The sequence below is a fragment of the Geotrypetes seraphini genome, chromosome 2 (assembly GCF_902459505.1).
Source record: "Geotrypetes seraphini chromosome 2, aGeoSer1.1, whole genome shotgun sequence".
NCBI lineage: Eukaryota > Metazoa > Chordata > Amphibia > Gymnophiona > Dermophiidae > Geotrypetes > Geotrypetes seraphini.
In genome coordinates, this window is record NC_047085.1 from 69,453,354 (window position 1) to 70,030,069 (window position 576,716).

Below are 576,716 nucleotides of genomic sequence, written 5' to 3' on the forward strand. Positions count from 1 at the left end.
CCACAATGCCCAGCTCATATCACTGTGAGGCGCGAGGCTGAAATAGGGGAAGGCAGTTGTCTGCTTGCATTTGCCTTCCTCCGGAACACTGCTTGGCCATGCCCAGAATGATATCACTGTGTGGTGTGAGGCTCAAACAGGGGAAGACAGCGCCAGAGGGAATTGTTTGTTCTGCTGCTTTTGTGTCTCCTGATTCTTGAGAACTGTTGCTGGGTTTTGTGTCTCCTGATTGCTGTGAACTGTTGCTGGTTGTTTTGCTCTGCCTGCCTGCTTGTATTTGCCTTCCTCCAGAACAGTGATTGGCCATGCCCACAGTGACGTCACTGTGTGGTGTGAGGCTCAAATAGGGGAAGGCAGCGCCAGAGGGAATTGTTTGTTCTGCTGTTTTTGTGCCTCCTGATTGCTGAGAATTGTTCCTGGGTTTTGTTTCTCCTGATTGCTGTGAACTGTTGCTGGTTGTTTTGCTCTGCCTGCCTGCTTGTGTTTGCCTTCCTCCAGAACAGTGTTTGGCCATGCCCACAGTGATGTCACTGTGTGGCACGAGGCTCAAATAGGGGAAGGCAGCACCGCACATCGGAGGTTGCAAGCCTACGAAGGAGCATGGCAAAGGATCTCCTTTGTGTGCTTTTTCATGTGGACTTCGGTGGACAGACTAAGGGGAAGGGATTCCTCTTGGGAGACAAAGTTAGAGGATTGGGCCATATTTGGTTGTGAACTGACCATGGGTTTTATTCCAGTTTGCTTGTGTCAAGGAAGATATGAGCCAATAAGCATTAAGAAACATCAACGCAGGTCATATGTGGATTTGAAAACCATCCAGACTGTTGATGTCACTTCACCAGTTGCTTCCCCAGAAATAACGAATGTGATCTTACTCAATGCTCATTCTGTCAGAAATAAGAGAAATTATTGATGACTTACTACTGATCATCCTGATGTTTTATGTATCACTGACTCTTGGTTACTAGAGGCAGATGAGGTTTTAGTAAATCAATGGTGTACCAGTGGATATACTTGTTTTTCGAAACCACATTTAAAGGAAGAGGGGAGGTGGTTTACTTATGTTGGCTAGAACCAGTGGTATGTATATTGAAAAAAAATTTCTAAATACTGGATGATATCTTCTGCAGAGCTTAATATCTTACTATGTTACTACCCACCAGGAACAATATTTTCAGAGATGTCTGCTTTTCTGTCAGTACTGATTGAAAATAAGATTGATCCTGTCTCTACTATATTGATTTGGTATTTTAATATCCACGCTGATGAGGCTGATACCGATCAGCATGTATCTTCTTTTTTGAATCTATTATCAGGGTTAGGTTGGTCCCAAATTATCTCTTCACCTACTCACAAGGTAGACCATATTTTAGATCTCTGTTTTGTTAATGCACAGTTAACAATATCTTCTTTTCTCATGGTAAATTTACATTCACTTCCATGGACTGATCATCATCTAATTGTAATTACAATCCCAGTGCTTGGAGCACCATTTTAATCAAATAATAAAGCTTCTTTTCTAGTTCAAGAAGAAATGGATTTGAAAGAGTTAAAACAATTGTAGCTCCAGAAACTAGATAAATTAGAACAGTTACCAGTAGATGGGGCTGTAGATCACTGGAATAATACACTTACAGAATGTTTAGATATAGTAGAGCTTTTAAAAAAGATCTGCCCTTGACACTCTCATGTTGCCCCATGGTTTTCTGATGAGTTAAAAAAATTAAAGCAAATTCTTAGACAGAAAGAACGCAGATGGAGGAAGGAACCTAATTCTAATTCTTTGTTGGTATATCGGGGATGTCTAGAGACCTACAAAAAAGCAACCCTAGATGCTAAGAAGCTTTACTTTGAAAAAAAGATTGGGGACGTAAAAAAATTTTCTAGAGACCTATTTAAGACTGTGAAGAAATTAACGAACTCTGCTTCACAAACTAACATTGGAGACTTTTCTAGTAATGATTTCTAGCATTTGTTTGTTAGTAAAGTCCATAATATATCTTCTGAATTAGGATCAAGTGTTGATATAGAGTTGTCTGTTCCCCATGAATGCTTATGAACAGAGTTTGAGACAGTTTCTGAACAACAAGTTTTCACAGTTTTACAGAATTTGAATAAATCTACCTGTTCATTAGATCCATGCCCATCAGGAGTATTCTCTAGAATGAAAGAGGCTATTGTACCCTCTATCTTGACTTTAGTATCACATTCTTTATAGGAAAGTAATGTCCCTGATACTTTGAAGAAAGCAATAGTGTGGCCATTGCTGAAAGATCATTTGGATGGTAGTAAGTTAGAACATTTCTGTCCTATCTCTTCTTTGAGTTATCTGGCTAAAATTTTGGAAAAGATTGTGCTCTCCCAATTACAAGACTTTCTAGAGAGAAATTCCATCTTAGATGATTGTCAATTTGAGTTTAGATCTATATATTCCACTGAGTTATTGCTAGTATCTATTCTTGATTTCATACGCAAAAGTCTAGACTGTGGCAAATGTTTTTTCGTGATTTTTGTGAACATATCTTCAGCTTTTGATACTGTCAAACATTGAATTTTAATGGCCCGTCTATGTTCTTTGGGTATTGACGGTAAAGTGTTAAATTGGTGCACCTGAAGCACTATGGGTTACTACTAGCATATGCAGATATGGTACTAGACACATATCAGCATTTTGGTTTTGGGTGTGGCTCAACTATGATGAGACGTTTAGAGATAAAATGGAGGTAATCTTCCATATGTCATGAGGGACACAGGATATCAATCTCTGGCTCACACACATGGCTTCCACAACAAGAGGGGTCACAATGGTGATGAGTATTAGGCAAGGGTTTGTGGGATCTGATGCAACTCACTCCTTTTGTCCCTCAGTGGGTGCGGGAGCCTTGAGATTGGGAGTGGGCCACAATGTATGTTGGAGGTTCAACAAATCCTCTTGTCCTTTCACTGACTAAGTTTTGACATGTCTGTTCTCAGTGCAGACAGAATTACTGGGCCCTCAAATGTCCCCAAAAAGGTCCCAGAGGGATCTCAACGCTAGCTAACCTCAAGAATGACTTTGTCCAATTAATTATGTTCCTAGACACCGGTGAAGATTTTACACGAGCACCCTCATTCTTAGCCTTGTTCTTACTTCTCTTGCTACCCCGACCCTCCATCAATATGTCTATGCAGTTCCTCTTCTTGATCTTCCATCTCTATGCTCTAGGCACCTTCTCCCAGCGCTCCATTAATACCACTAAGGCTGGAGCCCCTCTAGACTACTCTCTGGCTCCAGCGAGCTGTCCTTAGAGACAGAGGGCCCCTTCACTGAAGACACCGAGGAAGAAGAAGAAGTAGTAGAGGCAGAGGACTTAGAGGAGGAAGAAGAAGATGAAGCATGAACCCGCTTCCTGTGCTTCCCTTTTCCCCTCTTCCTGGACCCCTTAGCCCCAGAAGAAGCACTTTTGGACATGCTATCCAAGGCCACAAAACCACTTGGTCCTGCCATTCCACTGTCTGCCAAACACAGTGCCATCGCTAGCCTCTGCTCATTGCTCTTCACTGCTCCACATGCATCCGCCACTGCTGAAACATCCAAGGACTGCTGAGAAGTTCCTGCTGTGATCTATCTTCCACGTTCATGTCTCTCTGCTCCTGTGAAGGAGCAACAGAAAAAGGAGCAGCAACTACGATGGCATTCTTCAGCAATGACCCATGTGGCAGGCATAAATCATAAATACCAGTCCCACCTGGCACCTGTCCCATACATACTCCTCTCTACTCCACCAGTTCCCCATGGAGGTTGCAACCCTGCATAGAGGAGAGGGTCATAAAAAGGGGGCCAAAAAGTCAGTTCCCAACTGGGTCCCCACTACCCTGGCTGCTGATAAAGGCATAGACATGGCTGTGCTGGAGCTGCAGAGGTCTGGAAACCCCATGCCACAGCCAGAAAACTCACAGGATTCCCCTGATGGCCTCCACTGAATTGAGGCCTTCCCGCCCACCTCTGCTATAGGGTCAACTCTATAGGAGCTCCCTCCTAACCTCAGGCTGGAGACTGCATGTACCCATTCCTACTGCAGGATGTTCAGCTGCTCCCCTTTGAGCCCCTACTTCGGCTCTCCCGAGCTCATTGTTATCTATCCTACTTGTGGCCCAGTCTCTCACCCCAGCAGAATGTGAGATCAGGGCCTTACCCTTCCCTTCCCACAGAGGCTCCTTTATGACTCCTCCTTTCCTCAAAGTTGGCCCCCTCAATCACCAGGGCCAACAGAGCAGCTGCCTTTGTTCTCAACGGCAATTACATCATAGGCCCTTGATCAGACAACCCCAAACCCACATGATCCAGTCCGGCCAGCAGAGACATCTCCTCTAGGGCCTCATCTACTGAAGCTCCAATGGGGGGACTCTCCTAATGCCATGCCCAGCTGCTGGTAAGTCACTGGAACTCCTGATCAGAAACAGCCTATGGAAAAACTGCCTCCGAGGAACAGGCAAGAATCCTGTGTCTTGGATGCAACAACTTTTATACCTCCTCCCATAACCCTTTACTCCCCAATCAAACTGAAGTTTCCCAGGTGGGAAGCCACATTTCCTATAACTTCCCCTCACCTCCCCCATACTACCTGCCCCTTTGAGCCCTCATGCTAAACTCCCTGCTGCTAAGCTACTGACACCTCCAAGACCTTTCTAGAAAGGTCCTGATGCGAAACCAAATTAGGTCTTCCAGACCATTGTTAAAGTCGTCCATCTAGACCAGCCCTTGGCTCAGTATTGTGCTTGGCACCTCCTATCATTTTGAAATGTTGGTACCTATGTTCTAGATCAGGCTTGTCCAACTTCGGTCCTCAAGGGCCACAATCCAGTCAGATTTTCAGGATTTCCCCAAAGAATTTGCATGAGATATATTTGCATGCACTGCTTTCATTGTATGCGTGCAGATTTCATACATATTAATTTGGGAAATCCTGAAAACCTGACCTGGCGAGAGCCGAGGTTGGACACCCCTGTTCTAGCCTAAGAACCTAGATATAATTACCGTATTCCCCTGTTGCTTCATATCTGTAATGAAAGTTCTGATTCAAAGCCCCTTTTATAAAGCCACGGTAGTGAGTCCCAGTGTGGTAAGTGTGATGCATCCCATAGGAACTGAATGGGCTGCAGCACATTTGCTACATGGGAATTGCTACCATGTATTATTCTCATTCTAAGTCAGTTGTTCAAAAACCATTTCTTGGAACACATCTAGCCAGTCAGATTATCAGGATACCCCTAATGAATATGCCTGAGATGAAGTTGCTTGCAAATTTGTGAGTATCATGAAAACCTGAGTGGCTATGTGTGTCGCAAGAACTGGATTGACAACCTCTGTTCTAAGTGAAACATAGAAACATGATAGCAGATAAAGGCCAAATGGCCCATCTAGTCTGCCCATCCATAGTAACCATTATCTCTTTCTCTCTCTCAGAGATCCCACATGTCTATCCCAGGCCCTTTTAAATTCAGACACAGTCTCTTTCTCCACCACCTCTTCCAGGAGACTGTTCCATACATCTACTACCCTTTCTGTAAAAAAGTATTTCCTTAGATTACTACGGAGCCTATCACCTCTTAACTATGCCCTCTCATTGCAAAGTTTCCTTTCAAATGAAAGGGCCATGACTCATGTGTATTTACATTACATAGGTGACTGTTTGAACAGTTCATAGCCATACAAAATGTTTTTCTAATTTTGCCCTATGAACAAAATGTACTATCGATATATACTGTATCTCTACCCTCCTTGCCTGCATATATCTTCTATAACATCCCCAAACCTGGCTAGTCTGAGGAACAGACGATCTACCACTGAGCCACTAGGCTAGTCATCTTTTTCAAATTTTAAAGTCTTAATATTGACTTCTTGGGTCTCATTTACAAAAGGGGGCACAGTTCATGCAGAATGCACTGTTAAATAGCACTGACATAGGCTAAAGTCCAAAAGTTAGTGCCTACTGAATTTATAACCCAGACAGAAATAAATGGCATGCAAAGCTATTGGTGTGCTGAGGCATCAGGTCTGTGTCACTGTGCAGCTGTTATTTATAGGGTCAATTTAGGGCTGCCTGGAGTGCTTATTGGCAATGTGTTGTGGACCAGGCACAGAGAAAGCTGACAGAAGTCTAAGCAGTGGGTGAAAGCCACGCCTCTGAGGGAGAGAAGCCTCTCTGGAGTGAAAGACAAGAGTAGTGCTTCACATACTGAACTAAAGGGCAATAGGACATTTAGTGAGGTGGAAATCCCTATCCTCGTGGAGCTATGTCAAAATATAAACATAGGCTGTGAGGTCTGGCATCCCTAAAGAAGAAAATCTCACAAAAAGCAAGAATCTGGCTAAAAATCCTGGAGAAGAGAAATGATGCAGGGAAGTGCCAAAGTAGTATACACTGGACTAGATTCAGTAAATGGCATCCACATTTGGGTGCCACAAAAAATGCATATTGAGTGCTATTCTATAAATGGTGCTCCAAGTTTGATGCCGTTTATAGAATAATGAATAGTGCTGGGTTCTGCACCCAACTATGGTTGCGAGGATTTATACCTACTGAATCCTGGCGTAAATCCTTGCATGGATCCCCCAAATTCTCTAATACCACATGCATCTTTATCGAATGCTTCTGAGTCCTGACCTGCCCAGGTCTTTTCCGTGGCTATGCCCCTTTTTAGTTATATGCTAAAAGATTTGTGTATGCATCTTCATAGAAAAGTGCTTAGCAAGATGCAGAAGCAAATCCAAATTGTTGCCACTTAACTCCAGTAATTGATTACTAGCATCCAATTATTGAACTAATTGGCTAGTTACTAAATTAAATTGCACACTCAAATTTGCATATGCAACTTTGGGCGCCATTTATAGAATCCCAGGGTATATGCAGAACAATCAGTTGGCAGAGAAAGAGAAGTTAGTTCCTAGGTGGAGAACTGCCCTGGCCATTGGAGGAGGTACAGCTATGTGGAAGAATTGACCCCTTGAAATGCTAGTGTAACCCACAACAGTCTTCTGCTGTTAATTGCTGTGTCCCCATGATTTCTAAAATATAGGACCCTTTTTACAAAGCCGTGGTAGCAAGTCCCAGAAGGGCAAATATGATGAAGCCCATAGGACTTGAACTGGCTTTGTTTCATTTGCCGCACCAGTACTTGCTACCACGGCTTTGTAAAAGGGGCCCATAATGAGTTACAAAGTTTTACATTACTCAGTGAGTAGAACCTATATTCTGCCACTCATGCAATCATGCTTCATCAGCAATGGCTCTATTATTCAATAGTAATAATTGGAGCTCAAAAGAGTAAATTCAAATATCAAAAAAGCATGTCCAATATAATGCTCTTCTAAACTAAACTACACAGACCTCAGTAGTGCAGCCAGGAAACCAATTTATCACTGGGTATGTATCATTGGTTTCTAATACTTTATTATTTTATTATCAAAATGCCCAAATTTTAAAATTTTACCAAAATCTTTTATAATATTGTCATTGTTTAAACACTGAGCTTAAATGTACTTAGCTTTATGTCGGCAAAGGCACCTTCTGACATGTTTCACCGTCAGGCTTTCTCAAGGAAACTTCTCCCTATTTAACTCACTTGTCTTTTTGACTTAAAGAAGATACATGGTCAAAAAGACAAACATATACATACCCAGTGATAAATTGGTTCCTGGGTTGCACTGCTGAGGTCTGTGTAGTTTAGTGTAGAAGAGCATTATATTGGACAAGCTTTATTGAGTTTTGAATTTACATTACATTACATTAGTGATTTCTATTCTGCCTTTACCTTACGGTTCAAGGCGGATTACAATGCAATCAAGACATTTTAAAGCACTGAGAACCATGGATATATGAAGTGTTTGGAAACAATCAAACCTTCCTTGATAGTAATTATATATAAAGTTAGAGTCACATAAGACTTGTCACTATGGGGTCCTTTTATGAAGGTGCGCTAATTGATTTACCGTGCGCTAAATGCTAAGGGGCCCATAGAATATAATGGATGCCTTAGCATTTAGCGCAAACTAAATTGGTTAGCGCACCTTAATAAAAGGACCCCTGTATTTCAGACAGCATGGGGACACAGCAGTTAAGAGCAGCAGACATATCCAGTCAAGAGTAAATAGGTCACTCTACATCTACCATCATAGCTAAGGATATGGAATCTGTGGAGGCATAGACGCCGGAAAGGTGGGGGGGGGGCACAGGGGCCATGGCCTCCCCCAAAATTTGATCCCTGGTGGTCCAGGGGAGCAGCGGGCAGGAGCGAGCTTTCCGCACTCCTGCCCGCTGCCAACCCAGTCAGTGGCAGCTGATTTCTTCTGCCACTGAGCAGCAACCAGCAGGAGCGTGCTTTGGCGCTGCCTGCTGGGCGCTCAGCGGCTTCTTTGGCTGGCTCCCATAAATTCTCACGATTCGCGGGAGCCAGTCAAAGAAGCTGCTGAGCGCTGAGCAGGCAGTGTCAAAGCGTGCTCCTGCTGGTTGCAGCTCAGCGGCAGAAGAAATCAGCTGCCACCAACTGGGAGGAGGTAAGAGGATGGGGGCAGGATGCACTGGGAGGGAGAGGGCTGGGTGCAGAGTCTGACAGAGGTTGGGAGGGAAGTGAGCTGGGTGGAGAGTCTGACAGGGGAGGGAGGGAAGGAAGGAAGGGGAGGGAGGGAAGGAAGGAAGGGGGCTGAGTGAAGAGACTGACAGTGGTTGGGAGGGAAGGAAGAGGGCTGGGTAAACAGCCTGACAGGGGAGGGAGGGAGGGAGGGAAGGAAGGGGGCTGGGTGAAGAGCCTGACAGGGGTTGGGAGGGAAGGGAGCTGGGTACAGAGTCTGACAGGGGAGGGAGGAAAGGAAGGAAGGGGCTGGATAAAGAGCCTGACAGGGGTTGGAAGGGAGCTGGGTGCAGAGTCTGACAGTGGAAGGAAGGAGGTAAGGAAGGGGGCTGGGTGAAGAGCCTGACAGGGGAGGGAGGGAAGAGGGCTGGGTGCAGTGCCTGACAGGGGAGGGAGGGGGGCTGAGTGCAGAGCCTGACAGGGAGAGGCTGGGTGCAGGGAGTAAGGAGTTGGGAAGGCAGGGAGGACAAATGCACAGGGGATTGGGAAAGACAGGTACTGGGAGAGGGTTGGGAAGGACGGGCTGGAGGGGGGGTTAGGAAAGGAGGAAAAGAGAGATGCTGCACAGGTAGAGTAGTGTGAAAGGAGAGAAATAAATGCTGCCGGTGTGGGATGGAAATGGAATGGAGAATTGTTGGACATAGGTGTGTGTCATGAGAGGGAAAGTGAGATGATATATACAGGAAAAGGAAGAAAGAGGGAGAATTGTTGGACATGATAGTGGTGGAGAGGAGGGAGGAAGAAATGTTACACTGGGAGGGAGGAGAGATGACCCAAAGAAGGGAATGATGTCAGACCACTGGAATGGAAAGGAGAGAAAGAAAGAGATGCCAGACCGCAGAAAGGATAGGGAGAAATATTAGACCTCAGGAAGAGGGAGGGAAGGAGACAGAGATGCCAGACCATATGAGGGGGAAGGGGGGAAGACAGAGATATCTGACCATGGGAGAGTGATGAGATGGTGCATAGGGATGGAGGGGAAGGGGAGACAGAGGGAGGAGATGGTGCACAGCGATGGGTGCGACCGGAAAGAGGTAAGAAGAAATGCTTCTTATGGATAGATAGTAGTAGGGGAGAAGAAAGAGGGAGGAGATGGTACACATGGATAGATGGGAAAGGAAGGCATGGAAAAGTAAATTTTGAGAAGAAAGCAAAAAAAATATGGAAGAAAGTTGAATGTTAAAAGTTAATGCTAAAGACAGATGTATGGCAAAAAGTGAAGGAGAGAAAAACAGCAAATGGATAAGGTGGCCCTGAATACACAGTTAAGAGCACAGACAGAAGGACATGCAGCGAGAGAGAAAGATGGTTTGAAAACCAAAATCACCAGGCAACAAAGGTAGGGGAAATGATTTTATTTTCAATTTAGTGATTGACTTGTGTCAGTTTTGAGAAATTACATCTGCTGTCTATATTTTACAATATTCAGGAAGAAATGCATTTATTTCTATTTCTCTGGGGGTTGTACTGCATGCAGAATCTTACATCTTAGGGTTTTGTTTGTATATACAGTCAAACCTTGGTTTACGAGTAACGGAGTTTCAATTTCTGCAGAGCCTGGAAGCATACATTCAGCATTTGAAGATAGATATCCTACAAACCCAGATACATAATAATGATTTGCATGAGCAACACATTACGTTATTAGTTTGCGAGTGTTTTGCAAGATAAGCAAAACACTCTTGCAAATCGTGCCTCACAAATCAAGCATTGACTCGATTTGTGAGTCCCCACCCCTGACAACCGGCATTGCCCACCCGCCCAAACCCTTACTGCAGTCTGGCACCGGCACGCAGCACCAACCCACAGGACATGCCGGAAGAGCCTGCCTTTTGCCACTGATCTCTGCTGGGCTAGGCCTTGAGAATCTGTGCATGCTCAAGTCCTTCTGACTCTCGCTGTCTCCGAGATTCTAATGAGATTCTCGGAGAGAGCAGGAGCCAGAAGGCCTTGAGCATGTGCAGATGCTCAAGGCCCAGACCAGCAGAGATCAGTGGTATAAGGCAGGCTCATCTGGCACCAGCACGTCCTGTGGGTTGGTGCTGCTTGCCGGTGCCAGTTCGCAGTAAGGGTTTGGGTTTGGGTGGGCAGGCGATGCCGGTTCTCGGGGGGTGGGGGTTCGGGGACAGGGGGCGCGATTCCGGTTCTTGGGGGTGGGGGCTTGCAGATGGGGGATGATTCCAGTTCTCAGAGGTGGGGGGGGGAAATGCGCCAGTGGTCTCGGGGGGTGGGGTGTTTTGGGGATGTGGTGGGGTGGGGTGGAAGTGAGCAGCGCCGGTGGCCTCATGGGGGGGGATGTGGAACCAATCAAGCGAGTTTCCCTTACTTCCTATGGGGAAACTTGCTTTGATATACAAGCACTTTGGTTTACGAGCATGCTTCTGGAATGAATTACGCTTGCAAACCAAGATTCCATTGTATTAGTACTTTTACTTTGTGGTCCTGTATTTGCACAGGGGTTATCTGTGTTCTGCATGTGTGACCAAGGCCAGGTGTTCTGGTAGGAATGAATGTTGATAAACATACAGTGTGCTTATATTGTGTGTATACATGAAAAATGAATGGAAAAAAATGGTATTACAATTAGTACTATTATGGGGCAGGGTCTAGGGTGGAGCTTGCAGGCCCCACCAAACAAAAAAGCATTCCGCTGCCTATGTGTGGAGGAGATATGTCTTCTGGTTCAGAAAAATTTAATTTCTGCAGAGCCTGGAAGCATACATTCAGCATTTGAATATAGATAGCCTACAAATCCAGACGCTTAATAATGATTTGCTTGAGCAACACATTACGTTATTAGGGCTAGTTCTCTATAAAATGAGTGGAGTGGAAAGGGTAGATGTGAATTGTTTGTTCACTCTTTCCAAAAATACTAGGGCTATGCAATGAAGCTACTAAGTAGCAGATTTAAAACAAACCAGAGAAAATATTTCTTCACACAACGTGTAATTAAACTCTGGAATTTGTTGCCAGAGAATGTAGTGAAATCAATTAGCTAAGCGGGATTTAAAAAAGGTTTGGATAATTTCCTAAAAGAGAAGTCTATAGTCCAATATTGAGATGGCTTGAGGAAATCCACTGCTTATTCCTAGGATAAACAGCATAAAATCTGTTTTACTACTTGGAATCTAGCTAGGTACTTGGGACCTGAGTTGGGTCTGTTCCAGTATGGCAGCTTTTATGTTCTTACAGATTGCCTACGATTAGGCACAAGTTCTACTGTATAACGGCAATTGTGCATGCAACTTTCATTATGGAATACTAGCATAAGTCAATATTTACATGTCAGACTTTAAGTGTGAGAACTTACTCTAGCTCTATGACTGGCAGGTAGGCGCATAAATGCTAATATTCTATAATCCACATACATAACTGCCTTTATAAGCCCCTGATCCACCCATACTCCTCCCAGGCCCACACCCTCATTGAAGTTGTGTGCTCTGGAATTTGAGCACAAAACTTATAGAATACTGGGCAATCAGTGGCGTACCAAAGGGGGGGTGGGGAGGACGGTCTGCCCCGGGTGCAGCCTTAGGGGGGGTGCACAGCTGGATAGGTCCGGAAAATTCCTGGGCTGCGATGGCACTCAGCGGCATCGGCGCCCCCCCAACGTGACGGCACTCGCGGCATCGGCGCCCCTCCTGCCCTGCGACAGCACTCTAGTTTGGCCTCCTTCTCCCGGCATCAGTAGAACTTCAGATCGGCAACAGGTGCTCAGTCAAAAGCTTCCTCTGACTGAACTGCCTGGGCGGAAACAGGAAGCTGAGTCAGGGGAAGCTTTTGACTGAGCACCTGTTGCCGATCTGAAGTTCTGCTGATGCCGGGAGAAGGAGGCCTAACTTGAGTGCTGTCACGGGGCAGGAGGGGTGCTGATGCCGCTGAGTGCTGTCGCAGAGGGGGGGGCGCCGATGCCGCTGAGTGCAATCGCGGAGGGGGGGTGCTGATGCCGCTCAGTGCCGTCGCGGGGGAGGGGCCTTGCCAATCTTGTTGATAAAATCGGAAAGGTGAGGAAGAAAGATGGGCCTGTGGAGGATAGAGAGATTGAGAGAAGGGGACAGATGATGGAAGTGGGGGAAAGAGAGAGAAGGGGCAGATGATGGAAGTGGAGAGAAGGGGGAGAGAGAAGAGGGCAGATGATGGAAGTGGGGGGAAAGAGAGAGAAGGGGCAGATGATAGAAGTGGAGGGAGAGAAGAGGGCAGATGATGAAAGGAGGGGGGAAATAGAGAGAAGGGGCAGATGATGGAAGTGGAGAGAAGGGGGAGAGAGAAGAGAGCAGATGATGGAAGTGGGGGGGAAGAGAGAGAAGGGGGCAGATGATGGAAGCGGAGAGAAGGGGGAGAGAGAAGAGGGCAGATGATGGAAGTGGGGAGAAGGAGCAGATGGTGGAAGTGGGGAGAGAGAAGAGAGCAGATGATGGAAGTGGGGGAAAGAGAGAAGGGGCAGATCATGGAAGTGGAGAGAAGGGAGAGAGAGAAGAGGGCAGAGGATGGAAGGAGGGGATAAATAAAAGGAGGGCACATGATGAGGGAAAAGGATTGAGTTAGGGAAATACTGGAGGGGGTGAGGGAAAGAGGTGGCGAGTTGTAGGTAGACAGTAAAAAAGGAAATTGATGAGAGGGCAGTAAGAACGTAATATAGATGGATGCAGAAAATAAATTGAAAGGAAAATGAGGGAAGAAAGGGATGCAGAAGAGAGGTGTGGGAGAGGGAAGGAGAGGACAGTGATGCCAGACCAATGGGGGTGAAAGGAGAGATGGAAGGGAGAGGCATACAGTTTCTGGAAAGGGCATAGGAGAGAAGATGCCATATAGGGGCAGAGAGATGGCAGACAGTGGATGGAAAGAAGTGAGTAACAAGAAGATGAGGAAAGCAGAAACCAGAGAAGACAAAGGTAGAACAAAAATTTTCTATTTATTTGTTGCTTTAGGAGACATGTGTCACTGTTTCTGTGGTGTTGCATTGTTTGCAGAGTCCAGCTTCTTGCTGGTTCAATTTAATCTTTGTCTATGTATTTCTATTTTATCCCCCCTTTACAAAACTGTGGAGCATTTTTTAGCGCCAGCCGTGGTGGTAGCAGCTCTGATGCTCAGAATTCTATGAGTGTCAGAGCTGTTACCACCGTGGCTAAAATCCACACTACAGTTTTGTAAAAGGGGGAGGGGTTAATTTGTGATGACATATTCCATACTAGGCAAAGGTGTTTTCTGTGTTCTGTGTGTTCGAAAGACATGGTTTTCTGTTAGGATTGACGGTGTAGGATTGATCTGTACTAGTCTGGCTTGTTTAGGTTTACAATGGGTGTATTGATGTTGTACTGCTCACTGCAGTATGTAAGATGCTGCCTTTTCCTAGGTACTCATGTGTGACATGTGGCTTGTTACTAAAAATCATGTTTTTCGTACAGATGGGGGAGGGGGTGCAAAAAAATGATGGGCCTTGGATGTCAGATATGCTAGGTACGCCACTGTGGGCAATTATGCATGTAACTCCTAGTTGGTGCCAATCAGCACCAATTAAGGCTAATTATAGTCTGTTATTGGTTGTTAAAACCAATTATTGACTTATGTTATGAATTACAATGCCTCGAATGATACAAGGCTACCCGGATCAACATTCAAAAGCTAAGTTTGGAGTTTATTTTCTCCTGAGGTACGGCTGGGGGGTTCTCATAGCAGGTTCACTGCATGTTCATTGCACTAGTATTTTTTTAAACTATTTAAATTTACTTAATAACACATTTGTGTTTTACACTTATTATTTTGCACACGCGGTGCACCCTGTGATGGTGTGCAGGTGTGGTGAATTTATTACACACACGTGCCAGTCCAATTAAGCACTGGAGATTTTTCTCCATATCGCTAACTCCTCACACTGAGGGCACACCTCTCACATTATAAATTTATTTTTATGCTAAGTGGTGTTAATTGGGCTTTGAGTGCTATGAGAACCTATTGACTACTCCTACCTCTTTTTTGTGTTTTGCAAACTTTCTGAAGCCACAACCACACACTAAATGCAGGCCATGACTGGAGGGCATCCGGAAGTGTGCAGATGTCAATGCGATGACATCACATGGGGTACTCCAGGACCGACTTGGGAAACCCTGGCATAGATGAGAACCTGAAAATATAGAGCAGGGGTTCTCAACCCAGTCTTTGGGACACATGTAGCCAGGCAGGTTTTCAGGATACCTATAATGAATATGTATGAGGTAAATTTGCATGCATCAATTCTGTTAATCTCATGCATAATCATGGATATCCTGATAACCTTACTGGCTTGGTGTGTCCCAAAGACTATGTTGAGAACCACTGATCTAGAGGGAAAATGTCACTTTTAGATAGATCAGACAAAAAGAAACCAACAGTAACTGCAGTGAAAATAGCAAACTGCAGGAAATGTACAAGGTTCAGGAGTTTTATTCAAATAAAAATATAAAAAACAATAATAAAAATCCAAACATACCAGGACATACCAGACACATAGGACACGGTCCATGTTTCGAAAAACACCTTTTTCCTCAGGGGTTCAGGTAGTTCAGAATGTTAATATTCAAGAACCGTGGATAAAAAATTATTGCGATCAGTGGTTTTCTGAGCAGTATTACTACAGCATTACTACGATTCTTTGTCATTTTTATCCTTTGAATATTAACATTCTGAACTAATTGGACCCCTGACGAAGAAGTGTTTTTCAAAACACTTACCGTGTCGGGTCTGGTATGTCCCATATCAAGAACCTATGTCTGGATTTTTATTATTGTTTTTTATATTTTCATATGAATAAAACTCCCGCAGCTTGTACATTTCCTGCAGTTTTGTTTTTGTTTTTACTTTTAGATAGATAACACCACTAAAAGGAGCTTTTCAACACTGATACTACCGTGTCTGAATGTGAGGCTTGAATAAAATATATCCTTGCCCATTTTCAATAAAAGATCGTAAGAGGTCAAAATGAGGGGGATGCCCACTGAGCGATCAGTCAGCATCTACAGCTAAATAGAAGAGCCCCTAGCAACCTACCTCAATATTTCAGATGTCTCAGCCCATAATGTAAAAACTATCCTGAAGGTTTCAGTTGGGTTTAGAAGGAAAAAGTGTACAAAATCATCATATTTAGACATCATAAAATGCTGCTATAGTAGGTTTGCAGTGTATGTCTACATTACATCTAAGAACACATGCATTTTCAATGTCTCAGACTCTAGTGCTAAAGACACACTGCTATCATTCACTGGCTAACTGGGATGTTGGATTTGTATGGATACAAGCGCATCTCAGTTTGTTTAATGTGCAAATGGAGATTGGGTTGAATAAACACTGTAAGGAAGTTTGGCATTTCCTTCTAATGAGGGTAGGAGGTGTTAACTGCCAGGGAAAGTTGCCACAAGTGACTATTACAAATGTCTTTCATGGCTAATAATCAGATTAAGAAGGACACAGTTGACATTGTTGCTGTATCTTTTCCTTATTTCATTTTCAGTGCCAGCCACAATGATGAGACCCTAAATTATTTACTCTAGGTCTGTTATCACAGCCATTCTGGTAGCAAATTAAAAAAAAACAAGTCATTTTCCAAAAAACGCTCATGTAAATGAGGTTAGTGGAGAGTAGTGAAGACTCACAAAATTTGCATATGCCCAGTGCTGGTGATAGCGATGGCAACATGTGCAGAAAAAAAAACGCAAAAACAAAAATATAACAACAGCGGGAGAGATGTTCAGTCTCTCCCATTGCCAACCAACACCCCGTTCAGGAGAGATACCCATTCTCTCCTGCGGCCTTACAACACCTCCCCCCCCCGAAGCGGGAGAGATACCCACTCTCTCCCACTGCCCAGCGAACCCTACTCTTAGCAGCAGGAAAGATACCCACCCACTCTCTCCCGCTGCCAAGCAAACCCCCTCCTGAAGCAGGAGAGATGCCCACTCTTTCCCGCTGCCAACTGAACCCTCCCCCAGCAGCGGCCGCTGCATAACAACATCCCTCCCCCCCCCCCCCGAACTCTCTCCCCCATAACTTTAATCAGATGACTGACCGGAGGGATGTCTATTCCCTCCGGCCAGCTGGCTCGCTTCTTTCAAAATGGGCTTTCCCCTTCCCAGTGCATCCTGGGATGCACCAGGGAGGGGATTGGGGCTCTGATTGACCCAGATTGTATAAGGCCCCTCCTCTGGGAGAGGCCTTAAACAACATGGGCCAATCAGAGCCCCCGGCCCCTCCCCGGTGTATCCTGAAGGCACATTTTGGAAAAGATGGGCCAGCTGGATGGTGGGAGTAGGAATTCCTCCAGTCAGACATCTAATTAAAGGTAAGGAGGAGAAGGTTTGGAGGCAGGGAGGATGTTGTGATACAGAGGGAGAGAATGGGCATCTCTCCCGCTACTGGAGGGGTCCACTTGGTAGTCGGAGAGAGCGGGCAACTCTCTGGCTACCACACTACACCACCCCCCTGCTGCAGGAGAGATACCCATCGCTCCTGTTGGGGGAGGGGAGAGGATCACTTCTCAAAATGGCCTTCCTAGAAGGCTCTAACACTGTGATGCCAGGGTTTTAAACCGTGTTTTCACTGTACTGGCACCCCTGGACCAGTCACTGATTTTTGTTGCGAATAGCCAACACCACTCTTGGAGAATGGCTCAGTGATTTTAAAGAATCCATCTGAAGCTCATTTTAATGTTGAAGAACCCATTTGCATGTCAGTGTCAGAGACTGTTAGAAACCACACTAAAAACAGAGATAAGCCATTTTGATAATCCACTACTAAAATGCATGTAGGCTAAACCATCAGAAAACAGTTTAGCAATGGCATTAAACTTTTGAGAATCTGGGCCTAATCCCCCTCTATTTCTGCCCAGAACCTCCCTTATCTCAGCCATCTGTCTACAGAGTACACTGTCATGATTTGTTCCTTTTTTTTTTTTTTTTTTTTTACCTTTGTCATATTCTTCTGTTTTCCAAAACATTCAGCCCCCCCCCCCCAACCCAATCATTCAATGTTTGTCCCAGGCTTTGGCTGCCATTATATTAGAATCTCAAAGAACCTTTATTTCTACTGCTGCATTTTCTGTGAAGACCATTATACGGCCAGCCTGCTCTTGGCCTACCTTCCATAGATTATTCCTAGGACACAGGATCCTGGTCAAGATGGACTGATGCTATGGGCTAGATGCCCAGGGCCATTTTAATCATTAGACAGACTAGGGGTCAGATTATCTAAGCTCTGACACCAAGGTAAAAAAAAAAAAATACTGTGGTAGGAGCAATTTTTGTTTTACTGGCTATTCTCAGCACAATAGCACGCAAATTATATGAATGCTAAGTGTATGGAAAATTGCCGGTCAAGTGGGGAGGAACTGTGCCTGCCTGTCAAAAAAAAAAAACAACAAAAACAGTCCCTGCTCTCCCTGCCTGAACCAGCAGCAGGGAGAGCAGGGGGCTACTTTTATGTTAATAGGCGCAGCTGTTGTATGTGCACAACACACCCACCCAAGAATTGCAGCTATTAAAAAAAAAAAGCCTTCCCCTTCCTGACAGCTCCCCACCACACCAAGCCTGGTGGTATAGTGGGCTGTCCCCCCCACCCCCCACCCCCGACCCTCTGCACCTTTTTTAGAAGAACGGCAGGAGGGATGCACACTGACTCCTGCTGGCAGGCCTTTCTCTTCAAAATGACAAGCCTTCCCCTTCCTAGGGCATCCAAAACTAAAGGCCCAGATCGGCCCAGACACCTAAGACCCCTCATATGGGAGGTATCTTAGTCACCTGAACCAGAGTCTTAGTGCACCGGGAAGGGGTCTAGGTTGATTGTGATTATTGTTTTTAATTACCAAAATCAAAAACAGGCCTAGGAGCCTGAAAGTTAAATGAGAGAGAGGAAGGGGGCACAAGGCCAAAAATTGGCCTAGGGCAGCTGAAACTCTTGCGTCGTTCCCCTCCTCCTCCCTCCATTTGATTCTGTAAACCAGTGTCTCGCAAACTTTCCGGCTGGCGGCACACTAAACCCAGTGCCCTGGCTGGAAGGCACTCGGAAGTGCGCGGAGGCCCATCTGGCTGCGATCCGCTTTGGTGGAGGGATCCGGGAGGAGGGGAGGTGCGGCGGAGAGACGCTGGCGAGGAGGAGAGTCATCCACAGCAATTGCCTGCCTACAGGACGTGGCTCTCGCCGCACGAAGCACATCCTGTAGGTAGTCAGCTGCTGCGGATGACTCTCCTCCTCGCCCGTGTCGCAGCACAGCTGAAATCTCATGAGGCACACAGTTTGCGATACACTGCTGTAAACCAATGTACTAGCAGAAGCAGTTACTGGATGCAAGTTGTGACTTTTTACTCTGAGCTATTAACTGAGTTTTATGTATAGCAACATTGTAAATGTGCATCCTTGTGTGTATATTAGCAGGGCAGGATTAATTTGTTGAGGGCCCTTAGGCACACAAGTACACTGGGCCCCCTGCCCCACCCTACCATCCGCCCAGGCGGAAACAGGAAGCTGCGTCAGAGGGAAGCTTTGGGCAAGCAGCACCGCTTGCACAATTACAGTTCCCGTTGCCTTTCTTACCCATGTTGCTTGCTTGTCTTACTTTACGTCGATGGGGGGGGGGGCGGGGTGCGTGTTACTGATTGATGCTGGAGGGGCCCATCGCCGTTTAGAAAAAACAATGTTGATGCTCTCCTTCATCGGGCCCCCCTGACCATTTCGGGCCCTAGGCACGTGCCTACTGCCTACTTGGCCTATTGGTTACTCCTGCCTTGTATATTAGAGCCATAATTGCTGAAATTGCTGAAGGGTGATGTCTAAGTGAGCCAAGGTACCTTATTTAATAATGATTTTTCATATAAGCACAGAACAGGAGAACATTTCTTACAATTGTCAAATACCTATTCTAATTACCGTATTTTCTCGCATATAACACGCGCGTTATACGTGGTTTTTACGTACCGCGCACACCCTTGCGCGTTATACGCGTGAGCGCGTTGTACAAAATTTTTTTTACATAGTTCCCCCCCACGTCTGATTCACACCCCCTTCCCCCGCAGGACCGCTCGCACCCCAACCCCGAAGGACCGCTCGCACGCACCCGCACCACCACCCCGAAGGACCGCTCGCACGCACTCCCACCCGCACCCTCACCCCCACCCTGAAGGACCGCTCGCACCCCCACAGCCTCCCGACCCCCCCCCATCATGTAGAAGCTCCTACCGGTGTCCTGCTGCTTCCTCTTGGCGGTCCCTACACGATCGGGGCAAGAGGGAGCCCAAGCCCTCTTTCCCCGCCGACTCCCCAACTCCCCGACAATATCGGGCCAGGAGGGAGCCCAAGTCCTCCTGGCTCTGGCGATCCCCCCCCGCTAGTTGTTCGGGCCAGGAGGGAGCCCAAACCCACCTGTCCGGCAGGCAGCCAACGACGGAATGAGGGCGGATTGGCCCATCCGTCCCAAAGCTCCACCTACTGGTGGGGCCTAAGGCGCCTGGGCCAATCAGAATAGGCCCGGGAGCCTTAGGTCCCACCTGGGGGCGGGGCCTGAGGCACATGGGCTCAACCCGACCATGTGCCCAAGGCCCCGCCCCCAGGAGGGACCTAAGGCTCCCGGGCCTATTCTGATTGGCCCAGGTGCCTTAGGCCCCACCAGTAGGCGGAGCTTTGGGACGGATGGGCCAATCCGGCCTCATTCCGTCGTTGGCTGCCTGCCGGACAGGCGGGTTTGGCTCCCGTCTGTCCGGCCAACTATACAAAGGTACGGGGAAGGGGGGTGGGGGTGTCGTGGGGGTCGGCCAGGGGGGTCGCGGGTCGGCTGGGGGGGCGGTTGGAGGTTCTTGGGGGGGGGCGGTCGTTGGGGGGAGGGGGGTTTACGTCGAGGGCAGGAGGGCCTGGGATCCCTCCTGCCCGTAATGTAGTGCGGGGTGGGGGTAGGGGGTCGCCGTGGCCAGGAGGGTTTGGGCTCCCTCCTGGCCCGAACAACTAGAGGGGGGGGGGGTCGCAAGAGCCAGGAGGACTTGGGCTCCCTCCTGGTCCGATATTGTCGGGGAGTTGGGGAGTCGGCGGGGCAAGAGGGCTTGGGCTCCCTTTTGCCCCGATCGTGTCGGGGAGTCGGAGGGGCAAGAGGGCTTGAGCTCCCTCTTGCCCCGATCATGTCGGGGGTGCCGCGGTTGGCTGGGGCAAGAGGGCTTGAGCTCCCTCTTGCCCCGATCGTGTCAGGGGTGCCGCGGTTAGCTGGGGCAAGAGGGCTTGAGCTCCCTCTTGCCCCGATCGTGTCGGGGAGTCGGGACCGCTAAGAGGAAGCAGCAGGACACCGGTAGGAGCTTCTACATGATGGGAGGGTCGGGAGGCTCTGGGGGTGCGAGCGGTCCTTCAGGGTGGGGGTGCGGGTGGGAGTGCGTGCGAGCGGTCCTTCGGGGTGGGGGTGCGGGTGCGTGCGAGCGGTCCTTCGGGGTGGGGGTGCGAGCGGTCCTGGGGGGGGTGAATCGGACGTTGGGGGGGGGCATCAGGCTTTCAGGGTGGGGACAGGACTTCAAGGGGGAGAGGAGAGTCGGGGTGGCCAGAGGAGAGTCGGGGCGGGCGAAAGGAGAGTCAGGCGGCGACGGGAGAGTCAGGCAGCATGCGCGGTATACAGGTGTGCGCGGTATATAAAAATTTCTGTACATAAATTTGTGTTTTTTGCGCGCTATACCCGTGTGCGCGTTTTACACGGGTGCGCGTTATCTATGTGAAAATACGGTAATCACATTCTCCTACTCACAATTACAGTATATAGTCTGATAGAAAATGTTACTATTACATTCTCTAAGCTTCAAGCTGATTAACACCATAATATATATCACAAGTATGTTGCACTCATAGGATAGTTTTTCTTAAAATACAGTATAATCTAGATATAATATATAGGAACATTTGAAGTAAAAAAAAAAAAATACTATAAGAACTGAAGCTGTGAAAGTCATTAGTACAATAGACCACTTCAAATTTTATTTTACAGGATATAAGGTCAAATGAAATGCATTTAAACCTCCCTTCTTTCATCTCCTTCAAAGAACCTTACAAGCAGGGTGACCAACACGATACATTCAATCGCTTTTGTATTTTTTTTATGGCAGCTAAAATGTGATGGAACAGGAGTCGTCGTCATGGATGAACCAAAATAAAACATCATTCCTGGTACTTGAAAAAGGAAATTTTATTTTGAAATACAGTTTCAAAGATATTTTGACTTCCAATTTCTGTATCACTGTGCACTGAAACAGGACAATAGAAAACCTATTTACAGAGCTCTAAAATGAGCTGCCATATGTACAGACATCTAGCCCAGGCTCTTTGGGTAGAAAATCAAGTCCTTGAGCAGAAGTAGTAAGAGCCTTAGCCCTGTCTGAAGACCAGTAAGGGAAAGCAATGACAACCAGACCGGCAGGTAAAACCTAACTGAACAGGTGACATTCTCACAAGGGACAGATAGTAAAAACCTAAATAGGATGGGCCAGGGTTCTCAGCCCAGTTCTTTGGACATACCCCAGTCAGACAGATTATCAGGATACTCGCTATGAATATACATGGAATAGATTTGCACACAAAGGAGGTAGAGCATGCATGTCCTTTGGGATATCTTAATAATCACACTAGCTTGATGTGTCCTAAGGACCGAGTTGAAAATCCTTGGGGTGGAGGCAATCCAGGAAGGGGCAAGTGTGAAATCCTGGTTGAGGTAGGAGAGTGAGATTCTGATTGGGCCTGGATAAAATGTCTTAGCCGAGTCGGATGAGGGAAGTCCGCATGGTACAAGAACAGATGACAGCTGAGGAAGGAGACGTCAGAACTGCCTATGGCGAGAGGCTAGTCCCAACTAAGGAGTTACAGTGAGGTCCTGGCTGGGCAGCTCTAGAAGTCTTGCTGGGGGCTGTGAGTCAGACTGTGCCGCCGCAGGTCGCAGTTCCGCCTGAAAACTTTGCCGCATTGCTCACAGTTGTAGGGCTTGATGTCTGTATGGGTAAGAAGGTGAGTTTTCAGATTACTTCTTTGATTAAAGGTTCTTCCACATGTGGGGCATTTGTGTGGAGATTCCTGTTCAGATTTGAAGCAAGCAACGGATTAATCCTTTACAGACTACTGTAGTTTTTCGCTTACATCAAATAACATGAAAAGGGTGGGGAAAAGGACAAAATTTGTTACTGATCCCCGGGTCAAACATTTGCTTCACATTCTGCTGCCTGTGTGTAATTTATAACTTTAGACCACCTGGATTTCTTCTCCGAGGACAGGGGTAGGCAATTCCGGTCCTCGAGAGCCGGAGCCAGGTCAGGTTTTCAGGATATCCACAATAAATATGCATGAGATAGATATGCATCTCAAGGAGGCAGTGCATGCAAATCCATCTCATACATATTCATTGTGGATATCTTGAAAACCTGACCTGGCACCGGCTCTCGAGGACTGGAATTGCCTACCCCTGGCCTAGGACTCTAATTTTACCAAAATGTTTGTCCTCAGACACAAATTAGGAGAAAATCTTTGGAAAATGCAGCCCTTAGTATCATAATGAATTGTTTTAGATATTTAACATGGAAAAAAAATAGATTAGCTGCTTAGAGATGCAAATAGTACATACAGAAAACCAGCAGTGGCAAGATCCACTCAGTATTTTCCCCAAAGATAAAATATGTGAAAAAGTCTTTACCTACATTAGGACCCAAGTTACACTAATGTTTCACAGCAGTTTTCATGATAGTTGCATGGCTTTTATCCCTTTCTAATAAACCCACACTAGCAATCCACTCACTAGCTCTCAAGAAAACAGTGTTAGAAAATAAACCCAAAAACCTGGTGTAAAAAAAAAGTTTGAAGGTTATATAGCTTTATTTAAGGCAATCCATGGATTAGCCAATCTTTATGTATGCCTAGAATAAAGTACTGTAGTTTGGTTCCCCCATTAGTTTACGAGGGGGGTGCTAAAAAGTTATCAGCCCAACCAACCAACCAACTTCCTAAATTCTGAGCGTTATTTTGCCACTGTAGAGGAAGAGAATTGTCTTATTTCGTTAAATGCCAACTTGCAGAAACAGAATGCTATGTTTTGACATTGTTTCAGATCATTGATTGAAACATATCCAAGTCATTCTCTTCTTGGTTGGGCTGAGGATTTTTCAGCACCCCCTCGTAATTGTAGATGTATACAAAAAAAAAAAAGAAAAAGAGGTGAACAAACAAGTGGTAGGTTACCCCCCCCTCTTAGGAACTCAATGAGCGTCGGGAGCAGCGCAGACCATTCAGTGTGACTCCCTGCGCTAGAAACTGCTATCGCAGTTTTGTTAAAGGAGGCATACATGTTTTGTGGTTTGCTTTTCAGAAATAAGAAAAGGGGCACGTATCTTGGAAATCTTCTCAAAGAAGATTTAAAGATGGAAGCACTTTCAGTTCTCAGGGAAAATATATGTAAATGGCTTAGGGCAGTGGTTCCTAAGCCCTGTCCTGGGGACCTTCAGCCAGTCAGGTTTTTAGAATATTCACAACAAATATCCATGAAATAGATTTGCACGCACTATTCCCAAGGGACATGCAAAATTTCTCTCTGGCACATTCAGTGTGGAAATCCTGAAAATGTGGCTGGTCAGGGGGACCCCCCATGACAGGTGTGGGAAAACCACTGGCTTAGAATAGTAACAGTAAGCAATGGCTGTTGAAAAATAAACATACCTGCATATGTAACGTTTTATGAACCGCAAGAGTGCGGGACTGACAAAATCCTTTCCCACATTCCTGACATTTGAATGGCTTTTCTTTAGAATGTATGTATCTGAAAATCAATGCAAGGGTTGGAATTCAATAGCTGCTCACACATAGAATCACACACACTTCTACCTCTGTTCTTTAATCCTTACAGCTATTTTAAATAGTAAAACAATTCCTTCTTCGCATTCTGTTTTATTTCCTAGGTAATTCTATTTACAGTTAGACTCTTGTAGAAAGCATATAATATAAAATTACATAATTTCCTACCAGGGCCTAATTGCTCTGGCTGGCAACAGCTCAGACGTATAGGCTTTCAAAAAGTGCTTCCTTCTTGCCTAGTCAATTTCCACAGCCTACAAGTTTATATTTGTGAAATTGACTACATGAAAATACCGAGCACTATGTAAATGTCTGACTTACTGATGCCAACAGAATCCTGCAGGTGGCCTATAAAAGCCTTTAACAGCTTTGGGTGATAGGGGCTGTTGACTATTACAGAGGGCAGAAACCATTTCTTCTCCTACACAATCAGCTTTAACCTTGAACATCCTGTGCTATAAAAATTATATATTGACTAAGTACTATTAGGTTAGTATATTTATTATACTCAACACTATCTCACTGACACTGGATAGCACAGCTGCAAAGATTTTAAACCTTAAAATACTTTCGTAGCAAACCACCAAACACTCTAGCTATTTCAGGGGGGGGGAGACCCTTGTAAAACTACCAGAAAAGTGACCACATTTTCTTACCAACCTCCCCCCCCCCCCCAAGCATTAGAAATCGGTATCTCCTATAATCATGATGGTATAGAAAACAGTTTTGATTTATAGGACCCTGGTGCTATATTTATCTTACAGAATCAATGAAATAAATGGTTATATTCTTTTCCATCAGTCCAGTGGAATCCTCTGCAGATGTAAATGTTCTTCCAAGACTAACAAGTCTAGATCCACTGTAGGCTTTAAATTCCCCCTTTCAGTACTTAAGTCATGCCCTCTTCCCCATACAGTACATTGGATTTTCAAAGAATGTTTGCCAATTAAACAGCCTTGGTCATTTGGGGGCATAAGCCAACTGAAAGGATCTCTATAGCAGTGCTAAGGCTTCCGATTTTAAATTTTTAACTGATTAAACACCCCTAATGGGCATAAACAAATAAAAAAAAGTATAGCATAAATACAGTAAAGCACCCACTTCCCTAGTACTCTCTCACCCTTCTGATTAACCGTTCCCCTTAACTGTATCCGTGACATCCTGTTTGTCTGTCTTGGCTGTTTAGATTGTAAGCTCTTTTGAGCAGGGACTGTTTTCTTCTTCTTTGTGACTCTGTGCAGCGCTGTGTATATCTGGCAGCGTTATAGAAATAATAGTAATAATAGTAGTCTTGAATTCTCCAATCAGTTATTGTGCATTTTCTATGCTGACAAATGTACAAACGTTAGAATCCCAATTAACCGGTATTCAAGCACCTGGCACTCTCACCCAATTGGCAAAAAAAAATTTTTCCCCAATGCAGCAGTGGTCCTGAGCCGTGATCCCCGCTCCCTCCAGCCCTGAAGCAGCAGCAATGGTCATGAGCCATGAGCCCCCCTTCTCCCTCCCTTGAGCCAGCCCCGAAGCAGCAACAGTCCTGAGCTGCGAACCCTTCCTCCCTCCAGCCCTGCAGCAGCAGCAGCGACCCTGAGCTAAGAATGCCTCCTCCGTCCCTCCCTCAATTACTGAAGCAACACTGGCAGCCAGTCAGCAGAGGCAGCATTGAAAACAGGCTGCTCATGGTCAGCCCCGGAAGGCGTTTCTCTCTGCTGCATCGGAAAGGCCCTGCTGGGGCTGGCCGCAAACTGCCTGTTTTCAGCACTGCCTCTGCTGACCATCTGCTACTGCTGCTTTGGTTAGTAAGGGGAGGTCCAGGAGGCCAGACCCACGCACAGGGAGGGAGGGCAGATGGGGGGGATGTGGACCAGAAGTGTGGGTGGGTGGAGGGTCCAGCAGGGTGCAGGGGAGGGGAAGATGATGGATGCTGGACCCATAAGTGGGGGGGGGGGGAGAAGGAGGAGAGAGAAAGGGGAAAGAGGGTGGGGGTTGAGGGGGGGGGGAAGATAGAGTGAAATGGGAAGGGAGACAAAACTATTTTTACAGTAACTCTGAAGCAACCAGAAACTACAGTTTAGTTATCCAGCATCCACCAACCCCATGGGTGACAGTTAACAGAGTTTACTATATTTAAACCCATAGACAAAATACTCAGCAATAGCACCTGTGACATAAAAGCACCAATAAGTATAGATTTTTGTGCCCTCAGGAAAAAAAAACTAACAAACAAACCCAAATCCACTGGAAAACAAACATTTAACTTTTATAGAAACATAGAAAAAATGAAGGCAGGCAAGGACCATATGGCATATCCTCTCTGCCCATTCATTCTATCTATTATCCCTTCCTCTCCCTTAGCCTATGTACTTGTCCTAAGCTTGCTTAAATTCATAGTGGTCAAACAAGCGGGAATAAATTAGATGCAAGCTTTTGGAAAGCAGAGAGTGTGGTGTGCTCCAGCGTTCAAGGTTTTCTTTTTTTATTCAAGCAAATGTGTTTTGTTTTGTTTTTTAAATGAGACTGTGATTATATTGATAGTCCGACCTGTACATGTGAAAACTCCTGAAGAAGGTATCTTTGGGGTACCAAAACGCTTGCAGTGCTGAGCCTTTTATTGAATGATTCCCTAGAAATAAAGATCCCACTTGGAAGCATCTCATTTATTCCCACTTGTTTAAAACGATTCCTGCCTTCGTGGGGACTTTGTGATGCTGGTGGATTAGATTCATAGCGTTCATCTCCACCACCTCCACTGGGAGTCCATGCCGCACATTCACTACTCTTTTCCGTGAGAAAGTGCTTCCTCAGATTACTTCCGAATCTGTCCCCTTTCACCTCCTTTCTATGCACCCTCATTCCAGAGCTTCTTTTTACTTGAGACTTACCTCCTGTGCATTTATGCCACCGAGGTATTTAAATGCCTCTATCATATTCCCTCTCTAGCCTTCGATATTGAGATCTTTAAGTCTGTCCTATATGCTTTATGATGAAAATCACAAATCATTTTAGTAGCCAGCCATTTTTGAAGGTGCAGTCTCCAGAATTATACACAATATTCTAAATAAGGTCTCACCAGAGACTTATTTAGAGGCATTATCACCTCCTTTTTCCTGCTGGCCATTCTTCTCCCTATGTATCCATGCATCCCTCTGGAGTCGTAGGAGCCAGTTCTATGGGTGCTCGAGCACCCCTAATATTAAACAAACTCTGACTGCATCCAGGGATGGTAATTTCAATTGGATTTAGTACCCCAGTTGGCTTCTATGCTTGCGGTTGCCTTTTCTACTTGTTTGGCCACCTTAAGATGATCACAAATGAAAACACCAAAGCCTAGAAGCCCTAATTATAGCTGATCACAAAGATATAGTTATGCAGGAGTGCCACTCACCTGTGGTCTCTCAGATGATCCTGTCTCCTGAAGGCCTTATGACAGATATCGCAAGTGTACGGTCTTTCATCCGTGTGGGTTCTCTCATGGATAAGCAAGTTGTAGGATTTAGTGAAATGCCTACCGCAAAACTTGCAGATAAATTCTTTTTTTGTCTTGGAAGGTAATCTCCCTCTGGAGGGCTTTCTATCTGGAGACAACTTGCTAATCTCCGAGATAGGACTTCCTAGTCCTGGGCCCAGCTTGGCTAGATCACCAAGTTTTGGTGGGTCCTCCTGTGTGGCAGCTATGGCCAGATTCGCAAAATCGAACCTGGGCCGGTCTTTGTGCAGGGCAGGGATGACGTGAGCAATGGCTCCTTGCTTTGGGTGAAAGAGATGTGTGGCAAAAGGTAAAGCTGGAAAAGAGAACCTGGCATCCATCAAGCCCTGTGCCGCAGCCATCTCCGTGATGGTGGACCTAGTGATACCATGCAGATTCGGATAACCTAATGTCCAGTGGTTCATGTGCATAGTCTGTATGGCACTCAGTCCATAGAGCCCCTGCAGGTGATCTACAGCTGCTGGGAAAGTGTTCACAGCCTGCAGGAAGGAATAGTTAGTTAGCTGCAGTGAAGGATGAAGGGGGATCGGAGCTGGAAGGGCTTTACTTCCCATCTTTGAAGATTCTATGATCGCCAGAGCTTCTGCACCTTTCTCTTGGAGCTGGCGTACTCCCAAACGTCTTAAAACACACCTAGGAAAAGAAAAAAAAAAAGAGAATGCATTTACTCTCTTCCCTTAGACTTTTAATATCAATGTAGCATAAGAATTATCCATCTCTTTATTTTGCATGTACTGTATATCACAAAGCAGAACTTGCAACAGGCTCTGTACAGCCGACACTGTGAATTTCCATGTTATGGTGCACAGGTAGTATTTAAGATTATAACTGTGGGCAAGATGACCTAAGGGCCCTGGTTTCAGACTAATGTCCCGTCACCTTTTCATCTCTCCCTAGCTGAGGGACAATATGGAAGAAAGTCTTTGAAAAAATGGCATATTGAAATTCATGAGCAGCTTTCCTTTTCACATACTGTCCTAAAATGGAAATAAAATATCAAACAAGAAATCTCAAAGACACCTTTCATTACTTTGAATTCTACCTCTTTCTCGTTTAATTCAAAATGTTACAATTTTTTTGACAGCAATCCCTCCTGATCAGACTGAAAACAAACCATGAATGAGGGTTAATTTTAATAATAGTAAAGTAATGATAAACAAAAGTTCAGAAAATATAAGAATAGCTCATCTGTTTTAAGTATCTTCACATTTGAAGGCCCAGCTTAGAACCAGGGGCTCCAGGTCTTTAGCCTCTCACATGGAGACTCCAGACAAATTGCTCGGAGGGTTGTACCATCTCCTGGGGGAGACCACGGTGGGAGTGGAGGAGGAAGAGGTGTCAAAGCAGCCCAGCTTGTTGGAAGTCTACTGCTTATTTTTCTGCTTTCAACAACAACTCATCCATCAAGATAATTGCAGGAGAGAAAAGCAACACCTACAAGTTCTAGATAAATCCACTTTACACCCAGATCCCTTCCAGATGGTTGATGTGGGGGGGCAGGAAACCACATACCAAAGGATTTTTCCAAGAATATGTATATTTGCCCAGTAGTGGCCAGCTCTGGGGACCTCTCCCATCTAACTTAAACTCCCTCTTCCTACATTCAGATTTTCACTCTTATAGAACTCTTTTGCCTAAACTTTCATGTTCCTAATAAAGAAAAATTAAATCTGAACATAAAAAAACTCTCTCCTTTGGTTGCCATTCATGGTAATATGTAGTAAAGCTAAGGAAGTAGCTTGTATATTAATCTAACCATTTTATTGTGGTAAGAATATTAATTTTTTTCTTTTTTTTTTTCCCAATCTTTATTTATTTTTACAAGTGTATCAATAAACTGACAATTGAAATTAAGTACATCACTTGAATTTCTTTCATATTTAACAGTAATACATAAAATTTAACCCCTTCCCTCTCACCCTTACCATAACATATGTAATATTTTTTCATACTTATTAATACCCTCCCCTCACCCACCAAAGCTTTTCCAACCATTTCCAACCTTATTTACCTCCCACCCCCCCCCCACTGGATGTGCATATTATCTTATGACATACCATAACTATAGAGATTCTACAAAGGACGTCAATGGGCCCCAAATTAATTTTAAATTTTCATTATTCCCTAATATGGCAGCATTCATTTTCTCATATTTATATATTAGACATGAACTTGCCCACCAAAATGTAAAGTTGAGGCGATCCCAAGTTTTCCAGTTTCATGTAATCAGTTGTATAGCTGTACTTGTCATAATTAAAGAGAGACGTCTTTTATGTTTATCTAGGGGATCTTAAATATGCAAAATAGTACCGCAAATTATTATTTCAAGAAACTGAATTATTCAGCCCTTACCCTTCAGTTTTGCAAAGGAAAGCAGAAGCAAGGTGCAGGATGGAAGGAGTAACAGAGTAAATATAGCATTGATAAAATTATGGGCTCATAATTGCATAAAATAATTGATACCAATCCAATTCCAACTTAGTTAATTCTTTAATTTTAACAACTAACTGTAGCTGAACATCTGCTGAAATGTCCTAGTTTATTGTTAATATTCAGATATTTTAAATAGCATCATACATAGGCCACCTCATAAAATACACAACACCCATTTATGCGCTCTAAGATATTGTAAATAAACCGTAGAAGCGTAACATAAGACAGGGTCTAATATTTTTAAGCAGCCTTTTTAAATGTCTTGTCATCGGCCCAGGATGGGATTACAGACATGCCTCTCTCTATGGTACTATACATCAAAAACAAAGAATATAGAATTTATTATCACGCTATTCCACAGCCATGCTCTTCCTTGAATAGTGTATTTGCTGAATATCCATCTAGCGGTTTGTTTAGCATCTGGTTGGGAGCAGGTTATCCAAAATCAGCAAAATTTCTTCTAAAAATTATTGAATGATCTGAACTGGAAAACCTGTCTGAGCAATTGGAAACTGGACCATAATTGAGGAGGGAGGCAAGGTTGGTCCTCCTGCTTCTCCTCCCCACTGCCACACTGTACCGATTAAGATTAAATGCCCCATTTCCCCAGGTCCCTGCAGTATGTATACTGGGAGTGCACCAGTATAAAGAAACGTGGGAGGGAGGTTATAATCAGAGGTGGTGGTGGTGGGGGAGGGGGGGTCAGACAGAGGATTTCATTCAGACCATTCAACCGAACAATTCCTCCCGATTCTAATAATCTTTCCCACCACTAATCACTTTCCATTTTTAGCAGGAATTCCACTTCCCGATTGTATTAGGAGGTAGTTGAATATTCTGTGTTAACACAATTTTTACCACAGTTAGAATGTTTGCTTCCTTTAAACTGCACCCCCCCCCCCCAAGAAAGAACAGGTGCATTAGATTATCCTCTTTGCTGAGTTTTATTTTAAATATATGTTAAATTAATATATATTTAAAATAAATTCATATATATACACACACATATCCAGGAAGTGAGATTTTTTGCTAACAAAAAAGTTGCATAACTACTTAGAAGATGATTTTTTTTAAACATGCAATTATTCCGTACCATTTATCTACAGATATTGCTTTGGGAAATTAGGTGAAAGATTCACACTGCCCCAGATTTGCATGCCAGCAAAAAGCTTTGTACAAGCAAAGCCTCTCCATACAGAATTTTACTAAAACAACCTGTTAGCACAATTTAGTGATATACTTGGTGCTGTTCACTTGAAGACATGAAAAGCCATGTCCGGACTCTTCAAGTATTGTTTTCCCTAAAGAAGATTCTCTGGAAAATTCAGTCACAGTCTTGACACCAATCAAAACGGGAGATAAACCAAAATTGTGTCTGGCATAGGCTGTGGTAAGATGCTGAACAGATAAAATACAAGATGCATTTTATATAGTTTGCCTATGCTATGTCTCGTACAGAATGAGAAACTCTTGCAATAGAAATCATGAAACAATAATAAGTCTAAAGCTTGGAAATATTAAGTGAAATGTGCCTGTTCTCTCGCCAGTTTTTACACAGCTCTTTGTTACCCCCACATGAACGCAAAAGAACTGAAGTTTTAATAAGGCTTTTAAAAATAATCATTAAGCAATCGACATCCCCTAAAGATTATTCAGCCAGTACACATATCGCACATGGCCCAGTAGGTTCTAAAATAAAATCGGGAGAGCGGTGTGGTCTTTAGTCTGCTTTAAAGGTGAAAAACGGATGTCAATTTTCAAACAGGCCCTTTTGTCTCCTTTTGTCAGTCTTACGGAAGAGCTAATTCAATTAAAAAGTTATTTCATTTTCACACAGCGTCCGCTCTGTTGATTCCCCCCCCCCCCCTTTCCTTCCTCTTGCATATGAACAGCGCGCGTTGGGGGCAACTGCGAATAATAGTCGACGCGTCCATTTGTTCGCGAGTAACAGTCAAGATCGACACCGACTGCAATTGGCTGCTGAAGGACAGCTAAGAGAGGCTGCTACAATCCCTTGGATGTAAGCGAAATTAAGAGACCGCAGGAAAAAAAAAGTCGAAATAATACACAGTAGCCATCACTCGGGGAAAATGTTGCATACGTTTAGTGGTCTTGGAACTGTAATTTGTGACTTTAACACCAGGGCCTCTAATAGAAAGGGTCTACATATAATAATAATAATAATAATTTATTTCTTATATACCGCTATACCGTGAAGTTCGAAGCGGTTTACAATAAAGATACATTTGATAGTACATGGGATAGAAACGGTTTACAATATGGTATTTATTATAGAATTAACCTACTAAGTAAGGTGTTTTTGTTGGCCAGGATCTTCAATATTGAATAAAATATCTGTGTGTCCTCACTTCAAACATTAGCATTCGCCAATGAATCTATGGAGGCTTTCCTAAATATGAAACCATTTTTCGTTTTTGAACGAGCGCTCAACGCTGGAGACGCATTTCGCGTCGACGGCCGCATGGGTAAAGCGGTGGCATATGCACGAAACGCGCGCAAGCCTTTAACCCCATCCTCTGTCCCCACCCCCCCTTCTCGTAAAGTCCGTTCACCTAACCTAACTGCTTCGTATGCAAAAGACACACTGACTTACCCACCGCAGGAAGCTTCTCCCAAGAGCCTCCTAAACGATCTTAGTCCCTTTGCGCCGTCATTAGGTCCGAACGACTGGCGCGTTAAGCCACCAGCACTTTTAGCAATCGAGTTCTCGCAGCCACCAGCATTGTTAAAGGGCTCATGTGCGTTTATGCCTCCGAGTCTGGCCGCGAAAGTAGCAGCGCAACAAACAGTCCAGGCTTGGGGTTAGTTTTGTTTTCAGGGTTTTGAATTTATTATTTTTTTTTTTTGGGGGGGTGGGGGCTGAGATGCAGGCTTTTGCTCTCGCTCCTTTCCCTCTACGAAAGTTTGCTACAAGTCTGCGTTCTGCCTCCCAGGTCCATCACATTTGTGCCGAAGGCAGCCGAACTCTTCCCTAACTCCCACGATGTGGCCCCGCCCACACGAGAACGGCCGACGTGCCAAAGGTCTGAGCGGGCTTGGGCGCCGCCCATGCTCCGCCCCCCTACTTCTATATTCTCGCTAATAGCCGCGCTCTGTTTACTCGTGTTTGGATAGCAACTGGATCTTAAAGGGACGACTCTCTTTTTCTTATTTTGCTGCACCACTAGGTGCCTTAGGTTGATCCTTCTGGAAGCGCGCCATTCCTAGAGATTAAAGAGTCTTCTCGTCTATAGCGTTGTTCAAGCCTTGACCATCTGGGGGAATAATTTGTCACCGTTTTCGTACCGAGTCAATCATAGTAATCCCAACACAGAGATGGAGCGTGTTCTTAAACGTTTCAAGGAGTGATGTACTCATCTTTAATTTAGATTCTTTAGATTCATAACATAATCCCAGAAGGCTGTAAGTTTTAACTCCTTTGATTGAAGTGAGCTAATTGATATACTATACTGATAATTGAATTTCGCCTAGAATAAATTACACTTGGTATTAACATACTTTTGTTCACGTGTTAGAATCATATACAAGAAATATTTTCCGAAGGACATGAATTCAAAAGATGCTGATTATATGGTAAATGTGATCAGTTATCCGAAACATTCGAATCTATCCAGAGGTGTGTATCAAATCCATGTATAAATATCCTCATTGAAACGGAAACTGAAGCTTTAAGGAAAGTACAATTAATATTAGCGATTTTTTATTGTGGAATTTTCTAATAACAGAGTTGCTTTAATTTACAGTAAGGTCGCAGGTACAGTTAAACAAGATGTGTATTTAATTATACTCAAGGTGAAAGGATTTTGGTGTTTTTTAATGTAATTTATTTGATAAGTGTCAGAATATTATAAATTATGGTTCAGAGTTGAAGCATTATTTCCCAATCTATCAAGGTTTCTTTATTTCAGATTAATTTGTCCATATTGCCTGTAAAGCTGGGTTCTTGAGCAAGAATCATGTCTTTAAAAGAGGAGGGAAAGTAAAAAAAATAAAAATAAAATTCTAAATAGATTTTAAATAACAGGAGTAATTAAGAAAGTAAGGAACTACATCAGAACTAGAAAATTAGGAAAAACCTTTGTGTCTTATGTCTAGAAATTACTAGGAAAGTATGCTATATTTTCCTTTCCGGGCGTGAAATGTGGTCGCTCCCAAACCGTTTTTCATTTCTTCCTGAGGTGGAGTTTACGAAATGCGAACCCCCACATTTTAATCGCATTTCATGACATGAAACGACAGCTAAAACTTGAAATGACAGGAAATAATTGCCAGCGATGACAGTTTGAGATGGAGTTTCACTCTTTCACTATATTTATTTATGTAAACATTTTCTATTCTGCACCATCTACAATTGTGGACGCCTTGTTGGACAATCCTAAGAAAGGACGCGCTTTGGAATCTGTCGACAAAGATCCATCTTTGAAGCAGGTCCTATATATTCTCCATTCCGTGCTTGAAACTATGGGTTCTTGCCAGGATCAGCTCTCTCTGCCACAGTCCTTGTTTCTGGTAGGGCATCTCTTGTTACTAGCACTAAAAATACCCCAAACTATTAAAATGAACCTCTTGCAGATAAAATTCAGAAGTGATTGTCTTAAATGTATCTTTCTATTATTAAAACGTAGACTTTTCCCCTCCCCCCACTTACAAATAAGCGATCTGAATCCAATTCAACCAAGGATAAGCTCAAAGATTAATTTATCCAACTGCCTCACTATATTCTTCTAGGACCCAAGACAAAAATAATTTCCCCCCCTCCCCCCACAGATAATTTAGCAGGACTTGCTTGCATTTATGTGTGGGGGGGGGGGGGGTTTTGGTAATCAACGCACAATTATTTGAAACATGACAGCAAGGAAACCCGGAGTATTATACCTTGTTTTGTACCACATATGAGAAGTGTTATCAATAGTATCTAACTTTTGTGGTGTTTGAAAAGAGTTGTGAATTCTAGCATTAGAATTATGTAAACCACTGTGCATATGTATAATGTTCACCACCAAATTCTCTACTGTGTTAGTCTTCTAACTGTTGCCCTGAAAGTATTTGAACAGAAGAATCTGACATTTATTTTGTTATAGAAACTTTATTTATTCAATTTTCTTTACAGTTTCCCCAGGGGAGCTCAGAACGGTTTACATTAATTTATTCAGATACTTGAGCATTTTGTCCCTGTCTGTCCTGGCACCCTCACAATCTATCCAATGTACCTGGGGCAATGGGGGGGGGGAGGGGGGGATTAAGGGCTCCTTTTACAAAGGTGCGTTAGGGCCTTAACGCGCAGAACAGCGTGCGCTAAATGCCCCGCGCGATAGCCGCTACCCGCCTCCTCTTGAGCTAATCCGGTGCGTGCGCTAAAAACGCTAGCGTACCTTTGTAAAAGGAGCCCTAAGTGCCTGTTGGGGAGCAGCATGGGATTTGAACCCATAACCTCAGGGTGCTGAGGCTGTAGCTTTAACCGCTGCACCACACTCTCCCACAGTAGCCTGCAAGTGGCCACAAAAAAAGTTCTCAGCCCAACTAACAAAGTTAGAGCAGTCTCCACGGAGGGCTATACGTGTCCGGCGATTTTCCGCTTTTATCGTTCCGTATTTTTCCTACGAAATGAAAAAAAGTGGAAAATCACTGGTCAGTGTGCGGCCCTCAGTGCAGACTGCCTCAGCTTTGTTGCTTGGCCTGAGAACTTTTTAGCGGCCCCTCGTATATATGAAACCGTGGTCACTAAAGTACTTCTCTTCTTGTCCCTAAAACTGTCAGGTTGAGACTGACAGAAACCTTCTTTCTTGTGACTTTCCTACATATACACACACTAGTAGCATCAAAACAGCGCTGCCCGACTCCCCCATTTTTCCACGGGCTGCAAGTGTCCAGGGCCGGTGCAAGACTATTGGGCAAACCTTCATCCTTACGACTCACTCCCCCAATTCAGGTCCCTAGCCTCTGGGTTACCCCTCCAAGAATTTGATAAACTGTACAATCAGTATCACTCTTATGTCTCCGAGTCTTACGCCATAAGACTCTACACAGCCATAGCATAATTAGACGTCGTGGCTTTAAGTATTTACACTTCTTTTTGGATTTGTGTGGCTCTGAGAACTTACTGTTTTGCTTTGAGGACAGCTGCCCTTTTGTAAACCCCTTCTTTCAGTCGCCACCTCCCTAGGCCACCTCCTAGCCTTGCTTAAGGGTAGACCACCCCTGCAAGTGTTCCAAGTGACCTACTCAAAGTTCTTAGGAACAATCTGGGATCCATAACACTAGAGCAAAGCACCAGTTATAGAGTATTGGACTAAATGGAATCACCAAAACAATTGATTTCATGCTGTTTTGGCCCTATCGACGGAAAACTGAGTTCAGCTTTTAACAGCAATACGGTATTGATACCTAGAGTGATACAAATGTATGTGCAATTTCCCCCCCCCCCCCCCCAAATGCGTCCACATAGACACAGGAACAGAAGGCACAATTATAACCCGGGATAAAGTGCAAAACCTGGGGCCTGGGCCTATGCGGTCACCGAATCTGTAGTCACCACTAGCACTGATTTTGTAATGCAATTCAATCCAGATGCTAGTTCATTTTGTACTGATCTGAAGAAGTGAGTTTAACTGATATCCTTAAACATTTAATTGACCATATGAAAAGGTACGTTTTGTAAGTTGTTGGCTTTTCTGTCTAGTTATCTGCGGAGAGAATCAACAGTACTGGCTAGCAGTACTGGAAGAGTGATGGGGAAAATGTCCCCAAGGCTGCATGAAGACAGGATTTATTTAAAAAAAATAAAAAAATAACAGTATTGGAGACAATATTAAAAAAAACTTTCTTCCGGATAGGACACTGTTGCTGGTGCACTGGAAAAGGGGACATCGTTCCCGCAGGTTCTGGTCGTGCCGCAGTTTGGAACAGAGAAGCGACTGGGGAAGAGCCGCAGCGCCCCCTGGCGGTTCTGGTTTTGCTACAGCGGCGAAGCGGTAGGAATGGAGGCGCTTGTACCGCAGACGAGCGAGCGGGGGGAGAGCAGCGCTCTGTACAGCCTTCACTCCGGACTATTACTGTGTGTTGCAGGTCTGGCAAAAGCTCTGAAACACAGACACGCACGAAGACCAATTAATTTATAATAAAATGGCAGTGCACCTCTCAAACTATAAATGAAGTAGATTTGAATTGCCTCTCGAAGATCCCTAGACAAGCAGGAGCTGTTTACATTTTAAATGCTCTGCGACACGGCTTTTACCAATCTGGACTTCACATGTTTAAATTAGCATGTTTTCTAAAATTGGTGTTTCCAAGATAGAATGACAGCTCGGGAAATGGTGATGATCACATTACAGATTACATCATACTGTGTAAAAGATAATATTAAAAATTGTGAGCTGATGAGTAGAGAATCTTCAAATGTTTAGAAATGATTTTTTGGGGGGGGAGGGGGAGGGAGGAAAGCAGGACACCTGCCTTCATCACAAGTGCTCTTTCCATAACCCAGGGCCAAAATGTGAGCCTGGAACCAAGCGAATTGGTTAAAATGCAAAAATTCAAGCAGGGGAGGTGCTGGAACATTGCCAGTCATACGAATTCACTGGCTCAGCAAGAACCTAAAACCTGTGCCTTCGTTCCTTTAGAAATCAAGAATTTGCCTCTGTCCCTGCCCTTCTCTCCCCCCTCCCAGTTGATTAGAAAAATTATCTGAGAGAAAAATCTACATAAAAAAAATAAAACATGCTTGTATTCTGCTTCCTGCAATGACGCCTAGCGGGAGAGGTAAATAACCGGACAAATCCCGTTTCTTGAATTAGCCAAAACCTAGAATGGCAAATGGTGTGGCTGCAGGAAGTTGAATTAACAGGTTAACCCTTGGTGACTGTAGCCAGGCTTCCTTATAATAAATACAGCTTTAAGAATGGCCAATTTCTTTTTAAAATTACGTTTTGCTGACATTTTAATTATTTTTATATAAAGTCGAAATCACCCAAAACATGTGGAGGGTTACAGAGAAAAGAGATCGGGGGATATTTGCAAATATATACCGTCACTTTAATATTAGACTTTGTTATGAGAATTGTTTATTTTGCTGAAATTTAATAAAAAGATGTAAGCATACAAAAATAAGAAACAGCAACTGAAAGGTGAAAGCCGTAGGGAGAGGCCTGAGATGGGTTTGTGCAAGTGTTAAAAACCACAAAACAGGAAAACGTATTCCCCCTTTAGCCGCATTACAGAGTGTCTTCTTCACTCGGAATAGTTTATGTCCTTATTACATGGTTTTGTTTATTAACTGATGCTCCCTTTGCGCTGCAGAGTTATAAGAGAGAGACAGGACCTTTGATTTTCGTCAGACATCTATTAATGAATGTATGATGCAATGAGATCTGCGATCATTAACCCCCCCCCCCCCCAAGAGTAACACATCACGCTATAAATTCATATGATAAAAACCATGATTTATTTATTTTTTTACTGAAACAGGAAAACAAAATTTAAAAATAAGCTACCAGACCACCTTCAGTTAAAATCTTTTTTTTAAAAAATAATTCTTTATTGATTTTCAAACGTTAATAGTGCAATACAAATAATTTAAATATAAACACTAGAGAAAACGCACTTTAAATACAGAAACAATTCAGAATACAATAATTTCCTCCCTCCTCCCCCCATATCTAATACAAGAAGAAGTACATATTGATTTAAAAAATATAGATCACACAAGAGAATTGCAGTCACAAGAAAACCACCCTATCCCTCCCCACCCCGCTCCCTCCACCTTGAATGTTCATATTTAAGGGGAAAACATGATTTTCAATCTTTATAGTATCTTGTTAATGGCTCCCAAACATCCCTAAATTCTTTATTACGGTTTTCCAAAATCTGGGGCAGACCAGATGTGGACCATGAAGTGGAGCCGTGAAACTTACAAGTTATATTCCACACTTTTCTTGACACTTTTTTCGTTTCAGTGACATGAAACGAAAAGTGTGGAATAACTTGTAAGTTTCACGGCTCGTCTCGGTTGGGCTGAGAACTTTTCAGCGGCCCCTCTGCTAGTCACAGCTGCCAGAACATAAGCTTCGAAGGCACGACGACACGTTACGGAGCTCATACGAAACAGGGTCAGCAGTAAGTCGTTACATAGCATTAAAAAAAAAAACTATCACCCTCATTGGCTCGAAGCAGCGCCCTCAGCCTTTAATGCTGTGAGTGTCGATTGTTGTTGTTTTCTTGTGGGTGTGAGTTGTTGCAACATTTTTTTTTTCTTGTATATTGCGTGATCCATCAGACAATGATATATAAAACTTGAACTGTTGTACATTTGATTACTTCATCAAAGCTGATTAAAAATGATCACACTGTGTTAGCGCTGGCTTTGAAGCTCATGTGCACAAAAGGAGGTCCGAATCTGCCATTTAGGATATTAAAGCAGGCCGACTGTGGAGAGCAGCTAACTCAAATTAATTGGATCTGTTTAGCCTTTTGGGGGGGGGGGGGGGCTCCACATTTACTACCGTACCCCTAGTGCCCGTGTCTCTCCTCTTTCCCAGACATTCCAATCCCACAATTAACATGGTTCAATATAACAATAATACAACACTACCTGGAATTCCGCAGGCCCCATCTTCATGTATTGGCAACATAATCATTTTATGGCAAACAGAATAAGTTCTGCTCCAGAACGATTGTACAAAACGATTACTTAGGCCCAGCTGCCGAGCTAGTTAAGCAGCAGAGCCCGCCAAATTAACTCCAGCACTGATGCTCTCCCTTCCCCCACCCTGCCATGGGCTTCAGGAGCAGACATGGACCTCGACGGTTTCCATAGGCCCCGTTTAAAACCTGATCAAGCACTAATTATTTTCAGGACTAATCTCCCATGAGCCAAAAACTCCAGTAGCTCAGGAGTCTGCCAACTAGGCCAGTGGTTCCCAACCCTGTCCTGGAGGAACACCAGGCCAATTGGGTTTTCAGGCTAGCCCTAATGAATATGCATGAAGCAAATTTGCATGCCTATCACTTCCATCATATGCAAATCTCTCTCATGCATATTCATTAGGGCTAGCCTGAAAACCCGATTGGCCTGGTGTTCCTCCAGGACAGGGTTGGGAATCACTGAACTAGGCAACCATAATGCCCCAGTTATCACCCAGTTACTTAAACAATGCCCCAACAGTAGGCAAAAGTTGGTGGGTGGGTAAGTCATTTCAGAGGAGCAGCAAAAGCACATTGCACCTCTATAACCCTCCTTTCAAATCTACCTGTCCAGTCCCCAATCGGGTTGCCAAGCCAGTGGTGCAGGGGTGTCAAAGTCCCTCCTCCAGGGCCCTAATCCAGTCGGGTTTTCAGGATTTCCCCAAATGAATATGCATGAGATCTATTAGCATACAATAAAAGCAGTGCATGCAAACAGATCTCATGCATATTCATTGAGGAAATCCTGAAAACCCGACTGGATTAGGGCCCTCGAGGAGAGACTTTGACACCCCTGCACTGGTGTTTCACCGCAACATCCCCCCTTTTTCCAGATTATATCTCCTCCTAGAACAGGGGTGGGTAACTCTGCTCCTTGAGGGCCGAAATCCAGTCGGGTTTTCAGGATTTCCCCAATGCATAGGCATGAGATCTATTTGCATGCACTGCTTTCAATGCATATGCATTGGGGAAATCCTGAAAACCCGACTGGATTCCGGCCCTCGAGGACCAGAGTTGCCCACTCCTGTCCTAGAACCTTCCTTGAATTGATCCGAACTGGAGACATTGAAGTTTCAGTAAGCCATTCCAGGCCATGGTTAAACTTATCCTTCCAGACAAGCTCTTGGGCTTGTCTGAATTTGTCGAACTTTGCTGTGGCCCTTCAAAAGTAACTATTTGGTCCTCTTTCTCTACAAATCTCTAATATACCCGTTTAAAATCAGTCTCTTCTTAATAGGGTGAGTTACCACTCCCTCTCCCACAACCTAGAAATTTGACAGCCCTCAACGCTCATCAGCTCCAAAGCCACAAAAAAAAAATACGAATTACTACATTATTTGGAATTGTAGGCTTAGAATTTGAACTTTTTTTTTTTTTGCTTTAATATGATGCAGTTGTAGAAGGATAAGGCTTTCTATAAAAGGAATGCGCATTATTAATTAAAACAGTGGTTGCAAACAACAGCAATTTGTAGAAAGCTATTCACGAGCTCAGTGGAATGTGATTATATGTATAGTCAAACTTGAGCAAGATCTGTCCTTTGAAATTATGGAATTTTGTCCAGAACACACATTTCTTTCGGGTGATTTATGATGTCTTAACTTCTCCCTTCCTACAGAATGCCTAAGTACTGATGTAAGAATTGTACCGTTTATAGCATACACTTTTGTGTTAGATGCAGATATAAAAATACAGTATCTGCCGATGCGCTATATACATTTATTATACTCATGGGTGGACGTAATTATTTTCTCGAAAATCTTGAGCCTCCATTCTTTCCCCACTGCTTCGGCTTAACTATGAAAATTTGACATGAAATGGAGTTTTCTCTTGGCTGGAGCAAACAGAGGCTCTTACTCTACTTCCACCATAGACAAAATGAACTCGAATAGAACGATTTGCAAGCGTTCCAGCGTACGTGTAAATGGCCAGCTTTCCTTCAGAATGTATTTTTTAAATGTCAGGGTGAACCCCCCCCCCCCCCTAAGTTGTAGTACGGAAAGGTCTTATTAGGTCATTACTAACAGGTGGAACAATTAATACATTTTCAACTCGGATTTTGCGTGGAATCAGTGCAGAGCACAGGAAAAGCCAGCGTGCAGAGATCGTACACACGTGGGAATTGCTGAAATCTTATCTTGTAACTGCTGGAGTCTAACATACAGGTACATATAGATTTTGCTGAATGGTCTTTCGCTTATTTTTATTTCGAAATATCCAATGCATACCCGCTAGAGTCAAACGATTCTTCTCTCGCTGGCCCCGGCTTGCATTTTCCCAGCGGTAATGCGCGCAGCTGTTCTGGATCACTAGCACTTACAAAACTGAAGCCGAAAATGGTATTTTTATACTTAATGCATAGCATCTAGTTCTTTGCTTCTAGCATAAAGAAAAGTGGAACATTGAACAGGTACAGGCTGGGTTTTTTTGGAGTTTTTTTTCCTGATTTTATACCGCAGATTTTTCAGGCACACTTTTTGAGGGTAGAAAAGAGTGAAGTGTATTGCTAGTAATTCAAAATTATTATTATTTTTTTTTCCCCTGGTAGAGCGATTCCTTATTCGGTTTTTTTCGGGGTTGAATTCTTACTGTGTTTCACTGAATCTTTTCTGTGTTAAAAAATAATTTTACTTTGTTATTCTACAGGGAAACGGGGCTGGGGGTGCTAATTTGTACCAGTATTGTAAATATCAGACTTGCCAAAAATTAGTAAACCACCGAACAGTTTGGCCAAAAAAAAGGAGGCATTTCGTTGGTCCTGTACACTGTGGAAAACTGTGTCTGGGTGTGTAAACGTAATGTACACTTCTAAGGCACTCGTTCAGGTCACACCTATCAAACCTGCAAGTGGTTTTGTCAATATCAAGTCTAATTATTACTGGAAAGGAAAAATATTATTTACCTGATTTTCCTTTTAGGTTGTATTGACACTTAAGAAATCACCAGGTAGGTGTGGGCCTGATATGTCTATAATAAAGTAAAAGTGATTAGTGATAATTTGTGCTAGGCCATGTTATATTCTGTCCAAAACTGATAGTATTTACTTTTCGTCCGTCTTTTGGAAACAAAACTGATAGGTAAATTCCCCAGGAAGTTACATAAATAATAAAACAATTTTATTGATCGATCCCTGTAACACTATTTTATTTCGACTTGAGCCTTGAATGATAAATTTTATACTAGTATCTGTTCACAGACTGTCGATTAATCTAAAACCATTTATTACTGTAGAATAGACTTTCTGTGGTTATTTCATCTTGCCCGACACACTCTCTCTCTCTCTATTGGTCTTAATCACCAACTTCTCACCTGTTATGGAATGGCTTTAAGAGATATTTACGCAGGGTATTAGTTTTGGGTTCTTTTAAAAATTAAAAAAAAATTCTAAAAAAAATTCTGTGGTTTTAGAAATGACCAACACCACATACTTACAGCTTTTTTTTGCTGATGATTCACCCTTTCCCCCCCCCCTCCAATCGTCACATAATAAAGACCACTGGAAACCCTGTCCAGTTTCTAGTAACTTTATGAAAAACCTTTGATCTGTCTCGATTCCGTTTATCCTGTATCAAAGGTCTGTTTAATTTAGAAAATGAACGGTTTATACCATTGGACAGTCTAAAATTCTTTCATGCAAATAAATCATTAACAAGGATGGACTTGAAGTACTTTGCAATGTACTGGGTAGACATTTAGAATTTGTAGGGAATCATTTGCAACACCTCTGTCAGTTAGCCCTGAAGTGCAAAATGTTAATATAGCCTTGAGCTGAAGAATTTTGGGCTGAGCTTAAAGAGCAAATGGGAGAAGTCAGTTACTGATCTGCTTTACCTGTATGCTTTTTATTTTAATATTTAGACCATGCAGGTAAGCTCTGTGAAACAATTTACGCAAATATTTTATATACGAGCTCGCTTGTTTACTTATTAGGTATTGCTACTGAAAAACGGGCAAACTGGGTTGCAAAAGTCTGACTCACGGATCACCGCACTGACTTCTAGGTACTATGGGCTAGGTCAGGGGTAGGCAATTCTGGTCCTCGAGAGCCGGAGCCAGGCCAGTTTTTCAGGATCTCCACAATGAATATGTATGAGATGGATTTGCACGCACCGCCTCCTTGAGATGCAAATCTATCTCATGTATATTTATTGTGGAGATCCTGAAAACCTGACCTGGCTCCGGCTCTCGAGGACCAGAATTGCCTACCCCTGGGCTAGGTGTTACTGGAGGTGAAGAAGGGGGTCCTTATGCAGTAGTGCTTTATTTAAAAAATCCACTCAGATGTACATATTCTTTTAGGCAAATACACACATGATTATACTTGCATTAGAGCAGGTGCACGTGTGTGCTTACTTTCCCCGGGAGTAATTTTGTGAAGCAACACTGGCGCACATTTTGCCTCTACCTTATAAACAGGCACATATGTAATGTAATGTAATGTAATTTATTTCTTATATACCGTTACATCCGTTAGGTTCTAAGCGGTTTGAAGAAAATATACATTAAGATTATAAATGAGAAGTAAGAAGGTACTTAAAAAATTCCCTTACTGTCCCGAAGGCTCACAATCTAACTAAAGTACCTGGAAATTAATAAAGAAGAGAAAATAAAGATGGTTGAAAAAAGAAAAATTCTATGTGAACTTATAGGATGGAAATTAAACTGACAGTGAAGAACTGTATGAAAAATACATATGGAATGCAGTTAGAGAGGGTAGGTTACAATCTATTTATGGTATTTGTTTAATTGGAAGGTGGGTAATTTGGGGGAAGGTTATCTGAAGGTAGGTGAATCTTCTGGAGGTAAAAGAGGAGGGGTTAAGATATTTGGATGAATTTTTTGAAAAGCAGGGTTTTGATTTCTTTTCTGAATGTTTTGAAGTTGTCTGATATTGTCATAAGATTGGAGATGCAGTAGCTCTGTATGTTTCGTTAGTCTAGGCGCCTTGTTATGAGAAAATTACCTTTCCAATTGTAAAAAAGATGTCATGGCACGTTCATTTTTCAAAACTCAAGCAAATGTCCCATGAAAGAGATGAAAGCAATTACAGATTTGCACCATTTATAGCAATGTCAACAATTTTTAATAGTAAGAAGACATTTTGTCTCATTGTAATCTATTTTATATATACATTTCCCCCTCCAATTTTAAAGAAAATATTTTAAAACACCTTTAAGGGCACAAGTGACGTGTCTTGAATACGAGGTGCTCTGTGTATGTACGAACGAGAGCGTTCCACCTTCCTAATGTAATCGTCTACCTCTCATATCTGTGATTCCTATCCTGCAAAACAATTCTCTTGTGCATTTGACCCCCCCTCCCTTTCAATAAGATATAGAAAACAAATCACAATCAGTGTATGTTTTTGAGTCCTTTTTCATTTGAGGTTTTGTATAGGAAATCACAGCGGCAGGACGGTATATGATTGCTTTGCACAATATGGACCGACATGTAATGAAGCTGATAATTGCATTCAGGAAGATGGAAGGTGTTTGTTCATATGTACATAGAACACCTTGTTATGATACCTCACTTATGTTTTCAAAATTCAAAATAATTTTTTGGGAAAGTTGAGACCTGCCCCCCCCCCCGCCTGATTATTTGAATTGAAATAGTTTACAGATAACATTGATAATAGGGGCTTTAAGGGCTAAGGGCATTAAGCACTTACTCCTTCCCAATACTATTTATGAGGCAGAATCAAGATACCCACATCATTTAGTTAATGAGCTGCTATCAAGTAATTGAAAAATTCAGTTTATTGAAGTTAATTGGTGCTAACTTGGATTTAGGCATGCATCAGCCTGCACACTGTTCTATCAGGCTGGTCACCTGAATTTCATAACATGCAAATTAAAAAGGGGCATTTCAAAAATTTGCATGTATTTATTTAATTTGTTTTCTATTCTATTTTCCCCACAGAGCTCAGAACGGGTTACAGGTTAAACATACATACTATACAGTAGAGAATGACACGGTGACAAAATTCATCACCGTTCCCGTCCCCGCGGATAACTGCGGGAAATAATCCCATGTCATTTTCTAGAATCTATTTCAACCTCGGTCCTTCTACACCAGCATTCTTCAAAGCAAAGCTTGCGGGTCAGTGGTTGTGGCCATTCATACTCTCATTCTTATGTGAGCCAAGAATAATGAAGCCATTGTGACATCACTGATGTGATTGGCTCTTAGGCACTGGTGGAATGAGGCATTATGACATCACAATATCTGCTCTGGATACCAGAGACAGTCATTCTGTAGTGTCTGTCTCGACCTCAGTCCTTCTACACCAGCATTCTTCAAAGCAAAGCTTGCGGGTCAGTGATTGTGCCCAATTATACTCTGATTCTTCCCTCTCTCCTTAAAGAATGACATGAAGATGGTTTCCCGCGGTTATCTGCGGGGACGGGAACGGTGATGAATTTTGTCACCGTGTCATTCTCTACTATACAGTTAACAGGTTACGATTTGTACTGGATTTATCCTAATGTGACACGTAATAGAGATCTAATACTAATATACATAGTATACACTTTACAGTTTACAATTTGCCATAGTTCCACCTCAAGATCTATCAATATAAGTTTTTATCCTAATGTGGCACATAATCAATATACATTAATATTTCTTTGTAATCTATCGGCTTTAAGCAGAGGAGTTAGGTGAAGACGTATGTTTTTATAAGTCAGTCCGAGAGCTCGTCTCGACGGGCACAGATAACACAGGGCTGGAAGGCCTGCGTGTTGGCCCATCAGGATTGGCTCCCAGAGGGTTTAGGGGTGGGAGTTTCGGGGAGGTGCAGCATGATTGGCCAGTTTGTCTCCTGCCACATGAGACAGTGGGGGATAGGTCGCAGCAGGAGAGGTAAGGGCAGGACTTTAGGCTGCAACGGCTGCTTCGGGACCAAGGTTTTTCGGGTCCTCGGCGACTGTTTCCTTTTTGGTTTTCTCCTGCTCGTTGGTGGTTTTTAGTGGCTGGGGTTTCATTGGACTTTCGGTGCAGCAGGACTCCCGGTGTTGTGATGGCTGATGGTGGTGGTGAGCGGCAGGAGGCAATGGACCTTGGTGAGGTGTCCATGTGCGTCGGAGACTCCTTTGATGAGGACCCAGCATTGGACCCGGTGAGTACAGTGGAGCCTGATGCTGGGTCTTTGCAGCGGAGTGTTAGAGCAGCCAAGGTAGCTGCTCTTTCTCACTTAGCCATCACATTGGAACTGGAGCGCAGGGGCAGGAAGGGCAGGCAGGCGTGGTATAGCATGCGACTCAATCTGGGGTGGGAGCTGCGTCGGTCACTTTGGCTGTGGAGGGCCCTGTGGTTGCAGGTTCTGTGGGAGGCAGCATTAGAAGGGAGCTGTTGCTGCTGGTTAGTCTGGGAAAGTTTGGGGTGGTGCAGGCCCTCTCTAATCCTGGGCTGGGTGGTGTGGTGCCTGAGAGTGGGCTTGAAGCTGTGTGCACGACCCTTGCAGCTGGTGATGAAGGGGTCCCTTCTGGGAGTGGGAACTGACCGGATCCTGTGTTATCTTACAGTTTTGGGGCGGGTGGCCCATTGGGTGGATGGGGGACTGTGGCTGCTGAGGGACAAAGCTTTATGCTGCTGGTGCCTCCTTTGGGGGTTTCTCCTTTTGGTGCTGGGGGGGGTTCCCCTTCATTTCCAGGTATGGGGCAGCCTGTTCATCCTCCGCAGGTCGATTGGCCGGGCTGGCCTCAGGGCCAGAGGGTTTCCGGCTGGGGGCCGGCTTTCTGGTCTCCTTTTCCTTCTCAGTCTACAGTCATGGGTTCTGCTGGGGTAGGGGGCCCATTTGCTGCTATGGGGTGGGGCCAGGGTCCCCAGGTGTTGAGTTTGGGGCCTCATGGTCTTTCCCCTGCTATTGGGTTTGCTGCTCCTCACTTGGGTTGGTTTCTGCTCTCGTGTCTTTTCTTTCTTCGCAGGATTCCAGTGCAGCAGTGGCGTCTACCAGCAGAGGACCACGAGTTGACCTATCAGGGGCAGAACAGTCGGCATCAACGGCATCACAGCGGGGTCCTGGTCTGGGACTGATAGATGTGGTGACTGCTGGTGGTGGTGTCACTGATGCGGCGGTTGAAGGACCTTCTGGTGCTGCTGGACATGGTAACGGGAATCAGATGGGAGGGGGTAAGGCTTTGGGGTCTAAGCGGAGGTGTAAGGGTAAGCGGAGGGATAAGGGACATGCTTCATCCTCATCTTCATCGGATTCTTCCTTGTCATCGTCTTTGTCGTCGTTGGGGTCTAGTTTGGAAAGTCCTGTTGGTTCCACACCTGCTGTGGTTGGGAAAGACAGAGGAGCCCCGGCGTTGGTGGCTTTGTCGGAACTTTGGGAAAAAATTCCACGGACTCTATGGCGGAAGATCAGGAAGCGTACCTGCATTGATGTTTTTTGATTGATGGAAGGTTGCACCACGAAGAAAGGGACGAAGAAGGCTAAGAAGGTTGGGGCTACAGCGCGTTCGTCACCCGTCTCCCGGAATATCATAAACTAGATTCGGGCTTTTTTACTTTTGGGTAGCATATGGGGGAGGGTGCATAAAGGGGACATGGGTCTTCTGCTGGCTTATGCTGATTCGGTTTTGGATGCGTATCAGCGCTTCAGTGGTTGGGCTTGGCTCAATTATGATGAAGCTTTCCGATACAAGATGGAGGAGAATCAGCACATGTCTTGGGGCACGCAAGACATTAATCTTTGGTTGACTCATATGGCGTCCAAATCGGGTGGACTTCAAGGGGGGGGGTCGAATGTGCGGTCTACGGTACTGGGTTCTGGTGTGGGACGTTCCTTTCGGTCCTCCAGGGGCACTGGATCTGCACTGGGAGGGTCCGGATCGGATACCTGCTGGAAATTTAATAAATCTTCCTGTCCTTTTCCAGACTGTAGGTTCAAACACATTTGTATGCTTTATGGAGAGGGACATTCCACCCTTAAGTGCCCAAAAGAGGGACCAGCCGGTGGACCCGCCCTGGCAATAGTCTTAGGGATTCCATGCCTACCCCAGTTTGGGTAGACACCATGCGACCTTGGCTTTAGTTATATCCTTCAGCTAAGGACGCGGATCTGCTTTTTAAGGGTTTTGATGAGGGGTTTGTGATTCCTTATCAGGGTATGTTGAGATCCGGAGTTGCATGCAACTCCTCTTCGGTCACGCATCTTTGGTTCTTTATGCATGCCAAATTGGCTTAAGGAATCTCCCTGAGTCGGATAGCTGGTCCATTTCCTGACAGGCCTTTTCCCTTGATGTGTTTCTTGTCCCTGGCTGTCGTTCCTAAGAAGGTGTCTGGTCAGTTTCGTTTAATTCACAATCTATTTGCTCCTGTGGGTAAATTGATTAATGTTGGTATTCCACGCGACTTATGTACGGTTTGTTATGCCTCTTTTGATAGTGTGTTGCAATTTATTTGTCGTGCGGATCCTTGTGCACTTTTGGCGAAAATTGACAGTGAATTGGCCTTTCGTCTATTGCCTGTTCACCCTGATTTTTATCCATTATTGGATTTTCATTTCAAGGGTCAATTTTACTATGACCGATGTTTACCTATGGGCTGTTCCATTTCTTGCGCTTATTTTGAGACTTTCAGTACGTTTTTGCATTGGGTGGTTGAGCGCAGGTCTGGTCTGGTTTCATTGGTGCATTATTTCGATGATTTCCTATTCGTCGGCTCTCCTACTTCGGAGGATTGCAGTGTACTGAAGAATATTTTTGAATGGATGTCAGTGGAGTTTGGGGTGCCCATAGCAACAGATAAGTCTGAGGGACCTATTACTTTGCTTTCCTTCCTGGGCATTGAGATTGACACTGTGACCATGGTGACAAGGCTTCCAGACTTGAAGGATCGGAAATTGCCGGATCTTATCAGTTCTGTACTGGGGGCAAAGAAGGTGACTTTGTGTGAACTGCAGTCTTTGTTAGGCTCCCTGAACTTCGCATGTAGAGTTCTTCCTATGGATAGGGATTTTTTTGCGGTGGCATTCTCACGCAATTGCGGGTGTTCATCATTGTAAACATTTTATTCGAGTCACAGCAGGGATATGGGCAGATTTGCAGGTCTGGTCTCATTTTCTCCTCTCATTTAATGGTTCTTTGCCTATTCAGGCATTGGAGGAGTCCAACTATGACCTTGAACTGTTTTCTGATGTGGCTGGTGGTACAGGTTTTGGGCTGTATTTCCGAGGGGACTGATGTGCTGCCTGCTGGCCCCAGGAGTGGGTTGATTGGGGCATTACAAGGAATATTATGCTGTTAGAGATGTTTCCTTTAGTGGTGGCTTGTGAGCTTTGGTCTGAGCAGTTGAGAGATCGCAGGATTGTGTTTTGGTGTGACAACTCGGAGTTGAAGTAGTCAACAGACAAACTGCTCGTTGTTTGCAAATAAATTCACTGTTGTGCGGTTTGGTCCTCTGATGTCTTTCGTTGAATTTGTTCATTCGGGCATGGCATGTTCCGTGAGTACAGAATGGTATTGCTGACTCATTGTCTCGCTTTTGTTTTTTGCAGTTTCGGCTACTCACACTAGAGGCTCGAGATGTGGGTCGGCAGATGCTGGAGCACCTGTGGCGACTGGTGTCGCATCCATGTAGGACATACTGAGGAGATCTGTGGCCCCTTCCACGTGGTCACATTATCGGGCAGGATGGTTGGCGATGTCTGGGCGATTTCTTCTTTTCTTCGGACTTGGGGTTGGGAGTCTGGAGTAGTTTCTGACGAGCTTTTGACAGAATTTGTAATGGACTGTTTTCATAAGGGAGCTTCTAGATGTTCAGTGCAGGGGCAAGGTGGCCAGGTTCTCATTTTTTTGTAAGGCCTTGGGTTGGGGTAACCCTTCAGCTGGATTCTTGGTCAGGCGGATATTGGCGGCTATGGGGTGGCTGTGTCCAGACCGGTGATTGCCTATTACACACGACTTGCTGTTGAGTCTGTTGTGGGTCATGGGGGTCTATTGCTTATTCCCCTTATGAGGAATATCTCTTAAAGATATCCTTCTCTTTGGCCTTTTTCGGGGCTTTGCAGGTGGGGGAACCAGTTCATCTGGAGTCTCAGGGGCAGGCGGGATTGTGCTGGATCATGTGCGTATTGATGGGGAAGCCCTGACTGTTCTAGTACGGTCCAAAACAGACTAGATGGGGTGCGGTCAGTGTATTTGGTTGTGGCGAGTTCCGGGTAGTATTTCATGTCCAGTAGACTTGCGGTTTGGCCTCTAGGAGGCTCGATTTTGCTAGTTCATGTGGATGGGTCCCTATCAATTTTTGGTGGTGCTTCAGAAGACTGGGTAGATGTGGGCAAGATCCAGCTCAGTTCGGCACTCATTCTTTTCGGATTGGGGCTGCGATGAGTGCTCAGCAGTCGGGCATGACAGATATCACTATTCAGCGGCTGGGTAGATGGTCTTCTGGGGCTTTTCATAGTTATATTAGACTGGGGTTGCACGGATCTGGGAGTTTGTAATAAGGCTTGGGCTTATGGTGTTTGTTGTTGGGTTAAGGGAGCACTGACTGTTTGCATCCGAGCTTGTTGGCATGCGTTACTAACCAACTGTATGGGGGCTTGCTGTCTTAGTTCTGTGTTGTGTCATATAGGTACACACCCATGATCCTTTTCAATCTGGATTGTGGGACATTCCTTCATTCGACAGAGCACGGATTCGCCCGGGCAGAGTCCATCTTGGCTTGGCGCAGCAAGGTGATTGAGTTTTCTGGTGGGGTCAACGGGGATTGAGATGGTTCCAGCTTCTGCCTTTGATGCACAAACTCAGAACTTGTTTGCATTACCCAGATGCATTGGTTATGCAACTGGGAGGCAACGAGGTCGACTCGTGGATTGGCAAACAACTTGTCAACGCAGCTCATGATGATTTTCGCATGTTGATGTCCTGGTTCTCGAACAATTTATTAGTTTGGTCTGATGTCATTCCGTGCCCCCGTTGTCTGGGATCAAAAAAGTGGACACGGGGATTGGCAAAGGTCAATAAGCAGATAAGATCGTGAATGGTGGCGAGAGGTGGCTGGCATGTTCAGCACGATTGGGTTGATGTCTCTTGTCGGGGGCTGTTTGCCCAGGATGGGGTGCATTTGTCAGACATTGGATTGGATTTGTTCCTTGATGACTTTGCCACCTGTTGTGAGTCTTTGTTGATGGAATTCCGGTGATCGTAGCTCTGTTCATTGTGGGGGAGCCTATAAGTGATTATAGGCTTATGGCGGGTATCGAGTTACCAATTGGGGCTCATTGTGAGATGAGTGGATTTTTAATTTAATTTAATTCTTATATACCGCTAATAACTGTGAGGTTTCTAAGCGGTTTACAAAAATGATGCATTAAAAAGATACAATAGATAAAAATAAATAAGATAGGTACTTGGAAATTTCCCGAACTGTCCCAAAGGCTCACAATCTAACTAAAGTACCTGAAGAAACAATTAATGAAAAGTAAAGATAAAAATATAAAGAGAGAGGTAGAGATGGAGATAAATATGAATATTCCAACAAGTAATATATAAATAACTATTTTACATCTTACAATTGAAATTATTCTAACATCAGCGAAATATCATGATACAATTATGAAGAAGGAATTTTTAGCAGACAGGGAATGTGGATACTTAGTGTGAGGAAGAAATTCAGGATAAGGTGTTGAAGTTATGTTCGCGGGAGAGTGTCTGGCTAGGACAAGGATGGTAGGCAGCTGTTCGAATGGGGGTCCCCAGGCGGGCTGGGGACCCATTCGAAGGGGGCAGCGAGGTCCCTGCCACCCCCAGACCCTTGCTGGGGCTGAGGCGGGGTCACGGGCAAAAAGCTGCTTGTGTATCTTGGTAGCCCAATTGTTGTTTTAATTAACTTTAATTTGTTCAATATTAACTGTTTAATTTGTTCAATAAACAGAACTGCTATTTGGTTTTACCAAAAATAGAGTCTTGTGGTTATTGTGTGTTGTTAATTGTTATATGTAGGTTTAAGGTGGGGGAGGGGGTTAGGAATTAAGGGACAACTGGGCCTTTCCAGGTCCAGATGTTAAAGTCAGCCTGAGAGCTCGTCTCGACGGGCACAGCTAACACGGGGCTGGAAGGCCTGCATGTTGGCCCATCGGTTTTTCAGGTCCTCGGCAGCTGCTTCCCCACCCTCTCTCTCTCATAGTTATGGAGTTGGTTCCTGGCAGTGGGAGCCCTGAGCTACCAATTGGGACTCATCGTGAGATGAGTAGATGGTAGGCAGCTCTTCGAATGGGGGTCCCCAGGCGGGCTGGGGACCCATTCGAAGGGGACAGGGAGGTCCCTGCCACCCCCAGACCCTTGCTGGGGCTGAGGCGGGGGCACAGGCAAAAAGCTGCTTGGGTATCCTGGTAGCTTGATTGTTGTTTTAATTAACTGTTTAATTTGTTCAATAAACAGAGCTGCGACTTGGTTTTACTAAAAATGGAGTCTTGTGGTTATTGTGTGTTGTTAATTGTTATAGGTAGTTATAGGCGAAAATGTTAATTAGCATTTATAGTCAGGGTTTTTTTTCAAAGAGGTCAAAGCAGATGACTTTAAAATATGCAATGTCACCTCGGTAACAACTATTGAAAAATAGACAAATATAGTGCAAAATATAGACAGGAGATATAAATTCTCAAAACTGATACATTTCGATCACTAAATTGAAAATAAAATAATTTTTCCTACCTTTGTTGTCTGTTGATTTCATGAGTCTCTGGTTGCACTTCCTTCTGACTGTTCATCCAATATTTCTTTTTTTTCTGCCTCTGCACACTTCCTCTCCTCTAGACTTCATTCCCTTCCCTAACCAATATCTCTCTCTGTCCCTCGAGAGAACATTTCTTCCTCTCTCCTCCACCGCTATTAGCAACATGTCTCCCTCTCTGTCCACCTGTCTTTCTCTCATTCCCTCCCTTGCTGCAAAAGGAATGGGGAAAGAGAGAGAGAGATCCAGGGTGCATCTCTCCTACCCCCTCTATTGCCACATCCAACATTTCTCCCTCTCTCATCCCCTTGATCATGTGCAGCATTTTTCACAACTGCCCACCAGCTCAATGCCCACTTCTCCTTCTATCACCCCTCTCCAGCACCATGTCACATCTCTCCCTCCATCACTATATCCCAACATTCCTCCCCCTTGCATCCCCTTCAATCTGTCCCTCTGTTCTCTCTCCACCACCATATCCAACATTTCTCCCTCTCTTCCCCATTCATCTCTACCTCACTCCTCTCTCTGCCCAATTTTCCTCTTTCTTCCTTTCCCCATGTGCACCATCTCTTTCCCTCTCCCTCACACACTCATGCCCAACAATTCTCCCTTTCTAGTCCCTCCTTCTCTCATATGTCCCAAGTTAATGTCCCCTTCTTCCCTTCTGTGCCTCCCTCCCTGTTCCCCAGCCTTTGTCCCAAAATCGTCCCCTCCAATGTTCCAATGCTCTCCTTCCCTCACCCTCCTTTCTCCCTTTGTCCCAGATCATGTCCCCTCTCTCCCTTACTTGATCACTCCAGGGCCGCACTCCTTCTGGGCTGCTCCTTCTGCCTTCAGTGACATATGTTGCAGGGACACATGGGCAGCAGCTCTTACACGCTGCACCTTGCTGACCCACAAGCCTTCCCTCTGTCATCAGTTCTGACATCAGAAAGAAGGCTTCTGGGTCAGCCATTTGCAGTGTGAAAGAACCACTAACAAGTGCCGCTGAAGACAGGAAGAACAGCCTAACTGGAAGGAGGTAACTGGGATCCCCTGCTGACCTGGAAAGCTCTGACATCAGAGGGAAGCCTTTTGGGTTGGCTTTGGTGGAGGGGGGGTGGTGGCAAGAAGGAGGACATGGGATTCCCAGCAGTGGCCATTAAGGACTAAGGGGGCGCATACCCCCAAGTGGCTCGCATGCCCCTAAGGGTATGCGTACTGCATGTTGAGAAACACTGGTCTACAAGATAGTTGGGTACTTGACCTGATAACAAGTTAAAACAGATGCATCTAAACTTGAATTTCACTTGAGCCTCAACAGGCACCCAATGTACAGGTAGTTCACGAAAAAAGGGGTAACATTATCATACCTTAAGCAAATCTGTATACTGTGCTTATTGCGGGAGAGTAGGCTGACACACAAAGAAAACAGATAAGGCGACCTGTGGTGATAATATTTTTTATTGTGATCTGAGCCATTTCTGATGGCTCTGGTAAAGATGGGAGACAGCCCTCTAGAGGGGAAAGGGATTAGGACTTGTATACCACCTTTTTGTACAAAGTGGTTTAAATACAGATACTGCAAGCATTTTCCCTATCTGTCCGGTGGGCTCACAATCTTATCTAATGTACCCTGGGTAGTGGAGGATTAGGTGACTTGCCCAGGGTTACAAGGAGCAGCGCGGGATTGAACTCCCAACGCCAGGGTGCTGAAGCTCTAACCACTATACCACACTCTCCTGCTAGGTGGTCAGGTGCCACCATTTTACAAGATGGAAATGGTGAAAGAAGAACTCTTCCATATACTTTCCTGAACCAGGTAAGCATTACTGTTCCAGGGAGGGTCCAACTATCTAGTCCAGGGCCTCAGACTCAATTCCTGGTCAAGGGATGCCCTGTGAGTCACAAGTTCCCTGATGTAAAGAACTGCATTTAATTGCAGATGATGATGATGCTCCGCCCACAAAGAATCTTTATTTCAGCCCAGAAAAGGTCCTGCATTCAGAATTCAGTGTGGTCTTTTACAGTCAGGAGTAATTCCCAGTTCAAAGGGTTTGCATATGATTTGCATACTGATCATGCTACCCTTTAGCACAATAGTTTTACTGTAGAGTTTTATTTCTTTCTGGCATTGAGAGTCGGCTTAGCACAGGTTAAAAGTAAACCATTACAGTAATGATGCAGTTTATTATTTTATTGGACAAGTGAACCCCCGACTTACAGTCAGTGGAGATCACTGATGATCATACATGTTTCACTGGAGAGGCGGCATTTTTCAGACTTGGACTCTGGCCTGGGCTGCAGGTTCTGTTTGATATGGGAACGTTTTTGGTTGAGTCTTACTCCTCTAGCCAGAAGTCGACTATTGAACTTATAATTTGACTGTGTTTTTATTTCCCGTCCTCGGGAATCTCCTTTTGGGTTTTTTTTTTTGTTGTTGTTGTTTGTGTTGGGGGGGATGGGGAGAATGGGGAGGGGTGAGGTTCTTAATTATGCACAATTGTAAGTGTTCTGATTGGTTTTGCCGTTACTGTTTGCTGGCACACTGAAAATTAATAAATCCATTTCAACATATTATTTTATTGGGATTTATTTACACTTTTTTCATGAAGAGCTTCATCCAAAGCAGTTTACAACACACGGAATAGTGATCGGGAACTCTTAAGTATTTTCCCTATTGGTCCTGGCAGGCTCACAATCTGGGATACCTGGGGCAACAAAGGGTTAAGCGATTTGCCCAGAGTCACAAGATTTAAGCTGGGATTGAACTCACAACCTCAGGGTGGTGAGGCAGCGGCTTTAACCACTAGACCACTCCTCCACTCTTCAGGCCCTGAGTCTTTAACTCTGTCTCTAAGCTAACCTTAAGGACTTGTTTAATAATGTGTAGTAAACAATTACGCCATAAGTCTATATATTGTGTTCAAAATTGTGCGTGCCAATTTGCACATGCAATTTAATTGATAAATGAGCCAATTAGTGCCAATCTTTTTATTTTTATTTTCTTACCTATTCGTTTTTTTTTTATTATTACTCTTTTAACCCCCCATTGTACTTACCTTTCTTGTTTACTTTACTATGCTTATTGTAGTTCTCCCCACTTCCCCTATGTATAAGTCTGTAATGTTTGTGTGTTGTTGTAGTTAATAACTGAGACCCTGTTTTTAATTGTAAATTGCTTTGAATTTATGATGTTGCGATACATCAGAAATTTTAATAAACTTGAGACTTGATAATCAGGTAGAGAATTTTGAGGAAAGAAACAAAATAATACTTAATCTGCTACTTATTCTTGATTAATGTCTGTACTTGCTGTTGACAAAGGTGACACAGACTAAAAAGCAGAACAAGTCAAAGAGTTCTGAGAGTGGTAACCTGATGATAGAAGGACCTGTGTGAACCAACACAAACTTGAAATTCATCAAATAATATAACTAAATTATTAGTGACACGGGGTGTCCTCAGCGTGAGAGGTCAGTGAAGGGAGAAATTCTTCAGGGCTTTACACAACAAGGCAAAGGTAAGCACACCTCTGCCTGCACACCATCATCGGATACCTCAAGTGTGCATTAACCAAAATGTGTGAAAATACTACAGTGAAATAAACTAATAATTACACAAGTGAAATCAATCATTAGAATCACTATAAGAACCCCCCAGCCAACTCCCCAAGTAGACCCGGACTTAGCTTAAAACACATTTTTTTTTGTTCAAGCATTTGGATGAAATGAAATAAGAAAATTAAAAAAATCAGATGATGTTCACATGATAACTCCATTGGTCTTGTTTATGTTTAGTACTGGAGTACTGCGTCCAATATTGGTCGCTGTACCTAAAGAAGGATATGGCGATACGCGAGAGGGTTCAGAAGAGAGCGACGCGTTTGATAAAAGGTATGGAAAACCTTTCATACGCTGAAAGATTAGAGAGACTGGGGCTTTTTTTGCTGGAGAAGTGGAGACTTAGAGGGGACATGATAGAGACTTACAAGATCATGAAGGACATAGAGAAAGTGGAGAGGGACAGATTCATCAAACTTTCGACAACTACAAGAACGAGAGGGCATTTGGAAAAATTAAAAGGGGACAGATTCAAAATGAATGCTAGGAAGTTCTTCTTCACCCAATGGGTGGTGGACACCTGGAATGCGCTTCCAGAGGGTGTGATAGGACAGAGTACGGTTCAAGAAGGGATTAGACAATTTCCTGAAGGAGGGGATTGAAGGGTATAGATAGAGGGTTACTATACAGGTCCTGGACCTGATTGGCCGCCGCATGAGCGGACTGCTGGGCATGATGGACCTCTGGTCTGACCCAGCAGAGGCACGGTTTATGCTCTTATGATTGTTGTCTGTTTTATGATTATGTCTGTTTTTATTGTAACTCTAGGTAAAGACCTGCTCTCTTATTCTTCAAACAGCACAAGGGTTACAGAACTGCCAGGCTCATTATAATGAGTAAACATAGAAACATAGAAGATGACGGCAGAAAAGGGCTACAGCCCATCAAGTCTGCCCACTCTGCTTACCCACCCCCTGTCTATGCCCTAATGACCCAATTTCCTTATCTTGACCCTCGTAGGGATCCCACATGGGTATCCCATTTATTCTTAAAGTCTGGCACGCTGTCTGCCTCGATCACCTGCACTGGAAACTTGTTCCAGTGATCAACCACTCTCTCTGTGAAGAAATACTTTCTGGTGTTGCCATAAAATTTTCCGCCCCTGAGTTTGAGCGGGTGCCCTCTTGTGGCCGAGGGTCCCTTGAGAAAGAAAATATCATCTTCCACTTCGACACATCCCATGAGGTACTTAAATGTTTCGATCATGTCTCCCCTCTCCCTACGTTCCTCGAGAGTGTAGAGCTGCAATTTGTTCAGTCTCTCTTCGTATGAGAGACCCTTGAGCCCCGAGATCATCCTGGTGGCCGTCCGCTGAACCGATTCAATTCTGCGCACATCTTTACTGTAATGTGGCTTCCAGAATTGCACACAGTACTCCAGATGAGGTCTCACCATGGCCCTGTACAACGGCATTATGACTTTAGGCTTTCGGCTGACGAAACTTCTATTGATACAACCCAATATCTGCCTTGCCTTAGATGAAGCCTTCTCCACTTGATTGGCAGTTTTCATGTCTGCACTGATGATTACTCCTAAATCTCATTCTGCTGAAGTCCTAGTTAAAGTTTCTCCATTCAAGAAGTACATTCTGCATGGATTTCCGCTTCCGAGGTGCATGACCTTACATTTCTTAGCATTGAAGCCTAGCTGCCAGATTGAGGACCAACTATAGCCCAACTATTACAGGGTGTCAATCAGTAGGTAGGAACTCGCAGAAGAAAACTTGTTTAAGGGAGTTCACCTGGGTTCTATACCACCAGTAGCACAGAAGTTCCCGGTAGACGTTACCCACTTACATCACTTTACACACCCTGTGGGCCAACCTCCTATAAAAGCTATAATTTAATATGCTAAAGTTTTTTTTTCTTTTTAACTATGTTATTACAAAAAAGCTAGCTAGCAGCCCAAATACCCTGGTGTCTTGCATAATAAATCTGAAGAATTTAAGATCAAGGATTTGAAATCGCATCTAATTTGACATCATTTGAGAAGTCCCTGTTAGAGGTCTGCATGGGAACGTGGATCGCGGGAATCCCGCGGGTTCCACGGGAATTCTGCCGGTCCCGTGGGGGTCCCCCCATAACCCACGGGACTCCCATGGGGACCCCCTTCTGGCCCACAGGACTCCCACAGGGACCCCTCTCTAGCCAACGGGACTCCCACGGGAATGGAAGGCTTTGGAAGCAGGGTTTGTCCATATAATATAATGGACACGTCAGCCTTAGTAAAAGAGAGGGTTCATAAGTTAATTACCTGAACAGAAAACAAAAAAAGGGTTTCACCAAAGAGAATCCACAAGGAAAACAGCAAAAGAAACTGTGGAATTGATGATCCTGTCAGAAGTAATTGCTGCTTTTTATGGGGACGGGCGGGGATGGAGGTAATTCCTTGTGGGGATGGGTGGGGACGGAAAGGATCCTGGCGGGGATGGGTGGGGACAGAGAGGATCCTGATGGGGACAGGCGGGGATGGGTGGGATTTCTGTCCCCGCGCAACTCTCTAGTTTCTGTAATACTCAATCTTGTCAGTTTTACCATCATTCATAAGATTCCTCAAAGTTCAGGAACTTAGCTCTATCTGCTGACCGCTGTGGTTTCTACGGGGTGCCACCACTCGTTGCGTGAAGCAGAACTTCATGATATTTGTCCTGGACTTGTCCCCCCTTAACTATTAAGAAAGTTGGTTTTAAACTGAGCACTTCTTGCCCGTGTTCCTCACTCTCAGGGTAATCATTACCTTAACTATAGTCACGGTTAACCAAGTGCAGAGAGTGAAGAAAACACATACACAGCTGTGTTACATAAAGCCTGAAGTTCCCAGGTCACAGCTTAAAGGACCAGTTGGAGTTTAACCTCCTCCATGAGTACCACCACCCTCTGATCCTCCTCGATCATACCCCAGCTTTCCATTCATCCCCCACACCCCTCCCCATGAAAGCCCCAACCGCTTATCTTCACCTACACCCCTGATGTAAACTCCCTGAACAGAATCCTCAGTGTCCAAACTTCCTCCCCTCCAGTCCTACCTTATTTCTGCCCTCGTGTCAATCCTCAGATGTTCCTGCTCTTTTTGGCACAGTCCTCCAAAATGGCACCAGGGTCTCCTAATACAGAAATATGATGCCCACCAGTAGTACTGCTAAGGGTCACTGGTGCCGTGTTGGGAGTATGATGCCAGTGAGGGCAGGAGCGACCACATTTCTGCCCTTCCCTATACACCAGGATAGAAATAAGATATGGCTGGGGGAAACCTTTGGGGGGGAGGGACAGGGAATTCTTATCAAGTGTGGGGTCTTCATCGGGGGGAGGGGGAGGGCTAGGGGGTGTCTGACGATTTAAGCTGCAGCTTAGGAGCATCAGGCCAGAACTATGAGGCCTGATGCTGCCAGGTGGTAAAAGAAAACCATCTTTTAACTGGGGTTATTTTATCATCTATACTGTGGACACCACATGCACACTGCTAGCCACAGCATAGCATTTATACAGCAATGAGCTTATTTACATGCATTTGCATGTTTTGCATCTCATTACTATTTACCCTGAAGGCTTAACTAACATTACATTAGGGTAAAACAACCTGCACCAGTGCCCTTAAATCACATTACAGGGAAAAATAATGCAGGTTATTGCCCTAAAACTTTCCCCCCTCAGCTACTTATTGTGGCAGTAGCTTGAAACCAGGTTCCAGAAAGGTTATGGACTGGTTGCTGTTAAAAGAGAGACCACTGAGAGTCTGGAGCTGTAGGGAAGAGTAATAGATGTGGCCTTGCAGAATTATGAGGGCACTGTCACTGGGAAGGTGGATCTAAAAAAAATAAAAAGCAAAAAATAAGTATATAAGCACATACACATTCTTGGACAGACCAAAGATCCATCAAGCCTAGTATTCTATTTCTAACAGGGGGGTCAATCCAGGTCACAAGTATCTGGCAATATTCCAAAAGAATAAAACAGATTTTATACTGCTTATTTCAGAAGCAGTTGATTTTCCCAAGTCCATCTTAATAATGGTTTACGAACTTTTATTTTAGAACTTATGATGGATCTCAAATAGCTATTGATCTGTCTTCTAAAGTTCTTGGAGCTATCTTGGACTCTGTTTTAGGAATGCGTCGACATATTTCATATGTTTGTCAGAAAATCTTTTTTTTTTTTTTTTAAATGAAACAACTGCACTTGGTGCAATCTTATTTTTTGCGTATCATTTCAAAGTGCTTGCACAATTTTAAATTTATATTATTGCAATTCATTATACGATTATTGCAATTCATTATACCGGAATCTTAGGTTGGCCCATGTGCCAAAGACCCCCATCCTGCTGCGTTCGTTCGGAGGGGTGGGGTGTTCTGGGTGGGAGGAATTGGACATCCCTCCTGCTGTGTTCATTCGGGGGTGGGGGGTACTGGTGGCCACAACTGCGGCCGCTAAACTTATCGCAGCAGGAAGATCCCTTTGCTGTGATAAGCTTAGCGGCCGCGTCTACTTACAATGTAGGCATCTCCAGCTGGCCTAGGGAGATGTGTATGGCCCCCTAGGTTCACCTAAGGCTACTTTCAGGGCAAACCACGCCCACGCCTAGCTTTAAGCGAGCTTAGGCAGTCATGTGGGCCTCCCTAGGCTCCTGGAGGTGCCGCCAATGTAGGTGGCCTGCCTCGGGAGTGTTTAAAAATAAAAAGGTTTATCCTGATTGGCTGGTTAGACAGCGGTAGGATGCCTACTGCTGCCTACAATTGGGATGCCGTTTATAGAATTGGGGCCCACAGGTCCATGTCGCCCAGTATCTTGTTTCCAATAGTGGCCAACCCAGGTCACCAGCACCTAGCAAGATCCCAAGGAGTATAACAGATTTGATGCTGCTTATTTTAGGAATATACCATGGATTTTCCCAAACCATCTCAATAATGGCTTATGGACTGTTTTAGGAAATTATCCAAACCTTTTTAATCCCTGCTAATCTAATTCCTTTCACCACATTCTTTGGCAATGAATTCCAGAATTTAATTGCACGTTGAGTGAAGAAATATTTTCCGTGGTTTGTTTTAAATCTAATACATAGTAGTTTTATTGCATGCCCCCTAGTCCTAATACTTTTGGAAAAAGTAAACAAGCAATTCACTCACCCTTTCCGTGCCTTTATAGATTTCTATATCTCCCCTGAGCAGTCTCTTCTTCAGGCTGAAGCACCCTAGTTGCTTTAGCCTTTCCTTGTAGGGAAGTTGTTCCATCCCTTTTATCCGCTCCGCCCCTCTCCCGTGACCAGCGAGGGACAGATCGTTTGAAATTTGGACTGCCCACGGCGCGCAGCCATTTGCAGGGCCGTCTCAGCCACCAGCAGAGCCGCCGGAGATTCGAGGAGAGGAGAGCATGCGAGCTCCGCTCCGCCCCTCTCCCGTGACCAGCGAGGGACAGATCGTTTGAAATTTGGACTGCCCACGGCGCGCAGCCGTTCGGTGCGCCGACGAAGGCGCACGACAAAGGCGCATGCGCCTTAGTGAGCGCCTTCGTGAAGCGGCAGTAGTGAAGCAAACTAGAAACAAGCAGCTCACCAGCTCCCCAAAATAGGATAAAGCAACAGCTAAGAGATAATCCTATCAGTCAGATCACTCACATCGTATATTTAGCAACTAACGCCCTAGCAACCTTACTCACTAACAATGGCAACCCGCCTTCCTAAAACCCTGCTTGTCCTTCTGTTGCTCGCCCTCCTCATATCCAACTGGAAAACAGCAGGCTACCATACTTACTCCATCCCAATCATTACAACAGACCTCAGGCAAACTCCACCAGCCAGGAAACTCCACTCCTTCAGAACTCTGACACCATGTCCTAACTCCAGCCTAGAAAGCATCCCAACATTCTGGGGTAAACGACCCCCGCCAAAACCCAAGACAAACAGCCATAAACACTTGACACCCCCAAGAATCTTCCTCAACTCAATCAGCTCACAATTCTCCTTCACAAATTTCACACCAATAAAATGTGCTTACATGAACATAAGATCAATCAATCCAAAGGTGGAATTAATCAAAGATTGGCTAATCAAAGATCATCTAGGATGCCTATTCCTAGCTGAAACCTGGATCACTTCAGACTCCGACCCAAGCATAATAGATCTCTGCCCAAAAGGATATAAATTAGAGCTTGTCTGTCGAGAAAACAAACGAGGGGGAGGGTTAGCCATCATAGTAAAAAACAACTTTAACTTAAAAGTCCTAGCCAAGAACTCATCCCCTCACCTGGACCTTCTAGCCTGTCAACTCTCCGATAACACTCTCTCCGGAAACCTGACCTGCATTCTATGCTATGTCACACCAGGGAAATGGTCCACATCAAAACAAGAACTCGAAGAATTCATTCTCCAGAATTCACTAACCTCCACCCACAACTTACTCCTCGGAGACTTAAATCTCCATCTAGAAGACCACTCCTCCAAACAAGTAGAGGGAATACTCTCATATCTCGATACCCTATCCTATCAGATACTTAACCCCGAACCCACACACGAAAAAGGCCACCAACTGGACATTGCAGCATTCACGTCCCATAACCTTGACACTCAAAACATACACACATCCAACGGTATATGGCACCCCTCCCTCTGGTCAGACCACTACAAATACACTTTCACTATAAATTGGGCTCAAAACAACCACAAACCCGCACCCCAAAAAATCCACATCAACACACGACAGAAAATCAATCCTACTACATTTTGGGAGAAGGTAGATCCAGCATTCGACCACATCAACCCCAAAGAATTTGTAACTCACTGGCGTACCCTTAGCGAAGCTACTTTGAACGAGCTAGCACCAATAAAAACAAAAAACAAAATCTGTAGACCTTCAGACAAATGGTTCGACGCTGAACTTCTCCATTTAAAAAGACAATGCAGACACCTCGAAAGAATATGGAAAAAACAGAAACAAGACCAAACAAAAGTAGCATGGAGAATCCAAATCAAACAATATAACATCAAACTAAAGGAAAAAAGGAAAGCATACTACTCCAAACTAATAGGCACTGAAAACCCAGACTCAAAAATACTCTTCAATATTGTAAGAAAACTCATGGACACCAAACCTTTCCTAGCTACTCAAGGAAACCAATCTCCTTCAGCCCACCAATTAGCAGACTACTTCAAGCGCAAAATCACCAATATCAGATCCACATTCAACAATTCATTAACCCGCCTCGATGAGATTATAACAACACCAACAATAGATGAAGCCTTAGTAGCTGACAGAACGTGGACTAACTTCCCCAAAGTACAATGGAACGACATGACTCGACTATACAACAAATATAGTAAAACTTCTTGTGACCTAAACAGCTGCCCATCGTACCTGCTAACAACCGCATCCATCAAGTTCAAAGCTAACCTCATGAACTGGCTACAATCCACGCTCACAGATGGTCACTTCCCACCAGAACTAGGCGAGATTATTATCACCCCCATACCGAAAGATCCCAAAGCTCCAAACAATAATCCAGCCAACCACAGACCCATCGCTTCAATCCCATTATATATCAAACTACAAGAAGGTCTTGTAGCACAATACCTCACCAACTACTTAGAAGACCACAACATACTACACCCATCACAATCAGGATTCAGAAAAAACCACAGCACAGAGACACTACTTGTATCTCTAATGGATATAGCCCACCAACACCTCAGCAAAGGGAACAGGATACTACTTATCCAACTAGATCTTTCAGCAGCTTTCGACCTAGTGGATCACAACATACTACTCCAGATACTAGACGCCATAGGGATCACAGGTTTGGTACTCAACTGGTTCCAAGGCTTCCTTAAAACTAGAACTTATAAAGTAAAGACAAAAGACCACATATCTGACCCTTGGTCAAACCCCTGTGGAGTACCACAAGGATCTCCATTATCACCCATACTTTTCAACCTCTACGTATCCTCACTGGGCACCACTCTAGACTCCCTAAATATAGTCTCATTCAGCTACGCAGACGACATAACAATCCTTCTCCCCTTCAATACCCAAGACCCCAACTCATCAGGACGACTGAATAAAACTCTGGAAACGGTAGAAACATGGATGACCAACCACAAACTGAAACTGAACACGGATAAAACCAAATTCCTGCTGCTAGAAAAAGACAAAGAACCTACCTTAACTGATCTGATGACAAATGCAATCACATACCCAATACAGCCAGCACTCAAAATCCTGGGAGTAACAATAGACAGGAGATGCACAATGCAGACTCATACTAACAAAACCATCCAAAAAGCCTTCTACACCATGCGCAACCTGCGAAAAATAAGAAAATTCTTTGACAAAATACAATACAGGATCTTAGTCCAATCACTTGTACTAGGACTTGTAGACTACTGCAACAGCCTTTATCTACCCTGCCCCGCTTACATGACCAAACAATTACAGACAGTACAGAACACAGCACTCAGACTTATCTACTCGCTAGGAAAATACGATCACATCACTAATGCCTATCTCGACTCACACTGGCTACCGATACAAGCAAGAACTCAATTCAAACTATACTGTCTATTATTCAAAGCACTAAACGGAACAGCACCTCTCTACCTAAACAGCCGCCTAACCCGAAACCTCTCAACTAGAGTAAGGAGAACCCAGACCCCATTCACCTACCCCTCACTCAAAGGCACAAAACGCAAAAAGCTATATGACAACCTACTTGCTACACAGGCTGCGAAAATTGACCCCATCATATCCAAGCTGCTGACCACAACTACGGACTACAAAGCGTTTCGAAAAGATATAAAAACCATACTATTCAAAAAACACATCCCAATATTATAATCTACCATCATCTTCTCTCCCTTCATAACCTCCTGCAACTCACAACCAACTGCAATTTCGTCCCCATAGGCAACATCTAATCTAGTTGCATCGGGCGAAAAGCCAATTCATATCTAGAAACACAGTTTCCCCAAATACCGAAAAATCAGATATAACAACCTAGGAACAGACGATTTTTTGGTAACATAAGATTATGCTTTGTAATATTATGTAATGTAACATAAGGTTATGCGTTGTAATATAACATAAGGTTATGCTTTGTAATATCATGTAATGTAAGTTATGCAATGTACTGGAATAATAAGGTAAAATAACATAAAATAACTCTACGTAAAGTCTTGTAAAGTTATGTAAGATAAATTATGTAAGATAAATTATGTAAACTTAATGCAAGTTATGCAAGCACGGTAAGGATAATGTAAAGTAACACAAAGTAACTCCACGTAAAGTTATGTAAAGTTATGTACGAAAAGTTATGTAAAGTTAGGTATGCAAAGTTTGTAAAGTTATACAAATAATTGTATTGTCATCGCCTGGAAATGACCAGCCATCTTCTAATGTAATCTGCTTAGAACCGCAAGGCACAAGCGGAATAGAAATCACTAATGTAATGTAATGTAATGTAATGTAATCATTTTCATTACCCTTCTCTGTACCTTTTCTAATTCCGCAATATTTTTTTTTTTTTTAGATACAGCAACCAGAATTGCATACAGTACCTCTATCAAAGTGGATGAATTCCAGATAGGCATTTATTACTATGAATTGGAGGCAGCTGTGGCATCAATACTTCTGCTATGGCTGTAGGAACCTGACTAAGACCACCATATATTTCACATAGACAATCTTTTTTTTCCACCTGGCTGGATCTGAATCAGTGACCTTGAGGTAAAAGGCTTTGAAACATTCTGACACTGTTTTTCGGACAATATGTAGTGAAAGAGGTGCCAACTGCCAAACCTTCGTATTTTCTTTTTTTTTTTTTTTTTTTAGTTCAAAAAGTTTTATTGATTTTATAAAAGATGAAATACAAAGCCAACAATATGCGTGCTCCAACAAGGAGCACATTATAACAATGTCATTAACAAATGTGAAGTGCATCCACAGTGGAATAATAGTCATAAATGATTGAATGCATCAGAAATAAAATAGAAGTTGAGAAGACATTAGTTCAGGAAAAGGAAATAAGACATAATAGGTGCTAAGTTCTAACAATGTACCAGAATAATCAGTTTAAATGATCCAAGCATAATCATCTGATGGCTCCTTACTTCATATGCTCTACTCCTGTACATATGTCTCATCTTTCTGGTCGAATGTATGGTCTACAATTGCCCGTATTTTCTTATTTTAATTATAAAACGACACTTTGAAAGAGGGGTTTCATGATTCGTGAGACTGATGGAGGATGTATAAGTACCTTGTTCATATTACAAGAGAAAATATTAAAATTTTAGAGTTTTTAGCAAGTATAAAAAGAGACAAATACTGTACTTGTGCTGCTCTAAATGGTACTAAGACTGCAAACTGAAACTCTACAAAGCCACCACATGGACTCTTTACAATGATCAATTTCAGGACTGGATTAATGCAAGATTCTCTCTCTCTTTTTTTTGTGGCTAATTTTTTCAAGAAAAGAAGCTAAAATGGTAACTGTAGCCGATATTTAATGCATAACTAATGGTTTCCTAAAGCTGCAAGTACTTCCAAAAAGGATCTGAGGCCAGCTGCAAATGTAATCTAGTCTTAGATAGAAAGAAGAGCAAACGCCAACAACAAAAGTCCCAGCTGCGCTTGACTTAACTCTGATCAACATTCTTTAGTTATCAAGCACACATCGAGCTTATAGCATATGCATGTTCATTTATATTACTTTTTTTTTTTTAAGTACAGAAGTACTGTTTCCCATCAAAACAGGGTGCACCATCACCAAATATTAATTTTTCATCCTTCCAACTCCCTTTTGGGCCTCTCTATTTCATCTGGAATTCAAGATGACAAATACAGATAACTGCACATATACAATGCTGGAGTTTTTCTACACTGCAGTCCAGCCAAGGTTAGCAACTGAATACTGTGATGTGCTCTGCTTAGCAGTGCAACATCTGTCTAATGCTGCTCCTTTAACCCAACTCTCAGGAATCTAAGGCTATAACTTTTTTATTGGCTCAACATAAGATTAAATATAACATGAGCTCTTGATATCACAGAGGCCCTCTCTTTAAGATAACAATTTAATCATGATTATAAGACCGTTCAGTTATTTTATTTTAATTATTTCATTTAGGTTTGGTATAAAATACAGTGGATACAATGTTGGAGGATATTATCAAACTATTTATTTAACAGCGTTATTAAAGCCTTATTAATGACTTGGATCAGTTTAAGAAATTATTGAAGAACCATTTATTTTTCTTGGCCTACCCATTGGCATAAAGTTTGTATTACCTAAAACACAGACTCCACTGCTTGTTTATGAGTTTGTTTGTTATATCTTTGATTTTGATATGTGAATGTTGATTATGAATGTTTGTTTATTGTAATCCTCTTAGTATTTAAGTGAAAAAAAATTTTTTTTTAAAATAAATAAACCTACAGTCCTGAAGTTTTAGGTCTTCTGCCTTATACCGACTCCAAGCCTCTGTGTCCTGATGTCAGATGTGAATTATAAATAATTATGTTGAAAAAGTTGTGGAAGAAGCATAAAGGGTATTAAGTTGGAGTATGCTAAAGTTTCCCTAAGGTAATTGTGTCCTCTTTGGCTCTCATTCTGGTCGCTGTGTTAAAAATGTATTAACAAACTCTTCTCTGTTTACTCAGGACTTGAGGTCACCCAAGTGTGGTTTCCAAGTTTCCAAGTTTATTATATAATTTGATTAATCGCCTATCACAATTTCTAGGCGATGTACAGTTTACATAAATAATCAAATATAGGGAACAGAACAGACAGACAATATTCAGATCAAATTAAAATGGTTCAGTAATTAAAGCTACAGCCTCAGCACCCTGAGGTTGTGGGTTCAAATCCAGGCTGCTCTTTGTGACCCTGGGCAAGTCACTTAATTCCCCCATTGCCCCAGGTACATTAGATAGATTGTGAACCCACCGGGACAGAAAGGGAAAAATGCTTGAGTACCTGAAAAAAAATTCATGCAAACCATTCTGAGCTCCCCTGAGAGAACGGTATAGAAAATGGAATACATAAATAAATAAACAAATGTATTCACTCACTCATTTGTACTACCTGAATAGCACCTATGAGGGGGATTCCAAATATGGGGGATAAGAGTGAGAGGATCATAGATAGAATATAATCTTTGATAGCTTGGTAGGTACAAATATGCAGACTGGGATGGCATACCTGGTTTGGTAGCCACCCAGGGCAGAACATCCTTCTGCCAGGCAGTGATGGGGGGGGGGGGGGGTGCATGGAGTGGCTGTGGTCTACATGCATGCAGTTGTCAAATTTGTTGGTCTTCTGCCCCAGAACAGGAAATTTATGTCAGAGGAGGCAACACAGCCATGCACATGTGGACTGGAGCCCTCTGATTGCTCTATGCACTCCTTCCCTACTGTCTGTACCCATGGCGAACCGCCCCCACCACCCCGCCCTTGGTACGATGGGTGACTCAAGTGGTCTGCATCTGAGATCTTTTGTGTTTGTATCTTAAAGCTCTGTGCGCATATGTTTATCTGATCTAAGTAGGGGCATTCCTGGGGGTGGGTTAGAGAGGAGTTAGCACTTGTGTACGTGTGCATAAATTAAGCTGAGACATGAATGGAAAGTATATGTATTACTATTCCCTTATATACTGTACATGCCTCAAAATGGGGAAAAACCCTTTAGCATATCTAGCCCTCAAAACTCAAATGACCTGGCATTTTTTATGCAGGCGTGGTGTTCTTGATTATAACAACTCTGCCATCCTGATACATGAGCCATTTGAAAATGTTTTCTTGTTCTCTGAAAAATTGCAGAAATCAAGATTACAGCAACTAGAATGTTCATCGGTCACAACACCAAAAAAAAAAAAAAAGTTCTCTCTTTAAACTTTTCTGGGTGGCCTCCCTTGATTCAGGGACTCCCAGCAGCTGCTGATTTTGTTGGTATCTCCAGCTGCTGCTGAACAGAAGTGATCTTGAATGATTTGTAAATTAAAATGTAGTTTTGCTCTCAGGTTTCTGACTGTGGTTTTAGTTTCTTGAGGGAAAAAAGAGGTCAGAAGTTAAGCGTGGGGTGTGCAGAGGCTGTACCAGGGAAGAAATTTAGGCTGAGTGTTGAGGCAGATAATATAAGCAAGGGGTTTCTACAGAGGAATCTGTGTACTGTGGGTCACTGTTTCTCAACCTTTCTGATGCCAGTGACCAGCTGCCTGCTTTCCTACATTGATGGGGACTGATATCTGAACTGTCATCTTGCTCTCTTTTTTTCATATCTTCCTAGTCCAGTGTCTTTCTCCCTCTTAGAAATAGAAAAATGAAGGCAGATAAATACCATATGGCCTTTCTAATCTGCCTAGTCATGCCAGTTACTATCCCTTCCTCTCCCTTAGAGATCAAATGTACTTATCCCAGGCTTTCTTGAAATTCATAATAGCCTTACTGGATCAGACCAATGGTCCATCAAGCCTAGTAGCCTGTTATCACGATGGCCAATCCAGGTCACTAATACCTGGCCAAAACTCAAGGAGCAGCAATATTCCATGCTACCGATCCAGGGCAAGCAGTGGCTTCCCCCATGTCTTTCTCAATAACAGATTATGGACTTTTCCTCCAGGAAATTGTCCAAACTATCCGCTCTTACCACAACCTCTGGCAATGCATTCCAGAGCTTAACTATTCTCTGAGTGAAAAAAATTTCCTCCTATTGGTTTTAAAAGTTTTTCCCTGTAACTTCGAGTGTCCCCTAGTTTTTGTAATTTTTGACAGAGTGAAAAATTGCCCCTTTTACTCCACCCAGGATTTTGTAGATGCATGGAACAGTCTCCCAAAGAGGTGGTGAAGACGGAGACTGTGCCTGAATTCAAGATGGCCTGGGATAGGCACATGGGATTTCTCAGAGAGAGAAAGAGATAATGGTTACTGTGGATGGGCAGACTAGATGGGCCATTTGGCCTTTATCTGCTGTCACGAAAGAAGTTATCCTGCTGTTGTATCGGGCGATGGTGCATCTGGAGTACTGCGTCCAATATTGGTCGCCGTACTTTAAGAAAGATATGGCGTTATTCGAGAGGGTTCAGAGGAGTCTGATAAAAGGTATGGAAAACCTTTCATACGCTGAGAGATTGGAAAAACTGGGAATCTTTTTCCTGGAGAAGAGGAGACTTAGAGGGGATATGATAGAGACTTACAAGATCATGAAGGGCATAGAGAGAGTAGAGAGGGACAGATTCTTCAAACTTTCAAAAAAATAAAAGAACAAGAGGGCATTCGGAAAAGTTGAAAGGGGACAGATTCAAAACAAATGCTAGGAAGTTCTTCTTTACCCAACGTGTGGTGGAGACCTGGAATGCGCTTCCAGAGAGCGTAATAGGGCAGAGTACGGTGCTGGGGTTCAAGAAAGGATTGGACAATTTCCTGCTGGAAAAGGGTATAGAAGGGTATAGATAGGGGATTACTGCACAGGTCCTGGACCTGTTGGGCCGCCGCATGTGCGGACTGCTGGGCACGATGGACCTCAGGTCTGACCCAGCAGAGGCACTGTTTATGTTCTTATGTAATCATATCTCCCCTCAGCCATCTCTTTTCCAAGCTGAAGAGCCCTAATCGTTTTAGTCTTTCCTCATACGAGAGGAATTCCATCCTCTTTATCATTTTGGTTGCTCTTCTTTGAACCTTTTCTACGCCATTATATCTTTCTTGAGATAAGGAGACCAGAATTGAATGCAATACACTCCTCCCTCCATATTCGCAGGGGTTAGGGGCAGAGCCGGCCTGCGAATATGGAAAATTAGCAAATAACTTTTGGGCCGATTCTGACCCACCCCCGCCTCCCTCCTGCGTCCTGGACATTACCTTCCTACACTCCTGCCCCATGTAGAGTCGTCATCAAAAATGTCTGGCATGAGTTCCCGTTGCAGTCTCGTGAGACCATGGGAACTCACAGCATCCATTTTTGATGACGGCTCTACGCAGGGCAGGAGTGTAGGAAGATCGCCCCTGCCCCACATCACCACTAGAACACCAGGTAATGTCCAGGACGTAGGAGGGAGGCGGGGGTGGGTCAGAATCAGCCCAAAAGTTATTTGCAGCCTCTTTTTACTGCTTCCTTGAGACACTTTACTTTTTGCAGCAATCCTCGGCGAACACAATATACAGGCACTTTATTACTTATCTTCATTTTTTATGGTATGTCCCAACCTTTTTGTCCGAAACACGGACCATGTCGGGTCCCTTGATTGGTAAAAGGGTTTTATTTTACTTATTTGCATTTTAATTTTGGTACAATAAATTTTTGCCTGCATCTTGTACACAGTCTGCAGTTTTGTTTGTTTATCCAGTAACTGTGATTCAGTTTATTCTTCCCAATGTGCATCACTTTGCATTTGTCCACATTAAATTTCATCTGCCATTTGGACACCCAGTCTTCCAATTTCCTAAGGCACGCCTGCAATTTTTCATAATCTGCATATGTTTTAACAACTTTGAACAGTTTAGTGTCATCTGCAAATTTAATCTCCTCACTCGTCGTTCCAATTTCCAGATCATTTATAAATAAGTTAAATAGCACCGGTCCAGTACAGACCCCTGTGGCACTCCACTATTTACTCTCCTCCATTCAGAGAGTGTTCATCTCCACCACCTCCACCAAAAGGCCATTCCACGCATTCACCACCCTTTCCATGAAAAAGTATTTTCTGAGGTTATGTTTGAATCAATTCCCTTTAACCTTCATCCTATGCTCTCTCATTTCAGATCTTCATTTCATGCACATTTATGCCATATGGGTATTTAAACATTTCTATCATATCTCCCCATTCCCACTTTTCCTCCACAGTATACATATTGAGATCTTTAAATCTCTCCCCATACGCTTTATGGCAAAGACTATCGACCATTATAGTAGCCATCTCCTGGACCATCCTGTTTATAGCCCTTTATACCTTTATTATACTTATTTATATAATTAGCCTTTATAAATATACATACTAAAACTTTTAGTTGCTATTTAAATGTATCATAATTTAAACTTCCTTTGTATATCTTACTTTATCCTATTATGTATGAACTGTGAAGTAGGGAGCTAATACCACCATATTAATTACCCCTCTGGATGATTCTTATTAGTCTGAGAAAAGGAAGATCTTCATTCCTTTCAGAACTTTTTGGATCCACCACTGAAAACATTCTTTTCCTGACACTTTTGTATTTGATATCTTTGATCAATGGTATTTCCAATAAGTATTCTTGACTTGAGCGAAGTGTGTGTGTGTTGTAGTCTGGTTGCTGTTCTGAAAGATGAATGATTTTGTGTGTCAACAACATGATTCTGAATTTCACTCTACTTTCAATAGGGAGCCAGTGTAATTCTTTCAGAATTGGAGTGGCACTTGCATGTTTTGATTTTCTGAGCAGAAATCTTGCTGCATAGCACAGAGCATTCAGTGCGCCGGCCTGTGCGGTTTTGTAAAAGGGGGAGGGGGTAATAAAGTGCTGATGTCCAAACAGCGTAAGTTAGAAGCTTACCACTATGCAAGTGGTACAGCTGGAGACGACATTGAGAAAACGTTGAGCCCAGCAAAAACACCTAAGAGGGCAGCGCTCCCAAAAAAAGGCAGCATGGCAGGCATCGCGACAACGAGTGGTGAGGACGAAGGTGCTGCAGAACTGACTTTACTGCCTGGTGCACTGCTGGAGATGATGCAGGAATTGAAAACAGAACTCCACTCGATGAGATCAGATCTTAAGCAGGCTGTAAATGAGATTAAAGTAGAGATGGCAGATCTGAAACATAAGAACAAAACAATTATAACATATACAGTACTTCCTGATATTTGCAGGGATTCCGTTCCAGGAACCCCCGCGAATCTTGAAAAACTGTGAATACGGTTTTTAATGGGGGAGACTGGAGAGGGCAGTGGGAGAGGCAGAGAGAGCAGCCGGAGCACCAGCGAGTGAAGGAAATCACTCGCTGTATGCTCCGACTGCCTCTTCCTGCACTAAAGTCGGGCCTTACCAATCAGGAGCATCCGGGCCTTAGGCCCCTTCACAATGCATCCCAAGATGCACTGGGGAGGGAAATGCCCTTACATGATGCAGGAAGCCGGTAGGAGCAGGTCCGTGTCCCTCCTGTTTTTCATCTTTGAGGTAAGTGGGGGAGGGAGTGCAGGGGGCGGTGGAGGAGGGGGGTTTACTTGCCAGCAGGAGAGAGTGGGCATCTCTCCCGCTGTGGGGGGGGGGGGGGTCGGGTGACTCGGGTTAGGTTTTAGTGCAGCGGGAGAGTGTAGGCATCTCTCCTGCTGCAGGGGGGTTGGGTCAGTCATGGTGTGTTTTGGTTTTTTTTACGGCGGCAGCATTGACAGCAGCATTTTTTTCTGCGCATGTGCCCATTGCTGATGGAAATTAGGAAATCTTCACTGCTGTCCATCGAACTTATTTACATGCATGATTTTTAAAGAATGTCTTGGTTTTTAGATTCGGTATTGGAACGGCTGCATTAGTGGATCGTCATTTTTAACACAGGATTTTGAGAATCTGGGCCTAAGTAAGCTCATTGTAGCAAACCTCATTGTCTTGAGATTTCTTTTGTTGATTTGCTTTATCTCATTTGTTTGAGGTGCTTAAGTACACACAGCACCCACAGAGTTGGTTCTTATGCTTTCAACAACACTATAGAAACAGTAGAATACTAGCTTAGTGTGTATTTTATGCCTAACTTTGGGTGTGAACATTTATGCCCTGTGGTATAGTAAGGTGGGGGCGGACCTCCCGGGCACCGTCTTGGTGGGGGCACTGGCAGCTCTCTGCCTCCCACACCATGCTCACACCCTCCCCCTTTCCGCTGTACCTCTTTAAATCTTTGCCAGTGTGAGCAACTGCTTGGGTCTGCTGCTCGCATTGGCGTTGGCTTTCCCTTTTATGTCACTTTCTGGATCCACAACCAGGAAGTGATTTCAGAGGGGAGCCAGGCTGGAGAAGCTGCTTGCGCTGACAAAGTTTCAAAGAGGTATGGGGGGGGGGGGGGAAGGGAGGGTGCAAGTGTGACATGGGGGCACAGAGGAGGGTGCGGAGGGGGCACCATCATTGTTTATACCTGCCAAAGGCTGGTGTAAATGCGGGTGCCCAAATAATGGCAGTTAGATGCACAAATGCAAGTACTCCATAATACCATACCTAATTTTGGGGCATGCCCCTGACCTACCCATGCCCCTTCTATGGCCACACCTCTTTTGGATTTGTGTGCTATGAAATTTAGGTGTGTATGTTATAGAACAGGGCATAGGGCAAATCACATATAACTCCTAATTACTGCCAATTAAGGCCCTGATTCACTAAAGTCAGCGATCGTCGCTGCTAACTGACCCGATTCACAAAACGGCCCACCGAATGTTTTCCCCCTCGATCGCCCATTTCCCAATCCGGCCATGCAAATTTGTAAAATCCCGTGCAAAATAGCCAAGCAATTGATTCACTAACATCTGCTCGGCTGTTTTGCATCGGTAACTGTGTTAGTGGACAAAATTGTACATGTAGAATACTGGCAGTGATGCATTTCACTTAATGCGAATTAGTGCCCAATTTACCAACGAACAACCAATAATTTGTGCTAAATGGAGTGAGCTGGTATAATTGCGCTTAGTTGCTATTCTATAAACCTAGTGTTCATAATCTATAACAGTGGTTCCCAACCCTGTCCTGGAGGACCACCAGGCCAGTCGGGTTTTTGGGATAGCCCTGATGAACATATGCGTATGTGAGTTTTAGGGTAGGAGCACTATCAGGTCCTGGACCTGAGGGGCCGCCGCATGAGCGGACTGCCGGGCACGATGGACCTCCGGTCTGACCCGACAGAGGCAATTCTTATGTTCTTATGAGAGAGATTTGCATATAATGGAGGTGACAGGCATGCAAATCTGCACCATGCATATTCATTAGAGCTATCCCAAAAACCCGATTGACCTAGTGGTCCTCCAGGACAGGGTTGGGAACCACCGATCTATAACACCATGTGGGACTGGCAGGATGGATCAGGGGCATGCCAAATATTTATGCACCAAACATCTAGAATCATGTCAGTTACATGCACAACCGTAACACTAAAATGGTGTAAATAGTTACACCTAAATGTTGGTGTGTAAATGCCGACTTACATTGGTATTTTATAATGCTAATTATACATATAATTGCCAATATACTGTAGAATTTGCACTTAGCATTCTAGCGCCTAGCCTTACTAGACCTGTACAGAATTTACCTCTGCATATTTTAAATGCCATCCACTTGGAACATTCCAGTAAAAGTGAAATGTAAATGTGGTTCCCAATAGGCAGATTCTTCAGCCGATTGGGAACCACAAGAACAAGGGGACACTCAGAGAAATTGAAAGGGGGAAGGTTTAGAACCAATGCTAGGAAATTCTTTTTCACTCAGAGGGTGGTGGGCACCTGGAATGCGCTTCCGGAGGTTGTGATAGGACAAAGTACATTACGGGGTTTCAAAGAAGGATTGGATAAATTCCTGAAGGATGCGGGGATTGAGGGATATAGGTAGAGGTAGAGATAGGATTATGGAACAGTATAGATAGAAGGATAAAGGGGATTGAAAGGTTTTAGACAAAGGATCACCTTACAGATCATGGACCTGATGAGCCGCCGCGGAAGCGGACTGCTGGGCGCGATGGACCTCTGGTCTGACTCAGCGGAGGCAACTTCTTATGTTCTTATTATGAAATATGTAAATAAATGGGTTGGCGTCCTTGAGGACAAGCTTGGGAACCATTGCTCTAGAGAAAATATCAAAACTGATGGATTATGGTTGGATGTTTATATGCAGTGTAGGATGATATGAATTTGGGCTACTTCCTTGCTACCCTTCCCAGGTGGTGATCTTCACCCATTCCTAAAAACTGCAAGCTGGAAGAACAAGGGACCAATATGTTCCCCAGTGAGTTACAATCATGGCACAACTCAAAATGTAGCTAAAAGTTGCTCTGTATGATGACCCAAATGCCCCAAACCTTACACTGTTTAGAACTGTTGTATTTATTTGATATGGATGTAGCCACCTTGAAGTAAAAACATAAATTTCATGCAGCTGTAACATATTGTCAGATAGCATTACAAGGCTACTTGTTTTTAAATATGATAACTCAGACCTTTTGTTCCCTCTTGGTTAGCAGGAAAGTACATGGAGTCAGAAGTCAAAGCTCTTCATCTTCTGAAAAAAAAACAACCCAACCCTGTTGTGCATTTCCTTCAAGGCCTGAGTTACTTCATTTTTTAAAATGGCATTTTAAAACAAGATAATAAAATACAAGATACTAACAACTCAGAAAAACCTGGATCAGCTACAAAGGTCAGTCCTTGAAACTTGAATTTGCATAGTTTTGCTGGAAAAGCCCAGCTGCAAATAGATATCAATACATTTTCACATTCCCATATTAATACTAATATTACTATTATTTAATATTTCTATAGTGCTGATAGGCATACACTGCACTGTACAGCAACATTTTTAAGAGACTGTTCCTGCTCAGTAGAGCTTACAATCTAAATGAACAGACAACAGGACAAGTGGCTCTATGGGAAGCAGTTATTAAGCTGTGTAATTTGTCCCTTAATGTGTGTTAAAGGGCTTTAATGCAAGTTGTGGAACTCTAATGCAGTTATTTAGGTTACTCCACAGTACATAGTAATGAGATGCATGCAAAACACCTCATTACTATGTAAGTTCTATAATATAGTTTGCAGGCCATCTTATAGCTGGAAAAATAACCCTAGCAAAATAACCCTAGCACCCTAAGGGCTGCTAATGACTTCTATGAGGTGTCCTTCCACCACCTCCAACCATCCCTTCCTGAAGCTTCATCCCAAATATGCTCCTGCAGCCTGAACCACCCCATCATGAATCACTCATGTGAAGTCCCCTCTGGAAGTCCCCCTCAAATATAGAACACTCTTGCTAGGTGCCCTCCCCTTCCCAATCTCCCAAAGGCCCACTGGGATGGTGCGCAGTCTAGTATTTCCATTGTAGAACTACCTTACTGATTAAATAAAATATTACTTAATCAAAGCCCCCTGAACAGTATTTCCCCTCTCTTCCCTTCCCCTCCATCCGTGTTTAACATTTCTCCTCTCTCTTCATTCATGTGCATTTTCCCTACTCTCTTCCCTTCCCTCTCTGAACCACCCCCCTCCTTGCTGGTCCAGCATCACACCGCCCCTCTCTATCTACCCATCTCCCTCCCACCCCAAAGTTCAGCACTTCCCCTCAAGCCTCCCTCCTTCTTGCTGCTGCTGTCTACCACTGCTGTGCCTTTGAGACCAGGCCTCTGACAGCAACAGGAAAAGACTGGGCCCCCAGCACTAGTGGTAATTTTCAGCACTGAGGAGCCTTCCAGCTTCCATGCTTTTAAAAGCCCTCCTAGGCCTGCCCTCTCCAACACATTTTGTATGCATCAGAGAGGGCAACCTAAAAAGCCCTCATGAGTCCCTACTAATATTGCAATGAAATCAAACATTATATTACAACTTGACTTCTCTTCAGTAGCGTACCAAGGGGGGGGGCGGGGGCGGTCCACCACGGGTGCAAGCTCCCGGCCTTGGTGTTCAGTTCCCCCCCCGACGACCGGATTTCCCCCCCGCACCATTTGCGGTGGAGAAGCAGCCTGCAACGGGGTCGCAATGCCAGTGATCCCTGCATTGCTTCGACGCTGCTTCCTCCGCTGCGCCCCCCCTGACCTCCCCGCACCACCTACGAAGCAGCCCGCAGCAGGATCGCAATGCCAGCGATCCCTGCGCTGCTTCGACACTGCTTCCTCCGCTGCGGTCATATTATATAGTACACATTGGCTTTTACTGAGCACTATTATTTATAAGATTTATGATATAGATTTTTATAATTTAAATTAGCAAATTCTCTTTTTTGTAGTTGAAATAAAAACTGCCAAATACGTATAAGCCTGGAACTTCAGCTTTTGCCGTTGTTCTGTTAACTTTCATGGTCACACTGAGGATGCACTTTTCACATTATAGTTACACTAATAGGTTAAAAATATGGGTATAATTTATAATAAACAGTATTTCCAACTTGTCCTGACTATTCTAACGGGGCAAAAATATACATTTCGAAAGTAACTGAGTATCCGGCAGGCGGGTAAGTAGCTGAGTATGGATGGGGGCAAGCATGCTGGAGGGGAGGGAGGGGCATCTCGGCCTTCCACCCAGGCTGAAGTTATTTTACTGCCTAGGAAAATCTTAAAGGGGCCAGTGATCTCTAAACATGCAGGTCCAAGAGTAACCTCCCTCTCATGCGGCCACCTTTCCGAATCATGTCCCTCCCCCATAGTGTCCCCCAAGTGCTGAAACCACCACCAAGAAGTTACCTGCCTCATAAGCCCCTTAATGTTGAATCCTGCCAAGCTCCCCCCCTCCGATGGTGTTATGTATCCTAGGCTGGTTTTAATCAAGATATGATATAGATTCAACTTCCAGTTTACTGAACTTGCCAACTCTGAAAATAGGGTTTAAAACAATGTTCCCTCTAAGGAGTGCCCAGGTGTGTGCAATTTTCATTTGTGTGTGAGCAAGTTCTAAAATCCAACAATTTTTGATCCTAGTATTAGCAATGCATTTCTGTACATAGCACCAAAAAAAGTATGACACATATAGTAATTTATTAAGTTTAATTTATATCAGGCCGGGACAGTATTTTTGTGAGTGACCATGTAACAACCACATAAAATGTATGAACGATTGCTCAAGAGCTCTGCTTACAGGGAATATAGGTTTAATGCAGTGGTGATTTAGGCCTTTTACACAGCCACGGTGGAGATTTCTACCATGGCCCAGAGCACTAAGGGCTCCTTTTACAACGGTGCGCTAGCATTTTCAGCGCATGCACCGGATTAGCGTGCACTAGCCAAAAAACTACCGCCTGTTCAAGAGGAGGCGGTAGCGGCTAGCGTGCGCTATTCAGCGCATTAAGGCCCTAACGCACCTTTGTAAAAGGAGCCCTAAATGCTCTGATGCTGCTTTGATGCTCATAGTGTCAGAGTATTTAGTGCTCCAAGCCGTAGTAGAAACCTCTACTGTGGCTTAGTAAAAGAGGGCCTTAGTTAATTAGTAATACTAAATAGAAGAAGTTAAGTTATTTGGGTAAAGCAGGTAGCTTAGCAGGATTTAAAAAAGGTTTTGATAATTTCCTAAAAAAAAGTCTATAAGCTATTATCAAAATGGACTTGGGAAAATCAACTGATTATTTCTAGGATAAGCAACATAAAATCTGTTTTATTCTTTTGGGATTTTGCCAGGTATTTGTTACCTGAATTGGTCACTGTTGGAAACAGGACAATGGGCTTGATGAACCTTTGATCTGGCCCAGTATGGCAATTCGTATATTCTTATGTGGGAGCAATTGTGAACCCCCTAATGGTGGAATGGTGCAATTACCTTTAAATATAAATTGATGGAAATATCACAGTATCTAGTAGGGTCCCCAAATAACTCTTCACAACCAAGGGTTTCAACAAGAAAAAGAATAGTATAATTTATTAAATAGAGATAGAAGAGCAGTGTTAGGTAAGCTCTTCAAATAGGTACCAATTTGTATGGCTAGATAGTATTTAGCAGGTGGTAAATTTACAAAGGTAACAGGATGCTAAAGTTACCACTTAAAGTTGGTAGAAGGTCAAGTTAAATGCCATAAAGTGAAAACCATTTAACACGTTTACATACAAACTTAATTATTGCTTCATTCCCCTCAGTAATTCACCTACTGGAGCTCAATTCTGCGACTAACAACCTTTAAAGAACATGACATCAGATAAGTACAAAACTATTCCTCCCCACTTAAATAATTTAATTTCATGCCACTAAGAGTTTAGTTCTTTGTTCTCAAATTCTTTGCTGTTTTTCCTTCCAGGTTTCAACAGATTCATATTTAACCAGCATTCCTTCAGGTAAGTATACTACAAAATACATTTACCAATAACTCAGATGCTTAGATCTGAGGTGTGTTTTGTTGGAATAAATATGGCCTATTTCAACACATTTAGTACACAGTGTTACCAGTCTAAGAAAGTCTCTGGAAATGTTGCAGCCATGATTCTTTGGGGCCACGTCTCTGCAGGCAGTTGGGATCAGCTCGCCGACTCAAGACCTCCAGGGTACCTACTGACGTAACTTAAACAAATCAATAGAGCAAAACCCTAACTACCAGGCCTCAGTCAGTGAAAATTTTTCTAGCAAAGGGATCATGTATACTAACTAAATACTAAAGATAAGAAAATATGCAAGGGTGTCTGTGTGTTCTATTTATACCTCACCAAGAGCAGCGACTTCTGAGCTCTTTTCATTCCAGATTTTCCCACCTGTCTTGTGCTAACAACAATTACTGACTGACTGACACTAAACCCCAGAGGCAGGTTTTCAATTAAAGTTCTGGGAAGCAGACTTTTGAAATAAAGTTCTTAGAGGCAGACTTTAAGCAAAACTTCTCAAAGGCAGGCTTTCGCATAAAAGTTCTTTGAAGGCAGGCTATTAAATAAAAGATCTTAGGAGAATGGGGTGCAGCTGCTTGGGAACTTACCTGCGCTTTCTCTTTCTATCAGAGGGGCGTTAAACAACCTGGGCCAATCAGAACCCCAGGATGCACCAAGGAGGGAAAGGCCCATTTTGGAAGAGGTGGGCCAGTTGGCTGTAGGGAGGAGACATCCCTCTGGTCAGCCATCTCATTAAAGGTACAGGGGTCGGAGGCGTGAGGGGGGGTTTGTGATGCAGCAGGAGAGAATGGGCATCTCTCCTGCTGCTGGGGGCTCGCTCCTGCTGCTGGGGGGGGGGGGGGGGGTTGAAGGAAAAATACTACTCTGAGGAAAAATACTACTCTAGTAGGAAGAAAAGAGACAAAGATGCTTGGTAGGGAATTGGGCACAGTGGAGACAAGAGAGGAATACTGCTGCAGGGTGAAAAAAGGGACAGGGATTATATGCTGAAAACAGAAACAAAAAGGACAGATCCCAAACTCATAGGGAAATTCTATAAACGGTGCCTAGGCTAGGCACCCTAATCTGGGGCGCCTAACAGAATTCTGTGCAAAACTTAATTGTTTTTAAATTGGTGTGGTAATTAGGGGCAAAGAATAGGCATGGTTGACTCAGGAGTTGCTAGGCGCTGGTAAACCTGGCTTAACGTAACGATCCCTACCACTAGGATGCCTAAGCCTGCTTATGTGCTGCTAGGTGTAATTCTATAAATGGTGTCATGTGGTTGATTGACAACCACACCAACCAGTGCCTACAGGTTGGGCACTGCTTATAGAATCAGGCCAAAAATGTTCTGAAAAGAACAAAATAGTGAGAGAATACTGTAGGCAAGAAGCACTAGAAGAGCCAAAGTAGTAAAAGTTTACTGAATCTAACAGGAGAAAAATAAGCCAGTCATCCAACTATGGCTCTATTGCACAATCACACTCTGATTAGACTAAGTTTTGGTGATAATGCCTGTGTCAGGCCTCTGTGTGTTGTATAATTCAATTAATGGTGTCACTCAGATAATCTAGAGGGGTGTTTGCAAAAGGATGTCTTAAGTCTGAGTTTGGAAGTTTTGGGAAAGATGTCCAGAAATCCAGTAGAGTAAATGTTCATTTTCAAAACATTTTTTAAATGACCTATCTAGATGTTTTCGCCCTTAGTACGTCTGTCTTTTTTGGCCGTTTTCAAATACAAATCGTCCAAATGAAAAATGCGCAAAAACAAGCTATTGGGATCTCCAAGCAGCCAGCATTTTTGGCAAACTGGCTACAAAGAGCTGAGCACAACAGAGGGGCACTCTAGGGAATATTGCAATTAACGTCGCATTAAAAAGTCCCAGGTACCAACTTTCTTCAAACGCACTTTCTTATAAACTTTTAGAAAGTCAATCAAAACTTATCTCTTTGATAAGTTTCTCTGACCTCACTTCTGCCTTGAAGTATTTCTAAAACACTTCCAGACAAATTTGATTAACCTTAACATGCTAATGTAATTTCAAAAGTTTTTTTCTGTAATATCGCTGTCTATATACAGTCTCTTCCTCTGTAAACCGCTCTGAACTGTTTGTGGTATTGCAGTATATAAAAATAAAGTTATTATTATTATTATAACCTACTTATATTATATGGTGAGCGCTCTAAAATCTACCTCAAACTTAACGTAAGAACATAAGAATAGACTTATTGGGTCAGACCAATGGTCCATCAAGCCCAGTAACACATTCTCAAGATGGCCAATCCAGGTCACTAGTACCTGGCCAAAACCCAATGTAGTAGCAATATTCCATGCTACCGATCCAGAGCAAGCAGTGTCTTTCTCAATAACAGACTATGGACTTTTCCTCCAGGAAATTGTCCAAAACTTTTCTTAAAACCAGCTATGTTATCCGCTCTTGCCACAACCTCTGGCAATGCGTTCCAGAGCTTAACTATTCTCTGAGTAAAAATAAATTTCCTCCTATTGGTTTTAAAAGTAACTTTGAATGTCCCTAGTCTTTATAAATTTTGATGGAGTGAAAAATCAATCCACTTGTACCACGGATTTTGAAGACTTCAATCATATCTCCCTTCAGCCATCTGTTTTCCAAGCTGAAGAGCCCTAACCGTTTTAGTCTTTCCTCATACAAGAGGAGTTCTATCCCCTTTATTATCTTAGTTGCTCTTCTTTGAACCTTTTCTAGCGTCACTATATCTTTCTTGAGATAAGACCAGAATTGAACGCAATATTCCAGATGAGGTCGCACCATGGAGTGATACAGGGGTATTATAACATTCTTAGTCTTGTTAATCATCTTTATGTAGGTACAGTAGATTTTGGAAGGCTCACCATATAATATAATGCGGTTATACTGACCTGTACCTGAGACTTTTTATGACATTGTGCTATGCTGTGCTCAGATGCCCATATGGATACTTGAAGCTGTAATACAGACTGGAATGTACTGTTTATTTTCACATTTTTGGGTGATGGGATCAGTGATCACTGGGGAAGTAAAGGGGGGGGGGGGGGTCATGCCTTAATCTCCCTAGTTGTCATCTGGTCAATTTGGGTATCTTTTTGACCCTTATTCATTTTTAAAACAGGTCTAGCCCCAAACATCTAAATGGTGCCCTGGATATTTTGTTAAAAGTTTGATTATCCCTGTGGAATGTCCAAACAGCCATGTACTCAAAGACTTCATTATTTCTTTTTCGCTGTATGTCCAGCTCTTCTTTATTGTAAACCGCCTTGAACTACCTTGGCTTTGGCGGTATATAAACAATAAATTATTAAGCTCTCCCAAAACACACTTCTAACGAGCCCCCTTAAGATTTATATGCACTGGAGACAGAACATCCAGAAAGATGTCTAGAAAGTCAATTTTGAAAATGGTCATGTTGACGTTTTGACTAGTAAGATGTCCAAGTGCCAGTTTATGCTGTCTTATGGACGGACAGGTGATGAAGCAACTAAGTAGTAGATTTAAAACAAGCCAGAGAAAATATATCTTCACATAACATGTAATTAAACTATTGAATTCGTTGCCGGAGAATGTGGTGAAATCGGTTAGCTTAGCAGGGTTTAAAAAAGTTGGGGCAGTCACCATCCAGGGCTACACGCTAATACAGAACGAAAAAAGTGGAAAAATCGCTGGACTAAGTGTATAGCCCTCGATGGAGACTGCCCCAACTTTGTTGGCTGGGCTGAGAACTTTTCAGCGGCCCCCTCGTACTTTGGCTCTCCTGATGCCCAATGCCACCGAAGCCGAATCATCTGAAGGAAAAGTACATCTTTTTTTTTTTTTTTTTTTGGTTGGTTTGTTTTGCCCAGGGGAGCGTGTTAGCTTTGCTCCGGCACTTCAGCACAGCAGAAACAGCTCACCGGAATTTGAGAGTATCCTGTTCTTCCTGCTATCGAGGAAAAGTCCCTACGCCATTGGTCTATTATGCCTTACTTCCTACCAACGAACCGCGCACTCTCTCAGCTATTCGCCACAGCTCCCACGCTTCCTGGCCTAACCCCGCCCCCATTCCCTTCCCGGCATTCATTTGCCGTGTCAGTGTTGTCTCTGAAGTCTGCTTCCTCGCAATTGACTCGTCTAGTAACCAATCCGTCGTCGGCTCCCGTGCCGCGCCCGCCAATGAGTCGGGGCCTGCGGGGCGGGCTCCTCCCGGTAGTGTTTGTGGAGCGGCGGATGCAGTGTGAGCGGGGCTGGGCTCTTTCGTGGCCGTAGCATGGGAACAGTGTGGAAGTTTGGCAGACTTTAAGACCCCCCCTCCCCCCAAACTAAACATGGACCAGCCGGCGCCTAAGAGGTAACGGCGCGGCGGCTGCGGCTTGGGTTCCCGGCACAGGGAGCCGCGTTTTCCGCTTTGCTTTTCGGGGTAGAGGTGGTGAATGTTTTGGCTGTTCCTCTGTTGTCACCTCCCTCTGTGCTGACAGTTTCCAGGCAAGGTTGTTGCTTCTTGTGCGGAAATCTGTCAGCCTCCTTCCCTTCCACCAGGCATTGCAATAATAATACTTAATAAAAATTTATAGCAGGTATTAAATGCTATTACTAAGTACCTGGGGCAAGAAGAGAGTAAGTGACTTGCTCAGAGTCACAAGGAGTGTCACTTGCAGAAAGAGGGCTTGAACCTTATCTTCACTGCTTCTCAGCTGACAGTTCTAACCACCAGGCTACCACTTCATTGATTGCTGCTCAAAGCTTGTCTCCCCCTCACTCCCCAATAAAAGAGCGGCCATCATTGAATACCCAGGGCCCAGATTAATCTGAACAGGGATATCAGTGATAACAATAAAGGATTACATTTATTTATGAAAAGGGTATTTCACATAAACATTTAGGGGATGATTCTATAAAGGGTGCTTAAAGTTAGGCACCTAACTTACCCCCCACCCCCGCCTTCTTTTACTAAGCCACGGTAGAGGTTTTTACCTTGGCCTGGGGCAGTAAATGCTCCAATGCTGCTTTGATACTCATAGAATTCCTATGAGTGTCAGAGCACTTAGCGCTCTGGGCTGTGGTAGAAACCACTACAGCGGCTTAGTAAAAAAGAGGGGGGGAGGGTTGTTATTGGTAAAATACCCTTAGTAGCCTCAGTAATTTGGAAAAATTTAATTGGGCAATAGGTGCTTATTGCATGGTGCTTAGCAGCATCTAACGTCTAAGTGGGTGTTTCTATGGGCGGAGTGTGACAGGCGCCACTAAGCACGATTCTCTAAAACTTTAGGTGCCTGAAATGTAGGCGAGGGTTTTAAAGGCCTACATTTCAGACACCTAAGTTTTTGCCTAGACACTGCTAGCTGCGCTTCTGTAACGGCGCCTATGATTGACATGGCCTGCGCCATTTTTCTCGATGTCAGACGATTTAGGTGTCTTTTATAGAATCAGCTCAGCCCCTTACTGTATATATTTCATTTATATATAAAAAATTTTAAATCATTTTGATCTTATGCAATTGCAATCAAATATATAAAAATAATAAATTTAAGAAACTTCTAGGTAAGAAATAGATGGTTTGCTCAAGTTCTACTTAAAAGCTTTTGCAACCAAACACCATTTATATGATTTGTATAATTTTTTTTTAAAAAATAGGAGCAAATATCAAACACATTGAATCAAGCACAACATAATATTTATTTCTGTGCCAAAATAAATTGAAATATTGTATAATTTTACAGAATAGTTGATTTTTTATTTTGTGGTATGTTATGATCAAAACTTACTAATAATTCTTTTAAGGGAAACTCTTTTAAGGAAGTTTTTCATGCGATTCATTTCAAAGTCTGGATGTCTGAGAATGATTTTCAGTTTCATTCATCCCAATAAATGCACACAGTTCCATCTTAACACAAATATACATATAATGATAGAGACTGAGACATGTTGTGACAGGTGTACATATGGAAGGGGGGTGGGGGGGTGGTAGTTTGCAAGTGTAAGTAATCCTGGAATACATGGAACAAACACTTATCTTGTAAACATTTCAGTGTGTCACTCTGACATAGGCAATGTTTCATTTAATGCATCCAGGGAGGTTAGGATCCTGAAAAATATGAGCCAGGAAAATAAAAATCTCCTCTTGGCGAGAGACCACCGTATACCCTGTTGATTCCATTCCTGGGCTTTTCCACGAACCTCGTACATGTTCTTAGTCTTTTTAACGACCAGTAGACATACCCCTGAGGTAGGCCTCCACCTGGGGTCCAAAACACGGACCGTGTCGGGTCATTAGCTGGATCCTTCCACTATAAGGACATTACGTTCATAGAACTTTTATATATGTGTTTTTATTCATGTGCTTCTGTATTTATTTTGAATTTAAAGAAATAAAAGATTGTTTGTGCCAAGGTTGACATGTTCTATCCCACTCCTCACATATATCACAACTGTACATCCTCCAATTTCTTTCTTTCTTGCACCATTTGAAAGAACAGTTCTTTATCTACAAAACTCACCCAGCCACACTTTTGACCTGCTTGACCTAATAGCTTAAAATAGGCCTGAAAGTACACCAAGGTTTCAACCTGTGTTTAATGTTAAAATATGTTGGAGATGTACTTGAATAATGAGAGAAACTTTGAATTGGAAATTTGTGGCTTTCTAATAACTGTATTTTTTAAGATGAAAAATTAAATGATCAAAGAACAGTAGGTGAGGAAAGAGTAATAGTTTCAAAGACAAATCGTGCTTCACAATCACTTCAAAAGCTGCTCATCATGCAGCTAGCCTAAGTACAATGCCTTGAATTTGTCGTGAATAGCTGTATTGCCTTCTTGTTGAGGTTGTCATTAGAGCTTCATGAACCATATGTTCCTCTGAAACCCACACAGTATCTTTTTTAGTGGGCCAATGAAAGGTTCGAGCAGGGCCTTGTGGATGTAAATTTTGAATCATAACTTGTAAACCAAACTACATTGATATCTAATAAGTTGTCCAGTTAGGTTTTGGGTCATGGGCTACTAGGTCACTAAATTTGATTAAAATTGGAGATGTGCAGGTAAAAGCCTTTATTGAACTTGCAATGAATCGCCAACAAAAATGTCCATTTTGATGGACCATTTACAAGAGTATGTGAAATCAGATGATGTTATAACCTGAGTTAGCAATAGCATGGAAAGCCCAACAAGCTTAACTGCACTATATAATTTTGTACCTGTAGCTCATTTGCGTATTACACAATAGGATGCCAAAGATGCCCTTTTTTACCACTGCATGTATATGCATGTGATTAATGCATTCATTTGAGACCTAACTTCTGGCCAAAGCAAGGCTGGGTCAAATATAAAACAGAATGGCTTTTGTAGCAAAAAAGACGCTCTTTCAAGTGATATAAAAAATAAAAAAAAAACGGATGCTATACAGTTGAGATATTTGCAACCAAAACCAGCCAAAAATTGTATAAAGCACTAATATAATTTCTTTGTGTAATTATATCTTTGCTTCCATTTGGCTGCAAAGCCTCTTAATGCAAATTCTATGTGCATGTCATGTGCAGCAGAGTAAGTGACTGCTAGTGACAAATTTAATGTAAGTTACTGTATAAAAATGAGGCAAAATAAATAGTGTAAACAAATGACTACTGGAGCCATATATAGAGTTGATCTTATAACATCTTATAGAACCCAAGCTTGACTGCTAAAATATGTGCAATTGTGGATTCGTAACTCAAATCATATAGATACTTAAAAACTTAAGAATCCAAAATTGATTAATAACACAGAGAAGCTCCAAAGTGAAAGCATTTAAATTGTACACCTTCTGTTTTCAAAACCTAACAAGGATACTAGCCGATGCTATTTAGTCTTCACAAGTATCACTATTTTCAAACGAGTAAGGAAACCAGCCAATGCTAATAGGACTTAAAAAATATTGAGGCACTATATTTAAATAATCAACTTACTGCAAAAGTGAAAATATGGTCTGGATACTGTATGAAAGCATCTGGTTGGGATAAATAGGTGACTTACTTTTAGTTGGTGCCTGTGTTTGCTGCTAAGAGAGGGCGCTGAGCTAATGGCACAGATTTTAAACAGAATGTAAGCTAAGTGAGATGCCGTGAAATTCGACTGTGAGAACTTTATTCCTGTGAATAGGCATCATGCAGTGTATCAACAAGGGAGGTCAACCCACCTGTTTAATGCAGAATATGCCAAGGTGATCTGTGATAAAAATAATAAAATTAAAGATGAAAAAATGTTATGTGTTATGTTTGGTGAAAGTGTGATGTGTTATGTTTATTGACATAAACCCTGAATTCGACTATTCGATGGGACACAAAGATATATGGGACCGTGTGATGTATAAAATGCCTGTTTCTACATGTATTTTATTTTTCATTAAACTAAACTAAACTAAACCTTAGGTTTGTATACCGCATCTTCTCCGCAATCGTAGAGCTCGGCACGGTTTACAGGGCTAAGATAGAAAGGAACGCCAAAGGAGAGTTATAGGATTAAGTATAAAGAAGATATAGAAGGTTTTAGGGTGCCAGAGAGGGGGGAAGTGATACATTTTTGAGAAAAGCCAAGTTTTCAGATGTTTACGGAAGAGTTGGAGGGAGTTCGAATTTCAGAGTGGTTGTTCCAGAGCTTAGTGATTCTAAAGAGGAGGGATGTCCCTAGTTTTCCAGCATGGGATATACCTTTTATAGAAGGGAAGGATAGCTTTAATTTTTGGGAGGATCTGGTGGAATTGGATTAGAGGAATTCCAAGATAGTGGAATAATGGGAGGAAGAATGCCGTGTAGAATCTTGAAAGGCAAGATGCCAAGACTTTATTTTGAACAATAAACAGTTTGTATCCAAAGAAAATGCTTCACTTTGTGTTTGAGACCTGGACCCAACAAGATCCGTGTTTCAAAAAACACTCCTTCCTCAGGGGTCCTATTGGAAAATATGGTAAGATGAACTAAACATATGTATGTTTTGAGTACTATCAAGAGTGAATAATAATTAATGTGGAAAGAAAGTTCCAATATGTGATGTTGAGTGATGTGTTATCACAAGGTGATAATTTGTGTATAAAATGCTAGACCAACTTGGTGAAAGCATAGTGTTATCACGAGGTGATGATATGTTCAGTGAAACGGTTTCATATCTCAAGTGGTGCATTATCATGAGGTAGCCTGTGATTTAAAATGTGAATCGTGGAATATAAGAGAAATCCATGAATGTGAGATTGTGCAGGAAACGTCTCCTTTAGTGATGTAAAGAGAGTATAGAAAGGATGAAAAGAAAAATGAATGGTGTTTGTGAGGAGACACTACCTACATTGTGTCACAAACTCAATTTTGGAGAACCATATGAAATACAACTGGATTGACGTGGCTTCTAAAAAACCTCTATCAAAAAATAATAATAAAAATTAAAAAAACAAATAAAACACAAAGCTAAAGGTTCTGTATGGCATAAATCAGAATTCAAACCAACTGTGTCTTTGAGGTGTCAGTAAACATAGAAACATAGAATATAACGGCAGAAAAGGGCTATAGCCCATCAAGTCTGCCCACTCCGATGACCCACCCCCCTGACTTTACTCCCTTAGAGATCCCACGTGAATGTCCCATTTTCTCTTAAAATCTGACACGCTGCTGGCCTCAATCACCTGCAGAGGTAGACTGTTCCAATGATCGACCACCCTTTCTGTGAAGAAGTATTTCCTGGAATCACCTCGAAATTTCCCTCCCCTGATTTTCAGCGGATGCCCTCTGGTGGTCGAAGGACCTATAGGACAGAAGATATCATCTTCCACCTCGATACGGCCCGTGACATATTTGAACGTCTCAATCATGTCCCCCCTCTCTCTTCGTTCCTCTAGTGAGTACAGCTGCAATTTATTTAGCCTTTCTTCATACGTGAGATCCCTGAGCCCCGAGACCATCCTGGTGGCCATTCGCTGAACCGACTCAACTCGCCGCACATCTTTCCGGTAGTGTGGCCTCCAGAATTGAACACAATACTCCAAATGAGGTCTCACCATGGATCTGTACAGTGGCATTATCACTTCAGGTCTCCTGCTGACAAAACCCCTACGGATACAACCCATCATTTGCCTTGCCTTGGAGGAAGCCTTTTCCACTTGATTGGCAGCCTTCATGTCATCACTAATGATCACCCCTAAATCACGTTCCGCCGTGGTCCTAGCCAAGGTCTCACCATTTAGTGTGTAAGTTCTGCATGGATTTCCCTTACCCAGGTGCATTACTTTACACTTTTTAGCATTAAAGCATAGCTGCCAAGTCGATGACCACTGTTCCAGTAGTAGTAGGTCCTGCATCATACTGTCAGGCAAAATGCTTTTGCCTACTATGTTGCATAGTTTGGTGTCGTCGGCAAACAAAGATACTTTTCCTCTAAGCCCTTGGGTCGTATCACCTATGAATAAGTTGAATAGAATCGGGCCCAAGACCGAGCCCTGTGGTACTCCACTGGTCACGCCTGACGTTTTGGAGGGGGTACCGTTAACCACTACCTTTTGAAGTCTACCGTGTAGCCAGTCCCTAACCCATGCAGTTAGTGTGTCCCCTAATCCCAGCGATTTCAGCTTGTTCAATAACCTGCGGTGTGGGACGCTATCAAAAGCTTTGCTGAAGTCCAAATATATCACGTCCAGAGACTCTCCAGCATCCAGTTGTCTAGTTACCCAGTCAAAGAAGCCAATCAGATTAGATTGGCAGGACCTGCCCTTGGTAAATCCGTGTTGGTGGGGATCACGTAGGTTTTCTTCGTCCAGGATTGTGTCATTGTATGATTAAAGTAAAAGATTAAAGTAAAAGATCAAAATGAGAACCAACTATACCTTTAAGGTATCTATGTGCAGTATTATTCTAAATCAAAAGTTAAAAATAGGTTAAAAGGGCAATTGAATGAGTTCAACTGGGTAGGAGACGAGCATGGGTTGAGGTCATGGGTCCTATAAAAAATGTATACATAAAGTACTATGAATAGGCAACGAATAAATACTAAAACAATTTTGCTGAAAGGAGGAGGAGATATCAATCATACATTACTTCAAGCAGAACAGAGGATTATTTTTCAAATCAACCCAGTCAACCCAGCAGGTCTTAATTCAGAGATAGGTTTTCATCCTTTCTTGTAATATCTTGTGATATTCTGTGGACGCATGCTCGCTATGCATTTGCAAATCTTCTGTCGCCTATGCGTGTCATGCACTACAGTTTGTAAAATATGGGGTCTTTTTACTAAGGTGCGCTAGTCATTTTAGTGCACGCTAAATGCTAACACATCCATAGACTATAATGGACGTGTTAGCGTTTAGTGCATGCTAAAACAGCTTGCGGGCCTTAGTAAAATAACCCCTATGTTAGCTAGTGTAAGACATTTGTGAAATTTGCAAGTTTGTCTGTCAAAAGTACTATGTGACAAGCAAACAAACGTGGATTTTGTGAAAAACTCAATGGTATCTAGAATACACTTTCACAAAAACAATATGCAATGTCAGGTGGAGAATAAACAGCACAGCTTAGGCTTAATTGTAGTGTGCAGTTAAAAAATGGAGGAAAAAGCCTCAGACTGGGACCCTCCCACTGTCACAAAAGTGGTTGACAGGTGGTTAGGCATTAACCTCATTGGCAAAAAACCTCCATTGCACTCCAGAATATATAAAGACCTTAAGCAGAGCTGTTAGTACTGAACGATAGAAGAAATAACTTTCAACTTATCTTCTGTTGATCGGTACATCAACGGTGGCTAGTGTTTCACAAGTCTGCTGCCTCAGGATGTAACTTCAATTGGGATGCCAGAACGCATCTCCTGTATCAAAAGTACTATACAAGCCATATAACTCATAATTTTTAATAACTGCATATCCTAAAATATGACCTTACCCTTGTGTGTATGCACACATATGTCAAAATGCTGTTTAGAGCTTATATTCTGTCTTTGTTTCATATCTTTTATGTCCTTTATATTGCCTGAAACATTGATAACATATACCATTATGTATTCAGGTCTTCATAACGCTTATAATCAAATTTTAAAAATTCTTTTCACAAAAATTGTATAATGTTTGATATTCCAAATGTTTAACATACACACATATAGGTGTCCTATACCATAGGCCCTTTTTCAATATGTCGCATAAGGACCATTTTGTTTAGTTTTACTTTATTTTCATAGAAAACAAGTTTAACGCACAGCACATCTTACAGTACCCTTTTGCGTTTAAACATAAGCCAAGTACATCATTGCACATATACACTTATTTGACTACATTACATTTACATAGTTTTCAATCACTAACAGCACGCTCAGGCACACGCATGACGTCACTACTTCTCTTTCTATTTTACTTGAGTTTTTCCCGCGGCGTTCATTTCACTTTCGTTTCAGTATCACACTGCGATGGATCACTACAAGCCTTAGGGGTCCTTAGTAAAAGGACCCCTTAGAGTTGGTAAGCATTCTGTTTTTTTCTATTTTTATCTTTTTCATTAAACAGGTCTTTTACTAAGGCACGCTAGCCGATTTAGCGTGCTAAATATTAGTGAGCACTAAATGCTAATGCGTCCATAGAATATAATGGGCATGTTAGCATTTAGTGCGCGCTAAATCGGCTGGCGCACTTTAGTAAAAGACCCCCTAAGTTTTCATGAGTCGTCTGTACCCCTTCTAGGATCGAGTTCATGTCGGTTTTTAAGGTTTCTTTTTATGTTTCCAGGAGTTGTTCACACCATCTTTAGAACCAATGATGTACTTGGAGATCTCTTGGATTACTCTGCTTACACCTCAGCGTGTTCATGCTCACTACCAGTTTATAAGTTATTTCTCCTTAGTTATTATCATTATTTTTATTTTTACTCTGTCGTTTACAAAATAAACATTTAGGGCTCCTTTTACTAAGGTGCGCTAGCGTTTTTAGCACATGCACATGATTAGTTTCAAGTTTTCAAGTTTATTAGGTGACTTGATTAATCGCTTAATCAGGATTTCTAAGCGATGTACACTTTAAAATTCACATTTGTTTAGGGGACAATACAATACGTACAAATACTTAAATAGGGCTAATTTACATTAAATTAACATTACTAAACAATGGGTAAGGAGGGAAGAAATACAATTCTTAAAGTAAAGAGAAGACATTAAGGGAAAATACAAAGGGGTAATAATTAACAAAAGTATAGCAAAGTTAAATAAGACAATAAAGTAGTAAAATTAAGTTGCGAAGGCATCTTTGAAAAGGAAGGTTTTTAACTCATTTTTAAATTTCCCAAACTCCTTCTCCTCCCGTAAAAAAATAGGGAGGGCGTTCCAAGTCTGCGGTGCAGTACAAGAAAAGATAAATTGTCGTCTCGTATTAATAATTTTTAGTGAGGGAATAGATAATAAATTTTGTTCACTAGATCGTAAAATTCTCTTTGCAGTATATGGAATTAGAAACCTAAATAAAAATGCAGGGGTCTTATTATATAGGGTTTTAATAGTAATTATACATAATTTATAAGTAATTCTGTGAATGACTGGTAGCCAATGAGCATTTTTGAGAAGTGGTGTTACATGATCAAATTTTTTAGACTTGGTTATTAATTTAATTGATGCATTTTGTATAATTTGTAATCGTTTTATTTCGTGTAACGCAATTCCTTTAAATAAAGAATTGCAGTAGTCGATTTTAGACATCACCAAAGAGTGAATCAGTATATTAAGTGCTTTGGGACAAAGAAACTTAGAGATGGAGCGAATTTTGCGTAACCTATAAAAGGTAGTTTTCACAATGTTACTGATGTGATCATGATAATTAAGTTTATTATCGAAGATTACCCCTAAAATTTTTGTATTTTTGACTGATTGTAGGGGAACGTTTTGAATTGAAATAGGAGTAACAAGAGGAAAACTATCCTTCCATGGAAAGAGCATAACGTTAGTTTTTTTGATATTAAGAGCCAGTCTGTTTTTATCCAGCCAATGATGAACTTGATCAAGTTTTCCATTAATAGCCGAAATTTCGTTTATATTATTATTATTTAATGGATGCAATAGCTGTATATCATCGGCGTAGGCAAAAACATTAAAACCTACGGATTGGCATAATGTCATTAGTGGTGCCAGAAAGATATTAAAAAGCAAAGGTGAAAGAATAGATCCTTGTGGAACCCCATGTGAAATCTGTGAAGGTAGGGATGAAGATTCATTGAAAATAACTGTGGATGTACGATCACTGAAGTAAGATGTAAACCAAGCTAGAACTTCATCTGTAACCCCAATAGATTGGAGTCTAGCAAGGAGTAATTGATGATCAATCGTATCAAACGCTGCTGAAAGATCAAGGGAAATTAACAGCAAAATACTACCGCCTGCTTAAAAGGAGGCGGTAGCGACTAGCACGCGCAATATTGTAAAAGGAGCCCTTAACAGATCACTTAGAATTTTGCATCTGGTCTCCCTCTTGTAATCACAACGGGCCATTCCCAAACCTCTGTCCCGAATTCCTTTGGATGGCCATGATTTTAAACATTTCTGATTTTGGTTTGTACTTTAGTATTTCCTTTTGTCTTTTAATTATCTTAGTACTTTTTAATTAACCAACACCCTCCACCCCATTGATTTTTAAAGCTTCAGCGATTTGTTTTAACCTTTATTATATGATCATATTTGTTAGAATTTAGCATGAATCTAAACTTGCCCCCTCTTCTACAAAGCCACGCAGTAACAGCCCCGAAGTCCATAGAGATTTAAAGGGCTTCAGGGCTGTTGCTGCACAGCAGCCGCTAGCGTGGCTTTGTAGAACAGGGGGTTGGTGTCTATTTTACTTTTAGCTTTCATCTTTTGCCTTTTAATTTGCTTTTACATTGTATCTTATTTCATCGTTCTTTGTCACCTCTCCAGACCGGTACAGGCTTCACTGATGGGTAATAGCTCACCATAGAATTCCTATGAGCATCGGAGCAATTATTGCCGCTTATGGCGCTAAAACACGTGCTACGTGTTAGTAAAGGAGGGGGGGGGGGTCTGTTAGGTCCTAGCTCACATTCGCTGTCTAACTCCAGCTCTAGCAGGATACACATTTCAAATCTGACATATTGTAATCATAAAACAGAAAATAAAATTATTTTTTCTTCCTTTTGTTGTCTGGTCATTATTCAAATCATGTTGGTCCCAGGCTCTGGTTTCTGTTTGTCTTCTGTTAACTTTCTTGCCAGGGTCTCCTGCCCATTTGACATTTTCTTTTTTCTCCATGCTCACCATCCATCTTCCATCTCTGTCCTCCCCTTCCATTTCCTTCCCCTCCCCCAGAGGTTTGGCACTTCTCCTTTTTTTGTCTCCATCTCCGCAGTCCAACATTTCTCTAATGACCACTCACCCCATCCAGTATTTCTCTCCCTTCACACCATCCCTTGGGTTCAACTTCTCTCCCTTTCTTTTCCCTCCTTTCCTACATTCCATTGACCACCATCTCTCTCCCTCTCCTGTTTTAAGACCCATTATTTCTTCCCCTTCCCCGTCCTCAGTCTGGCATATGCCCCTCTCTTTGGACCCCCCCTCCCTCCGTGTACTTCTAATGGCTACACCAGGGTGCCCTCTTCTCTCCACCGACTGGCTTCCCCCTGGCCTCCTGGTCTCACTTTTAAAATTATTTACTGTCTGCAGAGGATCGTCAGTGATGTAGCGATTCTAGCAGGCTGCAGTTGGCCTCCGCTGCACGTTTTCTCTGCTGCGGTCATGCCCCTCCTGTGACGTCACATCCTGTTTTGGGATGGACCATGGCAGAGGGAATGTGCAGTGGAGGCTGACGGCAGCCTGCTAGAATTGCTACAACACTGGGGATCCTCTGCCAGCCGTAATTAGTTTTGAAAGCAAGACCAGGCCAGGGGTTAGCCGAATGATGGTGGGGAGAAAACATGCCGGCCTTCAGGGAACCCCCCTAAAGCCTCAGAGCTGAGGTTACCCAAAGCACTTGCATCTATTAAGCACTTCCCGACCGACACCCACCCCCGACCGTTGGCTCTGACATTGGGACCAGTTGACAGGAAGAGGCAGTTCTTAGGACAGGCTTTTCGCTGCCAGAGCACTGCTGCTCCTGCTTTAGGAGGCCTGAAGGTATGCAGGGAGGATGGTTGGTCAGTGAATCAGAAAGCCTGATTGTAAAGAAAACGAATCAATGTAAATCGGTGAATCAGGCAGCACTATTGCTCAGCACAGAAAGACCTATCCAAAGCCACACTGATGAATACTGATTGAATGTAGGACTACCATTCAGCATTCAAACATTTTGTATTTACCGGGGAATAATGACATTAGTTACCAATCATCACTGAATATTGAACAATAAATCAGTAGGCCAACAAGCCTATTTTCAGCTGTAAGTAACACACTATGTATTATAACTTCTTTTCATGTATTTGCATGTGGTCACAATTTAGGTTTAGATGGAAAATTAACATCTCAGAAATTGATGAAATTTTTTCATGAGAGGATAACCAGAGTTTTGGGACATGATCTCAGCTAAGTCCAGAGTTAGGCCCTTTATTTGGGCCATTTTTATGTATCTGCAGAAGATGCCGAATGGGGACCTTCCTTGAAATTGGACCAATTGACATGGAATTACCCTAATATAAATTCTGTACTTGCATTTTGGGTCCTTTTATTAAGGTGCGCTAACCGATTTAGCACATGCTAAATGCTAAGGCGCCCTTAGACTATAATGGATGTCTTAGCATTTAGCGCGCGCTAATCTTTAGTGCGTGCTAAATCGGTTAGCGTGCCTTAAAATAAAAAAATGTTGAGCAACTTCTAAATGTTCATCAAAAGGTTTATAATTTGGTACAATTAACAGTGGTCAGACATAGAACAAAAATAGACTTCTAGAGGTCATGTCCCATGAGCTTGATTTTTTTTATCACCCTAATATATACATTTTTCTGTGTAATAAAAGAATGTGCAAAAAGATAATTTCTGAACAGCTCTGAGAATCTTTGAGCTGTAATAGTTCAGCCTCATGAAAGTCTGATTTTAACAACTGTGTTTTTTTTTCTATTTAATGTTACCAGTGGCTCCTTTAAATGAGAGTTACAGCATTCCATCTGCTTGGAAAGATTAGCCTTTTTGAAAAGCATAGTAACAAACCAGTTTTCTGCCTTGTCATAAACTATACAGGCAAAAAAAATCATAGCTGAACCGACTGCTTGTCACTAAGAAAAGAATAGCAGCTGCAAGTATTTGGAAGCTGGTTGAACAGCCACTGCAGGGGGAAGAGTAAATGTACTGTATTACATTGATTGAGAACATGTGTTGTCAAAATTGATCATAATGTTACTGTACTTTTTGTCAGACTGTTTGCTTTGTAAGGACTGTGCTATCACTTTGCAAAAAGATATCCATTTCATTCTGTCTCTGTAGGTTTGACCGCCTCCGTCCCTCTTGACAGCACAAGTTATTATATATGGTTTTCTGTTCCCTTTCATTAGTGTATTCAGTTTATTTCATCATGTGCTTGTATTTTGCTAAGGCATAAGGTAAGACCGGAAGGATATCAGCAAGGTGTAGTCCTGTGGGAACTGATCCTGGCTAATGAGAAAATTAGATTTAATCAAGACCGGGCAGCTCCTGCAGTGTGACTTGAGTCCAGCTCAAGTGGATGTAGGGATTATATTTCCTGTAGACAGTAGTTTGTATGGCATTAATGTAAAACTTTGCATCCAGAAACAAATTGTTACCTCCAGTAGCAGATTGGTGGTCTGGCATTTTAAATCTGGTTCTTTTTATTTTTTGTTTGTTGTGCCTTTTTATTTTTTTGCTCATTAAGCTCTGACTACCGTAATCCCAGATGTTCTAATTAAAGATCATATGAGCAGGATATCCAAGAGTGATCTTTTAAGTCTATCATTTAAAAAGATCCTAGTTTAACCTGTAGGGCGGATACCACTGTATTTTTTTCATACAATAACATAATGGTTGATCATTTTATGGAAGGCTTTGCGATGAAAAGGTATATACAGCGATTTGATGAGATTGTGTTGTGCGGGAACTCTGTCATAATGACATTTATTACAAACATATCTTTGGTTAAGTCAAGAAAAATACAATAATTTCCAGTTTGTACGTGTCTGCTGTTTTGTCGTTTATAATGATGTTTATACTATTCTATGTATTAAAATCTTCCTTGAGTTCATAATTGGGTAAAGTGGCCTATAAATGCTTGAAGTTAAATTAAATTGAATAATTGCTTTACTTGGACATCTCCAAATGATTAAGGCTAGTGCTTTTTTATGCCTTTTTTCAAGTAGTGTAGTAGTTGTGTTCCCTTCATTACATTTAAGTAAAGACCAACAAATAAGTTGTAGGTGATAACCCTTTTCGGGAGTCTAAATACATTTATGAGTAGCCTATGAGAGCTGTGCTTTCTTAGTACAGAATTAGCTATAAATACACTTGTCAAACCCCCCCCAAAAAAAGAAAAACAACAACAACAAAAAACCTAATCATTAGTTTTTGTTTTTTTTTTGTTGGTTTTTTTTGGGGGGGTTAGTTCTAGCCGTGTAGCATGGCAATTCTGCACGCACTAAAAACGCTATTGCAGCTTAGTAAAAGAAGCCCTTAATTTTCCCCACCACCAAATTTCCCCGCCCCGCTCCACCTGGCTACTTTTTCATGCCACCCGGCTGGAAAAAATTTCTGGGGAGAACACTGGGGGTGGGATAGGTCTTCAAGGGGGGGGGAGACAAGCCTTCAAGGGGGGAGGCAGGCCTTCAAAGGGGGAAAGACCTTCAAGGGGGGACAGACCTTCAGGGGAGGGGGGCTCTGGTATAGAAGTACACGGAGGGAGGGAAGGGGGGGTTCAAAGAGATGTGCATATGCTGGAATTTGGGGAGGAAGAAATGGGTCTGAAAATAGAGGAGAGGGAGCGAGGGAGAGAGATGATGGACAATGGGATTTAGGGAGGGAAGGAACAGAAAGGGAGAGAAGTTGGACGCAAGGGATGGTGTGGAGGGGGGGATAGAGATACTGGATAGGAGGGTAGTTGGGAAAAGAAAGGGAGAGATGGTGGACCCTGGGGTGGTGGAGAAGGAAGGAGAGATGCTGGATGAAAGGGTAGTTAAGAAAAGGTGGATCTGTGGAGGAAGACGAGAAAAAGGAAAGATGCCAAACCTCCTGGGGAGGGAAGAGAAATGGAAGGGGAGGACAGAGAACATAAGAACTGCCATCTCCGGATCAGACCCATGGTCCATCGAGTCTGGCGATCCGCACACGCGGAGGCCCAGTCAGGTATACACCTGATGTAGTTTTAGTCACCCATATCCCTCTATGCCTCTCATAAGGAGATGTGCATCTAATTTGCCTTTGAATCCTAGCACAGTGGATTCCTTAATAACCTCCTTTGGGAGAGCATTCCAGGCGTCCACCACTCGCTGCGTAAAGCAGAACTTTCTGACATTTGTCCTGGATTGTCCCCCCTTAGCTTCAAACCATGTCCTCTTGTCCGTGTCGCGTTGGACAATGTAAATAATTTATTTTCCTGCTCTATTTTATCGATGCCTTTCAGCATTTTGAACGTCTCGATCATGTCCCCTCGCATCCTCCTCTTCTCAAGGGAGAACAGTCCCAGTTTCTTGAGTCGTTCCTCATATTCCAAGTTCTCCATACCTCTTATTAGCTTCGTTGCTCGTCTCTGCACCCTCTCCAGCAGTTTTATATCCTTCTTTAGGTTGGGAGACCAATGTTGGACACAGTATTCCAAGTGTGGTCTGACCATTGCTCTATAAAGCGGCATTATGACTTTCTCCGATCTACTCGTGATTCCTTTCTTTATCATGCCCAACATTCTGTTTGCTTTCTTTGCTGCTGCCGCGCATTGTGCCGACGGCTTCAGGGTCCTATCTATCAGTACACCCAGGTCCTTTTCTTGTTCGCTCTTACCCAGAGTTGCGCCTGACATTCTATACTCGTGTTCCTTATTCTTACTACCTAAATGCATTACTTTGCATTTCTCCACGTTGAACTTCATCTGCCATTGCTCTGCCCATTTCTCTAACTGATACAAGTCGCTCTGGAGTTCCTCGCTATCCTCCTGCAATCTGATTGCCCGGCATAGCTTTGTGTCGTCTGCAAACTTAATGATCTCACTGGATATTCCGTCTTCCAGGTCATTGATATAAATATTAAATAGGATCGGCCCAAGTACCGAGCCCTGGGGCACACCACTAGTCACTTTCTCCCAGTCTGAGAACTTCCCATTTATGCCCACTCTCTGCTTTCTGTTTTCCAGCCATTTGCCTATCCACCTTTGTATATCTCCCTCTATTCCATGGCTTTGTAGTTTCCTGAGAAGTCTTTCATGTGGAACTTTGTCGAATGCTTTCTGGAAGTCCAAATATATTATGTCCACCGGCATTCCACTATCAATTTGCTTGTTCACGGTCTCAAAAAATTGGAGATGGAAGATGGATGGTTAGCAGGGAGAAAGAAGGAGACCCTGGCAAACAAGTTTATCAGAAGACAACCAGAGCCTGAGACCAACAAAATTTGAATAATGACCAGACAACAAAAGGTAGAAAAACTAATTTTATTTTCTGTTTTGTGATTACAATATGTCACATTTGACATAGCTGGTGTTAGACCGCAAATGTGAACTAGGATTTAACAGAGAGATGAAAAGTCTTTTTTGTTTGTTTATTTTGTTTACACCACAGCGCCAGTGTGGTTAGGAGAAGGGAAAGGGGGTGAAGAGGCTGTAAAATAAACCCATCAGGATGTTTGAAAAAAAAAGACCACCCAATTGGGCAGGAAAATCGAATCGAAAAACCAATTCAATAGGCTGAATTGAATCGAATCAAATTTTTTTTTCCCTTGAATCGGGCAGCACTAGTTTAGGGTATGGGCTTAGGGAAGAGGGTTAATTTCCACTATAGCTCCTAACCCATTATTGCCCCACGTACAAAATAAGTACCTGTATATAATATGTAAACTGCTTTAATTGTACAGGCGGTATATCAAATCCATCCCCTTTTCCTTCCCTTTCCCTACCTGAAAAAATGTGCAGTGAAGTAGAATTGAAAATGCACAAGTAGTTTTTGAGAGTTGTGATCTGCAAAAGTTAGAAGAATGGTTGAATGTTTGGCAACAAATATTCATTGTGAAGAAGTACAGAGTGATGCACCTGGGGAGTAGAAATCTGAGGGAACCGTATGTGCTAAGAGGGGAGAGGCTGATATGCACAAATGGGGAGAGGGACCTTGGAGTGATGGTGTCTGAGGATCTGAAGGCGACGAAGCTGTGTTACAAGGTGGTGGCTGTAGTAAGAAGGATGCTGGGCTGTTTAGAGAGAGGCTTAACCAGCAGAAGAAAGGAGGCGTTGATGCCCCTGTACAAGTCATTAGTGAGGCCTGGGAGTACTGTGTTCAGTTTTGGAGGCCATATCTGGCTAAGGATGTAAAAAGACTTCAAGCAGTCTAGAAAAAAGCAACAAAAATGGTATGGGGCTTGTGCCAAAGACATACAAGAAGAGACTGGAAAACCTGAATATGTATACTCTAGAGGAGAGGAGGGACAGGGGAGATATAATACAGACAATGAAATACTTGAAAGGTATTAATTTAGAAACAAATCTTTTCCAGAGGGCATGAATTAAAGTTGAGAGGTGGCAAACTTAGGAATAATGTTAGGAAATTCTTTTTCACAGAGAGGGTGGTGGATGCCTGGAATGCCCTCCCGAGGGAGATGGTGGAGATGAAAACAGTGACAGAATTTAAAAAAAGTGTGGGATGAACACGGAGGATCTCTAATGAGAAAATGAATGGAATAAAACAAACTGGGCAATCCTGCATGATCTGTGTCCCATATAAGGTGATTTGGTTTAGGATGAGCTGAGGAGGAAACCTGCAATCCTAGGCCTGTATTTAAAACTTAGGGCTTGTTTTACAAAGCCGCCCCGAAGCCCATATAGATTTAAAGGGCTTCAGGGCTGCTTTGTAAAACAGATCCTAAAAGACTTTGCTTCTATAACTGAGCCTGTGAAGTAACAGACTCGGGGGGGCTTGTTACCATTAAACCAGTGGTCTCAAACTCAAACCCGTGCAAAGTCACATTTTGGAGGGCCTTAGAAAATAAAATAGTTAATGTCTTATTAAAGAAATTACAGTTTTGCATGAGGTAAAACTCTATAGTTTATAAATCTTTCCTTTTGGCTAAGTCTTAATAATAATATTGTAATTTATAGCTAAAGAGACCTATGATCAAGAAAGTGTTTTATTTTACTTGCTTTTAGACCTGGGGAAAAATTGAAAACCAAAATTAATGTATTTAGACCCTGGGAAAAATAGAAAAACAAAATTAATGTGATTATGATAAAAATACCGAAGGCCTCAAAATAGTACCTGGTGGACCGCATATGGTTCCAGGGCTGCGAGTTTGAGACCACTGCATTAAACCTTTTGTGCACCTTAGAGTGTGTCCAGGCTAAACTAAACTAAACCTTAGGTTTATATACCGCATCATCTCCACAATCGTAGAGCTCGGCACGGTTTACAAGGTTTGAGAGAGAAAGGAACTCCAATGAAGGTTAAAGGGTATAGTGAGAAGGATATTTGGGGGGCTTAGGATGCTAAAGATGGGGTAAGTATTACATTTTTGAAAACAGCCAGGTTTTCAGATGTTTATGCACGAGTTGGAGAGAGCTCAGGATCCGAAGGGGGAAGGTAAGGTTGTTCCAGAGCGTAGTGAATCTGAAGGGGAGGGAGGTCCCTAGTTTTCCTGCATGGGAAAAGCCTTTTAATGAAGGAAAGGATAATTTTAGTTTGCGAGTGGGTCTGGTGGTATTAAGATTTAAGGAGTTCCAGGAGAGTGGGATGAAGGGAGGGAGGATGCCGTGAAGGATTTTAAAAGTTAAGACAGGCGCATTTAAAGTGGACCCTGGCGATAATCGGAAGCCAGTGAAGCTTGGACAGGAGCAGTGAGACATGGTCAAATTTATTTTTGCGAAGATGAGCTTGGCCGCAGCATTCTGGATCCGCTGAAGTCTATGAAGGTTTTTCTTGGTAAGGCTTAGATAGATTGAGTTGCAATAGTCCAATCTGGACAGGATGGTAGATTGGACGAGAACGGTAAAGTGATTTTGATGGAAATAGGATCTTACTTTCCTCAGCATGTGAAAACTGAAAAAGCATTTTTTTGCCAAGGAATTGAGGTGGTCGTTGAAAGACAAAGTGGAGTCGATGATGATGCCCAGAACATTGCTTGTGGACTCCAGCTGCAGAGTGGAGCCAGAGGACAGGGGGATGGAGGTGGGAAGTTGGTCTAGTTTAGGGCCGAGCCAAAGTAGTTTAGTTTTGGACTTGTTCAGTTTCATTTTGACAGTATGGGCCCAGGACTGGAGGTTCGTTATACAGGAGGATATGTTCTCCGAGAGGTTGGTAAGGTTTGGGTCGGTCTCGAGGAGGACTAGGATATCGTCAGCATAAGTGTAAATTGTTTCTAGGGGGGATAGATGGAGGAGTTTAAGGGAGAACATATAGGTGTATAGATGTTAAACAGAATAGGAGAAAGAGGAGAGCCTTGCGGGACTCCACACATTGGTTGCCAGGGGGCGGATGAGGTGCCATTCATGTTGACGGTGTAAGAACGAGAGCGTAAGAATTTTGAGAACTAGTCTAAGACTATGGAGTTGATGCCTATCTCGGAGAGTTGGTAGACTAGGATGTCATGGTGAACAACGTCAAAAGCAGCGGAAAGGTCGAATTGAAGGAGGACGGCAAACTTATTTCGAGAGTGGAGTAGTTGGACCTTTGAGATTGAGGAGGTCAGAAGTGATTCGGTGCTGAAATTGGGACGAAATCCATATTGGTAAGGTAGGAGGATAGAGATTCTTTCTAAATATGATGCGAGTTGGGTGGCTATGATGGACTCGAGCAACTTGGTTAATAGAGGGATATTTGCTATTGGGCGATAGCTGGATGGTGTGAAGGGGTCTAGGTCAGATTTTTTCAGTAGAGGGGTCAGGGCAATATGGCCCATTTCTGGGGAGAAAAGGCCTGAGTGTAAGGCGGAATTGATGAGTTCGGTAATAGAAGAGATGGCCTGCGCAGGAATTTTCTCAAATAGGTAGGAGGGGAATGGGTCTAAGGAGCAGTTGCAGGATTTCAGTTTGAGGCAAAGTTTGAGGACCGTGGATTCGGATACGAGCTCGAAGGTGGACCAGGATCTGTCGACTGGGATGAGGTAGGAGGTCGTTGGGGTAGAATTGGAGTCGGTGGGCACCAGGGAGTTGTAGGGGACTGTGGGTGGGAAGGGGGATCTCAAGGTGGTGTTCTTATCGTTGAAGAATTTCGCCAGAACACTAGCTGAGGGGGAGGAGGGGACCGAGGTGGAGCCTTTTTTGGAAGTTAAGGAACGCCAGATATTGAATAGAGTATTGCTTTGGTTGTTGGATCTGGTGATTTTGTCTCCGTAGAAGTTCTGTCTTGCTTTTTTCAGAACTGTATTGTAGAACTTGATGTTTCTGGTGCGTATCAGGCTAGGTTTTGAGTGTGTGTGTGTGTGTGTGTGTGTGTGTGTGCGCGCACAGGTTTTTACCTTAGAGAACCATTCAGCCTTCTAAATTACTGTTTGCCTTAGACTTAAAAGTACTACATATCACTAAGACTTGGGCAAGATGTGAATCATGTTGCTGGAGAGGAGTAATTGGGGGATTGATCCTACTCCCTACAGATTTGATCACTTGAGGCATGAATTGAAGACCAGAGCAGTCTGAGGAGCTGCTCAGAGATTTCTGTTCATTATTCCTTTATCCCTGGAGAGGAGAGGGGGATACCCTGGGTGACTAGCCCTTCAGAAACATCATGGCCTGAGGTACAGAATGTGGTGTAGTGGTTAAAGCTACAGCCTCAGCACCCTGAGGTTGTGGGTTCAAACCCACGCTGCTCTTTGTGACCCTGGGCAAGTCGCTTAATCCCCTCATTGCCCCAAGTATATTTAGATAGATTGTGAGCCCGCCAGGACAGACAGAGAAAAATGGTTGAGTACCTGAATAAATTCATGTAAACTGTTCTGTTCATCCAGTGGAGCTCAGTATAGAAACTTGAATGAATAAATAACTAAGGTAGGGAGCACTTTGACATGTGATGGGAGGAAGGGCCAGTAACCTATCAGAGATTTTAATACCCATTTCATAAAGGGGTACAGTGGGGAGTGGAGAATCTTCCTGGAAGCATTTGTTAACTACATCTTTTGAAATGTAGTTAACATTCTTGATAGATTTCTTTTCCTAACAATCAAATTGTGTGATAAATACATCTCAGTGACAGATGTTCAAAATCTAATGCTGGTGCTAGATGCGATTAGTGCTGTACTAGCTCCGAAAGCGCTGGTACTGTTGCGGATACACAGGAGTCTGTACTGTAGTTATTGATTCACATTTCCCACAAACTGCAAAAGGGTATCACTTAAAGAACTTGAAACTCCTCCCCTTCTGCAGTGAAGCACAGAACCCTCCTCAGTTTTCCTTTTGCAAGCGAACTCAGAAGGCGTCTTTTACTCTGCTTTGCTTCTCTTTATTATTTTGGGGTATTTTTTGTCAGATTTTTGAAATTCGTCATGGTTTTGGTATTGAGGAGGGTGCTGTGTGTGGAGTATGAAGGGGAGGCGTTTCAAGTTCTTAAAGTGATACCCTTCTGTAGTTTGCGGGAAATGGGAATCAACAGCTGACTAGATCTTAGTAGCGCATTTGATTTAGTCAATCACGAAATTTTATTAAAATGCTTGAATTCTGTTGGTATTAGGGCAAGTTCTTAAATGGTTAAGTGGTTTTTTGAATTCTCAAACCTATCAGGTTCGTTTTAATGATTGTTACTCTCATAAGTGGAAAAATTAACGTGACGTCCCCCAGGGTTCTCCATTCTCTCCAGCTCTTTTTAATCTTTATTTAGCTTCTCTTGGAAGCAGACTTGCTTCCTTCAGAATTAAATTCTACAACTACACAGACGATATAACAATAGTTGTTTCTAGTACCTCATTATCATTAGATACTATGCAAATTCTAACAGCTATAATGAAGATTGTAGAATTATGGATGAGAGATTTGAAATTGAAACTTAAAACAGACAAACCAAAATTCTTTCTAGCCTCTCATAACAAAATCAAAGAGGATAAATTAACATTAAATGGGATTAGTAATCTCATCATTACGGTAATTAAAATCTTGGGCATCCTTTTGGATCGTAATTTGACACTGGACACACAAATTAATATTTTAGTCAAGAAAAGTTATTTCATGCTTTTGAAACTTCAGGCAATTAAATCTTAGGGCTCCTTTTACAAAAGTGTGCTAGCATTTTTAGCGCACGCACCGGATTAGCGTGCGCTAGCCAAAAAACTACTGCCTGCTCAAGAGGAGGCGGTAGTGGCTAGTGCACACGGCATTTTAGCGCTCACTATTCCGTGCATTAAGGCCCTAATGCACCTTTGTAAAAGGAGCCCTTAGTTTAATTTTTCAGCATGCAGACTAGAGAGTGACATGGGGAGAAAATTTGTCCCTGTCTCCGCCCCGTCCCCGTGGACTCGGTTCCTGCCCCTACCCCATCCCCACAAGCTCAGTCCCCGTCTTCTTCCTGTCCCTGCGAGCTCGGTCTCCGTTTCATCCCCACGAGCTCAGCATCTCTCTCTCTGCAGGTGGGGGTTTCGTCACTGTTCTGGGAGGGGGGGAGGGGTGTTCGCCAGCAGCATGGGTTTTTTTGCAGTGGGAGAGAATCAACATCTCTCACGCTGCAGGTGGGGGAGTTTGTTTTTTCTTTACATGTTTTTTTCTGGGGAATGTGCCCATCGCTATCACCAGTGATGGGCATATGCAAATTTAGCGAATCTTGATTGCTGTTAGATTTTGCAAATTATCTAATGATAATGAGATAATAGAAACAACTATTGTTCTCGTATATCATCTGTGTAGTTGTAGAATTTAATTCTGAAGGAAGCAAGTTGAAAATGGGCCTTCCCTCCTCGGTGCAACTTGAAATGCACCAGGGAGGGGCCTGAAGCTCTGATAGTCTCAAGTTGTTTAAGGCCTCTCCCATGGACCAATCAGAGCCTCAGGCCACTCCCTGGATGCACCGTGAAGGGGCCTAAGGCTCTGATTGCTTCGGAACCCATTGGAGGGGCCTTAGACGTCTGGACCAATCAGAGCCTTAGGCCCCTTCACGGTGCATCTGGCCAGCCGGGAGGAGGGAGTCTGCGTCCCTCTGTACATCTATTTGGAAGTAAAGGTGAGAGGGAAGGGGCCTCAGAGGCGGAGGGAGGTGTTTTATGGCAGGTGGGGGGTTGCCGCCGTTCTGTGTGTGTGTGTTTGCTGGCGGCATGGGATTTTTCCACAGCGGGAGAGAATTGGCATCTCTCCTGCTGCAGGTGGGGGTGTCGCCGCCATTACGGGTGGGGGGAGGGTGGCTGGCATCCCAGCACAGACTTTATAACAGTCTCTGACACTCGTGGACCAGTCGCTTTTTTTGTCGCCAAATGCCGACACTGCTTTTAGAAAATGGCTTGGCATTTTTTAAGAATCCACTGGATGGCTCATTTCAATGTTGAAGAGCCCATTTGTATATCATTGTTGGAGACTGCTAGAAAGCTTGCTATTGACAGAGATAATCCATTTTGATAATCTGCCGCTAAAATTCATACAGGCTAAACAGTTTATCAATGGTATTAAAGTTTTGAAAATCTGGGCCTAGATAAGTAAGGTGATTTTCTTTATGTTGCTATAGAAATAATGAATAGTAGTAGTAGTAATATATCTTGCTAGGATGAGTTTCCATGGACACTCAAACTGAGAATTGTAGACCTTTGTTCAGATCTTGAGTAGAGCACAAAATAACATCTGATTTTAGAAATTAATATAACATTTTTTGTGTTTCTGTTCTTTTATTAGCAAACTTAAGAAACTGAGTGAAGACAGTTTGACTAAGCAGCCTGAGGAAGTCTTTGATGTTTTAGAAAAACTTGGAGAGGGGTAAGTACTAAGCTGGAAAAATGATTAAAGGTACTATTGTGTAAAATATAAAGATAAGCATGACTAAAAAACATAGCAGTTTATTAAAGTGTGTTACATTGCTGTTCAGCACTGTGATCTGGACAGCTCCTGTGATGGACAGACACATTGACATTAATAGTGCTTCCTGTGCAAAAGGAACATGAGTCTTGACCAGTGGTTATTCCCCTTTACCCTCAAGTTTTGCAAAAGGAATCATCCACAGCTTTTCAGCTTTGCATCCATGACTCAGAGGGCAGTGCCCTATCTCCCCAGTTTTTCCTTTTGCATGCGAGTTGACAAGGCAATTTTTCTTTTGCTCTGCAATTGGTTTATTCATTTTGGGTTTTAATCCAAAGTTTGAGGCTTCATGGTACTGCAGAGGTTCCCAGGATTTCTGGGAAAGCTCTATCTTGGAGAAGATACAGTCATTCTGTGGTTCAGAGAGCTGTAGCTGGGGGGTGATGGGGGAAACCCTTTCACAGGGAATTTACCTAACCAGCCTACACTAACTCTTAGGGTAGTTTGGGGTGCGGTCCCCTGGGAGCTCAGCTTGCCCCTGATTTATCAGTTGCTTTAGTACAGGCTGAGTGGCCCTGTGTTGATCCAGAGGACTGCAGTGGGTGCTGGCTACATCCCCACTTGAAGACACATAAGGAGATAGTGGGGTTGAGGGTTTCAGGCTTTCAGAGCCTGTCTAAAAAGCAGACCGAAGAGACAAGAGGATGGAAAATCATATATTCTTGTCTGAGGTAGAAATCCATTGTCCAGCTGCAGTGTGAGGTAATTCAGGCACATCACCAGACAGTGCTGTGAATATAGTCTATTGTTGTCTATGGGAGACTTCGGGGTGGTTTAAGAACTGGACTTTTGAGGGTTTCTGGGGCTTTCTTTAGGGTTCCTCACCTCCAAAAACCCCTTCCCTGAATTTCTTGAACTTTTATTCAGCTCTCCCAGGCTGTTTTTTGGTGCCAAAATGCTGCTGTAGTGGCTATCTTGGATTTCCTGATTTTATTTTGTGGTATTTAGGGAATGCCTGCTAGGAGTGTCTCTAAGGTAGCAGAGCCGGTTGAGGCTGTTAGAGACATTCCAGCTGGGAGAAAACCAGAAAATCCTGAAACTGGTGTTGTTTTCTCCAGAAGCACCAGAGGGAGCAAGAGAGCAGATGGGTCTGAAGTGCAATTCACATTGAACTGAAAGTACTGTAAATAGTTTTAATCAGGAAGCAAGCAGCTGCAGAGTACCTAGAACTCCTTCACATGGTGGTTGGGAGTGGGGCACTTGCCTATTAAATGCTAGCTGCACTGCTAAGAGAGGAGGAGGTGTCCTAGGACAGGAAAAGAGAGTGGTCCAGACTGAGGAGGTATCCAAGCCACATGGCCAGGGAGAAGCTAAGGCTGAGGGTCAGACTGCAGGAGATTTGCCATAAGCCATGGACCTAAGAGAAGCAAATGCAGACCAACAAGCCATAGAGGGTTGTTTGAACTAAGGTAAGTGAGATTATGATGAATTGCTGACTGTTTTTAAAAGTGGAGTGGTTTTTGCCTCTTGCTGATGACCAGTGCTAGAGACTTTGAGTTTTTTTCTTTTTGCAATAAGGAACTTTTTGCTACACAGTATTGTGTGATACCCAGGTTCTAGAAGGAACCACTGAAAGTTTTATTTTTCTTGTGTTTTTTTTTTTTCTCTGGGATTGTGTAAGAGACTGGCTAGTGCAGAAGCACAGGAGCTGTGCTGATTAGCCCAGCACAGCTCTGAGAAGTTTTTTTTTGTTTTCTTTCCTGCCCTAACTCACTGAGATTTATATGTTTGGACTCAGGGAGAGAACAGAAATCTTTTGCTGTGTACACTTCCTGCCTGCCCTACATGTGGCTTAAAGAACACCTGAATAAAGACACACCTGAAGTGAAGACTCTAAGGCACAGAGAAACCCAGGAACTGTTTTCAAACGTTTTTTCTTTTATTTGTTGCAAGTATGAACTGATGCTGAAATTTCCTTTGATTGGGAACATTCTGACGCTGTGAATTGTATTTTGAATTGTTCTGTTTGGATTTTCTTTTGAAGCTGGGAAAAGCCAGATACCTTTTTGAACTGAGTTATAATAAAGCATAGTTCATATTTCAGTTATAGATGGTGTGTGGTGTCTTAATGGTTAAACACCAGTACTCAGTCTCCTAAAACCTGTGCGACCCCTAGAAGCGCATGCTAACCCCTGTCACGTGCCACTCAGACCAGCTGTGGCCAGAGGGTGGTTGTGACAAATTTAAAAGTCTCCATCTTCCTTAAAACACCTCAATTTTGCTAGTAATTGATTTTTATGGAGTCCCTGTGCCTTTCTACCCCTGTATCATGCCAGCTTTGTGCTGGGTGGCCAAATGAGGAGCATCCATGTGTCCTGTGCTGTGGGGCACATGGGGGAGGGAGGGAGCACTGGGCTTAGCCCCCTCTGGTCCCTTCAGGTTATTGGAATCACAGGAAGCTCAAATGTTGGGTCAAAAATCCCTCCTAGAGCTCTCAAATAGAGACTCGGTATCATCAGCGAATGCAGATGCCCAGACACCTCAGAACCCATGAGAAGACTAGAAGTGTCCTAGCAGAGGTCCTTAGGAGATCCAGGTCAGGGATGTGACTCTGATTTTGTGAGTTTGATATTCAAAGCATATATGAACTATAAAGGGTTGTCTGCATAGTCTGGTAGTACTCTGGTCATTTTTCAGGGGATTTTTTTTCTTTACAGAGTGCTGTCCATTGAAGAAGGGTACTCTGCAGGAACCAGAGGTTCAGTCAGATAAGGACTAGGATGACTGGGGATCAGGATGGTTTCTTTTGCTCCTGCAAAATGAGTCACAAGTGGGCACTATCAGCCAATAGTTTGTGATAGCCCTAGACTAGGGAGAGAACCTGACAGCGTGCAGACTGTTTAAACCAGTAGATTTAATGGAAGTCATTACAGTATCTCTGAGAGAGTTAAATTTGGAAATGCTGCAAACTTCTACGGCTCAAATTTCTCTTACGAGCCGTTCTAAGATCAAGTTTGCATTTTTTTTGCATCCAGAGATCACCATGATACAAAGCATTCGGAGACGCCAGAAGGCTCTTTGAGAGTTGCCAAAGCCATGACAAAAATGGCTCCTGAGTTCCAGCAGTTATTTGTACTACCTATGTTGGATTTTGTGGTAGAAACATAGAAACATAGAAAATGACGGCAGAAAAGGGCCACGGCCCATCTAGTCTGTCCACTCTAATGACCCACCCCCTAACTACCTCCATGAAGAGATCCCACAAGCCAATCCCATCTTTTCTTAAAATCTGGCACGCTGCTGTCCTCAATTACCTGTTGTGGAAGATTATTCCAGCGATCAACCACCCTTTCGGTGAAGAAATATTTTCTGATGTCGCCATGAAATTTACCACCCCTAATTTTCAACGGATGCCCTCTTGTTGACATGGGTCCTTTAAGACAAAAGAGATCTTCCACCTCGATACGGCCCATGACATATTTGAACGTCTCGATCATGTCACCCCTCACTGCGTTCCTCGAGTGAGTATAGCTGCAACTTATCCAACTGTTCCTCATATGGGAGATCCTTGAGTCCTGAGACCATCCTGGTGGCCATTCACTGAACCGACTCAACTCTCCGCACATCTTTTTGATAATGCGGCCTCCAGAATTCTACACAGTATTCCAGATGGGGTCTCACCATGGATCTGTACAATGGCATTATGACCTCGGGCTTACGGCTGACGAAACTTCTACGGATACAGCCCATGATTTGTCTAGCCCTGGATGAAGCTTTTTCCACTTGATTGGCAGACTTCATGTCTTCGCTAATGATCACTCCAAGTCACGTTCTGCTACAGTCCTTGCTAGGATCTCACCATTTAGGGTGTAAGTCCTGCATGGATTTTTGCCGCCAAGGTGCATGACCTTGCATTTTTTGGCATTGAAACTTAGTTGCCAAGTTTTTGACCAATGCTCCAGCAGGAGTAGGTCCTGCATCATGCTGTCAGGCATTGAGCTTTTGTCGGGTACTGTGCTTTCATCTGGTGTGGTTTTGCCTACTATGTTGCAAAGTTTGGTGTCATCGGCGAATAATGTAATTTTACCTCGAAGCCCCTCAGCCAAGTCTCTTACGAAGATGTTAAATAGGATCAGGCCCAAGACTGAGCCCTGTGGCACTCCGCTGATCACCTCCGTCATATCGGAGAGGGTACCGTTTACTACTATCCTCTGAAGTCTACCTCTGAGTCAGTCCCTAACCCATGCGGTTAATGTTTCACCCAGTTCCATTGAACCCATCTTGCTCAATAACCTGCGGTGTGGATGCTATCAAACACTTTGCTGAAGTCCAAGTACACGGCATCATGGGACTCCCCTGTATCCAGCTTTCTTGTTACCCAGTCAAAGAAGCTGATCAGATTTGATTGGCAGGACCTTCCCTTCGTAAAACCATGTTGATGGGGATCTTGTAGATTCTCCTCATTCAGGATCGTATCCAATTGGCGTTTGATTAGTGTTTCCATAAGTTTACACACTATTGATGTGAGACTCACTGGTCTATAATTCGCAGCCTCCATCCTGCATCCCTTTTTGTGGAGTGGAATGACGTTAGCCGTCTTCTGATCTAACGGGACTCTTCCTGTACTTAGGGAAAGATTGAAGAGCGCGGATAACGGTTCCGCTAGGACGTCACTCAACTCCCTGAGCACCCTGGGGTGTAGTTTGTCCGGTCCCATAGCTTTGTTACCTTAAGTCTTGATAGCTCGTCGTAGACACTGCTGGGCGTAAACTTGAAATTTCAAAACGGATCTACCGAGTTTTCCTTTATCGGCAGCTGAGGCCGGATCCCGGCGCCTTGCAAGTGAAGACCGAGCAGAAGTATTCGTTCAAAAGTTTGGCTTTATCGGAGTCCGATTCTACATAGTTCCTGTCGGGTTTCCTAAGGCGTACTATTCCATCAGTGTTTCTTTTTCTGCCACTAATGTACCTGAAGAAGGATTTATCGCCCTTCTTGATGTTTTTCGCAAGGTTCTCCTCCATTCGGAGTTTGGCCTCCCTGACTGCCCTTTTGACCGCTTTTGACTTGGCCTGATAGTCTTCCTTGGATTCATGCTTCCCTGATTGTTTGTAGAAGATGAACACTCTTTTTTTCTTTTTTATGAGGTCTGAGTGCAAGTTACAAAGTGCACATCCTTTGCTAGTGAAGGTGGAGTAATTCTAAAGGATGCACAGGATCGCAAAGTGGACTTAGTCCTCAAATGGCAGCTTGAAGCTCTAGCATTGTGTCTGAAAGCACTGGCAGCAGCTTCCTTTATGGTGTATGCCTACATAAGATGCTTCGTCAGACTCCAGCTTCAGGGGAGAATGCATGTCCCCAGGTGGTACTTTCAGGGATTGATTATGGAATAGATGCTCGATATGATGTATTCAGGATCATGAGCAAAGTGTTTGCTTATTCTTTCTCTGCCCACAGAATGCTCTGGTTCAAACAATGGGTGGTAAATTTGGCCTCCTTTCAAAGGGCAAATGCTCTTTGGCAAAGGATTGGATGATCTTATGGCCAGTGTGACAGATTATCATCCTAAGTGATTACCAGACAGTAGACCACGTGCCCTAGGGGGGTCAAGTTGTGGTTCCTTTTGTAGTTATAGGTGGTCTCGTCAGACATTTGCAGTCTCCTCTGCCCAGTGGTCATTTCACAGATCTAGGCAGAGGTTTGGGGGTGCCAGAAGAGCTCAAATTTAAGGTGTCCACTCGGCAACTGCCCATAAGAAATCCCAGTGTTGCCAAAGCCCGAGCTACCTCAAATAGGAGGGTGACTCTCAGAGTTCAGGAAGACCTGGGTGAAGATTTTTTCACACCAATGGGTGCTTGATATTATTCGAGTGGGCTACAAACTCAAATGCTTTTGTTCTCTTTGGGATTTCTTTGTGGATTCTGTAGCCGGAAGACCAGAGAAAGCAGACAAAGCCCGATTGACAGTATAATGGTTTCTGGGTATTTAAGCCTTAGAGTCTGGGCCAGATGCAGATTCAGGCTCAGGCATATATTCTGCATACTTTGTCATGTCCAAGAAAGATTTGGATGACTGGAGTCCAGTCCTGGATTTGAAGTCTGTCTATACAGCACTAAATGTGCCCAAATTCCAGAGAGAGACCGAGTGCTTGGTCATTGCCTTGCTGGCACTGGCGGAATTCCTAACCTCGCTGAACTTGATGGAGGCTTACTTACATATCCTCTTATTCCTGGAACGCAGAAAGGTTCTCAGGTTCCATGTGCTGGAAAAGCAATTTCAATTCTTGGCACACCTGTTTGCTTTGTTTACAGCACCTCGCACCTTTACCAAAGTGCTGGTGGTGGCAGTGCCATATCTGCACCAGGCATGACTTCAAGTACACGCCTACTTGAACGAATGATTAATCAGGGCTCTGCCCAAGACTGAAGGTCACAAAGCAGTGACAAGGTTGTCTGGCTCTTGCAAAACCTGGGATGGATTCAATTTCCAAAAGAGTCTCCTGGAAATGACTCAATCCCTGGAGTACTTGGGGATTCTCTGTAATATGGCAGCAGGCTGTGTTTTTCTTCTGGAGTCTCACAAGATGAAACTAAGGACCACGATTGTAGAGTTCCTGGCAATGCCAATGCCAGTTCCTACAGCTTGGCAGTACCAGCAGGTACTGGGGTAAGTGGTAGTGACAATAAAGTGGTACTTGGACAACAGTTTATTTACGCCCTTTTCACAATGCGCTGTTTTTCTGCTAGCCTCCGCAAGCAAATTTGCTCCAGATGCTTTGGACAGAGATTCCGTCCAAGGACTTGCTTCTCCACATTTCTTCTTAGAACATAAGAATAGCCTTACTGGGTCAGACCAATAGTCCATCAAGCCCAGTAGCCCATCCTCATGGTGGCCAATCCAGGTCACTAGTACCTGGCCAAAACCCAAAAAGTAGCAACATTCCATGCTATTGATCCAGGGCAAGCAGTGGCTTGCCCCATGTCTTTCCGGTCCCAGTACAGATCCCTGCGGCAGTCCACTGTTTACTCTGCTCCATTAAAAAAATGACCATTTAACCCTACCCTCTGTTATCTATCCGATAACCAATTCCTAATCCACAACTGAACTTTGCCACCTATTCCTTGACTCTTTAATTTTCTGAGGAGCCGCTCATGAGGAACTTTGTCAAAAGCTTTCTGAAAATTTAGATACACTACATCAACTGGCTCACCTTTAGCCACATGTTTGTTCACACCTTCAAAGACGTCAAGCCAATTGATGAAGCAAGATCTCCCTCAGCTGAATCCATGCTGACTCTGTCCCATTAAACCATGTTTGTGTACATATTTCACAATTTTATTTTTTATAATTGTTTCCAACAAATAATAAACACAATAGTTAAAGTAATGGATATCAAATGGAGGGAAAAGACCTTAAATGTCCCTGTGCCCAAAGCTCATGGCTTGGTTCAAGGGCAACTTGGGGAGCAAAGGTATTATCATGGGTCAGAAAATCCCACCGTTTTTTTTATTTTTTATGATTTAAAAATACGACGGGGTTTATTGACCCATGATAATATCCTTGCTCCCCAAGTTGCCCTTGAACCAAGCCATGAGCTTTGGGTACGGGGACATTTGAGGTCTTTCCCCTCCATTTGATATTCATTACTTTAACTGTTGTGTTTATTTGTTTGAAATTTCTTTTGTTGAGCACAATTAGCATTTATCACATTTTTGTGATTGTTTCCACCATTTTGCTCTGCACTGAAGTCAGGCTTACCTTTCTATAATTTCCCGGATCTCCCCTGGATCCCTTTTTAAAAATTGGCATGACATTGGCCACCCTCCAATCTTCAGGAAGTACAGGTGATTTTAGTGACAGATTACAGATCACTAACATCAGGTCAGCAGTTTCATATTTTAATTATTTTAGTACCCTGGGAGGTATACCATCTGGTCCAGGTGATTTATCACTTTTTAACTTGTTGATTTGGGTTAGTACATCTTCTGGATTCACCGAGATTTCTTTCAGTTTCTCCGCCTCATCACCCTTGAAAACCATTTCCAGTTCAGTTAGATCTCTTACATTTTCTTTTGTAAAGACCGAAGCAAAGAATTCATTCAGTCTCTCTGCTATGGCTTTTATCCTCCCTGAGTGTTCCTTTTGCTCTTTGATCATCCAGCGGTCTCATGGACTCTCTCACAGGTTTTCTGCTTCTTATGTATCTAAAAAAATTATGAGTTTTTGCCTTTTTGACAAGTTTCTCTTCATATTCTTTCTTGGCTTTCTTTATCAACAACACTTTGCATCTAACTTGCCAGGGCTTGTGTCTTTTTTTATTTTCTTCATTCGGATCCTTTTTCCATTCTTTAAAGGATTTTTTTTTTTTGGCTTTAATAGCCTCTTTCACTTAACCTTTTAACCACTCTGGCTCTCGTTTCATCTTCTTTCCACCTTTGTTAATATATGGAATACATCTAGTCTGGGCTTCCACGAAGGTATTTTTAAATAACATCCATGCCTGGTTTACAGTCCTAACCTTTGCAACTAATTCTCTTAGCTTCTTTTTACCATTTTCCTCATTTTATCATAGTCGCCCTTTCGAAAATTAAATGCCTCTACAGTAGATTTCTTTTGTGATGTCACTCCAGGTATCAGCTTATATTTGATCATGTTATTATCACTGTTTCCCAGCGGACCCAACACAGTTAACTCCTGTGCTATGCTTTGCATTCCACTAAGGACCTAATCTAAAATATCTCCTCCTCTTGTCAGTTCCTGGACCAGTTGTTCCAAGAAGCAGTCATTTATGACATCTAGGAATTCTACCTCCCTATACCTTTTTCTATATGCCAGTCTCTATGGCTGGGATATCATTGCAAGGGTCAACCAGTTCAGGGATGATGCTAACCCTCTCAGAAAAAATAGTTTATTAATAGATTGGAAGTGATAACCAGTAACCTAGCATGGCAGTCATTTGAAAAGACCCCAGAAGACAAAGTGATCAGGGTCTTCTCAGTCAATATCACACTGGTGGCATATGTCAACAGACAGGGAGGCACCGAGAGTGCTCCATTGAAGCTAGAGGCCCAGTTGCTGCTTCGCTGAGCAGAATCCCATCTATAAGCCATTTTGGCGACACATGTAATGGGAATGGACAAGATATAAGCAATCTATCTCAGTAGCTAGACTCTGGATCCAGGGGAGTGACCTTTGTTTCCGAGTGCTTTCGACAAAATTGTAAACCACTGGTGGAGACTGACATTTGATCTTTTAAAAATTTATTTATTTATTTATTTATTTATTATTATTTTCAAAATGTATTCTCTATACAGGGTATAAGAATGGAATGTACAAAAAAACCAGAAAGAAAAATTACATCCTATATAATAAAACGCTAGCCGCGCATGCGCATTCCTACTTGCGTGCTTCCGTTTTCCCTGATCTGTGAGATGTAGGTCTGTGGCCGCAGGAATAGTGCACATGCGCGCCTAGAATTCTTTTCAGTTCATCTTCGTCGTCGTCTTCGCCCCCCCCCCCACACCCGAATCCCCGTTGAGCCTCCCACCACGGTCTGACCCTCCCATCCGACTTTCCCTTCTCGCGGTCTGGCTGACTCCCTTAGTCCCTTGCCGCCGCCGCCACCCCCTTCCTTTCCCACGGTCGAGAAACCTCCTGGCTCCAGCAGCGACCGCAGCACTGTAAACACGATGCTTCGCGGCCTCTACTGCCCTGATTTGCTCTGCCGCGTTTCTGATGATGTCATCAGGGACACGGAAGAGCAAATCAGGGCAGTAGAGGCCGCGAAGCAGCGTGTTTACAGTGCTGCAGCCGCTACTGGAGCCAGGAGGTTTGTCGACCGCGGGAAGGGAAGGGGGGTGGCGGCGGCGGCAAGGGACTAGGAGAGCTGGCCAGACCACGGGGATGGCGTGCATCTTCAACAGTGTGTAGGCGGGAGGTGCGTGAAGGAGTTTCAGCTCAGAGGAACGGCTGGAGGGTGCTGCAGATGGCCCATGCAGGTAAAAATTCTCACAGGAGGGGAAAGGGGGCTGTTTCGTGGGGAGGGGTGTGCTGGGAGGCAGATTGTTTTGCTTAGGAGAGGAAGACAGAAGGGGAGCCACGGAGAGACAGGGAGGAACTGGAGGGGGAGAGGGAAAGGGGCCTGCTTTGGGGGAGGGGTATGCTGGGAGACAGACAGCTTTGCTTGGGGGGGGAGACAGAAAGGGGCCCACGGAGAGACAGTCAGGGAGGAACTGGAAGGGCAGAGGGAAAGGGGTCTGCTTTGGGGGAGGGGTGTACTTGGAGACAGACAGCTTTGCTTGGGGGGGGAGACAGAAGGGGACCCACGGAGAGACAGTCAGGGAGGAACTGGAGGGGCAGAGGGAAAGGGGTCTGCTTTGGGGGAGGGGTGTGCTGGGAGGTAGATAGTTTTGCTTGGGGGGAAACAGAATGGGGGGCCACGGAGAGACAGTCAGGGAGGAATTGGAGGGGTAGAGGGAAAGGGGGCTGCTTCGGGGGGAGGGGTGTGCTGGGAGGCAGATCATTTTGCTTAGGGGGGGAATACAGAAGGGGGGCCACGGAGAGACAGTCAGGGAGGAACTGGAGGGGGAGAGGGAAAGGGGGCTGCTTTCTAGAACCCGTTAATGTAACGGGCTTAAACACTAGTCTGTAATAATCCTACAATAACATTATTTTCCATCAAGCCCAAATTTAGGGAGATTACAATTATAATCAAAGGAAAATTATAGTCACAATTAAGAAATTCCAAGTAATAAGAATTAATTAAATGAACGCAAGAGTCTGTCAATGTTATTAGCATCATTCCTTGAAAACTAACAGCAAGTAATTTAATTTTTATTTTTTTATGCAGTCGTTCTCCTAATGAGCAACAAAGCAATCAAGTCTTTTTTACCATTTGGATCTTTTTATCTTTGCAAACTTGGATTTTTCAACTCTGAGAAAAATTAAATTGAAAAAAAGAGAATGACTGTAGATGGTGGATGATGAAATGCGTGTTTGCAAGTCGACTGTTGAGCCACATTTAGAGCTAGTTTGTACTCAAAAACAAGTTCATCCATCACATTGATTAGCAATTCTATCTACTTTAGTTTCACTGTTGTTACAATTACCCATACATAACTCAAGGAACTGTAAATAAATAAACTCTCAAATTTTAGTTTTTTGTTGGTTTTACAATTTTATAATTTCAATTCTTTTTTTTTTTTTAGTTTAAACAATTTTTATTGATGACACCAGTAATCACACAACATTACAACAAAATTCAACAATATATCCAAAAAACATTCATAATACACTGTATTCACCATAAATCTTATCAACATTTTGAAGAATAACCTCACTACCACACCTCCCCTGCCCCATCCCTCCCTTCCCCCAAACCCCCTACCTCCCGTCCCCACCAGCAAATCTATCACTGAACAGGACTCTGAAATCCACAATACCTCATTAGAGGTCGCTCAGCAAAATACTACATCCCCGGGGATGCAACTGTCCCAAATAAGTCCTCCAAGTTTTCAAATAGCGCTGTCGCCCCTTCCACTTCCTTTTAACATCCCTCACTTCCCAACTGGCCAACTGAGGAAGCAAATTACGCCAGCGCCAAAAAGAGGGAATGTCAGCTGTCAACCAACTTTGCAGAATGCACTTAAGGGCCACCAAACTCATTTTGTGGCATAGCAAAGTGGAGGCTGTACCCAGAGTCCCAAATGCCCTTAGGACATCCAATACCAGCTGAGAGACATTACCCTCAATAGGTCTCGTTACCCATCACATAAAGCCCACCACTCGCCGCCAGCATTGTCGAATCAAGGGACATTTGCTCTAAGGTGTTACTGGCTGTCCTGCACTTCAAACAGAGGTCAGAATGTATACCCCCACTGCGAATAATTTCAATTATAATGTGTCACGAAAAATATTTGCTCCATTTAGTGTGCCGCGAAATACATTTGCTCTGTTTAGTGTGTCGGAGCTAAAAAATGTTTGAGAGACACTGGTTATCATCTGCAAAGAGGCAGATCTTACCTCACAGCCCTTCAGGAATATCGCTTACAAAAAGGCATATCAGTGGTAGCATCCGTTTCTTCAGAGAGCTCTCCATTGACCACTACCCTCTGTTGCCTTCCACTCAACCAGTTCCTAATCCAGTCCGTCACTTTGGAGACCATTCTGAGTTTATTTATTAGACGCCTATGTGGAACATTGTTAAAGGCTTTGCAAAAATATAGCTTCCTCCATCTGTTCAATTCTCTGGTCACCTAGTCAAAGAAATTGATCAGATTTGTCTGAAAGAACCTGCCTCTAGTGAATCCATGTTGCCTCATGTCCTGTAATCCACAGGATTACAGAAATGTTACTATTCTCTGTTTTAAAAGTGTTTCCATTAATTTACTTACCACGAAATTCAGATTTACTGGCCTGTAGTTCCCTACTTCTTCCTTACTTCCACATTTGTGGAGAGGGACCACATCCACCCTTCTCCATTCCTCTGGTACCATTAACTTATGTCTGGAGGCCCTGATTTTATTCCATTGGGCAGAAGCCCACCTACTTTGTGCTTTCAGCAGCTCATGTAGCTGGAATGGAGAATGTACAAACTGTCTCAGCTGGCAGACCTTGGACTTGTCTGAGAAGGTGTTCGATTTCATTGTTTGGCATTGGGGATGACCTATAATGGATATCAAGGCCTTGGCCACAAACAAGGAGGTAGATCGCTTCTACAGCCAGTGCTTCGAGCCTGAAGCGCCGGATTGGATGCTATGTTTCAACCATGGCTGGAGGATGGGATGCTATCTGTGTTTCTTCTGTGGCCCATGATAGGCCAAGTCATCTGCAGAGTAGCAAACCACTCAGGGCTGGTGGTCCTAGTTGCTCTGGATTGACCACATCAGCTATGGTAGGCGGATCTTGTTCATCTCCAGAGGGACAAGAGCTTCAAGTTACCAGTTCATTTGGATCTACTTGGGGTCCAGTTCCCATGGAGGAACCAGAACGCTTTAGAGTTACAGCATGGTTCTTGAGCTCAAAATCTTACCATAGAAAGGATACTCAGAAGTAGGTATTACTACTCTCTTTAGAGCTAAGAAGCCTTGGCATAGGCTACGGTTGTGGCCTATGCCAAGGCTTGGAAGATGTTCCTTTGCCTTTTGCACTACAAGGGAAAATTAGATTATTATCTTGATAATTTTCTTTGTAATAGAAGGGCAAAGGATTACAGATGCCCTGCCCTGACAATTATTTCACCTGCTTTCTTTATTGGACAGATATGTATATCCAGAACTGGTGAATTTTCTCTGCCAGCCAGAAAAGAAAATAATATATCAGTGGTAAAACAAAACAAAAAAAAAACAGTGCAGATTTCGGACAAATTAGAATGGGATGACTTCATTTCAGACTTCCATTTGTGTTAATACTGGTTGCATGCAGGCAGGTGGATTGTTCATTTCACCTAAGGTTTTTAGGTTGATTTTGTTAATATTAATTATATTTGTTACAGAGCAGAACAGAACTGATTTATCGGGGATATTCCCCCTTGCCCCTCCTTCGTATTTTATTAGTTACAGTGATGATTGACTGCTTTGGTACAAACTGAAGATGCCAGTACAGTTCGCTGGTAAGGAGGCAGAGCTGAAAGATGAGATTGACATCCTTTTGCAAAAAGTTGCAGGAGGAGGGAGATCATCTATCATCTGGAATCCTTTGCCCTTCTACTACAGAGAAAATTGTCAAGGTAAGAGCCTAATTTTTCCTTTTCCCACTGTCTAATAGGGACCTTTGCTTTTGTCAGTTAGGCCCCGATTCTATAAACAGCACTAGAAGTTGGTGCACATAGCTGGTGCGCATAGCTGATCTAGGCGTCTAATTTAATTTTTTAAATTGGCTTAATCAGCGCTGATAATTGAAAGTGTCATTAAAAACCAAATAAAAAACCATTAAAAAAACCCTAATTAGCTAGTCGGCAACTAACTCAGTAGGCGTCTATACAAAGGCGCCTACTATAAACTAGGTATGGTTAGGGGTGGATTTAGGGCAGATTTTGGGTGTGGTTTCTCTCAGGTGCAGTCATTTAGGCCAAGAAAACCCTGGTCTAAATGGCAGTGTGCTTAAAGTTTTAACGCCTAACAGCACCTAAGAATGCTTAGGCACCGCTAGGTGTGATGCTATAAATGGTGCCTAATGGATGATTGATAACTGTGTTCAACGTCATCTAGGAGCTAGGCACTGTTTATAGCAGGGGTGTCAAACTTCAATCACATAAGGGGCCGAAATCTAAAACACAGGCTAAGTCGCGGGCCAAATTTTTTATTAAGATACATAGGCCTCCTTTTATTAAACTGCGCTAGCAGGGAGTCGCGGCTAATGCCTCACGCTGCTCCCGACACTCATAGGAAGTCTATGAGTGTCGGGAGCAGCACGGGGCATTCAGTGCGGCTCTTCGTGCTAAAATCTGCTATTGCAGTTTAATAAAAGGGGGTATTAGTCTTAGTAGAACTAAAGGGATACAACCTCTCCAACCCCATGCCAGCTTTGTGGTATAAACAAATAAAAAAGACTTTTCCTCTCTCTTTTAGGTCCTAATTCACACTTGCTGTCTAACACCAGCTCTGACAAAATATACATTTCAAATCTGACATATTGTAATCACAAAATAGAAAATAAAATTATTTTTTCTACCTTTTGTTGTCTAGTCATTTTGCTTTTCCATCATCTTGGTCCCAGTTTTTCTTTCTGCTTTTTGTCTACTAGTAGTTTTCTTTCTAGTGTCTCCTCTTCTCTCTTGTTCCATTCCCTCCTTATGCCTGTCTCCAACATATTGATTTTTACCATTCAGCTTTCTTAACTTTTTCTTTTCTTTTTTGCCTCTGTCCACTCAAATCTTGCCCTCTTTCTCACCCTTCTTTTAAATTTTCAGCTACCTCTCAATTCTCTATCTCCTCTTAGTCCCTAGCTCTCCCATTTCCCATCTCACTCCTTTTCCAGCCTCCTATTTCTTTCTATCTACTCCCCATTACCACATCTCTCCTCCTCTCTCCCCTTGGTCCAACATTTTGCTCCTTCTCTTTTCTGTTGTTGTTCTTCCTCCCCCCTTGATGCTGAACAATGAGATGGAAGGAAAAAAAAGAGATGCTGCCCAGCATGTGTTCTCTCCCACACCGGTCCGATGTTGCCGTCAAGCTGAAAAATCTGCCGGCCGTGGCAGTGATTCAGCAATGTTGTCCACAATTCCCCTTACCACTTTCCATCTGCCATGGTCTGTCTCCAATGACTTGCAACTTCCTGTTTCCGCCTGGGTGGACCACGACAGACAGAAAGCAGGAAGGGGAACCATGGACCACATTGCTGAATCGCTGCTGAGGCTGGCAGATTTTTCGGCATGACAGCGACATCAGACCGGCGCGGGAGGGAAGCCATGCTGGGCTGTGGAAGGGGAAGTTTGGGAGTACTGCTGCAGGCCACATAAAATGGCCAGATGGGCCAGATTCAGCCCGCGGACCTTGTGTTTGACACGTGGTTTATAGAATCAGTGCCTTTGAGCAAAACTAAATGTACAGTGTTATCCCTAAATTGCAGGTTACTATTGTTTTATTTGCTTTTAATGAGATATATGTTTATTATCCCAGGACAAGCAGGCAGGTATTCTCACTAGTGGGTGATGTCATCCGACAGAGCCCCGATACGGACATCTTGAAAGCATGTCTTGCTTGAAGAAACTTAGAAGTTTCGAGATGCCCGCACCGCGCATGCGCCAGTGCCTTCCCGCCCGATGTACCGGGCGTGTCTCCTCAGTTCTTTTCTTTCCGCGGAGCTGAGAAGTTATCTTCAATCTGCGCTGACTGAATTTCAGTTTTTCTTTGCCTTCTTACCCGCGTTTTGGTTTATTTCTTTGAATTCACTTTACTTTACTTTATTTGAAAAAAAAAAAAAAAAAAAAGTTCAAAATTATTTCTTCCGGCGGTTCGGCCGGCCCGGCCTCGTGGCTGCGGCCTACCTCTTTCGACATTGCAGCGTCGATTTTCCGGCCTATGTCACGGCCAATCACCGGTTTTAAAAAGTGCAGCAAGTGCCAGCGTGCGATTTCGTTGATGGACCCGCATCGACGCTGCCTCCAGTGTCTTGGTCCGGACCACATTCCGAAATCGTGCAGGCCTTGTTCCACGCTCACTGCGCGCTCGTTCAAGCGGCGTTGCTTACTTTGGGAGTCGATGTTCAAGATGGAGACTGCCAAGGATCTGTCTGCTTCTACATCTGCTGAGGTTTCGCCGGTCCGCTCGAAACCTGCATCGACGACTTCCGCATCCAGCATCGTGAAGCCAGCATCGTTTACACCGGCTGCGGCTTCCAGTTCCGCTGCGGCGCCTGCCTCTGTCTCTTCGGTTCAGGTACCGCCTTCCACTGTCCCTCCCGTGGTCATCAAGGTGCCCAAAGCTACTAAGCAGAAGCACTTGGCCGCGAAGGAGCGCGAAGACCGTGCAGGAGGACCCCCTTTCGGTGCGGATCCCTCCATATCGGCTTCGCTTCGATCCCTGCTGGAAGCTCAGTTTGTCGAGCTTATGCAAACAATGGGACCCCGGCTTATCGCCAACATTCAGGGTGAAGTCCGAGCACCGGTCCCTGAGGGCGGTCCGCCCCCTCCCCCTCCCCCTCGCCGTTCGATCTCGCTGCTCGACGAGGGGGATCGGCGGAGGGCGGCGGATGCCTCCAGGAGGGCTTCCCTTCCTGATATGCCACCTTTAGAGCCCACTACTCCTCCACGGCAACAGGGCGCTGGGACGGTCCCTGATATTCGGAGTCCTGGGCATACTGCATCGCAGGAAGAGTTCTTCCGCACTCCATACCAGACTTGGGTGGCGCTGCGTGAGTCCGCGTCCTTGCCACCTCTGCGATCCACCGCTTCGAGCCCCATCCATTCCTTAGAGGCTTCGGGGGATCGTGCGATGCACAGAAGTTCTCGCTCCCCATCCCGGCACCGGGAGGGGCATCGTTCTCGTCACTCATCTCGACACTCCTCACGTCATTCGGAAGTGTCTCCACAGAAAAAGATGCAACGTTTGGGATACTCATCGTCCGATGTTTCCCAACCGGAGGGACCAGAGTATGAGGAACCATCTACCTCTTATTCTCCATGCCGGTCTCAGCTCTCCCTAGACCCGGAGGCTTCCACTTCGTCTAGTCCGTCTCGGCGGCCGGCCTTGGCGGACCAATTGTCTTTCTCATCTTTTCTCCGACAGATGGCGGATGACTTAGATGTGACTTTGGATACTGGATCTAAATATTCTAAAGAGTATTTGGATACGATGCATTTGCCTCACCCTCCGGCGGAGACTCTTCGGCTTCCGTTGCATAAATTGCTGGACCAGACTTTCATGCGCTGTTTTGAGACACCGTATTCTATCCCTGCGGTTCCCATTATTTAAACTTGTTTCTTTTTTAAATAAGCTGTTAACAATTTTGTTCTACGCTTTTTAACTTCTTAATAATTAGACAGTTAGTCTTCCCTTAATTCGTTTTAACTGTACATCGCTTAGAATTTCTTATATAGGCGATTAATCAAATAAACTTGAACTTGAACCTGAATAAGTGGAACTTGAAATTCAAAGGATAATATATTTAGTGAAGCTATATATTATTTTTTCACAGAGGTTTTATTATGTATTGATAGTTGTTTCTAATTGCTTATCTACTGGTGGAGTATAAACCAGGAATTCACCAAAGGAAGTGATTCACAGTCAGAAGTGTCTGCCTGGATTAGATTGTTAGACAGACAATTAAGTGTCTCTATCTTTGGCTTAATGTGTTTTATTATCTTTTTTTTTTTTTTTTAGATCTTATGGAAGTGTGTTTAAAGCAATACACAAGGAGTCGGGTCAAGTGGTTGCTATTAAACAAGTCCCTGTTGAGTCAGATCTTCAAGAAATTATTAAAGAAATCTCCATAATGCAGCAATGTGACAGGTAGGAACTGAAAATATATTTTTTCATTTGTTCTGTATATAAAACCATTTTGCCCTTGCAGTTTCTTCCTGATCCTTTGGGCTTCTAGCTCAGTCAGAATCTACTAGCTGAGGTGATACAAGCTTTTGTTTGTGGTAATCTGCTCTCTCCCCAGCCCCATATTTTCTTTTAACAATTTTATAACATTTCCATTTACACATAGAAGCAAGTTAGGCAAGTTAGGTACTGAGAGGTATCCTTACTGGCTCCCACAAATTCTCACAAGAATTCGCGGGAGCCAGTAAGGATGCCTCTCAGTACCAAGCAGCAGCACCAAATCGCGCTCCTGCTCATGTCGCTCAGCAGCCAAAGGAACTCGCGGCAGCCGGTTAGCAGCAGGGCAGGAATTTGGAAAGTTCGCTCCTGCTCGCTCCACCTCCACCATGGATCGCCAAGATGAGGTATTATATGAGGCTAGGGCAGGAGGGAGGGAGGCGGGGGCAGAGCCTGGGAGGGAAGGAGGGTGCAGAGTCTGACAGGGAAAGGAAGGAAGGGTGCAATGCCAGACAGGGGAGAGAGGGAAGGGTGCTGGGTGCAGAGCCTGACAGGGGAGGGGAGGATGGAAGGGTGTTGGGCGCAGAGCCTGACAGGGGAGGGGAGAATGGAAGGGTACTGGGCGCAGAGCCTGACAGGGGAGGGGAGGATGGAAAGGTGCTGGGCGCAGAGCCTGACAGGGGAGGGGAAGATGGAAGGGAGCTGGGTGCAGAGCTTGATGGGGCAGGACACTTGAATATTAAGCCGCTCAACATATATTCGAGTCAACCAATTTTCCTCCTTTTAGGGGGAAAAAGGGGGGCCTCGACTTATATTCGGATTGACTTATATTCGAGTATATATGGTACTTGTGACTTGGATTGACCACTGTGAAGATGGGATACTGGGCTAGATGGGCCATTGATCTGACCTAGTATGGCTATCCTTATGATGTTCAGAGAATCAACTGTAAGTTAGCATAACATATATGATATTCTATAATAGACCTCAATGGTAACTTAAACAGATTGAAAAGAAAGTGGCAAATAATTGAGCCATGTGGACACTAGGCCTCCTGTACATAACTTACTTCTCTCGCTTGATCTCTCGCTAGTCTTTCTTTCCCTATAATCCCACCCCTTACTTTTGTGTCTTCTCACCTTTGATGGTTTCTCCTGCACTTTCTCTACCCTGTCTGAATCCTTTACTTTTTTATTCTGCCTGCTTGCATTTTTCAGCCCTCTTCACATGTTCTTCCTTGTGTTTCTATCTTTTCCCAGTTTTTATGCGTATTGTTACCCCTTTCCTCTTCTCCTTCATTCAACTCTGTCTTTTTTCCTGTGCTCTGGTCTTTAATTCTGTCCATTCCTCTTGCAGATGTTTTCTCTCCCTTTTCCCCCTTCCTTATGCAGGTACTTTTTCTATACCCTCTCCTCTGATAGTTTGATTCTCTCAGATCCTCGCAGTTCATCTTTTATCCTCTTCCACCAGTCAGATTAATCCCTTGTGCTGTCTTTCTCCCTGTGTAGCTGAATCCATGTGCTGCTGCTGTCCTTCTGTTATGGCCCTAGAGCAGAGGTTCTCAACCTTGGACATATGAAGCCATTGTGGTTTTCAAGATTATCCACAATGAATATGCATGAGATAAATTTACATACATTACCTTCACTGAATGCAGATCTCATCCATATTCATTGTAGATGTTCTGAAAATCAGACTGGCTTGGTGTGTCTTGAGGACAGGATTGAGAACCCCTGCCTTCAAGGAAGAGCTGGATTATGGAATAGAGTAGCACCTTTATTGTGATCCCCTGTCTACTCTAGTCTCGACCCCCCTTCCTTGTGTTCTGTACAAGTTGCCTAGGAAGAAAGTTGCTGAGAGTGATTCCTCTGCTTAGCCTCATTTCTCCCTCCTTCAGAACAGAAATGTAGGGGTTGGATTTAGAGGGGGGATGAGGCTGAGCAGAGGGGAGTGTCCCTTCTGCATTGTACCAGTGCCAATACCAATCCATTTCTTATAAACCACACATACCTTTGTTAAAGTTCATTGTGGGATACAAAAGAAGCTAGGTATTTCTAGGATATATGTTACCGTCTCAAAACAGATATTGTTGGACCCTTACTGCGGAACAAGTTGCCAAGCTGTTTAAGTCTCTTATGAGATTTGACTGTATTTAAGAAACAGTTAAACACGTATTTATTTGAGCAGTCATATCTATTGTGTGCTTAGGCAAAGCAGGTTGGTGAGTTACAGTACAGAGTCTGTCGTCTTTTATGCTTGTTTTTTGTTTATATTGCGAATGTTTTTATTGGAACCTGCCTAGTTAATAAGTAGGCTGTAACGTGTGTCCAAACCTGATCCATGTATGGTTCCTGGAGTAGCACTTTTAAACTTCCTACTGATTTGTACATAATTCTTTGTTTAGAATCTTGTGAACTGCTTTGATGTATCATGAAAGGCAGTACAGCAAATGAGAATAAACATAAAAATAAATTTAACTAAGAACATATTTTTGAAAAAGGAAAGCTTTCAGATGTTTCCTAAATAACCTATAACTAGTCATCATCTCAGCTCAAGAAGCAGACTATTCCATGATTTTGCAGCCTGATAGGTAAATGTTAACCAGTGGTGTAGGAAGGATTTTTTTTCAAGGAGGGGCAAAGTAATTTTTTGCATTACACAAACAGAATGCCCGAGTGAAGGGGAATTGGAGCAGTAGCAGGCAGAAGTATGTAGCTAAGAAATCTGGGAGGAAATGCCCCCTTCCTACATCCATGATTTTAACATTAAAAAAACATCTATACTGTACCTCCTTTCCAACAGGGAAATTAAGTTTCATTTGATTTCTCAAATATGAATTACTATTTGCTGAGGGTGAAGCTAGCAAATCACTCAAGTAAAGCTTAGTATCACTATATAATGTTTTAAAAACAATCGTACATATGCTAAAAAATGCAAAAGCTTTTACTGGTAACTAATGCAATTTCATAAATAACAGTGTTACGCTACTTTGTTCTGCTGAAATAAATGATAACCAAAGTCCTCAAATTCAAGGACACAAATTTCAAAGAAATGGGAGACTTCGTTCACCAGGCGCTACAAAGCCAAGAAGAAACCGATAACGTGGAAGACATGTGGTCGACTTTGAAAGCAACCATACAAGAAGCAACAAACCGCTATGTAAAATCAGTAAGTAAACGGCGAAGGAACAATAAGCCACAGTGGTTTACTGCGGAGATCTCAGACCTGATCAAGGAGAAGAAAAAAGCATTCATCTCTTACAAACAATCAGGGAAGCAGGACTCTAGAGCAGACTACCTGGCCAAATCAAAAGCCGTCAAAACAGCAGTCAGGGAGGCTAAATTCCTCATGGAGGAGTCTCTAGCAAAGAACATCCAGAAGGGAGATAAATCCTTCTTCAGGTATATCAGTGATAGAAGAAAAAACTCAGGTGGGATTGTACATCTTAGGAAACCAGACGGAGACTATGTGGAAAAGGATTCGGAAAAAGCCCAACTATTAAATGAATACTTCTGCTCAGTCTTCACCCGAGAAGCGCCAGGGCTCGGCCCTCAGCTACAGACAAGGGTTGGCTCAGTTGACCCGTTTAGTAACTTTGAGTTTACGCCCAGCAGTGTCTACGGTGAGCTGTCAAAGCTCAAGGTTAACAAAGCAATGGGGCCAGACAACCTGCACCCCAGGGTGCTTAGGGAGCTGAGTGATGTCTTGGCGGAGCCACTGTCCGCGCTCTTCAACCTCTCCCTTAGTACAGGCAGCGTCCCATTGGACTGGAGGACGGCTAACATCATTCCACTCCACAAGAAAGGCTCAAAGATGGAGACAGCAAACTACAGACCAGTGAGTCTAACATCGATAGTGAGCAAACTAATGGAAACTCTAATCAAACACCAATTAGATAAGATTCTGGATGAAGAGAATCTACGGGATCCCCGACAACATGGATTTACTAAGGGGAGATCCTGCCAATCCAATCTGATCAGCTTCTTTGACTGGGTAACGGGGAAGCTGGATATTGGGGAGTCCCTGGACATCGTGTACCTGGACTTTAGCAAAGCATTCGATAGCGTACCACACCGCAGGTTACTGAGCAAGATGAGTTCTATAGGATTAGGTAACACATTGACGAAATGGGTTGTGAGCTGGCTTGGAGGTAGGCTCCAAAGGGTGGTGGTGAACGGCACCCCCTCCGAAATGACGGAGGTGATTAGTGGAGTACCACAGGGCTCAGTCTTGGGCCCAATCCTATTCAACATCTTTATAAGAGACTTGGCAGAAGGGCTTCGAGGTAAAATAACATTATTCGCCGATGACGCCAAACTGAGTAATGTAGTGGGCAAATGCACAACAGACGAAGATTCAGTGCCCGACATCATGATGCACGACCTACTCCTACTGGAGCGATGGTCTAGGACATGGCAACTCAACTTCAATGCCAAAAAAATGCAAAGTTATGCACCTGGGCAGCCAGAATCCATGCAAGTCTTATACCCTTAATGGCGAGATCCTAGCAAAAACGGTAGCAGAACGAGACTTGGGGGTAATCGTCAGTGAGGACATGAAGTCTGCCAATCAAGTGGAGCAGGCTTCGTCCAAGGCAAGACAAATCATGGGCTGCATACGAAGGGGTTTCGTCAGTCGTAAGGCGGAAGTCATTATGCCATTGTATAGATCCATGGTGAGGCCCCACCTGGAATACTGTGTGCAATTCTGGAGGCCGCATTATCGCAAGGATGTGCTGAGACTGGAGTCGGTGCAAAGAATGGCCACCCGGATGGTCTCGGGACTCAAGGATCTACCATACGAAAAACGGCTTGACAAATTACAGCTATACTCGCTCGAGGAGCGCAGAGAGAGGGGGGACATGATCGAGACGTTCAAGTATCTTACGGGCCGCATCGAGGCGGAGGAAGATATCTTCTTTTTCAAGGGTCCCACGACAACAAGAGGGCATCCGTTGAAAATCAGGGGCGGGAAACTACGAGGTGACACCAGGAAATTCTTTTTCACTGAAAGAGTGGTTGATCGCTGGAATAGTCTTCCACTACAGGTGATTGAGGCCAGCAGCATGCCTGATTTTAAGGCCAAATGGGATCGGCACATGGGATCTCTTCACAGGGCAAAGGTAGGGGAGGGACATTAAGGTGGGCAGACTAGATGGACCGTGGGCCCTTATCTGCCGTCTATTTCTATGTTTCTATGTGTTACATTGCCGCTATATTCTGAAATAGTTGCAATTTCTTAAGAAACCTATGAGCAACCTACATATAGTATATTACAATAAACTAGCTATGTCTGAACCATGGCCTGAACTCTGGGAAAGAGAAGAGACAGGAGGGCGTTCCGGAAGAAAGGATGAATCGATAAGGGTAGAACATACCAGGGAAAAGAGACAGCCCTCAATCTCTGGGTCCTCGAAAGTCAGCTTTACCCAGAACCTGCCATCCCAGAACCACTGATCTCAGTTCTTTAGGTTGTAAATAATTTCTAATCTGTCCGAGAGGTCTTAGTCATAAAAGAACTTTTACAATCAGGTTGGTTTGAATTTCAAAATATAAAGTACAATTCAAAGTAACTTCCAAAATTATGTCCACTAGAGCCTTTTCCCTTCCTATTCCCAGCAGGATGTCTGGGTGGGGGTGGGGAAGGGACTGGAGCAGGAAGTAGAGAGCTGTTCTCTACTGGTTTAAATGTAGAACATTAAGCGTTAGATTGGGGCATTGGCCCCATGTTCTCATCTAGGAATGATTTTCTGTTTGGAAACTTGAGAATTTTATTAGGTGCGCACATATAAACCATGCCTTTTTGTTTTAACTGATATGTATACTTTGTGAAATAGAACAACCGATCACAGTAGTGTGCAAGTTATTTCTGATCTGATAAAGATTTGGTGGCTAAATCTGGCATTATTTTCAGAGTGTATTGTGGGATAGGGGCATCACCTTGGGCTGTGGTAAAGAATGCCAAATTCTCCCACTACAGTTTCCTTAATTTGAAAGGAGAAACATCTGTAAGATTTGTGAGAAACGCTGGGAAGGGTATTTCTGTGGTACAGCTGCAAAGATTCATAAAGTATTCCTGAGAGATATTACATGCGAGACATTGACAAAGCATTAAGTAAAGGTCATCTTACAAAAACAACGAGGCAGCAGATTTCTGGTCATCAGCGATTTATGTCTAGTCTGGTTTTCAGAGAAAAGAAAAATGTAGGGAGACTATCTGTAAAAAAGTAACGTGTAGGAATGTGGAGATCAAAATCCTTAAACCTAATCAACAAAAGATCTCCAGTTAAGTGTCTGTTAACGTAAGTATTAATTTAACCTTAAATTCTCATACATTCAAAATTGTGTAATTCAGCCAAGGACCGAACCCCCTATAGCCAAATCCACCACCTAATCACTGTGTATGGAATATTTTATAATAATTTATATCACAGGTGTCAAAGTCGGTCCTCGAGGGCCGTAATCCAGTCGGGTTTTCAGGATTTCCCCAATGAATATGCATGAGATCTATGTGCATGCACTGCTTTCAATGCATATTCATTGGGGAAATCCTGAAAACCTGACTGGATTACGGCCCTCGAGGAGGGACTTTGACACCCCTGATTTATATCAAACTGTGAATTTTTCAATTTATAAATGCCATAACTTATTGTAAAAACTTCAAAAAAATCACTAAGACTTAGCTTATAGAGTCTCACGGGTCCCGGCGTGGACCATGTTTCGTGAAACTTTTTCAAGGAACCCACAAGGGAGTTAAAGGGTTGTGCTTAATTTACACCATGCCGTTCTGCCAAAAAATAAATAGTTCTTAGAGAATATCAGAATAGCAGAAACATTCAAGACACACTTAGGTTTTCAAAATTAATGCAAGGCAACATAGGGAAGGTATCTGTCATATCAGCAAAATTCAGTGTAAAGATTCTCAAAACTGTTTACTGCTTTTCCTCGCTCAATGGTCAGAAAAAGCCTACGTGCTTTTAAAGTAGTAGCTAACGTCACCAGATGAACTGTCAATGAAAAGAGAGGAGACAGTTTATCAGGCCCAGCTGTTTTTTTGCATCACCAAAAGTCATGTGTGTCTTGAATGTTTCTCTAAGAACTATTTATTTTTTGGCAGAACGGCATGGTGTAAATTAAGCACAACCCTTTAACTCCCTTGAAAAAGTTCCACGAAATGTGGTCAACGTCGGGACCCATGAGACTCTATAAGCTAAGTCTTAACGTGATTTTTTTGAAGTTTTTACAATACGTTATGGCACTTATAAATTGAAAAATTCACAGTTTGATATAAATTATTATAAAATATTCCATACACAGTGGTGGGTTTGGCTATAGGGGCTTCGATATTTGGCTGAATTATACATTTTTGAGTATATGAGAAGTTAAGGTTAAATTAATACTTACGTTAACAGACACTTAACTGGAGATCTTTTGTTGGTTAGGTTTAAGGATTTTGATCTCCATATCCTACATGTTTGCTTCTTGAACCAAGAGACTGTTACTTATATACCTGTCCCTGTGAAGTAACAGGGTGCAAGATTTTCTTTCTTTTGACTGATAAAGAGTTTTTCTTTACTGCTTGTGTCTGGGTCTGTCTATGTGGGCATAGGCCCGAACCTAACCCCTGCTCGTGCTGTTACATTTGGTGTCCGGAGTGAAATCCTGCTCAGACCCCACAAACTCCAGGATCTGGGCCCGAGTTTGAGACCCCTTTATATTGTGAGGCTAAGGAAATTAACTCTACCTTGAGAGACAGACAGGCAGGATTTATTTTTGGTACCCAGAGTGCTCTAGTACTAGTAAAACATGGAGAAACTAATCCAACTACTAGTAAAACATGGATAAACTGATCCAGCTCATGATGGAGTGACAACATCAGCAGCAATTTATGCAGACCCAAGGACTTGGGCCTATCGCAACAGTGCCCATATTAGTAATGTGATTCGAGAGGATGATCCGGACTATTTGTTGGTGAATTTTGAGAGGATGGCCTGCTTAGCTGGTTGGACAGAGGCAATGCGGACTACATATATGGGAAACCTGTTAACTGGTGGCAGCCAAATTGCCTTCCAAAGTGCCAACTCCGAAGGCTGAGCTACCTATAAAGATGTTAAGGCAGCAATCTTGGAATGGACTGGGTATACCCCAGAATATTATAGGCACCTGGCATAAGAAAGCCTAGTAGAGCTGCACAGAAGTGGCTTAAGTAGTCTGAGGGGTGGGCTAGTGAACCATAGAGAAAAGGACCCAGGCCCATAAGCCACTCTAACCACTGCATTCATGGTTGAAAATATGAGCCCACCACCCCCCCCCAAACCCTACTGTACTGCCATAGAAATATTTTAAATAAATAAAATATAGGTGCAACCTGCAGCCTTAAGGGCTATTGGGATTGTAGACAGGTGGGTATAGTAGGTTTTGGGGGGCTCACCATGACCTGCAAGGGAGCTGTGCTGAGATGTTTATGTGGCACCTTTTTTGTGAAGTTCACAGCAGTGCCCTGTAAGGTGCCCCACTACTCTGTTGCCATGTCTGGGTGGTAGTCCATCACTTTACTGACCCCTCCCATGTCCAAAAGGTCTTTTTCTAGGCGTTTGGGACTTGGACAATTGTTTGGACGAGAATGCGATATAAAGATAGACGACTTGGTGGTCTTGACGATCAAACGGTTGGACATATGATTAGATGATTCTTGAGAAAAAATATATTTTGAACATATTGTTTGAGAATGAACTTTAGATGCTGGACGAATAGCGGCCAAGGCCGAAAACGGACTTAGACTTTTTTTTTAAAATGATGCCGCTCCGTGTATGCTGTGTATCTATCCATAAAGAGTCTGATTTTGTAAACAATCTGTAAGTTGTCAGCCCAGCCTTACATTGCTAGCTGTCAGCAAAGACCTATGGGAGATTATATCAAACAGATCTGATCTGGAGGGATGCCAGTTCAGATAAGACCATTCAGCCTTAGAATGCCCTAAATAACTTCTAAATTATCAGTGCTTAAGAGTAACAAAAGCCCTTTGGCACAGCCCTGAGGTTCAACAGATGTGCTAAGGTACTTAAGGTAGAGAATGGCCCCAGCTACATGTTCTGGCACAGATAGTTAGTGTCCATCAAGAGCCATTGTTACAGAAAGATACTGGAAATTAACAGAATCTCCAGTCTATGAGGGACAGTTTCTCTCTCTTTCTTTTTTTCTCTTTCATTCTCTCACATCACACACCTTCCTTATCATTGTACTAAAGTAAAGATGTATTTAACCACAATAGACTCTATTTTTAGAACAAGATTCCAACCTATAAAAGCCTCCTCTCTTGATCACCTCCCATCTCTCTCTCTCTCTCTCCGGACTCTTGCTTATCTTCATCTCTGTCTCTTCACCCTCATAGCACCTATTCAGGAACCTGTCTTTTCTCTCTCATTCACAAGAGCACAGAACCAGCTACATAATTGAATATTTCTCTGTACATTAGTAACTAAGCATATTTTTAATGTATCTTTTAACTAAGTATTGCATATCTGTAATATTAAGCCTATTTCTACACAATATATTCATTTTTTTTGGTAAAAATTTTATTATTTTATAAACTATATTAGTGTATTACATTTGTTACAGAACAATTAATACAGAACTATTTTCATAGAAATACACCACTTCATACAATTAATATAAAAAGCATTGTTTTACCCACCCACCCTTCTTATCAGATAATGATAATACCAATTAACTTATTTCAAATAAAACAAAAATTTAATATATATATATATATATATATATATATATATATATTTCAATTACCTCCCACCCTCCCGGATGTGTAATGATAAAATCTTAGAACAACAAAAACTCTTAATGTGAATCAGCAAATAAAGCCAATGGACCCCATATTTTGTTAAAAAAACCCATTGTATCCCAAACATTCAGCATTCATTTTCTCATATTTGTACGTATTACATATATTTGTCCACCAAAACGTATAGTTTAATCTATCATAATTTTTCTAATTTTTTGTGATCATTTGAACAGCTATTCCAGTAAAGATCAAGAAGAGACGACTTTTATATTTATCAAGGGGAGGTTTAACATGTAACATAGTACCACATATAATGGCTTCATATGTTAGTGAAATATCAGATTCTAATATAATATTTATTTGTCCCCAAATCGACTTCCAGAATTTAAATATCAGTGGACAAAAAAATAACAAATGGTCTAAGGTCCCTATGTCAGTATTACAGTGCCTGAACTCAGGCCTCAGAAACGGAGCCTACGCTCAGCCGTATATCACAGACTGGAAGGATCCGCGTAGTCAAACAGCTCCTGCTCCAATCATTGGCCAATATGTACGGCTTATTAGAAAAATTTTTTTATATCATTTTTTTAAGCAATTTAAAACTCTAGATTCAACTAAAACACTAAAGAAGTATCTTGCATATGTAGTAGCCAGGATTTGAAAAAAAGGGACTTATCTCAAAGTTCAGCTTGTTTTATATGCCATTCGTGTCTTATTTTGCCGACGCGGCCACGTTTCGCGGGAATTTTAACATCCGCTGCGTCAGGGCCATCAAGACACTCAAAATCACAGGCTCAAAACATTCCACCAGTCACAAATTTCAAAATTTTGAAAATTTGTGACTGGTGGAATGTTTTGAGCCTGTGATTTTGAGTGTCTTGATGGCCCTGACACAGCGGATGTTAAAATTCCCGCGAAACGTGGCCGCGTCGGCAAAATAAGACACGAATGGCATATAAAACAAGCTGAACTTTGAGATAAGTCCCTTTTTTTCAAATCCTGGCTACTACATATGCAAGATACTTCTTTAGTGTTTTAGTTGAATCTAGAGTTTTAAATTGCTTAAAAAAATGATATAAAAAATTTTTCTAATAAGCCGTACATATTGGCCAATGATTGGAGCAGGAGCTGTTTGACTACGCGGATCCTTCCAGTCTGTGATATACGGCTGAGCGTAGGCTCCGTTTCTGAGGCCTGAGTTCTTGAATTATGCTGGGCTCTGTGTTTTGATATGTATGTTCCAGTATAAAGCAGTATTATTATATATATATTCTTCTGATTATTCTATATGCTGCTGGGATAACTAGTTTTAGGTAGTATTACAGTGCCCCAATATAACAACTGGGTGAAATTCAAACAGAAAAAGTTCCCAAAAGACTATGAACTAACAAAAACAAAAAAGGGAACAAAAAACAAAATGAAAATGCCTTTAACCACGAAGGTGCTCAGAACCATTGCATGGTAAGAAAATGACCAAACCAGGGCAGCAACCCCACCCTCCACAATCGGCTTTTGTAAAGTTACCATAGCAATTCTAACCTGTTACCATTCAATTTTTTATAAAAAGATCCCTGAAAGTAAACCGGTATCATACCCATTTGGTAACAGACTATAGGCAGAATCATCATTTTTACAGTCTGAACTCTCCCCCCCCAAGACAAATGCAGTGGGTTCCATTGCTCACACATCTCTGAGACCTTTAGCAAAATGGATTTTTCATTTACCTGCATCGTTTCTTCCAATGTTTTCTGGTTCCAAATACCTAAATATTTAATACCTCTTTCTTTCCACAAGAAAGAGAATTTATCAAACAATCCCTTGGAACAATGAATGTTTAATGGAAGACCTCTGATTTACTCCAATTTATCTTATATCCTGAAAATTTTCCAAATTTTTCAATCAACTCTAGTAAATGTGGAATGGTTGTTTCCAGATTCCTCAAATGAAGCAAAATATCATTTGCGTAAGCAGAGACTTTATATTCCTTACCTGCATAAGGAATACCCTGAATCTCCTCAGCCTGTTGAATAGCTAATAAAAAAGGTTCCAAAACAATATCAAACAGCAGAGGAGATAACGGACATCCTTTTTATGCAACCACACTTGGCTGTTATTGTCATTAATTTCACTTCCTGCTGAACCTCCTCTGAGGATATTGAACCCAAGACTTAAGGCATATGTAGTGTCACAACCTTACATTTTGGGGGCTTGTCTGCTGCACCACCTGCATAACCTTACATATGTTAGGTGGCGATAGGCACCCTACTGCCGCCCAACTTAATTATTTTAATTGGCGCCATCAAAAAACAAGTAAAAATTCATTAAAAAAGGAGGCATCATTATCGCATCTATACGAAACTGTCTAATGGTACCTAAGGTCAAAGTAGGTGTGGTTAGGGATAGATGACCTCAGGTGCCCTTAGACACGATTGTCAAAGGAACTTAGGCATCTTCATTGTAGGCTAGTAAAACCCTGGCCTACATTGCAGATGCCTAAGCTTTGTGGTAGGCTCTGTTAGCTGTGATTCTTTAAATGGCACCTAAGCATGATTGCTATGTGGCTGGCGCCGTTTTTGTAGGCGACTGCCGATTTAGGTGCTGTTTACAGTATTTGAACCATACTGTACATAGCAACTTTTAAAAACAGCTGTTTAGATGTGTTAGCATGAGCAGGGCTTAGAGTATGGAGCCTTCACAAAATATAGGCAAACCACAACGTAAGGATAAATTGGATGTCTTATAGACAAGTGGGCTAACCCTCAATTGTGCCGAATTGCAACTTTTTGGATCTAGTTTATCAAGACATTGATATTTACCTATGGACAAGTAGATTAAGCTAAACGCCAATGGATCCTGTACATTTTTGCATGTAATTGAACGGGTTGTCCCGATTGGCCACTTGGAAAACTGAGCCAACCATTCTGGTGTGAAAAATGAGTTAGCCACTTGTCTGTAAAACCATCCAATTAAACGATTTAATTGTATTTAAAGCAAGCATGTACACAAGCCTTTTCTTCCTCTTCAGGCATAGAACTTTGTAGTTGAAGAGATCAGCTTCCAGTCCCATTTTAACTAAACAAATGAAGATCTAATCCTGTCAGGCTTCAACAAGCCACTAAGGAGTGTCAGCTTGAAGTTAATATAAATCTAACAGAAACTTGGTTTCTACCAAGCTCAGAATTAAACTTCAATCAGTGTACAAGGAAAACTCTTGTACCTCAGTTAGCTTTCTGGTTTGCAATTCCTTGACCATGGAAACTCCTTCTCTTCCTGCCCTGGGACTCTCCATCTTGTTCATGCTCAGGGTTTTCCATTCTTTCTACTGGACCCTGCCTTCCTGACTCAGTAGTCTAACTAGCTTTCTCTTACAGTGACCCTGAGAAGGAGTGTAATTACGAGAGACTGCATTTACTCTACTTAATCCAACACAGTCATTTATACATGTAATAACCAAGACAACTTTTTTAATTGGCCTTCTTTATCACAATTAGGAAAATGGTTTAGACCTGGGTCTTTTTATATAGTTGTAATTAGATGTGTTCTTATTGTGTAATTATATAGTTCTTATTATATGTGATTTTTTTTTTTTTTTTTTTGCCATTGTATTGATTATTGAATATACTTTGATGTTTCAAACTATGTACACCAATCTGAGCATACCAATAGACATATCACCATAACTTGGCTGTCTTAGTCTGCAAATACTGATTTGTGTATTTGATGTATTTTTATTCAGCCATTATGTAGTGAAGTATTACGGAAGCTACTTTAAGAACACTGATCTATGGATTGTGATGGAGTACTGTGGAGCAGGCTCTGTTTCAGATATCATTAGATTGCGGAATAAAACAGTAAGTTTTTTCTTTATAATATTAAAACCGTATGTTTTCAAGCAATACAAGTAGCTCAAAACAATTTTCTGCCGTAGCCAATAATGATGAATATCCTAAAAATGCATTGTAAATAGTTTCATATATAAACATTTTCATGGCCTGGTCTGTGATGTTTCATGTAGTAAAATTAGAATTTGTACTAAGAACACTGGAGATGGTTCATTTGTATTCTGTTAGAAAGTAAAGAGCATTCTGATCTTTGGATGCTCAGATCTACAAGTTTTAAAGCAGTGTTCTTCAACCTTTTGACACCTATGGACCAGCGGAAATAAAATAATGTGGACTGGCACCAGTCTGCGGACCTGCAGTTGAAGAACAGTGGGCTAAGTCGTGGGCCAGACCCTGCCCAACTCCACCCAATCTCTGCCCCAGATCCTGCCCCCATAATAGTGCTAATTGTAACACAATTTTTTATTTTCATTTTTTATATATACACACACATACATACAATATAATCATATTAACAACACATAATGGTTAATCACAAAATTAAACTACACAAAGCACACTGTATGCTTCTCAATATTCATTCATACCAGAACACAGATAACCCCAAGCAAATACGGGACCAAAAACTTAAAGTACTAATATATACAAACAAACCCTAAGATGCAAGACTCCGCATGCAGTACAACCCCAGAGGAAAAGAAACAAATGCATTTCTTCCTGAACAGACAGCAGATGTAAATCAATCACTAAAATCATTCCCCCTCCCTTTGTTGTTTCCCTCCCTCTATACTGTGCCTTAACTTCTGGCCTACTCCCGCCTGGCCATTTTATGCCGCCCCCGGTGTTGTCTTTGGGCCAGCTCCCTCTTCCTCAGTGCTGCAGTGCACAAAGACACGGGCAGCGGCTCCTCGTGCGTCCCGCACCTCATTCAGAAGCCTTCTCTCTGACTTTGTGACGTCAGAGAGAAGGTTCCCGGTTCAGGCGCAGGAAGCGCATAGGAGCCGCTACCCATGTCTTTGTGCACTGCTGCACTGAGGAAGAGGGAGCTGGCCTGAAGACAACGCTGCATCGATTGCACCGAGAACTGGTGGCTGAAGAACACTGTCTTGGACCTGATGCACATGCCGGCCCTGCAGACAGGCAGGAAATTTCTGTGGACCGGCACCGATCCACGGACCGGCGTTTGAAGAACAATGTTTTAAAGTGTTGCTTTAAAACATGAAAAGAGAAGTTAATATTTTGTAAGCCATTTCAGTCTGTTTAAAGAGCATGTATAATTCTATATGCAACTAGAAGCTGCTTAAAAATACTGGATTTGCAACATGTTGGGAATATAAAAGCTAGCATGTGTCTTGTGCAAGCTTTGAGTCCAGTTAATGTTGACCACATTGTCTAAGAACAAAAGTGTCCTATTCATTTCTGTAATGATGGAGAGCAGCAATTAAAACCGTCGTCAGTTTATACTTTTCTAGAGCAATAACTTGATTACTGCAAAGCTTTATTATATGTTGTCTGTAATGTTCCAGTAAAATGCATTCAGAAAAGAGACAGCTTAAATACTTCAAAATTATTTTGGTTAACCACAAATGGACTTGAGTTTGATTGTGGAAGCATAACATTATCCCAGTAGGAACATATTTTTTAGAAGCTGTAAATGCATTCTGTTGAATTTTTTTCTTTTAAGACATAGAGTGTAAATGTGATTTTTGTTAAAGGCATGTTAACTAGGACTCTTAATAGTCCCCTTTCTGACACAGTGGGGATTATGTGATCAGTGCCATTTATAATTATGCATCTTAGAATAGCCAGAGGGCATCTCTATATTTTAGACCAATAAGATGATTTGTGTGTGAAAGAAACATGTTTAGTTGAAAATTGCAGTTAGTAAAAAAATGAAAAAAATATTTTGGCATTCTACAACACTTTAGCCAAGAAAGACACATGTAGATGAGATAACAGAGGAAGGCATTGTGGTCAGACTGAAAAACCAATGCTTGAAAAATTAACTCTGCATTTGGGTGGCCCTGTAAATACAAGGAAGATGCATTGTTTCCATTATGTGTATATAACTGGGAAACTTTATTTAAACCAATCATGTTCTATACTTTTATTTTTTTAAATCAGTTTTTTTGGTATATTAGCTGCAAGCATAAATTTTATTTTTTTCACAATTATATAATCTAGTTTCTTGTTTCATGCAGTATCTGATGTACCTTTATAGTTTTGCAAACTTTCTTTACAATTCTTCATTAGTAGAGTTGTTCCGCTGGTAATTTTTTTCAATTTAATATCCCAAAAGAGTAAAGCAGATTTTATGCTGCTTATCCTAGAAATAGACAGTGGATTTTTCAAAGTCCATCTTAATAATGGCATATGGACTTTTAGGAAATTAGGCAAACCTTTTTTTAAACCCTGCTAAGATAACTGCTTTTATCACATTCTTTGGCAACAAATTCCAGAGGTTAATTATACGTTAAGTGAAGAAATATTTTCTCCAGTTTCTCCAGTTAGTTGCTTCATTACTTCCCCCCATAGTTCTAGTATTTTTGGAAAGAGTAAACAAGTGATTCATTTTATAGATGTTTATCATATCTCACCTGAGCCATCTCTTCTCTAGGCTGAAGACCCTAGTCGCTTTAGCCTTTCCTCATAGGGAAGTCACCCAATCCCCTTTACCAGAATTGCACACAGTAATCGAGGTGTGGTCACACCTTAGAGCAGGGGTGCCCAACACGTCGATCGTGATCGACCGGTAGCTCAGGAAGGCAATGTGAGTCGATCGCAGAGCCCATCCCGGGCTCCGTGATAGACTCGTGTTGCCGTCCCGATCTACCGGGCCTATCAGCCTTCCTCTCCCTGATGTCAAAGACACCGACGCCGGGCATTAGGCTGTTTTTGTCATTTCGGAGCGGGGGGGAGCGTGGCAGCGACAGCAGGAGCCTGAAAAAGAAATCATCCTGGCCGGGGTCTACCTCTTCCAGCAGCCTTCCTATCTCCCTCTCCCTTCTACCTGCTTCCGGCCACACCCCCTGCTCCGCGGCTCTCTTCGGCAACTCAACAGCAGCGATCGACACAAGCTTCCGACGTCAGGGCCTACCCTCTGCGAGTCCCGCTTGTTTCAACTTCCTTTTTCCACAAAGGCGGGACTCATAGAGGGAAGGCCTCGATGTTGGCAGCTTGTCTTGATCACCGCTGCTGACGAGTTGCTGAAGAGAGCTGCGGAGCAGGGGGGGTGTTGCCAGGTGCAGGTAGAAGGGAAAGGGCCAGATGCAGGACTCGTGGGTGAGGGAGGAGAAGAGAGAGAGAAAGAGAGAGGGGAGGGAAACAAAAAGAAATATTTCATACTGGACTGGGCCGGAGTGGAGGGAGGGTGGAAAGATTCTGGCTACAGGGTGCAGTAACAAAGGAAAAGGGGGGAAAGCTAAAAATGGAGATAGTGACACAAAGAAGAGAAAGGGTAAGCAGGACCTACTGAATAAGGATAGAGATACAGAGGGGACATGAAGAGGAGGTGAAATAGAGACATAGAAGTAATGCTGAAAAAGTGTGTGTGTGTGTGTGGGGGGAGATAAAGACATTGAAAGGGCAAATGGTGAACATGGGGTAAAGACAAAGACAGAGCAGAGACAAATGAAGATTCTGAAAAAGTGGTGAGATAGGGATATAGGTGAGATGGACACAAAGAAGGGTGATGCTGGAAAATAGGTGGAATGGTAATTTTGACAGACACAGAAGGGAAATGCTGGACAAAGGAGAGATGGGGCTCAGGCTGGATGGAATGGGGAGAAATGCCTTGTTGGCCCGGAACTTCCTCTCCTATGTCAGAATTGACGTCAGGGAGCGGAATACTGGTCAGCGCGATGCTTCTGCAGGGAAAGCTTGGGACGGCAGTGGCTTGGGGGCTGTTCCTCGAGGGCGAGTGGCTTGGGGGAGGGCACGGAGAAAGAAAGAAAGGGGAACAGGGAGACAGAAAAAAAAAGTTGGGGGAGAGAATGAGGTCTGGAGGAGAGGAAACATACAGGAGGCTGAAAGAAAGGAAGAAAGATTGGATGCACAGTCAGAAGAAGAAAGTGCAACCAGAGACTCATGAAATCACCAAACAGCAAAGGTAGGAAAAATGATTTTATTTTAAATTTAGTGATCAAAATGTGCCTGTTTTGAGAATTTATATCTGCTGTCTATATTTTGCACTATGGCTCCCTTTTACTAAACCGCAATAGCGTTTTTTAGCGCAGGGAGCCTATGAGCATTGAGAGCAGCGCGAGGCATTCAGCGTAACTCCCTGTGCTAAAACCTACTATTGTGGTTTAGTAAAAAGGGAGGGGGTGTATTTGTCTATTTTTGTATTTTGTTACTGAGGTGACATTGCATAGAGCAGGGGTGTCCAATGTCGGTCCTCGAGGGCCGCAATCCAGTCGGGTTTTCAGGATTTCCCCAATGAATATGCATGAGATCTATTAGCATACAATGAAAGCAGTGCATGCAAATAGACCTCATGTATATTCATTGAGGAAATCCTGAAAATCCGACTGGACTGCGGCCCTCGAGGACCGACATTACACACCCCTGGCATAGAGTCATCTGCCGTGACCTCTTTGAAAAAACCCGGAATATGAATAATTAACATTTTCTCTGCCTTTCAGTGTGCTTTGTGGTTTTTTTTTAATTTTATTGTTGGTATATCATTTTGACTTAGTCATTATAAAAGTAGCTCGCAAGCCCATAAAGTGTGGGCACCCCTGCCTTAGAGCATTATGAAAGCATTACAGCATTCTCATTTTTGGTTTTAATTCATTTCTTTATAATTTCTAACATTCTATTTGCTTTCCTAACTGCTGCACACTGAGCTGAAGGTTTCAACATATCATCAATGATGACACCTAAATATTTTTCCTGGACAGTGAATCCTAATGTGGACCCTTTTATCATATAAATGTAGCTCGGGTTTCTCTTTCCCAAATGCATCACTTTTCACTTGCTCACATTAAATGTCTTCTGCCATTTGGTTGCTTATTCTCCCAGCAACTTTGAGTAACTTTGTATCATCAGCAAATTTAATACCTCAGTAATACTATGTATACTCAAATATAAGATGCCAAAAAATGGGGGTCATGTCTTATATTCAGGTCAGTGCCAACCCGCCCCCTCTCTTGTTCCATTACACTATTCTAAAGTTTAAAACAGCAACCCATATATTTTCTATAACATAATTCTATTTGAATATTATCCATACATACATATTATCCTAGGACAAGCAGGCAACATATTCTCACATGTGGATGATGCCATCCACAGAACCCTGTATAGACAGTGAAAAGTGCACTGGCACCGTAAGAGCTTAAAAGCTTTCAGTCTACCTGCACCACACATGCGTGAGTGCCTTCCTGGCTGACAAGGGCTCGTGGTACCTCAGTTCTTCGTTTTCCGCGGGGCAAAGAAGTTGTTTTCTTGTGCTGCATTGCCTTCCCTCAGAGCGTGATATTGTGACCTTTGTTTCACAAATACATTTTTTTTTTCTTCTCGTAAACCTTTTCGCTAAAAAAAAATGCCTACCTCATATCTCGTTTAAAGCCTTGGTCTCATTTTTTTGTCCTTTCGGCGTTTTTTCCTCAGTAAAAATTGAGTTTGACTTTGCCGCTCAAATCTTCCCATCCATGTCATAGATACTGAGCAGGTTTAAAAAGTGCTGTTGGTGTCAGCACCACATCTCCATCACCGACCCGCATAGCTGGTGTATCCAGTGTCTAGGGCTGGAACATCAAATAGATTCCTGCATCCGTTCTACTCTCTGTGGATGACGCACCCACATGTGAGAATATCTGCCTGCTGTCTCTGGATAACACCTGTTAAGGTAAGTAACTGTGTTTTTTTCATACAAATATTCACTTCATACACTCAGTCCATATAATTATTATTAGAAGGCTTTAAAAAATAAAATAAATTTATATTCCGCATATCTTACAATGCTTTGCAGATTACAAATTATTCAGGTACTCAAGCATTAATCCCTAACTGTCCCAGTGGGCTCCCACTCTAATGTACCTGGGGCAATGGGAATTAAGTGACTTGCCCAGGGTCACAAGGAGCAGTGCGGGATAAGAATCCACAATCTCAGTGTGCCAAAGTTGTAGCTCTAACCACTACACCACACACTCCCATAACTCTAACATCTATTTCAGTGTTTTATAAGAGCACGAGAAACAAAGAGAAAGCTAAAGGAGGGAAACTGAACTCAATTCAGGGCTAAAACAAGAAAAAAAGGGGAGGGGGAAAATAATCTTTTGGTTGTAATACCAAAATAGATTCTTAATATATTTTAATTCTTTTCCCTATGTTCCCTTTATGATTCAGCAAGAAACATATTTTACAATTTTCTCACTATTCATTCTCTGTTTTGTTTTTCTGGCTTTTTACTTATATGTATTTTTATATATATATATATATATATATATTCATTTTTCTTTGCCAATTTCCCAGGTAAACACCATGCTATCCATATGCTCCATATATGTGCTTCCCTACCTGTCAGGCTCATGTTCTCACTAGTATACCCAGAGCAGTAAGAAAGCAGGTAGAAAAATCTACATTCAACTGGGTTTCTTTTTATGTTTGCATATATCAGTTACGTCTTATACTGTCCAGCTTAGGAAGGTTTGCCACATCCTCAGAGTTCATAGGAGCTGTGCTCCACACGAGTCTGTTATGGGCTTTCTTACAACAGCAAAGACAAAATGCCTTGATCCAACTTTGCAGTTCATGTCGACTTTACCTCAGATCAGCTCAATGGAACCTGACATCTCAGTGGTCTCAAGCATGGATCCCTTATCCCAACGGATTAAAGTCACCTCGCCTCTTTGTCAATCTCTGCAATGGTGGTTGAAACCGACAAATATCTCCAGAGGTTCACTGTTTCACATCCCTCCACATCAGAAAACACTTGCAACAGACGCCTCCATGTATGCATGGGTGGCATTGAAGGACACAGTCAGCAAGGGCCATATAGGCCTTTCCCCTGCTGTGTGTCACAGTTTTCCTACTTCAAGTTAGTTGTAGGGCTGTACTGAGTCTGTTTTGGAGATGCAGGGAGAATGGGAGTTACTATTTCTGCTGCTATCTCTTCAGTCACTTCAGATTTTCCTTTCTGCTTCTTTCCATAAGCCATTATTAAAATGGTTTGGGGGAAGTCCATTGCTTGTTTCTTGGATAGGCAGCATAAGGTCTGTTTTTCTTTTTCTGCTTGGATCTTGTCAGGTATTTGTGACCTGGATTGTCCTCTGTTGGAAACAGTTATCTAAGCATGAGAAACCTTTAAAATGTCTCAGTATGGCAATTCTTATGACTGCCAGTAGCCTGGCCTGTGGATTTTCTGTGGAATTCTGATATCTGGTGTCTTCATGCCGTTCTTAGTCTTTTTGACTGGTTGTAATCATGGGTATGCAGCCAGCAGATAGGCTCAACATGCTTGGCTGCATTCCAAAAGTCACATCTCTAGCTTAGTTACATTTTGCACATTAGGGCACCAAGCTGGCTCTGTATCACATAGGGTTTCACATTTGGCAGAGGATGCAGGTCTTTTGGACCTTACTTCTGACCAAGTAAGGCTGGGCCCAAGATGAACTAGGGGGGTCTTTTGTAAAAAAAAAAAAAATTAAAATTAAAAAAGGTGATTTCTATCGGCCATTATATCTGTGCTTCCAGTTGACTGCAAGCCTCCTTGTGTGACCCTGGATGTGTGTCATGAGTCCAATTATGAGTCCAATTATTACCTTCAGGTCCAATTATGGCCTGCATATGATCAGGAGCAATGAGGGGCTAGTAGACTTCATTTTTCTTATTGTAATGTTTTTCACATAGTTTGGTCCTTCCCCCCTCCCCCAAGGTTGCAGGAGCTTAGTTCCAATGGTTATTCTAATCGAAAAAGAAAAAAAAATGTAGTTATTGGGAAGAGGTCAAGCCTGGACCTCTGGTCTACTTGATATTGAAGGCTGGTTTATGTTGATGCTTGCCTGAGTCTATGTTCACAGGAGCCAACTCTGGGGGTGTTGTAGACGATTTACGCTTCAAATATTGAGCAAACTTCTTCAAGTGGTCTTCAGATGGTTAAAAGTAATGGTCCCATCCTCTCAATTGGGGTGGACTGTTGGCTCTTACAAGGGTTAACTCTACTTGGTGCTGGTTCAGCATTATATGTGCATAGGTTCCACCTTATTGCATTCGGAGCAGCATCGCCTATTTCTCTGAATGGCGAATACAGTATTTCTTAGCTGAAACCTGGACATCTCAGGATTTGTCTCTCTGCTTCTTCTAGCAGTTCAGCTTGGCTCCATCACTGGAAGCAGAGCAAGCTTCATCTAGCAGTTTGGCTTGGTTCTAAGCTATGGCTTAGAGTGCCTCTGTGTAGCTCTGGAGTAGCGTTATATGTTAAAGATCATATTAAAGCCACATAATTGCAGGATCTGCAGGGCAAGGAAGAGGCACTGTCGATCAATTTGGAAAGAGGCAATGGTAACTATATTTACATTGGTGTGATATACAGGCCTCATTCATAGATAGGACAGATTTAATAGTAGACATTCAGAATATATCTAAAAAAGGGGAAGTTTTACTAATAGGTGATTTTAACATGACGGATGTTGAATGAGGAACCCCTATTGCAAGATTCTTCTAGAAGTAGGGAGATCCTGGATTCTCTACAAGGAGAACTGTTCCAGCAGTTGGTAATGAAACCCACGCGGGAAGGGGGTCATACTGGACTTAGTGCTTACAAACGGGGAAAGTGTTTCTGATGTTACAATGGGAGATCATCTGGCATCCAGTGATCACTGCATGTTATGGTTTAATATTAAGATGGGTATAGAGAGGGGGATTACATTAAGGAATTGTTGGCTTGATGGGAACGTCTGGAAGGAGTGGAAATGCAGTGGACAAAACTGAAAGGAGTAATTGTAAGGGTGACAAACCTTTATGTGGGGCAAGTAAATAAAAGTAAGAGGAAAAGAAGCCACTTTGGTTCTCAAAAGTAGTAGCTGAGAAGGTAAGGAATAAGAGGTTAGCTTACCTGATAATTTTCGTTCCTTTAGTCTCAGCAGATGAATCCAGGGTCCTGCCTTTTGTTTGTTTATGTTAATCTTTGTTTTGACTTTGTTCCATAGGGAGTGGCCCTGTGGATGGCCTGGATGTGGATTCAGCAACTGTGAGGAGGGAGTTATTTGCCGACTAACTTTTTGCATTGATCCTGCTGCTTTGTTATGAGAAACACTGGCTAACCAGTGAGTTTACCATCCTATATATGACACTTTTGGTTTATCTGTTTCTGCCTGCTGATGGATGGTCATAACCCACTTGTCCCTGGTTTCATCTGCTGTGACTAAAGGAAAGAAAACTATCAGATAAGAACAGAATTTTACCTTTCACATACAGCTCCTCACTATCTTACCTGTTCTAAAATGAATTGGGGAAGTAGAAAACCCTGAAAATCTTTTTAAGAAAAATTTATTGATATAGAAGTCTGCAACTTTAATATAACTAGACCAACATGAGTGGAAATTAAATTCTTGTGATATAATCTTTATTGGCAGTTATTCTATTCAGTAGCCACATTAGTTTTTTGACACAACTCAAACATGAACAAAAGCAGAACTCAATAACAGTTGATGTTTTCTAGTATAGCATCAGTGTTCTCCCCTCCCCCTTCCCCAAGAACCAGCCAATCTCGAACCACCCCTAAACAGTGCATCCCCAAAGGGTGAGAGAAGCAGTCAATTTCTCAAATTATCAGCGTACCTGCATAAATTATAATACTATGTTATGTTAATCAGGTTTACTATTCCACCTTTACCTATTCAGTTCAAGGTCGAATTGGTTGTAGTGTAATTGTTTTTGCTGAAAGTTGTTCTTCTTGTCTCATAACTCGTGAGTCTTCTATTACATATATATATTCAAGATTTTATGTAGCCACTCCAGTTTAGTTGGGGGTGATCTATCTTTCCATTTTTTGGCCAATTACTCATTGTACAGCTACTAGGAGAAACTGAATGTCATATTATAAAATTAGGAATTTACATTTACATTGGGCACTCCCACCTCAAGACAAAAATAGCATATTGCAGTGGGAAGTGGTGTTCCTTCCAAGTTGTGTGTTTGTGCACATGGGTCAGAAAGGGAGCATACACGCCTAGCAACTGTACACACAAACTTTTTGTAGGTTTTCTTTATTATAAACATGATCTATACCATACACATGTCAAGGCTGTGCACAGAATGTTTTTCATGCATACATAGGCCAGCAAATGTTAGAGAGAACATTGGTGGGAGGATATACTTCATTGATGGATTCAATGAACCTCTGTACCATAGCCTAGTATAGTTGAGTAGTTGGTCAACCCTACCACATAAGATCAAAATCTCCTATTGTTGGACCCCTGCAAGCAAAGTGGGGAGAAGCCAGCATCTGTCCCACTTATGTATCAAAGCAGGTGATATACAATCACAACAAGATTTTCAACTTCACCATTAGCAAATTGGAGAAATAGATACTTTAAAATAACCGGCCCAAATTTGCATCTAAATGTCCTGTTCTTGTTCCCCCAAAACTATCACCCACTGTATTTGATAGTTATATGGTTTGGGATGATAAAGTTTCATGAAGGTTATATGTAACAGTGAGATAAGTTTCCTTGTTCCTATGTCCTTGAAAACAACTTTATCCACCCCTAAAGGTCTCCTCAGGAAGTTATCTTTATGTTATCCTAGGACAAGCAGGCAGCATATTCTCACATGTGGGTGATGTCATCCAAGGAGCCCCAGTGCGGACAGCATTAAAAAGTGTACTGTCATTTTAAGTTTTAAGAAATTTCGCGACTGCCTGCACCGTGCATGCCTTCCTACCTGACATAGGCTCGTGGTACCTCAGTTCTTTGTTTTCCATGGAATGAAGAAGTACTTTTTTGACTGGACTCCTTTCAGTCTGCGTTGCCTTCCCCTTTTTTTCTTTTCTTTTTCTTAGTTTTTATTTCAATACTGTTATTTTCTCTACTATTTAAAAAAAAAAAAAAAAAATAATAATAATAATAATAATAAAAAATATATATATATATAAATATAAAATTTCCTTTCATTTTTAGTGGGGTTTTCCCTCGGCGGGTCTCTCAAAATTAAATTCAATCTTGCTGACAAAATTTTCCCATCCATTTCGAAACCATTAATGGGTTTTAAGAAGTGCTGTAGGTGACAGAGGCCTATTTCCATCACCGACCCTCACAGTTGGTGTTTACAGTGTTTAGGCCCTAAACACCGAGTTGAAACGTGTACTCGGTGCTCTTCCTTACAAAAGCGCTCCATTAAAGTCTGATGCATTCAACAGGAGAAGCTGTTTGGCTCAGCCATAGACACTGACAAACCTTTGGAGCCATCAACATCGGGAGATTTTACAGCATCGGGGAAGCCAGCTAAGAAGCCATTTGCTTCCCAGCAAGCGTCGCAGGTCTCAGAAGCATTGAGTCCCTTGATGCAGACCAAACAGTGACCCTATTGTTCTCCATTATTGCAACTTACATAAGAACATAAAAATAGCCTTACTGGGTCAGATTAATGGTCCATCAAGCCCAGTAGCCCATTCTCAGAGCCAAAACCCAAGGTGTAGCAATATTCCATGCTACCAATCCAGGGCAAGCAGTGGCTTCCTCCATGTCTCTCCTTCATGGTGTGCATCCTCATCGAGGTCACCCACTCCGAGACAAGCTGCTGCTCCAATGGTACCAGCCAATGAGCCATCAGAACCGGTGCATTGCATCCTCATCGAGGTTACCCACTTCGAGACAAGCTGCTGCTCCAATGGTACTAGCCGATGAGCCATCAGAACCGGTGCATGCTTTCAAGGAGAATCTCGATGAGTTCTTCCAGAGGGAGATTGGTGATATGTTCATATTGCACTGCATGCTGGTGCTTACATCAATTCCCTCGGTATCGACCTAGCCTGAGCATAGCACTAAGAGGACTCAAGGCACTAAAAGGCTGTCAGCTATCCATCGGAACATAGAGCTACGTTTCATGGATCTTCCACAAGGCATTGTCACTTCCTATCTTGACGACATTTTGCCTCCAGAAATTGATCCTCGCATCGATCTAACTCCTCTCATCAACGTTCTTCATCGAGGCATCAATCCACTACTTTGAAGCATTGACACAGCATTTGACGCAAAGAATCATCGATCTTCATCGCGTCGGTCTCATGCTTCGAAGTGTAAAAGGGATACTCATTGATCCTTGTCATCTTCTTCATAGGATCAGTACCGAAGATGTTGCAGAACTTCCCTTGCACATCGTTCTCCTCAACGTACAGCTTCTCCAAACTTCTCTATGATTCAGATTTGCATTCTGACTTAGAGTGTGAATTTGCTTTATCTGCGACTGTCTTACGACACCCCTTCAGAGCAGTCAACACAGAAAATACCTCCTAAAGCAAAATCTCCTACAGAAAGACTTTCCTTTATTAAATATATTAGGCAGCTTAGCAAAGCCTTACTTGTCAAATTGGAAGCTGACCAAGTGCTGAATACTTGGAAGATTTAGACTATGATGAGCCTCCCAAGGAGCTCCTCAGGTTACCGTTACATGGCATTCTCAAGGAGATGCTTCTCAAAAATTGGGAAACACATTTAACTATCACAGTAGTTCCAAGAAAACTTAATTCCATTTACAGAATAATTTCTTGTCCAGGGTTTGATAAACCACAACTTCAACACCAATCATCGTTTGTGGAATTAACCCTTAAAAAATAATTTAATTCAAAAGTTTATGCCTCAGCAACACCAGGGCTATGGACAAGTTTGGACGTTGCCTTTACCAAAATTCTATGCTGGCGAGCAGAGTCCTTAATTACAATTTCTACATGTCCTGTTATCTAAAACAACTGGTAAAGAAATTGCCTATCTTTGAAAAATATATTCCTTCACAACATCTTTAGGAATATCAGGACACTATTTGCACTCTTTCACAGACTAGAAAATATTTAGTGAGGTCAGCCTATGATGCTTTTGAGATGTCATCTAGAGCATCTGCTATGTCAGTGGCTATGAGACGCCTGGCGTGGTTGAGTCTCAGATATGGACATCAATCTCCAAGATAGATTAGCCTATATTCCATGTTTAGGAGAAGAACATTTTGGCGATTCCATTGAGGCAGCCATGCAAAAATTGAGGAACATGAAAAGAATTGGAATTCTTAGGTTGATGGTCTCGACTTCTCGTTCCGTTCTCACAAGAGATTACAGTCACATCATCGCTTCATTAGTCTCTTCAGTGGTAGATGAAGTCTTCAAATCTTTCAAATCCCTCCACATCAGAAAGTTCTGACCATCCAAGTATGCTTGGGGAGCTCACCTGGACGATCTTCGTACACAGGGTTACTGATTTGCTCAAGAGCAACAGTTCCACATAAACCTCTTGGAACTCAGAGCGATTCACAATGCTCTGAAGACTTTTCAAAACAGTGTATTCAGTCAAGTCTTCCTAGTACACACAGACAATCAAGTTGCGATGTATTTCGTATTTCATATTTCTTTATTTATACTCCGCCTTTCCCAAGGCGGGTCACAGTAAAGTACCTACACAAATAGAATCACATACAATACAAGAAATCAAACATCAATATAAAATAATAATAATAATGTAAAGCCTCCTAAATTACAACGAGGCTACCAGTGCCTCGCATCAAAAACCTATAAATCAAGTTTATGTATTACATAAACAAACAAGGGGGAACAGGTTCTTTGATTCTTTGTCAAGAAGCTGAGAAAATTTGGAACTGGGCTATTGCTTGAAACATATTTTTAAAAGCTGTCTATGTCTAAGGAGCGCAAAATACTCTTGCCGACAAGCTCAGCAGAATTCTTTGAGCACATGAGTGGATGCTCAACTCCACAATCTTGCTTCAAAATATTCTCTCTTTGAGGGATTCATCAGATAGACCTGTTTGCGTTCCCTCTCAATCACAAGCTGCCTCAATTCTGTTCCAGGCAATATTCTCCTCATCATCTGGAGGCAGATGCCTTTCTCCTGGATTGGACAAAGAAATTCCTTTATGTGTTTCCATCAATTCCTCTTATTCTCAAAATGTTAGTCAAGCTCAAGCAACAGTCGGCCACCGTGATCCTCATAGATCCTCGTTGGCTCAGGCAACCGTGGTTCTCCTTTCTACTTCAGTTCAATGTCAAAGATCCAGTACCCCTGCAGATCTTCCCATCTCTTCTCACGCAGAATCAAGGGTCTCGTTTACATCCCAATCTATAGTTGTTGCACCTAGCAGCCTGGTACCTCTTGGGATAACCTCAGCAGATGCTGATCTTTCTGATCCTTTCAGACTCATTTTAGATGCATCCAGAAAACTGTCTACACAGCAGTGCTACCAAGAGAAGTGGACACAGTTTTCAATGTGGTGTACTGTTTATCGTCAAGATGCCTGTAATCAAGAGAACTATTTCCACATGGTTTCCTTATGTTATGCTCAGGCTGGGCTGCAGCTTGAGGTCATGTAACAGCACATAAGGTCTGAGCTATGGCAGCTTCAGTTGCTTTCTTACGTTCCCCTCCCATTGATGAGATCTGTAAAGCTGCTAATTGGTCCTCATTTCACATGTTCATGTCTCACTATTTTCTGGAATCTTATTCCAGATGGGATAGTCACTTTGGCCAAGCAGTATTACCAAATTTATTCTCTTAATGGCCAACTCTCACTCCATCCCATTGCAGTAAGCTGGGGAGTCCCACATGTGAGAACATGCTGCCTGTTTGTCCTAGGATAAAGCACAGTTACTTACCATAACAGGTGTTATTCGGGACAGGAGGCAGATATTCTCACAACCCACCCACCTCCCCTGGTTGGCTTCTTAGCTTATGGAACTGAGGTACTGCGATCCTACATCGGGTGGGAAGGCACTTGCGAATTTTCTTAAAACTTAAAGTGATAGTACACTTTTTAATGCTGTCTGTATTTGGGCTCCATGGATGACGTCACCCACATGTGAGAATATTTGCCTGCTGTCCGGGATAACACCTGTTACCATAAGTAACTGTGCTTTCAAGGTTTGAGGCAAAGATTGAAAGATCGGTAGCTGCCTGATGCAGCTCTCTTCAAATTTCGATTAAGAGATGAAAGTACCATTTTCAAACAGATACAAAAAAACTGAGGGTATGTAATCTCTTCTCCATTCTTCCCCAGTGAGCCCTGTCTCTTGTTCTTATAAAAGATTGGGATGAATTAGGTATAAAGGGTGAAACAGAGTGTAAGGTTAAATGGTCATTTTTCTCAGCGGAGGAGGTGAATAGTGGAGTACTAGGACTAGTGCTATTTAACATATTTATAAACCATCTGGAAATCATAATGACAAGTGAGATGATTAAATTTGCAGATGACACAAAAACTATTCAAAGTTGTTAAAACACATGCGGATTGTAAACATTTTAGGAAGGCCTTAGAGTCAGACCAGTGGTCCATCAAGCCCAGTATCCTGTTTCCATCAGTGGCCAATCCAGGTCACAAATACCTGGCTGAAATGCAAATAGTAGCAACATTCCATGCCATCGATCCCAGTGCAAGCAGTTTTGTTTGAAAAATGCAATAGCGTCAATCTGCTCACCTATGTGTATCTCATGAGATGTGTATCCATGTTTAAGGCTTTCTGCTCCAATTTGATTTTCGTTACTGCCTTAAGATCTCCTTGGAGAAGTTTTAACTCTTGGAGCATCTCCAGAAATCAGTCTTAGTCAAGTCTACAGTGGGATGGTCTGCTCTTCAGGTCGTTCTCTAGTTGATCTACTGAACTTAGCCAGTTCTTCATTTTAAGTGCTCCTCTCTTCTGTGGAGGAAAGTATGAACAAATTTTGATCCCTTTACTTAGTTGAATCCCAGGCTTTGCTGCAATGAAGCAGGTCTTTACATTGAACAGGAAGGTATTTTTCATTTCAAGGGATAGTCAAATGGGGGGTTCCCCTTTTCTTTTCTCCACTTCTGCACAAATTGTCCTTGGGGACTACTCACTGTCAGAGTGGCGTTTACTGGATCCTGAAGCAGGTGTGTGTCACTCAGTAACTTAGTAAAATAAACCTGTCAGGCATTTCATTGCCCTGTTAGCTGTCCTTGCTAATGGTAGTTGCAGTTCATTCTGAAGCCTAATGAGCTGTTACATGCTACTAAGCAGGCCTTGGACTGAAAATCATAGCTGCTAATTTGTTCCTCTTTGCCTGGGCCATGAGAAAGACATGAGAAAGATATAAAGAGTTTCCCCCCTTTATATCGTGACTCTGTTTTGCCTTTTAGCTGGGTTTTGAGCAGCGCCATATGTGTTGATTCAGTTCTTCTTTTTTCATTTTCACCACTGCCTCTTTCATCCCTATTGGGTGTAGTGCATTTGCTACTGTCATTGCTGTATTCTTTTGGCTCCCGTGCCTGCTCACATTAGCTGTCACAAGGAGATAAAAGGGAAGATAATTCAATAAATAAATAAAATAATTGAGCAATCAACTCTGAAAATATTCATGACTACTTCAATGCCATAATAGCATCTAGCAAGATGGATTTGAGTCAATAATTTCTAAAAAAAAAATATATGTATGTGTGTTCATGAAAAATGTTGATTTCAACATTTTTCATGAACACATACATATATATTTTTAGAAATTATTGACTCAAATCCGTCTTGCTAGATGCTAATATGGCCTTGAAGTAGTCATGAATATCGTCAGAGTTGATTGCTCAATTATTTATTGAATTATCTTCCCTTTTATCTCCTTTTGTCAACTATTACTTGATTTTCAGGGATGATACGCACTTAAGGCCTTACTACACATCACATTAGCTGTCACAGCATGGTTTTGCTTTGTTTGAATGCCATTAGACTAGTGTTAATTGTTTTGTCTACTACTAAATAACCACAGAATCCCCAGTTTTGTGCTAGTTGTACAATTCTTGGGTCAGGGGACCATCTTTCAGGGTTCACCAGCGCCCTCTGATGGAAGTTAAAATCTTCCTTACAACTCATAAAGATGAAGTTAAAAATGATAGTAGAAAAGTGGCGTAGTGGTTACAACAGAGAGTTAAGGGAAGTCAGGGTTCTCACTCACACCCTTTGTGACTGTAGCAAGTCACTTCCCAGTTGCTTCAGGTACAAACTTAGGACCTCATTTCTTTTTGTGTGTTAATTGCACATTAAGGTACTTTAATCAAACCATACTTAGTAAGCAGGTACTATTGAGAATAGTCACTTTTGATAATTACTATGTGTTAAATCACATTAACATGCATTAATGCGTACTAACATGCCCTAATGCTCATTAGTAAACAAGGCCCTTATATTGTAAGCCTCTTAGATATGTAGCTGAAATATAACTTGTCTTGAGTATGAAGAGGGGCATAATGAAAATCAAAGTGCAAACAGAACACACAGATCTTTTCTCTGGTATGTGGTAGAATCAGATTATTTCTTAACCAACTTAAAATTTTCTGTACAGTCTAGGGCAGTGGTTCTCAACCCTGTACTGGGGAACCCCCAGCCAGTCGGGTTTTCAAGATATTCCTAATGAATATGCATGAGACATATTTGCTTGCCTGTCTTCTCCATTATATGCAAACCTCTCTCATGCATATTCATTAGGGGTATCCTGAAAACCTGACAGGCTGGGGATCCCCCAGTACAGGATTAAGAACCACTGAGTGAGGAAAATCTTGACAGTACCATACTCCACATTATGACAGCTTAACAACAGCTAGTGTTTGAACTGAAGTTTTAACATTAAAAAAGATAATTATCAGTATCTGAAAAAAGACAGATGTGTTTTTCAGCTTAGTGTTAGCTTTTAGAATGTTTGCAGTTTCAGAGGGAGGCAGACGTTTACCTTTTAGTTTGTATTTCTGGATGCGCAACTTTATGTTGTGTAGTTTAACATACACACAGTATCATAATTTGTTAGATGTCAGGTTTCCAAATTGTTTAATTCCACATATAGTCTACATCTCCACTTTTTATCATTGCTTGTGAGATTTCTACATATGATGGAATCTTTTGCTTAATTTCCTTAACCAGATTGGGGGTGTGTTGTTTGCAAGTCTGTACCATGAACATAAGAATAGCCTTACTGGGTCAGACCAATGGTCCATCAAGCCCAGTAGCCCGTTCTCACGGTGGCCAATCTAGGTCACTAGTACCTGGCCAAAACCCAAGGAATAGCAACATTCCATGCTACTGATACAGGGCAAGCAGTGTCTTTCCCCCATGTCTTTCTCAATAACAGACTATGTACCTTTCCTCCAGGAACTTGCCAAAACCTTTCTGCTCTTGTCAAAACGCTATCTGCTCTTACCACATTCTCTGGCAACATGTTCCAGAGTTTAACTAGTCTCTGAGTGAAAAAAAAATTCCTCCTATTGGTTTTAAAAGTATTTCCCTGTAACTTCATCAAGTGTCCCCTAGTCTTTGTCATTTTTGACGGAGTGAAAAATCGATCCACTTATACCCGTTCTGGATTTTGTAGACTTCAATCATATCTCCCCTCAGCTGTCTCTTTTCCAAGCTTGAAGAGCCCTAACCATTTTAGCCTTTCCTCATACTAGAGGAGTTCCATCTCCTTTACCATCTTGGTCGCTCTTCTTTGAACCTTTTCTAGTGCCATTATATCTTTCTTGAGATAAGGAGATCAGAATTGATCGCACCATGGAGCAATACAGGGGCATTATAACATTCTTAGTCTTGTTAACCATCCCTTTTTTAATAATTGCTAGCATCCTGTTTGCTTTTTTGGCTGCCGCTATACATTGGGTGGAAGGTTCATCATATTTTCTACGATGACACCCAGATCTTTTTCTTGGGCGCTAATCCCCAAGGTGGACCCTATCATCCGGTAACTGTGATTCAGGTTATTCTTCCCAATGTGCAGCACTTTGCATTTGTCCACATTAAATTTCATCTGCCATTTGGACGCCCAGTCTTCCAGTTTCTAAAGTTCCGCCTGCAATTCTTCACAATCTGCATGCGTTTTCACAACTTTGGACAGTTTAGTGTCATCTGCAAACTCACTCGTCTTTCCAGTTTCCAGATCATTTATAAATAAGTTAAATAGCACTAGTCCCAGTACAGACCCCTGCAGCACTCCACTGTTTACTCTCCTCCATTGAGAAAGATGACCATTTAACCCTACCCTCTGTCTTCTATCCGAAAACCAGTTCCTAATCCACAACTGAACTTTGCCATCTATCCCATGACAATTTAATTTTCTTAGGAGTCTCTCGTGAGGAATTTTATCAAAAGCTTTCTGAAAATCTAGATACACTATATCAGGGGTCTCCAAAGTCCCTCCTTGAGGGCCGAATCCAGTCGGGTTTTCAGGATTTCCCCAATGAATATGCATAAGATCTGTGTGCATGCACTGCTTTCAATGCATATTCATTGGGAAATCCTGAAAATCCGACTGGATTCGGCCCTCAAGGAGGGACTTTGGAGACCCCTGCACTATATCAACCGACTCCCCTTTATCCACATGTTTATTCACACCTTCAAAGAAGTTAAGCAAATTGGTGAGGCAAGATCTCCCTCGGCTGAAACCATGCTGACTCAGTCTCATTAAATTATGTTTGTCTAAGTGTTCCACAATTTTATTTTTTATAATCGTTTCTACCATTTTGCCCAGCACTGAAGTGAAACGATTATAAAAAATAAAATTGTTGAACATGTACAGCACCACCCACTGGCTCAGTAGATGAAAGCCAGAGTTCTCCTGATGCAATTTTCCTCCCACAATCCTTTCTGTTGCCCCTTTGTTTTGGTCTTCTAGCATGTTAAAGTAGAATTCCGATGCTTTGTGCCTCTGTTCAGCATGTGGCTGGTGGGGATTCATGTTGTACAGCTGAAGTTTGACAAATTTCAATGAATGCATCTGACAGAGGAAAGTGTATTAGGGCTTGAAAGGAGACACTGGCTACGGTCCTGAGGGATTTAGATGATTTGTTGAATCTTAATCACAGAAACAATTTGTGGATTGAGAAGATAATAGAAGGTTGCAAAGACCAGAACTACCCAAATATTTAGGGCAGGCCTCAACAAGTTTTCTTAGGATCTAGGATCCAGACTTGAAACAATTGGCATTGTATTTTTGTATGTACATTTTAAAAACTGTAATCTTTATTATGTTTTAGGAATAACAATCGAAGAAACAGTTTCTAAACATATATCAATAAACCCAAGTATAAACATGAGTTAATATGAGTACAGAATGATGTCCCCATCCCTTCCCCCCACCCCAGGCTCCAACCGCATTCTTCTGTTCCTGCACTATATCTGCCCCTGTTCTTTGACAGCAAAGAAATACAAATAGATTATGCAGACTGAGTGGAATGCAACTATCCCATTTGACATTTGCCATATTTCCTCAAAATGGGTACTTTTGCCTTTTAAACAGCAAACAATTTTCTCATACTCATATTTTATTTAATCACATATAGGTTTCTAAGCATTCCAAGTGAGGCCCTGCACTTCTTTCCAGTGCCTGGCAAAACCCATTTTAGATGCCAGCAACAACTTTACAAGTTCACTTTTCTTATGGTATAAAACTTCCAGTAGGTATCCCCAGTAAGCAACTTAGTCCATCTCGTGATATCTGTCCATAACTGTCTCCCAGAAGGATTTTGCTTTTGGGTATTCCCACCATATGTGTTCATAGTTCTTCCAGCAGTCGCCAGCTCATTGCCCTTCTGCTGATGTGTGCGTTTGCCTATCTGATGTCCAATATAATCAAGTTAGCAACATGTATTGCATCTGTTTATAGTTAGTGCAGAGCATTGTGGGTTGCTATATGCCTGCTCCCAAAATTTCCCCCTTAAGGATTTACCTAACTATCTTACCCAAGCCAGAATATGATCTGTAAAGACATAGTATTTGCTTCCTAGTCCCATTTCTTTCCCTCAGAACTCTTAAGTAGAAATGACCATTCTACAAGGTCAAGTGCCTTTTTTGGCATCTAGATCTAAACATGTAGCTTTTACATTAAACCAGTTAATATAGTCAATAAGATCTATAGCATTTCTGGCATTATTATTGAGCAGCCTACACTTCACAAATCCTGTTTGGTCTCCATAAATTAGATGGAGAAGCAACATCTTCAGGTGGGAGGCCAGGACTTTTGCAAAGACTTTTATATCTGTGTTCAGGAAAGCTGTTGATCTGTGGCACATAATATTGAGTTATTACCTGTTTATCTCAGGACAAGCAGGCAACATATTACATTACATTACATTACATTAGTGATTTCTATTCTGCCAATACCTTACGGTTCAAGGCGGATTACATAAAAGTTTTCAGAGATTACATAAAAAGTTTACATAAAAATTTACAGGAATAGCATAAGAGATGTCATAAGAGTTACATAAGAATTACCAAAGAGTTGTCAAGATCTTAAGAACATAAGAACATAAGAAGTTGCCTCCACTGGGTCAGACCGGAGGTCCATCATGCCCAGCGGGCACCAAAGAGTTGTCAAGATCTTAAGGTGGTAAGTGATGGGTAAATAGAGGCATTTTAGCATTAGTTGGGTATTTAGAAGTGGGGTTGAGGTAGGAACTGGTCGTGTTTAGGTAGGAACTGGTCGTGTTAGATAAGTTTTATGTATTTTTTGAAGAGTAGGGTTTTAGTATCTTTCTTGAAGGTTTTGTAGTCTGTGGTCGATGACAACAGAATGGTGATTTGTCTGTCCAGTTTAGCTGCTCTGGTGGCTATTAGGTTGTCATATAGTTTTTTTCGTTTGACATTTTTGGATGGTGTGTGTGTGAAAAGTGAGTGGGTTCTCCTATGCCTGGATGAGGAGGATTGAGTTAGTCGGTTATTCCAGTAGGTTGTGCTTTCTCCGTTAATGGCTTTAAATAGTAGGCAGTAGAATTTGAAGTGTACTCTTGCCTGTATTGGGAGCCAGTGAGAGTCATGGTATGCTTCTGTGATGTGGTCATATTTTTTCAACGAGTAGATGAGTCTTAGGGCTTTTTTTTTTGTATAGTTTGTAATTGTTTTATTGTGGTCGCTGTACATGGGAGGTAAAGTATGTTGCAGTAGTCTATTAGTCCAAGGATAAGGGACTGTACCAACAGTAGGAATTGTTTCCTGTTGAAGAATTTTCGGATTTGTCTTAGATTTCCCATGGTCACGAATGATGCTTTTATTACCTTGTTTTAGTGTGGGTTGAATAGGGTATGAGATTGAGTTTATTACTTGGTAGGTGACGTCATCCACAAAGCCCCAGTATGGACACTTTAAAAATTCATCGCCACTTTAAGAAATTTAGAAAGTTTGTGATAGCCCACACCGCGCATGTACAAGTGCCGTCCTGTGCAAGTGCCGCAAGTGCACGTGGCTCCTCAGTTCTTAGTTTTCCATGGAGCTAAGAAGTCGCGTTTCTTAACGTTCTTCATTTTTTGCCTTGCCTTCCCGCTCACAAGTTTCCTTTTTCTTCTTTTTTATTTTCCTTATTTTTCCCTTGGTTTTTAAAGACATTATAAACCTCTTCGGGAGTTTAATTTTTTCCCTTCGTCAGCCATCTGGCAGGTTGATTGGCAGGGCCTTTTTTGCGCTTCAGCCGTCGAGTTCAGTTTGGCTGATGTGGTGTTCCCGTCGATGTCCTGCCCAGTAATGGGTTTTAAAAAGTGCGGCCGGTGTGCTTGGACTATTTCCATCAGAGACCCTCACACCTGGTGTTTACAGTGTCTGGGTCCAGACCACCGGGCTGTTCAACTCTTCAGAAGCGCATCATTAGAAGCTGCATTTTACAACAAGAAAAGTTGTTCAGTGTTGACATGGAGGTAGATTTGTCTTTGACACCATCTACATCGAAGGCCACAATGATGAAGACACTGACACACCGCCCAATGCAATGTCACAGATCATCACTTCATCTGGTAAGCCAGCTAAAAAGCCAACAGCTTCCCAGACAGGGTTGCAGGTCATCAAGGCATCGAGCCCATTCATGCAGACCAAGTGAAAACCCCTTATGCGACTTGTTCTAACATCGAGGGGTGCATTGTCATCTGAGTCATCCTCTCCAGAACGAGTTGTGGCACCATTGGTACCGGCGACAAAGCCATAGGTACCGGTGCTTACTTTACAACAGAAGCTTGAAGCTCTGTTTCATGAGGAGTTTGAGGATAAGTTTCGGTCTTTTACCCCGACACTGACTCCTCCGGTAGTGGCCCAGCTTGAGCCTAACACTTCACAGCCTTCTGGTACTGTCAATGCTCCACCGATGCAACACCATGTATCTTGACACTGCTCATCTCATCCATCCAGTCCTGCATCAAAGCATTGTTTCTCAAGACACCATTCCACTTTGAAGCATTATTTCTTCTTCTTTGAGCCAGTCTAGTAGGAGTTCCTCCAAGTCCAAGCATGCTTCACGCAAGCGTAAACATTCTAAGGAACCTTTGACACTGGTTCGGCACCGATTGAAGTATCATTCTCATAGTAACATAGTAACATAGTAGATGACGGCAGATAAAGACCCGAATGGTCCATCCAGTCTGCCCAACCTGATTCAGTTTAAATTTTTTTTTTTTTTTTTAAATTTTTTCTTCTTGCTATTTCTGGGCAAGAATCCAAAGCTTTACCCGGTACTGTGCTTGGGTTCCAACTGCCGAAATCTCTGTTAAGACTTACTCCAGCCCATCTACACCCTCCCAGCCATTGAAGCCCTCCCCTGCCCATCCTCCACCAAACGGCCATACACAGACACAGACCGTGCAAGTCTGCCCAGTAACTGGCCTAGTTCAATATTTAATATTATTTTCTGATTCTAAATCTTCTGTGTTCATCCCACGCTTCTTTGAACTCAGTCACAGTTTTACTCTCCACCACCTCTCTCGGGAGCGCATTCCAGGCATCCACTACCCTCTCCGTAAAGTAGAATTTCCTAACATTGCCCCTGAATCTACCACCCCTCAACCTCAAATTATGTCCTCTGGTTTTACCATTTTCCTTTCTCTGGAAAAGATTTTGTTCTACGTTAATACCCTTCAAGTATTTGAACGTCTGAATCATATCTCCCCTGTCTCTTTTTTCCTCTAGGATATACATATTCAGGGCTTCCAGTCTCTCCTCATACGTCTTCTGGTGCAAGCCTCCTATTATTTTCGTCGCCCTCTTCTGGACCGCCTCAAGTCTTCTTACGTCTTTCGCCAGATGCGGTCTCCAAAACTGAACACAATACTCCCAAGTGGGGCCTCACCAATGACCTGTACAGGGGCGTCAACACCTTCTTCCTTCTACTGTCTACGCCTCTCTTTATACAGCCCAGCATCCTTTTGGCAGCAGCCACTGCCTTGTCACACTGTTTTTTTGCCTTTAGATCTTCGGACACTATAACCCCAAGGTCCCTCTCCCCGTCTGTGCATATCAGCTTCTCTCCTCCCAGCATATACGGTTCCTTCCTATTATTAATCCCCAAATGCATTACTCTGCATTTCTTTGCATTGAATTTTAGTTGCCAGGCATTAGACCATTCCTCTAACTTTTGCTGATCCTTTTTCATATTTTCCACTCCCTCTTCGGTGTCTACTCTGTTACAAATCTTGGTATCATCTGCAAAAAGGCACACTTTTCCTTCTAACCCTTCAGCAATGTCACTCACAAACATATTGAACAGGATTGGCCCCAGCACCGAACCCTGAGGGACTCCACTAGTCACCTTTCCTTCCTTCGAGCGACTTCCATTAACCACCACCCTCTGGCGTCTGTCCGACAGCCAGTTTCTGACCCAGTTCACCACTTTGGGTCCTAACTTCAGCCCTTCAAGTTTGTTCAACAGCCTCCTATGAGGAACTGTATCAAAGGCTTTGCTGAAATCCAAGTAAATTACATCTAGCATATGTCCTCGATCCAGCTCTCTGGTTACCCAATCAAAAAATTCAATCAGGTTCGTTTGGCACGATTTACCTTTTGTAAAGCCATGTTGCCTTGGATCCTGTAATCCATTAGATTCAAGGAAGTACACTATCCTTTCTTTCAGCAACACTTCCACTATTTTTCCAACAACTGAAGTGAGGCTCACCGGCCTGTAGTTTCCTGCTTCATCCCTGTGACCACTTTTATGAATAGGGACCATATCCGCTCTCCTCCAATCCCCAGGAATCACTCTCGTCTCCAGAGATTTGTTGAACAAGTCTTTAATAGGACTCGCCAGAACCTCTCTGAGCTCCCTTAGTATCCTGGGATGGATCCCGTCTGGTCCCATCGCTTTGTCCACCTTCAGATTTTCAAGTTGCTCATAAACACCCTCCTCCGTGAACGGCGCAGAATCTACTCCATTTTCTCGTGTAACTTTGCCAGACTATCTCGGTCCTTCTCCAGGATTTTCTTCTGTGAACACAGAACAGAAGTATTTGTTTAGCACATTTGCTTTCTCCTCATCACTCTCCACATATTTGTTCCCAGCATCTTTTCGCCTAGCAATTCCATTTTTTATCTTCCTCCTTTCACTAATATATCTGAAAAAATTTTTATCTCCCTTTTTTACATTTTTAGCCATTTGTTCTTCCGCCTGTGCCTTCGCCAAACGTATCTCTCTCTTGGCTTCTTTCAGTTTCACCCTGTAGTCCTTTCTGCTCTTCTCTTCTTGGGTTTTTTTATATTTCATGAACGCATGAAATATTGTTGACTCTGACCTACAGGATGACTCAAATCTGGACCCTTCTCCTTCAACTACCGAAGCAGATGGTTCTCCTGCATCGAAATCTCCTAGGCACTCTCCAACTAGAGCGTCTTCTCTTACTGAGAAACTTTCCTTTACACGCTTTATTAGACAGTTGGAAAGTATCTCTCTGTGAAGCTGGAGGCAGATTCCAAATACAGTGCTGAATTTTTGGAAACTTTGGACTATGATCAGCCTCCTAGGATGCTGCTTAAACTTCCTTTGCATGGAATTTTGAGAGAAACCCTCTTAATAAACTGGGAGTCTCCTCTCGCTCTTCCTCCCAAGAAATTGGACTCTCTCTATTGAATTATTTCCACCCCAGGTTTTGACAAACCTCAACTGCATTATCAGTCTTTGATGGTGGAGTCTACTTTAAAGAAGTCCACTCCATCCACAGTCTATGCTGCAGTTTCACCAGGTAGAGAGGGTCGGAACCACGGGGTGCAAGGGGAGGTCCACCGATGGATCAAAAACTGGCTGGCGGACAGGAAACAGAGGGTTGGAGTAAAGGGCCATTACTCAGATTGGCAAAGGGTCACGAGCGGAGTTCCACAGGGGTCGGTGCTGGGACCGCTCCTGTTCAATATATTTATTAACGACCTGGAGGCGGGAACAAAATGTGAGGTTATTAAATTTGCAGATGACACTAAATTATACAGCAGGGTCATAACCATGGAGGACTGCGAAGACCTCCAAAAAGATCTGACAACACTGGAAGAATGGGCCAAAAAGTGGCAAATGAGCTTCAACATAGGGAAATGCAAGGTCATGCATATTGGGAAAAAGAACCCGATGTTCACTTACAAGATGGGGGGATCACCGCTAGGGGTGAGCAACCTTGAGAGAGACCTGGGAGTGATGGTGGACGCAACATTGAAGGCGTCGGCGCAGTGCGCTGCAGCCTCAAGGAAAGCGAACAAAATGTTGGGTATCATTAAGAAAGGTATCACAACCAGGACGAAGGAAGTCATCCTGCCACTGTATCATGCAATGGTGCGCCCGCACCTGGAGTACTGTGTCCAGTACTGGTCGCCGTACCTCAAGAAAGACATGGCGGTACTTGAGAGAGTCCAGAGAAGAGCAACTAAGCTAATAAACGGTATGGGGGACCTCTCATATACTGACAGACTGAAAAAGCTGGGGCTTTTCTCCCTGGAAAAGTGACGACTCAGGGGAGACATGATAGAAACCTTCAAGATCATGAAGAGCATAGAAAAAGTGGATAGGGACAGATTTTTCAAACTAAGGGGAACCACAGGTACAAGGGGGCACTCGGAGAAATTGAAAGGGGAAAGGTTTAGAACAAACGCCAGGAAGTTCTTTTTCACCCAGAGGGTGGTGGATACATGGAATGCGCTGCCGGAGGATGTGATAGGCAGAAGTACGCTACAGGGCTTCAAAGAAGGTCTGGACAGGTACCTGGAGGACAAAGGGATTGAGGGGTACAGATAGGAGTAGAGGTAAGGTTATAGGGACAGGATTAGAGGTAAATTACAAAATTAGTCAGAGACCACTGTTCAGGCAGTGGCCTGGTGGGCCGCTGCGGGAGCGGACCGCTGGGCAGGATGGACCTCTGGACTGCCCCAGCGGAGGCAACTTCTTATGTTCTTATGACTATGGACAGGTTTGGCCGACGTCTCTATCAAAACTCTATGTTAGCAAATCGAGCCATCAATTACAACTTCCATTTTTCCTGCTATTTGAAACATCTTGCTAAGCAATTTCCTGGGTTTCAAAGGTATCTTCCTTCTAATAAACGTAAAGATTTTCAACATCTTGTCAGCACTCTTACTCAACTGAGGAAATACTTGGTTTGCTCAGCTTATGATGTCTTTGAGCTGACTTCTAGAGCCTCTTCTACGTCTGTGGCCATGAGAAGATTGACATGGCTCAGAGTTTCAGATATGGATGTTAACCTTCAGGACAGATTAGCAAATGTCCCTTATTTGAGGGATGAGCTTTTTGGGGATTCCACAGATAGTGCGACTCAAAAGTTCACTGCTCATTAAACCCGGTGGGATACCTTGGTTAAACCTAAACCCAAGCCTTCCACATCAAAACCATTCAGGCCATCCTCTTCGCATCAGAGATGTTTTTCAACAGCAGCGTCCTCAAAAATCTCAGGCGTCTGCTCCTGCTAAATCTTCTCAGTCTTTTTGACCAACTACTTGAGAGCATAGTTGCAATCCTAGTACAACAGTCCTCCTACAGCCAATCAGAGGTGCCATAAGGTAGTAAGAGGGACCAAAAGAGACTACGAGGAAAAAATAGCCAAGGAGGCAAAAAACTTCAAGCCGTTCTTTCGATATATTAAGGGGAAACGACCCGCGAAGGAAGCGGTGTGGCTGTTGGATGACCATGGAATAAAGGGAGTGCTAAAGGAGGACAAAGCCATCGCTGACAAACTGAACACATTTTTTGCATCTGTGTTTACCTAAGAGGATATACACAACATACCGGAAGCCGACAGGCTATATGTGGGAAACGAAGACAGGAAACTGACATTACTCTACTGCGCATAGCTCTCGAGCAGGATTGTTCTCAGCCTTTGATCCACGTTCTTTGACTTAGAACTCTTAGGGACCCCTGAGGAAGACAGGTTTGTCGAAACACGGACCGTGTTGGGTCCATATTTCCCATCTTATGGGTCCTAGACATTTTATTTTTTTATGTAATTTTTATTGAGAAAGCAGTCAAATACAAGGTCCAAGCAGAGGTCCCCCCCAAAAAAACAACTGGTACAGGAAAAGAGTAAAACATTGGTAGAAACTAATGCCGTTAAACAGGAAAGGTGCAAACATGACGGCCAATAGAGATAAATACAGGAGCGGCCTAAATAGAAATGTGGATTTTTTGACTGTATCTTCAATAAAGCCTGCATCTTGGACATCTTCTCCACAGCGTTTTTGTTTTTGGTTCATCAAAGACGGCAGCCATTCAGAGAGTGGTGCGGGACCAGCCAGGGGCACGAAAAGCTTCTGCCGATACAGCGCTGGACCAACAGAAGTTAAAAAAGGTACTGGGTGGGGGGAGGGGGGTATATTTGCTCCATAAGTTGCACCTACATTTCCACTTACTTGAGGGGAAAAAAGTACATCTTATGGAGCGAAAAATACGGTAAATCATGTTTTCATGACATAGTGCTACAGGAAAAGTGTTTCAATCTTCATACAGTCCATCTCAGCTTCTCCAGAGGCTGTACTACAGGCATAATATATGAATGTAGCTGAGAACTCTGGAGGCTGGAGATGACTGAATAAATTAGAAAGCTCAGGCAATAGCACTTCAATTCAGGAAGTATATTTATGTATATTAAAAACTTTATATACTGCATAACAGCCTAAAAAGAATCCAAATGGTTTACAATGTATAGTTCACATACATTAAGAAAAGAACTCCATTTAAAAATAGGAAAGGAAAGAATAAGAGGAAAAGTTAGTTTGGGTTTTTTTTTCATAAAATACTATAACAATCAACATCTCAATAATAACAATTCTAATAATAAAACAATAAAACAATCAAATCTCAATAAATCATAACTAATACATACAACTAAAAATTTCCATAACAGAAATTAATCATTACATAAATACAGATTACAGTCCTAAACTCAATTCTTCAATCTGAGAAAGCTAATTGAAAAAAATATACTTTTAAATGTCTTCTAAAATTTATATATGATTCTTCTTTTCTCAAGTCTATGGGCAAGTTATTCCATAATTGCGGAACTAAATAAAAGAACGCACAATCTCTAGTTGACGCAAGATGTGCCTTCGAGGTATGAGGAACGACTACCCTATTGTCATTCAAAAATCGTAATAAACACCTCATGTCAGAGACTGAGTCATGTTAAGAGTAAATCTGTTAATGGAATCCTTGAAATCCTCTCTGTTGTCTGTCTTTACCTAATTTAAATCACCAGCCATTTGAAAACTGAACAACTTTATTTTTGTTTTGATATTGACTAGGTAATTCCGTTTTTATATCATAGAACTGTTCCTTGTTTCATCATGACTGGATATTATAATTTCCAATTATTTTACCCTTAGACATTTTTGGCAGATAAGATAGTAATTCTTTGATCAGAACTAGATGAAGAATTCTGTACGCTGTCCAGGAGCTTAGTAAGAACATCTGTAGTTTCTGCAAACATGTGCTTATATGCTTACAAGTTTATTGAACCAGAGACAGTGCTGGAAAGTGGAAATACGACTCTGGCATGGATCTCTGATCAGTCTGCCAATTTGGGATCAAATTCTTAGTCATCTTTCTTTTGTTATTGCAAGAAGTGGAAAAAAATAATGCAGAACAAGTAAAACAAAGCATTCAAGAGAAGTCGAGAAAAATTGCAGCTACTAGATGTATAATTATGATTTTAAAAAGTGGCAAGGTAAGGGCATTTGATTTTGCTGTCAGGTATAGTATTTCCTGTATTACTTTATCATAGAACTTTTTTATGATCTTGATAATGCATCAGGATATAATTTACTGTAAGTGCTGTGGTTTGATTTAGAGTAGTAAAGTATCAGTTCCGATATATCATTTTTATTTACATAACAACATATGTTCTTATAAGAATAGCCTTACTGGGTCAGACCAAAGGTCCATCAAGCCCAGTAGCCTGCTCTCACGGTGGCCAATCCAGGTTACTAGTATCTGGCCAGAACCCAAAGAGTATTAACACTCGATGCTACCGATCTAGGACAAGCAGTGTCTTCCCCCATGTCTTTCTCAATAACAGACTATGGTCTTTTCCTCCAGGAAATTGTCTAAATCCTTCTTAAAACCAGCTACACTATCCGCTCTTACCACAATCTCTGAGTGAAAAAATATTCCTTCCTATTGGTTTTAAAAGTATTTCCTTGTAACTTCATCGAGTGTCCTGTAGTCTTTGTAATTTTTGACAGAGTGAAAAATCAATCCACTTGTACCCATTCTACTCCACTCAGGATTTTGTAGACTTCAATCATATCTCCCTTCAGCTATCTCTTTTCCAATCTTAAGAGCCCTATCCTTTTTAGTCTTTCCTTATACGAGAGGAGTTCATAGTAACATAGTAGATGACGGAAGATAAAAACCTGAATGGTCCATCCAGTCTGCCCAACCTGATTCAATTTAAATTTTTTTAATTTTTTCTTCTTAGCTATTTCTGGGCAAGAATCCAAAGCTCTACCCGGTATTGTGCTTGGGTTCCAACTCTACCAGGTACTATGCTTGGGTTCCATCCCCTTTATCATCTTGGTTGCTCTTCTTTTCTAACATAGTAACATAGTAGATGACGGCAGATAAAAACCCGAATGGTCCATCTAGTCTGCCCAACCTGATTCAATCTTAAAAAAACCCAAAAACTTTTCTTCTTAGCTATGTCTGGGCAAGAATCCAAACCTCTGCCCGGTACTGTGCTTAGGTTCCAACTACTGAAATGCCCCTCAAAGCTCGCTCTAGCCCATCTACACCATCCCAGCCATTGTCACCCTGCCCAGGCCATCCTCAATCAAATGGCCATATACAGACACAGTCCATACAAGTTTGCCCAGTACTGGCCTTAATTCTTCACTATTTACTAGTGCCGCTATTACTAGTGCCACTATTACTATTTACTATTTTCTAGTGCTGCTGTATCTTTCTTGAGATAAGGAGACCAGAATTGAACGCAATACTCCAGATGAGGTCTCACCATGAAGCGATACAGAGGCATTGTAAAATTCTTAGTCTTGTTAACCATTCCTTTTTTAATAATTGCTAGCATCTTGTTTGCTTTTATGGCCACTGCTGCACATTGGGTGGAAGATTTCATTGTATTGTCTACAATGACACCCAGATCCTTTTCTTGGTCACTAACCCCCCAAGGTGTACCCTAGCATCTGGTAACTGTAATTCGGGTTATTGTTCCCAATTTGCATCACTTTGCATTTGTCCACATTAAATTTCAAATGTCACTTGGACGCCCAGTCTTCCAATTTCCTAAGGTCTGCCTGCAATTTTTCATACTCCACATGCGTTTTAGCGACTTTGAACAGTTTAGTGTCATCTGCATATTTAATCACCTCACTCGTCATTTCAATTTCCAGATCATTTATAAATAAGTTAAATAGCACCGGTCCCAGTACAGATCCCTGCGGCACTCCACTGTTTACTCTCTTCCATTGAGAAAAATAACTATTTAACCCTATAGTCTGTTTTCTATCCAATAACCAATTCCTAATCTACAACTGAACTTTGCCACCTATCCCATGACTCTTTAATTTTTTCAGGAGCCTCTCATGAGGAACTTTGTCAATAGCTTTCTGAAAATCTAGATACACTACATCACCTTTATCCACCTGTTTATTCACACCTCCAGCTTTCCTAATTTCTGAAAACATTTCTTTATCTGTCTGCTCATTTTGTCCCGGGGGATGGTAGTATAACCCTACTTTTATATTCCTTTCCTTCACACATGGAATTTCTATTCATATGGATTCCACACTGCTATCTATGTCATGCAGAATGTTTATTTTATTTGATTCAATTCCCTCTTTAACATATAGTGCAAGCCCATTGTCCAATTTGATCTATTCTAACCTTACGATATAATTTATATACAGGTAATACAATGTCCTATTGATTATCCTCCTTCCATCTGGTCTCTGAGATGCCTATTATATCTACCTCATCATTCAGTGCTATATACTTTTAACTCTCCTATTTTAATTTTTAGGCTTCTAGCATTTGTATTCAGACACTTCAAATTGTGGTTTTATCCCAGGACAAGCAGGCAGCATATTCTCACTGATGGGTGATGGCACCGACAGAGCCCCGGTATGGACAATTCAAGAACTTGAAAAAGCTCTTGACGCCCGCACCGCGCATGCGCAAGTGCCTTTCTGCCCGACGTAGGCGTGCAGTCCCTCAGTTTCTTAGTTTTCACGGAGCTAAGAAGTTGCGTTTCAACAGCTGTTGAAAATTTTTATTTCACTGCCTTCCCGCTCTTGCGGTTTACTGCCTTTTTGTCAGTTTCTTCTTTTCTTTCATTGATAGGTCAACCGTTCCCCTTACCAGTTTTGGTTTTTCCTCCCAGTTTATTCAAGGGGTGTCTGATTGTGCTGGCCACATCTATTCGATTACAGGGGCTTCTTGTTTTTACATTTTTTGAATATCCGTTTTTTTCCCCAGTTGTTTTTTCCCTGAGAGATGGTTCAGACATTTTTCTCACTCATTTCATTTTCCGTACCCGTATTCATGTCTGTGTTTCTTTGGGGTACTTTTTTCAGATTGTTTGTGTTTCTTTTTTCAGATTGTTTTCAATCTTACACATGTTGTTTCTTTTGAACAACAGGTATTCTCCTGTTTCTGTTATGCCTCTGGTCGGACTACATTCTTGTACTCCTCAGTGGTCTTTTGTTTTCCAGTGATATTAGGCGAGGGCTTGTCTCAAAGCTTGTATATCTTTGATCTCCTTTAGTCTCTATGGAGGTTCCCTTTTCTATGTGTTACCTCCTTGCATGGTCTTCATGCTTGCTGCATCTCATTACTGCCTGTGGGGTTCATATGGGCATTCTACAGCCTCAGGGTCTTTCGACTGACAGGCATCGATTTTTTTCCCATTTTTTATCCAAATTTTTTCAAATTATATTTTTAGGACCTCATGATTTTCATCATCTACTCTTGCACAGTCAATTCAGGGGTTTTATACTACACTTGGAATGCGCTACCGGAGGAAGTGATCAGGCAGAATACGGTACAAGGATTCAAACAGGGATTGGATGGATTCCTGAGGGATAAAGGGATCGTGGGATACTGAGGGAGGAGCTGGGAGGTAACACAAGTATAGGAAGTAAATCAGGCAATGTGTATAAACTAACCTGGTCGTGCATGTGCAAGACCGGAGGGCTAGGACTTCGATAGGAAGGCAGGACTTAAATGGGAAACCAAGGTGGCAAGGGAGCCCCTTCTGATGATTCAGACAGGTCTTGACCTGTTTTGGGCCGCCGCGGGAGCGGACTGCTGGGCGGGATGGACCTGTGGTCTGACCCAGCGGAGGCACTGCTTATGTTCTTATGTAATTGAGCAAGGAGTCTAGGACTCTCTCCTGTTATGTCAGGAGGCCCTGTTTTTGTGACATTGGAGACAATTGGCCATCTGTCCTTGCTGCTATTCATGGGGAGCTGAATTTTCTAGCAGCCACTTTCAGCAGGATTCTTTAATCCTTTTACTCCAGGATTTTTCTTGATCTGGATACGGTTATTTTTTTCCTGGATTGGGCGAGCATATTTTTATATGCATTCCCTTCGCTTCTTCTCCTGTTGAGCTTTTTCATCAAGCTCACGAGAGCTGTTACCACCATGATGCATGGTGACACAGTCAACATGGGTTCTCCCTTCTTCGTCCACTTAAATTTTGGGAGCCCTTTCTTCTTCTAATTTTCCTGCTCAGTTCACTCCGACTCAGGAATCTTTGATTTCTTCCAATCTTCATTGGTTTTTTCTTTGGGCTGCGTCTGTTTTATTTACATCTTTCTCAGCCCATTTGTTGATTTCGGCCAGGACACCAGCCACTCACCCTTGTTGATATCAAAAGTGGTTTCGTTTTCTTTCCTGGTGTCTTTTTCTCTGCCTGTTTCCACCTTACTAACTGGTGGTATTTTTTCTTTGTTTGATTCTAGTCTCGAGTCTATAGCTCTCGGACTTCTTTGTACTGCTATTGCATTTTTTCTCTTGATTTGTCGAAGAGCAACCTCTTTCTGATTTCTTCTCTGGTTCTCAGGCTCATGACAGGGTTTTTTTCATGTATGTAACCATACCTCATTCCTTTTTCTGTTGTCTGGACTATTCCTGTGGTTCTTTCCTGGTTGTTGATGCTACCATTTGTAACAATGGCGTCAGCTCCGCTTTAGTTTATTACCTGGAAAATGGATTTTTCCAGGGGGATTGGTGAGTTTCATGCCCTGCTAGCAGCTTCATCCTTATCACTCTTTTATCAAGCCAAGGTGATTCTGTGTTCATGTCCACAGTATCTTCTACTATTTTCATTTCGCTCAGTCTGTTCTTCTATCTTTGTTGTTTCCTGCACCTCGTTTTTCCTACGAGGATCTTGGCTTTTCTTTTGATTCAACTCAGTTTGGATATCCTATATTCATGGGTACGATTTTCACTTAGCTGATTGCCTCTCTCTCGTTCTTCTTTACCCAGACTGGCCTGACACGTGGATATCGTGTCCCAGTCCCTAAGTTCGAGTTCTGGCAGCTTTTGTTGTTTTCCTTATAGTTACATTACTGAGGAATTCTGTACAGCTGCCACCGGTCCTCAGTTCATTCCTTCACTTCTCACTATTGTCTTGTTTTTTTCTTCAGACGGGATGGGCACTTCGGCCATTATGTTTTCCAATTGTATTTGTTTGGCCAACTCTCCCATCATCCCATCTCTGTTAGCTTGGAGGTCACCCATCAGTGAGAATATGCTGCCTGCTTGTTCTGGGATAAAGCACAGTTACTTACCGTAACAGGTGTCATCCAGGGACAGCAGGCAGATATTCTCACAACCCATCCACCTCCCTGGGTTGGCTTCTTAGCTGGCTTATCTTAACTGAGGGACCACGTGCCTACGTCGAGCAGGAAGGCACTCACGCATGCACGATGCGGGAGTTAAGAGCTTTTTCAAGTTCTTGAAGTGTCTGTAATGGGGCTCCGTCGGTGCCGTCACCCATCAGTGATAACATCTGCCTGCTGTCCCTGGGTAACACCTGTTACAGTAAGTAACTGTGCTTTTTTTTCTTGTAACTACAGGCTGCCGAGAAGATGGGGAAAATCTGAGCCTTTTACTCTGCCTTCCTTTTAAACTCTCCTGGCTTTCTTTCACCATTATTGACTCCCTAAATATCCTGTTTCGATAGTATCCTTCAAGATACCTCACACCGAACCATCCGCTCCTGGGCAACTGTCAACTTTCCCCTGCATCTCAGTTTAAAAGCTGCTCTATCTCCTTTTTAAATGTTAAAGCCAACTGCCTGGTTCCATCCCGGTTAAGGTGGAGTCCATCCCTTTCAAAACAAACTCCCCCTTTCCTAGAAGGTTGCCCAGTTTCTAACAAATCTAAATCCCTCATCTCTGCACCATTGTCTCAATCACACATTGAGACTTCAGAGCTCTGCCTGCCTCTTGGGTCTTGCGCATGGAACTGGAAGAATTTCTGAAAATGCTACCCTGGAGGATCTGGATTTCAGCTTTCTACCTAGTGATCATACACATATAACTTCTCACCAATCTGGATAAAATCATACATGTGACACTCATTGCAAAAGACTGGATAGCACCCCTCTTGCTGCTGGACTATTGTCTGCATCTTATTATTGAGCTGATTAATTAATTAAACTTTATTAAGATACTAGGAATATATTAGACTAGTATAGAGAGCCTTAGGATTATATTATATGCTTTATTTAGTGTTTGCTTCTTAGATAGTCTTAGGGTTATATTATATGCTTATTTAGTGTTTGATTCTTTGCAGGTAATGAAATATAAAGAGTTTTCCTGTTGTCCTAATTAGAATAATTGACAATAAATTAAGTCTATAAGTAAAGAAATGAGCTAGGGGTGGGTGGTAGTGGTGGACGGAATGGAGACTAAGCCAGACCTTGCTCTGCCTACCAGAAACTTTCTCTAACAGAAAGTTCAAGCTTCCAAACCTTAGAACTATAAAAGGCTATTATCCTATGGAGACTAGCTAAGTAAAGTTTGCTTGTTTAAGATCTAAACCAGTGGTTCTCAACCCTGTCCTGGAGGACCACTAGGCCAATCGGTTTTTCAGGCTAGCCCTAATGAATATGCATGAGAGAGATTTGCATAAAATAGAATTGACAGGCTTGCAAACCTGCTCCATGCATATTCATTAGGGCTATCCTGAAAACCCGATTGACCTGGTGGTCCTCCAGGACAGGGTTGGGAACCACTGATCTAAACTGTCTATAGAAGGGAACCTACAATTGAGCTTCTCTCCCCAAACCTATCAAAGTTTAGAGCAAAATAATGTATACTTACCTAAAGATATGTCTTCTACTCTTCTCCTCTCAGAAAGAGAATGTCCTCTTCCCTCTTTCTCTCGTCTCAGAAAGAATGCTACCTTGGACTTTTCCTCTCTTTATATAGATGATTTGGAGTGGACTTCTACAACAGACCCTTTGAAGCTCACAGAAACAAATTAACACCTAATTCAGGTCAGCAACACTGGTTTCTGTTCCTTATGGCAAAACAGAAAGTTTGAGCACTGCTCCTAACTTTAAACCTTCTAACTGTTCTAATTTAGGTTCTACCTCTGGTAAAACACTTCACTTTTAAAACTATTAGAAAGGGGTGTATACTCTATTATTAAATAGTTCTAAAATTTGCTTTTATTTTAATTTTTTTAAATGGAGAATAGAGACTAAGCCATACCCTGCTCTGTCTGCCTGAAACAATCTCTAGCAGAAGGTTCAAGCTTAAAAAACTGTAGAATTATAAAAGGCTATTATCCTATGGAGACTAGCTAAGTAAAGTTTGTTCTTTTAAGATCTAAACTGTCTATAGAAGGGAACCTACAATTGAGCTTTTCTGCTCAAACCTATCAAAGCTCAGAGCAAAATAATGTATACTTACCCAAAGATATGACTTCTACTCTTCTCCTCTCAGAAAGAGAATGTCCTCTTCCCTCGGCACTACCTTTGTTTTGCAAGATTACATTTTATTAGACCCCCCCCTACGACCATGTTATCATGTTCACAGTTGGCTCATTTTTATATTTTTAGTAGTACATTTGAATGTATTGTAAATATACTAATAAATGCTCTAAGCACTCAAACTCTCTTGAATGTTTAATGTACAGCACTGCATACATCTAGTAGCGCTATAGAAATAAGTAGTAGTAATAGAAAGCCACCATTGTATATTCAGCAGTATAATACGTAAAACATGGCTACCTTTTTATAACACCTTTTTATTATATCATTTTTAGCTGTTCTTTGAAAAGCAGAATGAATGTATGTGCTTATGTAGAAACTGTATCTGTAAACTTCTCTATGAAGCAAAACAGTGTGATAGATTTGGCTCATACTTGGTGGGTGGGGTGGGATGACCAGTATGATGACACATACTAAATTGTGACTCTGGCTGGCAGGCTGGCTAGTCCTAGCGGTGACTTGCTACCTCTGTTATATGCAAAGGGAAAAGATAGTATGTGCTTAATCACTGCACAAATTGTGCTATGTTACTCTCATAGCATATGAGGCCACTATGTATGAGGAAAGGAAAAGGGTTGCATCCCAACTATGGCCTTTTCACTCTCTGATAGTGATTGCAGTATGAGACTGGTGAAGAGTAATGGGTACCATGTATACTCAAATATAAGTCTATCCGAATATAAGTTGAGAGCCCCCCCTTCCCCCCCTAAAAGGAGGAAAAATGGTTGACTCGAATATAAGTCGGGTGGCTTAATATTCAAGTGTCCTACCCTATCAGGCTCTGCACCCAGCCTCGTTCCGTCCTCCCCTCCCTGTCAGGCTCTGCGCCCAGCACCCTTCCATCCTCCCCTGTCAGGCTCTGCGCCCAGCACCCTTCCATCCTCCCCTGTCAGGCTCTGCGCCTAGCACCCTTCCATCTTCCCCTGTCAGGCTCTGCGCCCAGCACCCTTCCATCCTCCCCTGTCAGGCTCTGCGCCCAGCACCCTTCCATCCTCCCCTGTCAGGCTCTGCGCCTAGCACCCTTCCATCTTCCCCTGTCAGACTCTGCACCCAGCACCCTTCCATCCTCTCCTCCCCTGTCAGGCTCTGCACCCAACATCCTTCCATCCTCCCCTCCCCTGTCAGGCTCTGCACCCAGCACCCTTCCCTCTCTGCTCTGTCAGGCATTGCACCAGCCTCCTTCCTTCCCCCCCTCCCCTGTCAGACTCTGCACTCAGCACCCTTGTAATATAGTCTATTTAGGATTACCAAAAAAGATTTTATTAAGACTCCGACTGGTTCAGAATGCTGCAGTTTGTTTAATCTTTGATCTTAAAAAATATGATCACATAAGCCCTTTTTATGCTAGATTGCATTTGGCTGCCTTTTGGGGCCAGAGTGTTTTTAAGTTCGGGTGTATTTGTTATAAGGCTCTTTTTTGGATTACTATCTTTTTATCTGGTATCTTACTTGAAATTGTTTAATTCAAAAAAACATACCAGAAACTCAGGTATGTTTATCTTCCCTACCCCAAGGGCCTGTCGTTATAGGACTTTTTTAGACAGGACCTTGGGATATCAGGCGGGCAAGATGAATTCCTGGATAAGCTCATTGATTGCCCAAGCTTATTCTTACCCTATATATAGGAAATTATTAAAAACTAATTTCCCTAGCAACAGCAGCAGATGAATCCAGAGACCAATGGGATAGCCCACATCTACCAGCAGGCGGAGATAGAGAAACTGATTAACAGGTGGTCCTATTGGCTGGCACTCCTCCTGTCTCATCAGTAATCTCTATCTCCCAGCAGGAAAAGGTCGCTATTCTACTAGCTCCTGAATTCTGGCTGTGGCTGGAACTTTATTTTCTCCTGTTGAGGTTTCTCTTCAGTGAGACTGCCATTCTGTTTCTCCTGTTGAGGTTTCTCTTCAGTGAGACTGCCATTCTGTTTCTCCTGTTGAGGTTTCTCTTCAGTGAGCTGGCAATGCTATTTCTCCTGTTGAGATTTTCTCTTCAGTGAGACAGGGGTGTCCGGCTGAACGGTGCCAGCTTTAGGGGTTACACCTGGGCCCCCCCCAGGTCCCTGCCTCACCCTCCCTCCAGTGATAGAGGGTCTGACTGGGTCTCAATATTTTTCTTCTTTCCCTTCTCTGTAAAAAAAAAAAAAAAAAAAAGAGACCACAGTTCCTCAGTTCTGCCTGGTTACTGCTGATCAACCAGATTTAACTGGCTTCAACCTGCCCTAACAACAAGTTTGTGAGTATGTCTGTTGAACTTCAGGTTCTGTTTGGGAGTCTTAGTACTGTGGGTTCGGTCATCGTACATTTAAGGCATGGATATTTTATTGAGGCTAAGTTTTATGACTAGAAATCCGTGGAGAGAGCCGGGACTTCCCGCCCTTTGCATGCACGCGCTTGGTTTCCTTGTTGGTTACAGCGCGGCAGTAGCAGTGCGATTTCTTGCTCACACTTGTTCTCATTTTGGGTTTCAGTGCAGCAGTAGTCCTGTTTATTCTGAGGCTCTCTTTCATCGGTGTTTGTCACGGCCATGTGCAGCTGATTGTGCAGGTGCCGGTTTATAGCAGCATGAGATGGGACATGTTTTTTCCGGCGCTGTGGGCCGTCGTTTTTTACATGCTATGCCTATTGCTGGTTATGTGTGCTTGGGCAAGGAGCTATACTGATGAGACAGGAGGAGTGCCAGCCAATAGGACCACCTGTTAATCAGTTTCTCTATCTCCGCCTGCTTTTAGATGTGGGCTATCCCATTGGTCTCTGGATTCATCTGCTGCGTCTAAGGGAAAGAAAATTAACAGGTAAGAACATAATTTTTCCTTATTTGGTAAACAAGAATGTTAATTTTTACTAAGTTTTTTGTTTATAATGGTGATTTTTGGTTTTTTTCATCAGGTTAGTTTTTAACTTTCTTTTTAATCTGTGTTGTATTTAACTAAGGTATTAATAGCTGTGTGTTTGAAACTGTATTTTAACTATGATGTATTAATTGTTGCATTAGACGCAGTGTGCATGAGATTGTATTTTTAATTGAAATGTTTAAATTTTTTCACTGTTGTGAACCGCCTAGGGCGGTAGGGCGGTATACAAGAAAATAAATTATTATTATTATTATTCCTTCCTTTCCCCCATCAGTCTCTGCAATTATGTATGTTTATATTTTATGGAAACCACTTTGTTTAAAGGCGGTATATACATTAAAAAAAAATCTATATATATAAAATAGGATGTATCTGTGTGTGTGTGTATGTATGTTCCAGCATAACTCTGAAAAGCATGGAGAGATTTCAACCAAACTTGGTATACATATCACTTACTATCTGGGGAAAAATACTGTGGGGGTGGGAAGGGGGTGACATATAACAGTGCTGTAACAATGCCTCCAAGGCAATTGGCCAAGTACAATCAAAGGCTAAAAAAATGAAACAGCATAGACAAGAAATTCTCACAAGACTCGCAACGCTGTGTGAGAGAGCTGCTACATCTAGAGCTTCAGAGACTGGGATAAATAACCGGGATAAATACATACCTAGGATAAATAAATATCTGAGCAACGCCGGGCAATCTGCTTGTAAATAAATAAATGTATGTTACCCATAACCCTCTTCCTAGAGACATGATCCTGGCAGCTTGGGAGTCCCACACGTGAGAATATTATATCTGCTTGTCCTTGGAGAAAGTAAAGTTACTCAAGTGTAGCAGATGTTCTCTTAGGACAGCATGTATATTTTCTCACAACTTATCCACCTCCCCTAGTTGGGTTCTTAGCTTTCTTTTTACTGAACTGCAGGTCCTGCGAGCCGATGTTGGGTGGGAAGGCTCCAGCATACACATGGTGGTCCTAGAAAATTTGAAGTTACACTTTTTGACTCTCAATAGCTGGTTCTGTGGATGAGTGCAGTGAGTACCTTAGCTATTTTTACCTCTGTTAGTCTTCCATCAGTTGGTTACTTGTCTAGCTGCCCTCTCCTTACCAACTTGAGAAAGTGCCTGATGCTCTTGACATTTAAGTCAGTGGACAGTTGGCAGTCTGTATAGGGAAAATATCCTGTAGCTTGCAGCATTCTGATTTCCTTTGGCAGTTGAGCCTTTTTATAATATTGGTTGTGCTAAGTAGAGCTCCCCCACTCTTAAGACCACATTACGGTATAAGCACAAAGATCCAGTCTGTAACTAAAAGTGAAAAGGTGTAGCTGAATTAATGCACAGTATCAATCTTAACACATATTGTTGTTGCATAACGCACACTGTATTTTCTTCCAACTCACATTTGCATGCAACATAAGAACATAAGAATAGCCTTACTGGGTTAGACCAATGGTTCATCAAACCCAGTAGCCCATTCTCATGGTGGCCTATCCGGGTCCCAAGTACCTGGCCAAAACCCAAGGAACAGCAACATTCCATGCTACCGATCCAGGGCAAGCAGTGGCTTCCCCCATGTCTTTATCAATAACACCCTTTTCATGATTTCCATTCCATTTGTTGCATTAGGATAACTTGCTGTAAAGTGATTTTGCGTTAAGGTAACATGCATTACAGAGATATCACACATTTTAATACAATTTGCTTACTACAGTCTAGTAATACTTATTAGACTGTAAATTCTCTGGGGACAGGAAAATACTGTGCTTGAATGTAACTTGCCTTGAACTAATACTAAAAAGAGTTAAAAAGGAGTTAAAAGGAGTTAAAAAGAGAAAAGTCAATGTGCCAAAATGTAGATCCTCAAAAGAACGTTGGCATTAAAGATAGTATATGTAACCAATGAAGCCTTACCCCCTCTTCTACTAAACCGCGCTAGCGGTTTTAGTGCGGAGAGCTGCGCTGAATGGCCCGTGCTGCTCCCGACGCTCATAGAGTTCTTATGAGCATCGGGAGCAGCGCGGGTCATTCAGTGCGGCTCCCAGCGCTAAAACCACTAGCGCAGTTTAGTAGAGTAGGGGGTTAGTTTTTACTTTTTGAATGCAAGTTCAGTGATTCTAGTGCATAGTAACAGGAATGACTTCCCCACATATATTTTCATCCAAGGGCACCAAATCATTTACACAGTACCACTGGTTTGCCAAGAAGTTGTAGTCAATATTTTAATGTTCTTATGATTAGGAAATGGATATGTGGGGCTACCGAAAGACCATGGACATACAGAACAATGTCCATTGGGATAATACCTAATAGATTCTTCAACTTTATCATTGTTTCCTGAGAGAGAAAATTGAAAGCAAGATCTTACTAGATAAATGCACTTTCATACCTGTTTTAAACATAAAAAGAGGTGGGTATATAATGCTTTTGACAGATTTAACAAAATCATTAAGATCCTATTTTGTATTCTGATCTGTATTTAATACCTGAAGAAATATTAGTTTTTACAATCATTGAAAGCCTGTCCACACTCAACCTCTCTCATCTTTAGGAACCTAAAGTGGAGTGAGTCACGGTTTTACTGAATTATACTATTAAATGTTAAACATGAGTATGGAATGAGCAACTAGTATTTACTTTGAGTCCTCTAGGGCCACAAATGTTCCAGAATTTCAGGATATTTCTAAAGATATGCATGAGAAAATCTGCAGGCATACTACTTCCATTATTTGACTGTCAGCAAATATCATTGAGCTAGACTCAGAGCTCAAAGATTTGTTTTCAAAAGATAGTTCATAACTCTGACAAAATTTGTATACCTGTTAGAAAAGACTGTAAGAAATAAAATATATTTGAACAACAAAGAACAGTAAGAAAATTGATAGTCACGAAACTGCCAAGTTGATGTTTTGAAGAATTTGCCAAATTAAATACAGACTTAAGAATGTTTCTGTAGATGAGTATTTGATATAGAAATAGAGAACTTAAATACATTTACCCTATTTTTAGTTAACAGAGGATGAGATTGCCACCATTCTTAAATCTACATTGAAGGGACTTGAATATTTGCACTTTATGAGAAAAATACACAGAGATATTAAGGCTGGAAACATCCTTCTTAACACAGAAGGCCATGCAAAACTTGCAGATTTTGGTGTGGCTGGTCAGTTGACGGTAAGTAAGAGTCTTATGTTATGTAAGATGCCAGATTTTTTTTTTCTAGTAAAGAAAAACCTTGGGAATTTTCTAGTCTTAATACTGTATAATGCTTGAAGTACTTTCTGTTATAAGAACAAAGAATTATGTGTGCCAGCAATCTTTTTTTTAAAGACATGATATTTTTATTGATGTTTTGTAATAAAATAATAAGAACAATACAGCAAGAACAATAAACAGTGTATGGTATCCCTTGTATAAACAAATAGTACACGTATGATAATAGGACAGAATAAATAAAATGATTAAACACAATGGAGGAAAATTGTGGAGTAACAGCTCACAAAGCAATAGAGCAAGGGGAGATATATCTTACAGTATCACGCATCACCAGTAGTGGGAAGTTCAGCTATGAATAAGTGTTAAAATCATTATTAAGCATAGTCCATTTTTCAGAATAGGTGTACAAATCAAATGTGTACATGAAGCACATGAAATTTCACCATTTGGTGTAGTCTACCAGTTTCAGATTTTTTAGTGAGGCCAATACAATGTTAAGCCCAAGAATCAAGTGGTTGAGTAGTCAGGAAAGCAAAGATACAAATGGAAGAAAAAATAGCAGACACGATGAAATGGGGAGACAAGACATTTTTTAGATTGATAGGAAGAAATGCAAAAGTAGCATTATGCGACTCAAAGGTGAAGGGGAAGAATTTGTAGAAGCTGATAAAGAAAAGGCTGAATTGCTTAACAAATATTTCTATTCTGCGTTCATGGGAGCGTGACTGCAGAAGACAAATGCGAATACGGATGGAGGAGTGGTAGACCCTGATCAATTTTCAGAGGGTTGTGTTACTGAGGAGCTAGCTAAATTAAAGGTAGACAAAGCTATGGGGCTGGATGGTGTACATCCGAGGGTGCTGAACGAACTTAGGGAAGTTCTGGCGGCTCCGGAAGATATGATGGAGTCTTTTAAATACCTATGTGGTGTAAATGCACATGAGTCGAGTCTCTTTAATTTGAAAGGAAGTTCTGGAATGAGAGGGCATAGGATGAAGTTAAGAGGTGATAGGCTCAGGAGTAATCTAAGGAAATACTTTTTCATGGAAAGAGTGGTAGATGCGTGGAACAGTCTCCTGGAGGAAGTAGTAGAGACAGAGACTATGTCTGAATTCAAGAAGGCGTGGGATAGGCACACAGGATCTATTAGAGAGAGGAAGAGATAATGGTCACTGTGGTTGGGCAGACTAGATGGCCATTAAAGAAGGGTTACCTTTGAAAACTAATTTACCAATGCTCTAGTTAGTCCAATAAAAAGGTATCACCTTAATTCTTTTGGTAGCCTTTCTGGGTCAGACCAGTAGCCCGTTCTCACGGTGGCCAATCTAGGTCACTAGTACCTGGCCAAAACCCAAGGAGTAGCAATAATCCATGCTACCGATACAGGACAGGTAGTGGCTTCCCCCATGTCTTTCTCAATAACAGACTATGAACTTTTCCTCCAGGGACTTGTCCAAACTTTTCTTAAAACCAGTTACACTATCTGCTCTTACCACATCCTCTGGCAACACGTTTCATAGCTTAACTAGTCTCTGAGTGAAAAAAAATTCCTCCTATTGGTTTTAAAAGTATTTCCCTGTATCTTCATCGAGTGTCCATTATTGATTACCGTATTTTCACGCATATAACGCGTGCGTTATACGCGTTTTTACCTACCGCGCATACCCCTCGCGCGTTATATGCGTGAGCGCGGTATACAAAAGTTTTTAAACATAGTTCCCACCCCGCCCGACGCCCGATTCACCCCCCCAGCAGGACCGCTCGCACCCCCACCCCGAACGACCGCTCGCACGCGCTCCCACCCGCACCCGCATCCACGATCGGAGCAAGAGGGAGCCCAAGCCCTCTTGCCCGGCCGACTCCCCGACGTCCGATACATCCCCCCCCGGCAGGACCACTCGCACCCCCACCCCGAACGACCGCTCGCACGCGCTCCCACCCGCACCCGCATCCACGATCGGAGCAAGAGGGAGCCCAAGCCCTCTTGCCCGGCCGACTCCCCGACGTCCGATACATCCCCCCCGGCAGGACCACTCGCACCCCCACCCCGAAGGACCGCCGACTTCCCGACAATATCGGGCCAGAAGGGAGCCCAAACCCTCCTGGCCCCCTAACCCCACCCCGCACTACATTACGGGCAGGAGGGATCCCAGGCCCTCCTGCCCTCGACGCAAACCCCCCTCCCCCCCAACGACCGCCCCCCCCAAGAACCTCCGACCGCCCCCCCAGCCGACCCGCGACCCCCCTGGCTGACCCCCACGACCCCCCCACCCCCCTTCCCCGTACCTTTGGTAGTTGGCCGGACAGACGGGAGCCAAACCCGCCTGTCCGGCAGGCAGCCAACGAAGGAATGAGGCCGGATTGGCCCATCTGTCCTAAAGCTCCGCCTACTGGTGGGGCCTAAGGCGCGTGGGCCAATCAGAATAGGCCCTGGAGCCTTAGGTCCCACCTGGGGGCGCGGCCTGAGGCACATGGGCCCAACCCGACCATGTGCCTCAGGCCGCGCCCCCAGGTGGGACCTAAGGCTCCAGGGCCTATTCTGATTGGCCCACGCGCCTTAGGCCCCACAAGTAGGCGGAGCTTTAGGACGGATGGGCCAATCCGGCCTCATTCCTTCGTTGGCTGCCTGCCGGACAGGCGGGTTTGGCTCCCGTCTGTCCGGCCAACTACCAAAGGTACGGGGAAGGGGGGTGGGGAGGTCGTGGGGGTCGGCCAGGGGGGTCGCGGGTCGGCTGGGGGGGCGGTCGGAGGTTCTTGGGGGGGTCGGTCGTTGGGGGGGAGGGGGGTTTGCGTCGAGGGCAGGAGGGCCTGGGATCCCTCCTGCCCGTAATGTAGTGCGGGGTGGGGTTAGGGGGTCGCCGTGGCCAGGAGGGTTTGGGCTCCCTTCTGGCCCAACTACACAAAGGTACGGGGAAGGCGGGTGGGGGTGTCGTGGGGGTCGGCCAGGGGGGTCGCGGGTCGGCTGGGGGACGGGCGGAGGTTCTTGGGGGGGGGGGCGGTCGTTGGGGGGAGGGGGTTTGCGTCGAGGGCAGGAGGGCCTGGGATCCCTCCTGCCCGTAATGTAGTGCGGGGTGGGGTTAGGGGGTCGCCGTGGCCAGGAGGGTTTGGGCTCCCTCCTGGCCCGATATTGTTGGGGAGTCGGCGGTCCGTCGGGGTGGGGGTGCGAGTGGTCCTGCCGGGGGGGGGATGTATCGGACGTCGGGGGGGGGGGGCATCAGGCTTTCAGGATGGGGACAGACCTTCAAGGGGGGACAGTGCACGGAAAGTCAGGGGGGGTGAACGGAGAGTCGGGACAGCGCACGGAAAGTCAGGGCAGTGCACGGAAGTCAGGGGGGTGAACGGAGAATCGGGACAGCGCACGGAAAGTCAGGGCAGTGCACGGAAGTCAGGGGGGGTGAACGGAGAGTCAGGGCGGGCGAAAGGAGCGTCGGGCATCATGCGCGGTATACCCGTGAGCGCGGTATACAAAAGTTTTTGTACATATCATCGTGATTTCTGCGCGCTATACCCGTGTGCGCGTTTTACACGGGTGCGCGTTATTTGCGTGAAAATACGGTACTTTAGAAACTCATGCCCCTTTAAAGTTAATAAAGTTTTTTTTATTAAATGCTTATGACTTAGTTCTAGGTAGCTGTCACATGCAGATTCTGTATTAACAGGATACAATGGCAAAGCGCAATACTGTGATTGGCACTCCTTTTTGGATGGCTCCAGAAGTAATCCAAGAAATTGGTTATAACTGTGTAGCCGACATCTGGTCCCTTGGGATCACATCAATAGAAATGGCTGAAGGAAAGCCTCCATATGCAGATATTCATCCAATGAGGGTAAGAATTTTGCATTTCTGTAAGACTTTAATGTTTGTACATTAGTAATAAATTAATGACATCAGATTAAGTACTGTATTACAAAATGAGTTCTTTCATCAGTAGATTGTGATGGTTAGAGATGCAAAAGTCAATAGAGGTGCTGACATTCATTCAGATTGCTATCTTGTGGTTTCAAAAACAATGTTGGCAAGATGAAAGAAAACAGAAAGCTTAATACAAAATGAAAGTGAAGAGGTTTGTAGAGTATATTTTTGTAAAAAGAGAATAAGAAATAAAAATTAGAACAGCTATGCAAAGTATAAAAATATGAAATTTGTGCAATTCACAAAAATGTTGACATTGAGCTAACATGAAATAGTCTTAATAATGATGATATAAAAGACACACCTAGAAGTACGTGCCACTTGTGCTTGTTATAGAATAATGCCTAGTGCATGTAAAGCAGTGGTCTCAAACCTTTTGCAGGAGTACAGTTTGGATTTGTAGGTACTTGGAAGGCCACACAAGGAAGGAAAAATGGAGGCAGCAGAAGGCCAGCGAAGCTTTCCAGTATACTGCATTGATTGTCACATGTATGACTACCTCCCTTCCGGGAGGCAGGCCTACATATGCAGTCGATGTCAGGAACTGGCTAGCCTAAAGAAGGAGGTCGGGAGACTGCAGATCAAAGTACAGGAGCTAGAGGGACTCCGCTCCATAGAGGAACCAAGGGATTTTGAACCAACTGAGGACACCACCAGAGAAAACCACATCAACGAACAGGTCAGAGAGCTCGAAAGATTCATCGAGGAGGCCTGCAAGATGGTAGAAACACAGGTTCACCCGCTCTTCAGAAGGGAACAAACGGATGGAGGACAGAACCCACCAGGAGCCACCAGGACCCACCAGGAGCTGAGGGAGAGGAACCTTGCGGAGGAACCATTCAGGAGGAGGAAGGATTGGAGGACCCAATCATCGACACAGACCTGAGACCCAGGAGGAAGCTGAGGAGAGGAAAATCTGCTATCGTTGTGGGAGACTCAATCCTGAGAGAGGTGGACAGTCACATAGCAGGGAGCAGAGCGGATCGCCTAGTGACATGTCTCCCAGGGGTGAGGACAAAGTACATCTCCAACAGAATCGAGAGAATCATGGAGGGAGCTGAGACGGAGGAAACAGCAGTGATAGTCCACGTCGGAACAAACGACGTCAGCAGAAGGAATTTCAACATGACTACACTGACCGAGCAGTTTAAGATCCTGGGGAGGAAGCTGAAGCTGAGGACAGGGAAGATAGCCTTTTCAGAGATCCTGCCAGTACCAAGGGCAGATGTGAGGAGGCAGACCGAGCTGCAAGCAACAAATGGATGGCTGAGGCGATGGTGTGAGGAGGAGGGTTTCCTCTTTGTACGGAACTGGTCAACTTTCATGGGGAAAAACAAGCTCTACAGGAGAGACGGACTGTATTTGAGCACGGCTGGGATGAGGATGCTGGCACGTAACATCCAGACCTGCATAGACATGACTTTAAACTGATAACAAGGGGAAAGCCGATAGTCGATCTGACCTCGACACATCGGGCCACAGTATCGAGCAAGGATACTGAAACAGGAAATGGCGATTGTGGACTAGAGACAAAATGGACACTTTTTGGACATAAACCCAAAGATGCAGTACAGGGACCCGAGAGGCAATTAGAGCTAAAGAGCACGACAAGGAGGAAACAGCCGGAACCAGAGGGCTATCAAAGAACAAAGAAGCGGGCAGAGAGCGGGATAGATACACCACAGGAGGCAGCCCATGAGGAGACCAGCAGGAGCAACAAATCAAGAGTAAATCCAAAAGAAAAGGTAACAAACTGGGACTTAAATTGCCTATACACAAATGCTAGGAGCCTAAGGACTAAAATGGGGGAGCTAGAAGTTATAGCCAGAAATAAGGACCTAGACATAATAGGAATCACAGAGACATGGTGGTCAGAGGACAACAAATGGGATGTGGCCCTGCCAGGGTTCAAACTCTACAGGAGGGACAGGGCACACAAGAAGGGGGGAGGAATAGCACTGTATATAAAGGACTCCATTCCTTCATCCAGAACAGAAACAACAATAAGGGCAGACAGTTTGGAGTCACTGTGGGTTAAGCTGACAGGAGGGGAAGGAGCTGACATCAAATTGGGACTGTACTATCGCCCACCAGGACAGCCAGAAGCAAACGACCTGGACCTGGAGGCCGAACTGAGGCAGGTGTGCAAAAGTGGAAGGGTGGTGGTTATGGGGGACTTCAACTATCCGGGAATAGACTGGGACATTGGACACTCAAATTGCACGAGAGAAACTAGATTCCTAGAGGCGACAAGGGACTGTTTCATGGAGCAGCTGGTCACGGAACCAACGCGAGGGGAGGCCACTCTAGACCTAATCCTCAACGGGCTAGAGGGACCCGTAAAGGAAGTGGAGGTACTAGCACCATTAGGGAACAGCGATCACAACATGATCAAGTACAAATTAAACATGGGAACACCAAAGGTGAAAAGAACCACAACGACAGCACTTAACTTCAGAAAAGGAAACTACAAGGACATGAGGAAAATGGTACGAAAAAAGCTCAGAAACAGCTCAGGGAAGGTGAAGACCGTATAGGAAGCCTGGACACTACTCAAAGGCACAGTGCTCGAGGCACAAGACCTGTACGTCCCAAGGTTTAGGAAAGGGTGCAAAAAAAATTGAACTAGAAACCCAGCATGGATAACAACTGCAGTTAAAAAGGCGATAAGCGACAAGAAATCATCCTTCAAGAAATGGAAAAAGAAACCAACAAAGGAAAACCAGGAAGAGCACAAAGGACACCAGAAAAAATGCCATCAAGAGGTCAAGAAAGCAAAGAGAGAATATGAGGAAAGACTGGCAGGAGAAGCAAGAAACTTCAAACCCTTCTTCAGGTATGTGAAAGGGAAACAACCAGCCAGAGAGGAAGTGGGACCACTGGACGACGGAGACAGGAAAGGAGCGATAAAGGAGGAAAAAGAGATAGCTGACAGGTTAAACAATTTCTTCTCATCAGTCTTCACCAGAGAGGACACATCCAATATCCCAGAACCCGAGGTGATTATAAACGGAGAACACGACGAAAGACTGATAGAAATAGAGGTAAGTAAAGAGGATGTCCTCAGACAGATAGACAGACTAAAGAGCGACAAATCACCGGGCCCGGACGGCATCCACCCAAGGGTACTAAAAGAACTGAGAAACGAAATAGCAGAGACACTTCGCCAAATATGTAACCTCTCCCTAAAAACTGGGGAGATCCCATAGGACTGGAAAATAGCAAATGTCACGCCCATCTTCAAGAAGGGATCAAGGGGTGACCCGGGAAACTGCAGGCCTGTGAGCTTGACCTCGGTTCCGGGAAAGATGATGGAAGCAATGGTAAAGGACGCAATCTGCGAACACATAGAAAACAATGGTCAACTGAAGGCGAGCCAGCATGGCTTCTGCAAGGGAAGGTCGTGCCTCACGAACTTGCTGTACTTCTTTGAGGGAATAAACAGCCAGATGGATAAGGGGGAATCCATAGACATTATTTACCTTGACTTCCAAAAAGCCTTCGACAAGGTACCTCACGAACGGCTACTTAAAAAGCTGTGGAACCACGGGGTGCAGGGGGATATCTACCGATGGATCAAACACTGGTTGGCAGGCAGGAAACAGAGGGTTGGAGTAAAAGGCCAATACTCAGACTGGCAATGGGTCACGAGCGGAGTTCCACAGGGGTCGGTACTGGGACCTCTACTGTTCAATATATTTATTAACGATCTGGAATCAGGGACAAAATGTGAGGTTATCAAATTTGCTGATGACACCAAACTCTGCAGCAGGGTTAGAAACACGGAAGACTGTGAAGACCTGCAAAGGGACCTAACGAGACTGGAAGACTGGGCAAAAAAGTGGTAAATGAGTTTTAACGTACAGAAATGCAAAGTCATGCATGTAGGGAAAAAGAACCCGATGTTCAGCTACAAAATGGGGGGAACACTGCTAGGGGTGAGTAACCTTGAAAGGGACCTGGGGGTGATGGTCGACACATCACTGAAACCATCGGCGCAGTATGCGACAGCCTCAAAGAAAGCAAACAGAATGCTGGGCATCATCAAAAAGGGTATCACAACCAGGACGAAGGAAGTCATCATGCCGCTATATCGCGCAATGGTGCGCCCGCACCTGGAGTACTGTGTTCAGTACTGGGCGCCATACCACAAGAAGGACATGGCGGTACTCGAGGGAGTGCAGAGGAGGGCGACTAAACTGATAAAGGGTATGGAAAATTTTTCATACGCTGACAGGTTAAAAATGCTGGGGCTGTTCTCCCTGGAGAAGAGGAGACTTAGAAGGGACATGATAGAAACCTTCAAAATCCTGAAGGGCATAGAGAAAGTAAATAAGGACAGATTCTTCAAACTGTGGGGAGCCACAAGCACTAGGGGTCACTCGAAGAAATTGAAAGGGGACAGGTTTAGAACAAATGCTAGGAAGTTCTTTTTTACCCAGAGGGTGGTGGATACATGGAACGTGCTTCCAGAGGATGTGATAGGCCAGAACTCTGTACAAGGGTTCAAGGAGGGTTTGGATAGGTTCCTGGAGGATAAGGGGATAGAGGGGTACAGATAGAACTTGAGGTAGGTTGTAGAGGTGGTCAGAAACCACTTCACAGGTCACGGACCTGATGGGCTGCCGCGGGAGCGGACCGCTGGGCGAGATGGACCTCTGGTCTGACCCAGTGGAGGCAACTTCTTATGTTCTTATGTTTGCACGAGGTAAAACTCGTTATAGTTTTTCACTTTCTGCATGTTGCACTGCTTTCAGTTGTGTATAGCTGAAATTATCAGAAGCAATTAAGGAAAGATTTATAAACTATAAAGAGTTTTACCTCATGCAAAATTGTGATTTAGATTCTAAAATATCAATTGTAGTCCTCTAGACTTTTTTGTAGAGGGGAGAATCAATATCCGACGTGTGCCTGAAAAACTTGTGCCTTAAGTGTCCGTGGTTGCATCTGCAATCGCCTTCAGCTCTCACCTCCTCCATCACTGGACACAACCACCATCTTACATTAAGCAGTCACCGCGAGAGTTCACGAGATTCTGTACACACGCACAAGCTTCACTGTCTCCAATGGTTACCTTACATTTTGGAACGTTGCCCGCCTCACTGCTGTAACCTCAGGCAAGCGCTATCCTACATCTGTGCGCAATTGTCCTCTCCACTCCACCTCACAATTGCCTACAGATGAGGGAAGCCTACCTGCACATTACCATATTTCTGGTTACACAGGAGATTCTTGAGATTTCATATGCTGGAGAGACATTATCAGTTCTTGGGGCTTCCCTTTGAATTGGCAGCAGCCCACACATGTTTACTAAGGTGATGGTGGTGGTAGCAGTGCATCTCCACATGGCAGGATTGCAAATACATCCATATCTGGATGACAGGCTTATCAGAGCTCCGTCATTATCAGAAGGGAACAAGCAGTAGCTCAAGTGGTCCTGGTCTTGCAGAGCCTGGGCTGGATAGTGAATTTTTGCAATTGCCAACTAGTTCCATCCCAATCCCTGGAATACCTGGGAGTACTACTATTCAACACCGCAGAAGGCTGGGTCTATCTTCCAGAGGCATGCTGACAAAAGCTTTACACTCATAATGGACAAGGTAGCCTAGCCAGCTCCATCTGCGTGGTACTATTTCCAAGTACTATGCTCCATGGTATCTACTATAGATGTCCCTTGGGCGAAGGCTCACATATGTCCTCTTCAGAACGCACTACTATCTTGGTAGTCCCCACAAACAGACTCCCTTCAAATGATTCTCCCGTAGATTCCGGAATCCTCCTGCAGTATGAGTTGGTGGTCTGAGTCTTCTCGGACCATGCTACAGCAGTTATTTATATCAGTTGCCAAGGAGGCACCAAGAGTGCACAGCTGAGCCTGTGGAAGCCCACATATTGTTCAGGTGGGCAGAGTTACACCTACAGGCGATTTCCGCAGTGCATGTAGCAGGAGTGAACGATGTCCAGGCTGCTTATCTTAGCAGGCAGATCTTAGACCTGGGAGAATGGATGTTATCTGCAGCAGCATTTCAGTCCATCATTCTTTGATGGGGAAACATGATGGCAGATAAAGAATCTCCTAGAGTGGCGATGCGATTGGCAAAGCTCTGCAGCATTTCAGGATGTCCTTCTCAATCAGGTGGTTCTTATATGTACAGACAATCAAGTCACCATGTATCAACAAACAAGGGGGGGCACAAGTTCTTGCAATCTTTTCCAAAATGCAACTCAAATCTGGAATTTGGCCATTCCATGAAACATTTTTCTCAAAGCTGTGTACCTAGCAGGAAGTCCTCTTACATTCCAAATGCTAGCGGACAAGCTGGGCAGATTCCTTTAACGTCATGAATGGTCCCTGAACTCCAAACCGTACATCACATCATCTCAACATGGGGGACCCTTCAGATAGATCCCTACAATTTTGTTCCAGGCTACACTTGCCACATTGTTTGGAATCTGACGTATTCCTACTAGACTAGACAATCACATTTCTCTGTGCATTTCTTTCAATACCTTTAATAGGAAAACTTCTATTCAAATTCAAACAGGAGCCAGCTGCTTTGATTCTCATAACTTCAAGATGGCCAAGACAACTCTGATTCCCTCTTCTGTGGAGGACAGTGTGGCATAGTGGTTAAATCTATAGTCTGAGGTTGTGGGTTCAAATCTGCGCTGCTCCTTGTGACCCTAGGCAAGTCACTTAATCCTCCACTGTCCCAGGTTTGTTAGATAGATTGTGAGCATGTTAGGACAGATAGGAAAATTCTTGAGTACCTGATTTGTAACCCGTTCTGAGCTCCTTTGGGAGGATGCTGTTAGCTCTACCATTTGGTCTTAATTATTATTAGCAAGTTCTTAAAGTGATGAATAATAAATATATAAATTTTTATAATTGTTTTAGAAAGTTAAAGTATCCAGCTACTTAGACCAATGATTTTCTAATTTTTTAACGTTATGACTTTAGAATTGATCTGGACAGGCATGACAGATTGAGTAAATTTTTGTTGCTTTTACTGGGTCTTACTCGATGTTTGTGGTATTTATGTTAAGTACATTTTTCCCTTGGGAAAATGCATGTTAAAATGATCCAGTACAATTTTTTGCTGTAGGCTGGTTGGCACTGCCACAAAGGTATTTTACTGCCAGTAGGCGATTTCTTTGTTGGCTGCATTTACTATTTAATAGATATAGTACATGATTTTTTAAAACAAGTATTGTGGCAGGAAGGAAATGGTAGGTTCTATAAAAATAAGCATTGTTTCCGTTTTTATAATTATGTTTATAGCACTTGGAAGAAAGCAGAAAATGAGAGTTCTATTATGGATACACAGAAGTCCATACTTGAGCTGTTGATTCCCATTTCCTGCTAACTGCAGAAGGATATCCCTTTAAGAACTTGAAAACTCTTTCCCTTCTTCATTGGAGCACAGCACACTCTTCAGTTATTCCTTCTCCAAGCAAACTCAGAAAGTGTGTTTTGCTCTGCTCTGGTTTTTCTTGTTTTCAGTGTTTTATCTGCCAGACTTTTGAAGTTCTTCATAGTTTTGGTGCTCGGAGGTCCCTTCTCCAAACCCTCTGAACAGGTGAATACATGGGATAGGCACCTAACAAAGAATGCAAATACCGGGCTGGTGCATGCAACAACGTACTAAAATGATAGGGATGTAGTAGATTAATTTCTGCTGGAGTGAAGGAAAATTTTGATATGTTCCTGAACAAGTTGTTTAAGAGCAGGGGAAGCTGACATGCCATTGCAAATAATCTGATGTTTAAAAGGTCTAAGCCTTTTTTGTTTTGAGGCAACACTACAATCCGATAATGCTAATCTAGGTTTCTTACCATTCCAGAGGTATTTATTTAAGGCATGCACAATATTTATTTATTTTTATTATTTTAAAAATTTCTTCTCCGCTTAATAACTAAACACATAATGAAAACATACATAGTTTCAATACATACAAACATAACAAAACAGTATCATCAAATCTTTTCCATAAAAGAATATGCTAACAAAGCTCTAAAATAGCCTTCCTAATAATAAGCTAATAAAATGCCTTAACAAATAACAAGATTTTTCATTATGTTTTTTTAAAAGACATCTTGTCCCTACATAATCTCATTTCACAGACGTGGACCTGCTACTGAAATTGTCGACCTCTGCTTATTTCTATAGTGTGTCTCTCAAAGTGCTTCAATTGATAGTTGCTTTGCAGATTGAGACCTCAAAGATCTAGGAGGAATATAATGTTTCAACACTTGAGTTAAGTTACCAGGGAACTACCCCATAGATCACCTGGTGCACAATCATCAAAACCTTATACTCAATCCTCATTTAAATAGGCAACCAGTATAATTGTTTCAACACTGGACTAATATGCTCATTCCAAGCCGTTCCTGTAATCATTCTTGCTGCAGGGTTCTGACTTGCAGCGCTTTGATTTTAACTTTTGCAATGCCCAATAACAGAGAATTACAGAAGTCCAATTTTGTCACAACCATACTTTGTATTATCCCAGGACAAGCAGGCAGCATACTCTCAACATGTGGGTGAAGTCACCGACGGAGCCCCCTAGCGGACGTTTTCGCAAGCAGACTTGCTTGAAGACCTTCAAGCTTGCGATTGGCCCGTGCATGCGTGCATGCCCGACCTAGGGCATGCGTCTCCTCAGCGTGGCCTCAGTTCTATGTTTTTCGCGGAGCCAGAAGCACTGCTCCCTTGCTTCGCGGGTTCTTGTTGTCCCTCTTGCACCGTGGCTTATTTGGTTAATTTTGATTAAGTCACTGTGCCCGCATCTTTATTTTTCTTTTTTTCTGTTCGTATATTTTTGACCGGATTCAACGGTCTTGTTCTGGCTGCCTGGCCTCGCGGGGCTGCGGCTGTCTTTTTTCTTATATCCTGGCCTCGTTCCGGGTTTAAAAACTGTACTAAGTGCAATCGGGTTATCTCCATCACTGACCCTCATCATTGGTGTGTGGAGTGCCTGGGTGCGGAGCTGAGTTGTGTCCACGTTGTGCGACTTTGCAACCGCAGGCTCTTCTTTGGAGGGTGGCCAAGATTCTCCAACTCTTAGGCTGCATGGATCCTGCGGGACAGGCCTTGAGCTTGGCCTCGGCACCCTCGTTGGGTGCCTCGGCCTTGGCTTCTCCTGCTACTCCGGTCTCAGGTAAGTCTCCTCTTTCCTCCTCAGGTGTGCCGGCAAAGGAGCCTGCCTCAGAGTCTCATGTCAGTGCCGCCTCGTCGGTGTCTTCGAGACATCATTCTAAGCATGCCTCCTAATGTAGGGAATACTCTTCCTCGAGGTCTCCCCCAAAGGAGCACACGGCTGCACCTAAGATCCAACAGCCTTTGGTCTCGGTGCCTTTGTTCGAGGACATGCTTAAGGCTATACTTACCACGCAGCTTTCCTCGGTGGTGAGCCAACTGGTCCCGACCTCGACGCCTCTGACCTTGGTCTCGACCCAGCCTCGGTATGACCAGCTTGAGCGTCCTTCTCTCGTGTCTCGGAGCCGTGCCCGCAAGACTCGTTGGGTTTCCTCGAGCGATTCTTCATCCCCCGAGTCACCAGTGACTTTTCGAGGGTCCAGGACAGGGGCCCGCTTTTCGCCCGCTACTATGTCGAGGCTTGCCCCTCCTAAAAAGCTCCGGTCTTCTCCGCCCCTTCGGGGCAGGTCTCCGACGGCAAAGCTTTCCAGGCACACCCTTGTCCTCGAGTTGGACTCTAATTTGTGTTCCCCATCGAGGCAGATGCCAGCCTCTAGAGGGTCTTCTTCAAAACTGATGGAAGAATTTTCCTTTGCCCCGTCTTCTCCGAAGCTCCGCCAGCTGATTCCTCGGACTCCGGGGTCCTCCCCGGTCCACCTTGCACGAGGTCGTTCCTCGACGCACCCAGACACTTTAGTCGAGCCTCTTCGATCTCCCATTTGCGGGACTCCGAGGCCCCTGCTTACTATTCGAGGGAATTTTCTCCCTCTTTCTTGGCTGCCCCCGATCTCGCTCGGGGTCTCCTCCGGAGGATGAGTCTTCTTCTCGAAACTCCTCCTTTACTCATTTTATCTCTTGACATGGGTAGGGCCTTGAACCTGGACCTCCAGTCTGTGTCCCGTTATACCCAGGAATTCCTGGTGGAAATGGGTGTTGATCATCCACCCCGTGAGGCGTTGCGCTTGCCATTGCACCAGGTTCTCCGGCAAACATTTCTCCGGAACCTGGAGACCCCCTCTGCGGTCACGGCCACTCCCTCCAAGTTGGAGTCCCGTTACCGGACGATCCCGGTTAAGGGGTTTGAAAGTTCTCAGCTTTCGCACCAATCCTTGGTGGTTGAATCTTCCTTGAAGTAATCCAACCCCTCGAAGGTGTATGCAGCCTCCGGGTCGGAAGGGCCATACGATGGACAAATTTGGTCACCATCTTTATCAAAACTCAATGATGGCGAACCGTGTCCTCAACTATAACTTTATCTTCACGTCCTATCTCCGGTTCTGGGTGGAAGCCCTCCACTCGTTTCAGGTGGACGTGCCGTATTCTCGTCAGGAGTTTCGTCTCCTAGAGGAGACTCTCTCCCAGCTTCGCCTCTATATGTTTCAGGCGGCCTATGATGCCTTCGAGTTGTCCTCGAGGGTCACGGCGTTTGAAATCGCCATGCGTCGCCTCGCTTGGCTCAGGATTGTAGACATGGATCTGAATCTCCAGGATCGTCTTGCCAATCTCCCTTGCGTGGGTAATGTTTCATGCCACCCCTCCGCAGAAGGTCCTCATGACGGACTCATCGACCTATGCTTGGGGGGCTCATCTGGACGGTCTTCACACCCAGGGTCTTTGGTCCAGTGCCGACCGCCTTTGTCACATCAATCTGCTGGAGCTTCGAGCGATTTTCCTCGCCCTGAAGGCTTTCTGTCAACTGCTTCACGACCGAGTGGTGCTGATCCGCACGGATAACCAGGTCGCCATGTATTATATCAACAAACAAGGGGGCGCGGGGTCCCTGTGCCAAGAGGTGATGCGGTTCTGGGATTGAGCCATTCGCCGCAACATATTCCTTCGAGCGGTCTACATTCAGGGCCAGCACAATTGTCTGGCGGACAGGTTGAGTCGTCTTCTGCAGCCTCATGAGTGGTCCATCCATTCCTTGACTCTGCGTCAAGTGTTTGCTCGTTGGGGGGGACTCCAGATGTCGATCTGTTCACATCCCCCCCTCAATCACAAGTTGCCCCACTTCTGCTCCAGGATTTACACCCCTCTCAGACTCGAGGCAGATGCTTTCCTGCTGGACTGGACGAACCTGTTTCTCTATGCGTTCCCTCTATTCCCTCTGATTCTGAAAACTCTCAGGCTCAAGTCCACGAGTGCCACCATGATTCTGATAGCTCCTCGGTGGCCCCAACAGCCGTGGTTCTCCCTTCTGTTGCAACTCAGTTCCAGGGAGCCTCTTCTTCTGCCTGTTTTTCCTTCTCTGCTTACGCAGAGTCGATGTTCTCTTCTTCATCCCAACCTTCAGTCTCTGCACTTAACGGCTTGGTTCCTTGAGACTTAATGCCCTCGTTCCAGTTCTCACAGCCTGTGCTGGACGTCCTGGAGGTGTCTCGGAAGGAGTCCACTCGCCAATGTTACCATCAGAAGTGGACCCTATTTTCTTCCTGGTGTACTACTCGACTGCAGGATCTGTTGTCTGCTTCATTATCTGCTGTTCTGGATTTTCTGTTACACTTGTCTGGTGCTGGACTCAAGTCCTCTTCGGTTCAAGTCCACCTTAGTGCCATTGCTGCTTTTCATCAGCTGATTGACAGGAAGCCTATCTCTGTTCATCCTGTGGTTTCCCGCTTCATGAAAGGCCTTATCCACGTTCATCCGCCCTTTAAACCTCCTCTGGTGGTTTGGGATCTTAATGTGGTCCTTGCTCGCTTGATGAAACCCCCGTTTGAGCCGCTAGCGCGGGCTCACTTGAAGTATCTTACCTGGAAGGTTGTGTTTCTGATTGCTCTCACTTCAAGCCTTGGTAGCGGATCAGCCTTTCACTGTCTTCCATCATGATAAGGTGGTTCTCCGTACCCATCCTAAGTTCTTGCCTAAGGTTATTTCTGCGTTTCACATCAACCAATCCATTGTTCTTCCTGTGTTTTTTCCGAAGCCCCATTCTCACCCTGGAGAGGTGGCTCTGCATTCTCTTAATTGTAAGCGTGCGCTGGCCTTCTATTTGAATTGCACCGTTCCTCATCATTCTGCTCCCCAGCTGTTCCTCTCTTTCAATCCAAATCGCTTGGGTCACTCTGTTTCTAAGCGGACCATTTCTAACTGGTTGTCCGCTTGTATCTTTCTGTTACGCTCAGGCTGGTCTCTCCCTGCCGGGTTGTGTCACAGGCCACAAGGTCAGAGCGATGGCGGCGCCTGTTGCTTTCCTCCGCTCTACTCCGCTTGAGGAAATCTGTAAGGCTGCCACTTGGTCCTCGGTTCATACGTTTACCTAGCACTACTTTCTGGATACTTTCTCCAGGCATGATGACCATTTTGGCCAGTCCGTTTTGCAAAATCTGTTCTCCTAAATTGCCAACTCTCCCTCCATCCCATTCTGGTTAGATTGGAGGTCTCCCACATGTTGAGAATATGCTGCCTGCTTGTCCTGGGATAAAGCACAGTTTACTTACCGTAACAGGTGTTATCCAGGGACAGCAGGCAGATATTCTCGCAACCCACCCACCTCCCCATGGTTGTCTTCTTTGCTAGCTATCTGAACTGAGGCCATGCTGAGGAGACGCATGCCCTATGTTGGGCGGGAGGGGCATGCGCGCATGCGTGGGCCAATCGCATGCTTGAAGGTCTTCAAGCAAGTCTGCTTGTGAAAACGTCCACTAGGGGCTCCGTCGGTGACGTCACCCACATGTTGAGAATATCTGCCTGCTGTCCCTGGATAACACCTATCCTTCCCTTCCACAAAAGGTATTTCTCATGCAGGCAAACTTGGGTCATCCCTCCCCTTTAGAATCACTGAGATCTGGAATAACCTTACCTCCCCGCTCCGAACCTCAAGCTCCCTCCAACTTTTCCATAAACACCTAAAAACCTGGCTATTCTCAAAACTGTAACACTTCCCCCCCCCCTTAGGCCCCTCCCACCATCCTCACCCTTTTACACCTAATCCTTAAACCCTCCACTGGAGTTCCTCTCTCATCCTATTTCCTGTAAACCGTGCCGAGTTCTGCGTCTACGGAGATGGTGCGGTATATAAACCCAAGGTTTAGTTTAGTTTAGTTTAGTAACTGTGCTTTACAGTCCAAAAATCAGAAACTGGACATCATAGTTCTTACTCTAAATCAGTGTATCTCAAACTGTGTGCTTCCTGAGATGCCAAATGTGCCATGGCACACTGAGGAGGAAGAGAGGCGCCTGCCAGCTGACTTCTCTATGCGGTACAACACCAGCCTTGCCTGATTCGCCGAAGGCCTGTATGTTTCCCCTTTCTCTCTAGCATCCTCCGGCTTCCCCCCTGGCCTCCTGGTCTCACCTTTAAATTAATTACAGCAGCCTGCAGAAGATCGCCGGTAGGTAAAATGATTTTATTTTCAATGTAGTGATTGAAATGTGTCAGTTTTGAGAATTTATATCTGCTGTGTATTTTGTGTGTATATGAAAAATGAATGGAAAAAATGGCATTACAATTAATAAAGGGGATGGGATCTGGGGCAGAGCTTGGGTGGGCCTAGGGAGGTCTATGGTTGGGGTACTCAGCTGATATTTGTTAGATTTAGGGGGTATTTAGCTTGAAGTAGTTGAGAAACACTGCTGTAAGCAATCAGCTGGTGCCAGTGCCTCTCTTTCTCTCCAGCCTTCTTCCTTGCTGGCACTCCCTACTGGTATCTCTGGGCTCATCTGGAGGGCATTTGCACATGCGCAGACATCAATGGGATGATGTCACGCATATGCGTGAAGTCATAACGGTGACGTCCGCGAATTCTGGGTGCCTCAAGCCGTGGCCACTACCTTTAGTGTGCCTCGGCTCGAGAAAGTTTGAGAAACACTACTCTAGATAATAATCTTAATTGAAAAAAAAAGCTCCTTTAATAACATGCATAATGTGCTTCTTCATCGTAAGTTGTGCATCTAATTGTACCCCTAACATTCTGACATGAAAGGCAATAGGGAGCATCACATCACTCATCCGTTATGATCATCACTTCAGTTTTTTTCAGATTCAGTACCAGCTTATTCCTATGCATCCAACATGATATCTTAACCCATACAGTCTCCTAACTTTTTCTGTACATATTCTACTTCATCAGTCACAGGGAAAAAGAAGTGGATATCATCTGCATAAATACGATAATACACGCCGAGTTTCTCAAGAACCTGCCCTATAGACCCAACAGTAGATCTGTATATGAGCAAAATAGTAAGAGGCAACATTTGAAAAAGATATAGCCAATATAGTAACAATAACATATTATGGACACAGGATAAGCCTATCATAGCAATAATTTCTGTTCCATAACACAAAGCCTTGCTCTCATATTAAAGGGAGTATACCGTATTTTTCGCGCCATAAGACGCACCTGACCATAAGACGCACCCTAGATTTAGAGGAGGAAAACAAGAAAAAAACCTCATTCTGAACCAAATTCTCCCTGCCAGGCTCTGCACCCAACTCCACACTCCCTGCTAGGCTCTGTGCCCTGTCCCCGTCCTCTGGTGGTCTAGTGGTAGGCCAGGACAGGGCAGGCAGGGACAGGGCTAGGCAGGCAGGCCTAGTGGTCTGGTGACAAGCATGCAGGCCTAGTAACAGGCAGGCATGCTTAGTGACAGGCAGGCAGGCAGACCGCATACCCCCATGTACCCCCGAGTACCTTAAATCATCCCCATCCCCCTACCTGCCCCCCAAGTACCTTAAATCATCCCCCCAGTACCTTTTTTAATCATCCCCCCTGTACCTTTAATCATATCCCTTTGTACCTTTTTAATCATATCCCCTTGTACCTTTAATCATCCCCCTTGTACCAATACCCCTTTGTACCTTTTAAATCATACCCCCCCTTATACCTTTAATCATAACCCCCCTGTACTTTTTGTTTTTTAAAACCCCATACCTTTTTTAATTCTTCCCTCCCTCCCTCGATGGCTCCTTACTATTTCCAGGCAGCAGGCGCAAGAGTCAGGAGCACTGATGTCAGGCCCAAGCTTTACACGCTCCTGCTTGGGCCCGCGCTGCTTTCTGAATGGCTGCCGGCATTTCTAGCGAGTCAGGCGAGAACTGCAGCCAGCCATTTTAAAAGCGGCGCAGGCCCAAGCGGGAGCATGCAAAGCATGGCCCTGACCACGGTGCTCCTGACTCATGCGCCTGCTGCCGGGAAATAATACAGAGCTTGGCAAAAGGTATGGCGATGACGAAAGCAGTGGGGGAGGGGGTTGTTTTAAAAAAAGATAGTGCGGCTGTGGCACGGGGGTGTTTTGTAATTGTACAGGGGTGGGCGGCAAGCAGTGCTGAAAGGTAGTGCGGCTGCAGCACAGGGGTGTTTTATAATTGTACGGGTGGGGGGTGGCGAGCGGTGCTGAAAGGTGGTGCGGGGGGGCGGCAGGCGGTGTTTAACAAGGTGGTATCAACAATGAATATTCATGAGAGACATCTGCATTCAAATCTCTCCCATGAATACAAATCTCTCCCATGAATATTTATTGTAGATATCCTGATATGACGCTATTTATATATTTTAATTAGCTCCATTCTCAGGTGATTAGTATATTTATAAGTTTGAGACCTGTTCTAAAAATAGAATCTATCAATGTTAAGTACCCCTATCTTTTGTAAACTATTTGAAACAATGGTGACTAAGGTGTGTGGTGCAGAGACTGGAGTTGCTGTTAATTTCCAGTATCACTCTAGACAATGGTTTCTGATTAACCCTAACTATCTGTGCCAGACCATGCAGCTGGTGCTAGTGTGTATCTTAAGCACAGACATTACCACATCTTAGCTGTACCAAAGTCTTTTGTTATTTTTAAGCACTGATGTAATTTATTCATTTTGATGCTGCTGGCCCATGTGCACTGAGATCCCCCAAGATCAGCCATGAATGATATAATCTCCCATAGGCCTTTGCTGACATTGGTAAGGCCAACAGAAAATGCTGACAGCTAGCAATGTATGGCTGGGCTGACAGTCCCCATCAGAAAGCAAATGGTCCATAAATTGTCTGGAGCTGAGAGCCATTCGGTTGGTCTTGCTAGAGTTGCAATCCTTCCTGTCAGGGAAGGCAGTCAAGGTTGGCAGGTAGGAAACAGAGGGTTGGAATAAAGGGCCAATATTCAGACTGGCAATGGGTCACGAGCGGAGTTCCACAGGGGTCGGTGCTGGGACCTCTATTGTTTAATATATTTATTGACGATCTGGAGACCGGGACAAAATGTGAGGTTATCAAATTTGCTGATGACACCAAACTCTGCAGCAGGGTTAGGAACACAGAAGACTGTGAAAACCTGCAAAGGGACCTAACGAGACTGGTAGACTGGGCAAATAAGTGGCAAATGAGTTTTAACGTAGAGAAATGCAAAGTCATGCATGTAGGGAAAAAGAACCCGATGTTCAGCTACAAAATGGGGGGAACACGGCTAGGGGTGAGTAACCTTGAAAGGGATCTGGGAGTTATGGTTGACACATCACTGAAACCATCGGCACAGTGTGCGACAGCCTCAAAGAAAGCAAATAGAATGCTGGGCATCATCAAAAAAGGTATCACAACCAGGACAAAGGAAGTCATCATGCCGCTGTATCGCGCAATGGTGCGCCCGCACCTGGAGTACTGTGTTCAATACTGGTCGCCGTACCTCAAAAAGGATATGGCGGTACTCGAGGGAGTGCAGAGGAGGGCGACTAAACTGATAAAAGGTATGGAAAATTTCTCATACGCTGACAGGTTAAAAAAGCTGGGGCTGTTCTCCCTGGAGAAGAGGAGACTTAGAGGGGACATGATAGAAACTTTCAAAATCCTAAAGGGCATAGAGAAAGTGAATAAGAACAGATTCTTCAAACTGTGGGGAGCCACAAGCACTAGGGGTCACTCGGAGAAATTGAAAGGGGACAGGTTTAGAACAAATGCTAGGAAGTTCTTTTTTACCCAGAGGGTGGTGGACACATGGAACAAGCTTCCAGAGGAGGTGATAAGCCAGAACTCTGTACAGGGGTTCAAGAAAGGTTTGGATAGGTTCCTGGAGGATAAGGGGATAGAGGGGTACAGATAGAACTTGAGGTAGGTTATTGAATTGGTCAGTAACCACTTCACAGGTCGCGGACCTGATGGGCCGCCGCGGGAGCGGACCGCTGGGCAGGATGGACCTCGGTCTGACCCAGTGGAGGCAACTTCTTATGTTCTTATGTTAAGGTGTTTTCAGATAATGCCACCGTAGTGGCACAGATGTTATTCCAGTGGGTGGAACTTCACTTGCAGGCTCACACCTCTTTCAAAAATCAGTCTAAGTAACAAACTAATAAAATAAGTAAACTACCAATTCTTTCTTTTTCTCCATTTCTCTAATATTTAAAAATTGTTGTAGTTGAATAGGATCCCAAAATATGAATTCCTTCTTTTGTAACTTAATTATACATTTTCATGGAAATTTTAAGAAAAATGTAGCTTCAAGGGCCAATAACTTAGGTTTTAATAAAAGAAATTCCTTCCTTCTCAATTGAGTAAGTCTGGCCACATCGGGAAATATTAATACTAAGGGCTCCTTTTATCAAGCCACGCTAGCGGGTTTAACGCGCATGACTTTTCATCACGCGTTAACCCCTGCGCTGGCCAAAAACTACCGCCTGCTCAAGAGGAGGCGTTAAACTGCTAGTGCGGCTTGATAAAAGGAGCCCTAAATCTCCACAGAATTTGGCGGTCTTATTTTTAAAGTACAATTTCATAATCAAATTTTTGTCCAAGTTGCTCAAACAGGTCAACAAAAGAATAGACCTAGTTTAAATAACATCCTGGGTATTTTCTAGAAAAGCTATAAGGTCAGATTTCATTGGGGTCCGAATATCTGCCACTTGTTCAACTCCCACCTTTTTTCCCCGTGGGATATATTAACAATTTAATATAGGAAAAGTCTCAAAATTGGAAAGCCTTAATATCTCTTTAAAGTATTTCCTAAGAAGAATATCAAGTGAAATAGAGGGAAATTAACAAATCTGAGATTTTTAGAGTGATAAGTATTCTCCATAACTTCTAATTTAGAATGAATGACACACGAATCCTTTACAGCAGAAGTTGAAACCTGCTGTAAAGTTGAAATTTGGGTTTCTATTACAATTTATTTTCTATCCAGGATTCCTAAGTTGGAACCAACATTTTAAAACTTTTGGACAACCTCTTGTGAGAAAGATATTGATTGCTTAACAATTGATTTTAACAAACCTTCCATCCTCATATTTATTAACCACAAATCTTTTAAGGTAATATCCTGTGGATTTTCAATTGTTTCCTTCTCTTCACTAGGCCCCTCTAATTCTGGTAACACTTTAGGTAATGAAGAGAAAGTTAATTTAGAGGAAGAAGGTGAAGCTAAAGGAGACTGAGATATCAGTGGGGTCTAATGTAAGTCCCACTTCACAGAATAATGGTGGAAGTGGAGTAGTCCTTTCGTGGGGCCTTAAAGAAGCTGAAGATGGCAGGGGTAGATAACGTCAAGTCCAGTTTTCTCAGCAGGCAGACTCTGGACCCAGGGGAATAGTCTCTGTCCCAGAGGGCATTTTCCCTCATTGTTCAGAATTAGGGCAAACCAAACATGGATCTAATAGCCACAGCCAAGAATGCGAAGGCAGTTCACTTCTACAGTCAAAGAACTGAGTGGGAAAGTGCTGGGTTAGATGCCCTAGTTAGCCCTGGCCCACAGAGCAGCTTCTTTATGAGTTTCTGCCATGGGCCGTGGTGGGTCAGATCATCTGCAGGATAGCGAACCATCTGGGGCTGGTAATTCTGGTGGCTCTGGACTGGCCCTTTGTGCTTTGGTATGCGGATCTGGTGCATCTGCAGAGAAGCAAATGACTAAAACTACTGAATCCTCGGTCAAAGCCTGGTTCCCATGGAGAATCTGGAACACTTTGGTCTTATGCCATGGCTCTTGAGTGCACAGTCCTAATTCGGAAGGGTTACTCAGAGGTTGTGGTTATGATTCTCCTTAGAGCAAAGATGCGTGAAACAGTTGCGGCTTACTCTAAAACCTGGAGGACCTTCCAGTTATGGTGCGCCAAAGAGCCTCAGAGGGCTCCCATGTCAGTGATCCTTGCATTCCTGCAAGCTGGTCTTGAAAAGGGCTTGGCAGTTAGATCTCTCAAAGTGCAGGTAGCCAGTATCTTGTGCTTTCAGGCTTGGAGAAGCTTGCAGTCTCTGTCGTCTCTCCCAGATGTCACTCGGTTTTTGAAGGGGGGCTCTCAGATTATGAACCCCATTGCGTATCATAAATATTCGAATATAAACTGAGATTTTGGGGCAAACAAATGGCCCAAAAATGGGGGTCTCAATTTATATTTGGGTCAGCAGTGACACGCCCCCTCCTGAACATGTTGCAGGACTCTGCCGGGCCTGCCATGAGACCTGGTGGTCCAGTGGGAAGGCTGGAACAGGAGGGATCCCTTTTGTCGTGGACTTTTGATTTGCCTGATTTCTTCCTCAGACATTGCCAGTGTCCATTTTGGGACCTCTTCTACTGTATCTAAGATTCAACTGAGACATCACTGAAGGAACAGGGGGCTCCCTTTTCCCTTGGGGGGGGGGTGTTTCTAGCCCCTACTAGTTGCACTTAGCAGGTTGGTTGCTAGCTACTTATGTGCATGATTTGTTGTTCAGTGTTAAATAGTTAACTGTTTATTGATCATTGTTCTATTGTGCAAGTTTCAGAGCAGAATATAACATGTTGCTGGGGAAGCTCCTTGTTCCCCTCCTTCTCTTTTCTTCTCTTTCAGTGGAGTTTGATTGCTTTGGTACCAACTAAAGATGGAGCTGTTTTCCACTGCAGAAGGGGAGGAGTTCAAGATCATAAAGTGACACCCTCCTGCAGATTTGCAGTTTGTGGGGATCAACAGCTAAAGTATGGACTCCTGTGTATATTAACAGAAACAAGATTGAGGTAAGAACCATATCTTTCAATATGAATCACAATTAACATATTTATATTAAAGTTATACAAAGATGACCACAGAAGATTTAGAAGTGAGTAGTTTTTCGAGGTTTGTGACGATATTGTAAGTCACTTTCACGAATCAGCCCCCAGATGTAGTTTCCCATCATGTTCTCATTATATTGTCCTCGGTAGCAGCATTTGAAGTCCAGTATATCCTGGTGGAAGTGCTCACCTTGCTCCTCTTAAATATGTTCCCATATTTTCCTTGAATGTCTCAAGATGATCATCAAGGGCATGGACTTTGAGAGACATCCTATAGCCCATTTTACTGTAATTTTTCACCAGATTCTCAGCCAACTTGACATAGTTTTTGGCCTTGTGATTGCCTAGGAAGCTCCAAACTACTGCACTGAAGCTGTTCCAAACCACTTTCTCCTTCCTAGTTAGCTTCTTGGGAAATTCCTTGCACTCTAGGATCATCTTTATTTGTGGTCTGATGAAGACATCTACTATGTTACTATGTAATCTTTGTTGCAGTCTTTATATATCAATGTGATTAAATCTTTATCTAGTTCTTTTGTGGTGCTAGAGGTCTCTATATCATACCACACCATTGTTAGCCCCTTTCCAGAATAACCCACATTGCCTTCTATTTTCCTCTGTATCCCTTCCATTTCAGTTGCTCAAATTCAGCGGTCTCAAACTGCAGGGCCACATTTTGGATTTGTAGGTACTTGGAGGGCCTCAGAAAAAAATAGTTAATGTCTTATTAAAGAAATGACAATTTTGCATGAGGTAAAACTCTTCATAGTTTATAAATCTTTCCTTTTGGTTAAGTCTTAATAATAATATTGTCATTTCTAGCTAAAGAGACATATGATCAAAAAACTGTTTTATTTTACTTTTGTGATTATGATAAACATACTTAGGGCCTCAAAATAGTACCTGGCGGGCCACATGTGGCCTCTGGGCCCCGAGTTTGAGACCACTGCTCTAATGTGTTGTATAACTTTGGAGCTCCATTATCGGTATAAGATCAGAATCACCCTGAGGAGCAACTCCAGAGACTTTACAAGATAACTCATGTTCCATTTCTTCCTTCCAGCTTCCTCAGAGGAGGGTGGACTGAGGCAAATGAGAGAAATCATTTCCCCTACTATAATACAAATAGATACAGTTTTTCATGAAGAAGTTTGAGATACCATATGTCATGTAGATCTTGCTGATTCCTAGCCCTATGTGCATACTCCACCATGCAAAAGAATGTTTTGAAATCTATAACCAACTTATTGGAAGCCACCTGCACTGTGGTGTGGTAGAACATTGTATTCAGACTGACAAACCAGTATGAAAGCATTACATGAATTTTCATACAGGGTAATGAGCCCACAGAGATGTGAGACCACTGCATGTACAGGCACTGCCCAAAGAATGGCAAACCAGAAGAGACAAGGAATGTGGATGCCAGTGACCCAGGATACCCTGGATAACTTCAGATGTTTTTTTGCTGTTCAGCATTATCCAGATACTGGCCTCAAATAAGCCCCAGACAAGCTTGCTTCTGGACCATGGTGACACTGTCCAGATACCACCTGAGAGATCTGCTGAGATTTTCAGCACTATTATCCAGATAATGCTGCTGAAATTCTGGGTGTGGCCCCAGTGAATGCCACTTATCCATGTAGCAGCAATTGCCCTCCTGTAAGTAGCTTTGAATATCAGGCCATTAGAAATCTCTCAATTTATAGTTTTCTTTGGTACACTTCTCCCTCCGTATTCGCGGTTTCAGCATTCGTGATTTCGATTATTCACGGTTTTTAGCTTGCTGGCTTCTCCCCCCAAATTATATCAGCTTGCATAAAGAAATTGCTGATTCTAAGAGTTTACAGAGAAAATCGCTGATTCCCAGCACTTTGTTCACTGTGTTTTGCCTCTCCTTCAGAAACAGGCCAGGTCTCCCACCATATTATTCACGGTTTCACCATATTCACAATAGTTTTTATTAGAAAACAGCAAATAACATATAAAAAAGTTATTTGCGGTTTTTCAGTATTTGCGGTTCTGTTAATCCCCTATCACAGCGAATACGGAGGGAGAAGTGTATTTGTTTGTACACCTTGCTTCTAATACTGTCTTCTGTGATCCTATTTTGTGATCATGGCACCACTAAAGATAGTTAAAATAATGGAGGACACTTAAATATTTTGTGCTGAAGCTGAAATATCTAGAAACAGCGAAGAATACATATAGAGGAAATAAGGATTTATATGTCAGTTATTCTAGAGGATTCTAATTGTTAGCTAACATTTTTTTGGTGTGGAAAGCAGAAGCTGGTGTTCTGTGGGTTTTGTGCAACTTTGTATGGTCCTTTGTTCTGCTTGATAAAGCTTGTTGTAAAGGACATATGGGCATCATATGTTCCCAAAGAGCAAAGCCAATTTGAATTGTTTCCATTTGTCTCCAATCCAGTCATGATATTTATTTTTCCATGGCACTTACCCAGATTAACCATACATCCTGCTTATACTGTGACACTGCCACTATCATCCAATCTTCCTCTGATGCTGGCCTTTTCTATATCTTCTCATATTTCTAGTATTTTCCGGCACACTTTATATACATATTTTTATAACACTTTACGTTTATGCTAGACCCCACTATTATGTTTGAGAAATCTGGATTGCTTTTTCCCATATGTATAACTTTGCATATGTCTTTGCTGAAACTCATTTGCCACTTCATTTCTTATTCACTTAGCTCTATGAGTCTCCTTAGAAACTCTTCATCATCAGATTTGGAATTGGTTATCTTAAATAATATTATATTATTTTTAGACTTTCCCACCCCTGTGTTTACTCCCTTTTCAAGATCGGTTATGAATATATTAGGCAAAACGACTCCTAGCACAGATCTAAGCAAGTTAGTCCCGTGCGTCCCTATATAGGGCATATAAGGTCAGACTTGTTCACTTGATAGATGCCAAAAATGGATCAATAAATTGAGTACCATGGAACACTATTGCTGAACTTCTGTTAAATAAAGTAAAGATGTAATAGAACAGTTTTTGGAAAGGGTAATTGGATGAAGGTTTTTCTATAAAAGCAAAAGGTCCCTGTGGATTATTCTACTTTCATTGAAGAGAAGGCAGGTACCACATGAAACAGTGAGTAGACTATTGAAGCCTAGGGGGAAAATTGGAAGGGTCTCTAAAAGTTGATTTTGATGGTTTCTAACCCCAGAACCCAGGTTCCCCCTCCTCCAAAACACCTTTTTCTGTGATACTACTCCTTCAGGGAGGTCTCCATTGGTTGTTTTTGGTGCAATTTTTCTGGTGGTGGTGATCTTGGATTTTAAATAATCTTTTTTTTTTTTGCCTGGAACTGCCTCAAAAACCCTCGATTTTGCTCAGAATCAACTGGGATGGATTCCTCAGGTCTTTTTACCCCTATATCATTCCAGATGTGCTCTGCATGGCTGGCTGAGGAGCGGCAATGTCCCGTGTACAACTGAGTGTGTGTGGGAAGGGTAAGAGCTTCAGGCTTAGTTTCCTCCAAGTCCTCCAGGGCATAGGAAGCGCATCTCTAGGGGAAGAGACCCTTTCCAGGACCATACGAATCTGTACTGGCCAAGCACAGTTGCAGAGGGGCCACACAGCCCAGGATGCCCAGCAGGGAGTTACTGCCAGAGTCGGAGACATCCCCAGTAAGACTTCACACCAGATTTTGTGAGCCTTATGTGGAATGCTCATTTGAATTGCCAAGGGTCCTCAGTGGCTGTTAGTAGTTCACCAGTGCTGGCAGCACATGGATTCTCCCCTCAACAGGTGCCCTGACCAGATGAGGATGCAGACTGATTCCATGCCACTTTTATCCCAGGATGAAGTCTCCCTGGCAGAGTCTGCTTCTGTGCAGGAGAACAGTGGTTAAGAGGTGGTGCGCCAGTTGTTCAGGGCCTCTACATTTTTGAGCATTATTTCTACCTTGCTGCAGGAGTTAAAGCTGGAAGTCCCACCAGCTTCTTCTCAATGTTCATTTATGAGCAGTTCTGTGGCACTGACTGCATTTTTTCCCCCTCACATCCAGTCATCACTAAACTGGTCACAGACCATTAGGAGTCGCCAGAGGAATTCCTTCGAGTAGCTAAGACTATAGCCAAGCTATATCTGATGGCGCCAGATTTCCAGGAGCTGTTCGTTCAGCCAAAAGTGGATTCGCTAGTGGCACAGGTCATTAAACAAACCTCCCTTTCTAGTGAAGGGAGGGGTGATGTTAAAGGATACTCAGGACCGCAAAATGGACTTGCTCCTCAATTAGAAGTTGTGGCCCTAGAGGTTAAGGCGGCAGCTGTGTCTTCTTTGTAGTTCATGCTTGTCACACTCGCTTGTCTTGGGCCTCAGACCTGATGGTAAAGATCCCCAAATCCTCCTTTCTGGGGTGAATTATATTGCGGATGCTCTGTGTGATCTCATCAGACATGAGCAAGGTCTCAACCTATTCTATCTCTGCCCAAAGGATGCTCTGTATCAGACAATGTAGATATTACAGAATAAAGCCTTAAAACATCAACCCCACATTGATATCATAAGAGGTTACGAAGACTGATGTCTGTACAGTTATGATATGTCCATCACAAGTTTAATCACTCAGAGAGGGAATAAAAAGAATATCAACAGAGACATATAATTAAAAAAGTGAATGTTAGGAATCAATAACAAATAGTTTATTTGTCATCATAACGCTTAAACTAGTTTTAAAGATTTATCATCAAATTTTTCCATTTTTGATCATCTGGGTATTCTCCCTTTTTGTATCAGACAATGGGCAGGAGATGCTATCTCTAAAACTATGCTAAGCAGACCTCCCTTTCAGGGACAGATGCTCTTTGGCAAGGGCCTAGATGACCTGATGGCCAGTGTGACGGATCATTGTCCCAAGTCCTTAATGGACAGGAGACCCCCAAATGGCCCGGAGCTTGGGTCAGGGCAATTTTCAAGGCTCCTGAAGATTTCATTCGTATTCGGTATGCTAGTTGATGCAAAGACCCTTTAAGGATTGCATCAGAGATTTAGCGGAGCCAGGAGACAGCAAGCCTTGGGTTCTCACCCCTAGCCAGCCACTAAGAAAGCACAATGACGCCAGGCCAGAGGCCAAGCGTCCCCAGATAAGTTGTCGGCATTTTGGTTGGTCTGGTCTCAGATTGGCGAAGACTGCTGAGTTCTAGACGTAATCAGGAGGGATACAAAATCGAGTTCTGTGCTCCTCTTCCAGACTACTTTCTAATGTCGCCAGCCAGCCAGAGAGAGCCATTAAAGTTTAGGCTATGGTGAAAAAAACTACTGACTCTTTGGGCCATAAAGCTGTTCCCAGATGTAGACTTGGGCTCGGGCAGATATTCCATATATTACTTTAGGCCAAAGAAAGGCTCAGACAATTGTAGATCGATTCTAGACCTCAAGTCGGTCAGTGTAGATCTGAAGATACTGCACTTCTGCATGGAGACCATTCAGTCGGTCATAATGGCAGTTGCGCTGGTGGAATATCTCACCTCCCTCAATATGACAGAGGCCTATCTCCACATTCCCATTTTTCCAGCCAACAGGAAGTATTTGTGATTTTATATGCTGGAGCAGCATTTTCAGCTCTCTGTGCTCCCCTTCAGCCTGGCCACAACACCTTGCACCTTTACCAAGGTGATGGTGGTGGAAGCAGTGCACTTCTGCAAAGCTGGGATTCAAGCGCACCCGTATTTGGATGACTGACTTATCAGAGCTCCGTCCAAGGATGAGTCTTGGACAAAGGCAAGCTGGTGTTTTGAGAGCTTGGGCTGGATAGTCAACTTCAAGAAGAGTCAGTGGAACTGACTCAGCATCTGGAGTACTTGTTAGACACAGTCCTGAGTGAAGTGTTTTTTCCAGTGTCACGCAGATTGAAGCTCCAGAAGCAAATTTCAGAGCTGCTCCTGAGGCCTGCTCCATGGCTTGGCATTCATTATCTGTAAGTCCTGGGGTCAGTGGTGGCAACCATAGAGGTGGTTCCTTGGGCCAGAGCGTACACGAGATCCCTCCAAGACTCTCTCCTCTCTCGCTGGTCCCCTCAGTCGGACTCACTACTACAGTTGCTCCCCTAGCTATCTAAGGGAAGGTCAGCTGCCCTTTCCAGGGGCTTGCCTCTTTGCATCTCCTCCTGGGAGATACTAATGACCAATGCCAGCCTTTCCTATGTTTGTTATAGAGCAGAACAAAATTGTAGTGTCAGGGATTTCCCCCATTTTCATCCTTCCTGTTATGTCTTATTACAGTTCTACTTGATTCCTTCTGTACAAACTGAGGGGCCAAGAGCAACTCCCTAGGAAGGAGGTGAAGTTGGCAAACATGATTGACAGCTTTCTGCAAGCAACTTGCTGGTTCAGATACAAAACCTAGAATTCAGGATCACTAGAAAGAAGATTACTGAAGTAAGAACCTAATCTTTTTTTATAGTTTAATCCACTAGAATCCACCGTATCGTAGGATCTCTCCCCAGAATTTCTGACTATTGGGACATACCCATAACCTGTGCTCCAAGATTCCAGGTATGTTATATACTTCACCCCCCCCAATTCAATAAAGATGCGTGCCCAAGTTTCTGACTAGCATGCAAATTTGGGCATGCAAGTTATAGAATAGTGCTATTGCGTACCTAACTTAATTGTTAAATTAGGCACCAATTGGTCTTAGATATCAATAGTAGCCCTTAAGTGACATTAATTGTAGCTAATTGATACTAATTTGTATATTTACATTTATTAAATTGCCATACTTCTTGGCATTTACCAAGAATACAGCAGTTAATAAAAATTAAAACATCAGAAAGGATCCTGAGTGTAGATAGAATAGAGAATGACATGGGGAAAAAATTTATCACCATTCCTGCCCTGTCCCCATGAATTCAGGCCCCGTCCCCGCCCCACAAACTCAGTCCTCAAGTGTGAAATGGCCATAACAAGTGACCCCTCCTGAGGAAGAGTGCAAAACTCGAGTCTGGGGGCCATTTCCTTGATGGCTTTTGCTGCATTTATTCACAAGCACTAGCACTTTTATTCAGTCCATGGCAGCCGGCAGTGATTTCAACAAGCCTTCCCAGCAGGAGTGAAGATAAGTTTGTTTATTCTTATCTTTTTATTTTGAGTTATAACATTGAATGTGGCAGAGTAAGATTCATATGGGAAGGCAATGGGACAGTAAAGGCGATAATGGTCCCAACGGCATCCATGGTTTAGTGTCATCACTATTCTATATTGGTTGAAGGATCTGAGTACTTTACATTATATAATCAATTGTTTAATTATTTATTTATTTATTCATTCATTATTCTATAGCTGTGCTAATAGTGGGATATCATTATTTTATCACAGAATTAGTCTATATCTCCCTAATTGAGCTTCATATTTACAAAACAACACGTTCCAGACAAGTTTTCCTGAGTTTGTATTGTATATCCTTTTGCTCCCACCTCAGGTAGTTGTGACCTATTTCCCTCATTAAACAGGCTACACAGTCTTCCTCCATCAGCCCATGCAGGCATTTCTTTATAATGCAGTTTCTGTTATGTCTCTTCTGGAATCAAACAGATAGATAGATTAAAAACAGACAAATCACCGGGACCGGATGGAATCCACCCGAGAATACTGAAGGAGCTCAGAGATGAAATAGCAGAGTTACTACGAAAGATCTGCAACCTATCTTTGAAAACAGGGGTAATCCCGGAGGACTGGAGGATAGCGAATGTTACACCTATCTTCAAAAAGGGATCCAGAGGCGACCTGGGGAACTACAGACCAGTGAGCTTAACCTCAGTTCCAGGGAAGATGGCTGAATCTTTAATCAAAGACAGCATCGATGAGCATGTTTAGAGAAATAATCTGATGAGAACCAGCCAGCATGGTTTCTGTAAAGGAAGATCTTGCCAAACGAACCTACTGTGCTTCTTCGAGAGGATAAACAAACAATTGGACCATGGTGACCCCATAGACATCATATATCTGGACTTCCAAAAAGCCTTCGACAAGGTACCCCATGAGCGCCTGCTAAGAAAACTGTGGAACCACGGAGTGGAAGGAGACGTGCACAGATGGATCTGTAATTGGCTGAAGGACAGGAGGCAGAGGGTGGGAGTAAAGGGACACTACTCGGAATGGGAAGCAGTTACAAGCGGTGTCCCGCAGGGGTCAGTGCTAGGACCACTGCTATTCAATATATTTATTAATGACCTAGAAGCAGGGACGAAGTGCGAGGTTATAAAATTTGCGGATGACACAAAACTCTCCAGCAGGGTTAGAACTGTTGAGGAATGTAAAGAGCTACAAAGGAACCTGAACAAACTGAGTGAATGGGCGAATAAATGGCAAATGTGCTTCAATGTAGAGAAATGCAAAGTCTTGCACATAGGGAAAGGAAACCCGATGTACAACTATAGCATGAGGGGGATGGTATTGTGCAAAAGCAACCTAGAAAAGGACTTGGGGGTTCTGGTGGACCAAACAATGAAGCCGGGGGCACAATGAGCAGCGGCCTCAAAGAAGGCGAACAGAATGCTGGGCATTATCAAAAAAGGAATCACTACCAGAACCAAAGAAGTTATCTTGCCGTTATATCGGGCGATGGTGCGCCCTCATCTGGAGTACTGCGTTCAATACTGGTCGCCATACCTTAAGAAAGATATGGCGACACTTGAGAGAGTCCAAAGAAGAGCAACGAAAATGATAAAAGGCATGGAAAACCTTCCATATACCGAGAGGCTGGAGAAACTGGGGCTCTTTTCCCTGGAAAAACGGAGACTTAGAGGGGACATGATAGAAACCTACAAGATCATAAAAGGTATAGAGAGGGTAGAGAGGGACAGATTCTTCAGACTGGCAGGGGAAACAAGGACAAGAGGGCATTCAAGAAAATTGAAGGGAGACAGATTCAGAACAAACGCTAGGAAGTTCTTCTTCACTCAGAGGGTGGTGGATGCCTGGAATGCACTTCCAGAGGAGGTGGTGGAGCAGAGTACGATTTTGGGTTTCAAGAAGGGGTTAGACAGGTTCCTGAAGGAAAAGGGGATTGAGGGATATAGATAGAGGGGGTACTATACAGGTTAAAATGTCTTCAAAAGAGGATCATTTGCAGGTCACTGACCTGGGGGGCCGCCGCGGGAGCGGACTGTTGGGCACGATGGACCTGTGGTCTGACTCGGCAGAGGCGATGCTTATGTTCTTATGTTCTTAATACTAAAGGTATGTCATCCCAACCCGCAAACCGAGTCTTGCAGAAATCAACACATTTTTCTCTCCATTGCTCCTTCCACTTGACTGAGGAACATAGAACCCCTTGTAATTTTCATTTGTGCAAGCGAATCGTGCAGAAGTCTTTCGTATGTGCTCTGCTACTTTTTAATTTTATCGTTAAAGTTCTTCAGTTTCTTCGGTGGCTCTGGTGCCTTGAGACCCCTTTGGAGGGGTTCTCTGCCTGGGAAAGGACACAAATCTGGACTGCTGCTCAACAGAGCAAGCTTCGGGTGGACTTGTGGAGCCAGCCTGCTGTGTACCACCTTTGGAACTCAGGGTCCGTGTCCCTGGGAGTATCTTACCTCTTGACCTTGTCAGGGGTTTAAGCGCAGGCTGTTTGCACTCAGTGTAACAGCCCTCGGAGTATCAGGGTGCAGGCTGCGTTTTCCTACCCCCTGGCCACGTGAGGAAGTTCCGTGGTGGTGGAGGTCTTGGTCAGGGTCCCTCTGACTTGCAGCCCAAAGATCCTGAAGATTGGACTTTTAGAAGAAAAGTTTGAGGCAGAAGTTATTTTCCTTATGCTTCAGCTCACAGACAGAGCTGACAGGCAGGCACTTTGGAGATTAAGTACAATCTCATTGCTTCCTATGGGAGAATCAGAGGTGGGGGGATTCTTAAAAAGTGGTTTTCAGCATTTTCTGGAGGTAGGAGTCAGGTCTCCCACCCCCAAAAACCCTAAATCATTATTTTTGAACTTTAGTTCAGTCTCCACGTGGCATTTTAGGTGTGAATTTCCTTGCGGTAGCCATCTTAGATTTTAGCAATCTAATTTTAAACTTCATTTTTCTGCCTCACAACTCCTCGATTTCAATTAAAATCACCAGAGATGGACTCCTCCAACTTCATAGACTTGAATTCATGTGTGGATTGTGCCGCTTTGCCAGTGGCCATCTTGGATTTTAGCAATCTAATTTTAAACTTCATTTTTCTGCCTCACAACCCCTTGATTGTGCCGCTTTGCCAGTGGAGCAGCGCTGTGTACCACTTGCCATGGCAGGCGAGGAGAGGGGGTGGGTGCTTTGGTCCTTGCCTTCTCCGGGTCCTCCAGGATTGAGGAATCTGTTTGGATCCAGGAAATGGGCAGAAAATCTCACCCAGTGCCCATTTTTAGTGGTGGCAGGAAGTTCAGGTGTACAGAGTCTGAGGACCTCTCACAGCCCTTGTCTTAGTCTAACAGAGAGCCGATGCCACCCCAGAGATGTGCCTTTTCCCTGAAATTTGTTCAGCTCATGTAGAGAGCATTTCTTATGCCCATGCGGCAACTAATGGGCATATCGCACACTTCTACGCCAGGGCCTTCATTTATGGTGGTCCCTGTTCAGGTCCCCAGTGCCCATTTCCTCCCAGACAAGGACTACCTTAACTGGCGTGATACTATGGATACTGTGTCCACCCTAGATGACATCGATACCCTTTGTGGCACCGTTAGCCATGACCCTTCTGTCCTCTGGCTGTTTGTCAGCATCTGTTCACTGTTTTATAATGGATACCATAAAAGAACTGAACTTTGAGGCTCATCCTCCACATGTCAATGCACTGTTATGAGTCATTCTAATACTCTGATGTCCTTTTTCCCCTCGCATCCAGATATCTTTTTTTTTTTATTCTTTATTTATTTGATTATTCGTTACAATGCCTTAATAACAAATATTCATGAATGACCACAAAAATACAAATTCCATATAAAGAACAACAAAACATATAAGGCAATTAATCAACCGTGTCCTAGTCCACATTATCACTGGTCGCCAGTATTTTAAAAAATAAAACATCAAATCTATCTGTCTACTATCTAGGGACAGGCTAATGGCATTTGTATATATTATACATCATCCTCCAAAAATAAAATCAGTATTAGAAATTAAACTTTCAACAAAGGTTTCTCTTTAATAAAATCTTCCAACTGGACTGGATCATCAAACACATATTTATCACTTCCATACGAAATAAGGCATTTGCATGGGAATTTCAAAAAGAAAGTAGCTCCAGCTACCTAAACCTTAGGCTTTAGCTGAAGGAACTGTTTCCTTTTAAACTGAGTTTGTCTGGAGACATCCGGGAAAATTATCACCCATTGACTGCAAAACATCTCTTGTTTTTTCAAAAAATATAATTTTAAGATATCTTGTTTTTCAAGCTCTGTCTTGAAGGTCACGAGAAGAGTTGCTCGCTTATCTATTATGTCTTTAGATGACTCCAAAAACTGTGATACATTCAAACTATCAGGTGACACTATTTTATCCATTTCACCTTCATCTGCCCCTTCCTTGGAGTCTCTTGAGATGTAATAGAGGTTATCAACCTCAAAGGTCTCCACTTTAGTATAATGTAATATCTCCTTCAAATACATTCTCAGGAGCTCCATCGGGGACAGATAATGTGTGATTGGGAAATTTAACAAGCGAAGATTTTTAGCCCTGATAAGAGTTTTCCATTTTTTCTAATTTAGCATGTATCATCATACTCTCCTTTATATTGGAAACAGCACTAGCTTGTAAAGTACCTACTGCCTAATCTAGCTTTTCAAACTTCACAGCTGTTTCTCCAATATTTTTTGGGGAGGTATCTAAAGTTGCACTGCTCTGGCAGAATGGTAAATTTTTTCAGGTCCTGAGTGAATTTTTTTACAGTTTTATAGATGATGAATTTTTGAAACATAAGAACTCAGCAACTCTAGGTGTACCATTTACATAGTTGGCTGGGATCTTCAAGCCCCACCAGCTGAGGACATCTGCAGCTGCCGAACCCACATCAGAAAACTGTGGCATTTAGTGGTGCTGTTCAAAACTACTGACACCAGCACCAGAACTGTTCAGCTCATGCCTAAGAACTGAGCATGTTTGGGGTGCTGATGTCAGTGGCTCAAAGCACTGCCTTTGACTGTCGCGCATTTTAAACATGGGTTGATTGATTGTGGATGTCTTCAGCTAGTGGGGCTGGGGATTTTTGTTAACTAAGGTATTTAATTTTTTTAAGTTTAGAGGGGAGAAGGGAGGGAAGAGGAAATGTATGCAATTCAACCTACTTACTGGCCCACCCCCAAATTGTCTTCTGGCTACTCTTCTGCATTCAACAAATAGTTAAGCTATAGAACTAATTACCATAGGCTACAGCAATTAGCATAGTCTGAATAACACACAGTTCGTATATCTAATGGGCCAGATTGAAATGAATGTATTTACATAATTTGAAGAGCATGAGGGCTGCAGTTGAGGAATTTTGGAGTCGTGATTTGGAGACCATTGTTCTACAGATTCACTTGGATATGGTTCAAATGCAGCTTAAGGCCACTGAGATTTCTCTATCTACTCTTTGCTGACCACTGGCCCTTCAGCCACATGGTCTGTCCTCATTTTTTAGTTCACCAGCTTGCTCCACTTTGCCTCCTTTCCCTCTGCCTTCACAACTATGAAGAAAGTCTTATACATACCATAAAGTAACTTCTGCTCTCCAGTAGGGAATTCCTGGGATGATTCAAGTTCAAAGAGTCCATTAAATCAGGATGGATAGGCTGAAGAACCCCAGGAGCAGGAAAAACATTTCCTTTGCACTGCTTCATGTAACCTCCTATGGAAGATTTTATTTAAACAGCAACAGTTACCATTACACTAGAAAGTGAAATGGAGCTGGCAGGGCAGCTGATATTTTCCAGCTGTAAAAAATTCCAGTCCAGAAGAGAATGCCCCTTAGCTGCCGTCATCACAAATCAGATTTTCAGTAATAGAAACATAGAAAATGATGACAGATAAAGACCATATGGCTTATCCAGAGTGCCTATCTATAACATCCACTGTCTCTTCCTCTCCCTGTGTGTTTGTCCCGTTCAGATAGTCTTGATTGTTATCACCTTCACCAGGAGGCTCTTTCATGCATCCACCAATCTTTCTGTACAAAAGTATTCTGAGTCTATCTTTATCCCATGCCCCTTCATTCCTGAGATACTTTTCAGTTGAAAGAGACTTCATCATATGCAGTGGAGGAGTACCCTAATGTTGGAGCAGTGGCCTGAGAACCCGGAAAACTGGATTTAATTCCCACTGTAGCTCCCTGTGACTCTGGGTAAGTCATTTAACCCCCCAGGTACATAATAGGTACATGTATGTAATATGTAAAATGCTGTGATTGTAACCAAGAAAGGTAGTATATCAAATTCCATCCTCTTTCCCTTTGAAGGCATGAAGGCATTTAAATGTCTTGGCCATATCTTCTCTCTGCTACCTTTCTTCCAAAGAATGCAAATTGAGATCTTTAAGTCTATCCACATATGCTTTATGACAAAGACCAATCCATCTTGTTCATATCATTTTGAAGGTATGATCTTCTAGAACTGTACACAATACTATACATAGGGTCTCACCAGAAATTTCTACAGAGGCACTATCCATTTAATTTTTCCTGCTGGCCTTTTTTCCCTGTGCACCTAAGCATCTCTCTGTCTTACGCTGTCACTTTTCCTACCTGTTCGGCCATCTTAAGATCATCAGGTATAGTTACCTCCAAGTTCTGCTCCTCTTTCTTGTAGAGAAGTATTTTACCCTCTATACTGTACCACTTTCTTGGGTATTTGCAGTCCAGATGCATGACCTGCATTTTTTTTTTTTTTTAGTATTAAATCTTAGTTGCCAAATTCTAAACCACTCTTCAAGTTTTTTTTAGATCCCTCTTCATGCTATCTACACCCTCAGTATTATCTGCAAAGAGGCAAAATTTTTCAGACAGCTCTTCCTCAATCTCTCTTATAAAAATGTTAAAAGAGCCAGTCAAGGATAAATTCCTGTGGCACACTATTGGTAACACCACTTCTCTTTGTCACCTTCCAATTAATCAGTTTCTTGCCCAGTCAGCCACTTTAAGGTCTATATAAAGGCACAAGTTTATTTATAAGTTGCTTATGTGGAGCTGTACCAAAGGCTTGGGTAAAATCTAAGTACATGACATCCAGCACTCTCCCTTGATCCAGCTATCTAGTCACCCAGTCAAAGAAATAATCAGATTCATGAAACTATGCTGCCTTGGGTCCTGCAATCCCTTAGATTTGAGAAGCCTCATTATCCTTTGTTCTATAGTGCTGGCCAAACTATTATGAATTTTGGCAATACTGAGAGCTTGCTGTACAGTAAAATCAGTATAAACTAAACTGCTGTGTTTGGCTGATGTATACAGCATGGAATGTCTGTGCTGGGAACAGGTGTGCTGCCTCAGAATGACTGTTGAGATGGAAGACTACTGTATCTTTTCATTGGCTATCCAGACCAGCTCAATTACATTTTAGTCCAGATGGACAACTGTAACAAATTATATACTATATGATGATTAATACCGCAGACTGTGGTCCACTGAGGCTCCAAACAGTGCTCAATAGCACCCTCAGTGGCTAGCCACAAAATAGCACCCTGACGTGTGGCCCGGCCTGGAGCCACCCTGCAGGACTGGATTCCAAGATGGAATCAAAAACAAAACAAAGTCATTATCATTTATTTCTTCAAAACAATAATCTTATTTATTCTTCCTGAATTCAGGTAAGTAGTTTTCTTCATACAGCTGCTAAATTGGTCAGAATGTTTAAACAGCAGCACAAACAAAAATAAACAACTCAAACAGGACAAAGCCAGTATACAAAACCAGTCCTTGCCTTGCCTTCAGAACTGAGGACACTTCAGCTGTGTCCTGGGTTTGTAGTCCACCTCAGTCCAAACCCGGGCTGCTAATAAAGCAGGCAATTTTCAAAATCAACCAACAACAAAAAAACAACAATACAGTCTTAGGCATTTATCTTCACCTCCCAAAAATGCCAAAGTTTTTACAAGCCTCTGGCTAGTTCCACACACTGCCAGGAAAAACCAGGGAGTGATAGGTTTTGCAAACAGACAGTCATTAGTTTGACTTTCACAATTCCTACCCAGGATAACAGCAAAACCTCTCCCCAATAATCACTCCCCAAGCTTGAAAAATAGCAAGAAAAAAAAAAGAAAATATTCTCTAAACAGTCCAGCATCCAAAATCACACTCACTGTTTGGAAATGGAGGCAAAGTCCACCTGCATTGCTTCAGTGACTTGAGGAGCAAATTCTGAACAGCCTTCCTCCAATTCCATAGGCAGCTCTTCAGGGAACACAGGATCCTCAACCTGACCTTCCTCTAGCACCTCCATTGGAACGGGGCCATCGCTCCTGCTTGGCTGAGAAGACTTTTTAGGGAGGAAAGGGTTAAACCTCCTCCCCAGCTGGCTTCCCTCTCTGTTCTTACACACAGGTTTAAGTACCTTGGGGAAACGCCCTGCTTTGTCAGCCCTGGCAGTGTTCCAAGGGCCTCCTGGGCTCCCCCGGTGGACAGTGCTATTATTACGTTCAGTAACTACTTGTCCCTTCCCAATTCCTCTCCAGGATTTCTTTTCTTCCACTTTTTTCTCTGTCCTAACTGGGACCTGAGCAGGTAGAATATCTGGCTGGTCACATACCCCCACCCTTAGACGATGCTTATCCCAATAAGCACCAGAATTACCGGTGTTTTCGGGTGCGATCTTTCTTCCCTTCAGGGCGAGAATTAGGGCACAGATTATCAAAATCCTCGGGCCAACGCAAAACTGTCGGGTTCAACGTTTCAGTTTCTATTCTTCCTGTACGAACCTCAGTCTCCTCTAGGTCATCAATTCTGCTAGTTATAGCTGTCATAACCTGCGCTAATTCCTCAAAACGTTCCTGGACTTGATCTTGAAAGTGGGTAACACTACCCCCCACATGTTTCACTGAGTCCTTAATATTGCCTAGTTGAACAGCTTGATGCTCTATCTGGGCTTTATTATTCAGGTTTTGTTTACTCAGAGTAGTGGGTTCAATCCCTTGGCTAGCCCAAAGTTCTTGTTCGGCCTGCAATTTTTTTAGTTGCTGTAAAAGTTCTTTTTGACAGACCTGATCATCAGTTACCTGGGTCTGAATCTCTTGCATCTGAGTTTTTACTTGGTCAACTAACTTCTTTACACTGTCCATTTGTTGTTGTCCCTGGGTTATCATCTCCTGTTTTAAACTTTCTTTTAATTCTACCATGCCCATATTGGCGGGTGACTTATCTACAGGGACGGATCTGGGCACCACATCCAAGCATTCCTCTCTCAGTGCTCTCATTTCGTCTTTCCACTGAGATTCCTGCCGGACCGTGAACTCCTGGATATTATTACGTAAAGACATTATCTCCTGCTGGAGGTGTATCACACTTTCCTTAAAGTCACCTCCTTTGCTGTCCGGGCACGAGTTTATTCCTGGCTTTGTCTCCTCCCTAAGGGAGTTCTCCCCTGAGGAACCAAAACCTTTATTACCCCTACTGGTTTCCCTAAGATGTACCCAACGCTCCAACTTTGGGTGCCAAATTCTTTCGCATATCATTTGGGCTATCTTATCTCCACACGTTACCTTATACTCACTATCCCCTTGGTTTACCAGAAGGACAGAAACATTGCCTCTATAGTCAGGATCAATAATTCCTGCTGCCACATCGAGGCAATGTTCCCTGGCCAACCCTGACCGGGGTCCGATTCGAATATAAGATCCTGGGGGAGGTGAGACTTGTAAGTCTGTTTTAACTAACACCCTACCTTTCGCGGGAATGACCTGGTCATGAGCCGCATAAATATCATAGCCCGCCGCTTTAGCATATGCTTGAGTGGGTGTTTTAGCCTTATCGGAAAGTGGGACCCACCTAAGTGTGGGCCGCCATCCTGTGCTGCCGTTAGACGAAGAAAATCGTTTTGTTTTTCTTTTCTCCCTCCTATGCCCATCCCTAACCTGTGCCCCCAACACCAGTTTAGGATGAGCACTGGACGTTACTTTGGCTTTACCGCTTTCCAGATTAATTCTTCTTACTGCTTCCTCCCATCCTGCCCAATCCCTTCCTAAAATCAAAGGAAAAGGACAAGCTTCTATGATAGCCACCGATAGGTCATACATTTTCCTATCATGACCAAATGCTATCTTACCCAAAGGATACCTTCTTAAATCCCCATGCACACATCTTACATCTATTCTACTTCCTTTTCCCCTCCTAGGGTTGGAAGTTTCACACTGCCTCCAGAGTAATCTGGAAACTACCGATTGCTCCGCTCCGGTATCGATCAAGGCCTGCATCCTTTTACCCGCCAACCAAACCGGGACCTGACATTTTAGCTCATATGATCCCTTAGACTCCTGTAGTGCCACAAAATCCCTTCTCTCCTGGCAGTACTTTTGTAAATGTCCTGATCTACCACACCTATAACATTTTCTTCCATTTCCCTGTATGTTAGCTCTAGATGAGGGGGATGGAGAATCTTTATATGGGACTTTCTTATTCCAATTCTTATCTGCTTCTACAGGATTCTGCCTAAATGAGTTGGCTTGTTTTATACCTGAGCCTTCTCCTATGAGTTCTTGAGAGTCCAGATAGGCCTCCGCTACTTCCAGCACCTGTCCCAGGGTTTTACAGTTTTGTTTTTTTATCCATGATTTAATATTTTTCGGGACCGCTTCCAACAATTGTTCCTTCACTATTTCCCCAAATAGTGCCCTTGCATCATTCAGAAAAGGCTGCAACCATTTTTCTGCCAACTTGGTAATGCGTTGGAGTAGTGCTTTAGGCCTTTCTGAATGTAGCATTTGAGTGGCTCTAAACTTCTGCCTATAATGTTCTCCAGTAAATCCCAAGTAATCTAGGATATGGTTTTTTACAGCCAGGTAATTGTTGGCCTGCTCCGGCCCTATGGTTTGAAAGGCGGCTAGGGATTCCCCAGCCAAGCAGGGCAACAGTCTAAAGACCCACTGTTCCTGAGGCCATCCTGCAGCTATCGCTATGCGCTCAAATGAGTACAGAAAATCATCTGGGGCATCTCCGGGCGCAATCTTGCATAGGTTTACATTAGACAAAGTAGTCAATCCTACCGGAGTCTGAGGTAGCACACCCTGCATTCCCGTATGAAGCGGTTGTGCCGTGGTCTGCTGTAAGATCTGAGCAAAAATCTTTGACTGTTCTTGCATGCTCGCCAGCAGTTCTCCGTGTTGGCGTAGCATCGTGTCCTGGCTGGCTTGCCAACGCTCCTCGCTGGTCCTTAGGATGCTTTTTAGCTCCTCAGCCTGTCTCTGACGTTCGCCAGCTAATGCCGCCAATATCTGGGTCTGCTCCATAGTGAAACCTAGAAAATAAAACAACAAGAGAAGGAACCCAAGTGTGGCCGCTTGGAAATAGTGTCCTCCCCTGGCTAGCCTCCCCAGCTTCCAGTCCTCCCCAACCAACACCACTTTATCCTCACCAGCTACCCCTAGGTACTCTTACCGGAGGTACTGGTGAGTCTTCGCATTCGTGCTGATTGGGTGCACCGCCCGTGCTGTATCCGGTCTGGAACTGGTCTCCGGCTCGGTCCACTGGTTCCTCTGGGAGCTCCTGGAACTCGGCTCTGGAAGACTGGAACTCCGGTCTGTCTCCTTCCTCCTCCGACCACGAACTGAGGTCCACGCTGTCCTCTACAGGAAATGCGTTTGTTTTGGATACTTGGTTTCCGGTTTCCAGCGAGAAACTCCTCCTTAAATTTGGACACCGGAACTCCAGCCAAGGTCTTTCAAAAACAAAAGTTTCTCCAAACAAAACAATATGGTCAATAGTTCAACAATCTTCAAAGAACATCCACGACACGCCAGTCCAAAATATGGCGCAGCAAAAGAAAAACTTTTTTTTTTTTTTTTTTTTTAAAGTTGCAGTTCCTCGGATGTCCTGCAGGAGGTGCAATATCCCACTTCTGACACCAAACTATGTGGTCCACTGAGGCTCCAAACAGTGCTCAATAGCACCCTCAGTGGCTAGCCACAAAATAGCACCCTGACGTGTGGCCCGGCCTGGAGCCACCCTGCAGGACTGGATTCCAAGATGGAATCAAAAACAAAACAAAGTCATTATCATTTATTTCTTCAAAACAATAATCTTATTTATTCTTCCTGAATTCAGGTAAGTAGTTTTCTTCATACAGCTGCTAAATTGGTCAGAATGTTTAAACAGCAGCACAAACAAAAATAAACAACTCAAACAGGACAAAGCCAGTATACAAAACCAGTCCTTGCCTTGCCTTCAGAACTGAGGACACTTCAGCTGTGTCCTGGGTTTGTAGTCCACCTCAGTCCAAACCCGGGCTGCTAATAAAGCAGGCAATTTTCAAAATCAACCAACAACAAAAAAACAACAATACAGTCTTAGGCATTTATCTTCACCTCCCAAAAATGCCAAAGTTTTTACAAGCCTCTGGCTAGTTCCACACACTGCCAGGAAAAACCAGGGAGTGATAGGTTTTGCAAACAGACAGTCATTAGTTTGACTTTCACAATTCCCACCCAGGATAACAGCAAAACCTCTCCCCAATAATCACTCCCCAAGCTTGAAAAATAGCAAGAAAAAAAAAAAGAAAATATTCTCTAAACAGTCCAGCATCCAAAATCACACTCACTGTTTGGAAATGGAGGCAAAGTCCACCTGCATTGCTTCAGTGACTTGAGGAGCAAATTCTGAACAGCCTTCCTCCAATTCCATAGGCAGCTCTTCAGGGAACACAGGATCCTCAACCTGACCTTCCTCTAGCACCTCCATTGGAACGGGGCCATCGCTCCTGCTTGGCTGAGAAGACTTTTTAGGGAGGAAAGGGTTAAACCTCCTCCCCAGCTGGCTTCCCTCTCTGTTCTTACACACAGGTTTAAGTACCTTGGGGAAACGCCCTGCTTTGTCAGCCCTGGCAGTGTTCCAAGGGCCTCCTGGGCTCCCCCGGTGGACAGTGCTATTATTACGTTCAGTAACTACTTGTCCCTTCCCAATTCCTCTCCAGGATTTCTTTTCTTCCACTTTTTTCTCTGTCCTAACTGGGACCTGAGCAGGTAGAATATCTGGCTGGTCACAAGACTGAAACACCTCATTTTTGGGTTTTCCTGGTATTTATTAAGTACAAGGTATTTAACAAACCTTATCTAGTCAGTAACATGTGTATGTGTTGTATAGTAATAATTCTTGAATATGGGAATCTAATAATGAGTAAAGAACTGTGATATTAGTCCAAAGAAGAAGGGTCAGATTTGTGTTCTTTTGGAGGAAACAATCTTAATGCAGAAGTAAATTGCTTGGAAACTGAATGTTTCACTGCAATTTGTGAGTGTCTGTCAAAAAAAGTTGGCAGGAGGTGAGACTTTGTTACCAAGAAGGTCACAAGCCCTTGTCCAGTGCCAAGGATAACCAAATAATGGTCAGCATGTGTCTACAGAACAAGAAAGCAAGCTTGCAGCAGGAGTGGAGAGAACATAGAGTGGCAGCAAGTATGAGAACTGTTCATCATCGACTTTTTAGAGCAGATTTGAAGGCATTTCATTCATCTAGAAAACCATTGCTCACAGAAGCCATGAAGAAGAAAAGATTATCCTGGGCCAATAAATATTCATCCTGGACTGCAGAAGACTGGGCCAAACCAAGGTGGTTTTATGAAATTAACATTTAAAATCTTTTCACAGCTTCAGAATCACTTCCTTTTGAATAAACACTTAATTTTAAAACTTTTATTATGCATTTCAGCTGTTCAAGTCATGGTGAAATCATTTTGTATCATTATTGTATTTTTTAAGATTGTTTTTTTGGATGAAAGTACAGTGCAAATCCTTGATGATTGTGCTCAACTGGTGTGTAGACACCCTGGAGTTGAGTTTTAAAGACTATGTAGTTCAGACAGTCAAATATTCATTTAATGTGATGATGTGGGGAGTAATTAGCGTGCATGGCCTAAGCCAGTTGTACATTGTTGAGGGGATCATGCGGTAGGTTCTCGAAACACGGCTACTTCCTCAAATAGAAGCTTAATATGGTAAAACCTTGAAGAAAGAGGTCATCTTTCAACAAGACAATGTCCTCTACCATTCCTCTAAGAAAATTAAGAACTTCTGGGCCCCAAAACAGGTGAAACTTCTGGATTGGCTAGGAAACAGTGCAGAGATGAATCCTACTGAGAATGTCTGGAAGATCTTGAAGGACAAGTTGCATAACTACACTGTCACAAACAAGCAGCAACTAATAGACAGACTAATACAACAGTGGTTCCACAATGAGGACATCAGAAAGTGTATATGAAATATGATTGAAGGCATTCCAGATCACATAAAGGCAGTGATAAAGGCATACGGTGGATGAACGAAGTATTAACATTATGCTAACTGATATCTAAATTTTACATAAAATTTGAGAAATGTTCAAAAAAATTGTTATGAGTTTCATTTTAATTCATTAAACATGTTTTGTTTAATTTTATACTTTTCTGTATTTTGCAATGAAAGAGATCAAGAGCTATAAATTAACTTACGATGAGCAGGAGTGATGCTTAAATGTCAGCCCCAGCAGTGAAGCCAATGCTGGATGGACTTCTATGGTCTGGGATCGTGATAGGCTGGAGTTAGCTTGGATGGTGACTCCAGAGGTGGGGCAGTGTGGCCAATGCCAGGCAGACTTCTACGGCCTATGTCCAGAGCAAGAATGCACATTTTTATCACATTTATATAGTCGGAGTTCAGGTCTTGCCTATCTCAGGGGAGAGAGGGAAAACATCTTATAGTGGAATTTAGCAAGTAAAATGGAACTTAACAAATAAAATGAATAATTACTGGATTGCTAGTTTAACATTGCCTCAAAAATGAATGTGACTGTTGGGCAGAGTGGATGGACATGTCTTTATCTGATGTCATATACTATGTTACTATGTAAATATCTGAGTCATTTTCAATAAAAACAACTTATGTTATAAAATCTATAATGATTTGGCCAGCAATGTAGCTTCCATTAATGTATTCATCAAAATAGTCAGATTAATCGGCCTGTATATAAGAACATAAGAATTGTCACTGCTGGGTTAGACCAGTGGGCCAACGTGCCCATCAGTCTGGTCATATGCCGGCCCTTAGGTCAAAGACCAGTGCCCTAACTGAGACTAGCCTTACCTGCGTACGTTCTGGTTCAGCAGGAACTTATCTAACTTTGTCTTGAATCCCTGGAGGGTGTTTTCCCCTATAACAGCCTCCGGAAGAGCGTTCCAGTTTTCTACCACTCTCTGGGTGAAGAAGAACTTCTTTACGTTTGTACGGAATCTATCCCCTTTTAACTTTAGAGAGTGCCCCCTCGTTCTCTCCACCTTGGAGAGGGTGAACAACCTGTCTTTATCTACTAAGTCTATTCCCTTCATTATCTTGAATGTTTCGATCATGTCCCCTCTCATGTCCCTTTTCAAGGGAGAAGAGGCCCAGTTTCTCTAACCTCTCACTGTACGGCAACTCCTCTAGCCCTTTAACCATTTTGGTCGTTCTTCTCTGGACCCTTTCGAGTAGTACCGTGTCCTTCTTCATGTACGGCGACCAATGCTGGATGCAGTATTCCAGGTGAGGGTGTACCATGGCCCGGTACAGCGGCATGATAAGCTTCTCCGATCTATTCGTGATCCCCTTCTTAATCATTCCTAGCATCCTATTCGCCCTTTTTGCCGCCGCCGCACATTGCGCGGATGGCTTCATCGACCTGTCGACCAGTACTCCCAAGTCTCTTTCCTGGGGGGGGGGGGGGGGTCTCTCCAAGTAACACCCCGGACATCCTGTATTTGTGAATAAGATTTTTGTTACCGACAGGCATCATCTTACACTTATCCATGTTGAACCTCATTTGTTATGTCGCGGCCCATTTTTCAAGCGTGTTTATGTCATGTTGCAGATCTTCGCAATCCTCCTGCGCCTTCACTACTCTGAATAACTTAGTATCATCTGCAAATTTAATCACCTCACTCGTCGTACCAATTTCCAAATCGTTTATAAATATGTTGAATAGCACGGGTCCAAGCACCGAACCCTGAGGCACTCCACTGGTGATGCTTTTCCAGTCCGAGTATTGTCCATTTACCCCCACTCTCTGTTTCTTATCCGCCAGCCAGTTTTTAATCCACGTGGCTCCCAATTTTTCAAAGTAGTCGTTAATGTGGACCCTTGTTGAACGCCTTCTGAAAATCCAGATATACAATGTCGACTGGGTCACCCTTGTCTATCTGCATGTTTACTCCCTCGAAGAAGTGCAGCAAGTTCGTCAAGCAAGATCTTCCTTTGCTGAAGCCGTGCTAGCTGGTCCTCATCAGATCGTGTCCGTCAAGGTGATCAATGATGCGGACTTTTATCAGCGCCTCTACCATCTTTCTCGGTTCCAAGGTCAGACTCACCGGTCTGTAGTTTCTCGGATCTCCCCTCAAACCTTTCTTGAAGATCGGCATAACATTCGCCACCTTCCAGTCTTCCAGAATCCTTCCCGATTTGATCGACAAATTGGCTGTTAGTTGAAGCAGTTAAGCTTTAGCCCCTTTCAGTTTCTTGATTACCCACGAATGGATGCCATCTGGTCCCGGTGATTTATCGTTTTTAAGCCTATCAATCTGCCTGCATATCTCTTGTAGACTGACCGTCAACCCCGTCAGTTTCCTGTCTTCGTTTCCCACGTATTGCCTGTCGGCTCCTGGTATGTTGTGTATATCCTCTTCGGTAAATACAGATGCAAAAAAATGTGTTCAGTTTGTCAGCGATGGCTTTGTCCTCCTTTAGCACTCCCTATATTCCATGGTCATCCAACGGCCCCACCGCTTCCTTCGCGGGTCGTTTCCCCTTAATATATTGAAAGAACAATTTGAAGTTTTTTGCCTCCTTGGCTATTATCTCCTCGTAGTCTCTTTTAGCCCCTCTTACCGCCTTATGGCATCAGCTTTGATGTTGTTTGTGCTTATTCCAGTTTTCATCCGTTTTTGACCTTTTCCATTCCTTAAACGAAGTCTTCTTTTCTTTGATCACTTCCTTCACCGCTACAATGAGCCACGCTGGTTCCTTGTTCTTTTTCCTCTTTTTGCACGTCGGTGACCATGTCCTTAAAAAGGGACCATGATTGCTGTAGAGTTTTTACAGTGCTTATCCTTTTCTTAATCTTCTTCTCCACCATGAGTCTCATCCCTTCGTAATTCCCTGTTCAGTGCTGTGGCCGTCGTTCTGGATTAATGTTTCGCCCCCGTGTCCAGGTTGAAACGGATCATATTGTGATTACTGCTTCCCAGCATCCCTTCTACTTCTACACTTTGCGTCGGTCCTCGTTGTCCATTTAGAATTAAGTCCAGAATCACATTTCCTCTTGTATTTTCCTTGACAAGTTGTTCCCAACCTCCTCTTTACTTCCACTTTTGCGGAGACAGACCACTTCTGACTGTAAAGAGGCATTGAAAAGGTCATAAGAAGAAAAGAATAGCCAAACTGGATCAGTATCCTGCTTCCAGCAGTGGCCAATCCATGTCATAAGTACCTGGAAGAATCCCAAATAGTAACAAGATTCCATGCTATTGATTCCAGGGTGTAAATAGTGGCTTCTTCCATCTCTCCCCTTATTGCTCCTCCTTCTCCACTCCTTCACTGTCTCCTCTTCCTCCTCCTCTTCCCCTGTAACTCACTTCTCTTCCCACTACCCCTCCTTCCTCAGCCCCTGCAATTTTCTCCGCCCCTCTGTGACTCTCACCTCCCCCCCAGCACTCTTAATATCAATTGGTGCTTACTACAGATCCATCCTATGTAGAGTGAGGTACTCAGATTCACTCCTTATATACTCAGGGATCATGGATTAATGCAGGGAAGGAGTATGAAGTCAACTTGTTGGAATTAAAAGCAGCCTACAATACTTGCTAACATTTAAAGTAATGTTGACTGATCAAATTGTTCATATACAGATGGATTCGCAAGTTGATATGTCCTGTATGAATAAACATGGAGGAACAGGCTGCTTTGTACTATGCAAGAAAACCCAGAAGATCTGGAACTAGGTGATAAAATGAAGGATGTCCTTGTTGGCAGTATACTTTCCAGGGAAGCAAAACACAATGGTGGATAATCTCAACCATTTGCTGGAACTTCATGAATGGCCATGGAATTGGGAAATATTAATGGACATAGATCTCGTTTGAATTTGCGGAGAATGTGAAACTCCCATAGGTCTGTTGTAGATCAAACCAGTATCATCTTGAGAGTAACTATTGATAACTCCCTAATCTTTACTATTCAAATTTCTTCAGTTGCAAAATATTCATTTTTCAAGCTTCACATGATACATTCTCTACGATCCTTGCTTCACCCCTCTGCACTTAATATCCTTATATATTCACTAGTCATCAGCCAGCTTGATTATTGTAATGTTCTATATCAGGAAATCAAGGCTAAGGATTAGAGAATGACATGGGGAGCGATCCCCGCAGGGAGCTGCGGCGTGGCTGCGGTTTGGCTGTGGGTTATGGAGACTCCAAAGCCAAATCGCTGCAGACACGGGGACAAAAGTTTTCACCGCCCGCAAAAACGGTGAAAAGATTTGTCCCCGCAGGCCAATGTACCCCCTTCTAGGAACCGCTATTTACCTGTGTTTCACCGTGCTCCTCATTTGTCAGATCAACCCTTCCTGCCAATAGAACCCGCCCCCCCCGACGATCGCCGGCAGGAAGGTGCTCAGCCCTTCATGCCGACAGAACCAGCCCTCCCCAACGATCGCGGCAGGAGGGTACCCATCCCCTCCTGCCTACCCCAACAGCCCCCCCGACGATCGCAGCAGGAGGATATCCAACCCCTCCTGCCAGCTCCCCAACAGCCCCCCTATGATCACTGGTAGGAGGGTGCCCAACCCCTCCTGCCGGCCCCCCCAACGGCCCCCTATATCGCCAATAGGAGGGTGCCCAACCCCTCCTGCCGGACCCTCCCCCAACAAACCCCGCCATCCCGAAACACCACCCTTAGTCTTACTTTCCAAGTTGGACCGGACAGCTCCTCGCTCGTCTGGCCAGCAGGCCTGCCTCCGTCCAAATGAGGCGGGCCCGCCCCTCCCCTCCCCTGCCTAACCCACAGGATCCTAGGGCCTGATTGTCCCAAGCACCTAAGGCCCCTCCTATAGCTGGAGTGGCTTTAGGTGCCTAGACCAATCAGGCCCTAGGATCCTGTGGGTTGGGCAGGGTAGGGGCGGGCCCGCCTCATTTGGACGGAGGCAAGCCTGCTGGCCATACGTGTGAGGAGCCGTCCGGTCCAACTTGGAAAGTAAGACTAAGGGGGTTCCGGGGTGGGAGGGTTCGTTGGGGGGGGGTCCAGCAGGAGGGGTTGGGTACCCTCCTGCCGGCGATCTTAGGGGAGGCCATTGGGAGGACCGGCAGGAGGGGTTGGGTACCCTTCTGCTGCGATTGTCGGGAGGGCCGTTGGGGGGGGGTCTACAGGAGGGGTTGGGTGCCCTCCTGCCGTGATCGCTGGGGGGAGGGGAGACTTGCAGCCGTAGCCGCGGTCACTATGCTAATCACGGCAGGGAGATCTTTGCCGCGATTAGGTACAGCGGCCGCGTCTACTTACCATGTAGGCTAACATTGTAAGCATTAAAAGTACATGTCGTGTTTGTTTTTGTATAGTTATTAACTAATATTTAACTAAGTTTTAAAGTTTTAAAGAATGTTTCCTTTATACGTAAATAAAGAAAAGTATATAAAATCGTACCCGTTTGAGGCTTTTATGTATGCAGCGGTGACGGTGACGGGGCGGTGAATGGGGTTGCAGTGGCGGTGACGGGGCGGTGAATGGGGTGGCAGTGGCGGTGACGGGGCGGTGAAGGGAATGGCGGTGACGGGGCGGTGCAGAGGATGGTGGGACGGGGCGGTGACGGGGACCAATTTTTTCACCGTGTCATTCTCTACTAAGGATCTCAAACATCTGCAATTAATACAAAACACTGTCATCAAACTTATTACTAGACATAGGAAATGTGATCATGTTACACACTTCCTCAAAGCATCCCACTGGCTGCTGCTTTTATTGTTTTTGCTACCAGTTGGTGGATTGAATAAACTTGTGTGATACTCCACAAGTTTATCAACTCAAAGCCTTGCTTTGAGTTTCTTCTGCTGCTCTCCCACAACATAGCGTAGAAAATCTTACTACTTGTGTACAAAATCTGTAGTTCTGGTGAACCTCTATTCCTATCATGACTCTTGACCCCCTATTACCCATCCATATCACTTCGATCATCCCAAAAAACTATCTAATTGTCTATACAATGGTTCGTAAACCTGTCCTGGGGATCCCCCATCTAGCCAGGTTTTCAAAATATCATAATGAATATGCATGAGGTAGGTTTGCATACTTGCCACCTCTATTATATATAAATCTGCCTCATGCATATTCATTAGGGATATCTTGAAAACCTGACTGGCTGGAAGTCCCCCAGGACAGGTTTAAGAACAGTTGGTCTATGATGCCACCTGCTGTTCAATCTTATAGGAAAAGAGGATAGGACTTGATATACTGCATTTCTATGGGTACAATCAAAGTGGTTTACATATTACAGTATGTACAGGTACTTATTTTGTACTTGGAGAAATGGAGGGTTAAGTGATTTGTCCAGAGTTACTAGGAGCTGCAGTGAGAATCAAACCTCAGACAACTGCACTAACTACTAGGCTACTCCTCCTCTCCATTCAAGATCATGAGCTATGGAATAAGCTTCTAAAATGCTTTATATCTACATCATCCCTGCAACATTTTAAAATAGGTTTGTAAACTTTTCTTTTTGTGTTGTGTTTTAATCCAGTTTCCTTTTTCTTAACCGATGAGGGTCAATTGAAAAGCTTCCGGCCTGACCAAGAAAAAGCAAGGTTAGCTTCACAATTCTATACTGTCCTGCAAATGGTGTTTCCAAACATCTACAGCTTGATTTTCAAGGCAGTCTGATGTCTAGTTTTGCCATGTTAGCCTATTAAAGTGAACAACTGTTTCACTGTATAAAAAATGGACAAAATTGAGTATCTCGTTATGACTTTCATTTGAAGAGAAAATCACCTACCCAAATTAAATCTGAGTTAGATACAGTATATCGTAGTGTGTCTCCTTCATTTTCAATGGTGAAAGCATATGCTACAGAGTTTAAACGTGGCCAGACAAGAATTGTTGATGACGGATGCTGTGGACGTCCAAAAACAACAACAATCAACCAAATCGTTGAAGTTCATCAGATCATTGATTGACCCTAAATGAGATAGCAGAGATTGTTGGCATTTCATTAGAATGTGTACACACCATCTTACATGAATATTTAAGTATGAGGAAGATGAGTGTGCAATGGGTGCTGCATTTGCTAGCTGTTGACCAAGAATGAGTTCAATTGGAAATTTTGAAAATGTGTCTTTGAGCATTTTAGTGCAGTGAGAACAGCCTTTTGCAACATTTTGTGACTGTGGATGAGATGGGGGTTCATCACTATACTTCTGAGACAAAGCAACAATCCAAACAATGGACTACAAGAGATGAACTGACTCCAAAGAAAATGAAAATGGCTCTGTCGACTGGGAAGGTGATGGTGACCATATTTTGGGATTTCCACAGGACAATTTTTATTGACTATTTGGAAAATGGAAAACCCATTAATGGTGAATACTATTCTAACTTGTTAGAATGTCTAAGTGCTGAAATCAAGAGAAAATGTGAAAGCTCTTTTTCACCAGGACAATGCATTGGTTCATACATCAACAATCACAATGGCAAAATTGCATGAATTGCTGTTCAAATTAATTTGCCATTCCCCATACACTGTACTCTTCAGATTTAGCCCCATGCATCTTCTTTCTATTTCTGAACCTGAAAAAATGGCTGTCTGAGAAGAAATTTTCTTTGGTTTCTGCGGTCATAGATGCTGTAAATAGTTATTTTTCCACTTTAGACATTTCATATTTTACTGAAGACATGAAGGCCCAGATTCTGTATAGGATGCCCGTCCTGGGCATCCTATACAGAATTGGAACAAAACCCGCACAAAGTAAACCCAATTCTGTAACCGATGTCTATGTTGCAGACACCGGTTACAGAATTGGGTTTGTTTAAACGCGGCCGCTATACTTAATTGCTTCAAAGGATCTCCCTGCCGCGATTAGTATAGCGGCCGCGGCTACAGCCGCCAGTCTCCCCTCCCCACCCCACCCCCACGATGATCGCGACAGGAGGGTGCCCAACCCCTCCTGCTGACAGAACCCGCCCCCCTAAAGATCACCGGCAGGAGGGTACCCAACCCCTCCTGCCGGACTCCCCCAAACAAAATGCCCCAATCACCCTCTCCGGACACCCCCAACGGCCCCCCCCCCCGAAGATCGCTTTCCTCTACCAGTTGCTGCTGTTCTGGAGACAGGTATGCACTTTTGTATTCTGATCTTTGTGGGGGTGTGAGGGGGTCAGTGAGCTCTGGGGAAGTGTATGGGGTCTTTACTTTATCTCTGCAGTGGTCACTTTGGGTATCTTTTTAACATTTATACTCTTTTAAAACAAGTCTAACTCAACATATATAAGTTCTAGTCTGCCAAAACATTCAATTATCCCTGCAGAAGCCTGCCCAGAACCCATCCAAATGTCGCCTATAACATTCCTTCCAACACGCCCCTTTGAGCTCTGGACGCACTTCAGCTTAGAAGTCCTACTGGATGTCCAGAATGTTGGTTTCAAAACATGGCACTTGTAAGTCCTGTCGATTAGGATGTCCAAGTGGCAACTTGAGGCAGGTTTTTGGAAGTCTGGCTGTTTTGATTATGAGCCCCATAATCACTGATTTTCATTTTCTTTTTTTTTTTAAATATCTTTATTCATTTTAAAGCCAAAAATAAGTGCAACATATTCTACAAACATTTTACACTTTAAGATCACTTAAATTCTATCAAATAACATTTATGACAAATACATATTTCATCCCTCCTTTATACATATCCAACAGTTGCACTCTGATTAAAAGTATCTCCCCATTTGATTTTCAAATCTGACTTCCAGATTGATTATCCAGTTAGTTACTTAACTGCTTAATTATGTTTCAAAGTTAAAGCAAATGCAAAAATTGCCCTGAAAAAGAAGATACTACAGAATCAAATCTTTCATTCCACAAGTATAAAAACAAGAGTTAAGAGATTTGATAATTTAGTAGAAATTATGCTAGGGAGCACTGAAAAAGGAAGATGCATTGATTTAAGATAGACTGTCAACAGATCACAGCACAAATTTCCTAGTAAACATTGTTTCTGATATTTTTAATTTTTAGCACCAAACACGTTTCATTTATAACATTTTCTTGGGATGTTTAGTAATGTGGAGTGCTGGGTTTGTTGAAACTTTTGTTCAACCACAACAGCTCTGTCAACTGTTCTTCAGAGCTTTAAGTATTAATGCAAAGTCTTTGAAAATAATATCCCAAACTCAAAACATTTTCTATGGAACTCTCTTGTAGATAACTGAATAGAATTACAATATAGCTTGCTTTTTTTTTTTTTTTTCTAAAGATTAGCACTTACAAATATCTTAAGTTATGTAAGAAAAATATACAGTATTACATGAAACTAACCAATATCAAACTCTTTTTATTGTTATTTTAGCTAAAGTTTCAAATTAACTCACTTGTGTGTAATTTGGAAATAACAGTACTGATCCTCTGCTTACTCTGACAGTGATTAATCAAAGTAAAAGAAAGCCAACCATCAACTGAAGTGTGTTTCAAATTTCCTTTTCATGGATAAGTCAAAAAAGAGCATATTCTGTTTTAATTAAAACCTTATTTAGAAGCACAAAGTAAATGTTTTTCATTGAATACCAATTAGTCTTTAAGTGTTGTCTGACTTTCAAATTTCAAGTACATTCTATTTCTACTACTTGATTACACATACCAAATTAATCTTTACTTATAGCACACACAAATCCTGATGAAACAGTATTGTCATTAAATTAAAAAAAGTTGTTTTCATCATTTACCTCTACCTCTATTTCTTAACAGATCCCTAAATTCCCTCCTCTCCTCATTTTTATTCCTACTCCTCTTAGTACTTAGCAGTTGTTATTCAAGTCCAGTGTCTCTGAAATCTAGCAGATAGGCAGTTTTAAGCTTTTATTTATGAAAACATTTCATTTACTAACTAAACTAAACCTTAAGTTTATATACCGCATCCTCTCCATAAAGATAGAGCTTGGCACGGTTTACAGGTACTTTAATAATGAGGGAAGAACATAATAAGAATTAGTGGTTATAAAGAGGGTGGTGAGCTCTACATTTTTGAGAAAAGCCAGGTTTTCAGATGCTTTCAGAATAATTGGAAGGAGCCCAGATTCCACAGCAGGGCAGGAAGGTTATTCCAAAGCTCAGTGATTTTGAAGACAAGAGATTTCCCTAATTTTCCTGCATAGATGACGCCTTTTTACGAGGGGGAAGATTAAGTTTTTGGGTGGATCTGGTAATGTCAGTTCTCGAAGAATTCCAAGATAGTGGAATTAGGGGAGGAAGAATGCCATGTAGGATCTTGAATGTTAGGCAAGTACTTTTAAAGTGAACCCTAGAAATCACTGGAAGCCAGTGAAGTTTTGACGGAAGTGGGGAAACATGGTCGAATTTACTTTTTGTGAAGATCAACTTAGCTGCAGTGTTCTGGATCCGCTGAAGTGTTTGAAGACTTTTCTTGGCTAGACTTAATAGATGGAGTTATAATAGTCTAGTCTAGAAAGAATGATTGATTGTACAAGGACAGCAAAATGTTGTTGGCGGAAGCATGATCTTACTTTTCTCAACATGTGAAGACTAAAAAAAACATTTTTTTTACCAGAAAGTTGAGATGGTCATGAATAAATAATAACCATAAAATATATTACCTTGACATCACAAAAGTTAAAAAAACAACAACAAAAAACCAACAACTTTGTAGTGACACATAACAAAATCAAAGAAAATTCATCTTATCCCTCAACATCGTATACAAAGGAAAACAGGTTTTAAGATTTCCACAAAAAAAAATTAGCATATCCTGTTCCTTGTATATGTTATCAGGGGGTGAATAATTTAACATAGACCTATTAACTGAAACCACTTCCTCCCCCAACTCTTGTAGAGTTTTTTGAGTAAAGCTAACAAACTACGTGTTATTGTAATAATGAAGAGAAACCTGTGGACAATAGGCATTTAAATTGAATTTGATAGCTCACTGGTAACCAGCGAAAATCCCTCAAGACTAGAGAAATATGATCATATGTGATTTGTCTACTGATAATAAAGGTAGCAGCATTCTGAGACAGTTGCAGGAGTTTACAATCATTCCTTGAAGTCCCATTATAGCATGTTAAATTAATCTAAATATGGCACTACAAGAACCTGTATTATTATCTGAACATCACCATAATGATTTAGGGCTCCTTTTACGAAGGTGCGCTAGCGTTTTTAGCGCACGTACAAGATTAGTGTGCGCTAGCCGAAAAACTACCACCTGCTTAAAAGGAGGTGGTATCGGCTAGCACACGGGGCATTTTAGAGCGCGCTAAGCCACTAGCGCACCTTTGTAAAAGGAGCCCTTAGTCTGCTTTTTCAGAGTACTGCATTTTTTTCTTTAGTATCTTTTATACATTTTTTCTATTATTAGAGTTGATTAGTGGATCTGAAGTTATATACAGTTATAATGTATAAACAGGGTGGAGTAGGTCCAGAGGATAGCTACTAAAATGGTAGTCTTCGTCATAAAGTGTATGAGGATATACTTAACAATCTCAATATTTATACCTTCTTTTTTAAAGATGCATATGACAAGTAGATGCTAGATCGCATATAGAAGGAAGAGCATATCCCCTTCCTAGAGTGTTGACCTTTTATGTTCCTTCTTTCCTATTATAAATTGTACTTCCCCCCCTAATCCAATTTGTTTCTTGTAAGTCAGTTAAGTCTCGTTATTTGATGTCTTCCCCAGGATTTTAATAGTCTTAACATTGTACACAGCTTTGACAATTTATTTAAAGCGGTATATAAAATTTTAAATAAAACATAAAACATAAAGCTGGAGAGGTGGGATACGATAGAGACATTTAAATACTTATGTGGCATAGATTTGCATGAGGCAAGTCAATTGAAAGGAAACTCTGGAATGAGGGGGCATATGGTAAATGGGGGATGGACTCAGAAGTAACCTCAGAAAATACTTTTTCACAGAAAGAGTGGTGAATTCATGGAACAGCCTCCTGGTAGAGGTGTTGGAGACAAAAAAATGTATCTGAATTTAAAAAAGCTTGGGACAAGTACATTGGCTATCTAAGGGAGAAGAAGAGATAGTAGACGGCATGGATATGCAAACTTGATCAGCCGTATGGTCTTTATCCTCAGACAAGCAGGCAGCATATTCTTACATGTGGGTGACATCATCCATTGAGCCTGGTATGGACAGTAGGAAAAGCAAACTGTCCCTTTAAGTTTTAAGAAACTTCGTGGGTGCCTTCCCACCCGATGTGAGCTTGTGGTACCTCAGTTCTCTGTGGAGCAAAGAATTGTGTTTCTGGACTTCGTACGGTTAGCGTGCGTTTGACTCACTATTGGTTTTTCTTCTTGGCCTTTTGCCATTGTTTTTTCTGTTTTTCTTTATATTATTAGAAAAACAAACACTCCTCCTCCCCCAAAAATTAATTTCCTTTTCTCTAACTTGGGCTCCTGCCCTCATGAGGGCTTTCATTGCCTTTGTGTGAGGCTTTTTCAGTATGGCTTTTCAGCCAACAGTTTCTTTCCTGTTTCTTTAACAGCTTTAATCATTGAGTTTAACCTTGCCGATGCCATATTTCCGTCCATGTCAAAACTGTTTATGGGGTTTAAAAAGTGCTGTCAATGCCAGCGACCTATAACTGACCTGCATACCTGGTGTTTACAGTGTTTAGGCCCTGAACATCATGTAGACTCATGCCTGTGCTGTTCTACCCTGCAGAAGCGTTCACTGAAAGCCCGTTGCTTCCAGCAGGAGAAGCTCTTCGTTTCTGGAGGCCGCACCTTCAAAAAGATATAAAAAACATGGAGTCAGTCCAGAGGAAGGCTACTAAAATGGTATGTGGTCTTCATCATAAGGCGTATGGGGACAGACTTAAAGATCTCAATCTGTATACTTTGGAGAAAAGGTGGGAAAAGGGAGATATGATAGAAACGTTTAAATACCTATGTAATGTAAATGCGCATGAGTCGAGTCTCTTTAATTTGAAAGGAAACTCTGCAATGAGAGGGCATAGGATGAAGTTAAGAGGTGATAGGCTCCGGAGTAATCTAAGGAAATACTTTTTTACAGAAAGGGTGGTAGATGCATGGAACAGTGTTAGAAGAGGTAGATGCACAGAAGAGGTAGATGCAGTGGTGGAAGAGGTAGATGCACGGAAGAGGTGATGGAAACAGAGACTGTCTGAATTCAAGAGGGCCTGGGATAGGCACGTGGGATCTTTCAGAGAAAGAAAGAGATAATGGTTACTGTGGTTGGGCACACTAGATGGGCCATTTAGCTTTTATCTGCTGTCATGTTTCTATTACTCCCTCGGTACCGGCCCAGCCTAAGCATAGCACCTCGAGGCCACAGGGTACCGAAACTAGATCTCCATCGAGATGTCAGTCTACCTCGCACTAATCTTCCATTAGACAATGGTGCTCACCATCAAAGCATTGATCTTCAACTTTGCAAAGACACTGTACATCGAGCTATTGATGTTCTTCTTCGGTACATTGATGCTCTTCATTGACTAGATGCTCTGGATCTAGACACCATCTATCAACATCCATTGTTCCCATGTTTCTATGGATAAGAGGGCTTCCCATTGATCATTTTCTTCATCTTCATCGGATCGGTACCGGGAACATTGAGGAGCATCATCTTGTCGGTCTCACCATTCTCTTTAACACTCTCCTTCCTATAGTAGAGAGTCACCTAGGGTGCCTCTGGCTGACTCTGACCTTTCTCAACACCATAATGATTCCGAGTGTGAGCCTACTCTATCTGCACCGAAATCGTATGATATACCATTGGATCCATCACCTCCTCCCCCAAGAGGGAGTTCTCCTCCTGAAGGGACTGTATTTCATGAAATACATTAGACAATTGGGAAAGGCCCTACTTGTCAAGCTAGAGGCTGACACTGAGCCCAGGGCAGAGCTTTTAGATGCTTTAGATTATGATGAACCACTTAAGAAGCTTCTAAATCTACCCTTGCATAATCTGCTTAAGGAGGCCCTCTTTTGAAACTGGGAAAATCCTCTTTTGGTCACTGCAGCCCTAAGGAAAATTGATTCTCTCTATAGAATAATTTCCTGTCCGGGATTTGATAAGCTGCAACTTCAACACCAGTCGCTGCTGGTAGAGTCGAACCTCAAGAAATCATCCAGTACCAGAGTTTATGCCTCTGCACCACTGGGGCATGAGGGTCACACAATGGACAAATTTGGGTGCCGCCTCTACCAAAACTCAATGTTGGCCAATAGTGTTGAATTGCAACTTCTATATGTCCTTTTACTTTAAACATAATGTCTAAAAGTTAGCCGAGTATGAGCAATATATTCCCCTGGAACATCTGGAGGAATTTCAGCAGATGACTCACAGCCTTTGGAAAGTATATGGCTTGGAGGGCGTTTGATATGTCATCTAGAGCATCTACTGAGTCCGTGGCTATGAGGCGTCTGGCTTGGCTATAAGTTTCAGACATGGGCGTTAATCTACAGGAAGAACTTTTTGGGGATAGAGTAGAAGCTCACTCAGCATGAGCAAAACTGGAGCTATTTGTACAGGTCAAAGAATAAATCTTTACCATCTAAGTCAGTGGTTCCCAAACCTGTCCTGGGTGACCCCCAGCCAGTCAGGTTTTCAAGATATCCCTAATGAATATGCATGAGAGAGATTTGCATATAATAGAAGTGAAAACCTGACTGGCTGGGGATCCCCCAGGACAGGTTTGGGAACCACTGATCTAAGTCAACTCCAAGACCAGCAGCCTACTCTTATGAAATACCCTGCAACATCCAAACCATCACCACAGAAGAGACAAAAGCAGCAACGACCTCAAAAATCTCACTCGTCTGCTCCTCAGAAACTAGCACAATTGCAACAACATTTTCATATTTCTTATCTGTATGTGTTCTACTCCTTGTGAAACCAAGGCTTTAAAGCTGGCACGCGGAATGCTCTGTGCTGCTCCCGAAACTCATTGAGTTCCTGTGAGCGTTGGGAGCAGCGCAGAGCATTCAGCACGCTGGCCTGCACTAAAAACAGCTTTTGTGGTTTTGTAAAAGGAGGGATGGTTATTTTTTAAGTGTTTGGATTGCTTGCTTACTCAATCTCACTAGGACGCTGGTGAGATAGAGTAAGCAAGCAATCCAAACTGTTTAGGAAAGTGAAAGTCGATAAGCCCTGAAGAAACAGTCCTTTACCGTGAAACTTTGGCTATTGTTTAAGATACTACTCGTAACTTCACAACACAGCAGGCAGCTTTATATCTCAGTCCTGCACTAAAACTGAATATTGGTAATAGCACATTCTCCTCTGAAGTTTTTGCCAATGATGGAGTAGTGGAGGGGGTCTGAGCATTTATGCTCTACCAAAATAATACCTGAGGCTTTTCTTCCGTTGAGATACTGCTCTCAATCAAGAAAGTGGAGCATTTATATTTATTATTATGGACTTTTAGGAAATTATCCAAACAGTTTTTAAACTCTGCTAAGCTAACTTTTTTCACCATATACCAAATTCATATACTTAATCTGTCTTGGGACTATGCTCTTTTGAACCATATTGACTAAATGAACTGTGTGCTTCTGGATTCCATATTTTACGATATATTTGGATGAACTGATTTAATATATATTTCGCTGTGTTTCTTTGGCCTGTTGATGAAGGAGGAACATTTCCAGTTTTGATTATTCTGAAATGGAGTTTTTTTTCCTATGACTTATGATGAAAAGTGAGCTTACTGGCTTTCAGCGTTAGCTGTTTTGTCGAGCTTGTTAATAGTTGTGAGGTCTTTTTTCTCCACTTTTGGATATTGATATTATGCTACCTCTTCCCAATAGAAGAGAATAGATTGACATTTAAAGTATTTAGTGGTAATTCAAATCACCCATTATTATTGTGTTACCCAGTTTGTTTATCCTCCCTAATTTTCATCAGTCATACCTATTATATCTATCTTTTCATTTTGTGCAATATATTCTAACTCTCCAATCTTGTTTCTTAGGCTTCTGGCATTTACAGAGAGACATTTCAAACAATATACTTCAAGCTGAGTCAGTCCAGCGAATGGCCACTAGGATGGTCTCCGGACTCAAGGGTCTCTCATACGAGGAAAGACTGGGCAAGTTGCAGCTCTACTCTCTGGAGGAGCGCAGGGAGAGGGGTGACATGATTGAGACATTTAAGTACGTCACAGGTCGTGTCGAGGTGGAAAACGACATATTCTTTCCTAAGGGACCTTCAGTCACAAGAGGGCACCCGCTCAAACTCAGAGGAGGGAGATTTGGTGGTGACACCAGGAAGTACTTCTTTACAGAAAGGGTAGTGGATCACTGGAACAAACTACCGGTGCAGGTGATCAAGGCTACTAGTGTGCTCGACTTTAAGAATAAATGGGACATCCACGTGGGATCTCTACGTAGGTCGAGTAGCACTCTGACTTAATGGGGTGGGACAGTAGAGTGGGCAGACTTGATGGGCTATAGCCCTTTTCTGCCATCATCTTTCTATGTTTCTATGTTCTATTCCTGTTACAACCTGCTCTGCAGTCTGCTTTTTATTTAAGGACACACTGATCTACTATGGTCTATTGCAACCTCATTATCAGGATGCCCTGTATTCCTAATTTTGGTAAATTCTTTTAAAGATACCTTGTTCAGAACCATGCTTTTTTGAGCGACTGTCAGACTTCTCCCATGTTAAGTGCCAGGTTGCCTGAAAGGTAAGGGATCAATCTTTTAGGCACCAGCCCCTTTAAGAAGGGTTCCTTGAGCATAAGAGCACACATTAGTGGCCCACTGCTCCTAATAAGAAAAACAATGTTAGCCCGAAGCTCGTGCTATATTTACAGGGATAGTGCAACTTGCGAAGATACATGCAGGCTATGTTATTCTATTTGCAAAATAGGTGCTTTCCATACATGTATATGGATTGCATTTAATTATTATATTTGTTACATTGTGGTAAAATAACACAGTTTTGCCATTTATATATTTTATTTGGCAAAAATAAGGTGCATGCTAGTAACTATCCCCTAGTTATTTTAAGGAGTAATGTTAATTTTCTTTTGCTTGTAAACCATTGTAAATCAATGTTGATTTACAACGGTATACAAGCAATGTAAAGCAACGTAAATTGTAAATGCAACGTATAAACAATGTAAAAAGCAACGTAAAAGCAATGTTTACAAGCAACATTACAAGCAACATAAATCATCATTGTAAATCAACGATTTGCATGCAGAAATTGCACTTATAAAATTGCTTATAAAAACATAGAAACATGATGGCAGATAAAGGCCAAATGGCCCATCCAGTCTGGCCATCCGCAGTAAACGGTTCATAGTCAGATTGTGTTGTTAACATTTTGTGGCGCGCTCCGCACACTTGCGCTCAATTGTCTTGTGTTTAATTGTCATTGCGCTCAGTTGTCTGTTGTGCTCAAATGACTTGCACGGAATTGTCATAGCGCTGAATTGTCTTGTGCTCAATTGTCGTTGCACTCACTTGTCTTCACGCAATTGTCCGCACGCTTTTGTTCTTGCGTGCATTTGACTTGCCACCACAGTAAACATTATCTCTTCCACTCTCTAAGAGATCCCACATACCTATCCCAGGCTTTCTTGAAGTCAGACACAGCCTCTCTCTCCACCACCTCTACCAGGAGACTGTTCTATGCATCTACCACCCTTTCTGTAAAAAAGTATTTCCTTAGATTACGTCTGAGCCTATCGCCTCTTAACTTCATCCTATGTCCTCTCATTTCAGAGCTTCCTTTCAAATGAAAGAGACTCGACTCATACTCATTTACATCACTTAGGTATTTAAATTTCTCTCTAGAAACAATACTAACAATAACAATCTAAATAGATAAATAACTTGCAGCAAAAAATGTTGCAAAAATGTTATAAGCCAAGTGGTGGAAATATCCTTTGAAAAACCATTTAAGTAAAGTGGAGAAAAAAGCCTTAACTAGTTTTATATGCAGACGGCAACCCAATGAGTTTTTTTAGCCATTCTTAATCTGTATCATATGCAAAAAAACATTACTTCTCTAAATGTAATCTTTCAAAATAGGAAAATATTTCACCACTGTGCACAGGGAACAGGAAAAAGAACCTTCAGGAAGGTTACACTTATCTTCACAGCTGTTGATGTAAGCCAGGACCGCGATCCAGAAATGCAACGATCTTCCTACAGTCACATTTCTGGCATTGAAGTGAAGACAAGGAACCAATGTCCAAATCCATTGGTTCCTTGTCTTCTGACGTTATGTCCTGTTTTGGTCTGGGATGGACCACGGCAGAGGGAACATGCAGCGGAGGCCGACGGCAGCCTGTAGAATTGCTACATCACTGGGGATCCTCTGCAGGCCATAATTAGTTTTGAAAGTAAGACCAGGAGGCCAGGGGGAAGCCAGACGAAGGTGGGGAGAAGGGGAAAACATGCTGGCCTTCGGGGAACCCCTTAAAGCCATGGAGCCAAGGATACCCACAGTGCTGGCGCCTATGCAGTACTTCATGATCGACACCCCCACCCCACCATGAGCTCTGACATCAGGCCTCCTAAAGCAGGAGCAGCAGCGGCGGCGGCAGTGGACGGCCAGCAAGAGGCAGCGCTTAAGACAGACTTTTCACTGCCAGAGCGCTGCTGCTCCTGCTTTAGGAGGCCCAAAGGTATGCGGGGAAGAGGATTGGCCAGTGAATCTGAAAGTCCGATATTTTTTTTTAAGGAAACGAATCAATTCACCAACGTGAATCAGTGATTCAATTCAAATTGGCAAATTGGGCAGCACTACTAATGGCATCATATACCCAACAGTCTCTGTATCTCTCAACACCCCCCTCTTTTCGATTATACTGCCAATCGTTGTCTCTTTAAAGCCCTTCCTATCCTTATGTATCTGCAAAAGTTCTCCATGTGCCATCACTCTATCTTCTACTCCCCCTCCCCCAATCACCAAAATACCACTTTTTTGTTCCTATCCTCTTCCTCCAACACTTAAAAAGTGGAACTATGTTATAATAAATAGTGATGTGCTCTGGACTGAAGACAAACTAGCGCATATCTTGGGAAATAGATTGTTTAAAATGAACATATAAAATACTTTCTTATTTAATACATCAGAAACAATTACTTCCTTAACTGAAAATGCCCAGTATCTGGGCATAAAAAAATTTGAGAAATAATAAAACTACCAGTACCATCTATTTAAAAATGCACAAGGAAATAATATAATTTTTGCAAACTCTTCTCTCACATTTTATAGCAGCAGTGGCAGTTGCAGGTCTTCGAAAGAGCTGTAGGAACAATTTAAAGGAAATGCCTACACTACACATAGGGCTCCTTTTACAAAGCCGCGCTAGAACCTTAACGCGCGCTAGCCACTACCGCCTCTTTTTGAGCAGGCGGTAGATTTTCAGCTAGCGCGCGCTATAGCGTACCCTAATCTGGTGCGTGTGTTAAAAACGCTAGCGCACCTTTGTAAAAGGAGCCCATAGATTCTGAATGCACTGTGCCTGTGATGCTGGATATCACAGTGATGTCCTGAACCAACCTAGTAAGGGAGGGAGGGACAGGATTTTGGAAAGGAAAATAAATTCAGTTCCAGTGCAAAAAGCACATGAGTCCTGAACCTGTGGGTAGTGCATTTTTATCCGCAAAGAATGCAAAAGGTATCGTCATTTTCAGCTCTGCCTCCTTGCATCACCAGGCACTGCCCTCTCTCCTCCTATATTCAAGGAGAAAGGTGTCTTTTTATCTGCTCTGCTTTATATTTATTATTTTCGAGTATCATTCAAAGGTTTTTTTTCAAGGCTTTTTTTCAAGGCTCCAGAACTCCCCAGTAGTCCTGAGACAGCTCTTCCTGGGAGAAACTATAGACTCAGATTTCTGAGGTCTCTAGTAGAGGTCTGCATGGGAACGGGGATTGCGGGAATCCTGCCGGTCCCGTGAAGACCCTGCAGGAATCCCCCCGAGGTCAAGGGGACTCCCTTGGGGATCCCTCCAAGGCCGACGGGATTCCCACGGGGATGGATCTAGAGTTCCCATTCCTAGGCCTACCTAATGTCAATTTAGTTGAAATTTTCAAGTTGAGACTGGTCCGGGTTTGGTGACGTGGTAGGAACAGCCATACTGAGTAGTTAGCTCAGCACGTAGGCGCTCAGTGTGTCTATGTGCTGAGCTCACTGTGTTGCTGCTGATTGATCAGGTGGTGTCACTTGCAAAGCTAGAGCAGGAAGTCAGCCTGTATTCGGTGAGCCGCCCGAGTCCCCCAAAGGCCCCGATACCGGTGACTGAGAGGAGGAGGAGGAGACCAGATTCAGAAGTGATGGCGCGACCGAGAAAAATGCTTCACGTTGAATGGAGTATTGTTTAATCAGGTAAATCCCTTTTATTTTGCCCTGATGTCTTGTTTTACTCTCTGCTCTGGTTCACACTTCTCTTTCCATTTGTTACCGGCACTTCTCTATTATGGTATTTGTTGCTTCAGTTATTTTGGTGTCTAGTTGATCCATATATTATGCTTTTTTGTCTCTATGCTAAAATTGCTAGATTCTCTCATTTATCATGTGGCCAGATTTTAGAAATGCTTTTGGCTTTTCTATGTTTAATTGAGTTTGGTCCTCATTTTGGTTTTGTTACACTATTTATGTGTACATTTGGTATTTTATTTATTGTGATTTTCTGCTTAGTTATACTATGTTATGTGTTTTATTTATATATTACCTCATGCAGTTGGATTTCCATCTGTCCATACTATGTAATGTGCTTCATTTATATATTGCTTCATGCAGTTCTATCTGTGCATGTTATTTATATTGTACATTTTTGATCCTTTTATTTGTTTTACATATGATATTTGGTCTATGGCTATGATTTTATCCTCTTTGGATTATATCTTTTATTGTCATTTTTAATATGTTATGTTTTTCTCTCCTTCTTCACTTTCTGCCCTACATCTATCTTTGACATTAACTTTAAGGAGGGTGGTGCAGGTTTTTGTACCAAGTGCAGCCTAGTATGGTGTGTGTGTGGAGGGGGAGGAGTAACTGTGCATACAGGCAGTCCCTGAGTTAGTTTCTGATGCTTTTTATGGAGACATGTAACTTTTATGGGGGATGGGCGGGGGCGGAGTGGATTCCTCGCGGGGATGGGCAAGGATAGAGGGGATTCCTCGTGGGTACGGAGGGGATTTTGACGGGGACGGGTAAGATTTTGGTGGGGACGGGTGGGATTTCTGTCCCCGTGCAACTCTCTAGTCTCTAGCTGAGTGGGCTAGCCTGCCTTAGCCAGTCTGCCTAACCTGCCCTAACACTTGGATCGGCTTTTCTTTGCGTTTCTATTTAATATGGCATTCTTTTCGTTTCTTGTTTTTATATATTTTTTGTACACCGTGCTGTTGATTTATCAATGTGTGGTTAAAACTTAATAAAAGAGAATTTCTAATCTTTTAAAATCAATAAATACTATTAATCTATAATAATAAAACCCTAGAGCGCGCAAGCGCTGTTGAAATATCGTGAGTCCTGGTGGCGTGAGGTGTTCATTCTCTGTCACTCCTCACGGTCCCTGCGCCAGCGACTCATCAAAATTCAGCCAGTCTTGCAAAACTGGCTCTGGATTGGAAAGCAAAGAAGAAAAAAGTCGATTGTTCTTGCGGTCAGATGCTGCACTTCCTCCCTCCAAATTGGTGGGGGAGGGGGCGGAGAGGTCTCTAGATGCAATGCAAGAGAGGATCGTGGTAAGCTCGCGGGGGTGGGGAATCCGAATTGCACACGTGCTCCAGCTCCGGATCAGATCCCGCTGCTGCTCTCTCCCCCCCCCCCTTTCCCGGCTCCGGAGGCGAATTGGTCTCAGCCCTGGGTGGGGGCGCACGCTGGTCCTCAGTCCGATCCTGCCTCCGGTTCAGGTTTTAGCCGCTCCCCGGTTACCCCGGTTCCACTTCGGGATTGGAACCGGCTCCGGCCGCAATGGGGCGCCGACTCGGCTTCTCCCTTTCTTTTTCTTGCCCTGGGAGGAGGATCGGGGAGGGAAAGACGTCAGCCTGGAAACAGCTGGGCAAAGCCCAGCCCCGTGGGGAGAGAGGCAAAACGTAGATCCAGCAAGACAGGACGGCCCGGAGCGGATCCTGCGCCAGGGAGGGGAATAAGCTGGAAGGCCTTAAAACTCCAGGCAGTCGGGCTTTCCAGGATATTCCTAATGAATATGTATGAGACTGATTTGCATGCCTGTCTCCTGGCTTCGGAGGGGGGGTGGGGGGGTTCAGTGGAAGGCAGGTAGGCAGGATGGCATGCTCAGGGGGATGGGAGGCAGTTAGGCTGGCATGGGGGGGGTTTCAATGGAAGGGGGATGGGATGTAGGTAGGGAGGCTGGCATCAGAGGGGGGTGGGGGTGTTCATGGAAACATGCTGTGGGCAGGCAGGCAGACTGGCATCGGGGGGTTCAATGGAAGGGGAATGGGAGGCAGGCAGGCAGGCTGGCATCGGAGGGGGGTGGTGGTGGGGGTTTCAATGGCAGGCAGGCAGGCTGGCATGGGGGGGATGGTTTCCATGGAAACATGCTGCTCAGGGGGATGGGGGGCAGGCTGGCATCGGGGGGTGTTCAATGGAAGGGGGATGGGAGGCAGGCTTGCATCGGAGGGGGGTGAGGTGAGAAAGGAGGCACTGGGGGCACTAAAGACATAGAAAGGGGCACTGGGGGCACTATGGACATAGGAAGGGGCACTAAGGACATAGGAAGGAGGCACCGAGGGCACTAAGGCCACAGGGAGATTCACAGACAGAAAAAATGACAGACAGGCAGCGTGCAAGGAGAGAGAGAGACAAAGAAAAAAAATACCCAGACAAACATCTACTCTAGACCCGTTAATGTAACGGGCTTAAAGACTAGTTAATTAATAATAGTGCTCAGTGAAAGCCAGTATGAACTTTAAGGCATATGAGCACAGGACTCTTCCAGTTCAGGCTTAATTACATCATAACACTCCTCCTTCCCTACCAATAAATATAATGACTAGAAAACAATGTAGAAATAAGAGAAGAGAAGTACTTATCTCAGCTGGAATAATTGTTAAGTCCTGGGCTCTGCTACAAGTCCAAAAAGTGCTTTGTGCTCCCCATTTACTCCAAAAAAATATCAAAAGTTCAAAAATACAAAAATGAGAAAAATTAATCCCCAACCACAATCTATCTTACATCAATTTAAGCAGTTCATCTTGTTTATACTTCAAAAACTTCCTAATTAAGCCTGAACTGTGCTCATATGCCTTAAAGTTCATACTGGCTTTCACTGAGCACTATTATTAATTAATTAATTAATAGAATTTATTGATTTTAAAAGATTAGAAATTCTCTTTTTTGAAGAAGATTTAATTTTAGGCTAGAGAATTTAAATTTATATATTTGATATTCCCATTTATATTGATTGGGTAAAACTTTAAATAAACATAAACATTTGACAGAGGCTTACTTGCATATCCCCATTTTTTCAGCCCACAGAATGTTTCTCAGATTCCATGTGCTGGAGAAACATTTTCGTTTCCCTGTGCTCCCATTTGGACTTTCGACAGCGCCACACACATTTATCAAGGTAAAGGTGGTGGTGAGGGCAGTACATTTATGCAGAGGCGGGATTCAGATTCATCCATACTTGGACAAATGGCTTATCAGTGCTGCATTCCAGGCAGAGGGCCACAAAGGAGTGATACAAGTAGGTCTAACCTGGGTTAGATCCTTTTTCAGCCTCTCTTCAGCCTTTTAAAGGGTTCAGAGGGCCACTGTATGCTAGACCAGCAAGGTGAGGGGGAAGAGAGGCTGAGTCATCCCCCCTCACTGCACCGGAGCTTTGTTCTTCTTTGCACTGGGAAACCCCAAACACTCCAACAATGATTCATTTTCAGCCCTTTAAAGGACTGCCAAGCAGGTGGCCTCTCCCTCCAGTCGGCCCCGCCAAAGCGGACCAAGTAGGACCAGGCTCAAAACCATGCCCAAACCTCTCCACAGCACGTCTATACAAACAAATACACTGAGCCCTCTCTTAGTCATTGCATTTATACTTCCCTTGATAGCACTCCACATTCCTGTTATCAAGGCCAGGGCTGATATGGAGACCTAAGAAACCACTTACACACTAAGCCAACAGCAGTCAGAACCCCCAACCTCATAAAAATTATAACAATATGCCCAAAACCAACACCGTTGTGGCAGCTCTAGTAAATGCAAGATTTGTAAATGGCAAAAACCTCATCCTAATAGACACCATCAAGGACAACAGATGGGATCTCCTATTAGTGATGGAAACATGGCTAAAAGATAATGATGGGACCACCTTGGGTGCGCTGTGCCCTCAGGGCTACCACGCACTGGTAGGTTCCCACCCTGAAAAAGAAGGGTGGGGTGGGGTGGCAGCAATCACGAAATTCAAGTTAAATCCATACCAAATAAACTCCACTTCACTAAAAACCCTGGAATGCCTCATTTTCTCAATAGCTCATGACAAAAATAATATTCATCCTAATCTACAGAACCCCCTCCTCTCCTATGTCTGTTCTTGACAAACTTGCAGCTGTTATTAGCAACCTGTCAGTAAACCACAATCAAATTATCATCCTAGGAAACTTCAACTTTGCGGACTACCCAGAAATCACCAGCGCTCCACGAGACTTCACCAAGTCATTGTCTGATCTTGGATTCATCCAACAAGTCCACTCCCCCATACACTCCTCTGGGAACACACTGGATCATTATCTCAAAAGGCTGCTAATCGACCGCAAATCTACCTCACCGACCAACATTCTGGTCCCCTGGACTGACCATTGTCACGTTCAACCTACACATTAAAGGTAAAGAGACCAATGGAAAATCCTGGATGAGGGAAAGGACGCATTACTTTAACTATTATACCTAAGTGCCACCTTTGATACTATCAACCACTCTCTTCTCCTGTCCAGACTGCATACAATCGTAATCCACGATGTCGCACTGGGATGGTTCTTCATGACGTTGCACTAGGATGGTTTCCTAAATGAAAGATCACAGAGAGTACTACTAGGACCGTCCTTATCTGAACAAAAGCCACTCTGCTATGGAGTGCCCCAGGGTGTCTTACTATCCCCACTCCTCTGCAACCTCTATGTCAGACCAGTACTTGAAATTGCTGAAAAATACCAAATCAGAATCCATTCATTCGCTGACGACATACAACTTTACCTCCCCCTAGGTCAACACCGAGACACACAAATAAAAATTTCACTGCTGCTTAACTGAAATAAAGAACTGGATGACTGTAAATAAACTACAGCTAAACGCGTCAAAAACTGAACTTTTCTGGATACACAAAAATATTTGCACATACCCCCACCCATCCTTCTCCTGGGGAAATGACACCCTTACAACAAAAAACAATGACCGCAGCCTGAGAGTGCTTCTTGACTCAAATTTATCACACTCAGGTCCGGTATCCAAATTAGTGTCATCGTCCTTTTACTATCTCTGCCAGCTAAAGTGCATCCGTGCATACTTCTCAGAAAATGATTTCACCCAAATACTGTATGCTTTTGTATTATCCCGCTTAGATTACTGCAGTGCGCTACTAGTGGGCTTACCTGCTAAAACTCTCTCCTGTCTCCAAGGTGTGCAAAATGCTTCATTCCCCCTCTTGAAAAACGTGGGCATTTTTGACCACATCACCTCCTGCACTAGTATTCATTCACTGGCTGCCTATCCAAAAATGCTGTGCCTTTAAAGCCCTGGTTCTTGCCTTGGAACCCTTCCACAAGATGTTACCAAACTATATGACAACAAAACTAGAAATCTGCATCCCCAGCCGACCACTGAGATACCATGAAGAGAGGCGACTGACTCTACCAACTGGTCGATCTCTCATGACTAAAACAGCCTGCAAATGCTCCTAGATTATGGCATATCATCCCCCATCTGTTAGATCACTAGACAGACTATGGAACTTCAGGAAAGCCAGGAAAACCTTCCTCTTTACTAACCCAGTGCCTTAATGACTGACACCTCAGTGACTCAGTACCTCCACTACCTGATTGATGAAACGTGTGCAAATGTAACTCCTGGTATAAACTTATTATGCTATCTACCATTATTCAAATGCCATTCCTAATAAAACTTAAATAAGCTTCCTAACTTAAAGGCCATTCCTAGTGTAACTTAAATGTGCTACCTGCTAAAATACATATGCTGTACTATCAACCATGTTTATGCCTGTAACCCAGAAGCTGTACTATCATCTATGTTATGTCTATAACAGAGATGCTGCATTATCAACTGTGCTGTCTGTCACGACTGTATTATCATTAATATCATGTCTGTCATGTCCTGCCCTGCCTTGTAACCCGTTCTGGGCTCCTTGGGGAGGATGTTCTAAATAAATGAATAAATAAATTTCCAAAAGAGTCATCTGGTTCCCTCGCAATCCCTTGAATACTTGGGGATTGTATTCAACACAGCAGAGGACAATAACTTCCTTCTGAAGGTACACGAACAAAAGTTGAGATGGTAGATATTAGAGATTCTGACAATGCTAGCCCCCTAGGCGTAGCATTATCTGCAATTATTAGGGTCTATGTTATTGACAATAAAAGTAGTACCATAGGTGTAAGCTCATTACCAACTTCTCCAGATTGCACTATTGTCCTGATGGTCACTGCAGACAGACTCCCTTCAGATGCCTTTGGAGCGGACAGTGGAAGCCTGTTAAAGTTTGCTATGGTGGCTAAGGCCAGAGACACTTTCCAAAGGATTGCCTCGCTGCATAGCAATGTGGATGATTCTGACCACAGATGCCAGCCTTTATGGGCTGGAGATGTCATTGTGAAGGCTATCTGGCTCAAGGCTGCTTGGACCCTTTGCAGAGATCACGGTCCATCAACAGATTGAAGCTGAGAGTCATTTGAATAGTGTTGAGGGCCTTTTGGGAGACTCTGAAAGGGAAAGCAGTTGGAGTCTTCTAGGTCAATGCCACAGCAGTGGCTTATATCAACTGACAAGGAGGCACTAAGAATATGCCATTAAAACTGGAAAGCCCAGCTGTTATTTTGCTGGGCAGATAACCATCTATTAGCCATCTTGGCAGCGCATGTAGCAGGCGTGAAGAATGTTCAGGCAGATTCTCTCAGTCAGCAAATACTGGATCTGGGTGTCTTTATATCCAATGCTGCTCTCACAGGGTTCCAATCCCCCTAAAGAATCTGAAATGCTTTTGGACTCTTGAGTGCACAACCTTAGTACAAAAAGAGTACTTGGAGGTGGTCATAGCCACACTCCTTTGCTCCAAAAAAACAGCGACAGTGGTAGCTTATGCGAAAGCCAGAAAAGTATTTTAACACTGGTGTTTGGAGTAACAGATAAAGACAGGGAGGGCCCCAATAGCAGCAATCCTTTCATTCCTTCAGGAAGGTCTGTAGAAGGGCTTGGAGGTTAGTTCCTTAAAGGTCCAGATGGCCAGTCTCTCATATTTTTGAGCTCATTTGGAAAGAGACCCCTTGGCCTCTCACCTGGTTATTTCAAGTTTTTTGAAGGGATCAGTGTGGTTGTGTCTACCTGTGCGTCAAACTTGTCCTTCCTGAAATCTTAACCTTGTGTTGAGGGCCCTAACTAAGATCCTGTACGAGCCCTTACAGGAGGTTACACTGTTGGATCTCACTGTAAAGATGGTTTTTCTGGTGACCATAGTTTCAGTGTGAAGGATCTTGGAACTCCAGGCCTTGCCTTGCAGGGACCTATTGCTCATAATCACAGATGCGGGTGTGTTCGTACATACGGTTCCCTCCTTCCAAAGGTGGTGTCGGTGTCCATATGAATCAGGCAATCAGGCATTTCAGGCAGGAGAAAATACTAGTGTAGCTAGATGCCAGAAGGTACTCTGTTACCTGGAAATGACAAATGATTACAACTTCAGATCATCTCTTTGTTCTAACGAGTCTGAATTGAAGAGGAAAACTGGCCTCGATTTCCAGATGGATCTGGGTGGCAATTTCTTCTGCTTACATCGGATATGATAAACGTCCTCCCATTTCTTTAAAAGCACATTCCATCAGAAGTGTGGTGTGGTATCTTAATGGGTGGCGTGCAAGACGGTACTGCCTGAGATTTGTAGGGCAGCTACATGGTCTACACTACTCTAAGTTTTACAGAATGGATGTGGCAGCACAAAAGGACTTTACTTTTGGGTCCATGGTGCTAGCAGCAGGCTCTTCTATCCCATCCTATGCTCAAGGAACTGCATTGATACATCTCACAGATTCAGGACTCATGCGCTTTTTGCATTGGAATGGAAGATTTGGTTCTTACCTCTATAATCTTCTTTTCAGTAGAAAAGCACTCGAGTCCTGAAGCTCCACCCTATAAGTTTTAAATGTAACCTGCTTTTAGCCTTAGAGAGATAGATTGCTGCAGAGGCTTGTCTAATGACACTCAGGTGAGAGAAAGCAATGCGAAACTATAGCTTCAGAGAGATAGAAGACATAGACATAGAAGATGACGGCAGAAAAGGGCTACAGCCCATCAAGTCTGCCCACTCTGCTTACCCACCCCCTGTCTATGCCCTAATGACCCAATTTCCTTATCTTGACCCTCGTAGGGATCCCACATGGGTATCCCATTTATTCTTAAAGTCTGGCATGCTGTCTGCCTCGATCACCTGCACTGGAAGCTTGTTCCAATGATCAACCACTTTCTCTGTGAAGAAATACTTTCTGGTGTCGCCATGATAGTGTCTATACAGGTTTGTTCTGGATAAGATTTTATTTATTTAATTCGATTTCTATCCCGTCCTCCTGGGAGCTCAGAATGGGTTACAAGCCAAAATTCACAGTATGTTACATTGGACAGTATGTTTGGCAATACAATATACTACAATACAATACCATACAATACAGTAGCATAATGACAAGGCTGGACAGTACAGTAACATAAGGACAGCTTGGGTGGGGACATTCATAGGAAATTCCTGGGGAGGCAATATAGTAGATTGGACCAGAGGGTCACCAATTAGTGGTTTTTGGTGGAAAGAGTTGAGGGGATTGTTTGCGGCTGGACCTTTAGTTGAAGAGAAAGGTCTTCACAGCTCTTCGGAAGGTCATTAATTAGTTCTGTGATCTAATTTGTGGGGGGAGTTGGTTCCAGAGCTGTGAGATGAAGTGGCTGAATGAGCATTTGCGGGCGGTTTCCATCAGGAGAGACCTTCCTGGGGGGGATGCAGAGTCGTCTCTCTGCTCTAGAGTGGAGTGGGCAGGTAAGAGCGTACAGGTGTAGCTTGGAACTTATGTAAGTTGGGGTGGTGGCGTGATTGCACTTACGTGGGTGGTTACACTTATGTGGGTGGTTGTTTTCATTCCATCTTGTTAATGCTATATTGCATTTCTTAATGAGTTGTTTTCTTGCAGAGCAGGTCAAAAGTATACTATCAGGAAGTTTCCCCATGCCCTTCTTTGTTATTTCTCCTCTTTCAGGGGTTATCCCTGCTTTGGTACAAACTGAGGAGAGAGGGCAGTGCCCGATGATGCAGGGAGGTGGAGTTGAAAATGTAAGATGATGACTTCTGCATCCTTCTCAGGTGAAGATGCACTACCCACAGGTTCTGTTCTTTGTCCTACTGCTATGGGTTGACTTAAGGTGATTCTTCTACAACTGGGGGAAAAAGGGTTGAAAATGGGGGCCACACCAAGGATCCTCAGGGCACCAGTGACCCCTGGGCCTTGCACTGCAGATCAACACATTAAATTATGAACTACAATACAATTTACTAGAATAAATAGAGAATTGTGATTCCTGTGTTAGTTTAGTTGGATATGTAGAAATAAGAGTCAACAACCATGTTAAAAGTTATCACTTACAGCTTGGATAAGTAGTAAATTCTTATGCTGTTAAGAAAAGGTTAATGTGCCAGTGTTACAAACCAGGCGGCTCTAGATGCTGATTAGGGTATACCCCCACACTGCTCTATAGGGATCTGGCTTCCTGTTTTAAACAAATTAAAAAGTTAAATTATCTTCAAATTTTGTGACATGTGAAATTTAGGCCAGGATTCTCAAAAAACCGTGTTAAAAAGCGACGGTCAGCTTACACATCCGCTTTGATAGCAAATAAAAAAAAAATGAGAGAATGAGCATCTCTCCCACTGCATCACAACAAGGCTTTTTAGCTGTCTCTGACACTGCCATGCCGGGGTTTAAAACAATGCAGTCACTGTACCGGCACCCCTGGACCAGTTGCTTATTTTTGTAGCTAAAAGCTGACGCTGCTTTTAGAGAATGGCTTGACAATTTTTAAGAATCCACCTGAGGGCTTATTTCAATCTTGGAGAGCCCATTTGCATGTCATTATCGGAATCTGCTAAAAGCCTCTCTAAAGACAGAGATAATCCGTTTTGATAATCCGCCACTAAAATGCGTGCAGGCTAAACCGTCGGAAAACAGTTTAGCGACGGCGTTAAAGTTTTTAGAATCTGGGCCTTAGTGGGTGAAGGCTAAGCAGTCAATTTTAGCTCTTACAAGCACAACTTCATATTCCTTTAGTGAGCATGCAATTTTTTTAACGTGAGAAGCCAGGGTTAGTTCCAGATGTGAGCTGAGGTTTCCACTATTGATTTCCCATGGGAAAAGAGAAAAACACATTTCTTCTCCAGATTTATGAGTCAGTGGGCACTAGTCAACTTGTGGTTATAGTTGGATTAAAGGATGTTGTATCTGTGTTTCTGTAGACTTAGCTCTCTGTGCACATGGAACTTAGTAAAGATTTTGTTTATTGATGGATATTTATGGATATTTAAAAACACAAGAATACTTCTTTACTTCTTTATTACTGAAGGACAAGAAAGAAAGTAACAGAAAAAAGTTTAAATTCAAGTTTCTTACACAGAAACAAATTTGTTTCAGAGATTTTCATGCATGTTTGTAGGTATACAAATATGTTCATGCGTGTTTAACACGTTCATATTAACAAAGGGCCAGTCTCAACACAGTGCTTTAAATTAGGTGGTGGTACTGATACTACCGCTGTCTAACCTAATTGGTTTAATTGGGTTTAAGTGATGTGATAATTTGTCACACCATTAAAACCCAATTAAAAACTCCTTAAAAAAAGTCCCAGCTCTGCAGCCTACCTGACTGGTTCCTTGGTCTGTGGTGCCTACCAGCACCTAATGATGCCAAAGGCTGGCAATAGGCGTGGTTGAGGGTGGTACCAGTACGCTGGCCACAATTCACAAAGGATCCTAGGCACTGGAAATGTAGGACTGTGAAACCCTGTCCTATATTCCCAGCACCTAGGGTCCTTGCTAGACACTGGTATGCCTAATTCTATAAGCGGCACCTGTCGATGATTTACACGTGGCAGATACTATTTGCTAGACGCTTCATATAGAATCAGCCTCAAAATGTGTAAAACCATTTTTTAAAAATAAAGTAAATGCCTTCTATGAGGATAAGCAGGTATTATATTTTCACATATGGGTGACTTCATCCATGCAACTCGCTATAAACACTGCCAAGTGCACTGTCACTTTAAATCTTTAGGCAGTGCCAATTGCGTGCACGCTTCTGTCTTCCCACCCGACGTTGATTCTTGGGACCATCAGTTCATTTTCTGCGGAGCAGAGATGCTATGTCTTCAGTGTTCTCCTCAGCACAACAAACATTTTCATTTTTTGGGTGTCTTCCTGTCATTTTTTTCCTTCTTTTTTGTCATAATTCTTTAGTTTCTTTGTGTTCCTTTAGTTCTACTGAGTTATATTCATTTTTATTAACTTTTCTGTTTTTGGCCTTCAGGCCACTTCAAGCCCTTTTTTCTCTCTAGGATCATTTTTTGTTTCATTTTTACTTGAGCTCCTCAGGCCATTGAACCTTTTGACTTTGCGTCAGCTGTTGTCTCTCAATGCAACAGGACTATTTCAGGCTCTAATCCACATAACAGGTGCATCCAAAGCCTTGGTCCTGAACATTGGGACATTTCCTGTGTCCTCTGTTGATGTATGCAAAAGAGGTCACCGTAAACATAAATTCGAACAAAGTTTTGGAACCGCATTAGCGTCAATGTCAAACATGGCTAGAGACTCTGATCACGATGCTCAAACACCTGTTACCTGACATCAACATTGGTGCCAGCTGCATCAACACCACTTCAGGAGCGTTGAGATTCTCCTTACTCTTTATCGATACCTTGAGCATCAGGGGACAGCACATAAGAAAGAAAGCTAAGAACAAAATTATGGAGCATATACATAAGCATGGACTGTGAGAAAACCAAGATGGACTTAGTCAAGGGAAATCTTGCCTCATCAATCTACTGCATTTCTTCGAAGGGGTAAATAAACATGTGGATTAAGGTGAGCCGGTTGATATTGCATATCTGGATTTTCAAAAGGCATTTGACAAAGTACCTCATGGAAGACTTCTGAGGAAATTAGAAAGTCATGGGATAGGAGGTAATATCCTATTAAGGATTAAGAACGGGTTAAAAGATAGAAAACAGGGAGTAGGTTTAAATGGTCAATATTCTCAATAGAGAAGGGTAACTAGTAGGGTTTACCAAATATACCGGTATATGCACCAATTCGTATCCACCATACAAAATATTTATAATCTTTAGATCAATTCACAATATGAAGAACCGTGATCTTCACGGTCAAAAAGAATGTCTAAACACTGTTAAATACTGTTAAAGGAGGAAAAAAGCCTCAGATCCCCCGTATGCTGCAAGTACAAGACTGAAAAAGCATACTAGAGAGGGAAACCACTTCATTGGCTAAAAAAAACCTCCAAATTTAAGCAAATGCTGGCAAATGAATGTTTCTAACATTTTACCAGCATAAGGATGCCAAGACAACTGTGTTTCTAAAGCTGTCTGCAACAATTGTTTCAATGATTCAGTGTGTTCAATGTCTCATGTTTGTAACTATTTCAGCTGATTCTCTCTGAGTTCTCTGCTGCAACTGTTTGTCATAACTTGGCATTGTAACAAGCAAACAAAATCTATCTTGCTCAAGTGAAGTAAAGTTGTTCACTTCTCAGTTGAACATTCTATGCACTGTGTGCTGCCTCTGCTGTGCCCTGGTCCACTGCTGCGTTTCGCCGAAGGGCTGCTTCAGGGCAAAGGACTCACTCCTTCAAAAAAGGAAGAATACAGACACTCAGCATAAGGTTAGCAGCAGAGCTTAAAACAAACGAGGAAAACATTTCTCATACTGAAAACAAAACTTATTGTCGGCGCATCTACTTCACGCTCACTGTGCGGCAAAGATGGCCGCTGTTCTGGCCAGCCGGTATTTAAAGCTTTAGACGTCATTGATGACGTTTTCAGTTGTTTAAATTGACAGAATCAAGCGCGGCAATGAATGTCTTTATTTGAATATTGCTCCATAAGTAATTCAATAGTTTGTCCATGTTAGTTCAATGTTCTTTTACAATATTATTCATATGATATTTCCTTTAATGTATTTTCATAGTGTTTATTTTTCTTCTTTTCATTAGTATTTTTTGTTATCAATACATCGATCCACTAAAGAGGTGGTTCATAGACAAAAGCGCGCACTGCCGCGCCGCTCTAAATTACAGTTTTTAGGGGCTCCGACGGGGGGTTTTGTTGGGGAACCCCCCCAGTTTACTTACTAGACATCGCGCCGGCGTTATGGGGGGTTTGGGGGGTTGTAACCCTCCACATTTTACTGTAAACTGAACTTTTTCCCTAAAAACAGGGAAAAAGTGAAGTTTTCAGTAAAATGTGGGGGGTTACAACCCCCCACACCGCGGCGCGGCGGCGCGCCCTGCGCTCAATTGTCTGGGCGCGCCTTTGTCCCGGCGCGCTTTTGACCTGACACCAAAGAGGTTCCAACTTTGCAGTTCATATTTTCATTCACTGTTTTGAAGCCTCATACAAGACCCCTGGTTACCAACTAAAAAAGGGGGTACTAACAAAAATCACTCCCAAAGGATTATTTGGGATAAACTCTTAACAGGAAATATCTTATTGCTGAAAAAAGCATTACTAGAAAAATCTGCACATACTGGACTACATGCCACTCCTGAGATTAAAAAAAACAAGTGCCACTCGATCTTCAAATTCAGACCGTTTGGCTCCTCCGATTTAAAACAAAAAATCCATTCTTCTTCTTTTTTCATCAAAGCGAGCTTCCTGTCACCCCCTCTGTTCGATGGTGGCACATGGTTAATAATGAAAGATTTAATTTCACTTGGAGCATGGTTTAGAGCAGGGATCTCAAAGTCCCTCCTTGAGGGCCGCAATCCAGTTGGGTTTTCAGGATTTCCCCAAAGAATATGCATTGAAAGCAGTGCATGCACATAGATCTCATGCATATTCATTGGGGAAATCCTGAAAACCCGACTGGATTGCGGCCCTCAAAGAGGGACTTTGAAACCCCTGGTGTAGAGTGTTGTAGTGTTGCATTAATGGCTCATCCACTCTATTGCAAGTCAAACTGCTTCTATGTTCACCCGTCCAGATCAAAAAGGTCTGGAAGTTTGTCCGATATACAACTACATAGACCATGAATGATGTGTCACAGGATGTCTGATGTCTAAGGACATACCTCTCCCCCATGAGGGGATGAACAAAATTCCCTCTTAATTCCACCGTGGACTCACAGGTTTTGCACCTGCCACACTTGACGTGGCTCCCTTCCCTTATGCCCCTGTCCAACCCAGCAACAGTGTCATTTGGACATAATATCTCTCTCATATTCTGATGGTGACTATATGCAATCCTCAATTCCTTGTCTTTAAAGGTTGGGTGTAGTTGAACTATTGACCAATGTCTCTGTAAGATTTGAGCAAAAAGATGTTCATGATTAGCTGTTAAATTTACCTCTAAATAGTGTTTGTGCTGAGATGCCCATTTAAAGGGGTGCTGTTGTTTAAGTAGATTCATTAAATGGCTTCCCACATTAATATTCAGAATTTTTGATTTAAATATGTTAGCTTTGAAGCACAAACATTTCCCAAAATCCAGCTAAGATTGAATAATAACTGGCAAAGTCTTTTCCAGATCTGTAAAAAGTAGGATTTTGTGTTCATCTCCCTCTGTTGTAATACCCTGAATTGCAGGATGACTTTGGATAAATTGAGCCAAGGGCCTCATGATAAGTACAAATAACAAAGGTGAAAGAGCACACCCTTGTTGGATTCCTGTTGTAAACTGAAAAGAGTAGTGTAAACTCCATTAATGTGAAGGCAAGACTATGGATTCTTATAGAGCAAATGTATCTAAGATGGAAAAGTCCTCTTAATACTCGCCCTGATTAAGTTGCCCAACATAAATGACCAAGCAACCCTATCAAAGGCCTTTTCTGCATCAGTAGAGAGAACCAACAAGGGTACTTCATCTTGCATGCCAAATCAGATGAAGGATCCTGCAGACATTTGTTTGTTCTTTTCCATGGCCTGTGCAAGGGCCAAGTGGCATTAAAGACTTTCATTACAGACTGGATAAAGATGGCCATTGAGGCTGCCTATATTTGCATGGATAAATAGGTCTCTTCTGGTTTGTAAGTATATTCAACTTCTGTTCATTCAGTGTTTTCTGTAGCGGCTGAAAGGTCTCACTGGAGGATATCTGCAGAGCGATGATGAGCACTACAGACTGTGCCCATCAGACTTTAGCAGCCCAGTCAGACTTTAGCAGAGCAGTCATTCAGGGGGCCTTGTCTTCCCCCATCAAGTGAATTTCTGCTTGGGTACATTCCAGTCATACAGACTGGTACAGGTGGGTGCTAAAGAAGGTAAAATTTAGTCATAACTGTTAATTTCCTTTCTTTTAGTCCTGCTGCACCAGTCTGTGACCCTCCACAAAAGACTTTGGTTTAGAAACATGATGGCAGATAAAGGTCAAATGGCCCATCCGCAGTAACTCATTGAGTTCTCTGTTTCTCTGTAATAAAGTTTCTTTATTTAAGATTTAAAAAAAAGATAGCAATTCACTTGCTTTAATCATTGCTGCAGTGGTTTGATGAGGCATGGGTGTAGTATATGGGACCTTATGGTGTTTTGGCAGAGCTATATTGAAGTTTTCCACAGAGCACCAGCCCTTTTATAGGCGATGTCACTGGGAAGTGTCAGTTTCTCTAACTCCATCTGCTGATAGGAAAGGAGATACAACCTAACCATAGAGACTGGTGCAGCAGGACTAAAGGAAAAGGGATTAACAGGTATGACTAAATTTCACCATTAAGTATCTGTGCTGGGGATAGTGCATGAATTTGAATTTGTTTTGTACATTTAAAGACCCATGAAATTTCCTTATATGCATCATACTGTACATGATAACTTACATAATTATAATCATTAACTACTGTATTAAACAATCATCCTACCTTAAAGGACTTTTCCTTTTCATTAATAAGAACATAAGAATTGCCCCTGATGGATCAGACCAGTGGTCCATCGTACCCAGCAGTCCGCTCCCGCGGCGGCCCCTAGGCCAAAGATCACTGCCCTAACTAAGACCAGCCCTACCTGCTTACATTCGGTTCAGCAGGAACTTGTCTAACTTTGTATAGAATCCCTGGAGGGTGTTTTCCCCTATAACAGCCTCCGGAAGAGTGTTCCAGTTTTCTACCACTCTCTAGGTGAAGAAGAACTTCCTTATGTGTATGTTTGTATGGAATCTATTCCCTTTTAACTTTAGAGAGTGCTCTCTCGTTCTCTCTACCTTGGAAAGGGTGAACAACCTGCCTTTATCTACTAAGTCTATTCCCTTCAGTATTTTGAATGTTTTGATCATGTCTCCTCTCAGTCTCCTCTTTTCAAGGGAGAAGAGGCCCAGTTTCTCTAATCTCTTGCTGTATGGCAATTCCTCCAACCCCTTAACCATTTTAGTTGCTCTTATCTGGACCCTTTCGAGTAGTACCGTTTCCTTCTTCATGTACGGCGACCAGTGCTGGACGCAGTATTCCAGATGAGGGTGTACCATGGTCTGGTACAGCGGCATGATAACCTTCTCCGATCTGTTCGTGATCCCCTTCTTAATCATATCTAGCATCCTATTCGCCGCCGCCACACATTGCGCGAATGGCTTCATCGACCTGTCAACCAGCACTCCCAAGTCTCTTTCCTGGGGGGTCTCTCCAGGTAATACCCCAGACATCCTGTATTCGTGTATAAGATTTTTGTTACCGACATGCATCACCTTTACACTTATCCATGTTGAACCTCATTTGCCATGTCGCGGCCCATTTCTCAAGCTTGTTTATATCATGTTGCAGATTTTTGCAATCCTCCTGTGTCTTCACTACTCTGAATAATTTAGTATCATCTGCAAATTTAATCACCTCACTCGTCGTACCAATTTCCAGATCATTTATAAGTATGTTGAAGAGCACGGGTCCAAGCACTGAACCCTGCGGCACTCCACTGGTGATGCTTTCCAGTCCAAGTATTGTCCATTTACCCCCACTCTCTGTTTCCTATCCACCAGCCAGTTTTTAATCCACGTGAGTATTTGACCCTCGATTCCATGGCTCACAAGTTTTCAAAGTAGTTGTTCATGTGGAACCCTGTCAAACGCCTTCTGAAAATCCAGATATGCAATGTCGACCGGGTCACCCTTGTCTATCTGCCTTTTTACTCCCTCGAAGAAATGCAGCAAGTTCATCAAGCAAAATCTTCCTTTGCTGAAGCCGTGCTGGCTGGTCCTCATCAGACCGTGTCCGTCAAGGTGATCAATGATGCAGTCCTTTATCAGAGCCTCTACCATCTTTCTCGGTACCGAGGTCAGACTCACTGGTCTGTAGTTTCCTGGATCACCCCTCGAACCTTTCTTGAAGATCGGCGTAACATTGGCTACCTTCCAGTCTTCCGGAATCCTTCCCGATTTGATCGACAGATTGGCTATTAATTGAAGCAGTTTAGCTATAGCCCCTTTCAGTTCCGTGATTACTCTCAGATGGATGCCATCCGGTCCCTGGGATTTATCATTTGTAAGCCTGCATACCTCTTCTAGACTGACCATCAACCCTGTCAGTTTCCCGTCTTCGTTTCCCGCGTATAGGCTGTCGGCTTCCAGTATGAGGTATATATCCTCTTTGGAAATGCCTGCCTGACTCTCTTCAGTAGTTTTGCAAGAACATTAATACTATCTCGCAAAAGATTTTAGTTTGTATCATATTGAACTTATATAACCTTGGCAAAATATATGATGAATTTACAGGTGACTGTAAAGTAACAGAGTTGGGAGGTTATCATTACTGGCTTACCTTTGTTCTTAATTATATGACAATGTTTTCATTCCATTTATTTTCTTAGTTTTGTGGCGTGATTACTTTACTGCTTGACATACTTCATACTTTACAAATTGAGTTCAAAGGTTCATTGTTTCAAAGGCATGCTTATAATAGAGAGCTTACAGTTATTTGTTTATTCAACTACTGGTAACTGTTGTAAAATCATGCTACCAGTATTAAAGGTACTCTTATTACTAATACAGTCAAACTTGGTTTGTGAGCATAATTCGTTCCAGAAGCATGCTTGTAATCCAAAGCACTCCTATATCAAAGCGCATTTCCCCATAGGAAATAATGGAAACTCAGACAATTTGTTCCACAACCCAAAAACTTTAATACAAAATTATATACATACTTGTATTGCAAGACCTCGTCATTTAGAACAGTCACTACATTCCTGCAGCGTCAGAGAGACAAGAACCATCTGCTCAGGTGTGATAATTTGATGCATGTATACTGTATGTACTCGTATTGCAAGACTTTGCTCATTTAGAACAGTCGCTACACTTGCAGCATCAGAGAGAAGAACCATCGGTTCAATTGTGATGTGTGTATACTGTATGTATTTATATTGCAAGACATTGCATGCATATCAAGTTAAAATTTAATGAAATGTTTTGCTTGTCTTGCAAAACACTCGCAAATCAAGTTACTTGCAATCCAAGGTTTTACTGTATTTATTTCTTATGCCACATATTCTGTAGATCCTATTTTTTCTATAAAAAAGTAAGATGAATTAGTCACACAAGTGTATAATATACAATGATACCAACATGGAGTATTTCTTTGAAAGCTGTAGTAATGTAATGTAATGTAATTTATTTCTTATATACCGCTACATCCGTTAGGTTCTAAGCGGTTTACAGAAAATATACATTAAGATTAGAAATAAGAAAGGTACTTGAAAAATTCCCTTACTGTCCCGAAGGCTCACAATCTAACTAAAGTACCTGGAGGGTAATAGAGAAGTGAAAAGTAGAGTTAGAGGAAAAATAAAAATAAAATAAACATTTTAACAAGACAGCATTGATCTAAATACTTTGGAAGGTAGAAGAGAGGAGAGAAAGGAATAGAAGCAAAAGGGGGAGCCGTTGAACAGTAGAATTCTGGAGAAATTTAAATGATAGAAATAGAACAAAACAAAGACAAAAGGCAAAACAATAGATAAGATTAAAGATAAATCATAAGCTGGAAAGAAAAATAAAATAAAACTGGGAAAGTTTTTCTTGACATGTCTGGAATTTTCTTTTTTTTAATGTTTTGCATTTAAGGTACAGTATACAAAAACTTACTATACTATGGTAAAATGGGCCTTAGGATCATTCAAGGAATGCTCATTTTGTGATGATCGTGATAATTACATTTATTCATCAAAATCTTGGAGTGTTGCTGGCAGACAGGCAGTCAGTTGGGCTAGGACTCTGAAAGTTCACTAAGGGAGGCACAAGGCTGAAAGTTAATCTGGGGCACTTAATAATTTTATGTTAGAGGATAAAATATACCATGGACTGTATTAGAATCCATGTTAATTTTTGGGAGGTTTTCATGCTCATAGTTGCAAAATAACATTACACTGAATTATGTTTTTGGAAATGTAATTTCTTCAAAACCACAATAAAATTATGATTTGAAAACATTACATAGTAGCATGATTAATGACAGCAGCGGTTTATCCAGTCTGCCCAACAAGGTGGCCAAAGGTATATCTGGCATTCTGCAGACCTTAGGAAATTGGAAGACTGGGCGTCCAAGTGGCAGAAAAAATTTAATGTGGAGAAATGCAAAGTGATGCACATTGGGAAGAGTAACCTAAATCACAGTTACGGATGCTAGGGTCTACCTTGGGGGTTAGCGCCCAAGAAAAGGATCTGGGTGTCATCGTAGACAATAACGATGAAATCTTCTGCCCAATGTGTGGCGGCAGCCCAAAAAACAAACAGAAAGCTAGGAATTATTTTAAAAAGGGATGGTTAGCAAAACTAAGAATGTTATAATTCCCCTGTATCACTCCATGGTGCGACCTCACCTGGAGTGTTGCATTCAATTCTGGTCTCCTTATCTCAAGAAAGATATAGTGGCAAGCTCTGGAATGCATTGCCAGAGGTTGTGATAAGAGCAGATAGTTTAGCTGGTTTTAAGAAAGGTTTGGACATTTCCTGGAGGAAAAGTCCATAGTCTATTATTGAGAAAGACTTTGGGGGGAAGCCACTGCTTGCTCTAGATTGGTAGCATGGAATATTGTTATTCCTTGCGTTTTGTTGGCCGATTATCTGGTCAATTCTCCACCAACGATTGATGCGCTATCAAGTTTGCATGCAAATGATTAGCACGCAAATGTGGCTGATCAATCGCTCAGTCACTGTCACTGCTGTTGGGGCTTTTTTTTTTTTTTAATGGCACAGATGTTTTGTGTGTGTTACACACACACATACAATCTGTCCCATTAAAAAAAGAAAAAATCCCTCCTGTGCCAGGCACCCCCAAGCCACTGCCCTCCCCCCCCGAACTTCCCCCAAATGGCAGGAGAGATGCCCACTCCCTTCTGCCATCCTGACTGACTCCACCCCTGCAGCAAAATGGCAGTTGGGATGCCTACTCCCTACTACCACAATGAACATCCCGTGCCATTTGCCCCCTAATTACTCCCTCCTGCAATTCCGATGATACCCCCACATCAAAACTGCAGGAGGGATGTCCACTCTCTTCTGCCATAAAGGCCCCTGGCACCAATCGCCCCCCGCCAATTATCTCCTACCCCCGTGAAAAAAAAGCAGGAGGGATGCCCACTCCCTCCTGCCACGAAGGTCCCCTCATGAATCGCCCCCCCCTGTCAATTTTCCCTACCTTCCTCCCCTGAAAAAAAGGGAGGAGGGATGCCTTTTAAGTTGGGAGCAGGAGGAATGCTCAGTCCCTCTTCCGAGGCTGCCAAATCTACAGTGCTGGGCCTTCCACTTCCGGTGCATCATGTGATGTATGGGGAGGGCCCTAAGGCCCTGATTGACTTAGATGCCTCAGGCTTCTGCCCTTGGGAGGGGTTTTAGGCGCCTCAGCCAATCATGGTCTTCCTTAGGCTCCTTCCTCTGTATGCCGGATACAAGAAGGAGGAGCCTAGGGCCCTGATTGGCTTGACTGACACAGTTACTGACAGGTCTAGCCCAGTTGGTTTTTATGATCGTAAACCCCATTTGCAATAGCCAAGCAATGTTAGTGCATCAATTACTTGGCTATTTTGCATGGGGTTTTTGCAAATTTGCATGGCCAGATAGGAAAATGGATGATCGAGGGGATAAACATGTGATGGGTCATTTTGTGCATTGGGTCAGTAACAGCGATCATTGCTAAAGCTGTGAAAACAGGTTTAGGGACAATCATTGAATTTAATGCATCTAGCTCCTGGATTGACCACCTTGAGAACGGGCTACTGGGCTTGATGGATCATTGGTCTGACCCAGTAAGGCTATTTTTATGTTCTTATGATTAAACACTGGCATCATAAACAGGGCAGTCATCAACTTAATGCTAACCTCATGTAAGCGGTTATAGGATGCAGTCTTGGAAGGTACCACCATTGCTTTCAATTTTAAGAATGTTTTCCCCACCCTCACCATTAACTAGTATCATATGCTCTTTAATATTAACTTTATGATTCTATTACTTCCTTCCAGAGAGATATGCAACACCTGCAATCGTAGCATAGAATGTGATATGATTAAGTATCCATTTATTGCTCATTTCAAAAACATGTAACTAAAAAGCTGCAATCTTGTGCATCAACTAATTCCAGAGCTGCATTGATGGTTTCTCTTCACATACTTTGAATTTGAAGATTACTTTTATGACCGACAGGATTGTTGCACAGAGTTAATTGTTTTGTTGTTGTTTTTTCCAGATGGGCTATGGCAATAGTAAGGGCCTTTCCCTGGTTAGCTCTTTAGCTATGCAATAAGGTCCCAAAAGTAACTCAAATTTATCTTTGTAGAAAAGTCTGAAAATGTGGCTTTTTATAGAGGCATTAAAAAGTTATACACCCCAACTGGTTAGTTTTCTCGGGCCTGTTGGAGATAGGTCATGTTATTTTTATGCTTCATGGAGTCTTAAATAAAATACATAGAACACAACAAAATAAATCATAAACATCAAAATATAAGCCAATTTATGAAGCCCTGCCATTTGAGAGGTACAAGCGATTGGAGGAGGTGGGGGGGTTCAGGCCTCCGGCAGCAGGAGGGAGTAGGCATCCCTCCTGCCGATCCTTTGAGGTACAGGAGGTACTGGAGTTATTTGGGGGGGGGGGGGGTGTCCCAGAGTTGTGTGGTGAGGGGCTAACAAATTTATATGACATGAAAATATTCAATAATATAGCACCCAGTAAAAGAATAGTTACAATCCAAAATAACATGTTTGTTTTATGTGTTTTATTTAAGAATATTCTGTGATATATCACACAGAATATTCTTAAATAAAATACATAAAACACACAGTTATTTAGGATGGTAACTATTCTGGATGGTAGACCTGTATGGATGATAACTACAGTACTCCCCTGCGAACTTGCGGTTCCTAATTCGCAGCCCCAGTCATTTGCGGGGTTTTTTCATCTGCCTATTGGGAACTTATTTGATAGGCTGCAGTGGAATTATTCTGTGTGGTGTTGTCGTTTCCTCTGATGAGAATCCTGTAGATAAGCTAAACTAATTCAAACCCTGTTATTCGTAAATCCCAGTCAATGAATCTACCGGACCTTGTGATACATGATTTCTCTGCAAGCAGCAAGTGGCCTCTCCCACATTCGATCCCCGCATCCAATATTTGTGGTTTTCCCAAAATTCGCAGGTGCTCCTGGAATGTAACCCCCATGAATTTCGGGAGAGTACTGTATTCTTAAAAATGGAAGGCATTCACCTTCCAGGTGCATCCTGGGATGCACTGGGAAGGACCGAAGACCCTGATTAGCTGAGTCTTATTTGCAAGGAAACCTTTTGTGCATTGGGACCTATATGTTAATGCTGTGTCTATAGCTGTTAAACTTCTATTCTAGCAGAAGATTCTGCAGAAAACTTTGGAAACTAGTGAAAAAATGGTTTGCTTTATAAATTCAAAATGTCTTTATCTATAAACCTACACTTTCTCTTGTATCCCAACTAAAGCACAGAGCAGAATTGTCACTTATCCAGAGAAATGTCCTCTTCTCTCAGGAACTGGTTATTGGGCAGAAAACAGAGGATAGGGTTAAATGGCCATTTTTCACAATAGAGGAGGGTAAATAGTGGAGTGCCGCAGGGAACCTGTGCCATTTAACATATTTATAAATGATTTGGAAATCAGAGCAAGTGAGGCAAGTACATTTGCAGATGATACAAAATGTTTCCAAGTTGTTAAAACCTAAGTGAACTGTGAAAAATTGCAGGAAGAGCTTAAGAAATTGGAAGACTGAGCATCCGAATGGCAGATGAAATTTAATGGAGACTAATGCAAAGTGAAGCAAATTGGGAAAAATAATCCAAATCATAGTTCCCTGATGCTAGGGTCCACATCGGGGGTCAGCACTTAAAAAAAAGATCTAGGTGTCGTTGTACAAGTAGACAATACACTGGAAGCATCTGCCTACTGTGTGGCGGCAGCCAGAAAAGCAAACAGGATGCTAGGAACTATTAGGAAGGGGATGGTAAATAAGACCAAGATTACTATAATGCGTCTGTATCACTCCATGGTGCAACTTCACCTTGAGTACTGCATTCAGTTCTGGTTGCCGCATCTTCAGAAAGATATTGTGGTATCTCTTAGGGAGAGGAGGAGATAGTGGATGGGCAGACTAGATGGGCCATTTGGCCTTTTTCTGCCATCATGTTTCTATGTTTCTTGGAATTAGAAAAGGTTCAAAGAAGAGTGACTAAAGTGATAAAAGGAATGAAACTCCTGTCATATGAGGAAAGGCTAAAGAAGTTAGTCTTTTCAGCTTAGAAAAGAGATGGCTGAGGGGGACAGGATTGAGATCTACAAAATCCTGAATGGTGCATAATGGGTAAAAGTGAATCGATTTTTTAAAATTTCAAAAAGTACAAAGCCTAGGGGCTCCTTTTACTAAGGCGTGCTAGCGTTTTTAGTGCACGCTAGCCGAAAAATTACCGCCTGCTTAAAAGGAGGCGGTAGCGGCTAGCGCATGCACGCGCTAAAACCGCTAGCACGCCTTTGTAAAAGGAGCCCTAGGGGACACAATATTAAAAAATTGATTCACTTTTACCCGCTATGTACCATTCAGGATTTTGTAGATCTCAATTCTGTCCCCTTCAGCCATCTCTTTTCCAAGCTGAGAAAACTAACTTCTTTAGCCTTTCCTCATTTGAAAGGAGTTTCATTCCTTTTATCACTTTAGTCACTCTTCTTTGAACCACAGTTACATGAAAATACCTTTAAAACAAATAGGAAAAAATATTTTTTCACTCAAAGAATAGTTAAGTTTTAGAACTCATTGCCAGAAGATGTGGTAACAGCAGTTAGTGTATTTGGGTTCAAAAATGTTTTTCACAAGTTCACGGAGGAAAAGTCCATCATCTGCTATTGAGACAGACATGAGGGAAGCTACTGCTTGCTCGGGGAGGGGGGGGTGTTCCCAAGGAGAAACCATGCCTCCATAAGAATATGACTCCATGGAAGTAAGTGCATAAGGAGGCCCAAGAATAGGCCTGTACGGAAAAAAAAGACAAAACAGCAGCACAACAGCGGCATCCCAGCAGGGGTAAATAATCAACATCATGGGAGAGCACCAGAGTCTGGACTACTTCCCAGAGTAACCTGGAATGGACATGAACACCCAGCTCTGCCTGTAGACCTGCATGTGCTGCCCATCTTTAAAGCTGGCAAACAATGTGCCAGCCTGGTTGTTGTGTTCTCTGCCTGACTTCTCCATTGAAAGTGTCCCATGTGGGGCCACAGTCCAGAACCCATTTAAGGACCAGAATCATGTCCCCCAAGGCATACCAAACTAAGGAAATCCTCTCCTGCATGCAAAGGAGACTAAGTTGCTATCCAAAAGCTTGGTGGGAAGCAGCTGCACTGCCAAGATGTGATGCTGGCGGTGATCTGGAACAGGACCAAACCCTCTTCAACTGGGCAGGAACAGAAAAGTCATAGGGACATAGCAGAAAGCAAATAGCTGTTTGGCACAGTGACCCACACGTGCTTCAGTCGAAAGGAAGGCCCAGACACTGAAAAGCAAACACAGAGAATCCCTTCCTGCCAAAACTCAAACAGCCGCTCTAACTGTTCACATCTCTAATCACTCCATCTGCTTGCACTAACTGAGATCTGGATATGCCCTGATGACTCTGCTTCAGCTGCTGCCCTATGTCATGGTGGCTACCTTTTCTCCCATACGCCTTGCCCAGTTGGTCATGGAGGTGGTGTAGGGCTGCTACTTTCATCCTCTTGTAGATTTCAACTCCTTCTTCCACCTCAGTTTTACCGCTTTACTTCCTTCGAAGTCCACTCCATCTGTTTATTTGCTCCTCTGCCCCTCCATGTAGCTGTCATTTACTAATCCCCTGATAAGTCCCTCTCTTTTGGCCTCGCTGACTTCGACTCTCGGCTTTCCTTGAACATTCATCTCGCTCCTCTCTTATGCTTCTGGGCTTCTAGCCCTAACATCTTCATTTGATCTTCAGCTGTGCTCCACCACCCCTACCCACCAGAATGACCACTGCTTTGATTTTGTCTTCTTCTCTAACTGTTCTAACACATATTTCTCCACCAGAGTCCTATCCCTCTCTGACCATCATCTGATAAGTTTCAGAATCCCTGCTCTCTCTCCACCGCTGTTTTGGCCCTCCTCTCTGCCACTATGCTACACAAGTCTGTGAACGAGATTGTCTCTTCCTATAATACCACTCTCTCCTCTGCTCTATATTCCTTTTCTCCTCCTACCCCCGTGCGCTTTAAGGTGCACCAAACCCCAGCGCTGGCTAAACTACTTATGTTCTTGTGTCAGATCCACTGATCCTGAACCTGGACCTGGGAGTCACTCTGTAGAATGTTGCGAGGAATATTCAGATGGGCTGCAAAACCTCCTCAGCAAACACGCATGTCTGGGAGGACTATGTATGAAAACACATGGTAAAGTGTATCTCATTAGAATAACATAGACCGTGGAGCTCTTCTGTGAGTGATTCTGTATATATATATTTGTGCCTCTCTTTTCAATAAATTTGGGGTAGAAAGATGGAGAGGGGAGGAAGAGGTGGGTGCCACTGTACTTAAGTGTAGGTGGGTAGGGTGAACAGATTTGTGTATTGAGGAATGTAGTGTGAGTGCAATGGGACTTACATTGTGGACACCTTCCACCATGCACTGAAATTCTCAACATCCCACCCCACTTTATCCTCCAACACCCTAGCAGATTTCTTTAATTCCAAAGTACAAAATCTAAGATCTTCGATAACATCCTCAACCAATCCCCATGGAAACTTTCCTATACTAGTAGACTCCGACACATCTAATCCTGACTCTGGATCCAGAACGAACCTAAGCTGGAACCACTTTACTACCATCGACTGGCAAACCTTCAATAAATATTACAATAAATATACCAAAGCCTTTGCAGACTGGACACCTGCCCCCCAAACATCATGAAAACCGCACCAACTCATTTCAAAGCCAATATGTTGGCATGGATAAACAGTTCACTATCCACAGGAAATTTCCCGGCAGAACAAGGCCATATAATAATAACCCCTATTATAAAAAACACAAAAGAGCCACTCAACACCCCGTCTAACTACAGACCGATCGCGAGCATCCCGCAGTTCACCAAAATAGCTGAAGGGCTAGTTAATGCCGAAATCACCACATACCTAGAAAAATTCAGTATCTTAAACGACAACCAATCAGGCTTCCGCCAGGACCACAGCACCGAGACCATCATTGCCGCTCTACTCGACCACCTTCATTCACTTTTCAGCCAGGGCACTAGCGCCTTGATAGTACAACTTGATCTTAGCAGTGCATTCGACCTCGTAGACCACTCCATCCTCCTAGACTGCCTTGCCTACATTGGCATCTCTGGCCACGTCCTCAATTGGTTCTGCGGATTTCTAAAAAATAGATCATAGAGGGTATTCAAGAATGACTCCCTCTCATACAGCTGGGATAATGCCTGTAGGGTCCCACAGGGCTCCCCCCTCTCCCCCACCCTGTTTAACATCTACCTCGCCTCCCGGGGAAACCTCCTGCAAAACCTCAAGCTCAAATTCTTCATCTACGCAGATGACATTACAATAGTCATCCCACTAACCAGCTTCACTCCAGAGTTGCTCACCTCTCTTTCAAGCTCACTTACTCAGATAAAACTCTGGATGCTATCCCACAGACTAAAATTAAATCCTGACAAAACCAAATTCTTCCTAGCTACCCCCAACGACAAAATCAAAGACACCACAATCCAAGTGAAAGGTATGGCCTTCCCCATCGAACAAACCTTAAAAGTATTGGGAGTCACCCTAGACAAACATCTATCCCTGGAAAAACATACTGATATTACGGTCAGGAAATGCATTTCAGTTCTTTGGAAACTACGCACCATAAAAAAATACTTCGACGACACCTCATTCCGCCTGTTGACTCAATCCTCCATTCTCAGCATCCTAGACTACTGCAACATCATTTATCTGGCCTCCACGAAGAAAACCATCAGGAGACTGAAACTTATCCAGAACACCGCCGTTCGCTTTATATTTGGCTTAAACAAATGGGACCACATCACCCCTTTTTACCACAAACTACATTGGCTTCCCCTTGAATCTAGAATCCTATTCAAGTTTGCGTGCTTCTGTTACAAAACTGTCTTTGGGCTATCTCCGAGCTACCTCACCCCTCAATTCATCCTGAACTGCAACAAAAAGAACTCCCGCAGAATCAATCTTTTCGCCTTCCCCTCCCTAAAACTTTGTCACCTCAAAAGGTTCTTCGACAAAACCTTCGCCTTCCAGGCAGCCAAACAGAACACTTGGCTAGCCCAAATTCTGCTCAAGGCCCACTCCTACCTTGATTTCCGAAAAACACTCAAAACGCATTTATTCCATGCTCAATATCCCTAATCCCATCTCTTCCATTTCTCTCTCCCCTCCCTCAAATGACCCAACTCTCCCGGTCCCCTCCCCCCTCTTTTTGATCTCCCCCATCTCACTAACTCCAATGACCTACTCATTCCCCCCCTCGCATGCCCATCTTTATCACCTCATTGCCTGTAATTATGATCAACTGTAACCATGATCAATTGTAATTTCTTGTTAATTTTGTTCCAATACCTTCTTTACTTGTAAAGATAGTTTATTGTAATTTCTTATCAAGTTTTGTTTAATTGATGTGAACCGCCTAGAACTCCCTGGGTATGGCGGTATACAAAAATAAAGTTATTATTATTATCCCAGGACAAGCAGGCAGCTATTCTTGACTGATGGGTGACGGCACCGACGGAGCCCCGGTACGGACAATTTTAGAGTGATTGCACTCTAAGAACTTGGAAAGTTCTGGCATGCCGCACCGCGCACACGCGAGTGCCTTCCCGCCCGACAGAGGCGCGCGGTCCCCAGTTTCTTAGTTTCCGCGGAGCTAAGAAGACGCGTTTTTTCAACGGCTGTTGAAAATTTTTTGAACTTGCCTTCCCGCTCGCGTAAACCTTTTTGGCTTTTGCCTCTTTCTTTTTCTTTCATTATTTTCAAAAAAAAAAAACAAAAAACTTTTGTTTTTTCATTCAATTTGGCTTTTCCCCTGCGGGGCCCTCTGCCACCATCGAAGCCTCGGCCTTCGATTTGGCTGAAGCGGTGTTCACGTTCATGCCCCCTCAGCCAGGTTTTAAAAAGTGCCAGCGGTGTGCTCGGCCCATATCTCTCACGGACCCACACAACTGGTGCTTACAGTGTTTGGGTCCTGAGCATCAGGCCTCCACCTGCACCCGCTGTGCCACACTGAAAAAGAGAACATTAAAAAATCGCCAAATACAACAGCGATTACTTTTCGGTGCCGAGATGTCCGATCCCGTTCCATCGACTCCGACTTCGGCACCGGTTCAGTCGGCACCCTCTTCTTCGACGCCGCGAGATTCCGCACCGGCGTCCCAACATGCAGGTAAGCCGGCTAAGAAGCCTTCCCCGCTGGAACGTCCTCCGGTCTCGAGTGCAGTGAGTCCAATCCTGCCGACTGTGAGGCGCCAGCGGAAGCGCTCCGCCCCTATTGAGGTGAGTCCCTCGACATCGGGCTCCTCATCTCCGGGGCGTCGAGCGGCACCGCAGGTACCGCAGAAGAAAAAAGCGGTACCGGTGCCATCCCTTGATGACCGTATTACGGCCATTCTCCAGGAACAGCTCAAGCAGCAATTGCAACAGCTCCTTCCATCGATCCTGGCACCGAACCTTCCGGTGCCGGTCCGCACTGAGCCGGTACCGATAGTGGAGCAACCTATATTGTCGGTATCCACTCCCTCGGTACCGATTCACTCCACCTCATCGACATCGATGCCAGTCCTTGCGCCGGAGCCGAGAGCTCAGCATCAATCGGTGCAGACTTCGGCTCCGGTACAACCGATTACATCGCCTGGGTCGATGTCGATGAGATTGGGTAAGTCGGTGCGCAAGACCCGGCATGCAGACCCAACTACCCCTGAGTCTCGAGATCGTTCTCCCCATGTCAGGGATCCTGATCTGTGGGGAGATTCAGAAGAGCCTTTTCTCTCTGAAGGAGAATGTTCCTCAGATGAGGAGGAGTCTGCTGTACATGACCCGTCCTCTAAGCATGACACTTCATCTTTCTCCAGTTTCCTGAAAGATATGTGTGATTCTCTGTCTATTCCTTTGGAGGCTGAATCCAAAAAGTCTAAAGCTTTTCTGGACGCCCTGGACTTTGACCAACCTCCAAAGGAATATTTGAAGCTCCCTCTTCACGACATCTTGAGGGAGACTTTTTACAAGAATTTAGAGACTCCCTTAACGGTTCCAGGGGCCCCACGTAAGTTAGACTCTCTGTACAAAGTAATTCCCATTCCTGGGTTCGACAAACCACAACTTCCTCATGAATCTTTACTTGTCGAATCCACCCTTAAAAAATCTGCAGGAGCCAGTGTATATGCTTCTGTTCCTCCTGGCAGAGAGGGCAAAGCCATGGATAAATTTGGTAAGAGGCTCTACCAAAATGCAATGTTGGCAAATAGAGCTGGAAATTATGGCTTTCATTTTTCTTTCTATTTGAAACATCTCCTTACCACCATGGCTTCCTTTGAAAAATACCTTCCTCAACGGAAACAACAATCTTTCCACCATTGCTTGTCTTCTCTGTTTCAGTTGCGTAAGTTCATGGTTAGATCCATTTATGACACCTTCGAACTTACATCCAGAGCGACAGCAATGTCTGTGGCAATGCGTCGCCTGGCCTGGCTTCGGGTATCTGAACTTGATGTTAATCATCAAGATCGGTTAGCCAACACCCCATGCCTAGGGGATGAGCTTTTCGGAGAATCCATGGATTCGACTACTCAAAAGCTGTCGGCTCATGAAACACGTTGGGATACCCTTCTTAAAAATAAGAAAAAGCCTCCCCCAACAAGGCCTTTTAGACAACAGTCAGCCTATCAACGCCGTTTCACAGCTCGGCCATTGCCAACAACTGCTCAGCAACCCAGGCGTCAACGGCAGCAACAGCGTCAGCCTCCCAGGCAACAACAGCAACAGCAGCCTGTTAAGCCAACTCCACAGCAGAAGACACAACCCTTTTGACTTACTTCTCCAAAGTATAGCCAGTACTCCTATATCTGCTCTCCTGCCTCAACCTATAGGAGGTCGTCTCTCTCTATTCCTCAGCCGGTGGGAAGTTATCACTTCGGACCAATGGGTCCTCAACATCATCCGCCACGGCTACTCTCTCAACTTTCAAACTCTTCCATCCCAAAACCTGCCAAAAGAGTCTGCTTTGAACAGTCCTCAATCTGCCTTCCTCATTCAGGAAGTTCAATCCCTCCTTCTTCTAAACGCTATAGAAGAAGTGCCTCTAGATCAAAAGGGTCAGGGATTCTACTCCCGTTATTTTCTAGTCCCCAAAAAAACAGGAGATCTCAGACCAATTCTAGATCTTCGCGATCTCAACAAACATCTGGTAAAGGAAAAATTCAAGATGCTTTCCTTAGCCATTCTTTATCCTCTTCTCAACCAAGACGACTGGCTATGCTCTCTCGATCTCAAGGAAGCATACACTCACATTCCAATCAATGTAACCTCAAGACAGTATCTCCGTTTCATGATCAATCAGTGTCATTACCAGTACAAGGTGCTGCCCTTCGGTCTTGCTTCCTCTCCAAGAGTGTTCACCAAATGTCTCATCGTGGTAGCTGCTTTTCTGCGCTCTCACCACCTTCAGGTATTTCCTTACCTGGACGACTGGTTAATCAAGGCCACATCCGCTCCAGCAGTTCTCCTGGCCACCAACCAAACCATCCAGTTTCTTCAAATATTAGGATTCGAGATCAATCTACCCAAGTCTCATCTCATTCCCACTCAAAGACTCCAATTCATTGGAGCAATATTGGACACACTCCTCATGAGAGCATTTCTACCATCCAACCGTCTTCAGACTCTTCAGTCTCTATGTCAGCAGGTACTTCCACAACATTCCATCTCTGCCAAACAAATGATGATACTCTTGGGTCACATGGCATCCACAGTTCATGTCGCACCCCTCGTACGTCTTCACCTGCGAACTCCTCAATGGACCCTTGCTACTCAGTGGTCCCAAGCGACGGATCCTTGCTCACGACACATCTCTGTGACATCATCTCTTCGTCAATCTCTACAATGGTGGTTAGTATCCTCAAATCTATCCAGAGGTCTTCTGTTCCATCAGCCTCCTCATCAACTAGTCATCACCACCGACGCCTCTCCTTATGCATGGGGAGCTCATTTGAACGAGTTCCAGACTCAAGGTCTTTGGACAGCCCAGGAAAAGAAACATCACATCAATTTCCTGGAACTCAGAGCGATGTTTTATGCCCTCAAGGCCTTCCAACATCTTCTCTTTCCTCAGGTCCTTCTGCTGTGCACGGACAATCAAGTGGCCATGTACTACATCAACAAGCAAGGGGGGACAGGCTCTCGCCTCTTGTGCCAGGAAGCACAGAAGATCTGGACTTGGGCCATAGATCACCATCTCTTCCTGAAAGCTATCTACATTCAGGGAGAACAGAATTCCTTAGCGGACAAACTCAGCAGAATTCTCCAACCTCACGAGTGGACACTCGATCCTGTAACTCTACAGTCTATCTTCGCTCAATGGGGCACTCCTCAGATAGACCTCTTTGCAGCTCCTCACAATCACCAGCTGCCCCTATTCTGCTCCAGACTCTACTCTCCTCACCGTCTGGCAGCGGATGCATTTCTCCTCGATTGGTCAAATCTGTTCCTGTACGCTTTCCCTCCTCTGCCTCTCATGTTGAGAACCTTATTCAAGCTCAAGAGGGAACGAGCCACCATGATTCTGATTGCTCCGAGGTGGCCCAGACAACATTGGTTCTCCCTTCTACTTCAACTCAGTTCCAGGGAACCTTTTCTTCTTCCACTGTATCCTTCTCTGCTTACACAGCATCAGGAGACCCTTCTACATCCCAACCTCCAGTCTCTGCACCTGACAGCTTGGTATCTCTCGGGCTGACCTCTCATGATACGCTTTTGTCTCAGCCCGTTCGTTCCATTCTAGATGCCTCCAGGAAGCCAGCCACTCTGCAATGTTACCATCAGAAGTGGATGAGATTTTCTTCCTGGTGTCTTCTTCATCATCTTGATCCAACTTCCCTGGCAGTGGAGACGTTGTTGGATTATTTGCTTTCTTTGTCTGACTCTGGCCTTAAGTCTTCTTCCATCAGAGTCCACCTCAGTGCCATTGCTGCTTTTCATGAGCCGATCCATGGAAAACTTCTATCAGCTCATCCCCTGGTGTCCAGGTTCATGCGGGGTCTTTTTAATGTGAAACCACCTCTTAAAGCTCCTCCTGTTATCTGGGATCTCAATGTGGTTCTTTCCGCCTTGATGAAGCCTCCATTTGAACCTTTGGCTACCGCTTCTTTCAAGTTTCTCACTTGGAAGGTACTTTTTCTTATTGCTTTTACTTCTGCCAGGAGGGTTAGTGAGCTTCATGCACTGGTTGCAGATCCACCTTTTACGGTCTTTCACCATGACAAGGTGGTTCTGCGTACGCATCCAAAGTTTCTCCCTAAGGTTGTCTCTGAATTCCATCTCAACCAATCCATTGTTTTGCCTGTTTTCTTTCCAAAACCTCATTCTCATTCTGGGGAACAAGCTCTGCATACTTTGGATTGTAAGAGGGCTCTAGCTTACTATCTAGAGCGTACGAAACCCCACAGATCAGTTCCCCAACTCTTTCTGTCCTTTGATCCGAATAAATTGGGACGTCCTGTTTCTAAACGTACGTTGTCTAATTGGCTGGCAGCGTGCATTTCATTTTGTTATGCTCAGACTGGACTGACACTGGAAGGTTCTGTCACGGCCCATAAAGTCCGAGCTATGGCAGCATCTGTAGCTTTCCTCCGTTCCACTCCTATTGAGGAAATCTGCAAGGCTGCTACTTGGTCCTCAGTTCATACTTTTACATCTCATTATTGTCTGGATGCTTTCTCCAGACGGGATGGACACTTCGGCCAATCTGTTTTGCAAAATTTGTTTTCATAATGGCCAACCTTCCCTCCATCCCTCTTTTTGTTAGCTTGGAGGTCACCCATCAGTCAAGAATAGCTGCCTGCTTGTCCTGGGATAAAGCACAGTTACTTACCGTAACAGGTGTTATCCAGGGACAGCAGGCAGATATTCTTGCGTCCCTCCCACCTCCCCGGGTTGGCTTCTTAGCTGGCTTATCTTAACTGGGGACCGCGCGCCTCTGTCGGGCGGGAAGGCACTCGCGCGTGCGCGGTGCGGCATGCCAGAACTTTCCAAGTTCTTAGAGTGCAATCACTCTAAAATTGTCCATACCGGGGCTCCGTCGGTGCCGTCACCCATCAGTCAAGAATATCTGCCTGCTGTCCCTGGATAACACCTGTTACGGTAAGTAACTGTGCTTTATTATTGCAACCCACCCTATATTCTCTGTAAATTCCAGACCCCTTCTCCTCTCTCTTTCTCTCGATTTCAGTCATCTTTCCATCTCTGCTCACCACCTGCTCTCCAATTTCCACTATCCATCTCTCTTGCCCGCCTCATCTTCCCATTTTCCTTTCAGTTTTACTCTAATCTTACCTCTATTCTCCTGTTTTCATCTGGACAATCTTTCCTTCTCCTTTTCCAGCTTCTGTCTTTTATTTGCACTTCCTGCAGGGTCCCCAACTGACAGAATACTTGAGCAAGATCATGCTGAAAATTGGCTTTGCTCAGTTCTTCTGCTTGCTAGGGCGTTATTGGATTCTTCTGCCAGTAGGGGGTTGAATCCTCACTGGCAGGCTCTTTGAATCTTTACGGCGGCTGTGACCTTGGTGCAGTTATTTGCCAGTGGAGGGATAGGATGTCTGCCAGCAAGGCTCCAGCAATCTTCACTACTGTGTGGCCTTGTTCCATTCTTTTGCAGCAGCTTTTCTTCTTTACTTCCTGGAGTTCCCTTCATTTGAATGCAAGTCCAAATCCAAGCATACAGATGTATGGGCCCTTTCCAATAGGTACTATCGCTTGTGCCTAAACAGAATGCCTCCTGGAGAGGTCGTGTCAATTTCTCTGTCTGTGGCCCTTTATCAGAAGAAAAGACCAGCAATAAGATGAAGTGAAATTTTAGATACATTTGCATATGTTGGAAAATCACTTCATGCAATTTATTCCATTCATATTCATGTTGCATATCAGGAAAACCCAACTGGCTGTATGTTCTCCAGAACAGGTTTGGGAAGCCCTGCATTAATGCCTCCATGTAAGCAAAGCTTAGACTTCATCCTCGTGCCAGATTTTATGCACCTAGAGGCCTAGTTACTTTTGAGCAGCTGACTTAAATATGGTTCACCTGTTTTCAAGGGGTTAGTTCGTTTTTAGAAGTTTAACAATTTTTCAAGTATTCAAATGTAAAAGCAACTGTTTTGACAAAACAAAATAAAATTCCAAGGGAAAGTAATTTCTTTTAGCAAGTCATATGGCTTTTATCAATTTTCAAAGTACAATACCTTTTAAGTTTTTGAAGTTTGGTGATTATTATAAATCGTATGTATTATTTGTTCTATTGCTTTGCTTTTATTCAGTTATTGTACTGCTAATATGGATACATAATAGTTCATTTGCCAAAGGAAGACAAATGTATCTGGATTTTGCTGAACATATGGTAATGCAGAATAAAATTTATTTATTTATTTTGATTTTCTAGCCCATCCTCCCCAAAGAACTCAGAATGGGTTGTTAAACCCTCTACTCAACATTTTTGCTTGCATTTGAGCTTAGAATAGTTGTTTTTAGATGCAGAAGAGCAACTTACAGTAATACATACAGAATGCATCTTTGATTACAATATTCTTCCAATGTAATTGTTTTTAAGATTAGATAAAATTGATAGTTGGAACCTGTTTGCACGCTTAAGCTTCTGGTTCTTCTCTTTATCTGGGCAAATTGCTGACTAGCAACGGTTATAGTTACTGATTATGAAGACATAGTACTAGATGAGAAGAATTTGTTCCTCTCCTTTCAGGTTCATCTTCTAGAAGCTTTGGTCTTGCGCAATTTTATTTTTATTGAATGTTTACTGCTTGATCAAACTTTTGTGGGCAGAGTTTTATTTATTTAATTAGGTTAATTCAAAAAAGGACAAATGTCTTCTCACTCTTCAGGAGTGACTTGTGAAATGATGTAGTTTGTAACATAGATTATTTAAAGCTCTTAATCTGATAAATTATTAAATCCAATTCTGACTTCAGGGCTGTCATTTATCTAGGCCTTAAATACTAGCATTCCTTTAGACAGAAAATGAACCCATAAATCCATAGGCAATGGAACACTTGTTTTTGCTGGGGGGTGGCAAAAGCTCTACCCTAGACCACAACCCAAGCCCCACCCCAAACTCCGCTCCATAATAATAGTACTAATTGTAATGCCATTTCTTCTATTCATTCTTCATATGCACACAATATAATCTTATTAACTATACATAATGGTAACCACATAATTAAACTACACAAAGCACAATGTATGCAGGGAAAAATTTACCCCCCCCCCTTTTACAAAACCGCAAAAGAGTTCCTATGAGCGTCGGGAGCAGCGCAGTGCATTTAGTGCACTGCCCTGCGCTAAAAACTGCTTTTGCGGTTTTGTTTGGGGTGGGGGGTTAATTAACTGTCATTTATATTCTGCTTTTTTCATAGAGGTCAAGGAAGATGCAATGTTTCCTTAGTAACTATGGAGTGCAGAACAAGAGAATCAACTCCATGAGTCAAACGCAACCAACCAAACAGTAACAGTCTCAGTAATAGAGAATGACTTGGGGCTGGTATCTGTGATTAACCGTGGAATGGGGCATGTTCAGATCTCATGGGGCAGGGAAGAGGTGGGGTTGGGGTGGAGACAAGGACAGAACCCACTTGGACAAGGTGTAAAAACTAAACACATCTTAAACAATTAGCAACTAAATTCAATAATTAAAAGAAACTGCAGAAGCTGCTTTTATATGACTTAACTTGTGACTTGTCTACCTTTGATGTGGCAACAAATGTCTTGTCTGCTGATCAGATTCCTTCCATCTTCAACATCCTTCCATTATGTGCCTAGCTGTTTAAGCATCTTACTATTACTGAAATAGATTCATCCATCGTTGTTGGCATCAATGAGCATTTTCAACATTTAATAGACACTTATTTTCCTGTTCATCTACTACACAGTTTAGGTTCTCTTTTACACCCATAGCAGAAAGTCAATCCAATTGCCTTTTCAGATGATGTAAAATCATAGGCAACTGGATCTTTGTGAAGGTTGTACCAAATGGAATGCTCTGTTTGTGATTTAAAAACAGTTGTGTAGAATATTGTCCCTTTCTATATTTTAATAAAGATTTAAATATAAAATCATAAGTGTTCAAGGCTTGTGCAAATGAGGACAGAGTCTGTGGGGACGGAGCTGGAGTCTATGGGGATGGGGTGGAGATGGGGACAGAACCTACGGGGACAAACTTTGTCCCTGTATCATTCTCTACCCAGTAAATCAGTTTCTAAAAGAGCTACTGCTGATTCCCTCCCAAAACGTTGCAGAAACCAATGCTGGAAGGATGAAGAAGTAGAAACAAGAGAGATCTCAGATATTTGCTCCTAAATTTTTGTGCTGGCCCCTAGATTTGATGAAGATTTATTGAGGGTTGAAGTAGATAATAAACAGAGTTTCTGATGAAACATGGTGACAGTAAATAGAATAGATATTTTTGTGTCCTGGAATTTATTTTCAGATTTTATGTTTGTGGCTCATTGATTAACCTTGTATACTTCTTCTAAATGTATATTATTGTATGCAATGCATAATGTTTTTTTGTGCTTACTACAGGATGGCACTATCTTTAAACAAATGCCTCTTGTATAGCAGTTTTATCCTTTGGCTTCCAACAGCTACTGCACAACTGTTAAATTTAGATTAAGATTATCTGACGATAATGCTACAACTCAGCAGCTCAAAGTTCAAAGGAGATCATTAACTTCAAGGACAGCAACAGCTGAGATTATTGTCTGTGCATTTTAGGGCAGGGGTGCAGATCAAGTACTTTGCACTAAAGTTAAAACTAACTTAATTTTTTTTAGGACTGATAACTTGTTTTATCCTAATTTTGTAAATCTGAAGCAGTAGTACATAACCAGTGATAATGGTGAACTATTTCAGTTTCAATCTCTCATTACCATCTACAAATGTTTTGAACATGTTATGGGACATTAAGAGCCACATTAAAGGCTTGGAGTATGCACATTTTTCTTCTGTGATTTGATACCAGGTTGATGATATTTGGCAATCTCTGTATGAGAATGTTTATTGGTATCACATTTAATGTGTGAATGCAGAATTTGTTTATTGGTATCACATTTAATGTGTGAATGCAGAATTTAAATTGCATCTAAGTCTACTTTATCAAATGTGTCTTTATCTGTATTTTATTTCTTCCTGTTGCAAGTGCCAGTGTGGAACAGGCACTGGATAATTGTCCACTGAGTTGATCTGTTTTAATTTGCCTAGTTGACTGAGTATGATTTTGAGGTGTACTTTGCCTCTCTGATTATGCCATATCTTTGCAGACCGCAGCCTAGAAACTGATATGTTTAATGATTGTTGCAGATGTTCGCATCTGGGTAGGTAGAAGCAGACATGACAAGACCCGAACAAGTGCAACAATCATGATGCTAGCCACATAAGCCTAAGAGAAAATGATATGTATAATCTTGAACACATTTTCCTGTGTCTCTCCCCAACCTCCTTCATATAACTCGATCTTATTACTTTTCTCATACAGTCCTTATATTTCATATTTTACATTCTAAACTTGCAGGGACGGGTGGGGATGGAGGGATTCCTCGCGGGGACGGGTGGGATTTCTGGCCCCGCGCAACTTTCTAGTGTGGACCTAGCCACATCTGGAAACATCTAGATGGGTTGACCACAAAACTGTGAATTTTTATTCCAGAGATATTTTTTAAAAACCCATTTATTTTCTCCTGTTCTGTTGAAAAAGTTGCAAGGAGGGTGCTCTAGTAACAATTCAAGAAAATCTCTTAGATTCAATGACTCTTTAGCTCCTTCCTTTGCATTTTCCTCAACTGTTTCAGCTTTTGGCACAGACCCATATCTACAATCAGAAAGAATTAATTCTTCAACTTTATCTCAAAGCAATACCTCCTTCAAATATCTGCTTAACAAAATCTCAGAAGACAGTAGATAATAAATAGGAAAATTCAATAAACGTAATGTTCTAGATCTCATTAGAGTTTCAAGAAATTCTAATTGCCTGTGTATAATCAGACTGTCTTTAACGAAAGCAAAGAAAACCAATTGATAATTAGATAAATTTAAAGAAATCTGAGACAGTTGGTATCCAACTTGTCAATTTTCAGATCAAACTCATGAAATTTCTACATAGGTTGTTGAGAAAAACTACATAGTTGTGGTCTTTATGCATTCTTTGGTCCTTACAACCACTTGCCAAATATCTTTCCAGGTAATATCTTGAGGTTGGTCCAAATTTTTATCCATATTTGGACAAATTACAACTACTGGAAAAGTACTGGCAACACTGGGTTGTACCTGAAGAAATGCTTTCAAATCAGTAGATATTTTGTCCACCTGAGTTGTACCCTTTAAGGAACCATTCTCAGGTGGACAAACAGGAGTAGATGAGGGGGAAGGAGTAGAATGACTGCCCTCGCTTAGTGAGGCACCCGAAAAGGACAAATCACCTCTAGGCACTATTGATGACTTAGATTGAATATGTTTGTCCATTTGGCCAACAGTTTTTGGTGTACTGGTTCTTTTAGTTATCCCCTTCTGCTTCACCATTATCATATAGAAATATACCTCAGATTCCAGTCACCAGATGTCTTCCAGAAAATCTTTTCAGACCCTTTTTGGCTCCTAAGAGGCTCCCAAGGGGCCAGTTGTGCCCCTTGTGACATGCCCCTTAGGGCACACAACTGGCTACATGCCACTAGCATGGTGAGACTTTGTAGTTATCGGTCGCAGTGGCATGTGATGTCAGATACCACCACCCTCTGCCTCACATCAATGCTGCCCAAGGTCCTTCAGTAAGATGCCTCGTCCGTTGGGCCACTAGCATAGTGAGACTTTGTAGTTGCTGGTCCCGGCTGTAGTGTGTGATGTCAGATGCTCTAGAAATGGGAATAACTAGTGAGGTAATTAAATTTGCTGACACAAAATTGTTCAATCTCAAGAGGATTGTGGAAAATTGCAAAAGGACTATGTAAGACTGTGCATCAAAATGACAGATGATGTTTAATGTGAGCAAGTTCAAAGTGATGCATGTGGGAAAGAGTAACCCGAACTTTAGCTTTGTGATGCAGGGCTCCACATTAGGAGTCGCCACCCAGGAAAAGGGTCTAGGTGTCATTCAGACATAGTCTCTGTCTCTATAGAATCGTAGAAACATGATGGCAGATAAAGGCCAAATGGCCCATCCAGTCTGCCCATCCCCAGTAACCATTAGCTCTTTCTCCGAGAGATCACATGTGCCTATCCCAGGCCCTTTTGAATTCAGACACAGTCTCTGTCTCTATAGAAACATGATGGCATACATTGAAACCCTCAGCTCACTGTGAGGCAGCAGCTAAGAAAGCAAATAGAATGTTATAAATTATCATGAGAGGAATGGAAAACAAAGATGAAAATATAATAATGCCTTTGAATTGCTCTATACTGAGTGGAGTGGAAAGGATAGATGTGAATTGCTTGTTTACTCTCTACAAAAATACTAGGACTAGGGGGCATACAATGAAAGGAGGGAAGGCACAAGGGGAGGGGGAGTGAGAGGGGAGGAAAGATGCTGCACATGTGGGGGGAGGGGGAGAAAGAAAAGAGGAAGAATTGGGGTGGAAGAGACGAAGGGAGAGATGATCATTGTACATGAAAAAAATAAGACATCCCCAAAAAATAAGCACTAGTGCTTTTTTTGGACCGAAAATTAATATAAGACACTGTTTTATTTTGGGGGGGGGGGGGGGAAACACGGTACTATCATGGAAAGCTAGAAGGGTTTTGGTGCTATGATTGCTTCTGAAACTGGCTTGGAAAGGGTAGAGAACCAGAGACTTGTTGAGAAAGGAGGACAACTAGAGAAACAATTTTTCCAAGGCTTTTGAATGGGAGGGGAGATTGGAAATAGCACAATAATTTGCTGGATCAGAGTTTCTTTATCCAGATATACAGCCCGTAGAACAAAAGTCCTGGAGCACCAGCTCATACATTTGTGAACCAGTGCTACTGGTGGAAATGAAGAGTTAATGTAACACAATAAATAGAAACTGAAATAAGATGAAATTTAAGTATAGCATTAAAATAGTAAAAATGTGCCTTAATATATTATTTCCCCCTTGTGTGTGTATGTGTGTGTGTGTATGTAAATGAATAGAGATATATGTTGTTTGTATCTTGTAAACACAGACGTCAAGAACCAGTATTATTTCCCTTTATATAAAATTATTTTCGTGTAGTTTCTTATAAGAGCTAGGAAATAATTTTGTTTTCAGAGTTTCTGTTAAAGATTCTGAAACCCATGAAAAAATTAGTTATTTATAATTTTATTTATCTAATCTAATCTAATCCTTAGATTTGTATACTGCATCATCTCCACGTTCGTAGAGCTCGATGCGGTTTACAGTAGGAGAAATAGGAAGGAACTACAACAGAGGGTTAGAGGTAGAAGTGTGAAGAAAATTTAGAGGACTTGGGATGCCAAGATATAAGAGTTTCTTTGATTCCTAAGTTGGAGGGAGACTTACATTTTTTGAGAAAAGCCAGGTTTTCAGATGTTTGCGGAAAACTTGGAGAGACTTTTCAAAATTTTAGTTAACTGTTACAGTAATTCTTTGCTTAGTAAAACTTTTTTACATTTTGTACATATGACCAATACTCATATTCTCAGTAGATAGGTGTTTTTAAGATTTTTTTTGCCTAAAATGTGCTTTGTCATGTTAACAAAATCATAATTTTTTATTTTGTTTTTATATTTATGTTTGAAGGAAACTAAACTGCTACTGACCACCCACAGCGACCATGCTTGTTTAAAATTGAATTTAGGGAAGGTGGGAAGTCGGTTTGGCTTTCAGCAATGTTTGGGTTTATCTGTTTAACCAGGAAATGTGCAGTTCTGCTACGAAGGTCAGCAATATAAAAATTTATTTAAAGACTGATACACAGTGATAAATAAAATACGACATGCTCATCAGTTTATGTAAAGCAAATTTAAAGGAAGTAGCTACATTGGTAGTAGCAGGACCAGCTTTCTGACTGTCATGTGTGCTTTAAATTTTAGACATAATTAAAATACGTTGTTCAGATATAAAAACAGATAGAAAGGGAAAGGAAAATTGTTTGGCTATCCTTTGTAAATAATATAATTGTAATATTTATTGATCTTTCTCTTTTATTTTCTTTTGTTAGGCTATTTTCATGATTCCTACAAATCCACCACCAACGTTCCGGAAGCCAGAACTCTGGTCTGATGAGTTCACTGATTTTGTCAAGAAATGCTTAGTGAAAAATCCTGAGCAAAGAGCAACTGCAACACAGCTTTTACAGGTTCATATTCATATATACCACAAACTATTTGTTTTTATTTCTTTTTTCTTTTTATATATTCTTTATTCATTTTTAAAACTTCAATTGTGCACAAAAGATGATGCATTTACATAAATTAATATCATTACAGCACAATATAATTAATAGAATAAAGACAAAACTTATTTTTTCCCACCCATTTTCAATTTACAAACATCTCATAAAATACTTGTAATCAACCCTTCTATATTTCTTAACAAATGCCAAAACATATCCCCCTCCCTGGATGTGCATGTTTTCTCCAAATTATACAAATAAATCAATCTTTACAATATTTAGTTAATGGTTCCCAAATTTCCATAAATTTTTTATAATAACACTTCTGAATGGCCATAAACTTTTCCATTTTAAAGATATAACATAGGGATTCCCACCAGAATGAATAATTTAATCTATCCCAATTTTCCAATTCTTTAAAATAAGCTGCATGGCAACTCCCGTCATTATAAACAAAAGTTTGTTATTTTTTGCCGAAATTTGACTTTTTGCCCTCATAGATGTTCCAAATAAAATGGTTTCATACGATAGTGCCACTGGATTTTCTAATAAATTATTAACCTGATCCCAAATTTTAGTATCAAAGGACAATAGTATAGTAAATGATCTAATGTCCCAACTTCCAGATGACAATGCCAACATAAAGGACAATAGTATAGTAAATGATCTAACGTCCCAACTTCCAGATGACAATGCCAACATCTATTAGATTTAGAACTATCTACTCTATGCAAACAAACTGGGGTCCAAAATATTCTATGTAATAAGAAAGTGAGAGTGTGGCATAGTGGTTAAAGCTACAGCCTCGGCACCCTGAGGTTGTGGGTTCAAACCCACGCTGCTCCTTGTGACCCTGGGCAAGTCACTTAATCCCCCCGTTGCCTCAGGTACATTAGAAAGATTGTGAGCCCACCGGGACAGAGAGGGAAAAATACTTGAGTACCTGAATAAATTCATGTAAAACCGTTCTGAGCTCCTCTGGGAGAACGGTATAGAAAACTGAATAAATAAATAAATAAATAAGAAAAACCATGTTTGTCTCAAAGATGCAGACATTGGACATCTCATCCTCCAAGACCAAATTCGTGGCCATTGAGACGCAGTAATTTGATGCTTTATCTCAATGCCCAAATGTCACGCAGACCAATTTTTGGTTTCTTATTCAAAAATCCAGATATTTATACCACTGAGCGGCCTGGTGACCCAGGAAGTCTACCTGAAAACATAAGACCAGCAAGCTATTTTGAACCTCCAAATTTTTCCATTCAGGGAACCCTTCCTGAATGGCCTGCTTCAACTGCAACCATCTATAATTTTGTGTTTTATTAAGACCAAATTTGCGTTGCAATTGTGAAAAATCAAGCAGCTTACCATCAGAAATAACATCATCTAAAATGCGTAAGCCTCCATTCATCCAATATTTTCAGATGACCTTATATCCGCCAATTTTAATCTTTATTATATTTATATTTATTTGTTTTTATTTCTAAAATCTATGCTCTTGTTGACTTTAGCAAAGCTAGTATGTCACAGGATTGTGATAACAAACGTTTTCACCACCATGGTACCATGGTCAAGTTTCAAGTTTATTAAGGTTTGTTGTACACGCAATGTCAAATACTTCAATGTGTATAACATTTTAAAAATAGGGGACAAAACAAAATAGTTTTATACAATTAAATACATAGCATATACAATGGTTTCCCGAGATTCACGGGGGGTCCGTTCCAGGACCCCCCGCAAATCTCGAAAAACCGCGAATATGGTTTTTCATTGGGGAGCCTGAAGAGGGCAGCGGGAGAGGGCAGCAGGAAAGCAGCCGGAGCGCCGCGAGTGCAGGAAATCACTTACGGTATGCTCCGACTGCCTTTTCCTGCACGAAGTCGGGCCTTATCCAATGTCAAAGCCTTATCCATGTCATAGCAGCTCCTGATTGGATAAGGCCCAACTTAGTGCAGGAAGAGGCGATTGAAGCGTAACGCAAGTGATTTCCTGCACTCGTGGCGCTTCGGCTGCTCTCTCCTACTGCCCTCTCCTTGTCGGTGGTTCGCGGTCCGAAAATACCGCAAATGACCGGGACCGCAAACCGCTGACTGCGAACAACTGGGGGAACACTGTACGTACAAATAAATAACTGGTACAGAAGGCAAAGGGGATGAACTACAATCTTTAAAGAAAGTGAAGAAACATTTAGGGAAAACACATCTGGTGGGTAACAAGAAAAGATATAAGAGCAAAGATAAGCATGGAAAAGAAAGAAGAGAAGTTTGCGACCTATGTGTAGGTTTAATTAAAATTTAAGTTTTAGATCTAGTATGATAAACCTTTGCTTAAATTATTGTTGTGTACTTGGGGTGGAGGGGAGGGGTGGTCTCTTCCATTTTGGAATAAAAGAGAGTTCCCTTAATTTTTTACACCAATGTGCAACATAAAGTTTTGGTATGTAGGCAACACTCTGGTAGTGAGTAAAGCTGGCCTCATTTGAAATTACAGGAAAAATGTATTTTGAATGCATAAGAATAAGCTTATAGCTGTTTGTTTATATCAGCAGTACAATTAACATTTTCTACTTTTGTTTAACAGACATTTTTCTTTCTGCTTTTAAAAATATTCCTTTCTTTGCATGTGGCCCGGAGAGGTTGGGGCAAAGTTTGGAATATACAGTATGTTGGCTAGAGTGGTTTATGAAGTAGAGAGTTGCGCAGGGACAGAAATCCCACCCGTCCCCACCAAAATCCCACCCGTCCCTGCGAGGAATCCCTCTGTCCCCACCTGTCCCAGCGAGGAATCCCCTCCATCCCCACATGTCCCCGCGAGGAATCCCCTTCATTCCCATCCGTCCCTAAAAACTTCAGAACTAGTTATTTCATTTAATTATGCTACTGAATTAAAGGCTCTGGTAGAAACCCATTTACAAATAAGCAAAGAGACTTTATTAATTTGGAAATATTAATTGGGAAGAATACATACTTTGTAAACGGGTTTCTACCAGATCCTCTAATGTAAATATAAAATATAAATACTCAGTTGATGAAAACCCCCAAGCTTTCAGCTGAGGACTTCCTTTGCAGTTGGCCGGGGGTCCCTTTTGCTAAGCTTGGCTGGCACCTCAGTGGCTCATGGATGTTGCCAGCGACTGCTGTGCTTGGTGGAGGGGAATTCTGGCCATCTCTAGAGGAGGTCCTCTGCTGGCGGTGCTTGGGGATCCCCATCAGTCACAGAAAGGGTCAGCAAGTACTTCAACACTGTAGAAATAAAACCAGAAATGCATTTCCTTTTCTTTTGAACACAATACAAAGACATCTGCTATATACATTTCCCAAAGCTAACATATTTTAGTCAATAAATTCTGTTTTTTACCTTTGTTGTCTGGAGACTTATTTTTCCATAAAGTTGGTCCCAGTTTCTTTTTTCCGCTTTCCCATCTTCTATAAATTCTTCTGTTGCTGTCCATTGGTTCCTCCTACCATGGTCCAGCATTTATCCCTTTCTCATCTTTCGTGCCTGCCCATCAGCCCCATGCCCAACATTTCTCCTTCCATCACCCCTCTCCAGCACCATGCCACATCTCTCCCTCCATTCCCTTCACCACTATGCCCAACATTTCTCCCTCTTGCATCCATTTCAATCTGTCCCACTGTTCCCTTTCCACCACAATATTTCTCCCTCTCATCTGTACCTCACTCCCTCCCTATGACCAAAAATTTTCCTTTCTTCCATTCCTGTGTACACAACCATCTCTTTCCCTCCCTTCCTCTTTCCCAAGTCCATGCCTTTTGTGTCCAAAAACGCATTCCCTCCCCACCTCAGCATCTCTTTCCCAAGTTCATGCCTTGTTTCCAAAAATGCACTCCCTCCCCCACCTCAGCATCTCTTTCCCAAGTTCATGCCTTGTTTCCAAAAACGCACTCCCTCCCCCATCTTAGCATCTCTTTCCCAAGTTCATGCCTTGTTTCCAAAAATGCACTCCCTCCCCCACCTCAGCATCTCTTTCCCAAGTTCATGCCTTGTTTCCAAAAATGCACTCCCTCCCCCACCTCAGCATCTCTTTCCCAAGTTCATGCCTTGTTTCCAAAAACGCACTCCCTCCCCCATCTTAGCATCTCTTTCCCAAGTTCATGCCTTGTTTCCAAAAACGCTCTCCCTCCCCCACCTCAGCATCTCTTTCCCAAGTTCATGCCTTGTGTCTAAAACGCACTCCCTCCCCCACCTCTTTTTCTCCCTTCCTCCATCCTCTCTCCCAAGTTTATGCCTTGTGCCAAAAATGCACTCCCTCCCCCCTTTTGTGTTCTGCCTCCCAGCCCTCATCTGCAAGCAAAATGGAGCTCGAGCTGCGAGACTCGTCTTCTTTTCCCTACCTGCCCTGCTGCAGCACACAGCCGACCGGAAGTCTTCCCGATGTCAGCGCTGACATCGGAGTGAGGGAGGGAGGGCTCGTTCCCGCGCAGCTCTCTACTGTGAAGTGCACGTCTGCAAACTGGAACCACTCTGACCAGGGCAGGATTAATTCTTCGTGGGCCGCTAGGCACACAATTACACTGGGCCCCCCTAGCCCTGCCCTACCGATGCCCCACCCCCATTTATCTGTTTTCTTATTTACTTCTTTATTTCCACTTGTATTTCTTTTTTTAATATATATAATTCAAAACAAACAAAGATTAGCATACCAGTGCACAATTTTTCTTCTATGTAACCTGCAAACATCTCTGAACAAATCTCCCTTCCTTCCCTTCCCACCTACTTACCCAGGACTTTAACTCTGAACCCTTTCCATACGTATATAAAAGTGTTCAAATATATTGTAAAGCAGTAATACTATCTGAAATATAAGTTTATATTAATAACCAAGTTTACAACACCTCTCAACTGCCTCACTCTATGTCAACCAAATCTGTAACTCCTCTACGGAATATAGCACCAACATATAATTCTGAAATGTTTCTTGGATACAAGTCTGTAAGAATTCACTGACTATACTATACTCACTTTTATAATCACTCTATAAAAACAGTGTTAATCTAGGTCACTTAGAAAAATTACCAGTATCTAACAGATTCATTTACCGGTGTTCACATCCTGGTCCTTCAGTAAGAGAGAATGTTTCCCTGAAGGAATAACACAAACTTATTGTATTTAAGAAAGGCAAGTGTCTGCAGCCCAAAACAAAAATGGTCTCCTTCATTTTTAGACTGCATCATTTTACTATTCCTATGGAAAATTGTATGAGTACTGTTAGGAACATAAACCAAATACACAAAAATTCAGAGTAATTCCCCACCGTTTTACCATAACTATCAGCATACCAGTGCATCCCTGCAAACATGACATGTAGTTGGAATCATGCACTTTTAGGAAATTGAACGTTCCTTGGAAACAACGTGCCCATTACTAAGAACAGAAAACAGCCATTGCAGAAGCAGACAAGCACCAACCTTACATTCTTAGATTACAGCTACCAACCTGTTTGTGATCCCCACCCTGGAGACATTCTCCCTGATCTTCCATGCAACCACCTCTCCCTGTTTTGTCACCCTTCTTACTTTACCATTCTTTTCTCTGTGATTCCCCCCAAATCACTTTTTCCTTTGCTTAGCTGCTTCTTCTCACCTCCTCCTGCCCTCCTCTGTGCGCCAGAGCATGCTGTTAATCTTGCCATCATTGGTTCACTCACCAGTTGCTGAATTTCATTAGGTCAGCTGGGGCACAATAGACCAATCACAAACGACCTCAGAATCCCTGAGGTCACTTGTGATTGGCCCATTGTGCTGCAGCACAACCAATGAAAGAAAATCAGGACGTTTGCCAGCACTGCAATGTGGAGAGGAGAAAGCTGTGCTCCTGCTTCTCTCTAACCAATAGTAATTCCCTGTGCTAGCCTCTCCTTCCATGTCCTGCTTTGGGGTCTCTGGTGTAGAAGTTCATGCAAATTTTAAACATTAACGGTGGCGAGTTGGGAAGCAAGGCAGTCTGAACTAAGGGATCGGTATGCTCCTGCTGGCGATCAGAGGAGGGTGGGAGGTCTTCTTCCAGCAGGAGGGGTTGGGCACCCTCCTGCTGGGGGTGGGGTCTTCTTCCAGAGGAGAGGTTGGGCACCCTCCTACCGGCGATTGTTGGGGAGGGGGGGGGGAACAGGCAGCCAAGGCCACTATACCTATCATGGCAGGGAGATCCCTTGCCGTCATAAGTGTAGTGGCCGTGTCTATACTAACCCGGTTCTGTAACTGGCATCTGTAACATGGACGTCGGTTACAGAATCGGGTTTGTTTTAGTCGGGCGTAGGCCTGATTCTGTATAGGACACTCCTTCCGGGCGTCCTATACAGAATCCGGGCCTCAGCGTTTAAGGGAAATGTTTAAGTTTGGAGCGCAGGGGCCCAGGGCAGCTGTCCTGTTTGCTCCCCCCTAACACTGGACCTGGGACCCACCTCACAATTTCGGGCCATAGGCACATGTCTCCTGGGCCTCCCCTTTAATCCAGCCCTCACTCTGACTGGGAGCTCGGGAGGGCTCATTGTCTGAGAAGATTATTTTGGTGGCCTCTTCCCTGCTTTAGGGCAATGGGAGGAGTGCCTGAGTGAAATAAACAGTGTCATTGACTTGAGGTCAGCTTATTCCTTCTGCTGGTTAGCTTAGTCTAGAATCGATGCAGGAAGATCTGAGGTGATATCTTTATGGTTATATATATTTTAAATATGATATTACTGCTATTCTTTCTTTAGGTGAGCTGCCAGTGTTTGTATGCATGGATGATGGTCAGCATAAAATGACTCTTTGGATTTGACTGTTCTGGAAAATTATAGAATTAGTTACATTAAAAACTTTACTGCCAAACCTTTAGTTTGAGCAGTGCTTTTTCCTGCTTTTTATTTTTATTTTTTTTAGATGGACCCAGTTAAGAAGGATGGGCTTAAAACCTTGAGTCCTGATGTTTTAAAAAGATATCCTTGTTTCTGCTATGTACTTTATGATGGATAATGTTTTCTTTTCCTTGCCCTTAAAAAGCTTCAGGATTTATTTATTTTTCTGGAGACTGTTTTGGCAGTTCCCATAGTTAATCCTTAAATGGCTTGCTATGTTCTCACATTGTTGCATCGATGATATTAATTTTTTTTCCTATATTGATTTACCTTACTCTTTATTGTGGACTAATATTTGATTGTTATTTCCTCTTATATAATTTTCCTCTTTGTTTTAAGTCTATTTCTGCCATTCAGTTTGGGACACTGAGACCCTGATTCTTCAAAGCACGCCTAAAGTTAGGCGCAGTTTGGACGTTCTTGATAGGCGTCCTTTTTAGAATCACGTTCAGCGATGCTCAGCACTGTTTAGACGTCCAATTTTTGAGACGTCCTTTAGAGCAGTGTTTTTCAACCTTTTTATACCCATGGACCGGCAGAAATAAAATAATTCTTTTGTGGACCGGCAAACTACTACGACTGAAATTAAAAAAACACATTTCCGTCCCGTCTCCGTGAGCTCGGTCCCCGCAATCCATCTGACCCCATCCGCACAAGCCTCAGTTATGATTTTATATTGAATGTATTTTATTAAAGTATAAAAAGAAACAATATTCTGTACAATTGACATTTTATAAATACAAATATATAGAGCAAGGACCAACAAAACCCCTATCTCCCCTCCCCTTCACATATATCCCCTCTACTATCAAGAAAACTGAACAAGCCAAATTATTACAGAATGCTACACAGAAATATCATGCTAACAGAATACTGCAGTCACACATGACAGGAATAGTGTTAGGGGAGTGCCCCCTGGTCAGAGAGAGTCATAAGTCAGCTGGAAGCTAAAGAAGCACTGCCTGGGTTTGCAGTCCCCAGTTATGTCTCTATCAGGATATATTTCAAATCTGTTATATTCTAATGACAAAATAGAAATAAAATGATTTTTTCTACTTTTTGTTGTCTCTGGTTTCTGCTTTTATCTTCTTTTCACTCTTTTCCTTCCAGCATCTGCCCTGTCTCTTCAATCCAGCATCAGCCTGTTCCATCCACTGTCTGCCCCTTCCAGAAACTGTCTGTCTCCTGACATCTCTCCTGTGGACACCCCCCCCTTTGGTCTGGCATCCATCATCTTCCCTCTGTTCCCTCATGGTCTGGCATCTTTCCCTCCCCCCTGTGGTTTTTAGCATCTCTCTCTTCTCATTTCCTCCGCTCAGATCTGATATCTCTGTCTCCTTCCCCATTCTCTGGCATCTCTCTCTCCTTTCTCTCTTCCCTTCTCTGGTCTTCCTTCTTTATTTTCTGCCTCCATCTAAATTTAATTCTTTCTTACTATGCAGTCCTCAGTTTCCCTCTTTTCACTGTGTCTACCCACAGCATGCCACCCCTTTCCTTCACCCTTCCACTATCTCACTAACTCTATCTTCTTCCCCCATCCAGCATATGTCCTTTTTCTTTATCCCTCCTTCCATCCAGTATGTGTTCTCTTTCTCCACTTCCATTCAGCATTTGCTCTCCCTTCTCCCCACTTCCATCATCTGCCCTCTTCTCTCTCCCCTTCTCCCCACTTCCTTCATCTGCCCCATCTCTCCCTTTCCCCCCACTTCCATTATCTGCCCTTTGTCTCTCTTTCCCCCACTTCCATCATCTGCCCCTTCTCTCTCTTTCCCCCTACTTCCATCATCTGTCCCCTCATGCCGCTCATCGCCATTGCAGCCCAGACGCTGCCGATGGCCCCAATCAGATCTTGCCAGCCCTGCGCAGACCGGCAGGAATTTTTTGTGGACTGACTCCGGTCTGCAGACCGGCGGTTGAAGAACACTGCTTTAGAGAATCGGGTTTTAGGCGAGAGATAGATGTCCAAACAATGTCTTTAATGTTATAATATTTTTTATTATGACATTATTAGAATGACGATTTTATGATGTTTTTCATTATAATTGTGATACTGGGTGTTGGATCTGTTTAATGCTTTTATTTATTTCTCTTCCATCAGAGAGAGTGGCTGAGATTCGAACCAGCAACATTAGGGTAGAAGGTTTAACCAGTGTGCTACACATTGATCTAGAAGTTGCATAGCAATTGTAAAACTAGGTCCTATAGGCATTGTAAAGGAAGTCTACTTTTCAGCATAGTTTGGGCTTTAGATAGACTTGAGTTCTATAGACGGAACTTGGGCACAGTTTCGATATCCTTAATGCAATCTGCTAAATAGCTCTCTGGATTTTTATTTTTGCTTTATTAAGCTCAAAATACATTTAATAAGACACTACATAAACAGGACACATCAAAACAGATATATTGCAAGCAAAACCTTCTATTTTTGTGGACAAACAGCAATGCTATTTGCTAATTAGAGGAAAAGATCCATTAACTGAAGCACAGCACATGAAAAATACAGCTTTGGGTTTCTTGCTAAAAAGCTACCCTTTTTTCTGACTAAACAGTGCTCCAATCAGCTCATTACTGAAACCAAGGAAAGCACATGAAAAAGATCCATCTCATTTTAGAAATTGAATATGGAGCCTTTATTGGTGAAAACCACACAAAAACTGAACATGTGGTGTTCTTATCCATTGTGATTGTTAGGCAGAATTGCTTTATATAATATGATGGTAATTCCCCAGTGGTTATATTTGCTTCAAATGCTCCCACTAATGCTTCAGTGAAAGCAAGAAGGTCAACATTGAAAATCTTTCTTAGCGTATTTGAGGGGGAGGAACAGGGAGACTTAGGATTGTTGAGTATTAGGCGGTTCAATTTGGCATGTCAAATGCAACATATAACCTGACTGATTCTGTATCACTACTCACTTTTCAGTGATGGTTGCTGAGTGTTCCTCCTATTTCCCATATCATTTTAGTTACTTATTCCATGTTACAAACATAACAGAGTTCAGGCCAATGCGTGGTGATGTTTCTATGTCAACTATGAGACTAACTTGGAAATGTTTGTGTAAAATGTTAGATATCCAATTTATTGTCACATCCTGTTTACTAATAGTGGGAAACAGGGTCTTTCACCCAAGTATGTGTCAAGCAATCTTTCAGGACTGGGCCCAGAAGGGTTTAACATACGTTTCTCAGGCAGTGTCTGAAGAAGGGACTTTGAAAATGGTGATTTTGAGACAATCAGAGCCTTTAGCCCCTCCCAATGCATCTTTGGATGCAGTGGGAAGGGCTGAAGGCTCTGATTGGCTAAAAATGGTGATTTTGAGCCAATCAGGGCCTTTGGCCTCTCTCAATGCATCCCAAGATGCATTGGGAAGAGGTCTTCATTGCAGCACATGGCCATGTAGGCAGTAGGGAGTGAGCTTCCCTCCTGCCATTTGCTCTTCCAAAGGTACAGGGGGGCTTCCTGGGATGTGGGAGGGGGGCCCAGGAATGTTGGGAGGACGTGTGTGTATGTGTGTGGGGGGGGGGAGGCAGAGATGTCGGGGGAGGTATAGGATATCAGGGGGATGTGGGGAATGTCAGGGGGAGGGGTATAGGGCTCCATGGCTCAGCTGATTCTAGTAGGGGGAATCCCCATCAGCTGAGTTGCCAGGACTCCCTCGAAACCAGCTCAGCTGTTGGGGATTTCTTCTGCCACGATCAGTTGATGGGAAGCCTAGGGGGGTGGGGGGTTTCTCTCTCTTTGGTTGGTGGGAGGGGGATCGTGACCACTGGGGAAGTAAGGAGGGGTCATGCCTTAAATACTCCAGTTGTCCTTTTGTCAATTTGGGCACCTTTGTGGAACTTAGACACAACTCAAACAGGTCTATCTGCAGGCATCTATGTTCCCTCTAGGAAAGTTTTGGTTTTGGCTGGGGTGCATCCAGATTGAAGCCCGCCTGATTCCCGCCCATAACACATCTCGCAACACTTCCCTTTGCTCTCTGGATGCACAGCAGTTTAGAAGTGCTGTTGCACTTCCAGAAAGCTGGTTTTGATTATCGGCACTTGGATGTCCCTGCTATTAGGACATCCAAGTGCTGACTTAGGCTGTTTTTTGGACGTTTTAAACTTGATTATGAGCCCCAAAGTCACTTGGAGTGATTCTTGACCCAGCACTTAATTTTGATTTTTTTTTTTTTAATATTAAAGGGCCTCATTGGTGAAACATGCTTCCAGAGCAAATTTGAATGATAACTGACCTCAAAATATTCAAAGTCTCACTAAAAACACTTGTTTAAAGATGCATACTCATCATGATATTCTGAAGTACCATACTACTGAGGAGAAGTTGTATAATAATGTGTCAATAGAACCAGCATGCTGTGATATTAGAAATATATAGACTATATTGTGTTGTACATCTGCAATCTGCCTGGAAACTGACTGATAGTGTAGAACTGAAATGTTATCAATAAATAAATAGCACATTGGGTGGTCTATGGGAGGTCCTCAAAGTTATTCCTTTCCAGATAAAGTAAGGACAGAATAATGGTTATCCTGAAATTATAAAAACAAAAAGAAGACCCAATATTCCACAGTGAGAACAATCCAAAGATAAAAGCAACAGACTTTGGATGTTCTGAAAGATGATTTATTATTCGCTCTTCACAATAAAATCATAAAAATACAAATATGAATCTAAGTATGTAGTACATGTGTGATTGTCCAATTAGCTATCTGTGTAGCAGGCTAAATATTGCCACTATCAGGATAACATCAGCATTGACCAACCTATCAGAATATTCAGCACTGGCCATTATCCACATACCAGTTTTGAATATCCAGATTTAATTCAGCTACAGGAGTTGACATTTAAATAAAATGACTAACCAAATCAGTTAACTAATGCCATCACTCATTAACCAAATATTGTAATATCACAGGGATTCCAAGCTTGCACTTGGGCAAGAGAACTCAAATACCAACTAATGAACATAAGAACAATGAGTTGATTAAAAGAAAGTAAAATGAGTGTCTGCTAAAGGTAGAAGTTGTCAATTTAAAATTTAATCTTTGTAATGTGTGCTAATGCATTACACAAATCTTTATGACACTATGGGTTGCAAAATATCATGATATTGTATCTTTCTAGAGATAAGTTGTATTCTTTGTTGTAAAACTTTTATGACTCGTATGATAGATAACCAGGTTGAGATGGAAATCTTTCAATTGAAGGAAATATCAGCTCTGAAATGTTGGCATGTATGGATTGCCCAAATCATTAACTGATAGGGTGCTCAGCCAATCTTAGGTGTTACTTCAGGGTACTGATATGAAGTGCTTGGAATATATTAAGCTTCTTAGTGGTTGCTACTTTAATGCAAATGGGTCACATTAGAGAGAAAGTTTGTTCTATTACAGGGTTGCATGAGAGGAGCCAGCTTAGATTGTATCATTAAATCTTACTTTCTGGATTCTAATCAAAGAGTAAAGATAAAAGGTAGAGTGTCATGGATTTGATATTCTGCTTTTCTGTGGTACAACCAAAGTGGGTTTACATTTTTATTACAGTATATACTTGAATATAAGTCGATCCAAATATGTCGAGACCCCTGTTTTTTCCTAAAAAAGGAGGAAAAATTGTTGACTCGAATACAAGTTGGGCGGCTTAATATTCAAGTGCCCTGCCAGGATCTGTATCCAGCGCCCCCTCCCTCTCCTGTCAGGCTCTTCACCCAGCCCCCTCCCTGCTAGACACTGCACCAAGCCCCCTTCCCTCCCTCCTCTTTCAAGCTCTGCACTCAGCCCCCTTCCATCCCTCCTCTGTCAGGCTCTGCACCCAGCCCCCTTTCTGCTAGCCCTCTCCCTGCAAGGCACTGCACACAGCCCCCTTCCCTCCCTCCCAAGCTCTCCACCCTGTCCCTCCTCCCTGCCCCTTCTATCATCCCTCCTCTGCTGCTGGAATCCCAGGTGGTCCAGAGGTGTAGCGGCAGGAATGAGCTTTCTGTGCTGACCTGCTGCTAACCTGATCAGTCACTGTTGCGAGTTCTGGCTTCAGCCACTGAGCGGTACCGACCCGGAGCGCTCTTTGGTGCTGCTGGTCAGCACTGAGCGACTTCTTGAATGACTCCCGCAAATTCATGTGGCTGAAGCTAGAACTCGTGGCGGCGACCAACCAGGTTATTTTTAAGTTTCAAGTTTTATTAAAATTTTGATCCAGTTACAATATCATAATTTCAAAGCGATTTACAAATAAAAGAAGTCCATATTATTTAAAATACATTAGAGACAAAGATATTACAAACTTACATGTAAGGGGAGAGGGAGGAACTACAATAAGTATAGAAAAGAAAACATGAAGGGGGTAAAGTCTTTGTTTTTAGAAAGAAGCACTAGAATGTCTCATATAAATCAAAATGATAAAACGTTTCTTTGTTTTCCTTTTAAAAAGAAGCATCAAATTGTTATGCTTAAATCAGGTCTTTGAAGCATCCTTATATAACCAGCATTTTAACATTCCTTTGAACTTAATGAGTTAGCTGGTTAGCTGGCTCGCTTCTGCCCGCTACACCTCTGGTCCACCAGAGATTCCAGTGGCAGAGGAGGTAAGATGGACAGGGCAGGGAGGGGAGACAGAGTGCAGAACCTGGCGGCCTGATGTAGGCCTGCAATAAGTCTGGGAGGGGGCGTGTGTGCACCCAAAAATCCCGGTTTATATTCAAGTATATACAGTACATGCAGGTACTTTCTCTATTTCTAGTAGCCTCACAATCAAAGTTTTTGTACCGGCAGCAATGGAGGGTTACTTGACATTGCAAGGATCACAAGAGGCTACAGTGGGAATCGAGCCCAGGTAGTAACATAGTAAATTATGGCAGATAAAGACATGAATGGTCCATCAAGTCTGCCCATTACAAATACATGATTAAATTAACTTGTCTCTGATATTTCAAGATCATATACTATAAAGTCCACCTGGTATTGTCTTAGGTTCCAAATGCTGAAGTTGCCATCGAAGCTCATTTCAGCCTATCCAGCCATCCTGTTTGCAGGATATCTACCATAAAGTTTGGCCAATAACATCCTCATGCTCTAAGTTATTGGAGTTCCCATTGATGCCCTCTCTACCCCATCCTTCACCAAATCGCCAGTTATGGAACACAGACTATGCAAGTCTGTCCTGTACCGGCCTTAGTTCTTTAATTTATATCCTTCATTTTCTAATTATGCTTTATCCCATGCTTTTTTGAATTCCATCACCACTTGCCTTTCCACCACTTCCCTCAGGAGGGCATTCCAGGCATCTCTGTGAAAAAGAATTTCCTAACATTGCTCCTGAGTTTTCCTCCCTGCAACCTCAAATTTTGCCATCTAGTTTTACCTTTTCTCTTCTCTGGAATAGATTTGGTTCTATATTAATACCTTTTAAGTATTTAAACGTCTGCATCATATCTCCTCTGTCTCGTCTCCTCCAGTGTATACTTATTTAAGTCTTCCAGTCTCTTCTCATACTTCTTTTTGTTCAAACCCATTATCATTTTTGTTGCCTTCCTCTGGACCACTTCAAGTTTTTTTTATACCTTTCACCATATATGGCCTCCAAAACGGAACACAATTTCCAAGTGTCTCCTCGGCTATCATTTGGTGTTTACAAAATAGTAAAGTTGTTATTCCCTAGAAAATTAAGGCTGAATTGCTTAACAAATATTTCTGTTCTGTGTTCATAGCTGAAGCACTGGAAGAGGGACCGCAGAAGACAAATATAAGTAGGGATGGAGATGAGGTAGAGTCAGCGATTTTCAGAGAATTGTGTTTGTGAAGAGCTAGCTAAACTAAAGGTGGACAAAGTGATGGAGCCGGATGGTGTACATCCGAGGGTACTGAAAGAACTTAGGGAAGTTCTGGCGGCTTCGCTGACTGACCTTTTCAATGCTGCTCTAGACTTGGGATTGGTACTGGAGGACTGAGGAAAGGTGGATGCGGTCCCTCTCCACAAAATTGGAAGGAAGAAGTAGGGAACTACAGGCCAATAAGTAAATTAATGGAAAAGCTTTTAAAACTAAACTAAACTAAACCTTGGGTTTGTATACCGCGTCATCACTACATTCGCAAAGCTCAACACGGTTAACAAGGGTTAGGGTAGAAAGGAACTCCAGTGAAAGGAAAAGACAAAATGAAGAGAAAATTTAGGACAGAGGAACCAGAGAGAGGAAGAGTTACATTTTTGAAAATAACCAGGTTTTCAGATGTTTACGGAAGATTTGGAGGGAGCTCAGATTCCTAAGAGGGGAGGCAAGATTGTTCCAGAGCTCAGTGATTCTGAAAGGGAGGGAGGAACCTAGTTTTCCTACAAGGGAAACGCCTTTTCGAGAGGGAAAGGAAAGTTTCAGTTTTTGGGTAGATCTGGTGGAATTGGGGTTAGAGGAATTCCAAGAAAGAGGAATAAAAGGGGGGAGAATGCCGTGTAGGATCTTGAAAATAAGGCAGGCACATTTGAAGTGGATTCTGGAGATTATCGGGAGCCAGTGAAGCTTGGACAAAAGTGGTGAGACGTGGTCGAATTTGCTTTTTGCGAAGATAAGCTTAGCAGCGGCATTTTGAATCCGCTGGAGTCTTTGAATGTTTTTCTTTGTTAGGCTTAGGTAGATAGAGTTGCAATAGTCCAGTCTGGAAAGGATGGTGGATTGGACAAGGACGGCAAAGTGTTTTTGATGGAAACAGGTTCTCACTTTCCTTAGCATATGAAGGCTGAAGAAACATTTTTTTATTAGGGAGTTGAGGTGATCGTTGAAGGAAAGTGTAGAGTCAATGATGACTCCCAGAATTTTACTTGAGTATTCAAGATGCAGGGTGGGGCCAGAGGACAGTGGGATGGAGGTAGGCAGTTGGTCCAGTTTTGGGCCGAGCCAGAGAAGTTTTGTTTTGGATTCGTTCAGTTTCATCTGCAAAGTGTGGGCCCAGGATTGAAGGTTCAATATACATGAGGATATGTTCGCAGAGAGGTTGGTGAGGTTCCAGTTGGTCTCGAGGAGAACAAAGATGTCATCTGCGTAAGTGTAAAGTGTTTCAAGTGGGGAGAAATGGAGGAGTTTAAGGGAGGACATGTAAATGTTGAAGAGGATAGGAGAGAGAGGTGAGCCTTGTGGGACTCCACATATCGGGTTCCAGGGGGAGGAAGAAGTGCCATTCATGTTGACTGTGTAGGAGCGGGAGCGTAAGAACTTCAAGAACCAGTCAAGGACTGTGGAGTTAATGCCTATCTCGGTGAGTTAGTAAATTAGGATATCATGATGGACGACATCAAAAGCTGCAGAGAGGTCGAATTGAATAAGGATGGCAAACTTGTTGCGAGAATGGAGATGTTGAACTTTTGAGATTAAGGAGGTCAGAAGGGATTTGGTGCTGAAGTTTGGACGGAAGCCGTATTGGTAGGATAGAAGAATGGTGAATTTTTCAAGGTAGGAAGATAGTTGAGTGGATATGATGGATTCTAGCATCTTGGTAAGAAGAGGAATGTTTGCTATTGGACTGTAGCTGGATGGTGTGGAGGGGGTCTAGATCAGGTTTTTTCAGTAGTGGGGTTAAGGAGATTTGGCCCATTTCTGGGGAGAATAGACCCGAATGGAGGGCGGAATTTATGAGAATGGTAAGAGATGAGATGGCCTGAGAGGGAGTGTTCTCATAAAGGTAGGCGGGGATTGGATCCAAGGTGCAGTTGCAGGATTTCAATTTGAGGCAGAGATTATGGACCAGGGATTCAGAAACTAGTTCGAAGGAAGACCAGGATCTGTCGGCTGGGATGGGGTAGGAGTCTATTGGGATAGGGTTGGGGTCGATTGGAATCAAAGATTTGTAGGAGATTGCAGGTGGGAAGGAGCGCCTCAAGGTGGAGACCTTATAGCTGAAGAACTTTGCTAGAGAATCGGCTGAGGGGGAGGAGGGGAGGATGGAGTCATTTTTGGAGGTTAAGGAAAGCCAGATGTTAAATAATGTGCTACTCTGGTTGTTGGATTTGGAGATTTTGTCACCGTAGAAGTTTTTCTTTGCTTTTTTTAGAACAGTATTGTAGAATTTAATATTGACCCTCCAGGAGTGTCTGTCTGTAGGGGATTTAGATTTTTTCCATTTTCGTTCCAGAGCTCGGCATTTCTGTTTCAGTTCTCTGTGGTATGGGAGGTACCAAGGGGCCTTACGGGAATGGGAGATGGTTTTAGTGGAGAGAGGGGCGAGGGAATGGAAGGTGGACTCGGAGAGGGCGACCCAGTTTTGCCAGTTAGTTTCTGGTTCTGCTGGTTTAGGGATGGGGGAAAATTTGTCAAGAAAATTGGTCCAGAACAGATTGCTCGAGATTTTTTTTCGGAAGGTAATAGAATTTGAGGTGCGAGATGGGGGCCCAAAATGTGACATGAAGATTGGGAGACAGAAAGCCCCTTGGAAGTGGTCGGACCAGGGGACGATTTCCCAGCGAATGTCGTCAGTTGAGGTTTTGTGGGTAGTGAGGTCTAGAAAATTGATGAGGTCTAGTGTGTGGCCTTTTTCGTGGGTTGGGGAGAGTGTGGTGGGGGGAAAGCCTAAAGAGGAGAGGAAGCTATTAAATTCAATTGCATCCTTGCTGGTGACATCGTCAAGGTGGAGATTGATGTCTCCGATGATCAATAATCTTTGAAATTTGAGGAAGGCGTTTGTTATGGTTTCAAAGACGAGTTCGGAGGAATTGTTCCAAGGGGTAGGTGGGCGGTATAGAAGCAAGATACCCAGTGGATGAGGGTGGAGTTCATCGTTAACTGAGGCTAATATGTATTCTAATGAGGAGAGGCTGCCCTTTTCAAGGAGCTGGACATCGAAGAATGATTTGAAAAGGAGAGCCAGGCCACCTCCTTTTCGGTTAGGTCTGGGAGAGAAGAGGCCTTGGTAGCCGTGGGAGCAAAATTCGTTTTGAGTAAATTGGTCATTTTTTGTGATCCAAGATTCTGTGATGAATAGGAATCCGGGGTCTTAGTCCTTGAGTAGGTCCTTTAAGATTTGAATCTTATTACAAGCGGATCTGGCATTGCAATAAAGTGTCGGAACTGGGGTGAGAGAATTAGAGGTAAGGTCTGGGAGAGTGGAGGCGGGGACAGGTTTTAGAGAAGCGTGGTTGACTTTACGGGGGTTTTTATAGGATGGGTGGTGTTTGTGGCGTATCAGCGTGGGAATTCTGAGGCCAGGGCAGGTACTGCGGACATTTGCGGGGTTGAGGAGGTTGGGGGAAGGGGGTGTCAGGCAGGGGATGAGTTTGAGGGAAGAGCAGAGTAGGAGAAGAAGGAGCCATGAAGGTGGCTTCATGATGAGAGTTGGGGGATCTAAGGGCTAGACGGGCCTGTTTGAGGCGTGTGAGAGTAGGTAAGGATAGAGGAGAGGATTGATAATAAACGTACTAGGTATCAGCACAAACGATATTGGAACAAATCTAGTAGAGCGTTTCTAAATTGGAGTTATTCTGAAGTAGATCTAGTGAAAGGAGAATGAAGAAATCCAGCTATCAATTCGGTACTCAAATTAGCATAGACTGTTAGATACAATAGGCAATTAACAAAACATTTAAGAATCGGCAACAGTTATCAAATATTAAAAAATAGCAAGCATTTAACAAATTATAAGATTCAACAAGTATTTAACACAATTTTTTGACTGCTTTTGCCTTTTATGTATATATATATTTTTTGAGAGCTAGCAATTAAACTATACAGTTGAATGGATTCACGATTATACTTAGCAATTGGAAAAGTTTCCCCTGCTGGCTCGGGGGATGGGCAGAGCATAGTAATATTTCTGGAATCCTGTTGATTACAGGACCTAAAAAAAACATGGATTCACTAGAGGCAGGTCTGATCAGACAAATCTGATCAATTTCTTTGACTGGGTGACCAGAAAATTGGATAGATGGAGTGCGCTATTTAAATTTTAGCAAAGCCTTTGACAGTATTCCACATAGGCATCTAATAAATAAACTAAGTGCCCTCGGTATGGGCCTCATTGACAGACTAGGTCAGGAACTGGTTGAGTGGAAGGCAACAGAGGGTAGTGGTCAATGGAGAGCTTTGAAGAAAGGGATGTTCTAAAAAATACGATCATGTCACCTCTCTTCTGCAAGAAGCACACTGGCTACCGATTTCACACAGAATAACATATAAAATAGCATTGTTGACATTCAAAATTCAGAAAACCAATACTCATATATTCTTATATCGATATTTAATACCATATTCCCCAGCTAGATCTCTTAGATCAGCAGATCAGTATTTGCTGACCATTCCATCATTGAAAGTAATTGGCACTAGAAGAACCACAACTTTTTCTGTCTTGGGACCTTAGCTTTGGAACAAACTTCCTACTTTCCTACGCGCTGAAAATTCCTTAGAAAAATTTAAAAGCAATCTAAAAAGCCATCTATATAAAGATGCATATGAAGTTTAGATCAGACAATCTTTCTTGATTTTTTCTATTCTCCTTTAAATTAAGTCTTTTTATAACCCCCCCCAATTACTTTTAGACCAAGTTTCACCAAAAATCTTTTAATACCCCTCCTGATGTTGTTCTTCCCTAAATGTTTTTCTTTTTTGGTTTTTTTTAAATTTTAATGAAATGTAGTTTATCCTTGTATTTCTTTTGTATCTTTAAATAATTGTGGATAAGATTGTACGTTTATTGTTTTAAATGGTTTTTATTTGTCCCCCCCAAATTATTATTGTTATACGCATTGAAATTACTTGATATTGCGTTCAAATCAAAACTTTAATAAACTTGAAACTTGATGTTACCAGTGGTGTGCCTCAAGGTTCAGTTCTTTGGCCTGTTTTTAAAAATATTTTTTGTAAGCGATATTCCTGTCGGGTAAGATTTGCCTATTTATGTATAATACCAAATTCTGCAATAGAGTAGACACCCCTGGATGGTGTGAATAACATGGGGAAGGACCTAGCAAAGCTTGGTCTGAAATTTGGCAGCTAAGATTTAATGCTACAAAATGCAAGGTCATGCCCAAGGGAATGGTACAGTTTAAGAGGTGAAGAACTTTTGTGCATGAAAGAGGAGCAGGACTTGGGTGTGATAGTATGTGATGATCTAAAGGTTGAAAAGTTGACGGCGAAAACTAGAAGGATGCTAGGGTGGAAAGGGAGAAGAATGGCTAGTAGGAAAAAGGAGGTAGTGATGCCCCTATATAAGACTCTGGTGAGACCTTGTTTAGAGTATTGTGTAGAATTCTGGAGAATGCACCGTCAAAAAGATATAAACAGGATGGAGTCAGTCCAGAGGAAGGCTATTAAAATGGTTAGTGGTCTTCATCATAAAATATGGGGACAGACTTAAAGATCTCAATATGTATACTTTGGAGGAAAGGTGGGAGAGGGGAGTTATGATAGAGACATTTAAATACCTATGTGGTATAAATATGCTTGAGACTAATCTCATTTGAAAGGAAGCTCCAGAATGAGAGGGCATAGAATGAAGTTAAGAGATGATAGGCTCAAGAGTAATCTAAGGAAATACTTTTTTATAGAAAGGGTGGTAGATGCATGATAAAGTCTCCCAGTAGAGGTGGTGGAGACAGACTGTGTCTGAGTTCAAGAAAGCATACAAAATCCTGAGTGGAGTAGAAAGGGTACAAGTGGTTCGATTTTTCACTCCGTCAAAAATTACAAGGCTAGGGGACATTCAATGAAGTTACAGGGAAATACTTTTAAAACCAATAGGAGGGATAGGGGGCGTGGCTTGCCTGCAGACAAGATGGCTGGGTGATTCTACAGCTCCTTCTTCAATTGCACCATTCTGCTAATTTGTCTGGACAGAAGCTCCTTTTTTTACTCTAAAAGTGAATAATTTCTTTGACAATATCACTTATAGCAAATATGGCAACTGGAAGGCAGACCAGTTTTGAAGCTGCATTTGTGGCTGGGAGTACAGCAAAAGGCAAAAGCCAGATCCACCAACTCCGTCTAAAGTGCCCCTCCGAAAGGACACTTCAGAGTTGAACAGCTGATGGAGGAATTAAAATCAATCAGAGGTGTGCTGCAAAATAATACTGTCAAGTTGGATACGAAGCAGGAAGAATTACATACTCTTGTCAAAAAAGATGAAAGTGTGTGTTTAAAACAGACCTTTTTGTTATATAGAATTTTTTGGACCCCTGTTCGTTTGCAAAAGTTGGATAGTTCAAAGTCTAATAGATGCTGGCATTGTCATCTTGAAATAGGGACACTAGATCACTTGTTGTTTTATTGCCCTTTGATACTCAACTTTTGGAAATCTATTTGGAGTAAAATTAATAGGATCTTGGAGGCTTCTATTCCACTGTCGTATGACATTGTTTTATTTGGGACTTTATTGCGACCTAAGAGTCCAGTTGATTCAAGCAAAAACAGACTCCTTCTTATTATGACAGGGGTACCTATGCAGTTAATAACAAGGAATTGGAAGAACTGGGACAGACTGAATTTTAACTTTTGGTGGGAAACTTTATGTCAATATTATAGGTATGAAAAAATGAATTCTGAACAATTGGGACTTAATAAAAAAATTTAAAGCAACATGGGGTTCATTAGCGGAATTTGTTAAAACAGATTAATAGAATAAAGTTTTAAATTCCTAATTATTTTTAACACACACACATCCAGGGAGGGGGGGGATATACTCTGTATTTTAATTGTTTGGATATAAGTGCTGTTTACTGTGCTACTTGATTGTATATTCTTTGCACTTTATGTTGGACTGGAAAATTAATAAAGAACTACAAAAAAACAAAAAAACCAATAAGAGGAAATATTTTTTTCACTCGGAGAACAGTTAAGCTCTGGAATGCGTTGCCAAAATTGTGGTAAGATTGGATAGTGTAGCTGGTTTTAAGAAAGGTTTGGACAATTTCCTGGAGGAAATGTCCATAATCTATTATTGAGAAAGACATGAGGGAAGTCACTGCTTGCCCTGGATCGGTAGCATGGAATGTTGCTAGTTCTTGGGTTTTGGCCAGGTGCTAGTTACTTGGATTGGCCACCGTAAGAACAGGCTACTGGGCTTGATAAACCATTGGTCTGACCCACTAAGGCTATTCTTATGGCACATGGGATCTCTTAGGGAGTGGAGGAGATAGTGGATGCTGTGGGTGGGCAGACTGGATGGGCTATTTGGTTTTTGTCTGCGCTCACGTTTCTCTGTTTCTATTTTTCATAGCACATTTGCATGGTGTATCAGCATTATATTTGTAGTAAAAATTTTTAATGTGCTAAAGAGGTACTATTTAATAGTGCACTCTTAGTACGCAGGCAAACACTTCTCTGACCAAAGTACAAAAATCTTAAATGAGGTGAAATGTCTTTTTTATGTCAAAAAAAAGTTTCAAGTATTACCTATAAAAGCATGAATATCTTTAGAAGATATGAAAATTGTTCATCTTTTATGGGGCTGTTTTAAAACATCTACCAACTTCTAAGATTATAAGGGCCATAGTTAACTATTGTGTGCTACCTTTAACATGTACTTTTTTACTACTAACCTGAATTATTAGTAACTAGGTCCCAATGCATAAAACAGGGCCTTTAGAAAATCAGCATAAATTAGTAGTAAATTGTGTGCAGGGAGACACATTTTATGAGTCCCATTTGAAAGTCGACAATCGGATTGGCTACACCCTGAGGCAGCAGAAATGTGAAATTCTGGCCATTGTTGGTGTATGGATCGTTATTTGAGATAAGTCTGAGTTTATTTCACTTTGATCACACTGAATTTTCATTGCACCGCACAGAGCTTTTTATTTTCCCAGAGGTTTTTTGACCTATGAGGTTTTTTGCCTGAACACCTTAAGTCACTTTTGTGGCAATGGGAGTGCTTTCTTCTGTCTTTTCCCTCCCATTTGGGTTTATTCTTGGCTTGTGCTATAGCTTTGTTCCTTTATATTGCATTGTTTATGTGAAAGTGTTATTCAATCTGATATTTGATTTTCACTAAATCTGTGTTATTTACATTGAAATAATTCATGTTAATAGTAGCATGCATTAATAACTATGGCCCTAAGTCTTAATATCATTGATGTACAGAAAAATACCCATAGAACTCCTCTGAATGTTCTCAAAATGCACTCAACTAAAGAAGCCTCTATTCTGAGGACAAGTTTCAAAGAGACTTTCATATGTACATAAGAATAGCCATACTGGGTCAGAGCAGTGGTTCATCTAGCTCAGTATCCTACATCAATCCAGGTCATAAGTACCATGCAGAAACCCAAATAGTAGCAACATTCCATACTACCAATCCTAGGACAGCAGTGACTTCCCCCATGCCTGTCTATGTTCATAGATTAGTCAAGACAAAAAAATAGTACAAACTGATATATAAAGAAAACCACAAAAGAGCAAATTCCAGGAAGCAAAACAGCAAATAGCATAGGACAAGTCCAAAGGCATGGTAAAGGGCCAAACACAGGGACATAAAAGAGGAATAGACTCACAATGGTAGAAACCTATCATGACTGTGGAAACAGTGAGAGGTCACAGCAGCCATTTTGAGGATGCAGCCATTAGGGCAGGAATGAGTGGGGTTCACTCAGGGGGTTGTGGGACATTCTTGGTGGTATGAGAGTTTTTTGATTCGCAGACTGGGGGAAGGGGGAATAGAAGAATTAAGCTATTTCATTGGGACAGAGGAGAGCTTAGAGGCCTACAAAAGCATTTCAAAAGCTTTGGAACTGTCTTAAATTTACCTGGTTCACTATGCAGGTACTAGCACTGAATACACAAAGCAACAAATTTTTTTTTTTTTTTTTGAATCATCTGACAACACACCATATTTTTCTAAATCAGTTTTTCACGCTGATTTCAGATCTATTATTAGTTTTTTTTCAGTCATGTAAACTTTTAAAGGGACCATAGCTGAACTGCTTCAACTAATAGCCAATCTGTCGATCAAATCGGGAAAGATTTCGGAAGACTGGAAGGTGGCGAAAAAAAAGTTCGAGGGGGAGATCTGGGAAACTACAGACCGGTGAGTCTGACCTCGATACGGAGAAAGATGGTAGAGTCGCTGATAAAAGACTGCATCATTGATCACCTTGACGGATACGGTTTTAGCAGAGGCAGATCGTGTTTGACGAACTTGCTGCACTTCTTTGAGGGAATAAACAGACAGATAGACAAGGGCGACCCGGTCGACATTGTATATCTGGATTTTCAGAAGGTGTTTGACAAGGTTCCACATGAATGACAACTTTGGAAAATTGCGAGCCATGGAATTGAGGGTGAAATACTCATGTGGATTAAAAACTGACTGGAGCATAGGAAACAGAGAGTGGGGGTAAATGGACAATACTCGGACTGGAAGAGCATCACCAGTGAGGTGCCGCAGGGCTCGGTGCTTGGACCCGTGCTCTTCAATATATTTATAATCAACCTGGAAATTGGTATGACGAGTGAGGTAATTAAATTTGCGGACGATACAAAGTTGTTCAGAGTAGTGAGGACACAGAAGTATTGTGAAGACCTACAACGAGACATATACGCACTCGATGAATGGGCCGCGAAATGGCAAATGAGGTTCAACATGGATAAGTGCAAGGGTGATGCATGTCAGTAACAAAAATCATATGGACGAATACAGGATGTCTGGTGCTGTACTCAGAGAGAGCCCCCAGGAAAGAGACTTGGGAGTACTTGTAGACATGTCAATGAAGCCGGAAAGGGTGAGCAGAATGCTAGGAATGATTAAGAAGGGGATCACAAACAGATCAGAGAAGGTTATCATGCTGCTTATAAAATAAAATTTGCGGACGACACAAAACTCTCCAGTAGAGTTAGAACTGTTGAAGAATGTGAAGAACTACAAAGGGACTTGAACAAACTGAGTGAATGGGCAAATAAATGGCAAATGTGTTTCAATGTAGAGAAATGCAAAGTCTTGCACATAGGGAAAGGAAACCCGATGTTCAGCTACAAGATGGGGGGATGGTGTTGGGGAAGAGCAACCTAGAAAGGGACTTGGGGGTCTTAGTGGACCAATCAATGAAGTCGGGAGCACAATGTGCAGCGGCCTCCAAGAAGGCGAACAGAATGTTGGGAATTATTAAAAAAGGAATCACTACCAGAACCAAAGAAGTTATCCTGCCGCTATATCGGGCGATGGTACGCCCGCATCTGGAATACTGCGTTCAATACTGGTCGCCGTACCTTAAGAAGGATATGGTGACACTCGAGAGGGTCCAGAGAAGAGCAACAAAAATGATAAGGGGCATGGAAGGCCTCTCATATGCTGAGAGGCTGGAGAAACTGGGGCTCTTTTCTCTGGAAAAACGGAGACTTAGCGGGGACATGATAGAAACTTACAAGATCATAAAGGGTATAGAGAAGATGGAGAGGGGCAGATTCTTCAGACTAGCGGGGGAAACAAAAACAAGAGGGCACGCAAGAAAACTGAAGGGAGACAGATTCAGAACAAATGCTAGGAAGTTCTTCTTCAGCCAGCGGGTGGTGGATACCTGGAATGCGCTTCCGGGGGAGGTGGTAGAGCAGAGTACAATTTTGTGTTTCAAAAAGGGGTTGGACATGTTCTTAAAGGAAAAGGGGATTGAGGGGTATAGCTAGAGGGGTACTATAAAGGATAAAATGTCTTAAGTGAAAGAACACTACAGGTCATGGACCTGGGGGGCCGCCGCGAGTGCGGACTGCTGAGCACGATGGACCTATGGTCTGACTCGGCAGAGGCGATGCTTATGTTCTTATGTTCTTATGCTTTACCGGGCAATGGTGTGCCCTTGAAATACTGCATCCAACACTGGTCGCAGTACATGAAAAAGGGCATAGTACTACTCAAAAGGGTCCAGAGAAGAGTGACAAAAATGGTTAAGGGACTGGAAGAGTTGCCATACAATGAGAGGCTAGAGAAACTGGGCCTCTTCTTCCTTGAAAAGAGGAGACAGAGGGGACATGATCAAAACATTCAAGATATTGAAGGGAATAGACAGTAAAGAAAGAGAGATTGTTCACCCTCTTTGAGGTGGAGAGAACAAGAGGGCACTCTCTAAAGTTAAAAGGGTATAGATTTCGTTCAAATGTAAGGAAGTTCTTCTTCACCCAGACAGTGTTAGAAATCTGGAACGCTCCTCCAGAGGCTGTTATAGGGCAAAGCATACTCCAGGGATTCAAGAAAAGGTTAGATAAGTTCCTGCTGAAACATAACGTAAGCAGGTTAGGCTAGACTCAAATAGGGCACTGGTCTTTGACCTAAGGGCCGCCATGTGAGCGGACTGCTGGGCACGATGGATCACTGGTCTGACCCAGCAGCGGCAGTTCTTATGTTCTTAAATAGGAGTGGTTTCGAATCTTTTTTATTTAAAGGACTGCAGTATGAATACGAGAAAACTTTGCAGGTCACCAAAAGATTTCAAGCAGGTCAAGTCAAACTGTCTTGACCTGCTTGTTCAGATTGGGTATAAAACACTAAAACTAATACTAATATTGATTTTATAACACTTCAAGGATATATTTTAGAAACTTGTTTTATTTTGAATTGTCACCAGTAGCAAATTCCATAAATGAGACACCTGAGTAACACACTTTAAGAAATTGTTTGCAGTTACTAACATCAAGTGAGCAAGACTGAAATTAATACATTTACATGAACGAAGAGCATTTTAGTCAACTGTTTTGAGGACTTTTGGGGCCACGCATTGGAGACCATTGTTTTATAGAATAGGCTTCTTCTACACCCTTTTATAAAATTGCCTTCTGCATATTTGCCAACTATGCACAGCAGGATAGTGCAGTTTTTGCCCATTCTTCTTGACAAAAAGTGAAAGCTCTTTTGATCTGTGAACTGCATTGTTCAGAACTTTGTACAGGTTTTCTAATGGGGTCAGGTGTGGCCTTTGGGCCACTTGAAAGCATTCACTTTGAGCCACTCCATTGTTACTTTTGCTTTGCTCTTAGAATTATTGTCCTTTTGAAGGTAAATCTTCACCACAGTCCTAGGTCTGTGACACACTAGAATACATTTTTTCTAGACTCTGACTGTGTTTTACATATTTTATTACAAGCCTCCCTTTTCTCTCTGCTTTAAACATCCCTATAACATAATGTTGCCACTTCCATGCTTTACTACTGAGATGGTAGTAGCTGTTGATGTGCTGTGTTTATTTTATGCTATGACCTGATAGAGGCAGTGTGTTTTTGGTGACACACAGTTTCCTCTATACAATTATGGACCTAAAAGTTCTAAAGGATATTCAAACATATGGAAATGTTCTTATAGCTTTTGGCCTTTCCCTAATCTCTACTCTTGAATAACTATATTTTAGAGTTATGTGTTAAGCATGTTGAGTTTGTTTCAATTTACTTCATACAAGAGAAACAGCTTGATTCTTTATCCAGGAGTATTCAGATCAGACTAGCTATTTTGATTGGACATTGATGAGTACTATGTAACTTATGAGCCTTATTAAGGCATTTTTAGAGGTAACCAATTTGGGTTTGCTATGACAAAGGCTGTGAAGGCTTCCAGGGGTGGGGAACGAGGGCCATAATCCAGTTTGGTTTTCAGGATTTCCCTAATGAATGTGCATAAGATCTGTTTGTATGCACTGTCTCCATTATATGCAAATAGATTTCATGCATATTAATTGGGGAATTCCTGAAAACTCGACTGGATTGTGGCCCTCATATCTTTTTTCTTAAAGGACCCACGGCCACAAGAGGGCATCCGTTGAAAATCAGGGGGGGAAATTTCATGGCGATACTAGGAAGTATTTCTTCACTGAAAGGGTGGTTGATCATTGGAATGATCTTCCACTGCAGGTAATCGAGGCCAGCAGCGTGCCAGATTTTAAGAAAAAAGGGGATAGGCATGTAGGATCTCTTAGTGGAAGAAGTTAGGGGGGTGGGTCATTAGAGTGGGCAGACTTCATGGGCCGAGGCCCTTTTCTGCCGTCATTTTCTATGTTTCTATTCCCTACCCCTTTTATGTAGTCCAGACTCTTGGTTTCTATTCTTCATGTCTTTTTTTTAATGTTTCTATAATTATTTTTTTCAAGTTTAATGTAGATCAGGGATCTCAAAGTCCCGGCCCTCAAGGAGGGACTTTGAGACCTCTGGTGTAGATCAACAACGACTTTAATACATTTTGAAATTTAGTTTTAGGCGGCAGAATATGAAATATGTACAAAGGTGTGAAGACCTTTGCAAAATACAATCAAATGGACACCCACACAAATCAGTACACAAAGAAAGAGGTGATCATTAGTGTGTGCAATAATATTACAAACAATTGCAAGAAGTAGTATATAGTGGTATCATTGTAATAATACTAGAAACTTTCTATTTTTACTCTTATCTCAAAAACATAAACTTGTGTTAGTGCTCAAATGTATCTCCTTAAAGAATATCTACATCCCAAACTTTTAAAGATAATTTTTTTTGGACTTTGAAGTTTATGCTTATCTGTAAGCATGTGACTAATGATCACCTCTGTATTAAATAGTGAAGTTGCCATGTTAATCTACTTTAGAGGTAATAAAAAGAAATAAAACATAAAATGAGATAAGGCGATAACATCTTTTATTGGAGTAACATAATATATTTTTGACTCTTTTTCAAAGCAATGCCATCTGCAGGTCAGAAATGAACAAAAGATGACAGAGAATATATAAAGAGAATATATAAGCAAATATTAAAATATTCCAATGACATTCTTACAACTGCACTGTGGTAGGGGGCTAGTGCTGTTCTTTAGATAATGGAGTTACATGATCAAACGTTTGGCACTATAAGAAGCTTCACAGCTGGTGGGCGTGATGATCACCTGGTCACTTGCTTGCTTGGTGCGAAGGTGGCAGACCTCACGCGTCACATAGATAGAATTTTAGATAGAGCTGGAGAGGATCTGGCTGTCTTGGTACACGTAGGTACCAATGACATAGGAAAATGTGGGAGGGAGGTTCTGGAAGCCAAATTTAGGCTCTTAGGTAGAAAGCTGAAAGCCAGATCCTCTGGGGTAGCATTTTCAGAAATGCTCCCAGTTCCACACTTAGGACCCAAGAGGCAGGCAAACTCCGAAGTCTCAATGTGTGGTTGAGACAATGGTGCAGGGATGAGGGATTTAGATTTGTTAGGAACTGGGCAGTCTTCTGGGAAATGGGGAGCTTGTTCCGAAAGGATGGACTCCACCTTAACCGGGATGGAATCAGGCTGCTGGTGCTAACATTTAAAAAGGAGATAGAGCAGCTTTTACACTGAGATGCGGGGGAAAGCTAACAGTCGCCCGGGAGCGGATGGTTCGGTGTGAGGTATCTTTGGAACAGAATATTTAGGGAGTCCCAGTAGAGAAGTTCCAATAATAGTGAAAGAATAATGAAACTGTTATGAGTTTTTGCATCTTTTGCATTTGTGTGCTGCTAGAATGAATTTTAAGAAAATGTTAAAAACTCAAATGTTTGAAGTCTTTTTGAGTTGAAATTTTATATTCAAACTGGATTTGAAGATTTCTGATGTTTATCGACCATTTTTAAGAGTTATTGTTTAACAACTGAACTATGTATGTTTGTTTAACATTTTATGCTTGTTACTATGGAAACCGTATAGGTAATATACGGTATATAAATTTTTAAATAAATAAATCCAGGAAAGTTTAAGAGGAAGGCAGAGTAAAAGATTCAAATTTTCCCTGTCTTCTCAGCAGCCTGTAGTTACAAGGGAAAAACACAATTTGAAGTGTCTGTATACAAATGCTAGAAACCTAAAAAATAAAATAGGAGAGTTAGGCATCTCAGAGTCCTGGTGGAAGAAGGACAATCAATGAGACACTGTATTACCTGGGTACAAATTATATCGCAAGGATAGAGTAGATCAAATTGGAGGGGGGGGGGGGTTGCGCTCTATGTTAAAGAGGGAATTGAATCAAATAAAATAAACATTCTGCATGGCATAGATAGCAGTGTGGAATCCATATGGATAGAAATTTCATGTGTGAAGGGAAGGAATATAAAGGTAGGGTTATACTACCATCCTCTTGGATAAAATGAGCAGACAGATGAAGAAATTTTTTCAGAGATTAGGAAAGCTGGAGAATTGGGCAACAGTATAATAATGAGTGATTTAAAGTACCCTGTAGTATAATAGAGGATGAATAAGTTTCAAACATCAAAATACTCCACTAACTTATCCACATACAACTTGGGAGACTAATCAAACATTGTGATACTGCTTCAAACCTTCCCAAAACCCATACACAGCTTTCTTTGAAATTCAAAAAGTTGGGAGAAAAAGGCCTCAGATAGGCTTCATGAGCCAAAAAAACTCCCAATATGAAAATAATTCAAAATATCATTTGTTAAAGTCTCCAAGACTGCAGGGGCACAAAGGAACACAATGTGTAGAATGATCATCATTAAAGCCAAGCACAAAAGGTATGAAACAAAGCACTTAGCTTGCTCTGGCTCCAAACCGTTCTCCATTGATCATTCATAGGCTGTTTTTCGTGGCATCTCAAACCGCTACTATATTTGTCATGCAGAAATAAAGCAGAGATTCATCCCTGTTTCACCAACCGGCTTCCTCAGGAATCTCTTGCTCCAATATTCATCCGTGACAGAGCAGCCAAAAACAAGAAAAGAAAAGTTTCCGAATGACTCCGATGTAGTGACCATGCCGGGCGGAAATATTCCCACTAGCTCTTAGCTCCTCCCCTTCCAGTTCTCATCAACCAATAGGGGCACAATCTCACACTCTCAATGGGGATCCTTTTAACCCCCCCCCCCCAATTCTTTGTGTGCATTTAAACCTTATGGTTGAACTGATTGCATTTCGTATATCCAGCGCTGTAAGAGTTGACATCACCAATCACCATGACGGGGGGATTTCCGCACCTGCTTCAACACCACACACCTCAGGGAGTTAAAAGTATGGTGGAACTGCAGTCAACGCATGAACAGTAGCTTTTCTATCCTCCGTGTGTTCAAACAGGAGCAATGCTCAAAAATCCATTTTTTTTAGCATCTGAGAAGTTTGCCCCACATACATCAACCAGCAGGGGCACCAAATCAGATACACAACCCCCACTGTTAAACATGAGGTTTTTCAGATAATTTATATCTCCTGCCTGTCTGAGGATGACAATAAACACTGGTTTCTTTCACAATCCCACACACCAAGCATTGATCACATGGCCTCACAGATCACCCTCCATAACAATATCTATAGGGGTTACCATGTTAAGACTTAGCAAATCCCCCAGAATCTGATTACACGCAAATGAAAAAAATGATGTTAACATCCTTCAGGCATGGATGTATCTTCAACGGTGCAAGGTGAAGATGAATAGCTCATTGCACCTGGGATGACAATCTGGAAAAACGCAACACAAACGGTATAGTCTTCTTAGATTCCTCCACTGGCTTAACTGAAATAAATTTTATCTGGGATTGTATAAGGCCCTTCTATAGGTTCGTTTCATTACACCCTCAGGATACCCTTGCTGCACAAACTTAGCATGTAACTCCTTAGATCTTTCCTAAAATTCTCTTGTATGGCAAATTTGCCGAAATCTTAGAAATTGAGCAAAGGGAATGTTAGTTTTTAAGCAATATGGACGAATTTCTGTCCGTTGGCTTTGAAAAAACTATAGTACTAAAACCCTCCTGATCCATTCTAATTTGAATGTCCAAAAACGAGATTTGATATTGGTCCCATTGTGCTGGATGCTGTATTTTGGGATGACAAGCATTGACATATAACAGGAATTACCCCTACATTGACTGGTTAAATGTTACATCAGGGAGTGCTAGAGAGGCAAAATTCCTAGACATCAAAAATGACTGCTTGGAGCAACTGCTGCAAGAACCAACAAGAGGGGGAGCTATTGTACATTTGGTCCTTAGTTGAATGCAAGGCATATAGTACAAGAGTTAACTATGTTGGGTTTGCTGGGAAACAGTAATCATAACGTGATCAAATTTGAGCTGATACTAGGAGTGACATCGCAAAAGAAATCTACTTTAGAGACATTTAATTTTTGAAAGAGTGACTATGATAAAATGAAGAAAATGGTTAAAAAGAACCTGAAAGGATCAGTTGCAAGATGTGGATGTTCTTTAAAAATACCATTGTGGAAACCCAGACCAGATAAATTCCACGTATCAGCAAAGGTGGAAAGAAGAGGAAACGAGAGCTGGCATGGTTAAAAGGTGATGTGGAAGAGGTTATTAGAGCCAAAAAACATCCCTTAAAGAATGGAGAAAGGATCCTAATGAAGAAAATAAGAAGAGACACAAGCACTAGCAAGTTAGATGCAAAGCATCGATAAAGAAAGCTAAGAAAGAATAGTAAAAGAAACTTGCAAAAGAGGCAAAAACTTTTAACATTTTTTTAATGTACATCAGAACCAGAAAACCTGTGAGGGAATCCGTGGGACCGTTGGATGATCAAAGAGCAAAAGGGCCACTCAAGGAGGATAAGGCCATAGCGGAGAAACTGAATGAATTTTTTGTTTTGGTCTATTCGGAAGATGATGTAAGAGATCTACTTGAACTGGAAATGGTTTTCAAGGGTGATGATGCGGAGGAACTGAAAGAAATCTCAGTGAATCTGGAAGATGTACTAAGCCAAATCGACAAGTTAACGAGTGATAAATCACCTGGACCAGATGGTATATATGAAATTGCTGACCTGCTGTTAGTTATCTGTAACCTGTTGCTAAAATCATCTGTAGTGCCTGAAGATTGGAGGGTAGCCAATTTTATGCCAATTTTTAAAAAGAGATCCAGGGGAGATCTGGGAAATTACAGATCGGTAAGCTTAACTTCAGTGGCGGGCAAAATGGTGGGTTCAACCAAGGGAGATCTTACCTCACCAATTTGCTTGACTTCTTCGAAGTGGATAAAGGTGAGCCAATTGATGCAGTATATCTAGATTTTCAGAAAGCTTTTGACAAAGTTCCTTATGAAAGGCTCCTGAGAAAATTAATGAGTCAAGAGATAGGTGGCAAAGTTCAGTTGTGGACTAGGTATTGGTTATCAGATAGAAAACAGAGGGTAGGGTTAAATGGTCATTTTTCTCAATGGAGGAGAGTAAACAGTGGCCTGCCACAGGGATATGTATTGGGACCGGAAAGACATGGGGTAAGCCACTGCTTATCCTGAATCGGTAGCATGGAATGTTGCTACTCTTTGAGCTTTGGCCAGGTACTAGTGACCTGAATTGGCCACCATGAGAATGGGCTACTGGGCTTGATGGACGTTTGATCTGACCCAGTAAGGCTATATGATCACATTACAAAACAATCATTAATAAAATATATAAACAGAGCAGAGTAATTTTAAAGTTTGCAAAGCAAATTATCCATGTTAATTGCTGAGCAATTTGTAAATAGAAAGGTTCTTAGGTAATTTTGCTGTAGTTTGACTTGGAATTGCTGATGTGCTGAAGTGGTTTGTACAATTTTTGCAATGACACACCTCTGTTAATATCCATTATACAGGGGATTGTACCTAATCAGAAGAAGCCCCTGAAACCCCTGAGCTTGCCTATCCCTCATTATTGAAAATGTGATAGTGAAACAGCACCCCTTACTGGCAGAATTGGATGTAGAGGACTCTCACTCAGCTTAGAGGGAACAGTGCCTGGCACACAATGCCACTGATGCTGCCAGACTTAGTAGCAGGCTGAAATCTGAAAGAGACAAGGTGATCTCATGCTCTATTGAGGCAGTTGCTCCCTTTTCTGGCTTTGATTGTTAGTGTCCTCTGTTACACAAGGGACAGTGTTCAGGCCAGTGAGGGAACAACTTTTACTACCCCTTCCTCTTTGTGTGGAACATCAAGGTAAGAAGTGTTCACAACAAAGAAAAATGGAGTAACAAGAGAGATCCAGTCATGCCACCATCTTGGTCACTCTCATCTTTTCATTTTGTAAAGCTTTTATATTTCATGACAGTTTTGTTTTTGTCTTATCTAACTGTGGTCATGTACAATTATTTTGAGGGAAAACATGCAGCTCCTACGACTATGTGCTGGTGCTCAAGAACCATGCTGTAGGATTGATGAGCATAGCTTTATAGCAGCGCTTCCCAAACTGTGGGTTGTGACCTCAAATGGGGTCAGAAAACCTGCCTTTGGTGGGCTTTCCAAAGGGGCTCTCCTCTAGGGGGCTTCTCAATTTTATTTCTGTATAATCATGGGGTCAAAGCCACGACAAGATTGGGAAGCACTGAACAGATCAGGAGTTAGGGTACTTCTACAAGGCCAGAACATGAAAGGTTTAAGATGTTAAAAACTTTAACAATGTTAATATCTTTAAAAGCCTGAAGGTCAGGTCATGAGAAACTTAATGGGTTTCTTTTACAGCATTCCTTTATCAAGAATGCCAAACCAGTATCAATTTTGAGAGACTTAATCACAGAAGCGATGGACATCAAGGCAAAAAGACATGAAGAACAGCAGAGAGAGCTAGAGGAGGAAGATGAAAATTCGGTATGTTTTCTGACCTTTTGTGAGCTATTTTCAGTAAATTATTCCCATATTATGTAATTGAGGTAAACAAAATATTGAGTTATATGTTGCAGAGTAATTTGTGCTTTTACAAAGGTGCGAGAAAAAGTGGATTTAACATTGCCTTTACATAGGTCTTTCCTATACAGTAAAGTCATTTTTTCCTGCAGTTGGAAAATGGACGATTTCCTATTTCCAGTATTAATTTTTCCATTAGTGTGTGGCCATTAAAAGATTAGCGAGTGAGCCTTTACCCTTACTTATTTTGTAGGGTGATAAGGGTTCACACATTAATCAGTTCTCACAACTCGTTAACTGATTAGTATAGAAATTCCCACTCTACCCTCACACATACCCCCTCCACGAAAAAATAAATAATTTTTTTTTAACATGTGGTATGCATGTGCAGAGTACAGAATTAATGCAGGACACCTCAGTATGTCTTGTGGTAAGCTCTTTGAAGTTGCGGCAAGTACGTGATAACAATTAGTGCAACTTAGTAAAAGGACCTCTAAATGTTTTTTTGCGATAATGAGAAATGGCAAAATAAATGACATAATAGCAACCATGTGTCAGCAGCAACTCAGTTATTTGAACACAAAAGCTGAATTTTTCTAAACTCATTCATGCACTGTACTATCCAGGCCCTTTTAAAATATATTTCTAAATGTTTATTTAATTTTTATTTTGTAAAATGCTCACCTAGGTTAATAGTTTAATAAATTTAATGTATTATTTTGATGTAGGATATTGTTCTCTGAGGTTGAGATCATGATCAAACTGAATTAATCTGTATATGTATACATAGTAACATAGTAACATAGTAACATAGTAGATGACGGCAGATAAAGACCCGAATGGTCCATCCAGTCTGCCCAACCTGATTCAATTTAAAATTTTTTTTTTTTTTTCTTCTTAGCTATTTCTGGGCGAGAATCCAAAGCTTTACCCGGTACTGTGCTTGGGTTCCAACTGCCGAAATCTCTGTTAAGACTTACTCCAGCCCATCTACACCCTCCCAGCCATTGAAGCCCTCCCCTGCCCATCCTCCTCCAAACGGCCATACACAGACACAGACCGTACAAGTCTGCCCAGTAACTGGCCTAGTTCAATCTTTAATATTATTTTCTGATTCTAAATCTTCTGTGTTCATCCCACGCTTCTTTGAACTCAGTCACAGTTTTACTCTCCACCACCTCTCTCGGGAGCGCATTCCAGGCATCCACCACCCTCTCCGTAAAGTAGAATTTCCTAACATTGCCCCTGAATCTACCACCCCTCAACCTCAAATTATGTCCTCTGGTTTTACCATTTTCCTTTCTCTGGAAAAGATTTTGTTCTACGTTAATACCCTTTAAGTATTTGAACGTCTGAATCATATCTCCCCTGTCTCTCCTTTCCTCTAGGGTATACATATTCAGGGCTTCCAGTCTCTCCTCATATGTCTTCTGGTGCAAGCCTCCTATCATTTTCGTCGCCCTCCTCTGGACCGCCTCAAGTCTTCTTACGTCTTTCGCCAGATACGGTCTCCAAAACTGAACACAATACTCCAAGTGGGGCCTCACCAATGACCTGTACAGGGGCATCAACACCTTCTTTCTTCTACTGACTACGCCTCTCTTTATACAGCCCAGAATCCTTCTGGCAGCAGCCACTGCCTTGTCACACTGTTTTTTCGCCTTTAGATCTTCGGACACTATCACCCCAAGGTCCCTCTCCCCGTCCGTGCATATCAGCTTCTCTCCTCCCAGCATATACGGTTCCTTCCTATTATTAATCCCCAAATGCATTACTCTGCATTTCTTTGCATTGAATTTTAGTTGCCAGGCATTAGACCATTCCTCTAACTTTTGCAGATCCTTTTTCATATTTTCCACTCCCTCTTCGGTGTCTACTCTGTTACAAATCTTGGTATCATCTGCAAAAAGGCACACTTTTCCTTCTAACCCTTCAGCAATGTCACTTACATACATATTGAACAGGATTGGCCCCAGCACCGAACCCTGAGGGACTCCACTAGTCACCTTTCCTTCCTTCGAGCGACTTCCATTAACCACCACCCTCTGGCGTCTGTCCGACAGCCAGTTTCTGACCCAGTTCACCACTTTGGGTCCTAACTTCAGCCCTTCAAGTTTGTTCAACAGCCTCCTATGAGGAACTGTATCAAAGGCTTTGCTGAAATCCAAATAAATTACATCTAGCATATGTCCTCGATCCAGCTCTCTGGTCACCCAATCAAAAAATTCGATCAGGTTCGTTTGGCACGATTTACCTTTTGTAAAGCCATGTTGCCTCGGATCCTGTAACCCATTAGATTCAAGGAAATACACTATCCTTTCTTTCAGCAACACTTCCATTATTTTTCCAACAACTGAAGTGAGGCTCACCGGCCTGTAGTTTCCTGCTTCTCCCCCGGAATTCGTGAGGGTTAGGGGCAGAGCCGGCCCGCGAATATGGAAAATCATGAATAACTTTTAGGGCCAACTTTGACCCACCCCCGCCTCTTTCCTGCGTCCCGGACCTCCCCAGACCTTACCTGGTAGTCTAGCGGTGACGCGGGGGCAGGAACAATCTTCCTACGCTCCTGCCCTAGGCAGAGCCGTCAACAAAAATGGCTTCCGTGAGTTCCCGTTGTAGTCAGTTCCTGAACCAGCTTCTCCATAAAGTAGTTCTTGATTTCATCAAGGAATTTTACATCCCTAGCATGCCCTAATGTTACATTTACCTAGTCAATTTTGGGGTAATTGAAATCACCCATTATTATTGTGTTACCCAGTTCATTAACCTTCCTAATTTCTGATAATATTTCAGCATCTGTCTGTTCATCCTGGTAAAGTGGACAGTAGAACTCGCCTATCACTATCCTTTTTCCCTTTACAAATGGGATTTCTAGTGTAACAGGCTATCCTTCTTGAACCCGTGGGTTGTGTATTTCTGATCACGAGATCTGGTGTAGAGAGCCTTATTTACATTTTTCTGCTCCACGTCTCCTCATTCTTGGCTGTCCTGTAATTCCTCAGTTTTATTCTCTACACGTGAGATGGTAGGAGCCTGTCTGTCCTGCTTCTGTTTATTTTTCCTTTATTTTCAGGGTTTTATCCAATCGTGAGGCTTTTTGGTGCTGCAGAGGATCCCAGTTCTGCGACATCTTTAGCTGCAAGAGAACACAGATTCTGAAGGCAGTAGTCTGTAGCCAAGAGGCAGCCTGCTTTGTAGGGTACCTGCTTTGCCAGCCTGCACTACCAGTTCAGGAGATAGGGACCATTCCCTTGTGAGCAAGGTTTGCTCCAGATTTTGTCCATAGAGAACTTGCACACAGGCTGAGTGGCCTTGTGGTGGTTTTTTACCAGGATCGAGTGTTGACTGCAGTTCCTCCCCCCAACTTCATGCATGAGGTCTGGTGAGGTCTGGTGAGTTCTCAGTCCAGCCAGTAGGACTGAGCAGCAGTTTGAAGAAGCAAGCTATCTGGATTTCCAGGCTTGTCTGAGGCAGAAGTTAATTGGCTTCAGTTTCAGACTTAGTAGTTCCCAGCACCTGCATGGCACAGCGAGTACAGGCTGTGACAGTCTATGAGAGAAATGGGGGGTTCTCTAAAATTATTTTTAAAGGTTTCTAGGACTAGGGACAGGGTCCCCCACTTCTAAATTCCTGCTCCCCAATTTTTTTGACTCTTTGATTAGCTCCTATGGGCTGTTTTTGGCACTAAAATCACTGCCATGGTATCCATCTTGTTTTTCCTGATATTAGAATAAAAGCTTCTATCTGCCTCAAAACATCTTAATTTGACTTAAAATCACCCTAGATGGACTTCTCAGGACAGGCTATGTAGGATTCATGCAATATTCACGCTGGATGGCTGGCTGAGGACCATTCGTGTACCATGTACCACACAGCCACTGGTTTAGCCTCCCGTAGTCCCTTTGGTGGTATAGGGGCCCAGATGACTCAAGTTCCAGGTCAAAAATCCTGGCTTGAATAGGGAAATGGTGAAAGTGCATCTCCGGTATAGTGCAGCTGTACTTCTGCCGATAAACACCAGAGTGGAATAAAGGAATGCCTGCAAGGGCCCTCTGGACGTCCTGGCCCAGCTTTTGCTCCATAATTTATAAGAATGATGTACAAAGCGTATTTAAATTACAGTGGTCGCATTGACTCCTTGGGGATTGTGGTGGTTGTATCGCCAGGGGTTCCATCCTCTAATAGCACAGTCAGAAGAAGACTGGAATGAAGTGGATTCTGTAGCTATGCCTTTACTTTCCCATTCTGGATCCTCAGTACTAGGAGATTCTGCCAGGGGCCAGGTCCCGACCAGGTGTCAGCCCTGGATCTTGGAGATGACCCAACTGTGCACAGGCTGTTTAAGCCCACAGTCTTTCCAAGAGCCTCCACAGACTTCTACTGCCCAGCACTAAGGCTCAGACCACATGCTTTCCTTCCCAACAGCTCAGAACAGGTTACAAAAGGATATTCACTGTGTAGGAAGAGGACATAAAGCTAAAGACAGGGACTACAGAAGACAAAAGAACTATAAAAGGAAACATAGAAACATAGAATATGACGGCAGAAAAGGGCTGCAGCCCATCAAGTCTGCCCACGCTAATGACCCACCCCCAGACTTCACCCGGCTAGAGATCCCACATACATATCCCATTTCTTTTTAAAATCGAGCACGCTGCTGGCGTTAATCACCTGCAATGGAAGTTCATTCCAATGATCGACTACCCTTTCGGTGAAGAAATACTTCCTGGCGTCGCCATGAAATTGCCCGCCTTTGATTTTCAGCGGATGACCTCTTGTGGTTGAAGGTCCTTTAAGAAAGAAGATATCGTCTTCCACCTCGATGCGGCCCGTGATATATTTAAAAGTCTCAATCATGTCTCCCCTCTCTCTACGTTCCTCGAGCGAGTATAGCTGCAGTTTATTTAGTCTTTCCTCATATGGGAGGTTCTTGAGTCCCGAGACCATCCTGGTGGTCATTCGCTGAACCGACTCGATTCTCCGCACATCTTTTTGATAATGTGGTCTCAGAATTGAACACAATATTCAAGATGAGGTCTCACCATGGATCTGTACAGGGGCATTATGACTTCGGGCCTCCGGCTGACGAAACCTCTACGGATGCATCCCACCATTTGTCTAGCCTTGGATGCAGCTTTCTCCACCTGCTTGGCAGTTTTCATGTCTTCACTAATGATTACTCCCAAATCACGCTCTGCCCTAGTCCTAGCTAAGGTCTCACCATTTAGAGTGTAAGAGAAGAGAAGAAGCTTCTGCCTGCAGACACACGCAATTTCAGGCAGGCTCCTGTGGCTTGCACAAATTACACTGTAACGCGCCACGAAGGTAAAGAGGAGGGAGGGAGATAGATACAGCCAGTAGGAAGGAGGGAGGGGGCTGCGTGCGGTCGGTGACCATGCGCATACCCTTCCTTAACTGCGGAGACAAGGCCATTCACCACTCCACGGGGCGGTGGATGGCCTTGTCCCTGTACCCGCAGTGAGCACTTTCTTTCCCTCCACCGTTTCGGCGGATTACCCACAGCTAGCTGCGGGTCACAGCCACCGTGTCATTCTCTAATCTAGCGCATGTCCTTGATTCAATTCTCTGGTCACATTTCGTTTGGCACAATTTACCTTTAGTAAATCCATGTTCCTCGGATCTTGTAATCCATTAGATTCTAGGAATTTCACTATCCTTTCCTTCAGCAATGTTTCCATTATTTTTCCATTAACCGAAGTGAGGCTTAATGGCCTGTAATTCCCGCTTCATCTTTGCAACCACTTTTGTGAAGAGGAACCTCATCCACTCTTCTCCAGAATAGGTTCTTACCTTGCTAATAGCTTTTCTAGTAGAAAGGTGTGTCATTCTGGAGTCCCACCCTGTCAGTTATCTCCTGTGCCTGCCTACTGGCTCAGTCAGAAAATTCAAGTCCAAAACTGAAATTTTGGATGCCAGTCAAACCCTAGGGGTATGAGGAACTATCTGTTGCTAAAACTCATTGGGGTATTATTTGAGCTCCATAAAGGTTTCTAGTTGGCATATTTGTTTTGCTGTTTTGATTGATCAATGACAATGTTTAATATATGTTTATTGTATTTTTTCAGAGCAGATAGAATTGTAGTATGGGGAGTATCCCCATACCCCTCCTTCACATGTGTTTCTATATGGGGTTATATGCTTTGGTACAAACTGATGAGGGGCAGCACAGCCCTCTACTGAAGAAGGAGGGATTCCAAAGATGGAGTGGCTCGTGAGCACTGGGATATTACCCATCCATCCAGACTGACACACCTATCTAATAGAAAATATATTAGCAAGGTATGAACCTAATCTCTTTTTATAGAATAGTGCATAATGTGGGGGTTTTGAGCACCATTTATAGCAGTGGTTCTCAACCCTGTCCTAGGGGATCCCCAGCCAGTCGGGTTTTCAAGAAAACCCTAATGAATATACATAAGACATAATTGCATGCCTGTCTCCTCCATTATATGCAAATCTCTCTCATGCATATTCATTAGGGATATCTTGAAAACCCGACTGGCTGGAGGTTCCCTAGGATAGGGTTGAGAACCACTGATTTATAGAATTAGGTCTATAATGACATGTCTCCTCTCTTTCTGTTTGAATAGTAGGATCCACACTCATTGTTTAGGGATGCATTGTGTGCTGTCTACTCTAGACCAGTGTTTTTTCTAAGCCCTTCCTGATAGATTACCAGTCAGTGTTTTTTCAAGATAGTCACAGTTCATATGTCTAAGATAAATTTGCAAGCAAAAGAGGCAATGCACGCAGCTTTCATTGTCAATATCCTGAAAACCTGACTGGCTGGGAATGTTCCAGGATGGGGTTGGAAACTGCTGATCTTTGCTTTGCATTTGGACTGAATCCAGAAATACAGAGGTTCTCAAACCTTCTTGTAGACATATCTAGACAATCAGGTTTGTATACTATGGGTCTCTACTATAATAAAAACTTGTGCATGTTATTGTAGTAATCTGATTAACCAGCTGGTTAGATGTGCTTCTAGTAGAAGGTTGTGAAGCACTGCACTAATGAGTGCTACTTACTCTCATGTTTTTTTCAAACCAACTCAATCCCTGTCAGAGGGCTGCTTCTGGTCTGGATTCTGGATATCAGGAGGCAGAAGAGACAGGAATGTTCTGCTAGGTTGATTTGGATTGTACATTTAATTGCTCACCTTTCCAAATTAGAGCTCAATGCAAGTTAAACAATGTAGGAAAATGCTGTATCATTTTGGTTCAGTTGCCGTTTGTGCTTCCTTAGGTAATTCCTCCTTGTAGGATCTCAGCAAAACTACCCAGCACCAGGGCTTTGATTTCCTCAAGGCTTAGATTTAATAATGATTAATAAAAACCTCCAGCCAGCTCCTAGTAACGGTGTCTATCCCTTGCAGGTTTAAATGGTCTCCTGTGACTTGTATGTTTTCAGCTAAACAAATCCAACATTATCCTATATTCTCGCAAGGCTGCCTTTTACCTTATAACGATCACTTCTCAGGAACATTGCTTGTCCCTTGCAGGCTTATGCAATCCTAACTAGTGATAACTAGAATTTACAAAGACTGATTAGCTTGCAGATTCTCCACCAAGCAAGGCAGAACTCATCTGAAGTCACCTCAATAGGATTTTAGATAGTGCTGGGGAGCAGCCTGTACAATGATACAGGAAAATATGGGAGGGAGGTTCTGTAAAATTTAGGCCCTTAGGTAGAAAGCTGAAATCCAGATTCTTCAGTGAAACGTTTTTAGGAATGCTTCCCATTCCACCTGCAGGACCCAAGAGGCAGACAGAGCTCTGAAGTCTCAATGCTTGGTTGAGACAATAGTGCAGGAATGAGAGATTTAGATTTGTTAGGAACTGGGCAACTTAGGCACTACCTTATAGATTCACACCTAGCTCATATAGGTGCCTGTCAATTAATAGTGCCTTTGGTATACATAAGTGGCATATATATATATCTCTAGGTGTCAGTTTATAGAATTGCTCCTTATGCAAGTATTGATGGGATCTAAACCCTGGCTTCCCTGGTTCTCAAGCTGCTGCTTCTCCATTCCAAAAGCTTTTTCAAATCTAAGTATCCTGATCTAGGTGTCTGGCTATCCAATCAAAGAAAAGGATCAGATTTATCAAATGTACCCCTTTGTTAAATTATGATTCCTTGTACCTTGAACTCAGTAGGATACATCACTAGTTTTTCCTTTAATAGAATGTAGTTTAATTTATCTAGCGCTGAAGTGATAACATAACAATCAATTTTTAGACGGCATAACCCCCAAAAGTTCTATGCCTTTTATTTTGACTGAGTCTAGCGATAACTAGAATTTACAAAGAGTGATTAGTTATGTGATAGAAAGTTAAGGGTCCTTTTTCGAAATGTGCTAATGGACATTATTGTGTGGTAAGTGCCACATGGTTCTTAGGTGTAAAATAAGATGTGCAGCATCTAGTGCATTCTGTTTGATAAAAGGACCCCTAAAAGAGGTAGAATTTCAGTATTGATCACTAGTATGGAGCGCATTTTCTAATGGAATTACAATAAGTGAATAGGCATTTTTAATCACCATATAAACTCTCAAAGAGCACACACTTGGTCAATTTTTTTTGTCAGTCTTGAGTTATGCAATTAATTTTATTCTGGCGTAAGCTTCAATGGCAACTCCAGTAGTTGGAACCTAAGGACAGTACCTGGTGGACTTCTAAGGTTTGTGGCCCAGAAGAAATGTTCTAGTTTTGATCTGCATGTTGTGGGGAGGTCGAATATTAGCTCCCATATAATTATTTTTTTTTATGGTGTGTTGAACTGAGCTTTTCTTTTGCTTTCTTTCTCATTTTGCTCCTTGCTGTTTGAGCATTATATATCTCCTTTGTGTTTTTACTGAAAAGCAGGGGTCGAGGTAATTTTCAAAGCTCCAGGCGTTTTCACCAGTGCTTAGGAGGACCATCAGTCTGGAGATCATTTCATGCCCAATTCGGGGAAAACATTTTTGATTCGATTCACCTTGTTGAATCAATTTTCCGATTCGCTTCCAATGACACAACTTTTTAAGTTTAAACATTTTATTTAATCAAGACAATATCATGTCACCGATAGTCCTGGGCATCATCATAGATTCTTCTCTTTCCTTCAATGACCACCTCAACTCCTTGGTAAAAAAATGCTTTTTAGTCTTCATATGCTGAGGAAAGTAAGATCCTGCTTTCATCAAAATCCTGCTTTCATCAAGATCCTGCTTTCATCAAAATCACTTCGCCGTCCTTGTACAATCCATCATCCTCTCCAGATTGGATTATTGCAACTCCATCTACTTAGCCTAACTAAGAAAAACCTCCACAGACTTCAGCAGATTCTGAATGCCGCGGCTAAGCTTATTTTCTCGAAAAGCAAATTCGACCATGTCTCACCACTCCTGTCCAAGCTCCACTGGCTTCCTGTACCCTCCAGGATCCTCTTTAAATGTGCCTGCTTAGCCTTCAAGATCCTATACGGCATCCTTCCTCCCGTTATCCCACTCTCTTGGAATTCCTCAAACCCTAATTCCACCAGATCCGCCCAAAATTAAAACTATAATTCCCTTCTACAAAAGGTATATCCCGCGCAGGAAAACTAGGAACATCCCTCCCCTTTAGAACCATAGAACTCTGGAACAACCTTACATCCCCACTTAGAAATTCAAGCTCCCTCCAACTTTTCTGCAAACACCTGAAAACATGGCTCTTTTCCAAAACGTAACACCTCCCCCCTCTCTGTTACCCTGGCCCCTCCATACCCTCTTAGTTCCTATCCTATAACCCTCATTGGAGTTCCTTTCCATCCTAATCTCTGTAAACCGTGCCGAGCTCCAAGCTTGCAGAGATGGCGCGGTATACAAACCTAAGGTTTAGTTTAGTTTAGGAACAGACACTTTCATTGGGACTTCTTTCTTTTGGTGGTGGTGGTGGTGGTGGTGGTTTAAATCACTAAACCAATACAGTTTATTATAGAATTTACTATCCCACTTATTGAATAGAGAATGTCTACCCGCCTTACATATTGGTCTGATCCAGTATGACGGTTCTTATGTTTGTATCTTTCTCTTAAAGTGCTCTCTTCCATTTTTTCTCTTTTCTGCCTGTTATCGACTCAAATCAACTCAAACGCTTGCTTTATTCCTTTTCATTTTTAATCTAATCAGCTTTCTATCCCCTTCTCTTATCCCCAAATTTTCACATTTCTCTTCTTCCTATTCCCTTTTATCTGCTACCCATTATCACATTTCTATCCTCTGTACTCATTATTCTCCTCTCACTCATCTCCTTCAAAACTCTCCCACATGGATCCACCATGTTAGCATCACCCTCCTTGTCCTTTACTCCATGCATGTAATCCAGCATTTCTTTCCTCTCTTTCTTCTTTCTCTCCCTCCCACAAGTCCATAATCTCTCCTTTCTACCCTTCTACACCCTCCTCCCAAGTCTGACATCTCTCCCTCCCTCTTCTGTCCCCAAGTCCATATCCCATCAGCCTTTCCCTATCTGTCTACCTCTCCTTCCCCCTCTGCTATCTCTGAGTTTTTCTTTTCTCCCTATCTCCATTTTGCCCTCCACGAAGTCCATCTCTCTTTCCCCCCATTTTCCCCCTCCACCAAGTCCATCTCTCCTTCTCCCCTTTCATACCTTCTACCTGACACCCTTTCACCCCTTTTGCCATCTCTTCCTGCCCCCTCCATTCTCCCCAAGTCCATCTCTCCCAATCCCCCTTCTACCCCCTCTGCCATTTCTCCCTGTCCAACTTCTAGCCCCTTTGTCCTCCCCATCCATCTCCATCTCCATATTGAGATCTCCCTGCTCTCTCTGCAGCACCCTTTCCCAGCATCTTATCTTTTCACCCTTCTCCCCCCATGGCATTTTTCCAATAACCCCCCCCCCCCCCCCCCCGCATCTACCTTTAATATGTTGTAAAAGTTGCTGGGTAATGGTAGTGATTCACAGAGATACCTTGGCACTGGCCCTGGCACCTTATCTCCACTATGGCCTGCCCTTTCAGACAACTTCCTATTTCTGCCAGCGTGGGCCGCAGTGGAGAAAAAATTCTGAGCCCGGTGACGAGGTAGCTTGGATGCCTTGTTGCATTTGTGGCCAATGGCAAAGCTATTAAATGTGTTCCCTCCTTGGCCCATGATAGACAGGGTCCTAAGGAGAAGAATATTGCACCCAGGGCTGATAGTTCTTGTCATGCTAGACTAGCTGAGACGACCTTGGTATGCAGATCTCGTCCATCTACAGAAGGACTGAGACCTCAGACTTCCGAGTCTCCAGAGCTTACTCATGCAGGGCCCGATCGCTCTGGAGGATCCAGAATACTTTGGTCTAAGGCTACTCAGACATGGTGATTACCACCCTCTTAAGATCCAAGTAACAGTCAATATTAGCCACCTATGCCAAGGCCTAGAAATGCTTCCAGGTCTGGTATGCATGCAGGAGTTCAGACCCAGTCACGACCTTGATCTCTATAGTTATAGCATTCCTACAAGAAGGGCTAGAAAAAGTCCTGGTGGTCGGCTCCCTGAAGGTTCATTTAGCAGGTATTTTGTGTTTCCGACCCAAAGTTAACAAAATCATGCTGACCGTACATCCAAATGTGGCTAGATTCTTGAAAGTAGCATTACACTAGTGTTGCCCTATTCTAATCGATTCACTGATTCACTTCGATGAATCGATTTGAATTGATTCGTTGTCCAAGAAAATTGGACTCGCATACCTACGAGGCCTCCTAAAGCAGCAGAGGTGGTGATGCTCTGAGCAGGCTGCTTTGTGGCCTGCCCTGCCAGGGCCTTTCTTCTGCCATGTGCGGCAGAGGGAAGCCATAGCGGAGCGGGACAGGCCATGAAGCAGCCCGTTCAGAGTGCCATCACTGCTGCTGATGCTTTAAGAGGCCTCAGAAGTATGTCAGGTCTCATGGAGGAAGGTCAGTGGGGTGCTGCTGCACAGGAGGTTGGGAGGGAGGATTAGAAAACTGCACAAGGGTATGGGACGGTAAGAGGGATGGAAAGCTGCTACACAGGGGAAAGGGTAGGAGGGGAGGAAAGCTGCTGCTCAGGGGGATGAGAGGGAAGGAAAGATTCTGCACATGGAGGAGAAAGGAGAGAGGAAATATTGTTGGGGTGGAGGAGAGGAAGAGAGAGATGAAACAAAGAGGTAGAAAGGGGTGAGAGAGAGAAATCCTGCATATGGTGGAGGGGAGGAAAACATGCAGGGAGAAATGTTAGACATAGGGTGGAGGGCAGGGAGAGTTGGTGCATGGGGAGAGAGAAAGAAATGTTGCACATGATAATAGAGGAGAGGAAAGGAGTGATGCTGCATGGAGGGGAATAGAGAGGTTTGACCCAGGGCACAAGGCAGGGAGAGACAGTTGGAAAGAAATGTTGGATATGGCAGTGGAAGGAAAGGTACAGAGATGGAAGATGGATGGTGAACACAGAAAAAGAAGAAAATGTCAAATGGGACCCTGATGAACGAGTTAAGCATAAATTAGATACAATCCTAGACGAGAAGAATCTACGGGATCCCCGCCAACATGGATTTACCAGAGGCAGGTCCTGCCAATCCAATCTGATTAGTTTCTTTGACTGGATAACAAGGAAACTGGATGTGGGTGAGTCCCTGGACGTCGTTTACTTGGACTTTAGTAAAGCTTTTGATAGCGTTCCGCACCGCAGACTATTGAACAAGATGAAATCAATGGGATTGGGAGAGACGTTAACTACATGGGTCGGTGATTGGCTAAACAGTAGACTTCAGAGAGTGGTGATAAATGGTGCCCCTTCAAAAACGTCGGAGGTGATCAGTGGAGTGCCTCAGGGCTCGGTCTTGGGCCCGATCCTCTTCAACATATTTGTGGGAGATCTGACTCAGGGGCTTCAGGGTAAAATCACATTATTCGCCGATGATGCCAAACTATGCAACATAGTAAGTGAGAACACTTTACCAGACAGTATGACGCAGGACCTACTTCTATTGGAACATTGGTCCTCGACTTGGCAGCTAAACTTCAATGCTAGAAAATGTAAGGTCATGCACCTCGGCAGCAGGAATCCATGCAAAACTTACACACTAAATGGTGAAACCTTAGTTAGGACCAAGGCGGAACGTGATTTGGGGGTGATCATTAGCGAAGACATGAAAACTGCCAATCAAGTGGAGAAGGCTTCATCAAAGGCAAGACAAATGATGGGATGCATCCGAAGAAGTTTTATTAGCCGGAAGCCCGAAGTTATAATGCCATTGTACAGATCCATGGTGAGGCCTCATCTGGAGTATTGTGTACAATTCTGGAGGCCACATTACCAAAAGGATGTGCTGAGAGTTGAGTCGGTTCAAAGAATGGCCACCAAAATGGTCTCGGGACTCAAAGACCTCCCGTATGAAGAAAGGCTGAATAAATTGCAGCTATATTCACTTGAAGAACGTAGAGAGAGAGGAGACATGATAGAGACGTTTAAATATATCACCGGCCGTATTGAGGTGGAGGATGATATCTTCTTTTTTAAAGGCCCCTCTGCCACAAGAGGCCATCCGCTGAAAATCAGGGGTGGGAAATTTCATGGCGACACCAGGAAGTTCTTCTTCACCGAAAGGGTGGTCGATCGTTGGAATGAACTTCCACCTCAGGTGATTCAGGCCAGCAGCGTGAAGGATTTTAAAAGGAAATGGGATACACATGTGGGATCTCTAGGGGGGTAAATTCAAGGGGGTAGGGTTGTTGGAGTGGGCAGACTTGATGGGCTGTGGCCCTTTTCTGCCGTCATCTTCTATGTTCTATGTTCTATGTTAATAGAAGACAAGCAAACCAGAGCCTGGGACCAACATGATTTGAACAATAAAATGACCAGACAACAAAAGGTAGGTATCCTTCCCCCTTATGTTTTCCCCCTTTCCCTGCACACCAATTCCATCAGCATATGCCCCCTTTCTTTCCCTCCAACCCAATTCCATCCAGTATTCTTCCCCCTTTCCCTGCACACCAATTCCATCAGCATCTGCCCCCTTTCTCTCCCTCCACCACCCTTTCCACATGCCAATGGAAACGCCCCCCCAGCAAAGGCAACGTCCCCCCAACCGACAACGATGACAACACCGGCCAGCCCCCCCGGCATCGACGGACGGCAATGCGGCCGGCTCAACTCCATGATGATCCTGTGATGACTGCGTCTGTCGGAAGAAGTAAGTGCCATAGGAGGGGAATGGACTGGCAGAAGCATTCATCGTGGGATCTTCTTGGAGCTCCGTTGGCCGCTTTGCCTTTGATGCCAGCGGAAGGCCATGTTGCTGTCCGTCGATGCCGGGGGGGGGGGGGGCAATGTTGTCATCGTTGTCGGCTGGGGGCCTGTTGCTGTCTGAAAAAAAATTGACATATTGGTAAGTCGTCCTTCAGCGGGCCTCCCTGACTATTTCATGCCCTAGGCACGTGCCTACTGGGCCTATTCATTAATCCGGCCCTGATCTGGAGTCATGCAGTTGGGGTAAAGACTCTGGAACAAAATCATGGAGGTTTACTGTTCGGGGGAAAGTGACCAGATCTTTTCTGGTGTTCTCCACTGAAAGAAGATCATATATAAGACAAACGTGGTGAGAGATTAATTGTGAGGCTGAAGAAGTCTGCTCAAATTGTCTGCAAGAACATTTTCTTTTCACATTAGATATTCCCAAGACTTGTTGCAGGGGGACCCGTTAGATATTCCCAAGACCAAAGGTTGCCCAAGGCCAAATTTGGATTGCTTCTTTGCAAAGGGAGTAAGACCCTGTTTCCCCCCTGTTTGTTCAGATAGTATATGTCAACTTGGTTGTCCATATAAATGAGTACTACCTAATGAACATTGTGAGAATGTTCCTTTTTGCACATATCTTGAGGAGATTGATATGCAGGTTCTTTTATTGTGAAGTCCATATGCCTTGTATATGGATACCATCAGGATGCCCTCTCCAGGCCAGCATAGAGGCATCTGTGTTTAGAAGCTTCTGGTGCTGAAGGGGCTGAAATGGAAGACCTTGAGTGAAACTGAATGAAATCATCCACCGTTGCAGAGATTGACAATCCAGGGTCACTTGAATGTGAGCAGATAGGTATTCCGTGGCTTGAGATCACTGAGAGGATAGAGACCACTGAGGTATTCTGAAATGAAGTCATGCAAAAGGAGTCACATGAACTGTAGATGCAGTGTGACCAAGAAGAAGTAATTAATATATGAAGTGCAGAAATGAGCTTCATTGTGGATATTGTTTGACAAAAGCAAATGAGATTGTTCACTCTCTGCGGTGGTAGAAAAGCTTAAAACCTTAGAGGGGCATAATCGAAAGGGACGTCTAAGTCCGTTTACGTCCATCTTGCAAGTCGTCCAAAGTTAACAAGAGCCTAAGACACATTTTCGAAAGAGACGTCCAACTTTTTTTTACTTTCGAAAATTGTCTAATTATATGTCCTGCCAATCTGATCGTCCAAGCCACTAAATCGTCTATCTTTATACCACATTTCCATCCAACTTTCTGTCCAAGTCCAAAATGCCTAGAACAAGCCCTGTTGGACGTGGGAGGGGTCTGCAAAGTGATGGACTGCACACCCAGACATGCCACCTAAATAGTGGGGTACCTTACAGGGCACTGCTGTGAACTTCACAAAAAGGGTGCCATGGCATTTCCTCATTACAGCTCCCTTAGAGGTCACAGTGAGCCCCCCAAACCATCTCCAGAATCCCCTAGACCCACTTATCTACCACCCCAATAGCCCTTATGGCTGAGGAGCCACTTATATGCCAGTACAAAAGGGTTTTGGGGGTGTATAGGGCAGTGCACATGTTTCAGTATCAATGCAGTGATAACAAGGGCTTATGGGCATGGGTCCTCCTCTCAATGGGTCTCTAACCCACCCCCAAGACGGCTTAAGCTGCCTCTGTGCTGGACAACTAGGCTTTCCAGTGCCCGGCTGCCAGGTGATGATGGTCTGGAGGCTGAAATTTAAAGTTGTGAATAAAATTTTTGTGGGGGGGGGGGATTGGTGATCACTGGAGTAATGTGTGTGGGTCTGTGTTATGTGTTTGCAGTGCTTATCTGGTGAGTTTTTGTGACTTAGACCATGTTTTACATGGTCTAAGTCACAAAGTCCAAGTTCCGTCGATCCTGGGCTGTATAACTTTTGGTTATACATGCTGTACGACTTAAGTCTATGCCGGCCCATGTCCCGCCCAACTCCCGCCCTCGACATGCCTCCCGAAACGCCCTGTTTAGCTTTGGATGTTGAGCGACACTATGAAGGCCTAGTTCATTTAGAAATACGTCAAAACCCATTTTTATTTTCAGCGCTTGGACGTTTTTGAGAAATGTTCGTCCAAGTGCTGACTTAGGCCAGTTTTTGGACGTTTTTCTCTTTCGATTACGAGCCCCTTAGTGTCCAATTGAGCTCCTATGAACTCCAACTTCTGTGATAGTTGTAGATGAGACTTTGGCTGAACTCTTCTTAACACCCTGCTCTTAGATGCCAAAGGCAATGTGAGTCTTGCCCTCTCAGTAATATAAAATGTTTTGCATTGATCTAATAAAAAGTTTAGGGACTCCTGCTTTAGAACAGTAGATCACAGTCTGTATCTCAATGAGGGCAGACACAGGAGCAACAAAATAAAGTGTTTATTTCTGAAAGGGTAATGGATATATGAAATGGTCTCCCAGTGAAGGTGATGGAAAAAAATTATAGTAGATAAGTAAGGGGAAAGCCACAGGTCAACTTAGGTCTGTGCAATTGCATCAAAAATGAAATTGGTCAGACTAGATGGACTAAATAATTGGTCCTTGTCATCTTACTCTATGTTTCTATAAGTAACCATTTCCAAGGCTGTTTTGACATAGAGGTATGAGACATCATTAGAAATAAATCAGCCATATACTTTGGACTGATTTTATACATTAGTGAAACAGCAAATATGAGTATGATGAGAATGTGTTTTGACAAACTGACATGTTTTGATAGGTGCTGAGGTAATTGTCCAGATTTTCTTAATTAAGAAGAAATTTACAAGCAGAGTATTTGAGAAGTTAATCCTAGAACCTGAGTTTAATTGTTAGTTTAAGCTCAACTAAACAGTTAGTCTGTCATCTATTTGAAGTGTGATCTGAATTTGAAAATGAGGTCAGGCAGCAATATACAAGGAGGTACAATAACTCCTTCCTTGGCAGCTCAGAAAAAACATGTCCAAATATTTATTTCCATCTGTCTGTTAAGGAAAAAACTAATAGTTTTCTACACTCTTTATGCATTTAAATATCTATAATCTCAAGGATATGCAATTACCTTAAACTGCTAATAAAATAGGTTCCTGCTTATGTTATAATTGTTTCAATGTCTCATTTTGGCATCTAACATATGGATGGGCTCCAGTAAGTCATTGTTTAACTTTTTATCTCATTCCCATAATTTCAAACTTTTTCAAGTGTTGTGGCATTTAAAAAAAAATTATGACAAAGAAAATCAAAAGAGGAATGAATATATCTGGAAGAATTGCTGTTTGAATGCTAATATTTGCTCATAGAACAGATGTTCTCAGGGCAACCATGAGGTACACAAATGTTATACCAGTGGTATGGTGTGTAAATTCCAATCATAGCACATAAGCTTTAACTGTAATTTTTAAATTTTGCAAAATAATGTGAATCTTGTTAATTTAAACTAAGTACTTCAGGCAATTATCTTAGTTCAGTAGACAAAGGTATCAGCCCCGGCCTCAACATGAGCCGTGTTTCGCGACTGCTGCCTCAGGAAACTGAGCAGAGATTTTATTTTCAAAAAGCCTTAATACTATCGAGATGCTGAATGTTATCCAGTGGCCATGGGGTGTCTTTTCTCCTTCAATGGCCAACCTGTTCATGGTAATGTTTGAAGAGACTTGGATATATCAGTCTCGGTTTTCATATAGTATTGTGTGGTGGGCCCGATTCATCGATGATATTTTTTGCCTCTGGAAGGGATCTCGAGAGGACCTCTTGGAGTTCAAGTTGCAAATTGATACCTGTCATCTGGCTCTACGGTTTGAAATGCAGTATGATGTAGTGAGCATCTCGTTTCTTGATGAAAAGATTGTGAAGGAGGAACACAGGTTTATGACCTCTGTATATGTGAAAGAGACTGACCAGAATTCTCTGCTGGATTAGAGGAGTATGCACCCATTTCCTATGAGATCGAGTATCCCATATGCTCAGTTTCTACGTTTTCGTAGGATTTGTAGTGACAACAATAGGTATATGATGCAAGCTGCTGGATTACAGAAGAAGTTTATTGAAAGTGGTTTTCCTAGCTCCTTGGTATCTAAAGCTGCTAAGTGAGCATTTTATAATCCTCAAGAGTCCTTGGTAGAATACCGGACAAGGGATCAACAGTTGGATGTTCTACCATTTGTCACTAAGTATACTCGCCTCTCTAGACAAGTACAACGGGTGATGAGATCTTTTGAACCCCTTTTGAGATCATTACCCTGTTTTTCTAGCATGCATATTATGTTCGCTTATGGGCGGATTCAAAATTTGGGTGATATATTGTCCCCGAGTATGTTGAGAATGGACATTGCTCCAGCTGGACAGCACTGTTTAAGTGGTCACAGTAGTTGTGGTGGTTGCATAATGTGCCCTTTGATGATGTGTGTGAAAGAACTTGTATACCCTGCTTTTAAGAGAGTCTTTAAATTGAAAGGATTAACAGTGTGTACCATGGAAGGTGTGATCTACCTGATTGTCCATGCCAGCTGTTATATGTGGGGCAGACATCCCGGAAATTGAAGACCTGCATGTTGGAACATAAATCTTGTGTAGCCACGAGGAGAATGGGAGAGCCTGGTGGCACACTGCTTAGAGAGGGTTCATGACTTTTTTGACCTTTACTGTGTAGTTCTTGAACGCTATCCCCATTCTGTATTCTCCTTTATCAGTGTCTTCTCTGTTGGTGTTCAGGAAGTCCCGGCGCCATTTTTCTCTAGTGTTTTTACACTGAAGGGTGCAATTTGTGATCGTGGATTGTTGGTGGCTTTAAAGATGAACAAAACCCCTGAAGCAGCTTCTAGCGAAACAGAGTCTGCCCTGTTGGGTAGTTGGCTTGGAGTGCCCTAAATTGATGTTCGTTTTGAAGGACGACCTTGTTGCTTCAGGAGAGCACGACGTTCAAGCCAAATTGTCTGTTCCTTTACCATCACAAGATATTGGACTTGCACTGTTTTAGTGTATTTGGTTTGAATAGGGGGGAGCTCCTGCAACGGGATCTTTCAGCCTATTTATTTGTTTACCAATCATGTGGGGGTTTTTTACCCATGAATCTCTACTGAGTTTTTTTCCTACTTTCCGTCTGTTGTTTATGAAAGTATGGAAGAATGGTGAGATGTGGTTGTAGGAGTGGCCCCTCTGTATTTTGCTTAATACAGTTTGTTTAATATTAGGTGGTGATTAGTCTTACTCTTCTAATTGTTTTGGGGTAATTGAAATCACCCATTATAATACTGTTGCCCAATTCTCCAGTTTTCCTAATCTCTGAAAACATTTCTTCATCTGTCTGTTCATTTTGTCCCGGGGGATGGTAGTATAACCCTACCTTTATATTCCTTCCCTTCACGTGTGGAATTTCTATCCATATGGATTCCACACTGCTATCAATGTCATGCAGCATGTTTATTTTATTTGATTCAATTGGCTTTCATTCACCATTATTGAAACCTCTCTACTGGGACTCCCTAAATATCCTGTTTCAATAGTATCCTTAAGGATACCTCACACCGAACCATCAGGTCCTGGACGACTGTCGGCTTTCCACCGTATCTCAGTTTATGTGATAAAGCTACTAAGTAGTAGATTTAAAACAAATCGGATAAAATTTCTTCAAACAATGTGTAATTAAACTCTGGAATTCATTGCCGGAGAATGTGGTGAAATCAGTTAGCTTAACAGGGTTTAAAAAAGGTTTTGATAATTTCCTAAAAGTGACGTCCTTAGGCCGTTATTGAGATGGCTTGGGGGAAATCCACTTCTTATTCCTAGGATAACCTAGCATAAAATCTGTTTACTACTTGGGATCTAGCTAGGTACTTGGGACCTGGGTTGACTACTGTTGGAAACAGGATACTGAAGACTTTCAGTCTGCCCAGTATGGTAATTCTTATTTTCTTAAGTGCAAAGTGATACATGTAGGAACCCAAATAATAACTAAGTAATGGAAGGTTCCACATTGGCAGTCACTGCCCTGGTAAAGAATTTAGGTGTCATTGTTGATGATACGTTTAAATCCTCTGCACAGTATGCAGCAACGGCAAATCTGATGCAAAATCACTCTAGTGTATTCAGTAATATTTATTAGATATCATATCAACTTATAATGAAACCAGTGATCAGAGACATGAAGGCAAAACAAGGGGCGAACCCCAAGACTATCACCTCACCACCCAATCACCGCATTTTCAGTATATTTCAGTTGATATTCAAAAATCTTCACTTAGCTATGTACCCACAGGTTATAACTTTCTCATATAGAAATGATTCAAAAATGATTCAAAGGGCAGACTTATCTTAAATCACAGGTTCCGACGTGGCCCGTTTCGATCCTGCGTCAGGGAACCAAAATCTTAATTCAAAACATTATTTCTAAGGTGGAAATGTCTTTGAAACACAAAAATATATTTTCAAAATACTATTTAAGAAACACATTTAAAAACTAAGTTGTAAATTTAAATCCCAAAATCATGGCTATTGCAGAGGTCACTCACCCAAAAATTGAATTCATTTGAAGCTGTAAATAGCAGGTATTCCTCCCTATACCAGTTTTAACGGTGAAAAGAACGCCGTGAATCCCTTTTTTAAAAAAACAGCTGATGGACCAACGTTATCATGTAAGGACCTAAGTCATCACGTAAGGACGTCAGATACATGCAGCAGTCATAATGCACGTTATCCTGTTTGACAATTAACAAAAAGGAAAAACTGCTTTCCCAACTTGTGCGCAGGGTATCAGAGAAACTACAAAAATCTGGAAAAAACTAAACTAAATGCAGCATAATGGCCTTTCATACAAAAAAGTGACTTAATATGAAAGCTAGATGGTAAAAAGCCATCTTAAAATTCAACAAAGTACAGTGCAAATGCAAAAAACTGTATGCAACTTGATATGAAACATGGATACTAAAAAAACAGCAACCAGTGTGGTACAAAAAACAGGTCAACTTAATGTAAGAACTAGATGGAAAAAGACATATCATAAAAAATTTTCAAGAGAGAAAACTTACAAAAAAGCATACCATTCAATATCATTATTAAGTCCCCCAGGCTGAAGTGTGCCAAGATTGTATATCCAACTCGAGGGAGTATGGGTGCTTCCAAAATAGAATATTGCAACATTGAAGCCAGATGATGTTTGTCGAGCCAGTGTTGGACCAGTGGGGCTTCTAACACTTGCGTGGTAATCCTACTGATATGCTCCCCGATACGAACTCTTATGCTTCTCATTGTGTGTCCAATATACAATAACTTACAGGGACATTGGATCACATACACCACTCCACTTGTGGAGCAATCAGTGGCCACTATCGATTTCCTTTTCCATACCCAATCAGGGACATTCATATCTTTCAAATCTCTGTTGTATTGGCATGCTTTACAATTCCCGCAAGCCACATATCCCGATAAGAATCCTGTTACATGCACATTTCTTGAACGGAATTGGGCTCTCATCAGATGCTGTTTTAAATTGTGTCCTCGAGAATAGGCAAACCAAGGAATTCACTAGAGTGATTTTGCATCAGATTTGCCATAGTTCATCAATCACGCATATAATATTAAGCACCAAACTTGTGGTCCCCCTTATTGATTCATCTGACTAAGTATGCAACAATGGCTAAGAAAGCAAATAGAATGTTAGGAATTATTAGGAACAGAATGGAAAACAAAAATGAGACTGTTATAATGCCTTTGTATTGCTCCATGATTTGATTGCACCTTGAATACTGTGTACATTTCTGTTCATCGAATCTCAAAAAAGATATAGCAGAATTAGAAAAGGTACTGAGAAGGGTGACAGAAATGATAAAGAGGATATTATTTACTTAGATTTCAGCAATGTCTTTGATACGGTTCCTCATAGGAGGCTCTTAAATAAACTCCATGGGTTGAAGTTAGGGCCCAAAGTGGTGAACTGGATTAGAAACTGGTTGACAGACAGACGCCAGAGAGTGGTGGTAAATGGAATTTGCTTTGAGGAGGATGAGGTGCTGGGACTGATTCTGTTCAATATGTTTGTGAGCGACATTGCCAAAGGGTTAGAAGGTAAGGTTAGCCTTTTTGCGGATGATACCAAGATTTGTAACAGAGTGGACACCCCAGAGGGAGTGAAAAACATGAAAAAGGATCTGCAAAAGTCAGAAGAATGGTCTAGCATCTGGCTATTAAAATTCAATGCAAAGAAGTGCAGAAGAGGTGAGAGGCTGATAAGCACAGATGGAGAGAGGGACCTTGGGGTGATTGTGGCTGAGGATTTAAAGGCATCTAAACAGTGTGATAAGGCGGTGGCTTTAGCCAGAAGGATGCTAGGCTGTATAGAAAGAGGAGTAACCAGCAGAAGAAAGGAGGTGCAGATGCCCCTATATAGGTCATTGGTGAGGCCGCACTTATATTGTGTTCAGTTTTGGAGGCCGTATCTAGCGAAGGATATAAAAAGAATTGAAGCAGTCCAGAACAATATGATGAAAATGGTAAGGGGTTTGAACAAAAAGAAGTATGAGAAAAGACTGGAAGACCTAAATATGTACTATATACTCTGGAGGAGAGGGGAGCTATGACACAGATATTTAAATACTTGAAAGGTATTAATATAGAACCAAATCTTTTTCAGAGAAGAAAAAATGGTAAAACTAGAGGGCATGATTTGAGGTTAAAGGGAAGAAGACTTAGGAACAAAGTTAGGAAATTCTTCTTCATGGAGAGTGTGGTAGATGCCTGGAAAACAGTGATGGATAAAAATAGAGGATTTCTAATTAGAAGGATGTAAATTAAAGAACTAAGTCCGGTATTGGACAGATTTGCACGGTCTGTGTCCCGTATATGGTGATTTGGTGTAGGATGGGCTGGGGTGGGCATTAATGGGAACTCCACTAATTTGGACCATGAGGTTGTTACTGGCCAGACTTTATGGTTGGTTAGGTTGGAGTGAGCTTGGACGGCAACTTCAGCATTTGGAACCTAGGAGAATACCAGACTTTACAGTCTATGGCCCAGAAATATCAAAGAAGAGACAAGTTAATTTAATCATGTATTTTTTTATGGGTATAACTTATGGCAAACTAGATGAACCATTCAGCTCTTTATCTGCTGTCATTTACTATGTTACTACCATGTTTCCCTGAAAATAAGACCTACCCCAAAAATAAGCCCTAGCATGATTTTCGGGGTAGGTCTTAATATAAGCCCTACCCCCGAAAATAAGCCCTAGTCACTGGCGGCAATAGTGCTCCCCCAACCCTTCCATCTCTCCCACCCATCTGAACCCCGACCGCAAGACTGGAATACAGTACCTTATAACAAACTGCATCGTTGGCAGCACAGGCCCCATCACGGCTTTCTCACGCCCGGGCGTTCCTCTGCCGTGTTGCTGATGATGTCTAGAGATCAATTTAAAGGATATAGCAGGAAGATAACATTTGGAGATTTATTTGAAGAATCTAATACAATTAATGAGGACCCTCATGAGTGTAGAAGAGATACTGTCGCAGTCCAATTACAAATGCTTCAAATATGTGATCCTTCTCATGATAAGAATAAAGAGTTGAAGATTTCAATCACATTAAAATTTGTGGTACACCCCCCCCCCAACGGGAGTGCAAGGACTTCTAATTGTAGTGTGTGGGGGGGGGGAGTTCCCCCTCAAAGCACAAAAGGGAAGGCCTCAAAACGGCAGAAGCAGCGGCATGCATTTGTCCTGTGCACAACTGTCGGCGCGCCGTTGACCTCCGTGGTTTTGATGCATCACCAAATTTGTGTGCGAATCTCCTGGTTCTGATGGTCCATAATTTAGTAATAATAACTGAAGTTTGAGACTGGGTGGAAATCTTTTAAGGTTGAAATGCATTGACAGTCTTAAGTTAATAAAATTCGATCTCTCTTTTATAAATATTGGCTGTTTTCCCAGAAGTGATTTTTTGTAATCTGTGGGCCATTTCAAGACTGCCCAGCTCTTTCATCTTGCCCTGTTGTTAATAATAATAATAATAATAATAAGTTTTTCACTCCCCTACCTTTGATGATGGCTATTGCTAGCTGAAGTTAATTTTAAGGGAGGAATAATAATAATAATAATAATTTATTTCTTATATACTGCTATACTAGGATCTGAAACAACTTTTGTGGCTGTAGCATGTAACCACTGGAGTTTTTTCTGAGCGGCCTTTGCAGTGATCAGATTACTGCTGATAGCTCTAATCTGATCTACTTCAGGTGTGGAGGGAGTATAAGAGCTGCCATACTGGATCAGGCCATAGGTCCATCAAGCCCAGTATCCTGTTTCCAACAGTGACCAACCCAGGCAAGATCCCAAGAGGGAAAAACAGATTTTATGCTGCTTATCCTAGGAATAAGCAGTGGATTTCCCCAAGCCATCTTAATAATACCATACCATAACATACTGTTTCTTATACCCCGCAATAATCAGCAAGGAATCATTGCAGCTTACATAAGGTTAATAAGGATTCATAACAGTAACATCAAGGATCAGTCAATGTAGAGTTGATGGTCTTTGATTTCAGTGAGAATTGATGGGTCTTTGGTGATTTCCTGATTTGAATGTAGGAAACAATCTGTCACAAGTAGGCTGGAAGGCAATTCCAAATCTTTGGGACCTTGGAACTCGAAAGTAAACTTGAAGAGTGATTTTTTTTTTTAGATTTGATGTGGAAAGGGAAGAGGCAGTTTGCAGTACTGGGTTGATCTTGAGTTGTAGAAGGAATGTGTGACTTAAATGGCTGATGTTAGCCCAGTCAAGTTTTCTCCATATATAGCTTTATTGGGCCATACATACAACATTAAATTGGATTCTACTCTTAATTGGCAACCAGTGCAGCTCCACCAGTACTGGACTTATGGACTTCTCCTTAAGAAAATTATCCAAACATTTTTTAAATCCCGTTAAGCTAACTGCTTTCACTACATTCTCCAGCAATGAATTCCAGAGGAAGCAGGACCAAGGCAATGCATAAGCAACTGTCGTGTTTCCCCCCCCCCCAAATAAGACCTACTCCGAAAATAAGCCCTAACATGATTTTCAGGATAGGTCTTAATATAAGCCCTACCCCAAAAATAAGCCCTAGTTATATCACCCCTGAAGCCCCTCCTGAATGTCCCTGACTCCATCCCTGGATTCGCTGGCAGCAGCACTCCCCCCACCCCACGCCCTGCAGCCAAACTCCGCTGACTCTCCCACCCATCCCCCTGCATTTCAAGCATCTGTCGCAGCCCTAGGGAGACGGATAAGGTCGATCAAGGCCACATCCAGGCGAAACCATGCCCATGCTCAGCCTTGGATGAGCTTAAGTGTCCTGACGTGTCTCCCTTGTCCATGACAAACGCTTAAAGTGTTGGCGGCCTGCCCTGGGGTTGTTTTTTAAAAAATGTGTGTTCTGATTGGCTGCTAGAGAGCGATAGGAAGCCTGTTTATAGAATCGTCCCCTTAAGACACATCTCTTTCACTGCATATATTCTACCAACAATTAAATCCCAACAACCATCAGAGCTGAACCAGACTTCAACATAAAATACACCCAAGGAATCTGACCCACGTAACCACATTTCACCCCATTACCACCATGGCATTAAGTACACTACCAACCACCAGTTAATGAGTATAGCAGACTATCTACCTCATGGCATCATTCATCGAACTGTATCATCTCTTCTCACTGTATCTTACCCCTTCCCTATATGTTTATGTAATGTACTTCCTGCAACATCGCTGAACTGTACCAAATTATTTCGTTAACTGCACAATTTGACAATCTCTACCTCATAGAATCTCAAAGGTTCTATAATTTATCTCTACTGTATTCTTGCACTAAAATTTAACTCCTTAAATTATACTGTAAGTCCCCTTGAACCTTTTTAGGCATAGAGTGACTCAAAAATCCCAGATTAGGTTAGATAAGTGTAACACCAATAGCACGGATGCATTTACTGCCTCCTCTCCACTAACTGCGGCGATAACTGATTAGTAATTTGCCATGAGTAATTGGCAAGGCACTGTATACTTCCATAATCCACAGTAAGCGCACCAAGGGGGAAGTTATTAATGTGGGCTATTTTAACACAGGGTAACATTGCTAAAATAACCTGACTTGTGGTAAAATATTCTGATTTAACAGTAGCCCTTGCTGATAACTTCCTCCTAAGTGTTTCAGTTATGCAGTACTTGTATGCTAACAGGTACTGCGTACTAATTCATATGGTACCTGCTTCCTGCACTTTAGTAAACAAGCCCCTTAATTTAGTATGCTGATATATGGAAAATTATGTAAACCCTCCTACCCCTGTTTGTGACTTGACATTAAAATAAGTGTGATGCCCTGCTTTATATATAATGCATTGCTTATAATTACAGTAAATATTTTTGTAGACAGTTGCAATGTATCAAATATGCTTTTAAAGTAAAGATATGGAAATTGATCCAACACTGGCTTCCAATTAACCCATGCTGCGCATTCAAGGCCCTGGTAATAGCGCATAAAAGAATTTACGCCGCCACCCCTGTCTACATAGAATCCAAGCTAACCCGCCCCCTCCACTCAGAAATGGAGAAACGCTTATGCAAGCCCCCAGGAAGGTCCCTCCTGTCAGATACCATCCGCAAATGCTCCTACACCCACTTCATACCCCAACTCTGGAACCAACTCCCCCCGCAAATCAGATTGCAGAACTCATTGATGACCTTCCAAAAAATGGTAAAGACCCTCCTCTTCAACTAAAATTCAACCGCAGCCTACACCTCACCCCCTTAAACCCACCCTCCCCTCTACCCTCTCTTCTCCATTCTAAATCTCTACTTAAATTGCTGTATAGTCCTTGTACTTAAACTAAACTAAACCTTAAGTTTATAAACCGCATCATCTCCACAGATGTGGAGCTCGGTGCGGTTTACAAGAACTTAAAATATAGGAAGAGAAGGAAAAAAAAGGTTTTCTTGAATTTATATATAGAAGAGAAGAGTAAGGGGGGATAGAATTACATTTTAGTGACAAGCCAGGTTTTCAGTTGCTTGCGGAATAATTGGAGGGAGCCCAGGTATACTACTGTATAGTCTTTGTATTGTCCAAATGTACTCCACTGTGAATGTTTGCTTGTAGGCTGTTCTGAGCTACTGGGAGGACAGGTTAAAAATCTAAATAAATGAATAAATTTAAAACTCTGATATCCTTAATTATTATCAGGATTTCAAATTTTAGGTTAAGCTGATAATCATTTATAAAAGGCACTCGTTTACATATTAGAGGTTTCTGCCACGGCTCGGGGAGCTAAAAGCTTTGATACTGCTCCGACATTCATAAGAAATCTTTGAGCGTTGCCATTTAGCGCTCTGGGCGGTAGTAGAACTTCTACCACAGTTTAGTAAAAATGTGTGGTGTGTGTGTGTGAATTGGGGGGGGTGGAAATTGGTGTTTATTGCATAAAAACCAGAAAAACGCCAATCCCCCTACCAAGTACTTTCCCATCTCTACCCTAACTTATCTTTTTTTCCACCACTCACTGTTTATGCCTTTTGCCGATTACTCCCAGATACGATATAAAGATACATATTTGATCTACTGGAAAGGGTTTACAGCAATAGTACCTGTGGCATAACAACACTGATAAACAAAGAACTTCTGGTTAGCTGGAAAATAAATACTTAAATTTATAAACACCTAAGAACAAAAGTCCTAAGTATGGTTTTTAGAAATAAAAATAATTTCTGAATTTGTCCGCATTACTTTATTTTCCTTAAATTACTGGAAGTTCATACTGATTTTTATGTGCTATAACTCTGGTAGTTCAAGCAACAAATGACATTATTGCTCCCTGAATTCATGATGGTGACTGATATAATATATACAAAAATATACATTTCAACCACTGGTCTGACCCAGCAGTGGCAATTCTTATGTTCTTATGAATGAGTAAATTTTTATTAAATAGATTTCAACTCAGCCATCTGTCTTTGGTGCCCTCTAGTGGTATTTTAAATAAATGCAATTAGGCTATTAGTGTAAGAAGATAATTTATTTGTAGAAGTGTTTAATTAGCTTTTTGTATATTTTTTATTCCTATAGCATAGTATTTATTATAAAAATCAGAAAAGCTGTAGTATTTGTTCTAAATGTCTGAAGGAAACCTTTTACGGTGTTCTGGATATTTTTTTTTTGTTTGGGGTATGGGGTGTGGGGAGGTGAGAGCTATACTGATGTACTTAGAAAACAGTAACAGTGACTGGGGATCAAGATGACATTCTAAACATGACATTGGAGCTCTGTGGCTTACCTCCTAATTTCACTGTTCCATTGCCTCCAACCTGTTGTTGGTATAGGGCAGGGATAGGCAATTCTGGTCCTCGAGAGCCGGAGCCGGGTCAGGTTTTCAGGATATCCACAATAAATATGCATGAGATAGATTTGCATCTCAAGGAGGCAGTGCATGCAAATCCATCTCATACATATTTATTGTGGATATCCTGAAACCTGACCTAGCTTCAACTCTCGAGGACCGGAATTGCCTACTCTTGGTATAGGGAAGAGCAAGGGGAGTGTATGTTATCTCCCTTCGAACCTGCTGATGGTCTTCAATCTGAAACAGATGACTATGGAGAAGTGTTGTGCTTCCTCTGTACCTGGAGTGAGAATAGGGTTTCATTGAGCCCTGCTTTCAGACCAGCACCATCACAACTGGCAAGTATGAGCACTACTAGAACTGCCAAGAGAGGAGGGGTGGTCTCCCCTCTGGTTTTTTTAGCTAATTGAGGCGACTCAGTCCTCAGTATAGCCCTGGATCTTTGAGCATTAGCAGTTACAGTTATTTCATTTGATATACCGCCATTTTTAACAAAAAAAAGTCAAATCAAAGCGGTGTACAATAAATAAAAACAGTGGGCAATATTTAAAAAACATCGGCTCCCTGCGCTATTGCGGTTTAGTAAAAGGGGGCCATAGTTCAAAATATAGACAGCAGATAGACTCACGTTGCCTTCCGTTCTATCTTCTTCCCGACCTTGTAAAGAGGACACTGAAGCGCCAGGCCGACCAACCTTCCCCACCCGACGTCAATTCTAACGTCAGAGAGGAAGTTCCAGTCCAGCCAGGCAGCGATTGGCTGGCCCAGAACTTCCTCTCCGACGTTAGAATTGACATCGAATAAGGAACGTTGGTTGGCCCGCACTTCAGCGTCCTCTTTACAGGGTCGGGAAGCAGGTAGAACGGAAGGCTGGGCTCCGTGATCGACTCACGTTGCCTTCACGATCTACTGGTTGATCTCGATCGACCTTTTGGGCACCCCTGGTTTACAAAATCTTAAGGGAAAAAGAGGCAGAATAGGTACAAGAGGGTAGGATACAGAAAGAACAAGAAAAAGAAAAGTAAAAATAAGTATACGATAGTGACTACCTGATCACAAGTAATATGAAAAAGTTACAAGGCAATTAACTAGCTTGTCAGAATTATGAGGAAATATTGCAGACATAAAGATTCCCTAGCCACAAGTCATGGCAAAAGTTGCGAAGTGACAAACACATAGCACATAGTAATGTTCAAGTTTTATTTTTACTTCCCTTTTTTTGTTCTAGATCTGTTTTTTTTCTTAGTTTATTTACACTCTGTACAGTTCACCATTCTCATGACATTCTAATTGTTATGCCTCCTGCTTAGATGTGGGCTTTTATTCTGATCATATGAAATCATCCTCCCTAGGTTGAGAAGTCTATGAGATGTGGAGAATAGCTGCCTTTGATGCTGAGTGAAGGCAGGTGTTAAAGCTCTGTCTAGTATAACAATCTGTGCCCATCTCAAACAGGACTGTGGATTTAAAGAAGTCTGATGGTGAGGTGTAGATTTCACATTACTAACCACCCTGGCTCAAAAAGATATAATTTTCGTTTTGGACTGAAACAGATGTATAATATTAGCTGGTAAACCACAGTTGCACCAACATAGAGAAACATTTATAATTTTCATCTGGAAAAGCTCAATTATGGAATGTACTGCCTGTGTATAAGTTTTTATTGCTTATTTTAAAGTGTTTTAAAGATGGAGGAAGTGACATCACCAATGTGGCAGAACGCTCTGGAGTGAAGCTCCAATGGGGCTGCTATAATTTTTGCTATTAAAGTGTTTTAAAATTTTGAGCAGAAACCTAAGAGAGTAGGACTAAAAAAAAAAAATCACATTTTCAGATGGAGAAGAACATAAGAGCATAAGCCTTGCCATACTGGGACAGACCAAATATCCATCAAGCACAGAGTCCTATTTCTAATAGTAGCCAATTGCTTTGCTTTGGACACCAGTTACGCTTGTGCTTACATCTGACATTATACCAGCGTTCCTTTTCAGTGCTCATTCCCTCAGGAAGACTCCTGACAAAGGCACAGATGCCGAAACACTGTCAGTGCCGAGTCTTCAGGCTGTTGCAGTATATGCAGCACTAAAGTGTTGTTTGAAGTGTTTACCCGTGGCTGATTATATGACATCTTATCCTCACGACTCTCTTGTCGTGTGGGAAATATTTACAACATTTTACATCAACTTCATTCATGCACTAAATTTCTTAAGAATCAGCCGAGTTCTGTGAAGGGTACATAGATGAAAGCGCGCGGGATAATTGCGCATGGACAAAGGAGCTCAGACAAATGCGCACAGGATGTCAACGCGCTGGATTAAAAGTAAAATTTAAAGTGTTCCAAGAGTGTGTGTGTGGGGGGGGAACGCACAGTTTACTTAGAAGTGTTGGTGCTGCCGTTGGGGGGTTCGGGGGAGAAACCCCCCTCCCATTACAGAGGAAAGTGTAATTTTCCCTGTTTTAGGGAAAAATGACAGTTTTCTCTCTAAGTGGTGGGGGGCTCCCCACGCCCCCCCACCCCAGGGCAGTGCCAACACTTCTAAGTAAACTGGGAGGTTCCCCCCCCACACTCCCCCTCGGAGCATTTTAGATTTAACTTTGAATCCGGCGCGTTGACGTCCTGTGCACATTTGTTTGAGCTCCTTTGTCCGCGCGCGATTGTCTGGCGCGCTGTAGTCCTGTCACCCTGTGGAAGATGCAACAAAAAACATTTTGGTCAGGCTTTTTTTCAGTTCACAGTGTGTATACCACATAAATGTATTTATCAGGGATATTGATTTTGGCAAGGTGTTCTGCAATCTGATTGGTAAAATAGCTATAAGCCAGAGAATATATTCAGCCAGTTTCAGAGTAGAAGTGAAATAATATAATACACTTCCCCCTCCCCATTTGCGGTTTCTGCACTTGCGATTTCACATAATCGCGATTTTTTTTCTGGGAAGGGGGAAAATTTAAATACCCATATTTTTTACCCCCCTGCCGCCTTCCCGGCCTTACCTGGTGGTCTAGAGGGCTTTCGGGGCAGGAGAGATCTTCCTACGCTCCTGCCCCATGCAGATCACCATGAGGAAATGGCTGTAGGGAGTTCCTGTCATAGTCTTGAGAGACTACGGGAACTCACAGCAACCATTTCCTCATGGCGATCTGCACGGGGCAGGAGCGTAGGAAGATCGCTCCTGCTCCGAAAGCCCTCTAGACCACCAGGTAAGGCTGGGAAGGCGGCAGGGAGGTGGGAGTGGGTCAGAGCCGGATAATCGCGGTTTTTCGCCATTCGCGGTCTGGCTCTGCCCGTATCCCCCGCGAATAATGAGGAAGAAGTATCCTATATAATAAAAGGTTAGTGGCGCATGCGCTTTTAAAAAAGCGTGATTACTGCGGCCATGGTGTGTGATCCATGGCCATGTTCTATTTTAGAACCCGGCCAATGATTACTCTGGCCACTCCCCTCCTCCTGCCCTCACCAACCCGAAGGAAGCTCAACAGACTTCCCGTCCTCACTTCACCAACCCGAAGCAAGCTGGACCATACCTCCCGCCCTCGCTCACCGCTGCTGTCGCTGCCGCTGATCCTCCTCTTTGGGGCAGCCTGCGATCGTGGCCGGCTTTGGCGGGCCTCGCGGGCCACTTTCCGGCCTCGATGGCACATTCCCTCTGACACACGGGATCGCGTTGGGGGGGGGGAGTGTGCTTCCGGGATGGGGAGCGGCCTGCGAAGTTCGCTGGGGCCGGCCACCACGATTGCGGCCTGCTTTGAAGAGGAGCAGGCCAGAAGACGCCGGGATGGAGAGGGAAAGGGGCCGTGGAGAGATAGGGAGAGGGAAAGGGGGCTGCTTTGGGGGGAGGTGTGCTGGGGACAGACAGTTTTACTCTGGGGGGGAGACAGAAGGGGGCCATGGAGAGACAGGGAGAAGGAAAGGGGGCTGCTTTGGGTGAGGGGTGTGCTGGGAGGAGACAGAAGGGGCCATGGAGAGATAGGGAGAGGGAAAAGGGGCTGGTTTGGGTGGGAGGTGTGTGCTGGGGCAGACAGCTTTGTTCGGGGGGGGGGGGGGGGTGGAGACAGAAGGACACAGACAGCGGCCAAGGAGAGAGAGATAAAAAAAACACAGACAGACACTCTATTCTAGCACCCGTTAATGTAACGGGCTTAAAGACTAGTAGAATATAATATTCCTTCTTTTCCAGGCCCGCAGCCTCTTATAGCAGGGAGCTGCAAATGCAACTCTATCCAAATATTCACAAGAAATACTTTGAACCTTTGTAAAATATAAAATAGAGATACAAATTATCTTATCTGGATGAGGTTTATTGCTGCCAGGTTTTGTATATGTAAGGCTGACCTAATACTTCTCAAATTTTAATTGCTAGCTAATTCACTGATTTGTTGTGCACATATTCTCAAGCTTACTTCAGTAAAGAGAGATGAGGGAGGAGGGTTGGGAAACATTTTCTTATAATGTTTTTAAATATTTGTATTCCATATGGATACTATGATTCATAAACTGGATTATTATAAGTTCTGTTTTGCATTCCAGTAACATTACTTCCACTGATTGAGAGTGCTATTCTCTCCTATAATGGAATTTGTTCTTTTCAATAGTGCTGAACCATCTGCTCAGCAGATCTTATTATGCCTTTAAAAACAAAAATTCCTCTCAAAATAAATAACAAATATAATGCATTAATAGATGTCATTGAAATCTGTAATCTGTTCTCAATGTAAAGAAAATAAGTACAATTTTTAGTGCAATATGTTTAGTAGTCCTGAACATCTGAACCTGCAAATTGCTTGCAGAATGCTGTCAGTCATCTTTGAACTCTGCCTCCTTCCCAGGCAGCTGCTTTCCCCCCCCCCTGGCTTTTTTTCTGCAAGTAAGTTGCTCAGAAGTGTTTCTGCTCTGTGGTTTTATTATTTTGGGGCATTTTTCTTACCCCTCCCCCTTTTTTACAAAACCATAGCACGGTTTTTAGCACCGGCCATGGCAGTAACAGCTCTAACACTCATGGAATTCCTATGAGCCTTGGAGCTGTTACCATCATTGCCAGCATTAAAAACCGCGCTATGATTTTATAAAAGGGGGGGGGGGGGGGGGTCCATAGTGTTTGGAAGGGAGGCTCAGTGCTCAGAGGTTCCCACTTGTTGGGACCTCAACCTAGGAGAAGATGCAGACTCGCGTTGTGGAAGTCTGCTGCTGGCAGGATCAGCCTTCGTGGACACCTAACTAGTCAGCTTGGATTTGTATTTTTTGGAGCTCAGAGGCCATCCCCTGCATAGTTGCTCACATTCCTGATTTATCAGGAGCTTGAGTGCAGGTTTTTTGGCTCTGGCCTGGCTTAATAGTGGGACAACTGCATGGTTCTCTCCCCTTCATGGTGTGAGGTTTTCCGGGAATTAAGGCTCTGGCCGACATTGGTATGACTGGCAGCCCAAATACCAAGTTCATTCTATGAACCTGTGAAGCAGAGTTCTTCTCCATTTGTCCCAACTGCACTCCTAAACTGAAGCAGGCAGTGTTTTGTATGTGTTTTTATTTTATATGCTTGTCTTTTGTAAAACCACCTAGTTATAGACGGTTAAGAAATCTTTTAAATAAATAAGGCTATTATAGTCTATGGGAAAAATTTGTGCTTCAGGGGAGACCCTACTGGCTGTTTTTTGGAGTGATTTTGTTGATAGTAGCCATCTTGAATTTTAAACAGTCTTTATTTCTAAAGCTTTCATCTGCCTCAAAACCCCTTGATTTTACTTAAAATCAATAGGGATGGACTCCTCAGGCCTTCTTACCCCTGTATCATGCCTGGTTTGCACTTGATAGCCATCTGAGGAGTGTTCATGTACTGTGTGCGGCAGAGCACGTGGAGGAGGGACAAGAATATTGGGCTCAACCTCCTCTTAGTCCTCCAGGGCTGGGGATCCGCAGGAGGCCCAATCCCAAGGGAAGAAACCCTTTCCAGAGCCCTCCAAAGGTGCATTGGCTAAGCGCAAATGCATGGTTACTGCAGAGCTCAGGATGACCTGCAGGAGTTCCCTACTGGGGTCTTCGAGACCCCCCAACGCAAGGCTTCACCCCGGATTTTGTGAGCCTTAGGTGAAATGCCTATTTGAACTGCTGAGGATCCTCAACATCTGTATTAATAATAATAATAATAATAATAACAGTTTATATACCGCAGGACCGCGAAGTTCTATGCGGTTTACAATGATTAGAAATGTTACAGATTGAATGGAATAAACAAAGTACAGACTTAGTGATTGATAGTTCTAGCGATCATTTGTTGAGGACTAAGATTGTATAGGATGGTTCCTTAAGTATTTCAGGAACAGATGTGTTTTTAGGCATTTCCTGAATTCCCCATAGCAATTGTTCAAGGTCTTTACCCCATAATGCTGCTTGATGTGCGAAAAGATGTTGGTGATGACTTTTAAATTTACAACCTCTAACCGGTGGAGAAACAAAGTTCGGGTGTGAGCTTCGCTTGTGTCTGTTGGTTGTGAAAGAGAAAAGGTCTGTTATGTATTTAGGGTCTAAGTACCTTGAAGCAAAAACAACCAAACTTGAATTTCACACGTGCCTCCATCGGCAGCCAGTGTAAAAGTCTATAGGAAGGTGTCACGTGATCAAACTTCTTCAGTCCACAAAGTAGTCTAACTGCTGCATTTTGAACTAGTTACAATTGCCGCATATACTTCTGGGGGAGTGTCAAGTAGGCGATGTTACAATAATCAAGTTGATTCAGTATAAGGGATTGTACCAGAATTCAAAATGATGAGACATCGAAGTAAGCTCTGATGGACCGAAGCTTCCAGAGGGTGAGAGAGATTTTTCTGATCAAGGAGTCTACCTGGTATTAAGCACAATAAAGGCAGAGTTGCAAGGATTCTCCCCTCAGCATATGCCCCAACCAGATGAGGACACAGAGCTGGACCAGGATGTTCAGTCTGATGTGAACTGGGAGGATGGAAAGCTAATTTCCATGCCATTATTGTCTCAGGATGCAGTTTATCTGGCAGAATCTGGTTCTCTGCATGAGAACAATGGTCAAGAAGTGTTAGTGGCCCTGAACCAGGCGGAAGACCTCACAGGATAATGGCTGTTCAAAGCCTCTGTTCTCTCGGGCATTACTTTGAATGTTCAGGCCCCACCCGCACACGTAATGCTACCTGTTTGCCTTCCTGTCCCTAAAGGGCTGTGTCTACAAGAGATTCCTTGATAGATCTCTGGCATTCCAAGCAGGCAAATGGAATAAATGTTTAACCATTCTTATTTCTAACTCACCCTCCTACCAAACTTTCAGGAAATCAATCAAAACCTATCTCTTTGATAAATTTCTCTGACTCCCTCCCTTCCTTATAACCCTGCCTTGTATCTCCGATATGCCTCCGGATATCCTGACTACTCCCGACTTGCTAAGTTAAGTTGATTGTCTTGTTTGTAACATCGCTGTCTATGTACAGTCTCTTACTCTGTTAACCGCTCTGAACTGTTATGGTATTGCGGTATACAAAAATAAAGTTATTATTATTATTATATGTCTACCTCACTGTAAGAATTGAAGCGGGAAGTTCCTCCAGCCCCCTCATCGCAGAGCTCAATTATAAGTGGTTCATTTACTCTGACTTGTGTTCTTTCCCTCATATTCAGACATCACAAAACTGGTCATAGACCACTGTGAGATTCCAGAGGGGTTCCTGCAAGTGGATAAGACTATGTCCAAGCTTTACCCTATGGCTCTGGATTTCCAGCAGATGTTTGTTCAGCCAAAGGTGGATTCGCTGGTGGCACAGGTCACCAAATGAACCTCCTTGCGTAGTGAAGGAAGTGTGATGTTAAAGGATTCTCGGGACTGTAAAGTGGACATGGTACTCAAGAGACAATATGAAGCTTTGACCCTAGGGTTTAAATCGACAGCTGCAGCTTCCTTGGTGACATGTGCTTTTCAGAACCAACTGGCTCGAGTCGCAATCTTGAAGGAAGATGCTCCTATCTGGGGTGAATTGTAAAGCGGAGCTCTGATGACATCATTAGAGTCATGAGCAAGGTGTCAGCCTATGCTGTCTCCACCTGGCGAACGCTCTGGATCAGACAGTGGACAGGAGATTCAGCCTCTAAAGCTATCTCCTTTCAGGAGATTACTATTTGGCAATAGTCTGGATGACCTGACGGCCAGTGTTACAGACTGTCACCCTAAAGCTTTGCCAGACAGCAGACCCCGGATGGCTTGGGGTTTGGACGGGGCAATTTTCAAGGCTCTTGAAGATTCCATTCTTATGTGGGAGGCAAAGTGATGCAGTGGTCCTTTTAGGGGTCATGGCAGAGGTTCAGCAGGGGCAGAAGACAGCAAGCCTCTGGGTTTCACCCCTTTCCAACTGCCAGGAAAGCACAATGACACCAGGACAGGGGCCAAACCCCTCAGATAGGGGGCAAATTGTTAGCCCATTGGTTGGTCTGGGCTCAGATTGGTGCAGAATGTTAGTCCTAGAAGTTGTTTGAGAAGGTTACAAAATCAAGTTCTGTGCCTCTTTTCTGGACCTTTTTGTAGATTCTCTGACTGGCTGGCAGGATAGAGCCCTCAGAGTCTGGTGCAAGGGCTACTAGATCTTTGTGCCACACAGCCAGTCCCAAACAAAGAATTGGGCTCGAGCAGATACTCTATATAGTTCATCATGACAAAGAAAGGCTCAGATGACTGGATGCCAATTCTGGACCTCAAAGTCAGTCAATGCTATGCTGAAAGTGTCATACTTCCGCATGAAGACTATTCAGTCAGTCATAGCAGCAGTGGTGCCGGGGGAATTTCTTGCCTCCCTCAATTTGATGGAAACCTATCTACATGTTCCCGTTTTTCCATCCCACAGAAGGTGCTTGCAGTTTCATATGCTGGAACAGCATTTCCAGATCTCTGTGCTCACTTCAGCCTAGCACTGGCACCTCGTACCTTTACCAAGGTCATGGTGGTGGTAGCAGCACACCTCCACCAGGCAGGAATCCAAGTGCATCCATATTTGGATGATTGACTGATCAGAGCCCCATCCAGGGAGTTAAGGCGAATCGGCAGTTTCAAGAGTGGGTCAACTCCTCCAGGAACTGGGATGGATAGTCAACTTCATGAAGAGCCTGCTGTAACCAACCTGGCAACTAGAGTACCAGGGAGTTTTGTTCGACGTGGCCTTGGGACAGGTTTTTCTTCCAGAGCCATGCAGACTGAAGCTCCAAAAGCAGATTTTGGACCTTATACAGAGTATGACTCTGGCCATGGGATTATCTGCAGGTCTTGGGATTGATGGCAGCAGACCTAGATGTGGTCCATTGGGCAAGAACACACATGAGACCTCTCCAAGATTCTCTCCTCTCTTGCTGGTCTCCTCAGACAGACTTACTTCAGCAACCACTTAAATGGTTACCAGAAATAAGGAGCTGCCTGCGGTGATGGCTGCAGACAGCATCCCTCTCCAGGGCATGCCTTTCTACAGGCATGTCCAGTTTCGAACAGGTTGTGATCTACTTTTTTCCAGCCAAAAGTCCCGGTGATCTATCACCATGAAAATTAAGTTTCAAATTAAATTTTAACCCAATAAAGTTGGAGGATTTCCTCCCCCCCCCCCCCCCCATTTTTAATGGACCTTCTGTCATTTACTTGGATGTGATCATCTGTTAAGCAAATTAAGCAAAAACAAAACAGAGACGAAGATCCAGTAAGAACTGCGAGGGGAAATGGAAAGTACATTTTTTCTTAAAGTTTTATTGAGTAACTAGTGTTTAAGCCCGTTACATTAACGGGGTCCTAGAATATATGACTGGCTGTCTGTCTTTATTTATGTCTCTCTCCCTGCTCCTGTCTCTTTCTTCCTTTCTTTCTGTCTCTCTCCCTCCTGCAATTTTTCCCTAGCCTCCTTTGTCTGTCTGTATTTTTTTCTGTCTCTCCCCTCCCCCCCCCACTTTCCTTTGCAGAAGCAGCAGTGATATTTCCCTTCCCCTCCAAATCCCTGTGTAGTAGTAGCAGCATTTCCCCCCACCACCACCCCATTCCCTTCTCTTCCCCCCCTCCCCCACTTTCCTTTGCAGAAGCAGCAGCGGTATTTCCCTTCCCCTCCAGGTCCCTGCTGAAGCAGTAGAAGCATTTTCCCCCACACCCCATTCCCTTCTCTTACCGTGAGCTGCCCTGCTCCGTTCGGCCCCTCCCACTTCCTTTCCAGCGTGCTGGCCTGCTGTGGCTGAAGGTTTTTTTTTCGGCGGCTCTTCTCACGATCCCCGTGGTGGCAGTTCCTCCTGTTCAAAGCGGCCTGCTGAGGTTCGCGGCCGGCTGTAACGAACCTCGCAGGCCGCTCTCCAACTTGGTAGCATGTTCCCTCAGACGCGATTACGTCAGAGGGAACGTGCTACCATGTGGAGAGCGGCCTGCGAGGTTCGTTACAGCCGGCCGCGAACCTCAGCAGGCCGCTTTGAACAGGAGCGGTAACGTTTTTTGCGGGAAGGGGGGAGTCTAGTAAGTACACAGGGCCGGACGCAAGAGGAGCCGCCACCGCGAAAAACCCCAGCAAGACCGCGAGTGTGGGGCCGTTGCAAAGAGCTGACTTCTGCAGCGCCGTAGTCAATTTTGTTTTGAATGTGTGAGCAAGCAGTGAGTTTTTTTTTCCTGCAGGAGTGTATGAGCGGTAGTGGTTGTTGCGGGAGAGGAGGGGGTAGTTGGAATTTGTCAGCTTCGCGTGGGGCCGTAGTAAGCGCGGGGCATGCTGCAGTCTTGGCGGCCACGGACATACGGATCACGGAAGCACGCCGATAAGACTGCGCATGCGTCGCCTACGGTTTTATTATATAGATAACTTTCTTTAACTGTCTTAATAACTTTCTTTAACTTTCATTGAGTAATTTGTGTTAAATTTAGGTTAAGTATTGATCCAGGCTGATCTTGCACAATCTTTAATATTTCTCTCTTGCTCATTAGTGAGTGAGACGTCTGAGCCTCCATTTCATCCACCAGCTTTTTGAAGTTGGGTAAATATTGCGTGAGGGCCAGTCTCAGGGAATTCTGGAGATGTTCATCTGTCATGTTGGAACTTTGTGTACTCTTTGTCATTTTCAGATGGAAAAACGCAGATTCACACAAATAAATTGAACCGAAACAGGAGTGTACAGCTTCACTGTATTTTCTCAAGTTGGGAAATTTGTCTCTAGGCACTAGCTTCCAAAACAATTCTAGCTCAGCACGGGTCTTGAGAAAAAAGTAATTTTTAAGGGTTAATATTTCGTTTTCAAGAGATGGCTTGACCAATGAGTAATTTTTACTGATAGCAGCTGCAGTTTCTTTAAGTTTCAAGTTTCAAGTTTTATTAAAATTTTGATGTATCGTAATATCATTAATTCAAAGCGATTTCCAATTTAAAACAGGGTCTTAATTATTAACTAAAACCAACACAAATGGACCTGACATACCAATACATAAGGGAAGTAGGGAGAACTACAATAAGTATAGTAAAGGATTCATACAAGGAAAATACAAATGGAGGATAAGAAACTTTAAAAGTATTGATAAAAGTATAATAGAAAGTTAAGAACTTTTTTTTAATTCAATTTCTCAGAGCCTAAGACAGAGGACTAATGAGTTTAAACAACTACTTTGAATGGGTATGACAAGTACTCCACAACTGTTCCAATTTTTTGGAAGTCACAGAATCTATTTTTGGATTCCTGGATATCCACTAGTGGGTTCAGCATAGGCTGCTTGGCTCCGTGGAGGTGCACCTAGGATTGGGGCCAGATTTTGTTCCTCTAACAGGCACCTGTGCGGTGTGTCCGAGGATAGCAGAGGTCCCGCTGTGGATGTCTGGCCAGTGGGGCAGTCCAAAGATTTCCAATCCTACATGCCTGCTTCCTAAGGTAGACAATCTCCCTGTAAGTTGTTTCAGCTCTCTCAACAGTGTTTTCCCAGTCAGCACATGTCACAATGAGTACAGGCTGACAGCCTGAATCAGTGATTTGGAGGAGGGGGTTCTTAAAAAAGGGGTTTTGGGAGGTTTCCTTGCATGTCCCACCCCCATCCCAAAAATCTTAATATTGCCGTTTTTTAGGGCTTCTGGTGATTTCCCCGGGCTATTTTTAGCCAAAGTTGGCACCCGCGGTAGCTATCTTGGATTTTCCCGATTTAGAATTAAAGTTATTTTTAGCACTTGCAAGCTTCGTTTGTGCAAGAAAACCACTCAGATGGGCTCCCCAGGGCAGATTTTTGTGGATTCATGCCTTATTTGCAATGGATGGATGCTGGGTGTGCTGCCACATTTTGCTACCTCAAAGTCTGAGGAAGTCTGTAGAGCATCTACATGTTCTACCCTTCATACCTTTACCAGGTTCTATGGAGCAGATGTAGCAGCCAGGAAAGATGCCATTTTCGGTCCTCTGTTTTGAAGGCAGGCTTAGTGGGCCTGCCCTAGACTCAGGGGATTGCTTTGGTACATCCCCTAGAATTTAGGACCACTATACACATTGCCCTAGAAAGAAAGATTAGGTCTACCTCAATAATCTTCTTTCTTGTAGATGTGTATAGTAGTCCTGAAGCCCTGCCCTGTAAGTGAGCTTCGCCTGCCTTTTGCCTTGGGATAAGTCTGGCTTTGGAGACTTCTCTGTCTTTTAGATAAACTAATAGCAGGACATGCAAGTAGCTCCGATCTCTATATAATATTAATGTGGGCTGCATATAGTTTTGGTATCTGATTTGATCAGTTACTTGAATTTTATAATGTTCATTGATATATTTGTTACAGAGCATAACAGACTGACGACTCCCAGATCTACTTTTCTGTGCCAAATATCTCTACTGAAACCCAAATATCTCTACTGAAACCCAGACTAGAGTCTCAGCCTGCCTGTCTGACATTGCCACCTGGATGTCACACTGCCATCTAAAACTGAACATGGCTAAAACAGAGCTGCCCATCTTCCCGCCTAAACCCACCTCTCCACTTCTCTTGTTCTCCATCTCTGTGAACAACACTCTCATCCTTCCTGTTTTGTCTGCTCGTAATGTCAGGATCATATTTGACTCCTCTCTCTCCTTTACCGTCCAGATACAACATATCACTAAAACCTACCACTTTTTTTCTGTAATATTACCAAAGTCCAACACTTCCTCTCTGAGCACACTACCAAAACACTTATCTACCCCCTTATCACTTTGTACTTAGACTACTGCAACTTGCCACTCTCAGGCCTTTTGCTTAGCTATCTTGCTCCCCTCCAATCCGTCCAGAATTCGGCTGCACGACTTATATTCTGGGAGAGCCGCTATACTCACATTACCCCTCTCCTAAAGTCACTTCATTGACTTCCCATCCATTTCTGAATACAATTCAAACTCCTCTTACTGATCTACAAATGCACTCACTCAGCTGCTCCTCGCTATCTCTCTTTACTTATCTCCCCTTATAATCCCCCCCCACTGTGAGCTCTGCTCAGCTGGTAAATCCCATCTATCTGTGCCCTTCTCTTCAACTGCCAACTCCAGATTCCGTCCCTTCTGCCTTGCTGCACCCTATGCTTGGAACAAGCTTCCCGAATCCCTACGGCGGGCTCTGTTTCAGGCAGTGTTCAAGGCCCAGTTAAAAGCCCACCTCTTTGACTCCTAACTCTTCTCACCTTGGGTTCTGCATCCCCAACCCTATATGTCCAAGTTAGATTGCAAGCTCTTCTTTGCAGGGACCATCTATAAATGTCAAAATGTACAGCATTGCATACGCCTTTTGGTGCTATATAAGTGATAAGTAGTAGTTGTACTGTTGGGAATTTTTTGCCCATTTCTCTCCTTTTCAGTTATGTCTGTTATTTCAATTCTCCTTGATTGCTTTTGTACAAACTGAGGGGGCAGAAGCAGCTGCCTAGGAAGGAGGCAGAGTTCAATGATGATAGCATTCTGCAAGCAACATGTGGATTCAAATGCATAAGACTAGTGTTCAGAACTACTAGACACATCTACAAGAAAGAAGATTATCGAAGGAAGAACCTAATCTTTCTTTAACTTCTGCAACATCACCTATTCAAGACTTTCATATGCCTTAGGCACCTAAAATGAAAAGAGCATCAATGAAAATATCTATAGGTCAAGTGATTTTACCCTGTTTGATAGCATCTGTTAGGGATGGAGTGGAGATGGACAGTTTTATCACCTATTTATGGATATCACAGCTAAGCTAAGGCACAGAGTTACATGTAGCAAATGAAGGGCCAGAAGGAAAATGCAAAATCTGGGCATTTGAATCCTTTATATAACTTCTAGCCTGTGCATCCTATTGGCACCAGATATTAAGAATGAAATAATGTTGTTCTTGCATTTAAGACTAATTTTTGCTATAGCTAGATAATATAATTTGTACTTGTGGCTAGCAATATATTGTATTTATGGGTTTTATTTTCTCTACATTTCTGAATGACTTTGCATAGGATGAAGATGAACTGGACTCCCACACTATGGTAAAAACGAGTTCAGCAAGTGCTGAAACCATGAGGGCAACAAGCACAATGAGTGAGGGTGCTCAGACAATGATAGAACATAACAACAGTACGCTTGAGTCAGACCTGGGAACTATGGTGATAAACAGTGATGATGATGAGGAAGAAGAAGATGGCACTATGAAGAGTAGGTTTCTATTTTCTATCATATCATTCTTGCACTACAAGTAAATGTACGAGAAATTACCTCACTTAAAGCATATTACCAAAAGGTTTCATAACATTTATAAAAATATAAATGAAAAGATTGACGCCGTTTTCACTAAAGAAGATATGTGTTGTGGTACATTGTGTATAACATTGAAGTAATGAAAGGACCGGACAATTCCCATTGATCCCAATCCTAATGTTTGATTCATGGTCATGCTATAATATGATTTAGGCAGAACTGTTCATAAATGAACCTGTCACCGGGAGGATAGTAGACTTGGGGGTGGGTCAGTAGAGTGGGCAGACCTGATGGGCTATGGCCCTTATCTGCCGTCATCTTCTATGTTTCTATGTTTCTCTGTGTCATCAGCGTTACAGGCAGACAAACCCAAATGTGCATGCTGGCTGGTAGGGCTACAGAGTTGGCAGGGTCTCCCAGAGCCTGCCAGCTGAAAAAGAGGGAGACATGGCCAGCAGCTAAAGCAGTAGAACTGGTTAGGTTTCTTAGCCTTGTTAATCTCAAACAGGAAGATGAAGCTGAGGCTAGGGCAGCAGAGCTGCCGAGGATCCTCAGACTCCAGGGTTGGAGCAGTATGACAGGTAGTACAGTATTTCCAATGCAAGCAAATTCAGAAGATGGCATGGGAGAAATAAGGAAGAAAGAGTGCTGAAAGAGCATGGGGGATTAGAATGGAAAGCATGTGTGGATTATGCGACAGTGTGAAGAAAGAGCTTTTAAGAGTGAATTAGGGAAGATCTGGAGGGGTCCTTCTATTAAACTGCAATAAGTGCTAGTATATGCTTGCCATGCATTAAAAAAGCTTTCTGCAGGACATGCACTGGCGCATTACATTTTATTAAAAAAATATTTTCTAAGAAGGGTGTTTGTTAAGGGGGTGGAGAATGGGCATGACGGCATTAATCAGCTCTTCTCTGCTCCGCTCCTATATTTTTAATACTCTAGACCAGTGTTCTTCAACCGCCGGTCCGTGGACTGGTGCCAGTCTGTAGAAATTTCCTGCCCTCTGCAGGGCCAGCACTTGCCTTGGGCCCGAAACAGTGTTCTTCAACCACTGGCCCGCGATGTGATCGATGCGGTGTTATCTTCTGTCCAGCTCCCTCTTCCTCATTGCCACAGTGCACAAAGCCGCAGGCAGAAGCTCCTACGCATGTCCTGCACCTGAACCGGAAGTCTTCTCTCTGACGTCGCAACGTCAGAGGGAAGGCTTCCATATGAGGTGCGAGGAGCCACTGCCCACGGCTTTGTGCATGGCGGCAGTGAGGAAGAGGGAGCCGACCAGAAGATAACACCAGGGGCAGCATAAAACAGCCATGTGGGAGCAGGCCTGAAGGTAAGGCACAGCATGGAGGGAGGGAGACAACAAAGGTAGGGGGGAATGATTTTATTTTTTAATTTAGTGATTCAATTGTGTCAATTTTGAGAATTTGCATCTGCTCTCTGTATTTTGCACTGTTCAGGAAGAAATGCATTTGTTTCTTTTTCTCTGGGGTTGTATTGCATGCAGAGTCTTGCATCTTAGGGTTTCTTTGTATATATTAATACTTTTAGTTTTTGGTCCCATATTTGCATAGGGGTTATCTGTGTTCTGGTAGGAATGAATGTTGAGAAACATACAGTATGCTTTGTGTAGTTTAATTTTGTGGTTAACCATTATGTGTTGTTAATAAGATAATATTGTGTGTATATTTGAAAAATGAATGGAAAAAAATGGTGTTACAATTTTAGTACTATTATGGGGTTGGGGTCTAGGGCGGAGATTGGGTGGGGTCTGGCCCACGACTTAGCCTTTGTTTTGGATTTTGTCCCCTTAATATGATTGAGTTTGCCACCCCTGCAATAGACCTTACCAACTTGGAGAAGCTATGTCTGTGCACTACAGAAAAACACACCAGTAAGCAGAACAGTGTCTGAGGGGGAAGATTAAAGGAGATTTAAAGCGATTTTGTAGAATATGAGATTTGGTTGGTTTTGTTGTAATAAACTCCATAATTACTTTCAAATTTAAGTCTACAAAGCAGGACTATGACAAGAGTTATGCTATATACCAATGTTCTTCAACCGCTGGTCCGCGGACCGGTGCCGGTTCATGAAATAATTATTTTATTTACACCGGTCCATAGGTGTAAAAAGGCGACTAACTCTAGACTGTTCCTGTTAAGCTTCTATCTCTGGTGAAAAAAGGAAATTCACATTTAAAACTATGGGAAAAGGGTTGTACACTATGGAAATTAGTTGATAAAATATTTGCCTTTATTTTTGAAAGGAAGACTGAGCCTGGCCCTGCTATGCCTTGAAGAGGCTATCTGTTAATGCTGTAGACTGTAAAGTTAAGTTTCTATATTTAGCAGAACGTTCAAGTTTAAAACTATGAAGAAAAGGCTTTTATACTATGGAAACTAGCTAATAAATAAAGAGGCCCTTTTACTAAAGCCATAGCAAGAGTGGCCTTAGTGGGTCTTTCTTGTGCACTAAGACCACCTGTGCCATGGTCATCAAATGGCACATTTTCCCCATTTTTCAAATTAATGGCCACATGCTAATTTTGCTATTAGTGCTCAGCTATTAAAAATTATCGCAGTAAGGGCCCATGTGCTAAACATGCACTTATCAATTATTTAGTTATTTATTTATGTTTTTTTAGCCCGTCCTCTCCAGGAATCCAGAATGGGTTACAGCAGTACATTCACAGTGTTTGAGGCATACGAATAAGAGTACATTCACTTTATATTGGCATAGGACTAAGGCATACGATTAAGGGTACGGTACGTTCACATTTTACTAGATATATAGGTAAGGAACATAGTGACTTATTTATAATATATTGGTAGCACAACATACTGTACTTGACAAGTATTCATATTTTACTAGAGATATAGGTAAGGAATATAGCGGCTGATTCATAATATATTGGCAGCACAACATACTGCACTAGACATGTACTCAATGTGGGCATATAGAGATGCAATCATAGTGAATTGGAGGTGTTTGGTTAGAGTACTTTTTTCATATAATCAAATCATGGATTAGATTGACCGCGGTATATTCTCACGCAAACTGGAGACATGGAGCTAGTGAGACCTTGAGGTGTTGGGAAGGTATCCATAGCGAACAGCGTCCTGCAATCGGCAATGTGTCTTAGTGAGCAGTTTTAGTTGCATACTGCTAAAGCCTGGTCATTGGGGTCACAAGGTGGGTATGCACTGGTTTGAGAACATGATGTTTTTTTTTTTTTTTTGTTTTTTTGCTACTTTCTAGTTTGGGTTGCATACTGTTAAAGCCTGGTCATTAGGATCTCAGAGCAGGTATGCATTGGTTTGAGAACATGATGTTTTGTTTTTTTTTGTTTTTTTGCTACTTTCTAGTTTGGGTTGCATACTGTTAAAGCCTGGTCATTAGGATCTCAGAGCAGGTATGCATTGGTTTGAGAACAATATGGTTTTTATCGCTTTCCGGAAGGGTAACAGGCTATCTATAACTTGAATGTCTGGGGAGAGCTGGTTCCACAGTTTTGTCTCATGGCAATGCCATACACGCTAACTGATTAGAACTATCACACCCACTCTCCACCCCCTAACACGTCCCCCTTAGAGGAAAATAAAAAATATTTTTTTAGCATGCAGTGTATGTGTGCAGAGATGCAAATTTACCGTAGGATGCCAGCACATATCCCGCATGCAGGCACTTACTGCAGTTTAGTCAAAGGACCGCAAAATCTTTTAAAATTCAAACTGTCTTTATAAAGGAACCTATAGTTTCTCTTTAAAGCGATCACGGAGACGTGGTTCATGGAGAGCCATGACTGGGATGTAGTTATACTGGGCTATAATCTGTTCAAGAAAGACAGGGTAGGAAGAAAAGGAGGGGGAGTAGCATTATATGTTAAAGATCATATTAAAGCCACACAATTGCAGGATCTGCAGGGCAAGGAAGAGGCACTGTGGCTCAATTGGGAAAAAGGGAATGGTGAATATATTTACTTTGGTGTGATATTCAGGCCTCCTTCACAGACGGAAGAAGTGGACAGAGATTTAACATGCCAGATGTTGATTGGGGTATCCCTGTTGCTGGGTCTTCTAGAAGGAGAGAGATCCTGGATTCTCTACAAGTAAAACTGTTCGAGCAGTTGGTAATTGAACCCATGTGGGATGGGGTCATACTGGACTTAGTGCTTACAAATGGGGAGAGTGTTTTTGATGTTACAATGGGTGATCATCTGGCATTCAGTGATCACTGCATGGTACGGTTTAATATTAAGACAGATATAGAGGGGGCTCATTCAAAGGTAAAGGTTCTAGACTTTTAATAAACTAACTTCGGATGGGGGATTATGTCAAGGAATTGTATGGATGGAGACATCTGGAAAGAGTAGAAATGCAGTGGGCAAAACTGAAAGGAGTTATTGTAAGGGCGACAAACCTTTTTGTGAGGCAAGTAAGTAAAAGTAAGAGGAAAAGAAGGCCACTTTGGTTCTCAAAAGTAGTAGCTGAGAAGGTAAGGAATGAGGTTAGCTTTCATAAACTGCAAAAGATTGCAGAAAGAAGAAGACAGGCAAAATATCTGGAAAAGTTAAGAAAGGCTGGTCGAGTAGTCAGGAAAGCAAAGATGCAAATGGAAGAAAAAATAGCTGACACTGTAAAATGGGGAGACAAGAAATTTATTAGATATGTAGACGCTGATAAAGAAAAGGCTGAATTGCTCAACAAATATTTTTGTTCATAGCTGAAGTGTCAGAAGCGGGAGCATAGAAGACAAACACAAATAAGGATGGAGGAGTGGTAGACCCTGATCGATTTTCAGAGGGTTATGTTAGTGAGGAGCTAGTTATATTAAAGGTAGACAAAGCAATGGGGCTGGATGGTGCACATCCAAAGATGCTGAAGGAACTTAGGGAAGTTCTGGTGGTTGCGCTGACTGACCTTTTCAATGCTTCTCTAGAGTCAGGAGTGGTACCGGAGGACTGGAGAAGGGCGGATGTGGTCCCTCTCCACAAAAGTAGAAGTAAAGAAGAAGCAGGGAATTACAGGCTTATAAGTTTGACTTCTTTGCCAAGCAAATTAATGGAAATGCTTGTAAAACAGAAAATGATCACATTTCTGGAATCCATTGGATTAGAGGACCAGAGGCAAAATGGATTCACTAGAGGTAGGTCTTGTCAGACAATCTGATCAATTTCTTTGACAGGGTGATAAAGGGAGTGTGCTAGATGTGGTATATTTAGATTTTAGCAAATCCTTTGACAGCGATCCATACAGATGGCTAATAAATATACTGAGTGCCCTCAGGATGGGCCCCAAAGTGACTGAGTCAGGAACTGCTTGATGTGGAAGGTGACAGAAGGTAGTGGTCAGTGGAGATCGCTCTGAGGAAAGAGATGTTACCAGTGATATGCCTCAAGGTTCTGTTCTTGGACCTGTTCTTTTTAACATTTTTATAAACGATATTGCTGAAAGCTTTTCAGGTAAGATTTGCCTCTTTGTGGATGATACCAAAATCTGCAACACCCCGGATGGTGTGAATTACATGAAGAAATACCTAACGAAGCTTGAAGAATAGTCTGAAATTTGGCAGCTAAAATTTAATACTAAGAAATAGTCATGCATTTGGGCAGCAAAAACCAGAGGGAACAGTACAGTTTAGGTGTTGAAGGACTTATGTGCACAACAGAAGAGTGGGACTTGGGTGTGATTGTATGTGATGATCTTAAGGTGACAGCAAAAGCTAGAAGAATGCTAGGGTGCAAATGAAGAGGTCTGGCCAGTAGGAAAAAGAGGTATTGATGCCCCTGTAAAGAATATTGTGCACAATTCTGGAGACCGCACCTTCAAAAAGATATAAAAAGGATGGAGTCGGTCCAGAGGAAAGCTACTAAAATGGTGCATGGTCTTCGTCATAAGGCATATGGGAACAGACTTAAAGATCTCAATATGTATACTTTGGAGGAAAGGCAGGAGAAGGGAGCTATGATAAAGAAGTTTAAATACCTACATGGCGTAAATGCATATGAGTCGAGTCTCTTTCATTTGAAAGGAAGCTCTGGAATGAGAGTTAAGAGATGATAGGCTCAGGTGTAATCTAAGGAAATACTTTTTAACAGAAAGGGTGTAGATGCATGGAACAGTCTCCCAGAAGAGGTAGTGGAGACAGACCATATCTGAATTCAAGAAAGCGAGGGATAGGTACTTGGGATCTTTTAGAGAGAGAAAGAGGTAATAGTTACCGCGGATGGGCAGACTGGATGGGCCATTAATCTACCATCATTTTTAACTGGACTGGAAGAGCGTCACCAGTGGGGTGCCGCAGGGCTTGATGCTTGGACCTGTGCTCTTCAACATCTTTATAAATGAACTAGACATTGGTACAACGAGTGAGGTGATTAAATTTGCGGACGATACAAAGTTATTCAGAGTAGTGAAGACACAGGGGGATTGCAAAGATCTGCAACGTGACAATCAAGCTGGAGAAATGGGCATCGACATGGCAAATGAGGTTCAACGTGGATAAATGTAAAGTGATACATGTCAGTAACAAAAATCTCATGCACGAATACAGGATGTCCAGGGCGGTACTTGGAGAGACCTCCCAGGAAAGAGACTTGGGAGTTCTGATCAACAAGTCGATGAAGCCATCCACGCAATGTGCGGTGGTAAGAGAGTGGTAGAAAACTGGAATGCTCTTCCAGAGTCTGTCATAGGGGAAAACACCCTCCAGGGATTCAAGACAAAGTTAGACAAGTTTCTGCTGAACCAGAATGTATGCAGGTAGGGCTAGTCTCAGGGCACTGGTCTTTGACCAGAGGGCCGCCGCGTGAACGGACTGCTGGGCACGATGGACCACTGGTCTAACCCAGCAGCGGCAATTCTTATGTTAACTTCTCCCCACTTATCTCGGAATGCCCTCAGGAATCCAGTTGCATTCCTATAAGCCAGACATTAGGAGCTAGTCTTTTCTGATCCTGTTTATTTTTCTTTAAACTCAGTCTTTGAGCATGCGCAAATGCTCAAAGCCTAGTCCAGCCCGGCGCAGGAAGAAGGAGGATCTCTCCCGCACCGCCCAGCCCAGCCCAAACCAACGAGGGAGGATCTTCGGGCACTGGCACTGGCACGTCCTGTGCATTGGTGCTGGTGCCCAATCGGGTAAGAGATGTTTTGTGGTGCTGGGGGGGATGTAGGATCGCGGGGGAGGGGGGGTGCCGATCGGATTGAAAAAAAAAAAAAGTTGTAAAACGCGGGTAAGCGAGCGGGGGAGGGGGGATGCCGGTTCGGAGTAGGCGGGAGGAGGTTTTAGCATGCGCGGTATACGCATGTGCGCGCTATATTAAATTTTTTTAAACATAAATGTGTTCCCCGCGCGCTATAGCCGTGTGCGCGTTTTACACGGGTGCGCGGTATATGGGTGAAAATACGGTACATGTGGTTAAAGGTGAGGCAGTTGAAAACCTAGATTTTCAGAAAACATTTGACAAGAGGCCATCATGAGTCTTCTGGTCTTGAACTTACATGCGAAAGCAGTGTGAGATTTGTAGTGCCAGACCCTGCCCATAGAAATCAATGCTCCAAATGCCATAATGCGTCATACAAAAGAACAATTTTAAGGAGAGTATACAATCTCCAATATACAAATTGAAAAGCAGTAATGATATCAGAAATTTTTTAAATAAAAAAGCTTTCAATAATTTTCCCTGTGCCAACAAAATGCGATATTCACCACTTAATCAGAATAACTGCATAAATGGGACCACATAAAATACAGTGCTATCTTTATGTGGTAATCCATGGCCAGTTAGGTTCTGAATATCAGCTTAACTGGCTATGTATCAGCCAGCCGCATAAACCGTATATTTAGTGCCGAAGCCCGTCTTTGAATATATGGGAATATTTACCCCATATTCTTTTCCATGTTTAATTTCAAATGAATACAAGCTGCTCAATTCTTAATAATATCAAAGCACTCCTGAATACAGAATATATTCTGATAAGATCACTTATTGATTTCTTTATTTCTTTTGACTAAAGGTTGTCATTTCATTTTCTATAATTCACATGCCCGTTTCACTCTATAAGATATAGTACAAAGAAACCCCCTAAACCAGTGGTCTCAAACTCGCGGCCCGGGGACCACATGCAGCCCTCCATCTACTATTTTGAGGCCTTCGGTATTTTTATCATAATCACAAAAGTAAACTAAAACAGTTTCTTGATCATATGTCTCTCTAGCTATAAATGACAATATTATTATTAAGACATAGCCAAAAGGAAAGATTTATAAACTATAAAGAGTTTTACTTCATGCAAAATTGTCATTTCTTTAATAAAGCATTAACTCTTTTTTTCTGAGGCCCTTCAAGTACCTTCAAATCCAAAATGTGGCCCTGCATAGGGTCTGAGTTTGAGACCACTACCCTAAACCAAGAAAATACTCTACCTGGGATTCCAATAGTGCTCAATAAATAAAGTAGCAGGTCATGATCTGTTAGATGAAGACCACAGATAAGTCCGACATCAATAATGTAACTTGGTGGCCCCGAGCCAGCTCTATTTTCTCTCAGATAACAGTTCTCCTTAAAGAGTTTCTATGCTGAAACTTTTACAAAAAGCAGATTGAGTTTTAGAGAGGATATTATGAGTCTCTAGATAATTATCCAATTGGCTGGCAGCAGTATTCTTGGCAATCTTTGTAAATAAAGGAGTCCTAGTGATTGGTCCAAAATTAAGAATGAAAATTACGTGTAGAAGGAATTTTGGTCAGTAATCTGGAAATTATCCCAGTCTAAACAACTTTGACAGCATAGCAAATAGCTCAACAACAAACAGTGGGGGCACCAAATCCTCGTAAATATGAAGGGCAGACATCTAAAGCACAATTTCATTTAGAAAAACATTTCAGTAGAGTTTGTACTTCGGTAACCGAGAAATCAGAAAATTGTTCCCAGACATGGTCTGCAGGAACACAGAATGAGCGGTCTCAGTAGGCAACTTAAAATTCATGGCATCTGTCATATTTAACAATATTTGATTCCATGTGCTAATAGTCACATGCTTATTTGGAAATTAACACGTGGCAATTAATTAGAAAATGGACAATAAGGCCATATTACACTGCATTAATAGTGGTCTCAGTACACAGGAAACCCACCTAAACTAAACTAAACCTTAAAGTTTGTATACCACATCATCTCCATAAAGATAGAGCTTGACACGGTTTACAGGTAATTCAATAAATGAGGGAAGGACATAAGAGAAATTAGAGGTTATGAAGAGGATAGCTAGTTTTACATTTTAAATAGATAGCTTTACGTTTTGGAGAAAAGCCAGGTTTTCAGATGCTTTCGGAATAATTGGAATGGGCCTAGGTTCCATAGCGGGGCAGGGAGGTTATTCCAAAGCTCAGTGAATTTGAAGAAAAGAGATTTCCCTAATTTACCTACATACATGACACCTTTTAACGAGGGGAAAGATAGTTTGAGTTTGTGGGCGGATCTGGTAGTGTCAGGTCTTGAAGAATTCCAGGATAGTGGGATTAGGGGAGGAAGAATGACATGTAGGATCTTGAAAATTAGGCAGGTACATTTAAAGTGAATCCTAGAAATCACCGGAAGCCAGTGAAGTTTTGACAGAAGCAGGGAAACATGATCAAATTTGTTTTTTGCGAAGATCAACCTAGCCGCAGTGTTCTGGATCCGCTGAAGTCTTTGAAGATTTTTCTTGGTTAGACTTAGATAGATGGAATTACAATAGTCCAGTCTGGAAAGAATGATTGATTGTACAAGGACAGCAAAATGTTATTGGCGGAAGCAGGATCTCACATTACTCAACATGTAAAGACTAAAAAACATTTTTTTACCAGAGAGTTGAGATGATCATTAAAGGAAAGTGTAGAGTCAATAATGATGTCCAAAACTTTGCTTGAGAATTCGATCTGCAATGTGGGACCAGAAGGTATATTTCTATAAGAAATTTGTAATAATACAGTAAAATGTCATATTCTCTCTAATAATCGCCTACCTCCAATAATCGCTCACCCCCTACTTCAGGACCCAAAACTACCATAAAATTTGGTTCTAAAACCAAATCAAAATTCTTCCAATAATCGCCTCCCCCCATTTACCATTGTTCTCTTCCACCTTCCATCTCCACCCAAGATTGCCAGCTCTCTTTTCTTATCTACCTTATCTGATCTCATAGTTATGTGCTGGGCCGGTGCAGGGCCTTGAGTATCTGCACATGCTGAAGGCTTTGAGCATGTGCAGATACACAAGGCTCCACCCCAGCCCAGCACCATAACCTAAAGACAAGGTAAGAAGAGAGAGCTGGTGGTTGGGGTGAGGAGATGGAGGGTAGAGGAGAGCAAGGCCAGTTACTGCAGAAGGCAGGATGGAGGACAAAAATGCTGGTCATTGGGGGGCAGGGTGAAGAGAGAAATGGTCATCACAGGGGTGAGGGATGGAGAACAGAAATGGTCATCACAGGGAAGAGAGCCCACCCTAGACTACAGAAAACTGGGTGATTATTAGAGAGAATACGGTGTTTTGAAAATTGTTTGCAACATATGTTTGCCTGTTGGAGCTGTGTATGTGAATTTGATTTTTTTTTTTTTTTTTAATGTCAACTAACCTTTCTACAACTCTTCAGACCTGGCAATAAATTTATGGCATTGTGCTCACCTTAAAATCTTCTGTTTACTTCTCTGCATTGCAACTGAATAACAAATATCCTCATTACCGTACATTTTAATGTGTTGTTCATTGATGTTTACCATATGAGTTTACCTCTGCACTGAACCTTTTTTTACATTGAGTGGCCAGTAATGTGCTTGTTTTAGACCTCTACTTTTCACAGTAGCTTTCTGAATCAACCCCTTGCATGAGTAACTAGTGACATACTACAGTAAGACTATTTATCAAATCTGATCACCTTTGTTCTAAGATGATTAGTTGTAAACAAATCAAAAACAAAGTATCTGAAGCAGATCACAGGAGTTCAATTAGCAGTACACAAGCATGGAACAAATTGTTTCAGAAATTCCATAGAAATTTTGTTATAGCCTGCCAGCCCTACAGAGCATGCTGAATAACAACTGTATGTGTGGGTGGAGAGAAGATCGGTAGGAGAGTTAGAAGTGAGCAGAGTCTGCAGGGAGAAGAGATGTAGAGAAAATAAAATTATTCCAAAATAAGAAAAGTTAATGGAGCCATTGACAAAAGAAGCAATAATAATAATAATAATAACTTTATTCTTGTATCCCGCAATACCATGGAAGTTCAATGCGGTTAACAATAGAAGAGACTGTACATTTACAGCGATGATACATATTACAGTGTTATTACATTTACAAAGATGTTACATAAATAGCAGTAATAAAAAGGCATATACTAAAGAAGAGACTGTACGTATACAATGACAGGAGTAGAAGCCTAAAGGCAGATTAATGCGTGACTGTACTTGCTATTGTGTGCATAACATATAAGAAGACATCTAGGGAAGTTAGCATTCTGCTATTACCAGTGTATTTTAGAGAGATATAGTCACTGTTACTACTAGCGTATCTACTGCCATAGCTGTTTTACATTTTGCTGCTTCTCACACATAGACAGATAGTGACCCATTCTAAGACTTTTTAAAACGTGTTGTTATGCTGTGACTATATCTTACCAAGAGGCACACCTGCCCACCTAGTGAGATTGTTGAGCTCCACCCTGTCTTAGTTGACTTTCTGCCTTGTGAAGCCTTCAAGTTTGGCCATCTCCACTTCCTTGTACTGCATAAAATGGGCCCTATGGCAAATTATGTAGGTTAACGGTATTAGTGCACTGTTAGTAAATGGCCCCTTTAGTGAATTTATAGGTAGAATCCACCTGGTTCCTGTTTTCCGTATGACATTAAAACCCCGATGCTCAAAAGCTTTCTGTGCTGCTAAGATTTGTTAAATCAGTCTTACAAAGTACCAGACTATTTATTTTTTGTTCCCCTCCCTCTTGTTTTGATTCTTCTCCCTCTCTTTTTCATTATACAAATGTATTTCTGCCCTTTTCCATTTTGTATCGGTATGTTAATGTTTGTCTATGCGTTTGATCATCTGTAATAATATTTGTAATTTGTTTTTAACTTATGCCCTCTTTATTCTTTGTTTTTATTATGCAAAACCGCTTTGAATTTTGATAAGGCAGTATATCAAATTTTTAAATAAACCTGAAACCTTGTGGCATGGAAGCTCAGCCTCCGATGCTCAAAAGGGTTCTCAGGGGCTTCTACCGATCATCAGTAGCAGCCATCGCGAACCCTATGCAAATACATTATAAGGGAACACCCCATTTTACGGAGCAAAATTTTCCAGTGGATTTGGACTTGCCGGTAGCTGTTATGCGTATGTTGTGAGAGTGCATGTCTTGCACCTGTGCACAGGACATACACAGCACACGTGCAACAGCTGCACCCATTTTACTTCTTCCCTGCCCATGATCAGCTAAGCCAGCAAGGGAGAAGAGCCACGATGAGCTGAGCTGGCATCGAGCCGCTAGCTCATCTGATTGTAACTCTTTTCTTCTCCCCTGCCTGTCTAGCTGATCATGGATAGGGGAAAAGAAAAGAGGGTTGTCTGCTTTTTTTTTTGCAGAGGGCTTGACAGGAGGGGGAAGAGCTGTACTTACCAAGTAGGCCTCAAGCACAGTTCCTTCCCCTGTTACCAGGGCTGCCCCGCACAAATAGCCTACATATAATTTGCATGCTATTGTGCTAACATAAGAACATAAGAATTGCCACTGCTGGGTCAAACAAGTGGTCCATCATGCCCAGCAGTTCGCTCACATGGCGGCCCTCTGGTCAAAGACCAGCACCCAAACTGAGACTAGCCCTACCAGCGCACGTTCTGAACATCACCTGGAAAATTAAAATCACTCCGAACACGGTATTTTTTTACTGGGTTGCCAGAGCTTTGTGCATCCCTCACTGAGAGTCTGCATCAAGATTATTGAAGCCCATACTTTTAAGAAACCCTTTTTGCTATCAACTTTTACCCACTTCCAGGAGATACACAGTTGGTTCAGTGAGAGAAAATGTTTGTCTTCAAAACATTGTTTCCTCAAAAGTCTTGCCCACACATCCATAGAATCACCAGTACCCATGCAGCAACCTAACCTAGTCAAAGCTATTCATGCTTCAACTTTGTATCCTGCTAACCTAAGAAATGACCGTTTTGCCTCCATGCCCTCACTTTCTCTTTGGATGATGTTTCCAGGGTCATTCATCCAGATGACAACTTCCCCACTTTGTTGGTCTGTGCTCCTTTAGTGATGCTCCCTTCACTATTTCCTGCTTCTTATCTCTTTATCAAATAATCTCTATATCAAATACCCACCTCTTTGCCTGCCCACGTCTTAGCTATTACCATTGGCTATCAAACAGTAAAAACAAACATATATAGTCCATGTACCTGTGAGGATAACAGCAGACACTGATCCCTATTGGACAATATATGACATAGTCATGCAAATAATGGGACTAAATCTAGAGGTAACATGTCAAATAGCAAGATCCAAGAAGTCAGAAATTATTCACTGTGATAAGAATTGCTATACTGGGACAGACCGAAGGTCAATCAAGTCCAGTATCCTGTTTCCAACAGTGGCCAACACAGGTCACAAGTACCTGGCAGAAACCCAAAGAGTAGCAGCATTGCAGAGATGAGATTGTGATGTCATAAAGCCTCATTCCACCAATGTCTAAGAGACAACCTCATCAGTGATGTCACAATGGCTTGATTGTCCTGTACTTGGCTCACATAAGAACATAAGAATTGCCGTACTGGAACAGACTGAAGGTCCATCAAGCCCAGCATCTTTTTTCCAATAGTGGCCAACCCAGGTCCCAAATACCTAGCTAGATCCCAACAATACCATCGCTATGCACAGAAGGATTGTGAAGACCTACAAAGAGACATAAATACGCTCGAGGAATAGGCCGCGAAATGGCAAATGAGGTTCAGCATGGATAAGTGCAAGGTGATGCATATCGGTAACAAAAATCATATGCATGAATACAGGATGGCCGGAGCTATACTCAGAGAGAGCCCCTAGGAAAGAGACTTGGGAGTACTTGTAGACAAGTCAATGAAACTGTCCGCGCAATGCACGGTGGCGGCGAAAAGGGTGAACAGAATGCTAGGAATGATTAAGAAGGGGATCACAAACATCTGAAAAAGTTATCATGCCGTTATACCGGGCCATGGTACGTCCCCACCTGGAATACTGCATCCAACACTGGTCACCATATATGAAAAAGGACATAGTACTACTCGAAAGGGTCCAGAGAAGAGCGACAAAAATGGTTAAGGGACTGGGGCCATTGCCGTACAACGAGAGGCTAGAGAAACTGGGCCTCTTCTCCCTTGAGAAGAGAAGACTGAGAGGTTACAAGATTCAAGATATTCAAGATATTGAAGGGAATTGACTTAATAGAGAAAGAGAGACTGTTCACCCTCTCCAAGGTGAAGAGAACGAGAGGGCACTTGCTAAAGTTAGAAGGGAAAAGATTCTGTACGAGCATAAGGAAGTTCTTCTTTACCCCTAGAGTGGTAGAAATCTGGAATGCTCTTCCGGAGGCTGATGTCAGAGAAGGGGCGGGACCACGGCAGAGAGAAGAGAGCTCTGAAGCTGTACAGCAGCTTGCAAAGATCACTAGTGCCAGGCTGCTGAAATTAGGAAAATTCATTCTGGGAGGCCAGTGGGGAAGACGGACAGGACAGCACAGCAGCGGGAGGCCAGCGGGTAAGCCACTTCCCGACTGACCCTCCCCACTCGCCCTCTAAAGCAGGAGCGGCAAGCCAGCAAAAGGCAGTGCTGCCGCTCCTGCTTTACTGGACAAGTGGGGAGGTTCAGTCAACGAATCGGGAGGCCGATTTTTTGTCGGGGAAAATTAATTCGAATCGATTCACCCGAAATGAATCGATGACTCGATTCAAATCGTGAATCGGACAGCACTACTGCAGACTCATCGCCTGGCCGGCAATAGTATCCTTTAGTTCCTCTAAAGACATATGAAGCTTGGCCAACTTGTCATCAAGGAATTGCAATAAATGATGCATGCAGATCTGCATAGTGTCCTTGGGAGATAGTGAAGAAGGACCCTCAGTCTGAGAAGTTGACACCATCTTGCGAGGTATGTTTGCTGCTCTGTCCTTACTCAGTCGTTGTGGCTTTACAGGCATACCACTGTTTCCTGGCCAGGTAGGGAGAAAATAAGAGCTCTCCGATGCTCAAAGAAAAGTCAACATGTGTAGGTTATCACTAAATCATTACACCATTTCTGGAATATGGCACAAATTAGGGATTTTCAAGAAGGAAGTAGCGGAGCTCTCATTTTCTAATGCCAGGAGATCTGGATGGGTCTCAAGACCCCCCAGTGGCCCAGTAACTCCAATGAAAGACCCGTCCCACCCTCTCAAAAGCTCTGGTCAGCTGTCAAGGCACCAAGACAGGAGTGGGTAGGTATTGAACCTGCCCCTCACCAGAGGGGGCATGGCAGAGACCACCCACCAGAGCTTATATTTTAAAGAGGGTAGGATGGGTCACTCATTAGGGTCATAGTGCTACCAGGGACTTGAGGTCCCCATTGGGCCACTAGGGATTTGAGGTCTTCTAACTTTACTACCATTTTTAGCAAACAACCCCAAGTACAAATGTATAGCAAGTCTTCTATAAAAATTTTTTAGGTATTTAAGATATTTGTTATTAATACTGTACAGATTTTGTAATGTCTGATGCATTGAGCATTGATGTATTTTTGAAATATGAGTGTGAATTTGTGTTAAAAATTAGTGTGGAATTTACTCATATTTCATAACATCAGAGCTAAATGTACTGTTTACCTAAACTGACTGTAAGCATTGCCTGGAGCATGCTTTAGTCGGGGAGGAAAATAATTCATATTTTTAAATTAGACACATCTAACATGAGACACAATAAGAGGTCCTTTTACAAAGGTGTGGGAAAAAAGTGGCCTTAGTGCACCCTTGTCCCAAGCACTAAGGCCACTTTCTACTACGTGGTTTTAACCCGCTTAAAGCCTGCGGGTTAAAACCATGGGCTTACACTTCAGGGAAGGGTGGGAGAGTCAGGGCAGGCAGGCGATGAGGGAAGCTCGGGGCAGGCAGGCAATCAGGGCAGCGTAGGGCAGGCAGATCAGGGCAGCTACAGTTGGGGAAGGCAGGCAGATCGGGGAATCAGGAGATCGGGGCTGACAGGGCTGAGAGCAGGGCGGCAGAAGACAGTCGGAAAGGGCTTCAGCGACTGATCCTCGGCAGTCGCTTTTTGGGTTGATCGGCCAGCACTGTCGAATCAGCAAATTTGTTTAGTGAATCGCGTCCCTGCCTACTTTGCATGCAATTCCCTTCATTTGCATGTGCGGATTGGAATCGGATCGCAAAACAGGTTAGTGAATACTGCAGGAGGGAAATCGGGTCGCAAAGGGCTTGCAAACCGATTGGTACATGATCGGTTTGCTTAGTGAATCTAGCCCCATGATTTGACAACTCACTTAATACGGTCTTCCATATTTGGTTTTGAGTACAGGGGAAATCTCTGTTGTTATTCTGTGTCTGCACGATGCTTAACATAAGTCAAACATAAATGTCTAGTAGCCAATACTATTTATATCTTTCAAGGAATTAGACTTACTTAGTTTTGTATATGGTTCAAAAAAGTAGCTTCCTCAGACCACTCGTCTGACAAAATTCTGGATAACAGACTATTTAGTTTTTATTGTATGTATTGTAAAGAAATACAAAGTAGAGTGGAATATAGAAACCCTGTCATAAAACCACTAAATGCTGTGCTGAATTATGCTGCTGAACAGTGGATGGCTCTGCATTTGCAAATTGATTTTAAGTACCATTTTCAGTAACACTTGCAATTGAAGCCTCCTGAGAATCAAGCCTAGATCCTCCTTTTACTTCTCTGATGGTGTGGAAATGTCTAAACACTGGATCGCCTTAATACGTGATGATGTCTGGTTTAGTACCTAATGTGTTTGAAAATGTATTTTATTCCAAAATTAGTATGAAACCCATTATAGTAGAAAAGTAAATTATATTGCTTTTTACATAACTTGCCGTAGTTGTTAGTAGCTGGTAAAATCACTGTTGACAGTTTTGACTAGTTTACCCTGTAATCTACCCTTACTACAATAATTCAAAACAGTATTTTGCAGTGTGTGGCATACTTTAATTACTTTGTTTAAATTCCTAAATTAAAATCATCCTTCTGTCATGAGAACTCTTTTGCACTCTTTGCTCTGTTATCAGAAAAAACTTGCCTAGTTTTCTGAAAGCAGTTAACATTGTAAATCAATTGGTCTATTACTATCTACCATATGGCATTGAATAAACATTGTTTTTATGATTATACTAGGTTCAACCTGCAAGCAGAGCAGTAGTAGTTTTACTGTTAACTAAAAATTAAGGGGACCTTGTACTAAGCAGTGTGTGAATTATTTTGTAGTAATTTTAATGCACAGTTGGGATAGCAATGAAAGTATTCACTGAGGGGATAGTATTCATTGTGGAGAAGATTCTCAAATGTTCACGGTAAAATCTGATGGGCCGCTATCATGTTCAGTACTGTAACAATTTTAAAAATGGAAGCCATGATTAAAGAACATAAGAAATGCCTTCACCGGATCAAACCGAGGTCCATCTTGTCCGGCGATCCGCGCACGTGGTGGCCCATTTAAGTACACCTTTTAGGAGACCTGGATTTCTCGTATCCTTCAATATGATTTTCAAGAAGATGTGCATCCAACTTGCGCTTAAAACTCGTAACGGTAGTCTCCGCCACAACCTCCTCCGGGAGAGCATTCCAAGCGCCAACCACTCGCTGTGTGAAACAGAACTTCCTAGCATTTGTCCTAAACCTGCTGCCGCTCAGTTTTAGGCTATGACCCCGTGTCCGTGTCACCTCCGAAAATGTTAGTAATGCTGTTTCCTGGTCTATTTTATCAAATCCTTTTAATATTTTAAAAGTCTCTATCAAATCCCCTCGCAATCTTCTCTTCTCGAGGGTGAATAATCCCAGTTTTCTGAGGCGTTCTTTGAAGTTCGCGGAGAATCGTGGAGGGTCATTAAATTTGCATGTGCCCATCGCTGGTGACAGCAATTAGCAAATGCGCAGAATGAACACACAACCCCCCCCCCAAAAAAAAACAAAAAAAAAAACAAATTGAAGATCAGCAGGAAGGATGCCCACTCCCTCCCACCACTGAAGTCAAGCAAACTCCTCCCCCACCCGGCAGCAGGAGAGATGCCCACTTCCTCCCGCCGACACCTCCTTCCCCCTGACACCCCCTGGCTGCGAGAGAGATGCCCACTCCGTCCTGCCGCAAAGCAACCCCCTCTTTCTATTTCTCTTGTGGTGTACTGTGTGCAGAATCTGGCATATTAGGGTTTTGTTTGTGTACAATAGTACTTTTAGTTTGTGGGTTTGTATTTGAAAAGGTTTTTTTTTTCTGTTTTCTGCATGTGTGACTGAGGTCAGGTGTTCTGGTGGGGATGACAAATGATACATTTCCAAATTTCTAACCTCAGTTTATGTTCGAATCAACCTTTTTCCCTCCTTTCTGGGGGAAAAAGGTTACCTCGGTTTATATTCGAGTATATACGGTATCACTTTGCACTTGCTCACATTAAACTTGCTCACATTGCCTCAGTTACAAAATAACTACCTGTATAAATGTAAACTGCTTTGAATGTGTAACCACAAAAAGGTGGTATACAAGTCATCCCTTTTCCCTTTCCCCTTTTAATATTTCTCATTAGAAAACAAACATTTTTTTATTCAGCTCAATGGAAACCGGGATTTGAGTGATACTAAATACCTCATTTCTCTTTCAGTCAACCCAGACCTGCGAGTATTAGTGTAACCTGCACCCTCTTGCCAATTTGCTTACAAATCTCATGGAAATTATTTGAAGTTTCTAGTTCTAAATATTTCCATTTACTTTCTTCAGATTACTACTGCAGTTCCTTGTGACTCTGACCCTCCATTGCCCCAGGTACAAAATAAGTACCTGTATATAATATGTAAACTGCTTTGATTGTATCCATAGAAATGTGGTATATCAAGTTCCATCCCCTTTTTCTTTACCCAGTTCATGTTTGTAACACAAATTTTTCTTATATAGAATAATTTGAAATGTGCAGATGATTGATTTGCAGACATCCACTCTAAAAGGTGCATTAGCATAGATTAAAATGATTTGTTTGATCAGATTTTGAATTTGCCTTTTTGTTTTCGTTTCTTCAGGAAATGCTATTTCTCCTCAAGCACAGAGGCCTTCTTTCATGGACTACTTTGACAAGCAAGAAACCAAGACTAAAACCTATGAAAACTGCAACCAGAATGTTCATGAACAGTTTCACATAGCCAAAAATGTTTTCCCTGACAATTGGAAAGTTCCTCCAGATGGAGACTTTGACTTTGTAAGTATACACATACGCACAATGGAAAATGTGATATTTGCCAACTTACTGGCTTTTATAGTCCTATTCATTTTATTAGCAGTCCATGGACAGGTAGTTCACATGCTGGTTGCAGATCCTGGAAATGAGTAATATTTACAAAGTGAAAAGAATTTTAGAAATAATTATAGTGTTTCAGCCTTTAGTAAAAAAGATGATGGACCATCTTTGCCTTGGAGCAATGATTGAAAAGATAGAAGAAAAGTCTTGTTATGAAGTAATTGAAGCATAAAATAGAACTGAACTGGATGAGTCACATGACTTAAGCCTGTTCAATATAGTTATATGAATTTATGCACACTGGAGATAGCACACTTGGGCCTTTAGGGTGGGGGCAGAAGATGACACCCACTGAAGAGACAGCCTCTACTGGCACAGAGAGTACACGTAAGAGAAGGTGGTATAAGGACTTATAAGGGCTTCCTGTGCTACCTGTATGAGACCCGTTAAGGTAGAGCAAGGACGGCAGAGAATACTGAGGGCAAACAGGATAAATTAATGTTATACAGTACTACATGTGGCTGCCGACTCCACTCCAGAGCAAGTACGTCGGAATGGGGTGGACCGGCAGCCGGCAGCTATAGCCATCACGGGAAAGAAGCGGGACTGCTGGAATGGAAGAGTGGTGGAGGAAAAGAAAGGGGGCAGGTGCTGAATGAAGAGGGGTGGATGGAGAGAGAAAGGGCAGACATTGGATGGTAGTGGGGAGGGTAGAGGGGGAGCCTATGCTGGACGGAAGTGCAGATGGGAGAAATAAGGGAGCAAATGCAGGAAGGAAATGGGAGGAGAGAAAGAGGGGAGCAGACGCTGGATGGAAGTAGACAGAGAGGAGAAGGTACTAGATGGAAGGGGTAAATAAAGAGGGCACATGATGGAAGGGTGGGATAAATAAAAGGAGGGCACATGATGGGGGAAAAGGATTGAGTTAGGGAAATACTGGAGGGGGTGAGGGACAGAGGTGGCGAGCTATAGGTAGATAGTAAAAAAGGAAATTGATGAGAGGGTAGTAAGAACATAATCTAGAAGGATGCAGAAAATAAATTGAAAAGGAAAATGAGGGAAAAAAGGGAAAGGGATTGCAGAGGAGAGGTGTGGGAGAGGGAAAGAGAGGAGAGAGATGCCAGACCAATGAGGGTTAAAGGAGAGATGGAAGGGGGAGGCATACAGTTTCTGGAAGGGGCATAGAAGGAGAGACGATGCCATATAGGGGCAGAGAGACGGCAGACAGTGGATGGAAAGAAGAGAGTAACAAGAAGATGAGGAAAGCAGAAACCAGAGAAGACAAAGGTAGAAAAAAAAAAAGAAAAAAGATATCCACAAAAATGTGTATTCTAACTGAGGAATAAACCCTATACCCTAATAGCTAGTGTTACCCCCTTTGGCTGAAATAGCTGCAGTGAGACACTTCTTGGAGCCATCTACCAGTCTCTAACATTGGTCTTAGGAAAGTTTGGCCCACTCCTCAATGCAAGAGTTCTTTCAACTGTGAGATGTTTGAGGGGTTTCTTGCATGTACAACACTTTTCAAATCAGCCCACAGTATCTTACTCGGATTAAGATCAGGGCTTTGACTCGGACTCTCCATTTCTTAGTTTTCAGCCAGTCCTTGGTAGATTTACTGGTATGTTTTGGATCATTGTCATATTGCAGAGTCCAGTTATGCTTCAGCTTTAATTTTTCTTACGGATGGTCTCACATGTTCCTCAAGCACCCTCTGATACACGGTAAAATTCATGGTGGATCCTATGATGGTGAGCTGACCAGGTCCTGCTGCAGCAAAGCATCCCTAACCCATGACACTTCACCTCCATGCTTCACAGTTGGTATGAGGTTCTTTTCCTGGAATGCTGTATTTGGTGTACGCCAAACATGTCCTCTTTTCTGGTGTCCAAATAATTCAGTTTGAGACTCATCTGTCCATAGAATTCTATTCCAGAAGTCCTGGTGTTTGTCTACGCTCTCTCTGGCAAACTTCAGTCTGGCCTTGATGTTTCTCTTAGAGAGCAAAGGTTTCCTCCTTGCACACCTCCCATGTAAGTTAAATTTGTGCAGTCTCTTTCTGAGATTGTAGAGGCATGCACTTTCACATCAACAGTAGCAAGAGCCTGCTGTAGGTCCCATGATGACATTTTAGGTTTTTTGGAGACTTCTTTTAGCATCTTGCAGTCTGCTCTGGGAGTCAACTTGCTTGGACGGCCAGACCTGATCATGTTGGCAATTGTTTGGAAAGTCCTCCACTTGTTTTCTAGAGCGTGGAATGGCTAATGTCAAATTCTTTCGAGATATTTTTTAATCCCTTACCAGACTTATAAGCTGCTACAGTCTTCTTTCTGAAGGCCTCAGACAACTCTTTTGGTCTCACCATGGTGTTCATTCTCACTGCAGCAGTCATGAGCACACCAAACTAAATGTCCGAGGTTTAAGTAGGGCAAACCTCCTTCAAAATGCTGAGTAACAATGTTCACCTGATGTGATACACCTGTGTGTGATTTGAGCCACTTTAAGTGGGAGGATATGAGGGAGTGTCCTAATTTATTCCTCAGTTATAAATACACATTTTTGTGGATATCTTTTGTTTCATGAGTAAATCAAGGAAAATTATTCTTGTTTACCTGCAATTACATTACTTCCTTTTCCAGAGATAAATAAAAAAAAATTGACATCAATATGTGAACATTTAAGAACTGAATATTTCATGGGGTGTTGTGATCGAGTAAGACCTGGACTGGAGTAGCCCGAGCCCTGACCTGGGTCATCCAAGCCTCAGCCGAGCGGTTGAATGAGGCATGGAGGGGTAGAGGGGTGTCTGCATCAAAATAAAAAGGTCCAGTACAGGTGTTTAGTGTGAATTTTAAGATGACTTTATTTTCTGGTCTTATATTGTAGAGCAATTCTAAAACATACAAAACAAAAACTCTCATTGGTGGCTAAACAGCCTGTTAGCCCACCATGCTTTATTCATTACTAAAGTTCAAGAAAAACACAAAAATAGCTTTTCAATTTCAAGTCCTAGAACCTGCAACCTGCTTGCACTACTTGGACAGGTTCCCCACAGTTCTCCTGTGCTTATGAAAATTCAGAAGCAGTGATTCTTAACTCTTCTGTTACCCTTAATTCAATCAGAGGCAGTAATTCTTAACTCTTCTGATATTATTAGTCTTGTGAGGCAACACCACCTTATCAGAAACAGCATTTTTACTTTCCCCAAACTTTACTCTGTAATCATGCTCTCAAATATGCATGACTCCTCAGGTTCTATTTCAACATCATTTGTAAGCATTTATTCTGGCATTTCTGTATCAAATTCATTATTACCTTCAGAAGAATAATCAGAAGTTTCAGTCCTGAGGTTTACTCCTAGCTTTCTGTGGGGAATGCTGGCTTCTGAATCCTGGCTGGCACAGGTCTGCCTCTCTCCAAGGATTCATATATCCTGTAAGCTTGTGGCTGCCTCTCCCTCTGTTTCTCTTGGCCTAGAGAACACACCCTTTTCCCTAGCATGGGCTGATTTCCCCTCAAAACACCTGTGGTTCTTTGGTGCTTTGCTAATGAGCCTGGATAGCTTCCCTGCTCATTAACCCTGCCTCCAGCAGAGCTAATTGCAGGAGCTAATCCCTTTGTGGGTTTTGCTTTATGCATGCTGGTACCTGTAGTTCTCTGCCTTTAGCATTTCCTACACTAGAACTAGGCAAGTATAATCGGGTCCCTTTTAGGTTGCCTTTCACTGGGGATAAATTCTGCAGGGCAGTTTCCCTAACCTGCCTGCTTCTAGGGGTAGGTTTAGGGATAGTTTTAGAGCACTGCAGGGTTTCTTCCAGCATGACAGGACTCTCCCTGTCACAGTGTCCTAATTTTTTCACATGACTGTAAGTACCTAGACAAATGTTCTTATTTCATGGCATTTGAAACTACACAAAGTAGATTTACAAAGTAGATTTTTTTGGTAAATAAATGTGGATAACATTACTACTACTAGTTATCATTTATATAGCACTGAAAAGTGTATGCAGCGCTGTACATTTTGACTTTTATAGACAGTCCCTGCTCAGAAGAGCTTATAATCTAACTTGGACAGACAACTTGAAATCAGAATGCTCAAAATCTACCGTGTGTGTATGGCTTTCATAAAATGTTTTAAAGTTGTGATGCTTGTTTAAAGCAACTGCAACATTCTGCAGTATATTGGTATTACCATGATCAATAGTTTTTTTTTCTCTCTCTCTCTGCTACACTTGATGACAGAGACATTTATCAAATATAGCATTTTATTCCACAGAGATAGATTTTTTAAAATAGATCTGAACACGTTTATGGAAAATTGATTAATGTAATATTTATATGTTTTCCTTTGGTATTTTGCCCAGATTGCTGGACTACGCTATTTATGACTGGGTCTAGAAAGGTTTATTAGATTATGTGAATGTACTGCTGAAAGCAGCTGTGTGGAATATGACACCTTACACTGTATGTTCTCTGACTTCTACAGACGTTTGGGGTCTTTTGATGGCCTTTATGCAAAGTTAATGCCATTCATTTTCTGCTGCTGTTACATGGGCCATCCCATATCAAGTGATCTAGGCCTCTCCACTTGACCATCTCAGAAGTTGATGTGATTTTTACTGGAAGTACAATAGGACATGCAATGAATACATGCAAAGTCTTAGAGCAAGATCTCAACTTCTTCCAAAGTTAGGGACCTTGTTATTGGGGCTACTTTTTTTGTTTCAAGGAAGATGGCAAAAAAAAAAAAAATATCACCTTTTGGTTCAGCTTGTGGAAAGAATAGTTGCTTAACCAAGCTAAAAGTAATTTCTAGTGCAATGTTTTGTGCTGAATCCAAATATACCACTCAGATCATTGGTGCATGCTTTGGTGTATCATTGGGGGACCACAAGGTTGATGAAAAAGTTGGTTGTGGAATGCACAGGCAAATATTTGACACAACATAGCTCCTGAACATAAAGCACAATAGGGTTCCGATTTTAGGAACCGGAAGAGATTACGATCAGTTACTATCCCATAACTTTTTAGGCATACTGTGCTTTTCTTTTTAATGAGATAAATCTTTATTAAGAGTGTTAAAAACAATTTTATGCAAATTATTGCCTTTATTTAATGGCATAACAACAAAGAGAAGACAAGGGGGATGTCTAAATCAACCAAAACAAGTCTTTATTAAAAATAAACAATTACTCATGTATAAAAATCCCAACAAGGATCCCAGTTTCGGTGTTCGGAAGACGCCTTCTTCAGGGGACACTTGGTTGAAAACGATGCTTAGCACGGATTTGTTTCTGTTTGATCAAGCAATACATTTGTATAAGCAAACCAGTGACGTTATTTAACTCTTTTCATTTGAAGAGAGGTTTTCCCTAATGGGAATCTGAGGCTTTTCCTCCTGAAACAAGTGTTTATATGCTGCATGTTCGATTCAAATATTTATCTATCAGCTTTTTTTGGCATTGATTTAAATAGTGGGGACTTCTTCTTTTTAACATATTTATCAATGATCTAGAGTTAGGAATAACTAATGAGATAATTAAATTTGCTGAGGCAAAGAAATATGATCACGTCTCCCCTCTCCTAATCAACGCCCATTGGTTGCCAATCGAACATAGGATTAACTATAAAATTTCACTTTTAACATTTACAACCAGACTGAATAACCAACCTGATTTTATTAATAGCCTTTTAATCCCGTATGTTACGTCAAAATCCCTCCGCTCAACTTCTCAAAATCTTTTAGTTATACCTTCTTTAAAATCAATTAATACTTAACGCACCAACAATTTTGCTGTTACTACTCCTCTCTGGAATTTATTGCCTATATATCTTCGTAACGAATCAGATATAAAACAATTTAAAACAGGATTAAAGACATTTTTATTCCGAGATGCTTTTGGTTAAAATGCCCTTTTAAGGGCCAAGTTTATAATTAAATCTTAATTTTTATTAATAATTTTTTACCTAACCTATTGTTTTAGCCATTGATGTTTTGCCTATCCTATATCAATTGTAGTTCTTCCCCATTCGTCCCTTTGTTGCCGTATGTCTGTGCAAGTCACTTGTTTTCCCTGTTTTAATATACGTCTCAGTGTAACTGTTTAACTTGTTTTTATGTAATTTTATCATGTTAACCGCTTAGAAATTAGATTAAGCGGTCAAACAAATATTTTAATAAACTTGAAACTTGAAACTGATGACATAAAGTTGTTCTATGTTGTTAAATCACACAAGGATTGTGAAAAATTGCAGGAGGATCTTGGGAGACTGAGAGTCAAAATGGCAGATGATGTTTAATGTGAGCAAATGCAAAGTGATGCATGTGGGAAAGAGGATCCTGAACTATAGCTAGGCCAGGAAAAGGATCTAGGTGTCATTGTTGAGGATACATTGAAAACCTCAACTCAATGTGCATCGGCAACTGAAAAAGTAAATAGAATGTTAGGAATTATCAGGAAAGGAATGGAAAACAAAGATGAAAGTGTTATAATGCCCTTGTATCGCTCTATGGTACGGCCGCCCCAGTTCTGGTTGCCTTATCTTAAAAAATATAGCAGAATTAGAAAAGAAACAGAGAAAGGTGACAAAAATGTTAAAAGGAATGGGACAACTTCCTTATGAGGAAAGGCTAAGGCTCTTCAGCTTGGAGAAGAGACGGTTCAGGGGTAATATGATAGGGTCTATAAAATACTGAGTGGAGTGGAAAGGGTGGATGTGAATCACTTGTTCACTCTTTCCAAAAAGGACTAGAGGACAAGCAATGAAGATACTAAGTAATAGATTTCAAACAAACTTGAGAAAATATTTCTTCACAAATCATGAAATTAAACTCTGGAATTCATTGCCAGTGAATGTTGTGAAATCAGTTAGTTTAGCAGGGTTTATAAAAGTTTTGGATAATTTCCTAAAAGAGACGTCCGTAGGCTAAAATTTAATGCTAAGAAATGCAAGGTCATGCATTTGGGCTGTAAAAATCTGAAGGAATGGTACAGTGTAGGGGTAAAGAACTTATGTGCACGACAGAAGAGCTGGACTTGGGTGTGATTGTATGTGATAATCTTAAGGTGGCCAAACAAGATGAAAAGGTGACAGCGAAAGCTAGAAGGATGCTAGGGTGCATAGGGAGAAGTATGGCCAGTAGAAAAAATGAGGTATTGATGCCCCTGTATAAGACTCTGGTGAGACCTCATTTAGAATATTGTGTACAATTCTGGAGGCTGCATCTTCAAAAAGGTACAATAATATTAAAAAGAATAGGCCCAAGACCTGAACCCTGCTGCACACCAATGGTAATATCCCTTTCCTCAATGTGAGCCCTGTTTACCACTACCCTCTTCTGCCTTTCACTCAACCAGTTCCTAACCTGGACCATCACTTTTGAGCCCATACCAAGGGCACTCAGTTTATTTATTAAATGCTTGTGTGGAAAAGTGTCGATGCTTTGCCAAAATCTAAATATACCAAATCTAGCACTCTTCCTTTATCCAACTATGAGGAGAAAATAGCGCAGGAGGCCAAAAACTTCAAGCCCTTCTTAAGGTATGTGAAAGGGAGAAAACCCGCAAAAGAGGCGGTGGGACCGCTGGACGACCAGGGAAGGAAAGGGTACATCAAGGAAGACAAACAAATCGCAGCCAGACTAAATTCATTCTTTGCGTCTGTCTTTACAAAGGAAGACACTGCAACAATTCCAGAAGCAGTGAAAGTGTTCAAAGGAGTAACAGAGAACAGCCTTACCACAGTAGACATGGACTTGGATCAGATCTACCACCAAATCGACAAACTCAAAAGCGACAAATCTCTTGGACCGGATGGAATTCATCCGAGAGTCTCGAAAGAGCTAAAAGTGGAAATCGGAGAACTATTCCAAAAACTTGCCAACCTGTCAATCAAAACAGGGCAAATACCAGACGACTGGAAGATAGCGAATGTCACGCCGATATTCAAAAAAGGATCAAGAGGAGTACCGGGCAACTCACGTCGGTCCCTGGGAAGATGGTTGAGGCACTGATCAAGGATAGCATAACCCGGCACCTAGACACACACGACCTGATGAAAGCCAGCAAACATGGATTCAGGAAAGGGAAGTCATGCTTGACGAACCTACTTCAATTTTTTGAGACAGTGAACAGACAAATTGATAATGGAGAACCGGTGGATATTTTATAGTTGGATTTTCAGAAAGCGTTCAACAAAGTTCCACATGTAAGACTCCTCAGGAAACTGCAGGGCCATGGAATAGAAGGAGATATACTAAGATGGATAGGCAAATGGCTGGAGAACAGAAGGCAGAGAGTGGGCATAAATGAGAAGTTCTCGGACTGGGAAAATGTGACTAGCGGTGTGCCCCAGGGCTCGGTACTTGGGCCCATCTTATTTAATATCTTCATCAATGACCTAGAGGATGGAACATCCAGTGAGATCATCAAGTTTGCAGATGACACAAAGCTATGCCGAGCCATCAAATCGCAGAAGGACAGTGAGGAACTCCAGAGTGACTTGAGCCGATTGGAGAATTGGGCAGATAAATGGCAGATGAAGTTTAATGTGGAAAAATGCAAAGTGATGCACTTAGGCAGAAAAAATAAGGAACACAAGTATAGTATGTCAGGTGCAACTCTGAGAAAAACTGAACAGGAAAAGGACCTGGGGGTATTAATCGATAGGACACTGAAGCCGTCGGTGCAATGTGCGGCGGCAGCGAAGAACGCGAATAGAATGCTAGGCATGATAAAGAAGGGAATCACAAGTAGATCGGAGAAAGTTATAATGCCGCTTTATAGAGCGATGGTCAGACCACACTTGGAATACTGCGTCCAGTATTGATCTCCATACCTAAAGAAGGATATCAAACTGCTAGAGAGGGTGCAGAGACGAGCAACAAAGCTGGTGAAAGGTATGGAGAACCTGGATTACGAGGAAAGACTTAAGAGACTGGGGTTGTTCTCCCTTGAGAAAAGGAGACTGCGAGGGGATATGATTGAGACTTTCAAAATACTGAAAGGAATCGACAAAATAGAGTAGGAAAAAACATTATTTACAATGTCCAATGTGGCACGGACAAGAGGACATGGGCTGAAGTTAAGAGTGACAAGTTCAAGACAAATATCAGGAAGTTCTGCTTCACGCAATGAGTGGTGGACACCTGGAAAGCTCTTCCAGAAGAGGTAATTGCGGAATCCACCGTTCTAGGATTTAAGGGTAAGTTAGATGTACATCTCCTTATGAGTGGTATGAAGTGACATGGGTAAGGGTAAGCTATATGCACTTCTCTTTATGAGAAGCTTGGAGCGATATGGGGACCAAAACTATGCCAGGGTACACCTGGCGGGGCCTCCACGTGTGCGAATCGCCGGACTTGATGGACCTAGGGTCTGTTCCGGAGATGGCGCTTCTTATGTTCTTAACTCTCTGGTCACCCAGTCAAAGAAATTGACTAGATATGTCTGACAGGACTTGCCTCTAATGAAACCATGTTGCCTCAGGTCCTGTAATCCATCAGATTGCAGTAACTTCACTATTATCTGATTTAAAACATTTCCATTAATTTACTTTCCACAGAAGTAAGACTTGCCTGCCTGTAATTGTTTCCTCTTCCATACTTCTGCTATTGTAGAGAGGGTTCACATCCACCCTTCTCTAGTCCTCTGGTATCACTACCAACTCTAGAGTAGCACTGAAAAAGTCAGCCAGCAGAGCTGACAGAACTTCCCTAAGTTTCTTCAGTATCCTCAGATATATGCCATCTGACCCCATCGCTTTGTCCACCTTAAGTTTAGCAGCTCTCTGAAGATTGTTTGGGATTTACAATGTCTCCATTTATATTTGTTTGTCTTCTGTGGTCCCCCACCTGGCCCTTCAGCCATGAACACCAAACAGAAATATTTCTTAAGAAGTTCAGCTTTATCTTTATCACATTCCACTTATTCCTCCACCTTTGAGTCTCACAAATCCACTTTTGTACTTCCTCCTGTCACTAATGTATCTAAAACAAGCCAAATGCTTATTGTACAAACTGCACTACATTCAAAAAATCATTACCAAGGGTTACTGAGAGATATCTACAAAGGAGGCCATAATAACAATGGACAAATAATGTCTTCAACTATAAACCTCCTAAAAGACTTCTCTGTATAGTCCATTGTGGCATACTGCATAACAATTACTTGAATAAAGGTCATCAATGCACAAAAATTACAAATTAGGTCTGATTTATTATAATATGCAACATAAAACATTCAGGAGGGAATTTATCAAGCAGCATTAGGGCCATAAATCACATTTTTTTTGGCCATTAATGTGATTTATGGCCAAAAATATTGCTGCAGTATTTTTGGTCAAGTGACATTTGATCCATTTAAGTGTTAATGAGATGCAAAACATGTAGATTCATTTTTTGTATCTCATTACTATGTAAATATCCTAATGTGACTTGTGGTGATACATCGCAAATCAAATTAGGGTCCAAAACTCATGTTAAAATAAACCCAGCATTATTTTATCATCTGGGAGTATTGGGCAACAAAGTCATATCCTGATACTCCTGGGACACTAGAGCAGGGTCTCCCTTCCCCAACCTCTGGACCCTCTGATACAAGCCCCACAAACCCCTCACAAGTACAAGCCCCCTCCCCCAACTTTAAGGTCGCCTTTGCTTCCTCAGAAAAGTCATATGACCCTCAGTGGTAGTTGCATGAGACCACCACTAGGGGCACCAATTTGAATGTGGTGCTGACTAGGCAGGCATGACTAGAGTCTACCTGAAGGCTCCCAGAGGAACTCCCCCCCAGACCACCAATGATGCTAAGGTAGCCTTTTGAGGAGGCAAGGGCTACCTTTAAGATCAAGGGGGGAGGAGGGTTTGCGTTGGGAGGCCTTAAGATGTTGATCTCAGAAGCCAGGGGGACCCTGCTTTTGTGTCCCACAAGCATTAGGATATAATTTTGTGGCTCATTGTTCACAGGCACATAGTACAGTGTTCTCCCCAGAAATCTTTTCCAGCTGGGTGGCATGAAAAAGTAGCCGGGTGGGGCAGGACAGGGAAATTTGGTGGTGGTGAAAATTAAAAGTGCACTACTTTTATTAGCTAATTATTATTAATTATTTTCCTTTGCTCAATATGCCACCCTTGAAAAAAAGTAATGCAAATACTCTTATTCCGAATAACTACTGGCCAGTATCAAACCTTCCATTTCTTTCAAAACTACTGTACTTGAGAGAGTGGTATTCAACCAACTTCAAACTCATGTTGAATCAGTTAATGCTTTGCATCCACGGTAATCTGGTTTTTGTTTAAGACATAGCACAGAGACAGTAGTTCCTGCCTTAGGGCTCCTTATACAAAGCTGTAATAGCTGTAATAGGCCATAGGAATTGAATGAACTTTGGTGCATTTGCCATGGGAGAATCACTACTGTGTCTTTGTAAAAGGAGCCCTTACTGAGTGAACTCCATAGTCACCTAGACCAGTGTTTCTCAACTTCTTCAAGCCAAGTACCCCCTATGTCTAACAAATACCAACCGAGTACCCCAGCCCAAGCTCTGCCCCTGACCACACCCCCATTATTATAGTACTAATTGTAATGCAATTTCTTCTATTCATTTTTCATATACACACAATGTAATCTTATTAATTCATAATGGTAGCCACGAAATTAAAAAAACAACAACACAAAGCACACTGTATGCAGAGAAAAAGCACAGTTACTTACCGTAACAGGTGTTATCCAGGGACAGCAGGCAGATATTATTGACTGATGGGTGATGGCACCAACGGAGCCCCGGTACGGACAATTTTGGAGTGATTGCACTCTAAGAACTTAGAAAGTTCTAGTTAGGCCGCACCGCGCGTGCGCGAGTGCCTTCCCGCCCGACGAAGGCGCGCGGTCCCCAGTTAAGATAAGCCAGCTAAGAAGCCAACCCGGGGAGGTGGGAGGGACGCAAGAATATCTGCCTGCTGTCCCTGGATAACACCTGTTACGGTAAGTAACTGTGCTTTATCCCAGGACAAGCAGGCAGCATATTCTTGACTGATGGGTGACCTCCAAGCTAACAAAAAGAGGGATGGAGGGAAGGTTGGCCATTAGGAAAACAAATTTTGTAAAACAGATTGGCCGAAGTGTCCATCCCGTCTGGAGACATCCAGACAATAGTGAGATGTAAAAGTATGAACTGAGGACCAAGTAGCAGCCTTGCAGATTTCCTCAATGGAAGTGGAACAGAGGAAAGCTACAGACGCTGCCATAGCTCTAACTTTGTGGCCCGTGACAGAACCTTCCAGTGTCAGGCCCGACTGAGCATAACAGAATGAAACGCAAGCAGCAAGCCAATTGGATAGGGTGCGTTTAGATACAGGATGACCCAACTTGTTAGGATCAAAGTTCAAAAACAGTTGAGGAGATGATCTGTGAGGTTTGGTGCGTTCAAGGTAGTAAGCCAAAGCACGTTTACAATCCAAGGTATGCAAAGCCTGTTCACCTGGATGAGAATGAGGCTTTGGAAAAAATACAGGTAGGACAATGGACTGATTAAGATGAAAGTCAGACACAACCTTAGGGAGAAACTTTGGATGTGTACGGAGGACCACCTTATCATGGTGAAAAACAGTGAAAGGTGGATCGGCCACTAGTGCATGTAGCTCACTGACCCTCCTGGCAGAAGTGAGAGCTATGAGGAAGACCACTTTCCAAGTAAGAAATTTGAAATGCGCTGTGGCCAAAGGTTCAAAAGGAGGTTTCATTAAAGCAGAAAGAACCACATTGAGATCCCAGACTATAGGAGGGGGCTTAAGAGGTGGTTTGACATTGAAAAGGCCCCTCATGAACCTAGAAACCAAAGGATGAGCCGAGAGGGGTTTTCCATGAATTGGCTCATGAAAGGCAGCAATGGCACTAAGATGAACTCTGATGGAAGTAGATTTGAGACCAGAGTCAGACAAGGAAAGAAGATAGTCCAACACCAGTTCCACTGCCAGAGACATGGGATCATGCTGATGTAAGAGGCACCAGGAAGAAAACCGAGACCACTTCTGTTGATAACACTGAAGCGTGGCCGGTTTCCTGAAAGCATCAATGATAGAACGGACAGGCTGAGAAAGGAGTGAGTGAGCCGAAGTCAGCCCGAGAGATACCAAGCTGTCAGGTGCAGAGACTGTAAGTTGGGATGCAGTAGAGTCTGCTGATGCTGAGTAAGCAGAGAAGGAAACAGTGGAAGAAGTATGGGTTCCCTGGAACTGAGTTGAAGGAGAAGGGAGAACCAATGTTGCCTGGGCCACCGTGGAGCGATGAGAATCATGGTGGCTTGTTCCCTCTTGAGCTTGAACAATGTCCGCAGCATGAGCGATAGAGGAGGAAATGCATATAGGAAGAGATTGGTCCAATCCAGGAGAAATGCATCGGGTGCCAGACGGTGAGGAGAGGAGAGTCTGGAGCAAAACAGGGGCAGCTGATAATTGTGAGGAGCTGCAAAAAGGTCCACTTGAGGAGTGCCCCATTGAGCGAAAATGGACTGGAGAGTCAAAGGGTCGAGAGTCCATTCGTGAGGTTGGAGAATTCTGCTGAGATTGTCTGCCAAGGAATTCTGCTCCCCTTGAATGTAGACAGCCTTCAGGAATAAATGACGAGCTGTCGCCCAAGACCAAATCCGTTGAGCTTCCTGACACAACAGGCGAGAGCCCATCCCTCCCTGTTTGTTGATGTAGTACATTGCAACTTGATTGTCTGTGCAAATGAGAAGTACTTGAGGAGAGAGAAGATGTTGAAAGGCCTTGAGGGCATAAAACATCGCTCGGAGTTCCAGGAAATTGATGTGGTGTTTATTTTCCTGGGTAGTCCAAAACCCCTGAGTTTGGAATTCGTTCAGGTGAGCTCCCCAGGCATAAGGGGATGCGTCTGTGGTGATCACAAAATGATGAGAAGGTAGATGGAACAGTAGACCTCTGGATAGATTTGAAGATGTCAACCACCAAAGAAGCGACTGTCGAAGAGACGAGGTCACAGATATGTGTTGTGAACAAGGATCTGCCGCTTGTGACCACTGAGTCGCTAGGGTCCATTGAGGAGTACGCAGGTGGAGACGTGCGAAGGGTGTGATATGTACTGTGGAGGCCATGTGCCCCAAGAGCACCATCATGTGATTTGCCTAACTAGAACTTTCTAAGTTCTTAGAGTGCAATCACTCTAAAATTGTCCGTACCGGGGCTCCGTCGGTGCCGTCACCCATCAGTCAAGAATTGCTGCCTGCTTGTCCTGGGATAATGTTAATTATCATTTATATTTGTTTTATTTTTGTCTGTTGAAACACCTGCTGACAGAGATGAAGGATGGTGTGAAGGCGGTTTGATGGAAGAAACGCCCTCATCACAACAGTGTCCAGAATGGCTCCAATGAATTGAAGTCGCTGAGTTGGAATGAGGTGCGACTTGGGTAGATTGATTTCGAACCCCAACAGTCGAAGGAAGTGAATGGTCTGATTGGTGGCAAGCAAAACCGCCTGAGGTGTATGAGCCTTGATCAGCCAGTCATCCAGATAAGGGAAGACTTGAAAGTTGTGAGAGCGGAGATAGGCCGCTACCACAATCAGACATTTGGTGAACACCCTGGGAGAGGAGGCCAGACCGAAGGGTAGCACCTTGTACTGATAATGATGTTGGTTGATGAGAAAGCGTAGATATTGCCTGGACGTCAGATGGATAGGAATGTGTGTGTAAGCCTCTTTGAGTCGCCCTGAGAGAGAAGAGGGTAGAGGGTGGCAAGAAAGAGCATTTTGAACTTCTCCTTGACCACACATTTGTTGAGATCTCTGAGATCTAAGATAGGTCTGAGGTCTCTGGTCTTTTTGGGAACTAGAAAGTACCTGGAGTAGAATCCCTGACCTCGTTGATCTTGAGGAACTTCTTCGATGGCATTGAGAAGAAGGAGGGATTGAACCTCTTGAGCGAGAAGGAGGGACTGAGACTTGTTGGAAGCAGACTCTTTTGGCAGGCCTAACGGTGGAGGAGTCTGGAAATTGAGGGAGTAGCCGTGGGCTATGATTGAGAGCACCCACTGGTCGGTGGTGATTACTTCCCATCGAGAGAGAAAAATGCGTAGTCGACCTCCTATGGGCTGTGGAAGAGGACAGGAGGGAGGAAGACTGGCAATGCCCTGGAGAAGGGAGTCAAAAGGGCTGCGTCGGCTTAGTTTGAGGGACAGGCTTTATGGTAGGCGGCTGTTGCTGACGAGCCTGTTGGTGCTGTTGGCGTTGCCTCCGAGGTTGAGGAGGATGAGGCTGAACCAGCCGAGCAGAAAACCGCCTCTGATACGATGGCTGTTGTCTAAATGGACGAGGAGGAGGAGGCTTCTTCTTATTTTTCAATAAGGTTTCCCACCTCGTCTCATGGGCAGAAAGCTTTTGAGTGGTGGTATCCATGGATTCTCCAAACAGCTCATCCCCCAGACAGGGAGCATTGGCAAGACGGTCCTGGTGGTTCACATCCAGGTCTGAGACTCGAAGCCATGCCAATCATCTCATTGCTACAGACATAGCAGTGGCTCGGGATGTCAGTTCAAAAGTATCATAGATGGAACGGACCATAAACTTCCTGAGTTGTAAGAGACTGGAAGTGCATTGTTGAAATGCAGGAAGTTTGCGGTCCGGAATATACTTTTGAAAAGTGGCTACCTGTTGGATCAGATGTTTCAGGTAAAAAGAGAAGTGAAACGCGTAATTACCTGAACGGTTGGCCCAACATCGCATTTTGGTAAAGTCGTTTACCAAATTTATCCATGGCCTTGCCCTCTCTGCCAGGAGGGACAGAGCATACACACTAGAGCCTGTAGATTTTTTGAGGGTTGACTCCACCAGCAGAGATTCATGGGGAAGCTGATGTTTGTCAAACCCTGGAATAGGAATCACTTTATAAAGCGATTCCAGTTTCCTAGGGGCTCCTGGAATGGTTAGAGGAGTTTCTAAATTCTTGTAAAAAGTTTCCCTCAAAATGTCATGGAGGGGTAACTTCAAAAATTCTTTAGGAGGTTGGTCAAAATCCAAAGCATCGAGAAATGCCTTGGATTTTTTAGAGTCAGACTCTATGGGGATTGAAAGGGTGTCTGACATCTCCTTAAGAAACTTGGTGAAGGACGAGTGCTCTGGTTTACTAGCAGGATCCTGCACCGATGGATCATCCTCCTCCGATGAATAATCTTCCTCGGTACCGAGGGGATCGTCAGAATCATCCCACAAATCAGGGTCCTGTACCGATGGAAGACGGCCCTGAGAAAGGGGAGTAGAGGATTCGGTATGCTTGGTTTTGCATACTGATTTCCCTGAACGCATCGATACCGTACCTGGTGACTGTACCGCGGTACGGGTGTCAGAGAACGGTACCGGATCAGAAGCCGAGTAAGCAGTACGCCGAAGAGACTTCGGCTCTGCCAACAGAACAGGCATAGATACGGATTTTTGCGGTGCCAATAATGTCGATGCCGATAAAATAGGCTGGTCGACAATCGGCACCGAAGGCTCAGTAGGTACCGACACTGGAAGGTTCGGAGTCAGCAGAGCCGGGAGCAATTGTTGCAATTGCTCCTTAAGCTGGACCTGTAGGATGGATGCAATACGCTCATCCAGAGTCGGTCCCGATGGCACCGGTACCGCTTTTTTCTTGCTCGGTACCTGCGGTGCAGCTCGACGCTCAGGCGAAGTCGATGCCGATGAAGAGGCAGTAACTTCAATGGGAGTGGAGCGCTTGCGGGGCCGGCGCGCAGTCTGCAGGACTTGGTTCATTGCATGTTCGACTGGCGGGCTGAGAACAGTAGGGGATGGCTTCTTAGCCGGCTTACCTACCGGGTGCGACACCGGCGATGGATCTTGCGGTGTCGACACCACCGGTATCGACTTGGAGGAAGTTGCAGAAGTCGATGCCGGTGGAACTTCCATAGCGGTACCGAAGAGAATCCGCTGCTGGATTTGGCGATTTTTCAGAATTCTCTTTTGAAGAGAACCACAGCGGGTGCACGCTTCTGCCCTATGGTCCGGACCCAGACACTGAAGGCACCACTTGTGCGGGTCGGATAAAGATATAGGGCGCGCACACCGCTGACACTTTTTAAAACCCGGTGAAGGGGGCATGAAGGGAAAAACGGCCGTAGCAAAATCGAAGCCCGAGGCTTCGATGGTGCCAACAGGCCCCGCCGGGGCCGACCGAAAAAAATAAAAAAAAAATGGAGTTTTTTTTTTTTTTTACAAACGAAAGAAAACAAGAAAGAGAGCAAATCTCGAAGAAAAAATAACGTGCGAGCGGGAAGGTGAGTATCAAGGAAAAAAATTTCCAACAGCCGTTGGAAACACGCGTCTTCTTAGCTCCGCGGAAACTAAGAAACTGGGGACCGCGCGCCTTCGTCGGGCGGGAAGGCACTCGCGCACGCGCGGTGCGGCCTAACTAGAACTTTCTAAGTTCTTAGAGTGCAATCACTCTAAAATTGTCCGTACCGGGGCTCAGTCGGTGCCGTCACCCATCAGTCAAGAATTGCTGCCTGCTTGTCCTGGGATAATGTTAATTATCATTTATATTTGTTTTATTTTTCAAAGAGGTCAAGGCAGATGACTTTAAAATATGCAATGTCACCTCAGTAACAACTATAGAAAAATAGGCAAATATAGTGCAAAATATAGGCGACAGATTATAAATTCTCAAAACTGACATATTTCAATCACTAAATTGAAAATAAAATCATTTTTTCTACCTTTGTTGTCTGGTGATTTCATGAGTCTTTGGTTGCACTTCCTTCTGACTGTGCATCCAATATTTATTTATTTCTGCCTCCTACACGCTTTCTCTCCTCTGGACCTCATTCCCTTCCCAGACCAAAATCTTCCTCTGTCCCTCCATGAGTCCAATTTTTCTTCCTCTCTCCTCCACCCCTATTGGCAACATGTCTCTCTCTCTCTCCCTCTGTTATGATATTGCATCTCTCTGTTCTTACTCAGGGTCTCTCCCTTCCCTTGTCCAGAATCTTTCTACCTCTCTGCAGTCTCTTTCTTTCTCTTCCCTCTATGTACCCCAAAGTCCCAACACCTACCCCCTTCTCTTCTGCCTCCCCTTTGTTTCAGGTTTATCCCTCTCTCTATCTTCCTTCTGCTAATATTTTGAGTCCTCCCACCTTTGTTCCAGGTCTTTCTATCTCTCTCCCAAAAAAGGAAACCAATGAAGTCTGCAGTACACCAAGCAGCAAGCTTTCTATCTCTCTCACACTCTTTGTCTTACCCCTCCCCAGGGCCTGGCATGTCTCTTTCCTCGGTTTGGGGTGTTTCCCCTCTCTACCCCCTCTAGTCCAGCATCTGCCCTGTCTTCCCTCTCCCTTTTGGTCCAAGTCTGCCCCTCCTCAAGGTCTTTTTCTGTTGCTCCCCCCCCCCTCCGCCCTGTGTCCAGATCCAATGTCTCTATGGTAAACCCCATCCCGCTGGGGCCCTCATTTCGGGCACAGCCTTACCCCGACGGGCGAGGCCTTACCTCCACTGCTTCCCACACCCAGTGAGAGAGGTCATCTTCCACGCTGTGACCGTCACTTGTCGAGGACCAACCTTTAAAGCTAATTATGGTAGCCTGCAGAGGATTGCCGGTGCTGTAGCGAACCTAGCAGGCTGCCATCGGCCTCTGGAGCATATTCCCTCTGCTGTGGTCCTGCCCCTCCACTGATGTCAGTGGCGAGACTGCGGCAGAGGGAACATGCTGCAGAGAAAATGGCAGCCTGCTAAGTTCGCTACAGCTCCGGCGATCCTCTGCAGGCTGCCATAGTTAGCTTTAAAGGTGAGACCGTGAGGCCAGGGGAAACATGCAGGCTTTCAGCAAATCAGGCAGCACTATTCAGCACTGGTGCTGTACCACGTAGGCAAGTCAGCCGTACAGACCCTGAAGCAGGGCCTTTGGTTGTGTTGCAAAGGGAATGTGGGAGAAACGCCCTGAGAGAAGGGGCCGTAGCATAAGAGAAAATGCCGGCCTGAAACTTTTTTTTTCAAAATGTTATTTACTCCTGAGGGGGAAGCGTGTCATTGGAGAAAGACAGCCGGGTAGAACGCCCGGCTAAAAGATGCTAAGGAAAACACTGAAGTATGATGCTGCTTTTTGTAAGGTGGCTCTCAAGCAGCATTATTCCTCTACCATGGGATTCAGCAATGTGTGGTACCAAGATCCCATAGATTGCTAAATTCCATGGGGAGTCAAGGTGCAGTAAAAGGCAAACTTTTACCACACCTTGATGAATTCTCCCCTCGGTACCTAGCTGTGATTTACACCAAACATCCTTTTAGTCTTACCAGTGTTCAAGAGAGAGCATGGACAAGTAATGAAAATACAGTATAAGACAATAATAGATTGATAATTTAATGTCCCAGAACTGGATTTGGTACTCTACTTGCATTTTGTTACTTTATTAATATGATGAAGACTGAATTTGTACTACATTTACATTATGCTAATGCGAGAAAAAATTATTTTATTATCTACTTGATTTTATGTACTTTATGTTTTGGCTGTATCCTACCTAGACTTCTAGATAGTATAGGTAATGAATGTTGTAAATATATAAAATGAAATTTTCAGTATTGAAAATAGAAAATGGTCATGGGAAACACGTTTTTGGTACTATTAGGAGGTGTGAATTGATAAATCTGTGGTGCCTGTGCAGAGATGTCACACTTTCCATATATAAAATGTCTGTCAGTGAGCCTTTTCTCTTCTCTGGTAACACAGAGGAAACCAATAGATCTTTTATGTTCTTGCATTGAGCATATGCTACCATAAGATTCCTATCTTAAAGTATTCAGTTCCTTGAATAAGATACCAGTGCTTCCTGACAATATTTTGAATATGGTGGAAAAGAGAAGAACATATCAAAAGTGACTGTGGCTCTGGGAGAGAAGGTGAAGCAGACAGGTTTACAAGTTTCAAGTTTACAAGTTTATTAAAATTTGATTGATCGCTTTACATAAAATTCTAAGCGATTTACAATTAAAATAAAGGGGATACAAGTAATCATATAAAACATGACGAGAGACAAAGACTTCAATTACAGACTGGAACATAGGGAAAAGGGAGACCTACAATTTGTATAGTAAAGAAGCATATAAGGATGGAACGAGAGGGGAGGGAAAAAAGCCTAAAGTGAAAAGAGCAGAATAGTGTTCTACATTTCGGAGGTATGTCCTAGTTCGAATTTGAAAGCGGCTTTAAAAAGAAAGCATTTAAGAGATTCTTTAAATTTGTCAAGACTTTTTTTCCTCCCTTTAAAAAACAGGCAGTGAATTCCATGTAAGGGGAGCTTTTACCGAAAATGATGTGTTACGGCGTTTATTGATTACTTTCAAAGAGGGGACTGTCGCTATCTTTTGAGAAGAGGATCTTAATGAACGAGATAAAGTTTGTGGTATGAGAAGTTTATCGATGAAACTGGGAGCATTCATAATTTGAACTTTAAACGTTATGAGTGCTATTTTATATGTAATTCTGTGTGTAATCGGTAACCAATAGGCTTTTTTCAGAACATAAGTATTGCCCCTGTCGTGCCCAGCAGTCCGCTCACGCGGCGGCCCCTCAGGTCCATGACCTGATAGTGTTCATACCCTAAAACTCTCATACGCTTTTCGCTTAAATGTCCTGTAGAGTAACCCTCTATCTGTACCCTGCAATCCCCTTCGCTTCCAGGAAGTCATCCAGTCCCTTTTTGAACCCCAGTATTGTAATCTGTCCTATTACCTCATTTGGAAGCGCGGGTGACATGATGAAATTTTCTGGAGTTAGTGATAATCTTGATAGCGGTATTTTGTATTATTTGAAGAGGTCAGAGTTCTTTCAGGTGTGGTGTTCTCATCAATCCTTCCTGTTGAGGATTGAGACCATGGCAGAGAAGCTCACATCCTGGAGATCAGTGCTTGGCTGCATAGATGGCATTATCGAGAGCGTTTTGGCTTCCTGGACCATGGGATGATTTTTCAGGGACTGCTGTGCAGAGATGGTGTGCATCTATCAAAAAAGGGAAGAAGTATCTTAAGCAGCAGACCGGCTAACCTACTGAAGAGGGCTTTAAACTAGATTTGTTGGGGCTAGGAAGAAAAGGAGGGAGAGTAGCATTATTAAAGAACATATTTAAGGCCACACAATTGCAGGAACTACAAGTTTCAGATGATGGCAGGACATCTAGGCAGCAATGTCAGCCAAACAAGCAGAGACTTTTTCTTGGACTTTAGGTGAAATTTCAGGTGTAGAGAGGTAAAGCTGGGAGTCATCAGCATAAAGATGATACTGGAAACCATGGGAGGAGATCAGAGCACCGAGGGACAAGGTGTAGAGAGAGAAGAGGTCCTAAGGCAGAACCCTGGGGTACACCAGCCGCTAACGCGGAAGAGGACCCACCAATACATACACTAAAGGTGCGTTGGGAAAGGTAGGAGCCAAACCAGGAGAGGACAGAATTACGGAATCCAAACGAGGACAGCATATCGAGTAAGTTGTGATTTACAGTATCAAAGGCAGCAGACAGGTTGTAAGAATATTAAATCTATTTTTTCTTAGGTCTCAATAAAATATTCTAAATTGTTAAAGCTCAAGTATACAGTACAGTAAATTCCCTATACCCATGTGTATTCAACTAATGTATCTTGGCTGTTTATCTCTACTATAGCATGTAAAATCATCTACTGTATCTTTGATGTTCTCTATTTATCAAAACTCAGTCATTGTACTACTCGCTTCCCAAATACCGTATTTTTCGCACTATAAGGCACACCTGACCATAAGACGAACCTAGGTTTAGAGGAGGAAAACAAAAAAAAAAATATTCTGAACCAAATGGTGTACTAATATATTTAATAAAATATAGCAGAATAATATTTTAACCATGTAAAGTCAACAGCAGTATTAAGAACCATCATCACTGTCATTAACAAATGAGGAGAGACTTTAAGGTTCAAGCACTCTTCTAGTTTTCTAGGCTCTGCGTTCAGCCCCCCTTCCTGCCAGTCTCTGAACTCCCTTCCCTCCCTTCCTTGCCCAACCCCCACACTCCTTGCCAGGCTTTACACCCTGTCCTCCCTCCCTGCCAGGCTCTGTACCCTGTCTCACCTCCCTGCCATGTACCCTGTCCCCCCTCTGGTGTTCTAGTGGTAGGCCGGGACAGGAGGGGTCTGTCCCAGCCGACTAACAATTTTTTACCCCGTACCTTTTATAATCCTGGTGATCCAGTGGTGTATCGGCAGGAGCGAGCTTTCCGCACTCCTGCCCTGCACTGAGCCCCTCCTTTGCTGGACAGCTGCCTCAGATCTCGCAGCCAGCAGTACACAAGGCAGGAGCGAGCTTTTCGTGCTCCAGCCTAGGCCCATGCTGCTCCCTGAATGGCTGCCATCAGTTCTTGCGGGACTCATATATGCGACATCACAGTCTGTGATGCGATATTCGCTCCATAAGACGCACAGACTATGGAGCGAAAAATACAGTAAGTTTTGTCCATATTTGTTCTGACTTTGCTGTGTGTGTACTCCTGTAACCCGTTCTGGGCTGTTTTGGGAGGACGGGCTAAACAAGTGAATAAATAAATAATATTTAATCTGTAAACCACTTGGATATGTTTTATATTGTGATAAATTAAATAAAACTGAACAGTGAACTGTAAGTTCCATCATATTCTTGAAAGAAAATCTGAGGTGAAAAATGCAAGATTGGTCAAAAGTCACATATTACAGCCATGCAGCCACACACTTCAGTTAGATTTCTAAATAGCAGAATGGGAATTGTTGTCATTTTACTTCTGTTTAATAGAAGTGGCACACGTTAGTTTAGATCATGTGCTCAGATTTTAATTAGGTACATTTTCTGTTTTGGCTGGATGTTGCAACTGAAGGTGTGAGACTGCTAATGAGTCAGGATAGTTATGATGAAAGGTTATTATGGTTTAACGTTTCATATGTATTCGAGAGCATCACTGATATAAAAAGACTGATGATGCCACTGAATTTTAGCATATCTTTAACATGTTTGAGAAATGTTGAATGTGCTTAGTATTTTCGTTTTATCTTGTGCTTACTTTAATTTCAAGGAAAATACAGTAATATTAAATGCTAGCATTAGTTTTCATGTTATAATGAGATTTAAAGTACAGAAATGTGCATCTTTTTTTCCCCCTCTACAGTTAAAAAACCTGAGTTTTGAAGAGTTGCAGATGAGATTAAAAGCCCTGGATCCCATGATGGAACGAGAAATTGAAGAACTACGTCAGAGGTACACAGCTAAGAGACAGCCCATTCTGGATGCAATGGATGCCAAGAAACGAAGGCAACAAAACTTCTGAAGGTCTTCCATTGTCACACAGAGCACACATTTTGCTTATAGGGACAGCACTATACTATATTGCTTAGTTATGAGACTATAAAATGGGGAAAAACCAATACTTTTGACTTGTCCTTCATAATAGAGCTACAGATCCTCTAAAAGTAAAACAACCATTTCATTGTTCTCCAAGCTCAGAAGCATTACAATAACTATATCACTACTTGTTCTATAAAAAGGGAAAATATACCAGAATGTCAAAATGCTATTTTTATAATCTCTCTTTGAAGGAAGTTTTGTGCAGCTGAAGATTAGAGGTCATATACATAATTAGGATGATATTTTTGATGGGGGAGGGGATCACTTTTTTTTTTTTTTTCTTTTTTGCTGTTCTTCAAAATGTTCTTCAAAATCATATTAGAATTGCAAATTTCATTAAAAAATTGTTCTGCTGCTCTCTGTTTTAGTAGGCGCCCTTGGTGGCCATTTTGAATGGTACTACTTTCCTGATTTTTCTAAATCAAAAACAGAGAGGGAAAAAAAACTATTTTTTAAAATGTAACAAAAGAAAGCCAGTGTTTTCTTTCTTTTCTTGATTCCATTTACTAGTTCCTTCGGTCACTGATGTGTTCCTTAACCTTTCACTATAACTTGTCAGAATGCATCAGGTTTGTGTGCACCAGAGTTTAGCTGTATGTGTTCTGCATTGCAAGTTCATGTTCAATATGCAATGAAGACCAAAAAGAGTTTGATGATTGTGAAACACTGCAGTTCTCTGTTGGTATGTTCTTACTTCTCTCTTTAAAGAATATTTATTATACTTCTAGTGAACATATTTATTTTTATGATGATTTGCTCGTTTTATTTTTTTTAGGAGTTTTATGTGAGCAAGCAAGCTAAACTTAATAAAAGTTTGTTGTAGGGGTGCTACACAATAGAAGCCAGTTACCTGACTGCTCTTGCAAAGGCGTATTATCCTCCAAAACAGGTTCTGCTTATGTGCAAAAGGTAGAGTAAGGTGTAGAGTAATTTGCAACTGTTTCTCAGCTACTTAAATGCACTTTTGGATCTATTCATTAAAGATTACTACTACTACTATATAGCGCTGAAAGGCATACGCAGAGCAGTACATTTTCACATTTAATAGATGGTTCCTGCTTGGAAGAGCTTACAATGTAACTTGGGCAGACAGACATGACATATAGGGTTGGGGGTTGCAGAACCCAAGGTGAGAGGAGTTAGGAGTTGAAAGCACTCTCGAAGAAGTGGTTTTTTAGCTGGGCCTTGAACACTGCCAGAGACGGAGCCCGCCCTGATATGTCTCTGATTTTAGCAGATACTCCATACAGAAACCTGAATTTCTAGTATGTTTATAGTAGCCTATATACCTATTCTCAGGCCCTCAACAAATGCAAACCTAACTTGAGCAGATTGTACCTTCTGTCTGAGGAAATAAACATCCCAGATAGTTCTCAGATCAACTATTTGAAATGTTAAATAAACAGATCTAGATGAAACTCCAGAAGCAACAGAATTTGTTCCTTTTCTAACCATAACGCCACCTATTCTTTAGCAGGTCTGCTGATGTGGCATGACCATTTCCTAGGAACTTTAAATACTTCATTGTCTTAAAACACCAAGGGTTATTCATCCAGGCAGGTGACTAGGCCGGTTGACCTGTGCTTTCTCTAATTTTGGTACAAATTCAATGGAACCTCCATTGCACCATTCCAATGCAAGCCCTAGGAGAACTGTTCCCTGAGAAACTATTATAGAAATTACAAGAAAGAAGAATAAAATTATAGTTCATAAATGCATTATAGTAAGTTACTGTGTGATATTTTTTATACGTTTGGCTGTCAGAACTATTTCACTGCTTTGCTTTTCTCTCACAGTCTTTGCATCAAATGTATGGTGATATTTTTATGTAGTAACAGGAAATTTCTAATAGAGCATAATACTATATAGTTCTTTTAATCAAAACGTTAAAACATCCAAAAAGGAGCCTCAGTCATCACTTGGATATCCTAATTGCAGGGACGTCCAGGTTCTGATAAATCAAAACCAACATTCTGGACATGCATCAGCACTTCTAAGCTGCTGTGCATCCAGAGGGCAAAGGGGCGTGCTGGGAAGTGTGTTATGGGCGGGAATCGGACGGGCTTCAACCTGGATGTATCCCAGTCATCAAAGCTTTCCTAAAAGAAACTTAGATGCCGGCAGTTAGACCTGTTTGAGTTGCGTCTAAGTTCCAAGTGCCCAAACTGGCAAGATCACTGGAGGATTTAACTCATGACCCCCCCCCCCCCTATTTTTACTCCCCCCGGTGGTCATGACCCCCTCCCACCACCCAAAGAGCAAAACAAGCCCTGTAGGCTTCCCATCAGCTGATCACAGCAGAGGAATCCCCATCAGCTGAGCCACTGACATCCCCAGACCTCCCCGACATCCCCCACATACACCCTCACATCCCTGTCATCCCGGACCTCCCCTGACATCTCCGCCCCCTCCCTCACATCTCCCTAACATTTCTGAACTCCCCTCCCACATCCCCGGATCCCCCGTACCTTCTGATAAGAAAACAGCATGAGGGACGCTTACTCCCTCCTGCCTACAGGGCTGCATACTGCAAATGATGGAACTTCCCCCACCCAATGTATCTTGGGATGCAGTGGGAGGGGACGAAGGCCCCGATTGACTCAAAATCACAATATCAGGGGTATCATCTGTAAAGATGCAAACCTTACCAGACAACCCTTCTGCAATATCACTTACAAAAATGTTAAAAATAATCAGACCAAGAATCAAAACTTGCTACACGTTCTTTTCCTCAGAATGAGATCCATTGACTACTATCCTCTGTCTCCTTCCATTCAACCAGTTCTTAACCCAGTTAGTCACTTTAGGGTCATACCAAGGATAGTCCATTTATTTATAAGTCATCTATGCTTAACTGTGTCAAAAGGCTTTGCTAAAATCTAAGTACATCACATCTAGTGCTCTCTCTCAATGAAACTCTCAGGTCAGAAATTAATCAGATTTGTCTGACAAGATCTGCATCTAGTGAAACCATGCTGTCTCTGGTCTTGCAATCCATTCAATTCCAGAAACCTCACTATTCTCTTTTTGAGAAGCATTCCATTAAATTACATAAGAACTTAAGAATAGCCATACTAGGTCAGACCAGTGGTCCATATAGCCCAGTACCCTGTTTCCAACAGTGGCCAATCCATGTCACAAGTACCTGGCAGAAACCGAAATAGTAGCAACATTCCATGCTACCAATTCCAGGACAAGTAGTGGGCTTGCCTAGCCTCCTTCTTCCACTAGTATGGAGAGGGACCACATCCACCCTTCTTCTGACTCTAGGGAAGCATTGAAAAGGTCAGACAGCAGAGCTGCCAGAACATCCCTAAGTTCCAGTTTCATCACTTTGTCCACCTTTAGTTTGGCTAGGTCCTTATGACTACAGTAATCTGAAAATTGTTCAGGGTCTACCACACTTCCATTCCTATTTTTGTTTTCTGTGGTCCTATTCCTGTCCTTTCATCTGTGAATACAGAACAGAAATATTTGTTAAGCAATTCCACCTTATCCTTATCAGCTTTTACAGATTCCTCCCCTTTACTCTTGAGTCTCACAATACCACTTTTCTATTTCCTCCTGTCACTTAACATAACTAAAAAATGTCTTGTTCCCCCTGTTTTAACATATTGCATCTTTGCTTTCCAGAATATGTTACCAGATTCTAGCTATTGTCTCCTGTCTTCCTTTTTCTGTGATACCTTGTGGTTTATAAAGGTCATTACCATGCACTAGTTGTCAGGAATGCCAGTAGTGTAGACAAATTTACTGCCACCTCAAGGGAGACATGGTAAGTCCAGCTGCACTACTGGCAGTCTGGTAGCACAGTGCACTGTCATTGTTTGTTTGTTTTTTTAAGGGAATGGGGTTTTTATATACCGCTTGGACAAGGTGTATTAAGCGGTTAACAATCAGGTACACAAGCATTTTTCCCTATCTGTCCTGGTGGGCTCACAGTCTTTCTAATGTACCTGGAGCCCAGGGTCAGAAGGAGCAGCACAGAACTTGAACCCACAACCTTAGGGTATTGAGGCTGTAGCTTTAACCATTATGCCACACACTATCAAACAACCTCAATGACCATCCCAACCTTTCCCTAACACAGTTTCTGTACTCTCAATAGTCAGTGCAGACCCCCAACACAATTTTTGCTCCCTAGATTGAACCCAGATCTCCTCATTCACCACCCTTACACTTTCCAAACCCCCACGATATCCCTGACATCTACATTTAACATGATAGCTTGAACTTATTAGCCACCCCTTTACCAAAAACCTGTACTTTCGGACCTTCAAACTAGAGAATGACATGGTGACAAAATTCAGCACTGTTCCCGTCCCTGTGGATAACTGCAGGAAACAATCCTGTGTCATTCTTTTGTGTCTATCTCAACCTCAGTCCTTCTGTACCAGCATTCTTCAATGCAAGACTTGATGGTCAGTGGTTGTGCCCATTCATAATCTGATTCTACCCTCTCTCCTTAAGAATGACATGGAGATGGTTAAGAACATAAGAATTGCCGCTGCTAGGTCAGACCAGCAGTCCGCTCACGCGGCGGCCCTTAGGTCAAAGAATAGTGCCCTAACTGAGACTAGCTTTACCTGCGTACGTTCTGGTTCAGCAGGAACTTGTTCAACTTTATCTTGCATCCCTGGAGGGTGTTTTCCCCTACAACAGCCTCCGGAAGAGCGTTCCAGTTTTCCACCACTCTCTGGGTGAAGAACTTCCTTATGTTTATATGGAATCTATCCCTTTTTAACTTTAGAGAGTGCCCTCTTGTTCTCTCTTCCTTGGAGAGGGTGAACATCTGTCTCTATCTACTAAGTCTATTCCCTTCATTATCTTGAATGTTTCGATCATGTCCCCTCTCAGCCTCTTCTTTTCAAGGGAGAAGAGGCCCAGTATCTCTAATCTCTCACTGTACAGCAACTCCTCCAGCCCCTTAACTATTTTAGTCGCTCTTCTCTGGATCCTTTCGAGTAGCACCTTGTCCTTCTTCATGTTCAGCGACAAGTGCTGGACGCAGTATTCCAGGTGGAGGCGTACCATGGCCCGGTACAGCGGCATGATAACCTTCTCCAATCTGCTCGTGATCTCCTTCTTAATCATTCCTAACATTCTGTTCACCCTTTTCGCAGCCACCGTGCTTTGCGTGGACAGCTTCATTGACTTGTCGACCAGTACTCCCAGGTCTCTTTCCTGGGGGGTCTCTCCGAGTACCGCACCAGACATCCTGTATTCGTGTATAAGATTTTTGTTACCGACATGCATCACCTTTACACTTATCCATGTTAAACCTCATTTGCCATGTTGCAGCCCATTTCTCAAGCGTGTTTATGTCATGTTGCAGATCTTCGCAATCCTTCTGCGTCTTCACCACTCTGAATAACTTCGTATTGTCCGCAAATTTAATCACTTCGCTCATCATACCAATTTCCAGGTCATTTATAAATATGTTAAAGAGCATGGGTCCAAGCTCAGAACCCTGTGGCACTCCACTCGTGACGCTTTTCCAGTCCGAGTATTATCCATTTACCCCCACTCTCTGTTTCCTATCCGCCAACCAGTTTTTAATCCACATGAGTATTTCACCTTCGGTTCCATGGCTTGCAATTTTTCAAAGTAGTCGTTCGTGTGGGACCTTGTCGAACGCCTTCTGAAAATCCAGATATACAGTGTCGACTGGCTTGCCCTTGTCTATCTGCCTGTTTACTCCCTCGAAGAAGTGCAGCAAGTTCATCAAACAAGATCTTCCCTTGTTGAAGCTGTGTTCCTCATCAGATTGTGTCCATCAAGGTGATCAATGATGCGGTCCATTATCATCACCTCTACCATCTTTCCCGGTACCGAGGTTAAACTCACTGATCTGTAGTTTCCAGGATCTCCCCTTGAACCTTTCTTGAAGATTGGCGTGACATTTGCCACTTTCCAGTCTTCTGGAATCCTTCCCGATTTGATCGACAGATTGTCTATTAGTTGAAGCAGTTCCTTGATTACCCTCGGATGGATGCCATCTGGTCCTGGGGATTTATCGTTTTTAAACCTATCAACCTGCCTGCATACCCCTTCTAAGTTGACCGTCAATCCTATCAGTTTCCCATCTTCGTTTCCTGCGTATAGCCTGTCGGCTTCCGGTATGTTGTGTATATCCTCTTCGGTAAATACAGATGCAAAAAATGTGTTCAGTTTGTCAGCGATGGCTTTGTCCTCCTTTAGCACTCCCTTTATTCCATGGTCATCCAACGGCCCCACCGCTTCCTTCACAGGTCATTTCCCCCTAATATATCGAAAGAACGGCTTGAAGTTTTTTTGCCTCCTTGGCTATTTTTTTCTCATAGTCTCTTTTGGCACGTCTTACTGCCTTGTGGCACCTGCTTTGATGTTGTTTGCTTTTTCCAGTTTTCGGCCGTTTTTGACCTTTTCCATTCTTTAAACGAAGTCTTCTTATCTCTGATCGCTTCCTTCACCGCTACAGTGAGCCACGCCGGTTCATTGTTTTTTTTCCTCTTGGATCCCTTGGTGATATACGGTATATATAGATTTTGCACTTCGGTGATCGTGTCCTTGAAAAGGGACCATGCTTGCTCTAGCATTTTTACAGTGCTTATCCTCTTCTTAATCTTCTTCCCCACCATGAGTCTCATCCCTTTGTAATTCCCTTTTCGGAAGTTCAGTGCCGTGGTCGACGTTCTGGATCGATGTTTTGCCCCCGTGTCCAGGTCGAAGCAAATCATATTGTGATCACTGCTTCCCAGCGTCCCTTCTACTTCTACACCTTGCGCCGGTCCTCATAGTCCATTAGAATTAGGTCCAGAATTGCATTTCCTCTTGTATTTTCCTTGACAAGTTCTTCCAGGAAGCAATCGCCTACAGCATCCAGGAACTTAGTCTCCCTACTGCAGTCAAAGGTGCCTAGGTTCCAGTCTATCCCCAGATAATTGAAGTCATCCATGATAACTGTGTTGCCTCCCTTGTAGTTGCGTTTAATCTCATCCGTCATCTCTCCATCAATTTCTTCGGACTGCCCTGGGGGTCGGTAGTAGATGCCGATCTTCGTTTCCATTCCTTTTGTCCCCGGAATTTTGGCCCATAGAGATTCTACCTTATTTTTCATTTCTGACATGTTCTCTCCAGTAGACTCAATTCCTTCTTTGATGTATAGGGCAATACCCCCGTGGTTTCCCGTGGTTATCTGCGGGGATGGGAACGGTGTTGAATTTTGTCACCGTGTCAATCTTTACTTCAAGCCCCATCCTACTAGATCACTACCCCCCACATCTCAAGACTTATCTAAGGGTCAGCAGTGGTGTTCAAGTGGTCCTAGGTGGCAGCAATTCCTTTCGATACTGCCTAGGTCAGCACCCAAATCCAAAATAGTACCGATGACTCTAGGGGAATCTGGTAAAACAGGGTTTGAAGATTCAAGGGGACAGTGGCACCATGTTAAACAGGGGTCTCGGCTATCACTAAGATTCTGGCCATTCACTCAAACCAGACAGGCTTTCATCCATACCACAACACTGAGACATCTTTACTAGGTCTCACTACATACTGTACATTTGCTATTACCTTGACCAGTCATCTATAGTACTACTGCTCTCAAACCATCAGCAGCATTCAATCTTAAGAATCATCCCACTCTACTTGATAGGCTTTACTAACTAGACCGGGGGTCGGCAACCCGTGGCTCTTTTTCACCTTTGCCGCGGCTCCGGTAGTGTGTCACGCAGGCTGGAGTCTTTCAGTGGCTGCGGCGCGGAGGATGACGTGTGATAGAGGTCTGCACGGGAACGGGGATCGCGGGGATCCCGCGGGTTCCCCCCCTGGCCCACGGGGCTCCCACGGGGATGAAAACAGCCTACCTAAATTCTGGCGATGCAGGCATGCAGCTTACAAGTCCGGCGTCGCGGCGGGAAATAGCCATGCTGAGCAGTGAGCTCGGCACGTACACAGATGAAAGCTTTGCTTGCTGATTGGTCCGGCGGCCCCGCCCCGCCGTGCCGCCGGACCAATCAGCATCTAAACATTAAGATAAGAAACAATATATGCAGTGTTAGATTTGTTTTATAATGGTTTTGCGGCTCCAAGTTTTTTTTTCTTTTCGAAAACGGGTCCAAGTGGCTCTTTATGTCTTAAAGGTTGCAGACCCCTGAACTAGACGTATGAGACTCTGCCCTTCAGTGGTTCACATTCTATCTGTCTGACCATGCCTAGATTGTCCGAATCTCCAGTTCTTCATCTAAGACTTTCTCACTCCCACCAGAAGTTCCACAGGATTCCATTCGCACACCCAAACTCTTAAATCTTTTTCTAGTGCAATAGGTGTGTCATTCTTGACAAGTGGTATGCACTAAAGCAGTCCCTGGAGCCTAATGCAAGATTTAGGAGCCTGCCTGCAATACTGAGGACTGAAAAGCCACATCAAATCTCACCGCTACATCCACTCTGTAGAACTTTGTAAACATATGAAGAGTTGATCATGTGGCTGCCCTACAGATCTCCTCAGGCAGAACCGCCCAGGACTCTGCGCATGATGAAGCTACACTTCTGGTCGAATGCACTTTCAAAGCTATTGGCAACTGCTTTCCGCCTGCAGTATAAGCTGATACAATTCCCTGCGAATCCATCTGAAGATAGTAGCCTTAGATGCCAGCTTGCCCAAACTGGTGAATACAAATAAATGATCAGAGAGGCAAAACTCATTAGTGACCTCAAGATACCACAGTAATACTCTCTGTACATCAAGCAGCTGAAGAACTTTGTCTTTTTTCTTCAATCCTGTGGAAATGAAAGCCGGCAGGTGCATTTCCTGGTTGACATGGAATGTCAGAACTACTTTTGGCAATAAGGAAGGCACCATGTGCAGGGAAAACCCCTGTGTCTGAAATCTTAAGAAATGGATCTCTGCAGGAAAGCACCTGCAACTCCAAGACCCTTCCCACCAGTGTGATTGCTATTAAGAAGGTCGTCTTTATTGAGAGATCCATCAAAGATGCCTGCTACAAGGGCTCATATGAAGCCGTGGTCAGATGCTGTAGGACAACATTAACGTTAAGGTTCCAAGATGGAACAGGCTGGCAAACAGGCAGATGCAACCTGCGTGTCCCTTTCAGAAACCTGGCTACATCTGAGTGAGAGGCCAATGAGATGTTCTCTTGGGCTCTGAAAACACAAAATGTCAGCCACTTGCACTCTAAGATAACTGACTGTAAGTCCATTTTTGAGTCCTACTTGGAGAAAAGCTAGCATCACCAAGACCAGAGCTCATAGTGGTTCCACATGTTCTTTAATACACCAGTGCTAAAACATCTCCCAGGCCTTAGCATAAGCTGAGACTGTTGATGGTTCCTTAGCTCTAAGGAGGATAGCAACAACCATCTTCAAATATCACTTGCACGCTAACTCCACACACTCAAGAGCCATGCTGTAAGACCAAAAGTATTCTAGTTCTTCTAAGGCCACTGGCCCCTCAGTTAGCAGTTCTGGATGAACTGGGAACCGGAGACACGTGTCTTTCTGAAGTCAAATCAGATTCATGTACCAAGGCTTCCACAGCCAATCTGCGACTACCAGGACAACCATTTTTAGGTGATTTGCATAGTACTTGGTCTATCAAGGGCCACTCTGAAAACATGTACAAGAGTCCCAAATTCTGCCTACATACATTAGGGTGGTCCAAAAAAAATTAACTAATTTTGTTTGTCCACAAGGCTAATTTTATTCCTTTATATAAAAATGAAAAACACACAAAATTTTATTTGAAACAAAGTTTAGGGGTCACCCCACCTCACTGATTTTTAAAACTACTGCTAAGCTTAACAGTATATTGTAATTCTTGTTCACTCGACAAATAATCAATTGTCTATGATGCAGAAGGAAGTTTCAGTGGCTGGCCAATAGCCAAAAAAAAATTGCTTCTGTTCTTCATCTTTTGTCAAAGTATCATTGTATTTTTCAGTGAGGCTTATTCCTCATTCTGCTGCATCATTAACAGTCAGTTTGGATGCCCAATTCCAAAGTTCCTTGAAAACTAGATCATCAGTCCACTCAGTGGGATGTTTCTTCAGGAATATTTTTGCTGTTGATCTTCCTTCAATCTAGAGATCAAAAAATGACTGTGTTCTCTGTGTTACAAGACTTTCAAAGGTCACAGGTTCTGTCTCATCTGTACGTATGAGATTTCGTGGAATGTCTAGCAATGGTGGACGCTGTAAGTTTTGACCATTCATAACTTTGTTTCTGGTGCGATTCTTTCATCAAAAAGGCAAGTGCTGCTAGGTACTCGGACAGAAACCACAGATGTCTGGAAATGACTGTGAGCGCCTTGTTTGCAACAGTTTTATTCATGTAGTTTGTTCAACTTCCTAACGCAAGACTGAATGTGTTGTGTCGATATCTAGACTCGATCTCATACTGCCATCTCTGACTCGCATGCCAACTTACAGCTTTCTGGTAAAGGTTTTCCTTCGTCATAGTGATGAAAATTGATGAGTTGAAAAACATCCACTTCACATAGCAGTCTAGCAGTTGACAGCTGACAGATTGACTTTCCAAGGAACAAGGTTTCAGGTGCAGATCGCCATACAAACTAATTATGTGCAATCACTTACATATACAACACATAAGCAAACAGTGCATGCTGGGGTGACCTCTAAATATTGTCTAATCAAGCTGAGATTTGACACATGAGAAATACATACTAAGTGCAAGGTTGATTTTTTTTTCTCATACTGTCATGGATCATCCTAACATACATGTTTATACATCTCTCTGTGTAACTTAATATAGAGTACTATATTTTAAGCGTCTATCGCCAACATTTAGGCATGAGCACTTATGCCATAGAATTGGTGTGTTTACACCTAAATTATACAAGTATATTTCAATAAAGAGAAGTAGCACCTCCTTTACTTTAAAGAATGTACACCAATCAAGTGCCCTTCAGGCACCTATGTAAAGGCATCTAATATAATAAAAGCCTAAGCGCGCATGCGCACACTTACCAGCGTGTTCCGTTTTCCGTACACTGTAGGTCCCCGCAGGTAGGAATGCGCATGTGCGCTTACCACGCGCATCTCTCTCTCCCGAGGCGGTTGTTGGCCGCCATGGCTGTTGGCGTCTGCAGGCCGTGGCGGCTGTCGGCGTCTGCAGGCCGTGGTGGCTGTCGGCATCTGCAGGCTGCCGCGGCTGTCGGCGTCTTCAGGCCGTGGTGGCTGTCGGCATCTGCAGGCTGCCGCAGCTGTCGGCACCTGCATGCCGCCGCGGCTGTGGGCGCCTGCAGGCCGCGGCGGCTAGTGGCAGAGGGCAGACACGAGGTAAGGGGTGCTGCTGGACAGGGGAAGAAACGGGGGAGGGGGGAAGAAAAAGGAAGGGAGGCCTACTGCAGGACCGGGGAGCAGGTAAGGGATGCTGCTGGACAGGGGAAGAGCAGGGGGGGGAGAAAAAGGAAAAGAGGTCTACTGCTGGATGGGGGAGCAGGAAAGAGGTGCTAGGGGGGAAGAAAAAGGAAGGGAGGCCTACTGCTGGACCGGGGAGTAGGTAAGGGGTGCTGCTGGACAGGGGAAGAGATAGGGGGGGAGAAAAAGGAAAGGAGGTCTACTGCTGGACGGGGGAGTAGGAAAGAGGTGCTGGGGGGAAGAAAAGGAAGGGAGGTCTATTGCTGGATGGGGAAGCAGGAAAGAGGTGCTTATGAACAGGGGAAGAGATGGGGGGAGAAAAAGGAAGGGAGGCCTACTGCTGGACAGGGGGACAGGAAAGAGGTGCTTCTGGACAGGGGGGAGATTAAAAAAGGGAGAAGGGCTGCTGCTGGATAAGGGGAGCAGTGAAGGAGTGGTGGTAGACACAGGGAAGGTAAAAGGAAGGGAGAATGGGTGGACAGCCGAGGAAAAAGAAAGACAGAAATGCAGAAAGCGGCTAAGGAGAGAGAGAGAGAAAGAAATAAAGACAGACACACACATTCTAGCATCCGTTAATGTAACGGGCTATAAGACTAGTGCTCTTTATAATTGCCTTTAAGATATTGCATTACAGTAAATGCATTTCCCTTTTTGTGCTACATCATGCTAACTACTGGAAGGATCAACTTACCTGCTGAGCATACAAGTATTGTCATAGATTTGTATATTTCATATCCTACAATGAAGTCTTTTAGGACATGTTTAAATTATAGAAAGCTTTCAAAATGGCAAGAAAATGAGTTTTAAGCTCCATATGTATATAAGTGTTTCTGGGACCAATAGCTGACCATATCAGAGCTTCTCAAATGTTGGCAGGGTGGTACCTTCTCTACTATCTTCGTTATCTTATTTTAAGCAGATATTCTCAACAATTCAACGTACAGTCCAATATTAGACAGAACAATTTCATATAGGTACCAGTGGGATATCAGACCACCCTCTGAGCAGCATAGCTCATTAGGGTTTAATTCCTCATTTTTCTCGAGGGCACAATTTCTCTATATCCTCACGTTCTATTATTTCATTTCTTATCTAAAGTTCATTAAATAATTCTATAATCTCAATTTCATAAATTAATTTTATAACTTTACAAAGCCGTGCTAGGGCCTTAATGCGTGAAATAGCACGCGCTAAATTACCGAATGCGCTAGCCGCTACCACCTCCTTTTGAGCAGGTGGTAGATTTCTGGCTAGCGCGCACTAATCCGGTGCGTGCGATAAAACCACTAGCGCGGCTTTGTAAAAGGAGCCCTTAGTTTTAGTATCTAAATTCATAATTTAATCTCAGAATTTAGCTTTTCAGCCATCACTGTTAATCCCCTCAACCAACGCGTTTCGTTCTCTTTGTCAAGGCAGTGGGGAAGCTGAAAAGAAGAACACAATGCACAAACATTAAAAAGCATACTAACCCCACCACAAAATCAATTGTAGCAGAGTCCTCTCTTACCTACGCTACTTTTTCATCACTCGTAAAGCCATCGGCTCTCCTAAAAAGGCTGTGGCATTCTAACACTGAACTGATATACGGTGGTACAGCAGCCAAAACACTAGATCACTAGAAATTCCTAATGAATTGCCAGGTAGTTTAGTAATTCCTGAGAACTTTAGTTGATGGGTCTCCAGTGCTTCCTTGTTGTGGGTTGGGTAAGTTCTTACCTGCTACTATTTATTATTTCTATAGCACTACCAGATGCACACAGCACTGTACATTAAACAGCAAGAGGCAGTCCCTGCTCAAAAGATATGCTCATTAATGGTATGCAGATCTGAGAAAATTAAAGAATTAGCAGAGAAATATAAAAAATGTATCTAACATATGCAGTATTGACATTGGGAAGCATTAAGTCCAAACATACCATTTGAAATGAATTTCCATGACATTTTTATATTGAAGTATTTGTTCGGCTTGAGGGGGGAATATGAGACTTAATGAATCAAGAAATTGAGGGTATTATGCAAAAGGGTTTAACTGAGTAGGAGAGCCTCCTGCCGAATTAAGCTCTTAAAATTATAAAATACTATCATTTACATGTGTTCTAGTTTACAACTTAGCACAGGCAATTAAACCAGCTTTAGTTCTGGTATAAGTGCTCACACCTTAATGTAAATCACACATCCAATATTTGGCAAATATCTTTCTCTATTTATATGAGGAACTAAATAATTCACCATCTATTTACTATATCCTCATTATATATCATCAAGGAGTTTCTTTAACATCAACGATCTTCCAAAGTCTTCTGATATATTATGATTTACTTGAAAATTATATTGTTAATCCTTTCAAATATCACTTTTCATTTCTATTCATACAGTCTCATATTCTGGCTATGGGATATGACCTCAGTGGCTACTTCTGTACAGAATAAATCTGTTGAAAGTACAGAATTTCAGTGTAGATAGCCTCCTCATTGGTCTTATCCCCCTGCCTACCACTCAAATCTATTTCTTTATCATTTAAAGTGCTTTTAGTAGTCATAAATAACTTAATATATAACTTAGCTTTAAAGTGCTTGCAGTATTAAAACGGGACTCCAACATGGACCCACGTTTCACTAGGCTGTTTCAAGGAGATACCCTAGGAAATATAACAAAAGACAATCAAATAGTTAGGATATCAAATATTTAACAAGCGTATCTCAAGGGTCTCTCGTACGAAGAGAGACTGAACAAATTGCAGCTCTACACTCTCGAGGAACGTAGGGAGAGGGGAGACATGATCGAAACATTTAAGTACCTCACGGGACGTGTCGAAGTGGAAGATGATATTTTCTTTCTCAAGGGACCCTCGGCCACAAGAGGGCACCCACTCAAACTCAGGGGCGGAAAATTTAATGGCGACACCAGAAAGTATTTCTTCACAGAGAGAGTGGTTGATCATTGGAATAAGCTTCCAGTGCAGGTGATCGAGGCAGACAGCATGCCAGACTTTAAGAATAAATGGGATACCCATGTGGGATCCCTACGAGGGTCAAGATAAGGAAATTGGGTCATTAGGGCATAGACAGGGGGTGGGTAAGCAGAGTGGGCAGACTTGATGGGCTGTAGCCCTTTTCTGCCGTCATCTTCTATGTTTCTATCTCTACTCTAGCTTCTCTTATCATCAAACAGACTCGCAGCCAGTCTCTGTTTCATTCTAACATGGTGGCGACATCCTACTAGCTACTTTAAATATCCTGAGATCATGTGAAGTAGCCACTGAGGTCATATCCCATAACCAGAATATGAGACTGTATGAAGAGAAATGAAAAGTGATATTTGAAAGGATTAACAATATAATTTTCAAGTAAATCATAATATATCAGGAGACTTTGGAAGATCGTTGATGTTAAAGAAACTCCTTGATGATATATAATGAGGATATAGTAAATAGATGGCACACCTTAATGTAAGCATGTTTTTGGTCACTTGCACTAGCATTCGATAAACGACACCTACTTTTCTGTATTGAATGGGCTTAAAATAAGCACCATAACATCTACTTGCAGTAGGTTCCCTATTATAACAATTATCCTCTGGGTTCTCTCTTTATAAGAATTATTTTTCCAATTTATGTCCATGGCACAAAATATTTAATAATGCAGGCTTTTGGGGGTATATGGGTCAAATATTATTGCAAAACACAGTCCTATAGGTGTAGTAGTGCTATGTGTTCACTGAAGGTTGACTAGAAGCCCTATTAGAGTAATTGCCAATTAGGTAATGTAAAATATATGTGTTTGTATATTTTTTCCATAAAACAAGTTTATAGCATCAGAGAGACAGCAAGTCTTAACATTTGTCTACAGTCTCCTGTGAGCGTGAAATATTTAGCTTCAATACAGCATATATATATTAATCTGAGCCAGGTAGTGATCATTACTCATATTCTATCTGTTACCATGGCTTTAAGACTTAATATTAAAAATAGCAGCTACTTTTATGAGTATAGCCCAAATTAACATGGGAGCGTGGAGAATATTTTGGTTCCTGTGATTACACTATTAATAGACATAGAAATCTTGGTATAATTGCTGTTCAGTGATGGAAATCGAGCAATCTTCTGTTTAAAAAAAGACTTTCATCTGATTCACCTGGTAGTTGCTTCATCTTCTGCCACATAAATCATATTCTTGCTATATCACACATTAAAGTGTTATATGGTGACCTGGAATCTTATCATTATTTACTATTCTTTTAACTATATAACATCAAGAAATTCATTTACTTGAAATAAACATACAAAACAGTTTGCAGTTCTTTTTCAGCTATTGGAATGTATTGGAAGTCAAAAGAGCCAAATTTTTTCCCAATTTTGGCATATTTTTAGAATTGTATGTAGGAAACTTGCATTTACCGGTTGAGTAAGACACAGAAGTTATGAATGGCTTTGCCATTCCTGAATCTGGGATGCGGACTGTGCAACCTCGAGTGGAAAACTGGGAAGTCATGACCAGATCCTGTAAAAGAAAGCTGTAGATCTAAACTGTTGAGGATAAATGTAAATCAAAAACTGTCTATGCTACAGATAGCAGGTAGTATTTAGTATTTAAGGTGTGTATTGTTGTAGTACAGTATTAGTTGAAAATTTCTAGTATTCCCTAAAAGCAGAGAAAAAGGTGCTCTGTAGTAATGGGATATTCCTTGCCCCACATCAGCCTCCTGTCAGCAGGTAGCTTTATAAATCATTTTCATATATAAAATGCTGATTTATGCATATAAAGAACCTTTTATAAAATTAGATCATACCTAAAAATATACACCATGCAGATAGATGTGTACTTGTAGGAGAGATATACTACTACTTATCATTTCCATAGCGCTGTTAGATATATACAGCACTGTACACTGCAAGAGCCAGTCCCTGCTCAGTAGAGCTTACAATCTAATCAGCGGACAAACAGGACAAGTAGGGGTTAAGGAGTTTCTTAGGCAGGCTCAGGAGAGGAGTTTAGGCAGAATTATTACATTACATTACATTACATTAGTGATTTTTATTCCGCTTGTGCCTTGCGGTTCAAAGCGGATTACATAAGAAGAGAGCTGGACATTTCCAGGAGGGTACATGACATTGGAGAATACAGATTGAGGGTATAGACTAATGACAGAGAGAGTGTGTAGACATAATAACAATGGAAGATAAATCAGGTTACATTACTATACATATTAAATATTCTGTTTCCATACGTTGGTAGGCAATCGGTTTCGGTAGGGTGAATTGGTTCCAGGGAATTTTTTTTTTTTTTTTTTATATGTGTATTTTTTGTCGATTGATGGTATGGTGCCAGGGAGTGATCAAACCTGGTTGGTGGAAGAGGAGAGGGAGATTAGGTAGATTGTAAATACTTTTTGAAGAGCAGCGTTTTGATTTCTTTACGGAATGCTTTGAAGTCAGATGTTGAGGTTAACAATCTAGTGATGGAGGGTTCGAGTTTTGCTGCATGCGTTGCTATTAGGTTATCATAAAGCTTTTTTCGATGAGTGCCATTGAGTGGTGGATATGCGAATGGTGTCAGTGTTCTTCTTATTCTGGGTGGAAGGTTACGTTTTAGGCGATCGTTTAGATAGGCAGGTGCGGTACCGTTGAAAACTTTGAAGATTAGACAGTACAGTTTGAATTGAATTCTGGCTTTAATTGGTAGCCAATGAGAGTCTAGGTAGGCGTTGGTGATGTGGTCATATTTTCCGAGGGAGTAGATTAGTCTGAGAGCTGTGTTCTGAATGGTCTGTAGTTTTTTGATCATGTTTGTAGGGCATGGTAGATATAGGATATTGCAGTAGTCCACAAGACCTAGTACCAGGGATTGTACAATGATCCTGTAATGTTCTTTGTCAAAGTATTTCCTTATTTTTCTTAGGTTGCGCATTGTGAAGAATGCTTTTTGGGTAGTTTTGTTGATTTGAGTCTGCATAGTGCAGCATCTGTCTATCAGCACTCCCAGGATTTTGAGGGAGGATTGGATTGGGTATTTGATTGCTTTAATTTCCAGGTCTGTTATGGATGGGTTTTTGTCCGTTTCGAGCATTAAGAATTTGGTTTTGTCCGAGTTTAGTTTTAATTTGTGGTTTGTCATCCATTTTTCTACTTCGTTCAGTATTGATTCCAGGTGTCCTGTTGAGGTGTGGTCTTGGGTTTCGAAGGGGAGGAGAATAGTTATGTCGTCTGCGTAGCTGAATGATGTTACATTTAGGTTGTCAAGAGTGGTACCAAGGGAGGAGATGTAGAGATTGAATAGAATGGGTGAAAGTGGAGATCCCTGCGGGAATTATGATTTACGCTTGTATTTTATGAAATACACATGCATGTGTACTTTATGTGGTACACCTGTTGTTAGGCAGGTGCTATTTCTGAAGGACTGGTGCTAGTATTTTATAAAAACCTAGGCACCCTTTTATAAAATTGCAAGTTGCGAAGAACTTTAGAGCAGAAAGATTCATTCTTTTAACCCTTGAAAAGGAAAAAGTTCCCTTTAGCATTTTGCCCAAAATTTAAGTCCCAGTATTCATCTAGAAACGGTCAGTAAAAACTTTTCATATTCTCATAAAACAGTTCACAGATATTTTCCTTCATTTCCCAAGCATTTTGGTTTATGCTAAGCAGATTTTGATGTGGCACATCATGAACTTCAAATTTCAAATTAGTTAGTATTTTAGAAATATTTTGGGACGTTTTCTTCAGATTAGACTGAGGGCCTGATTCTATAAATGGCGTCTAACTTGGTAGGCGCTTAGGAAAATGGTACCTACCGCATGTCATTCAAAGTTAGACTGTACAAAAAAAAACAAGGAAAGAACCCCACAAGAGACAATCCAACTGAGAGAGTGGGGATGGAACTGTACACATCTTATTTTTTAATTCTTTATTGATTTTTAATCAAAAACAATGTCATACAAATGAAAGAACAGTAGATGTTACATACATTACACTAATATCCATATAGGTAACTAGACATCATTCAATAATTTCAGTTTCTTACATATAATAATAGTACAATATATCCTAATATATAATACAAATGAAGAATAAAGTTACCCAAATGACGCTATCAATATTTACTCCCCACCTTCCAATCCCCTACCCCCCCCTGGATGTGTAAAGGTAAATGAACTAAAGGAAAGATATGATAAATATACATTATTATATTTTTACAAAATTAGTCAATGGGCTCCAAATTTTATTAAATACCTCACGAAATCCCTTACATTCTGCATTAATTTGTTCATATTTATACATAGTGCACACATTCACCCACCAAAAAGTATAATTTATTCTATCTTGGGTTTTCCAATTACTGGTAATCAATTGAATAGCTATTCCTGTTAGGATCATAAATAGACTTATATTTATCTAGAGTGGGTTTAACATGTAAAATTGTTCCACAAATTATAGCCTCACATGATAGTGGAACATTTGAATCCAAAATTAGATTTATTTGTCCCCAAATTGACTTCCAAAATATATATATAAACGAACAAAAATATAGCAGATGATCCAAGTCCCTATATCAATATGACAATGCCAGCACCTATTAGACTTAGAACTATCTATTTTATTTAATCAAGCTGGGGTCCAGAAAATCCTATGTAACAAAAATAACTATGTTTGCCTCATAGATACTGACGCTGTACATTTCAATCTCCAAGTCCAAATTCGTGGCCGAGACACAGAAATATACTGTTTTATCTCGATGCTCCAGATGTCTCTAAAACTATTTTTAGGCTTTTTATTCAAAAATCCAGAAATCAATTTGTACCACTAGGCAGCCTGATGTCCTACTAAATCAGTTTGGTAGCAAAGGATTTGCAGGCTAAAATAAGTTTTTTAATGTTCTAAAATAAAATAAAATGTTTTTAAATATTCTTTATTGGTAAAAGTAGACCTGACATGGTCTGTGTTTTTTGCTTGAAAGCCTGCCTCAGGAGTACTTATATAATCTAAATGACAAACAAATGCAAACAATTGAACGAGTTAATAAAAATCACATTTATATCAACAAGTTAAAATGAAACAACATGGTAAGAACAGTGAACCATTTATAATCACTTAAAAGAACATGTACACTATGACAGCAATTTTAATAAAGAATATTTTTGCACATTAATCCCTGGTTGATGTGTACAGTTCTAGCTCTACTCTTGTATTCAAAGTTAGGCACCATTTGCATAATCGCACCTAAATCAAGTTAGGCGCTGATATATTTAGAAGACTTGGAATGACCTCCCAGAAGCAATCAGAATGGAAACTAGCTACACTTTATTCTGGAAGAAGCTGAAAACTTCTCTTCGACAATTAAATCCATATGTTCCTTCTATCTCCGTCTTCTCTCAAGCCTTTCCTTCTGTCCTCCCCTGTCTTTCCTCTCTCTCTCCTTTCACTATAAGTCGCCTAGAGCCTGCACAGGTTTGTGCGACACACAAATGGAAGATTAGATTAGGTATTAGACCAGGGTTTTCTTGGCCTAAAATACTGTTGACTAACTCAATCCATGTCTAAATGTTGCCCCTAACCGTGCCTACATTTTGGGTACCGCCTCGATGTAGATGCCTACCATGAGGTGGTAGGGGTCTACTGACTAATTTTTTAAATTGTTCTTTAATCATTTTTTTTAATGGCACTTTCAATTATCAACGCCAGTTAACCAATTATAACAAAATTAAGCTAGTCATCTACATCAGTAGCTGCCCCAATCTAGGCACCTACCAAAGACGCCATTTATAGAATCGGGGCCTAGATGTTCCATTTGTCAGAAGCAAATTTAATTATCTTCAATCAACTATATGGACATTATACCATTTTTATAAGCAGATGCCAGTTAGACATTGTTCAATTTGAACTTTTTCTATATACAAAGAGAGATCTGTGCATTGTATATATTTATACAGTAGATTAATAAAGCATAGTCAAATAACTGACTAAGAACATAAGCCTAGTATCTTGTTTCCAACAGTGGCCAATCCAGGTCCCAAGTACCTAGCAAGATCCCAAGTAGTAAAACAAATGTAATGCTGCTTATCCTAGGAATAACAGCCTATGGACTTCTCTTTTAGGAAATTATCCAAATCTTTTTTAAACCTTGCTAAGCTAATTGATTTTACTACATTCTCTGGCAACAAATTCCAGAATTTAGTTACACGTTGTGTGAAGAAATATTTTCTCCAGTTTGATTTAAATCTACTACTTAGTAGCTTTATTGCATGCACCCTAGTCGTAGTATTTTTAGAAAGAGTAAACAAGTGATTCACACCTACCCTTTCCACTCCACTCAGTATTTTATAGACCTTTGTCATATCACTCCTGAGCCTTCTCTTCTTCAAGCCGAAGAGCCCTAGCTGCTTTATCCTTTCCTCATAGGGAAGTCGTCTTATCCCTTTTATCATTTTTGTCACCTTCTCTATATCTTTTCTAATTCCACTATATCTTTTTTGAGATATGGCAACTAGAACTGTACACAGTATTTGTGGTGCAGCCATACCATACAGCGATACAAGGGCATTATAACATTTTTATCTTTGTTTTCTATTCCTTTCCTGATAATTTTTAATATTCTATTTGCATTCTTAACCGCTACCGTACATTGAGCTAAGGGTTTTCACCGTATCTTCAACAATGACACCTAGATCCTTTTCCCGACTTTACATTGTTGCTTTTTAAACCTCAAATTGTAGAATTGCATTGATAAATGCATTTTGTAAATTGTAAAATATCACCTCTTTTCATATTTGACATATGCAAATGAATTTAACAAATTCCAATGATTGCAGATTTGGGGATTGATTTTATTAAGTCAGTTCACAGGTTCAATAAGTGCATGCGACAGAGCTTACTTGAATAGTCCAATATTTAAAGTTATGCAGAGTAATATTTGAAGCCATTTCTCCAGATAGCAGCTGCTGTTATCTGTATTAATGGCTTACATGGGCCTATCTGTGAATATTCAATGATGCTATCTGGAATTACTGCTGAATATTCTTAATACCAGCTTGGCACTGTCTAGGGGTTAGAGCCTGCATGGAGTCAGGAATTTTCTGGTAAATGAGAATATTCAGTTTGCTAACTGGAGAACAAAAAGGCTGTGCTGACTTTATCCAGCTTGCTATCCAGGTAATGATGCTGAATATATGGATTTAAATCAGCCCTGGTGATTGACTTAAAAAAAAAAAAAAAGCACCGAACTCCCTGGCTGAGTATTGATACGATGGTATCTTTGTCAATTGTTTCACCACTGAGAAATGGAATACTGTGTTAAGGGAAAACTACTACTGTGAAATGAAGTAGATTTAGAAATAATTATTTGAGATTTCAAAATCTAAATCATATTCAAGATACCAACCACTATCAACTAACCAAGAGGCTAGATGTGGAAAAAGGTCTGGTACCTAGCAGCAAACAGTATTTGTGTAGACTAGACTAGAGTGCCTTTTTTCTCTGCACTGTATCTTTATGCTTCTCCTTTCCAATGTGTGTGCTGCTCACAGATAGTTTAAAATATTTACAGTCAGTAGATGTTTAGCAAAATTTCTTTCTGTGGAACACAATTTTTTTAGTTCTATTCAGGAAATGAACATGTTAACGCAGCAGTACTAGCCATGGTCTCAGTTTGAATTAATAAATAGAATCATTGAGATATATGTTCTGATTTTATTCAGTTTCTGAGACTTTGAAAAGCACTGCCTAATTGGTCAATTCCAGTATTTGCTTCTTCAGTAAGCAGGGGTGCTGCTGTGACCCCCCCCCCCCCAAAGAGCACACTGTGATAGAAATTGTGGATACACTATAAACAAACTGGACTATGGACTCAGGGAAGAAATTAATAAAAACAGGAAATACCCACAATTGAAAGGTGCACTGCACATATGTTATACCACAAGTGTATGAAATATATAAGATGCCTCAATAATTCATTATAACATTATTTCTACTTCAACCATATTTTATTCCAGTTGATGTATTGGTCATATTGAACAAACGAACACTAAGTAGAGTTTCAAAAAGTCTGCTCTAATGAAAACTAGTAGATTTCTTACAGAGCTGGTGTTTGTGTTTCTGGGAATGCCAGTAGTTTATTTTCCAAGATATATTTTCATACAAATTCCAGTCCAATATAATTGTATACCATTGTATTTCCGAGTGCATTTATGAATTTAGTAGCCTTTTTCTCATGGAATTTTCCTAATGTTTTGTCCGTCATGAAGTGCAAATCAATAAATGTAATTTTTCTGTAACAGGGTATCTTGTTTTTGTGCATTGGTGTTTCAGTGTCTTTTACTTTTATACTACAGTTATTCAAACCTCATCTACTTCTGCCTTTGGGCTTACAAAATAACACTCTGCAATAAGAATTAAGGGGATCTTTTACCAGGACACGTTTTACTGCTTTGTAGATGTTACTGTGGACTTAAACTAACACCTAATGCATGTTAAAACAACCAGAGCAGTAAAAAAAACAGAAGAGAGACTAAAAGAGGTGGTGCATGACATGACGGCAGCAGAGTGAAGGAGTGGCCAGCAGTGATAGTACACGGATCAGTACCACATGACTGCTGATACTGCAAATAATGTCAGTCAGGCACCATGGTCACAGAGGAAATGCTGAAATGAAGCACCTCTCCCAGACATCACCCCCGTTTCAGTCCCCACCCTGCAGTTCAAAAGTCCTTCCTTGATAGCCCTCTGATTCTAATACCCTACCTTATTTGGAAGGATGATGCCACCTAGGAATAGTACCATGAAGGATATAAAACTGCTGGAGAGGGTGCAGAGACGAGCAACGAAGCTAGTAAAGGGTATGGAGAAACTGGAATACGAGGATTGACTGAAGAGACTGGGATTGTTCTCCCTTGAGAAAAGGAGACTACTAAAATATGATCGAGACCTTCAAAATATTGAAGGGAATCGACAAAATAGAGCTGAAAAAAATTATTTACATTGTCCAACTTGATACGGACAAGAGGACACGGAATGAAGCTAAGGGGGGACAGGCTCAGGACAAATATCAGGAAATTCTGCTTCACGCAGAGAGTGGTTGACACCTGGAATGCCCTCCCAGAGGAGGTTATTGCGGAATCAACCGTCCTAGGATTCAGAAGCAAACTAGATGCACATCTCTTTACGAGAGGCATAGAGGGATATGGGTGACTAAAATTACGCCAGGTATACACCGGGCAGGGCCTCTGCGTGTGCAGATCACCGGACTTTATGGACCGAAGGTCTGATCCGGAGATGGCGCTTCTTATGTTCTTATGATCATGATGGGTCATTGTCACCATTTTAGCCTGCTCCCACCCGGTACCACTAGTGCTCCATTGAGACTTCCTGGGTAGGTCGGGTGGGGAGCAAGCTTGTGTTTGGGAGTGGAGTGTTATATTGGTCAGGAGGATAGGATAGGGGTGAGATTTGAGAATGCATGGGGCAACATAAATGAGGATGTTGGGGAGGAACTTTCATACTGTGGAAGAGGGGATCAGAATGAGGGTGATAAAGGGAAGTGTCAGTCCTCCTCACATGACAGTTACAAACTAGCATAATTACAGAATAATAGTTAAGTGCACTACTTCCATTTATGCACATAAGTGTACACTTACAATCGTAAATGCTCTTATTTTCTAATTGCGATCTGTTATAGAATGAGGGGGGAGGGGGGTAATGGCCATTTCTCTTGGAACAGAAAGCAGGTCCTTGGTGTAGCCTAATGATTGCTGCAGTGGATTGCAGAGAAGGGGACCCAGGCCCAGATCCCACTCTAACTGGTACACTTGGGGTAGAAAGCATGAGCACCCCCAAAAAACACAGAATGACTACTGAACCCACATATAGGTTACACCTACAGGTATAAGGGCTACTATAGCGGAGTGCAGTTGGGTACAGTACAATACATTTTGCTATTCTTGGAGAGCTCGCCATGCAATGTAAAGAAGTTATGATGAAGTTCATTGCAGTGGCCCTTGGGCTGCCCCTCTGCTCTACTGGGATGTCTGTGTGGCCATTAAAGTTTGACTGCTGGCCCCCCTGGCGTCTCAATGGCTTTTTTTTTGTTTGTTTTTTCTTTGGATTATTTTTTTTTTTTTTAATGGCTCTTAAAAATACATGCGGTGAGCACCAAAACACCTAAAATTGGGTGATTTTCAAATCAAAAAGAAAAATTTTTCTGGTTCAAAAATGGTCTTGTTTGGCACTGGATATTCAGACTTTTTTTTTTTTTTTTTTGCAAAATATTCAAAATAGGATTTGAACATCATCTTGAAAATGTCCCTTCACATTTTTAAAATAATCTGATGTACTCACCATGCCTAAGCTTGCAAGAGGCAGATGGGATTGGTGGATGGGGACAGAAGGGTACCTACATGTGAGTAGTTAGGGTTTGGCAGCACAAATGTGACTGAGTGAATTTGGATGTATGCATGTGTGACTACATCGATGAGTGAGATGTGTAAGTCACTACCTAACCCCTCCTTTCTTCCCATATCACTTTCTCTTCCATTTTTTCTCAACCTCTTCTACTGTCCTTCACTCTGGCTCGTCCTTTCTTTTTCGCCCAACTCATAACAGGCTCAACTTCCCCTCCCCAAGGTTCAAACAGCTGCTCTCCCCACAAACTCAGCTAATCTGCTTGATCCCTCTTAAACCCCTTCTAGGGTTCTCACCCATTCCAGGCCAAAATTCCTTTTCTCTCTCAGCACATATCCCCTCCATTTCAGCCTCTCATGATTTATCTGTCAGCATCTCTCTGCCAGGATCCCCTCCACTAGATTTATCCATTTCATTCCAAATTCTGTCTCTGGTTTCCAGATTTATACATTCTCTCCCTTCCCAAGTTAAAATTTCTTCTTTTTTTTTTTTCTCATCTCCTATGACTTTGAAACCCTCACTGAAATCCCCTTTTCAAACAGTGTCCCGCTTTGCTAAATCGGAGCTGTAGGAGAAGGAGAACATGGGTACCTTCAGCCATCTCCTTTAGCTCATCCAGTGGCTGTAGTGATCATCATGGGGAGGAGATGAGGATAGCAGGCCCAGGCTGGTGGAGGCGATGAGCTGTGAGTGGAGAGAAAGCCGATTCAGGCTTGCAGCAGTAATTATCCTAGAGAGAAGGGAGATTCAATCTGCTGGTGGCAATGGGGGGAGAGAAGGAGAGCAGACCCAGAATGGCAAGGTGATAGAGTTGGTCTGGACTCATTATAGTGACTGCTGTTTTAAGTTGCTCCTCCCTACAATCCCTTGAGCTGCTTAACAATAGCCACATGGGAGGAAGGGATTGGTAAGGGCAGCAACTACTTTCCCGCCCTGCATTCCACAAATGTGACCGAAAAGATAGCTGGGCTGCCTGTACGCATCAGCTTAACACATAATGCTTGCTGTATTTTCTTTCTTTTAAAACTATAAGAACATAAGAATTGTCATGCTGGGACAGACTGAAGGTTCATCAAGCCCAGTATCCTGTTTCCAACAGTGACCAACCCAGGTCACGTGTGCCTGAAAGATCTCAATGAGAAAAACAGATTTTATTCTGTTTATCCTAGGAATAAGCAGTGGATTTCCCTAAGCCATCTCAATAATGGCCTATGGACTTCTCTTTTAGGAAATTATCCAAACTTTTTTTAAACCCCGCTAAGCTAACTGATTTCACCACATTCTCTGGCAATTAATTCTGGAGTTTAATTACATGTGTGAAGGCATATTTTCTTCAGTTTGTTTTAAATCTACCCCTTAGTAGCTTCATCACATGCCCCCTAGTCCTAGTATTTTTGGAAAGAACAAATGATTCACATCTACCCTTTCCACTCCACTCATTATTTTATAGAACCTCTATCATATCACCCCTGAGCCGTCTCTTGTCCAAGCTGTAAGTCTAAGCAGCTTTCCGAGTGGTGTACAATAACAATAAATGAAGAGAACTACAGTAATATAGGAAAGAAAAAGGAGGGACAAAGTACCTAAATGCTGGACCCCTAAGTCAGTGGCCAGCGAGCCAATGACATAACATGAGCCAAATGCATCTTGCAATAGATCTTTTGGGAGTGTATGGATTCTGTACACCAATATAAGGAGCTTGTTTGCAAGTGTGTAAGAAACTGGTAACCAATGTTCAGCCATAAGAAGCGGGATCAGATGATCAAATTTCAAATGATCATACTTTGTAATATAATACATGTATGTTTGTGAAAGCCATTTCATCAGGCAAACAGACTATATGATAACTGCCATTTTCAATTAACGTAAACTCAAAAAGCATTCCTTAATAAGATGATTTATCTGATGATTGAATGAAAGAAAGGAAGCTAAAAAGATTCCCAAGACTCTAGAAGAGAACTCTATAGGCAAAACTCCAGTATTAAAAGTAACTGTACTCGGCAAAATTGCAAGTTCAGGGCCAAACCATAACAGTTTGGTCTTTGTTGTATTTAATTTCATTTGAACTTGAAAAGACCAAGACCTTAGTTTGGCAATATGGGAACTAATGTTAGCAGAGAAATTAAAATTTAAGTTAGGATCCACTTCCACTAAGATAAAAATATTATCAGCATAGGTAAATATGGTTTCAATAGGACTTAATTGGTAAAGCACACTCTGCCACCCTCAAACTTCCCTCTCCCCAGGCACACTCTCTCTCTCTCTGTCTCCCCCCCCAAAAAAACAAAAAACACCTGCTTTTATGTCTCTCCCTATGCTTCCCCTCGTTTCCCTTCCCTCTCTCCAAGCACTTGTTTAGTTTCTCTCTCTCTCCTCCTGCAATGCAGCAGCTCTTTGATGCCCAGCATGCCTCTTTCTGGCGCAGGTTGTCATGGAAGGGATGCAGAGATGCACTAATGCATAGTCTGCATCCTTCCCTCACTTCCTGTTACCAGGATCTCTTGTTTTTACTCACTCTATGACTTATGAATCACTGTGTAACAAGGGTGTAGGCATAGGGAGGGCGTAGGCCCCCACTTTGGACATGGGCACCCTCCAGAACTCCAGCACCCCCTTTTACCTTTACTAGTGGGGACGCAGAGTCCTGCTAGCCAAATTACAGTACCACTGCTCCCTGCTGCTTCCTTTCTTCTCCAAGCATGCACTGTAGTCATTTGACTGGTGGGGCTTGGCATCCCCACCAGTAAATGTACCCTGGTCAAATCACCTAACCTTCCTTTGCCCCAGGTACAAAAAAAAAACAACAAACACCTTAGCGTGTGAGCTCACTAGGGAAAAGAAAGTACCTGCATACAATGTGTACAGCACTGTGTAGGTCTAGTAGTACTATAGAAATGATTAGTAGTATGTTTGAATAATAATGGGATTTTTTTATGTCCCATAAAATATACAACTACTTCTGTCCCTAGCATCAACCCAAAGATTCTAATTTTATTAAATCTGATGCTTTTCTTTCTTTCCTCTGTGAGCCACAATATTGGATTTAATAATCTCGGAAAGTTCATACGAGAACCGCAAACACACCCTATGTGACATGCTTCTAAATGTTTCCACCCCACCCACTAGTGACGTGCTGGCAAGGGAAGTCAATAGATGGGCACAAGTTTACAACCTTAGCTTCCAATGCACCATTGCAACCCCGATTCAGCCACACTAGCCACATTTCCTAGCCTATGATATTTGAGGAAACACACTTAAATTTCTTACTGAGATTTAAAAAAATAATAAAAACCTCAGTTGTTCAATGTCGCTTTTTTAAACTTCAGATGATTCGTTGAATCACACCATTATCCCAGGACAAGCAGGCAGCCTATTCTCACTTATGGGTGACATCATCGACGGAGCCCCGATGTGGAAGCCTCGCAAGCAGACTTGCTTATAGAAACTAGAAGTTTCGAGTCAGCCGCACCGCGCATGCGCGAGTGCCTTCCCGCCCAGCACAGGGCGCGTCTCCTCACTTCTCAGTTTTCCGTGGAGCCGAGAAGTCTGTCTGACTCTTTGCGTTTAACTTTGTTTCTTCGTGCCTTCTCTCACCACAGTTTGTGTTTATTTTCTTCGCAAATTGCTGTGTTACTTCTTCAGTGACTGACTGGCGGGCCAGGCCGCGCGACTGCAGCTTGCCGGCTTCAACTTCACAGCGGCTCTCTTCCCTCCTATGTCCCAGTCGGTCACGGGCTTCAAGAAGTGTAGCCACTGCCAGCATGTGATTTCTCTCACGAATAGGGCCTGCCTATAATCCAAAGTTGTGCGAGTGCTGGGCTTCTCTTCAACCTTGAGCCCTTAAATGTCATCGAGTTTTCTTGGAGAAATTCTTCAGCATGAACTCCTCGGTGACACCCTCGACCTCGAGTGCTACCTCGGTCCTGCCTTCCAGCGAGGGTCCTCCTGCTTTCACTGACCTCGAGCCTCATCAGACCGTCCTCGTTTGGATTGTCTTTCACCTTGAGTACACCTGCTTTATCTTCCCCTGAGCTCCCCTCAGGTCAGACACCTCAGCAGAAGGTTCCTATTTTGGTCCTCACCACTGCCACCTTGGAGCCTTTAGCCTCAGCAAGTGGTCCGGTTTCAGATGCGGATCCACCTTTGCAGGCTTCTCTCCAGACCATGTTGGAGCAGCAATTTGTTCAGTTATTGAGCAAATATGGTTCTGCCTCGACAATGCCTGGGCAATCAGTCTCCCGCGAGGTCGAGTCCCTGCTTGTGCCTCGAGCTGAAGCTTCACACTCTATGCAAGGAGCAGAGTCTTTGTGAGTGTCTGGTCTGGCACCTACACACTCGATGCAAGGAGTAGATTCTTTGCGAGTGTCTCAATTGGAACCTTCACACTCTATGCAAGGAGCAGAGTTTTTGCAAGTGTCTGGTCTGGCTACTACACACTTGATGCAAGGAGTAGATTCTTTGTGAGTGTCTCGATTGAAACCTTCACACTCTGTACAAGGAGTAGATTCTTTGTGAGTGTCTTGACAGGAATCCACACACTCCATACAAGGAGCAGAGCTTTTGGGAGTGCTTCGAAATTTCTCGATCCAAACCATCGAGTTTCGATCTACAGCTTTGAGCTCTATCCATTCACCAGCAGCGTTGGCTATTTCCATACATAGGCCGAAGTTTCCTCGATCCTCAAGACCTGCTTCCAAGTACCACTCTCATTGCCGATCGAGGCCTTCATCGAGACATCCATCGAGGTGCAGATCTTCTAAAGAATAGCCTTCTTTATCTGGGCCTCATTTCAGACCTTCCAGTTCTTCGAGGCCCAACTCCTCGCTCTAGGTCACCGCTTCCGGACCCTGAAGAGTCAGCTACTTTCATTACCTCCTCCAAGTCTCCATATTCTTTGAATTGTCATTTCTCCAGAGATACTTCACCTTTGTTCTCCGCTCGAGGCACCTCGAGGCCATTGAGCCCTTCTCAAGGCAAGGCCTTGGCGGATCAACTGATGATCTGGAAATTCAGTTCGATGCTGGTTCTAAATTCTCTAAGGAGTATTTCGAGGTCATGCATATCCCTCAACCTCCTGCAGAGTCACTTATGCTTCCTCTTAACAAGCTTTTATCTCAAGCTTTCAAATGTTGTCTGGAGACTCCTTATGCTATACTTGCTCTTCCAGGCAAATTGGTCTCGAGGTATAGATCTCTACACTGCAAAGGGTTTGAGAATTCACAATTATCTCCCAAATCCCTCCTTCTGGAGTCCTTTTTGTAAGGAACCCACCATTCCAAGGTCTATGCTACTGTTCCTTCTGGGAAGGAGGATAAGACTATGTATAAGTTTGGCTGCCATCTATATCAAGTTCCTTATTGATCTTCTTCCAGGTTTTCTGAAGAACCTGGATTTACTTAGACATTTCGAGTTCTAAGACATCACTACTACTCTGTCACAACTCGGATTGCATCTTCTCCAGGTCGTCTTATGATGCCTTTGAACTGTTGGCTAGGGCCAATGTTTTTTCTGTAGCACTGCGCCACTTGACCTTACTTCGCACCATTGCCATGGATCCTAATCTTCAGGACTGTTTGGCTAACATTCCTTGTCAGGGCATAGAGGCTGCAACTAAGAAGTTGTCAGATCATGAAAAATCTTTTGCTTCCATTGTCAGACCAAAGTCAAAGTCAGCTCCTACAAAACCTTCACAACCTACTATGGTTTTCCAGAGGTGTTATGCTCCAAAGCGGCTCCTTACACTCGAGCCCCTTCCAAGGAACCACAGCAACAGAAACAACAGAAACCTCAGCCTTATGCTGCACCTAAGGCTTTGCAGCTTTTTTGACTGTCTAACAGAGCATAACCTCCATCCTTCTGCCTCTGTCCTTCCATCCCACAATAATCAGGGATGGAAACTCTCTTCATTTCACTAGAGCTTTCTCCAAGAGAGTATCCTTCCAATTCATCCCAGACTGACCTTCTTCTTCAGGAACCTCAAGCTCTGCTTCGTCTCCGTGCCATCGAGGAAGTTCCCCTGGAACAGCAGAGCAGGGTTTTTTTACTCCTGTTACTTTCTAGTTCCGAAGAAGACAGGCGATCTGAGATCCATTTTAAATATAGATCAGAACGATTGGTTATGTTCTCTATATCTCAAGGAGGTTTCTACTCGCATCCCCTTCCATCCGACCTCCCGTCAGTATCTCAGATTTCGGGTGGGGTATCTGCATTATCAATACAGAGTGATACCCTTTGGCCTGGATTTATCTCCCAGAGTATTCACCAGGTGCCTGGTGGTGGTAGCAGCAGCTCTAAGGAACCATAGTCTCCAGGTGTTTCCCTTCCTAGTGTGACAAAACCAGGTCCATTTCGGGTCTTACCCACAATAAACCCGAATCTGTTCCTGGTTTTGCCCCAGTGAGCAGGAATGTGCACAAGCCACCTAGTTGCAGGAGAGCAGGTCAGGTGACTGAACAATTAATGAATCAAGCTGACTCTAGCTCTGACATGGAAATGGAAATAGCAGAAACAGGGCAGGATAAGTTTGAAAGTTTCACTCTATGCAAACCCTATCCTGCCACTGTTAAATATCTCAGAAAGTTTGAACAGCCAGTTAAAACCAGGGCTAGAAAGTATCCCGTCTGTGAAAGCAGGAAACAAGTCAGTGGGTGGAAAACCCTTCCCCCACATTCTCAGAAGGGGAGTGGTTTTCCACCGGATATAATGAGCCTGCTGAGAACAGAGAGGGGGAAGCAGCCAAAGGAAGCCAGACTCAGGAGGCACACGGGAGAGGAACACCCAGGAGGGTATGAAACTGGAGAGAGCCAGACTCTCTCAGACTGGCCCATGATAGAGGCAGATGATTCAGCTCATATCAGGGAGCCTTGGGAGCAGCCAGAGGAGGAAGCAATGGACACCCAGGCAAGCCAGGCATGCACTGAAACCCAGCCATTGCCTATGGGAATACAGTGAGTTTAAACCTGAGTTTTTCCTCATGTTGCTTATTCCTCTGTGCTGCTAGGGAATCTGAAAGTTTAGATACTTCAGTTTTAAAAACTCTCCCTGAAAGCTTGATACAGAAGTTTTCTGTAAAGCCCTGAACAATTTAAAGTTGTATGTGTGTTTGTACTTCCTGGCTGATTGCCAAACTGAGCCAGCACGTTGCTTTTCTCTCAGCTGTGGCTAATCCCAAGTGCACCATTGCAGAGAAGGGAAACGTACGAGTGCTATGGAAGACTAGTAATATACCAATGATTTTTGAACATAAAAATGAACTGCTTGGATAAAAGAATATTGGTTTAAAAACACTGTTGCTCTGGTGAAGAGAACTGAGACTCATAAGCTTGCAAGCCCAGAAGCAGGGACTGTTGGTAATACAGTGTTATTCAAGTTTTGTTTTTGGAATATTTTAGGATGGACCTTTGTGAGTTTGATGTCATGTGCTATGACTGCATACTGCACTGCGAGGCTGAAGCCTGAATTGTTTTGAATTATGTTACCATTACTAGAATAAAGCTATTTTTGATTTTGCACATTCTGACTGAAACCTGTATTCCTTGCATGCATGCCTAAAAGTAAGACCTGGAGGATCCCTTAGTGGCAAGGGACATGTAGGATTGGAGTCTGGGTCACTTTGCCCGGGGTTTGCTGCTCCTGCAGGAACTCGGGGTGTGACACTAGACAACTGGCTCATCAAAGATTCAGCATCTCAAGGGGTTATTGTAGCGACCCAACGGACTACGTGGTTCCTACAGAGTTTAGGATTCGAAATCAACTTTCCTAAATCCCAACTTCAGCCCTCTCAGAAACTACAGTTCATCGGAACTGTTCTGGACACTATTCAATTCAGAGCATTCCTTCCGCAACAACTTTTGGAAGCTCTCCTTCAACTCTGTCATGCAGTGTATTCCCGCTCTTCAATCTTGGCGAGACACATGAAGCTAATAAAAGGTATAGAGAACTTGGAATATGAGGAACGACTTAAGAGACTGGGATTGTTCTCCCTTGAGAAAAGGAGACTGCGAGGGGATATGATCGAGACTTTCAAAATACTGAAAGGAATCGACAAAATAGAGCAGGAAAAAAAATTATTTACAATGTCCAATGTGACACGGACAAGAGGACATGGACTGAAGCTAAGGTGGGACAAGTCCAGGATAAATATCAGGAAGTTCTGCTTCACGCAACGAGTGGTGGACACCTAGAATGCTCTCCAAGAGGAGGTTATTGCGGAATCTACCATTCTAGGATTTAAAAGCAAACTAGATGCACATCTCCTTACGAGAGGCATAGAGGGATATGGGTGACTAAAATTACATCAGGTGTGCACCTGGCTGGGCCTTCGCATGTGCGGATCACCAGACTTGATGGACTGAAGGTCTGATCCGGAGATGGCAGTTCTTATAGAAACATAGAAACATAGAAGATGACGGCAGAAAAGGGCTACAGCCCATCAAGTCTGCCCACTCTGCTTACCCACCCCCTGTCTATGCCCTAATGACCCAATTTCCTTATCTTGACCCTCGTAGGGATCCCACATGGGTATCCCATTTATTCTTAAAGTCTGGCACGCTGTCTGCCTCGATCACCTGCACTGGAAGCTTGTTCCAATGATCAACCACTCTCTCTGTGAAGAAATACTTTCTGGTGTCGCCATGAAATTTTCCGCCCCTGAGTTTGAGCGGGTGCCCTCTTGTGGCCGAGGGTCCCTTGAGAAAGAAAATATCATCTTCCACTTCGACACGTCCCGTGAGGCACTTAAATGTTTCGATCATGTCTCCCCTCTTCCTACGTTCCTCAAGAGTGTAGAGCTGCAATTTGTTCAGTCTCTCTTCGTACGAGAGGCCCTTGAGCCCCGAGATCATCCTGGTGGCCGTCCGTTGAACCGATTCAATTCTGCGCACATCTTTACTGTAATGTGGCCTCCAGAATTGCACACAGTACTCCAGATGAGGTCTCACCATGGCCCTGTACAACGGCATTATGACTTCAGGCTTTCGGCTGACGAAACTTCTATTGATACAACCCAATATCTGCCTTGCCTTAGATGAAGCCTTCTCCACTTGATTGGCAGTTTTCATGTCTGCACTGATGATTACTCCTAAATCTCGTTCTGCTGAAGTCCTAGTTAAAGTTTCTCCGTTCAAGAAGTACGTCCTGCATGGATTTCCGCTTCCGAGGTGCATGACCTTACATTTCTTAGCATTGAAGCCTAGCTGCCAGGTTGAGGACCAACTTTCCAATGTAAGCAGGTCCTGCGCCATATAATTATGTTCTTATGGTACTACTAGGTCACATGGCCTCCACAGTACACGTAACTTCTTTTGCCAGCCTTCACCTCAGAATTCCTCAGTGGACCCTGGCATCTCAGTGGATGCAGGTTTGCGACCCGCTTTCTCGACACATTGCAGTCACTCTTTCATTGAGACCGTCTCTCCGCTGGTGGATGCTCTCTTCCAATCCCTCATCAGAAGGTCCTCACAACAGATTCCTCGACCTACACTTGGGGCGCTCATCTCAATAGTCTCGTACTCAGGGCCACTGGACCAGTACGGATCATCAGTGTCACATCAATCTGTTGGAACTCAGAGCGATTTTCAAGGCTCTCAAAGCTTTTCAACATCTTCTTCAAGATCAGGTAGTCCTCATTCGGACAGACAACCAAGTGACCATGTATTATGTCAACAAACAGGGAGGGACAGGATCTTCCTCCCTTTGTCAAGAAGCTCTGAAGGTTTGGGACTGGGCAATCCACCACAACATCTTCCTCAAAGCTGTCTACATCCAAGGAGCGAAAAATTGCTTGGCGGACAACTTGAGTTGTCTTCTGCAACCTCATGAATGGACACTCCATTCCTCGCCTCTACATCACATTTTTTCACAGTGGGGAACACCTCAGATAGATCTCTTTGCAGCTCCCCACAACCACAAACTGCCTCAGTTCTGCTCCAGGATCTATTCTCCTCGTCGCCTTGAGGCAGATGCTTTTCTTCTGGAATGGACGAATCTCTTCCTGAATGCATTCCCTCCATTCCCTCTCATTCTCAAGACTCTTGTCAAGTTGAAGAACAACCATGCCACCATGATTCTGATTGCTCTTCGGTGGCCGAGACAACCTTGGTACTCCCTTCTCCTTCAACCCAGAAGCAGGGAGCCATACCTTCTACCAGTTTTTCAATCTCTGCTTACACAGAATCAGGGATCTCTGCTTCATCCCAACCTGCAGTCTCTATACCTGACAGCTTGGTACCTCTCAACATAACTCCTCTTCAGTTTTCTCAATCTGTGAGAGACATTTTAGAGGCTTCTAGGAAGCCTACCACTATACAATGCTATCACCAAAAATGGACTAGATTTTCTACGTGGTGTTTTTCTCACGATAAGGAACCTCAACATTCCTCCTTATCTTCTGTTTTAGACTACCTTTTGCACTTATCCACCTCTGGCCTCAAATCTACATCGAACCTAGTCCATCTCAGTGCAATTGCTGCTTTCCATCAGCCTATTGAAGGAAAACCCATTTCTGCTCATCCGGTGGTATTCCAGATTCATGAAATGACTTTTCAATGTCAAACCTCCTCTCAAACCGCCTCCAGTGGTTTGGGACCTCCAATGTTGTTCTTACTCAATTGATGAAGCCTCCATTTGAACCAATGTTTATGGCTTATCTGAAGTATCTCACTTGGAAAGTGGTGTTTCTCATTGCCCTTACTTCTGCTCGAAGAGTCAGTGAGCTGCAAGCTTTAGTTGCTGATCCACCTTTCACTGTGTTCCATCATGACAAGGTGGTTCTACGTATTCTTCCTAAATTCCCACCTAAAGTGGTTTTGGAATTTCATCTCAACCAATCCATTATTCTTCCAGTGTTTTTTTCCAAAGCCTCATTCTCATCCTGGAGAATCAGCTCTTCATACTCTGGACTGTAAACGTGCTTTGGCCTTCTATTTGGAACGCACCAAACCGCAAAGAACTGCTCCTCAACTTTTTGTCTCCTTCGATCCAAATAAGTTGGGACATCCTATCTCTAAGCGTACCATTTCCAACTGGATGGTTGCTTGTATCTCTTTCTGCTATGCCCAGGCTGGATTACCCCTACAGAGCAGAGTCACAGCCCATAAGGTCAGAGCAATGGCAGCTTCGGTAGCTTTCCTCAGATCTACACCTATTGAGGAAATTTGCAAGGCTGCTACTTGGTACTCGGTTCATACTTTCACTTCTCACTATTGTCTGGATGTTTTCTCCAGATGGGATGGCCATTGTGGCCAGACGGTATTACAAAATGTATTCTCCTAAATTGCCAACACTCCCACCATCCCATTCTGGTTAGCTTGGAGGTCACCCATATGTGAGAATAGGCTGCCTACTTGTCCTGGGATAAAGCACAGTTACTTACCGTAACAGGTGTTATCCAGGGACAGCAGGCAGCTATTCTCACAACCCACCCACCTCCCCTGGTTGGCTTCTCTGCTAGCTATCTGAACTGAGGAGACACGCCCTGAGCTTGGCGGGAAGGCACTCGCGCATGCGCAGTGTGGCTGACTCGAAACTTCTAGTTTCTGCAAGCAAGTCTGCTTGCGAGGCTTCTGCATCGGGGCTCCATTGATGATATCACCCATATGTGAGAATAGCTGCCTGCTGTCCCTGGATAACATCTGTTACGGTAAGTAACTGTGCTTTCCTTTACCCTTCAGCACTTAGGGCTAGATTCACTTACCTGCTTTGCGTGCCCGATCTGGCTGCTCCGTGCAGGCCAGACCAATCCATAATACAAAAGAGATCAGGGCTGAGAAGGGGCAGAGAGCAGTTCGGGGCAGGCGGGAGATCAGGGCTGAGACAGGACAGAGAAGCAGGGCAGAGAGCAGGGCGGCAGAAGGCAGGGCAGTCGGAAAGGACCTCAGTGACTGGTCCTCAGCAGTCACGTATTATGGATCGGCCAGTTCAGTCGGTGTTGCTTTTTTTATTTTAGTGAATTGCTTCCTGTCTGCATTTGAATGCTGTTCTCCCTCATTTGCATGCACAGATCAGAGGATGATCGGGACACAGGTTAGTGAATCGGGTCACAGGGAAATCGGGTCACAAAGGGCTCGCAAACCAATAGGTACACGATCGGTTTGCTTAGTGAATCTAGTCCTTAATTTTCTTGTCCATTCACTAGTTATAAGCCATTGAGATTACTACAGTGTTCTCTATCAAGGCATTGGATGTAAGGATCTCCAACGTCTTCATCAAATTCAAAACACTTCAATAAAGCTGTTTACAGGGGCAAAAAAAATTGATCATGTGACCCCTCTCTTGAAATCAGCTCACTGGTTCCCTGTAACCCATAGACTAACTTATAAGATCTTGATGTTAGTGTTCAAAACTCGTCCATCACCATCTCCATCCTACCTTGATCAATTAATGATTCCATATTTACCGTCCTTCACCCTTTGATCCCTCCAACAGAATCTGCTTGTTGTCCACTAGACAATTACGTACAACTCCACGCGAAGTAGCATTTTTTCAGTGACAGGCCTCTCTCTATGGAATGCCCTGCCCTCTTATCTTCAGTTGGAGTTCTTGTTAGGATCAAATCTGCCCTTAAAACATTTCTGTATAAAGATGCTTTAAAATAATTACACCCTCTTTTCAATTTGAGAGCTCCCTTCCTCCACTCACGCCCATTACTGAAGCGCGACTGAGATGGCAGCCTGCAAAGAACATCTGTATTTCCCTCTTTCTTTCTATCTCTCTGTCCTATCATTTTGCAGTTCCTTCTTCTCTCTTACCTCCTGCTGTCTAGCTCAGGGATAGGCAACTCCGGTCCTTGAGGGCTGGAATCCAGTCAGGTTTTCAGGATTTCTCCAATAAATATGCATGAGATCTATTTGCATGCACTGCTTTCAATGCATATTCATTGGGGAAATCCTCAAAACCCAACTGGATTCCAGCCCTCGAGGACCGGAGTTGCCCACCCCTGGCCTAGCTTATTTGACTGTATGTAAACTGCCCAGATGCACTGTGATGGATGGTACTGTATACCATGAATTAAACTTGAACATGTAACTATCCAAATATTTGGTCATTGATGAGTCTTTTGAATTTTCTGAACAGAGACCTTAGAAAGTCTAGCATCATACATGTGATTTAATTTATTTTATTTATAAACTTAACATAGGTCTGTATAGGATAATAAAGTTTTTCCTTGAGTGGTGTTAGAGAGAGTGTGGCTAAAGGTCAAAATAAATCTCAGATTTATTCTTATGGTTTATAACATCCTTAACAGCAACTATTTAATGTCCATTTTCATTTCCAATTGAAATGCATGGCAATCTTTTTACATATAAACAGTTGCAGCATGCTAGTTATATTTATTGTGCTTGCAAGCAAATGAAGTCAATTAAGTCTGGAAGATGAGTTTTGAATACATAATTTGAAGACGCAATGTCTAGTGATAGATTTTCATAATTATTAGTATGAAAGTGGGAGTTTTCTGTCAAAATGCACACCTTTTTTGAGCAGAACTACAATGATAGCTAGAGGATTTTAAGATATCTTTGCTATTCTGTGCTGCTACCCATAATATACAGTAGATAAGCACAAGCTCGTTAGCTGATATGTGAGAAGGAAGCTTCCCGAGACTGAGGGCTCACATGAATCATTTAAAATGTACTATGATTCAGTGCAGAAAAATCTGAAAGTCAGAATGTTACTTTCCCCTGCAAAAGTAATTACAAATGCAGCAAACTCTGTTACTTGAGGAGAGAGAGGGCAAAGGGGTGATTTTCAGTTCTACATAAGAGCATAATAACTTCCCTACTGGGTCAAAGAAAGGTTTATGTAGCCCAGTATCCTATTTCTAACAATGACTAATCCAGAAGGCAGAATCCCAGGGATAAACAGTGGCTTTCCTCAGGTCTACCTTAATAAATGTTTGTGAACTTTTCCTCCGGGAATTTGTCCAAACCTTTTAAACACAGCTACATTAACCACTTTTTCCACATGCTCTAGCAGTGAATTTCAGAGCTGTATGCATCGAATGAAAACAATTTTCTCCTATTTATTTTAATTATATTACTATGTAATTTCATGGATGGTCCCAGGGATAAAGAGTGGATTTCCTCAGGTCTAACTTAATAAATGTTTAGGGACTTTTCCTCCAGGAATTTGTCCCAACCTTTTAAACACAGCTGCATTAACCACTTTTTCCACATGCTCTGGCAATGAATTTCAGAGCTTTATTCATTGAATGAAAAATATTTTCTCCTATTTATTTTAAATGTATTACTATGTAATTTCATGGATGGTTCCCTAGTCTTTGCATTTTATGGTAAACCATTCATATTTATCATTCCATTCCAGTCAGGATTTTACAGACCTCTATCATATCTCCCTCAGCTGTCTTTTCTCCAAGCTGAAGATCCTTGACCTTGTTAACCTTTTCTTATATCAGCATCATTTTATCCCCTATATCACTCTGGTCGCTCTTCTCTGCACCTTTTCTGATTCCATTAGATCTTTTTTGAAATGTAAGGCCAGATTATATAAACAGTGCTGCTTAGCTGCAGGCCGTTTATAGAATCACGCCTAGTGGTGCCTAAGTGGACTTAAGTTTAAGTTTATTTGAATATTTGATTAAACGCTTATCCTAAGGTACAAAGCGTTTTACAATAAGATTAAAAATCTAAGAAGTTACAGGAGGACAAATAATGTTGACTAACTTGACGTACATACTTCTTAAGTCGTTAAGAAACAACAGGAAGGGGGGAAGAACTACAATTTTTATATAGAGAAGGTACATAAAAGGGGAACACAATAGGGAGGGTAAAAGTTGCTGGTCTTATAACAAATATTCAGTTAAAGGCGTCTTTAAAAAGAAAACATTTTAAACTGCTTTTAAACTTCTGCAGGTTTTGTTCAGATCTTAGATATATAGGAAGAGAATTCCAGATCATTGGTGCAGTCACTGAAAATATAAAGGTACGACGAGTACCAATTATCCTCAACGAAGGAACATTAAGGGTGTGTTGAGAAGTTGATCTAAGGGCTCTCGGGGGATCATATGGAATCAGAAGTCTGTCTATGAATGCTGGGGCTTTAGTTTGTATCGTTTTAAAAGTTAAGAGGGCAATTTTATATGTTATCCTGTGCATGACGGGCAGCCAGTGGGCTTTTTGTAATAATGGAGTGACATGGTCATATTTGTTAGCGCCAAATAATAGTTTGATAGCTGTTTTGGATTATCTGAAGACGTTTTATATCTTTTACACATATCCCTTTTAATAAAGAATTACAATAATCCATTTTGGATATTACAAGAGAATGGATTAACACTTTGAGGGATTTAGCATCAAGAAGAGGAACTAGCGATCTTATCATCCTTAGCTTATAAAAACAGTTTTTAACCAATGCACTAATTTGTGGGCGAAATGAAAGTTTATTGTCGATAAGAACGCCTAAGATTTGAATAGTAATGATTGGTTTAAGTGGAATATTGTCAATAGACAGGTGCCACTTCCATAAACCAGCTTTTTACTCACCTAATATGGCAGTGCCTATGTCTGATTCCTAACAATGCCTAAGTCAACCATGCCTATTCTCTGCCCATAACCATTTCTACTTTTTAACGTAGGCATCATTATTAGGCTTCCTTAGGCATGGGAGGGCATCTCCATTTAGGCGTCGCTAGTCATCCTAAGAGTTCGGCACTGAACACTTAAATTGTTTAATTACTGTTCTTTCTTTTTGGGGGGATTACCACACCAATTAAGCCAATTAAAAACAAATTAGGTATAGATCCTAAACTTAGGCATTGTTTACAGAATATGGCCGGTAGTGACCAAATTTGCTCACAATACTCTAGAAAACCTTAACATGTATTCTCTGGAGTAGAGGAAAGATAGGGGTGAAATGATACAGACACTTAAATATTTGAAAGGTATTAATATAGAATCAAATCTTTTGCAGAGAAGGGAAATTGGTAAAACTAGAAGGCAAAAATTGTGGTTGAGGGCTCATATACTTAAAAGTAATATTAGGAAATTCTTTTTCACGGAGAGGGTGGTGGATGCCTGGAAAGCCCTCCTGAGGGAGGTGGTGGAGAGGAAAATTGTGATGGAATTTAAAAAAGCATGGGATGAACACAGAGGATCTCTAATTAGAATATGATTGGGCTAACTTTCACGGTCTGGATCCCGCATATGAGATGGTTTGGATAGGCTGAAGTGAGCTTCAACAGCATCTCCAGTTGTAGGAACCTAAAGACCATTATGATATTCTTTGGCACAAGGGAGTAGTTTCAGTGATTTTTAGGCTGAATTAGGAAGGGTCTAAGAAATGGATATTCAACTCTGATTTCAGAAGGGAAAGGGATGTCTATGTCCTAAAAGTTGCACACTATTTAGGCCTGGCATTTTGCATATCTAAGTTACAGAAAGGGGCTCTGATTGAGCAGCTGTCCACTGGAGGGATTAAAGAAAGTTCTCTTGCCCTCCCTCCCCCAAATGTGAAACTAGCAAGTGTTATATGATAGCTCTATGATAGCTTCAGGAACTATGGTGTTCATGATACTACAACCTTTTTTAAATTAACTCCTTAACAGACCTCTATGCAGAGTTGAGAAGTAGCCTAATGGTTTGTGCAGCTCTAAGACCCAGAAGGACCCAGGTTCAAATCCCACTGTAGCATTTTGTGATTTATTTTATTTTTTTAAGTGTGAGCCTTAGAAATATACGAGGGGAAGCTGAAAAGTGATATAGAGGCATTATGATTTTCTTTGGCACAAGGGAGTAGTTTCAGGTGTTTTAGGCTGGATTAGGGAGGGGCCAAAATATGGATATCCAATTCTGATTTCAGAAGGGAACAGGATGTCTGTGTCGAGAGAGTATTATATATTTGAGTCAATTAAAAAGCTTACTTTATTATCCTCACCTCGGGAAGAGATGGGGGAGTTGACAAAGATCCTAGAGACCTCTAATGAAGAAGCAGTCAATCAGGACACAGTTGTTCACTTTGGGAGTCTCTCAGAGAGGGATTTAGTATTAAAACCATTTTTTAGTGCTCATTCAGCTTTTATCCATTCTCACAAGGTATATGTATTTCTAGATATATCTCCTAGGACACAGGAGACCGGGAAGAAGTTTCTTAAATTATGGCTTAGATATCCTGCTTTAGGTATATCCTTCCTCCTGAAATATTAGAAGATGTATGATTAACTATCAAGAGTATAAATTGTTTGTTGTTTGTATAACTCCCTCAGGATTGCTGATCTAGTGCTATGAGTGGCTAGGCTAAGCTGAGAGATTATTGATCAAGTTGTGCCTTGATCCATGAAACCTGGCATAACCGAGATACAATTTTGCATCAATAGTGTTTGTAGAATCCTATTATTTTTCTTTGCTATATACTCGTATATATAGTATATTTCTTTCTTCTTTACAATTGGCTCGCCTTCCTTTTTCTTCTTGCTAATGAGTATGTAGGTTTTTTAAAAAATATTACTTTAAATAGATGCAAACTCCACTCTTTAAACTGAGAGCACTTACACCCGGAAGAAAACGCCTCAGGTTTTCTTTTTAGGCAGAGCTAAATGCTCAAACCTCCTCCACCCACATCATTGGCTTAAAAAACTTCCGAGGGGGGATGTGCAAATGTCACAGTTAGTCCCGCACTATGATGTGGGTAGAGGAGGTTTGAGCATTTAGCTCTGCCTAAAAAGAAAACCTGAGGCTTTTTCTTCCGGGGGTAAGTGCTCTCAGTTTAAAGAGTGGAGTTTGCATCTATTTAAAGTAATATTTATTATCCACTCGCACCACATTAATTATTAGGGTTTTTTTTTAAATGAATTAAACTTATTTAGGTTATATCCACTTTTTCTTTTTAACTTGATATCAGTTTTATTTTATCATTTTCTTTAGCATTTCAGTAAACAACAAGGATGTGGTTATCTTATTCATTGAGTTTGCCAAGTATCTTTCAGCTATAAATTTTGTTATGTCTCAATTTTGTGCAAATTAATCCTTTGAAGGGGAAAAAGCCCTCCTCTTCAACAATTCTGGCATGTATTGTCCAGTTTGTATTTGAAACATCTTATTTATTCATATGGAAAAATGTCTTTTTAAAAACATGTATTAAGATAAAAGCCATTGCCCAGAGCTCCTATTATCTTGGAAAAACTGCCCAAAGTCCCAATATTCCGGCTTTTAGATCATCTCCTACATTACTCATGTAACTCATTATCACCTCCATGGCCTCTTTATCTCTTTTTCCAGGAAAGGAACAGCAGCAAACCACTGTTTGAAATCCTATCTGGACAAGCATTTCAAATGAAAATGAAGGGAAGGTACGGATTTCTATCCCACCACACACCAAGCAAACATTGTTGCAATAAACTAGGTAAGCCCTTAAAGCAGACATGGGCAACTCCAGTCCTCGAGGGCCGGAATTCAATTGGATTTTCAGGATTTCCCCAATGAATATGCATGACATCTATTTGCATGCACTGCTTTCAATGCATATTCATTAGGGAAATCCTGAAAACCTGATTGGATTCCGGCCCTTGAGGATTGGAGTTGCCCATGTATGCCTTAAAGCAGGGGTGTCAAAGTCCCTCCTCGAGGGCCGCAATCCACTCGGGTTTTCAGGATTTCCCCAATGAATATGCATGAGATCTATTTGCATGCACTGCTTTCATTGTATGCTAATAGATCTCATGCACATTCATTGGGAAAATCCTGAAAACCTGACTGGATTGCGGCCCTCGAGGAGGGACTTTGACACCCCTGCCTTAAAGGATAGAAGCCTAAATCAAATAGGCAACAACATCTGGAAGACATAAATCAGAGATACTAAATCATAAAAAATGAAGGCAGCTAAAGATCATGTAGTCAATCTCCTTCCTTTCTTTCTACCTTGTAGTTTCAGGACAGATTATATAGGCCATATAACTATATCCGAGTCATGCTTCTCCATGTACCAAGTCTGTGACTACCACTAAATCAAGCCTGTCCTGGGGATCTATAGGCCAGTCAGGTTTTTAGAATATCCCTAATATTCATGCATGAGTGAGATTTGCATGCCTTTCACCTCCATTATATGCAAATCTCCCCCATTCATATTCATTAGTGATTCCTGTGGACCCCTTTGAATATCCCTGCATTAAATCCATGTCAGCTGCTACTTTAAAGATCATCAGGGATGGGTGAACAAAGACCCCAGGTAAGTAAAACATTAAACATTTCCTGTCCTTTTTCCAATTTTTATACATTTGGAAAGTTATACATATAGTATGGAAAACACAGGGCTTCTTTTACTAAGCAGAATTGCAGCGTGCACTAAACCCGCGCTATGCGGCTAGAACTGACGCCAGTTCAATGCTGGCATTAGCGTCTAGCGCGTGCAGCAATTTAGCTCGCACTAAGCGCACGCTAAAACCGCTATCGCAGCTTAGTAAAAGGAGCCCACAGTTTCAGATCTACAGGTTTAGATTGTAAGCTCTTTCGAGCAGGGACTGTTTTCTTACTCTTTGAGACTCTGTGCAGCGCTGCGTGCGTCCAGTAGCGCTATAGAAATAATTAATAGTAGTAGTAGGAATGGAAAAGGCTGACTTGGATTCTGTGAAAGTGAAACTGTGGGAAAAAAATGTCTCTAGTATTAAGCTAGGATTCTTCTGGAATTAGTAAGATAACAGCACAAAGGAAAACTGCAGACAAGCGTACAAGATACAGGCTATGTTTATTATATCAATTATAAAATGCGGTCAATGTTACCACCTTTTGACAAACCAAAGGACCCGACACGGTCCGTGTTTCGGTTAACACGCCTTCATCAGGGGTCCCAGGTTGGCAAGGTATCAAAATAAACCGCAAATAAAAATAAACACAAGTCTGTACAAAGACCCTTGGTCAGCGATTTCCTTCGATCACACAGATCTGCTCAACTTTTTGTCTCCTTCGATCCAAACAAGTTGGGACACCTCATTTCTAAACAAACCATCTCCAACTGGATGGCTGCTTGCATCTCTTTCTGCTATGCCTAGGCTGGACTGCATCTACAGAGTCGAGTCACAGCCCACAAAGTCAGAGCCTTGGTGGCTTCAGTGGCTTTCCTCAGATCCACTCCTATTGAGGAAATTTGCAAAGCTCATACTTTCACCTCTCATTATTGTCTGAATGTTTTCTCCATACGGGAAGGCCATTTTGGCCAGGCAGTATTACAAAATTTATTCTCCTGAATTGCCAACACTCCCACCATCCCATTCTGGTTAGCTTGGAGGTCACCCACATGTGAGAATAGGCTGCCTGCTTGTCCTGGGATAAAGCACAGTTACTTACCGTAACAGGTGTTATCCAGGGACAGCAGGCAGCTATTCTCCCAACCCACCCACCTCACCTGGTTGGCTTCTCTGCTAGCTATCTGAACTGAGGAGACACGCCCTGCGCTGGGCAGGAAGGCACTCACGCATGTGCGGTGCGGCAGACTCAAAACTTCTGAGTTTCCTCAAGCAAGTCTGCTTGCGAGGCTGTCCGCATCCGGGCTCCGTGGATGATGTCACCCACATGTGAGAATAGCTGCCTGCTTGTCCTGGGATAATGGTCTTTATCTGCCGTCATTTACTATGTTACGTACTATTTCAATTTGATGTGCAATGGAAACAGAGTTTGGAATATATAAAAACTGCTAATACTAATGTAACCCCCTCCTTCTCAGACTGAGGTAAAAGGTATCCTTCTTGAAATAAAAATGGTTTGTAGTCACGGGTGTCCGAGGGTTAAATTGATACCTTTCCCCAGGAGGAGTGATTTACATTTAAAAAATTTTTTTGAAATGTAACCTTGAAAATAAAAGTATTTATTAAACATATAATAAAATAGATAAAAAGAAGCACTAAGGACTCTAAATTGAATATAGAAATAAAATTTAATAACCAGTTACTGTATAAACATTCTAGATAATGAAATTCTGCTTCTCTTCTGTACAGTTCTCAAAATGTCCAAATAAAATCTTCTTTGATCCCATTAATAATGTTTCACCTACAGCAGTTTCTATGCAGGCATATCAGATAAGTATTATTTATTCTTTTAAATTCTTTGTTCAGCAATGACAAACTGAAGAGTCTAAATACGCTTTCTTTAAATAATTTATCTTGCAGCCTCCAGCTTCTCAGACTTCTTTTTTTTCCCCTCGGGTTAGTGTATTGGAAGCTTTTTGTCCTTTCTGTGTAGGGGTACCACGTTGACACGCTGTTGCTAGTAGATCTCTCTCTCCCTGGAACCAACCTACTACTCTAACTAAATCCAAATCAATAAGAAAAAACTCTATCCTAAATCTAGAAACACCAAAGATGCCTAAATACTTCCTTAGCTAAGAAAAAAAACAGATAATTGATGTTCCCTATACTATTTCCCTCCCCCAAATTTCCTATATATAATCACAAAAAATCATACTTTCACTAAACATTTCATACATATAAATCTTTTCCCAAAATCCCAAAAATCTTTGCAGAAAATATTCCCAGAAAAAGATTTCCAAGGCAATTTCACAACTTTGCTTCACTAATAGTCTCTTGTAACATTCCACATTAACTTCTCCAGAAATCAGCACCACAGACTTATTACACGGAGACTGAAAATTTCTCCAGAAATCAGGTTTCAATAGCAGTTTCACAACTTTACTTCCCCAATATTTCTCTTACAACATTTTACAGGAATCTCAGTTTCACAGATACAACAATTCTTCACATCAGCCAGAAAGAAATGTTTTCACCCTTGAATAAATACCAGAATCTATAAATCAAACTTCAACTTCAACCAAAACCTCCAATTCCTATTCAAAATTCAATAAAACCAGCTATAATTACCTTCTCAAAAGCCTCCCAAGCCAAAACACTTCCATACAGATCCAAGTCACCCTCCCAACTGTCAAATCTGACAGTTAGAATGTTCATACAGCTGATGCTGATCTCTGCTCTAGGACAGCAAACCTGAGCAGAGATCAGCAACTAAATACCAAAACTACACCAATATAAAAAATACACAAACCAAATTTCTCAAAATAGGAAAAAAAAACCCACAGGTCTTACATTCCAGATTTTCTTTGCTTTAAAAACCCTTAAAAATCTTTTTTAAACCCTGTTTTTCTCACTCAGGTACATTTTTAACCCTGGTTACATTAATAAAAATGAGTCAAGCTGCCTCCCATCGTTTTCTTTCTGCCTTCAAGAAAGACATCAGAATGATGCAATTGCAGTTAACTGGAGCATGACAGCTACCTTTCTAAATGCTCATTTATTCTAGCTCCTGAAATCAGTGAAATCAAATATGGGCCCCTGCAGGTCAGAAAAACTTTGTGAGGTCTAATCAAAGCACGTGTAATATCAGATCTCTCTGGTATGCTTCATCTCAGCTTACTCAGTACAAACTGAGCAATAGTTTTAATTGTAAACCTTTTAGTTCTAAAGGCAAATTAATGCCTTACAACTTTTGTGCATAGTACTGAGTCATTGCAAGTTATTATAGAGTGAGTTGGATGTTGAAAAACCTACTTTCTGGAATGTGAAAACACCCTTAAACATGTTTCACGTTCTGCTGTCTAAAAATATAATCTAAAGTACATTAGACTTTGTTCCACTGATCTACACAGCATACTTTATACTTTAAACATGAAATATTAATTATCGAACCATTCAATATATAATGGCTAATAAAAAGCCAATCTCTTTTTTTGTCATAAGTTCCTGTTTTCTAAACATACGAGGGATCTACAAAACGTTTCCACACTTTTATTTTTTATAAACACGATTAATTAAATATCTCAAAAGCGAATTATATCGCTTTTCCAAATAATCACCCTGTTGCCTGACTGATTAGTCACATAAAATTCTATGACATGCCCTCTTACCACTTCTGCCGCTCCAACCATTTCCCGCAAAAATATGAAAGTGCGGAAACTTTTTGAGGAACCCTCATATTTTCGTAACCAAAAGGTCCTGCATGTTCATTTTAAGGATTATATAATCTGGTTTCATTTTTTGTCTGGAGATTCTTTTGTTCTTAGTGGGATCTAGTTTGTAATAGGAAGAAGAGCCACCTTTCAGCAGGACAGTGAAGCTAAGCACAAATTGAAAGCAAAGAGGGAGTGGCTCAACAATTGGAAAGTAAATGGAGCACTTCCGACATGATTCCAATAGAAAATCTGTGGGAAGACTTGAACACAGAAGTCCATAGATCATCACCAATCAACCGGAACGAGTGTGAGCTACTCTGTCAAGACAAATGCACCATCTTGCAATGCAAAATTGGTAGACACATCTTAACTGGCTACTAATCTTGCAAAAGAGGCTTTCAGCAAGTATGGCATAAAGGAGTGTATCCCTTGTTTGCCCAGTGAGCATCTGGGTGGATCACTCTCAGCAAATTTAAATGTTTGTTGGGGTGCTGTGACATATGGTCAGGGCTTTCATGAAGTTCAGGGAAGCCCCAGCTCTGATTCAATATCATCTGTTTATTTTCCCCCAATGATATATCTCTCTTTTTCTCTCTTCCTTCCTCCCCCACCCCTCCTGGGTCCAGCAAATCTTCCTCCCTCCACATTTCCTCAGGCATGTTTGGGTAGGGTTGCCAGAGGTCCAGCTTTCTAAACTAAACTAAACTAAACTAAAACTTAGCTTTGTACACTGGGTCTTCAGCCAGAAAGGAGCTCGACTCAGTTAACTGTAACTAAAAAATACTGAAAAAATATTAATATGACTGGATTCTGAAGTGTTTGGCAAATAAAATAGTTTTTAAATATTTACAAAAAAGTTGAAAAGAACAAGACCCCTTAAAATAAGAGGAAGTTCGTTCCATAGTTGAGAAAATTTGAAAACCAAGGACTGACTGAAATTCTTGACTCCTTCGATTCCTTTCACTGAAGGAAGGGAGAGTTTGAATTGTTGGCTGCCTCTTGCACAGGAGAATCTATAAGCATTCCATAATAAAGGGACAAGTGGGATGAAGATACCATATAAAATTTTAAAAGTAATACATGCATATTTAAAGTGAATCCTGAGATAGACCGGAAGCCAGTGAAGGTTTAAAAGCAAAGGAGACACATGGCCAAATTTACTTTTTCAAAAAATTAATTTCGCCGCTGTATTTTGTATCAGTTGTAGTATAGTCTTTGAGGACATGTCCCGGGGTCTGGATGGCTTTTCAATACCTGGCACTTTGTCTGGGTATTGAAAATAAATTACATCAGGAGGGGGCATCTGTGCATGCACGGATGCCTTCCTGCTTGACGAACAGGCAGCAGGGGGCAGGGCTGAGGGAGGAGCTGGGGTGTAATAGGGCGGGGTTGGGTAGGCCTGGGGCTGGGTCTAGGGGACCAGATTTTACTGAGGTAAAAATCTGGTAATCCTATGTTTGGGGCCCACTGTGATATGGAAACCCAGGGCAATTGTCCTTTTTGGCTACCCCTAACACTGCATACATATGTAAAGCCTGATTTTAGAAAGCCTGTATTTACCTTAAATGTTTCTCACATTTTCTATATCGATTGTATTTCTCCCCCTCTTCCTACTCGTGTTTAGGGGCCTTTCGGTCCGTTTTTACCTAATATGTAATTGTTGTCAGTCTTGTAATTTTTAATATAGAAATGTACGTTTTATTTGTAAAATTTTTGTTTAAATGTTAATTTTAAATCTTGTTCAACACTTTGTAGTTTCGAAAAAGCGTTTAATCAAAAATCTGAATAAACAATAAACAATAATAGTAGATGATTGCAGATACAGACCTGAATGGTCCATCTAGTCTGCCCATCCTGTTTTAATCTAAGAATTTGTTGGGGTTTTTTTTCTTCTTCTTCTTCGCTATTTCTGGGCAAGAATCTATAGCTCTACCCGGTACTGTTCTTAGGTTCCAGCTACTGAAGTCTCCGTCAAAGCTCAATCCAGCCCATCTATACCCTCCCAGCCATCAAAGCCCTTCCCAGCCCATCCTCCCCCAAACGGCCATATCCAGATACAGACCGTGTAAGTCTGCCCAGTACTGGCCTTAGTTCTTCAATATTTACTATTATTCTCTGATTCTAGATTCTCTGTGTTCATCCCACGCTTTTTTGAACTCCGTCACTGTTTTCATCTCCAACACCTCTCTCGGTGTAACTTGCAAGGGGCCATGGTATGGCTGTGATATAGGTGCTCTTTGACTAGAACTCGGAATTACACAAGGGAATACACATACACATACACATGTCAGGATATACATCTGCTCTTTGTCACATACAATTTCAAAAGTGCACATTTAGGCTGGCCCTTTAGAAGAGGGATTAAGGGAGGTATCCTCCCTATTTTCCCATCCCACCCGATAGTCAAAGCTCCTGTCCAGTTAAAACACGTGTGTCTGTCTAAGTCAGGGGTAGGGAACTCTGGTCCTCAAGAGCCGTATTCCAGTCAGGTTTTCAGGATTTCCCCAATGAATATGCATGAGATCTATTTGCATGCACTGCTTTCAATGCATAGTCATTGGGGAAATCCTGAAAACCCAATTGGAATACGGCTTTCGAGGACCGGAGTTCCTTACCCCTGGTCTAAGTGCTGATATTCACTAGCCCTTAAACCAGCCAATGCCACTGAATATCACGACCAATCTCCACTTCTGGGGTGGTTCCTGTTCCTTGGCAGAACTTGGGTGGAGTCTGGGGGTTAATCCTTGTGATTTGGAGCAAGCCTTTTAACCCTCCGTTGCCATTGGTATAAATCTAAGATTGTGAGCTCTCCAAGTTCAGGGAAATAACTGCAGTACCTGGATATATATCACCGAGGACCTGTGTTTCAATGCAAAATACCCCTTTCGTGTTCCTTTATAGTCTAATGAATCTGCTTAGAAGTTTTGACAATTGCTTTTTTCCCAACATTAGTCTCACAGTGCTTCACAGCCTCAGATCCCCGTGTGTTGTAAGTATGACACTGAACAACCACACTATGCCTATGAGGTAGCGCTGTTAAAAACCTGGTTGCATGCTTAAAAACAGCGACAGGAATGAGTCTAATGCTTTTTCCTCCTCCTTATGAAAATCTTTTGAAAATCTCTGTAAATTCTATAAGCTGGCGTTAGTTCTAGCCGCATTGAGCTGGCGTTAGTTCTAGCCTCATAGCGCGGGTTTAGCGCACGCTAAAAATCTGTATGCTAAAACCGCTAACGCGGCTTCATAAAAGGAGCCCTAAGAGAATTTGCTAAAGAAAGGAGGAAAGAGGAATATTGCCATAGGAGAAGCTGTTTAATGCAACCACTGCAAATTTAAGATTCTTATTTTATCAATTAAAGTAATGAAGTACATGAGTGATGATGTTTCAAACAATTGTGAGCTTTCTAGAAAATGAAATGGAGAAAGAGGAGATTTGGTAGAAGGAAGACATACCGTGTATAGAGAAGAAAGAAGAACCTCAGCAAGGAACATGAGAAGAAAAGCTGCAGGAGCTGTTGGTGGTTTTAAAATGTTAATACTCACGTACTTTTTTTTAACTTTCATCTTTAAAATTACGAGAATCTTACATTTGCATTAGTTGCTTTATGCTGCTTCTCCTCCGGCAACATTCCTTTTCCCTCTATTTGTTGCCTCCTGGGGATATGGCACCCGTCAGCCCATTCTGAGCAGTGTCATGTGTTTCTGGTCATTTTTGTTTCTATGTCCTGATTAATCTAGTCCAGGTTGAGCTTTGGGTATTTTTGCTCTACCTCAGGGTTTGCTCCCTATTGGCTCATTGCTCCTCTTTTCTTTTTTTTGAACAGCCATCCTGCATTCTTTTCCTTTATATTGCTTTACTTCCTGATGTCTCAGGTGAGAGAAAGAGAGGGTCTGGAAAGAGCAGCAGAAGAAAGGGGGGAAGGAAGGGATTTAGAAAGGAATGTAATAAGTGGGCTGATGTTGCAAGAGAAACATGCGGTCTAGAAAGGATCATCAGAAGAAAGGTTGACAAGGGAGAGGAGGCTTGTAATAGAGTACTAGCAAAAAGGCTGGGGTGGAGATGGAGAAAGGAAATCCGGAAACAAAATAGAGATGAATAAAAGTCAGGATAACAAGTTAACTGCAGAGGAAGAAGAAAGCAGTAGAAAGACCCAAAGGTGGAGCTATGAGCCTACTTGAAAATAAATTAATATGCTGTGTTTCAGGAAAGGAAAAGATTACTTACATTGAATGTAACAACAAGAGTAACAAATATGATAAATAAGGCCATAACCTGTATAAAAGGCCAATCTATTGATAACACAGAAATTGGTCAAATACAATACTTACTGGGAGAATTTTACCAATGAGGACATAGGGTAAAAGGGAAAGATACAACTCCTCCTTGGAAAAAAACCAAAGTGGAGGAAAAATTTAAATCATTGTGAGTAAAGGTATCCTTGATAGACAGGTGTCTGAAAGAATTACAATAATCAAAGATAATGAAGAAGATCCAACATGCTAAAGTAACAGAAAACCTTAAATTCATATGCCCCAATAATAAATTGAAAGTCAGCTGAGGCACAAACACTGTGGTAATAAGAAGAAAGCAGAAAAAGAGAGATCAAAATATTTAGGCAGAACTCCAAAACGATTTTGCTGGACACTGGAGAAGGACATTAGTATAGTAAAATTGTCACTAACTAAAGCTGAAACCCAAAACTTCTGGAGAAACTTGAATTAGGACCCTGTAGAGCAAAATGGCTACCCTGCATACAGGAGGATTTAGAAACATAAAAGTTATGGAATGGCTTGAAGTAACAAAAACCAGAATTAGAAAGTGGGTATAAAAGACCCCCAACCTGGCAGAGTTCTGGGTTAGATGAAGTCACCAATTTTTGGCTTATACAGGTTAACAACATAAGAAATGCCTTAACCGGATCGGACCCTAGGTCCATCTAGTCCGGCGACCCGCACACGCGGAGGCCAAGCTAGGTGTTCTCTACTGGACACCTTGTTTCCCCGTGTCCTTCAATGTGATTTGCATGAAGATATGCATCCAACTTGCCCTTAAATCCCAGAATGGTGGTCTCTGTCACAACCTCCTCCGGGAGAGCATTCCAGGCGTCCACCACTTGCTGTGTGAAGCAGAACTTCCGGATATTAGTCCTGAGTCTGCCTCCCCTAAGTTTTAGTCCATGACCTCTTGTTTGAGTCACTGTTGACAATGTGAATAACGAAGATTCTTGCTCCATTTTGTCGAAACCTTTTAGTATTTTAAAAGTCTCTATCATATCCCCTCGCAGCCTTCTCTTCTGGAGGGTAAACAATCCCAGTTTATCGAGGCGTTCTTCGTAACTCAAATTCTTCATACCATCTATTAGTTTTGTGGCTCGTCTCTGCACCCTCTCTAGTAGGGTTATATCCTTCTTTAGGGAGACCAGTGTTGGACACAGTATTCCAAGTGTGGTCTGACCATTGCTCTATAAAGCGGCATTATGACATCCGCCAATCTACTCGTGATGCCCTTCTTTATCATACCAAGCATCCTGTTTGCTTTCTTTGCCGCCACTGCGCATTGAGCCGACGGCTTCAGGGTCCTGTCTATCAGTACCCCCAGGTCCCTTTCTTGTTCGCTCTTGCCCAATGTTACACCTAACATTTTATATTCTTGTTCTTTGTTATGCCTTCCCAGGTGCATCACTTTGCATTTTTCTATATTAAATTTCATCTGCCACTTTTCCGCCCATTTCTCCAGTTGGTTCAAATCTCTTTGAAGCGCGTCTCTGTCTATTTGCGACCCAACTGCCCGACATAGTTTTGTGTCATCTGCAAACTTGATTATGTTACTTGTTGTTTCCTCTTCTAGGTCATTTATGTAGATATTGAAAAAGATGGGCCCAAGAACCGATCCCTGGGGCACGCCGCTCGTCACCTTCTCCCAGTCCGAGAACTTCCCATTTATGCTCACCCTCTGCAATCTGTTCTCCAGCCATTTGCCTATCCATCTTAGTATATCCCCATTTATTCCATGTCTTTGTAGTTTCCTCATGAGCCTTGCATGTGGTACCTTGTCGAATGCTTTCTGGAAGTCCAAGTATACGATATCCACCGGTTCTCCACTATCAATATGTTGGTTCACCTTCTCAAAAAATTGAAGCAAATTTGTTAAACATGACTTCCCCTTCCTGAAACCGTGTTGACTAGCTCTCATCAGGTCATGATTATCCAGGTGCTGCACTATGCTATCTTTGATTAGTGCTTCAACCATCTTCCCAGGAACCGACGTAAGACTCACAGGTCTGTAGTTTCCTGGTTCTCCCCTTGATCCCTTTTTAAAGATTGGGATGACATTTGCTATCCTCCAGTCATCTGGTATTTGTCCGGTTCTAATTGACAAGTTGGCTAGGGATTGTAACAGTTCTCCGATTTCTACCTTAAGCTCCTTAAGCACTCTTGGGTGAATTCCATCCGGTCCAGGGGATTTATCGCTTTTTAGTTTATCGATCTGATAGTATATCATGTCCAAATCCACATTCACTGTGGTGAGGCTTTCCTCAATTTCTCCCTTGAATTCTCTCCCTGGTTCAGGTATTGTTGCAGTGTTCTCTTTGGTAAACATGTCACCAAGACCTGGCAGAACTACAAAAATCAATTTATCGGGCAATCAAACTTAACTTGAAATATAACTTTGATATTTATGTCATTTCTTATATGTTTTACTTGGTTATTTTCTGTGTCTTGTATTTCTATTTATACTACGTATGTTAAACTGTAACCCGTTCTGAGCTCATTGGGGAGAACAGGATACAAAACGAATTAAATAAATATTTATAAATATCCAATAAAAACATTACTCAGTATCAAATGTCAGGATTGACTCCAATTTAACTCATGATAACATCTCAACCAATTCCAACAATGATAATCATATATTGAAAGATAGAAATATGATGGCAGATAAAGGCCAAATGGCCCATTCAGTCTGGAATCCACTATCTCCTCCTCTCTCTATGACAGGGGTAGGGAACTCCGGTCCTCGAGAGCCGTATTCCAGTCGGGTTTTCAGGATTTACCCAATGAATATGCATTGAAAGCAGTGCATGCAAATAGATCGCTTGCAGATTCATTGGGGAAATCCTGAAAACCCGACTGGAATACGGCTCTCAAGGACCGGAGTTCCCTACCCATGCTCTAGGAGATCCCACGTGCCTGTCCCATGCTTTCTTGAATTCAGACACAGTCTTTGTCTCCATCTCTACCGATTGCCTATTTCATGCATCAACCACCTTTTCTGTAAAAAAAAACTTTCTCAGATTACTCCCGAGCCTATCACCTTTGAACTTCATCCTATGCCCTCTCATTCTAGAGCTCCCTTTCAAATGAAAGAGACTCACTATATGCGCATTTATGCCATGTAGGTATTTAAACATCTCTATCGTGTCTCCCCTCTCCCACCTTTCCTCCAAAGTATACATATTGAAATCTTTAAGTCTGTCCCCATATGCCTTATGACAAAGACCTGGAGGATGGTAAATTAAAAAAACAACTATGAGTCAGCAAAAATTCAATATCATCCCTTCATATCATGTGAATATTTTTTTAATGTATAATGCAAAACATTTTAACTCTATAAAGAATCCTAAAATAGCCTTTTTTTACCTTCCTAGGCTGATATGCTGCTTAAAAATTACTTCAGTTATCTCAGATAAGCAAGTTTCAGAAATAAATACGAGTACAATATATCAATCGTTATGTCTAATATGAGATCATGAAGGGGTGGAATTAGTTTGATGCAAAGAGCTTGCACTCTGGAAGTGATCTTTGATTCAACTTTTTTTCTAAGATCAAATCTGCTAAAAAAAAAAAATATAATAATAATAATGCAGTAGTAAAATGTTTCCATAAACTTATAATACCTTAGGCAAGTCTGCTTTGTTATTCAGCCTGCCGATGTTAGAAATATCATGCAGGCCATGAGTTTATCTTATTTGGATTACTACAACTTTATATATGTGGGCTTTTTATAGAAACCTAACTATAGGCACCTAACTTTTGGACGCTTCTTATAGAACTTGCCCTTGTGTTTTTACAAAATGTTTGACCTGTGCATTTTGAGTGTCACATGACATGGCCCTATCTTTTGCACTTAATTCAACTATATGTTCTCAGACAGCAATTGTGGTCTGTTCAACAGTTTCTATTTAAGATGCCCTTGGCTTATAAGATTAGGTCGGTGTGCACATGGAAGTGTATACTGGCTGGTTCTATTCCCCTTCTGAGTAATTATCTGCTTTGGCCATCTATGTAATGTAGGGAAAAAAATCTAAAAACTTGCTGATCAGTATTAGTCCTATAGCAATGTTTTTGCGTAAATGCTGACTGCTACTGGCTAAATTAGCCTGTAACCTTTTATAATTTCTTTTTTTTTTAATTTAAGAAATTGTAATCCTTCCAGGGGTACAAAAAACACCTATTGTGACTTCCCTTACTCCTACTTACTTTCTTTACTCCCTCTGGTGGAGAATTGATCACTTGGCGTACCTTTTAGTAATCTGGTCATGCCATGTATCAGATCTAGATATGGGCATCCATCATTTTGGACATGCACAATCCTTCTCCTTTTGAGATTGAAGCTGGTTGTCCGTATTTTGGTCCTTCCCTAGTCCTGTCTGAAACACACCCAGACCATGCTTTCTTGCCATATGGATGTACTGCATAGAAAATGATGGTAGATAAAAGACATATAGCCTATCCAGTTTGCCCATTCATATCATTTACTATTTCTCCCTCTTCCTTAGACATCCTATGTACTTGTTCCACTTTCTCTTGAATTCATATACAGCCTTCATTTCCACCATCTTCACCAGGAGGCTTTTCTAGGCTTCCATCATCCTTTCCATGAAGAAGTATTACTTTAGATTACCTCTTAGTCATTCTTCTTTCACTTTCATCCCATGTCGCCTCATTCCAGAGCTTCAATTCAATTAAAAGAGATTTGTATTCTGTGCGTTTATGCCTCAGGGGTATACTATATATATATATATATATATTTTTTTTTTTATGTTATACCGTCTAAAAGCCTAATGTTTTTAATGTTATACCCTTTTAAAACAGGTCTAACTCAAAAAGCTTTTAGGCGGCATAAGGGTTAAAAAGGTACTCAACATGACCACATAACCACTGCAGAGATAAAGTAAAGACCCCACTCATTTCCCCAGAGCTCACTGATCCCCTCACATCCCACAAAGATCAGAATACAAAAGTACATACCTGTCTCCAGAACAGCAGCACCTGGTATAGGAAAGCCTAGTAGACCTAGACAAAGGTGTATTAAGTAGCCTGGTGGGTTGGCTACTGAACCACAGACAGGCAAAGCAAGTCCCATAAGCCACTTACACTGTACTGTCATATAGGTGACACCTGCAGCTATAAGGACTATTGGGATGGTAGACAGGTGGATAGTGTAGGTTTTGAGGGAGTTTTTGGGGGCTCACCATTCACTAAAAGGGGGTTCTGGTAAAATTTGTACCTGGCAGGCACCCTTTATGTGAAAGTTCACAACAGTGCCTTTCTAAGGTGCCTCATTGCCCTGTTTGGATGTCTGATTGGCCAGTCCATTAAGATGCTGGTCCTTCCCACGTCCAAATGAACTTGATTTGGACGTTTTGAACATGGATGTTTATGTATTTGAAAATGGCCCAAAATGTTGGACATCCTAAGGACCAAAATATCCAAATAGGTCATTCCTCCCCAACCCCCCCCCCCCCCAAACAAACAACATTTGGACGTCTAGCAGTTTCAAAAATGGATGGTTCCCTGCTCCAACTTTTGGACATCTTGCAGGAAGCATGTGACCTTTTTTGATTAGTAACAAACATGGAGCTACTCCTTCAAAGTAAATGATAAGATTAATTTCAGATACAGAATTACGGTAGTTCAAAATGTCCTCCCCTTGCAGATGCACAAGTATAAAGACTTGTACGATACCATCTTATTGCAGTGTCGATCATACATTAATCAAGCTCTTCTCATGCAATAACTATCCTTTTGATGTTCTGTTGTACCAGTTTTACCAATCTTTTCCAGAAGCTTATTTAAGCCTTCCAATGTCCAGTCCTTTGTTGGAAATTCAGCAATAAGTTGTTTTACACTTCAATGATTGCTTTGCTGCAAAACTTGATAATGCCATCTTCTTCACTAATCACCATTTTCACAGTTAGTGTAAACACTGACATAACACTGTTGTCACTATTGCAGAGTAGAAAAAGTAAGCAGCGACATCCAATGGTCAATTATACATAATGTTGCTTGACATTTATTTTGCTGCAAATTACCCAAATTTGCATTAATTATGCTGACAATTGATATGACAAAATATAAGGGTTCATTATTTTCTAATCATCATGTACATCTCAGTTGAAATTATAATTTGGAATAGAGGAGTGGCCTAGTGGTTAGAGCTGCTGCCTCGGCACCCTGAGATTGCAGGTTTGATCCCAGCACTGCTCCATGTGACCCTGGGCAAGTCACTCAACCCTTGGTTGCCCAAATAGGGAAAATACTTACCTGATTATAAAAAGAAAAAAAATTGTACACTATCCTAAGCTTCTCCAAGATAGGGCAGTATATTGAATGGCACTAAATATGTAGATATTAGTTCTAACATGTCTTAGTTATTAAGAATATATTTTATTATGTTACACATTTATTTATTTTTAATATTTGTATACCACTTATAGTCTAAGTGGTTTACATTCAGGTACTCAAGTATTTTTCCCTATCTGTCCTGATGGGCTCACACTCTATCTAATGTATCTGGGGCAATGGGTGATTAAGTGACTTGCCCAAGGTCACGAGGAAAAGCATGAGATTTGAACCCACAACCTCAGGTTGCTGAGGCTGTAGTTCTAACCACTGCGCCACGCACTCTTACACATATGCCTACCTAAGAATACAATATATGCCATGCTTAGTTAGGCCAAAAGTTATTCAAGCCTAACATAGCATCCTGTCTCCAATAATAGCCAATCTAAGTCACAAGTAACTGAATGGATCCGAAGATGTAGATTGATTCCTTGTTTCTTACTGTCAGTAATAAGTTCTGGATTTCACAAATCTTACTAGGTTATATTTAAGGATCTACTGTCAGTAGCTTGGAAAAACCCATGTGGTGTCCTACAGGGCTCCCCACTCTCTCTTACACTTTTTAATGTGTATCTTCTTTCATTGGGTTACTGGATGAGCAAATTGGGCCTAAAGATGTTTAGCTATGTTGACCATAATCATTCCTTGTTGTAATTCGCTATCCAACAGCACCCAAGTTATTGAGTCAGTGTTAAACACAATGGAATCTTGGATGCAAGAATTTAAGTTAAAAGTAAATCAGGAAAAGACTAAGGGCTCCTTTTACGAAGGAGCGTTAGCGTTTTTAGCATGCGCAACAATACCGTGCATGCTAACCCCACGCTACATGGAAAATACTAATGCCAGCTCTATGGAGGCGTTAGTGTCTAGCTTCATAAAAGGAGCCCTAAGTTTTTCTTTGCATCATCAGAAAAGATAATTCCAGAATCAACAATTAAGATCAACTCAGTATCTTTTCCAATAAGCCCTACAATTAAAATCTTGGGAGTGGTTTTTGATCAGAGTCTACCTATGAAAAATCAAATAGATACTGTAGTCCAGAAGAGTTATTATACTCTATGGAAACTCCGCATATCAGAGCTTATTTTGACGCTACTGCCTTTCCACTTTTAGTTCAAACGCTAATACTTAGCATTCTGGACTACTGCAATATTATATATCTGACAAGTACAAAGAAAAACTTGGCTAGGCTTATCTTGGTCCAAAATACAGCAGATAGAATGATTTACGGACTGAGGAAGTATGATCATGTAACCCCCTATTACCATGAGCTACACTGGCTCCCAGTTGAGGCCCGGGTGATCTTTAAGTTGGGATGTTTATACTATAAAATCGCTTTTGGTGCCCTATTTATGTTCCCTTTTGTTAAGGGCTGTAAAAATAAAAAATATCATGGGCACTGTCTTTCCTATCAAACAGCTCAATTCGATAAAGAATTCCGCCCATTACTGACCAGATCAATATCTTATAAACATTACAGAAAACTTTTTAAAACTTTTCTTTTTTCCAAAATTGTAGCTAGCTAATTCTTGCATGTTGCATTATCTCTGTATTCACTCATAGCATAATCTTTTGTAAACTGCATTGAACTAAGGGTTATGCGGTATAGAAATCTGTTATTATGTTATGTTTCTGGCTAATTGTTGATGAACCTTTCCCAAGACAACTACATAGCCACATGGCTTTTAAATTTGTCTATGTTCAGTTCACTTTAACTATATTGCTCAGTTTGGTCTGCTTTCTGCAAAACCATGTCATCAAGCTTTGAATATACTCTACATTATTGTACTGTATTTCGGTAGCTAGGTTTTTATAGCCCAGGAGTGCTTGGAACTCTAGTCACAGCTCATATTGAGTTCACAATACTCTTTTTATTATTACCTTCTAAAGGTTAGAATTATATTTTGTTTTCTGTGATAATCAAAGATAAAAAGGTTTAGTTGCCTGAAATATATGAACAAGAAAGCACCCACTGCAGCTGTCCCTGAATGATTTGGAATGAATTAGCACACAGCTGTATAAGCAGCAGCCTTTAACGGAATAATGTTCTTTATAGGTAATCAAGGTAGGAAGGAAACAATGAAGCATTCCAATGGAATCTTAACCTTGACTTGCCCTTGAAAATGTAAATGCTGTAACTACCCATTTCTGATTGAGAGCACCGGAGCATTCCTGGTAAAATATAAGGCTGTGCAATTTCCAAAGCTTTTACTACAGAGCAAATAATGTTAACATTTCATTGGGAAATGCTAACCGAACAATGCAGCCAAAAGGATGGAAGTTATCGTCAAGCAGTAAGAATAGTCACTAGTCAGGAAGGAGGGAGGTGTTTGACAATGAAGTGTTCAAATTCTCTCTCCCACTGAATCTCTCTTCTAACAGATATGTCACTTTTTTTTAGCTGTTGCTCAATTTATTAATTCACATTGATGTCAAATGTTCAGAGCAGTGTTCGTCCAGCCATAATCGGGTTTCTATAATCACAAATACTGGTAATAATAGCATCGTGCTCTCATCGCTTTCAATCTGTGAAACTTTCAGAAGGCTAGGACACCAGTCTAGATGGGCCCATGAGCCCCATTTTAGACAGAGCATGGAAATCAGTATTGAAAGGTCCAGGTTGGGGCGTATATATTGTCCGTAATATTTTAGAACTGGATTTGCCAATGTAGAGCTTGTTGTAAAATGCATGCAGGAATAGATATGTATGCACCAGTTACATGTGACGGGGGCACCAATTTTACAAAGATGTGAATGACATCAACAAAGAGAAACACAGCTACATAGATGTATACGTAGTTATTTCAGAATACATACATTTGTGTGCCATCACATAGAGGTGTTTGCCATTTAAGAAACCTACATGTCTATTTCCCCAAGCTGTCACTGACCCCAGTACCATTTACCAGTATCACTCTTGGGGAGGGGGGGGAGGGAACAAAAACATGGGGAGATTAAGGGAGAGCCCTTTCCTAATCCCTCCAGTAGATTTGTATTCACAACGAGCACCTTTAATTAACCTAGACATCGCAGGGAGCAGCTATAAATCCTGACTTTGATCTCATAAGACATAAAGTACATTCCCCTTCTGAAATGGAGAATATATGAGTATTTTTTTAGCCCCACTCAAGATATGCGCAGACCATGGTCTCTTGTCATATGCAAGTATAGTATTCATGATTTGACGTGTATACTCCAGCTTTCTAAAATCAGAATTTTAAATGTGTATATGAAATACACATCTAAATGCTGTTTTATGTGCATCCAAATTTTGATAATACTTCTAAAGAAACCAATTAAATGTATGTTTCACAAGTATTATAATTAGTAAAACACACTGGAATCTTGTTTGAATGAATTCTGTTATAATACACTACTTATTACTAATATAACCAGAAAGGGAGAAGTATTACTTTGCAAACCAGACATTCATGAGTGCCTTCAACAATGTGTCTGTGTTCTGTATTTATGCTAAGATGCTCTTCATCATTCCAGGTGTATGATAGTGCCAAAATACTGTAGCTGTAGTTCAAAAAATCTGAATATAGATAATTAACATATGCTAATGATCTTTGTCCATAGCTATGGCAGGACATGGCAATTTAAAAACTGTATATTACCATAAAGTACAAAAGTTTCCAAAGGCTTATGTGTGTGGATCTGCAAAATCCTAAGGCCTTTCTTCCCGCTCCTGTTTGATCAGCCCATCTCTTTTCCCATAAAGCATCATGCTCATTGCTTCCCTCAGCAATCTCTTTCAGCCTTAGACATTCCCTGAAGTGTTTACCTATAAGAAACTTCTTTCACAACTCAAAATAAAAGAAAACTGGGGCTTTTGGTAGATAACTGGCAGTAATGTTTGCTTGGCAACTGGTTAAAAAAACACCCAAGTAATTGAACATGGAGAGATTTTATAAGATTCCTTTTAAGGGAATGTGATAGAAAGATGAAAATTGCCTTTATCAAATATGTAAAAGGGAAGCTGCATATCAATCATATTGCTAAATTTATATAGTTTGTGATTTTTGTAGCTTTAAAGAAAATTGACATTCAGTTTCATTTTGATGTAGCATAAGATGGGCATAATTTTATTGTCTTTATAACTGCAAATGCACTACTATGCAAACAGTACTTTTAGAACAGCAAATTACATTTTTAGAGCAAAGGAAACACAGTTCTTATATGTAACAAGCACAGTATTTTAATGTATTGATTCATTTAGGCTTTGATCACTTGCACTAGTCCTGCTTAAATTTGAAAGGCTTGCCATTAAGGATTTTACTTTGTGGGCATAGTAGTCCCTTAAATTGACTAATGGAACCTCTTTTATCCCATTACCAAAATCGCAACTTCTCATGGCATTTTCTAGATACTTTTGACGCCTATAGAAATGAGAAAATTTGTTGAATATCAGGGTTATAGGAAGCACAACAACCAGAATGCCTGCAAGAATACAAGCAGATGCAGTCAATTTTCCAGCAATGGTTCCTGGGACAACATCTCCATATCCTACTGTGGTCATACTAACAGTAGCCCACCACCAGCAAGCAGGAATGGTAGCTAATCCATCATTTTCTTCTTTTTCAATAGTGTAAGCCACTACTGAAAAAATAGAGATTCCAACAGAGAGGTAAAGTAACAGGAGCCCTACCTCTTTGTAGCTGTATTTTAAGGTTGACCCAAGAGACCTAAGGCCAGTTGAATGCCTGGCAAGTTTTAAGATGCGGAAAATTCTCATTAATTTCAGGACCTGGGCAACTCTTCCTAGATTTGCTAAAGCTGGACTACTTTCCACAACCATGTTGACAATTAGAGTGATGTAAAATGGAAGAATGGACATAAGGTCAATAAAATTTAATGGAAGTTTGAAAAATGTAGAGAATTCAGGTGCTACTGCAAATCGTACCACCAATTCGAAAGTAAACCAAGCTATGCCAAAATGTTCTACAATTTCAAACCTTGGATCTTCTTCGGTGCTACCATTGCTGTGGACAATTTGAAAATCTGATAGACTATTGAGGCACATAGTTACAATGGATCCAAGAACTATTAATATGGAAATGATACTAAAAATTCTGCTCATTACCGAGTAACCAGGATTATCTAGAGCCATCCAAAGTTGTCTCCTGAAGTTTCCAAATGGTTGTTTGTCAAACTTAGAGGCATCATGGTAAAATGTCAGAATCTCATCAAATGATGAGGCGGTGCTCTCCCCTTCGCTTTTGTCCTCCCATTGGTCTTGATCGGGTTCCACTTTTCTTCCATGATAGCTGTAACTACAACATGAGTCAATAAAGAATTCATTTATTCCCCAATACTCAATCTCTTGACTGAAGGAAAAAACACAGAGATCTCCCATGACATGAAGCTTGCCAGTATTGTAAAAATGTAATACATAAGGGAGGAGATCAGGGTTTCTGTCAAAGTAAAATTCATTTTTGGTGTCATCATAATCGTCACAGAGTTCAAGTATGGACTCTTTGGATCGGCAGTTCAACAGCTTCCCTAGCCTAGTTTCTGGAAATCTCAGAAGTGTATTGGATCTCAGCTTTTTCTTAAACCCCCCAACGTTGATACTAATCTCATTGTCTTCAAATTCATCTTCAGATAATAGCTTTAACTTCTGACCTGTCATAGTGATATCTCACTAGTAGATAACTTGCCTAAAATACAGAAGTAAAGAGAGATATATTAGCATTTGAGCAGCTGTAGCAAATAATTATTTTAAAATAATATCTCAGCAGACAACTTTCTTCATCTCTCTCAACGCAAACAAATTTAAAACACCTATTATTGTTTAGAAGGCAAATATTCAAATTTAATAGATACCATTTTCAAATATTATTATAAATTTATCTTTTTCAATTTCAAATAAAAATTTAGGCCCTCTTTTACTAAGCCATGGAGGAGGTTTCTACCATGGCCCAGGGCACAAAATGCTTTAACCAGTTGCATAGTGAGAGTGAGAGGCACTCCTCCCCCACCCTCTTCTCCACCCCTATCTACTCCTTCCTTGCCCCCTCCTGCTGTGCGGGTGCCCTTTCCCTTCCCCCCCCATACCTCTTTAACATTCCCAGCACAAGGAGCAACCCCAACCTGCTGCTCACACCAACATCAGCTCTTCTTCTGATGTCACTTCCTAGGTGCAGGTCCAGGAAATGAAGTCAGAGGAAGAGCTGATGTTGGTGTGAGCAGCAGGTTGCAGTTGCTGCTTGCGCTGGGAGCATTAAAGAGGTATGTATGAAGGGAAGGGGGTGCATGCGTGCAGTAGTGAGGAGGCAGGGAAGGAGTCAGGGTGGAAAAGAGGATGGTTTCTGGCACCCTCACCAAGATTGCACCCAGGACAGACCTCCCCCCCCCCCCCCACCCCTTGCTATGCCACTGACTCCGACGCTGATAGGAATTCTATGAGCTTCAGAGCAGCATCAGAGCATTTAGTACTCATAGAAACCTCTGCCGTAGCTTAGTAAAAGGAGGTGGGGTAAATTTTTTTGTATTTCATTATAACCTTTTGTTGTGAAAGAAACTTTCTAGCAGGTGTCAGAAGGTTAACATCTAAGGGCTCCTTTTACTAAGCTGCGTTAGGGCTTTAACGCGCAGAATAATGCACACTACATTGCCACGTGCGCTAGACCTTAACGCCAGCATTGAGCTGGCGTTAGTTGTAGAAGCGTACTGCGCGGTAAGGGCTTCGAGGTAAAATAACATTATTCGCCGATGACGCCAAACTGAGTAATGTAGTGGGCAAATGCACAACAGACGAAGATTCAGTGCCCGACAACATGATGCACGACCTACTCCTACTGGAGCGATGGTCTAGGACATGGCAACTCAACTTCAATGCCAAAAAATGCAAAGTTATGCACCTGGGCAGCCAGAATCCATGCAAGTCTTATACCCTTAATGGCGAGATCCTAGCAAAAACGGTAGCAGAATGAGACTTGGGGGTAATCGTCAGTGAGGACATGAAGTCTGCCAATCAAGTGGAGCAGGCTTCGTCCAAGGCAAGACAAATCATGGGCTGCATACGAAGGGGTTTCGTCAGTCGTAAGGCGGAAGTCATTATGCCATTGTATAGATCCATGGTGAGGCCCCACCTGGAATACTGTGTGCAATTCTGGAGGCCGCATTATCGCAAGGATGTGCTGAGACTGGAGTCGGTGCAAAGAATGGCCACCCGGATGGTCTCGGGACTCAAGGATCTACCATACGAAAAACGGCTTGACAAATTACAGCTATACTCGCTCGAGGAGCGCAGAGAGAGGGGGGACATGATCGAGACGTTCAAGTATCTTACGGGCCGCATCGAGGCGGAGGAAGATATCTTCTTTTTCAAGGGTCCCACGACAACAAGAGGGCATCCGTTGAAAATCAGGGGCGGGAAACTACGAGGTGACACCAGGAAATTCTTTTTCACTGAAAGAGTGGTTGATCGCTGGAATAGTCTTCCACTACAGGTGATTGAGGCCAGCAGCGTGCCTGATTTTAAGGCCAAATGGGATCGGCACATGGGATCTCTTCACAGGGCAAAGGTAGGGGAGGGACATTAAGGTGGGCAGACTAGATGGGCCGTGGGCCCTTATCTGCCGTCTATTTCTATGTTTCTATGTTTCTATGGTAATTTCCTGCGTGCGCTAAAACGCTAGCGCACCTTAGTAAAAGGATCCCTAATTTACCATAATGTAGAAAATACTAAATCTCGGGAAGTGGTTATACTTGAGCTGTATGGTAAGGCAACCATTTTGTGATATCTCGGCACAGTTAATACTGGTACACCCTTTATTACTGTTACAGTAATAAAGTTCTCAGCCCAACCAAGAAGAGAATGATATGGTTCATATGTCATAAAACATAGAATTTCATTTCTGCAAACTGGCATTTAAATAATAACACACTCTTTTCAGCTACAGTGGCAAAGTACGGCTCAGAATTTAGGAAGTTGGTTGGTTGGGCTGAGAACTTTTCAGCACCCCCTCATACTTCTGGGAATACTAGTTGTTGGAACATCAGCGCTCAATGTCTCGAATAACTCAATAAATACTCATGTTCATTTCAAGTATACCGCATAATTTCATAACGATCTAAAAGGATCAGTGCTATAACTCCAGTATGTAAATAGGTATTTGTCTGTTTCTCTGGGTTGCCTGTATAGATGTTCACGTTTGTAAACAATGATCGTTTTTCTGACTATATCGCGTTTCATGTTATATATTGTAGTGCAAGATACATTTCAGAAAGCAGATTTTTTTCCCCACCCATCTTACTCCCCCCAATCCAACAGATACAATCAATAACACTACTTCCATCCTTAAACAAAAACATTGCTCCTGCATTATTTCTATAAATAGTTGAAGGACTAGATCTAAATCCGGAGGAAATCCACCCGAGGAACTTCCCCCCGACACTTTCTCCTCTGCCTTTCTTCTTTTCACATTTTTTTTTTCTAGAGAAGATGTTATGCACCGTCCCCCCCCCTTCCCCCCCCCCCCCCACACACACACACGACATGTTCCTACCTCAGCTGGCTTCAGCTTTCAGACCCATGAAAAATTTCCTTTCTGAGATCTTGGAGAGGATTTTCAGCCCCTTTGGCTAGAGTTCTGGTAAATGCTTCTTTCCGTGGAGCCGCCAGTTAGTAAAGGGGGTGGGAGGATGTAGAAAGGCGCCCATGGTGTTTGGAGAGACCGAGCTGGCGTTGCCGCCTGGCTGGTGGTGCGTGGTGCTGAACGGACAGCAACTTGCTGCTGAATCCCGAGGCTGAGCGTACCTGAGTATTATATAGACCTCGCATACCACCGTCAGCCTAACTGCTCTTCCTCCTGTCCTCTTTCTTACACAGTGAGAATTCCCTTGCTACCTGAGCTTGTTTTGCTTCCAGCTCGTGGAACGCGTAGAAGCTCCGCCTGGCAGCCCAAGTGTTGCCTGCTGTGAATGTTAGAGCTTCCTACGTTGGTCTTGGAATGAAACTCCGTGCAGCAAAGTTCAGAAATATACACAGTATTCCTTATAATGGAGCAGAGGGGCGAAGAACAGCAAGCGTGAAATTGCGTTTTCCCTAAGGCGGGGGAATCTTGAAGAAGGGGCTGAGAAACACTGCACTGTCTGATGTTTGATAACTTAATAGATGTCTACTCTTAGTTTTCTGCTTTGCCTCTTACCAGTTCCTCATTTCCATCGGGTTTGGGAGTCTGGTAATGGTAACTGATCAGAGTTAGTATTTTAAAGTACTGCCTTCGGTTCCACAATATTTATTAACTTTCCAAGCTAACAGAATGAGTTGAACTTTGCCCTTGTATATAAGTAGTTTAGTATTTAGATAGTTATTGATCCCAGTTTGATGCCCTTCTCCCTTCTCTCTGTGACACTGTGCACACCACTTAGCCTCCCTGTTCTTAAATTCAGATTTTGAGCAACTTCAGGAAGGTAGGAAATTCAGGACTATAGGAAGACTCCATATTTTCTTCAATTAAACTTATATGCTGCTAATGGAAGACCGTGCTCTCTGTATTGCTTATGTGTGTGCACTTTTGGGGTGGGGTGAGGGGGTGGGGGGATATGTTGATAATGATTTGTACATGAAATAATAACATTGAGCAATAGGCGATTCAATGTAAATGAGACTGAAACGGGGTTTCATTTCTATAAATTTTGATGAGTCATCAATAACATTTTTAGTTGGTTCCAATTTTCTTAAAATCCTATTTGTAAATACTAGGTCTACAGCAAGGCAAGAATGATAGTAATTCACAGTGTCACTGAAATAGAATTTAATGTGACTACAGAGTGGAACAGTAAAGGACAAGGATAACAAATACTAACCCCTGAAGGGGCCTCAAAGTGCCTCTGTGCTATATATTAGCAATAAGGAAATCAGAAAGGGCTTCAAGAATTTAAGATAGCTTGTTAACTTGGAACTTTGTTTTGACTGCTTTAGGGTGGATATAGCACCTCCTTTAATTCCCCTGTCTTGGAATTCTGTAAGATTTGACATTACCAGATCTACTCAAAAATTTAAATTGTCCTTTCCTACGCTGAAAGGCGTTACCTACATTGGCAAATTAGGGAAGTCTCTACTTTCAAAATTACTGAGCTATGGAATGATTTTCCTATTCATCTGCGCGATCTGGGTTCTTTCCAACCATTTCGAAAACATCATAAAACTTGGCTATTTTCAAAGTTGTAAATTCCGCTCCTCTCCATACTATTCCAAATCCATATTGTATCTATTCTCCTTTCTAATTTTCTTGTAAACCGTGTCGAGCTCTATTGTTATAAGGAAGATGCGGTATATAAGCCTAAGGTTTAGTATAGTTTAGTTTAAGTGAATCCATTTCAGCTCTGTGAAGAGGAGACTTGGAGATATAATAATTTATAATAGATGAACTTTCAGGTTTCAGAATTGTTGGATTATATTCATTAGTCATTTCTCTACAATGTTGTCCACAAATCATTCCCTTCTCTTCTCTTTTTCATTTTTTTTTTTTTTGGTACTACCATCTGTGAAGTTCTTTGATAACATGCATATTCAAGTCCAGCCAGGAATTATTATTCAACATAGTATAACACTTTTGTATGTATGTACACCACATTACCTTCCAGTTCTATGCGGTTCACAACTCAAAGAAGCTGAAACAAACTCAGGAAATACAGATTCATGAAAAATGTCAATTACAAGTCTTCTCCTATAAGAATTTATCAAATAAATATGTTTTCAAGAGTTTTCTAAAATGTTGATAAGATACGGCACTGGCTATCAACTGGCTAAACTCTTTATCTCTAACTGCTGCCTGAAGTGAAAATAACCTATCAAAAATGTTTTTATATCGACAATCCTTAACTGAATGAAAGGCAAAAAATGGCAGATATCATTGAGGGCGTTTTGTACAAGCCAATGCAAAGTGATCCACTAAATAATCTGCTGTAAGACCAAATAGAACCTTATAGCACAACACTCCAAATTTAAAAATAACCCTGGCTTCAACTGGAAGCCAGTGCAACCTATGATAAAAAGGCGTAACATGGTCTGACTATTTCAAGGTAAAAATTAACCCTATAGCTGTATTTTGGATCATTCACAATCTATAGAGATTATGTTTTTGAAGACCTGCATAAAAAATTATATTACAGTAGTCCAGTGCACTGAGGATCAAAGACTGCACCAATAGTCTAAAGGAAGAGGAGTTAAAATAAGATCATATAGTACGTAAATTCCACAATGTATAGAAACATTTTTGAACCAAATAATTAGTATAAGCCGCTATGCTTCCTCATCGGCTCAAGCATAAGTTATTTAATAGGTCTATTTAATAAATATTAAATATCAGCTTTAAGTGACTAAATTTTTAAATAATTATAACTTATCTTCGTGTTTCTAGTAGGGCTTATAGCTCAACTTGTATCAAATCTCAGTTGGGTGATTAACTGCGAGCATTCTGTAACTTGTGCCTGTAAGTGCTAGGCACACCCCTGGCCCGCCCGTGCCCCTCCCAGCATCCACATCCCCTAGCAGTTGTGCGCAATGGATTTTGTTTGTGCAATTTGCAGAATCCCGATTAAGAGCAGTTACACACATAACTGCTAATTATTGCCACAACACCAATTATAATCAATAATTGGTAGTTTGCGACAATTAGGAGCTAATTATTACCAGGCATATTCTACATCAGTGTGTGTAACTTTTAGAAATGCCCGTGATTTGCTCATGCTCCTCCCCTGGCCATGCCTCCTTTTCAGATTTGTGCAGTAGAACTGACATTTAGCACTTTATAGAATTCCCCTACTAAGATTCAAATTCAAATTTATTTATAACCAACTATACCTTGACAGTTCAGAGCGGTTTACAGCAAGAGGATCTGCCAGATGCAGATGAATTACATATCAGATTACATTCATTGCATGGCTGAAGTTCTTAAACAGATTTGTCAAAACAAATACTGGTACATTCTGAATTATATTATTTGTATGGCTGAGATTTCTTAAATATTTATCATACAGATAAGATTTCACATATTTCCTATATATTTGGTACGATAGCGAATTCACAAATAGACCACTTAAGGTGTTGCTCCACGTACTGGCCTGGTAAGATAAAGTTTTGTCCAGAAACTTTTTAAAAATACACCCTTTTAGCGTCGGGAAAGCGAACAAAGAGATTTTCCGCCTGGGTCGAGAGTTTGTAGAGAGTATAAAGTGATTAATAAGATAAGTGGGAGCAAAGTCCTGCCAGTGTTTGTAACATAAACATGCTAGTTTAAATATAATTCTGGCCTCCACTGGCAACCAATGTAGTTTCTTGTAGTATGGGGTAACGTGATCTGATTTTTTCAACCCATATATCAAATGTACTGCCACATTTGGAATGATTCGTAATCTTCTGATTGTTTTTTTTGTATAATCCTAAATAAATGATGTTACAGTAGTCCAATGTGCTCAATACTAAAGATTGAACCAAAATTCTGAAGGATGTACATGTAACTTCTAATTGGCATCAATTATGAGATGTTAATTGCCAGTTATCAATGCCAATTGGTCTTGTTAAACAATTAAGTAGACACCAATTTGCGCACACAACTTATGTTGCTATATATAGAATTTGGGGGGTAAGGGGTAAGTGGATCTATGTACCATCATGGAGGGCGTAAGGCAGAACACCTCACTGGTTCACACGTCTTCAGCTATCGAGTATCAGTGTACAACTTTGATTCTTCTGCATCGGTTCTGTCATTGCTTGCCATCGCCATTGGCAAGAAAAGAATAAGCAGTTGTCATAAAATTAAAGCAGTCTGCACTTTTTTGTGGTAGCTTGGCACCATGAAGTGATGCCTATCTCTAAACAAAATACTACAATAATTAGTATAGTTAAGCCTTCTTTTAGAATTTGATGGCTTAAATTTCCCAGAAGTGTCTAACAAGTATGTTTACTGGGCAGATAAGAGTATCAGAAAATAATGCAAAAATACTATTAATCCCAGCTGATAGTTCTGCAGAAATGTATGTCATTGCCCATGTGAAAACCACAAATTCCCAGCACAGTGAATGCTGCACTTAATTGACTTTGTAATTCACACTGTCAACATGAAAACAGTGCTAGAAGTTAACAAAACAATATAGGTGGGCTGTGTAAGCAGGAACTGCTGATGTCGGAAGGAGGGGGGGGGGTAGGAAAAGCCCTTATTTGTTTGATAGGTGACAGAGCCTTAAAGTGTAAAGACGTCAGAATGTTGTTTACTCCTCCTTCCTCCTAATGGTTGGCAGATAGGACAAACTTATGTCTGTTCTGTTGCTCTTGCTGGAGCCTGTGCTGTGGTCCCAGGGGCACAGGAAGTCTCACAAGCACCATTAGAGAAAGGAACTGCAGATCCTGCAGCAGACAAGGCCTATGCTTTTTCTGTGCTGATCTCTTGGTGGCTATGATTTCTGCTCACATCTTTTACCCAGAAACAAACAGGAAATGGCAAAATGTATGCCAACATTCCACCAAGTTCTTTGAAATGGATTTTTTTTCTTGCAGCATTTCTTTGTACAGAGTATATGAAAGGATTCAACAGCAGGAACAGCCTCCATTTGCCTGGTTGTCAATTCAGAAAATGTGGATTTTATTTTTTATGTGGTAACACCATCCAATGCTGGTAAAATATCTCTTGTGAAAATTTAATGGTTAGAGCAGCCTAGTTTAAAGCCCACTGCAGCTCCTTGTGATCCGAGGCAGGCAACTTAACCTTCAATTGCTTCAGGTGCAAATTTTACAAAGCCACAGTAGTGAGTACTGGCATGGCTAGGGTTAGAAACATAGAAACATAGAAGTAGACGGCAGATAAGGGCCACGGCCCATCAAGTCTGCCCACTCTAATGACCCTCCCTATCTATCTTTGCGGATAGATCCCACATGTCTATCCCATCTGGCCTTAAAATCTTGCACGCTGCTGGCCTCAATAACCTGAAATGGAAGACTATTCCAGCGATCAACCACCCTTTCAGTGAAGAAGAACTTCCTAGTGTCACCGTGCAGTTTCCCGCCCCTGATTTTCCATAGATGCCCCCTTGTTGCCCCGGGACCCTTGAAAAAGAAGATATCTTCCTCCACCTCGATGCGGCCCGTGAGATACTTGAATGTCTCGATCATATCTCCCCTCTCTCTACGTTCCTTGAGTGAGTAGAGCTGCAACTTCCCTAACCGCTCCTCGTATGGGAGCTCCTTGAGTCCCGAGACCATCCTGGTGGCCATTCTCTGGACCGATTCCAGTCTCAGCACATCCTTGTGGTAATGCGGCCTCCAGAATTGCACACAGTACTCCAGGTGCGGTCTCACCATGGATCTATACAGTGGCATAATGACTTCAGGTTTACGGCTGACGAAACTCCTGCGTATGCAACCTATGATTTGCCTTGCTTTGGATGAAGCTTGCTCCACTTGGTTTGCAGACTTCATGTCTTCCCTGACAATTACCCCTAAGTCTCTTTCTGCTTCAGTTCTTGTCAGGATCTCGCCATTTAGGGTGTAAACCTTGCATGGATTTCGGCTCCCCAGGTGCATGACTTTGCATTTTTTGGCATTGAAACTGAGTTGCCAGGACCTAGACCAGCGCTCCAGTAGAAGTAGGTCATGCATCATATCGCCTGCCATTGAATTTTTGTCTCACTACATTTGTCTTTTGCTCACTACATTGCTTAGTTTGGCATCATCGGCGATTAATGTTATTCTATCTCGGAGCCCTTCTGTCAGGTTATAGGATTAGACAGAAACCACTTCACAGGTCACGGACCTGATGGGCCGCCGCGGGAGCGGGCCGCTGGGCGCGATGGACCTCTGGTCTGACCCAGTGGAGGCAACTTCTTATGTTCTTATGTTCTTAAGTCTCTTATATAGATGTTACATAGAAACATAGAAAATGACGGCAGAAAAGGGCTATAGCCCACCAAGTCTGCCCATTTCAAATACCCGCCGCCTTGATTTCACCCCCTTAGAGATCCCATGTGAATATCCCATTTTCTCTTAAAATCCGACACGCTGCTGGCCTCAATCATCTGCAGGGGGAGTTTGTTCCAATGATCCACCACTCTTTCGGTGAAGAAGTATTTTCTGGAGTCGCTATGAAACTTCCCTCCCCTGATTTTCAGCGGATGCCCTCTGGTGGTCGAGGGTCCCATGAGGTAGAAAATATCCTCTTCAGACTCGATACGGCCCGTGATGTACTTAAACATCTCAATCATGTCTCCCCTCTCTCTTCGTTCCTCCAGTGAGTACAGCCTCAATTTATTCAGTCTTTCTTCATACGTGAGATCCTTGAGCCCTAAGACCATCCTAGTGGCCATTCGCTAAACCGACTCGATTCTCAGCACATCCTTCCGGTAGTGTGGTCTCCAGAATTGAACACAATACTCCAAATGAGGCCTCACCATGGACCTGTATAGCGGCATCATGACTTCAGGTCTTCTGCTGACAAAACCTCTACGGATACAACCCATCATTTGTCTTGCCCTGGAGGAAGCCTTCTCCACTTGATTGGCAGCCTTCATGTCCTCACTAATGATCACCCCTAGATCACGTTCCGTCGTGGTCCTGGCCAAGGTCTCACCATTTAGTACGTAAGTTCTGAGTGGATTTTTCTTACCCAGGTGCATTACCTTACACTTTTTAGCATTGAAGCCTAGCTGCCATGTTGCTGACCACCGTTCCAGCAGCAGTAGATCCTGTGTCATATTATCAGGCAAGATGCTTTCACCTACTATGTTGCAAAGTTTGGTGTCGTCGGCGAACAGAGATACCCTTCCTCTAAGTCCTTGGGTCATATCTCTTATAAATAAGTTGAATAGAATCGGGCCCAAGACTGAACCCTGTGGCACTCCACTGATCACGTCTGATGTTTTGGATGGGGTACCGTTTACCACCACCCTCTGAAGTCTACCGCTCAGCCAATCCTCAACCCATGTAGTTAGAGTATCCCCTAATCCTATCGATTTCAGCTTGTTCAATAACCATCGGTGTGGAACGCTATCAAAAGCTTTACTGAAGTCCAAATATACTATGTTGAACAAGATCGGACCCAGGACGGAGCCCTGTGGCACTCCACTTATCACCTCTGACATTTCGGAGGGGGTGCCATTCACCACTACCCTCTGAAGCCTACCTCCAAGCCAGTTCCCAACCCATTTGGTCAATGTGTCGCCCAAGCCTAAAGAACTCATCTTGCTCAGCAACCTGCGGTGTGGTACGCTATCAAATGCTTTGCTGAAATCCAGGTAGACGATGTCCAGGGACTCACCAGCATCCAGCTTCCTCGTCACCCAGTCAAAGAAGCTGATCAGGTTGGATTGGCAGGATCTCCCTTTAGTAAATCCATGTTGGCGGGGATCCTGTAGATTCTCCTCATCCATAATCTTATCCAATTGGCGTTTGATTAGGGTTTCCATTAGTTTGCTCACTATTGATGTGAGACTCACTGGTCTGTAATTTGCCATCTCCATCCTGGAGCCTTTCTTGTGGAGTGGAATGACGTTAGCCGTCTTCCAATCCATCGGGACGTTACCTGTACTAAGGGAGAGATTGAAGAGCGCGGATAGCAGTTCCGCCAAGACATCACCCAACTCCCTGAGCACCCTAGGGTGTAGGTTGTCAGGCCCCATTGCCTTGTTGACCTTGATTTTTGACAGCTCGCAGTAGACGCTGCTGGGTGTAAACTTGAAATTACTAAACGGGTCAACTGATTTAACCCTTGTCTGTGGCTGAGGCCGATTCCCGGCGCCTCGCGGGTGAAGACTGAGCAGAAGTATTTATTTAACAGTTGGGCTTTTTCTAAGTCCATCTCCACATAGTCTCCGTCTGGTTTTCTGAGACATACTATCCCGCCCGAGTTCTTATTTCTGTCACTGATATACCTGAAGAAAGATTTATCTCCTTTCTGGATGTTCTTTGCTAGAGACTCCTCCATGCGGAATTTGGCCTCCCTAACTGCTGCTTTGACGGCTCTTGACTTGGCCAGATATTCTACTCTAGAGTCCTGTGTCCCTGATTGTTTGTAAGAGATGAATGCTTTTTTCTTCTCTTTGATGAGGTCCGAGATCTCCGTAGAGAACCACTGTGGCTTGTTGTTCTTGCTCCCTTTGCTTACTGATTTAACATAGCGGTTTGTTGCTTCCTGTATGATGGCTTTCAAAGTTGACCACATTTCTTCCACGCTGTCGGTGTCTGCTTGGCTTTGTAGTGCCCGGTGAACGAAGTCTCCCATGTCTTGGAAGTTTGTGTCCTTGAATTTGAGGACCTTGGTCAGTGTGGTAGATTTCGTGAAACCTTTCCTGAGATTGAACCATATCATATTGTGGTCACTGGAGGCCAAAGTTTCACCCACCGAGGCCTCTGTGATACTTTCTCCATTGGTAAGTACCAGGTCCAGAATTGCCTGATCCCTTGTTGGTTCAAATACCAGTTGCCTGAGTCTTGCTCCATTCAAAGAGTTTAATAGCTTCCTGCTGCTGCCAGAACAGAGGAAAGTGTGACCCAATCCACATCAGGCATGTTGAAGTCACCTACCAATACTGTGTCCCCCCGCAAGGTGATATTCTCTATATCTCCAATTAGTTCCATATCTAGGTCATCTTGATGTTTTGGGAGTCTGTATACTACGCCAAGATACAGGCATTTGTCCTTCCCTCTGGCCAAATTTACCCAAAGGGATTCCCCAGTGTACTGTACATCTGTGATTCTGATGACCTTAATGTTATCTTTAGTATATAATGCTACACCCCCCCCATTTTGCCCTCCCTGTCCCGGCGAAGCAAGTTGTAACCTGGTATGACCATGTCCCACCCGTGGGAGTCTGTGAGCCAGGTCTCAGATATCGCCACCACATCCAGGTCGGCATTCCTCATTTCTGTTTCCAAGTCTAGGATCTTGTTTCCCAGACTATGGGCGTTGACGTACATAGCCCTCCATGTTGTGTGTTTGTTGTATCTCAGTGGGGACAATCCCTCTTTATCAGCTAGGACACCATTAGCATTATTCGCGTGTCTCTTACACTCCCTAGACCGAGCGCTACAGCGTGTACCTGTCCCTGACTCCCCATGACTACAGTGTGCTCCTATCCCAGACTCGGTAATGTGTGTACCCTGTGGGGGTATTCCCGTTTGGGCTACTTGAGCTCCTTTAGTGCAATTTGCAACGTGTGCACTCTCGCTGGACCCAAAATTACAGTGTGTACTCCCTCTAGACCCAGAATTGCTATGTTTACTCCTCCTAGACCCAGAATTGTAGTGTGTCCCAGAAATATAGTGTTTACTTAGCTCAGTCTCAAAAGAGTATTGGTAGCTTAGTTCGTCAGGTGGATTGTTTGTGCCCGTACCCTCCCCCAACTTACCTAGTTTAAAGCCCTGTGTAGTAGGCGGGCTAGACGGTGTCCAAGGACGTTCTTTCCCCTCCTGGTCAGATGTAACCCGTCTGGTCCCAGCAGTCCTTGCAGTGCCTCTCCGTGGTGCAGATTTTATAATTATAAAATCCGGACACCCTCGCCCCACCCCCCAGGACCACCCATCTCTGCCCCTGTCCCGCCCTAGCTCCACCCCCCCCGCCTACTTTGGTTGGGCAGGAGGCTTTTCAAAACCCGGACAAAGTGCCAGGTTTTGAAAAGCCATCCGGAACCCCAGACATGTCCTTAAAAGGAGGATATAGCCTGGGAAATCCGGATATCTAGTAACCCTAGGCATGGCAAATGTGACGCAGCCTATAGGAATTGAATCGGGGACATTAGATTGGAAACCTCTAGGGACAGGATAATATCCAGTGTGCTTGAATGTAACTCAACACAACAGGATACTGGGCTTGATGGACCTTTAGTCTGTCCCAGTATGACAATTCTTATGTTCATTTTCTCTAGGCCTCAATTATCATTACTTTCATTGTTCATGTCTTTCTTGGCTAATCTCAAAATCAGCTGCCAGAATGTCCAATTACTCACCTGCACTAAGAAAATGTTTTTGATGTGGCCGTTGCTGAGAGACACACTGGATGGTGGTGAATTTTACACACTACAGTTGGAGCAGCTTGACAGACACATCTGGCTCACCTGTGGATGGCCACTGAGGGAATCACTGAGTTGAGCTTCATTTTCTGCAAATCTCCTGTGATGCATAATTTAGATTTAATATGATGATCAAAGCAAATGAACTATGAGTGTTCAGTGAGAAACATCTTTCCGTTCATCACCAAGCCTTGGCTATAAACAAAGCCAATGAATCCTCACCTGGGGAAAATAAATGAACTTAAGCAAATCTAATTGAATCATCATTACCACTATTAAAATATATCAGTATGAAACTGCATATCTGAAAAAACACTCTCAGAAAAGATATTCAGGATTCAGTTATGTTACACTACAGACTGCATAGCAATATTGGAGGCTACGCAATTTTCAGCTGTGTTTTTTCTTCTCAATACCTCCTTCCATATCAGCACCGTACAGAAGTCCAAGTATTTCCAGAACCTTGAGGGAGCTCGGAAAGGTTCTGTCTGGTCCTCTTAAAGAACTGTTTCATAAATCCTTGGAGACAGGAGGTTCTGCAGGACTGGAGAAGAGTGGATATGGTCCCTCTTCACAAAAGTGGAGACAGAGAAGATGTGGGAAACTACAAGCCAGTAAGCCTTACTTCAGAAGTAAGAAAGGTAATGGAGACGCTACTCAAGGAAAGGATAGTGAATTTCCTGGAATCCAACCCATTACAAGATCTGAAGCAGCATGGCTGGAAACAGGATCCTGGGCTGGATGGACCTTCGCTCTGTCCCAATACGGCAATTCTTATGTTCTTATCTGATCGATTTCTATGAATGAGTGACCAGAGACTTGAATAGTGGACACACACTAGACGTAATCTACTTGGATTTTAGTAAAGTCTCATATATACTGATGTTGTCAATATTTGCTTATTTCTGATCTGAGGAAGGAAGAGTTACCTTCGAAAGCTATCATAAACTACATTAAATTAGTCTAATAAAAAAGGTTTTATTTTATTTTTCCTTGATGTTTTTGTTTTATTTTTACATATTACCTTGAAGAGTAGACTATCACGGCCACCACGCCTTTTCACTCAAGTAAGGCCTTTGACATGGTTCCTCATATATAAACTCAGCGGGCTACAGTTAGGACACAAAGGGGTCCTCTTACAAAGGCGCGGTAGCGGTTTACTGCGCGGAATACCACCTGCGTTAAACCACCTGCCGCACTAGTACCTAACGCCTCCATTGACGAGGTGTCAGGATTTTAGGCTGCCGCAGGGGTTAGCGCGTGATGATATGTCCGACGCGCTAACCCCCGTAGCGCGCCTTGATAAAAGGAGCCCAAAGTGATGAATTGGATTGGAAACTGGTTGACTGACAGAGGGCAGTGGTAAATGGAATTTCACAAACCAAACCAGCCAACCAACCAATCCGTAGCAAAATGATGCAAGCAGGAAATCAAAGAAGAGAAGTGCCTCAGAGTATATGTTTGTGATGCCAGATTTATTGAATCACACAATTTGTAGTACTCCGTATCATACACTGTATCCACATAGTTTGAAGAGTTTGAAAGGGTATGGGCCCAACACAGGCCGTTTCAACTCTATCATCTTCTTCAGGGGTCCTAAGGATGTTTAACTTAGACGCAATTGTGAATACATAGAAAATAAGTTGTAATCGCGTGTGAGCCAAGCATGGGTGCTCTGATGATCGAACTGGTCAGCCAAACAGCCGGCAGTGCTAGCTTGTAAGGCAAGGCACTGCTGGCTGGGAAGGTAGGAATGTGGAAGGGGAAGGGAATGAGGAGAAACCGAAGGACACACTTTGGGGGGAGCCATGGCCCCCCCCTGTCCCGAAAACTATGTCTGCAGCTGCCATCCCTCTGGTGCTGTGCATGTGCGGTTCTGCTCGGCCCATTGAGCCATGCCTTGAGGTGCAGCTCATAGCCACCCGCCTCAGATTGGTGGGGGATTAGCTGCAGGAGCCTGCTCCCATGGCTCTGCTCTTATAGCTGCCTCCTCTGCACCATCACTCCAGTCGCGACCCTGTTGCTGCTGCGGAAAAGAAGGAGCTGATGAGACACCTGCTTTGTAATATGAAATATGGGAGTTGACGTTCTCTATAGGTATAAGTGCTGGTCGCTTGTCTGTTTATGTTTAAAATGTGTATGATTTGTATTGGGTATGTTTAAATTGTGAGCCGCTCTGTAAAAAGCAGGTTATAAATAAATAAACAATAAAAAAAGAAAGTTTAGCAGTTGGTAAGCTTGTCCTTTTTTATTCTGTTGCTTAAGGTAATGTCTAGACACATCTCGGGCTTTGATTGGAAAAGTCTCAGTCTCTGTATCAATATCATTTTGTTGTACATATTGCTATGTTCTCAGTACTGAACAGTTCTCTACAGTTTTGCTGCTGTAGCCATTGGGCCAAAACACATTCGTGTCAAATCTTTAATTTGAAGAATTAAAGTACAGTATATCCCCGCGAAGTTGCGGTTCCAAGTTCGCGGCCCCAGTCATTCGCGGGTTTTTCCAAGTCTCCCTGGTCATAATTATTTTTGCCCGGAGCCTCTTTACAAAAAAGTTCACGAGAAGGGGGGATTTCAAACTTCTGAGTTCATAGCATTAGTTTTGGGCAAAGCAAAATAAAAATTTTTTAAAAATCGGAAGACTACAATGACTCCAGAGAAAGTCCCGAAAGCACAAGCCAGCAGGAGGCAGAGCAGATCGGCAGCCAACTGCAGACGGGCAGAAGTCCTCGGCACCTCTGGCGAGATCCATGTAAAAAAAAAATAAAAGCAGCAACGTGGCGAGCCACCGTCCCTACAGCCCTCTCCCGCCTCTGATCCCCGCTCCTAAACCACATCTAATAATCGCGGTTTTTCGAAGCTCGCAGGTGCTCCTGAAACGCAACCCCTGCGAACTTCGGGGGTATATCTCAGCACCACTGGTCGCCTTCACTGTTTTACTTTTAGTAACACTATACAGACCATGTCACGGGTCCCAGCCCAACACCCCTACCTGGAATGAAGCTAGGCTCTGCCTGTGAATGTAGGTGACAGCTGCTGATTTGGGGAGCCAGGTTATAGGATGCCTAGGTGATCCAAGAATGACTGCATCCACATTCACAGCGTTCATATTATTCTGACTTGCAAAGAATCCAGCTTTCCATGCGGTAACATGTTGGGCAGACTGCTTGTAAACAGATCTTTATTTTCTGATTACACCCTGAGTGCTTAGCTCTGCAAAGTCCCTCACTCAGGCAGTTCCCCCCCCCCCCTTTAATTTTGTTTACTAGACCAGTGTTTTAATCTTTTTGATTACATACGGCATGCTTTTTGCCGACACCCATGCAAAAATGGCATTCTCAGCCTGACAAATTGAAATCCTAGGGATCCAGTTTAAGAACAGAAGGTCAAGTTTTTATCAGAGGATAAATCAGCTCTCTGCCTAGCTCTGCTCCAGCTTGCCAAATGTGGTTTGGACTCATGAGGACTCTGGTTTGTGAATTTCACATGAGGCATTGCTCCCTCTTACACAGAGCTGCCGAATGCCCAGTTCCAGATTTTGAATCCATCCTGCATTTCTGACAATCTTTTCCTGATGCATTATGGGATCAGCAGCATTTATCTCAACAGGTAACTTGGCAGCTCTGTGAAACACTTCCCATGTGAGTGCGATATCCATACCTGTGGCATGCAGCTATATTACTTTCACAACATATCGTGACATGGATTATTCTTGCCTCATTTTCAATCTCTCCAGTTCTCTAGAGTCAGTTTCAAGAGAAGAGTGTTGTGTGTTGTCAGAAACATTAATATATACAAAACCATATGCCCCTCCTTTTACTAAACTGTGATAGCGGTTATTAGCACAGGAAGCCTCGCTGAATGCTCCGCGCTGCTCCCGATGCTCATAGAGTTCCTATGAGCGTCGGGAGCAGCGTGGAGCATTCTTCGTGGCTCCCTGTGGTAATAACCGGTATTGCGGTTTAGTGAAGGGGGGGGGAGGGACATATCCAGGAACTTTATTATTATAAAAACCTTTGCAGTTCTGTTCCTTAGACATTACCACCTAAGAGTGAGAATAAGAATGCAAAAACTTTTTTTTTTGTTTAATTCTCAAATTTTATAGCCTGCCTTTCTATAAAGTTTAAAGAGAAAAGTAATGATGCATGTAATTACCAGGAATGGTCAGCCAGACAAGTTCTCTGCTGACTTTTGAAAGCTCTGTAACAGATGAGAGTCTCAAATGTACATAATTTTTTACTTACGGTACTTACTTACTCATTCATTCAATTTTCTATACTGTTCTCCCAGGGGAGCTCAGAACAGTTTACATGAATTTATTCAGGTACTCAAGCATTTTTCCCCATCTGTCCCTGTGGGCTCAAAATCTATCTAATGTAACTGGGGCACAAGGAGCAGTGTGGGTTGAAATCTACATCTCGCAGTTCTAATCACTGCGCCACATTTTTAGACATAATATGGTAAAAGATAGCATGGAAAATATTGTCTGATAAAGATAGCAAACCAAAGTTAACAAAGCTTGGTAAAAATATAATATGACAAAATATGGTATATTGAGACATAATAGAGAGTTGCGCGGGGACAGAAATCCCACCCGTACCCACCCGCCCCTGCCAAAATTCCACCCGTCCCTGTGAGGAATCCCACCCGTTCCCGTGAGGAATTCCTCCATCCCCACCCGTCCCCAAGAGGAATCCCCTCCATCACCACCCATCCCCACGAGGAATCCCCTCCGTCCCCACACGTCCCCGCGAGGAATCTCCTCCGTCCCCGCCCTTCCCTATAAACTTCAGAAATAGTTATTTCATTTAATTATGCTACTGAATTAAAGGCTCTGGTAGAGACCCATTTACAAATAAGCAAAGAGACTTTATTAATTTGGAAATATTAATTGGGAAGAATACATACTTTGTAAACGGGCTTCTACCAGAGCCTCTAATGTAAATATAAAATATAAATACTCAGCTGATGAGAACCCCCAAGCTGTCAGCTGAGGACTTCCTTTGCAGTTGGCCGGGGGTCCCTTTTGCCAAGCTTGGCAGGCAGCAGTAGCGTCCCTGAGTCACAGATGCTGGCACCTCAGTGGCTCATGGATGCTGCCAGTGACTGCTGTGCTTGGTGGAGGGGAGTTCTGGCCGTCTCTAGAGGAGGTCCTCTGCTGGCGGTGCTTGGAAATCCCCACCAGTCACAGCAAGGGTCAGCAAGTACTTCAACACTGTAGAAATAAAACCAGAAATGCATTTCCTTTTCTTTTGAACACAATACAAAGACATCTGCTTTATACATTTCCCAAAGCTAACATATTTTAATCAATAAATTCCATTTTTTACCTTTGTTGTCTGGAGACTTAATTTTCCATAAAGATGGTCCCAGTTTCTTTGTTCCGCTTTCCCATCTTCTGTAAATTCTTCTGTTGCTGTCCATTGGTTCCTCCTACCATGGTCCAGCATTTATCCCTTTCTCATCTTTCGTGCCTGCCCACCAGCCCCATGCCCAACATTTCTCCTTCCATCACCCCTCTCCAGCATCATGCCACATCTCTCCCTCCATTCCCTTCACCACTATGTCCAACATTCCTCCGTCTTGCATCCATTTCAGTCTGTCCCACTGTTCCCTTTCCACCACAATATTTCTCCCTCTCATCTGTACCTCACTCCCTCCCTATGACCAAAAATTCTCCTTTCTTCCATTCCTGTGTACACAACCATCTCTTTCCCTCCCTTCCTCTCTCCCAAGTTCATGCCTTCTGTGTCCAAAAATGCATTCCCTCCCCCACCTCAACATCTCTTTCCCTCCCTTCCTCCATCCTCTTTCCCAAGTTCATGCCTTGTGTCCAAAAACGCACTCCCTTCCCCACCTGAGCATCTCTTTCCCTCCCTTCCTCCATCCTCTTTCCCAAGTTCATACCTTGTGTCCAAAAACACACTCCCTCCCCCACCTCAGCATCTCTATCCCTCCCTTCCTCCATCCTCTTTCCCAAGTTCATGCCTTGTGTCCAAAAATGCACTCCCTCCCCCCTTTTGTGTTCCACCTCCCAGCCCTCATCTGCAAGCAAATTACCAGCAAAATGGAGCTCGAGCCGCAAGGCTCGTCTTCTATTTCCTGCCTGCACTGCCCCAGCACACATAGCCAACTGGAAGTCTTCCCCGATGTCAGCGCTGATGTCGGAGGGAAGGAGGGCTTTGCTTAAGCCCTCCCTCCGACGTCAGCACTGGCATCGTGGAAGACTTCCAGTCGGCTGTGTGCTGCGGCAGGGCAGGTAGGAAAAAGAAGACGAGCCTTGCAGCTTGAGTTGCATCGAACCCAGCAGGATCCCGGCGACCCTAGGGAGCGTCCCCACGGGATCCCCGTGACCCGAAGGGGGAACCCGCGGGATTCCCGTCATCCCTGTTCCCGTGCAGCTCTCTAACACATAGCATGGCGAGCATAGTTCAGCAAAATCACAGCACGGTAAACATAGTATTCTAGGCATGGTTAAGATAAACTAAACTAAACTAAACTAAACCTTAAGTTTGTATACCGCATCATCTCCATATAGATAGAGCTCAACATGGTTTACAGGTAATTCAATAAATGAGGGAAGGACATAATAAAAAATAAGAGGTTATGAAGAGGCTAGCTAGCTTTACATTTTAAATAGATAATTTTACGTTATGGAGAAAAGCATAGTAGGACAAGGGTGGTGAACAGTGTGACAGAGTGTGGTAGAATACTGTATGACAAAACATGACATGGTCAGACATAGTATGAGGCATTTTGCCGTTTGAGACTTGAGTCAGTGGAGAGTCAGGCCCTTTGTCAGAAGGTCCGGGGAATTAGGATCAGTGCATTCTCATAGAGGATCAGGGGAAGAGGTGAGTTTTTATGGCTATCCTGAAGTTCAGTAAACCTTCTAATGATCTTATACGGGTTAAAAAAAATGCCATGATAATGTCACTCTTTTTATGCATGTGTAAATTTCTAAAATGGCTGCTTCTGCTTACAAAGACAATTGTTCAGAAAATAAACAGGAGAAACGGCCTTCACAACAGTGAGGGACACGAAAACAACAACAAAGGAGACCAGATGGTGTTCAATCCTTTTATTTTAAAACAGACTTGACACAATCATGTTTCAGCCCAAGAAGGCCTGCCTTGTTGTTAAATGGTAAAAAACTTAGATGTGTTGATCCATATGTCCAAGTATTACAAAAAAGTTTTCTTGAAAAACAGGTGATTGAACTCCATCTGGTCTCTTTCGTTGTTGTTTTCGTGCTTCTGCTTACAAGTCAGCCCTTTCCTCTGGCCATGAATTGCTTTTATACCCAGCTCATCTGCTATATGATATTTTTTTTTGTTTATCTTCTGGCAATAGAGACTCTGGCTCACCAAGAGCTTCAGGTTGTGTTGCAGGTAAATCTTAACCCCTGTTTTACTAAGGTGTGCACGCTAAATGCTAACGCATCCATAGACTAACATGCACATGTTAGTGTTTAGCGTGCGCTAAATTGATTAGCGCACCTTAGTAAAACAGGGCCTTAATCTGACAGGGGCCAGAATAATCCTTTAACTTTGGTCTCTGTTATGGGTACCAGCTATTCACCCAAAGAAGAAACTGGAGAGTGTGGATTGTGCAACAACATTAAGAATCTGTCTCAAGTTTCTTCCTGTAATCCCCATCATTTCTCACCACCACCACCTAGTGGTGACCCTCTGTATAGCACACATTTACTTGGTTAATTCTGTCATGACACTCTCAAGCATTTCTCCAACTATTCATTCATTTTTAATCTTAAACATTCGCTCTGTGATTCCTGCCTTCTCCATCCTCTTGGCCTTAGCTTATGTTTCTGCATTTCCTCCTTGTGAAGTGCTCCCGGGTTTGTTTTCTTCGTCCCCTGAGTACGAGATTTCTCTCTCACATTTCTAATACACATCCTCAGGTGTGGATCCAGTAAAAGGAATGGAGCCTTGTCCACCTTCCCGGGTTATCATTTTTTTTCTCTTGATCAGCTTTACAAATCTGAATTTTGCCCTCTATAACAGTGGTTCCCAACCCTCTCCTGGAGGACCACCAGGCCAGTCGGGTTTTCAGGATAGCCCTAATGAATATGCATGAGAGATATCTGCATATAATGGAGGTGCCAGGCATGCAAATCAACTCCATGCATATTCATTAGGGCTATCCTGAAAACCTGACTGGCCTGGTGGTCCTCCAGGACAGGGTTGGGAACCACTACTCTATAACACTGTGGGGTCCTTTTATCAAGCCGCGTTAGCGGGGTTAGCGTGTCGGACATTTTATCACACGTTAACCGCCGCGGCCGGCTAAAAAACTAATGCCTGCTTAATGCAGGCATTAGCGGCTAGCGCGGCAGGTGGTTTAACGTGCAGTATTATGCGCGTTTAACCCCTACGGCAGCTTGATAAAAGGACCCCTGTATGTGAGTAATCCTATATCGTCTACCTGTTTTGCTCATGGGGCATATAGACGATAGGAACCAGCTTTGTGGCTGCTTGAGCACCCATAATATTGAATAAACTTCTTGATGATGTCCAGGTAGGGGTAATTTCCATTGGGTTTAGTGCCCCCCGTCATTTTAAAATTTTTATCCTGTGGCATAGGTCATATAAGTTTGACATCCTACTGACTTTAAAAAAACACAACCTGGGGGCCCTTTTACCAAGCTGCATTAAGCACTATTGCACACTAAGGGCCTGATTCTGTATAGGACGCTGGTATTAGCGGCCACCGATCACCTGTCAATTTCACCCTAGCGTCCTATGCCGAATCACGCCTACATTCCCAGACAGATGCCTGAAATGTAGGCCAAAACACAATAATGCTGGGCATGTCATCTATATTATTCTTTACTCATTCTCAGTTAGGTTCAGCACAGAGTACTTCTTGGAAATTCAGATTTCCACCCCTATCACACAGATACAGGTGGTGGGATTCTTCATCATTCCTTGTACCTCATCTGTTTTTCATATGTACTTATCCATTTCTTGTTATGTATTTTTATATATAATTTATTTTCTGTTACTAATTCTTTAATAAATATATAAATAGTATAACTTAGCTTTTCTTTTGTTAGGAGTTCATTCCCCTTTCCGACGTGTTTCGCCTAGTTTTTTCAAGGCTTTTTCAAGTTTATCAAACTAGATATCAGACCAATTGTAATTCTCATCATGTCATCTACCTCATACAATGTCCCTGCCCTAAATTATACATCGGACGCACGACTCGTAGCATTAGCATAAGACTAACTGAGCATAAGTCTAGAGTTAACACTCAGAGTGAAGCCTCTCCATTGGTCCATCATTGGAAACTATGTGGACATAGGTTAGTAGATCTAAAATGGAGAGTAGTTGATGTTATTCAGATAGGGTGGGAGGAAGGAAATGTAGAACATACTTTGAATTTGAGGGAACTTAGGTGGATGTTTGAACTCCAGACTATAGCCCCATATGGTCTTAATGAAACCTCGGACTGGATGGCCCAAGTTGACAGCTAATTTGATCCCCGGTTCCGTCAGCAGTTTGCTTAGTTTAGTAGGTAGCACGGTGACGTCATGACGTCACTTTGAGGGAGGGTGTATTTTAGTGCTGGTTCAGAACGCCGCGGCCATTTTTTACACCGCAAGTGAGAAGAGGAGAAGCTGATTTGCAATGTTCAGGTAAAATGCAAGAAAAGGATTGACTTTTTTATGGTATAAATAAGATTTTGCTGCTAATCTTTACTTCTTACCTTGTTTTTTTATTTATAGCTCCCCCGACCTTGAAAAAGCTAGGCGAAACGCGTCGGGAAGGGGAATGAACTCCTAACAAAAGAAAAGCTAAGTTATACTATTTATATATTTATTAAAGAATTAGTAACAAAAAATAAATTATATATAAAAATACATAACAAGAAATGGATAAGTACATATGAAAAACAGGTGAGGTACTAGGAATGGTGAAGAATCCTACCACCTGAATCTGTGTGATAGGGGTGGCAATTTGAATTCCCAAGAAGTACTCTCTGTGCTGAACCTAACTGAGAATGAGTAAAGAATAATATAGACGACATACCCAGCATTATTGTGTTTTGGTTTCAGGTTTTTTTTTTTTAAAACGTGAGGTTTTCCTCTTGATATACATAAATAATTCAGGAAGATGGCTGAAATGTAGGTCAGCATTTTGAGGCCTACATTTCAGGCCTCTGTCTCCCATGTATAGAGATATGTACCGATGCTTAAGCCCGCCCAAGGCCACTTCCAGGCAAAGCCCTGCCTTGGGCATGCTTAAGCGTTACTACAGGTCTCCATAGATGCACTCTGGAGGCCTACAATGTGGGCGTCCTGCCCCAGGGAGGTTTCATTTTAAAATGTTTGGCATGTGACTGCATTCCATATTAGTTGCAGCATCTGTGCATGCTAAATGCATAGTAATTTATTTATTTATTTTTTTTAGGGACAGTTTCAGGGGTAGGGAGTGGGTGTTCCTGCATAGGGTTACCCTATGGCTCCAGAAAAAGGAGGACAGATTGAGATATCCGAATTTTACTTCCATTGAAAGCAATATAAGTAAAACCCGGATGTCTCAATCCATCCTCCTTTTTCTGGAGCCATAGGGTAACCCTATGAATCCTGCACTAACCAGTTAATGTATCTACATTACCGCACCTTAATAGGTAGCAATAAGTCCTCCTGCATTCATTTTTTTAAATGACTGTGTGATAATGCTAGCATATGTTATAAAAATAGAATAAACCCTTTTTTACAGCTGTACTTAAAATGAGCTTAATACATGGAAGGATCCGTCACTGTAAGAGCAAACTAAGCCCATTTCTTAGCACAGCTTAGTAAAAGTAGGGTTACCTGAGACATCCAGTTCTTACTTCCATTGAAAGCAATGGAAGTAAGGAAGACAGACTGAGACATCTGGCTTTATTTTCATTGAAAACAATGGAAGTAAAACTCGGATGTCTCAATCTGTCCTCCTTTTTTTGGAGCTATATGGTAACCCTAAGTAAAAAGACCCTCTAAAATACTACAGGTATGATTATGGGATTTTCCTGGAATTATATTTGGAGAAAGAGTAAATTCTGCAGTGTTTGATCCTTTGTAATCTGCAAAACATAAGCACATAAGCATGGCCTCTGCCGAGTCAGACCATAGGTCCATCATGCCCAGCAGTCCGCTCCCGCGGCGGCCCCCCAGGTCAATGACCTGTAGTGATCTATTACTCAAGAGCATTTTGTCTTGTATAGTAACCCTCTAATTGTACCCCTGGATTCCCTTACCCCTCAGGAATTCGTCCAATCCCTTTTTGAAACCCAAAACCGTACTCTGCTCAACCACCCCCTCTGGAAGCGCATTCCAGGTGTCCACCACCCTCTGGGTAAAGAAGAACTTCCTAGCATTTGTTCTAAAACTATCTCCCTTCAATTTTTTTGAGTGTCCTCTAGTTCTTGTTGCCCCCGCCAGTCTGAAAAATCTGTCTCTCTCTACCTTCACTATACCCTTCATGATCTTATAAGTTTCTATCATATCCCCTCTAAGTCTCCTCTTTTCTAGGGAAAAGAGCCCCAACTTCTCCAGCCTCTCAGCATACGAGAGGTTTTCCATGCCCTTTATCATTTTTGTCGCTCTTCTCTGGACCCTCTCGAGTATCGCCATATCTTTCTTTAGGTACGGCGACCAGTACTGGACGCAGTACTCCAGATGCGGTCGCACCATTGCCCTGTACAGCAGGAGGATAACTTCCTTGGTTCTGGTAGTGATACCTTTTTTGATAATGCCCAACATTCTGTTCGCCTTTTTTGAGGCTGGCTCCAATTGTCTATGTAACCAATTAATATTTCATATTTATGTTTCCTCAGGATGAATCAACTATTTTATGTTCAAACATTTTATTAAAGGAATAGATAAAAATACATATAAATTATACAGAAATATATTCTTTATAAATAATTCACAAATATTAAAATTCTAATCCATATATTATATAAAATTCTATCATTCCTTCAAACATTTTATATAATAAACCATATTCCCCCCCCTATCCATTCCCCCCATTTCCTCCCTTCCATCCCATAATCAATTCCCCCTCCCCGGATAAAAGCTGACAAAAATAAAGAACTGGAATGTAATTTAAACAACCTTAGCTTCAACGTAAATCATTGAGAATTAAACTTCTTGCTTTAGATGAAAGGTTTTGAATATACGGATCCCAAACTTCCATAAAAAGACAAGTTCTTCTAGACGATTGCCTAACCTCCCAAATCTCAAACAAAAGTAAACCACTATTTTAAACCACAGAGTTGTTGGTTGTTGGACACATCAAAGGGAATGCTTTAAGATATATACGGACCAAAAATTCATGTTTCTCTATAGTTGGACCATTTGTGTGGTACTTTACCGTTTTGTTGAAATCTATTGCAATTTAGAAAGTTGCTCAAGACCCATTTGCTTGTTCAAGCTTTTCTATGCTAATATTCTGCTTCTTGAATAAATTTTTTACTTTCTGAATATCATTTTTTTTTTTTTTTGCAGGTTATTAGATTTGTGCTGCTTGATTGAAGTAATGTAGTGGATGAGAGGTTGAGATGTAATTTATAGATTGAGATGGTATAATCTTATGATTTTTGCTGATGTAGAGGATCTTTCTGTTGTGCAAGTCTTGAAATATGACACTTTTTATCTTTGCATTTTGCTTCTAGTTCCAAAGTGAAAGCACATGCCGAGCTTCTCTTTTAAACGTACGGTGGGAAAAAGTGCAGCGTCCTTTGCACCTGTGTTTTCTTGGAAAATAACAGACAGTTAGAAATGCAGTCCACAGGCACCATTTTCCTGTCTCAATCAAAACACACCTCTGGAAACAGGGCAGTCACTGGAGAAAAAGACTCTTCTGGCCACGGTTGTTTTTGGTGTCCTCTTTCCCTCTGGGTTTGCATGCCTGCAGAGTTGCTGACTGACTCAAGAGGATAATCACCTCAAGGCTTGGCATCCAGGCTGCAGCAGTTAATGTGTGGTGTGTTTTGTTTTGTTTTTTTTTAACCTTTCCAAAGCACTGATGTAATGCTTGACTTGTAACACTAATGTTTTAAGTGCTTGTGACTCAGTAGTGTAGCCAAACAGCAACTTTTGGTGGACTTATAGGAAAAACTTAAAATATAAATACCTGAGCTGGTGGCAATCCCTAAACCCTGCCAACTGAACACCTGCCCCCCCAAGTAATCAAACTCCCTGCTGCCAAGCTTGGCAGTAGGCGGCAGCATTCCTGAACTGACAGCGGCACCTTAAGCATGCTCAGCTTTTGCATAGGCATGAAAACTTGGCATATGTGAGGTGCCGGCATTGGTGGCTCAAGAATATTGCTGCTGAATGTTGAGCTTGGAAGCAGTGGAGTGGCCTAGTGGTTAAAGCAACAGCCTCAGCACCCTGAGGTTGTGGGTTTAAATCCTGTGCTGTTCCTTGCGACCCTGGGCAAGTCGCTCAATCCTCCATTGCGCCAGGTACATTAGATATATTGTGAGCCTACCGGGACAGATAGGGAAAATGCTTGAATACCTGATTGTAAACCATTTAGATAACCTGATAGGCGGTATATAAATACCTAAATAATAGTAATAATAACAACAGAGAGTTCTGGGTTCTTTCAGAGATCATCAACTGCCAGGACTTGAGGATTTCCACCAGCTACAACAAGGATGTGCTGCTTGCTGGGTGGGCCTGAACCCCCAAATGGAAGGACCCCTGTTCACCCAGGTCCACCCAAAGCTATGCAACTGGTCTGAATGCATGGCATTTTCTCCATTATGGCCTTTTGTCTTTAGTTTCTACGTTTCAAGTTTAATAATTTCTTGATATACCGTCAATCATACATATCTAGACGGTTTACAGTAAAATTAATAGTATAAAAAAGATTAAAATTATTAAGGGGGGGGGGACAGACTAAGCTTAACTTACTTGAAACCAGGAGGGAAAAGGGGGAGGGGAGTACATCACGAAAAGAGTGAAAAGGAAGGGGGAAAAGGAAAACACAATAGATTGGGAATGCTTTGTTGTCCTCAGGTGAAGTGTTCAGTGTCACACATTGAATGCATCTTTGAATAGGAATGTGTTAAGTTTCGATCTGAATTTTGCCAAAGAAGATTCTTGTCTAAGATCTAGGGGCATTGCATTCCAAAGTGAAGGAGCCATGACTGAAAAGATCGTGCCAAGCTAGGAATAATGTGCCCTTTTCAAATATGTCCTTTGTATTTATTAAAGGGGTGTTTTTAGGGGTGTAGCCAATTTTGTGCTTGTGATTTTTTTTAAATCATAATAACTGCTGCAATTAAAGTCATAAACATGTCACAATAGCTGTGCCCTTCTTGAATATGCTTTTATTTTTTGCACTATTAGAAGGGCTATGACTGTTTTTAAGTTTGATATGGATGACTTGTACTCGTGTGACCTAGCCAAAGCTTTAAAAGAACTTTCCTAGCCAGGCAAGGAATAATTGTAAGTGTGTACAGACTTCTTTGGTAAGTTGATTTATATTTCTTTTTGGCTAATTTCAGATACAAAACCTTTTGGAAACAGCTACTGACATATGCATGTTTGTGATTACTTTAGTTTTTGTCATATAAAGGCCAAATGGCCTATCCAGTTTGCAGCATCCACTATCTCCTCCTGTCCCTAAGAGATCTCACGTGCTTGTCCCACTCTTTCTTGAATTCAGACACAGTCTTTGGCTCTACCATCTCTACTGGGTGACTATTCCATGCATCTAGTAAGAGTGAGTGGCGAACGGGACGGTGGTGCCCAACCCTCACCCTCTTCTCCGCTCCTCCCGCAGCGCATGCACCCACTTTTTCTTCCCTGTACCGCTTTAACATGGAACATCGCTGTATACGTACAGTCTCTTCTTTAGTATATGCCTTTTTATTACTGCTATTTATGTAACATCTTTGTAAATGTAATAACACTGTAATATGTATCATCGCTGTAAATGTACAGTCTCTTCTATTGTTAACCGCATTGAACTTCCATGGTATTGCGGGATACAAGAATAAAGTTATTATTATTATTATTATTAAATTTCCCAGCAAGATCAGCATTACAAACTTGCCGCCTGCGTCATGTCAGCTCTCCCTTTGGCGTCACTTCCTAGGTGCGGGACCCAGAAGTGACATCAGAAGAGAGCCGACGCCGACGCGGGCAGCACAGTTCATAGTCAGTGGCGCGCAAGACGCCAGCGCACCGACAATTCGGCGCAAGACAGAAGCGCGCGGGGGAAAAAGTAATTTTTAAAGAGCTCCGACAGGGGGTTTGGGGTGGCAAACCCCCCCCCCACTTTATTGGTTAGTGTTCGCGCTGCTGTTGGAGGGGGGTTCGGGGGGGGGGTTGGAAACCTCCATTATAGAGAAAATGGAACTTTTTCTGATTTTTTTGGGGAAAAGTTCCGTTTTCTCTATAATGTGGGGAGTTTCACCCCCCACACCCCCTCCCCCCGCAACGGCAGCGCAAACACTAACAAATAAAGTGGGGGGGTTGCCACCCCAAACCCCCAGTTGGAGCTCTTTAAAAATTTAAATTCTGTCTTGCGCCGAATTGTCGGCGCGCTGGCGTCTGGCGCGCGATTATTCCGTCACTGGGCAGCACGTTCGTGATACTGCTTGCGCTGGGAAAATTAAAGAGGTACAAGGGAAGGGATGGGGCGCATATATGCACACGGCAGGGAGGTCAGGAAGGAGCTGGGGGGGGAAGGCAGAGAGGAGGATGGGTGCCGGTGACTGAGGCAGACCACCCCCCCTTATTACGCTACTGCTTCTGTTATTTAGTAGCCCATTCTGAAACACACCAAAAATATTTGCTGTTTCGTTGGCATTTTGAATATGTGCCATTAGTTTAGTAGTTTCCAGTGCTTTGGTTAAAAAGAAATCAATAAGAATCATTCTCTTGATAAGTGCGCAGCTCTTTCACAGCTGCCTGGGCTGCCCCTGGGACATTCTGCACACTGTCCAATTATCTGCCTCAGTACTCCGAATTGGATCCATGCTTTATTAATGAGGTTGAATAATTCATTACATATAATTCCAGAGATTGCTAGGATTATGGCTAGGCCAAGCCCGGCTGCATTCGTTTCTACCACCGAAATGTGTGATGAGAACCATCCAGTTGGTAAAAGAAGACCTAAGGTGAAGGAGGTGAGGAATTTATTGTTGCAAGTTCACGTTGCTCAGGAGAAGGCAAGAGAGATTTGTAATGAGACTGGTTGTAGCTCAATGGAGAGAAATCCCTCTTAGGGGACCTGGGAGACGGATATGACTTGTTTTTGGTATTTTCAGGCAAAATCAAATGCTTAAATGGGCCCTGTTTCCTTTGGGGCAGCGGCTCCATGTTTTCTGTATCTTTCTTTACATTTGTTTCCATTCCTTCTGAGTGCAATTTTCAAAGATATTTCCATATGCAAATAATGGTTTACACACATAACCAGTGCGGACGCAAGGGTATTTGTCAGCCCACTGGGACAGAAAGGGAAAATGCTTGAGTACCTGATTGTAAACCATTTAGATGATCTTGATAGGTGGTACCTAATTACCTAATAAAATAAAATATTCTAGGCCCCCCAACCCAATTAACTGTCGGAGCCTTAATCTGCCCTACCACTAGTACACCACCATTAAGATGCTATTTTACCGTCAACCTCATTTATTAATCATTAATCTCCTTACATGAAATCCTGTGCTAAAATAGTAGGAATTATAGCACATCTTAGCAGTAGCCCACCTTGATATCTCACCCCTAAATGGGCTATTTGAGAATGATCCCTCCCGTTTCCTGCAGGCAAAACTACAGCCGATGGCCGTTTGAGTTTATGAAGCTGCTAGGATCTGTTTTGCTTTGTCTGCACCTGCTTTTTTGCTCTCCTCCACCTCCACCTCCCTCCCCCTCCCTCAGAAACTGATGCTCTAAGCCAGTGTTCTTCAACCACTAGTCCATGGACCAGTGCCGGTCCAGAGAAATTTCCTGCTGGTCCACAGGGCCAGCAAGTGCATCAGGCTCAAAACAGTGTTCTTCAACCGCCGGTCCACGGTGCGATCGATGCAGCGTTATCTTCGAGCCAGCTCCCTCTTCCTAACTGATTCAGTGCACAAAGCCACGGGCAGTGGCTCCTATGGGCATCCTGCGCCTGAACTGGAAGCCTTCTCTCTGACATTGCAACGTCAGAGGGAAGGCTTCCAGATGAGGCACAGGACGTGCAAGGTGCAATTAGTACTATTATGGGGGCGGGGTCTGGGGTAGAGATTGGGTAGAGATGGGCGGGGTCTGGCCCACAACTTAGCCCAGTGTTCTTCAACCGCTGGTCCACGGACCGATGCCGGTCCACAGAATAATTATTTTATTTCTGCAGGTCCATAGGTGTAAAAAGGTTGAAAAACACTGCTCTAAGCGACTGCCTAGTCACGTCTAATAGACATATCAGTCTTCTGGTTGTCCGAAAACTGGCCCCTTTCTTGCTGCTTCTCAGAATACGAATGTACTCTGAGCCACATTGCGAGGTAGCATTTTCAAAGGCACGTTGTGGTTGGGGAGGAAAAGAGCTCATTTTAATTGTACTTGTTCAATCTACAGGTATTACTTTTTGTGAAAGAAAAAAAAAAAATTCTGCACAAAAAACAGATGCAGCCATGTGCGGGCACTCCAGTTCAACAGCAAACTTCAAAATGAAACAATGCACAGTTTGACGTACCACCTATTGGTAAAAAGCAATCGTGGATTTTGGCACTTAATGCATGGATGAAAAATGACCCCTGCATGTTCAAACTTCGATTCTCTTGGGGCTCCTTTGACTAAGCGGCGTTAGCATTTTTAGCGCAAGCAGCATTTTCACGTGCGCTAAACCCGCTCTATGTGGCTAGAACTAACGCCAACTCAATGCTGGCGATAGCGTCTAGCCCGCGCTATTCCACGTGTTAACGCCCTAACACGGCTTAGTAAAAGGAGCCCTTGGTCTCTTTTCTTTGTTATTTGTAGCTTTTATTGGCTATGACAGTGGCTCTCAACCCGACTAGCCCCCCCTTTCAAGAATTTGAGGTATCTAGGGCAGTGTTTCTCAAGTCAGTCCTAGAGTACCCCCTTGCCAGTCAGGTTTTCAGGATATCCATAATGAATAGGCATGGAAAAGATTTGCATATAATGGAGTCAATGTAAGCAAACCAATCTCATGCCTATTCATTGTGGATATTCTGAAAACCTGACTGGCAAAGAGATACTCCACGACCAACTTGAGAAACACTGGTCTAGGGTACCTTCATGTTTCAAGAATTCAAAATTCACAGCAGAAACTTTTTATTTTTTCTACCCTTTAATGCAGGGGTGTCAAAGTCCCTCCTCGAGGGCCACAGTCCCAGTCGGGTTTTCAGGATTTCCCCAATGAATATGCATAAGATCTATTAGCATACAATGAAAGCCGTGCATGCAAATAGATCTCGTGCATATTCATTGGGGAAATCCTGAAAACCCGACTGGATTGGGGCCCTCGAGGAGGGACTTTGACACACCTACTTTAGTGTGATAGTTGTGCCAGCTTATTCATTTGGCATTTAACTGCTCTAAAATAGCTGAAGACACCAGATGCTGACACTACTGAGATTCAAACAGAATATAATAATAATTATAATAATTTTATTTTTTGTATACCGCCCAACCAATAGTTCTGGGCGGTTCACATCAAGAGAACTGTTACATTTCAGAGAAAGTACAAAAACAGAGAATAAAACAATAAAATTATCTTTCAAACAGGTAAGTTTTCAGCGACTTTCTAAATACATAATAAGATTGTGAATGAGCAATCAAGGAGCTCATCCAAGAATTCAGTTTTCGTCAAGCCCAGTATAACTGTTTCCAGCAGTGGCCAATCCAGGTCAGAAGTGCCTGTTTATTGCTGGGTTAGAGCCCATAGTCTGTTATTGAGAAAGACATGGGGGAAGCCACTGCTTGCCCTGGATCGGTAGCATGGAATGTTGCTAGTCCTTGGGATTCTAGAATCTTGTTACTCTCTGGGATTCTGGAATCTTACTATTCTTTGAGATTCTGTATGGAATATTGCTACTCCTTGGGTTTTGGCCAGGTACCAGTGACCTGGATTGACCACCGTGAGAACGGGCTACTGGGCTTGATGGACCATTGGTTTGACCCAGTAAAGCTATTCGTATGTTCTTACACCTGCTGTACACAGTGTTGGGTGAATATCTTAGAGTAAATTTTTATAAGTAAATAATAAACAATCATTCAAGGTAGAAGTGACTCTGGTTAAATTACATCTTTTGTAGATGATTAGTGAATTTCCCTGATAGGCAGAGAAGTATATTCTTTGTCACTTGGATTAGTATAGTGCCCACAATGACTGATGTTTTTGCATAGTTGCAGAGAGTTAGTAGAACTCAGTAGGCCAGACCAGGCCTGTCAACTTCCAAGTTTCACATGCTTCCAAAAAAGACAAATTGGTTTAAATGAAAAACAACATTTATTGAAACATCATTTATCTAAAAGGGCCTCTTTGCATCATATATCTCTGCTTGACTCTTCCGCTTGCCTTTCATTTGTCTTTGATGGAGCAGGCAATAGATCTGCAGCTTGCAACAACAGGGCCCTACAAAAGAGATCTGGCCTATTCTCTGCTTTTCGGCCTGCATATTTTTTGCTGCCATGGCACAACTGAAAACCTTGATCGTTTGTTTCCATTTTATCTGTGTTGACTTTTTAAATAAATGTTGCCTCTAGTCATATGCAGGAAAAAGTAAAATGAAGTGACTTCGCCTTGGTGGCAGCATGATAAAGTGATATAACAGCCCGAATTAGCATTGCTCACTTCAGGGAGAGAGTGAGCAGCAGCAGCTTCACAGATGAAAGAGGGGACATGTACAGGCCTATAAAACCAGATTCTGTAAACTGCATATAGCACTTGGTATATGCTGGGATTAATGTTATAAAGGGCTATCCATGTCATGGCTCTTTTACATGCAGATAAGGTCATTTGCATAATTGTCTCAAAGTATAGGTGGGTATAAGTATGCCTGTGTGTTAGGTGTTCCTGGGAGCATAGACTTGGCATAGATTATACACAACTAAAGAAAAATCTCAACCCAAGTGATCAAAATATACAATATAACACCCCTTATAGTAGATTCACTTAATCAGATCAGTGCATCTTACTACAATTTCTTCTCCTAATTCAGGAAAAGGCCTCAAAAAAGGAGCCTACGTAGTTTATACTGCTCCAAGCTCCAGTCATCGGCCACAAAAACCTGAATGCTTTATTCACATTTTTTCAAAATTGGTTTAGTAATTTGAACAAGTTTTGGTAAAGAAATAAAGAAGCTTGTATATTAAGAAGATATTTAACTGAGATAAAAGATAAAAACTAAAAAATTTTGAAAAAATGTGAATAAAGCATTCAGGGTTTTGTGGCCGATGACTGGAGCTTGGAGCAGTATAAACTACGTAGGCTCCTTTTTTGAGGCCTTTCCCTGAATTAGGAGAAGAAATTGTAGTAAGATGCACTGATCTGATTAAGTGAATCTACTATAAGGGGTGACAGATTATACACATACATATGTGCTGTGGCTTTTATATACTAAGTGGCTGGTTCTGGGAACCTATTTTATAAAGGTCCATAAGAGGCTTGTGTTGCCTTTCTTTTTTTTTTCTTCTCTTCTTATTAGTGATATAGGTAAATTATTTGGGAGAGAGCTTGTGGTTTTGTGGGTTGGTGAAGTGTTGTCTTATGTTTTGGTGTATTGATGTGTTTATTGTATTTGTTGTGGGGGTTTTTTTTGTGACTTTATTATGTATGTTATTTTGTAATCCGCATGGAATTGTTGGATATGTGGAATATACATTTTTTAAATAAATAAAATAGGGCTCAAATAGGGGGTTTTGGATTTCACTCATGCCATTTTCAGTATTAGCTTGAGGCGAGAACATTTGGGCACAGTAGTTAAGTTCCTGTCCCCAATGCTAGGGGCTCTTTTACTAAACTGTGCTAAAAAGTGGCCCACAGTTATCAGCAAAGCGTGGCTTTCGCGTGCACTAAGGCCTCTTTTAACGTGACTGCAAAATGGCCACATTACAGACAATTCAGCATGCCGTGACTCACCCTGATGGTTTCTCAATAATGGGCCCGATATTGTGGAATGCTCTCCCTGAATATTTGCATTGAGGTAACTCTTTCCAGTCATTTAAAAAGCAACTGAAAACACATTTGTTTGTAAAGGGTTTAAAAAAAAATCAGATGGGTCATTTTTACCCCTATTGAACGCTTTTTGTAAATATTACCTATGCTTTGGTGTGTTTGTTATTTTAGTTATGTACAGTAAAACCTTGGATTGCAAGTAACTTGGTTTACAAGTGTTTTGCAAGACAAGCAAAACATTTTATTACATTTTAACTTGATATACAAGCAAGATCTTGCAATGCAAGTACATACACACATCACAACTGAGCTGATGGTTCTTCTCTCTCTGACGCTGCGGGAGTGTAGTGACTGTTCTAAATGAGCGAGGTCTTGCAATACAAGTACGTATAGTATTTTGTATTAAAGGTTTTGGGTTGTGGAACGATTCATCTGAGTTTCCATTATTTCCTATGGGGAAATCTGCTTTGATAAACGAGTGCTTTGGATTACAAGCATGCTTCTAGAACAAATTATGCTCGCAAACCAAGGTTTTACTGTATGTTTTAAACTGTAAACCGTTTAGTTGTAAAAGGGTTATAAATTTGTAAGATTAAATAAATAAATACATTTCCTTTTCTCCTATTAATGGCCATGCACTAATTTCTCAATTAGTGCATGGCCATTAGCTCAGGAGTGCTAACCACACTCATGGATAACACACACCTAACACACAACTACCACGTGTCTTGCGATAGTGGATTTTGACCTGTGGTAAGCAGGCGTTAGTGCTTACCTCAGCTTAGTAACATGGCCCCCACGTTTTTATTTGAGGCAACAGTGGGTTAAATGACTTGCCTAAGAATTGAATTTGGTTTCCTTGGTTCTCAAAAGAAAAAAAAAAAATTGACTGCAAATGATTTAAGGGCTCCTTAATACCGCACTCTAAACCGCCGGCCGTGCTAGCCACTACCGCCTCCTCTTGAGCAGGCGGTAGTTTTTAGGCCAGCACGGGGGTTAGTGCGTGATGAAAAGTCACGCGCGGCTTAATAAAAGGAGCCCTAAGTGCTGTCTGGATCTGTTATATTAAATCCTGAGCTATAAGGAACTCTATGAGTGTCGGGAGCAGTGCAGATCATTCAGCGTGCTGGCCTGCGCTAAAAAAACGCTGTCACGGTTTTGTAAAAGGGTGGAGGGGGGGGGGGGGTAAATATATAGTCATTTCAAATATTTTGAACTTAGGTAGAATGGCTGTAAACTTATGAAACAAGTTTTATCCACAGCCAGGCACTGTGAACTTCATATCCTTTTGTTGCAGGCAGAATAATTTTTGTTAACTAAAAAAGTAAAAGAGACTATAGTACCTAGCTCTTTGGCTGAAAGATCAGAAGAAAAGCCATCAGTGTGAATTATATTGCTTCAATGTGTGCTGATGTTTGAGCCTTTACATATTTTTGATGTTACTTCCTGCTAACTGCTGCTGGAAGGGAGGATTATTATATAGCTTTCATGAAGTCCTTTCATAAATATCTGAGCTGCCTTTGTATACATGAAGCTGTGTCCATATAATAATAATCCTAATGATTTGCTTGTTTGTGGCACTTCATTATGCAGATTGATTTCATTCAAAAATTCCACAGGCCCAAATTCTCTAAACAGCGCCGTTGTGGGCAGCTGCTTTAAAAGCGGCCGCTGATCTAATCTTCTATTTGTGCGTCGTGCTTACCTATTCAGGCTCAATTGCATGTCAATCACACAATGATGCCGTTTAGAGAATCACACGTCTGGCAAAGGTGGGCACTGAAAATGTAGGGCCAGGGTTTTCAAGGCGCTTTATGGTGCCTAAAGCCTCTTCCAGCAGTATGGCGACGCCATGATGTCATCACTCGGGAGGGTGTACTTTAGTGCTGGCTAAGAACGCCGCAGCCATTTTTGAACTGCAGGCGACGGGATTTAACAAGAGAAGCTAAGTAGCAATGTTCAGGTAAAATATTAATAAACAAATTATTTTATTTTGGTAAACTTAGGACTACTGTTGTTAATTTATTATTTATCTGTTGGTTTTTTAGTTCCCCCGACCTTGAAAAAGCTAGGCGAAATGCGTCAGGAAGGGGAATGGACTTCTAACAAAAGCTAAGTTATACTATTTAATTATTTATTAGTGAAACAGTAACGAAACAGTAATAAAATGAAAACAAAATAAGAATAAATTAAATATAAAAATGAAGCAGGAAGTAGAAAATTAAAAACAGATGAAGTACTGGGCATTATAAAGAATCCCCCCACCTGTATCTGTGTGATAAGGGTGGAAATCTGAACTCCCATGAAATACTCTCTGTATTGAATTGAATATAAAGAAAAACATTGATGATCTTCCAGCATTGGCCATGCCTACAATGATTGTTAAAAGCTTATCAGATAGAGTTGTTCCTACTGACTGGAAAACTGCCATAGTTCATCCTATTGTTAAGAAGCATTCCCTTGATTGGTCACAGGTTTCTAGTTTTCAGCCTATTTCTAAATTTCCATTTATTTCTAAAGTTCTGGAACATCTTGTTTTTCTTCAACTCTCTCAACACTCGGAAAATTCAAATGTTCTACCTGTTTTAGGAAATTTCACTCAATGGAGACAATATTAGCATCCTTAATGAATGATTGTTACACTTCTTTAGATCAGAGTACAGCAGTGCTGGATTTGGATTTTACTGTGGCCTTTGACTTAGTCATTCCCTTTTATTATCTCGACTAAAATCTTTAGGTCTATCTGGCATTGTTCTGAAATGGTTTGAATCTTTTTTAGCAGATAGAATGTTTAAAGTATGATTTTTAGCTTCTATTTCTTGTTCTACTAATCTTACTGGTGGCGTACCACAGAGTTTGGTACTTTCCCCGTTATTATTCAACATCTTTTTGGACATCAAGGATTCAAGGATCCTTGGCATCAAGGATTCAAGAATTTCAAATTAAGAGTTACTTTTATGCAGATGACTTTTTATTAGTGGTCCCACAAAAATTGAACAATCTCGATCTAGCCCCATTACAGTCTTGTCTTGACATGACTGATGAATTAAATATAGTTAATAAATATTAAATGTAGTTAATAAACTAATTCTGAACCCTCAAAAAACTACTGGGATCTGGATTACAGGTACCTGTACTTCTAGCTCTCCTATGATTGCCCCCTTTCTGCGTGCTCAACCTATTAAATTACTAAACATATGAGATACTTGGGAGTTCAATTTGATGTTTTTTTATCATTTAATTCTCAACTTACTTCTGTTAGATCTTGTTTTGCATCATTAGGTCAAATTCAATTGATATATCCTTATATACAAGGGTCATTTCATAAATAATGCACAGGTTGGCAACATTGGGGAATGGATGATGTAATTGCAGTAAACCTTGTTTCACTTTCACTTCAGTGCTTGAAGCAGCAGGACGTGTGCTTAGAAGCTCTGTAGTGTATATTGTGTGGCTGTGACAAGTGTGGGAAATAGAGGCTGCAGATGTCTCAGGTACTGTGTCTGTAGACCCGGGGTGCCCAAAAGGTCGATCACGATCGACCAGTCGATCACAAAGGCAACGCGAGTCGATCACGGAGCCCATCCCAGGCTCCGCGATAGACTTGCGTTGCCTTTGCGTTCTCTCTGTTCCCCGATGCAACAGGCCAGCAGCAACTATGGAAGCGCCGGGCAAGCCAGCCTCTCCCCGACGTCAATTCTGACGTTGGAGAAGAAGTTCCAGGCCAGCCAATCGTTGCCTGGCTGGCCCGGAACTCTCTGATGTCAGGATTGCGGTGTCGGGAAACAGGGAGAACTCAGCGCAACGGCAGTGGTGGTTTGGGAGACGTCGGCAGTGGCTTGGGGACCTGTTTCCAGATGACAGCCCCAGTGGTGGCTTGGGGAGAAAAAAAAGGGAGACAGAAAGACAGAGAGGCAGAACAGGGAGAGAGAAAGATAGACGGGGAGACAGAAAGACAGGGAGGCAGAACGGGGAGACAGAAAGACAGAAAGGGAGACAAAAAGAAAGAAAGGAGGCAGGAAGACAAAGAAAGAAAGGGGAGGGGCAGGGAGAGAGGAAGGAAAAGGGGGAGGGAATGGAGTATGTCAGTGACAAGAGGCAGGCAGGGAATGGACTAATGGAAGGACAGAGATGTTGGTTGGAGAATGGAATGAGGTCTGGAGGAGACGAAGCATGCAGGAGGCAGAAAGGAGGAAATAAATATTGCATGCACAGTCGGAAGAAGAAAGTGCACCCAGAGACTCATGAAATCACCAGACAACAAAGGTAGGAAAAATGATTTTATTTTAAATTTAGTGATCAAAATGTGTCCATTTTGATAATTTATATCTGCCGTCTATATTTTGCACTATGGACCCCTTTTACTAAACCGCAGTAGCGGATTTTAGCGCAGGGAGCCTATGAGCGTCAAGAGCAATGCGGGGCATTCAGCGTAGCTCCCTGTGCTAAAAACTGCTATTGCAGTTTAGTAAAAAGGGAGAGGGTATATTTGTCTATTTTTGTATAGTTTTTACTGAGGTGGCATTGCATATATTAAGTCATCTGCCTTGACCTCTTTGAACCCCCTCCCCCCGAATATAAATGATAATTAACATTTTCTCTGCATACAGTGTACTTTGTGTTTTTTAAAATTTTATTGTTGGTAGATCACTTTGACTTAGTCATTTTAAAAGTAGCTCGCAAGCCAAAAAAGTGTGGGCACCCCTGTTGTAGACGATCAGAGGTCCGTACATTAAGATTGAAACTCTACATGGTAAAAACCTGACAGAAATTCACAGTGCATTATGTGAAGTTTGTGGTGAGTTAACAGTGGACTGTAGTACAGTTTCTCGGTGGGCAACTCGTTTTCGGAGTGGTCGTGTGAGCATAGATCAGGGGTCCCCAAAGTCCCTCCTTGAGGGCCGAATCCAGTCGTGTTTTCAGGATTTCCCCAATGAATATGCATGAGATCTATGTGCATGCACTGCTTTCAATGCATATTCATTGGGGAAATCCTGAAAACCCGACTGGATTCGGCCATCAAGGAGGGACTTTGTGGACCCCTGGCATAGATGATGATGCAAGACTAGGAAGGCCGAAATCAACAACAAATGATGCTTTTTGCTTATGATCATGAAGGTATCATCATCACAGACAAAGTTCCATGTGGAAGAAGTGTCACAGCAGTATATTATCATGATTTTTTGCAAAAAATGCATAAAACCTGACCTCACTTGCTCTTGGCTGGGCCACTCATTCTTCACAACAACGCTCGCCTGCACATAGGGAATGTCGTCATTGAAAAACTACACAAATACGGCTGATTGGTGTTACCTCATGCTCCCTACAGTCCAGACATGAGTCTACCAGACTTCGACCTTTTTCCAAAGTTGAAACAACCTATGCGGGGACTTTGTTTTGCATCTCTGGAAGAGCTTTCTTCCGCCGTTACCCGAGCCATTCGGCAACTCAACAAAAACGGTGTCTTGGATGGAATAATGAAGCTTCCCGGATGTTGGGACTTAGTCACTGCAAAGCAGGGAGACTATATTGAAGGATTATAAAGAAATACTTGAAAAAAATTTAAACATGTAAATAAAAGAAAAATAGTGTGCATTATTTATGAAATGACCCTCACAGATAAAACTTGCTGGGAATCTCTGATTTACACATTGGTTATCTCAAAGCTGGATTATTGTAACATCATTTATACAGGTCTTCCACAAATAGCTCTTAAAAAATAACAAACTGTACAAAGCACTGCTATTAGGATGTTAACCAATGCTCGCAGATATGATCATGCCACTCCACTTTTGAAAGATTCTCATTGGCTTCCAATCAAATTTTGATTAATGCATAAAGCTTCGACTTTAACTTTTAAAGCATTATGGACAGGACAGCCTGATTATTTAGCAAAGCTTTTGATACCATATAGACCTGTTAGAAATGTGCCCTCTTCCAATAGTGATCAATTGTCCTTGCCCTCAGTTCATTTGGTGAGACTAACCTCTATTCTGCTTTTTTTGCTTCTGGACCCTACTTATGGAATTCTGTGCCAGCAAACCTACATAGTGAATTTTCTTATATCAAATTTAGAAGTTTGTTAAAAACTAATCTTTTTGGAATAGCATTTTCTTAGGTCAAATTTTTTCTAAAAGACAATTAACATTGTGCTGGATCGATTTTCAGTTGCAGCCTTTACGTTTTTATGTTTTTATATTTTATTTTGTATTCTATAATTTGTATGTAAATGCTTATTTTGAGTCTTATATCTTTTTTTCTTGTGATGATGGAGTTCTTTTCCCTTTGTTTTACACTTTGTAAATCGCTATGAAATCCCCCAGAATAAACCATCAGCTAGTAAGAACAGGAACATCCCTCAACATCTCCCCTGTCAAATGAACAAAGTAGTTACAGTCGTCAGAGAGCAGTGCTCTTTTATTCTCTAACGAACTACCTCCAATGCCAACCTCCCCACCAGAAAAAGTAGACTCCAACCAAAAACAACCCCCCCAAAACTCTCCCTCCCCCTCACCCCCCAAAAATCCACCCACACATTCATCCATTCATCACCACACACACCAGACAGCAAACTAGGGCAAAGCACCAGAAGTCAGAAAAAAGCCAATCTAAAAGAAATTCAGAGGTAAACTCCGAGCTCTAGGGGATACGGACTGAATGCATGCATCCCAAATCTGCAAAAAGACCCGTTTTCGTTTAAATGCGAGATGGCCATGTCTTTGTTCCAAAATCATTAACCCATGAAGGCGATTCCTCCAAGCCCAGAAAGCAGGTGTGGTGGATTGCAGCCATACACTATGAATAATTTTCTTACCGAGAACAGCAGCCTTCCGAATCAACATCCGATGTCCCCAATTAGATATGCGAAAGGATTCATAACAATAAACCTTTTTTAAACCCAGATATGGAACCCACTGTTATCACATCCTCCAGCAACAATTTCCAGAACTTTGTTGAGTGAAAATATTTCTTTCTATTTGTTTTAAAAGAATTTCCATGTAGCTTCATTGAGAGTCCTCTGCTCTCTGTAATATTTGAAACGGTAAAAACTCAATTCACTTTTTCCCATTCTGCATCATCCAGGATTTTATAGACCTCAATCATACCCCCCTCAGCCATCTCTTTTTCTCCATCTCTGTATTGCTGATGATATCATGAAGTAACCAAAAGAATCTTTAAGTAAATCTCAGATCCAGTTGTTCCTGGGAAATTCTATATATATTGAAGGAAATTGAACAATTTGAGATTGTTATCTTAATTGGTGTAATCTCCAACTAATTTTACCTTTTATTCCAACTCATTACGGTTCTTTACAAAGAGTCAGATGAGTGAGGTTTAGGGTTAAAATTTAAGAGAATGTTTGGTTTGTAAAAGTGTGCAAAAAATGTACAGAAAGAAATGGGATTGCCGGTTGACAAGAAGGTATGATCAATAAGGATCCATATGAAGATAACTGAAGACAAGGGATATTTGTAATAAATCCAGCCTCAGTTTTTACCTATCCTGAAAGATCATTTTACACAGATAGCAAAGAAAGGAAATTAAAGTTTTACATCCAGTAATTTTCAAATTCTGAAAGAGAACTGTATTACAGACAAATCCAAAAGAATAGAACAGATCCTACAGAATTTTATAAAATTTAAACTACTGGACAAATGGGATATCCTAAAGAGAGAGAGAGAGAGAAAAGAATCCTACTGCTGAAAATTGTGCAAAGACCGACCTGTGGTCTGCATAAGCATGAGACATACCCGTGAGAAAGATTTTGCTGATATGTTAACTGACCTATTGTTTTGAACTTTTTGAAGAATCTTTAATTTATGTTATGTGTAATCTTATATCCTGCCAAATCCTCATTAGAGTTCTACGCGGGTTACAAGTAGCATATTGCTACATAGAATTCTGTATAGTATTAAGCATGCTATAAAGAATTATATATGAATGCAGTCTGAGTTAATATATCAAAGATAGCAGCTGATCATTAAACTAAACTAAACTAAACTAAGCCTAAGGTTTATATACCGCACCATCTCCATGGTTGTGGAGCTCGGCACGGTTTACAGGAGTTGTAATGAGAAAGGAACTACAAGGTAAGGGCTAGATGAGGATCAGAGGAAAGAAGGAAGTTAGAGGGCTAGGATGTCAAATGAGGAGGGAAGAGTTAGATTTTTGAGAATAACATTGTCTTAGTTTTAGGTGACTTGTATTTAGTCTGAGCTTCTTTGGACCTCTGGTAGGGATTTCTTAGGAAACCATGGTTTTAGATTTTTGCTGTATACTGTGATTGTGTAAATTATGATGGCAAGTGAGTTCCATAATTTTGCTATTTAGTAGTTGAATGATAAGCTGTGAGATGTCTTGTATTTTATATCGTTCAGAGTTTGGAATGAGAGGATCCGGCTGTTAGAGTTACATTGATCAGCAGATCTACCCAGTAGTTCAGTAAATCTGGGGAAACTGTTAGGGACATCGTCGCATAGCGTTTTAAATGCTAAGCAGAACAGTTTGAATTCTAACCAGTGTAGTTTTGTAAGCAGTGGTGTGACATGGTCAAATCTTGATTTGTATTGTATGAGTTTTGCTGCAGTGTTTTAATATTTCTCAAGCCCTTCCATTTACACTTCATCCTTATGAACCAAGAGGAGTGATGACCTCCTACGACCAGAAGACCAGGTAAATGAAAGGCGCAGTTGTGGGGGTAAAGGATAGCAGGCGAGTGGGAAATGACAGAGTAGGAAGCAGGAAGCGAGATTAGAAATGCAGGTGAGTAGGGTTTAAGTAGGGTTACCAGACGTCTGGGAAATTCCAGACATGCCCTCTTTTTAGAGGACTGGCCAGGCGCCCGGATGGACTTTCCAAACCCAAGCAGTTTTTCCAGGTTTTGGAAAGCTCTGGCTGCATCTGGAGGGTCTCTGAGCATGCACGGATGATGTCACATGCGTCCGCACATGCTTGTAGGCCCTCAGAGGTCAGGAATGAAAAGATGAAGCTTTCTGGGAGCAGGGCTGGGGTAGAATAGGGCAGGGATGGGGGGGGGGTCAGGATATTTCCATGATTTTTCAATGCAAAATATGGTTAACCCTAGGTTTAAGGGAGGGTCAAGCCTATTTATATGTTTTCTTATTTTATAATTGGAATCCCAGAAGCCATGGAAGCTACAAACTTTATTTTCCCTGTAACATTCTAAACTTTTTTGGTCTACTGTGGTTGATTTTTTTTTTTAAAGTAAAATTATTCTTGATTTGGAAGAAATAATTGGGGTATGGACAATTTTAATTTTGAAGTACAAGAGCGAGTGACCCCTCTAAGCCTGAGGCCTCTAGCTATTGCTGGGTCATAAGCACATAAGCATTGCCTCTGCCGGGTCAGACCAGGGGTCCATCGTGCCCAGCAGTCCGCTCCCGCGGCGGCCCCCCCAGGTCCATGACCTGTAAGTGATCCTTTACCTAAATCTTTTGTTCCCCAATTATTTAATATCCTGTATAGTAACCCTCTATCTATACCCTTCAATTCCCTTCTCCTTCAGGAAATCATCCAATCCCTTTTTGAAACCCAATATCATACTCTGTCCTATTACCTCTTCTGGAAGCGCATTCCAGGTGTCCACCACCCTCTGCGTGAAGAAGAACTTCCTAGCATTCGTTCTGAATCTGTCTCCTTTCAATTTTTCTGAATGCCCTCTTGTTTTTGTTGTCCCCGCTTATCTGAAGATTCTGTCCCTCTCCACCTTCTCTATGCCTTTCATGATCTTATAAGTCTTTATCATGTCCCCTCTAAGTCTCCGCTTTTCCAGGGAAAAGAGCCCCAGCTTCTCTAGCCTTTCAGCATATGAAAGGTTTTCCATGCCTTTTATCATCCTTGTTGCTCTTTTCTGGACCCTCTTGAGCATTGCCATATCCTTCTTAAGGCACGGCGACCAGTATTGGATGCAGTACTCCAGATGCGGTCGCACCATCGCCCAATACAGTGGCAGGATAACTTCCTTCGTTCTGGTCGTGATACCTTTTTTGATAATGCCCAACATTCTGTTCACCTTCTTTGAGGCTGCTGCGCATTGTGCCTCCGGCTTCATTGTCTTATCCACCAAAACCCCCAAGTCCTTTTCTAGGTTGCCAGCCCAAGATCCTGTTTTTAACTGCAGTCAGTGGATTAATTGTGCTGCAGCCTCTAAAGGTGAACCCCTTACCCTTTACTTATAATAATCCCTACAAAACAGAGGTTAAAAATACATAAAACCATGCTGCACTTCGTCTGAATGACAGTGTAGGCGGATGCGAGTAATTTAGTCCAGTTTCAGACAGGGCTGAATATGAAATGCAGTGAGCTTGGATTCGGTTATCTTTGCAGAGAAATCATGCACAGCAAAGTGAGAGGAAGAGAGAGCATGGGGAACACAGAGATACACATCTGAAGGTGGAAAAGACAGAACAAGAAGAATATCATCCAGAAATAGAGTATTTTAATACGGAAACAGATGTGTAACAGGGAGGTGGAATACATAGCAAGACAGAGCGGGGGTGTGGAGTGAAACGGTAGAAAACTGGGAAAAGAGGCACCAAAAAGAGAGAAATGAGATCGAATGAAGTACAAATACAGCAGATAACACACATGGGCCCAATTCTATAAATGATGCCTAAAATTAGGGATTTCTTTTACTAGCGTTTTTGGCGCACCCAGGAAATTACCGCAGGTTACACCGCGCACTACGCTTCTAGAATTGCCATTAAGGTCTAGCACGTGCGGCAATTAACACGCGCTATTCCGCATGTTAAAGCCCTAGCGCACCTTTGTAAAAGGAGCCCTAGGCATCTAGGCTGGCGTGTCTAGCCAATCTAAGTGCCTAAATTGTTTTAAAGGCTTAATTGGCACTGAGAATTGGCAATTAACAACACATAATTGATGTTGGATGGACCGTTCAGGTCTTTATCTGCTGTCATTTACTATGTTACTTTGTTAATTGCACTTAATTGGATGGTAGGCGCCTACCAGAAAGCAGGCATGGTTAGGGGGTTGTTCGTGGACGTGTTTGTCATGAAGGCGCCTGTTTTGGACATAGGCATTAGTAGGCACCTAAAAGGCACACTACTTTGTTTGTGGAGGCTAATGTTTTATGGAATTTTATACAAATGAACCCGAAATGAAAGAATTTCAAGAATACATGTAATTACTACTACTACTATTAATTATTTCTGTAGTGCTACCAGGCGCACACAGCGCTGTACAGAGCCACAAAGGGCTCCTTTTACGAAGGTGCGCTAGTGTTTTTAGCACGCGCTACAATGCCGCGTGCGCTAACCCTGCGCTACACGGAAAATACTAACACCAGCTGGCACACCTTCGTAAAAGGAGCCCAAAGTGTAAGAAAACAGTCCCTGCTCGAAAGAGCTTACAATCTAAACAGGCAAGACAGACAAACAAGATGTCATGGATACTTTTAAGGGGAACGGTTAATCAGCTGGCTGGGTTGGAGGGCAGAGGGTTAAGAATTGAAAGCTATGAATATATCAAAAATGTGGGTTTTCAGTCTGCTTTTAAACAAGGGAAGGGGCTTGACGGACAAACTTGGGTAATTTATTCCAGGCATAGGGGACAGCTAAATGAAAGGAACGAAGTTTGGAATTGGCAGTGGAGGAGAAGAGTAACGTTAAGAGTGACTTATCTGAGGAACTGAGTTCTCTGGGAGGTGTATAAGGAGAGAGAAGCAAGGAGAGATATTGAGAGGCAGCAGAATGAACACACTTGTAGGTCAGTAATAAGATCTTGAACTGTATACGATGGCAGATAGGGAGCCAGTGAAGTGACTTAAGGAGAGGGGTGACATGAGCATAGCGAGGTTGGTAGAAGATGAGTCGCGCAGCAGAGTTTTGCACAGATTGCAAGGGGGAGAGGTGACACTGAGGGATACCAGTTAGGAGTAGATTGCAATATTCTAAGCGTGAGGTTATGAGAGCTTGGACAAGGGTCCGAGTAGTGTGCTCAGAGAGGAAGGGGCAAATTTTGGTGATATTGAAGAGATAGAAGTGACAGGTCTTAGCAGCATGTTGGATATACGTAGAAAATGAGAGGTCAGAATCGAAGGTTGCGAGCAGAGGAGATTGGAACAATGACAGTATTATTTACAGACATGGGAGAAAGGAGGAGGAGGAACAGAGGGTTTAGGAGGAAAGAGGAGCAGCTCAGTCTTGGACATATTTAGTGTAGAGAGGTAGAGCTGGGAGTCATCAGCATAAAGATGATACTGGGAGGAGATCAGGGCACCGAGGGAAGAGGTGTAGAGAGAGAAGAGAAGAGGTCCTAAGACAGACCTCTGGGGTACACCAACCACTAGCGGGGTAGCAGCAGAAAAGGACCCACCAATACATACACTAAAGGTGCATTGGGAAAGGAGAGGACAGAATTGTGAAATCCAAATGAGGACAGCATATCAAGGAGTAAGTTGTGATTTACAGTATCAAAGGCAGCAGACAGGTCAAGAAGGATAAGGATAGAGTAAAGGCCCTTAGATCTGGCCATGAACAAGTCACTGCAGATCTTAGTGAGGGCAGTCTCTGTGGAGTGTAGGGGGTGAAAACCAGATTGTAGAGCATTGAGAATCTGTCGAGCTGAAAGAAGTCCAGGCAGCGATGGAGAATAGCATGATTGAGTATCTTGGATAGGAACGGATGAAGGGAGACAGGGCGATAGCTGGACAGGCATGAGGGGTCCAGCGAGGGTTTTTTGAGAAGCGGCTTAACCACCGCATGTTTGAAGGGACAGTTGCAGTGGAAAGAGATAGATTGAGAATATGACATATGGGAGGGATAACAGTATGTGAGATGGGATCCAGTAGAGGGGTGGAAATAGGGTCTGAAGGGCATGTAGTAGGCTTGGATGAGGACAGAAGTTGTGCAGTTTCTTCCTCTGTGATTACAGAGAAGGCAGAAAAGTCAGCTGTAGTTGACAGGGGGGATAAGCGGAAGGGGCCAGACAGGAGAAACTTCCTGAGCTGTTTGGGTGAAGGATGAAGGGGAGGTGCGAGGTTGAAGTTCAGGAGAGTGGATGGTAGGTAGGGGAGAAGGATGCGACTTTGTAGTGAACTCAAGGGCGATCTTGCGGATCTTGTCATGGAAGTAATCAGTCATAATCTGAGGAGAGAGAGAAGGAGGGGTCAGAAGTGGGGGCACTTTGAGGACGGAGTTAATCGTGGCAAAGAGATGACGAGGGTTGGAAGAAAGGGAGTTAGTTAGTTGGATGTAATAGTCTTGCTTGACCTGTGTAAGTGTAGAATTAAAGGAGGTCATCGTAAATTTAAAGTGAAGAAAGTCAGCACATGTGCGAGATTTGAGCCAGAGGCGCTCAGCACAGCAGGTGCAGGAACGCAAGTAATGAATACTGGGAGTGAGCCAAGGTTGAGGTTTGGTACGCCTGACAGAGTGAGAAACAGGGGGGGGGGAGCAAGGGTGTCCAGAGGAGAGGATAGAATTGTACGACGCGACTACCTGGTGGACAGACTTAGATAACATAGTGGAGGCAAGGAGAGGTGAAACAGTGGATGAGAGTGTGGAAGGATCGAGGGCTTGAAGATTTCAAAACCTCTTGGAGGTGACTAGGCGTGGTGGAGGGGGAGGGGGAGTAATGGTGAAGGATTTCAGATGATGATCAGAGATGGGGAGCAGTGAGGTAGAGAAGTTAGAGAGAGAGAGCAGATGGAGGAAAATACAAGGTCAAGGCAGTGGCCATCCTAGTGAGTAGGGGTTGTGAGTAAAGCTTGAGGTCAAATGAAGAGGTTAAGGCAAGAAACATAGCAGCATACTTGTCAGTGGGATCATCAGGGTGAAAGTTAAAGTCCCCATGAATGAGGAAAGGAGAAGATGACTCAAGAAAGCCCAACACCTCCGCCTCGACCAGTAGGGCGAGGTGTATGGGAGCAGTGGTAGCCACCATGGGAGAGGGCAGCAGCTGCAGTAGAATCCTCAGGGCATATCCAAGTTTCAGTTAGAGATTCCTTCCCAAATATTTAGAAAGTGGAAAAGTAGATAGTTGAAATACTAACATTTTTTTGTGATGAGAGTCCTTAGTATTTTTTATTTATTTATTTATTCACAACTCATGTATGAAGGAACAATGCCCCTGGACCGGAGCTGACACTTAGTAAAACCAACAGTGTATATACTTGTGAAACATCCCAGGATCTCTCAGTGAAATGAAAAAAATATATTATAGCACTCCCAAATGTGATAGTTTCAAAAAAAAAAATACAAAATCAAACAAGATGAAGTTTTGCAACCACTTATAGTCCCATAATCAATGTAGTTTTTCAGGGTTGAATGTCATGCCATTTTCAGTTCTATCAATGTGACAGAAGTCATCAAAATCAGCTGGAAATTTTTCAAATTAAAGTATAATACTTATCTTAGGACTCCTTTTACTAAGCTGCGGCAGCGGTTTTAGCGCGCGCACTAGATGCTAATGTCACCACTGAGCTAGCGTTAGTTTTTACGTGCAGCACGGGGGGCAGCGCACGCTAATCTGCAATGTGTGGTAAAAATGCTAGCACATAAGAACATAAGAACATAAGCAGTGCCTCTGCCGGGTCAGACCACAGGTCCATCCTGCCCAGCAGTCCGCTCCCGCGTCGGCCCAAACAGGTCACGACCTGTCTGTATCACCAGAAGGGGCTCCCTTGCCACCTTGGTTTCTCATTTAAGTCCTGTCTTCCTATCGAAGTCCTAACCCTCCGGTCTTGCACATGCACGACCTGGTTTGGTTTCTATACTCATTACCTGGTTAGCTTTCTATACTTGTGTTACATCCCAGCTCCTCCTTCAGTATCCCATGATCCCTTTATCCTTCAGGAATCCGTCCAATCCCTGTTTGAATCCCTGTACCGTAATCTGCCTGATCACTTCCTCCGGTAGCGCATTCCAAGTGTCCACGACCCTTTGGGTGAAAAAAAACTTCCTTGCGTTTGTTTTGAACCTATCTCCCTTCAGTTTCTCCGAATGCCCCCTCGTACCTGTTGTCCCCTTCAGACTGAAGAATCTGTCCCTATCCACCCTCTCTATGCCCAGTGTTCCCGCTAAGGTGCGCTGGCCTGCGCGCGCGCACAAAATATTACATCGCAGCGCAAAGTTTTTCTTCACAGCGCACACACGCGTCGCAAAGGTAAGGGGAGGTAAGGTAAGGGGACGCATTGGGGGGATTGCACTTCCCCACAATTGCCATGCTTCGGTTCCTCTTCTTCCTTCCTTCCTCCCCCCCCCCCCCCCCGCGGGACCCTGCGGCACCATCAACTCTTACTCCCTCTAATGTCGGCCCTGCAGCTCCAGACTTCCTCGCACCTTCTCCCCTCCCCCTTTGGATCGCTATTATTTTAAATGTTATAGCCGCGGAGCTGTATCCATCAGTGGAGATGTCTAACCTCGGCCTGCCCCGGAACTCTTACTGCAACAGTGACTTCCTGTTCCTGCCTAGACGGGCGGCTGCTGCAGTAAGAGTTCCGGGGCAGGCCGAGGTTAGACATCTCCACTGATGGATACAGCTCCGCGGCTATAACATTTAAAATAATAGCGATCCAAAGGGGGAGGGGTGAAGGTGCGAGGAAGTCTGGAGCTGCAGGGCCGACATTAGAGGGAGTAAGAGTTGATGGTGCCGCAGGGTCCCGCGGGGGGGGGGGGGAGGAAGGAAGGAAGAAGAGGAACCGAAGCATGGCAATTGTGGGGAAGTGCAGAGCTGCAGGGAAGAGTGTTGCGGTACCCAGCTGGAGGGAGAAGGAAGATGAGGGAGGGAATTAAAGGAGATGCCAGGGCTTGGAGCATAGGAGGAAGGTATGCCAGTCTAAGGGAAAAGGAAGGGGGAGATGTGAGAGCATGGAGGGGGAACGAAAGATGGAAGAAAAGGAAAGGAGAGAGATGCCAGAGAATCAGGGAAGGGGAGATACCAGACTATGAGGAGAGGTGTGGGAGAGGGAAGGCGAGGAGAGAGATGCCAGACCAATGGGGTGAAAGGAGAGATGGAAGGGGGAGGCATACAGTTTCTGGAAGGGGCATAGAAGGAGAGAAGATGCCATATAGGGGAAGAGAGACGGCAGACAGTGAATGGAAGGAAGAGAGTTACAAGAAGATGAGGAAAGGAGAAACCACAGAAGACAAAGGTAGAAAAAAATTTCTATTTATTTATTGCTTTAGGAGACATGTGTCACTGTTTCTGTGAAGCATTGTATGCAGAGTCCAGCTTCTTGCTGGTTCAATTTAACCTTTGTCTATGTATTTTTATTTTATCCCCCCTTTTACAAAACTGTGAAGCGTTTTTAGCACCAGCCTTGGTGGTAGCAGCTCTGATGCTCAGAATTTTATGAGCATCAGAGCTGTTACCTCCGTAGCTAAAATCCACACTACAGTTTTGTAAAAGAGGGAGGGGTTAGTTTGTGATTACATATTCCTTACTAGGCGAAGGTGTTTTCTGTGTTCTGTGTGTTCGAAAGACATGGTTTTCTGTTAGGATTGACGGTGTAGGATTGATCTGTGCTGGTCTGGCTTGTTTAGTTTTACAATGGGTGTATTGATGTACTGCTCACTGCAATATGTAAGATGCTGCCTTTTCCTAGGTACTCATGTGTGACGTGTGGTTTGTTACTAAAAATCATGTTTTTCTTACAGATGGGGGGGGGTGCCAAAAAATGATGGGCCCCGGATGTTACATATGCTAGGTACGCCACTGTATGTAAAGATACCAGAAAGCTGGCGTAGCAAAAACTTCTAAGTTTTGAGTATTTAACCCTCCCACAATCTCACGGGCACTCGTTTCAAGTTTATTGAGATTTTGATTTAAACGCAATATCAAATATTTTCAATGCGTATAACAAAAATAAATTTGGGGAAATAAATAAAACCATTTGAACCAGTGTTCCCGCTAAGCTGCGCTGGCGTGCGCTGGCGCACAAAATATTACATCGCAGCGCACACGTTTCTCGTCACAGCGCACGATCGGAAGAGGTGTACGGCAGATGGCAGGGCGGCGAGAGGAGAATCGGGCGAGTTGGCTCATAACTTGCTGGCGCCCGATATTTTTGGCTCACGGTGAAAAAAGTTTGCTCACAACACCCGCCCGCTTAGAGGGAACACTGTCTATGCCCCTCATGATCTTGAAGGTCTCTATCATATCTCCCCTGAGCCTCCTCTTTTCCAGAGAGAAGAGCCCCATCTTAGTAAAAGGAGCCCTTAGCAATGTCCTGGATATTATGTCCCCATAATTCTGCACGCTCTGGGCCGTGGTAGAAGCATCTACTACGGATTAGTAAAAGAGGGCCAAATTTATTCAAATTTGTTAAATCCCAAGAGGACTGTATGAGAGTGGAAGATTGGGCATCCAAAAGGCAGGTGACATTTAACATGAACAAGTACAAAGTATACCTCACAGGGTACTAAAAGAGCTCAAATGTGAAATTGCTGTTAGTGATCTGTAACCTGTCACTAAAATCGTCTGTAGTACCTGAAGATTGGAGGGTGGCCAATGTTACACCAATTTTTAAAAAGGGCTCTAGGGGAGATCCGGGAAATTACAGATCGGTAAGCCTCACTTCAATGCCGGGCAAAATGGTTGAAACAATTCTAAAAAATAAAATTGTGGAACACGTAGACAAACATGATTTATTGAGAGAAAGTCAGCAATGGTTCAGCCGAGGGAGATCTTGCCTCACAAATTTACTTGACTTCTTTGAAGGTGTGAATAAACATGTGGATAAAGGTGAACCGGTTGATATAGTGTTTCTAGATTTTCAGAAAGTTTTTGATAAAGTTCCTCGTGAGAGGCTACTGAGAAAATTGAAGTATCATGGGATAGGTGGCAAAGTTCAGTTGTGGATTAGGAATTGGTTATCGGATAGAAAACAGAGGGTAGGGTTTAATGGTCATTTTTCTTAATGGAAGAGAGTAAACAGTGGAGTGCCTGTGGTATGCAGGGTATGCCTGCTAGGAGTGTTCCTATGGTAGCAGAGCTGGTTGAGGCTATTAGAGACATTCCAGCTTTTTTTTTTTTTAATCTTTTATTAAGTTTTAAAGCCAACAAAAAGTGCAATACAATATACATACAAATAATAATAATCAAATAAGCACTTATAATCTAATCAGTATCAATACAAAAATAAACCCCCCCTCTTCCAGCCAACATTTTCATCAGGGAATAAACCACACAAAAGATATACCCCCCCCCCCGGATGTGTGTGTATTATAACAACAGAAATAAAGATAAAAGACAACTATAATGAATCCACAAAAGACGTCAAGGGGCCCCAAACTAACTTGAATATCTTAGTATGCCCCAGCATGTCCGCATTCATCTTCTCATACTTATAACTTAAGCATAAATTCACCCATCAAAAGTAAAACTAAGGCGATCCCAATTTTTCCAATTATGAGTAACCATTTGCGGTCATAATAAGGAAAAGCTGACATTTATAGCTATCCAATGAGGGTTTAAGATGCAATATCATCCCACATATGACAATCTCATATGTCAATGGAATCGATGACTCCAGTATGGTATTAATCTGTCCCCATATTAACTTCCAAAAGTTGAGTATTAAAGGACAATAGAACAGCGGATGATCCAGTGTCCCTACATCAAGATGACAATGCCAGCATCTATTAGATTTAGAACTATCTAATTTCTGCAAACGAACAGGGGTCCAGAAACTTATATGTAACAAAAAAACCATGTTTGTCTCATAGATGCTGACACCGTACATCTCATCCTTCAAGGCCAAATGCGTGGCCATTGAGATGCAGAAATCTGATGCTTTATCTCAATGCTCCAAATGTCTCTAAGACTAGTTTTTGGTTTCTTATTCATATAACCAGATATTAATTTATACCACTGGGTGGCCTGATGCCCTAGGAAATCTGTCTGGAAGCATAGGACCAGAAAGCTATACTGATTTCGCCAATAAGGGAACCCCTTCTGAATGGCTTGCTTCAACTGTAACCACTTATAAATTTGAGATTTTGAAATACCAAAAGATTGTTGCAGTTGTGGAAATCAAGCATTTTCCCATTTGATATAACATCATCTAGTGTACGTATACCTGCCTGCATCCAGTGCTTCCAGGCGATCTTAAACTCGCCAATTTGAATCTTGGAGTTTAGCCATAAAGATTGACACATAGATTTCTCTACTGGAATCTCAGTTAAATTGTTAATAAATTTCAAGGTTTTCCAGGTGTCAAATAAAATACTATTGTCCATAACATAACTGGGTAACTTGATACTCAACACATGAAACAACTGTAATGGGGACAAAAGTTGCCACTCTAAGTACAGCCAATCAGGGAGATGTTCCATGAGCTCAGGAAGGATCCAATACATACCCTGATGCAGTATATAGGCCTGATGGTACCTATAAAATTTTGGGAAATTTACCCCACTCGCCACCCGCCTGGTTTTTGTAAAGATACTAAAGCAATACGAGCAGTTTTACCTAGCCAAATAAATTTGGTAAGAATGCTATTCAACTTCTTGTAAAAGGACCCCTGAAAATAAACTGGCAACATACCTATTTGGTAACAAACCACAGACAAAATCATCATCTTAACCGTTTGGACTCTCCCCCACCAAGACAGATGTAGTGGGTTCAATTGCTCACACATTTATGAGACCTTTAGTAATAAGGATTTTTCATTTACTTTCATCTTCTCTTCCAACAATTTTTGAATCCAAATACCTAAATATTTTATACCCTCTTCCTTCCAAAGAAAAGGGAATGAGTCAAATAATCCTTTTGGACAGTGTACATTTAGCGGAAGAACTTCCAATTTACTCCAATTTATTTTATATCCAGAAAATTTTCCAAATCGGTCAATCAAATCTAGTAAATGTGGAATGGTAGATTCAGGATTCCTCAGATGAAGCAAAATATCATCTGCATAAGCAGAGACCTTATATTCCCGACCTGCATAAGAAATAGCCAATAGCAAGGGTTCCAGAACAATATCAAATAGCAAAGGGGATAATGGACACCTTTGTCTAACTCCCCTCTCCAGACGAAAACATTCTGAAAAAGTATTATTTATATATAATCTGGCAGAAGGGGAACTATACAAGGTTTGAATCATTTGTATAAATCCAGAACCAATATCAAACCAATCCATTGCTTGATACATGAAGGTCCATTCCACATGATCAAAGACCTTCTCTGCATCCAAGGACACAGAGAAGGCCGGATCTTCCATGGCTTTCATCAAATTTAACATATGAAAAGCCAGTCTGGTGCTATTTGAAAAATGTCTTTGAGCAACAAACCCCTTTTGGTGCATACCGACGATATAAGGGAGAGCCTTGGTCAAGCGTAAAGCCAATAACTTAGCCAGAAGTTTTCCATCTACATTAATCAAAGAAATGGGCCTGTCATTTAAAACCAACATGGGATCTTTATTTGGGTTTGGTAAAACTATAGTTAAAGATTCTGCCATAGTACATGCAATGCAACTTTTAGTTAGTTGTGCCTGATATAAATTTAATAGGTGAGGTAATAGGGTAATTTACAATCTAATATAATAAAACGCTAGGCCGCGCATGCGCAGTCCCATCGCGTGCGTCCGTTTTCCGTGCAGAAGCACAGGAGCTGTGCTGATTAGCCCAGCACATCTCTGAAAAGAAGTTTTTTTGTTTTTTTTCCTGTTCTAACTCACTGAGATTTATATGTTTGGACTCAGGGAGAGAACAGAAATCTTTTGCTGTGTGCACTTCCTGCCTGCCCTACATGTGGCTTAAAGAACACCTGAATAAAGACACACCTGAAGGGAAGACTCTGAGGCACAGAGAAACCCAGGAACTGTTTTCAAACGTTTTTTCTTTTGTTTGTTGCAAATATGAACTGATGCTGAAATTTCCTTTGTTTGGGAGCATTCTGACACTGTGAATTGTATTCAGATTTTTTTATTTTGAATTGTTCTTTTTGGACTTTCTTTTGCGGCTTGGAAAAGCCAGATGCCTTTTTAACTGAGTTATAATAAGGCAAAGTTCATATTTCAGTTACAGATGGTGTGTGGTGTCTTAATGGATAAACACCAGTACTCAGTAGTCTCCTAAAACCTGTGCGACCCCCTAGAGGTGCATGATAACCCCTGTCATGTGCCACTCAGAGCAGCTGCAGCTGGACGGTGGCTGTGACATGCCGCAGGGGTCTGTCCTGGGACCGGTGCTATTTAACTTATTTATAAATTATCTGGAAATTGGAATGACAAGTGAGGTGATTAAATTTGCAGATAACATTAAACTGTTCAAAGTTTTTAAAACGCATGCGGATTGTGAAAAATTTCAGGCAGACTTTAGGAAATTGGAAGACTGGACAACGAAATGGCAAATGAAATTTAATGTCGACAAATGCAAATAATGGGAAAATAACCTGAATCACAGTTACCAAATGCTAGGGTCCACCTTGGAATAAAGGGAGTGCTAAAGGAGGACAAAGCCATAGCCGACAAACTGAACACGTTTTTATGCATCTGTATTTACAGAAGAGGATATGCGCAACATACTGGAGGCAGACAGGCTATACCTAGGAAATGAAGGCGGGAAATTGACTGGGTTGACGGTCAGTCTAGAAGAAGTATACAGGCAGATTGATAGGCTCAAGAGCGATAAATCCCCGGGACCGTATGGCATCCATCCGAGGATAATCAAGGAACTGAGAGGGGTTATAGCTAAACTGCTTCAACTAATAGCCAATCTGTCGATCAAATCGGGCAGGATTCCGGAAGACTGGAAAGTGGTGAATGTTACGCCGATCTTCAAAAAAGGTTTGAGGGGAGATCTGGGAAACTACAGGCCGGTGAATCTGACCTCGGTACCGGGAAAGACGGTAGAGGCGCAGATAAAGGATCACATTGTTGACCACCTTGATGGACACAATCTGATGAGAACCAGCCAGCATAGCTTTAGCAAAGGAAGGTCTTGCTTGACGAACTTGCTGCACTTTTTCGAGGGAGTTAACAGGCAGATAGACAAAGGTGACCCGGTCGACATTGTATATCTGGATTTTCAGAAGGCGTTTGACAAGGTCCCGCATGAATGAGTACTTCAAAAAATTGCGAGCCATGGGATTGAGGGTGAAATACACACGTGGATCAAAAACTGGTTGGCAGATAGAAAGCAAAGAGTGGGGGTAAATGGACAATACTCAGACTGGAAAGGTGTCACCAGTGGAGTGCCGCAGGGTTTGGTGCTTGGGCCTGTGCTCTTCAACATATTTATAAACGACCTGGAAATTGGAATGACGAGCAAGGTGATTAAATTTGCAGATGATACGAAGTTATTCAGAGTAGTAAAGATGCAGGAGGATTGCGAAGACCTGCAATGTGACATAAACACGCTCAAGAAATGGGCTGCGACATGGCAAATGAAGTTTAAATGTGGACAAGTGTTGGTAACAAAAATCTTGTACACGAATACAGGATGTCTGGTGCAGTACTCGGAGAGACACCCCAGGAAAGAGACTTGGCAGTACTGTTCGACAAGTTAATGAAGCCGTCCGTGCAATGCACGGCAGCAGCGAAAAGGGCAAACAGAATGCTTGAAATGATTAAGAAGGGGATCACGAACAGATCAGAGAAGGTTATCATGCCACTGTACCGGGCCATGGTACGCCCTCACCTGGAATACTACATCCAACACTGGTCGCCGTACTTGAAGAAGGACATAGTACTACTCAAAAGGGTCCAGAGAAGAGCGACTAAAATGGTTAAGGGGCTGGTGGAGTTGTCATACAGTGAGAGATTAGAGAAACTGGGCCTCTTCTCCCTTGAAAAGAGGAGACTGAGAGGGGACATGATTGAAACCTTCAAGATAATGAAGGGAATAGACTTAGTAGATAAAGATAGGTTGTTCACCCTCTCCAAGGTAGGGAGAACGAGAGGGCACTCTCTAAAGTTAAAAGGGGATAGATTCCATACAAACATAAGGAAGTTCTTTTTCACCCAGAGAGTGGTGGAAAACTGGAATGCTCTTCCGGATGCTGTCGTAGAGGAAAACACCCTCCAGGGATTCAAGACAAAGTTAGACAAGTTCCTGCGGAACTAAAACGTATGCAGGTAGGGCTGGTCTTGGTTAGGGTGCTGGTCTTTGATCTGGGGGCCATCGCGGGAGCGGACTGCTGGGCACGATGGACCACTGGTCTTACCCAGCAGTGGCAATTCTTATGTTCTTATGATAGCGGCCAAGAAAAGGATCTGAGTAGGCAATACGATGAAACCTTATGCCTAATGTGTGGCGGCGGTGGCCAAGAAAGCAAACAGGATGCTGGGAATTATTTAAAAAGGAATGGTTAATAAGACTAAGAATGTTATAATGCCCCTGTAACACTCCATGGTGCGACTTCATCTGGAGTATTGTGTTCAATTCTGGTCTCCTTATCGCAAGAAAGATATAGTGGCGCTAGAAAAGGTTCAAATAAGAGCAACCAAGATGATAAAGGGAATGGAACTCCTATCCTATGAGGAAAGACTAAAAAGGTTAGAGTTCTTCAGCTTGGAAAAGAGACGGCTGAGGAGAAATATGATTGAAGTCTACAAAATCCTGAGTGGAGTAGAATGGGTACAAGTTGATTGATTTTTCACTCTATCAAAAATTACAAAGACTAGGGGACACTTGATGAAGATACAGGGAAATACTTTAAAACCAATAGGGTCCAGAGAAGAGCGACTAAAATGGTTAATGGGCTGGAGGAGTTACCGTACAGTGAGAGATTGGAGAAACTGGGCCTCTTCTCCCTTGAAAAGAGGAGACTGAGAGGGGACTTGATTGAAATGTTCAAACTACTGAAGGGAATAGACTTAGTAGAGAAAGACAGACTGTTCACCCTCTCCAAGGTAGGGTGAACGAGAGGGCACTCTCTAAAGTTGAAAGGGGATACATTCCGTACAAACGTAAGGAGATTCTTCTTCACCAAGAGAGTGTTGGAAAGCTGAAATGCTCTTCCGGAGTCTGTTATAGGGGAAAACACCCTCGAGGGTTTCAAGACAAAGTTGGACAAGTTCCTGCTAAAATGGAACGTACGTAGGTGAGGCTGGATTCATTTAGAGCACTGGTCTTTGACCTGAGGGCCGCCGCGTGAGTGGACTGCTGGGCAGGATGGACCACTGGTCTGACCCAGCAGCGGCATTTCTTATGTTCTTATGCATGCATGCAGTATATTTGTTGATGTTGGTCATGTAACATGATAAATGCACCTTGAGAGATGGCAGAAGGAATCGGTTCCTGTTTTCAGAGGCAGTGTTGTATATATGTAGAAGTCTCTGCCACTGTGTGGTCTGGAAGTTTTTGTAAGAGGCTTTCAGAAAATTCATGAAATTGACAAAAATCTGTCAAACTCTAACCTCATGATATCTCCTAAATGCCACAGAGTTAAATGGTCTAAGTCACAAAAACCCACCTAAACTCACCAGATAAGCACTGCAAACACATAACATAGACCCCCACACACTACCCAGTGATCACCAACCCCCCGTCCCCATAAAAATTTTATTCACAACTTTAAATTTCAGCCTCCAGACCATCATCACCTGGCCGCCTGGCATAGGAAAGCCTAGTCGTCCAGCCCAGAGGCAGCTTAAGTCGTCTTGGGGGTGGGTTAGGGACCCATAGAGAGGAGGACCCATGCCCATAAGCCCCTGTAATCACTGCATTGATACTTAAACATGTACACTGCCTTATATACCCCCAAAACCCTTTTTGACTGGCATATAAGTGGCTCTTGCAGCCATAAGTTCTATTGGGGTGGTAGATAAGTGGGTCTAGGGGATTCTGGAGGTGGTTTGGGGGGCTCACCGTCACCTATAAGGGAGCTGTAGTGAGGAGAAGCTATGGCACCCTTTTTGTGAAGTTCACAGCAGTGCCCTGTAAGGTACCCCACTATTTAAGTGGCATGTCTGGGTATGCAGCCTATCACTTTGCAGACCCCTCCCACATCCAACAGGGCTTGTTCTAGGCGTTTTGGACTTGGACGGAAATGTGGTATAAAGATGGACGATTTAGTGGCTTGGACGATCAGATCGGCAGGACGTATAATTAGACGATTTTTGAAAGTAAAAGTTGGATGTATCTTTCGAAAATGTGTCTTAGGCTCTTTTTAACTTTGGACGACTTGCGAGAATGATGCAAACGGACTTAGACGTCCCTTTCGATTATGCCCCTAAGAGAATAAGACTAATACTGGGAATTACAATCAAATTCTGAATCAAATATTTCTTGAAAAGATATTTTTAGGAGTTTTTGAAAAGAACAATAAAAGGATTTATACTTAATAAGTAAATGTAGACAATTCCAGATTTTACTATCTGTCACACTTGTAAATGGGTGGGTGAGTAAATTTTTAAGATAGCTTCCTTAAGTATCTCAGTCAATGGAAGCACAGGCATCTCACATGAGTTTTAAAAAATCTAAGTAGTTACTTAAGGGAACTATCTTTATATGACCCCAGATGCAGACACTTAGCCCAAACACAGATTGTGTCAGGTCCTTCAATAAATCTTGCTCCCTCTGGTTTGGGGCTCTGCTTTTTTTTTTACCCCCTATCTGGGGCCACTACACGTTATTTCTTTTTGCTAAGTAAATGCCTTACCCAAGTTAATCCCCTCCCCCCCAAATTTTACTCTCAGGAAGTAAAAGTAGAGTATACGACCCCTCCGTATTCGCGATTTCATTATCCATGGTTTCAGTTATTTGTGTTTTTTTTAACGCAGTCTCTGCCCCCAAATTTACATCACAGGAAATTGGAGGAATCACTTGAAACCTGCAGCCGAGGTGGAGGCCGATGAACTAACAGGATCCAGTGCTGTTCCCAGAGGCCCCGGCTCACCACTGAGCGCACACACACCTGCAACTCAGCGGGCATGCGCTGACTCTGTACCTGGCATTTGCCAGCGCCAGGCGCGCAGTCTGATTCGGAAGTCCCCCGCCAAACCACAGCAGGTTACTGCTCTCTCCCTCGCGCAATGGTAGCCCTGCGCTCTGTTCTGGAAGCAGTTCTCAGGATCCAGACCCACATAGGAACAGGTCAGGTTATTTGTGTTTTTTATGCCTTTTTCTAGGGTGGTTTTTTTTTGGGTTTTTTTTTTTACAGAAAACCCTTGAATAGCATACAAAATGTTATTCGTGGTTTTTCTGTATTCGCAGCCATGCTGTTCCCTTATCAACGCGAATACGGAGGGGGAAGTGTATGTACACTTTTAGCTATACATTCCTTCAAACAAGCTAATCAGGACAAAGAAAATCTTCAGAAAGAGCCTGATGTCAGTGCTGTTAGTTTAAAATGCTCTTTTACTTTTTTTTTCTTTTTTTTTTTTACGATCAAACAATTTTTATTAATGCAAAAACCAATGGCAAATTTAGGAATATAATGCAGGACTTTAGATGTTCTTTGTATCAATTTCAAATTGTAACATCAGAAGACAGAATAATACAGAAATATTGACACTGCAAGAATGAAAATACAATAGTGAAAAGTGCATAATATAACATTCCTATCCCTTCACCCCTCCCCCATCCCCCACAACCTCAACAGATGTGAACAATAAAGAGATTAGGCAATGATTATACAAAAAGAATAAATGACTCTTCGACAAGCCCAACAGAGGAATAACCCAGAGGAACATTATAACACACCAGGACCCTGGATTATTATGAACCCCAGTGAAACCCCTTCTTAGACCATTAATTCCCGACCCTCCCAACCCTCGCCCACCTACCCAAAGCCCCCTCTCCCCAGTCATGCAGTGAAAAAGAAAGAGAGAAGCATGAAAATGTGTGTGCGCTCACCAGTCAGACCCACCATATCAAATCCCCCCAATAGGAGGAACGGCCGCATCCCCCAAACGATTGAGGAGAGACTTCAGCAGTGCCTCTCAAAGGTTCAAAACTTAATTACCTCTGAAATTTACACACCCATCTCATCCTAGGTTCAATATTTTATGTATTATTTTAATTACTAATTTTAGTTTCTTTTATATTTTCTCTCTGCAATGATTACTTAATATCATAACGTTCAGATTTCAATTATAATAATTAAATACTAATTTTATGATGAAAGCTCCACAGAGTGATATACTCTTCCAGTCAGTCAGTCAGGGGATTAATACTGTGACAGTGACTGTGGCTTTAGCCTGTCCTTTTAAATGTACTAGAAAAATACTGTGGCTATCTTTGAAGGGTTTACGATCATCAGTCATTGTGGTGTGGTCGGTATGTTGAGGTCTATTTTTTTTCTTTTGTATATATCATTTTGAGAATATATATGTTTTTATGTATGTATTTTAGGTATTTATATACTGCCTATCAAATTATCTAAGCAGTTTACAGTGGGGTACTCAGGCATTTTTTCCTATCTGTTCTGGTGGGCTCACAATCTATCTAATGTACCTGGGGCAATGGAGGATAAAGTGACTTGCCCAGGGTCACAAGGAGCAATGCAGGATTTGAACCCACAACCTCATGAGGTGCTGAGGTTGTTGCTATAACCACTACACCACTCCTTCCTAAATATAAAATAGAACTTGTAGGTATTAGCATCTTAACAAAATATATATATTGTAGGGGACATTCCTCGAAACAGCCTACTTGAGGAAAAAATTAGATGTAGTCTCCTGACCGACTGAAAGAAAATATCACCCTGTGGAGTTTGCGTCATTAGTATTTATTTAATATCATAACTTTCAGATTTCAATTAAAGATTGCAGAGAAGATATAAATGAAACTGGAAATTAGTAATTAAAGTACTACATAAAATATTGGACCTATGACGAGGTGGGTGTATAAATCTCAGAGGTAACGACGTTTTGAACCTTTGAGGGGCACTGCCGAGGTCTGTTGAAAAAGTGAAAGAACATTTTGGACTATCAGTATTGTTAGCTGAGAGTATAAGAGTAGACAAGGGTAGGGTTAGGATGGTGAAGAGAAATTATGCAGAGGGATTGTGTATCTGTGGTTCCTTCGAGCCTCTGTGGGGAGTTTCCCTTTAAAAATAAGCTCATCACTTATCCATGGGGGTTTAAAAATTGCTCTCCCAATGAAAACATCTAGAAGGGTGAGGCAATTAGATTAAATAGATTTTGGAAGATGTCCTAGAAGGACTTTTTCCAGGTACCATAGTAACAAGGTGTTCAGTCGTTGTGAGAACAAATGATTGCAAATCAGTTTCTAACTTTTCAGAAAGTTCTCTATTGTTGCAATAATACCAGAAGAGCCAGTTCTGAAGTCTGAAATGCTGTATGACAAGAATAACAAGGAGAATAACTATAAAAAAGTAGAATCCGGTTTGGCAGACTTTGATCAGAATGCTGTAGCTGAGCAGAGATATAATTCCCCTGGACTGTGAGTTCAAAAACGGCAAGATAATAAAAGTTTCCTTTTATACAGGCAATAAAGCTCTGTGCCTGTGAGCCTGTGTCTATTGGTGATGGATGGGACTAACATTAGATTAATTTCAAGGCTCAGTCGGATTTCACTGAGAACCATATTGTTTTGACATGTGCAAATAAGTTTTCATCAGATGGAAAAGTACCTGTGAATTATACATCTTACTCTATGCAGTGCATGCATTTCTAGAAAAACAATGCATAAAGATAAGAATATATATTCCGTACATTCTGTTATCTATCAGACCCTCTGACATCTGATAAAACAGAGTGAATATCATAAATTCTTCTATATGCAATCTATTTTTTCTATTTTAACTGTTGAATAATTGTGATATACTGTAGCATGCCTTTCAGGTTTTTTTTTATTTTGGATATAATAGAAGTAAGGTATGTAAAAGACATAAGAATAGCCTTACTGGGTCAGACCAATGGTTCATCAAGCCCAGTAGCCCGTTCTCACGGTAACCAATTCAGGTCCCTAGTACCTGGCCAAAACCCAAAGAGTAGCAACATTCCATGCTACAGCTCCAGGGCAAGCAGAGGCTTCCCCCATGCCTTAATAACAGACTATGGACTTTTCCTCCAGGAATTTGTCCAAACCTTTCTTAAAACCAGCTACGCTAACCGCTCTTACCACAATCTCTGGCAATGCGTTCCAGAGCTTAACTATTCTCTGAGTGAAAACATATTTTCTCCAATTGTTTTTTCATCGAGTGTCCCCTAGTCTTTGTCATTTTTGATGGAGTGAAAAATCGATCCACTTGTACTTGTTCTACTCCACTCAGGATTTTGTAGACTTCAATCGTATCTCCCCTCAGCCATCTCTTTTCGAAGCTTAAGAGCCCTAACTTTTTTAGTCTTTCCTCATACGAGAGGAGTTATTGTATTTATTTATTTAAAAATGTATATAACGTTGCATGAATATGAACAAACAATAGACAAACATCTTATCAATAAAACAACATTTAGCAATAAAACTGTAAAAAGTTAAAACCCAGTTCCATCCCCTTTATCATTTTGAATAAAGACGCCCAGTAGATCCAGTAACAAGATGCATTCCTTTTAGGTTGTAGTAATTCAGAAAAATGCTGGAGCCATGAATAAGGATGATCAGAGCCATGAATCCACCAGTCTACCTTTCTTTTGGCTGGCAGCAAAATTATATCTGGGCTGCCTTACGCCATGATAATATTTGAGGATACATAATTTATGTAAGCCAAATAGTAGGAGGGGGCCTTCATTAAAGAAAGTATGATGTTGAGGCAAGATTGGGGTTGGATGTGGAGTGTTGGATTAAGTACGGAATTTTGTATGATTAAGTTTCAAGTTTTATTTAAATTTGATAAATCGCTTATATATAAATTACTAAGTGAGTTACAATAAAATATAAAATAAACATACAATTCAACGTACAGCATAAAATGGGTTAGACGGACAAACATATAGACAAACTTGAATACATAGGGGGAAAAAGGGAGAAAGTTACAAAGTTAATGTTTTTCATTTTAAAAAAGAAAAGAAGAAGCCATGAATGGAAGGTACATGAGGAAAGGTAAATTTTTTTTTTTTTTTTTTTAATATAAATGGTGTTTGGTACGCTGGGTATATGTCATTTAAAGATTAAAAGCGTCTCTAAAAAGAAACGTTTTCAGGTTGTTTTTAAATCTATTAAGATCCTTTTCTTCTCTTATGTGTTGTGGTAGGGTATTCCCGGTCTGAGGGGCCATCACTGAATATATGTCATGGTGTCTAGTACCAATAACTTTGATCATTAGAGATGGGTGTCCAGAAATTTCTTTTTGGTTGGAAATGAATGTCATTAAGAGTACACTCTCCCCCAGATTCTGGTCACCCAATTTTGGGAGCAGATTACAGATCCGCACATATACTAATTGGCTAAATAGGTGATAGCAATCATTGGCTGATAAGCATTAGTAGTTACATGCAGATCTGCCCTACACCTTTATTCTATAATCTGTGCACCTAACTTATCTCAACGCCAAAGGGAGCATGGCCAGGGGAAGGGCAGGGTTGATCAAGGGCATGCCCAGCATTTTGGCATGCAGTTGTAGAATACTGTCATTTATGCGCCTAAACGCCATTAGTTGGATGTGAGCATTTAGACCAGCCTTTGGCAGGTGCAAATACTCCTGCTCAAAGTTAAGCACCAAGGTTTGTGCTAAGCTTCTATTTTATAAAAGTCATTCCATGACCTTTCAGGAATACTAGCCTAGCACGGATCATCCCAGCCCCTAAATTTGTTTGACCTGTGCAGAATTCCTTACTTTTACACATATATCCCCCTCATTCTATAATCTTGTATATATATTTTTGTGCTTAGCATGCAAAATTGTGCATGCTAGTTATAGAATAGTACCAGTTGTCTGTACGTTAATTGCCTAATTAGGTGTGAATTGGCAATTATTAGAGTTAATTGGCAGTAATTTGCCTTATTTGCAACTGCATGAGTAACTGCACTCAAAAGCCATTCTATAAAGTTAGGGCCCAATTCTATAAATGGCGCCTAGGAACATGGCACTTAGGGTGGTGGTCAACGGCACCCTCTCTGAGACATCGGAGGTGACTAGCGGAGTACCACAGGGCTCAGTCCTGGGACCATCCCTTTTCAACATATTCATAGGGGACTTGACCCAGGGGCTTCAGGGTAAAGTAGCACTGTTTGCCGACGATGCCAAACTGTGTAACATAGTAAGTGAAAGCATCCTCCAGGATAGTATGACACAAGATCTGATCACGTTGGAAAACTGGTCCTCGACATGGCAGCTAGGCTTCAACGCTAAAAAATGTAAGGTCATGCATCTCGGCAGCGGAAATCCATGCAGAACATACTCCTTGAATGGAGAAACACTAGCTAGGACTTCAGAGGAACGGGACTTGGGGGTAATCATCAGTGCAGACATGAAGGCTGCCAAACAAGTAGAGAAGGCCTCATCAAAGGCAAGGCAAATGATGGGATGTATCAATAGAAGCTTCGTCAGCCGTAAACCTGAAGTCATAATGCCACTCTACAGAACCATGGTGAGACCTCATCTGGAATACTGTGTGCAATTCTGGAGGCCACACTACCGGAAAGATGTGCTTCGAGCTGAGTCGGTCCAGCGAATGGCCACTAGGATGGTCGCGGGGCTCAAAGGTCTCTCATACGAAGAAAGACTGGGCAAACTGCAGCTCTATATCCTAGAGGAGCGCAGGGAAAGGGGTGACATGATTGAGACATTTAAGTACGTCACGGGTCGTGTCGAGGTGGAAAACGATATATTCTTTCCCAGGGGACCCTCGGTCACAAGAGGGCACCCGCTCAAACTTAGAGGAGGAAAATTTAGTGGTGACACCAGGAAGTATTTCTTCACAGAAAGGGTGGTAGATCACTGGAACAGACTTCCGGTGCAGGTGATAAAGGCCATCAGCGTGCTCGACTTTAAGACTAAATGGGACATCCACGTGGGATCCCTACGAGGGTCGAGTTAAGGAACTAGGTCATTAGCATTCAGACTTAATGGGGTGGGTCAATAGAGTGGGCAGACTTGATGGGCTGTAGCCCTTTTCTGCCGTCATCTTTCTATGTTTCTATGTTCATCTTAAGTCTGGTACTGTTTATAGAATTGCGCCTAGCAGCACCTAAAGTGGATTTGAGTGCAGGTAGACATTCTAAGCTTAAGCACACCGTATTTATGCCAGGGTTTTCTTGACCTAAATACCAGCGCCTAAGTCCAAAACAGGTGCCTATATGCCAAAACATGCCCATGATCTGCCCTCCTAGCCACACCTGCTTTCTGGTAGGTGCCTACCAACCAATTCATTTTAATTTAAGCCAATTATGAGGTGCTAATTGCTTATCAGCACTGCTTAAGCTTTTAAAATAAGTTAGGCACCTAGATCAGTTAGGCGCGCCAATCCAGGCACCAAACTTTAGGTGTCTTTTATAGAATCTGGGCCTTAGTGCCTGAATTCTATAGCACAAAACTGTGAGAGGGACATGGACATGGGAGGGACGTGGAAGAGATAGGGGCATGCCAAACACTTATGCACTTAGAGGGGCATAATCAAAAACAGTCCCCCTTTGGCCTAAATCCCTAGGCTCACAAAGTAGACAGTAGGGAAATGTCCATTCTCAAAAGAAACGTCCAAAATGTGGGGTTTTTTTTTTTTTTTTTTGAGAATGACCTACCTGTAAGCTCAACAGTTTAATCGCCAAGACCGCCACTATGTGTATGTTTAGAACACATTCCAGACCAAAAAATCGCCCAAGTCCGAAACGCCCAAAACAAGACCTTTTAGGTGAAGGAGGGGCCAGTCCTTCACCTAAAAGCACAATTCTCTAACCAGCATCTGTCATAAACAACGCTAGCTAGAGAATCATGGAACCGTCCCCCCCCCCCTCCCGCAATGATCATGGCAGGAGGGATGCCCAGTCCCTCCTGCTCAAAGCCACTGCGACCTCCCTGGCAGCAGAGATGCCCAATCTCTCCTGCCGCGATGCCCGAAACCTTCCCCAAATGTTCCCCAGTAGGAGGGATGCCCATTCTCTCCTGCTGGACACCCTCTCCCAAACCCCCCACGCAATTGCGCTCTTCACCGGCAGGAGGGATGCCCAATGTCAAACCACTCCTGTACTCTGCCGTGAAACATCATAGGGTGGATTCCTCACTGTGTGTTGCCAGGGGTCGGTAGCTGATTCAGGGGCATAATCCATCCATCCAAATGTAGGCTGAATCTTTAGTTGCACACGCAACCAAATTTGTTAATGATGAATTAACATTCAGTATTTGGCTGCTAACAATCAATTATTAGCATTGATTGGCATTAATTTGGAGTTGCACACTCAACTGCATACGTACAATTCAAAAAGAATCACATGTGATCCCCCTCAGGTGAATGCCTTTGCTGCGGAGCAGGAGATGAGCGGATTTCCTGAGTGTCATTAAGATGGTAGGAACACAGAGTTTCAGAAACTGGAAGCAAGGAGTGCCTGAGAAAGTTCACCACAGGCAGGAGCAGAAGAACCTCAGTCCTGAACAGATTTGGCTAGCAGGGCCCAGGAGCCATGGCCCAGGATAGGAAGAACTTATTGTTGATTACCATTGGATGAGACTGAGCCTCTTCATACACTTGCACTGTAAATAATAGACTTGTTTCATGAACTGTTATTTGTTGAGTTACCACAGTAAAAAGAAAGTTTGAAGTCCACCTGCTTGGTGTGCTGGTCATTACATGCAAGGTGGAGGTGTTGGTGGCACCCAGAGTAGGGGATACCATTTGGCCTACCTGAGATTTCTCCGGCTCCAGTCTGCACCCAGCTTGAACAACTCAAGCTGCTTTGTGATTCTTGCTCTGTGTGTCCAACCTGAAGAGCTTAGTTGGTGCCCTTAGGACTTTGCAAGCAGGACCAGGGTTACACATATCTAAATCTTCTCATGTCTAACCCAAAAGGGAATGTGACCATGGGACAGGATGGGCCTGGGAGGGTCAGGAGTGTTCCAGAAAGTTTTGTGCAATGTTACTGCAGTGCTATTTAGCTGGCTGGGAAAAAATACCCTAGAAATTCAATTCCAGTTGACGAATACTGTGCTGGCACTGAATTTCTGGTTTTGCCGTGGACCACAGGAATCAACCAGCAATATGTATTCATATTGTGTGTGAGTGTGTGTGTGTGGGAGCTTGGTGAGGGCTTGAAACCTTTTGTAATGACTTTAGCTTTTTCTGAAATACTGCCTGCATATGGAAAGGAAGAGCAAAGAGTAAAAAACACAGAGGACTTTAATAGATGCTCAAAGCCTGGTGTCATCAAGAAGGCTTTAGGTACATAGAAGGATGGGGAAATACATGGAAGGACAAGAAGCTATATTGCACTGATGGGCTACATATTACTACAGCAGGAAAAAGAAACCTTGCAGAGAAATTTAGACAATATGTTTCTAGGCATTTAAACTAAAAGGCGGGGGTGGTGTATGTACGAAGGACAATTATAGAGACCACCCCCGGCAAAAGAAAAGATGTGATGGTAGTAAAGATTGCAATGTAAACGATATCAGCAACTCATTTCTTAGCATTGCAAAGAAACAAAAATCTATACGAAAAAGGAGATTACCGCTGAAAAATAGCTAGAAAGCGATGACCACAAATGCTCGCAGTCTAAGCAACAAAGTTCATGATCTGCAAGCCCTGATGTTAGAGGCAGATCTAGATATTGTCACTATCACAGTCGCTATCACAAAGACATGGTTCAGTGAATCACATGGATGGGATGCAAACATACCGGGCTATAATCTTTATAGGAATGACAGAGATGGTCAAAAAGGTGGAGGAGTAGCTTTCTATGTTGTCACAACCCACGAGCTCCTGATCACTGCAGCGAGCTATGGACCAAGTGACCTTAGCGGCTCCCAGCGCATACCCCACCACCGAGGAATCCTCCAGGCCTTCTAGGCACCCGCCTAGGGTGAAAACCACAGGATCAATGTCCAAAGTGAGATCAGGCCAAGGGGAAAAGAAAACCACACACCCACGGGATTGTCAGGAAAAATAAAGATGTATTTTATTTTTATACTTCCAATTAATTCACCCAGGTATTGATAGCAAATTGCAGCATTTCCAATATAGTTTGCAACACACTTTAAACACAGAGTTCCGGGTCAACCTGGTCACCCTGGCTTCATCCACATAAGCCTGGCTCTAATTCAAAATATTAAATCAAACACAAACATTGGGCTGGACTCTAGTCTTTGTCTCTCAGTCCTCTTCACCAGCCTTCTGTGTTTAGGATAGTCCAAACAATACTTCCTCACTAGGAAAGAGCAGGAGAGAGGGGCAAACAACCCTCCTGCAGTATGGAAAAAAACAAAGGTTCATCAAACGAAACAAAACCAACAAAAGGAACTGCTAGCGTTGTAGCTCACAGAATGCCTGCAGATAAAGGAACTCTCCCTCCAACACAAAAAAGAATTCTACTGTGTCTTACGTTCCTGCAGACTCTTATCTTTCCCAATTAACCTCCAGCTGTGCAGAGAGGGAAAACACAAAGCTCCCGTAGTTTGTGAGGTTAGACAGTCTAATGCACAGTTCTTCAACCGCCGGTCCGCGGACCAGTGTCAGTCCGCAGGAAATTTTTGCCGGTCCGCACAGGGCCGGCAAGACTGACTGACTTCAACTTCCTGCCGGTCCGCGCAGGGCCGGCAAGATCAACATCCGAAGTCTGCGCTGGGACAGAGAGATCTTGGGGAGTCTCCGACAGTGGCTTTCTCCCCTCTCTACAGCTCTCCTTTACTTCCCAGCGCAGCGATTCATGAAGGCAGCCTCGGGGCTTTTGCTGAGTCGCGGCTGCCTCTGATGATGCAACTTCCTCTTTCCTCAGAGGCGGCGCGACCCAACAAAGGATCCGAGGCTGCCTTCGTGAATCGCTACGCTGGGAAGTAAGAAGAGCTGCTGAGAGGGGAGAAAACCGCTATCAGAGTCTGGGAAGCTGCTGGGCAAGGGGAAACAGGGACAGCTGCTACTGGAGAGGGAGAAGGAAAGATGCTTCTGGGAGGGGAGGAGGGAAAGGAATCTGGGAAGCTGCTGGGCAGGGAAAAAAAAGGGACAGCTGCTACTGGAGAGGGAGAAGGAGAGATGCTTCTGGGAGGGAAGGAGGGAAAGGAATCTGGGAAGCTGCTGGGCACGGAAAAAAGGGACAGCTGCTACTGGAGAGGGAGAAGGAGAAGGAGAGATGCTTCTGGGAGGGGAGGAGGGAAAGGAATCTGGGAAGCTGCTGGGCAAGGAAAAAAAGGGACAGCTGCTACTGGAGAGGGAGAAGGAGAAGGAGAGATGCTTCTGGGAAGGGAGGAGGGAAAGGGATCTGGGAAGCTGCTGGGCAAGGAAAAAAAGGGGCAGCTGCTACTGGAGAGGGAGAAGGAGAGACACTTCTGGGAGGGGAGGAGGGAAAGGAATCTGGGAAGCTGCTGGGCAGGGAAAAAAAGGGACAGCTGCTACTGGAGAGGGAGAAGGAGAAGGAGAGATGCTTCTGGGAAGGGAGGAGGGAAAGGCATCTGGGAAGCTGCTGGGCAGGGGAAAAAAGGGACAGCTGCTACTGGAGAGGGAGAAGGAGAGATGCTTCTGGGAGGGGAGGAGGGAAAGGAATCTGGGAAGCTGCTGGCAAGGAAAAAAAGGGACAGCTGCTACTGGAGAGGGAGGATAAGGAGAGATGCTTCTGGGAGGGGAGAAGGGAAAGGAATCTAGGAAGCTGCTGGGCAAGGAAAAAAAGGGGCAGCTGCTACTGGAGAGGGAGAAGGAGAAGGAAAAATGCTTCTGGGAAGGGAGGAGGGAAAGGGATCTGGGAAGCTGCTTGGCAAGGAAAAAAAGGGACAGCTGCTACTGGAGAGGGAGAAGGAGAGATGCTTTTGGGAGGGGAGGAGGGAAAAGAATCTGGGAAGCTGCTGGGCAGGGAAAAAAAAGGGACAGCTGCTACTGGAGAGGGAAAAGGAGAGATGCTGCTGGGAGGGAGGAAGGGAAGAGAGTTACTGCTGGACAGGAGGAGGAGGGAAGGGAGAATGAAAAAAGGAAGGAAACAGCTGACAGGAGATTAGAGGAGGGGAAGGAGAGACACAGGCATGAGAAAGTAGAGAGATTGATGATAGGAAGGGGTCAGCAGAAAAATAAGCAGAGAGGGACAACGATGATAGATCTGGTGTAGGAGAGATAAAAATGAAGAGCAGTGAAGCTGGAATGAATCATGTAAAAAGGAGAGAGGGGGCACAAGCTGGATGGAAAGGGGAGAGGGGCATAGAAAGAAGACAGATACCATATGGAAGGGGGAGAGGACAGACAGTGGATGGAAGGGGCAGATGCTGGATTGAAGAGACATAGAGGGCAGACGCTGGAAGGAAGAGAGTGAAAAGAAGATTGAAAGCAGAAACCAGAGACGACAAAAGGTAGAAAAAAATAATTTTATTTCTATTTTGTGATTAGAATATATCAGATTTGAAATATATATCCTGCTAGAGCTGGTGTTAGACATAACTGGGGACTGCAAAACCCAGGCTGTGCTTCTTTAGCTTCCAGCTGGCTTAGGGCGCTCTCTGACCAGGGGGCAGTTGCCCTAGTTGCACTCCCCTAAAACTATTCCTGTCATGTGTGACTGCAGTATTCTGTTAGCATGATATTTCTGTGTAGCATTCTGTAATAATTTGGCTTGTTCAGTTTTCTTGATAGTAGAGGGGATATATGTGAAGAGGAGGGGAGACAGGGGTTTTGTTGATCCTGCTCTGAATTATTTGTATTTATAAAATGACAATTGTACAGAATATTGTTTCTTTTTATACTTTAATAAAATACATTCAATATAAAATCATAACAGGCTTGTGTGGATGGGATTAGATGATTTGTGGGGACCGAGCTCGCGGAGATGGGGCGGAAATGGGTTTTTTAAATTTTAGTCCTAGTAGTTTGCAGGTCCACAAAATAATTCTTTTTTTCTGCCGGTCCACGGGTGTAAAAAGGTTGAAGAACACTGGTCTAATGCACCAGTTCAGGGATTGCAGTGTTTCAGAGAGTAACTGTGATAAGCTCATACAGTCCAGCATATCCCAAAACTTTAGATGCAAAACTATTAGGCAAAGCAGGTAAGAAACAAAAATAGCCAAATCCTGCCCACCTTTGCTCAGTTTGTGTCCATTGCCTCCAAACCTTCAGTAGACAGAGTTGACACACCAATGTCCATCGGTTCACAGCTTTGTAGGTCCCTCTCAGCTGTGGTCTCAAGCACTCCTGACATGTCCACCATGTCCCAGTCGTGGCTCAGCTCCTCAGGATTCAGTTCAGGAGAGGTGAGCTTTCTCTCGAGCTCACCCTGAAGCCTCCTCGGCTCCTCCCCTTTATGACTCAGCTGCCCTGCTTTTACAGTCTTCAACTCTCCCCTCCCTGCTCTGAAGAGGGGGAAGGGAGAAAACTCTTCCTGCAGCTGTGTCTGCTTCTGTGACCACTTCCTGTTCTGACCAAGGCCTTCTGGGAGTTGAAGTTTCTTAACTCCTGGGTTCCTTTGAGCCCTAACTTCAGGCTTTGGAGAGTAGCCTGACACTGGCCTGAACTCCCCTTGGAAGTCACTGTCTGGCTCCTCAAGGTTAGTCCCAGGGAAGTCAGCGCTTACATAATCCTCCGGGCCAACCTGGTCGGCTCTCCTACATAGGGGTTTACTGATCTTCTTCACTAGCCCTGTGCCAAAGCTACGAAGAGAGCTAGCTTTGCCACAATGTAAAGATCAATATCCAAGCGACTGAAATGCAAGGGACTTGGGGAGAGAAAGAAGTGATATGGATCGCTCTGAAAAGAGAAGATGGAACTTCTATCTACGTGGGTGTAGTCTACAGACCTCCGACTCAATCGCAGCAAATTGATAAGGATCTGATTGTGGATATCCAAAAGTTTGGAAGGAAAGAGGAGGTGCTGCTGTTGGGAGATTTCAACCTGCTGGATGCAGACTGGAATGTTCCGTCTACGGAATCGGAAAGAAATAGGGACATTGTGGATGCCTTTCAAGAGGCTCTGCTCAGACAAATGGTGATGGAACCCACGAGGGAAAAAGCGATATTGGATTTGGTCCTCACAAATGGAGAGAGTATCTCTAATGTTTGAGTGGGTGCTCACCTGGGAAGTAGCAATCATCAAACGGTTTGGTTTGATATAATGGCTATAGTGGAGAGCGGCTGCATGATACTTAAAGTTCTAGATTTCAAACGTATGGACTTTAATGAAATGGGAGAGTACCTGAAGAAAGAGCTGTTAGGATGGGAGGACATAAGAGAAGTGGAAAGACAGTAGTCTAAGCTGAAAGGAGCGATAAAAATGGCTACGGACCTTTATGTGAAGAAAATAAATAAAAACAAGAGAAAAAGGAAGCCGATATGGTTCTCCAAACTAGTGGCGGAGAAAATAAAGGCGAAAGAGTTGGCATTCGTGAAATATTAAAAAACCCAAGAAGAGGAGTGCAGAAAGGATTACAGGGTGAAACTGAAAGAAGCCAAGAGAGAGAAACGTCTGGCGAAAGCACAGGCGGAAGAATAAATGGGAGATAAAATTTTTTTCAGATATATTAGTGAAAGGAGGAAGATGAAAAATGGAATTGCTAAACTAAAAGATGCTGGGAACTGATATGTGGAGAGTAATGAGGAAAAAGCAAATGTGCTAAACAAATACATCTGTTCTGTGTTCACAGAAGAAAATCCTGGAGAAGGACCGAGATTGTATGGCAAAGTTACACGAGAAAATGGAGTAGATTCTGCGTCACTCACGGAGGACAGTGTTTATGAGCAACTTGAAAAACTGAAGATGGACAAAGCGATGGGACCAGACGGGATCCATCCAAGGATACTGAGGGAGCTCAGAGAAGTTCTGACGGGTCCTATTAAAGACTTGTTCAACAAATCTCTGGAGACGGGAGTGGTTCCTGGGGATTGGAGGAGAGCGGATGCGGTCCCTATTCACAAAAGTGATCACATGGATGAAGCAGGAAACTACAGGCCGGTGAGCCTCACTTCAGTTGTTGGAAAAATAATGGAAGTGTTGCTGAAAGAAAGGTTAGTGTACTTCCATGAATCTAATGGGTTACAGAATCCGAGGCAACATGGCTTTACAAAAGGTAAATCGTGCCAAACGAACCTGATTGAATTTTTTAATTGGGTGACCGGAGAGCTGGATCAAGGACATATGCTAGATGTAAGTTACTTAGATTTCAGCAAAGCTTTTGATATAGTTCCTCATAGGAGGCTGTTGAACAAACTTGAAGGGCTGAAGTTAGGACCCAAAGTGGTGAACTGGGTTAGAAACTGGCTGTCAGACAGACGCCAAAGAGTGGTGGGTAATGGAAGTCGCTCGGAGGAAGGAAAGCTAAGTAGTGGAGTCCCTCAGGGTTCGGTGACTGAGTTCAAAGAAGCGTGGAATGAACACAGAGGATCTAGAATCAGAAAATAATATTAAATATTGAACTAAAGCCAGTACTGGGCAGACTTGCATGGTCTGGGTCTGTATATGGCCGTTTGGGGGAGGATGGACTGGAGAGGGCTTCAATGGCTGGGAGGGTGTAGATGGGCTGGAGTAGGTTTTGACAGAGATTTCGGCAGTTGGAACCCAAGCACAGTACCGAGTAGAGCTTTGGATTCTTGCCCAGAAATAGCTAAGAAGAAAAAAGTTTAAAAAAATTTAAATTGAATCAGGCAGACTGGATGGACCATTTGGGTCTTTATCTGCTGTCATCTACTATGTTAGCTTTAAGGGAGCTATTTATTATTTTTTTACTAGTGTTTGCCAGTTGGCAACGTTTGTGGTTTCTATATTTACTGGGTAAAAGTCATCCGTGTGTTTCTACTGACTTTGAAGTATTTATTTGTTCATTCATCAATTCATTTGTCAATATTAATTATTTTTGTTTTTCGTTATTTGATTGTTATTTAGATGCTTTTATATATTTCAAAGGTGATTACTCTATTATGTTTTAATGATAGATTTGTGTTCTGTTGCAATTTATGATACCTAGAGGATTTGTTTGAACCTTCAATGTGTTGTCTTAAACTTTTGTGGAGTGGAGGTCTAGCGGCCTGAGAACTTGGGGAATTGGGTGCCATTCCTGTTGCGGCTCTGAGCAAGTCACTTAATCCTCCATTGATCCAAGTACAAAATAAATACCTGTAGGTAATATATAAACCACTTTGATTATAGCTACAGAAATACAGCATATCGAGTCCCATCCCCTTTTTCCTCCTGCACAGCTATTGGGCTAGTTTTCTCCCTAGGTGTGAATTAAAGGAGCTCAAGTGAGGCTTCAAAAACATTAAATATGCATTCGCGTGAACACATAGTTTCCTCTCTCTGTCAAGATGGTACACAGGTGAGGAGGGAGCTGATTCTTCAAAGATGTAAGAGCTATAATGTTAAGAGAATTTGCTGGGACCTCTCCAGAAATGTTGATGAAATCTGAATGTGAGCCCCATTCCCACCTGTTCCCTGAAGGCTGGTTTGGAAAGTGGTGAACCAACAGGAGGGGAGAAGCTGGATTAGGGAGCGGAGAAGCTCTTCTTTGCTCTACTCCATAACACCATCCCTCCCAGTTCTCTGCAGGTCCAGAGGGGCGGATCAACATTAGGGAGCAAAGCGCCTCTTCTCTTCCCTCCTCCAGCCTCTGCCTTACCTCATCCCATCTTAGTTTGTGCAGCCTTTCTGGGAAGAGAAGTGCTATGGCAGGAAGCAGTGGGCTGTAGTGGGCGTAGTAAGGGGGGCAGGGGGGGCGGTCCGCCTCAGGCGCTGTCTTCCTAAGGGCATGGCACCCCTCCTCCTCTCCACCACCCCGCTCCTCTCCTTGCCGCGCACATGCACCCCTTGACTTCTGTGTATCTTTTTTACTTCCCTGGCGTGAGGTTGCTGCCCGTGTCGGCATTGACGCTCTCTCTGACATCACTTCCAAGACCTGCGCCTAGAAAATGACATCTATGAGCGTCGGGAGCAGCGTGGGCCATTCAGTGCAGCTCACCGCGCTAAAAACTGCTAGCGCAGTTTGATAGAAGAGGGCCCAAGTTGTATTAAGAGGCAAATAATGCAACTTAATTTAATATATAATAATATAAAGGTCTAAATGCCAGTTTATGTACATCTAAAACCCAAATAGAGCTTCTAGAATAAATACCTGCACCTGTGTGTCATTCTAAATCTGCCACATTAAATCTGCAGAAATCATGCTTAAAATTCAGTTCTGTACATAGGAGCTGATGTAAAAGGACATGTATTTTTTTAACCTTTCTGCATATTTTGGGGGTAATTCTATAACTGGGGTGGTAGGACCCTATTCTATAATACCAATATAGAACCAAGATGCCTGGAATAGATTGTTTTGCAATGTGCCTGTTTTCCTCTAGACCACCACAAAAATATGCCCAAGAGGGCTGATGGGGGTGGGTGGGAGCTGGATTCTGGAGAGGAGGATTTGAAGGGGTTGGGAGTGGCCAGAATTTTATATGCAGGTCCCGGCCAATATTCAGCCAGGATTCGTGTGTCTTTGCAGGTCCTGCTTGAATATTGGTGGGGGCCTGCACAAGACCCAGCAGCTCGTGCATAGCAAATTAGCCCCAGATATTCAATGCTTGTGCCCAAGTGTGGCCATTGAACATCGTAGGCTAATTCAGCCGTGGCAGTCAGTGTTTAAGAAACGCTGACTGGCGCAGGCTGAATATTAACCGGGTAGTTCATAAATTTTAGAAAGAATCAGTGTGCAGTTCATTAACCAACATTGAATAGTTTTAAATAAAGCCAGTAGTATGCCCTATATCTCACCTTATTCTTTTCTGTTTATTGTTGCTTTCTTACAGTAGAAAAACAGGACCAGAGCATTAGTATCCATGGGAATACAGCAAAATGAAATAGAGCATGTAGTCTCACAGAACTCAGGCTGCCTTATGATGCAATTCTTAATGTTTTTCCAGCTATTTCACATATAGTAACCCGGCAGCTGATGATACATGACCTAATTAGCCTGCTCAATCTGCCCACTTGACATTCTTCGTGAGGTAAATTATCTGCAACTCATTGGCTCCCCTTCCCCTTTTTGATCTCTCAAGCTTTTTCTCATCTTCCATATCCATCCAAAACAAGGCCAAAATCACCTAAAAGGCTGTCTTTTACCACGTCTGCTGGTAAGCTATTGCAGACCTTCTGATCTTCAAGGTTAAGACTGATACTACTACTTCTGTTTATCATGTATATAGCACTGAAATGCGTATGCAACACTGTACTTATGAATATTTAATAGAAGAGCTTACAGTCTAACTTGGACAGACAGACATATAGGGTCAAGGATGCAGAACCCAAGGTGAGAGGAGTTAGGAGTTGAAAACATTCTCGTACCTAATGTAACACCCAGGCCCTCTTTCACCCCAACCCACCACAAAGAAGTCATCATAATTTTATTTATGGTTTTGAATCCAGAAAGCAGCATAACACCAATTCCTGGATGGAGCTGATTGCATAAGTATGCAAAACAGTGTCTCACGGTTTCAACCATAACCTATTCCTAAGGAATCAAATATTTCCTTTGCTACTCAGAAGGGCAACAAGGCTGGATTGTATATCATTTCATTGTGTTAAATTTAGGACCCTCTGCTCTTTCCATGGGGGGGGGAGGTTCTAGCCAGCTAATATAATATAATCTGTATAATGCTTAATTTGGCAATTGCCTTTTTTTTTTTTTTTTTTTTGAACCATTAAACTCAATCTTCTTCTTGGAAGAGACCAGATAAACTGTGCACCCATTCTGTTTAGAAACAGTGCCAGGGATCGGATTACATCTTTCTAATTACTCCGGTGTCTCAGGCTGGCGGGTAGTTTATCTTTTTGCTTCTGGCTTTTATTTTCTACCCCAGTAGTTGTAGATCCGTCACGTGAAATAGCATCACATTCTCCTCTGTCAATCAGCCATTGCGAAAACAGAGAAGGATAAACGAACAGTCAGGGCAATAGGACAGAGAAGATAAACACAGTTTTGATACGAGGGAAACGATGAGAATTCAGGCAACAGCATCGGGAGCCCAGAGATTGATATGCCCATACATGGATATTTTGGGGAAGAGTTTCAGTTTATATGTAATGGAATCTCATCCTGGAAAATCCTCTCTCTTTTGTCTGATGTGTTTCATGGATGAATTTATCTACATGAATGGAGTGGGGGTAATTCTCAAAAGGTCACCTAAAGTTGGGTACCAGGATGCTGTGCACCAAGCACGGATTCTATAACTGCAATTGCTTGTTTAAGTCCGTATTTATGCACCTAACTTTAAGCTGCTGTTAATGCTTGTGCCTAACTTCTTTATTCTTTACTAGTTTTTTAGCTCGTTAAATTAATGGGTGATAGAATAGATGTGTAGACTTAGGCATTTCTTTCTTTCTGTATGTCTGTCTCTCTCCCTGCCCTCTGCCTGCCTGTCTTTCTTTCTGTCTCTCTCCCTGGCCCCCCTGTCTGTCTGTCTTTCTTTCTTTGTCTCTCTCCCTGTCTGCTGTGTGTCTTTCTTTTTTTTCTTTCTGTCTCTCCCCCCTGTCCAGCAGCACCCCTTCCCTGCTCCCCCTGTCCAGCAGTAGCTCTTCTCCCTTACTTTTACCTCCCTCTTGTCCAGTATCCACTAAGCCGGGCAGCCTCGGGGCTTTTGCTAGGCCGGCCTGCCTCGCATTATCAAAGTGGGCCGGTCTAGCAAGTGCCCTGTGGCTGCCTGATGAAACCGTGGTTGCTACCGCTGCTGGTCCAGGGGTGAGAAGAAAAGGCATCCTGGCAGCGGCAGCGTAGTCAGAAGGCAGAAAGTCAGCCGGCGTCGGATATCAGGGCAGGAACGTTGCAGGGGAAACTGCTGTACGTGTCGCAAACCGCCACAGGCTCCTTTTGCTGAGCATGTGGTGGCATGGAGGTACGGAGACACACAGATTGAAGTGCGCCTGCGCGCTAAGGGTTTTATTATAGTGGATGGTTGAATTAATCGAAAGATAGACTAGGTAAATGATTTGTACGTGTATATGTATGCTGGACATCTTGGAAACAATCTAATTCTGTATGTAGCATCATTACTAGGCTATTGTATCATAACTCCAGCAGGGTTGTGTTACTCCTTGGCTATAGTTCATATATTGTAGCTTGTATATTGTACCATCATCACTGAAGTTAATGTTCATATTTCCATCAAAGCTGCTCATGTAAACTGCTCTGAATTGACTTCATAGTCATTAGTTAGGGGTATAGAATCTTTAAATAAACATCAACTGAGCATAGTTAAGCGTGTAAATGTAAGAATTCTATAACCCATGAGCAGATCAGTCAAATAGAAAGAAGTCTAATTTATTGAACCAAATGACGTGATGTTACGCCCACAGGCTGTGACAGGGGTAACAACTGCAGGGGGAGTACCACCAAACAAATCCACGCTTGTTTGATGGTATGCTCCTGCAGCTGTTACTCCTGACACAGCCTGTGGGCGACAAGGTGGGCCATTGGTTCAATAAATTGAACTTTCTATTTGATTGGGCCGATTTTTGGTTTGTTGCTGTACTTGTGGTAGATCTTAGCTCCTTTCCTTGTGTGCGTTCCATCACCCATGTGCATAACTGCTAGGCGTGACCCTGACCTGCTCAACTCCTCCCAGGTCCATGCCCCTGGCAGTTGCGTACTGTGGAATTTGCACGGGTTATAGAATACCAACTAGACCGTTACGCACATAACTGCTAATTATGGCCAGTTAATGACAATAATTAGATAACACCAATTAGCAGTTCTTTAGCTAATTAAGGCCCTCTTTTACTAAGCCACGGCAGAGGTTTCTACTACACCTCGGGGCGCTAAATTCTCTGATGCTCATAGGAATTCTATGAGCGCTGGAGCAGCATTAGAGCATTTAGAAACCTCTACCACAGCTTAGTAAAAGGGGGGATAAGTTACATGTGTAACGGACCCTGTTCTAAAAATTGTGCACGCAGCTTTGCGTGTTAATTGAAAAATTGGGCGCGCAATATGCCACTGCAAATGGTTTTACTATGCTGAGGTACTACTGGTTTCTGCTACACACCTCATAAGTCGCCAGGGTTATATATCATCACATGTCTCACACTTGGATGTTCTCTGATTTCATATTCTACTGCATACCTTTGTACTACTTTTACGACCAAACTTAAACCACTGTAACCCTTAGTTGTCTTGCTGCCTATACCACAACACTTTTTAAGCAGTTCCCAAACTTTTGACGGGTGGGCTATGCTGAGCATGTTAAATCACCAAGAAAGCTGGGGAATTTGCTGAGTAGAAGTCATAGATCCTTCTTGAAGAGTTCACTTGATGAAGTGGTGGAAGAACCTTCATGATTTGCTGCCAGATACCTCTGGGAAACCCTAGCCCATCTCCCTCCCTCCCCTAGCATCTGCTCACCTTTCCTAGTATCTTTATTTATTTGATTTATATCCTGTCCTCCCAGAAAACTCAGGACGGGTTACAGAAGAACATACATAGTTTCAAAGACCGTAGGGAACTTATCTACGACCCATGGGACTGACTTGGGTCCCCTTTTGTTTTCTCACCATGTATGTTCCCTTTTTTTGAAACTATCTATCACTCAGGGAATTACATAGTTTCTATGGGCAGTGGGAAATCCAAAACATAGGAGCAGAGCAAAACAGGCAATACAATCGGGTGGAATGAGTTAAATAATCATGTGGAAGAGATAGATAAAGAGTCAGAACTTTTAAAGGTCTGTAGACCACATATAGGGTGACTGGTCCATGATTGGGTCATTGAAAGAGGAAGGTTTTTACTGCTTTCCTGAAATCCAACAGGCTATCCAGTGCCCTGATCTGCGTTGGTAGCAAGTTCTATAGTTTGGGAGGAAGTGGGAATAAGACTGTTTACGTACTGTTTCCAGTAGGATGGATCTTCCAGGGAGTTGTTTCTCGTTTCCTGCCCTTTTTTCTTCCTTTCCAGTGTCATTTCTTTTGATGGCATTCCTCACTTCTCAGAGAACAGGAACTACAGGTCTGTGTGTGGCAGGGGCGGCATGACATAACTATGTACCATGAAATTCAGAAAAATTCTGGCAGGCCTCATCTTATTGGCAAATTCTTGGTCTGTAGCCTAATGCTCATGAGAACACCACTCTAAATCAGATCAAAGGTCTATCTAGCCCAGCATCCTATTTCCAACAGAGGCCAATCCAGGTCGCAAGTACTATACTTGTCAGGATCCTGGATTCTGTTCTTACCCTGCCTCAGGTTCTTCTCACCACCTAGAATGTGGTGGTAGCAGAAGAAGCCATGGAAGCATTTTCCCTTGCTGCTATCCAATCGGAGGCTCACTAGTGGCACCATTACTGTGTACACGTTCAAAATTCATGCTCAATCCTGTTGTCTCCTCACTGAACTCATCACCACGACTGCCACACTACCTCTCCTTGCTGATCTCGTAGTCTAGTCATGGTGCCTAATGTGAGCATTAGAGCAGATAATGGTGGCAGAATGCCCTCTCATAGTTCATCCTGCTGTTACTCTTAGCTGCCACCGCAAGCTGGATCAAATTCAGCCAGTGTTGAGAAAACAAGAAGGCAGCCGGTCCACTAGATCCACTGTAGGAGGAAACTGTGAAGCAGACCAAACAAAATCCAATTATAAAGCCTTTATTAGAAGTATTCCTAGAAACACAAAGATGTGCCTGATTTGGCCACGTTTTGCCTCTATGGCTGCATCCAGGGCAAATTAAAACCAAATATAAACAAGAAATGAAAACCACAATTCATAAAATAGGACATTCATAGCGAAAACCTGTGATTATACATATCTCAAACCATAAAATAGATTAGAGATAAATATGAATTAAATGCATACTTTCTACAAATGTAAACCCAAACATAATATGTACATAAAAGAGAGATAAAAGCTTATCCAGCTGGTGAAAGGCAAGCTATAAATACCAAAGCTGCAAATACAATTGATTTATAAACTACTAGCTGATGCCCCGGCGTTGCACAGGTATTTAATTATAGCAATAACACTGTAAATGGATTCAAATAAAGATACTTTATAGTGGTGAATGAAAATATTTTTTTACAGCTTTATAAAAAGTACAATAATCAAATTATAATGTGAAATATTTGACAAAATGAATACAATACAACTAACACAAAACTTGATTATAAACAACATTTTTAGTTTCACCTCCAGGAGCAAGAACATATACATTCTTGGGTGAACCCACCCTTCCCACGTGTGCAGATGGGCCGCGAGACCCCCAGAACATATCACCCCAGGTAGTGAGGGATCTGCATACCAAGTTTCGTTCAAATCGGTCCCACAGCTTTTTACATTTTTTCCATTGACTTGAATGGGTGAAATCTGATTTTCTGTTTGTAGCTCCGCACACGTGTGCAGGTGGGCCGCGAGACCCCCAGAACATATCAACCCAGGTAGTGAGGGATCTGCATACCAAGTTTCGTTCAAATCGGTCCCACAGCTTATTACATTTTTTCCATTGACTTGAATGTGTGAAATCTGATTTTCTGTTTGTAGCTCCGCCCACGTGTGCATGTGGGCCGCAAGACCCCCAGAACTTATCACCCCAGGTAGTGAGGGATGTGCATACCAATTTTCGTTCAAATCGGTCCCACAGCGTTTTACATTTTTTCCATTGACATGAATGGGTGAAATCCGATTTTCTGTTTGTAGCTCCGCCCACGTGTGCAGGTGGGCCGCGTGACCCCCAGAACATATCACCCCAGGTAGTGAGGGATCTGCATACCAAGTTTCGTTCAAATCGGTCAAGCCGTTTTTGCATGATCGCGGCACATACACACATACATACACACATACCTCCGATTTTATATATAGAGATAAAGAGTTGTACCTCATACAAAATTGTCATTTCTTTAATAAGACATTAACTATTTTTTCTGCGGCCCTCCAAGTACCTACAAATCCAAAATGGGGCCCTGCAAATGGTTTGAGTTTGAGACCACTGCTCTATACCCATCTTAACATTAAACCATACCATGCAGTGATCACTGAATGCCAGATGATCACCCACTGTAACATCAAAAACACTTTCCCCGTTTGTAAGCACTAAGTCCAGTATGACCCCCATCCCATTCCATTACCAACTGCTGGAATAGTTCTCCTTGTAGAGCATCCAGGATCTCCCTACTTCTAGAAGACCCTGCAATAGAAACCCCAATCAACATCCGGTATGTCAAAATCAACTATTAGTGTGGCCATCCTAGGGCCACCCTGTTCCACATGTTTTGGGACTGTCCCCTGGTGCACACTTTCTGGTCTGCTGTTTTTTTCAGGGTTGGAAGTAGGTGGCAAACCAGATGGCACTGTAATAGTTATAGTTTGTTTTGGCTGTTTAACCTTCAATGTCCTGTACCTAGAGGTATTAAACGGTTTTCTTAGAAGGGCTATTCTCTCAGGTATGAAAGTCCTTCTCTTTCATTGGGTAAGTCCTCTCCGTCCTACTGGCCACTGGCGCTCCCTCATGATTCATCTCTTGACTTTAGAGACCATGCATTTGTTAGACTGGGAAACAAAACAGGCTCGAGTGTTGCTTACAATTTGGCAGCCTTTTCTGGATACCTTGACTCCATGTCTTTTACTTGGTTGCCCCTGAACTGAGGTTTGTTTGGGGGCTTTTTTGTGCTTCTTTCATACATTCCTTGGGTGGGGGGAGGGAGTTGGGTGATTGACTGGTTGGCAAATTTCTTTGTTGACACTTGGATTATTGGTTTTCTTGTTCTTTGATTATGGCAACTTATTTTTAATAAGTTGCATTGTTGTCTCTGCCTCATTTTTGAAAATTTAATAAACATGATTCATAATAAAATCACCTATTAGTTGACAGGTTGCTGTGAAAACTATCTTTAATGCTGAGCCTCTTCAAACCCCTCTCTTAGAACCAAGATTACTGAGGGTTAGGCATTAGGCCAGCATTCCTTCCTTCAAGGTCACCTGTGGAGTCTGATCTCTTAAGAAAGTTCTCAGAGTTCAATCTCAAACTAAGAGGCCGAAACCAGCCAGAGGTCTCTCCTCAAGGAGCACTTTTAGGTTAGGGTGAGAGGATTCACTCCCCCCCCCCCCCCCCCCACACACACACACTCCCCCCGGTGAAGTATAGAGTGCTTGGCCTGACTCAACAATTTTCCAGGCCTCTCTCCCACTTACTACTCCCCAAAGTCTCAAAAAGGTTCTAAACAGATCCAAAGAAGCCTTTTAGTCAACAGCTCTCTCCTCAAGACCGGTAAGTCTGACATCTGTGGTAAGCAAATCAATGCTACTCTTGTATGACATATTGGCTATATGTATGTTGAACTGGGATAGATTTTTACAGGTTATGTATTGCAAGGGGTGCTTGGTAATGGAGAAATTTATATTGTCATCTAAGCAATTACAATATAAATGGTGACTTGCAAAGGGAAATGTTCTATCTGTTGTTAGGGGGGGGGGGATTTTTTGTGGAAACATATTTACACAGCTCATAAGAACTGCTATATTGTGACAGACCAAATGTCCTTGAAAAATTAAATATGTTACAGTATTAACAATGGGGCTCTTTTACCAAACAGCAGTAGAAAGTGGCCTTAGCATGCCCTCACACAGGTATTTCCCATGCCCAGATTCATTTTTACCACTGGGATAAAATGACATAATTTCCTCTTTTGGGGGGTTAATGGCCAAGCACTATTTTTTATCAATCCAACAAAAATGTACGTTATAAAACTGATGACGGGATGATTCACTATATACTTGAAAACAATTTAATAAGGAGAAAAAGACCTCATTGAGTGGGACAGTCTGTATTAATCATAAACATTCAATAGCACTGTACAAACCCTACGTCAATATAATCATAGGTCAAAAAGCTCCTTATAACAAAACATCCTTATACTAAGGTTGGGTTTGTGCAGTACTGTTGAATGTTTTCAATGATGTCTTTTTCTCCTTATTAAATTGTTTCAAGTATACGTATGTAGTCAACCATCCCTTTATTGGTTGTGTAAAGTCCATTTTTGTTGGATTGATAGAAATATATTTTGTGTAGACTTTTGTTCCCTATTTTTTGTGGTGTTAGTGCAAGCACTAATTTTGCCTTTAACGCGTGGCCATTAAAATAGATTAATGCGAGAGCCATTAGCGCCATCCATTTTGTAGCTGGTAAGCGCTCAAGCTCTAATCACACGCCAATGAGTTAGTCTGCAGCAATGTAGATGCACTGATTAGCATAGAGCATGCTTACTCTCCATCCCCATTCACATAACTACCATGAAAAAATTAAATTATATTTTTTAGTGCATGGGTAGCGAACACACATCCCAAAATTACCACAGAATTCCTCAACGCACCCTGCTGTATGCCTTTTTTTTTTTTTTTTTTTTTTGCTGTGATATGCCTACTTTAAATGTACTGGTTAGTCCTAGATTTTGTTCTACTATGGATGATAGCCTTTAACCCTGTTTTATTAAATATATGAATGCCACAAATGCAATATTTAGGGCTCCTTTTATTACGGTGCACTAGCGTTTTTAGTGTGCGCTAAAAGATTAGCGCACGCTAACCGCGTGCTAAATGAAAAATACTAATGCAAGCTTTATGGAGGCGTTAGCGTTTAGTGCGTGCGGTATTGTAGCACGCGTTAAGCGGGCCCTAAAACCGCTAGCACGCCTTAGTAAAAGGAGCCCTTAGTGTATAGGAGTAAGTTCACTGGTTGCCTTGGCCCTACCCCCAGTTCTAGTCCCTGCCCCACCCCGGCCCTGCCGCCGCCCACCAGTTCCACTTCCTTTTTGTCTATAAATGAAGTACTGGGGTCATAACTGCCATTGTCATGGTGTAATTGTTAGTCTGAGGATCACCAATGTGGACTTACACTGATTTTCTATTACAGAATCTTGGTTAGAATTGCCACCTATAGCTGCTAGACTCCTGCTCTTAGGTTTAGAATTTCCGATCTCATACCTTATCCTTCCTCAGAGTTCCCTGAATTGTACAGATCTATAAGTGGGAGCTACTGGTGATGCACAGACAAACTAAGGCCCTCTTTTACAAAGACGCGTTAAGCGTTTTAATGCAGATTTAGCATGCGCTAGATCAACGCATGCGCTAACCGCTAACGCGTCCATAGGATAACATGCACGCGTTAGCATTTAGCGCGTGCTTAGCGTGCGCTAAAAAGCTTAGCGTACCTTTGTAAACAACAGTGCCCCAAACAAACAAACAAACAAAATAGAGCCCAAGACATTTCCAGCGCTCAAGGAGTTCTGCAAAACCTATATAATGCTATTTGATCTTTCTGACTGAGAATGGTTGCCTTGTAAAGATAAATTGCTACTGTCATTCCGCAGTACTTTCATCAGCTGTGACCAGTGGGACCTTTATTACTTTAAATTCAGTATGTGTTGGGGGTTTCAGTTCCAACTAGTTCAGCTCAGAGGATGACTCATGCTGCTATCACGTTACCTGCTCCATCTGGTAGGCGATATGGTGGCAGCTTTTGAAAATAACCTGCCAACCTGAATTCAATATAAAACATTGAAGATGAAAGAGAGCTCAGCTATGTGGTGATAGGCCTTGTTAAGGTCTCCAGTATGTTCTATCATACGGTAGCAATTAATTAGATTTTTCTGAGCTTCAAAAGATTCATTAACAGAACACAGGAAGATACCTGCATGTATGGGGGGTTATTTATCTGCTCTGAAGCAGTCTTGGAATACTGTAATATGGAATGAAGGTTTTTGAGCAGATAAGTGATTTGTACATTTCTTATGGAATTATAGACTGATATTTGGACTTTACACTTTTGAATTGAATAAGCCCCTAGTGCTCCTATATTTTTCATAAACTTTTTATACAATGTTTGGTGATACACATTGGCCCTCTTTTACTATGCCATGGTTGAGGTTTCTACAATGGCCTGGAGCACAAAATGCTCCGACGCTCATAGAAATTCTACGAGTGTTAGAGCACTTAGGACTCCGGGCCTTAGTGGAAACCTCTACCATGGCATAGTTTAAAAAAAAAAAAAAAAAAAGAGGGGGAGGGGTGTCTGTTGAAATTTTTTTGAAAGGAGTTTTTTTTTCTTTTTACCAATAATTGTGAGCTGACTGGAGCATTTTTTTTTTTTTTTTAGCACCGAGTCTGCTTCTTTTTTTCTCCACAAACTGTTTTATATATGTTGCATATATTTTGTTAATTCTTTTTAATAGTGTACCATTACTATTGTATAATTAAGGTGATAGTTTTGATATGGAATTGGGTAATTTTAATAGGACTTAATCCACTGGACAGAGTTGGTTAAATCACTATATATTATTATCCAAAGCAATTCTCTTCTACTGAAAAAGAAACCGGTAGCTCCAGAAACTAAATCAAACAGTGGAGAAAAAAGACCTCAAACTTTACAGGGGAAATTACAAACGGCGCATAGCCATGTCAAAGTAAGCCCACTGTCATCACAGGTCATTTAAAAAAAAAAACTCCACTGTGTGTATCCTATATATAAATATTCTAGGTCTATCGGCTAATTTATCAATAGGTTAATCTTGTATACTGTGTTTCATTCAAACAGCCAGCAAAAAACCCCCACAAAATCCGTAAGGGCCATAGGCAAGCTACGTTCTGTAGCCGAAAAAACAGTTTCATAATTAAGCACCTACAGGAAATTCAATTTCATGTTCACTTATCTGAACTTGCTGGCAAAAATTCAAAAGTAGTACTAGTGGGAGACCCCCGTTTCGATGAAGCATCATCAGGTGAGAAACCTTCTCACAGCATTATAAAGACTAGAGATGAAGTTACAGGGAAATACTTTGAAAACCAAAGTTAAGTTCTAGAACGCGTTGCCAGAGGATGTGGTTACAGTGGTTGACATGGGTTCCTGGAGGAAAAGTCCATAGTCTGCTTTTGAGACAGATATGGGGGAAGTCGATGCTTGCCCTGGGATCAGTAGCATGGAATGTTGCTACTATTTCAGTTTTTGCTAGCTACTTGTGACCTGGAATGGCCACTGTGGAAACAGGAAACTGGGCTAGATAGACCATTGGTCTGACCCAGTATGGCTATTCTTAGGGCAACAGGTGGTAGTTTGCCTGTTACTATGTGTTAAATGATGAGTTATTGTGGTTTTCTGATGGAGACTGGGTGTGGAAGCCTATACCAGCTCTAACTGGCTAATGCAGGGTTAAGATGGGAGCACTTATCACCTCCTAAATAGGAAGGAAACGTTCTTTCATTAACTCTATGTTTTAAAACAATCAAAGAGGGGGGGGGGGGGCAGGGAGGCCATTAAAAAATGCTGCATACAATTTACAGTTATTGCTTGGTAAAACTGCAAATTTTAGTACACTTTAGTAAATAGACCCCTATATTATGTAACTTAATTTATGTAAAATATTTTCCTCATAGACGCTAAAAGAGAAAACCCAATTTGAATAATGCCCTATATAAACAGTGTGCCTGCCTACCTGCAATTATTTTCTGCTCCTCTTCCTGTAACTCGGAAGGTATTATGAATACAAAACACATTTCCAGCTGCCTTGAAATGAAATAGTGTTATCATTTGTCTAATTCGTTTCTCATGAGCGCTGGCTGATTTCTGATAAAATGACAATTATTATAATCTCTTCTAATTGCCTTCTAAGCTATATACAAATTTTGATTCTGCAGGAGCCTTAATGATTTTCTCTTTTATTTCCCTGTAGATGTAAAATCCGAAGGAAAAAAGAAAAAAAAGTGACAAATAAATTGGCTGTTCTGCTTAGTAAAAAAACAAACAAACCCCAACCACCCCAAACAAACCCTTAACATAAGAGAAGCAAGTAGTCAAAGAGAAGACAATATAAGCAATTTCTCTTAATAAGATTCTGCCTAGGAAACAAGCCAGCAGAAGATCATGGTGATAGAATGAAATTCACTTAAAAAGGCTGTGCTCCCGACTTCAAAACAGCCCTGCCTTTCTTGATAAAAATCAGAGCTATGTCTCCACGTGTGCAAGGGGAAATTCAACCAGGCTTGAATCTGATTCTCTTTTACTGACACTGAGCTATACAGTCACCCACTGGAGCTTCTGATAACATTTATTTGCTGCTATAGAACCAGCCAGTCTTACCTTGGTAGTAAGAGTGAAGAGAGTACAGGTACTCAGACAGATTTTGCTAGGGACTTGGTGCAATATCTTAGGAAATTTTATGATCAGGTGCCCAAGTTAGTGTAATTAGACTAAAGGGCTCTTTTTCAAAAGAGAAAAACATCCAAACAGTGGCATAAAGGGGCAGAAGTTTTCTAACCTAGGGAATTCCCTGTCCATTCCTCAAAAGAAAACAAGCAACCTCATTAGCAAGGAGATTATTCCAGGCATTGTTCTCTCTACACTAGTTTCAAGTTTATTGGGGGGGGGGGGGGGTTATGTCCCACAAATCACTTAGTAACTAAGCGGCTTACAATACAATTGGAATGAATAAAATTTAAATTTAAACAATAAAATATTAATAAAATAACATACAACACAAAAGGGTAAAGGGAATGAACTCCAATTTATAATAGAAAAGAAAGGGAATGGGAAAACATAAAAGGTCAAGGGGACGGTCTAGTTGCTCTAGGTCAGGGGTGTCAAAGTCCCTCCTTGAGGGCCGGAATCCAGTCGGGTTTTCAGTATTTCCCCAATGAATATGCATGAGATCTATTAGCATACAATGAAAGCAGTGCATGTAAATAGATCTCATGCATATTCATTGGGGAAATCCTTAAACCCAACTGGATTGCGGTCCTCGAGGAGGGACTTTGACACCCCTGCTCTAGGTGAATTATCCTGTATTACAGAATTTTTAAATTCTGTCACCGGACTGGTGCTGGAGGGGAGGAGCAAATAGGGCAGCTGTCCTAGCAGGGGTCCACAGTAGTCCAGCAACTCTTCCCCTTCTCCCTACTATGATCCAATGTTTCCCTCCCTTCCCTTCATCTTCAGTCTACTTTTAAAAGCAGGTTAATTCACACGGGTTGCCAGCATGGCTATGACTCCGATACCATGCTTGCAGCTACCCCAGTGCTTTCCTTCTGCCGCAATCTGATCAGGCAGAAACAGGAAGTTGTGGCAGAGTGGGGGCAAAATAGATATGTAACTAAGGGGAGAAGTTATCAACCATTAAGACGTGTTATTTTACCACAACTCATGCCAGTTTATGCAATGAGATGTGGAGGGGCATTTAAAAAAAAAAGTTTTAAGTCCAGTTTGGATGTTTCCAGCTGAATGTCAAAAGTTGGAAGTACAAAAATGACCATTTTTGAATGGCAAACTGCTGGACATCCTAATCCTGACCATTTGGACATAAGAATAGCCTTACTAGGTCAGACCAATGGTCCATCAAGCCCAGTAGCCCATCAAGGTCACTAGTACCTGGCCAAAACACAAGGAGTAGCAGTATTCCATGCTACCGATCCAGGTCAAGCAATGGCTTCCCCATGTCTTTCTCAATAACAGACTAAGGACTTTTCCTCCAGGAACTATGTGGCCAGCATAGTAAAGGACTGACCACATAGACATCCCGACAGAGCAATGGGACACCTTAGATGGCACTGCTGTGAATTTCATATAAAGGATGCCAGCTGTATATCTCACCATAACTCCCTTATAATTTAGGGTGAGCCCCCCAAAACCTATTATACCCTCCTGTGTACTATCCCAATTGCACTTATGGCTGCAGTTGGCACCTATAAGGCAGTATAGTAGGGTTTAGGTGGGCTCACATGTTCTACCATAAATGTAGTAGTTAGAGTGACTTATGGGCCTGGGTCCTCTCTATGATTCATTAGCCCAACCACCAGGCTACTTAAGATACCTATGAGCAGCTCTACTAAGCTTTCCCATACCAGATGCTGAGATGTAGAGATAGGTATGTACCTTTTTTGTTCTCATTTTTGTGTGGTGGAAGGAGGTCAGTGAGCACAGGGGGAGTGTGGGGGTGTCTTAGTCATCTAGTCAGTTTGGGCACCTTTGTGGCACTTAGACCCTTCGAAAACAGGTCTAGTTCCAAATGTATAAGTTCTGTCCAGGATGTCTTGCAAAATGTTTGATTATCACTGCAAGTCGTCCATGTCTAACCTGCCCTTGAGACTGCCCAAAGTTCGCCCATAATATGCCTCCACCATGCCCATCTCATGCTCTGAATGGACAGAGGCTGGAACACCTTGCTAGACAAACAGAAAGACGGTTTTGATTATTGGCACTTGAATGTCCTGGCAACTAGGACGCCAAGTGCCACTTTAGGATGCTTATTGGACGTTTATTTTTTTTTTTTATGAGCCTGTTAGTTATTAATAATGTGTTAACAGTAAAATAACTCGTCTTAATAGTAGCCCACATTGATATACAAGGGTTCCTCAAAAGTTTCCACACTTTCATATTTTTGCGGGAAATGGTTAGGGTGGGAAAACTGGTAAGAGGACATATCATAGAATATCATGTGACTAGTCGGTCAGGCAAAACAAGGTGATCATGTGGAAAAGTGATGTAATTTGGTTTTTGGATATTTAATAAATAGCGTTTAAAAAAAATTAAAGTGCGGAAACATTTGAAGATCCCTCACACTTTTCCCCTAAGTTACTGATGCTGTTATTGCTCTCTGCCTGTAATTTTGCTATTGCAGTGAGATTTGTCTTTTAAGTAAACCTTTTTAGTTCAGACCCCAACTTCTGGCCTGGACTAAGTTACTGAGGCCCCACAGTGATTACTGGTCTTGACTTGGACCCACCAACAAAAATATATCTAAAAGAAGTGCCCCGCTTAAGCCTGATCAGAGCAGGGAAGGGGTTACATATGCAGAACACCTATATTTCCTTGATGTCCCCATTTATACTATTCAAAACAGTGTGAAGGCACAAATGTTTCACTGTCCAGTAATAATAAATAGTCCACCACTGTATAAATGTTCAAATCACAACAATGTTCCTCAGAATGCCACATGATGAAATAGTGTGGTAGCCGTCCTCACTGGAACTTTTTATCACACTCTAAAAAGTTCCAGTGAGGACGGCTACCACACTATTTTATCGTGTGGCATTCTGAGGAACATTGTTGTGATTTGAACATTTATACAGTGGTGGCCCATTTATACTAGACATAACATGTTCCCACCTGCTTTCCTGGATGTGTAAACTGTGCTGTTGTAACTGGTACCACTGCAAACACTTTATACATCAGGATCTTAAGAGCCCTGCAGGGACAATCCAGAAACCAACAATTTAAATTCTCAGTGGATAAATCAAGTTCTTCAGTGGTGTCTTTTCCCAGGCCTAGCTGGAAATAATGCTTCTGGAGTGCTTTAACCTAACAGTATGACTCCCAGTGGGAGAAATTGAAGGACAATAATGGTGCCAGATAAGTACTGTGTGGGTTTTTAGATGCCAGGAAGTAAGCCCAAAGGGAGACGATCTCTGTGCCTGAGCAGAATGCTTTTAAAACACTTTACAGTTTAGACTACTTGGGGTAGAAGCCAAATTGTTATGGACGACCTAATCCGTTATCTTGGTTACATTTTGGTCTAGTGCTGGTTTTCTCATTGTTAACCTAATGCATTCTGTTTCTTGTCATCCTATTTTAGGAATATTTTGTAGATTGTATTGTCATAGGAGCAATGAATGGAGATGTGAAAACAAGGGGATCTCTAAAGTGCTACTCAAGAGAAAATTCAGAACTACAAGTAGGGAGAATTTCTGGGATATAATTTCCAGACCCCATTCTGCCATGTATTTCTGTGTGATCTTGAGAAAGTCCTGTTAGTTTTATGTATCTTTCACTGGACCAGCCACAGATATTTATATCACTGAGTAACCTTAAGCATATGGGCAGCCAGCCGGACCCCTCGCCCCACATGATGGCAACGCACCATAACTGATCTTGCAAAACAAATGACTCACACAGCTGATCATCAGCTTCACTGAGCAGATGCCCTATTGGTAAATCCAGCAGCGTTGCTTCTTCTCCCCTCTACAGCTTTAGTGCAACTGGCTAAGGTTTCTGGGAATGTGTTGCCAAGAATATTTTCAGTAGAGTTGTTAAGTGCAGTGGCACACTTATACTTACAAACCTGCACACAAGGAGAGTTTCTAACAAAAAAGTACCAGCATTGAGACAAGGCTGGTGCAAGGCTAGTTAGGCTCCCTAGACACTAATCAATGTTCAAATCCCCTATTCCCTCTCCTCCTGAATTTTGATAAACTCAACAACTATGATCGCCTCAACATCAGTCCTTCCAGAACAATCTTGTAAAATGCATAATTGAAAACTGTACTTTGAAATGATCAACTTTCTCCCCTACATTCAGCTGCTGCTGTCAGCATTTGGTTTAAATGCTGGTTGGTGAATATTTTGTTAGATCCAGGAATATCTGGGTATAACCTGGCAACTGGCATGAATCTGTGCTATTCAAATCAGTACCCAAATAACTAACCACATAAACTTTGGACTGCACTTCTAATTTTATTTGGATAGTTACCTGGCTAGTGGACTGAATATTGCCACTCAGTGGTGTACCAAGGGGGGGGTGGGCGATCGACTCACTTTGCCTTGGCGATCGACCATTTTTCAGATCTGGCCGGCTGTGCACCCCCACCTAAGGCTGCCGTCGGAGAGGAAGTTCGGGCCAGCCAATTGCTGCCTGGCTGGGCGGAACTTCCTCTCCGAAGGCAGAATTGACGTCGGTGAGAGGAATGCTGGTCGGCCCGACGGTGGGAAGCAGAGAAAGCTTGGGGCAGCTGTGGCGGTGGCTTTGGGGCCTGTTCCCCAATGGTGGCAGCAGTGGCTTGGTGGAGGGCAGGGAGAAAGAAAAAAAGGGGGCAGGCAGGGACACAGAAGGGAAACAGAAAAAGAGAAAGGGGGCATGAAGAGAGAAAAAAGAAAGGGAGACAGAGAGAAAGAAAGGGCAGGGAGAGAGGAAGAAAAAGTTGCGGGAGGGAATGAGGTCTGGAGGAGAGGAAGCATACAGGCTCAAAGGGAAGAAAGATTGGATGCACAGTCAGAAGAAGAAAGTGCAACCAGAGACTCATGAAATCACCAGACAACAAGGTAGGAAAAATGATTTTATTTTCAATTTAGTGATCAAAATGTGTCTGAATTTATATCTGCTGTCTATATTTTGCACTATGGCCCCCTTTTACTAAACCGCAATAGCAGTTTTTAGCGCAGGGAGCCTATGAGCTTCGAGAGCAGCGCTGGGCATTTAGCGCAGCTCCCTGCACTAATAACTGCTATCGTGGTTTAGTAAAAAGGGAGGGGGGTATTTGTCTATTTTTGTATGGTTGTTACTGAGGTGACAGTGCATAAAGTCATCTGCCTTAACCTCTTTGAAAAAACCCCAGAATAGGAATGATAATTAACATTTTCTCTATACGGTGTGCTTTGTGCTTTTTTTAAATTTTATTATTGGTAGATCATTTTGACTTGGTCATTTTAAAAGTAGCTCGCAAGCCCAAAAAGTGTAGGCACCCCTGAGCTAGAGCGTGATGCTGCGTGTGGCTGCCGTAAAGGTCATCTCTGACAATTGGAAGTTGCATCAGAGACGACCTTTACGGCAGCCATATGCAACTACAACGCTCCGGCTGCTATAAGAAGGCAGTTTAGACATCGCCGGCCACAGGGCAGGGAGGTTTGTTGGACCGGGCCTGTTGTCTGGGGGGTAGGGGGCGTTGCAGATCTTGTTGCCAAAATCGGAAAGGTGAGGAAGGGAGAAAGATGGGCCTGTGGTGGATGGAGAGATTAAGAGAAGGGGGCAGATGATGGAAGTGGGTAGAAAGGGGAGGAGAAGAGGTCAGATGATGGAAGTGGGGGGAAGGGAGAGTAAATGCTGAATGGAAGTGGAGAAAGAGAACACATACTGAATGGAAGGAGGGATAAAGAAAAAGGACATATGCTGGATGGGGGAAGAAGATAGAGTTAGTGAGATAGTGGAGGGGGTGAAGGAAAGGGGTGGCATGCTGTGGGTAGACATAATGAAAAGAGGGAAACCGAGGACTGCATAGTAAGAAAGAATTTAATTTAAATGGATGCAGAAAATAAAGAAGGAAGACCAGAAAAGGAAAGGGGAGAGAGAGATGCCAGAGAACAGGGAAGGAGACAGAGATATCGGATCTGAGCGGAGGAAATGAGAAGAGAGAGATGAAAGGAGAAAGATGCTAGACCATGAGGGAACAGAGGGAAGATGATGGATGCCAGACCAGGGGGGGGGGTCTAGAGGAGAGATGAAAGGGGGAGGCATACAGTTTCTGGAAGTGGTATAGAAGGAGAGAAGATGCCTTATAGGGAGGGGCAGAGAGATGGCAGACAGTGGATGGAAGGAAGACAGTAACAAGAAGATGAGGAAAGCAGAAACCAGAGAAGACAAAGGTAGAACAAAAATTTTCTATTTATTTATTGCTTTAGGAGACATGTGTCACTGTTTCTGTGGTGTTGCATTTTATGCAGAGTCCAGCTTCTTGCTGGTTCAATTTAACCTTTGTCTATGTATTTCTATTTTATCCCCCCTTTTACAAAACTGTGGAGCATTTTTTAGCGCCAGCCATGGTGGTAGCAGCTCTGATGCTCAGAATTCCATGAGCGTCAGAGCTGTTACTATCGTGGCTAAAATCCACACTTCAGTTTTGTAAAAGAGGGAGGGGTTAGTTTGTGATGACATATTCCATACTAGGCGAAGGTGTTTTCTGTGTTCAGTGTGTTCGAAAGACATGGTTTTCTGTTAGGATTGACGTTGTAGGATTGATCTGTGCTGGTCTGGCTTGTTTAGTTTTACAATGGGAGTATTGATGTACTGCTCACTGCAATATGTAAGATGCTGCCTTTTCTTAGGTACTCATGTGTGACGTGTGGCTTGTTACTAAAAATCATGTTTTCATACAGATTGGGGGGGGGGGCAAAAAATGATGGGCCCCGGGTGTCACATATGCTAGGTACGCTACTGTTGCCACTAACTAGGCAACTAGAAACTGCTTAGACTCTGTTCCCAGACTGCTCAGGTACTACACTCCCCCCTCAATATTCGCTGATTTGGCACTCGCAACTTCAATTATTTGCAGTTTTTATCCCCCCTCCCAGACCTTGCTACAACTTACTTTGTAAAGCCTCCACAACTTACTTAGGGTCAACTCTGACCCACCACTGCTTCCCTCCTGAACCTCTTCACAACTTACTTTTTAAAGCCTGGTGGTCTATTTATTTATTTCTAATATTTCTAGACTGCCTAAAACTAAGCAATTAACAATTGAAAACCATTCATAATAATTCACACACAAAACATTTACAATGTGCATTCAAATAACATTGCAATTATATAGCAATCTCATCCCCTAAAAATAGTTTCGAGAGCTCAAAAAATGTACACATTAGCCATCACTATATATATATATCAATAACCACAGCTTAAAATTCTTAAAATAAATCTACCAGGTAGTTTAAAAAAAATGTTGCCTGTTAAGCACAATAATTGTACTTATCTAAAAAATTAAATAAATAAAAGAAAAAAAAAATGCCTCCACAAACAGTTGTTTTCAACATCTTTCCAAATTGTAAGCGGTTGGAACAGGTCCTCAGGATACCAGGGCGAGAATTCCAAAATTCGACCCCTGCTACGGACAACATTGCCACTCTGGATTTAACATACCAGACAGTTTTCTCCGTTTCAGAGGTTAATCTCATAGTAGCCTCAGACCTTAAGTTCCTTCTCGGCTGATACACCTCCCACAAAGATTGAAAACGCAAAGAAACAGATCCATACAAACTCTGATGTATCACTGACAATTTATAACAAACCCTTTATGGCACTGGGGTAATATGTTTTAGCACAGGGGTAATATGTTTTAGCACAGGGGTAATATGTTCTGTGCATGAGATTCGAGATCAACCTTGCAGTAGAATTCATCAATTGCTGTAATGCAGGACAGGAGTGATCTTCCTATGCTCCTGCTCCATGCCGAGCCACAAACATAAATGGCTGCAACGAGTTCCACGAGACTAGCATGAACTCAAGGCAGCAATTTATGTATGTGACTCTACACGAGGCAGAAGCATAGGAAGATCACTCCTGCTCTGCTTTACCGCTAAACCACCAGGTTTTAAAAAGTAAGTTGCGGAGGGGGGTCCAGGTTTTAAAAAGTAAGTTGCAGAGGGGGTCCAGGAGGCAGGAGGGAGGCGGAGGTGGGTCAGGTCAGCCCTAAAGTTATTTACAAATTTTGCTTATTCGTGGGCCGGCTTTGTCTCTAACCCCCGTGAATATTACATTAGTGATTTCTATTCCGCCATTACCTTGCGGTTCAAGAATATGGAGGAAATTGTGTACTTATCTACTGCACTTATCTATTTTGAAACTAACCTTGAGTGAACGACATATGAATTCTCCCTGAGACAGCTTAGTGAAACAGGGATTCCCTGTCGGTAGATTTGAAGCAAACATCACAAGCTGTTTGAGTATAGTAGTCCTCCTTTGTCCACGGGGGATATGGTCCAATATCCCCTGCAGATACCTGAAACCCTATATATACTATGGGGCTCATTTTCAAAAGAGAAAAATGCCCAAAAACTGGTCACAAGGGAGAGTTTGGACGGCCATATAGGCATAAAACATCCAAAGCATTAATCAAATATCTTTGAAAATGCTTTCTGCAGCACTAGACGCTTAGGTAAAAATGTTCAAAAAAGTGGGCATTTTCTGGGCGGAATGTAGGCGTGACTTGGGTGGTGTTAGCAGATAAATATCTTTGTGCCATAAGGGCTAGCAAAACAATTTGTCTGGGTGTTCTGAAAGTTAGACCCGTTTTAAAAGCAAATACGGTGAGCTGACTATTTGTCATTGGCCTGGTTAGTCTAGTGTCAATAGTGTGTTGCTCTGTTAAGCATCTCTATTTGAAATGGTTTCATTGAAAAGTTAGTGCACTTTGGATGCCTCCACTTAAGTCTGTGTTTTTTAATTTTGTAAAGTTTTGCAATTTTAAAAACTGTTTTGAATGATCTGTAGTGGTTCAATGCAATGATTAAAATCTATGAGGTTTTTTTTTCTGACACCACTGGCGCCGTTTCTCCTCTCACCAATTATGAGCACTTAACCTGCTTGTTTCATATACAGTGGTGCCTCGCATAACGAACGCCTCGCACAGCGAACGCTGCGCACAACGAACTTCTTGTCTTGATTCGTACAACGGACTTCGTTTCACACAACGAAGTCGCCCGAGCTGCATCCTTCCGCGCAGGCACTGCGCTTAACTGCCCTCTCTCCGCCTGGCTCCCTGTGCAGTGGCGGACCGTCGGCTCGCAGGGGCCCGGCGCCTACTGCTGATGCGTTGGGGGGGCGGAGCTACTCTCGCCGCTTCCCCGATGCTAGAAAAATAACAGCTTTGTTCTCTCTCACCATTGGCATTCTGTTTACATATTGAAAGAAACAGGAAAAAAAAAGCTTATCCATTAAGACCATTTTGTAATACTGTAAGTATAAACTAGTATTATAGACAGAATGATCTGCCCAAGGAAATGGACAACATTTTCAACCATGCAGGCATTTAAAAAATGAACAGTTAAGTCCCAGTTTTTGCCGCTGAGACTCTGCCCTCTCTCACTGTAAAATTAGACTCTACTTAGTCTGTCTTTAAATTTAAAAAATGTGTGTTGTTTTAAAAAACAATTATGTTTTTAGATGTATCTAAATAAAAATAATAACAAAAAATTTATCTTTTTTATGTCATCTTAGCATATTTTATGCTACAGAACGAATTATTTTTTTTAACATGTATTGTTATGGGAAAACGCGTTTCACATAACGAACTTTTCGCATAACAAACTTGCTCCTGGAACAAATTAAGTTCGTTGTGTGAGGCACCACTGTATTTGATTGCTTCAATATCTGTGTGGGTGATTTTCTTTGATGACAGTACTGCAATGACGGGCAGGTGGATCAATTTATTGAAGTTTGTGCGTGCAGGGACTAGAGAACAATACATGTAATGCAGTCTGCTCCTGGTAAGGTCTCACTAAATAGCTTGGCCTATGATATACCGCTTGCCCTTGTCATTTCTGAGTGACGTAAAAGATACCCACTTGGTTGTAACATTGCAACTACAGTTGCTACATACCTTCTTCAGCTGCTTACCTGCAGATTGGTCTGGGTCTTCTGGATGGTGCAGAACCTTGTTTTTAGGGGCTCAAGGTCCTTAAGAATGTTAAAGGATAAACAGCAGAAGTGAGAAATAGGAAATGTTTATTGAACATTCATCTGCCAGTCACAGCTCTCTGCGAGTGTTCTTCTGCCAAGGAAAGAGCACAGAGTTGGAGTTGGTAGGGTGAGAGCTGGGTCATGTTGACAACGTGTGTTCAATTCCTGCTCCCTGCCAATAACAATCCATATTTGCTATTTGAGTCAATAATTCACCAGGACAGACAGGGGAAAAATGCTTGAGTACCTGAATAAATTAACGTGAGCTCCCCTGGGAAAATGGTATAGAAAATTAATATAAACTCCAAGACCTAGCTTTA

The 576,716-nt window shown here is 42.6% G+C and overlaps 3 protein-coding genes and 2 long non-coding RNA genes across 10 annotated transcripts; 3 read left to right on the top strand and 2 right to left on the bottom strand.

Annotated features, from left to right (window-relative positions):
• Positions 1-21,762: 21,762 nt before the first annotated feature.
• OSR2 (odd-skipped related transciption factor 2) lies at positions 21,763-33,365 on the bottom strand. Of its 4 annotated transcripts, none has more exons than XM_033934089.1 (4): positions 32,962-33,365; positions 27,809-28,543; positions 24,289-24,388; positions 21,763-22,659 (listed from the first exon to the last, which is right to left on the bottom strand). In XM_033934089.1, exons 2-4 carry the CDS (start codon positions 28,462-28,464, stop codon positions 22,477-22,479), a joined length of 939 nt encoding a protein of 312 aa, XP_033789980.1. In that variant the 5' UTR covers positions 28,465-28,543; positions 32,962-33,365; the 3' UTR covers positions 21,763-22,476. The 4 variants fall into 4 exon arrangements, with proteins under 4 accessions (XP_033789980.1, XP_033789979.1, XP_033789982.1 ...); XM_033934088.1 differs by having other exon boundaries at positions 32,958-33,365; XM_033934091.1 differs by having other exon boundaries at positions 21,763-22,577; positions 32,958-33,364.
• Positions 33,366-33,479: 114 nt separating this feature from the next.
• Positions 33,480-37,330, top strand: LOC117355471. The gene is made up of 3 exons (XR_004538377.1): positions 33,480-33,766; positions 33,880-33,980; positions 37,198-37,330. It is a non-coding gene; the product is annotated as an uncharacterized LOC117355471 (long non-coding RNA).
• A 4,156-nt stretch (positions 37,331-41,486) lies between these two features.
• LOC117353961 lies at positions 41,487-68,773 on the top strand. The gene is made up of 2 exons (XR_004538076.1): positions 41,487-42,207; positions 66,840-68,773. It is a non-coding gene; the product is annotated as an uncharacterized LOC117353961 (long non-coding RNA).
• Positions 68,774-82,027: 13,254 nt separating this feature from the next.
• STK3 (serine/threonine kinase 3) lies at positions 82,028-413,958 on the top strand. Of its 3 annotated transcripts, none has more exons than XM_033934587.1 (11): positions 82,028-82,046; positions 109,183-109,263; positions 127,119-127,247; positions 140,812-140,926; positions 184,185-184,349; positions 188,051-188,218; positions 292,159-292,296; positions 326,519-326,644; positions 369,710-369,905; positions 389,239-389,414; positions 412,616-413,958. In XM_033934587.1, the coding sequence occupies exons 3-11, from the start codon at positions 127,231-127,233 to the stop codon at positions 412,772-412,774; spliced, it is 1,260 nt and encodes a 419-aa protein (XP_033790478.1). In that variant the 5' UTR covers positions 82,028-82,046; positions 109,183-109,263; positions 127,119-127,230; the 3' UTR covers positions 412,775-413,958. The 3 variants fall into 3 exon arrangements, with proteins under 3 accessions (XP_033790478.1, XP_033790476.1, XP_033790477.1); XM_033934585.1 differs by lacking the exon at positions 82,028-82,046 and adding an exon at positions 85,379-85,630; XM_033934586.1 differs by lacking the exons at positions 82,028-82,046; positions 326,519-326,644 and adding an exon at positions 85,379-85,630.
• Positions 413,959-475,342: 61,384 nt separating this feature from the next.
• On the bottom strand, positions 475,343-476,776 carry KCNS2 (potassium voltage-gated channel modifier subfamily S member 2). Its single transcript, XM_033929918.1, has one exon. It carries the CDS (start codon positions 476,774-476,776, stop codon positions 475,343-475,345), a length of 1,434 nt encoding a protein of 477 aa, XP_033785809.1.
• Positions 476,777-576,716: the final 99,940 nt, after the last annotated feature.

Coding starts and splice junctions, on each gene's coding strand:
- KCNS2 (XM_033929918.1), bottom strand. CDS start 476,776: ATGACAGGTCAGAAGTTAAAGCTATTATCTGAAGATGAATTTGAAGAC.
- OSR2 (XM_033934089.1), bottom strand. CDS start 28,464: ATGGGAAGTAAAGCCCTTCCAGCTCCGATCCCCCTTCATCCTTCACTG. Junction 24,389..27,808: donor GATCATCTGAGAGACCACAG/GTGAGTGGCACT, acceptor ATTGATTTTCAG/ATACATACATTCTAAAGAAA. Junction 22,660..24,288: donor ATAAAACGTTACATATGCAG/GTATGTTTATTT, acceptor AAATCTGAACAG/GAATCTCCACACAAATGCCC.
- STK3 (XM_033934585.1), top strand. CDS start 85,608: ATGGACCAGCCGGCGCCTAAGAG. Junction 127,248..140,811: donor ATAATGCAGCAATGTGACAG/GTAGGAACTGAA, acceptor ATTTTTATTCAG/CCATTATGTAGTGAAGTATT. Junction 326,645..369,709: donor AGGAGGAAGATGAAAATTCG/GTATGTTTTCTG, acceptor GACTTTGCATAG/GATGAAGATGAACTGGACTC.